Source organism: Ornithodoros turicata, chromosome 5, assembly GCF_037126465.1.
Source record: "Ornithodoros turicata isolate Travis chromosome 5, ASM3712646v1, whole genome shotgun sequence".
Taxonomy (NCBI): domain Eukaryota; kingdom Metazoa; phylum Arthropoda; class Arachnida; order Ixodida; family Argasidae; genus Ornithodoros; species Ornithodoros turicata.
In genome coordinates this window covers 63136739-63713454 of record NC_088205.1, presented here as the reverse complement: position 1 = coordinate 63713454, position 576716 = coordinate 63136739, and the positions used below count along the sequence as shown (strand labels likewise).

At 45.9% G+C, this 576716-nt stretch overlaps 1 protein-coding gene and 3 long non-coding RNA genes across 4 annotated transcripts; 2 read left to right on the top strand and 2 right to left on the bottom strand.

The window, feature by feature from the left end:
* Positions 1 to 62274: 62274 nt before the first annotated feature.
* LOC135396133 (uncharacterized) lies at positions 62275 to 63233 on the bottom strand. Its single transcript, XR_010423322.1, has 3 exons — positions 63033 to 63233; positions 62715 to 62747; positions 62275 to 62433 (listed from the first exon to the last, which is right to left on the bottom strand). It is a non-coding gene; the product is annotated as an uncharacterized LOC135396133 (long non-coding RNA).
* A 10435-nt stretch (positions 63234 to 73668) lies between these two features.
* Positions 73669 to 74920, bottom strand: LOC135396132 (uncharacterized). Its single transcript, XR_010423321.1, has 3 exons — positions 74800 to 74920; positions 74163 to 74223; positions 73669 to 73778 (listed from the first exon to the last, which is right to left on the bottom strand). It is a non-coding gene; the product is annotated as an uncharacterized LOC135396132 (long non-coding RNA).
* Positions 74921 to 102141: 27221 nt separating this feature from the next.
* LOC135396131 (uncharacterized) lies at positions 102142 to 418800 on the top strand. The gene is made up of 9 exons (XM_064627167.1): positions 102142 to 102410; positions 248621 to 248684; positions 264587 to 264681; positions 334428 to 334520; positions 391417 to 391476; positions 392680 to 392763; positions 399884 to 400066; positions 404536 to 404770; positions 417638 to 418800. The coding sequence occupies exons 1-9, from the start codon at positions 102336 to 102338 to the stop codon at positions 417778 to 417780; spliced, it is 1032 nt and encodes a 343-aa protein (XP_064483237.1). The 5' UTR covers positions 102142 to 102335; the 3' UTR covers positions 417781 to 418800.
* A 20597-nt stretch (positions 418801 to 439397) lies between these two features.
* On the top strand, positions 439398 to 440393 carry LOC135396130 (uncharacterized). The gene is made up of 3 exons (XR_010423320.1): positions 439398 to 439615; positions 439792 to 439864; positions 440210 to 440393. It is a non-coding gene; the product is annotated as an uncharacterized LOC135396130 (long non-coding RNA).
* Positions 440394 to 576716: the final 136323 nt, after the last annotated feature.

Sequence of the window (576716 nt, the reverse complement as noted above, 5' to 3'; positions counted from 1 at the left end):
GTTGCCCGTTGACTTGAAGATGAAAGTCCTGAAGACGTTTTCTTGTGAAAGGTAACCACACCGTCTTTTCGTGCGAGATGTCCATTCCCCTCTGAGTCAGAAAGTCAGCAACTATGTCGAGAGCATTCTGCAGACGCGCGCACAGCGCTGGCCACTGCTTACGTGATGACCATAGACATATATCATCCGAATAGATGCTAATGTGCACTCCTCACGGTAAAAGAGATGGGAGGGCAGCCAACAAGACGTTGAAAAGTGTGGGGCTAAGCACATCCCCTTGAGGAACGCAGAAACCACTCTGAACTTCTGTGTGTCTCCTTCGCTGGTACGCATGAAGACCGCTCGTCCACTGAGGTAGCTGGTAATCCATCTTAGCGTTCTGCCCATAATTAAGATATTCTTAGTCAATATGATTACAATCAAAATTACAAGTTCTATTATAAAAAGTCTAATATTCCTATACGTGAGAACCATCATTGCAATAGCGGGAAGTTCTGATAGTTGTATGTAATTAACTGTGAACAGCAGAGACCCTGGAAGACCACGGGACACGAACGACAAGAACGACACGAACACAAGAGGAAATAAAATCTATACCACTACAAAGAAGATATTCTTAATCAATATGATTACAATCAAAATTACAAGTGGTATATAAAAACTCTAATATTTCTATACGTGAGGACCATCATTACAATAGCGGGAAGTTCTGATAGTTGTATGTAATTAACTGTGAACAGCAGAGACCCTGGAAGACCTAATGCTATCATCTATCATCTATCTATCATCATTCTATCATCATCATCATCATCATCAAACTATCATTTTTAACTATCATAAAATCATCCTCGTGACATAATCTAATCGAACACTATACAATTTTCATTCTAAGAGACACTACAAACCTTACTTTGTTTTATGAATCCAACACCCAGGCACCCATGAGAGGATTCTCGGTTTTTCTTCAAAGCCTGGAGACATTATCTCTCTGTCTATACGACCAAAGCACTGCGCATGCTCTATCACTCAAAGGGTTGGGGGCTATATTCCTTTTCCTTCCTCAAGCAAACAGGGTGCTCTCGAGGTCAGATAAGATAGTACAAAGGCGATATATTTTATTGTGCAACGCAAATAGATGCCGATATTATTCGTGGAGATCACTATCTTTTCGCATCCTTTCCTCGAAACGGAAGTATTTCGTCAAAGTGGATGACATAGTCGGCTAAGTTTGTACAGAGACAATATTTTTTATTGAACATGTAGAGAAAGTCCAAATTATTAAATGATAGCAACAATACTCAATCGAAAATGATAAACAAATTTAATTACATCAGTTTTTGTAATATCTTGCAACAGAAAGTTCTATATAGATGAACCACATAGAAATGTCAAATCATCAGGCATTCAGGCATTCCCAACTCAGATATTATTTTTACTGATGTCAATCGAGTGATCAATTCAAACAAATACAAGACAATAATTCGTTCAGGCAGTAACTTTCTAAGCAAGCGAGCAATGTTTAAAAGCTTTCCTACAGAGGAAATCGACAGAAACAATTAATACATCATGCATACATAATTGCCCAACTCATAGAATATCAATCGAGTGAACACCTGGAAAAAAGTCAAAACAATAATTAATTGAGACAAATCATTTCTAAGCAAGCACCGTGAATACACCACAGAATCTGTACAGAAACTTGTCATTTCAATGAATAAACTAGTTCAACTACTGGGTTCAAGCGATAAAGTGAGTGATGAAAGCCGACGACCCCAACACCAACATCAAGTTATGGAAGGGAGGATTCTAGCGTGGTCTTGTACATAGAATCATTGAAAGCACACGTTTTTTCTTACTCATTATATCCTTTTGTAAATTATTTTCCATAATTCTAACGACGGGTGGATATTAATAACATTCTAAGCCAGATAATACATTTTTTTTAGTTTTAGTTCAAAGGCGATATATTTTATTGTGCAGCGCAAAAAGATGTCGATATCACTCGCTGGGGTCACTATCTTTTCGCATCCTTTCCCTGAAATGGAAATCTTTCGTCAAAGTGATTGTCAAGTCGGCTAAGTTTGTAGAGATGCGATATTGTCATTGAAGATGTAGAGAAAGTCAAAATTATTAATTCATAGCAACGATACTCAATCAAAAACGAGAAACAAATTTAATTACGTCAATTTTTGTAATATCTTGCAATAGAAATTTCTAATGAACCACACAGAAATATCAAATGTGAAATGCAACTCAGAGTTATGAGGCATCCCCATCTTAGAGGTATATTATGTCAATCGAGTGAACAATTGAAACAAATACAAGACAACAATTATCTCGAGTGGTAAGTTCACAACTCAAAGAATATCAGTCGAGTGAATACTTGAAACAAAATCAAAACAATAATTCTCACGACAAATGGAGATTATAGCATTCTAAATCAGATAATAAAATTTTAATCAATAAAATAAACATAGATATGCTTTTAATTAAGTGTAGACGTGCACTTGAAAACAGAAGAGACAATTGCTCTACATTGAAGAGATGGACGGATTTTGTATTCGTTACCATAAGTCATGGGAAGATGTGATCAAAAACTGCTTCGGAAAGGAAGAGCCTCGAAACGATTTAATTATCGCTGCATTTCAATACGTCCTAGACATGGTCGTATTCGGAGATATGGTACAAACTACAGAATTAAAGGTGCAAGAATTTATATGCCGAATCTACAATAGTTATAACAATATCTGCACATCAACGTCAGAAGGGCCACTGGGATTGATGGCGAAGTTTTTGAGGTTTGCTAATGAAGAATTGAAGTACACTAGACCAGATGTAATTGTAATAATTGCAATGGGCATTGCATTCACCAAGAAAGCAGTAGGATCAAATTATCATATACAAGCGGTCTATATCGCACGATTCATTACAGATTTGTTGAAATTACACCTAACTATTGAGATGGAAAGTACAGTCAACCATCGATTTATGAACCTTCGATTTATGAACTCCCTCGTTTTATGAACACGAGCACGAGAAAACTATTACATTCATTCTTCCCTCGTTTTATGAACCTCGATATCCGAATAATGAATGGAATTTCTGGGAACCAACTAGGAGCTGCCCACCGTTTTTGCCCTCAATTTATGAATGGATCGCTCCGAGGTCAACAGAAACCTTCAAAGGGATTATTTCGTGGTCTTATGAATGACGCCTGAATGGACAAAACGTTTTCCATGTATTGCACCCTCGGTTCTTAACCCCTCGAAATCCGAACAACAAACGGCTTTTCCGGGGTCGCACAAGGCCAAGGGGCGACGAAGTGTTGCTGATGAATAAGGTGGCCGCTGTCACTCGGAGATTAATACGTAAACGGATGTTAAAAATCCCGGAGGAAATCCGAGACCAGTCGAGTGCGAATGTGCTGACATCTCTTCTTTACAAGATTGACACAGCGGAAGGTCCAAAGCAAAATTAAACAATTCAGTATTGCATAATAAACAGAGTGTGAATGTGCTAAAGTCTGTTCTTTGTGAGATTGATACAGCAGAAGGCGTGGTCGAAAGCAAAACTACACAATATATTACATTATAAGCACAACCCCAACTCGGAAATACTGTTCCATTTGCTCGATAGTACTCACTTCACGGATTTTTCGATTTCTGAATCCCTCCCTGGTAACGAGTACAAAATCCGTCCATCTCTTCAATGTAGAGCAATTGTCTATTCTGTTTTCGATTGTGCTTCTACGCTTAATTAAAAGCATATCTATGCTCATTTTATTGGTTAAAAATTTATTATCTGGTTTAGAATGCTATTAATATCCACCCGTCGTGAGAATTATGGAAAATGATTTACAAAAGGATATGATGAATAAAAAAAAACGTGTGCTTTCAATGATTCTATGTACAAGACCACGCTAGAATCCTCCCTTCCATAACTTGATGTTGGTGTTGGTGTCGTCGGCTTTCATCACTTACTTTATCGCTTGAACCCACTAGTTGATCTTGTTTATATATTGAAATGACAAGTTTCTGTACAGATTCTGTGGTGTGTTCACGCTGCTTGCTTGGAAATGATTTGTCTGAATTAATTATTGTTTTGACCTTTTTCCAGGTGTTCACTCGATTCTATCAGTTGGGCATTATGTATGCATGATGTTGTGGCGGCCCGTGTGTGATGACGAAGACGTGCCTCTGCTGCCACGCGCTACGGCGCTGGCACGGCAGTTCTACCGGCACCGTCCTAGCGTGAGGCCACGACCATCTGCCCGCTGGGACATTCCATCATCGCCGGTCAGGACTCATGTAGAGGAACATCACCTCCTCTACATTTGGTGACCCGAACAACGAACACCATGTTCGGCATAATTCGGCCAAGCACCATCCCAAATTACTGCAAGCCCACCTCCGAAGGTACGGTGCAACGTTCTACCGAGGAACCGCTAGGCGACGACGTCAATTCACCGCGGCTCCACTCATCGCAACGCCCGACCGCGCCACACCATGGTCCGACCCACCTTACCCATCTACCCAGATCACGTCGCCATGGTGTCGCACTCTGCGTCACGTCGCCACACGCTTCACGATGGCACTCCTCGGGCTACCACCAGCGGCACCTTCCCGAGCATCACGCTCCTGTACCGGTCGCGGTACGCCGCTGTCGACCGCGCCACCCGCATCTGCTACGCCAGCGGTCAAGGAACCCTGCCCGCCTCGCCTTCCCACCTGGCTTTTGTGCAACATAGTGGCAGTCCAGTCCATCCAATTGCGGTCAAGGGGCACCGGGACCAACGTTCCACCGGGGTCACGCACGGAGGCCACAGTGAGTTTTACTCCCGGTCTCCACGTGCTTCACGATGGTCCTCCCCGGCACTCTCCGTGGTGACAACACTACGAGCTCAACGCTCACGAACCGGTCGCGGTTCTGTCGCCCCACTCTCTTATCACTTCGGCCTACATGCATGCTCTCCGCTTTGGCCCGCCCCTGGAACCCTCCCGGCCAGCTCTTGTCCGCACCGTTCAGCCCGCCACTTCTGTCCACTCATCACAAGACGCAAGACCAGCCGTCCCTGTACTGCGTGTCGCCCGTCTTCCTCCTCTTCCTGTATCGACGCGGAATCTCAACCGCCAGCTCTACACCGCTCCGCGTCTGAGGGGGGGAGTGATGTGGCGGCCCGTGTGTGATGACGAAGACGTGCCTCTGCTGCCACGCGCTACGGCGCTGGCACGGCAGTTCTACCGGCACCGTCCTAGCGTGAGGCCACGACCATCTGCCCGCTGGGACATTCCATCATCGCCGGTCAGGACTCATGTAGAGGGACACCACCTCCTCTACAATGTATTAATTGTTTCTGTCGATTTACTCTGTAGGAAAACTTTAAAATATTGCTCGCTTGCTTAGGAAGTTACTGCCTGAACTAATTATTGTCTTGTATTTATTTGAATTGATCACTCGATTGACATCAGTGAAAATAATATCTAAGTTGGGAATGCCTGATATCTCTGAGTTGCATTTCACATTTGATATTTCTATGTGGTTCATCTATATAGAACTTTCTGTTGCAAGATATTACAAAAACTGATGTAATTAAATTTGTTTCTCGTTTTTGATTGAGTATTGTTGCTATCATTTAATAATTTGAACTTTCTCTACATTTTCCATAAAAAATATTGTCTCTGTACAAACTTAGCCGACTATGTCATCCACTTTGACGAAATACTTCGGTTTCAAGGAAAGGATGCGAAAAGATAGTGATCTCCACGAATAATATCGGCATGTATTTGCGCTGCACAATAAAATATATCGCCTTTGTACTATCTTATCTGACCTCGAGAGCGCCCTGTTTGCTTGAGGAAGGAAAAGGAATATAGCCCCCAACCCTTTGAGTGATAGAGCATGCGCAGTGCTTTGGTCGTATAGACAGAGAGGTAATGTCTCCAGGCTTTGAAGAAAAACCGAGATCCTCTCATGGGTGCCTGGGTGATGGATTCATAAAACGAAGTAAGGTTTGTAGTGTCTCTTAGAATGAAAATTGTATAGTGTTCGATTAGATTGTGTCACGAGGATGATTTTATGATAGTTAAAATGATAGATTATTCTCCTCTGTTGTTTTGATTAAGAATAACTTCTTTGATTAAATGTGGTGTTATAGATTTTATTTCCTCTTGTGTTCGTGTCGTTCTTGTCCTTAGTGTCCCATGGTCTTCCAGGGTCTCTGCCGTTCACAGTTAATTACACACAACAATCAAAACTTCCCGCTATTGCAATGATGGTTCTCACGTATAGGTATATTAGACTTTTTATAATATAATTTGTAATTTTGATTGTAATCACATTGATTAAGAATATCTTCTTTGTAGTGGTATAGATTTTATTTCCTCTTGTGTTCGTGTCGTTCTTGTCCTTCGTGTCCCATGGTCTTCCAGGGTCTCCGCTGTTCACAGTTAATTACATACAACTATCAAAACTTCACGCAATTGCAATGATGGTTCTCACGTATAAGAATATTAGACTTTTTATAATACAACTTGTAATTTTGATTGTAATCATATTGATGAAGAATATATTCTTTGTAATGGTATAGATTTTATTTCCTGTTGTGTTCGTGTCGTTCTTGTCGTTCGTGTTCCGTGGTCTTCCAGGGTCTCTGCTGTTCACAATTAATTACATTCACCTATCGGCACCCGTCTTCAACAAATCAGGGCAGATATCATTAGAGCTGGTTGTTGGCTAGGAGCGTGCTATGTGGTGAAGTTCATTTTTAACATATCTATTTTCTGTGTTGGATTCATAAAACAAAGTAAGGTTTGTAGTGTCTCTTAGAATGAAAATTGTATAGTGTTCGATTAGATTGTGTCACGAAGATGATTTTATGATAGTTAAAATGATAGATTATTCTCCCCCTCTGTTGGTTTGATTAAGAATATCTTCTTTGATTAAATGTGGTGTTATAGATTTTATTTCCTCTTGTGTTCGTGTCGTTCTTGTCGTTTGTGTCCCATGGTCTTCCAGGGTCTCTGCTGTTCAGAATTAATTACATACAACCATCAGAACTTCCCGTTATTGCAATGATGGTTCTCACGTATAGGAATATTGAACTTTTTATAATACAACTTGTACTTTTGATTGTAATCATATTGATTAAGAATATCTTGTTTGATTAAATGTGGTGTCCATTTCTCGATTTGATGTGGTATTGTGCAGGTATTATTTCCCTACATGTCAGAGGATATGTCGGTTTGGTTCTATATTAATGCTATGTGTTGATCGTGTTGATTCGAATTATTTCCTTATATCTGCGCTATTCACTTCATAAGAACCTGATTAATTAAATTAGTGTCATATTGGAATATTAAACTTAGCTTCCATATTGTGCTCGAAATTACTTACATCTATAAGAACTTGTAATTAAAACTGTAATTAAAACTCCTGTGATGCAATGATGGTTATCACGCCTCACACTTTATAATACAATTTGTAATTTTGATTCTAATGGTATTGATTAAGAATATCTTCTTTGATTAAATGTGCTACTCCATTTTAATTCTGATTCATTGAAAACTTGTGTGTATGATTACAGTTAATACAAAATATTGTGTTTGATCTGTGATACCTATTCAATGCTATTGTATCGTACCTGTAATAAGTATATTCTTTGTTACGTGTATTGTATTGTGTGTCTTCTGCTTCAAGTTTTTGGCTGGGTTTTTCTCCTCCACACAGTCACAGCATAATTCCTGGCACTATTGACCTTAATAAATATATTTTCACTTGTACTTTTGTGTATGGCTATCCTTTGCATGTCTATACTTGCAAGTAGACCGCCCACTGTACACCTGGTGTAGCGGAAAAAAATTGTGAGGGAAGTCGCCCAGGTGGAAAAATGGCGAAAGAAGTCGGCCCAGGCTGAAAAATACGCTACGATAAACGCACGCGCAGCCCTCCCCCCGCCGATAGGCGGGAAAACATTCGCAAAGGGCACAGGGGTCAGGGGTCCATGTTGCTAACTCCCATCCCCGCTTACGGCCAACATAATATTACTACTCGCACTGATGCCACAGTGGGGAGGTACACCTTCAGGCGGCAAACAGCGCCGCCTCCCGGCTATCAAGCTCGATAAGCCGAAGATAATGGTACGGGTGCCGCGTGAGATACCGTGAATAAATCCGGAGTGTCCCCATGTCCCGTAGGACGCCTGCTGGTGTTTCACGGCCTGTGCCAGGACAGAGTAGGCCTGAGTTGTTCTGGAAGCTCCCACGCAGACGCGAAGACTTCGGGCCTGTGAGCAGTTCACGCTGTCTGTATACGCTGAGACCGTATAAGATGGGCAGGCTGTAACAAAATGTGCCGTGAATCAATGCTGTGTGCACGTGACGGAGGTCAGCACATGAGGGCCCCACGACGGTCCAGGAATGGAAAGTAGAGCATTCCTGTTAGGTATAGGTAACACTAGAGAACCTGAGTGGACCACGCGCTGTTCTTACACCAGCACGATGGAGACGCTCGAGATTCAGCCATTGTGTTGGCGACAGGTAAATATACGGCGTCGCGTACGTAATCAGAGATACAGTAAGAGCTCTATGCAAAATGAGCATGAACCGTGCATTACAACAGCAAATAAGACCGCAAATGGTCGAAGTAGTACGAGACGTATGGGGCGCGCAGTGTCATGCTGGAGAAGAACATCAATGCTGAGGAGTCGATGGCGTTTTGTTCTTATAGCGTGCTTCACCTGTTTCACTGTCAGGTCACAGCACGTTTTCGCTATATGTGTTCACTGTATACCGTCTAGACACATAATATTCAACAGTAGCACCCTTGTAATTAAAAAAAAAAAATGCGTCGAGAGGACTTTCCCCGCACTTGTCTGACTTGGAAACTTTTTCGGTTTCGGTGACGAGCTGTGATTAGGGTGCCTCAATACTACCCCAACAACACCGGATATCCTCTGGATGTACGAATAATGTCCTAACGGATTCATACATCCAGAGAATATTCAGTGTTGTTGGGGTAGCCAGTATTCCGGCACCCTAGCTATGATGTGATCCCATGCTTGCTCTTTTCGACTCTGGTTGAAAGTAACACACACATATTTTGTCATCAGGGCAATTAAACAACAATAATTAAATGATGAATGATAATGTCATCTGGTGTTTCCCCGCTTAGGTAGCGGGACGCCACGCCAGAGCATGTGGGGGGTATCTGTTTATTTAAAAAAAGGGGAGGAAAGGTTAGAGCATGTGGGTTGTTAATTGAAGAATCTATTTGCGTAGTAACTGGTATTCGACGTTTGCAGGCCACGGGCTTGAAGAATCAGAAGGACCGAAAAATACGGACAACTTTCGGTTCGGAAATTTGCGTGTAAATGTCAAGCCCTTGAAGTCCCCAGGTCGTTTCACCCTCGCTGTTTGAACAGATCATTGCGCAAACTGCGTCAGCAATTTACGGGTGCTACCGACATTTCACATATACTGTCGATATCAAGGTACCAGACTGAACAATTCCATGATTGCGAAGCGAACAATTCTAGCTCAAATTACTTGCAAGAGGAAGTTAATTAAGGGTTCCTTTGACGGTCTCTTTCACTGATGCTCTGCATTATTATTCGTAACTATGTTACTCAATTTCGGCATGGGTGCTTGAGGGAATGACGGCCACATGCCCGTTACCATCGAACTCCTGCTAGAAAAGTATTTCCTCCCGCAAGTGGTTTAATGAACAGAGCACTAAGCACGCGAAACTGGTTACGCGCATCGTCAATCGACAATGATGCCTGCGGGTCCGCTGCAGCGGAGCCATCACTGGCGCTCATCTCTGTGGACATCCTGCAGGTAATGCTTATACTAGATGAAACTAACGGTGACAATTGATAATTCGTGCCATCTACATCGCGGGACAACTATGGGCATGAGCGACTCCATCAGATGGTCGATTCGTGAATTAGTTTTGTCCATTCAGGGTTCTTTGACGTGTACTGAAAGCCAAGCACGCAGCACCTGCAGCATCAAGCGTGGAGGGCACTGTCTCCCGAAGCGAAAAGGCTTGGAAAGCAGTAAAAAGTCGCGTTGTGGAACGGAAGACTCACAGAAATGACAAAAAAAAAATAAATGAATACAAAAAACAGAAAACGCAAAGTGGATTGAAAAATCAAGGGAAAGAAACTGAGCCGTGGCAGAAATTCAACCGTCATGAACACCGTCAACAATTCTGTTCCTTCCACATTAGGCATCAAATATTCATCGCGAACAGCCCAGTGGCGGGATGATCAATTTTTCGTTATTGCGTAACGCGCGAAGGAGAACCGCAACGTTTACCTGGAATGATGCTTCTGTAGTGACGTCACGTTGAGTCGTCACGTGACTTGGGAAAACATATTGCCGCACCGTAGTCACAGTAGGGGGGCATATCGTGAGTAATTGCGGCACGCTTGCAATAGACCTATTCCTGTTTACAAACAAGTAACGTCAGATGATACAACAGCGCCGCCAACTTGGTAGAGTGGTGGAGCTACTATAGCAAAAAATCAATAAGTCACAAGAAAGCCACGTTTAAATGTGGCTTCTCATATTGTAAGATTTTTTCGCAATTCTTTACATGTTACTAGCTGTATGGCCTTATTCTGCTCCACTCTACCGGTAGCCCTATGTTTTCGGTAACCATTTCTAAACATGGCTACCGGGCTCTTCCACCTTCTGGAACCTGAAGGGCGCGAGTTTCTCTCGGAGTGCTCGTGGTGTCTTCCATACAAAACGAGCGCGAACTAAGTCGTAAAAACAAACCACATTCCACACAGGATTACGACATTGACTTTCAGACGATGCAACTCTTGGGATGAAGCCTTCTTTTCTTTCCACGGTGGACTGGGCACGCAAATGAAGACACGAAAGCGACTAAAAACGTGACCTCGTTTGCGCGTACTACCACTAATACAAAGAAGCCACCAGTGACCTTCGTGAAGGAATATGGCTTTGTGAAACGCCGGTGTTATCCGCCCTGCGCTGTTTCGGTTTCACTATGTCTACCAACGTCATGATTACGTCACTGTGACGTTGCTCCGGTAGAGGTCTAGTACGAGAGGAAACTGTAAAAACACACGCTGCTGCCTCATTCGGCCCGCAGTATGACGCCTGTGACGCATCCCCATGGGATTGGGACAATTCCCCATGTCACGTGACTCAAAGGCTGCGCGTGACGTCATGGACGCGAGCTTCATTCCATCCTATAGCAACACGGTTTTCACGTGCCGTCGAGTGACGTTTGCAGTGTGCCAACTGAAAAAATTACGATGGCGAACGTTATGTGTTCAGTGATGTACGTTGTGACACAAAATTACGTGTGATATCTTCCAACGCACCCACACGCAGCAGTTCACGTTCCATTCATTTCGATTGGGTCGCTCGACTGCCTTCGTCTTGGAAATAAGTACTTCGCTCTGTAAGTACTGTTGAGCAAAGACTTTAAGGGGATCGAGAACAATTGAAACCTCAAATGAGGGGGACTCAGATGCATATTTATTTCCGTGTTGCAACTCGCGGCATTCACAGTAGCATGGTATAATGACGACCTCTCGATCCTTTACAATTCCTGAATAGAGAGCACTAACGACGGAGAAAAGTGGTTTAGACTGGCGACTGCCACCCAACATCAGAAGTTTACAACGAGTGTTACGAAACTCAGGTCAACGAATGTAGCTCGACGCCAGAGAATTTGTATGTAACTGATGCAATTGATGTGGAGTTACTGGCCTCACACTAGTGAAGCCGAGCTCTCCATTTTATTTTTCCTTAAAATCAAATCTAATTGTATGCCGGTAGTGGTTGGGGCTGTTGTCGACATGGGCCATATGTCGTAAAAATATGTGAAAACACATCCGGAAAAGTACACAGCACGCTTTAGGTAACGTTCAAATCGCAACGGGAAAAATGGGCTCCTTCAAAAGCAAGATGGAAATGTGAATGGCTCAGCGACTTTCAGGTATATGAAAGATTGTTCGAAAATGTATGTTTTCGAGGAACAACGATGTATACGCGACGACGGTGGTGACATGAGGGGTTTCACCGCAGAAACTGCGGTATCCTGCCTGGTCACACTTCCGAAGAATACTTATTCATTTTGTGGGTTTTGACAACAACACATAAAAAGTCATCAACATAAGAAAAAGGCATAAAAAGTCTCGATGGAAATTGATGTTCTGAGGCTGGAACACAGAAGAAAGGACAACACAACACACAAGCCTCAAGTGACTAAGAATAATGAAAGAAGGAAGTCACTGCAAAAGTAAGGCAGCTGTAGGACGTGAACCCACATCTTCTAGATCGAAGAATCCAATGAATCGAGATCAATTAATCGAAGATCGAGTGAATGCAGAAGGTGAGGGTTCGAATCCTACAGCTGGCTAGCCTTTTCAGTCACTTTCTTCTTTCATAAAAAGTCTTTCGGGAAAGTAGCTATCACGCACGAGCCGGAAGCTGCTTCGAGATTAACTTTTGATTTCCGTTAATGCGAGAACAATAGCCGCGATGGGTTGAGACGCGTTTTTCCTAAGGTGTTTAATTTCAGGACTCGAGTACAGACGTAAGGCATTTATATTTCTCTGTGGTGGAAAATTGCAGTTCTCGCGACGCAGAATAGCTTGCTTTTGACTTTATATATACCGTACACTTACGGAATATCACAGCGAACATATCAAATATAAACCCTTCCCAAAACATTTGCATTTCTGTTAATAACGCAATGCTCGATACTGTGAGTCCAATAGGCTCTGTAGGCATTGGCAAGTTACCTCCAGTTGTTAGGGTGAGCTCCATGACCTTTATGATACCACGGTCATGATGCCAATCAATCATCTTCGTTCTGACAGAAGAAGAGAAAAAGAACAACAACTTTATTGTGAGATGATGAATTGGGAGTTTCATCGCCAGGGGCGATACTCTACCCCATCGCTGGTGGTGATGCGGGGTATGAAATAATGAGCCCCTTCACAATAAGGATCGAAATCCTATGGTATCCAGAAAGGTCAAGGGAGGTTTGACGGCAGAGCGTTGGTGGGCTGGATGTGGCCAGGGACCAAGCACTTTTGAGGGAGAGAGAGAGGGAGAGAGTCCAGCCCGTTAAGGGATCCGGAGAGTACGGTTCGGGAAGGGGGGGGGGGATTTATTGGCAGAAAAAAGAAAAAGAAAAAAGAAAGGGGGAAGGTTGGTAGTGTGCGCACTGGAGAAGAATGTGCTCTAGATCCTCTACAGCACCGCAGTTGGGAAGAGTCAGCTTATCTCAAGCGGTACCTCCACTGCGCTGTAAATGCCACATCGAGGCACATTCGTTGAACATTATAATGCGTCATCTTGACGAGAGGTATGTCGAGGCATGCGGAAAACGAGCGCTGGATCAACTCAGCTCAGCATGGCATGGGGGGGGGGGGGGGGGGGGTGAATGTGAGCGGTCCATTGGCGGGAAGCCATCTTTATAAAAAGAAACGCTATGTTTGTGGGCTATGTTAGATTTGTTATGTAATACCCCTGACATACGGGCACTCTAAAGCAGGGTGTCGAACCGAACCCGAATCCGAACCGAAAACCGTACCCGAACCGTTAATTTTGCCGGAACCGTACCCGAACCCGAACCGAAATTTTCATGACACTGTTGAACCCGAACCGGAGCAGAACCGTAAAAAATAATAGCGGTAACCGGTTCGCATCAAAACGGTTCGGACATAAAAGAAGTCAGCATAAGAGTTCCTCTCAATCCCAGAACGAAGACACATTGGTATCATCATCACACGTCCACATCATGAATTTCGTAAATTATCACCTAGCAGACAAACGAGGACATATAGTAAGTATACTCTCAGCGTCTTTTTAACACGCTGAAGCGCAGTTGTCCTTGTGAGCGCCGTGTCTAGCGCCCCAGGCACGCGCTGCGGCGTCTACTCTTCAGAGACGAGGCGCCAAGCGGACGAATGAAACAGGAATGGAGTAGGCCAGTTATATAGCTCTATAGGACGAATATGTGATTAAGTAAGCTCCCAACATTCCCCTTTACACGTGAGATGTAAAAATTACACAAGTTAGAAACATGAGAAGTGGAGAAGCAGCGTACGCAGAACAGTGCCTGTTTGATTGGTCGTGGTTTGAAAAGTAAATGCAGTTCTGCTTATTGGTAGTGCAGTTGTGTCGCCTGTTGCCTTTGCCTTTGTCTTGCCTTTGCCTTTGTGTTGTGGATTAACTAGTACACTGCTGGAGCTCGGACAGAGTAAGGCTGGCAGGCTTATTTTCGAGATGCTTCCGTACGGTTTCAGATCGATTCACGCTGCGAATGCAATCTGCCGGAAAGTACCGTCGTCTATGTAACGCTGTCCATCTTATTAGGCTTCCTTTAAGTGTATCTTGCTGGCACTGTGCGTGTGAAAAAAGAGATTTTAGGAACAGAAAGTAGCAGGTCTACGACCGCTTCATCCATTTCTCCTTTCTCTCGCTAAAGGGAGTACCTGACCGCTAAAAACGTCAATGCAGACAACAGCGGTACGCTATTAGCCACGCATTTCCTGATAAAAGCAGTTTTATGGAACATATAAAATAGAAGCGTTGAACCGGTTCGTGAACCGGTTCGAGGTTGAGAACCGGTTTGCGAACCGGTTCGATTTTTGGCATGGCCGAACCGGAACTCAATCGGAACGAAATTAAAGCAACGCGAACCCGTACCCGAACCGAACCCGTATTGTTTGCGGTTCGACACCCTGCTCTAAAGGCCTTTCCAGAGGCGGACACCTCGGAACAGCGTTTGTGCCCACTGACACACGATAACGGAGGTACTCCTTTTAGATAACGGGCATTTGCGAAAAAGGAGATCAACGATTTCCTTTCGGACGGAAAAGGCGTACCCTCGAAAGCAGCATCCGCCAATGATTAGCAGATCCCGATTATTTAGCACAAAAATGCCTATCTTCAAGATTTTTATCAGTCGTTAACATAGTTTTCCAAACTTACGGGGGCTTACCGTGTCTTTTTCGAATGACAATAAATTAAATAATCACGCGCCCAAAAATGCCGCGTGTACAGTCGCAAGAAAGGGATACCTGGGCTGTGATAAAGTTATAGGAATGCAATTTAGGTGACCTGCGTGGACAGAAACACAATGGTGACGTCTACGTCCGTATCGCCGACGCATTGAACAAATCCGGAGTACGCTAAGAGATGCACTAAAGCGAGATCGCTATTGTCGTGTGTTAGCGGCACGAACGCGATCCTTTCCCTAAAGGGTCCTTAAAAGCTGCTTCAAAGGAGTTCTAGCCTGTCCGTGTGTCACGGGATGGGTTGGGCGAGGTTCGGTTGGCTTATATCAAATGGCATATTGTACTATGAGATCAAGTGCCTTCTGCTTGCTGTCTTTTGAACTTGTTAATCCCGTACAGAGGTACGCACAGGCACGTTGACCGAGAATGAGTAATCGGACGAGTAGAATGCGTGAGTGTTGGCTACGGTTTCTCTCAACAATATAGTGCGCCTCATACTTAGCGCCTCATAGTAACATTTTGCATATTTCTTGAGGTAGTGTTTAGCTGTCGCGAGCTTCAGGTACGCTTACCAAGTATCTCTCGAAGTTCGCTCGCCAACACTTCAACCAGGGAAGGGTATCGGTAATGGTAACGGAAACAGAAACGGTATATTACCGAAATTAGAGATGGTAATGATAAAGGAAACGGAAAAGCATATCGCTGTCCTCCATTACCGGAAATAGAAACGGAAACGAAAATTATCGTCCGGTATTGAATTCCGGTAATGGCTATTATTGTTGTGCGATGACATTTCAGTGACTTTTCATTTTATTTTTGTATTCTGATGACTCCATTCCCTGTAATGCTCTAAGTACTACACGACAGCATGGAAACAAAGCGAAATATTGGATACCGAGGGTGCATCACCCGCTTGCCTACTCGTGACATTACCTTACTTACATGACATTAAGACATGAGACTTACACAACATAAGACTCCACGCACTCTATTCTATCACAGCACAGGGATGACAGCATATGATTTTTTTATTTTTACTTGTACTTTCTTCATTTCACCATGGCTATGGCAGTATTGTTTACTACTGATAGCGTCCGCCTATGAATGTGACATTGGATGAAAGTTACGCCCATCTTGGGTTGCTGAACTCAGAGTGGCTGAAGACTGACTGAAGACATGTCCCTACACGTTTTAAAAAATCTTCAAAGATGTGTGCATCCCAACGACGTGTATGTGTACGCGTGACACCGAAGCAGCACTTGGGCAAAACAGGGTGCGACAGAGCCGGACTGGCTGTCCTCCCGCAGCTCTGTAACAGCCATTCCAATACCGGAAACAGTAACGGAAACTTAATGGAAACGGTAACGAGAATACGTCCGTTATCGTTCCCTGCTTCAAACACGCAAGCGCCGACTAGCATGACGTGAGCAAATGCTCCACACTAATGTCAAATATACAAAAAGTTCGATGTAAGATTGAAAAGTAAATATCGTGACAGCAATACCTCAGAAATAAACGATTAATAATAATAGATAATAATACTGATATAATAATAATATAATAATCATAATAAATAGTGAAATGACGGTTAAGGAAAAATAAATATGACACTGCATAGGCGAGAGTATCGCAGCAAAGTCTTCCACACTCTTTTTAATAAACATATCTCCCCCCCCCCTTTTCACAATTCTGTCCTTCAGTGTCGGTATTATCCTTCGACATCGAATATGTATCTCGAATTTTTCATGCATTTTAGAGACGCGCATTTGCATTTGCTACACACAATAACAGGTGACATTATTCGACGCAGGTACAGCATTTCGCTACCTGTGCTGATCGACTGCAGTCCTCAATGACAAGCCCTCGACGACTCGGTATTGAGAAAATTGCCCCCAAGCCCCATTTAAGTAGCAGCGGCTTCAAAGAGCTCGAGGACAATCGATACAGCAAGTACGAGAGGATTCAGTCTTGCGACGTCTTTGGGGCTTCTTCATAATGACGACTTCACTACGCTTTTCATCCCTTGAATAGAGATAAGCAGCGACGGACGAAAGCGGTAGCTTCGCAGCCGCCGTCTCCTGTGGAGCGTGGCACAAAAGCCGCGTGCACAAATAGCTTCAGACGAGAAAGTTAGCACGATCTGAAGAGAACATCTGAAAACGACTTTGGTGAAATACTGCAATACAAACAATCTCAGAAAGTGGTACGAAAAAAAAAGAACGAAACTCTGTGGCTGCACGTTGAGCATATGTTTATAAGTTGATCGTACACTCCCAGCCGAGGACAGCTGTTTCGTTCTACTTGGAACTCGTCTACCCGGCGCAGGGAAGTGTTACGGTCAGGGAAGTGGAAGTGTTAGCGCCGACCCAAGATCGTGTCACTTCCCTGCTCCAGGCTGACGAGTTCCAAGTAGAACGAAACAGCTGTTCCCGGCTGGGAGTACACGATCAGCTTCTAAACATATGCTCAACGTGCAGCCACAGAGCTTGTTTAAGGCGGTGCATCACCACCGACGCTCTATGGGAATCCCCATATATTTTTCAACTCCCGTAGCGCCGCGAAAATTTGGTTGATCTCCGTGCAACTGCTTTTAAATGGAAGAGGATGCTTAGATCTAGTGCATGATCGAAGCAGATTTTGCGTTTTAGACTCAGAAATTTTTATATCGTCGTCGAAAGGTTTGGGAAAAGCTATATTTCGAGATTCCGCTCGCTTACAAAATAGAGCCGCCCAAAATCGAAAATCTGGCCCGATCACGCACTAGAAAAACATATCAAGAACCAATACCACCAAAAAGATTTCATCTACGTTAAGCTGTTGACTCGGCACACGAGTTTTTGTCATGTATGGTCATCCGTGGAGTACGCCGCTTCAGAATGGGCAGCGCAGTGCTGCCATCTCCCATGGAGGGTATCGTCACAAGACACAACAATTTGAGCGCTGGAAATGCTATACCGCTGCACGTGCAGGTGGACGACGAGGCCGACGTTGACTGTGACGCAGGAGCACGAGCACACGCAGCTTAGCCCTGCCGCAAATACTTGAACGGACTATACTATACATGAGCTGTTCATTCATCTATGTTTATTTTCTCGGGGGGGGAGGGGCGGGGGAGGGCATGAACGTGGCATGTCATTCCCCCATATAACGCCGGGACGATCGCGTTTAGCCTCACTTCATTGGAAATTGTGTATTAAAAACAGGAATGCAAGAAAAAATTCAGAGCACCAGTCAGCTATCGTATAAAGGAAACATTTGAAGCAAAACCATTGCGGACAGGCACGAAAGCTTCTGGCTGTTTGAGACATGGAAATAATTCATGAGTGCAGAATAGGGTTGCGCACTGAGATCACACTGGAGATCACTGAGATCACACTGAGTCACTAAGTCACTGAGATCACACTAAGTCGTGTTGCAGGCAATGCTCGCAGCTTGTAGATGAATGTTGACAATAACGCCGCCGAGCACTTCAATTCCGTTATCGCGAAGTTTGTTGGGGGAAAGCGGATCAACTTCAGTCAGCGGCGGTCTTACCAAACACGCGCATTTGCCGCAGCCGTATCAGTGAACTCACGTGAAGGTTTGCATCATCGTGTGCACAAGGAGATGTGTCAAACAAAGCCAGGGAAGTACACTTTGAGCCTTCAAAAACGTTGTAATGCACGTGAGCACGTGAAGAGGCAAGGGCCAAGCGCCGTCTCAACACCAAAGCGAAGGCGGCCAGCCTTCCAGCCCTGCGTAAGAAGCCCGAGCGCCGAATTGCTGACTATGGGGAACAAGCGCAAAGACCAGACATGGAGCCAACGTCCTTGGCAACGGCATGCATCGACTACAAAAAATTGCTTGAGCTCTCAGAGGAGGACCATGCCGCATTACAGGAAGACACCATAGAGCAGTTTCTGAGCCTCCGGTGGAAACAAGAAAGGAGAAAGCGGCTTACGGCGTCTTTTTTTGGTAGAGTATGCAGGATGCGCCCCTCTACAAGTGCTTTAGTTACATGTGAGTATTTTGGGCTTTAGTTACATGTCAATATTGTGGGCTTTAGTTACGTCTGTCTGTCACTAATGCACCTGTTCAGTAGCTTCAAGGCGCTCGGAAACCATCACCCATTGTTGTGCACTTGCGGACATGAAAGTCGTTTCTGAACGCAGAAAAGGATTGCGCAGTGTACTAACACTGCAGTGCAAAATGTACAGACTAAAGGGTGTGGCTGACACTGAGCGTCCACCAAGCATCGGACAAGATCATATGGCCGTGAACATCGCTGTAGTTTTGGGAGTCCTCTCTAGTGGAGCACGATATTGAGCCCATGCTCAGTTCTGTGCTGCGCTGAACATGCCTTGTATAGTGACCGGAACATTCGCGAAATATCAGGACCAACCGGTGGACGGTAGCAAGCGTACAGGACAGAGTCACGTACCGGAACTGAGGAAGTGCTGTCTGTGGAAGTGCACGCATGTCTACCGGTACCAGATCCACGGCCAACTCCACGTATAACCAACCGGCAGTACTGCCTCTTCGTTGTAGGTACTGGACGACGCCTTGCGGAACGAGAAAAGTGTGGTGTACCTTGCACGAATTTATAACGACTACCTCCTGCTAGAGCTTGTTGACCCTCGCTATCCTCGAAGCATGCGAATTAGAGTTCCCGATTACAGAAGGAAGTACGCCAGGCCAGAACAATTGTAATCAGTGTGCCGTGCGCTTTTTGCTAATCGGGACAAGGTCGTGATGTCGGAAGCCACGACGAGGACGGAAAAGAAAGATAGAGAGGATTTCTGGAAGTTCCTGCGCGTATAGGCAAGATGACACTCACAATGACAATTTGTTATGAAATGCTCTCACTCCGAGATCCAGACTGACAGAACCACGAGCTGAAGGTCACTTCCAGAGGAATGGGACATCAGAGACCCAGTTCGCGGCATGCTGATCTGTGCTTGGGCGAAGTCTGGGGCCGTGGTTAGTGACGACCAGGATGAGCACAACAGACCCGAATTATACAGACGACCAAACTGAAAACCTCCATTCGCACTTTACGTTCCAAGCAGCTGTATGGTCCAGGCAGACACATTTTTCTCCTCTACCCTGCTTTTCTTCCCTTTTCTTCTTCTCTTTTGCCTTTTTCCTCCTTCTCCACTGATGTCCAAGGATATGGGAAACGTTATGCAGCCTCTTTGCAGTTTTATTTCATTTCCCCTGACTGTGCAAGTAAATGAAGCGTTTTGCACCACCACAACGTGGTCTGAAATTTGTAAGCCCAGGGTGACAGAAAATAACAAAAACAGGTTGCGGCTTCGTTTCGCAATTTCCGCGTAATGTCGGTAGGCTATAACATGCCGACACCAACGTGTTTCAACCGCGTCTTGTCCAACCTAGGTTTTTGTGTTACGAGGAATTTCATTTATTATATGCGAAAGCATTGCAGAAATCACACGAAACGACTGGTGACTAACCCTTCGCCCGACAACAACACAGCACGGAACAGCAACAGATCGACGAAGAAGTTCAGGAGACGTCTGGACAGCCTGTGCGCATTCAAAAACCGCGCCACTAATTGTTCCGTCTGGCTGAGCGCGATATGCGTGTTTACATTATTGGACTTGGCATGGGTGAGCACGAGCGGTCATATGTTTGCACAAGATTTCGCTTGACCCGTCGCGCGCAAAGAGAAAACAAAAATAACACAAAAAGAAGACGTTACATCAGCGGTACCGCATTTCCAAGCAAACGCCAAAATGTTGTGAAGCGGTGTCTGCGCGAACCATTTCGCTCGCTGCGCCATCCCTCGATTGTAGACGACGAAGTACCGGCTCTGATGCACCGCCTTAACTCGATATGTGTCTTGACGTCACCACTTCAGGAGACATCTACAGTGTTTGCTTCTCCATTCCTAAAGATGAAAGGCACATATCATCGCCATCAATACTAATGCTGACATCAGGAGGTAGCTGATGGAGTAGTGTGAGGCAAGATAGACCAAGGGAAAGGGGTGAAGAAAGGTGTTAACGCTGGTGATGGACCCGATGTCCCTGGCTATCTGCCAAACTCAAAATAAGACAGTTTACTAACACTCTGGTATGATACATACAATGAAATGAAAGACTGGAAAGGTATACCTAGCAATTTGGGTGATGAAGGGCCGAATGAGCTAAAGCGAGGATCCAACAGACTAACGACGTATGGTGATGATCGTCGTACGATGAAAGAACTGAGAACAGCACATGGCGCGCGCTTATAAACATGTAGCGGCGCCACTGCTGGCTTATGACAATGACGGTGAGGCCGAATTGAACAGATTGGCTCTCACACGCCCACCTCTAACAAAAAAATGAAATGTCCTCATTTGGTTATTACACTGAGGAAAAATGAAACGTTACAATAGCGTTAATGCAGAAATTAACAGTTTAAAATCGAAGCTGTTCTGAAACAGGATAAAAAAACAGAACATGATTCATGCCAGGGCCCTTGGCAGAAGCATGCAGCATCCTTTGTCCTGAATTGCAGAACAACCTAGATTTAAGAGAGTTTAATAATCCACCCTCAAAGGAAGTAGTAGAATCTCCTGATTCTAAACACATTGTGAATTTGTTAACATTGAAGTAGAAAGTTCGTAGTTCAAAGTTCGTAGTACATGACATAGCACAGCATAGCATGAATAGCATTGTGACATGCAGTACATACACAGTACATGTAGTGATACGAAAATGAAGAGAAATAGTGCGAAGAATTGACTAAATTCGAAAACAAGACACTAAATTCGAAATGCAGAAAGTTGATCTGAAGAGGTCAGTAGAAGGGAAATGCTAAACAGCAACAATGTAAGCGTGTGTTTGAGTGTGGCTGTGTGCGTGAGTAACTAAGAAATGTGGAAGTAACCCAAAGCGAAAAGCAAAGGAAAAGTGACCCAAAAAAATTCATATTGCAGACACTGGATACATTTAAAGCAATGTAGTACAAAGTCATTTATGGACCAGAGCGTCCCCTGTCCATGAATGAACGACATTCACCAAGGCGTCCCTATGGAATGTGTACTTTGAAACAAAGTCAAACGAGGTCGTACGCATGTAATGGTACCCCTTGTTTGGTGACGCGTCCATACCTTGTCGTGTAAGGTGGACTAAGTGTTTCTTCGGATTCTGAAGAACTGTCTTGATGAACAGAGGCATTCTCGTCACTGTCTATATCATGAAACGTAATGTTAGGATCCCAATCTGGCTGATCCTTGAACAGTTTCATTTGTGAAACATGAACTGTTTTTGTCATTCCTTCATCCAGACTTTGAACAGTACAAATGTCATGGGGATGTGTAGAAATAACTTTGAATACTTTGTCCTTGTACTTAGGATCAAAAGGTGAAGTTGAAAAGGATTCTATCCAAGCTAAGTCACCCGCAGAGAACTGCGATGAGTTTCGACCGTAGTCGTAACGTCTCTTCTGAGAGGATAGAGCTTTTCCTAGGTTTTCCCGTGCTTCTGCACGTATGTCGTGTAGCATTTCAATGCTCTGAAGTCGCGACATGTCGTCAACGATTACACCAACCTGAATCTCGTTTTCAATACGAGGTTCAAATCCAAAGAGAAGGAAATGTGGTGGAAATCTAGTAGAACCTTGTCTTGAAGTGTTTATGAAAGAAGTGGTGTTTGCGATGTATTGGTCCCATTTTGAAGGATTCTCAAAGCAATATTTTTTTAGAATATTCTTTATGGTGGCTACAGATCTTTCCACTAGACCATTTGCCTGATGGAAATAAGGACAAGAAGTTGTGTGTTCAATTCCTGTTCTGGTTAGGAATTTTTCCATGTTCTGACTCATGAAACCTGAACCTTGGTCAGAAACAATTGTCCTAGGAATACCAAAAGTTGTGTTGATCTTTTCCTTAATGAACTGTATGATATGTGACGATGCTGTTGATTTCAGAGCCTGTGTTACTACAAAGCGTGTAGTGTGGTCAACACATACAATGATGTACTTGTTTCCATTTCCTGTTTCCGGAAGTGGACCAATGTGATCGAGAGATATTGTGGTGAAAGGTTGTGTGGGAATTGGTCGAGGGTGTAAGTATCCCACGGGCTTCGATGTTTGTCTGTTGAAGCGCTGACAAATGTTACAACCCTGGACGTACTCTTTGACGTCCTTATTAATGGACGACCACTAGTATTTACTCAGAATACTGCTTTTGGTCTTGAATTTGTCCATGTGACCACGTTTATCATGAAACTTCAGCAATATCTCTTTCCTAAGAGATTCTGGTATGACAATCCTTGTTTTTGACAGTCCGTTTTGTTGAGTGGTTTTGTGGCAGAGTATGCCATTCGACAACATGAATGTACTCCGCATGTTCTCAGCTTTGCGAGAAGAAATATTAGGATTTTTGAGGACTTCAAAAATCTCTAATAACGACGGATCTGACTGTTGGCGATTGGAGAGATGAGAATTCTCGGCAGTGAGAATTAGTGACGCAACCAAAGGTTGTGGGATGCGTGATAGAGCATCAGCGACAACATTGGTTTTTCCCGAACGATGGTGTATCTTCAGAGGAAGTTCTTGAAGATCGAGAACCATGCGAGCAAATTTTCTATTGATTTGCTGTGCATTGGTCATTAAGGAGACACTGTAGTTGTCTGTCCAAACATGGACGATAGGCAACCCGTACACATAAATACGAAATTTGTCTGTGAGTGCCCAATGAAGAGCAATGCATTCGAGCACGTTTGAATGCAGTTTTTCCTCTGTTGTGTTGGTTGCTCTGCTGGCATACTCAACAACATACTCTTTTCCATAGTGTTTCTGTGAGATGAACGCTCCTAGATGTTTCGCTGAAGCGTCAACATAGACATGAGTTTCTCTGTCTGGATCAAAATGAGCCAAAATAGGTGGAGATTTTAGAAGAGACTTGAGGTTACGTACAGCCTCAGTGTGTGTAGGTGTCCACTCTGATGTAATGTTCGTTTTGCCAGTGGTTTTGGACTGTTGCTTGTTTCGCAAGAGGAGTGATAGAGATCGCGCAATTTCAGCAAAACCTTTGATGAATTTGCGAAAGGAAGAAGCAAAGCCCAAAAATCTCTTTACGTCTTGTATTGTGTTCAATGTATCGGGGTATTTGTCAACAGAAGCTGACCTCTCCGGATCTGTCAGTTTACCCTCATGAGATACAATGTAACCCAGAAACTTTATATGGGTCTGAATGAACTGACACTTATTGATCTCGATTTTGAAACCAGATTGGAACATCGAGATGTTCGTCTATGGTGGAAGTGTAGATACAGATGTCATCGAAATAGACAATTACAACGTCCTTCCACTTGAGGGAATGAAATGCTTCATCCATTACTGCTTGCCAAGTAGCGAGAGCACCAGTTGGACCAAAAGGCATTCGAACGAATTCGTAAAGACCGTCAGGTGTAATGAAAGCTGTCTTATGTTGGTCAGATTCCCTTATTTTGATGTTTAGGTAACCTTTCTTTGTGTCCATAGTGAAAAGTATTTGCCTTTCCCTACTCTGTCAACAGTATCATCAATTCGAGGCATACTATACACTCTTTTGACGGTTTTCCCATTTAGCTTACGGTAGTCAACAACAAGTCTGCGTGGTGTTGACGGATGAAATGGTTGATCAACAACGAAAACTGGGGAAGCGTAATGAGACTCCGATTTTCGAACAAGACCTAATTTAAGCCAGTTGTCGATTTTCTCCTTGATGAATTTTCTGTCATTCCATGAGTAGCGGTAAGACTTTACGCGAACAGGAATGCTGTCAGAGAGATCAATGCAATGTTCGGTCTTTGGACAAAATCCGATGTCATACTTTTGCTTAGAAAACACGTTCGCGTGCTTAAGAATGATGTCATGGAGTTTCTTAAACTGTGTGTCATTTATGTCTGAGGTTACTTTGTCTTTAAGTTTGTCCAAGTAGTTCAAGATTTCAGCATGCTGTACTTCAGTTTTTACATCTGTCTCTCGTACAACAACCCTATCCAAAGGAATGATGTCATTGACTTGTACGGTATTTATTTATTTATTTATTTATTTCAAATACTGCAGCCTCTATGAGGCTATAGCAGGAGCTGGCATGCTTGGTTACAGAAGTCTTTCACAGCTAATTCCCTTATAGCACCAGGTAACCTATTCCATTCATCAACTGTATGAGGAAAAAAACATCTATACGTGAACGCATAGGAACAATGTTCAATGGGTGTGAGTTCCGAAGACTGGACGGCCGTGCAAACGTAAAGTAAAGTTCATGGCGTATGTTAATCTGTTTATGAGCTATTAAACGCAAAAATTTTAACCTTTCAAGGGCACGCCTCTGCCGCAGTGGAACCAGACCCAGTGAACTCAGTGCGGAAGATGGAGAAAACTGACTGTCATAACGTTTCATAAGAAATCTAACTGCCTTACTTTGAATTGCTTCTAGAACATTAATGTCACTATTGAAATGAGGGTCCCAAACGACAGAAGCGTACTCCAGAATTGGACGTACTAAGGTTTTGTATGCAAGGAGCTTGGTATCCGTGGAGGCCAATTTTAACGTTCGTTTCAGGTAGCCAAGCTTCTGCAGAGCATTAGACGAAACAATTTTGACATGGGTTTTCCAGTTTAGGTTAGAAGAAAAATGCAGACCCAGATATTTATACGTATCAGCCTTACGTATTGCATGACCGTCAAGTATGTAAGAAAATGAAAGAGGGATCTTCCTGTTGGTAAAAGACAGCACAGCGCATTTAGAAAAGTTAATATCTAGTTGCCACCTTTTACACCAGTTGTGAAACATCAAAAGTGACTGGTTAAGATTGACTTGATCATCCACTGATTTCACTCTAGAATACAAGACGCAGTCGTCTGCATACAATCTTATCTCTGAGGAGACCTCACTGGCAACATCATTTATGAATAACAGAAAGAGCAGTGGCCCTAGCACAGATCCCTGGGGGACACCCGACAAGACGCTAGATTTGGTCGAGTCATGTCCATCAAACGAAACAAACTGGGTTCGCAATGAAAGATAGTTTTCGATCCAGTACACAATCCTATCATTCCTAATTAATGCTTTTAGTTTTAGAATCAGCTTATCATGGCATACCTTATCAAAGGCTTTACTCAGATCAATGAAGATAGCGTCAACTTGGGTTTTATCATTAATCGCAGATGCAAGAAAGTGAGTGAATTCCAACAGTTGTGTCACGGTTGAAAATCCCCTGCGAAAACCGTGCTGACGAGGAGATAAAATTGAATGTGTTTCTAAATAATCAGTAATGTGCTTACATAAAATATGTTCAAAGACTTTGCACGATGTTGAGGTTAATGAGATAGGTCTGTAGTTAGCCACCAGTTGTTTGCTACCAGTCTTGTGTATAGGAATTACTTTTGCTACTTTCCATGCTGTGGGAACGACTCCTGTATTTAAAGATTTCTCAAAGATGATTTGCAAGTATTTAGATGCCCATTCAGCGAACCGATATAAAAATATAATTGGTCACACAATCTGGACCACTGCTCTTCCTCGTATCCAGTTTCAACAGTAGATTGAATATTCCTGATGAATCAATCTCGGTATCCTCAAGCACAGGCAATTCAGAAGTGACATGAAATTCTGGAGAAATTCCATCGTCGTGCGAGAACGTAGTAACAAACTGGTTGTTAAAGTCAGTAGCAATAACAAGAGGATCATATTCCAGGTGGTCATTGATCAGAAATGACCTAGTCCGATCATTTTTGGGCAGAATGGACCGCCATAATTTCTTAGGGTTCGTTTTTATGAGCTGCGACAACGAAACCTCATACGCTAATTTAGCTTATTCACAAACAAGAGGTCAGATGACTCATCCTTTTCGTAGTTATGCAACATGACATTTTCACATACCTGAGATGGCTGTGTTGTATGAAGGTTGATAACATTACGGAATTCACTAACACGTTCACAAACACTGTTGTTCGCCGGAAAACTGTTTGACGAACTTGTTCTTGCGGAGACTGATGTTGCTTGACGAGATGGTATCTTCACCTTGTCCTGGGATGCCACGATGTTGGGGCCGTCCTGGGGTGCCACGATGTTGGTGCCAGGGAGAAGTGGGAATGGACAGTTCCTTGGTGGAGATTTACGTTGTGTTGATGAACACGTTGATGTCGAGGCTTTGTTGATATTTACTTGCACGTTGTTGGAAGCGTGAAGGATGTGATGTGTTTTGATGTCTGTCGAAGTGTCTTGATCCTTGGATGTCGTGTTGTAGAAGATCCTTTCCTGTATGGGTTGAAATTCTTCAGCGTGAGATGGAGAAAGTTCCTGGAGGAAGTCTTTCTTTAAGAACATGCTGTTGAAGATCTTCTCATGATTCTTCCGATGTTTGGTATTCCTCGTTGTCTTTGGTGGGAATAGCTCTCGTAGATGCATGTTTCCTCCTTTCGTCGTCTTCCATGATGAGAATTGCTGCCTGACGAGGATCAGCGCTCTCTGGGAGTGTGAGATTACGTAAGACGCACTCTTCGAACAACTCTTGTGCTGGACGCAAAAGAAGTCTCAACACCTTTGGACTTTCCATGAAAGCACAAACTCAAAACACGATATTTGTTAAGACACAACGAAAACCGAGAGACGGAAACAATACAGCACCATGTTCCAGATAGGTGTTACCAGCTGAACCTAACGAACGTCGAACGTAGCGTTCGAAATTGCGAACAACTCAAAAATGCACAAATGCAATGAAAAACTGAAGACGCAATTAATGCGTGACAAAACGTGAACTAGATGTTACGAACGGATAGAACTGTTCGAAAGTTGCAATGCAATGCGTTCGAATGACGAGGCTAAGCCTAAATCGAACAAGCCTTTCGAACTACGTCAAAAGCATCAACCAGTATCAACCAAGCATACAGTATCAACCAGAAGTGAAAGATCTGAAGAATCACTTGCCGTATCCTGTCGGCTGCGCCATGTGAGGCAAGATAGACCAAGGGAAAGGGGTGAAGAAAGGTGTTAACGCTGGTGATGGACCCGATGTCCCTGGCTATCTGCCAAACTCAAAATAAGATTCAGGAATACGGCATTTGGATAACACACAGACAGTTTACTAACACTCTGGTATGTTACATACAATGAAATGAAAGACTGGAAAGGTATACCTAGCAATTTGGGTGATGAAGGGCCGCATGAGCTAAAGCGAGGATCCAACAGACTAACGACGTATGGTGATGATCGTCGTACGATAAGCGCATTCTTTTCACTTGCACTGGACTGCACTACCTTGGACTCCACGCAAGACAGGTTTTCGGGAGCTGCACTTTCCAGCTGAAAGGAACTTTATTAGTAATGCCTTTCTTTTCAACAGGAAAGTGCAGCACGCAAATAACCCAGTTCAGATCTGGTGCAGGCCGTGCAAGCGAAAAGAATGCACCTGATGAAAGAACTGACACGTGGCGCGCGCTTATAAGCATGTAGCGGCGCCACTGCTGGCTTATGACAATGACGGTGAGGCCGAATTGAACAGATTGGCTCTCACAGTAGGAAGGATAAAACGACGTTGCACAGAATATGACTCAGGACCCGTACTGAAGCACACCTGTTTGTTGCACATGCTCCCTTGTGCGCATAAGAACTTTCCCTCCATGCAGATAGGCAGCAATCGAGGAAAGGGTACGGTCCCTCAGGTACAACGAGTGCAGCACATGTGCTCAAAAATGGTGTCCCAGGCCCTTTCGATGTCCGCGAAACCGGGTATCGTTATGAGGTCATTTGCCCTCTCCTCAGTGCACCATTGCACGTCGAGACTTTCGGAATCCAGTCATAGCTATAGAAGCCTGTGCGACTCCAAGTACCACTCGATCGGATTGAGGACTAAGCGCTTCATTAACCTGCGAAGGCAACTCGTTAAGCTGTCTGGGCGAGAGGATCCCAACTATCTTGGAGAATTTCCTGGCTTCAAGACAGGAATTAGTCGTGACGTATTTCCAGGATTCTGGGCCTACACATTCCTCCCAACTTTTATTGATCAGTACAGGTTACTCAAAGCGGATGATCCTAGACTAGTAATCGCTTTGTATATATTATTGAGACCTGTTGTAGAAGAGTGCTTACAAGTCCGTATCGCTGTTTCCAACTGACGCAGAATGAAATTAGTGTCCACAGGTCCGTATTCTTCCCAAGAACAGAAGTTAACTGCTGCCACAGTGAGCGACTACACGTAGAAGTATCTTCATGAATATGTCTAACAACTAACCGACGGTGATCTTCTACTAATGGACGCTCGTTGACTCCACAGTGTGCGGAGAAAGCCTGAAATGGGGTCGACTGGGCAGCTCAGGTTCTTCACTCTGTGTCACATCCGTGTAGCTGGCGAAAACTTCGTTAGAGATGCGCAGAGTGGCCTTCAAGAGCGGCAGGTTAGACGAGTGCGATGGTGAGAGAGTCCCACAGGTTCCCTAGTTTGTACTCGGTGTACCCACCTGTTCTGCAAAACCATCTCTCTGTGCGCGACGGTGGTTAGTCTGAAGTCGTTCATGTTTAAAGCAACAACATTATTATTTAGAACATGCTCAGATAAACTTCGTCACACCAAGGTATTGCAACCTGCTATCACTGTGTTGTTGAACTCGTCCAATGATGTAACACTCTGCACCTTCCCGTCAACCGCTACCTCATCCTGACGCCACTCCTCGTGGAACCGTAGCCAACCATCCAGGACGATAGACTGGGGAAGCCTCAAGAATTGAAATTTTTTGCCGCTCTCGAGGTGTCCATGGTGGTGTCCTCCAATATATGGAGGTGTCCACGCAGCTGCTGCATGTGCAGCCCTCTGAAGACCCATCATATCAATGTCCTCTAATAACTGCTCTAACAACATCTCGTGTGTATCCGTTGGTTTTGCGTTGATAGTAGAAGTATCATGCCCTCCTCTGCCATCAACAACCATGTGAAGGTGGAGTGCTGCCGATCGACGTGGCAATTTCGTTAATACCTGACTATTTCTTAATATACGGCATACATTGGACCTTCGAGATCGCAACGAAAAGCCCCACGTGGCAAGTCCAGTTTCTCTTCGTTGCTAAGGTATCGAGACACACTTTTATACCCGATAATGTTTACGCGTCATGAGAGCGGGTGTTCCACACGCAGTCGGAGACAACATTTTGATTACAGTCTGCTAAAATTTTGTTTCTCCCGCTACTCCTGTTCGAAAAACATGAAAATGCAGTGTCCTCCGAAACGTCCTCTCAGGTTTGAGAAAATAATGGGTTTTTAACACTAATGTCAATACTATTTTCGACAAAATAATGCGCTGAAAATGTGCCAAACATCATGGCAACCACGTCGGGAAGCAAACGAGGTTTAGCTGACTATAAAATTTATAGATCATCATCATCATCAAGGTAAGTGTTGTCGTGGCCATTGTTGCACGCCATATTTCTACTTCCTGTAATTTTCTTAGACGACCAATATGTGCTGCCGCGTGCACCGACAGAGCAGGTACGCGCGTACTGTACCTGTTTTGTGTGTGTTGGGAGGGGGGGGGGGGTATCGTGGACAAGCTCGCCTATCTGTTTAGTTATCTGTTATCTTGAGTTTATCTAAAGAAATGAAAAATAAGAAAGAGAGGGCGGTCTGCCTGCCGAGACGGGCGGCAAGTTGCCACAAAGACGGGATGAAAAAGGCAAGAAAAAAGAAAAACACGGGACACAGCAACTAGACACACACATGGCGATGATAGGTTCAGTGCAAAGTTCGGTGGCTCTACCACCTGGTGGTCACCTTCGGCTCACACCATACAGTTCACCATAATCACTTTCAGTTGGTCACAGGTTCATTGTTCACAGTTGTTGGTTGTTGGTAACTCAGTTCACAGCGTTGTCTATTTCGTCTTTGCTGTCATATAATACCTAGGAGGTTACTCTCCTTCATGAAATCTAGGACTATGATTTGTGTTGCCTGCCGCGTTGACGTCCAGTAGGGTAGATGAGTGACTCCAGAAGAAGGGGGTCTGGGTGACCTAGGTTCCTCATTCTTTCCATTAGGCGTTTCCTTTGCTGTTCGAATGTTCTGCAGTGAAGCAAGATATGTTCTATTCTACGACATCACAGGTGTTGCACAGTGCATCTTTTTTTCGTCCTGTGATGCAGAGGACGTCCTTAGTCTTGGCACTTGAGTTCGCAATCTCATTTAGAAGGGAAGTTTCTTCCTTTGTGAGACCCCTTGTGACGCAGAGGGGGGGGGGGGAGAGCTGTTTGCATCGTTGTCCTGGCACCGGGGTGAAAGCGCCATACATGTTCATTTATAGCAGTCTGTGCTTGAGCATTACTTGGAATAGCGGGGAGTGTAGAAGGAAGCCTTGCAGCCTCCTTGGCTATAGTGTGTCGGCTCATTCGTTTCCAGGTAGGCCCTTGTGCGATGGCACCCATTGCAAGGCGATTATATTGCCCTTGATCTCTAGTTCTTTTATGATTTCGAGAATTTGCAATGCAACAGGGTGGTCTTCGTAGTTGTTGGATATTGTTTGAAGGACGGCTTTTGTGTCTGAGATAGAGTTTGAGATAGAATTACCACAGGGCCAGGTTGTCGATTCATTTCTTTTGTTTTCATTAGTGCAACCAGGATAGCGGTCATTTCAGCATCTCTAGTCGTTTCGTGTGGAACTGTCACAACTACCACACCACAATGGTCGCACACCACTCAAAGACAGCGGATTTGCTTCATGCATCCCACTTTCGTCCTGACCAGGAAGCAGCTACCTCAACTCTAATGGGGACAGAGTGGATCGCAAGAAGAACAAACGGTGCCGTCCACGCTTAATAACGTAAATCTCTCGGGGCATGAGACAAGTAAAGTGGACGACAGCCGCAAGGGAATTCGCTGCATGCATCCTCTCTTTTGTATACCGACACTGTGATGGCCTGCCAACTCTTCCGACAGGCCTTCAGAGCCGCATCTCGCTCGCTTTCATGTTGCCTGTCACACGAGGACTCTGGAGAACTAAACCCTGACACATTCAGTGGCTGCCCGAAAGTAATGCATCACGTACACCAGGCTGAATGACGTATGACGAAGTATATGGGTCAAAGACGGTGGACGGTATGTGAGCGTGCGGTGTTTTCCTGGTAATGGCATTGTAATGTTGGGATGATCAAGTCAACGTCAACACTGGTTTCTGCTGCGGGTTCTCCTCACGAATGAATGCAACGCGCGAGCTCTTCCATTGTCCAATTCCCGTTGTCCAATCATGATGTAGATCTCCCGGGCCGACGAGTGGCGCCCCTAGCGGATCGTGCGGACGGGCTCCTCGTAGAGTGTTGCCGATTATGACATGGTCGTTATAATCTAGTAGGTCGTGGTAGCGACACAGCTGTCGCTGTATTTCAGCTGCGTGTACCTAAGGTTGCACAACTACTCGGAATTTTCTTTTTTTTTTGTCATCCTTTAGAATTTTGGTTTGAAAGCGGCGAGAGCGGCATCGACGCTATTTATGGAGGCGCGTTACGCGGACAGGCGGACATCTTTGGGAAAGAGCATGCTGGCCGACTAATGACCTAAAACTCATTAATTAACTTTTCAATTCTGTGTTTTCGGGAAAATGAGAGACAGCATAATTGAAGGCAATCATTATTTGAATCAAACCCACTTTCTCAAAAAACCCTTTCTTTAGTTCTTTTCTTTTCTTTATTTATTATTTCTTAATTTTCCTTATTTATTTATTTATTTCTGGAACAGCAAGCCGACGTCTCGTTTGGCTGATCATTCCCCCGTTTTTTTTTTCTCCTTTTCGTCTAATAGATATATCCCCCCCCCCCCACCTGAACTAAGCAGGTACATTGACATGTAAATCGCCAAACTTTGGTATGCAAACTAAGCGGAACCATAACTACGCACTTCTCGAGCGCAGAAACGACATCGCTTCAGCTTATCCGAGCCGGAAAACTCTCAATCTGACCAACCGATCAGCGTTTATTCCAGTCAGCTCGACCGCTACAAAACACGTGGCCCATCGACGTGCGAACGCGCTCCCCCCCCTTTATTTTATTTATTTTATTTTTTATGCGGTTTATTTATTTTTTATGGTTTCAGTTTCGGCTCATTAGTAGTCAGTTAGTTAGGCTCACTGCTGTATAGCAAAATCTGGCGATTTATTTCTCAATGCACGTGCCCGTGTCAGGATATTTAAGAAAAACAACATGTATTCAGTTAGTTAATGAATTTTAGATAATTAGTCGCCCAGTAGTTACATGCTCTTTCCCACAGGATGTCCGCCTGGCAGCGTAACCTGCCAGCGAAAACCAGCCCTCGTAGATTTAGTATAAAAATTATGTAAAGGATAAAAAAATCCCTGTATGTTTACACGTATTTGTTTGTGCTGTTGTATAGTTATTTGTTTTGCATTGTGCGGATGCTGCACGGTAGCAGCGTGTACATATGTAGTCTTTACAGCGCAGCTATAGCACAACAGTTGCCTAACAAGGTCCAATTTATGTTTAGGGAAAGAGCAGCTGATATTTCGAACGATTTTCAGAGTGATTCTTTTTATTCATGACGGATGTTTTATAAACAAAAACCTGCCAGAACAGCGTGGATATCGCTTTTACAGGCGGGTTGTACATATACGGCCCGCCTGACATTCCCTCGAATACAGTATGTAACCACCGTATATGACTAATTACCTCAAATGCATTATTTAACAATTTAATTGGGGGTTTTCGGGCAAAAGTGAGATAGCAGAGTGGGCAGCAGTCCTCGTTCAAGGCATTTCTGTTTATAGAAAGAAAATCAGGAAGCGAGCACGTGCGTTGAAATATCCATAGCCGAATCTTGTTATGCAAATGAGTCGAAACTGCGTGGGTCAGAGGCGCGGGGATAGACAGCGTTCAAAGGGCCAAGTGCTTTGGAGCGATGGAGATGATTGATATAGACGACCTGAACCCATACGTCATCGATTACGTTTCGCCGCCGCGCAAACCATGCTGCATGGTGGGCACTATCAGCTTTAACAGCCTATCATCCAACCGCTTCTTGACCGTCACAGCAAAATGTCACCTCGAACCCGTCTTCTCGTGACGTCACATATGTTTGTAAACGGAGGGTCGTCTATTCGCCCCGAGATCGAAGGGTGTCGGCGCACTGCGGAGAAACGAACTAGTGTGGGTAGCTTCTTCGTGTCGTCTGCTTTTACACGTTTATCTTACGCGTTCAGTGCAGTAGGTGGAGCATTGGGGAACTGAACAGTATCGTACCATCGCGGCACAAGTGATCTTCCGGTGAATATACACAAGCATTACGGAAAAGAACCATCAACTCTAAACATCGGACGGCGCGTTGTCCACACTAGAAAGGTGACGGTGTCGCCCAGTATTGGTCGATCTGGCAGCGAATAGGGGCTGATCTGCTGGCCCGATCAGCCACTTTGCGCCCAAAATAAGACGACGACGAAGGTCATGAGCTCCTGAGGCTCATGGTTTTGGTTCATTTGCATAGCAATTCAGCGATAGATATTTCAGCACAAGTGATATATATATATATATACACTCATGCAACGATGCGACAGCACCAGAGGACACGTGTTTCGCCGTGTTTGCGGCCCGTCAGCTCTGGGTACCTGCGCACCGTTCGGAATTGGCAAACCAGGGGTCGCTCAGCGAGCGATATACACCTCGTAGGGTGACTGAGCACTCCTCAATGCCACAGGGCAAGCCAGTGAATTATAATGAGGGGAAAAAGCCATTAAAGAAACAAGTAAATGACACTAGACGTGTTTGAAATTCAAAATTACAGATTAAGATGTCTTCTATGGCTGCACGCAGAGAAACAGATACTCATGGAACGATGCGACAGCACCAGAGGACACGTGTTTCACCGTGTTTGCGGCTCGTCAGCTCTGTGTAGCTGCGCATCGTTCGGAATTGGCAAACCAGGGGTCGCTCAGCGATCGATATACACCTGGGAGGGTGGCTGAGCACTCCTCAATGCCACAGTGCAAGCCAGTGAATTATAATAATCCCTCATTATAATTCACTGGCTTGCGCTGCTACCCAGAGCTGACGAGCCGCAAACACGGCGAAACACGTGTCCTCTGGTGCTGTCGCATCGTTCCATGAATATCTGTTTCTCTGCGTGCAGCTATAGAAGCCATCTTAGTCTGTAATTTTGAATTTCAAGCACGTCTAGTGTCATTTACTTGTTTCTTTAATGGCTTTTTCCCTCATTATATATATATATATATATATATATATATACAGGGTGTTCAATATTAAGCTTTCATGAGCGCTACGCAAACACAGCGATGACAGGAAACCGGATGATAACTTTACGCTACTTGTGTAAGAAACAGGTGCTCCTAATTATGTAGCACCTGTTTCTTACTCAAGGAAAGGAAAAAATAGCACCAGTTTTCTTTTGTTCGCCTATTTATAAAGTGCTAGTGAAAGCTTAATTTTGAACACCCTGTATACAAAAGAAATGCATTAAACGGGAGTTGTCACCCATTCTGCTATCTCACTTTAGCCTCAAAGCTCCTAATTAAAGAGTTAATTAATGACTTTTAGGTAATTATTCATACATAGAAGTCAGGGACTCTCTTCCAGAGGATGTTCACCTTGACCTATGACATACCTGCAAAAACGACGTCTATGATGCTCTCGTAGCTTTTTGATTAAAAAATCTGCAAAGAACACCCTGTATATCTTTTATATATCGCAGCGGCTTTCGCCTCTTTACATCTCCCCACCGATTCGCTGTATTTTCCACCTGTCTAAGCCCAATTCATGTTTTTTACCTTGCATTAAACATATTCCCCCCTCATGTTTTGTAGTGCTAATAAATTTTCTTGTAACAAGCAAGCGCGACTACGCTGCGGTGAAACCATGAAAATTAAGTGTCACGTCTCTGTGTTTAGACGCGTAATAATTCTCTCCCTATCAAAACATAACGATCATCGGCAGACACCATATTTCTTTTGATGCGAAAAGAGAGGAAGGGAGAAACGTGGCTGTGTCCCGACCCGGCCGGTGCTCTCATGAACCCTGGATAGAAGCGATAGAAAACTTTCTGATTTCGTTGTAGTGTTGGGTGATTAGCTTGCTCGCCGTCGACAGACTGCACAACGTTCACTTATACCTTTTCTGAAGAATAGAGAGTCATCGTTTTAACACCTTATACGAGCTACATGCTCTTACATTCTGGAGTAGCTGGTCTCACGATAAGAGGGGCCTGCATCTCCACCAATACGGCCGCCATCATCATTATGCAGGATTCGTGAAAACAGATACTGACATAACGTTTCCACGAATGGCTACTCTTGCGTGTCATCTGTGCTCGTTCGTTTATTTTCCAACGCCGATTAAAACCCCCGATAAGGATTTAGAAGCACACACGGAACGCAGTCGATGCGCTGCAATTTCCGAAATTCTTTCGTTCGGTTCAACGCACTTATATATCTCGCCTCTCTGCCAGCCTCCTCTGTTCTCCGTTCGATGTCGTCGTTCTTTACTGTCTTTATCCAGTACTTATTTCTTTAACGTCGTAGTGGCTGGGGCAATGAAATATAGATGGGCGACACAACACTTCAGTCTCAAACGCCCAATTACATAAAGCCATTATTTCGTTCAGCAACCATTCTTTTCTTATACATCGACACAAGAGCGTGAATTAGTAATGATCCAGTACAACCTTAGAAGTGCATCTGTACTCTTAGTATTTCGTTGTTGTTGCCTCTTTACATAAGCGTGATGCAGCGACCGCGTTCTCCATTTCAGTATACCTATACTTTAATGCTAGACTTTTTCCTTCAATGTTGCAGTTGTGCAACAGGTCTTTTGCTTCCGTGATGTAAAAGGAATTCTCTGCAAGTACGCCTGCGTCGCATCCTACCAGTTTGGCATTTTTTTCCTTTTTTTTTCTTCTTCTTATGTACATTGCGTTGTGTTGAAGACAGACGTATATCCGTAACGAAAATAATGTGCGCATTGTATATGCATAGGAGAAAGGCAATTTCGGCTTGCTGATGCTTCGAGTAACCCGTCACAACGAAGCACCCCCGACACAGACAAAAGGAAGTAGATATACATATACAAGCGGTTTACTGAACCGGTTTATTACCGCTTATACGGCTCTTGTGCACATAGTCTTTCTCAGATATACATGTCTCACTTTTGGGGTTCAGGTTATCGATTCTACACTGACACGACTGATTCACGACCTCCACGACGTTTCACGACTATATGGCGGAACTCCTGCACTTTACGTATTCCCAGATATGTACATTTATTTATTTTAAAACCGAAGAGAATAGATACATAAACGAATCCAATACCAGGCGAATATGTACATATCGAATTTAGATACGAAATAAATAGTTCTATAACCGAACTGGATACACGTGTATGGATATAAACATGTGTACAGAATGTACACGCGATATGTTGGTACGGAATGGAATATCAAGTAGGGTTCGCTTTGTTTTGTGCACTCTGCCGTACAGTTTTGGGCTTTACCTGTGCAGATTCGAAGCTATTCGAATATATTTGGTTTGGAAGAGATATCGATTTGATTCGGAATTCGAATATTAATTTTCCGTATTCTTTTCGGAAATCGTATCGAAGAGGAAGTATTTGCTTCAGTATTAAAAAAACTCGAATATTCGCACATGCATACGTATACCGTCTGTTTACGTGCACGAGTTTTTCTTCACTTGTGCCCGTAACTATCCTTGCTTTGGAGACCACACCGAAACCGCACTACGTACTGAAAGTGCATGGCTGTGGCTGGCAGGTGTCTTATCATTGCGGGGCTACATTTCGCAGATCTGAAAAAAAAAAAAAAAAAAAGACTTGATGTACACGTTCACCATATGCACTTGCGTGTTCATTACATCGTAGGACCTGGGTAATGTTTCCAGGATTTTCGACTGGCATCATGCTGCTATTGTACACCGTATATCATGTGATCTCGCAACTGACCTACGTGGGGATGCTGAAAAGTTCGCGTCCCGACGAGGTAGAACGCGGCCTAGACTGATAACTTTAGTATAATTCGACTTATTCACGTCGAAGTTCAACGCAAAAAAAAAAAAAAAAAGAGTCCAATGGAGCAAGACCCGGCGAGTACGGCGGATGCTCATTGAGCATTCGAATCGCAAGTCTTTCAGAACCTGCATTGTCTTGCCTGCTCCTTGCTTGCTGCTTTGTGAGCCTGTGCAAAAGGAGAGCGTCTTTCCTGCAAAACGGAGAACGTCTTTCCGTAGCTTCCCGCGCCGTTTTTCTTTCAAAGAATCCGGAACACCTCTACTCCTCCTCTATCCTACAGACGCCTCTAACCTGAAGAGCACGCTACTGTAGTATGCTGCATTAGCTGGTTCACCCTTCTGGAGATCTGTCATCAAAACCTTGTCAAAATGTCTGTCGTCAAAACACCCTCCTTGTCCAAGAAAACCGTGGCCATTACTTTACCGGTCGTCGTTTACTGATCGTTGAGTTTGGAATTTCTTCGGCCTCAGAGAACCCGCGTGTCGCCATTCCATGGACTGTTGTTTTGTCTCAGGGCCATAGCGATGCAACCATGTTTCATCAACTGTAAAATGTCGCTCAAGAAATGTGTCTCTAGAACGCTCAAAATGCCTCAAAATCAACTTAGCGGAATCCATTCGGCGTTGTTTGTCTGCGGCATTCAATCATTTCGTCACCCACTTCGTTGACAGCTTCCGCATACCCAGGTGTTCACGAATTAAGAACCGAATGCGTTCTCTGGATATGCCTAAGATTTCCGCAATTGTTTTAGCCGATATTCGTCTATCTGCCAAAATGAGGTCACGGACATAATCAACAATTTCGAGCGCCGACACCGTTAGAGGTATCCGTGTTCTTCCGAGGTCTTCGGGGGTATCAAAATCCCAACGCAGAAAGTTTACACACCGCTTCTTCACGGCTTGATATGATGGACACTCGTCACTTGTCCACTCACTCGTCCATTCCCTTCCCTCGTCACTCGTCCTTTCCCTTGGAGTTTTCTTCTGCATGAACAGGAATTTCATGACAACCCGAAGTTCAACTTTTTAAAATTTCACGCTTGTAGTGGACATGGTTCTGTTGACTGCCCCAGCAAAAATGAACGCTTCGTGTTACAAAAGCACAAAACAACACGTTGCGTAACAACGTTTTAAGCTTTGCAACTTTGCACGTGCACTGTCATACAGAGAAGCAGACTAGGCTGCTTCGCCTCTCAAGCAATGCCATGTTATGCTAAGAAGTTATGCGCGCCCTCAAGGTACCCACAGTGCCTCGAGCGAAGGATGGTTAGTAGTGGCTGCCTGCTGAACGTTAACAGCGGTGAAGTCCATTGCTGGAGACCGGCGAAGCAGTGCGAGAAGGCGTCGCAGCTCCTGATCCGGGAGTATCGCTATTTAGCCTATCCAAAGGAAGTTGCCAGTATCGTAAGAAACCCCAAAAAGGAATAGTTAGGCTTTGAATAGAAGACAGGTGAAATTCTGCGACTGAACTGCAGAACCGTCGTCGTCTATCAAACTCTCCCTCCCGTTGACTCTCTCCCTCAAATATCCCACAATACCTCGCCCAGCCACTCGCGGTGCTGTTGCATGAAATCTCCTTGTTGGTCTCCCTCTTTGTGTCTATGATGAGGAGAGCTCGCTTTCGTATATCTGGAAGTGGGTCGGACTGAAAAACTTTTCAGCACACCCTCTTATGTGCGTCGAAGTTTAGTTGTGCACGTCGTATGGGTTACGTACCGCTCAATTTCTGATCAGTAATCGCGGTACTTTAGCCATTTTAGAAAGTGTTGTTTTTGACAATGAAAAACTCTATATTTATGAACTAATTGCCCTAATAATTGCCGTCCAAGTAAATGAGCTAAGACGTTAAACAAAGAGATTGTGTGGGCTGGTTGGTGTAAATTGAGCTAATATTGTGTAATTTATCAAAAAATTTATTTCTATTTCGTGAAGATGAAAATACGAAAGCTCTATGCACTCCTAGTCTACGTTCCTAACTTATAGAGCAAGTTCATCATGAAACTACTAAACTTTCTAAATGACTGTTACGTTTCCTTTCCAAGTTGGCAAACAATATGCTCATCTCGAAGAAGAATATAAGCGTGAAACACTCGTATATCTCAGAAAGCGTGGACCACTGGTGGAGCTAACTCAATCTAACTGACGTCGATATATATATTTGTGGGTGTGGAAAATTTCTTGTGGCTACTTCTTAATCTCGTCCGTGCACTTCCAACCCTCCCGCAGCAACAGCCTATACGGGCAGCGCTGCACTTCTTACGTGTATGGCTCCCATAAATTATGGTATAGCGAATCGCACATTCGGATGACGGATAGCGCGGATATTTCCAGAAAGGCTGCAAATGTGCTGCCGTCAAGCGTTTATCACGGGAGGTAGTTCGCAAAAGTTTCCAAACGCGGACTCAGCTTATAGTATTAACGTACGCGTTAGGCACGGAAATTATGCAATCCTCATTTGGCGTTAATTATGGACGTGCTGAACGCGTGCTGCGTCAGTTGTTCATCAAAGGCGTTAACAGCAAAGTTTAGCTCACTCGCCGTAGCGGAGCCATGGAACAAAACACGAATGTGGTTGAAAAAAAGAAGAAGAAAAGGGAAATATTCCCAGCAAAGAAAGAAAAAGGGAAGGGAAAGAAGCAAAAGAAAAACAAACAATCAAAAAAGGAAAACAAACAAAAAGGATAAGAACCACGAAATAGACCTTTACCCGAGAAACGTCATCATGACGTTGGTAGACAGATTGAAACCGAAACAAATCGGGAGGGGAGGGATGGGTTCCACGAATGGGCACTTGTTCGCTGCCTCCTATAGACCTCTCCCTGTTTGTAAACAAATGACGTCATAATGTTCGACAGCGCCACCAGTTTGGTAGAGCTGAACTATGCTCGAAGCTAGGGGTGAACAAGGTCGCGCCCGAAAGCGTGATCTTGAGGGGATTATGATGGTCCCTGAAGGGACGCGACCTTCGGTTCTACTTTTCTTTCAATAGGAGACAGTGAACAAGTGCCCATTCGTGGAACCCAGCACTCCCCTTCCGGTTTGTTTTGGTTGCAGTTAGAGTTACTAAATAAGCTACGCTTCAGAGTATCGACACTGAGTTCCAAGAGCGAGCATGCGCCATCTTGTTTCCGCGCCACGCTACCCACACGTACGCGCAATGCGCACTTTAGCGCACGATGCCATCTGTCGTGCGCGGGTGAAATGTTCCTTTCGTTTGCAAGCACCAGTTGGCAGCCTTGAGGTCACCTTGACATTCTCGGGATGCTCTGGTTGACAATACATGGATTGTCGCACAACAATCATGCACGGTTCTGTATCCCACGGGGAGCATTATGTTAGCCGTCTTTGATCCTTGAATGGGAATGATGGGGATGATGATCCTCGAATGGGGGGAGGGGGGACCTCGAATTGATGTGCTGCGGAAACAAGATGGCGCTCCTACTCTCCCTTGGACCTCAGTGTCGATACTCTGAAGCGAAGCTTATTTAGTCACTCTAGTTGCAGTCCGTCTAGCAACGTCGTGATGAAGTTTCTCGGGGAGAGGTTTATTGAAAGAAAAGTAGGACCGAAGGTCGCGTCACTTTCAGGGACCATCGTAATACCCTCAAGACCGTGGCTATCGGGCGCGACCTTGTTCGCCCCTCGCTTCCCACGTAGTTCAACTCTACCAAATTGGTGGCGCTGTCGAACACTACGACGCCATTTGTTTACAAACAGGGAGAAGTATATTGATCACAGTTCACCCAGAAGGCCACGGATCCGCAGGGAAGGATCCAAGCATGGCAATCTCCCGAACCGGAAGGAATTCCCCGGAGGGGCGTCGAAGTAGCTTGCCGTTGTTGGCCGCACTCAATGGACCATTTTCATATTCGCGTCGCCCCTGGCGGCGGAATGTCGAACGTCGTGTCTTGCCCCCCAATAAACAAGGTGACGCCTTTCGGACTGGCAGGTTGCCTGAGAAAGTAGCAAGAGAAGACTGGAAGAAGAATGCGGAAACAGTGAAAGCGCATTGTACTCATTACCAGCATACAAAGGGTTGTCAAATGTAGACCTCAAGCGTCCGCGTAACCTTGAACCCGATTATTTCCCCCCAATGAACATGACAGCCTGCCCGCCGAGGGGTCCATAGTGATGTTTTCCACTCAAAGATGGCGGACGCAAGGGCTGGGCATGAGCATACGCGTTGTCGGAAATGGTCCATTGGGCATCGTCACGACTATAGCCAAAAAGAAAAAAAAAGGAGAAGAGAGTTGACGATTTCAAGGTGAGACATAGGTAGGATGAACGATACTGACGGGACGGAGGTGCGCTGTAGATGAGGGGTGCACTAGAGTGGCCTTTCCGCGAGGCCCGTTTCTTGAAGAGAACGCACGAGGTTGCGAGTTTTTGTAAGTCGTTCTGCATAAGAACCATCGGGGAAGAGGACGTCCGTCAGGATGCCAGGCCTGGCGTGGGGAAGGTGAGTTTCCCGCATAGTATGGTATGCGCGGCATTCTGTCAGGGTATGTTCCACTCCCCAGGAATGCCCCACTCGTGCAGTGCCTCGTCGGCAATTAAACAGCTACTTGAGCTCCCTAGCCTGGACAGTCGCCGAACCGTCGCAAGGTTATCACTTTTTCACAGATTCGTCCACAGTATCCCACCTAACATTTCTCCGCTTACCCGCTCTACAGTTATATTCCCACGTTTCGACCATCGTTGCAAAGTAAATCGTTTTCAATGTCGAACAGACATCTTTGCGAAATCATTTTTTTGTCGAACCGCAATTAACTGGAACGATCTTCCCTCTGACCTAGCTGAGCTCGTTGACTACGATAATTTCCGTGGCCAACTTTCCGTTTGATGTTTGTATTCTTTTTATAATGTACTGTTATGTTTTTCTATTGTATGCTCTACTTTTCGTGCCAGCCAGGCAATATGACTGGTTCAGTGTTTTGTACTTTTTTTTTCTCTCTCTCATCGTTTTTGTGTTGCTGACATGCATGTACCATCCTACTCCCCCATGTAGCGCTCTGATGAGCCTTTGGGGTACTTTAAATAAATAAATAAATAAATAATCGTAACTTACGAAACCTTTCAAAACGCATGCAGAACGTGTTCTGAGATACAGCAACTCCATTTCGTCTAGTTATGGTAAGATTACTGCTACTATTTGAATGATGATAGCAACGAGCATAGCTATAGTGTAAGAACTGTATTAGTTCAGGACTTTATACATGTAGTTTATTGTAGTTAAATAAATTATTATTAGGAATAAATAGTTCAGGAATAAACTCAAGAAGAAAACAATTGGCATAAAGGAATAAATATATGAACGTCATTATAATATTGAAATACGTGGTTGTACAAGAACATACACGTCTTTCTCCCATGTCCCTCCTCTCTCTAGCTCTCTAAATCGAGCGTGCTTCTACTGTATTCTACGGTATGCCTATGAGTATTGTCGTTGATAAGATATTGCTCATTATTGAACAGGAAAGCCGATTATACGTCTATCTTCACCAGGGGAGGGACTCTGGCAATTGTGATAGGGTGTTCAGTATGCCCCCCGGCACATGCGCCCTGGCCTGGCGCAGCTGTTTCCAGAAATGAAAGAGGACGTGAGCATCCATGCTCCAACAGGAAGGAGCAGGTTCTCGCCTCTGCCTTTTTTCAAGCTCCTTTCTGTAACACTTCGGTAACGTACGGGCGCTGACGCTGGAAACCGTTACTGCGATCCGCGGAGCATATTTTACGTTGCGTTCATTTTAAAAGGGCGATATTTCTACAGTCTCACGGTGTGGTATATCAAATCCGATGTTGACGCCGCTTTGTATCAGTGAGAGTAGAGAGAGGGTGCATGCAAGCTGCCACTTCATCATGATGTACTAAAATCGGGAGGCACATACAAAAAGGGGACAACACACACACACAGATCCTTAGACACAGCAAAGAGATTCCAGTTCTATCTCCGACGGTTTCTGGCAATGTAAGTTGGTTCGCCATAATAAATCTCTTTGCTGTGTCTGAGGATCTGTGTTTGTGTTGCCCACTTTTTGTCCGTGCCTCTTGGGTTTCCTACATCATGATTTGTATGAGGCCGGATTTCACGAAGCTCAACTCGCACATAGTCAGGCGGATTTGCGTTCGCCAAGTTCGGGCGAACATATGCATAGTGAATAGCGAACTCGCAAATAGAGCACATGAGAAGTTTTCTTTTTTTTTGGGGGGGGGGGGAGAGAATTTATGTTAGGAGTAGCAGAAAAAGTCGGGAGACGAGTTCGATTTCTCCTCTCTTTTCCTCACAAACAAACAAACCCTTCGTGTTTGTCTACGTGTCTCGTGTCTCTCGGTTTTCGTTCATTTAATCATCATGCACCAGTTCGTCTGCGCCCTCTCCCCTTTGTCGAAACCCTCTCAGTCTTCTTTTTCTTTTCTTGCCACTCATCATACATTTGATCCTATTGCTGATTTTGCCACTGCCTCTTTTACAAGCCAAGAATTTTACAACAGTATGTCATCTTATGTAGAAGTCAACTCAAAAGTGTTATTTACAATGGTACAGCCATATGAACAAATGAGCACATCTCCCAAAATAAAGAATATGAACCTGAGACGACAAGGTCTGATCGTTTCGAGAAAAACTCAAAATTTTCATCGAGCTTGAACAGTTTCAATGGTTTCATCCGATCCAGTAATGTCGACACGTGCGCCCACACTTCCATACTCGGCCCCACTTCTAGTCCAAATTGTCGCCAATGCGGTGAACCAGAAACGGAGGAACATATTATAATGGTCTGTCCGGCAACATACGACGCCAGACGGGAACTGCAGAAAGCAGTACAGCACCCTGGAACATCAGAGCCCCATGATTGAGGAAATCGTCCGTCCTCTTCTTTTTTAATTCCCTGTTAGCGCCGCGAAGCAACTGTGGCTATGAGCGGCGTATGGACGTGGACAGATGAAGAGAGGACAGCAGGAAGGAGTGGGGGACAGGGGAGTTAGCATGCGTCCTGGGCCGGCTTCAAGGGGAACTGTGCCGACATTCGTCTAGAAAGTCTTCGGAAAACCCAGGGAAAACCTCAGACTAGAGCCCTGCGCGGATGAGGTTTTTGGCATCCGCATCCGACCCGCATCCGCGCACACGTTATCCGCATCCGATCCGCATCCGCACCATACACAACAGTTTACATCCGCATCCGATCCGCTGAGCAAAACGCACCATCCGCATCCGACCCGCAAAAATCCGCACGTTTCGAAAGACGCGAAAAGACCGCCGGAAGCATGTTGGTATAATTTCGGATGCCTCCATGCTGTCACGGAAGGACTCAGTCATGACGACAAGCAAAGGTAAACCTTTCAACAAACGCGATATGGAGAGACTTCTGGAACGCGTGGAACGCTACCTCGTCGGCGCTCGCGCGGTTCGAGACGCCTGAATGCCTCCTCTCCCGTCTTGGCGCCGTGCATGGTCAAAGGTGAACCAGAGCATGCGCTCGCTGTCGGCTGTCGGCGCGCAATACAAATAAATTGCGGGTGGAAAAATGACAGCACGCGGTATATCCGCATCCGATCCGCTACCGATCCGCTGCCTTCGTATCCGCATCCGATCCGCACACCGCAGAAAGTGCTAAATTTTCATCCGAATCTGCAAGTATATTGCGGATATCCGCGGATATCCGCTTCCATCCGCGGATGCTGCAGGGCTCTACCTCAGACTCCCAGTCTCGGCGTGAAAAGCGATCACTCTAACCACTATGCCACGGGAGCTGGTCCGTCCGTCCTCATGGCAACCTCCAGCGCCACAAATCCGTACAGAAAGCCCTGCTGCCCTGGACCCTCACGGTCGGCTGTAGTGCAGAAAACTGTAGAACCAGACGTGTGAGCCTTCCCCTGCCCCCTTTTATCCGTTCCCCGAGCAGCGTGCTGCCAATCTAGGCAGGCAGGCCTCTTGAATCACTACGCACCCCCCATCCGTACGGCACTTCCCCGCAGGTTTCATTAGACGTGGTTTCTTGAGACAATTACCAATTCACATCAGCCATTAGGCTGAGTGTGCTATTCACTGCGTGTGGTGCTGCAGTGTTGTGGAAGGCCCGTTGCAAGGCTGTCGCTCAACGGCGGCGGAACATCCCCGTTTTCCTGCTTGTTCGTCAATTGCGCATTCTCGTGTCTAATAGCTTGCAACAAGAACTCTTTGCACTCGGCGGCGACGAGTTTCTGCAGCGGTGGCGGTTCCACCCTTCGCTTTCGGTGCAAGGGGGCTCCGTGTCTGTCCGAGGTGTCCCTCCGTGAACAGTACCCCTCCCATCTCTCATTACTCGTCTCATGCTCCATCGAATGTAAATAGTGCATATCCCTCTTGTATCATGAAGTGTAGCAATGTATATATCGCCCCTCATAGCCTCATAGCTCATAAATTGTAAATATTGTTTTGAGGCGCTGTCCATGTACTGACCGTTCCACGTCGTATTAAATTTTCCTACAACAACAAGAAGTTTACAACCGCGATTTCAGGACGTACTATACGATAAAAACGAACGAAAATGCCACATGGGCCAGTACCCGTATGAACTCCGACAACCGAGATGTCACACATCAATGTCTCAGTGACCTTTGCCCACTGCTAATTTTTGCGTATTGATCAGCATTGTTAGCTTCGTAAGACTGGCAACCTCGTTACGAAATTTATTTTGCCGCTGACGATTACGAAGGATAACGTGCCCTTTTCTTGTTTGCTGTTTAGTAACAGCATTATTTTTACTCAGCCTGAAATACACTAACAAACTGCCGTGTGCGTGTGGTCGATGAAGAAAATGCTCACTTATTGCGGCTCGTCGATCTGGAGGGGCTTTTTTTTTTTTTTTTGCTCCGCGCCGAAGAAGGAGCGTTTCACTTGTCGCACCAGGTTGACGTTGATACCAAAAACACCTTTATTTGATGATGATGATGATGGTGATTGGGGAATTTCATCGCCACCCCATTGCTGGTTGTGACTGCACTCGGATCTTTCACTGGTCCTTTAGGTAACACGATTCGTGACATTGCGCCTTCGTCGCTCTGCCGACGAAGCACTGATTCAGCCGGAACTTTGGGTTGGATTGGATTGGAAAAGAAAGAAAAATATGGAGAGGTTAGTCCCGACCCAGTCAGAACTGGCTACTTCAAAACGCGTTTGTGGGTGAAAAAAAAAGAAAGAAAAAGTTCAGCTACGAAAAATAGGACAAACAAACAAACAACCAAACACAGGAAACAAGAAAGGGGTAGAGTGGGTGCAGCAGGATAAAGCATAAAGGAAAACGGGGGAAGAGAAAGGGGGAAACGTCCGACGCCGAGAAATACTCACTGCACAATGTCAGATATAGTGCGAACACAATGTCACCGAAGTTTTCACAGAGTGTCAAGCAAGTCCGAAGCGGTAAGGAAGTCCACAAGAGCGCGCAATGCCGGCACCTGGTGTTGGGCAGGCCAGCAGCCTAGAACCTTCCCAACGGAGAAAGGGCGATTGTCGAGGCGGGCTAGTGCCATCTCAAGGGAAAGACGAGGCTCTCTGTATCGAGGGCAGGCTTCTATAACATGCTCTGTGTCCTCCAATACCCCGCACTCGGAACAATTCGGTGTGGAAACCTTCCCAAGTTTAAAGAGGAGGCGGCCGGTATATGGCCCATTGAGACGTAGCCGGTGAATGATGGAGGTAACGGCCCGGGGGAGCGCTGGGACATTAAAAACTGCAGGTCTGGGTCCACTTTGTGCAGCACTGAGTTAACTGGGACGCATCGACGCCAGTGTTCCCCGCTCAGACGTTTCACTACTGCGTTTATCGTGCTCTTTGCATCCCCTCTTGTGAAGCGGACGGGGTGCGTGCGAACGCCACGCGCTAGATGGGCACGCCTGGCAGCTGCATCTGCAGCCTCATTTCCGGGGACACCACAATGGCCAGGGACCCACTGCAACTGGATGTCATATCCCCGTGATACGGCAGAAGTGTACACTTCAAGGACGTCATGCACCATTGGAGACAGACATCCCGATCCTGTAGAGTGGAGAAGGACTTGTAAGGCGGCTTTGGAGTCGGTGTAGATGGACCACTGAGCTGGGGATGGAGAGGATGCAATGAAGACAAGCGAACTTTACAAGGAACTTTACAGTCATCACTGTCGTCAGTACCGGATCTTGCGAGGCAGAACGGCAGCGAGAGTTGGGAGGAGTCGCTGAGTTTACCGGATGTGAGCGACGACTTCCCACCCCCTCGATCCCCCCGTACCAGTCGATAATCGGCCAGTCAATACCGCCATTACGCAAGAATGCAACAGAATAAGCCATTGGTCTTCCAGCAGTTTCATGTGGCCTTCATGCAACAACAACAACTACATGAATGATTATGGGATGAGGTGATTCACCGCAACAATTGCGGTACCATACCTCTGTGCCTGTGGGTTAGTACATGAGTGGGATGACGATGAAAAAGATGAGGCGTACACACTCGCACACACACACATGACAGACCCAAATGAGATATCACACACGTGGGTGCGTCGTAACTGATGGGATAGTAGTTCATCCGGTCGGTTTTCAACGTTATCATGGCCCGCTTTACCTGCCCAATTAAGTGAACATATCAACATCACAATATACGCCGATGACCCCTGCATCTGGGCCTCCTCCACCCGTCGGGATGTAATACAGCGTCACTTGCAAGGTGCTCTGGACACTATCGTATCTTACCTCTCCGACCGTGGTCTTTCTATCTCACCCAGCAAGACTGCCATGGCATTCACCCGCCGATCCTTCCGCAAATTCCCCCTCCGCGTTTACGGCCAACAGCTCGCCTTCGTACGTCATCACAATACCTGGGCATAACCATTGACAGGGAGCTGACTTGGTCCAAGCACGTCAAGGCCCTGTCTACCACGGCGACTACCATCGTGAACGTCCTCCGCCGCATCTCTGGTTCGTCCTGGGGCCCATCATACCCTGACCTTCGCCAGGTGCATACCTCACTCGTCCTAGGGCTCCTGCGTTACAGCTTATCGGTATTGCACGGTCTAAGTTCAACAACAGAGCGCTAACTTTTGAACATCCAGGCGCGAGGCCTTCTAGTGTGCCTTGGTGTCCCCAAAACGACCGATACCTTCCTGGTCTTGGCTGAGGCGAAGGAGACACCAGCCCACGTCCTACGAGACATGGAGACCTTGCGCTCTTGTGCGCGGTACCGCACACGACATGCTGCCCACTACCTACGGGACATTCACCTACTGTATGAAAACTCAGCTTTCGGGGCTGCTGTTTGAAGACTGGCACAGTCTCTTCCGCCTCCTCCGTCGCGTCTGCTATACGCTTCACCTTTGTGGACCCTCATGCTGCCTCCGACGGACCTGCATATTTCCGACATGTCCCGCAAAAACGACAATCCTGTCCTCGCTGCGCGCCAGTTTGCTCTTGACCATTTGAACTCGGTCCACGGTCAGCGTAAAGAAACTTTCGCGGGTGGCTTGGTTGTGTACGGCGCGCCGTCTGTAGCTTTCTACATGCCTCACAGCGACACTGCGGAGGCTTTCAAGCTGCCGCATGAAACTTCATCCACTGAAGCGGAACTGACAGCCATCTATGAAGCGCTCAACGGCATATCCGGTTCACAGGCCGACTCGTGGTTCATCTTTACGGACAGCAAGTCAGCATTGGAGACCTTGGCGTCGTACCGGTGCAGTGCTATTTGCGATCTCCGCACGCTTGTAATCGCCAGATACAATTAGCTCCTGGCTTCCGGCCACAGCGTACGGCTCCAGTGGGTACCCAGTCACGTCGGGCTGCCCGGAACTACCCGTGCCGACATTGCTGCGAAACGTGCCCATACCTTGGCTGCCTTGAGTCTCAGCATCCCGCTTTCAATGTCAGTCTGCCTGCTCCAAATACGTCGCTTGCGCTCTCGCTGTGTCCAAGATTTCATAGAACGTGCCATCTCGCCCAATACATTTCTGCACTCCATCGACCCAAAAATGCAATACGTCCCTCCCCCAAACATCACGAGGAGGGAGGCGTCTGTTATCCACCGTCTGCGCTTGAGCGTGGCTCGAACGCCAACACGACTCTTCCAACTCAGCACGCTTGACACCCCTACATGTGCAGCCTGCTCTACCGAGGGCAACACTTCCCACCTACTCCTCCACTGTCGCCTGTTCGCCGCTCCCCGTGCCACTCTGATGGAGCGGCTAGCTGCCCTAGGGCTGAGGGAGGTCTCGCTGGCAACGCTACTGGGCCCTCTGCAACGCCCCATTCAGGGGCGCGTCGGAAGGGAACTCGTACGCTTCCTTACTGACACAGGGCTCGCGCTGAGCCTGTGAATGCGCCTCTTTTATTTTGCTCTTTTCGTTTTTTCTTTCTTTCTATTCTTTTTGTTTTTCCTTTTTTGTTAGCGGGAATAGCAAGTCGGCTTCTGGAGCGGGGCTAACCTTTCCCCTCTTTCTTTGTTTTGTTTTTTTTGCAATAAACCTATACCACCCCCACCCCCCACCCCCGGTCGGCTACCAGAGATGAAATGCTATGAAGAACACATCTCCGCATTCATGGCAACAGCTCTGAGGTCACAGGAGTTCAAGCAGGTTAGATGACGTCAGGAACACATAAAACGAGTGCAGGCATTGACGGTACTGCACAGGGTTAGACCAAGGACCCAAGATTGCTGCAAGGCTGAGCGGTTTTTTGTTGAGACCGGTCAGTTGGGACTGGAGCAGAGCTCTCTCCGAACTGTATAGAGGGCAGTCGATGAGGACGTGTTGAATGCTTGCCACTATGCCGCAGTTGGAACACGAGCTGGTTGGCGCATAACCTAGTCTGTGTCTGAACTGCGGGGTGAAGGCCACATTCAGGCGAAGTCGATGCAGAAGGGAAGTGAGACAGCGGGGCAAACGGCCTGGGAGAGAAAACAACATATAGTTGGATCGGCGGCGTGCAACAAAGACCTGTCTGTAATGTCCCGGCGATATTGTTGGGGTGCCATTGGTAGGATCATCGCCGACAAGGATGCGCTCCTGTCACCACGGGTCAACATATACGGTATCACCGCCTGGCATTGTCTGGCAGCAGCAGCCACTCTGTCAGCCTCTTCATTTCCGCTTTGTGCACAGTGACCTGGGATCCACTGAAAAGTGATGGAGTGACCTACGTCGCAAAGACGCTGAGCAGCGCTGAGGATGTCCGTGACAATTGGAGCCAATGTACCTCGTGCACCCACGCACTCTATGCACTGCAGGGCTGCCCTGGAGTCCGTGTATACATTCCACATTCGCGGAGCTTCGTGCTGAGCATACAGCAGGAACGACAAGATGGCGTAAAGCTCTGCGGACGTAGAGGAAGTACAATGTGCCAGGCGATACCCGTGAGACACCTGGACCGTTGGAATAACGAGGGCGGCCTATGAACTTGCAGGTGTGGAAGACCCGTCGGTGTAGACGGCAGTCTGCTCAGCGTAGACGCTTACCATCATGTCCAATGACATCTGGCGAAGGACTGACGGTGGCACCTCATTTTTTTTAACGTTGAGTCCCGGAATGCCGGAGAAGATTGAGCGCAGTGCCAGACACCACGGGGGAGACGAAGACACTGTTGGCTTCACTACAAACGAGGGAAATTTAGGCTTTGCTTCCGCAATGATTTTGAAAACGTTGCTCTGCTTGACCTTCATGCAGTATGTGACACAACATACAGCTTCTCATTGAAGCCTGTATTAAGTCCAATATTTCACAGAAACTCTCAAGTCGAATGGTCTGTCATGCCGAGAAAGAAGCTCTTTCCACACCAGATAATTCCATTTTTGGTTAACGTATCTGAAAACAGAATGTCCTTTCGCGACGTCTAACCCAGTCTTTGTATGGATGCCTATTCATTATCAAAGAGAAGACCCTGAAGCACATACGAGGCCACAAAACGTACTGCTGTTTATACTCAGTGACTTGCAGTCCGTGTAGAGCGATAAAGATGTAACGAGAACAGAACAGCGCAGTTGTTTACTATAGCCACAGGTCTGAAGCACAAGAAACTCTCGTGTCGTTTCACGGGAGGCGGAATTTCGAACTCGCGAGGGAGCACGACAACTGAAGCGCCACCTGCACAAACAAAAGCTTTGTCAACGCTTATTGACAGACAGCACCGTAGCCAGAAAAAAATTTCGGGAGGGGTTCTATAGGGACTTTAGATGGGGGAGCAGGATTTCACCCCGTTCCCCCCTCCCAAATGCACTACCAAGGATACGACTTCAAGGGGGGGTTGAACCCCCCCCCCTGGCTACGTCACAGGGTGACAGAGTATTAGGCCTCGAAGTGGATATCGTTAATATACTTAGCTCGGTGAGACACATCGTGGAGCGGGTCATGTTCGATTTATCTCGAGAAGTTTCTAAATCTGTTTTGTTTCTTCTGCTTTATCGACAGTGCGTGGTCCACAGAAATCGAATAATGTTTTCCGAACCAAGTCAGTCCAGAAACTGGAGGACGCGAATGTTATCATACCTTCAGAGCACCGGCCCGTGACTGGTTACTTCAAGAGACGGTAATTGTTTATCATCGATTCGACGTCCCGACCATCTGAAGACCTCCTTGACCATCCTGGTTACCCCTATTGTTTAATCACTCCTAAATGTTTAATGCTTCCGAACCACAGCGCTGCTGCAACGGTATGCCCTCAGAAATGTCACAACTATTTGCTTCATATTTTTGTTGTCTCTTTATCATTGCCACGCAATATCGCTCGCAACAAGATGCAGTTTAAGGTTCGTTATAAAGATGTTCTATATAGAGGGGAACTAACAAAAGCCGACGTCCTTTGTAGCCGCGATACGCTGCAGCAACAGAACTTGAGCAAAAGCGGGTCACAGTATAATCCATCACAAATAATATATAACCGAAGACAGTGAAGATCTACGAGGGGTGTTCAAGTCAAACTGGGACTTTTCATTTTTCGCAAAAGTAAAAGTAACTTACAGGCGAGAAATTAGTTTCATTTTTCAACGTAATGCGTTTTCAACGTAACGTGCGTGTCGTAAGATGCGCGGTATGTGGGCGTGCATTGTCATGTAGGAGGAGGACTCCTTTGGTGATGAGGCCCGGCCGCTTTTGCTTCAGCGCCTTATGCACATCCCTGGGAACCTGGCAGTAATATCCACTATTGATGGTGGTACCACTTGGCAGAAAGTCAACATGAAAAATGCCAGCCTTGTCCCAGAAATCCGTGGCCATGACCTGACCTGCAAACGCGGTGCTTCGGAACTTCTTGGGAGCTGGCGAGCCTGGATGCTTCCACTGTTTTGATGCGCGTTTAGACTCAGGAGTGAAATGGTGCACCCACGTTTCATCGCACGTGATGATCCGATCAAGGAACGGCTGTCCTTCAGTGTCGAAATGGTACCTTAGCTCTTGGGAGATTTCCAGTCTTCTCTGCCGGTCAAACAGGGAGAGCTGCCTCGGGACCCAACGGGCACTAACTTTCCGAAACTGGAGGTGTTCATGAATGATACTGTTCAACGTTCCCACAGAAAGGTCTATCTTTCGAGCCAGTTCGAGACATGCTATCCGTCGGTCCTTGAGGATCAGGCGCTCCACAAGTTGGATGTTCTCAGGAATTCTGACACTGGGCTCTGAGCCGCCCTGACCGGGATCGTCCTGCACTGATGTACGGCCGTCTCGGAACCGATTGCACCACTCAAACGCTTTGCTGCGGCTAAGTGTATCGTGGGCTTCGTGGCCTACTGAGCCTGAAGTCTTCTGTGAATTTCAGATGACTTTACGCCTTCATTCACGAGAAACTTCATGACAATTCGCTGTTCGATGTGCGCGCTCGCCTCGTTGTCGGCCATCTCGTCCAGCACGTGTCTTCTGTTTTGCACAAACTTTGGACCACCACGCGGTGAACGCGGAGGCCTGTCACGTGTAGAAATGAAGAAAAAGAAGTAGCGCGAGCCATTTGTACACTCAGGAGACAGAAAGTCCCGGTTTGACATGAACACCCCTCGTATGTAAACAACACGTCTGTCTGCAGAGCTAACTTTTTAAAGAAAAACTTTTCTGTTCTCTTCCGTTCTTCTGTAAATGGTACAGCCGCCAGATACACTTTTGCATAAACGTGGAAGGCAACCGAATGAGTCGAACAGGAAAACAGAGAGAAGTTAACTGCTCAAAGTGAGATTCCTCAACAAAATCATCACAAAGGTTGTGGTATATCCGTAATTCTTTGGGATGTCAGGAAGATGTGTACGAAATATCTCGGTCCAAAACTGCGCAGATTTTACTCAAACGAATTATTGCAAAGCGAGCGCTTCGCCGCTGTGATGTGAGAGGGCGCTGAAAGCAACACTGCTGACATCATCCGGCAAGGGAGAAAGAATGCAGAAGCAGACGACAATGCTGGGTGACGTCATGGAATGACGTCTGTTCAAGGCCGGACCGAGGATTACGGAAGGTTTGCTGACACAGTTCCCACAAGAAGTTATGAAAACGGTCTCTCTCAAAAGCCTTCTGTGAGGGTCCACTTCGGATGCCTTTACAATTGTTTCATCCCATAGAGGGAAGCAATCTGAGCATTCTTCCAAATGTTTTGCAATTTCAGAGTTTGAAGCTTTATTTTTTACTTTTAATGAATGCTCTCTCAAACGATCATTTAAGCAACGTTTTGTCTGGCCAATATAACAGAAACCACAAGCTAAGGGGATCTGGTAAACAACGTTTGAAGAACAGGGGACAAATTTATTCCGGTGATTCTTGCAAAAAACTTCCGGTTTGGCAAGGGGCGTGAGGCGGTCAAGACGGAAGTTGTTCTTGACAACGATGTTGATTTGAAACTTCCTCGCAACGGCTAACAAGTTGTGAGACACTTTGTGAAAGAAAGGTAAAACCACCCGTTTGGGGACAGAGGGCTTAGTTTCAGGTGAACCAGGAAGCAAGGTGTTTAACAAAACATTTAAAGTACCAAGTAACATGTGATGGGGGTAACCAGCATCATTCAAACGGAGAAGCTGACTTTCCACAGAGGGAATGATATGATGACAACAAGATTTTTTTACGGCATTTGATAGGACACCTGTGATCAAACCCCGTTTTACAGTTTTAGAATGACAACTTGTAGCGGGCAAAGTGTGTTTAGCTTGAGATTTGCCGTAAGACCAACAAAGAGCGGGTTGTAACAAGAGCCTGATATCAAGAAACTGAAGCACGCCAACAGTGGGGAACTCACTGGTAAATACAAGATCTGGGGCCGCGGACACAACTACATTTTTACACTGATCAATAACCCTCTCATTGGTGGAAATGAAAACCAGATCATCTACAAACCTTTTTACAATGACATCATTTGAAGACAGAGAGGATATAAAGGATAATACAGCGTTGTCAATTACACTCAGGTAGATCTCGGCAAGAACAGGCGCGATGCTCGAGCCAATACAGATACCAGTTTTTGGGTGTACAGATGCCCGTCAAAACTTATGGCAGTTGATCTCCAGCTAAAGGTCTAGTAAGCGCAAAAATTCAGTCACAGATATACCGACTTTCGATTGAAAGCGCACCAAGTTATCTTCAAGAAATCTGCGTACTCTAATCAACAACACATTCTCTTGCAACAACAACAACAACAAATAAGTTAATGATAATGAATGGGGAAATTCGCCACTTAAGGTGCCGCCCACTACCCCAAGGCACAATGGGGCAGGATGTGATGTGTCCTGATGATGAGGTGATGAACGATGCTAAATAGGGATAGAGAATGCCGTTCTGATGTCATTCTCTTGCAGTGAATAGTATGGATCCTTGATGTCTAAGGAAAAAGGAAAAGCATTTCTTTCCATGAAACAATTGTAAATCCAAAATAAGTTGTTCAGAATTTTTCAAAGTTAAACCGCTAGGGACAAAAATAGAGGAAAATCCATTTTGCAAAAAGATCGAAACAATTTTTTGTCAGGTTTGATTCTCATTGATTACGTTGATTACATCCATTACATAGATTGCTTCCCTCTATGGGATGAAACAATTGTAAAGGCATCCCAAGTGGACCCTTACAGAAGGCTTTTGAGAGAGACCCTTTTCATAACTTCTTGTGGGAACTGTGTCAGCAAACCTTCCGTAATCCTCGGTCCGGCCTTGAACAGACTGCTCGTTCCCCCGAAATGACCTCCTATTTTGTTCTCAACTGGTGTTCCCTTCCCTTCTGTGTGTATATATATCTTGTTTGTGAAGTAAAATTTTCAGCTGTGTTTGAGACTTCGTGTTGTGTCTGTCCCTTTGTGTTCCCTAGTCTCGGGGTTTTTACATAAAGCATCATCTTCACCAGCTCGCTTGCTTCCTAGCCATTTTTTTCATTGTTACTTTTCTGTAACGTGCAAAGCCGGAAAGGGAGAAAACTCTTCCTAGCAACGCCCTCTTTGTGTCAGTAAAAAGGAGGCCACGACCAGGGTTCTCGACCTCGCTTGACTAGGTGTGAACGAAGTGTCCTTCCTGGACAATGACCGGACAACTAAAGCCATTTGTTGTGTATTAGTCACTTTTGTTCCCCGGAATTCTCGTCCGAGTCCGGAAGCTGAAGTCTGGATAAACGAGCGTGAAATACATGGAAAGAAATCCGTCCCCATGCTTTTTTGTCCGGATAGCGCAGGATACGGATAAATAAAGTCCGGATAAACGCGGGTCGACTGTAGTGAGTTTTAGTATATCGTACGCTGTCGCCTTTCCGTACGTAAGGCATAGCGTTGATGGGTCTGCGCACGCCCATAACAGAAAGAAAGCTTCGCGCAGTGCGCAGAACCACCAACGCTAAAGTACCTATCGCCTTTGCGTACGATGTATACTAAAACTCTCTATTAACTGAGGAAGCGTGAGGAGTATTTGTGTTATTCTGTGCGTCTGAATGATTGAAATTGTGCTTGGCTTTCGTTATCGTGGCTTTGCTGCGGAAGATGTAGTACCAACTGGCCCAGTTCCTGCTTGACCTTGTGTCCTCGGCACTTCTAACTATTCTCCCATTTATTTCCATGACCTGGTTCCGATAAGAGCCCCGGAAGAAGCGAGATTGGAACCGTTGATGGGTTTGAGGCACGGTTGTGCACGTCGCGTGCAAGAGGGCGGACTCAAGAAGGAAGAAAGAAAAACGGGTTGACAAAGAGCGATGACAATGTATACCCATGGCGTTGCTCCGGGGTAGCTTTTGAGGCTTATCAGTTCTGTTATATTGTGCACGCTCGGTTTTACTCTCTTTGTTCTCGTGTCCGCACGCCTACGTGGAAAGCCTATTACCCTGCCGGCACCCAGCCCACTTCGACGAGTACGATGTTGCTTTCCTCGTTGCCCGCCAGTCCTGTGCCTGTCGGAGCCATATCACGGAAACGGGAGATTTGTTACAAGTGGCGAGGACAGTATACACACGCATGTTTGGTGCAGATGCGGAATAAATACCGGCTCATGGCTATCGACTGTCGCCGCTTGGAGGCAATAACAAAGCGATTATTTCAAAGCTCATGCGTGCTGGCAGGATGAAACCTCAGTATGGAATGAAAACACGGTTTCTGGACACCATAATTACCGTACATGATTATGGGACAGAACTGTTCAGAAAAGCCACGAGATTTCTAAAACACGATAGCAATCAAAGCCAAGGGAAGCGAAGGTCTACTGCTGCCCTTAGCTCTCAAGCTGCATGAAGATAAGGCATGTATATTGGTATACCAAAATCAGTAATAAGGCTGAGAAAAAATATCGGAAGTGCCACTTGCTTTGAGTTTGAGTTTGAATACGCCACTTACTTTGAAATACTGCCGTATCGCGTACGTTGACCGACGACGTGTCAGGTTATCCTCATTCGACTGATCTGAAGCGAAGCTTGCACAAGGAGTTACACTGTCTCACTGCACTCGAACAATTTGCACCATGGCAAGAAAACATAAACAACAAACAGTACTTCACGTTTTTCTATGGGACGGCATATCGCTTGGAAGACACGTCAACCGCTCAGTTGCCGATTGCCGTTCCAGTTATAGTACAGTGGAAGAATTCTGCGAAAACAATACGATAATGGCAGTTATGAAATCCGAACTTAGCAATGTGATGTCACACGCTTCATAGAAACAGGGCGATTGACTTATCATGTTTTCACGGAACTAATAGAGAGTTTTAGTAAATCGTACGCAAAAGCGCGGAACCACCGACGCTATCCCTTACGTACGCAAAGGCGGTAGCGCACGATGTACTAAAACTCCCTTTATCGTGAGCTCTTTCCGATCTTCTCAAACACGCAAACGGCAAAGGGTGCCTCGCGGGAAGCGCACAGCTGCCAGTAGATGAAACTACAATAATTTCATACAGCATGCTGTATGCAGTCCTAGGAAGAAATCGTCGTTGCAGTCCCAGTAATTGGTAGTAGATAATTGTATCAGCCGCAATGTAGATACCACGACTTACTACATTATAGCGTCCACGTTATCTTCACCCCTTCCCAGCGCCCCTATGGCTCGATCTGCTTATCGGCCTGTTTATTGCTTCCTCAAGTGCTATAACACATCAGCTTAGGATTTTTGTAAAAGCGGCGCACGTCCCACGGTAGATGAATTTCTTGCTGAAGTTATGAACTGATTATCATCATCATTCGACGCGTTTTCACGGGAGCTGTTGCTGTCGTCTGCTACGGTCGCATGTTCGCTTCTGAACGTTTAAAATTCAAATTTGCCTTATCCAATCATGATGGGGTCTCGCGAGCCGATCTGTAGCGCACCCTAGTGGATAGTGCAGACGGGCTCCTGCATAGGGGTTGCAAGTTATGACAAGGTCGGTATAATCTAGTAGCTCGTGGTAGAGACACGCACTGTTGTGCAACGGAATGACGACGTTGGGGAACTTCCTGTCCCCCTTCATCATCATCAGCAGCAGCAGCAGCATTCATTATGTATAATTTGGTTAACTTGTTGCAGGGATTCATCAGCACAACTCAATGTCGTCCATCTGGGATTTTCGCAGCGCCCCCTCCCCCCCTCCAACACCCCCACTCCTCCTTAATGCCCTCCCCCCTAAAAAAATCTTGCAACACTGCGGCCCCAAAATACCGGCCAGAAGTCCAAAGATGCCACAAATGCAGCAGATTAGGGCATCGCACTTCTAGCTACTCGTTTACTATGAACTATTACAACTGCTTTATTGCTTCACGAAACGGCAGCGACATTATGGACGGATTCTGAAATTACCCTTCGCTGGATTTACAGGGATTCTGCAACATGAAAGCAGTTTGTTCGTAATCGGGTGGCGGAATTTCAGTCAGTCACGGCCCCTATCCACTGGAGGCACTGTCCTGGGACGTAAGTATCCCTGCTGATCTAATCACGCGAGGTACCGCAGCCTCTCATCCACTCTCCCTGGTGGACTGGTCCAGAGTGTCTCTGGGACCCTCAATCCTGGCTGTCAGCACGGCATCCATCTGATGATACAACTGCAGAAATGCAGAATGAGGCAAGATCTATACTGAACCCTGCGTCGTCCACGTTGCTGCCGTCACAGAACCTATTCTTCAGATCAGCCAACTTTCTTCTCTCTATCGGCTCTTACGTGTTACTGCTTCGGCATAAGTCGCTTTGTGAGGAATTGCAACTCACCCATTACCAATACAGTCGGTGTGCTAACAGCTCACGAAGTCGATACAGCATAAATTTACTGGGTTCGCCATTCTCAACAACAAGCATTCACTTCGTGCCCAACTTTGCACAAGTCACTTTAGGACGTCACTCTATATTTCAGGACGAGGACTTTATCTTGCGATTTAAGGGACGCTTACACTACTGTGACCTTCCTGGTCCCTTAAAGCAGTGGTTCCCAAACATAGCCGCCCCGCGGCCCTTAAAGGGACAGTCGCATCGACCACAGATCGATTCCGAAACCACAATGAAATGAGATTCCCCATCCTTCACTGACCATGACTCCGAAAGTCCCATCCCGATCAACGGAATACTTTTCGCATAATTCGTGTGTAAGCGGCGCTACAGCAGACGACGGAAGCGGGCGTCAAGCGGAACTCCCTGCTGAGAATCTTTAGCAACGTCACATGGAATCTGACCAATAAGAACGCGGCGAGCCAGAGGAGTCCCCGCGGCTTGCAGCTCGCTCAGGGAGACGAAGGCGAAGGCACATACGGAGAGGGCGGACTCGGAACGCGGAAGTGGTGCATCGTGCTGTTCAAATGCCTTTAGTAATAGCTACCGTGACGAATATACATGTTTGATGACGGCCCATATTCGACGGATCCGCTTCCTCTGCAAGTCGCTGGTGATGTACGTGCCGTAGCTGCCTTAGCGCAACAGAACGAGCCTCAGGACCACTGCTTTAGGTACGTTCATGATCGGAGTGCTCAACACTTAATCCCGTGACATTCACTACGACGCAGGAAACAATCCAAGTGTTTGTGCGGCGTCTGTGCTCCCCAGGAACCGGATGAGTACCTATATGCTGCAGTGCTGGTGAAGTGGCAGAGTTGTGTAATGACGGCGAAGTACAGTCTAAGCACGCATCACACTTTGTTCTCAGCTCTCTGTCTTCGGCCAGAACTTCTGGTGGTGTATCCACCGCAGTATTGCAGTGAGGATCACAGTCTTCGCCTACTGTACCCACGATAGATAGGCACGTTGAGCAATCCTTATTTTCGTAGTTGTCGTGGACGTTTGCACACACGACGAATGCCCCATGAAGTTACGAAGGCTCTAACCAACTGTGCAACTCAAGGGCCGGGTTAGAATTAGAATGATTATCAGGAAATTACTGTGCTACGTGTTTAGGAAAGTGTCCTTTCTTTTTACAGCTACGTCATTTTCACTGCTTATTGTGTGTTTACAAGCTGAGTTTGGAGATTCTTTGGACCGAGAAAGAGACGACAGATACCTGGGTGTGTCGTCCGCATGATTCGCCAACGTTTTTCCATCCCGGTCCTATCAGGACTATCATCTTTTGTGTGCCTCATTTCCTGTTCACACCTACACCATAATAGACTTGCGTAGTTTCCAATTGAGAAGTGTGAAACAGAATCTGTGTTGCCACAGTAATCCCGAGAAGTGCAGGGGAATAGGCAGGAGCAATAAGTGACAGTTATACTTTTAATGGTAGTGTAATACTTCTTATCATTGGCAGTATTATAGCATGTGAGGGATATAACACGTCAAATAATTTCAGGTAACGTTTCATAACTCACTAATGGTACACTTACACCTCACTATCATTGTAAGTGATACATCTGTCTGGGAATGTCCACAATTTGTCATTCCCACGGAAGATTGTTCTGCCTTGATACAGCAAAACAAATTTTGATACCTGCCATTGATCCAATTTTTTTAGCACCACTGTTTTGAAAACAGCTTTCCAGACTGTAACTTCAGAGATCCTTGGCATAGCATTACCTCTTGTCTATGTATTATAATAATTATTATTATAATGACAGGCAATAAGTTACGCAAATGTGAATAAATCTTTGTGTTGACTGAGTGTTGTCCATTCAAGAGCCATCGCACAAGTCCACATCCAACTCTTCACGCACAGATATTTATTATTTGCTATGCACAGACAGTTATCAGCGTGCACCACACTGGCAATGTCCCTTGGGATCTGAAGCGGGGAGTCACAAAAATAAAATAAACAGTTTCGTAAGTACTTCAATTGCAATGAAAACGGGACGGTTGTACAGTAAATTGGACGGTTTCATTATAACAGTGGTACACAGGAAAAAAACTCGGGGTGTTGGGGGGGGGGGGGGGGGCGATCTGGATCAATCTCTGGGCACAACCAAGTGTAAAATTTTGGAAGGGTTAGTACATCCTGAAATGACCCTCATGCCTCAGACCCCACTACTCGAATAATGCACCTCCCTTTTACAGTAAGAGGCCTCTTACTATCTACTGCATATCCTATCAAAGCTCACAGGATAGCAAATTTGGCCAATGCTTATGTGACAGTGCCTCGTAGAACATGCAGCTTTTCTGTTGAATTGACACTACATCTCTGGTAGCCCCTTTAATGTCTGGAGGTAGGTGCATCATTTTACATTTGACCAGCAGTAATGTATAGCATTGCAAAAAAGGAAACAAGGGCTTAATCTCAACGCCGCATGAGCATCATTCATCATCTCACAATAACGTTGTTGTTGTCAGCCTCTGCACAAAGATTTGGGTGGACCTGAAACGGACCTTTTTTTTTTCTTTTCATTTCCTGTTTTCAAGTTATTTTCTCTTGGCGTGTAGCTGTGAGATGTCAGTAGAAGCCATGAAGTCATTCTCTTTACTTCTTGAACTTGGATGAAGAAAGCACTGTTCTGGAAGATCCTAATTTGTCAGAGGCGTCGTAAAGGCATTAGTGTAAAAACCAGATCTCTCAGCAAAATTGCCGTGCACACACGTACATTGTTTGATGCCGTTTCATGGATGGATGGGACTTGGATCAGCAGCACCTGGTCCTTCTATAACACAGAACGTCAAAAGTGCATCTCAAGTTGGCTACGACAACCGCAAAAACCGTCGCCCTACAGCACACAAACAGTTCACAAACAGAGAGATAAAAGGAAACTGGGAAGTGGTTTATGGCGCTTATATTACGGACAGAGGTACTGTTTGTATATAGTGCATGTTTCTAACTCCAGCACACAAACAGCGTCAGTTCTTCCTTCGGGGATCATAGTTTGCGAATTGTTCTGTGTCCAAAATTGTAAACACATAATATGTATTTAAGTAATATACGTACCACTTGCGCTTGACCCTGTCGAGCTGCCTGCAGCTGTAACACACATGAAAACCGATCATGTCTACCACATTCCACAAAAGTCACAGGTTCAGTAACAGGGAAAGTTTCATGATAACGCGTCCGACAACGAGAAAAGCCAACACGTTCATATGAATGACATAATGTTCTTTTACTTGTTTAGTGTATTTTATTTACCTAGTTATTAATCATAGGTTAGGGGATACCTTACGTTGTACGGATTTAGTCTTTTGCTGCTAAGTTACTCACGCGCAAGAGTGACAGATCCGATTGGGAAACTACATAGACATTGTGACTTACTGTCGAAGTTGCTGGCTCGCTTTGTTCGTGGAACACTGTCGGAACGGCGTCAAGTTTCAATTCGTTTCTTTTTTGTGTCAATCCAAGTTGCACTTGCACGATGTTCTCATCCAGGTACACATTATCGGTGAAATGCGAGGAGCATACACGGACAGCATGAACACTCCTTGCTTCATCTGGATACCCGCTAGTGATGTAGCTGCTTCCAACTTTCGCTTCGTCTGGGGTCTGGCTGTAGCTGTATCCATGGCGTGCGAAATCAAACATCGAGGTTTTCGAAGTTTTCCTGGAGTCAGGAACGCTGCGTCGGTTTCGAAACGACATCTCACGCGAAGGATGCAAGCGTAGAGATAGTATCCGCTTACTAGAAAGTGTCACATGTGAATACGGGCGACGTGCCGGAAAAAAACAAAGCAGCCCTAGACTTGGCGGCAGACGACAGCGTTCTTCAAAGCGGATTAGCCAGATTCCACCTTGCGTCACGCGATGTTGTTGGCGCTGGCGCTTTCGAGGATCAAAACGAAACCGGATCTTTTAAATTCGATTCCTCATCGCCCGGTCCGTTTTGGAAGGAGAAAATTTGGCAAATAGCTCGGTGGTAGTGTACCGAACACGTTGGTATTGGATTCGTAACCACGGTTCCGGATGCGACAGTCCCTTTAAACATACACACTACTCCGTCACGACCCCCCCCCCCCCCCACACACACACACAAACCCGGTTTCCCTCGTCGCGATGTCGGCATCTTCCTATGGTTTTCGCTTGACAGCGGTCAGAAACGGTTCCATTGCTGAACAGCTGGATGCACACAACACTCTGAAACCACAGGCACGAGAGAACGCTTAATCCTGAGCAAATACGGCGCCACGATCTGCTAACTACTGCATGCTTCGCTCACCGACAACGCACGCGCAACGGTTTTCTTAGGTTTTTGGCATCCGCTCTAATTCGAGAAGACGCCACTGCGGGGTGCACCATGAAGGCGGGGCGTCCGTGTATGCCGCGATAGACGCAGACGCTGTGGCATTTAGTGGGAGTGAGTGGACCTCACGACATAGATTTTGGGCCTCATGCACAAGTGAAAGTAGGAGTGAAAGCGAGGCTGTCTGATACATCGAAAGCGTCGCGTACACCGCATGCAAGCGCATTTATGAGAAACCTCCTGGTCTGCCGCCACGGGCTTCCTGGGAACGCAGAATAGCCGGCACGGCGTGATATTTCCTCGTTTTTTTCTTCTTATTTTGTTTCGTTTTTTTCTTTATTTTGTGGACCGGTTCGCGATTCCCCTGAAGGTTACGACCCACAGTTTGGGAACCACTTCCTTAAAGTATCCAGTTGTCCTTTCTTCCGATCCTCCGTTTACGATGATTACTCGTCATGCAGATTCATGCACGGCTCCTCTCTGGAATGCAACAAACACTGACTAAACCAAGATAACAATTTTTGAATTATCCGAGGACGACAGTTGTTAAAAAAAATTCTATACCAATGTCTTGTTTTCCGCAGAACTCAACCTCGGGCCTGTACTGAACCTGTCACCCCTCTCCCACGGATGCGGGTATCACATACTCCCCCTTTTCAGTAGTTTGGCACCGATTTTGTAGGCCCTCTGTATTATAAAGTCGCCCATCGCACATCTCAGAGGTGTTATGTCCTACTGTTTACGTGTGCTGTTACCCGGGCAGTTCATTTGGAGCTCAGGCCATCCACGAACACCGCGGGCTTTGTCAACGCCTTCGAGCGTTTCATATCCCGGCGCGGAGACCCCCATGTCATTTACTCCAACAATTTTCGCACATTCAAGAGTGCCAGCAAGGACCCTGTTCGGACAAGATCTTCGCTTGATCCTCAACTCTCCGGTTTACTTGCATCTCTGCGGATCTCGTGGAAATTTATATTGGAGCGCGCTCCCTGGTGGGGCTGCCTCTGGGAAAGACAGGTTCGTGATCAAAGTCTGCCTTCGCAAGATCCTAGGAAGAAGCACAGTCCGCGGTATGGTGACCTTATCACCGTCCTCACAGAGATCGAAGCGGTCATTAATTCTCGCCTTTGGTCAACGTTCCCGACGACAGGAACGACTCGGACATCCTCACTCCAGCACATATTTTTCTGTTCGGGAAAAGACTCACAGCTCTCCTTTTTCAGCCCTCTTCGGCAGCCGATGTCTCCGTTTCCTCTACTTCGCAACATCTGTAACGAAGCTGGATCTACCGTCAAAGAATGAGGCAATTTTTTGGGGAAAAAATGGTTTGTCGATCGGCGTACGCCTCGGGTGTCATGGCCAGTAGGACGTGTCGAGGACAGGAGTGTCAGGGGAGACGGACTAATTTGGTCTCATGAAGGACTCATGACTCATGACTTGGACTTATGAAGCTATCGTGTCAAGACCGATTCAACTTCTACACAAGCTAGAAGCCGACGCATCTTTAGCTCTCGTCAACAATTTTGGAAGGGAGTGTTAAAGTAGAAGCTAGTGCACGCCCCATAGTTGTCCCGTCGTGTCCTCGTCATCTTCAGGCCCACTCACCCGCGCAATGGCGAGTTCTATTCATCATTCCTTCTGACATTGACATTGAACAGTTTGGTTGTGCTGCCATCGCTTCCTCCTTTATTCTTGCATAGTAGTATTTTAACCGTCAAGACACTCTGTGAAAACCGTCGAGAAGCGGAACTGCCATTTCGGCATGCATGCAGTGAACGCAGTCTTTTCATTAAAGTATCAACTGAAACTGAACTTGATTCAATATATTCCCAGGCACGCACGAAGGGGTTCGGACGATATTCAACGCCGCTCTTTCGTTGCAACAATGTTTAGTACGAAAATTCTCGCCATCCATTAGCGCCCGATACGAGTATAGCGGAAGCAAGTTAAGAACAACAACGACAGCAAATTTATTTGATGATGCTGATTGGGTTACAAATTGAGAGCTGCAGCAGCTATACCTTTTATGAACAGATGCTTTCATACAACAACAGCTACTACTACTACTACATAAATGATTATGGGGTGAGATGATTCACCGCAACAATTGCGGTACCATACCTCAGTGCCTGTGGGTTAGTACATGAGTGGGATGACGATGAAAAAGATGAGGCATACACACTCGCACACACACTCATGACAGACGCAAATGAGACATCACACACGTGGGTGCGTCGTAACTGATGGGATAGTAGTTCATCCGGTCGGCTACCGGAGATAAAATGCTGTGTAGAGGACGTCTCCGCATTCATGGCAACAGCTCTGAGGTCACAGGAGTTCAAGCAGGTTAGAAGACGTCAGGGACACATAGAATGAGTGCAGGCATTGACGGTGCTGCACAGGGTTCGACCAAGGACCCAAGATTGCTGCAAGGCTGAGCGGTTAGTTGTTTAGACGGGTCAGTTGGGACTGGAGCAGTGCTCTCTCCGACCTGTATAGAGGGCAGTCGATGAGGACGTGTTGAATTCTCATACAACATATGATTTCATGTGGTAATTTCGGTGACCACCGGTGTATAATTATTTTCACCAACCGCGTAAAAAAATACTGCCGTATGTTGACCGGTGCATTTTGATAAATACCGAAAACCGGAAACCCTATACATAGCTGACGGAAGAGGCGATGACAGGGTCCATTTTATCCATCCACATCCATCTATACACTCCAAGAAAAAAGGAGTAGAACGGGGAGTAATTGCAGCTTCTACTCCCCTAGTCTGCAATTACTCCCCATTTTAGTCCCCTAACCCGACATTTAGTCCCACATTTACTCCCCAGCACTGCAAATTGTCATTAAACTTCGCGAATGGTCTCCTGTATGCAACAGTCTACGTAAATATGTGCCCTTCTTCAATTTGAACGACATAAGGCTGTATAACTCAGACAACGTAGCAATTTTCCAGCCACACAAAGTGAGAAACAGTTAGAGCATCTTTCTTCGCAAATTGTGCCATATGTATGGCGCAAGATTTTATATCACTCGATATATCACGGTTGACGGTTTGCTTCAAGTTATTTTCATGCATGCACACAAATTATGTACCTGGGAGACTTACAACAGCGCGTGAAATGCAGTCTCCACTCTGTGACTCTGTGTCACACTCTGTGTCATTTACTCCCGTTAATTTACTCCCGAAAGAGACTATTTTTTGTGGCAACGCATTTAGTCCCCAAAAGGAGTAAAAGTACTCCTTTTTTTTTTTTTTGTTAGGGTGTACGCAAGTTGTGGTCTCTTGCGAGATTCGGGCACCTGGGAGAATATGCTCGCTGATGGTTGAGATAACTTGAAGCGTCAACACACACACGTGATGATGAGGTGGGAGATTCACCTGAGGCGGTACACTGCCCTATTGCGCGTTGGGAGCGGATGAGAGGATGATGATGCGGGAGCACTTTCAGAGATCCGTCACCAAACCGGTGGAGCGGAAGTACTCCGCAAGAAGACGAAGGCCTTGCATCTGGAGGGCGTTCACCACGGTCCGAGGATCTTCGCGATGTTGAACGGCCGTCGGAGCGTCAAGAAAAGTATGCGGAACGCGCTTATTGGAGAGCCTGGTGCACGATGCTCCCTCAATGGGTGGCTTTCAAGTTGAGAGGTGGCGCTACGCATGCTGGGACTTCGAAATTTTAGTTTCGCTCAAATGGAGCAAAACAAAAGCTTATAAACTCTGGCTTAAACCACGATCAAGATGATTTCGCCTGGGAACGCCTACCCCCGAAACAAGTTACCTTGACAAATACATTGCACGCACTTTCCTTACGGCGTTCGTGAATATGGATTTCGTGACACTTCGTGAATGTTTCGGTTCCGTTTGGCGCGCGCTTCGAAGTCGCAATCTTTCGCTATGCGAAATGTTTCGTTACAACGCGGTCAATTTGAGGTTTCAGATAACAAAGATAACAAGGAACATTTCAGATATGGTTCAATAAAATGTACAGACAGTATTTTACACAGCGATCTTCTGCGCTCTGAGGAGCATGCGGATGTTGTCGTTTCCCTTTAGTTGAGACGAAATTGTGACTTCGTTTTTTTTTTTTTTTTCACGTCATGAGTTTATAATGTTATCATAGCCATGCACAATTCAACATTCTAAGTACACAGCACGACATTTGGTGACAAGTGCCTATATCCCTTAGTTCAATGTTCGTTTACGCTGATGACGTTTTTTTAAAGGCGCAGGATCCCAGGGTATGCGACATTTATGTCCTTTTGCCGCAAAATTAGGGCAGTTAGGTGCTGGACATCCGCCCATTTTTACGTTGAAAAAACGCTGACGCTATGCGACTCCAGCAGAATTTCGGACCGGAAGCGTAAACCCACGTGACATTGCAACTACCCTTACGCCATTTCGACAGGAAGTGCAAGCCACACATAAGCGCTTTCCGCTTATCTTTTTCGACGCGTCAAGTTATCTCGACAATCAGCGGCCATAACATCCATGCTGCGAATATATGAATCGGGTCAACCGTGATCAGTTTGTGTGGGAGGGCATCTTCCTCATTTATATGAGCGATTGTCCTCAGACTGCTACAACGCTGTTTTGTTATGCGCTATATCTTGCAATGACATTTATCACGAACGGTTTCGTAGGTGGTCCTGTGTCACCAGCCGCAGGTGCGAAGTGACATGCCATAACTGGGATACTAACTCCCCCCTTTCCTTTCCCCCGTTTTCCTTTATGCTTTATCCTGCTACACCCACTCTACCCCTTTCCTGTCGCCTGTTTTTGGTTGTTTGTTTGTTTGTTTGTACTTTTTTTTTTCTAGCTCATCTTTTTTTTTTTCACCCACAAACGCATTTTGGGGTAGCCAGTTCTGGCTGGGTCGGGGCTAACCTCTCCATATTTGTCTTTCTTTTTCCAACCCAATCCAACAAGGTAGAGATTCGGGCTTGTTGGTACACACTACTACTGAAGCGCCGAGGGACAGGGACCGAGACGAGAGAAGACAACACGAGGCGTACTTCCAACAGTTTAATGAAAGAAAAAAAAAAAAAAAACAGCACGCCGCTTCATACAGCCCCCCCCCCCCTCCCCCCAATTCGACTTTGGTGTACACCGCAGAAATGACAACTCTTTATCACACAATCTGATAGACGGGGTGCTCACACTGCTGTTAGTTGGTTCTTATGACAAGCTATGTTAATACACTGCCAATATAACTGGGTACACTTGCATTTTTAGCGGTGCTCTGCCAACCACCCTTGCCAACCCCCTGCCGCACTTGACACTCCCTTAAGCCAACATTAACGCAACGGCTAGTCTGGTCTATATAGTGTCTCCCACACGTGAGAGGAAACCTGTATACCACATTCGTGGTACACTCAACATACGGATCCTTATGCTTGATCGCACACCCAAATCTGTGGTTAGGCTGCTTGTCTACCTCTTTAAACACCGCACCGAGCTTCCTTGGAGCCGATAAGATTACTGTAAACGTATTTTTATTCGCGATGTATTAATCTTCGCGAATCGCGCAATCTCTCACTTGCGAAGTTCATTGCAAGCATTAATTTCGCGATTTTTTTAGCAGTCGTGAAATTCGTGAAAATTAATACATCGCGAATGAAGATACGTTTATATCTACGTTGACTCTCGCCGCTACCTTCTTTTGTTTTGATACCTTATGCATGAAGGGAATACATGTAGGAGAACCAACTAACTTCGGGAGATAATTGAGGCGGAAAGAATCAGTCAGCCGAAAGACCAGTTTGTGAGCATCCCGCCTATCAGTTTGTCTGGTAAAAGTTTGTCATTTCTGCGGCGTACGCCAAGGTCGAAATGAGGGGGTGGGGGGAGAGACTGTATGAAGCGGTGTGTGGTTTTTCTTTTCTTTCATTAAACCGTTAGAAGTGCGCCTAGTGTTGTCTTCCCTCGTCTCGGTCCCTGCTCTCTGGCGCTTCTCCAGTAGTGGGAGGCTAAGTCCGTTCAGTGCAGGGGCGGATCTAGAGGGGGCGCCCGGATGTCCTGACCCCCTCCTCGATTTCTGTCTTCACATAGTGTTTAATTGACCCTATATCGCATGCTGTCCATGCGATGCTAACATGCTGTCCATGGCTGGACCCCCTCCTCAGAAAAATCCTGGTCCGCCCCTGGTTCAGTGTAGAGATAACCTCATGCGTCGAGAAAAATAATCGGATCGCGTCTATTGGTACGGTGTACGGTACGGTGGTGGTGAAAGGGCTTGCCGTTGTCGGCCTCACGTATGTGGGCAACGTCACGACTGACGCCCTGGGAAAATGTGCGTCCTGGGCCGACTTCTAGGGGAACTGTGCCGACATATGTCTGAAAGCGTCTGAGGAAAACCCAGGAAAAACCCCAGATAGCACAGCCGGCACCAGGATTCGAACCCGGGTACCTCCCAGTCTCGACGTGACATGGCCAGCACGCTAACCACTGAGCCACGGGAGCTATTGGTCTATTCACGTCTATTGGACAGCGGAGAGCACCGTGCCCAGCGCTGTCCAATAGGCGCCTTCCGATTACTTATCTCGCCGCATGTAATATCTCGACAATCAGCGAACATAGCCTCCCTGCATGGTGTGTTGCCCCGGAGTGTTCAGCTTGTGTACAAGAGAACACCCACTACATCATCGAAAGGCGCGAACGCGGGGAACTCATTCACCGCTTTTACGGCATTCGCGACCCTGTCGTTCACACTGTGTTCCGAACTGATCCGTTTCATTCTTCGAACTGTATTCAAGCTCCACACGTGTAATACGTAAAATGTCGTTGTCATACGTCAGAATAACAATTGCCAAATACGTATTTATTGCGTTTTATACAGCAACCTGTAGAGCGATGCCCGCTTCGAGCAGCAGACGACGTGCATTTACACATGTCTCAACACAGTCGGCACACTTACTTCATCGTCTTCTTTCAGCAGCGGCTATGATGCGGTCTTTGATGTCTACCTTAGAGGCTTGATTACAATTTCGTAGACGAACGTTACGCATGCGCAATGTTTGTTGCACTGATCTCTATGTGTAAAGGCTGGATCGCGCATGGGAGAGGGGCTCGTGGGGGAGAGGCGTGCCTTCGGGCCGCCATGTTGGTGGGCCCTAAAGTGATGTGTGCGCCCATAGAAAACAATGGGAGGCAACAGAGATTGTGAGTATTTATTGCGCTGCAAGCATTTGTCGTTGTTTGTCATCACACAATTTTGTAAGGTGCCAGTATACTGATGTATCCTAACAGTGTTTCACAGGTGTCCTGCCGTTCGATTCTTAATTACGTTATGTTTTGCATTCCGAAACTAGACCGTCACTGCAGTGCAGCGCTGGGGATTGTACTACAGCACGTTTCCCAGCCAATATTTCAATAAGAAACGACTTGAGGTTAACAACAACCATGTATATAATATCCCGTACTGCGTTCTGGACAAAAATTGTTCCATAAAGAACGGTCCGGGAAGAGATATACTCGCATGGCAGAAAGAGATCGTTCTGTAGAATCACAGCCGTTGTTTTAGCCGTGTATGCGTTTAGTATGATTTATATCAAGCATCGCCTTAGCACGAGTCTCTTAGTAAACGGCAGCGGTGCTTTGCCTCGCAAATATGGGTACACAGAAGCAGCCCAAATAATTACTTCACGCAATTAGATCACACTCTTTAGGACAGTTAATCAGGTATAGTGATGTAAGCTTAATCAATTAAGTTACTTAGAAAGTGGTAACACCTCCTTGAGACACAGGACTTATCTCTTTTTGAAGTACAGCCCTTCTATGTTTGTTTGCTTCTTCCTTTATTTGTTCTGATTATTTGCAGGCGCGGTTGTGCCAAACTGAATGTCCTTCTCCAGTGCTCATATGCTTTTGTTGGATACAACTGCAGCGTGAGAAAAGTTTGTCATGCTTGTTATGTGGAGCATGTTCGAAAAAATGCAGCTCCACATATGGTCTTCAAATTGCAACAGGACTGTTTGGAGCTTGAAACAGTTGTGATTTTGTCATTTTGGCCCTCGTGTACCCAGTCTGTGAAACGCAAACAAAAAAGTGTAACACGATATGCTTTTGTAATGAAGATCACTGATGATGAGTAAAGAGAATATACGAGTTCAAGTTTATTCAATATTTTATATCATTCATTATATTATTCAACGTCTTATGTCAAGTTTGTACAACATCAAGTTTATTCAAGTTCAAGATTTATTTCTTGCACTTATGCGTTTCAGGATACAATGAACGTGCAGGGAGGTCGCAAAAGGCTACATTTATTGTTTTGTGACCTTGCTACAATGGCAATATATATTTTAGTAATGACAATGATCAGGTACGCTCTCTAAATTTGTAGCACTCAATTTTAGGTTGGAATGAGCAATGAATAGCAACTTCCATCCTGATATTTTCTCATATATGCTAAATTTTAAATTTAATGTGATCGAATATGTGATAATATAACAATAATATATAAGAATATAATATGTGATAAATGAATGTGATCAACAGTAGACGTAAACAACATGAGTAGCCAGAGAAGCAGGAGGAGCACGTTGCAAAAAATGCAGCTGCACATCTGAAACTCCAATCATTATCATCGTCATCTAAAAGGGAGTGTGGTAGCACTGCCGTGAAACCAGGCACGATTTCTGAAGATCTTCTATGACACTTTCCGCAGTTTGCACACTTTTCTGCAGCGTCAGACTCTCTCATAGGAGTTACTTTTCAGTAACTGTGACTCCCATCTTACATTTTAATGTGCGAGGGCTCTCTTGCACTACACATGTACGGTTTCCAAACTGCAACATGACGATTTGGAGCTTGAAACTCGAGCCCTGGTGTACCCTGTCTATGAAATGATACCAACTGAATCATGTCTGAAACGTGATGTTTAATGGAAGATGGCTTTCTTGGTTGTGCGTTCTGCGTGACAAAGATGTAACACGATATGCTTTTGTAAAGAAGATAAGTGATGTTATGCTCTATGAATGAAGAGAATATACATTTTTCAAGTTCAACATTTATTCTGTCATATACGCATTTCAAGATACAATGAATGTGCAGGGAAGTGACAAAACAATACATTTATTGTTTTGTGACCTCCCTGCAATGACAATATATATCTCAGGAATGACAATGTACACGTACACTATGCAAATTTGTTGCACCCAATTTTCATACATGCTGAATTTTAAATTTTTGTTTTGCTGCCTATGTGTTCAGTGTATTACAAATTGCTTAATGCAAACAACACTTTATTAATTTCAAGCTTTTTGCTCCCATCTAAGATATTCCTATCCTGGAGGAACTGCCACTTCGACACCATAAAATATTCAGTAGGTTTCACTCTGGCAGGCCCTGCCACTGCAAATTTCCTGAATTGAAACCATTCAAACTGTGTCATAATCTTAAATACGTCAATATTTCTGCAAGTAGTTGACATGCTCGATGACACTCCTCCTGCAGCTAAGGCAACTAAAAAAAAGAGTTCCAAGAGGCCGAAGGTAAACCTACAGCTGCACGAGTGTGATCAACAGTAGTGCATTCTCAATAAATAATTTTCTTCTTATAGCGTACATATGCATGCCTATTAACTGGAACAATTATCACAGTTCCCTGACAAGTTTTAATTTCTGAGAGTGTACTGTAGAGGCTGCTTAGATCAACAACAGTTCATACAAGGTATTATATACTGTGAATGCCTTTAAAAATCCCACGTGACACATATGCCTTTACTTTATGGAGGTGCTGTGGTAGTCAAAGTTTGTGGGCATTACGCAGGTTCTGCACCCATTTCTTGAGTATGTTGAGGCAGCTGTGAAGTAACCTGCATTGATGATGATGATTCCAATTTTTATGGTGCATCGACAACAAAAGAAATAATACATCAGAACATTGGTTTGGGTGCAACCAGTTAAAAATGAATATGTTGTTTAATAAATGCATTGGACAAATGTTAAAACATCAGTTTAAAACATGGTTTACAATCCCTGTATCTTCTAAAAATTAAAAAGATTAAAAACTATTCTAAGAAGAAGTACAATCTCTAATTATTTTATTGCTGGGTGAAGGAGCCTAAAGTCTAAGGTGTGTTTCTGATGTGAACATGTAAGAAAATATGCAGAACTGAGAGAGGCTAACCACAGTGCGTGCACTGAGGTTGTTCCTTCCTGTAAAGTAGAAACCAGTGGATGAGGAACGTGATACTTACCTGTACACCCAGCCGTATCACACTGCACAGATAATTCACTGGGTAGCCCTCATGACAAAACCTGTATTGAGAGACCACTTTTGCCTTAAAAACTGCTACAAATAGCACGACACGCTACAAATTATTACTATTGTAAGAAGCTGACGATACAGCTCAGACACAAAGGCGTTATTCAAGTCGCGCCACACCACCGTTACGTAGGATTCTTTGTCACAAATCAAACCAAGGCACAAAACAATACCAATACATGAAAAAAGGTGACAATCCTGGTCTCATTATGACGTAATACCGAACTTGTGCGTGAAGGTAATTCAAAGAAATGAATGTGGCACTTGGCCACTTGCTTCCGCAGAGAACACAGTGTACCATGCTAGCAATGCATGCAAAAAAGCGCTCGAGTGCTCGCACATATATTGATGACAACACTACCTGTGTAGTGTAACGTGTTCTTTCAAGCATATTATGCACTCAAACTGTATTTGCCGCCGGGTATAATGCAAGTGTGCTCGATTGAACGTCGGAAGAGCGATCAAGCAACCTGCATCCAGTGCTCGTTTTGAACAAAAAAACACTTCATAATGGTCAACTAAATATACAGAATGGACGCCTATTTATTCCTCGATAAAGAGTGACTCACCTGTATAAATTTAGGCCCTGTAACCTTGCCAGTACGGTTGGTACGACCGTAATTGCAAGAAGTTGCCATGATCGCTGCGGCGACTGTTGTGGGTACAGTAAGATGGCGGCCGGTTTCTTCACGCTCGCGCTCCCTATCCGCCATCCAGCCTTTTACAATCGAGATCAGTGGTTTGTTGTCTGCGCCGCTGTTCTCCCGTCCCATCATTCTCGCTCGCGGAGCGCGCTGATTGGTCCAGACTCTCGTCTTTCCCGGCACTCCCGTCAAAAGTAGAAGCAATCTCTACTCTCGCGCTGCGCCTTTCGGCACCTTCGCGGCGTCCGCGGGATTCACGGCTTGCTGTGTGAACGTGACAAGTTCACCGGCATCCCCGACATTCGCGGCGTTCACTCACGTAGTGTGAACGTAGCATTAGAGTTTGTTTAGCATCATCGTCACCGTGTATTTATGCACAGTGCAGTGTAGTTACGCAGTTATGGTACATACCGAAGCCAATGCCAGCTTGCATTACTAAGAATCTTATCCGGGTGATTGGGTGCAGTAGATACGGTACTCCGGAAGACACTTTACCAAAGATCTCCTAACACACTCTATCGAGAGCGACAACATGCGACAACACATTCAAGCTATTTCACAGAGCACTAAGAGGCTTTTAATAAAACTTCAATCGAATTTCAAAAAGAGTTTCGCCATAAATATAGCACTAACGACGGCCCTAAAAAGGTACGCGTTTAAAGGCGTTCCGCACAATGCCCAAAGAGCGCAGTCAATTTTGTTACATGTACATTTCCCAATCTTGATGCCAAACATTTCACTGAGAATATGGATGAAATGCACAGCGAAATCGATCGGGAATCGAAAATCGCCTACCCCCATCAGTGTCACAAAGTTCATTTATTGATTGCGGAAAATCACATTTGAAGCAGTGTGAGGTCAGACAGTTAGCGCAATATGCAATATAATCATTTGTAGATTGGATTTGCCCGTGCAAAGATTTTGCAAACAGATTCTAAAGCTGCAGCACGCTTCGAAGCGCAGACGCAATTTATTGCGCCTATCTCCCCTGAGGAGGACGGCACGTGCGAGCGACCTTCATCATACGAGCACATACGTAAGCGTATCACTGGGCCAATTACGAAGCACGTCTCCAATGAAGGCCAAGCGACAAGATAAAGATGCGAGTGGAGTTACGCCGTATGTATTTACATTCCTTTTCGTTGTAAAGCTGTCCTTTCTTTGCACGTCATGCTATTTTTTCCCCTCTTGAATGCGAATTCGAGGTTTTCGTCGTCGTTACTCAGCGAATCAAAGGAGCTTCTTTTAAAACCTCTCAACTGAGAAACCAGACACTTTTCACCTGGCTGTTTTATTTTGTAACCAAGCGAAAGTAGATGTTTATTAGAGAAACCAGGTAACTATAATTACGGTACGAGCCTGTATCGCCTATTTATGTATTGGTTTGTTAAACATTAAGAATCACATCAAAGGGGTCTTCCATAAATGCGTGAGAGTGAAACCCTGCATCGACGTACACGGTGTTTATTTTCATTCGTTATATAATTTTTATTTAAAACACTAGCAGAGCAAAAGAGATGCCGTTTTTGCAGTTGAGTTATATGGCTGGCGAGCATTCTCTCGAAGGAAGTGTATTACTACATAACCATTAATTGCCTAAAATTCGTTAATTAACTAAAATAGGGGATTTCGCGCACAAGCGAGATAACAGAACGAGATATTCGTTCTTGAGAGCCATTCCATGTTTTAAAAAACCCTTAAACGCGCACGTGCGTTGAAATATCAATTCCTGAATTTTGCTATGCAAATGAGGGGGGGAATATACATTTATTACAAGGAAAGGTCTGCGAGACCAAAGTCGGCATGCTATTCCATTAAAAAAAGAAGTGGGGTGGGACTCCTGGAGCGCGCATCTCAGAGCTTGGTGGCCAGGCCAGTGCTCTTCGGAAAGTGCAATAAAGCACTTGTGACGGCCCAGTGTTGGCGCTGAGGCGCAGGGCCAAGAAGTGCGGTGAGCGTCAGTTGGTTGTGCCCGAAATGCTCGAGGCAGCGGGAAAGGGTGGCGCGATGGTTGATGTACTTGGGGCAGATCAGCAGGAGGTGGGACATGTCCGCAACCACTTCGCAAACGACGAAGAGGGCCGAGATCTGCCTCCCCATCATGCGCTGGACCGGTGGAGTGTATGCCAAGTTGAGGCGCAGCCGGCGGAGGAGTGTCTCTTGTGGCCGCTGGAGACGTCGTGGTGGGGAGAACTCCACCGCCGGGTCGATGGAGCGAGGAAACTCCTTGGAACCAGCGGATCCGTGAATGAAGCACCGGGCCTCTTGGGCGGCCCAGAGTCGGATCTTGATGCGGCAGGGGGGGGGGGGGGGATTGTTCGCGTGCACGCCTGGCCGCAGCATCGGCACGATCGTTCCCGCCGAGGCCAATGTGGCTGGGTATCCACTGGAGACATATATTGTGCCCGGAAGCAAGGGCGGTCTTGGCTATGGACATTATGATTGTGTGTAGGTCGTCGGTTATTTTGGTGCAGTGTGAGTCGAGCCGCCTTTCGCTATGCAAATGAGCCGAAACAAGAACTAAGCACATTTCGAGCGCAGAAAGAGCGACAGGCAATAAACGTGAGAGAGCCACGTGCTTAGGTGCGATAGAGCTTATTGGTGTAGGAGCTAATCTGTTGGCCGGATAGACCGCTCTTCACCATCACCATCACCACCTCCAGATTGCTCTTTGACCCAGATAAGGCGAAGTTCGCGTCATTTCAGCGCTCGAACAGTGCGTATTTCTTGTTGCGACTCATTTTCATAGCGAAATTCAGCGATGGGCATGTCAACACACGTGCGCGTTTAAGGATTTTTTAAACATGGAATGTCTTTCAACGAGGAATATCACCCGTTCTGTTATGTCGCTTTTGCGCGAAATCTCCTAATTGAGGAGTTAATGAGTGTTAGGTAATTGGTGATCTTGTAGTTACATACTTTCTTCGGGAGAATGTTCACCTGTCCATATAACTCAACTGCAAAAACCGCATGTATTTTGCTCTGCTAGTTTTTTAATAAAAATTCTGTAACGAATAAAAATAAACACCCTGTAAACATTCACTAAAATACATTAATTTCGAACAAGGAAATCAATTAGTACTGAGAAAAGTAACAAAAAATAATGTGATGTAGCATCGGGAAATTCCAGATTCGGGATTGTTCCAGTAAGGCCGTTTACAGTGTCATCGACGATGTATGCTAATACGTAAGCCATTTGCTAAAACCATCCCATACGCTAAAATCATTGTCCAACAAGAAGAAACGATTTAGACGCGCTAAGCGCACATGCACTGATAGCGCATGGAGCAGATATCGTTAGGGCCTATCGCAATACAAGCGATCGCTGAGGTTAGCGAAGGACAAATACTTTCAGATTGACCTTCATTCTATGTTTCTATCCTCCGTACTAACCCCCGCAAGTTTTGGAATATAATCAACCCACGCCACAGTTCGGACATCAAACTTACGAACGAGAACGGCCTAGTGGTTGAACCACCTGAATGTTGCAACGTTTGTAGTCGTACCTTCGCCAGCGCCTTCGCGGTCGAAGACCCCTTGGCCTTTCCCTAACCTCCACCATCTCCATACCCTCCCATGGAACCGTTAGTCATTACGGTACCCAGTATTATCAAAATGATTGACTCTTTATAGCTCACGTCCTCAGCAGGCATTGATGGTATTGGTGCTAAACTTTTGAAAGGTACTAAAGAGACTACTGCCATCTACCTATCAGTAATCTTTTCACAATTCGTCAGCACAGGTCAGGTACCATTAGACTTGCGATTAGGTAAAGTCATCCCCGTCCACAAGAAAGGAAACAAGTGCTCCCCAGAGACCCATTTCACTTGTAGAGGAGGTGGGGTCCCTCTACATGAGTCCCGACTGGCGGTGGTGGTATGCCACGGAGAGGCGATGACGGTGGCCTATCTCCATGGCCGCGCCGGTGTAACTGAGGCAGGTGCTCCCGGCGCGTGGCCATCTTCGTCGTTATCCACCGGCCGCTACATCACTCCCCCCCCCCCTCAGACGCGGAGCGGCGATGAAGCAGATGATGTCCGCGACTTCACTGGAGGAGGGTAGCGAGGGCGACCGTGGTTAGCATGGTTAGGTTGAACAGGATGACGGCACGGCAGGCGGTGGCGAAGCATCACAGCTGATGAGTAATCAGATCCCGTACCCTGAGAATAGCGAGGAAAAGAGTGAGGCGCTGGGGAAGTGGAGGTCCTGGGGTGCCGCTACCGGCACTTGAGCCGAAGCTATGAGAGTCCCAGAGGAGGAGAGGGTGAGGCTCTGCGAGCCGTTGAGAGATGCCGAGACGCCGGCTAAAGCGTGCCATGGCGTCGGCTGCCGCGACTGCCGCGACCGGCTGGTGAGCGCGAGGCTCGAGTGTCGCGGCCGGCAGTGAAGGAGCGCCGGGGGTGCATGAACATCGGGCAGAAGTGATGGTTGATGAAGCTGTGAGCCGCGTGCGTGCCGGTTGGTCGTGCTTTGTAGGAGGGAGGCAGTAGGTCGGTATGCAGGAGTCCGCTTGCCGAGCCCAGGAAGCCATTCGAGAACGAAAAGAGGATGTTGAGGACGGATGAGAGCCGAGGTAGTGGGTCTGGACAGGTGAGGTTGAGGATACGTGGAGAGCATCAGGTTCGATCGGTTGCCGTACCACAGAGCTACCATAGCACACGAGCTACCATAGCATTTGTACACGAACTACATGACAGCCTTGACAAAGGCTATCAGACTGACGCCATCTTCTTAGATTTTTCTCGCGCTTTCGACCGGGTTCCTCACAATCGGCTGCTACCCAAACTCCAATGCATGTCCATTGACACGTCCATCCTGACCTGGATCTCCAAATTTCTCACTACGCGCTCACAGTCAGTCGCAGTTAATAACCACACTTCTTGATTCGTCAACGTTGCGTCAGGCATTTCACAAGGCACTGTTCTTGGTCCACTACTCTTTATGATCTACATTAACGACCTCCCGTCTCACATCACCTCATATATAAGGTTGTTTGCCGACGATTGTGTAGTTTATAGACGCATAACCACTACTAGCGACCTCACTAACCTCCACCAAGATCCCTTAATAATACATGAGTGGTGTAAGAATTGGCTCATGCCACTAAACATAAATAAATGCTGTCACGTCCCATTTTGCAGGAATAAACCGAAATTTCCTCATACGTACCGATTCGACACTGCTATTATCCCTTCTAATACATCTTACAAATACTTAGGCGTCACGTTACAATCTAATCTGTCGTGGGATCTGCATATCGCTAACATTACTGCCAAGGCTACTCGTACTTTAGGACACCTGCGATGTAACCTCAATTTAGCTTCAGCTGACATCAAGCGCCTTTCCTATCTAACCCTTGTCCGCCCCCAGCTGGAATATGCTTCCGCTGTTTGGGATCCTCAGGCCCTGTATTTATCTGACGAGATTGAGAAGATTCAAAACAGGGCTGCGCGATTCATTACGAATAACTATCACCCTGGCACTAGCATCTCTGGACTAAAACAATCCCTTGACCTTCCACCATTACGTCGACGAAGGGCCATAGCTAGCCTCGGTCTTTTCCACAAGATGTTCCATTCTCCTCTCGCTGTACGACCATACATTGTACCTGTTCATTTAATCTCTTCTCGCATTGACCATGAATACAAAGTGACACGTTTCGCCTGCAAAACATCAAGGTTCACCTGCTCATTCTTACCGCGCACCTCAGTTGCTTGGAATAACCTCTCACACGACATAGTGCCCCTCGTTTCACCCACTCGCTTCCACGACGCTCTAGATCAGGCCATCTCATAATCATTCGAAACAGGGTTTTGCTCTTCCATCTTCTTGACCATCCTTTGTTAAATGTTGAATTGTTAGATAATCCACGACTACTAAAGTGATTATGCCGTACCTATGTCACCATGTATTTGCTATAACGTGTATTCTTCTTTCAGTGTTTTATTATCGTTGTAGTGTTGCCTCACCTACTCACCCATGTAACGCCCTTTTAGGGCATTTGGGTTCTGAATAAATGAAATGAAATATGGACTCGGGATTCCATACTAGTTCGCATGAACGTCTCATTTCCTCTCCTTCTTTTGTCTACCTCTCGTCTCTCTCAATTTCCAGTCCTTATTACCAGGTAAGAAAGAAAACAAAAAGGGAGAAGAGCGCTTTAAAGAATGACCACTACGTCACGAAGAATAATCAGCTCGAGTTAATAAGTAATTTCGGAGAAGTGGGCATAATTTATGAAGAAGGCATAAGGGCGAGAAATGTCACATCAAACGAGGATACTGGAAATCAACACTGCGTGAGGAAGGATGTGAAAAGTGAATAATTACACCAAATAAAACAAGCTGCACAGTTTTTAACAGCTTCTGGCTGATCAATGAAAGGTTCGTTGTGTAGATCCGAAATCGATGCTCCATACTCCAGAGGACAAATATAAGATACGAGGAATATATTATTGGGTTGACGGAGCGAGAACAATGTCCCGTCTAAGGCAACGGCAGTTTGTCTCTGCGCGGCCAGGGGAGAGCGTTAAGTTTGGAGAAACCACGTGATCAAATGTCTGTCCTCTCACAAGGCAGAAATAAGGGAGTACCACGGATCCACAGAAGAAACCACGTGCACCTCACCTTGAGATTGTACCCGCTTATTTGTGAGAGGAACCAATGACGTCGCTCAACGAGGACAGATGGGGAAACCGGAGAGCTGCCTAGACACCTGACGTACTTGCATGGCATGTTCTGTTGGCATGGGAGCCGACGTGACAGAGTGTGAGTGAACCAGGGTATGTCATAGCCGTTGGTGTATGTCGATGTATTTATGTTAACGCCCGCAACTGGTCCGGCTGTGAGGAGAAAACAAGATAAGATGTCGCGGTTACTACCAGCGAAGGATATAATTTTTGTGCTTGACGGCATTAAGCGACATCACCCAACGGGTTTTCAGTTAGAGGTTTCTCGACAGATAGTTTTGTTGCAGTACGCAATGAGCTGAAGAAGATATTTTCCGATAAATGATACAGTCCTCGAAAAAAAAAATGCCACGACAACGTGGAGTGGTAATATAAATGACGAAAAGAAGGGATCTCGGAACAAATACCAGGAAATAACACGCATATAATTGTACAATCTGGCGCTTGTAAGAACAGATAACCCATGGTTAGGCAAAGGCTACAAATAAAAAAAAATTGAAATAGAAAGTCCGCATGAATGTAGCCGTTATAATCAGCGGCTAAAAAGAAAAGAAGAAGAGATTAGATGTAAGTTCCTCTTGAAAATCATCAGGGCAGATATGCCCTGGTTTCACGACAGCACAGACTGGTAGGAGTGAAACTTGCCGCCTTGTCTGAGCAGGCAGACCTCACTCCTCTTCCTTATAACATCACACCACCACCACCACCACCACCACCACCACCACCACACAGACTGCTATACTACACTGCCTGAGCATCAGATGCAGTTTCCTGGGCAGCCATCCCAAAAGTCAAGAACATGATACAAGTGAGAACAAACAAAAAGGGAGAAGAGCGCTTTAAAGAATGACCACTACGTCACGAAGAATAATCAGCTCGAGTTAATAAGTAATTTCGGAGAGGTGGGCATAATTTATGAAGAAGGCATAACGGCGAGACATGGCGCCTCAGACGAGGATACTGGGAATCAACATTGCGTCCTCAGGAAGGATGTGAAAAGGGAATAATTACACCAAATAAAACAAGCTGCATAGTTTTTAACAGCTCCTGGCTGATCAATGAAAGGTTCGTTGTGTAGATCTGAAATCGATGCTCCATACTCCAGAGGGCAAATATAAGATACGAGGAATATATTATTGGGTTGACGGAGCGAGAACAATGTCCCGTCTAAGGCAACGGCAGTTTGTCTCTGCGCGGCCAGGGGAGAGCGTTAAAGGGACTATGAAACGATTTTTTTCTTCGTTTCGTTCGAAAGAAGACATTTTTCTGAGTCTAGAACCGAAATTTTACTTTCGTCGCGCGAGCGGATTTCTCGGGAGCGAATTTAAACGGAGCGGCGAAGGGAGGACAGCTGGCGCCACGCCGTGACGAGCTGCCGAGCGGAGACACAATGGGTAACTTGACGCGACCACGGCCGGCTCAGCAACACGTCATCGTGACGTGTTGCCGAGCCGAGGAATCCCGCCAGGAGCATGCGCCGTAGGATCCCGCGTATGCGTTCATCGGGAGTGGAAATCTCCATGACAGCAGCTTTCGCGTGATCGGCAGATTTCGGCAGTGGCGGCAGCCACAGCGCGAGCTCGCGGCATTACTTGCCATTGTGCAACACCGGTGACGTAACGGGGAACCGAAGAGCGGTCCGTACAGTTACACCATCGGCAGGGAAATATGCGCGGGAGAGGAGGAACGCGGAAGAGACATTTCCAGCGCGCGCTCCTCGCAGAGTGGAGCGATTTCGTCCGGAAAAATGTGTGGCATATTAGTTTCTCTGCGGGAAGAACAGTTTCCATCGAAAAAAAGTATGGGGGTTCGGGAAATTTCATAGTCCCTTTAAGTTTGGAGAAACCACGTGATCAAATGTCTGTCCGCTCACAAGGCAGGAATAAGGGAGTACTCGTAGATTGGCACGGATCCACAGGCCATGGCAGCGATAGGGAAATAACTTGGGGGAGGTCACGTGGTGAGATGAACTAAGAAGTTTACTTCCGAAGAAAGAGAAGGAAGCGGGCTGCAACTTTTAACCCTGGGTAAAAGCATACCACTAGGTGTTGGAAGTACCAGCGGCATGGCCGACCGTGATAAGGCGTCCTGCTCGTTGGTGGTACCCAAGGTCGTGTGAAGACTGGGAGGTGCTGGGTTCGAATCCTACCACCGGCTGTGCTCACTGAGGTTTTTCCTGGGTTTTCCGAAGACGTTCGAGACGAATGTCGGCACAGTTCCTCCTGAAGGCGGCCCAGGACGCATACTAACCCCTCTGTCTCCCCAATACTTCCTGCTGTCCTCTCTCCATCTGTCCACATCTGTACGTCGTTCATAGCGACAATGGCTTCGCGGCACTAACACGGAATAAAAAAGGATGTTGGAGGACCAGCCGTTGTGTGCGTCCGTGCGTGTCTGTGTGTGTTCGTGTTCGTGTTCCTCTCGCTCATCAGATCTCAAGTTTCGTTTACAAAGCATAACTGTACGTTGGTGAACACATTGGTGAAACCGGCCAACAAATGAACAACCGCCCTTACCGGACACAGAACCGACACCTCCAACAAACTCCCCAAAGCAGTCGCCGAACCCTTTAACGCTTTTGGCCACAATTTTGACAACCTTAAACTATATATTCTTGAAACCGGCTTCAGATCCACAAGTGACGGACATGACAGGGAGTCTTATCTCATATACCATTTCAACGCCCTTTACCCGTTCGGTATGAACAAATCACAAGACACCCTAGAAACACTTCACAATATAAAATACGTCCAGGCCTTTTTCCTCCTACTATTCTATCCCCTTTATCATCTATCGACACTGTTATGTTCTGTATCGCCACTGCTTTTTACTTTCTTTATTGCATGCCACAGCTGTGTATTAGAAATATGGGTATATATAAAAAACATAAAAAAATAAAACACCTTGCTTGCTCTGAACATTTTCCCATGTAACCACTAACCTCCTTATCTTTTGGAATGCTCGCCCATTCCTGTCTGTTGTCCCGTTTCGTCCCGTTGTTCGTGAACTTCGCATTGTTGTAACCGGTCTGGGGCAAAAGTGACTTCATCCACATAATCCCCTCCACACTCTAGCAAAGCGGCCATTCAATTCGTCCGTAAAATCCTGAACAGACCCTTTCTTCCCCCAAGCTGTTGACCAACAATTCGCATGAACCTTTAAGCCGTCATACCTAACCCTTTAAATGCCGTGCCAGTTGATGAGGACAGTGCCCAGAAGAAGAACAGTCTCTGTTCGAAATATCGGAGGCTCTCGTCCTGAGGCAATTCCCTTCATACCTCCTTACCGGTTCCCTGGGTTTCTACCCGGCCGTGTTACTAAAAGCACCTTAAGATTCGCCGTAAAGCAACACACCAGACTCTGGATGTAGGTGATCGCTATGGTGGGCTTTAATTAGATAATACGCCAACTACGAAACAGATACGATCAAGAAAACTGCCTCAGACACACACATAAATGGGATGATGATGTGGTGGGTCATTCTCCGCCGTTGTGGCGGTACACTGCCCCATTGCGCTTGTGGAAGGGATGAGAAAGTGATGATGATGGAAAGGTGTCTTCCTAGAGTTCGTCCGTTAGTCGAGTGCTGGAAGGGAACTCCGCAACAACTCATAGGCCTTGCATCAGATGTGAGGGGTCCGACCATGGCCCGAGAATTTTAGCAAAGTCGAACTGGCGTTGATCGACGCGTTGGAGAGCAGTTTCCATGAGGGCGCGCTCGCAATCGTACTGTCCGCAGGAGGACGTGATGGAGGTCACCGCGCACACCACACGTGGAACAGAGGCTGGACGCGCCGACAGCGAGGAGGTGTTTGAAAGCCGGTGTAAAAGCCACATTAAGTCTCATGCGGTGGAAGACTAAAGGAACGCGGCATTCGGCGGGGGAGGGTAAGGGGCAATGTGGGGTCAACGGAGTAAAGGAGAGAGTGGGTGGTGATGTCACTGCCAAACTGCCAAATCCAATTTCAGCAGTGTGATATCAGCCACTTGAAAGAAGAAGCGCGATTGGTTTATAACGTTTTAGGAATCGTTAGTGTCAACACTCTCCGGTCTGCCATAACTCTCTAATATAGCAATGGTTTTACGTAAGCTGTCTGGGTGTAACGCGGTAAAGTTTTGATCACACAGAATGTACACTGTATGACATGGAAATGGAAATGTATGACGTACGCGAGTAGTTTTTGTGTTGAAGTAATGTCATTCTTATCACTGCGTCAGTTAAATGATGGTGAAGCGGCGCAGGGGATGTTTAGTTCGTCCTCTTGGATGGTAACTTAGGGTGAAAAAAGGCTAGTCAGCTCGACTTGAACGAGGAAGTGTCGCTGATGGACACTAGAGCACTCTCTTAATCCGGAAGTCTCTATTGTTTATGAATGAATAACAATATTGATTCCATGTTCATCTAGATTTGTCAGTGAGACCAAACTGCATATATATCAGCACAGTCCCTCAAGAAGAAGTCAACTACAATATAGGAGAACAACAGGGTTTCTATCATTGGGATAAAGTGCACAGCGGGGATCCTGAGCACGTGTTTCCGGAAAGAGAGGATGACATCATCGGCAACAGACGGGAGCAGGTGCTGCTGCGCATGTTGCAGCCATTAGTGGAGACGCTCGATATCCTCTTTTCGCTTTCTGTTACGCAATTTCGGTAACGAGGCGTCTGACACACTCCCGCGCGGACGGGCATTGGAAGTTGGTATATTACTAACCCACGAAGTGCAGATTTTGCACGAAAGTGTGTCATAAAAGCTAGATGGTCCTAACTGCTTGAACTTTATTCTAACGCTGCTGTTTCACTGCCGTTTTTCAAATGACTGCTAACATTTGCTACTTTGAAATCGTACGACTGCAAAGAGAGCTTCTTCACTGAAAGCCGTTTTGGTGCAGCTGAGCATGCTTTACAGACACAAGCGTCGCCAACGGCGTTTGTATAGCTGGCAACGCACCCGCCAATTTCCTCTCGTACTACACAATCGGTTCTTTGGCCTGACACTAAATAGGGATCGGTAATGGAAGTAGAGACATAATCGCAACTAGAGCACAACAGAGCATTAACGCGGTATATCTGAGGTGCACGTGGGGACACTCTGATTGATTGATTTGATTTTGAAAAGAAAAAAAAAACACCATACTACAATATATTTGCATTGTTTTACTGTTATTGTTTTGAACTCTGCTAGACGTAGACGGCGTACAGGCATGGGTAGATGCTTGCATCCAAACTGACGTCATCATGACAAAGTCTAAAATTGACTGCGACCCATCAACCTGTTTGGTCCCGAGGAGGGTGGAGGTTCCGCGAAACGTCGAATCCATTTGTATCGCTGGTTTGCCGCTAGTATTATATAACTAACAAACGTCGTAAGTTCCATTAAATTACTTACGTTGTAATTCACTTGAAATTTCCACTAAAGTCTCGTTATCCATATTTTGCCTTTGTATTTGTCGTATTATCCTGTTATCTTCTTTGATATAAGTATATTAAATATATTTCGAACATACTCTGAAAATTGGTGCTGTCCTACGAGAGAGCCCTCGCGTGTCAATTAGTACCGCATGACGTACCGCTAATGCTGGAACTCAACGCTACCACATAATATTTTTAAAATCAATCTCATGCGAAGGGCGCCAAGCGCAGTGGAGCGCCTAATCGCCCCAAGCGGAACCCTTTGTTATTCGTATTGTCGTAGATTTGTGGCGGACGACGTTCCCCGCCCACCTCTAAAGCCCCTGCATGCCAACGCATCTGCATTTGACGCGCCCTTGAAACCAGCTACCTGCACGAGTGCGCACACCAAACAAAGCACTCATGTACAGACGATCCAAAGTGACATATGGGCCCGGGGCCGTCTTGGTCGAAAATTGGACGCCTGCTTGCGGCAGACATTTCGCAGACAATCCCGGAAACCTCGCTTCACTGCACCCAGAATCAGGATGGGGCAAAGCGAACTTTACGGCCTCCCGCTCGTTTTCATTATCCGTTTCGCTGTCGTAATCTTCCGGAGCGTGAAGCTCCCGCGATTCCCCGTCTCTATTCTAGGGATGAAACCAAATCCAGTGGCAAAAGGAAAGAAAGAAGGAGAACTGCTTTCCCGCCTGGTCATCCTGTCCCGTTGCTACGCTCCACTTTTCGGGAACCGGCGCGGTGCATACGGTCGATCGGTCGGTCGGCGCGTGGTTCAGTAGCAAGGAACCGACCGGAGACTCGCCAAAGGGAGTTTTCGGTAACCGAAGAGGAACAACCGCCGCGATACGTGCGGCGACATCTCTCGTTCAGAATAGAAGGAACACATTTTTCCGATGGACTGTAAATATTCTTTCACAGAACAATAATAAGCGGACTCCCACACGTATGTTCGACCGATAAGACATTGTACAACCTACGAAATGGAACGTTTGAACAGTTCTCAGTCACCACAGCATCCCCACATGGAGCGGCATTCAAAATGGCGACAGTGGTCTTTTGCGATATTTTCTACGGCGAGTTTCTGACCTATAACCTGACTAATGATGAACCAGAAATATCAACACACCGCGAGGATTCCGAGGAACGAAACTTTGTGAGGAACCATTATGTCATCCAAAGAAGACGTGACTGGTGCCCAGTAAATGGAATCCATCGCGGCGGCGGCGGCCATGTTTAAGCATCGTTGAGGAGTCCCCGAAAGAGGACGATCGCAAGCGAACCGATTGTGTCGTCGAAGCGGCCAGAAAGATCGCCGCGTGGGAAGGATAGTCCTTACGAGGTAAAGCGCATGCGCGTTGCTCCCGGCTCTCCCAACTGATCGTATCGGGTGTGCTCAACCGGTTTCCGAAAACTCCCTAATGTGGTACTAACACAAGGAATGCTCCAACAACAGCTACCCATCGCGTATGCATTCTAAAAATAAGGACTGAGAGGAGAACTTTGATGGACATATATTACCAAGAGAATGGGAATGTACTAACAGAAAACTGTAATGGAATTAAACATGAAGTGAGCAATCTGGTTGTACTGCACTATGAATAGGGTCAGAAAATGTAGTCTCCAGTTTGGTTGTACGAGCCCGGCATCACCATATTTTTCATACTAGACTTAACCTAAGCTAGCCTAACCTACACTCTTAAAATAACTTCACCGCACAGCGCGCTCCTAGCCAACCATCATCTCGAATGATAACGTTTTCTGCCCTGATTTGTTGAAAACGGGGGGCGTACGCCTTTTTTGTGACAATTATCGACAGCATAAGTGTAAGCTATCAAATAATAAGCTATTTAATTTAGCTAATAAGCTATTTAAAAGCGCCCAACTAACAGCTGCTGCGAGTATTGTCCCATTGTGAAGTAGCAGAACCTATAGGTTCTGCTACTTCACAATGGGGCAACACTCGCAGCAGCTGTTAGTTGGGCGTTTTTAAATAGCTCTGTGCGCTTTTATCTCCAAGAAAGCGCGAATATCACATCAACAAAATATTACCTTCATAACCCCCTATTATCATTCCGCCGCAAAATTTTTCGATTTGCCTTTTTCAGTAAATGTATCTTTATGATTCTGTGTTCAAGGTCGTCTCTCCTTCTTCTTTCTTTTTTTTTTTTCACTGTCGCAGCAATATTTCTCTAGGAATTGTTCATGTTCAAGAAGTAGCCATCGATCGCGGTTAAACGAAAACGTTTTCTAAGTCGTTTGTGCCACAAACATCTGTTGAATGGAATCGCCTTCCTGATTCACTTGCATCACATGGCATGATGAATTCAGTGCTAGAGGATTTGCAACACTCCTGCATTTTCGAATGACATTTTTCGTTGCATTCCTACGTCTAATGCTGGTCTTTTTTCTTTTTCTTTTTTATCTCCATTGACCTTTGTAATACATATGCCCTGATATTAAGGTGTATAATATAATAAATAATGACGCGAAATAAGGAGAACAAAATATATCCACGCCAAAACATCGGCCTCGTCTTGGAAGCGGTGTGACAGGCCACCCATCAACATCAGTGTACCAGCTGTGAAGTGACAGGCACCAAAAGTGCCCAGTTTGTTGTGCATGCGTTCCCTTCTTCCATTGAGGCCAAAATTACATTCGCGACCACATGCATCGCCTCGAGACGAAACAACCTCTATGAAGGGCCCTCCTCTTATGCACCCGTTTCTATGTGCTTACGTACATCTGTTGCTCTTTTCCTGTTCGCCTCTGTATCGACTTATTATTCTTGGTGGCGAACATTTCTAAGCTCCTTACCATGTTGCTGTCGCTGACTGCAGTTATCGTTTCTTCCACGGAAGCTCGTAATAGACCCTTTCCGGAAGTCAAGTGGGAAATGCTGTAGCATGAATTTGCCGAACTTATTGGAACGATTTCTGCTGCTTCCGATATGTCGGTACCTGCATGTCTGGGAAGATTACGACGATCTTTTGTCATTCTTTCCGACGTTGCATGGGAACACTAGCAGTCTACGACGTAGCCTGCGATCCTATGACTAATCAAATGTGCAAGAGGATGTGTATCTGAAATGGGAGTCTCGTGCCACTACTTGCCTGCGTTTTGCATCGTCATCGCACTCTTGCAAAAAGAACGTCGCCGCATAAGACATTGAATCACAACCATTGCACATAATGATACCATTATGACTTTTGTTTTGTGGAAAGCGCCGGGCGCATGCCTTTTTGTGACAATTAACGTACGGTGTCTTCGGGGTGGTAATTGGCTAGGATCGTGCTATGTTGTGAAATTCTGTGCAGTCGGCCAACAACGGCAAGCTACCTCGACCCCCCCCCCCCCCCTCTGTGCAGTCGGTTCAGCTGGCGTCCTCGGCACAGCTGGGCTGCAGCAATAGTTTACCAACTCCGGACGACACCGACAGGCAAATGGCCGTTCAGCAGCTTGTTGTAATTCCCACCCTGGGATACGGGACATCATGAGACATCATCGCCCCCTTCGTCACATGAAAAACCTTCCTCGAGGCATACAGACCATGCTTCATAGGCTCCGCACTGGATATGCGTTCAGGAACTCTCAACTATTCAAGATCGGCTCTAGGGGTGACGCCTGCTGTGGCCACTGTCAACAACCTGAAACAATCGAGCACATTCTGCGAGACTGCCGAGCATATACCATTCTCCGCGCGAAGCCCATCTCCCACACTGCAGCTCTGGCACGCTAGCGAACATCCTCTACCCCGGTGGTTCTTCTGCCGAACGTCCCGCTAAAGCAACAAACCTTATTCTCTTTCTGCAGAAGGCGGGTCTTACCCAACGACTCCTCGAACACATTGCTCTCCCCGACGAACTCATGCATCCTCTACGCATCTCCACCCTGCATCCTCTATCCTCCACGTCTTTCTTTTTGTTTGCTGTAGTCGTGACGACGCCCACTTCTGTGTGGCCAACAAGGGCGAGCCGATCCTGTCATTACCCTCCCCCCCTCTCTTCTCTCTGCAGTCGGCGGTTCTCTAGGCTCTCGCTTGTACAACTAAGCGCCATGAAGGAGACTTTGTATTGCGTGGAAAGGATTACATGGAATTAGGAATGTCGCTGTAGGTGAAAGTAGCTGCGGCACGTATATTGCGCTGCAGCATTTTGTTGTTTTTTCTTGTTGTTATTGTTGTTGAATGTTTGTCAGCCCCATCTCATGATCGTCTCGTTATCTGTGTGTGTGTGTGTGTGTTATTTAATTTTCTATGGCGGACTGGGACAGGAGACTGCAATACTCAGGGCGTCAGTCGCGACGTTGCCCACCTCTGTGAGGCCGACAACGGCGAGCCCTTTCACCAGCACCACCACCACCAGCTTGGGATGGTTTAAAACGGAGGACGAGGAACGTGCTCTATTAAATCAATTGTTCTCCTATCACGATCAGATCAGAATTAACTGCCAATTAGAATTTTATCTGATAAGTTGAGAACAGGGGCCGTACCATGAGTTGACACTTTGCATATATTTTAATTGTGAGTGAAGAGCGCACGCCCTCCTTTTGTAGCAGGTCGCCAAAAATAACTTTTATCCTCCTAAGAGCGCTAAATTGAAGATAAGATGATGAAAACACATTGATAGCGCACTGTCAGCAAAAGTTTATTGACAAGAGACGGCACACTGTTTCAGACCATTCACAAACTCCCTTTCCTTTTCTGACAGACCAGTCGGAAGTGCTGCTGACGGAATTTTCCCCTGTCTCCCCGATCAAGAAAGCTTCCCAGATCTCAAGCTCCCTGTTACCACGAAACCTACACTCTTAGGGATGAACTTCACCCATAGCACGCTCCCAGCCAACCCATATCTCGAATGATATCGTTATCTGCCCTGATTTGTTGAAAACGAGAGGCGTACGCCTTTTCTGTGACAATTGTGAAGAGCATAAGTGTCACAAAAAAGGCGTACGCCTCCCGTTTTCAACAAATCAGGGCAGATAACGATATCATTCGAGATGATAGTTGGCTAGGAGCGTGCTATGCGGTGAAGTTCATCTTTAAGAGTGTAGCCTTAATCTGCGTATCACTAAAGGAAACAGGAAACGTCACACCTACGGGCCCGAACATGTTCAAAAACCGTTTCCGTTTGCGTCGATATATTATACTTCTGCTCTCTAAGTCGACCGTTCACTCTTAAAACAAAACTTCACCACATAGCACGCTGAAGGCCAACCACTGTACATAGCGATACCTCTATCACTCTTGATTTGTGGAAATCGCGAGGCGTAGGCCTTTTTGTGACAACTAGCATTTCTGCATATGTGTAAAAAAAAGGGGGGGGGGGGGGGGTACGCCTTCCGTTTTCAACAAATCAGGGGCGAGAACAATATCACTCGGGATGATGGTTGGATAGGAGTGTGCTATGTGGTGAAACTCATTTTTAAGAGTGCACCGTCCGGTTTGACCTACATAAGAACCCCCACACGACAACGGAACTTCATCAACAATCTCAAAACAACATTGTACAAATATATCCCTGTGTTTTACGGTGCACCCATTACCCCCATCCCTTATCTGAGCATTCACAACAGCTCAGGAAGAGAAGACAGAGTCTTTCCTCCTTCAGAAACCACTTTCACCCCTTGCCCCCCCTGTCAAGTCGCTATTGTCGATAAAGTGCCTTCAATTTTTGAAGGTACGGCTGCTGACGTTCAATTTACGGTTGAGCAGATGACGGAAGGAACTTTGCAGGAGCTCGATGTTTTGTTACTCGAGAAAGGGGACCGACTATGTTTGCTGACGGTTCCAGCAAAAATCGATTAAGCCCATTTTACCTTCCCCCTTCAATCAGACAAAAGGCAGGTGTTGTTCATTGTTGTTGTTAGTTTTGCTGTAAATATTTGGCTGTATAGTTTCCCGTTGTATTCCGCCGGCGGAGAGGTTGCATGCGTACATTGTCTTATTCGCACTGATTTGTGCACTTGTTGTCGTCATTGTGTGCCCACGTTAATACCACAATACGTAACGTTAAGTTTTCTTCCAACACATATCAGTCATAAGTATAGTGAAAAGGGACGTCGTTCAGATGTCGGTTAAATCTGCCCTTGTATGGTCTCGTTTCCATGAGGTGCAAAGTGGGTTTGAGCTGCCAGTTAGAGGGGCTATGAACTCTTCCAAGCTAGCCCGCCGACTGTGTCGGCTCCAAATGGCGATTTTAGCTTCCTGGCTGTGACACCTTTTGTATAGATGAATCTGATAGGTCCGTATCTTCACTACATAGAGGGGGGGGGGGTGTCGAGGTAGCTTGCCGTTGTTGGCCGCACTCAAGTGGGCACCGTCACGACTATAGCCAAAAAAAGGAAAAGAAGGTGGGAGAAAGGGGAGTTGAGGACTTCAAAGTGATGTAGAAGCAGGATGACCGGTACTGATGGGACGGAAGCACACTGTAGGTGAGAGGTGCACTAGAGTGGTCTCTCCGCTAGGCCCGTTGCTTGGAGAAAGCGCACGAGGCCGCGAGTTTTTGAAAGTCGTTCCGCACAAGAACCTTCGGGGAAGAGGACGTCCGTCAGTATACCAGGCCTGGCGTGGGGAAGATGGGTTTCCCGCATGGCATGGTATGCACGGCATTCTGTCAGGATATGCGCAATTGTCTCCGGATGATTACAGTGTCCGCAACTGGAGTCCTCCCTGGAGCCGATCTTGCACAGTTGCGAGTTCGTGAACGCAGATCCTGTGCGTAATCGATGGAGCATTGTCTGCATACCACGGGGAAGATCTTTCGTGGGAAGAGAGGGTCGGTGATTCTGCATGATGTCCTGTATGCCAGGGTGACGCACCTCAACTAGCTGTTTGACGACCATGAGCCTGTCACTACATAGAGCACGCTGATAGCCAACCATCATCCCCAATGACAACGTTCTCGCTCCCGCTTTGTGGATAACGGGAGGCGGAGCATATTATGCGGAACCATTATGTATCATATTATGGCTACAGAATAGGCTCAGTCTCCCGTTTTCAACAAAGTAGGGACGCGAACGTTGTCATTCGGGATGATGGTTGGCTAGGAGCGTGCCATGTGGTGAAGTTAATTTTAAAGAGTGTAAATCAGAAAATTTATGTGTACCTCCGCGTTGGCGTCTGATTGGGTGCTACAATTCTTGAGATGACGTAACAATAGATAGAGGTACCTGGATGACGGTGCGTCTACTGGCCCGTATCCGAAAAAAAAGTGAGTTTTTGTATTAACGCTTCACACGTTATGAAGGAGAAGTATTGAACAGTAAATTGTAAATAGAATTACGAAGCGCAGAAGAACAATATTACACCTATTACACCGGTAACTAAATACATGCAGATAGGAGTTCTTACCTCCTTCAAAGAGGTTGCGCGGTGCAGGGTATCCTGAGGACCTGACCGAGGGGAGTTTGCTCCGATATTATTAAGCACTTGGAGTCCGGGAGGTGTATTTTGAAACCCTGACCGATAAAGGCCCACGGTGGCGGCAGAAGAACAATACCCTGAAAACCTGACGCGGCACTGTACGAACGCAAATTCGCAAACAACATGGCGGCCCCTGTTTGCGTTTGTCATTGTTGTAATGCTTCGGTGGAAGGAAGACTCGAGCATATATATATATATTTACTTTGTTATACGATTCCTGTGGATTACAAGCAAGGGTGGATCCACTTTGCCTCTTCGGAAGTAGATGCGATCGAAGGTTACGAAATGAGTGTAATCCAAGCAGGCATCATCGAGCATGTGGTGGTAGTGCTTCTGAAAGGGCTCTCCTACAGTCACTATAGGCTCGCTGTTGTCGGCCTCATATAGGTAGGCAACGTCACTTCTATCGCCTTGAAGGAATGTGCGTCCTGTGCCAACTACTAACGACTATCTCCTTGAAGGATCCTGTGCCTGGTCCTGTGCCAACTACTAAGGCGACTAAAAGCGATAAAAACTCTCAGTGCAAGGAAGACGAGAAGGGACGACACAGATGAAGCACCGAACTGACAAACATCTTTATTGACAGCACGGTAGCTGATATATTCAGGTCTGGCCACATACCTCACTCGAATTGGTAAAACCCGTTTCGACTCGCTGCGTATCAAACGCACCTCACAACACATTAGATAAAGACCGGGAAAGAATAAAAGGAAGTTATAAAGCTGGCCCCCGATCCAAGGAAACTTTCAATCTTTTTTGATTAGGCAACCGAGGGAGAGCTGATACACCTATCTCCCGAAATCTTACTTATTAAACTTACGAAAACGTATTTATGAAAACTTATAACATCATGGTTTTGACCAAGCTTCTACAAATCTCCAACAACCCGCTGTGTAAAGGGAGGATGTACTCATTTTGTTTTAGGAAGGGAGTGTTTCCTGACCAACTTCACGTTCGCTGCGGTCTGTTATATCCATCCACCTCTCACAAGAAGATTATTTTACGACTTGTCAGGGCCGAAGCTTATCATCGAAGTCGGCTATTTGAATCGGCAGCCTTAGAGTGTGCTTGTGTGATTTGGGGTTTTGGATATTCCCATTGCTTTGATTTCCAGCGCCTTTTGCAGCTTCGTGTCATGATAGACAGATCAAGGGCACTATAAATGAACTTAACCTCAAAGAGCGTTTTATACACGTAGCCGATAAAACTGGAAGATTTGTCATATTAGAAAAATAATAATTTCATGACAGGGAAGCGGCGGCCATTGACAAAAAATTTCTACCTGTTAAAGGCTGACCGGAAAGAACACAAAAAAACCAAAGCCCGTAAATGGTTTGAGCAGAACAATTTTTGAGGTTGGCGAAGTTGATTGCGAAAACGCAGTGTCTGTATTTAGAAATGTTTTCGCAGTTAAGTTGCATAAGGACGGTTTCCCATTTCGTTCTATCACTATGGAAAGAGGAACCTGGGTATTGGTTGTGAGTCAGTTCTTGCAAGACAATTTAAAAGTTCTTGAATGCGATGACCCCTTCTTGATTAAGAGTTTTTAGAGACTGTTAACTTTTTAAATAGGCTTAAAAATAGGCAGGTCAAATTATTTTCGCTTGACGTTGTATATCTCTACTATAGCCTTTCCAACCAGACCATTCTTCATTGTGCTCAACAAGGCTATTGTTGTGTTTGGCTTGATAAGATTTCAAGGTCAAGCTGGTTGTGCGAACTTAAATTTTTCAACTTTTGCAGCCTTATTTAGATTCTTCAACCATGATCGAACATAATGGGAACCTTTTGGAAAGCGTTCGGGCGTGCGCATTGGTTCAAGAATAGCGCCTGTGTTGAGTGACCTTGTCTTGGCTGAAGTGGACCGAAAAATTATGAACAGTACAAAAACAGGGGTTTGGATGGCGAGGCAATTCTCAGATATGTTCTCAGATATAACACGAAAAAAAAGCAAAAAAAAAAAAGAAAGCTGGCCTACTTAAATACCTAGATATCTACTATGAAGTACTATCTACTACATCTACTAGATATCTACTGTCCTGAAGCTCACTGGCAGGACAATTAGCTGGTAGTCATAATGCTGTGGTGGTAGTGGTGACGAACCGGCTTGCCGTTGTTGGCCTCACCTATGTGGGCTGCGTCACGACTGTATCCCCCCCCCCAAAAAAAAGGTGTCCAGGAAAGGTCCTGAAAAGGTAATACACTGAATATAAATCAGAAGGGCGTACAGGTATACATAGGAAGTGTGGCGGTGGTGGTGGTTGGTAACATAGGAAGTGTCTTTTGTGCATGCACTGCGTCTTGTTATTTTTGCAGATACAGCACGACCACTTCATAATTCGACGGCGGTTTGTCCCTTTAATATCATAGTTTCAATGTTGACTGCAAACAGCTCCACAGAGAGCGGCCGGTATGAAGAATCGCAAGAAACGAAATTTTACGATGCGATTGACAAGCGCTATTCCCAACACACTCGATCGAAGGTGCCTAGGCGTAACAAAGCTTTAGCCTATATTCAGCTTTTCACAGTTCGTACTTTCTTTTTCGACTGTTTTGAACGGCCCTATTTGTGTATTCATGTCACCGAAAATCGGAGACACAAAGGAGCCGCACAACGTCGTTCACGTACGCACTTCACTGGAAAGCTCGGCTATCCGTGGCCTCGCGTTCTCAAAAGCACGGTACATAAAAGTTCGAAGAACTTGCACATTGCAGTAGTAATCCAAAGACACCTAAACAAATATATCTTTTCACCCATAAGCCGCACACGCTCCGAACACAAATATAGCTGCCGCCATCCGCGATTGCGTGTACGTACAGCAGAACAGCGCGATGCGTCGGGTTTTCGGGGTTTTCTGCAGCGGCCGCCGCCGCGGGTCTCTATCGGTCAGGCTTTCAAAATACGCGTGCGGCGTGTCGTCGTCCTGAAGAGGGATTTTAAGGTTTCGCACAATCTAAAGAAAATGGCAGAGAGGCAAGGGGTGAAAGTGGTTTCTGAAGGAGGAAAAGAGCTGTCTTCTCTTCCTGCTGTCGCCAATGCTCTCACGAGGGCTGGGGTTAACGGGTGAGCCGTAAAACACAGGGATAGATTTGTACAATATTGTTCTGAGGTTGTTTATGAAGTTCCGTTGTCGTGGGGGTGTTCTTATGTAGGTTAAACTGTACGGTGTATTAACGCTCGGCTTTTAGAGCACAAGTATAATATATCGGCTCGAACATGTTCGGGCCTGCGTTATGTTGCCTGATGTTATGCCTGATGTTATGTTTAGTGACATGCAGATTAAGGCTGGGTTTCGTGAAACAGGGACCAGAAGTCACGTGCTTACGGCTACCAATAACAACCAGAGAGTCGAACCGAAACGTTTATCAATCGTTTCGGTTTGTTATCGTTTATCACGGTTCAGTTTCGGTTAAGCTCCGGAAAGCAACTATAATGGTTCGAGCCGTTCTTTTTCTTTTTTCTTTTTTAAACGGTTCGTTTCACGAACCGGTTCAGGGGCCATGGGTAGGAATGAAGCACAGTAGGCAGGTTAAAAGACAACAACAACAATAAATAAATCGTGACTATTACCTGGGATGATTCATCACTGGAGAGCAGTACTCTACCCCATTACACGCGAAACATTATATGTGGTTAAAACACGCTTCAGTTTGTGTGGTTCGGTGCTTGAAGTGGACAGGAAGACGTCAACGGTCGTCCAATATTTTGAAAGATTTTGCGCGGTATCACAGACAAGATAAGGTTTCGACGAGAGCATAACCGTGACTTGCCGGTTAGGTTGCCCCGCACATAGTTCATGCCGCGGTGGTTAACTAACCCACCGGGTTGTTCGCAGAATCTCGGCAGGAATATAACAGTCAGCCAAGCCTGCTACCTTGATGTAAGTCATTGAAGTCATTGAAATTATTGATTACCAGTCAGGAGACGAGAATACACGTTAATCGGCAAACGACACTTCATGGTAATTTGATTGGAATGGGGCGATTCTGAGTCTGGGGTCTTTATGTAAAAGGCGGGTTATCGTGTCATCACTGACCGCCGCCGTGCTACTATGCCGCCGTTACAGTGAAGTGTCTGTGGAACAAAGACAGAGCATACGGACAAGAGCAAGTGCAAACAGAGAGTTCGACTCATTTTCGACCCATTTTGGCGATTTTTAAATACGATGTCAGTATGGTTGTTTTTACATCTTTTGTCTCAAATGCACAAAGAAAACCAGCTTGGTATGTTCTTTTCATTCTGACCAGCATAAGGGTGGCTGACCCTATACTTTCTGATGGGCTTATGTAAGTTCACACATGCATGCTGGGACTTTATCCTGCAGTGTTGCACGCATGGACGCATGCTGTAGTTGAGCTCAGGTAGTATGCTTTCGCAGTGCACTGCACAAAAGCAAAACAGAAAAAGAGAAAACAGTAGAAGAAAAAAAGAACGAAGTGGTGATAATTTGAAAAACCGAAAGTCGCACAGCCGACGACATATCCATTGGTTGGCTCGTGTACTCGCGTTTATATGCAGGATGGCAGGAGTTCGTGACGGGCGTGACGGGAGTTTCGGCGGGAGTCGTGACGTTGCCCACATACGTGAGGCCGACAACGGCAAGCCCCGTCACCACCACCACCACCACCAGGATGGCAGGATCTCTAACACAATGCGCTGTCAAAGAAAGCTCTCCTATCACGTTTGTGTCACAGTCGGTCTGATCTTACAATGAAGCACCTGTTTGTAACACAAATGTCATAGGAGAGCTGTCAGCTTTTCTTCGACAGCGCTATGTGTCAGCGATCATTCTACAGTCCGCACACCCTGTACAGCTGAGGCTGATTGGTATACATTATTATAATATATGTCACTTCATGAATGCTACCCAAAACTGTCGCTGATCCCTAATTCTTATATATATATTCATATGTATGTCTTAGACATTAGGAGTCATAACAGTTTTCAGTTAGCACCTTTGTTGTTGTTATTTCGCTACTCCAGAAAATGCATTCTCGCAGGGAACGACTTTTTCGGCAAGCAAGAGCAAGGCAAAGGCGAAAAAAAAAAGAGTTTTTATGTTCATGCATGACCTGTAAAGTTCCGTCCTTAGTCCCGTGTGAACCGTTATTTGAACCGGTTACCGGTATTTTTTAACTGTTCAGCTCCAAGATGGCGTCGACTGTTTCGGTTCGGCCAAAAATAACGGTTAATAACGGTTTTCGGTTCGGGTTAGGGTTCGGTCCGACTCTCTGATAGCAAGTCTGAGGCCTCTGATGTCTGCGCTTGCTCGGGAGTGTGTTTGAAGGCTTATATCTGGCTAAGTACGACACGTAGAAGAAGAATTATTTTTCCTCAGTGTTCTTTCAAGCAAAACAATGCGTCGATGATGTCATGAACAACACGAATGAAAGTGCCCCAACCCCTTTAATGCACATGGATTGTGTACATAAGGACTTGTGAGGACAAAGCGTGAAACCCCGAACTGATAGCAGCGGAGCCAGAAGCTAAACGAGAGCGCACCGTCGAACACAAAGCAGCCGAGGCAGAAGCAAAGCGTCGTAAGCATCGACAAAAGAGCCACCGGGGCCACCAACGCATTCCAACGCAACTTCGTGAGTAACTCCTTCGTCTATAGTTACTCAGAGTGTGATCGCTTGTGGTGCCAACCAGATGGCATTGTATCTGTGTGTAGAGGAAGAACGTCGTCCTCTATACATTTGGAGACCCGAACAACGAACACCATGTTCGGCGTAATTCGGACATTCACCATCCTGACATTTTCGGCAAACAGGCAGCCAACCACCTTCTGGCAGGCAAGTCGCACGGGGACCACTGTTCTACCGGGGACCAGCAGGGAGACCACCGCAAGCTCAGTTTACGGCCTCCATCTGCTTCATGATGGTCCTCCTCTGCATTTTCCTGGCGACAACCAGCATTCACGCTCTCGTACCGGTCGCGGTACTGCCGCCCCCTCAGCAACAATCACTCAACGCACTGAACAACCACTCAACTCAATTCTCTCATTCTCTCAACCTCATTCTCCTCTTCGCGGTATCGACGCGGACATCAACCGCATGCACCGCACCGCGTCTGAGGGGGGAGTGATGTGGCGGCCCGTGGACGACGACGACGACGCGCCTCTGCTGCCGCGCGCCACTGCGCATGGCAGCCAGTTCTACCGGCATCGTCCTAGCGTGAGGACACAACCATCTGCCCGCTAGAACATTCCGTCATCGGCGGTCAGGACTCATGTAGAGGCACACCACCTCCTCCACATCTGCAACAAACTGACAGAACCAACCAGAAACTACAATTCGTGCATCGACCTAGACTTCGATAATCGAACATCGGTGCTAGAAGTGTCAACTCTCACGACGCATTTTTCAGATCACAAAGGTCTCATCATCACGCTACGTGAGGGACAATGAAATAAAATACACTCCGTAGAAACTCTCTCGTCAAATTCTCTTATCACCATTTGTCAACAACGTAGCGACGAAAGTGGGCGAGTTAAGCAGGCTTCCGTGAGCCCTTTCCCGGGTTCTCAGGGTAACGTACCCTTGGTGTCTCCACTCAACGGTGTTTGTGAGGCTCTACGGAAGCCGGGCGCCCTGCACGCGCGCCACCGCTCAAGTTTCCTTCTGTCGTCTGCTTTCTGTAAAACAAGCCGCCCACAAATCCCACCAAACGCCATCTCTATGACCAAACGGCGCATACATCGGAAAATGCGTCACGGAACGGAGGTCGTACCGCTTTACCACCTAGGTACAGAAGGCCTGCTCATTGTCTCCTCTCCCTCCTTCGAATAAGAGTCAGAATTCGTCTGCTACTGCGATTCACCGTTCTGCGAATCCAAGAACCCTCAAATGATTGCAGGTCACCTGGAACCTGCAGACCTAAATATTTAGACAAAAAGTGCAAGACGCTTTCCAGAAAATCAGTTTTGAGAAAGATTGGGACCGTTTCGCGCTTTATTTCCAAGTTTTCCCATTTAGTATGCGGGGACGTTCAATCGCAACTCGCGAACGTCGGTGGTTCGTCTTGGCCACGACCGCTGAAAGCACGTTCGTGATCGGCTACGGCCGTTAAAAACAGGATCCTCATTGGCTGTCTCTTAATTGTTACGTCATGGCGACGAGTAAGCAGGCTCTCTCTATCTAGGTGGTGGTGTTCACCCTGGCATGAGGCAAGGGGCGCGCAGGGTGCACCCGGGAACGCGCTCCGGAAGTTGCTTTGGTGCTGTTAAGTGATCCCGGGAGAGAGGGAACGTTCCTGGAGCACCAACTTAACGCGCCCAGTGTCTACAACGCCCCTCAGCAGCTGCCGCTGCTAATTCGTGTTAAATCCAAGCGTTAACTGTCCCTAAATTTTTTAGAGTGAAGTGTATGGGTAGACTTCAAAAACTTCAAAAACTTTGAAACTTCACGCATAACGATATTATTCACTAAGACGGCGTATTTCCGGTGTCTTATGCGGTGACGTTCCGCTTTCGTGTACCAGTGTAGCCAATCGTAAATATCACGCCCATCTTTTATTCGGTAAGTAATAAATAAATCAATCAAGCATACCGCACGCAGACATACCGATTCAACGAGCGGTCACTAGTACAGCCGCGAAACACACGCGCACAGCGGAGCAGCGCAAAAGCAGTGCGTTCGCAAACTGAAGCCCAGAGAGGGCGCTTCTCAATACTTCTTCCCCTTTTCCCGCTTCCCCATCATTTAGTCCTCTCCCCTCACTCCCTCCCATGGAGACGGAGCAAGGGTGATAAGAGCATTCAGCAGCTCACTCGGCATTGTGGCTCCAGGCTCGATAGTACGCTAAAGTGAGACGCGTCTAACGTTTCGTGAGTGCTCCACGGTTTCGGAATACGCAAAATGTGCTCGGCGTTGTTCACTGACGCGAGAAAGCAAACCACTCGAGAGGAAAGAGAGACAGAACGTTTTTGAGAAGCTTCTATGGCTCTAATCCGGACATGCTGCTGTTGGAAGAGTGTGAGGAGGGGAAGTTTTGCAAGCGGCATATTCACGTTGGTGAGTGACATGACCATGACTTGCAAAAAGTTAGTTTGTATGAGCAGTGAAATTGTATGCGGAGCATGAGAACTATAACAACGTGATTCTGGTGGGTGCCAAATTTACGAGCATATTTGATCGGATGTATTAAACATGCAGAGCACCATCATGCGCTGGCAATGCATGTCGTTTGGATTTGTCCTTGATTCTGTTCACCATCTGGGACGCCTTGGTAATATCTTCTGTCTCTTTTTTTTTTCACGTACTTTCTGTTTTTTTTTTCATCTTTTTTTCGGCGGCACGACGTCAAACTATGTGGACTCTGTAAATGAGCCATTGTCACATTAAGTGCAACAGTCGCTGCAGAACAGACAACTATAATGACACCTTGAGCAGTATTATATTTGCAGCCCATAAACAAAGTGAAACATGGTTAATTAACAGACGATTGCGCTGGTAAATGCACCACGATGTTTCTACATAATAAGCAATTGAATGTATTGCTACAGGAATTATTCGTTTAGAAATGAATGAAACGCTGCATACAGAATAATTAGCTTTGTTTAAGGCCGAGGTACGTAACTGACCTAAACGAGGGCACGCGCACAAGAGATACACATCTCCGCAAGCCCCTGAAGTGACTTCAATATATAGTACGTGCATCAGAATGAGGACGAGCACACGGAAGACCGATACACAAACAGCACACTTGCAATAATGTTTATTGACACAGGATAGCTATCTGGTGATAGTGTGCTAGGAACTCTCGTTCCTTTTTCATCAATGAGATAGAGGGGCAACTGATACATACACTTCCACCTTTGCCTATCAAGAAAGCTTCCAGAAGCTCCCTTTCGCGTTTCCCTTTGAACTTCCCTCTAACTTCCTCTGATCTTAACGTCTCCAAAAGCTTTAGTGCATGTCTTTTACCTAACATGGAATCAATAGAAAACAATCTCAATTCAAAACCATTTACACCGTTTCTTCCCATGCCTTCTATACTCCTTATATAACGGCTCAGTCACCAACAAACGCGTAAGTGCAGGCAACATTCTCAAATGATTGAAATGTCTATGTCTTCTGAAAGCTCCGATTCCGCTGTTATGAAAAGACTGCGTAGGTGCGGCACAATCTTAAATTGCGCTCTCCAAATACACATGTTATGTATACAATGAATACGTTTGTACGTGCATTACGAAGATTTCTCCGAAGCATTATTATTTTGCGTCAGTTCGAAATAGCGAAGCTAGTTAATCTCCTTAAAGTTAATCTCCTTCCCCGAAGAATATGTCGACAGATTCGGGCTCTGTCAGTTTGCATTTCCCTCATTTTATTTCTTCGGGTCCTGACTTAATTCTCCGTTCATTTATCGTTTCTGCTAGCTTTTACGAGGTTCGCTATTGACGTTTATGTTTTTCCAGATTACGAGCGCTAGTGCAGTCAGTCCTCACCGTTTGGGAATAATATCCCTACGCTCTTTTATTTACTCTTATCTAGCAACGTGATTTACAAATATGCTGTCGTAGCATCGTCAGCATTCGGATGCACAATGTTTTCCGGTGACGTCCTGTATGCTATGATTGCTACATCAAAATCTCGCAGCAACAATAACACGATTTTTTTTCTCAAATTGTTATTAACAGTTTACTTTCAATGGTATCAATCAATGCTCATCGAGTCTGTTAACCAGATTGGAGAAATATATATTACACGCTCAAAACAACAGAGCTTCACCGCGTAGCACGCCCCTAGCAACCCATCATCCCGACAGACAACGTTATCTTCTCCCTTGATTTGATCAAAACGGGGTCGTACGTCATTTTTATGGCAATTAGGAATTGCATAATGCCACAAAAGTGGCGTACGCCCCCCCGTTTTCATCAAATCAGGGGAGAGAACGTTGTCATTCGAGTTGATCTTTGGCTAGGAGCGTGCTATGCGGTGAAGCACTGTTTTAGAGTGTGCATAATGCCCCCAAAATGGCGTACGCCCCCGTTTTCAACAAATCAGGGGAAAACCGACGTCGCTCGGGATGATGGTTAGCGTGCCATGTGGTGAAGTTCATTTTTAAGGCTGTGTGGCACACAACGGCGACCAGATTCTGTCATTACCCCCTCCCCCCCCCCCCACACACACCTCATTTTTAAGAGTGTACATGACGAAGCCAAGACAATGCAACAAGTTAATGCGGTAACCCGATGACATGTGACTTATGCACAATTGAAAATGCTCTGTTTCGCTCGATACTGACAAGCAATTTTATCATGAGCTCGTCAATAAATTATTATTGTGGCATGTTTACCACCGTGGTTTCCTCATCTACACTCTTAAAAAATGATGGTGGTGGTGGTGGTGACGAAACCGGTTCACGTTACACTCTAAAAACAGAGCTTCACCACATAGCACGCTCCTAAACTCTAAAAACAGAACTTCACCGCATAGCACGCCGCGCGCCAACCATTGTCACGAACGATAGTGTTATTATCGCTGGTGATTGGGGGGCGTACGCCTTTTTGTGAGAATTTATAGAATATTTTATTTATACAATATCCAAATTGCCACAAAAGGCGTACTCCCCCCTCTATCTCCGAATCAGAAGCGATAAACCTATCATTCGTGGCAACGGTTGGCGCAAAGCGTGCTATGCGGTGAAGTTCTGTTGCCAACTCCTGACGACACCGACAGGCAAATAGCCGTTCAGCAGCTTGTTGAACTACGCCACCCTGGGATAAGGGACATCATGCACCATCATCGTCCCCCTTCTTCCCATGAAAAACCTTCCTCGTAGCGTACAGACCATGCTCCGTAGGCTCCGCACTGGGTGTGCGTTCACCAACTCCCAGCTATTCAAGGTCGGCTCTAGGGGTGACGCCTGCTGTGGCCACTGTCAACAACCCGAAACAATAGAACACATCTTGCGAGACTCCCAGGCATACCATTCTGCACGCGAAGACCATCTCTCTCGCTCCACCTCGGGCACGCTAGAGGACATCCTCTACCCCGGTGGTTCTTCCGCCAAAGCAAGAAACCTCATTCTCTTTCTGCAGAAGGCAGGCCTTCCTCAACGAGCCAGCTAATACTTTGCTCTCCCCGACAAACTCGTGCACCCTCACCACATCCCCATCCTTCATCCTCCTCTATCCTCCATCCGTCCGTCCTTTCTTTGTGTTTTGTGTTCTTTTTTTTTTTTTGCTATAGTCGTGACGACGCCCACTTCTGTGTGGCCAACAACGGCGAGCCTATCCTGCCATTACCCCCCCCCCCCCCCCCCCCCTGTTTTTAGAGTGTAACCAAGCATCATCTCGAGTTACGTAGTTCTCCTTGATTTGCCTTCCCTTTGATTTGCTGTAAACGGCGGGCGTACGCCATTTTTGTGGCATTATGCAGTTCACAATTGCCACAAAAATGTCGTACGCCTCCCGTTTTCTCGAAATCAAGTGAGAAAGCAATGGCATTCGGGATGATGGTTGGCTAGGAGCGTGCTATGTTGTGAAGTTATGTTTTTAGAATGTAAGAGCATGTGCCCCTGCCGCACTCCTCTTCCCATTCTGTTCCCTTCATTTATAGTACAGGGTCATTCAAGGCTGCGTTAATGTCCTACAGTCCATTAGCCGTATGCGTACGACTGCTACAGCGTAATACATCGACATTCTCGGGAGTCTATAAGCAAACGATGGAATAATCAGACACACTCAATAACCTGAAGGAACTGCAGACTATACGAAACACTAACGTCGTCATCATTAAGCGCACGTGCGCACTTAATGGTCGCAATACGCAATAAATAGCCGTACGATAAATATAGAACTAAAAAAATAGCGAACGCCCTTATAATAAGTGGCACACTTGAAAAGACAGTTAAGATAAGCAGCTGGAGCAGTGGCCATATAACGCGGTAAGGGCACGTGGGGTACTGCGTTCCGGAAGTATTTATTTTATTTCTCTCTCTCTCTCTCTCTCTCTTTGTCTCCGTTTGGCTTCCGCTTCATTTTAATTTCCATGATTATTGTATCTCCTTTCGAGCACGCAAATGGGGGCAAGTGTGTCGATGTGCAGACGCAATGACGAGATTCGCAGGTCCCACAATCTTAGAGCAGAACTTCACCGCATAACACCATCCCAGCCACCCGGAATCCTGGATGACATCGTTCTCTCCCCTGATTTGTCGAAAACGACATGGGCATACTTTTTTTTGTGACAGTTACGCAATTATGATTATTGTCACAAAAAGGCGTACGCCCCGTGCTTTCCACAAATCCGGAGTGGTAACGGTATCATTCCGTCCAGTAGTTGGCCTTCAGCGTGCTATGTGGTGAAGTTCTGCTTTAGGACCCCTCGCGCCCTTTGCACTCCCCGACGGACTAACGCACTCACTACGCATCTCCACCCTTCATCTTCCGTCCTTTTTGTGTGTGTGTGGGTGTGATTTCACTGTTACTGGCCTCCTGTTTCGGTTTTGCTAAGCAACGAAGCCACCTATTCGAGACCTTGCTGATTACGTTTTATGACATCTCAAAGAGTCCTTGGCGGTCAAACAGACCGCCAATGTGCGGTGGCTCATGTGTGCGTTACCGTAAATGTAAAACCCGATGTGCACATGCCGTTCGTTTCTGTTGTTTACCTAAGAAAGCTAAAAATAAATAGTAGATAATAGATAAAATAATGCGTGCTGGCATCAACGTGGCAACTTGGTAGCGAATACAGCTTTAATCTTCCACTCCAAGCCGCTTACTGTGTCCTGGTTTTGTACTCAATTTATTGAAATCGTATTTGTTTTTCTATTCTTTCCGTGCCAATATAATGCCTTATGACCCTTGGGGTTTGACAGTAAATGAATAAATATAATCTCACGGACGGTCAGCGGCTCCAGACTGCCCGTGCCTCCTACAAGGATTCAAAACAGCTAAAACTCATCGCCTATTCATAGGTCACTCGCCTCGTATACTTCTCTTGTCTCGAATACTCTATGCAGCGCTTTCTTATTTTCCTTCCTCGATTGCGGGCCCCAACCAAACACTTATACAGCCATACTGATTGATTTTTCTACGCGGTTGTAAAGAATGCTACTACGCTTTGTCACAACGCAGTCGGGCTGCCGCTGAGGGATACTTGGACCGATGTCTTCTTTTGCGGTGCATTGTGCACAACTGCAGATGAACGACGACGACTTTCAATAAGAATGTGTTATGAAATATCGAATCTAGACGAAAACATGTTGCTTTCGTCCTCCCGTTTCGGCACTCTGCGTCGTTGTCGTTTCCCATCCAATCTGTCACGCCAACATTTAATCACATTCTATAACACTTGGACGAGGGCGCACGTCACAGTGGATTAGGTTGAGGCGAACTTAGGCGACGAATCCACGTCTGCTCTACAGCGTAGTTCTACAATGGCGTGCTGCCTCCGAAAGTGTACTTCGAGAACTGTAATAATTACTTACGTTGCTTACTTACGGTACTTACGGTTAATTGCTTCTTTCTGTCCTGCACATACTCATCACATGTTCGCACCATGAAACTCATCGTCGGCATTATTTCAGAGAGTTTTGTAGACAGTTTTTACCTCTTCACCCAGTGCTGTTGATCGGTGATAAGGCCATCGTCCCTTTTCGCAGAGTTCTTAATTTCTCGAAAGACACCAGGATGGTCAATTTTATGAGGCTGTTTTATGCATTTTGCACGTTTTTACTAGACATTGTACATAATTTTAACTTATCACCCATGTCATCATCACTTCTCCTTCATTTATTATTGTTGTTGTTGTTGATGACACTCCTATCACTGTCCATGCACAATTTTAACTAGTCACACATTTCACCACAGTTTTGGCGCACTATGACCACCTTAGTTGTCCATGCGCCATAAAAACCCGAATCATCATCATCATCATCATCAACTACTTACGGCTTCGGTATTTAATCGGTGCTTTATCTTTTCCTGCTTTTCCGCAGCTGTACGTACGACATAAATCGTGCATACTTCATCTGACCACATGCTGTGTTAATGCGGAATGGATTCTGTAAAATAGGGAGCGAAGTCAGACAGAGAATGTCCCAGGCCCTCGCTCCGTCCCAGGTGGTCTCCTGCGAAGCGTGCTCTCACTACGCTAGTGCAGTGTACGCAGGAGAAACCAACAAGCTAAATATATCTCCTGCGATCTCTTAGCAAGCAGACGGGATATGGATGCGCTGTCGTAATCCGTTGTACTCTCCAGAGTGACACTACAAGTGTGGACAGCGGTTGTGACCACAATATTAGACACCAGTATTATTTTACTAAATTCGGAACTTGGGCCACACTGCCGGTGATGTGGAACAGAATCAACACGGTTGCGGTGTGCTGCACCAGCGCCTCCATGGATTCATTGCCGACAGATGAGCCCGACGGCCAATTGTGTTCTATAGTGCGTCAACAAACACCAGGACGTATTCGCTAACAACATGTCGTGACAACGGTATATCAGCAACTGAGGCTTCGGTGAAGTGACATTCCTGACTTTTAATGATCTAGTGTCATGCGACGAAACAAACTATCAGATGGCCAAACGATAATGAGGCTTCATTAAGTACACGCCGCATCGTTTTCGCTTGGGCACGCAAGTTCTAATTAGTGCATTTTTCACTCCGAGACACGGAGTGATTGTACGTGTTTTACTCCTGGCGTTTATTTACTAGGTGGAGGATGAGGTGCGACGCGTAATTCTTACCGGGACGGCTTTTTTCATTTTCCTCCCTGAGTCTTATTCATTATAGACGCTATAACTAGTGATTGGGAGAGTGATTAATTGTGTCTTCGTTACTGAAGTAGTGGAGTGATGTATCGTAGGGTGGGTTATATCCGAACACACTTGCCAATAAGAAGGAAGGCGTTTTTCGCCCCCTCTACTCTTATGCTTCGTACACATTTGTTCGCAGGAACGCAGGTACAGTTTGCCATTATCGGATAATTTACGACTGTCAAAGAGAATTCATTGTCGGCGGGCCAGCTACTTTTATAGCCTATACGATAGTTGTCCTCCAAATGTATGTTACCTTATAACTCCAGCTGCTCAAAATTACGTGCTGCTGCTCGAATACTGGGTGTCTGATTCCTAAATTAGGACCCGCACTCAATACAATTTCGATTGCAATCAGACCGATTTTTATTCAGAACGTCATTAAGGACACATCAATATTGGTATAAAAACGGGATCAACGTCCTGATCTAACTTTGACAAATGCGCGCTTCCAACCAGAACAGAACCGGTTTGCAATACGAACAATTGGTTCCGATTCAGACCAGTATTTAACTCAGCTTCAAAATGTTCCTGAAATGCAATAGTGTCCAGTTATCGAGCAGAAAAACAAAAAAAAAGCAGTAACGCCACCCGGTGCACTTAGAAATACCTCCCTCGTAGGACAATACTGCACATCACAGTCACCTCTTTGTGCCCAATGTCATTGGGCTTTCAAATGGAGGCAAGAGCAACACGTCAATATGGTGAACGTATTTGCAGTTAGCGGACAATAAGGTACACCGTTCCTCGTTTCCTATAGGAGCTCAGAGATGAATGTCCAATGAACTTCAACACCTCGAGTTTATTTGCGTTCCCGAGCAGCAAGGCCAACTCTTGCTATAGACATGTGCACTATTCCTAGGGTGACCACCACACCCACCTGACCTCACCTCACCACACCAAACCTAAAGAGGGGGTCGCTATACACCGTTAAAAATGAACTTCACCACATAGCACGCTCCTAGCCAACCATCACCCCGAATGACAACGTTCTCGCCCTAGATTTGTTGAAAACGGGAGGATGAGCCTATTTTGTACCCATTATGCACGGCACAAAATAGGCTCCTCCTCCCGTTTTTAACAAATCAGGGGCGAGAATGTTGTCATTCGGGATGGTGGTTGGCTAGGAGCGTGCTATGTGGTGAAGTTCATTTTTAAGAGTGTACTTCAAACGTCACTATACTAGGGTCGCTATACTACTCACGATACTTAAAAAATAAAAAGTAAACGAAATTCAAATGTGAATCCTAGGTTCTTCGTACTGGACATTCTTCGGAACCGGTGACGGCGAACAGATCCTATACAAAGTCGTAGCCCATACGAAGCAGTAGCTGTTTACAAACTAGTTTTATGACACGACTTCCGCGTAGCCTTAGCAATGCAATACTAAAGAGTATGCGCTATACAAAAACTGGTAGGACGAGTGAAAGACTTGGGTTCCGGAGCGAACAGAACATCTGAACCGAAAAAAAAAATGTTATTTTTGGGCGAACCGGAACACAACGAAAACCGAAACAAAATTTTATGCTCCGGGGGGAAACCGAAAATATGTTTTCGGTTCACATGGAAAATTGAACTGTTTAGCCCTCAAGGGTACGTAACGCAAGACCTCAAGTGCACAATACATGACATCCATCGGTGTTTTGGGTAGGAAGCTCCAGAAACCTCACATTACAACATAGTGCCAGAGCGCAAGATGGGCTCCTTGTCTTTTTTTTATGGTTGGACCTTGTACCCTCTCTCTTTATTTCTCTCTCCGTTGGAAAGAATAAAGGGGATTATTTTCGCTACAATCAATTCTCCTTACACCATGTGAAACTGAACGGGTTTGAGCCGGTTTCGAACCGTTATTTTTTTACTCCAGAGCTGAACCGGAGCTAAACCGTTTTCTTTGAACCGAAACGAAAACCGGAACGAAAAATCTTTCCGTTCGATACCCGGTTCGCTGCGTTTCACTGTCCTCTTTCTGTTACAAACAGAAACAGAGAAGTACACAGGAAAGAAGTCGAAAGCGGATGGAATCCAGTTGAGAAATCCAGTTCATACTTGAAGGTGAGGCGTACCAACTTGGAAGCCTTGGCTGACCTAAAACCAGAAAGATAAGAACATGTAAACAAACATTTAAACATTTGGTGACAAGAACTACTGTACATGCGATTGCACATCTTCGGTCGCAAAAAAGGAGAAAAAAAAAAGAACAGAAAAAGCAAGACAGTCACCGTGACTACAAACACACATCACATCGTTTTTTGAGAGGAGCAAACACAGCTGTCACAAACACAAAACCACCATGTCTATTTTTCGTTTGTCCTGTATTTGAAAACAAATTATGTGGTATGCTCCTCACTCGTCCTACTACATGTACTTGTTGTTGTTGTTCTTTATGATGCATGTTCATCGTTTCTGTGTTGCTTTTTCTTTTCTTTTTCATCGCGCGGAACTACAAATATTTCATAATTTTTCGTAGTTTGCCAACCTAAGTTCTAAATAGGATAACCAAATCTTGCAAAAACAGGCACTACTGCAACAAAGCCCAGTGGTGTCACTTTAGCGCGTTTCTCATTTCCATTTCAGTTCACAGTAAATGGAGAGCAGTCGAGACGGAAATTGTAGAAGCAAGACACATAAATACAAGAAACCAGACTTGGAATCCGACTCTATCGATTTCGTCGAGCGCCGAAGAAATATAGTGAAGCTTTCGAACACGATCAAAAAAAGTCCTGGAGAACACACCACAAATAAAAAAAAAGAAAATAAAAGGAACGGGGGCTGGGGGATATGTAGAAAGTAGTGCCTCATATCTGTGAAACATTGCGGTATTTTGTGCCAGCAAACGTACATTTTTCTTTGGCGCAGGCTAATGCAACGGACACTCAATCTGTAGAGAGATATGTTCGATACCATTCGTTTCAAAAATAAAGATTTGTGATGTACTCGGGAAAGAAACACGATAGGGGGGGGGGGGCGGAAATGTAAGTAATACTCTCGATGACAGTTTTCAATTTCGAGGTGGGCTCCTTGAAGCCCTAAATGAAAGGGCTTCGTCTGTACCCTGTACGACGACTTTACTTGTTATCCGACATCTGTGGCCTGCCCTGGCAGTAGTTCTTCGCGGCACGGCGGGCAGATGCTGGGAGGAAACAAGATGAGTATTTCATACAACGCGATATAGAACTGGATTCACAGCGCAATGAGTAGTTGGCATAAAGTAGATATATATCCTTTCCAAGCAACGGATAGTTATTAGGTTATTTGTGGCAAACCTATAGGTCAAAAGGGGAATATTTTGGGGGTACAGCTTCCATGAAAACAACAACACGTTAAAACGACCATTTCAGCGAACTGAAAAAAGGCCTGTTTCATAACATTGTGACTATCTCTAAACCAAAGAAAAAGGAAAAGAGAAAAGAAAGAGATATGATATTTCACAGTATAACACCCTGAGATTGGGGACACACAAAGAGAGATAACCGCGACAGAGAGAGAGAGAGAGATACCTCTATTGGTACGAGGTAATGTTAGTGAGAAAAAAGAACAGTAGAGTAAAAACAGATCCAATCCCCAGAACAGATTCTTAAGGAGAAGCTCTGTTTGGCTAGAGTAAAGGGTAGCTACGATACGCGCACAAGGCGGCCCTTGCGTCATTCAGAGATAGACAAATAGTGGATTAACCGCGGCACTAAAATAAGGCTGCCTGCTAGGGATGACATAACTCCACCACTGCCGCCCTCATTTTCGATTATTTTAATTTTGTCACTGATCATCCTGTCCCATACTGTTGTCAATAAAACCACGGTCTACGAAACTGTGGAACTACCATGGTCATCCTTGCCCCCTAAAGACCAAATCCCTCCTCGGGATTTAACATAAATCAATTATGTCTCAGAATGATGTACGCCCCCCCCCCCCCCCTCCCTATTTCACCAAATCAGGCGATAGAACGATATATCTGCAAATTTATGATGCCTCGAAGTTGTTTGAGGAATTCCACACATTTGTGGGATGATCATCTCTATATTTCTCGTTATCCATCCGTTCTATTCTTTACTGTCTCTTCTATTCATACACTTCATCAGTGGTTTCCTTTGTGGTGGCGAAATAAAAAAATTTTCTTCTGCTCTCTCTTACAAGAAAAAAAAAGAAGAAAGAAATGCTCAATGTGAATAGCAGGTATCGTCGAAGAATGCAAATCCCTTCCCATGCTCTAACAGAAACAGAAACAGAAACAGAACTTCACTGTATAGCACGCTGTGCGTCAACCATTGCCACGAATGACAGGGTTATCGCTTGTGATTGGAAGACAGAGGGGGACGTACGCCATTTTGTGCCTTCTTTTTCTTTTTTTTTTTGTCTAACGTGCTAGCCGTGTCACGTCGAGACTGGGAGGTACCCGGGTTCGAATCTCGCTGCCGGCTGTGCTGCCTGGGGTGTTTCCTGGGTTTTCCTCAAACGCCGTCAGACGTATGTCGGCACAGTTCCCTTAGCAGTCGGCCCAGGACGCACATTCCCCCAGAGGGTTAGTTGTGACGTTGCCCACCTCTGCGAGGCCGACAGCGGCGAGCACTTTCAGCAGTACCACCACCTTGTGGCAATTTTCGTATATCGAAATTGCCACAAAAAGGCGTACGCCCCACTCTCTCTACGAATCAGAAATGATAACCCTATATCATTCGTGGCAATCACGTTGGCGCACAGAGTGCTATGCGGTGAAGTTCTGTTTTTTAAACCGCACGTGTCCAAATCTTAAAACCTATTTAGCAGCCGTCGCGTTCAACAGCCGTCGCGTGTCAGATTAAGGCAGAAAAACTATTACTCGCCTTATGTTGCCCGAAAAGAATCATAGAAATGTCCATGAAACATAATAGCATTCGCCGCCATCGCTTTCCTTTGACAAGCTATACGTTTCCATTACCCCGCTATTCCGGCCCACTAATGCGTCCGACCGCATATTTGCGCCCCAGCAGCCTCATGGAGAAAACAAGGTTAGCACTCCCTCGTCGCTAAGAGATGTTCAGCAAGAACTGTTGAAAATTCAAACGCACTATACGTCCAGTCGCATTTGCACGATTTAAATAAAAGGTGTGTACCGCGGTCGCGCGGAATAGAGCACTAACAAGGACTTGTTCTGACACGTTGATCTCGGGAGAGACATAAAACTTGCATATCGTATCGTGCTAGCTCTACGCCCATTCGTTTCCCACCTCTCGGTGCCTCGTGCGCAATAATTTGAATTGATATTGGCTGTGAGTTAGAGCCACGCGTTGTAGGTACGCGTTTCAACAATTGTTTCGTTTGCCGTTTCCTAAAGCAACTCAGCAGGTTTTTATGGTTCCCCATTACGTTCATGACACCCCGGGGACATGCCGCGCAACGATACAAAGTAAAAAATGACAGCAATGAACCCTTAGCAGCACTTCTCTCAAACGAGTTGTGGTTGCAACATTTTGATAAATGTGGTTCGTTACATTATGCGCTGATTGTAGGGCTCGCCTGGGTATTGCGGGGGGAAATTAGTGAGCTTTAGTGCATCGTACGCAAAGGGGATAGCGTACGTAAGGGATAGAGTGTTGGCGGTTCTGCGCACTGCGCGAAGCTCTCTTTATGTTGTGCGCGTGGGCACAACCACCAAAGCTATCCCTTACCTACGTACGCAAAGGCGATATCGTACGATATGCACTAAAACCCACTAATATCTTTTTGACAGCATGCATACCATTCAACACAGGCCGGCGTCCATGTGTGGCGTCAAAGGCGCGAGAGCCTTGGCGATTCCGATTGGCTCTCGTAAGCACATGACCCCTCCCGCGGCCGCCTCGCTCTCGAAGATGCCGGCCGTGATGAGTTTTCGTATCGGTGCTGTTGATTTCCCTGCAAAAAAACAAAACAAAAAAACAGATGGTGCTGGGTGGTGCTGGTGGATGGTGCTGGTGGCGCGCCAGGGCCGAAGTGTCTTCAGACGCAACGCGTCTCGCTATCTGCGTCAGCTCTGGCGTTTTCAAACAGGCCTATGTGACCAGGGACCCATCGGGCTTTCGCTTCTGGCTCGAAAAGAGATAGGCGCTTACGCCGTCTTGTGTCAATTTGGATATATGATAATTGACACACAAAAAATCGTGCTATGTAGTGAAGTTCATTTTGAAGAGTGAAGGAAAACACGTCGGTTCTCGGCAGGCCGTCGCGTTCCCTGTTCTTCTGTGTTCCTGCTTTATTCTCGTCGTAACAGAATGAATGCTTTGAGTCGTCCGTTCCAACAAGCACAAAAATGCTACCCGGAGGGTTGATATGACCTAGTGCAGTTCAACACGCCCTTTGGTACGCAATAACGTTAGTGTAGCTTATCGAGACCGTAATAGTCAAGACCGAAATAATGTGGCCACAACTCATCCAGTTTAAGATGAGGATGCCTTCTCTTTGCCGCACGTGTAATGTCGAGGCAGCGCGCAACATATCGTCCTCGCCTACCAGCGGTACGAAGAACAGCTGCCCAATCTCCGGCGCCGTCTCGCTCATCGGGACTACCGAGAGCTTTCTGTCCCGATGCTACTTGGCCTTACTCAACACCCTGAGGTCACGTCTGCGCTGCTAGGATTTCTTCGGGAAGCTGGACTGTTTGTTGTGCGCTCTTTGATAACCCCTGACGTGCCCCTGACAGACTTGTACACGTTACTCGTGAAAGGTAATTGATTACCGTTACTACTACTCTTGTGGCAAAAGTATTTTTTTACCGTTACAAATGACTCTGCCAAAATTGTAATAAAGTAACGACTAAAAAGTATATGGCTAATTAAAATTCGTGCAATTACACATACCTTGACCCGCTTTGTGAGATTGGAGCTCGTCGCCTTTGAACAGGGTAGGAGCTGTTCTTTATGTAAACACATTATGCATTTAAACAACACATTGTTTTCGTCTTTTCTCTCCATCACTATAAACATTTCGGAAAGGCTGAAGCCATGGCGGTAAATCAGGAGAGCTAGTTGACATGGCAGTATCGAAGAGGAAGGACAACGGCAAGCACGAACTCAGTGTTCTGAGCAACCAATCTGTCGATCTCCTTCTAAGGAGTTGACCCTTGAGGTATTCACAATAGAAGCGTTGAGCCGCGCTACACTCTAACTTGGAAATTCCAGGAGACTCACTATGTGAAGCTTGACTTATTGTACATTGTGGTACTGTACATTGCGGTTGCCGTAGGAAGATAATAATAATAATAATTGGGGGTTTACGTCGCGAGACAACTGAGACCGTAGGAAGAGATTAAGGTGTCCCCAGGCACTCAAAATGCCTTTGCGGTATCATACACTCTAAAAAATATAACTCCTTTTTGGGTGTAATTTGACGATACCCTAACTGACTCCCTTTTTGGTGTATGTCTACACCCCCAGGCAAGACAACACCCTTCAGTAGGGGTGTTATGCCGAGGGCAACAGAAACACAACGGTTAAAATAACAGGCATATTCTTTATTTGGATTACCTATAATACACTGCAAGCACTGCAATAAGAATTACATAGTCACCGCATAATACAAAACATAAAAGTGTCCACCAACTTGTCGATCAAGATGAAGATATTATGGTGAGGCCAAGAGAAGTCCTGCCTCTGTAGTGATAGAAAAAATGAACTGTGAAATGCCTTAATCAAATTAAGGGCGAACCACAAATTACATCATAGTACGCAGATGGCTGAGGCTAGAGAAGAATTAAGAGTATACACAAACACAGCCCTCGCCAACACGCAAACAGCTCAAGATAGAAAGTAAGGCAATCGATAAATGATTATGATGATCGAATTTTATTGGCGCAAAACCAACTCAAGCTCTAATACGCTAAAACCATGGTAATATTGTGAGTAGTTAAAAATCAGACGATTATACTAAAATAACGTAGAAAGTAAGAAGCACACAATCATAGTGTAGTTAAAAGACCAATGTCCCTACAAAGCTGCGATCGGTAAAGAGTCAGCGAAGTGTCGGTAGCGAGACCCGAACCCATACCTCTTTGATTTCTGGTCAAGTGTATTACCAATTACACTGGTCATTCTGACATCGCCAACACACAAACTTGACAGGGCCTGGTTCAGAAGACGCGCACAGCCATTGACTTAGCACATCTGACCGGAAATCAGAGGGTTGTGGCCTTGTGGTTTCATTGCCCGCTACCTCTTGCCTCTTGAGTTGTTGACTCTTGCCAGCTGCTTTACTTGCTACCACAAATTGCACCAACTTCGTTTGTTACGTATACCCCTTGACTTTGCCTAACGGCCACATGTGACCGTTACAACGCGACGCGCACTGTTCTCTGATCTAATCCGTGCATTCCACTTAAGGTTCCAACATAATCTCAAAATACCCGCTTCAAAGGCACCTCAATCAACCAGACAAGAAAAAATACACCGACAACACTTACCAAACAGCACGCTGCAGCGAGACGCTCGGACAAGTTACTCGATCCGATGGGCACGGCGCATCTGTTGCTTGCATCCGTTCGACACCCGGAACCATAACACTTGCAGTGTCATACTAAACTCAGATGGTCAAATGACCTGTAGTTCACCAAACGACCTCCCAAAAGAACACGAAAACTACAACAACTACCTCCCAGCCGCCATAGCTGAAGAACACAGAGTAAACAGCACAGCACACTGTTGCCAGACCTGCCGTAGCGAAGCATTAGAAATTTGATGGCCACTACACCTTTTTCACACCAATTCTCGAAATTACACCCTGCAGAGCGGGACATACACATATTACACCCCTTTCAGACCAAAAACAGGGTGTATTCTTTTTCTTGGGGGTGTAATAAGGGAGTAAAGCAACTGATACGCCCCAAATACACCCCAATTACACCCAAAAGGGAGTTTTATTTTTTAGAGTGATAACAATGTCCCCTACTTATGGTTGAGCAATGCAAAGCAGGTAGGGAAAGCTGTGATGGTTCCTGTAGGTTGGTTTCGTGTATGAATGAAGCTTAGTCGAAAAGTAATCGATTACTCGGTAATTGATTACCCAAAATTGTAATCGGATTTCTTGAAAAATTACTTCCGCGGACAACTAAGCGATTACTCGCAAAAGTACGTGAGAAAGTAGTTGATTACTAGTAACGCAATTACTTGTAACGCAATTACTTGTAACGGGTTAAGTACATGTCTGCCCCTTGATGACTGCCTGCACAGCGACTAGTGAAGGAGCTGTATTTTTCGGTATCTCTATAGTTTCTGTGTTCCCGTTTTTTCCTGTGCTTGTTTTTGGTTTCTCTTTGTGTTTGGGAATAACAAGCTTCTGGTATGGCTAAATTTTCCCTTTCTTTCTCCATTAGAAATATCCCCCCGAAGTAAGTGACACGTTGAGTATCCACTACAGGTTCACTTTAAATGTAGATTTATTACTTTTTCGTTTATCTTGTTATAATTTCAGATATAACAATATGTTGTTGTTATAACAACGGTGCACCCTGACGTTCTCGTGCACGGCGCGCACGACTCTTTTCTCTTGCATGCATGGGGGAGTCTCTTAGCTCGCGTCGGCGACAGCGTTCGTAGCGCGTCGCGTTTTCACGTGCAAAAATCACTCCATGCGTGTCGCCCTTAAAGGGGCACTAAAATGCAAAAACAACTTGCTCTCAAATGAAAGTCCGTATTTCAATTGGTATGATGCAATCAAAATTAGTTCACACAGCGTTACCGTTTAGAAGAAAAATGCAATGAAAACAGAGCCGTCTTTGGTGGCAACGAATGGGATCCCCAGGAGGCAAAGATTGGCGGCATCCAATGGGACAGCAGGAGAAGCGCGCGCATACCTATCCGGCCCGTGTGGCCCGATCGTAGTGTTCCGTATATGCGCGGCATGATGCGCACAGCTGCATTTTTGAATACAGATTCACTGAATTGTAGCCCACAACAGTTCTCGCGAATGTTCCACGGACAACATTTATCTTTACGTCCTTCGGACAGCGATGCCAGTGCGCTTCGCAACGCGCACTATGTTTTTCACAGGGACTGCTGCATGGTGTGGCACGCGGGTGCACGCGCAGCATGGGCTAAAAACACCGATGCACGAGCTGAAACGACATTCACTGCTTAGCGCCGAAGCAAGGAAGAGTCCGGTATAATTTCGATTGTCGCTCCATAACAGAATCGAAGTTTTGAATTATGCTAACAAGTACGAAACTAACGTAGCGTGTAATGTAATTTGAAGTGAACTTGTTTTTGCATTTTGCTGCCCCGTTAAGCGTGTATTACTTCCGTTGCTGCATAGCTTGGAATGCAGGTTTACATCGACGTAAGTATCCAGTAAGTAGACGTGTCCAGTAGACGCCACCCCCCCAGGGCAGCGCCACCGTCGCGTCTGGGCCGACTTTTTTCGGGTATTTTTTCCCGCGACCGGCGGGCGGCGCTCGGGTGGAGGGCTGCTGCGGTGGACGGAGCGTGGCCGGAGGGCTGCGTGCGCGTTTACCCTCTCACATTTTTCAACCTGGGCCGACTTCTTTCGACATTTTTCAGCCTTGGCCGACTTCGTTCGCATATTTTTTCCAACGCCCGGCGGGCGGCGCTCGGGCGGAGGGCTGCTGTGGTGGGCGGAGCGTGGCCGGAGGGCTGCGTGCGCTCTTACCCGCTCACATTTTTCAGGCTGGGCCGACTTCTTTCGTCCTTTTTCAATCTGTGCCAACTTCAATCGCAATTTTGTTTTCAGCTACAACAGGTGTGCAGTAGGCGGTTTACATGCAAAGGATAGCCATACACAAAAGTACAAGTGAAAATATATTTATTAAAGTCATTAGTGTCAGGAATTATGTTATGACTCTGTGTGAAGGAGAAAAACTTCTGATGCAAATCTGATGCAATAGCGTTGAAGGGGTATTACAATTTTTTATTAGTGATAATCACGCAAGTTTTCAATTAAGCAGAAGGAGTAGCACATTTTAATCAAAGAAGATATTTTTAATCAATACGATTACAATGAAAATTAAAAGTTTTAATATAAAAAGTCTAACATTATTATACGTGAGCACCCTAGCGGAGTTTTAATTTCAAAGTTCTGACAGATGTACGTAACTTCACGCACAACAGCTAATATTCCATTACGACACATTTAATCAAAGAAGATATTTTTAATCAGTACCATTACAATCAAAATTAAAAGTTTTATTATAAAAAGCCTAACATTATTATACGTGACCGCCATAGTGGAGTTTTAATTACAAAGTTGTAATAGGATGTATGTAACTTCAAGAACAATAGCTGGGCCGACTTCTCTAGCGATTTTTTATTATTTTTTCCAGCGCGCGGTGGCTGGCGCGCAGGTGAGGGGCTGTCCGTGTGCTTACCAGCGGGCCGAAGAGCTGAGCGTACACTTATCGTTGTGCACCTTGGGCCGACTTCGTTCGCATTTTTTTCATGCGGCGCGTGGGCACTTTACATGCAAGTAGGGCATGCACACTGACAACGCCGGGCCGACTTCTTTGGCGATTTTTCACACTTAACCGACTTCGTGCGCAATTTTTTTTCAGGTGATGCGTGAGTGGTTTACATGCAAGTAGGTGGGTGAGGGGGTGTCCGAGTGCCTACCAGCGAGCCGGAGAGCAGCGCGCGCCCTTATCGTTCTGTATTTTCCCACCTGGGCCGACTTCTTTGGCGATTTTCCATCCGGGCCGACTTCGTTCGCAATTTTTTTTCAAGCGGCGCGTGAGTGGTTTACATGTGAAATGAAAAATAAAGCAACGAAGAAAGAAGAAAGAGAAAAAAAAACAGGAAAAGAAGGTGAGACTCCTGGAGGTGCGCAGCTCAGAGCTTAGAGGCCAGGCCAGTGCACTTCAGAAAGTGCATTAAAGAGCAGTTGTGACGGCCCACTGTTGGTGCTGAGGCACAGGGCCAAGAAGTGCGGCCAGCGTCAGTTGGTTGTGCCCGAAACGTTCGAGGCAGCGGAAAAGGGTAGGGCGATGGTTGGTGTACTCGGGGCAGGTGAGCAGGAGGTGCGATATGTCCGCAACCACTTCGCAAATGTCGCAGAGGCCCGAGATCTGCCTCCCCATCATGCGCTGGACCGGTGGCGTGTATGCCAACTTGAGGCGCAGTCGGTGGAGGAGTGTCTCTTCTGGCCGTTGGAGACGTCGTGGTGGGCAGAACTCCACCGCTGGGTCGATGGAGCAAAGGAAGCCGTTGAAACGGGCGGATTCTCGAATGAAGCACCGCGCCTCTTGGGCGGCCCAGCGGCGGATCTGGGTGGGGCAAGCCGAAGGGGTGAGCGGTGTGCGCGCCTGGCCGCAGCATCTGCTCGATCGTTCCCGCCTAGGCCAATGTGGCTGGGTATCCACTGGAGACATATATTGTGCCCAGAAGCAAGGGCAGTGTTGGCTAGGGACATTGCCATTATGTGTAGGTCGTCGTTTGTTTTGATGCAGTGTGAGTCAAGTGTCTCCAGTGCCGCCTTGCTGTCCGACAGGATCGTCCAGGTTCCTGGGGGCGATGTTGTGATGTGCCTGAGGGCCGCGAGGATTACGAAGAGCTCGGCTTCGGTGGAGGAGGTGGGATGGGAGAGCCTGAAAACTTGCTCGATGTTACCTTGCGGGACGTAGATGGCTGCAGTGGCCCCATCAAGTGGTATGGATCCGTCTGTATAGATCGCTTGATGCTGTTGATGATGCGCCGATAGGTATTCGAGGACGAGCTGACGCGCAACGGCTAACGGCGTCTCCCTCTTTCGTCCTAGGCCAGGGACGCTCGTCGATACGTGGGGCTTGGCGAGGGCCCATAAAGGAGGGACGTAGGATGTACTTGAGGAGCGATCCGGGAGGATAGCCTTAAGCCGGCGGACGGCGCCGCCAAAGGCCGATGCGGGGCGGGCATCTTCAATGGACAGCAGGTAGCGGCAAGGGTGCTGCGTGAGGAAGCGCGCGAATATGCGGAGCGTCTCTCTGTCCCGTAGAATATGTACGGGCGTCTCTTGCGCCTCCGCAAGTACGGTGTAGGTTTCAGCCGTGCGTGGCAGTCCAAGGCATACCCGGACGCCGTGCGCTTGGGCGTTGAGGAGGACCCGCTCACCCGTCCTACTGATCCCGTGGAGCGCTGGGAGGTGGTACCGTAGCAGCCCCAGCACAAGTGCGTTATGGACGTGTCGGAGGTCATTGCACGAGGGACCCCACGACGCTCCAGTGATGCACCGTAGCACTTCACGAATTTCTTCGTCTTGGTAGAGAAGGCCTTGATGTGCTGGAACCATGGCAGCCGTTTGTCTACGATGACCCCGAGATATCTGTAGCGGGGGATAAAATCAAGTGGCAATAGGTACATGCAATGAAACAATGAGAAATATAAGCAACAGCTAATAGAGAACCAAACAAATGCACCAAAGCAAACAAGCGGTACACAAAAGAAAATAATTGAAAAAGCAATCTATCAAAACGATAAAGATGCACGGACAAATAGCAGAGAAACGCTTTGAACGATGCATCTGCCAACATGTAAACAACACACGGGAAAATAATAGCGAAACAAACTATCAGACATCACAAATTTAATAAATTGAAATGGAAAGAATATATCTTTTGAACTATCATAAAATCATCTTTGCGACCTAACAATATACAATTTTCGTCCTCCTCGGGCACTATAAACATTACCTTGACGGAGATATCCAACACATGCCGTACAGACGAGCTTTACACAGTACAGCCAATCTTTGCTACTTGAGCCCGGTGGGGTCACTCTCTCCCTCTATACAGCCCAAAGCGAAGAATCCGCACATCTGTTGTCAATCTACAGGGTTCGGAAACCCTCTCTCTTATTCACATTCTTTCCTCCAAAAGGAAATATTCTTAGGACCGGTGTACAGAGACGAAAATTTTTATTGATCGCAAATAGACATTGAAATTATTCGATTCTCAAGGACACAATAAGAATTCTATCAACACACAATACCACGCAAAAAAAGAAAAAAAAATCTAAGAATAGACTTTGATATCAGTGCAAAGTGGTTTTAGAGAAACATTATCTAAGCAAATGAGAAATATTATCGGCGCAAACAATACTCAACCAAAACGAGAAACGCTGCATTTTAATGTATTTCAGATCTGACACAACTATTATGCATATATTATTCTCAACTCACAAAATATCAATCGAGTGAATATCTGAAGCAAAAAGAGAAAGTCAAATTTATTCAATGATAGAAACAATACTCATTCGAAAACGAGACTCAGATTTAATTACATCAGTTTATGATAACTTTGCAATAGTAATTTCTACACGCAGAAGCCAAAAACAAACAACTCATCTGAAATGCAAATTAATGTGCTACAGTGAAAATCAAGGCACACAACTTAAAAATACTTTCCCAACTAGCAGAATATTTTTATTAATATCATTCGAGCGATCATCTGAAGCAAACTCAAAGCAGTAATTAATTTAAGGAAACGCTTTCTGACCAAGCAGAGCGATACATCACAGGAACACATCTTTTTCATTCAGAGCCCACTAAAAAAAAAAAAAAAAACAGAACGAGTGAGAGAGGGAAGCTGAGCTCCCATGCACTTTCGCCAAGGTTATGCCCCACAGGGAGTAGGGGGATCCCACAATGGTCGTGGTCAAAGTCATAAACTAACTCACACAAGTCAAGCCGGGAATTGAGGGTTCTAGTGCGTTTGAAGCTCGCGTTTTTCTCGCTCATCACATCTTTTTTGTAAATTGACTTTCATAATTCTCACGACAGGTGGATATTAATAACATTCTAAACACGATAACATAATAAATTTTAATGACTAAAATTAGCACAGATATGATTTAATTAAGTGTCGAGGCACACCACAAAACAGAACAGACAATTGCTATACATTGAAGAAATGGACGGATTTTGTACTCGTTACCATAGGTCATCGGAGGACCTGATAAAAAGCTGCTTCGAAAAGGAGGAGCCTCGAAACGATTCAATTATCGCTGCATTTCAATACGTCCTACACATGGTCGTATTCGGAGATATGGTGCAAATTTGGAATTCAAGATGCGAGAACTTGTATGACGAATCTACAATAGTTATAAAAATATTTGTACGTCAACATCGGAAGGACCACTGGGATTGATGGTGGAGTTTTTGAGATTTGCTAACGAAGAATTGAAATACACTAGGCCAAACATAATTGTAATCATTGCAATGGGCATTGCATTAATCAAGAAAGCAATCAGATCAAATTATCATATACAAGCAGTCTATATGGCACGATTTATTACGAATTTGTTGAATTTGTGTTGTTGTTACACCTAATGGTTGAAATGGAAAGTACATAAAAAATCTTATCACGTGATATATTCCACCCTTGACCCTATACACATTTATTTTATTCTACCAGTCAATGATGTCGAATGAACAGAAGTTTATTATTGTCGTGCAAGGTCTGATGTGTCATCACTTATTGAAGCTCAACAAACATATCAATTGCGGTGGACCACCGGACGATTTTCATCTAATACTCTCTCGTACGCTATTCAAGAATCTTCATACAAAGAAAGGAAACAGGAGTAAGAGACTGTGCAAGTTCATCGCAACAAAGTGCGAGTTGTTGAAGCAATACAAACACGGCGACAACATATAACCTGTGTTAATCAACGCTGGACTCAAGCGCCCAATAATCAGAATAAACTACTTGATGTCTTCGGAATTCATCAATCAAGACAACAAAGGGAAACTTCAGAGTTTGGAATAGAACTGTAATTTATCGAAATAAACAAGTGTATAACGGAAATAATAAATGTATTCTTTGTCATCATTGTAATGTATTCTACACATCGCAACGAAAACAGCTTATGCTTAGATTGAAGATAGCTAAGGAGACGTTTATTCCAAACTATGTACAAGGATCTTCGCATAGAATCAGCGCTGGCAATCAAAGAGATTTTACACGACCACACTCTATACAACACCGACACCCGAAGAAAAGAATTGTAGAAGAATTGCTAATTGAAATTTAGAGGTATGTTACATCAATCTTTGTTTACAAAGAGGATCACTAATATTTTGCGAAAGCTTATTTTATGAATTAAATTGCACAGTGTATATATTTTCTCAGACAATTGGACAGTTGACAATATTATATTGAAAGGAATCTATTATCAAATGACGCGCAGGCGGAGTCTACAATTCTAATCATCGTAACATGCGGCACACAGTTCCAATAAGATTTTGGGAGAATCGAATCACACAACTGTCATCAGAAATGTTTAACCACTATACAATGAAAATGAGCACTATGCATAAGATATGTAATTATAATAAGTAAATATTCCTTTTGCAAACTTAACCAAAGCAGCACACATAAACGTAGCTCCAATTCACAGAATGTACCCGATGTTTTTCATTAGCCGTACTGAAAAACTATGAGTCTATTCATTATGTCACGGCACATGAGGCACTACAAATGGGAAGGGCATACTTTAATTTTAGAAGATTTTAGCTCATAATGAAACAAAACACAAACTCCAACACCAAAGGTTCTTGTTTAAATTTTCGAAGTCAAAACTGTACACTCTTTCTTACAATTTTTAATATGTAGATTAAAAAGCTGTCTATATAGTCACACATTGTATACAAGATATTTGTTTGTACATTAATTGGTAAAATTCATCAGATCACATTCCGGAGGAGTAGTGACTATCACACATCAGTAAGTGTTTAATTAAAATTTGAACTGCTCCCGCAATTTACGAACTGAGTTGTAGAAAGTGTAATTTCCCAGCTTTAGCTGGCTCACTTTGATACGCGAAGGTTTTAAGAACTCTTTCACGATGACAAAGAATTTAATCAAGTGTATATTTTCCATATACTCTATAACGTAATGTGAATTATTCATGACGCGGATAGTAAAAGTTACGAATATTTTTCAAACTAGGTTTACTTAAAACTCGAAGAAATGGTCATCCGCGTCGTCGAACCAGTTTCCGGAAGAAAGCAACACGCTCGCGTGAGGTGCCGCGTTAACGCGTCGGGGCCGAATCGCGTTCGGTTTCGGAAGGGTGTCCGAGAAACGCTGCCCGGCGTGTTGCCGAAACGCATTCGACGACGCGGATGACCATTTCTTCGAGTTTTAAGTAAATTTAGTTCGAAAAATATTCGTAACTTTTACTATACGCGTCATGGAGAATTCACATTACGTTATAGAGTAAATAGAAAATATCAATACACTTGATTAAATTCTTTGTCATCGTGAAAGAGTTATTAAAACCTTCGCGTATCAAAGTGAGCCAGATAAAGCTGGGAAATTACACTTTCTACAACTCAGTTCGTAAATTGCGGGAGCAGTTCAAATTTTAATTAAACACTTACTGATGTGTGATAGTCACCATTCCTCCGGAATGTGATCTGATAAATTTTACCAATTAATGTACAAACAAATATCTTGTATACAATGTGTGACTATATAGACAGCTTTTTAATCTACATATTAAAAAATTGTAAGAAAGAGTGTACAGTTTTGACTTCGAAAATTTAAACAAGAACCTTTGGTGCTGGAGTTTGCGTTTTGTTTCATTATGAGCTAAAATCTTCTAAAATTAAAGTATGCCCTTCCCATTTGTAGTGCCTCATGTGCCGTGACATAATGAATAGACTCATAGTTTTTCAGTACGGCTAATGAAAAACATCGGGTACATTCTGTGAATTGGAGCTACGTTTATGTGTGCTGCTTTGGTTAAGTTTGCAAAAGGAATTTTTTACTTATTATAATTACACATCTTATGCATAGCGCTCATTTTCATTGTATAGTGGTTAAACATTTCTGATGACAGTTGTGTGATTCGATTCTCCCAAAATCTTATTGGAACTGTGGCCGCATGTTATGATGATTAGAATTGTAGACTCCGCCTGCACGTCATTTGATAATAGATTCCTTTCAATATAATATTGTCAACTGTCCAATCGTCTGAGAAAATATATACACTGTGCAATTTAATTCATAAAATAAGCTTTCGCAAAATATTAGTGATCCTCTTTCTAAACAAAGACTGATGTAACATACCTCTAAATTTCAATTAGCGATTCTTCTACAATTCGGGTGTCGGTGCTGTATAGAGTGTGGTCGTGTAAAATCTCTTTGATTGCCAGCGCTGATTCCATGCGAAGATCCTTGTACATAGTGTGGAATAAACGTCTCCTTAGCAATCTTCAATCTAATCATAAGCTGTTTTCGTTGCGATGTGTAGAATACATTACAATGATGACAAAGAATACATTTATTATTTCAGTTATACACTTGTTTATTTCGATAAATTACAGTTCTATTCAAAACTCTGAAGTTTCCATTGATGAATTCCGAAGACATCAAGTAGTTTATCCTGATTATTGGGCGCTTGAATCCAGCGTTGATTAACACAGGTGATATGTTGTCGCCGTGTTTGTATTGCTTCAACAACTTGCACTTTGTTGCGATGAATTTGCACAGTCTCTTATTGATGTTTCCTCTCTTTGTATGAAGATTCTTGAATGGCGTACAAGAGAGTATTAGATTAAAATCGTCCGGTGGTCCACCGCAATTGATATGTTTGTTGAGTTTTAATAAGTGATGATACATCAGACTTTGCACGAGAATATTGAACTTCTGTTCATTCGACATCATTGACTGGTAGAATAAAATGTGTAGAGGCTCTAGAGTGGAATATATCACGTGATAAGATTTTTTATGTACTTTCCATTTCAACCGTTAGGTGTAGCTTGAACAAATCCGTAATGAAGCGTGCGATATAGACTGCTTGTATATGATAATTTAATCTGATTGCTTTCTTGATTAATGCAATGCCCATTGCAATGATTACAATTATGTTTGGTCTAGTGTATTTCAATTCTTTGTTAGCAAACCTCAAAAACTCCACCATCAATCCCAGTGGTCCTTCCCGAGTTGATGTACAAATATTTTTATAACTATTGTAGATTCGTCATACAAGTTCTCGCATCTTGAATTCCAAATTTGCACCATATCTCCGAATACGACCATGTGTAGGACGTATTGAAATGCAGCGATAATTGAATCGTTTCGAGGCTCCTCCTTTTCGAAGCAGCTTTTTATCAAGTCCTCCCATGACCTATGGTAACGAGTACAAAATCCGTCCATCCCTTCAATGTATAGCAATTGCTTGTTCTGTTTTGTAGTGTGCCTCGACACACTAAATTCATATCGGTGCTAATTTTAGTCATTAAAATTTATTATGTTATCGTGTTTAGCATGTTATTAATATCCACCTGTCGTGAGAATTATGAAAGTCAATTTACAAAAAAGACGTGATGAGTGAGAAAAACGCGAGCTTGCACTAGAACCTGCAATTCCCGGCTTGAGTTGTTGGAGTTAGTTTATGACTTTGACCACGACCATTGTGGGATCCCCCTACTCCCTGTGGGGCATAACCTTGGCAAAAGTGCATGGGAGCTCAGTTTCCCTCTCTCACTCGTTCTTTTTTTTTTGTTAGTGGGCTCTGAATGAAAAAGATGTGTTCCTGTGATGTATCACCTTGCTTGGTCAGAAAGTGTTTCCCTAAATTAATTACTGCTTTGAGTTTGCTTCACATGATCGCTCGAGTGATATTAATAAAAATGTTCTACTAGTTGGAAAAGTATTTTTAAGTTGTGTGCATTGATTTTCACTGTAGCAAACATTACATTAATTTGCATTTCAGATGAGTTGTTTGTTTTTGACTTCTGCGTGTAGAAATTACTATTCCAAAGTTATCATAAATCAATGTAATTAGATTTGAGTCTTGTTTTCGAATGAGTATTGTTTCCATCATTGAATAAATTTGACTTTCTCTTTTTTCTTCAGATATTCACTTGATTGATATTTTGTGAGTTGAGAATAATGTATGCATAATAGTTGTGTCACATCTGAAATACATTAAAATGCAGCGTTTCTCGGTTTGGTTGAGTATTGTTTGCGCCGATAATATTTCTCATTTGCTTAGATAATGTTTCTCTAAAACCAGTTTGCACTGACATAAAAGTCTATTCTTGGATTTTTTCTTTTTGCATGCTATTTTGTGTTGATAGAATTCTTATCGTGTTCTTGAGAACCGAATAATTCCAATGTCTATTTGCGATCAATAAAAATTTTTGTCTCGGTACACCTGTCCTAAGAATATTTCCTTTTGGAGGAAAGAATGTGAAAATGAGAGAGGGTTTCTCCATCCCGTAGATGACAACAGATGTGCGGATTCTTCGCTTTGGGCTGTATAGAGGGAGAGAGTGACCCCACCGGGATCAAGTAGCAAAGATTGGCTGTTCTGTGTAAAGCTTGTCTGTACTGCATGTGTTGGATATCTCTGTCAAGTTAATGTTTATAGTGCCCGAGTAGGACGAAAATTCTATATTGTTAGGTCGCAAAGATGATTTTATGATAGTTCAAAAGATATATTATTTCCATTTCAATTTATTAAATTTATAATGTTTGATAGTTTGTTTCACCATTATTTCCCTCTGTGTTGTTTACATGTTGGCAGATGCATCGTTCAAAGCGTTTCTCTGCTATTCATCCGTGCATGTTTATCGTTGCGATAGATTGTTTTTCAATTATTTTCTTTTGTGTACCTCTTGTTTGCTTCGGTGCATTTGTTTGCTTCTCTATTAGCTGTTGATTGTATTTCTCATTGTTTCATTGCGTGTAGCTATTGCTTACATGTGGATGGTGTGCCGTTCAAAGTGTTTCTCTGCTATTCAGTGCTAGCTCCGTGCATGTTTCTCGTTTTGATAGATTCTTTTTCAATTATTTTCCTGCATGTGTCTGTTGTTTACACGTTGGCAGATGCACCGTTTAGAGTGTTTCTCTGCTATTCAGTGTTAAGTGCGTGCATGTTTCTCGTTTTGATAGATTGTTCTTCAACTATTTATCTTTTGTGTACCTCTTGTTTACGTGTTGGATTGTGCATTGTTTCGGCTCTCTATTAGCTGTTGATCTTGTTTCGATATTATTTTCCTGTCTATTGTTTACGTGTGGATGATGCTCCGTTCAAATTGTATGTCTGCTATTCAGCGTTAGCTCTCTGCTGTATTAAATTCGTCATGTTTCTCGTTTTGATAGATTCTTTTTCAATTATTTGTCCTTTGTATACCTCTTGTTTACATGATGGTTCTCTATTAGCTGTTGATCGTATTTCTCGTTATTTCCTTGCGTGTGTGCTATTCACATCATACAAAATTGTTTAATTGTGTCGTGTTAGAATATTCAACTTAGCTTCCCATTTTTATTATGTGTATTGCATTCCTTCTGCTTTCTTTTTTTTGGCTGGGTTTTTCGCCTTCACGCAGAGTCATAACATAATCCCTGACACTAATGACTTCAATAAATATATTTTCACTTGTACTTTTGTGTATGGCTATCCTTTGCATGTAAACCGCCTACTGCACACCTGTTGTAGCTGGAAAAAAAATTGCGATTAAAGTTGGCACAGACTGAAAAATGACGAAAGATGTCGGCCCAGGCTGAAAAATGTGAGCGGGTAAGCGCGCACGCAGTCCTCCGGCCACGCTCCGCCCACCACAGCTGCCCTCCACCCGAGCGCCGGGCGCCGGGCGCCGGAAAAAATATGCGAACGAAGTCGGCCAAGGGTCCAAAAATGTCGAAAGAAGTCGGCCCAGGCTGAAAAATGTGAGAGGGTAAGCGCGCACGCAGCCCTCCCACCGCCGATAAGCGCGCTGACAACCCTCCGCACATGCGCCGCGCGGGAAAAATACGCGCAGGGCTCAGGGGCAGGGGTGGCGCTGCCCTGGCGGGGGTTCCGTCTACTGGACACATCCGTATACTACTGACGTAAATAAACGTGTTCCACATTTATTCGGCATAACCCGGGCCGAAGTGCCGTCACTGTTTAAAGATGATTATGCAAATGGTTGTCTATAGGGGAAAATTGTCAACTGTACGTGGGGTATGAATAATTGTACTGCTCGGAAACTACAGGTATGGATGGACGAAAATGAAACACACAAGTAGTTCCTCAAATGTAGATCCGGTTACTTCAGAACACTTAAAGGCGGCTGCTCGGCGGCCACCTTGGAGTGGAAGCAGAAATGGAGGAGAACATTTCGAATCTGTCGAAGAAGATGGATTAAACAGAAAAGGGTAAATGAACAGTTAAATTACTGTCGCATGAGAGTCTGTCTAGAAGCAGCAAGTCTAGCAAAGGGCTCAGCTTCTTTAGTCGTCTCGTGATGAACCTGAATCATTTGCAGAATGCCGTCATATGGAGCGTACAACGCCTCTGTCAATCTTCTTTAGTGACTGATCCACCAGCTCCCGTGGCCAGTCTGGGAGGTGACACGGGTTCGAATCCTGTCACCGGCTGTGCTGTCTGAGGTTTGCCGGAGACTTTCCAGAGGAAAAGTCGGCCCAGGACGCACACTATCCCCCCTGTCCCCCACTCCTTCCTGACTGTCTTCTCTCCATCTGCCGACGTGTGTACCCCGCTCATAGCCACGGTTGCTTCGCGGCGCTAACACGGAATTTAAAAAAAAGTGACAGATCCCTCCGTGAGGACACACTTCCATGCTGTGATTGTGGAAGCTATGAATGCGATTAGATTAGATTAGATCAGAATTAGAGAAGAAAATATGGAGATGCATGAATGCGATTGAATGCTATGAATGTGCAGGTTGATTGGATTGGACTTGATTAGTTAAAAATCGTAATATGGAGATTTTGTGTGGGGGGGATATGTTTATTGAAAATAGAAAGGGAGGAAAGGTTGGTCATGCGCAGGCCGACTTCCTATTCCTTTAAAAAAAGAAAGAAGACAAACAACAACAACAACAACAACAACAAAACACACACACATACATGCTCCACAGATGCGGAACCGGCCACTCCAGCTCACTTGTGCCGCTAAAAGTGGTTAGTTCCACAAGCTCATCAGAACTTGGTGGATACGATGATGTGATGGCAGCATAAAGAATGTTACCAGTCACGAAATATTGTGATATGAGAGTGCGAGTTGAGCTGTTCGCGTGTTTTTTTCGTTTAGAAAGTCCAGGAATGCAATTATGCACGGTGAGCTATCGAAGGGTCCACATCGACAGTATATATCGCAACAGGGTGGAAGTCGACGACTCTTCCAGACGAAGGACGGCGCGGCCAACTGCAAGCAATGTTCAATTCTCTCGGGTACCATGAAGGTAATGAGACGGGTCGTGGTTCTAGTAGTAATGGACTCTAACCCGTAAAGGGTGAAACGGTCGTTAGGGCCAGTGACACATCATTTTAGGACGGCTGAATGTTTCTGGGTTAGCAGTGCTCTGGTCTAGGACATCAGAGACCAGATCGCCATAGTGTCTGATTACACTGGAAGACATAGAGCAATTCTGTTCTGCTGTAGGGGCTATGCTAATAGCCCGCGGTCTCATGACTTTGCACAGAACAAGCTATACAGGCGATCAATGCAATGCACAGAAAATGCTGCATGACTGATAAAATCGAAAACCTGCGTTCCCATAGCGTGCATTGTTGAGCGCATACGTGCTGCAGCAACAGCCTTTGTACGTACTTCGTAACAGCACTTGTGCAGTGACTGGCCACATACCAATGCAGGCATACAACTCATTTTGTTTTTCTTCTTTAACACCTATCGTTACACAGAAGCGGAAGAATAAAAAATACAGACCGAACCGCGCGGGAGAAGTCATAACAGTGCAGACCACTGCCAGATGTTACCGGACGTGCATCAATAATAGCGCAGTTCGAGCTTGTGGAACTTTATTATTAGCCACGAACACTATACTATTGTCGCCATGCGTACACGTCACTGACACGCACTGAAACCACAGAGGGCTGGCCTGCACTAGAGAGCTCCGAAAGTGAGATTTTGTTGCGACATCAGAAACATCTTGCACGACGTACGTAAAGACACAAGTTCAATATCTGGATAGCAGCATCCGTAATAACAGCATGAGACGAACTTTTGTAACACCTTCGACATATTTTGCAGAGACAAGGATTTCCTAAGATTTTCATATCTGAAGTACAGTATATGAATTGGTCTGTGACTATGGTTATACGCACAATTGGCGAATCACGATACGGTGCCGAAAATTGAAAGTTGCTCCGTCTGAGAAAACCATGTGCCATGTGAATTCATGAAAGGCTGTTTTACTGACTACTTCTAGGGACTTCTTCCGTAGTTCCAGCGTCGTTCTAGGAAGACGAAGAAGTATACTATTCCTATGGTTATCGGTTGTGATTTCGCTCTTTGCTGCAGAGTTACCTTCAAATATGAACGCTGAATCTTCCCGCCGAATATTTTCGGTTGAGGCGCGTGCCACAACGCGAATTCCAACATAACGCTACTCGTACAGAGCATTTCTTAACTGAGCCAAGGAATGCGCGTGAAGTTGGTAGGGTTATCAACACTGGATGTTCTTCTATCACGAGACAAAAAGAGACACCGTCCACCGTCACAGCCAACAACTTTTTCCGTTCTGTGTCCTCGGGGCGACACAACAGATGTTCCTACCAGAAACTGAACACCTGTCTTGTATATGACGTCGATAGAGTGGAAATCGCCTAGATATTTTCCTTTCATACTTCAACAACAACAACAAAAAAGAAAAAAAGAACGGTAGATGTGCTTCGGTTCCAGGTACGTTGACCTAACGCAGAAAAAAGAAAATTTTTGTTTGTTTGTTTGTAAGAACAAAAAAAAGATGAGAAATTGTCAAATTGAGAAAGACGAATTTCTCAGACATGTCGCAAGCCGGAACAGGTATGCCGTATCAGAGCGCTCATGAAGACTACACGTGTTATTGTAAAAAGTGTCCCGAAGAAGCTCTGGCGTAGCCAGAGGGGAGGTTTAGGGGGCTCAAACCCCTCCCCAAATCGTACCTTTGGTAGTGCATTTGGGAGAGGGAAACGAGGGGGAATCCTCCTCTCCATGTAACGTCCCCATAGAACCCCTCCAGAAATATTTTTTCTGGCTACGCCACTGCGAAGAAAGCAAAGCACGTTATCCACCGGTGCACATCGGGGTTCTTCATGGAAGGGCCGTTCTTAGGAAGAGGCCGTGAACGCCGTGGCACCGGGCCTTGGTCCAGCCACCGTGTGCATAAAAAGTAATTAAAATGCACTCCCGGGATTTCGTTATTATGGTCAATGAAGAACTTAATTCCTTAGAATTTCTTCTTATTTCTTCTTTTAATTTTCTTAAATCTAATTTTAATTTAATTTCTTAGGCAACTTGAGGCCTTGTATGTGATTGTCCCTTCTAAGTTTTTCCAGCCTCAGAACATCAGTTCTCCATGTTATTATGGTCACAACGGTGATGCGGAGTTCACAATTTCTGTGCACTATTAGCGCCTGCACCTTCACCCACGTGGTGCGCGTTATGCATCGCTGCGCGTACATACACTCTAAATCTTTTCACACCTCTAAAGGTGTAAAATGAGTGTAAAATGGTTGTACACAGGAGTAATACACCCTTTGTGCACCCCAAAAATCTGTTTGGGAGCTCTTGAGGGTGTAAGAATGGTGTATTACACCCTTTTCTGGAAAATCTCGGTGAGGGTGTGATACAGGGTATATTCTAGGGTGTGTTTGAATCTTGAACATACATTTACTTTGTTCGCTGAAAGGAGATCGAATACCGCAGACATGACAGGGGAAGGAGCACATTACGTAACAACAACAACAATTATATTTTGACGATGAAGTGGGCACGTTTTCCACATTACATAAAATTACTTACGAAACACTAGAAGAACTCACGACATGACGAAATAATAAACACATGGCATGATTAACAGCCGGGCGTGGATTAATTCAGGCACACTAAGGAGAGCTTGACGCCAGTTAAGAAATAACACAGGGAATCAGAGAGCCCATCACATGAATTGGCATAAGTAAGGCACACTACAGAAGCGCATGACATGGATTGATAACGCACCTGCCATCCGGGAGTTTGTGCAGGTTCAGCACGTCAGGTGAAACGCTCTTCCAATTTTCCAAAACAGTGGATTCCTGAGTGGTAGTTACCACATGGACATGCAAGTGGCAATCGTATTCTACGGTGGTTAAACACAGGGCAATGAAAATAATCTGAGCATTTACAACATATATTCCTAAGATCTCTGAAATTATCGGCAAGTCATTTTCAGCAATTTCTTTTACAATTACACAACTTGCTGAAACTGCAAAGCTATCAATCGTGACACTGCTGACAGAAGCTTTCTTATGTGACATTCTGGTACCTGTTCAAGTGACACATCTCTTGTTCCACCAGTTTTCAGTAAAAAAAAACAAACAGAGCAGAGCAAACAATTCAGAGCATATAACAGGCCATGCATACCATTTTTCATATAGCTCATTGAAGTGTGTTCTGGTGAATTGGCTATTCTTGAGTTGCCCTATGTATAGCCGTATATATTTCCTTAACATAGTTGATCGCATTAGAGTTCACCAATTACAATCCTCCATGCCATACCACCATGCTGCATGAGCAGAGCAACTTTTACTGAATACTTTAGATGCAGTGAAACTTTTTATAGACATGTTCATTTGGTGATTATCAAAATTACATACAAATACACTTCATTCCTAGATTATCCTAGGCATATACCCAGAAAGTGTTGTCAGCTCGATGCGAAAAAAGATTTTTCGCATCAAGCTGGCAACTTTTCTGCGTATTTTCTTATTCGCCGTTGAGAATTACACCCTTCCACATGATGACACCCTAACAATGTTGACGGTGTTAAACTACACATTAAAAGGTGCGTGCCCTGCACATTTGGGTTTACACCCTTTAAGGTGTAAAAAGATTTAGAGTGATACGACATTTTCCAAATTCTGCTAATTCCCAGAGGTGCGCGTATACATCGGTAAATACGGTAATTTGGGAACAAAATGATTGATGATTTAGATTTGATTTTGATTCCGTGTGTTAGCGCCGCGAAGCAACGGGAACAAGATGAAAGCAGTTTCTAGAAGGCGTTTGTGTCGAGTCCCGTGTTCGGTACACCTTACGCCACGAGTCACTTCGATCGTATCCAATTAGCTGGCATTAGTACACTTGCTGACCTTCATTTTAGCTTCATTAATTCGTGCAACGCAAAGCACAGATGCAGAACGGGTCAAGAGCCTGCATAAGCACAACAGGAATCGGTGTTCCTTTATTTTATTTTTAATTATTATTTATTATTATTTTTGTTTACCTTTATGTGAATTTAACAAAAGCAATAAAAGCTTTCAATTAAAATTTGCTTTGAAAACCTTTCCAGACGTGGAAGAACTTCCAGCCACATATCCTTACGCAATGGCCTTCAAATATGCGACACCTTTCCTTATATACAGAGAAAGAAGTTTGTGTGTCCAGACCATATTGTGTGACGATTCTTCACAGTTAACACCCTCTGATGACCAGTAAAAATAAAAAAATAAATAAAGAAAACGGCCAGAGAATGAATTAGGTATCCTGTTCAACAGAATCAATTTTATAAACAAGAGCTTTAAAGTCTGAGTTCAACCCTGAACCCTGTTCAAATCTGATCCTGATGTTGATGTTGATGACGAAAAATACTAGGGAGAGGTTGAAGATCTGATCCTGTTCGCATTATTCCCAATAACTTTCCCCAATTCAAGTACCGGATCGGATACTGTGACAGCAGCCTATGCTCCAAATGTGGCGTCGTAGCGAACATTGGGCACGTCCTAACAGAATGTGCGCTCTAAGAAACGGAGAGGCGGCAACTATTTGCTCAGCTGAGTACTGCTAGCCGACAGACGTGCAACCTGGCTGCAATTCTTGGCCCATGTCAGAGCCATATGTGCAACACCGTCGAGGTCTTCTGATGTTCTTGGAGTTCCTCTTGTCTACCGGTTTGCTCCAGAGTCGGTAGGGTCCTCCCCTGCATATCAATTACCATTTGTGATTTTTTCATGTTTTTTTTTTCACCTTCCTTTTTTGTGACGTAGGCACAGCGCAGCCAGTGGCCCTTATGAAAATGAAATTTCTCTGCCTATTGACATCTTTTGGACATTCTTTGGCCTTTCTTTTTCCTGAAAGTCTAAAGAGGTCGCGCCAAAGAAAATCTATTGACTGCCTTTGGAGTTCCTTTTTCTTTATTTTCAAAAGACAAGTCAATAGGCAGTCCAAAGAACGATCAAAAGAAGGGCATTCCGAAGGAAACACGAAAACTTAGTTGGAAGCATAAAGTGGGTTAGTGTAGCAGTAATAGATTACACAATAGAGGTGTTGCACATTCCTAGAGAGGAAGGAGAGAAAATGACTGGGGGATCCACGTGATAGAACGTCCTCCCCTCCGCCCCCTACAACAAAGCCAGATCGAGGAGCACGCCTGCAGGGCCGGTACATAATACTAAATTATTTGCGCGGCATCTTAAAAAAAGGAGAAACTCGCCTTCTGGCTCCAATAATTATAGTAACACCTGATATTTCTTCCTTCTTTTCTTCAATATTGTCATTTGTAGCACCTATCCTCCTCAATTCCCCGCTCTTGATGACAGTGAATCACGGCGGGCAACATTGGTTGACTTTCAAGCCCAGCAAATCCATTCCTTCCCCGTTCTGCCATGTTTACTTGAGAGCTTTGTGGCGCCATTTACAAGTTGTCTGATAGGTTAGTTTTTGTTTTTTTTTCGCGTTCCAAGTGGATTTTTGTTTGTGTGAAGGGGCCCGACGTGGGCATGCTGGACGTCCATCGGATCGAGAATTTCTGTAGAACATTGATGCGGGTGTACGGATACTGCAAAGCGTGGATAATTTGTGAGGAAAGAAATTCGCCGCCAAATGGATTTCGGACACAGATGCTTCGAGGCTTATATTGTTGCTACAGGTGAGTCCTCTAATGTCATATTTATTTGATCATATTGAGGAAGGGATAAGCTTAATGATATAAAAAGTATTTGTAGCTGCTTCGTGTAGTGAGGTGTATTGCACGTGGTTCTGGCTTTGCGCTCAGCTCAACTTATTTTCCGAGCATGCACAAAGGACTTCAATTGCATGGTTCGCACCCGTCGTATTTTGAGAGGGGATGCATAATACAGTTGGGGGTCTTCTTTATTCCACTATTAATCACGATGACGGAGTAACATTACTGGTGTATCCATGGAAGCGTGTGTAAACGTCAAGTATGGGAGACTGTAATGGTCACCTTTTGTTCCCATATGGGGGTAGGCGTAGATGATGTGTGATATTACTCATATTAAATGCGGATGCCACAATACATTATATGTCACAAAATATTAAGGAGATGCTATTCTATGTTTTCAGACAAAAGCTGAAAATTCCGCTTTCCCTGAAGGAACACTGTTAAGGTAGACAAGTACCAGCCTATACGGGAGACCAAGGAAAGCATCGCGTCGATGATTTCAAAAATGAAGTGACTCAATAAAGTGCTCCTGTTCACATGTGATTTTGCGTTCTTCTCCCTTAATACTTCACAGCAGATTGAATTCAATTTGAGGCCAAGGCAACCCGAGACAATGTAGTGTGTGCCGGGAGGGAGGGGGGGTAGTAATCAAAAGAAAAGTCTGACTTTCAATAGATGAACCAAACTATAGATGAACCAAAGCGTGTTGACTTTCAAAAGGAAGTCTAAAGGAAGTCCATAGCGGAAATTTCTTTTTGAAATCTTTTGGACAAATGTCAAAAGGATGTCTGTCCCAAATAACCATTAGTTGTCCAAAGGCTTTTCCATATAAAGATCTATAGAATTTCAATTTCATGTCTATTGACTCTTTTGACTTATTTCTATAGAATTTCTATAGCATGGACAAATATTTTTTCATAAGGGGGAGGAGAGCTCAATTGTTCTACTTGCACATAACTTTAACTTCATTCTCATATCTCATATCTAATGTTTCGCGTGTAATGGGGTAGTGTACTGCTCTCCAGTGCTGAATCACCCCAGGTCATAGTCACGATTTATTTGTTGTTGTTATATTGTCCCAGTAACTTGCCCACACGAGGGGGTGCGGGCACCCCAAAGCCGAATAAAAATTTAGCGCCCCAGATTGTGTTACTTTTTGTTTCCCCCGACATATTGTCCATACGTTTTCAACAGTCTGCGTTCCCCTGCTTCGATTACATTATTTATTACGTATGCTTAGCATTTCCTTGCTTTCTTTCTTTCTTTGAATATTTCGCTCTCAGTCGGCAAACGACGGAAAATAAAGGAATGTTTGAAGAAGAGAAGTAGTCTCGCAACTGTTTAATAAATTTCCCCATACCGACATCAAAATAAAGGAATGTTTAAAGCACGGAATAAATCTTGCAAGATGTAATCAGGCAATACACATACAATATGTTTTACCTGCGTGCTGTGTGCGTGGATGAAGAAATCATGGCAGGGTAATTCTCAGCGTGGGTGAATGGGTTGTGTGGCGCAGCATCGGGAGGATCATGCACCCGAATCAGGTGTACCTAGAAAATAGGTTCCTAACTCTTCATGAACTCTTCATGAATGCAGATACCCGCTCACAAACTGACGCAATTTTTTTAGATTTTCGCAAGGCGTTCGACAAGGTACCCCACCATTACCTTATCGAAAAGCTCCGCGCGACACATATTGACCCTAAGTCTTACAACTGGATCCGCGATTTTCTCACTAACCGTTCCTCATTTGTAATGTGCAACGACTGTCCTTCTTCCTCTTTTGCTGTGACGTCTGGTATCCCCCAGGGTTCGGTACTTGGTCCCCTTCTTTTCCTAATCTTCACCAATGATCTCCCTAAGAACATTTCCACCACTATACGTCTTTTCGCCGATGACTGTGTAATCTATAGGAAAACCTCTTCACCTGTTGACCAGATTGCATTACAATATGACATTTCTCTAATTCACTCCTGGTGCCTGACTTGGATCATGCCTCTTAATCTTGATAAATGTAACCTCATTTCGTTCCTTCGTCACAGCCCTAACCAAATGTTTTCATTTCCTTATTCGCTTGACAGCTACGTTCTTGTCAGGGTCGACTCTTACAAATATCTGGGTATTCATCTTTCCCAGTATTTAACTTGGAATAAGCACATCGAATCAATAATTAAGAATGCTAATCGCTCCTGGGGTGCATTAGGCGTCACGTTAAGTCGGCCCCTCAAGGTATCCGCAAATTAGCATACGGTTCTCCAGTTAGATACAAATTGGAGTATGCTTCAGCTATCTGGGATCCCCCTCAGCGCTACTTGTGCTCTGCTTTAGAGGCTGTCCAGAACACAGCAGCTCGTTTCATTGTCAGCGACTACTCGCGAAGTTCTTCGGTACGGCAATTAAACAGCTACTTGAGCTCCCTAGCCTGGACAGTCGGCGAACCGTCGCCAGGTTATCACTTTTTCACAGATTCGTCCACAGTATCCCACCTAACCTTTCTCCGCTTACCCGCTCTACAGTTATATTCCCACGTTTCGACCATCAATGCAAAGTAAATCGTTTTGAATGTCGAACAGACACCTTTGCGAAATCATTTTTGTGTCGAACCGCGATTGACGGGAACGACCTTCCCTCTGACCTAGCTGAGCTCGTTGACTACGATAATTTCCGTGGCCAACTTTCCGTTTGATGTCTGTACTCCTTTTATAATGTACTATTATGTTTTTTTCTATCATATGCTTTACTTTTCGTGCCAGCCTGCAACGTGACTGCTTCAGTGTTTTGTAGTTTTTTTTTATCGTCTTTGTGTTGCTGACATGCTTGTATCGTCCTACTCCCCCATGTTGCACTCTATGAGCCTTTGGGGTACTTTAAATAAATAAATAAATAACTCATCACTACTTTTATCAAAAGGAATCACGTTAAAACTAACATTAAATTGTGAGGCCAAAAAAATAGGCGATATCAAGTCGCCGATGCTGAGTAAATCAAAGAGTGATATTAAACGGTAGGAGCAACTTATTTATTTACACATGGTAAACAAGATTTTCGTGCACGAGACTGCACTTCTTCAGGTTACAAAAATATGAACGTAGTACAGGCATCCTCTCCTGCTCTCCCCGCACTTTCCGTGCGCTCTTCTTTGCGACAATCAAGCAGGTTGGGCTAAAATTGAATTTTTACAAATTTTTAAAGACTATTTGTGTTGCGATACTGGCATAGTTTTTGTTGGCTGTGTGATCACCCGTGGAGGACTTCATATTTCTGTAAAAAAGTGAGGTTCGCTTGGCAATTTACAAAGTTCAAGTGAAAAAAAATTCCCTGAATTAAAAATTGTCCAAAGCCTTCCTAAATGGCGGCAAAAGTTCCTAGAAGGTAATTGCTGACAGTCCCACAATCCTCCGGCGAGTACGTCGTCAGAATTTTTTATCACTTCAGGTGAAACACCCTGTCACCCTCTCGTGCTAAAACTCACCTACTCACCTGTCAACGTATATGTGCCTGTACCATGTTCATATTTTTGTAACCTGAAGAAGTGCGGTCTCGTGCACGAGAGTCTTGTTTGCCACGTGTAAATAAATAAGTTGCTCATACCGTTTAATATCACGCTTTGATTAAATTGTGAATCAGCGTCGTGGTTGTGGTGGTGGTGGTGAAAAGGCTCGCCGTTGTCGGCCTCACAGACGCAACGTCACGACTGACGCCCTGGGGAATGTGCGTCTTGGGCCGGCCTCCGAGGGAACTGTGCCGATGTCTGAAAGCGTCTGTGGAAAACACAGGAAAAACCCCAGGCAGCACGGCCGGCACCGGGATTCGAGCCCGGGTACCTCCCAATCTCTACCCCAGTCCAGGTCCCAGTCGTGAATCAGGGTCTTTATAGGCTTTAGCAATATTTTGACGAATCAAGTAAAGTGAGCGACTGTATGCACCTTGCACTACCGTTTGTCCAATACAACCGTAAAATAATGAACCAAATCAAATAGTCACTTTATTAATTCAGTCATTTCTTGCTGCAGAAGGCAGTTTTGAAGCATCATTATTTAATAATTCATTTTCTTTAACAATATGAAGCGGATAATTTACATCTAAATCATCAAGTTGAAAGTTATTTATTTCACCTTTTAAACCACCATCGCTTGGCGCATTAATATAAGCAGGTAAATTAGGATTACCCATAGCATCAGGATTACTAGCAAAGGTATCAAAGTTAATAGCAGATCAATCACTGGCATTATTACTATTAGTTTCAGTTGTAGAAACTTTGCAGTTAATACTCATTGCTATTGTCACGGTGGCTCTGATGTATGTACAAGGGAAGACACTGACTCTGGCCGCTGTTAACACACAATACAAAAAGAAACAAACAAGAACAAAGTGATGACGCAAGCTAGCGCCATCTATAGAGGAACACCATAGACTCAAAGAGCCTCAAAACGTCCGAGTACATATATATTTCGTTACTCTACGTATAACATGCCTTGGGAAGTGTCTCACCATGAAATCAATGCGTAAGCACAATTGTATTAATGATGCATTACTTGCCATTTCAGAGGAGCCTTTGGTCCTGAGATACACATTACAGCTTGGCGCTCACATTTAATAGCTTCTCGTGACTATGTTCCCCTCGAAACGGCACGTGGACCTCGATTAGGAACGTAGCGATAATGCTGCTCCAAAGCCATTCCTGCGTGTGTCGCACTTGCTCAATTGCAAAGCTCAGAAGGGCTGTCAACTTCTGTTGTGCTCAGGTGTCCCGTTAAGCGTCCATTTGGCTTAGAAGAGCATTAGCGAGCGTTATATCCTGTCGAATTTTCGGGGGTCTCGCAGATACTGCGTGGCAGATTACTTAAGCCTGGTAGAAAGGATGATGTAGTAGAAGTCCGAATCCTCCTGGGGACACTTCGATGCTGCAGGATCTGTTCCCGTTTTAGTGCACTTTTAGTAACGTGCATTGTAATATCTGTCACTTTTTGCTTTTAATTGGGAATAGCCCTTGCATTTGCAATACTGGCCGCTTTGAGACAAGTCTCCTCGTTGGCGGCCAGGGCTATAGGACGATCCTTTGAATGCGCTAGCCTCTTACTCCGCTAAAGTCATCAGTGACACTTACACCACGATCGTCGCAATGTACTGCGAACTTGTATCTCTGGGTCACTGCATGTGGTTCCAAAGAATTCCGAGCCATGTCGGGCTTTCTGGCAATGATCGTGCTGATGCTCTGGCTCTACGTGCCCACGATACTGAGCAGTCAACTGTTCTTCCCCTTAGCCTCACCATGTGCCAGCTGAAAACCTCCGCTCCATTGCCAACTGTACGCAGCTCTTTCAGCAAGAAGCTATCCGCATCAACACCTTCTTGCGATCCATTGACCCGCTAATGGCCCATGTTGTGCATGGCCGCATGCTGCGTAACGAGGAGTCGTTGCTTGATCGGCTGTGGCTCAATCTGGCACGGACTCCACCCTTCCTGTTTAAATGAGCAGAACTACCTTCACCTCTTTGCCTCACGTGTGAAGCGGACGTGTGAAACATCCTTCTCAACTGCCAGCAGTACGAAGGACACCGGTCCTGTCTCCGGCGCCCTCTCGCATTCCCAGCTTTCGTGGACAGCGACGCCTTGCGCCCTCTCGCGACCATTGAGTGAAACTTGCCGCCAAGACAATAGAAAAGTGCTGTAGCAGCTGTTCTATCCAAGGTATCGTAATATTCCCGAGGATACACGTTCAGACATCTCTTCTAAGCTTATACAAACGAAAAATATCGTTATACATGAAATACCTTTGGTTCCCCAGACATCCCGCTTTTCGGACCGTGAATACATGGGAGGTATGGGGATTTTCACGCAGGAAACGATTTCATCGCTTAGTATCTCTGGTAATGTATGATGCACTGTAATATTCCCGTGGATATGTGTCGTAGGGTACCTCTAGATTCAACATTTAGAAGAAGTGCCAGAGTCACTCAATCGTCTGCGGTTCCATTGCACGGCAAACTTGGCCCAGATGCCAAAATTCGGAAACAGTCAAAGTGGCTTCTCGGCGTTGCAGCGGTGTGTAGCAGGGAAGTTACCTTTACGCGTCAGTTGAACTTTTCTCTGCTTATTTAGACTTAGTGATGAAAGATCACTGAGTTTAGTAACTGCTATTGACCTCATTTCTTGAGTTAGATATAATTTTGAGAGCATGGTTGGTACATTATGCGCCCGCGGGTGGGACAGGAATTTTGAAGCGTTATCTCTTGTCATATTAATTATTAAGATGTCGCTGTTCGATGAATTCGTTTGTGTTAACGTATTTGAGAAAATTTTAGCAGTATACTTTTTGTTTATCGCCAATTGCCGTTCGGTTTTAAGAACAGCTGACAACACAACAGTGCATGTTCACATAATTATATTGCACACACTGATAGCGGCAAAGCATTCCCAGAAGTGCGGGACACAGCTTCTTAAAGTTGGCTTGACCGGCGTACTCGCTGCCCTCCATTGAAGCAATGCATCCCATCTGGTTTTGTTAGAATATCTGTTGACCCTTGCTTTAGAAAGAAATGCCCACACATGGGTGTTGTTGTGAGTACGATGGCGTACGAGTGGAATGGAAGCGCAAGAGCGTCACAGTTTTGTTCCTGGAGGACTTATTTTCGCCGTCTTGGCTTCGTGGCAGAATGCATTGGTGTGCTATTTTTCTCGTACTTGGCCAAAACAATGGGTTCTGCAGAAAATGCCCATGTCAGACATGAAAGGTGAAGTTGTCTCTTACGCTTTGCAACTTTGTGCGCAACTGTGGGCCGCTCCAATGTTATTCCCACGACAAAAGAAGCGTTGACAAGCTCAGTGTGACCTGCGAAGCGTCTGTATCTTCGTTCCTGAAGGAAACAGCAACGGCGGTGTTGGCCCACTGGAGACGATTTTGGTTACAGCTTTCGAGGGCCGTGGTTCGAACCGCGGCCTGCTTAGTGTTTTTTTATTATTATTATTATATTCATGTATTATCTATATTTTTTTTTTTTTGTAGAGGGAGTTATGAGAGTAACGGCAAGAGCGTCGGAGTTTTGGCTTAATAATGCCGTACTGGCTCTATGTCATACTGCATGCTGTTCGGTTTGATTTAGTTGCGGTAATGCTCTGCGATCGCCTGTGCACTTAATATGTGAATAGCAGATGACTTTGCATTGCACTCCGACTTACTTCACCGTTACAGGAATCTCCGTTTTGCACAGTGCCGCACGTGGTTGTTATAATGTGGATGATTATCAATCCTCTAACATGAATTTCGAACTTGTGGCTTAACTGTCCTTTGTTCTCTGTGAAGGCGCAACTCATCAAAGTTTCATTCGAGATCGATGTGACGATGGAACCAATTATGCAGGTCAACTTTGACGCGTTCTAATGGTAAAGGGAATTAAGATGAACAAACTACCACGCGTGTTTCTTGCAGTGTAAATACAAGTCAATCATTTAGCATAAATTTCGGACATGTGGCTTAAACTTGCTTTATTCCCCAACTCGTCAAAACTTTCTTTCTCAGCATTGTGCAAGGCCGTAATCTCCTTACGGGTTAACTCGTTCCAGGTACCAAAATAATGAATATGTTAGAAATACATGCGTGCTTATTGTCACATATACAGGGTACGTGACGTAAGACAGACTAAATTTTATTAAATCTGCGATTCACTTTTTTTTTTTTTTCGCCAAAGTCGTTGAATATATCTATTCCCGACGGGATGTACTCAGTGGTGGTGGTGTATCAGTAAATAGCGCAGCTGTTAATTAACTTTCGTAATTAACCTTTGTAATTAATGAAAAATACTGCGTAATTGCAAAGATGTAGAGTACAATCCCCCCCCCCCCCCCTGAAGGGTCTGCCCCACAAGAACAGACACGACAGCACCTTTTTGTGTTCTATTAAAAAAATGTGCGAAAATACAAAATAATTGAGCACTGTGCGGGTTTTGCGGCAATTTCTCCTCTCCCTGTCTTGGTGTCACCTCTTTTCAACTGATATCAGGTTGTTCCTGAAATCATAGAACAGCCCGTTTTGCCCCCAGAAGTAAGCGTATTACCTCGAAGATCACAAAAATAAAATCACCGATTCTGCTGCTCGATAAGTGTGTTCGTTCTACCAGAAAAGAAAAACGACGATATCGACCATGACGCTAGGAAGCGGGGGTGCCCCATGTTTTGAGGGACAGCGTGATGTCAGTGTTGTCAAAGGTTGACAGAGAGTGAACGGCAGGAAAAAGCGGCCGCCGAACTCGCCCAATGCTCGACGATAGGGCATTTTCGCATATTCTTTAAAGGCACAGCAAAGTACTACTGTTTCGATTCTTGCTGACTAGGCCTCTCAGAGTTATGCTCTACACAGAGACGTAGCGACGGGGGAGGGGGGGGGGGGGAGGCGAGTGGGGCAGCCGGCCCGGGCACCCTCGCAAGAGAGGGCGCCGAACGGCAGGCCCCTGCAGGTTGGTTGGACAGGATAAAGCGGGAACGAAGAAAATTTGAATCTACGACCTATGCAGTGTAAATGAGCGTTTTCATTTCTTTGTTTACATGACTTCTGACGGCAGTGGGAGAGGGGGAGGATACGCTTCTCATTTACCCTGCCCTGGGCGCAAACTTGCCTCGCTACGGCTCTGGCTCTACAAATCTGGAATTGCGCGTTCAACTTGTTTTCAGGAATTGTGAAGATTCATTATAAAAGTAGGTTTTTCTTTTCTTTTCTTACGCGACCAAAGAAGTAACGGCTGCTGAGTGTGCGTTCCAAAGCGGTTGCGTCTTGGTTTCTCACGATGACAACATTCTGTGCTGGTGGTTCAGTGATGCAGATGTCGATTCTAGCTTTCATGTTCCCTGGTTCGATGTGAGGGTCATGCCTTTCTTCTTTTTTATGAAGAGAGTTTTAAGATTATGGCAAGGCAAGAGCATCACAATTTTCGTCCTGAATGGCCTATTATTAGGCACTATGACATAACCTGACTAGTATGTGAAAGGTAGACCACTTTTCATTGCATCCGAACCTACTACATCGTTATAGGAGCTCATGGACAAATATGAGTTGACCTTTCATGCCATCTACACTTCACCCACCTTCGTTATCTTATATTCGGTTTTGCTCCATCTTTGTGCTATATTTTTGTTTTAGGAACAGGAAGCCGACCTTCGGTCAGGCTGACCTTTCCAAAATAAACGTATATCCCCCCCCTCCCCCCGCTTTGCAGAATGCTAAGGTGTTAACATTTCAGAACAACAGCAGACAGAGCATCTTTAACCGCCATCGTTACAACAGCAAGGCGCGTGGGGTCGAAATTCTTGTTTCCCTTTTTAAATTTTATTTGTTCATCCTTGACAATATGCTCTCGTGCACACTCACAAGGCTTCCCATGCATTTTAATCAAACTGTCATGTCAAGTCATGCACGTCCCACGGAGACTGCGGCTTAAGCATTACAGTGCTTCCGACGGGTGAGAAAACTTGTACTTGCATTCGCGTTTTTCTTTACCGCTTCTCGCATATTACAAAGTGTCTTCATATGGGACTGCGATAACTGTCGTTGCTTGCTAGTTGAAGTCTCTTATTTGAGGTTATCAATAGCAAGCGCATAAAAGCAGTTTTAGCAGACTGTTTGTAAGGTTATCATGCTTGTCGGTGCCAATTTGCAGTTACGTATTACTCAGAATCTTATCCACTGGCAAGCCACGTTATGAACGGTTTGCTAAAATTTTCTACCATGTTCACCCCATTTCACAATAAAGCGAATTAGACGCCTGCAAAAATTCCAGAAGAATGGCGATTATCTGCGGGAAACATCACGGACGTTTGCGGACTCTACTCTTGGTGCGGTGAAAGGAAACTTTGATATGACGTCCGTTGCTTCCTACCATCTTATCACAACAGCTTGCGATTGCACCTTTCTTCCTTTTTCTCGGTTTCTCGGACTTATTTGAGCAGAGTTTACCCAACACCTCGAAGATAAGGAGAAGGCCCTCGCCCTACGTCACACAGGAAGGCTCGCTGTTACTATTGTGGATGCTGCTATGAAGTAAATGGAAGAGCGAACGAGAAGAAAGCTCGAAGCAGATCGCAAAGTTGGAAAGGCCTCCATAGGTGACGTAAGCGCGCAGGCCCGACGCTATCTAGGAGGTGTTGGTTTACCAATCACTTTTTGTGTCGAACGTGACTCTGCTACCACCTACAGATGTTCTGAAAATAAGCACTCTTCCGCTTGTTTGTTTGTTTACTTTCATTTTTTTAGGGGAGGGTGTTGGTAACCGACAAGCCTTCTTGATAGTGGCGGGAAGAGACTGTAACACGCAAAATTTGAAATTAACCATTGAAATGTCCTCATGATAAGGCCAAGAACAAACTGAAGTGTATGGTACAGTGATAGCGGAGTAACCAGGTACAAGTAACAAAGTGAAGTGCAGTTACTGAATTCGTCTTCGTAGCCTATAGAGTATAATTTTTTTTTCATCATAATGTAGGGTAATTTCTGAGGGTTTCCTCCGACGCTGTCACACATACACCGGCACAGTCCCCTTAGAAGTCGCCCCAGGACGCACATTTCTCATCGTCGACGGCATCCCGATTTCCCACAGAGAGAACAAAAATGGATATTGACCAGCCTATACGAGTACCGGTCATCCCGTTACACACGCTACGAGTAGCAGCCCAGAATTATGATCAGCAATACAGCAAAGAAAGGCTTGGCAAAAGTTATCAGAGCTGATTATCATGTTTTCATTCTGCGTTAGGCAATTGCTGCTGATAGCCAGGCTCGGCGCGCGATATCTGATGTTTCCTTTCTCGTCTGCCCACGCCTCTTTCCATCTTCCTTCCTCCTCACCTCATACTTTTCTTTCAAGTTGGCTTTCCTACATGTTCTTCTGCTATCAGGCAGACACTGCATCGAAGGAGGTGTCCCTGAATTCTGGACATGCCCATCTAGGCTACCCAGAGCTTTCCTTCTCGGTACTACTTGGCCCTACTGAGCACGCTGAGGTCGCAACTGCGTCGCTACGGCCATTTCGGGACGCTGGACTCTTGGGTGTGATGTCGCCCTGCAGCGCTTGCCTGAACAGCGACTCGTGCGGGAGCAGTCTTCCTCGTTTTTTTAGCAAATAGGAAGCCACTTGAATGGCTAACCTTTCCCTCGTTTATCTAACCATTAAACGTATTCCCCTCTTGCATGCTGGCATGTTAGCGTGCTGGCCTTGTCACGTCGAGACTGGGCTGGGAGCTACCGGGGTTCGAATCCCAGTGCCGGCTGTGCTGTCTGGGGTTTTTCCGGGGTTTTCCTCAGACGCTTTCAGAAATATGTCGGCACAGTTCCCTTAGAGGTCGGCCCAGGACGCGCCTTCCCCCAGGGCATCAGTCGTGACGTTGCCCATCTATGTGAGGCCGACAACGGCGTGTCCTTTCACCAGCACCACCTCTTGCATGCATTCCAGGTCGCGCTCAAGAAATAGTCACTGTTCTTGACGATTTTCTTTCGAGTACGAAGTCTTAGCACGCAGACGTACCACCGTATTCTTGCCCCCTCAGGGTTCTCTATAGACCCAAGTGCGCTTCAGGAGACCCTCCTTTTATTGCTTCAGTCGCGCACTGTCGGCAGGGACTAAATGAAGACAAAGAGCGCAGAATAATAATGGTACTGTGATGTTACACGTAAGGTTTGTCTGCGCAGTGTAGCGACATGTTGCACGTGCCGCAGGGTAGGACTGAGGATAATTTTGACCACCTGGGGTTCTTTTGACGTGCGCCGGAAATCTCCGACAGCGGAGAGCCTGTGTAGAGTACGACACTTACTTTAGCGATTACAAGTCTATTCTCATCTGCATCACCAGTTGAAAGATCCCTGCAACGCTAGTCGCACAACAGCAAAACGAATGCCGAGACGCTATGCGAAAGGGAAGATGATAGAAGTGGTCGCTAAACCAGAACAGCAGAATGCAGCGGGTCTGCGTGAGATCAGTTTCACGAATTTAATTCCATTCATATCGGCTCTCCCTTTCGAGACGAATCGCATCTAGGGACCGTAAGCCACCTAAAGGGGCGGGGGGGGGGGGGGGCGCTGCTCCTGCGGGTCAGCGCCGCCAGCGGCGGCTTTGGGAGTATCCGACGTGATACCGCCCGTTCTATGGATTCTCAAGTGGAACGACACGCTTGGGAGGTGACCACCGTAATTAGAAAGGCTGATTTTCGAAGTGTGAATAATATGGAACCTTTCAGGACATCCTACAGTTGGCACAGTACAAGTGAGCTTTCAGAGGCGCGAACGACGAGAAGGAGGACAAACTGCACAGAAACAACCTGGTGGTGGTGGTGCTGAAAGGGCTCGCCGTGGTCGGCCTCACAGAGGTGGGTAACGTCACGACTGACGCCCTGAGGGAATGTGCGTCCTGGGCCGACTTCTAAGGGAACTGACAGAAGCAACCACCATATTTATAACGTATCTAACAGTGCGCAAGAATATACAACCACTCGCGTATGTCTGCGTCAGAACACCTGTAAGTGATACGTCGTGAGGGTGGTTATTTGATGTCTCACAAAATCCTAGCTTGCTAGCAGAGGCTAGGCATATTTCTCTGACTCCAGCCACTTCTGACGTCATGTAGTTGACTGAGCCTCGAAATCTTTTCGCCCTTTTCGCACATCACCGCGCACATAATTACCGAAATCTACACCGTGTGTCCGCTTTATCAATACAAATAAACACGTGTGGTCACAACGTATTTTCAGGACTTGTGCTGCAGTTTTGCAATATCTTCAGAAACAATAACGCTAACGAGATCCGCAAAGAAAAAAATATATATACAGGGTGGGTGCAGATAAAGTAGCCCCACATTTTCGCACATAGCGCGTTCCCTGCATACCGTACGAACTTCCGGCGGCGCAGGACGGTGCATTTATGCGGTGCAAATCGAGAAAAAACATCGTGGCAACCAAACTCTGCGCAATAAAATCGTTAGCAACGTGAACTTCGCTTCGTGTATTTTCAATGGGACATTGCAGTATAGCACAGTTGCATCGCCCTACCGCTGGGGGTGCCACCTATATAGAAACAAAACGAGATCTGGTACGCCTAGCGGTAGCTAGACGCAACTGTACCGTGACCGCCATATTGACGTCTGCATAGGAAAATCGGGATGCACGGAGAGCAACGTCTGCGTGGATAACTTTTGTGTTACATGGAGTTGGGTTACTACGATTTGTTTGTGCGTTTGTACCGGATAAATGCGTCATCACATCAAAATGTGGGGCTACTTTACCTGCACCCACCCTGTATATATGTTTTTTTTTCTCGGCTACCGCCGTGGGGGTGCGGCAGAACGCTTGTGAAGTGGTCGGTGTAAACTTTCTGGACAACGTAGAACTTCCGTTCTCACTCTGAGACTCGTCAACCAAATCACCGGGGGCAATATGGCAATATCGCCTCTGGGCTCTAGCGATGAGACACCCCAAATCATTATAGTATAAGTAATGTTGCCGTTTGGTCGGTGCGTCGACGGTGACGCAGTATCAAGCGACGTTTCAACATCACAAAAGCGGCAACTGTAGATCATTGATCATTTTGCAGGTCCTCATTCAGTTTCATCGAAACTAGAACAAAAGAAATAGAATATATTCGTTCATGTTGTGCACATCTCATGTAACGCCCGTACGCGCGTCACGAACGCTATGCGCCGCGAGTCCATTGCCCTCGGTGGGAGAAATGAAACATCTGGTCCCTAGTGAAGAATTATTTCTGGCGTTTGCACAGTTAGCTGAGCAACAGTTCCAGTACAGCAAAAAAAGAAAAAAAATGACGCTCGCACTTCACCCCCCTTCGCCCCCTTTAGGTGTCGCACGGACCCTATAGGGCCCGTGCGACACCTAAAGGGGGCGCGCTGCTCCGTCGCGACAGCGCCGCCAGTGGCGGTCTTATCTATATCTTATCTTATATGGCGGAAGTATCCGACGTGATACCACGCCGCCCGTTCTATGCATTCTAAAGTGGAACCGTAGCTTGCGTGGCGACTGCCGTAATTAGAAGGGCTAATTTTTGAAGAGCAAATAATGTAGAACCTTTCTTGGGCGACAAACATGGAGAGACAAACATTTATGGAGACAAACTGCACACAAGCAACCACTAATCTGACAGTGCGGAAGGAGAACAGCCACTCACGTCTGTCTGGTCAAAATACCTGTAAGTGATACGTCGAGAGGATGGTTATTTGACGCCTCACAAAATCCTGGCTTGCTAGCGAAGGCTATATACGTGTATGTCTCTGATTCCAGCCATTTGTAATATCATGTTTTTGACTGAGTCTTGTATTCCTTTCGTCCTCTTTGCACACATACCTTCGTCACTGAAATGTACATCGTGCGTCCGTTTTATCCGTGCAAATAAACACGTGAGGTTACAACTTATTGTCTAAACTTGTACTGCAGTTTTTTCAGTATCTTCAGATACAATAACGCTAAAGATCGTCAACGAAGAAATTACATGAGTTTATACCTCGGCTACCGCCGTAGGCTTGCGGCACGACAGCGAGCTGTGACAGCCTTTTCGACAACGTAGAACTTCAGTTCTCACTGTGAGACTCGTCAACCAGATTACCGGGAGCAATATCGGCTCTGGGCACTGGCGATGAAACACCTCGATCAGCACTGGATAATAGGGCATGCGCACGTCACTTAACAAAGGTATGCCTTTAGCAGTGCATGTAGAGTTGCAAGATCCTGCATAGCGCATCCTTGCGAATAAACGACTACAGTCTTTTTTTTTCTTCCTTATATTGTCTACGTTGTCATATCATAACAACGTGCGCGAGTTGTATTGACAGGTATTCGTCTCAACGACCTTACAGTAGCTCTATTTTTCAGTAATGCAAGCAATATAGATAACGTGGTTGTGTGCCTTTCAATTTCCTTGTAAGAAACGGATAATGTATATACGCCTACGACATACCACATAAACACGTCCCGTCCACACAGTCTGGCAGAGAGACAAATGCGGTGCACGGCTCAGCACGACATCACACACAGCGGTGTGTGACGAAAGCAGTTTTGATGTTTTGATGTTCCTCAGCGACACAGGTCTCATGCACAGCCTGTGAACTCAAGTCTTGCCATCTTATTCGTCAGTGCCCCGCTTTCAACTCGCACCCTCACAAAAATTACTCTCATCTTTTTTTTTTATATATGATCTTATTTGCCTTTAATCTATCTCATCCTTCTTTCAGCTTTTCTTAGTTTACCCTTTGTTTCCTAATCCTTTTCTTCCCTTTTCTCCTTTTTTTTTCGCGGAATAGCAGGCTGACATACCGTTTAGCTGATCGTTCCTCCTTTTTTCTCTCTCCTCGTTTTAATAAACATATCCCCCCCCCCCCCATCGCGTGCCCACACACGTGTCCACACATCGCGTGCCCTAGGGGTTCAGGAAGCATAGAATAGAAGCATAGTGCAGGAGATTCCACGCTCTCAATCGCCGAACCGATAGGGTTGCCGACAACTCCACTCCTTTCTCGACTCTCTACTTCCGGCTTCAAAACGCTTAACAGCTGGTCCAACTCTTCGGAAATAGTTGTCGAAGTGGCGAGATAAGCGACACCAGAGAGAAAAAGACCAAGAGCAAAAACCAGACAAGAGCAAGGATCGAACCCGATCCTCCTGGACACCTTGTAGTTTGTGCTGTGTTCCTACAAAATGTGGGCCTACTTTATCTGCACACACCCCGTACATACATAGAGGGTGCTCCACCTAGCGTGTTATTAATTCCTGTAAAAATATATGTATATATTTGTCTGAAAAAGATCGGTCAACAGTATTTATCTTCTAGGAACGTTAGCCACGACTTGTGTCGGTTGTAATTAGCTATTTTTCGCGGGAAGTTTCAGAATCGAACCAGAAGTTTATTTCAATAGAAGGCAATGTTTGTCTTCTTCATTTTTTTATAAATAGACAGCCCATGCAAGAAATGCCCCGACCCAGTCAAAATTTGAAAATCCTTGTTCTGAGAAGCGCAACGTCCAAGTCACTCCCATTTTCGCAGTCATGAAGAGCTGTGAGACGGATAATCTTGCCCCACCCCTTTCAGCTACCCTCTCAGTGTCACACTAGCCGTTGCCGCTGATAATAACATCCCGGTATCGTTATCGTCTGTATCTTTTTTTCTTATCTGTCTTCTAGTATTATCAGCGGCAGCCGCAGGTATGACTCCCTTCATCAGCTGGACTCTCGTCCCCCTCTCTTTGCCAAAATTGCTTGGTCCATCGCCAAATCCAGCCCACCAACGCTCTGCCCTCAAAGCTCTTGTGACCTTTTGTAGGTGACTCATTATTTCATTTCAACACATTACCACCAGCAATTTGGTAGACCTATAAGCAGCACAACATCTTGGCCCATTATTGCCAATGGCGGCCCAATATCGGCTCAGTATTGACAATAGCGGTCCAATATTGTGCCAAGATGTTGTACTGCTTGGGGAGTATCGCCGATGGCGACGAAACTCCCCAATGATAATCACAAAACAAAATTGTCGTTGTTGTTGCCTAATATGACACTGAGAGAAGAGCTGAAGGAGTGGGACAAGGCTCCCTCTCACCTATTCCCATCGTAATTCATGTAGTTGTTGTTGTTGTTGTTGCCTCTCAGAGCGCTTCATGACCGCGAAATGCGGGTGACCGGCACTTTGCGCCACACTGAACGACGGTTTTAGATTTTTTTTTCCTTTTTCAGTTGTTGCCAGTGGAGCAGGGAACGTGCCTTTGAGTGGGTTGGGCTATTTCCTACATGGGCTACGCTTCCGCGAAACCCGTAAATGAATTCCGTGCGTTCGCGGCTGTCAATAGAGAGTTTTAGTACCACGTACGCAATCGTCTTTGCGTACGTAAGAGATAGCATTGGTGGTTCTGCACACTGCGCGAAGCTCTCTTTCTGTTATTGGCGTGCGCAGAACCTTCAATGCTATCCCTTACGTATACGCAAACGCAATAGCGTACGGCCCACTAAAACTCTCTAATGTCGTAGTGTAAGCGTAAGTCCTGCCGTAGTGTAAGTGTAAGTGTAAGTCCAGCCAGTGTATAGCGTAAGTGTGGCACACTTGAGCGGCAATCAAGGGGTACGGGTTCGATATCTGCCGCCGTCTGACTTTTTCGACGTCTGCCAATGTTTCCATCTTCCCAGCGCGGGACAGCATCGACGTAGGACTTTGCTCGGCATGTTGAGAAACAAGTACCCGCATCACTAACACGGTTCCTCCACAAGAGGGGTGAATTGTTTCACAAGCGATTTAACGAGGGATTCGCTTGTTGCCCCCCCCCCCCCCACACGCTTCATCTACTCCCATAATTGATACACATCGCAGAGCTGAATCACAGAAATTAGCTATGCCATATCGTCGCAACGGTGAAGCAAGCGAAAGTGAAGTCAAGTGAAGCAAAAAAATAAGTAAGAAATAAAATAACGTCCACACCTTATCTACCTGTACCTGTAATCTCTGTCGTAACGTTGGTAATGCCGTGTATCGATGCTTTTACTTTTGGAATACTTTTTACTGTTTAATGAGAATTGCGTCCAAAGTTCCCACTTGATTGCAAATTATGTGAATCAATAAAAAGGAATGTCATATGACACCCTGTGGAAGAAGTAATTTCAAAATTTTCGAGTCTCCGTCCAATTCCTGTTGGTACCGCTTGACAAAACAGAGATTTTCTGTGTAGGTCTCCTGCTGAGTACAACACTGTTACACTCCACATTATTCAAATAGCTTCTCTAAGCAGAGGGACTGCTTGTGTACTTCCTGTAACATATACCCACGAACATAGCTGGGCATTTTGGTGAAACCTCACTCGCCCTCACCCTCACGGCCCTCACGGGCTCATGCCCTCACTCGCCCTTACCCTCACCGCCCTCACGGGCTCATGCCCTCACTCGCCCTCACCCTCACGGCCCTCATGGGCACATGCCCTTACTCGCCCTCACCCTCACGGCCCTCACGGGCACATGCCCTCACTCGCCCTCACCCTCACGGCACTCACAAACGCAAGCCCTGAGGGTCTTACCCTCATAAGGTCTCCTGTGAGTGCACTCATGAGCTTGTGCCCCTCATGAGACCTCCTGTGAGTGTACTCATGAGGTCTGAGGGGCGCCAAGTCTCTATGAGTGAAGTCGCTGGTGAGGCCTGAGGTGTGTGAGGTCAGTATGAGGGCATTCAGAAATGAGGTCAAATGACGCATACCAGACGTGCGCAAATTAAATTATGAAGGCATTGATGATATGGTTCCAGCGACACAACCACCGGCTGTGTAATTTAAAGGGCTGGTGTGCACGTATTTAGCAATCTCGTCTACGTCGCGCTGGGAACACAGCAAAGCGTCCTGAGCTGACTGATTACTTCATGATATGGTTCCAGCGACCCAACTACTGGCAGGGTGCACTTTGAAGGGCTGGTGTGCCCGTTTTTAGCAATTTCGTCTACGTCGCACTGGGAACACAGCAAAGCGTCCTGAGCTGACTGATTACTTGGCGATATGGTTCCAGCGACCCATCTACAGGCAGGGTGCACTTTAAAGGGCTGGTGTGCACGTTTTTACAAATTTAGTCTATGTCGCGCTGGGAACTCAGCAAAGCATCCTGAGCTGACTGATTACTTGGTGATATGGTTTCAGTGACCGAACTACCGGCAGGATGCACTTTAAAGGGCTGGTGTGCCCGTTTTTAGCAATTTCGAGTACATCTCGCTGGGAACAGAACAAAGTCTACAGAGCTGACAGATTACTTTGTGATATGGTTCCATCGACCCATATACAGGCAGGGTGCACTTTAAAAAGCTGGTGTGCCCGTTTTTAGCAATTTCGTCTACTTCGCGCTGAGAAGACAGCAAAGCGTCCTGAGCTGACTGATTACTTGGTGATATGGTTTCAGTGACCGAACTACCGGCAGGATGCACTTTAAAGGGCTGGTGTGCCCGTTTTTAGCAATTTCGAGTACATCTCGCTGGGAACAGAACAAAGTCTACAGAGCTGACTGATTACTTCGTGATATGGTTCCATCGACCCATATACAGGCAGGGTGCACTTTAAAAAGCTGGTGTGCCCGTTTTTAGCAATTTCGTCTACTTCGCGCTGAGAACACAGCAGAGCCTGCTGAGATGACTGATTACTTCGTGATATGGTTCCAGCGACCCAACTACCGAGAGCGTGCACTCTAAAGGACAGGTGTGCCGGTTTTTAGCAATTTCGTCTATGTCGCGCTGGGAACACGACAAAGCCCAGGACAATTGGCTGTGTTCCCAGCGCGACGTAGACGAAATTGCTAAAAACGTGCACATCAGCCCTTTAAAGTGCACCCTGCCGGTAGTTGGGCCGCTGGAACCATATCACGAAGTAATCAGTCAGCTAAGGAGGCTTTGCTGTGTTATCATCGCGACATAGACGAAATTGGTAAAAACATGCACACCAGCCATTTAAAGTGCACCCTGCCTGTAGTTGTGTCACTGGACCCATATCACCAAGCCATCAGTCAAATCAGGACGCTTTGCTGTGTTCCCAGCGCGATATAGACGAAATTGCTAAAAACGTGCAAACGAGCCCTTTAAAGTGCGCCCTGCCTGTGGTTGGGTCGCTGGAACCATATCACCAAGTAATTAGTCAGCTCAGGACGCGTGGCTGTGTTCCCAGAGCGACGTAGACGAAATTGCTAAAAACGGGCACACCAGCCCTTTAAAGTGCACCCTGCCAGTAGCTGGGTCTCTGGAACCATGTCATGACGTAATCAGTCAGCTCAGGAGGTTATGTTGTGTTCCCAGCGCGACGTAGATGAAATTGCTAAAAACGTGCACACGAGCCCTTTAAAGTGCACCATGCCTGGAGTTGGGTCGCTGGAACCATATCGCCAAGTCATCAGTCAACTCAGGGCACGTGGCTTTGTTCCCAGCGTGACATATTCGAAACTGCTAAAAACGGGCAGACCAGCCCTTTAAAGTGCACACTGCGTGTAGGTGGGTCGATGGAACCATATCACCAAGTAATCAGTCAGCTCAGGACGCTTTGCTCTGTTCCCACCGCGGCATAGACGAAATTGCTAAAAACGGGCACACCAGCCCTTTAAAGTGCACACTGAGTGTAGTGGTCGCTGGAGCCATATCACCAACTAATCCATCAGTTCAGGACGCTTGGCTGTGTTCCCAGCGAGACGTAGACGAAATTGCTAAAAACGGGAACACGAACCCCTGTGCACCCTGCCGGTAGCTGGAACCATATCACTAGTGCCTTCATAATTTGCCCACGTCTCGTAAGCGTCATTTAACCTCATTTCTGAATGCACTCACACTGACCTCACACCCCTCAGGCCTCACCAGTGACTTCACTCACACAGACTGGCGCCCCTCAGACCTCATGAGTGCACTCACAGGAGGTCTCATGAGGGGCAAAACCTCATGAGTGCACTCACAGGAGACTTCGTGAGGGTTAGACCTCATGAGTGCCCTCACAGGAGACCTCATGAGGGTAAGAACCTCATGAGTGCACTCACGGATGGCCTGATCGCGGGCTTGCCCTCACTCACCCTCACCTCAAAGGCGTGAGGTGAGGGTGAGGGGCACTCATGAGGGCCCTCATGAGTGAGTTCGCCCAGCTATGCCCACGAATGCTCGCCGTTCAGTACATATTACAGTATGCGGTACAATGCAAGGGTTGATCGTGTCTACGTCCGTGTCTTTTTCGCGTTCCTTAATTATGAATCATTTTAACCAACCCCAACCAACCAAACAACACGCTACATTATGCTCCTGTTGTCAGCATACATTTATGTATGTTTACTGTCATACTTCTCTTATGTATGGTCCTCACCCTTTTATGATATGCAAACGTGAAACATTTCGCTTTATGAAACTAGAGCAGTTTAGAATTTCCTTGCATCGCCTGTTTGTGTACAGTGAACTCCTGTGAGCCATAGTTTGTAGCGGTGGTCGACCATTTACCCCACTTCCATTGTAACGCAATTAAAAAAACGAAAGCAAATCTGGGGAATCTATGGCGAAAAATTAAAGCAATATTTATTCGTTATCACCTGAGTTGAAAGCAGGGCTATAATGTTCGCAAAACTGCGTTGAAATAACGGATACAGTTCAGCAGCTTTTAATTACACAACGACCGAGGCTGCCTTTCAATCGTCACGTTTTCCTCGCTATAAAAAAATGACAATTTATTGGATTTTTCTCTTTAAAAGAGAAGACGCCATCGTGAGGATTTCAACATTTTACTTGTTGGGTTCTCCACTGGTGCGTCAAAGGATTATGTAAATTGGATTTTCTTTGAAGTGAAGAGCGCTGTTACAGTCCTCCTGATAAGCTTTGCCTCTACATGCTTTTAGCCAAAGGTAGTCCCCTCACCCTCCAGATTAATCTTCCCAAATTACTTTCACCCTTAAAATAAAAGGGCGCTAGTGAAATCTCCCGTTTTGGGGATTATTTCACAGATGTATTGCTACGCTCAAGCTATTAAAAGCAGCATGAGGAGGAACAAAAGCGTAAATAGCAACGACAACACATGACTAAACTGCAGGATGCTTCGTCGACATTACGAGCACACAAGAATAGATCGGTACACTTGGAAACTGAGAGCGATATACGCGAAACACATGCATCTGTTTGGAACGAACGTTACGACAGAGTCACGTGGTGCAAATGTTTACATTTCGCTATTTTGCGTACCACATTAACGTTGCTTATTTTCCCATTACGTTTTCTTACGACTGAACCTTTCAGTATTTATTTATTTATTTACTTATTGCATTTATTGATTATTTAGTTGTTCAATTCCAATACATTCAAGCACGGGAGTGCGAATCTTGCAATAAGCAGGTATCGCTCTTAGGTCTTTCGTCTCTTAAATAAAAATTACAATGCGACGCATCTCAGCACATTATTGCATACCACATGCGAGCAGAGCAAGTTAAACTGGTCTGGCCTCCTACGGCATTTGCCACGCAGCCGTCGAAAGGAAAAACAAAAATTCATAACATACAGATACAGCATAGTGATACGGCAGATCTCAGTACAGATTAAGATGAGTTAATGTGATCCTTACCAGCACAGACATGTGTACAAACATACCTTATAGTACTTTTTCTATGAACAGCAATGAAATACTCGTATAAATGAAGTCTCATCGTTGAACTTTGAAGTTATCCTGAAGGTTTCAAGCTGGCTAATGCAAGCAAAATGTGGTTATCTCGAGAATTACAGCATTTCCCTGAGTGTAGGGTGAAGCCAGATACGGGGACAGAGGCGGGCAGGACGAGACTCAAACCAGCAAAGAAGATTTATTTTCACTCAAACGCACAAAGAAAACACAGACGGCATCTGGAGTCCAGGCTAAGCGGGAGTAACGAGGTCGTTGTGGTTATCTTGTAGAGGAGGTGGTGTTCCCCTACATGAGTCCTGACCGGCGATGATGGAATGTTACTAGTTTAGGCTGCCAAGGGGGACGTCGGACAAAGTAGGAGACACGACAACAGAAACAGCTTTAAGCTGTTTCTGTTGTCGTGTCTCCTACTTTGTCCGACGTCCCCCTTGGCAGCCTAAACTAGTAATGTCACACCAACTACCCCAACTTTGCACTTTGGTACGATGATGGAATGTCCCAGCGGGCAGATGGACGTGGCCTCACGCTGGGACGGTGCCGGTAGAACTGGCTGGCAGGCGCAGTGCCACGCGCCAGCAGAGGCAAGTCTTCGTCCACGGGCCGCCATATCACTCCCCCCCCCCCCTCAGACGCGGAGCGGTGCATGCGGTTGAGGTCCGCGTCGATACCATGCAGAGGAGAATGAGGACGACTCGTGGCTGGTGGACGACTCGACACAAGGCTTGTGATTGTGGCTGTTGATGCAGCAGCAGCGGGATGGCGGGAACAAGAGCGCTGTGATCCGGGCGGGTTCCAGAGATGAGGTGTGAGTGCTGAGTGGTTGCTGATTGCGTTCAGTGGCTGCTGATCCCGTTGAGTTGCTGAGCGTTGATTGTTGCTGAGTGAATGCGTTGAATTGCGTTGCTGAGAGCTGATTGTTGCTGGGTGAGTGGGTTGCTGAGTGGGCGACAGGACCGCGGCCGGCACGTAAGCGTGGATGCTCTTGGTCGCCAGATAAGTGCCGGGGAGGACCATCGTGAAGCACATGGAGGCCGGAAACTCAGCTTACTGTGGTCTCCCTGCGGGTCCCCGGTGGAACAGTGGTCCCGGAGCGCCTTGCCTGCTATAGAGGGTGGTTCGCTGTTTGCCGAAAAATTTAAGATGGTGAATGGTCGAATTACGCCGAACATCGGGTCACCAAATGTAGAGGAGGTCGTGTTCCCCTACATGTGTCCTGACCGGCGATGAATGTCCCAGCGGGCAGATGGACGTGGCCTCACGCTGGGACGGTGCCGGTAGAACTGGCTGGCAGGCGCAGTGCCGCGCGCCAGCAGATGCACGTCTTCATCGTCGTCCACGGGCCGCCACATCCTCATTCGACCAAGTACTGTTAATAGCTGTTAAACGGTGAAATTGGTTATCTAGGATAACGACAACAACAACAACAAATAAGTCATGATGATGTAGTGGAATGTTTCGCCGATGGGCGGCACCCTATCCCATTGCTTGAGGGGGAGAAGATGGTGAATGATGATGAATGTTCAGAGTTCACGCAGGAGCCCTTTTGCTGCTAAGAAGGTGACGAGGGCTTGAAGAGCTCGTAGCTGATGCGCTGGGTTGGTCGGAGGCCCAAGCAATTGAGCAAGGGCAAGTGAGGGTGTCCCTGTGGCTTTAAGCCACTAGGACACTTCCTGGTAGGTGTCTGAAAAAGAGACTGCGTAATGTGTAGCAAGGAAAATTTGCCGAGTGATGAACTATACCTCCTTCAGGCAAAAATACACTTGAAGCGACAAATCTTCATAGTGTTAGATCATAGTAACAGCCTACAGTGTAGGGGGAGGGGGGAATATAAGTGCGACAACGGTATCACCTGGCTTGAGTTTGAGAGGTTCCTGAACGAGGACGAAAGGGGTGACGAGAACACTAGGAGTGCTTCTCCTGTCCCTGTCTCTCGTCCTGTTCTCCTCGTCCCTTTCCTCCTGTCTCGGAACTTCTCAAGCTCAAGGTAGGTGCTATCCTCGTAGGTGCCGTCCTCGCAATTATACCGCCTACCTTCAAGGCTGTGGTCGAAGGGTTTGTGAGTGTTCCGGTGGGGCAGTATGTAAGCGGCAAAGGTCACCAAGACGAAGCGGAAATACGTAAACACGTCAGGGCGTCAGTTTGCTTACTATTGTAGACTTTAAACGGTCTTGTGTAAAATGTCTTAAAATGTCTTTTAAAGGGATTGTAGACTGTCTCTGTGGGAACCTAAGATTGTAATTGACGGCGATATTTTATTAGCCGTGCAAAAGCATGTTGATCTCGTGGCATTGTTGTTCGCAAACCAGACACAGGGAGGTCTGGCCTTCCCTACGTTTTATAAGGTATGTTTTCTTAATAATATAGAGGCCCCGTGTGCGCATCTGCAGTCGTTCAGCCGGGCCAGACTCACGTCAGGAGCCGCAGCACGTCATATTTCTCTGTCCACCGCACCCTCCCTGAGATCACTTCAGCACACGCCCGTTCCCTCTGTGACGCAATCCATCTGTCATACTCTGCCATCCTATTCTCTTTCTGCTTTTGGTTTCTCCCAGCATCAGTAGCTTCTCTAATGGGTCCTATCTTCTCAATATGTGTCCTGAAACAGAGCTGGTCCGAGGAAGTCATCTTGTTGTTTCTGCGGAATGTACCGCACGGGAATACACTGCCTGGGTGTAGGTGTAATGCACGGACTCGAGGGCTGTTGTGCAATGCATAGGTTGTCAATGCAATGGCATTCGTGGCTTGCTATCACCAGTCGCAATTAATGACCCGCAGCAAGCGACGAAGCGATGAAGGCCACTGTTATATATCCCCGCAGTGGGTCATTAGTGCCATCAGTTCCGGACGTCATGAAGCATGCAGTGCATAGGCGCCGACTGCGGGGGGGGGGCCCTGGCCCGCCCCCCGGAACATGAACTAGGGGGGCTCCGCCTCCCCCGGGAAGTCCCGCTAAGAGACTGACACCAACCTTTGGGGTCTCGGCGCGCCCGGGTCAAAAGAGCGAAGAGGCACCAACCCCAAAAATGCATCTTGCAATTTGTAAAATGCGTATCCGCCCACCATACTCATTGTCACAGTAGAAGGTGAGGCGAAGAAACACAGAGGATGACACAACACATGGCACAAATTTCGCCCAAAGCAATCAGATCAATGAAACGAAGCAGTCGAAAAGGTACCAGCAGCTGCTAGTGAGGTGTAACGGTAGGATCTTCGGAACGCATATCCGTTGGTAGCGGGTTCAACCCCGGCTGCTCCATTTCATTGACCATATTCATTATATTGCGCGCATTTCGGGTCAAACACCAAGGATTAAATGCATTTTGTTCATTTTGCATTCAGTTTTCAAAGGCGTAATGCCTTCAGTTGTGCACATGTTTCCTGTTTACTGACAGAATGGCGTGAATGCAGGCTAGCTCGTGCATAAATGAGGCTTGTGCAGTGACGTCACGTTTGGTCACGTGACTCGGGAAAACATATTGCCGCACCGGAGTTACTGCAGTGAGTTCTTGCAGTGTGCATGCAATTAGCAGCGTATATTGCAAAACGCAAGCTGATGGCTCATTCGGCTCGCGGTGTGACGCCTGTGACGCATCACCATGTTTTCCTGAGTCACGTGGCTCAAGGGCGCTCAAACGCTGCGCGTAACGTCATCTGCACGAGCCTCATTCCAGGATAGGCAAGCCTGAGCGATGGGCAAGACACGTAAACAAACACAAACACGAAGGCTCAAAACCAGCATGTGTGTTTGTTTACGTGCCTTGCCCATCGCTCAGGCTTGCCTATCATGGAATTCACTGTTTACGTTCTCTGTTTTTTTTCTTTTTTTTCTGTTCTTCGTTCCTCTTATTTCTATACCAGTTATGCGTACATCATAGGATCCCGCCAGAGTGTGCGATTCTTCAGCTTTACTTTTGTGTTCTCCATTTTTCTTTTTCTTTTCTTTCCTTCTTTGTTTTCTTTTGCGTTCTTCTTTTCTTTGCCTTTTTTGTCTTCCCCCTTTCACTTTTTTGAATCACAAGCCGACATCCATCTGACTTACCCTTCCTTCTTTTTTTTTTCTTAATAAACATATCCCCCTCCCGCCAGAGTACTTACTTCGCGGTGCGCCCTTGCCCCCCCCCCCCCCCTGCAAAATGAAAACTCTCCGCCTCTGATGCAGTGTACACCTCACATGGCTTAGACGCGTGCATGTGTGTGAGGTCCCATCATCTCATTCGCATCTTCCTCATATAACATCCAGCATGTATGGGAGCAGGGTACCCCATTACAAACACCTTGTGGAGCTAAATGCAGAAGATTCTACACGTAAAATAGAGGGGGGGGACGTCAAAATAGGCTTGCCGTTGTTGGCAACACGCAAGTGGGTCATCGTGACAATTAAAACCAAGAAAAAACAAAAAGTATGGAAGGGTGCAGTTGAAGGATGAATGAAACCGATGGGACCGAACAACACTGTGGATGGAAGGTACGCTACACTGTTAAAACAGAACTTCACCACATAGCACGCTCCTAGTCAACCATCATTCCGAATGATATCATTATGTGTCCTTATTTGTTCAAAACATGGGGGAGGCGCCTATCTGGGACAAGCGTAATGTGTCCCAGATAAGCGCCTCCTCCCATTTTCAACAAATCAATACACAGAATATCATTCGGAATGATGGTTGGCTATGAGCGTGCTATGTGGTGAAGTTCTGTTTTAACAGTGTAGAGGGGTGTTTGCGAAAGGCCCGTTTCTTGGAAACAGAAGTTCGCCGCATATACACTCTCAGAAAAAAGGGTGGAGCGGTTATACCTCTTTGGAGGTAATATTTGTAGCATATGTTGTGCCTAAAAGGTTGCAAAGTTCTACCTGCTATCTCAGGCTACACTCTTAAAAATGAACTTCACCGCATAGCACGCTCCTAGCCAACCATTATCTCAAATGATATCGTTATCTGCCCCGATTTGTTGAAAACGGGGAGAGTACGCCTTTTTTGTGACAATTACGAACAGCATAAGTGTCACAGAAAAGGCGTACGCCCTCCGTTTCCAACAAATCAGGGCAGATAACGATATAATTTGAGATGATGGTTGGCTAGGAGCGTGCTATGTGGTGAAGTTCATTTTTAAGAGTGTATGCTACGAATGATAGGGTTACCACTTCTGATTCGGCGAGCGAGGGGGGCGTACGCCTTTTTGTATATATTTGGATATATGATAATTGCCTTTACCACCCTTTTACACCCTTTTTACTGTGAGTGATAGCACACTCTTGAACCAACCACCATCCTGAATGACATCGTTCTGACCCTACACTGTTAAAACAGAACTTCACCACATAGCACGCTCCTAACCAACTATCATACCGAATGATATCATTCTGTGCCATGATTTGTTCAAAACAGGGGGGAGGCGCCTATCTGGGACAAGATAATCTGTCCCAGATAGGCGCCTCCTCTCATTTTCAACAAATCATTGCACAGAATGATATCATTCGGAACGATGGTTGGCTAGGAGCGTGCTATGTGGTGAAGTTCTGTTTTAACAGTGTACGCCTTTCCGTGACACTCATGCAGTTGTGTTAATTGTTACAAAAAGACGTACGCCACGAGCTCTCCACAAATCAGGAGTGTAACAATCTGTGCAATGGCCAGCCTTTAGTGCCAGCCATAGTGAAGCTATGTGTTAAGAGTGCCACACAGGAAGAAAGCCGAGAAACAAGTGATGATGTAATTGTTCACGCCTCGCATATGCGGATCGTGAGTGTAAGGTTGATGATCGTCGTCACCATAACCTCACTGGACTGGATTGGATTAGGTTGGATAGAGAGGGGAAAAACTGGGTGTCCGCGCAAGCTGTGGACACAAGTTTTCAAGAATAGGGTAATACTTTAATAACTGGGTAATAATAAGAAATACTTTTTTCTCAATTGCAATGCTTGGAGATTTGACTAAGTGGGCCACCTTATGGTCGAACTAGCAACCTCTTGCACTCTTAAAAATGAACTTCACCGCATAGCACGCTCCAAGCCAACCATCATCTCGAATGATATCGTTATATGCCCTTATTTGTTGAAAACGGGAGGCGTACGCCATTTCTGTGACAATTATGAACAGCATAATTGTCACAAAAAAGCGTACGCCTCTCGTTTTCAACAAATCAGGGCATATAACGATATCATTCGAGATGATGGTTGGCTAGGAGCGTGCTATGCGGTGAAGTTCATTTTTAAGAGTGTGGAGCGACGACTTCATTAATTTTCATTAATGAACTTTTTAATTACGAAGTATAGAAGTCCAGCCCAAATGACAACATAGGTTCCCCCTAGTGCTATGCTGCCTTCGCTGTTTTCAGAAGAACGATCGAACTAATAAAGCACGAGGAAATGGCCCCGGAGAAAATAACAGATTTGGAGGCCATTTTTGTCGCTTCCCTGCGAGAAACGTGTTATTCCCTTGCCCTTAAATGCGCAGTAGATAACAGAAGCAACGCTTGTTACTTTGCCACGATATTTTACTACCTTTGCCAACGCGTCTAAATTTCCAAGGGGCCATTACGAGTGACGGATTGAGCCCGGCTTGCAAAACAGATGAGCAGGTGCTGCTTTCTGTGGCGGTGCCATGTTGGCATCTCCTGGGGTTATTTACGGATAGCTCTTCTACGCAGGGCATCTCGCCTATAGAGCCATGTTATAGCCATTTATGCCGTTATGCGTCTGCCCTCTGACCGGACATTCTTGGAGCTTTCTTTCGTGCCTGTACTGCACTGCACTGCGTGCCTGTTTTTCTTTCATTTTTTTCCTTTTCTTTATTTATTTTGTTTATTCTCAGTTCCTTTCTTTTTCTTTATTTTTCAGTTTCTTTTTCGGAATAGCAAGCTGGCAATAGCCTGGCAGACATTTCCGTTTTTTCTTTTTTTCACTCTATTAAACATATCGTCCCCCCCCCCCGATTTATGTTACCAAGGTTTAGGAAACCTATTGTTGCTACACTCTTAAAAATGAACTTCACCACAGAGCCCGCTCCTAGCCAATCATCCCGAGTGAGATAGGTGTCTCCTCTGATTTGTTGAAAACGGGAGGCGTGCGCCTTTTTGTGACATTTATGCAGAAATGTTAATTGTCACAGAAAGGTGCACGCCCTGCGCTTTCCACAAATCAAGAGTGATAGAAGGTATCACTCTGTGCAATGATTGGCCTTCAGCGTGCTATGTGGTGAAGCTTTGCTTTAAGACGTGACGTTGCCCACATACGTGAGGCCGACAACGGCAAGCCCTATCACCACCACCACCACCACCACCAGTTTGCTTTAAGACTGTAGTAGCTACACTCTTAAAAATGAACTTCACCGCATAGCACGCACCTAGCCAACCATCATCTGGAATGATATCAATATCTGCCCCGATTTGTTGAAAACGGAAGGCGTACGCCTTTTTGTGACACTTATGCTGTTCATAATTGTCACAAAAAAGGCGTACGCCTCCCGTTTTCAACAAATCAGGACAGATAACGATATCATTCGAGATTATGGTTGGCTAGGTGCGTGCTATGCGGTGAAGTTCATTTTTAAGAGTGTATGATGAGTTTAAAAGGAGGCCAAGAGAAGCAAGAGCAAAGTGGCTGGAAAATCCACACTCCGAAAACGTCCTCAAATGTCCGAAAGGTCCTCACCGCATAGTACGCCCGGAGTCAAACGCCATTGAGAACGTATCATTCTCTTTCCTGATTTGTCGAAAATGGGAGGCCTACTCCTTTTGGTGGCAATTATTCGGACATACGTTAAATGCCGCCAATAAAGCATAGACCCCGCTGTCTCCTATCGGAAGCGATAAACGTATCACTCGGTACCATTGTTGGCGCAGACCGTGCCATGCAACGACATTGGGCGCGTTAAGTATAGCGGCTCCGGAACGCATGGATAGTGCTCCTTTTTAGTATGGGGCATCTCCTTTTGCTGAATGTTGCGCTCCCGCGCTCCTACCCCCCATACGGGGTGCTTCTCGCAATCTCCCCCTCGTCTCTAGTTTGACCCACTGCACCTTAATTAATTTGCGTTACGTATCTACGTACAAATGTACAGGGTGTTTCCCTTAAAGTGATAAAAAAATTCTAACTGGCGACGTACTCGCCAGAGGATTGTGGGACTTCCGGAAATTATCTTCTGGAAACCTTTGCCGCCATTTAGGAAGGCTTTGGACAATTTTTAATTGAGAGAAATTTGTTATTTTCAATTGAACTTTGAAAATTGCCAAGCGAACCTCACTTTTTTTTTTACAGAAATATGAAGTCATCCACGGTAACCACAGTCCCAACAAAAACTATGCACAGTATCGCGACAGAAATAGTCGAAAAAAAAGTAAAAATTCCGCTTAATCCTCGCCTGCTTGATTGTTGCACAGAAGGGCGCACGGAAGGTGCGGGGAGAGGAGGAAGTGTTCCGCCTCTTGTTTTACCTTTCCTTCTCCCGCTTTGGCCTTGATGGTAGTGACACACGTCGTATCACAAAGAAAACAAAACAACCGTCTTATCACAAAAAGGCAAAACAAACGAAGACGGGGACACTTCCTTCTCTAGACCCACATTTCGCGCCCGCTTCTTTGCGACAATCAAGCGGGCGGGGCTAAAACGCAATTTTACAAATTTTTGCGACTATTTCTGTTGCGATACTGTGCATGGTTCTTGTTGGGTCTGCGGTTATCTGTGGAGGACTTAATATTTCTGTTTAAAAAAAAGTGAGGCGAGGTTCGCTTGGCAATTTTCCAAGTTCAATTGAAAAAATGAATTTCCCGCAATTAAAAATTGTCCAAAGCCTTCCTGAATGGTGGCAAAAGTTTCCAGAAGGTAACTGCCGAAAGTCCCAGAATCCTCCGGCAAGTACGTCGCCAGTTAGAATTTTTTTATCACGTTCGATGAAACACCCTGTATATACAGGTGAAGGTGCCAGTGGGAATAGGATCTTTTAGCCTTTTAAGGCCGCAGACAGCCGGATCGGAGGACAGCTCTACCGCAAAATGTCATTCAGTGGCAGTCAGAGGCGCTGAGGCGCTTCGCACACGCAACGTGCACACATCACGTGCACACGTAAGGCTCTTTTGGCTTAAAAACCCGTTTAGCAGAGGCTCCGGAGCGAGACGGACAGAGTGGACGGATCGCGCTCTTCAGAGCCGCTACTTAACGCGTCCATTCTCTTTTCACAGTGCAGGCGGAGCACGGCCCCTTATTCCCTGCTTGAACCAAAGTTGTACGTAATTCGCTACAAGTAACTCGTTACCTCGTTACCTGGCAAACAATTACTTTTTTCGGTAACGAAGTAACGATTCAGTTACGTTTCTAAAACATGTACCTTGTAACGGATGTCGTTACAGAAATCGGTAACTCGTTACCACAAGTTACTCGTTATTGTGCTTTCCGCTGGCCTTGAGTGTGAACGTCATTATGAAATATGAGGAGGTGTCCCAAACACGTAATAACGTGACCCAGATGTGTAATCCCGGAATACGTCAGGTCAGGAATGGAGTCACTGACATTCGGCATCTACCATGTACGGTACAACACGGGGTTTTCCCTCACTGTCACAAAGCTGCTTCCCAAATAAGGAGTGTAGGGGATATATGGGGGACTGACGTGCGTGACAACCAGGTCTTTTTAGATACTCCATACTGAAAGAACCTTGAGTTTGGGCAGTGTGGAATTTCTCTACCAGCTCGCCTGCATGAACGCCGTTTATCAGGTATCCTTTTAGATAGTTGCTCTGCTGATGTCCTCCCGCAGACAGCTTTGCAAGGTTACATGGCCTCTCAATGTAAGAAACTTCTATCCATTCCGTTCTGGCTTATCTCTGTTATAGAAGTGGCATTATTGCGTCTGCTCTAAGATTACTGAATGGCTACTGAACATTTGACTCGACTTCTTATAAGGGAGGACGTGCATGCTAGTTGAAGAGCCTGTGAAGCACGTAGTAGTAACGTAAAAGTAGCTATAGCTACCCGCGAGTAATGGTAACGCGTTCCTTTTATTTTATAGTAACGAGTAACGAATTTAGTTAGTTATTTATCTCTCTCGAGGTAACGGGTAACGGTAGTTAGCTACTATTTTTCGGTAACGTGTACAAATCTGGAATCTTGGAAACTGCTTCGCGCGTGTAGCTATGGGATGAGGCTTTCCTCTCCAGAGCTGCTCGGTGTAAAAATTGCACCTTCTATGATTTCGTGTGCTACATGGGGCGCACATGAAGTTACATAGCAGCGCGGGTGACTCACAGAACATAGGGTGCAGCAGAACCTGAACGCGTTAGTCATGCAAGACTGCAAGAAGGGAGGATAAGAAGAAGGAAAGAAAGCAGATTTACAAAACCGAGGACCTAATTTGTACTTGTGTCTATTTACTCACAACTTGTACGCATATTATACCTTTCGTGAATCCAGTATATGAACCTTCCAAAATAGCCAGATATAAAACGAATACTTTACAAATTTTAGAATTAGACAAAAAAAAATTGTCAAGAAATGTTTGGACACACTTTGTAACTCAGTTTGCCGCCACAGAATAAGACACTATTTTTGTTTGCATACGTTCCCGAAATAAAAGAGATATAACGTAAGATATCAATCTGTAGATTGTAGATTTAGAAAGAACACAGAAAGAATGCTTTGTCGCGCCGCTCCCACTAAAGTGCGTAGGGTTATTCACGCCGCATTATGAGCATCACTCGGATGGAGCAGCTTGTCCATCTTGCGCCTTTGCGTTTGAATAATTATTTCAGAGTAATAGAAACGTAACAAGGCAGGGATTCTATGCTCTATCAATCGGAATAAAGCGGGCATATGCCGATGATGCTTCATGAATAACAGCAGCGACTCAAGGTTCCACAAACGAATTACCTCGGTTCAAAGCTCCACAAACTACCGTGTAAATATGGAGGTGAGCACCGAAGGAGAAGAGTGCATCTTACGCCACGCATGCTGATCTCCACTCAGTGGCCGAACTCTTGCAACATAAACGGCTATGGTTCCCTTCATTCTTCAGAACATTGACGCGAAACATGGAGGAGAGTTTCACGTCGCCCCACATTTTCTTTCTTCAATCAGGTCCCGCGTAACTCTGGGAGTTTTACATAGCCTCCAGATATGCCGCACTGTAACGGCGTAGTATGGGCACCTGCGGGTACCTTGGTCAATCATAGACATCGTGCGAGTTGTACCGTGTCAGATATCCTATAAGGAACAAGGACGTGCATTGATTTCTGCCAATATCCGAACAAACCTGTCTGCTCGCAGCATCAACCCCATGTATCCATGTACCCCCTTATAGTGCCCGCAGATGCTTGCTCTCTGCCGCTGCTAGGAGCAAGTCACAAGAGTAAAACATGTCCGACTCTTCAGCTTGTCAGTGACACAGCGTTGTATATCTTACACTTTCTCGCAGGTTACAAAGATCATTTACACATTTTTCATTGCACAAGTTTAAGTTCTACATTCACAACGGCAGTTAAGAGTTGGGTCCCCGAAACTTTCTTCCATTTGCACTGCTTCATGCAATTTGTAACACATTCTCATTACCGCTGAGAGAGAGAGCGCGCGGAGGGGGGGGGGGATTTCATCTCGCCTCGCACGACATTCATCAGCGTCCGTTCATTACTGTCCAAACCCTACAGACTTGGCACTACTCTTCTGGCCGGCTGCAGGATCTCCGGATGTGTTCTGTTTTCTAGAGGGGACCGCCAACATTAATGTAATGTATAGTTGTAGACTTTTAATCTCTTACGACTTCCCTGAAGTTAGATGTGAGAGCTGCCAGCTGTGGCGGCGGACATACGGTTCCACTTTATTGTCCACATATGCCTGTGTGTTTATACATTGGGGAAGTGCTGTGGAAATAAACATATATGGACTCCAACTGATGCTGCTTGGACGTTTTTCAGGAGAGATTAGTTATCGAAAATAGTTGGGACCGCAACCCTCCTGTCATTTCCTTTTCCCTATACATCATCCGCGCACCACAGCATTGATTGCTATCACCGATAGTGCTCAGCTATATTCATAGAGCTTCGTTTTTTTAGCTTTTTTTTGTGTGTGTATTATGATGTCTCGTTTACCGCACCACCGCGGTGAAACACCCCATCTCATCGTCATCATTTATTGTTGTTGTTGTTGTTGTCTCGTTTATTCCGACACCTCTGTAGTCGCTCTATATCGTATGGATAACGACCTTCCAGACAAGCGAATCAAGCGATATGATCAATATCATTAAATATGTTTATTACTCAAGGCAAGACAGATAACAAAGTTGTTTCCTCGCACACGTTATCTTAATAAGTATTCCAGAATGGTCTGTTGCAAGTTGTGTGACAGAAATCAGCCTATGTGGTGGCACTGGTCAAACCCTGCCGCTCAAAGAAGATGCAATGCCTCCATATAGATGTAGTTGCAATTTTCACAGGGCTTGTCCAGTCGACGCTCGCTTATCGACTTCCTGCGCCCGATGGAAATCGAAAACCTCTCGCGCTTCACCGGAGCCATTACTACTGTCTGTCCACACCCGTGTCCAGTGACAGACTTCTGAGCAAAAGGGGGTCAAAGAGTAGATGAGAAGTCTTCCGGGGAGGTGACGTTGCTCCGGGACAATGCCAACGCTAGCAAATGCCAAGGACGGAGGACACATTTTTCCGAATAACTGGATCAGAATGACACTTGTTCTAGCATTATTTCCAGCACTCAAGGTCCGGATACGGATAACGAATTCCGGTTAACTGAATAAAAAAGCAACGGTCGCAAGTTCCTTCCCGATCATGCAGACAGTTTTCCGGTTAATATTGAATGACGGATAAGCGAGACATGACTTCATACCTATACTGTGCCTTCCATAGGTGCGCCCTATATTATATGTGTGTATACACCGAGTTGCGCCTTATACTGCATACGTATGTTCCTATAAGTTCCGTTTTTCAACCACACGTCATCTTTAGATCGCTCTGAACAAGTACTGCGGTTAAGGGTAGAGCTTGACGTTCATATACTTAGCCGATGAGTGCGCGCACAAAAGTGGAGTGCCAATTATACCAATCTGCCAGCCGTACCCAGACCAGAGCAACTGTACATCCACTCCAGAACACGCTATATGTATGCTCACCCTTATTCGAATCCGAATACCATGCCCTCACTTACCTCTAAGAATTGGGAGTAGATTACACGTAAAAAGAAAGGAAAGGTCAGCCAGACGGAGGTCGGCTTGCTATTCCAAAAAAATGGAAAATGGGGGAAGAAAAGAAAAGAGAAAGAAAAGAAGAAAAGAAAAGGGGAAGACAAAGAAGAGAGGAACAGAAAAGAAAAAGACAACGAAGAAAAGCAAAGGAAGAACAACAAACTAAAACTGAAAAGTCACATGCACACGTAATCTGAGTCAGCCTATACTTCTACGACGACGTACTGCACGTGCCACGGGAAATCACCACAAAGGTTGTGGTATATCCGTAACCCTTGAAATGTCAGGAAGATGTGTACGAAATATCTCGTTCCGAAACTGCTCAGATTTTATTCAAACGAATTTACTACGAAGCGAGCGCTCCGCCTCTGTGAAGCGAGAAGGCACTGAAAGCAACACACTGCTGACATTATCCGGCATCCGGCAATGTAGAATGCAGGTTTCGAAGCAGACGACAATGCTGGGTGAAGTCACAGTGTCCTCTTCCGGACGAACCTCTGTACTACGGGCTCTGGAGCTCTTGTTTTCGGCTCTTCGCTTTTCGGTTTGGTTTGCTGTTGCCATCATTTACGAATGAATTACTCGCGCAAGATGAATGCGAATGTTGTATCCGGTACCTGGGGGTGGTTCTTGTCCGGTATGACGTTCACCTTTTTTCTTTTTTTTCCAATCCTTGCGAAGTTTCTTTTTAACCTTCGCCGGAAATCTTCGAAACACGGTGCAAGAAGCAATGTTTACCACCCCCACTACCGTCCTCAATCGAGCCTACGATCTTAAAGGAACATGGAAGACGCCTCGAACGTATATTTTTCTACCACGTGATATCGGCGTACTACCTGCAAGAACTGCCGCGCAAAATGTTTCCTTGGGGAAGCAGGCATTTCCTGAGAAAATTAGTTTACAAAAGTGGGCGCAGCGGCGACGCTCTCTCTCAGTTACTTCTAGCATGTTGTGACGTCAGATCATCCGAGCACTTTTATTGGCTGCCGAGAACCGTCTGCTAAGGCGCGGGACCGGCGGCGCCAAACACAGCCGCAAAAAGGAAGAAAGTGCCTGACTATAGTCAGATGACGTGACTTCGCAGACTTGCAGTCGAGGGATGGAGCTTTTCTGGCCGGCGAGGTTGAAAGCTCTCTTGCGCACCACGCTTACGCCCTGCACTCGTACTTTTTGCTGCAAATGTGTATCACGGGGGGAGGGGGGAGATATATTTATTAGAACAAAGAAAAAGAGGAGGACTTCTCACAGGGCTTGTACTCCGAATACGATTACACGAAGTTGCGCGCACCCCCAAGTGAGCCGCGCAAGACACTGTGGGTGTCTTGAGGGGCGAAGCAGCGTCGTCTGCTGTGTCCATGCGAGAAGTTGCAAAGTTTAATACGTGCTTTTTGTGTATTTCGGAACGCATCACGTTTGTCCGCTGCTTTTCTTCATCGTCGCCGTAGTAAAGCAAGTGTCGGCCACTGCTACTATCGGCTGAGCTGCTGAGCATGCTCTCTCCCTCAAATATCCCACAATACGCTCTGGAAGTGACCGATCGTTCTGCGCATATCTCTTCTCCGTGTTACTGCACTCGGAAAGCCCCATTGGCTACAACGGCGCCCTCCCTCTTCCCTCTCACTGTCTTCTCCCATGCGTAGACGCACTTGCACAGCGTATACCTTGACACGGGCGCTGCTGTAACATCATATAATTTTTCCTGCGAACCTGAGATATTTTTTCAGAGCCCTTCCATATACCTTTAAGCTCAGTGAGTCAACGTGCTGCCGACTGAGTTACAGATAGGGTTCTGTGTTTTCGGTTTTTATTTTTGGGCGGATCCGGTGTGTGCTTTTTGATGTTTATTGATTTTCACGAAATCGGCGTTTTTCGATGCTTTTCCTGGCGTGTACATGGTTTACCCGACAGTTATCTGCGAATAGAAATCACAACGTAATTTCCTCACGAGGCTGATTCAACGTGTTGTTGTTCGCTGAGCTGGCGTTTTACGGCTAACGAAAAGGTAAACGGATATTTTTCGCAACCATCGTATTTCTGTACGGTTTTTCTGACCTACATCAACAACTTGCTGGGCATGTGCAGCTATTTATCTCTGCCATCGTTCCTGGAATGTCCCTCTGCATTCGGTGTTTTTCGATTGAAGCCGAATGAGGGTAAATTTACACGGCGGATGTTTTGCTGTGTTTTTCGTCTAAAATCGAAAGCGCGGAAACCTAGTTACAGAGGACGGCTGTCTCTACTCTATAAACAATGCTACTACACGTATACTGAATCGTGTATATCTGTTTGGGAGCTCAATAAATAAATTGATTGATTGTATCTTCACTCCACGACTGTCTCAAATGGCAACTTACCACAGCAGTTTCATTCCTCAATATGTAGTTATCCGAGAAGTTGTTTCTGTTCAGCTGTCGTTCCTGTGCGTGAGCGTAACCAGAAGGCAGCGACGACACAAACAAGCGTAAAAGAAGGCTATAGCACCTGACGTTCAATTTAGCTCTACGTCGTATGCTTGATTCAAAATGCCGAGCCAATACCACCCACGTCATTGTGCTTCGTCACATCATGCGTTAGCGCTGTCAGCGACAGCAACCCATAGTACCAGGCTTACATAGACGTGGCCTCAGGATGCAATTAGGTCGGAAGCCGATCGCTGCAGCTGTGTGTCAGCGTGTTACGGGGGCTTTCGATGAGGCACATCAACCTGTGAGTCTCATTTGCAACATATTGGTACTCACGAGCTAGATTTACATTATTTTGCATGTAACAAGATATAGCTGGGAAACTTTCCGTTGACAACATTCTCCTGCAGTTTGGGAGAACAGAAGCGGACAGAGCGCAGAAAAAAAGAAAAAAAAGAGAGAGAAACGGCTTTCTAACATGATATAAATCGCCTTTCATTTTTCTTTCGCATAACAAATATCGCTGGATTGGTTGGTAAACGAAACAATGTTTAGTGAATGAGAACCGTGGCAGAGTGCAGATAATGTCTTACCGGCGATTGTTACAACAACTGTGCTAACGTCAATGTTTATCGCCCGCAAAGGAAACTTCTGAAATGAGGTACCTGAGACCACGACCTACCCTACATTAGAGACCTGGACAACTGGCGATCGCCTATGGGAGAGCCGGGTCATGTGATAGTTACGGTAGCGGCCGCTGCAAGCGCCACATAGCATTATTGGGGAGAGGGAATGGCACTGTCACTCTCGCCACCGTCTTTCGTGCTACACAGGCTGTTGCTAAGCACGCGCTACGCTTATTGCTTCGTCGTCGTCAACACAGCCTACCATGTATTGCCGCGGTTTCGGCAAGTCACGTGGTAACGAATAGTGCGAGCTAGCGCCAAATCTCATAGCCAAGCGGCGATTGTCAGGACTACTATCCCGGCGCTGGGAGCTTTGCGGATGGCCAGTTCTCTAGTATAGTAGTAGGTGGTGCCTCAGACTAGAGATGGAACGAATGCACAATTTTTCGAATCCGAATCCGTATCCAAGTAAGGTTCTACGAATCCACGAATCTTACGAATCTCGAACCTTTCGAATCCTTTCTTTAAAAAGAGTTTAGCCAGAGAGAGAGAAGCCAAGAATTAAATAATGCTTCAGTTTCAGGAGAAAATATACCCATATAGTTCTTCTTAAAACGCAATTTATTTAACATGTGTTTCATCGGCTACAAGAAATTCATAAATTCTCGAGTCCGAGTTATTTGCATAAAACTAAGCAACAATCACAAGTGAAACCAGGTTACTTTTAAGCTGTTCAGAATATTTTATTTAACATAATTATCTCAGTACACAAGTAACTGCTCAGGTTACACTTTGCTTGTAACTAACACAATGACAACGTAGATGTTCTGCGTGCAAACTATCGTTACAAGAATGTCACACTGCTAAAAATATGTACAATCTACCATTCGTATGTACACGTATCAGGCAGAATTCGACTGAAAAATTTGTTGTGATTATTTACACTATTTACATAATCTGAATCCCTTGTTAGAAAACGAGGTTCCTCAGAGCAACGCGCCCGCACTTATACGATTAGATACGCGCATATATACCGATTAGACCACTGACGCAGGAATTCCTGCTCCCCTAGCGAAAAGAGCTTGTATATAACAGTTCCTGCCTGAACTATTTCAGTCCAGAGCAATGTAAACAAATAAACAAGAAAAAACTTGTCGGCCAATGAGGCTTTCGGCGGACTCCGGAGGCTCCAATTTGAAAAAAAAAAAAAATACAAAAATAAAAAAGAGAATAAGAAACGTGGTTGACGGATTCGAATGATTCGATTCGCCGTTTCGGGCTCTGGGATTCGGATTCGCGAATCTCGAATCCCTGCCTAGGATTCGAGGACTCCTGAATTGCAGGATACGGTTGGCACATCCCTAGTATAGACACAATATAACATTTCAGCACTTTATGTGCAGTTGTGCGCGCAATGTGCAAAATTGCACAGAAGTTCTGTGCAATTACATCTGCATCGTTTACTTCTCTGTCATTGAGTAGCACTTCATAGTTTCAAGAATATTACCGTATTTTCCGGTGTATAACGCTCACTCGTGTATAACGCGCGCCCCTAGAAACGGGCCGAATTTGAAAAATTTTCGATCTATAACGCGCACCGGTGCATAACGCGCACCGCAATGGTGCTACAAGCTTCTGTACTGCCACCAGTATACACAATAAACCAAAGCGGTGTATCATATATGCATATGCTATAATTTGAAACACATTTAGTGAAATCCGTTAAACTCCGATGCAACATCGTCGCTGTCATAGTATACTTCAGTCTCCTCTCTGCTTTCCATTTCGTGTCCCTTCTCAATGACGCCATTCTTCTGAAATGAATTCAAGATTATTGACTGCTGAATAGCATCCTTAAGCAGCATCATTAACATTTTATGAAGTCCAGTGCACTTTAGCCGGTTTTGTCAACTGAACCTAAGAGATATGGGAGAAAGCCGCAGCACACTCCGGAAGAGGCTGGAATTTGTACGTCACCGACCTGAAAAGGAACTCTGCAGGAAAATATTTCTGTGTATAACGCGCACCGTTAGATAACGCGCAGGACCTCTTCAGAACATTTTTTTTATTGTATAACGCGCGCGTTATACACCGGAAAATACGGTACACCGCCCTGCTTCCTGAGGAAGCACAACTTATCCACCAAAATCACACACGACACGCATGCAATATTCCAGGCTTCTATGAAACCCGATTTAATGTAATATGAACGCGAAGCTAGCCCTTTCGCAACACTGCTACAGTCTCCTCTGCAACTGCAACGTTCTCATAGGCCATTATTAATGGAGTTCCTTCAAGAGCTGTAGACGTGCTTGTAAACAGCACGATATGCGTCTAGCATATGCGTCCATCATTTATTGACGAATTTAGACACCTGTTTCCGTTGCGACGTGTTCTATATACGCACAATGAAAACATTCGGGTGCCGAGGATGCAGTCTCCAGTGAAGGATAAAAAACATCCTCTACGATATACGTGTAGTGAAATGAAGACACAGGCATCACATGACGTTTTTATCCTCGCGCATAAACTGTTGCATGCAGGCTACTGTGGCGACAAGTTAGCTTATAAAGGCATATAGGTTTTTATAACAAGGCAGTAGCCGGCATCCCTGTTGATGGAGATTAGTACGTACATACCTGCTGATATAATGTTCTAATTCATTCAGTGCTTCCACACGTCAAGCGTCCTGGAACAGCCTGCAGCACCAGTGCGACCTACATTTCCATTTTGTTCTTTCTATTTCTATTCTGTTCTATTCCGGAGATCAGTACATCTGCAGATTTTTCTTCTTCCTGTTGTAACACATAGTGGAGGAAGGAAGAATAATGCGAAAATATTCCAGAATCAGTTCCCGCTCAATAATTGATAACATATCGTTATTTACTTGTAATACGAACTTTATCGCATCCTTTCTTTTTTCTTAATAAAGATACCCCCCCCCCTCTTTATCGCACGAGATTATCGGTGCATTTATCAGTTTCAATGCAGCTGTACCATAAGGTGTTACATGCCCCAAATCGTGTTTCGGACTTCATTTGCGGCGCTGATGCGTTGCCAATACTGTCGCATATCATGTGTCCCGTTTTGGTCTCCTTGAGAGCGCTAACGCTGGCTAGAACAGCACACATCTTTAGTCGCTGACGCAATTGACTCACACTGTACAGATCCCTATGATCCCATCCTTTTTTTCACCCTTTGTTAGTTTATCCTTGATGTCCTAATTATTTTTCTTTTCTTTCTTTCACTTCTTTTATTTTATTTTTAGCATTGCTGTTTTTATATTTTTTTGCCGAAAAGCAAGCCGACGTACCGTTTGGCTCACCTTTCTTCTCTTATTTTCTTTGTTCTACCATGGCTCTACTAAATATACCCCCCCTCGATGAAAGTTTGCGGAGACCGTGTTCCGTAATTTTTGTTTGGTTCGCGTGCTTCGTAAATGTATGTTGGGACGTGTGCGAAGCCGCGACCAACGTAAGCACTGACTGCTCTATCCGCTACAGGCAATGGGACACAGGGTATCTCCGACTGACCACGTCCGATCGCTTTTGAGCGCTCAGGCGAAACACCTCGTGTCCGATAGGTGGAAACGGAACGCTCTGAAGACATGCGGCTGGCTCTGTTCGAGCGCTTGCCTCCGATTCGGAGCCCACCATACTACCTCTACGTTGTTCTGCTACAGCGGAAAACCGTGAGCCCAGCCAATGCCACCTAGATCACAAAAGGCCAGAGCACTCTTTTGATAACGTCACGCACCTGTGCCGGCTGCCACACATTTTCAATGAGGGAGCTTTTCTCTTCTTCGCTCTTTCGGTGATGTCGCATCTGTCTATCGTCAACAGCGACAGTAGCCGCTCTTACATGAACGCGACAGAAACGGGTCGAGTTGGTTTATCGCAGTAAATCCTCTCCCATCGGGCTGTGTCGCGCAATCTTCCCGGGAGGATTGATTTGAGGAGGTGCGATAAGTGAACTCGACCCATTCCTGTCGGGTTCACGTAACCGCGGCTAGTGAGGCCAGGTGCGTGACGTCAACTGAGAGCGTGCGCAGGCCTTCTGTTATCTAGGTCGCATTGGCCCAGTCCGCATGGTGCGTAATCTAGCGCGCCAACCGCTGCGTGAAAGCAACCCGCGTATCACGCAAAGCCTTGCAGAGAGCGAACAATGTGGTCGCCTAAATCTGTGGCCCCGCATAAAAGCGAGGGCGGCGAGACCCTCACTAGGGACGCCACTGTGCCGCCTCTTGGTGGGGATCCGCGTTTCGGTTTCGTTTCAGTTACTTACAGTAAAAACTGTCATAATGGAATGAAAATGCGACTTACTTGCAATGTCTTGATACGCAATGCAATGTGCGAATACTGTGCCCGCGAACGTCCCCACGACACGGTTCCTTCAGTGAACACCAGGGGGAGACTCCCAAACTTCTCGGCGGCGGGATAAGACGCGTTGGACCGTTTTGAGCATTTTATTTCTTGTTTTCACACCTGGTAGGCACAATGCCATTGAAAATTATGAACGGTGGCAGAAACTTGAAAGCGGGAGCGAATTTTGGAAATTATAAACCTTCACGTCGAACGTGTAAATATCAACCCTGGTTTATCCTCTGCTGTCAGGGTTCTCCGTGGCTCGCCGCGCGGATCGCAACGATTGCACCCGATCTTCCACAACACCATGGTGCAACGGTAATGCATGCTCTCACATCGTTAATCTTTCGTGTTGGCGTACACATCTTTCTCTCCTTTCCTGGTCATCACCTTGCGTAACGCATACACTGTGTGCCCAACGTTATACATCATACACGGCCGCCTCAAAGGACGATGTTCCGTCAGAACGTCAGAATGTCGTAAAATTCTTGTACACGCTGGTGTGTGAAGGATGTTGCATACAAGCGAGAGGTCCCTTCTGTTTTTCTAAGAGCTATAAGGACGGTTGACTTCTCATAAGATACGTGCAAAAGAGGAATGTTTGTTTGTTTGTTTGATTTGGGTTTTTCTGGCGCATTAGCTACTAAGGCCATAATGCGCCAAATACCAGTGTAAGTTTTATCTGTGTAAAATTTGTGTATTTACTAAAACAGTGTTGAGTGCTGGGTTAGTAATTAAAATCACAGATCCTTTAAAAACCCGGTATCTCTAAAAAACATATAGATCTTTTCAAAGGGTATGAAACTTTCATCGCCCAGCAAAAGCGCCGGGTGCAGTGGTAAGAACTTTCTATAGAATAAAACAAAATGACGTTCACGAAGATGCTGATACGCTGGGCATACAATGAGGATATGGAGGATTGAGAGTTGTTCCCCACAGTGATTGCACTCGGGAGTGTCTTCTTCCCGTAAGAGATATCCATGTGTTAAGTATGTGTGTCCCAAACGGAGCCGGCAAGATAGCACCTCATACAGTCGATTTGATGCAGATGGGGAAGGGCCTATCTTGGGTTTTATAGCATGTAATTTGTTGCTTGTCTGTTGGTCCCAAAAGCTCTGCCAGTGTCTCCAAAAGAGGAATGTGAATGTTAGTGAAAAAGTAGGTATCCGCCTTAAAAGCGTCGTCCTCTGCGCTTCCAAACGCACCGTCTAATTGGACACGTGTCACCCGTTCCAATTAGCATTGCCGTGCATGTTCTCAAAGAGGACCAATGTCAGTATCCGACCGCAAGGCAATGGAAGTTTAATTAGAGAAGTTTAATTAAGCAGTTTCAATAGTCTGTTAACACTATTCGACGTTTTCAAGGTTGGTGCTTCTCCTGTGAACATTGATACTAGAACTATAACGTAATACATGTTTAGGTGACGCCATTTTCCTGTGCAGTAGTCATCCGGTAGCTTGAAGAAGAAGCTCTATTTTCCTCCGTTAACGGAGGTTCGCCAATTTCGTATAAGTAGCACACGGGTTGTCCCCTGCATAATTCCCGATGTAAATCTTAGGAAATGGAGCAATTATTTTAGTTTCAGTAGCATCGGTTTTCTTTAGGTTGCTCCGATTTGTCCCCTGGTTTACCATATCGAGGTGAAGCATTCGATGGCAGCTTTACAACTTCTTCAGATAGAAATACGCGCAGCAATGAGACTTCTTCGACTCTTGTATTGTATTCGTACGACGTTTGTGCGTACTTCACTTCAAATGAACAACCGTGCTGGGACAACAGAAGCTGCAATATTACCTAAACATCCAACTGTCTTGCTACCTTCTCCCAGAACGCGAACATAAGTAACCTAGAAAGAAGGAAGTCAATGATGAAAGAAGGAAGTCACTGAAAAGGTTAGCCAGCTGCAGGACACGAACCCACATCTTCTGGATTACCGTAATCCAGACGTAATTCAGTACGGTAATCCAAAAGATGTGGGTTCGAGTCCTACAGCCTGGCTAACCTTTGCAGTGACTTCCTTCTTGCACCATTAACTTCTTAGGCACTTGAGGCCTTGTATGTATTTGTCCTTTCTATGTGTTCCAGCCTCAGAACATCAATTCCCATAAGTAACGTGTTCTTGTACTCTGAAAGGGTCAAGTCCCATAGGGCACGTTAACCCTCCACTTCGAAAATTACTTTTTTTTTTTTTCATCTTCCTGCAGCTTTGTAAGACTCTTCCCGGTGGCAGTAACGTTTTATCATCTGAACGCAACGGCGAGGCTGGCAGGAAACGGAAACAGAGTCGTTCTTCGTTTCTATTGGCTACTGCGCGTCCGCGATGTTTACGCGGAGTGTGGATTTGACGCACGTCTCTTGACGCGCCTCTTCCACGCACGGAAAACTTATCACGTATGTGAAACTTTACGTACTGCGTATACCACGCAGCGTTCCTTAGGGAATAAGACGCAATCGAAGCGCGCACGATGAGAGCAGACGAAACCAACACACTTCGCACACGGACCCAGCGGAAGCAATCATTGGATTGGATTGGATACCAGAGCGCCGAATGCACCTGGTCTTCACGGTCTTCACGTGTGGAAAGGTCGTGGGCGAGTGATTGTCACGCGGTCTATGGATGAGTGGGAGAGTCTGGAACGGCGCATTGTTGCGAGGGGGAGGCGGTGTTATGGGCGAACGCAATGTCGAAAATCCACGGTACCCCTCACCAGATCCAAGAAACGTATTCCATGCGACAAATCGACAGAAACATACCAAAAGCGCTTGGTACCGCACTGCAAAAATATTAAACAAAATAGAAAAAGTGAAAAATGACTCAACCCAGGGACGGATCTAGGCTGGGGTCCGCATGACCTTCAATTTATACCATCACAGAGCGCTTCAGTTGACCTCGAATGTATGTAGCATTGCGATTGAGTGTATGTACACTCTTAAAACAGAACTCCACCGCATGAATGATATTTTTATGGAGGTCGCTGAACAAGATGAGGCAGAATGAACATTCTTTGGTACGTTTACAGAGTGGGGGATATGTTTAATGCAAAGTAAAAAAAAAAGAAAAAGAGAAGGGAAAGGTTAGCCACGGTGTGGGCTTGCTATTCCCAAATGCTATCAAGCAAACAAAAGACGATACAAGCGGCTGAGACACAGAAAATTATGAAAAAATACAGAATAAACAGCTCCTTCACTAATCGTTTCGCATAGGACGTATCAGAGGATGCCCAGGAGTTTAGATTCCCGAAAGAATCGTGTCAGCGTAGGCGTGACTTCAGCGTGCTGAGTAGTATATAGCCAAGTACACTCTTAAAACAGAACTTCACCGCATAGCACGCTCCTAGCCAACCATCATCTCGAATGACATCGCTCTCTTACCTGATTTGCTGAAAACGGGAGGCGTACACCATTTTTGTGACAATTATGCATAAGTGTCACAAAAAAGGCGTACGCCTCCCGTAATGTTTGTAATGTTTGCAGAATTCTCACACGAACGAACTGATACAAGAGCCGAACAGTTCAAACCCCAGCACACATATTGCGTTGAACTTCCGCTTGTCTTTCGTCGATAAACCTTGATCACCTCCAACGAAAAGTGGAACCTCTAATCCAGAAATCAGAGCCGTTTTAGCGCTCCCGGAGGCACACTCTGTGCACTGAATGCTCTTTGTTTACCTTTATGGAGCGCGCACATGGTTATCCTCCGGCCAATCAGGAGCGTCCTAGAAACGTCACCGTAACGTCATGCACATTGACCTCGTGGACCTACGGAGCGTAAAGGGCGGACGCAATGCATTCTGGAAAGGTCCTGGTCACACGCCACAGCAATCGTCGACACAGACGCCGCGCCCGTGATCGGCAGCAAAATCGCGTGTAAACAACGCGTTTTTGGTGTTTCTCTCCGCCGTGTGGACGTCCTTCGACTTCGGTAATTATTTTTATCCGATAATCTCGCAGTAAAACGGGCAGATGTGCACAGATAAGGCCTCGTACTTTCGACCACTTCTAAAGATGTGATGACGACCCCGCGTTAAGACGTACTCGGCCGACGCGATGTACAGTTCCCGACAACCTTAAATATAATAATACTGAAAAAAATTCGGTCTCATTTCCAAGCGCGATAACAGCTGCCCTGGGGGCACGGGGGAATGTTAAGTGAACAAAATCCTTGCGTTAAACTAACAGAATAATTTTGTTCAATTAAGATTTCCTCATGGTCCCTAGGGTTGCCGTAATCGCGCTCGGGCACGAGATCACATTTTTATCATTATATTATCATCATTATATTTTTGATCAACAATATACTGCCGACCAAAAAGGTGACACAGAAAGGCCATGCCTCCTGATTTTTCGGCTGCTTTGGACGACGGAATGCCACTGTGGTGGGAACATGAAAATCGTGCGCTCTGACGGAGTGGCGAAAATGCGCCTCTACTTCCGCCGCCCGCTTACGACCTCGCATAGGGCGTCGCCAAGTGAGAGCTGGCCCTAAGTCGGGCTCAACGCAGCGACGTCAACGGCGCGCCGCGTAAGAAGCAAAATCACACGAAAATGCAGGATACATGAGTGTCAGTGTTGACCGCTAAAGTGCGGCTTAATTGTCTCACACCAGACGTTGCCTCGACTGATATTATCGCAATTTTGGCAGCAAATTTAAACATATAACGGTATTTAAAGCAACAAGCGCCTGAATAACACAAAACTTAGCTGTAAGCAGCATGCTTACCCTTTACGCATGAGCAGCCACATATAAGGTAGCCACACATAAAGCCTGTATTTGAAATCTGCGGTGACTGACTGACCTCCCGACTTCACGTGTCGCCGTCGAAGCAGTGAGAGAAGGCATTAAGAAGCTCTTCTGTTTCTTAGATGGCGTTGGCCGGAGTTACCAGTGCCGGCGAAAGACGGGGCGGGGGCAGGCGGGGATAAAGCGCCGGGACCCAGCCTCTTCAGGGGCCCATTCGACCCAAAGCCCGAAGGTTGCTAGCACCAGAAGATGTGAGGAGGAAGGTACGGGCACGACTCATTCCTGGGGCCCGTAATTTCTCTCGCCGGCCCTGCTGGATACTGTTCAGTTCAGACAAACAGAACGTTCTGAAACTGCAGCATCTATTCTTCGGAGAAATCCTTGAAATGAATAAAAAAAGAACTTGGGGTGTGGAAGATATTCCTTTTAGAATATATTCGACACCGCGGCTTCATTGTTGCCCGGAAGCTAGGAAAAGAGCTGAAAAGAACAAATTCAATATTTCGTAGGGAAGCGCGAAAAGGAAGGAAGAAAGAAAGGAAAGTAAAGACGATTCCAAGGGACGTTTACCGAAAGAGCTGCTTTTCGGCTCCGGATTGGATAGGTCATTTCGACACGCTTCCTGTTCCCGCGCATGGTTTATCCTTTCAACATTTTCGTCCAAACTTTTCTATGCATGGGAACAACGAGGAAAACAGAGTGCAACGATAGGTTCGGTTTGCGAAAATTCCATTTCAGAACGCACATATGCATGTCACGTGCTTGAGGTAGAGTATCGCCCCCGGCGATCAAACTCCCCATCTATCATCTTAAAATAAAGTTTTTGTTGTTGATGCATATCATTACGCCCACGGAAGAGCTTACGCTCGTCATGTTTGTTTGTGTAAATGGTGCTGGTAGGCAGTATTGAAAATACATGTACGTATGTATATCTAAAAACTGAACAGAAGTAACAAAAAAAGGCGAGTTCTTTGTACCCAGTGAATTAGAATTAGTAATTCATTCCAAACTAAGGTTCTCTCACACAAGTTACACAATTGTAGAGCTATAAAAAGCTAGATATGGAGTCAACAATGCGGTGGACTCTCCGCAACCTTGGTACCTGGTTTTGATATTGTCACGCGGCGAAATGCCTCACAAATGTTATGCTGTGAAGAATTCTGGTAAAGTCCAGCTTGGAATCTTTTGCCAGTGGTGACGGTGGTTATGGTAGAACTGCCTGCCGTAGTAGGTCTGCAGTGGACGGCCCGCACCTCCACCAAATGTTACGGGCAGCACAGCGTGATGATGGCAATGGTTTAATGAGCAGAATGAGAATGGCCGTGCGTGACACGCGCCCGTCCCTGCCGACACCGTCGTCGTCCTCGTAACATTCGGGCAACGTCACGGCTATCGCAAGGGGGTGGGGAGGAATTGCGCGTCCTATGCCGACTTCACAGGGAACTGTGCCGACGCATGTCTTAAGGCGTCAGAGGAAAATCCAGGGAAACACACAGACAGCACAGCCGGTGCGCATTCCAAGGAAGAATGGAATGGCTGATATTGCTGTGAACTGTAGTATTCGAGTGGGAGAAGGAGGGGGGGGGGGGGCTCTATTCGTATTGATGATACGAGCAGTTGGAAGAATGCTCCAGTCTTCGTCTGTGAGAGGTTTGAAATTATGCAGGAGGAACAACTGGCGATTCTCCTTTGATCAGCCAAGCAGAAACGCGGATGTAGAACAAAAGTCGATATATCGGTAATTGGGTGTCTAGATTGCTGGAAGTAGAGCGAAACAGGAAGGTTAGCTCTCTTCGTTACATCGGACCTATGGTAGTTAAATCTAATTCTGAGACACGTCTCAATCAATCCGATATATCGCGCACTGCACTGCATGGAGGAGGTAGGTGATATTAGACGAGCTGCGATCAAAGTTGCCGAATACATTTGTTTTAGATACAGTCATCGTATTCATTTTGCTCGAGTAATTAATTCGTAGATGATGACAGAAGCGAACCGAAACTGAAATGCGGACACACTGGAGGGTTCTGGGTGTGCAACCCCCTCGAAATGGTGCCCTTGGTAGTGCATTTGGGAGGGGGGAAACGAGGGGGAATCCTCCTCTCCCATGTAAAGTCACACAGAAGCCCTCCCGAGATATTCTACTGGCTACGCCGCTACGCGGAAAGGAGAAACCAGAGCCCCATACCGGAGCAGTCGTCGGGATCAGGATACCGTGACGTACCTTGCGTTTTGAACAAAACAAGAAGAACGTCCAGGTTGTCGTCGTTAACCATCGCGTAGCGATATCTGTTGCCGCAACCACTTATAAAACATATTGACGCGGCCATTAGGGTGTCGATTTCAACGAGATAGAAATCAATACGGTTCAGAAAAAGGTTGTTTTCTTCCGAAACGCGGTCAGCACAAAAGCAGCAGTGCCGGGAAAAGGCACTCGCTGACACGTGCTCAGTGTTGCTGTAACAGACATTTCGCATCACAGAGGTGGCGCGCCCGCCTCGTAATAACTTCATTTGAATGAAATCTACGCAACTTTTTGGGGAAGTATTTCTCACACATGTTGTTGACAGCCGAGAGGTTGCAGATATACCACTGCCTTTCTAGCGATTCTGTGGCGGAGTCGCACTTTAAAGGGGCCACGAACTCTACCAAGTTAGCCCGCCGACTGTGTCGACTCCAAAGGGCGATTTTAACTTGTTTGCTGTTACACTTTTTGTATAGATGAATCTGATAGGTCCGTATCTTCACCACATATAGCACGCTCCTAGCCAACCGTAATCCCCAATGACAACGTTCTCGCCCCTGATTTGTTGATAACGGAAGGTGGAGCGTGTTATATAACCACTTTGTACGGCACCATGGCTACAAAATAGGCTCCACCTCCCGTTTTCAACAAATCAGGGACTGAGAACGTTGTCATTCGGGATGATGGTTTGCTAGGAGCGTGCTATGTGGTGAAGTTCATTTTTAAGAGTGTAGAGCAGAACGTTATGTGTACCTCCGCGTTGGCGTCTGATTGGGTGCTACAATTCTTCAAATGACGTAACAACGGATTGAGGTATCTGGATGGCGGTACGTGTACTCGCCCGTATCCGAAAAAAAAAATGCGTTTTTGTATTAGCGCTGCACACGTTATGAAGGAGAAGTATTGAACGATAAATTGTAAATAGAATTACGAAGCGTAGAAGAACAATATTACACCCGTAACTAAATACCTGCAGATAGGAGTCGTTACCGCCTTTAAAACGTGAATTTGTGCCCTCCACTGCTTGACGTGTTTGCATTAACTTGCAGATTTGGCACCTTCTTCCATTACAGAGTTGATAGCCGAGAACTGCACTATACCTTATCGTGTACAGTTTCGTTTGGTTCACTGGGGTAGCCAGAGAGGGGGGTTCTGGGGTTCCAGCCCCGCGAAATTGTACCTTTGGTAGTGCATTTGGGAGGGGGAAACGAGGGAAAAGCCTCCTCTCCCATGGCAAGTCCCCATAGAACCCCTCCAGAAATATTTTTCTGGCTACGGCGCTAGTTTGGTGAGTTTGTTAAGTCGTTACTAGTCTATCGTGGAGAATACGACAGCGCCGGTAAGTTATAATACATGTTAGAATATAATTAAGGTTGCGAACGTCTAACTGAAATGTGACAGCGAGGTTTGTCGGGCTCGACGTCTCTTGCGATAAATCTCACAGCTACAAGCAAAAAGTTGTCTCGTCACATTCGTTTGGACCTCCCGAACATCCTGAAATCTTTCTCCTTTCAACTGTGTTTGGGTTTTATCCAATTTTAGAACTACAGGGGCTACACCTATGTGACTTTTCCTTTTACTCAAAAATCTAAATGCCCTTGAAGGAAAAAATATTTCAGAAGATTCAGTGGATTCAAACGAATGTGACGAGACAGCTATTTGCCGTTTCCAAAGGAGACTTCTTGAAATGTTTCGCACAGTGGAAACAGCGCTGTGCAAAATATGTTGCTTCCGAAGGCGACTATCTCGATGGTGACTAAGTTTCAAATTTGCTAAGCACTTTACTTCTTGAAATATAAAACCATTCTCGATACCCTCCTGTCACTTTCCGTGTATGTGGGTTACAGATGGACTCAATTATCAAGCCCGTTGTAGCTCTAAAGGGCTAAATGCGATGGGAAGAGGCGGGAAGGGGATGCCATCCGCGGATATGCCGTTAGGAGATGGACACACGCACACAAAACGTCCGCACAGAGTAACTTCTTTATTGCAACTAGCTTTCAAGTTCAGGGAAAAAGGGAAGAAGCCGAGCACACCAACACGAGCCTTAACCCGACACCACGCGTGGGAGCGGCGCAGAAATGGGAGGGCAGCGACAGTTTCGTTAACGGGTGTGAGTCCCCCGTGACAAACGGCCCCTAAGCATATATACATAGACAAAAAAAGCAACGTTAGGTATGTGTACCATGCACGTTAGAATAACATGAGAGGAAGAAAACGAAACAGTGCTTTTTCCTCCAACACCCGTACTTGTACATGCTGCAAATGTGAAATCGAATGTTACGCTACGCTGAGTACGGACCACGTGATCTGTACTAAAGGAGTTATCGCATCCGAAAAGGTGGGTATGAGAGTGATACGGTAATGTTCGGCATGGTTTCACAGTCTACTTGGCCAAGTTTCTGTTCCGAAAACAACGTACTTATTAAATAAACGAGTTTTAAAGATTCACACTCCCAGCGCAGCTAAGCCAGAATGACGTAAGCCGGGCACACGAATAGGAGCGCAGCGCAGGTGATTGTCGCCAAGGTCGTCTGTTTCGCGTTCGCAACGCAACATTCCAAGCGAAAAGACCTCGGTAAATACGCCAACCTTCGCTTACCAGTGTGCGTGCAGACATGACCATGTTCCGTTGAACACGGTGTTACGCTCCTATAGCTATACAAACACGTACGACGCTAACAAGAAACAGCGTTCCACGAGCCGATCTCAAGACTGTCCACGACCGCACACGCCATCACTCCCGCTCGGCGGCCGGACGTCGAATGCCAAAGGTCTGTGCCGCTCCCTGATTGGTCTCAAAGGGCGCTCGCTAATTGGCCTTGTCGAAGTGACGTTTACAGAGAGGGAATTCCGGAACGCCCTCAACATCCGTCGTCGGCTCTTTCCATGCATTACATCAAATTGCACAGAAACAACTCCACGTCCAATTCGCGTGGGATTTACGGCGTCATTGTCGGTGATGAACGAGGAGTAAAATGGCACTGTCGTTTCGGAATCGACCGCGACGGATGCGATAGTCCCTTTAAACGATGGAGAAAAGTGAAATTGAAGGCGATTTGTGCGATTGGTGTGCAGAGCGATTACATCATCGTTACGACGTTTTGATTTACCTAAATGGGTATCAAATCTGCGCAGAAACTGTAAATGTGCCGTCGGTTCTTTACAAGTCTCTTTTTTTCTTTTTATTACGATTCTTGTTCATGTAGCAGGTGTTATAAATGCGATACTTATCCCGTTATGCAAATATTTCGGAGGTGGCGCAGTGCTGCGCGATTTTTACCTCTACCGGTAATGGCTATTGTCGGAGAAGTTCATTGAAAAGGCATAAAAAAGTGTTATGTGGTTGTAGCGTTTAGCTATTCTGTTTTGTGTTGCGTATATACATGGTGTTTCGCGAAAAATCGGACAAAGCTTAAGAAAACGTTAATTAATTAAAAAACATTAATGAATGAATGAATTAATTAATTACAAAACGAAACATAGTTTGAATATCTGAAAAGTTTGAAAATTTTATCTTCAAGGTCAAATACGAACCGTGATATTACACCCAGATGGGAACACTCTTGTAAAGATTAGACACCGCAGGATATGTAGCAAAATCAGCGTAACGTCAGGTCTGCACACCTTCCTTTCCTGCGTAGGATTTACGTATTTCCTCTCCGCTCCGTCCATGCTGATGGAGCGTACAACTCCACGTTCTTCTTCTTTTCCTGATAGGATCGCTAACACCCCTGTGCCGGGACAAATAAAAACAGACACAACACAGCGCTGCACTTCAACCAAATGGATTTTATTACACAAACTATCTATTTATACCGTTATCCTCACGCTCGGCAGAAATTGTCTGAAAGTCCGCAGTTCACCTTCCCATTGTTTTTTCCCGTTTATCTTTAAACTTACGTACTCTACGAATGGTTTGCTAATGTATTTTGCCCAGCATCTAATATTAATCTGTCTTCATTATATAATAGACTCGCAACTTTCTGGACTCCAATACACACCCACATTTTACCACGTTGTACGAACCCGCCTAAGTTTTATCGTTGATTCTTCTTTTCTTCCATTTCTATTTCAACTTCGTAACGTCTTTTTTTTTTTTTTTAGTCCGCTTACCATAGCTTGTGGCTGTGTCTACGACATCACAATTAATCATCTTCATACTTTATTTCTATCGCAACAGACTTCCTCATTACATTGCACAAAGTCCTCTTGAGGCACACCTCCTCACAGTGGATTCTTAAAGCACCAGAATATCTTGGTTCAACCTCTCCTAAGCTGTAAAGAATTGCGTGCCGGAGGGGCATTTATTTCGACAGGGCCGAGAAAATGGGATCGCAAAGTGCACACGAAATGCTCGGAAGTGCGTGCTTGTAATAACGGTCATTTCTCTCTAGTTCCGCTGAAATTATACGGTGATAAACGATCTGTGGGACTTTTCCTCATCGATGAATCCCGAAATGAACGTTTTAAATGTGAAAGGCAATGTCCTTAGATGAAGAGGCGCCGGTTTAAAGAAAAGAGGGCAAATAGCCGTTCGGCCAAGGAGAGCGGAAAATGAGTTTCCGTGCTTTCTTTTTCCAGCGTGTGCTCGAGTACTCGGAAACGGAGTTCAGAGATCCGCTGACATGACATCTTGTCTCTGAGATGCATGAGAAACAAGAAATGGTCGATTCCAGTTTAATGAGATGTAAGAGCATGATAGCGTCTGGTTGCGTGCTATCCCCAAATTTCGCGACGTGCAACAGCCTTCACTGAGTAATTATATTCAGCTTGTAATCTGCGAGAGATCAAGCCCTTTTGATTCTATATATATAAAAAAAGAAAAAAGCTTGGCGCAGCTGATTGTGTTACAGTACAATTCGCACCTCCACAATCCGTATTGTAAACAATGACAGTCTCATTTGAAAAAAAAATAAAACAAAATAAATATATAAAGCAATATATGCCGTACACACTATCAATCGTTCAGTTAGACGTATATCCTATCACCGGCTGTGCTGTCTCAGGTTTTCCCCGGGTTTTCTGAAGACTTTCCAGACGAATGTCGGCACAGTTCCCCCTGAAGTCGGCCCAGGACGCATACTAACCCCCTCTGTCCCCCACTCCTTCCTGCTGTCCTCTCTCCATCTGTCCACGTCTTTACGCCGCTCATAGCCACTGTTGCTTCGCGGCGCTAACACAGAATTTGAAAAAAAAGAGAGAAAAAGTTAGACGTATATCGCTACTTGGCCTCAGTAAAAAAAGAAAATAATGTCGAGCTCTGGCTAGCGCTACCTGCTTCAAAAAGTAGCTTTTCTCATATTTTTTTCTTCTCAGGCTATCGTTGTTCGCAAGTGTCTTCACAGGGCCACGGCGCCAACTTTGGAGTTAAGACTCCCGTCTGGCTGACAGTGCATTTCGATTGTAGTCGATTTTCGAGGGTTTCTGCATCTTTTGTTTTAGTCACAGATGTCGATCAGGTAAGGCGCAAACCTTTCGAGCTCCATTGTAGTCAGAATGGCTCCCTGCCCTTCTAAAATGGTACTCGCAGGCATCCGACGAGTGACTTGCACCGTCTCTATCAGTTTCCGGTGGAGGCATAACCAGGGGCGCGAAGCTGTAGTAGATATCTATTGTAGCTGAAAACTCAGGTGACCTCAGGAACTGGACCAATGACTGAGGGCTAGCCACGCTGTTTTTTTTTTTAATTATTATTATTATGTTGGGAATGACGTAAATGACGTGTCACCCGTTTCTCTCTCACAACTTTCCTCCTCTCTACTCAGCTTCCCGTCCTCTTTTGTTGTTCCATTTTTTTTCTTTTCCATTCACTGTTTTTTATTTTTTGTTTTTTTGGTTGGTTCGCGTTTGTCGGAATGCAGTGGAAGTTACAGGAATACGACGGAGCCTTGGTTGTTTTTGTCACATGAAGTATTTTATTGTGCGACATACGGTTTTGCAAGCAAGACGTACACACCATGACTGCGGTAACGAAAACAACATGACATTAATATTTTTCCGGAGTTTGCTTGAAGAAGCCTGATAATGTCAGATGCCTCTGACAAGGACTGCTACTAGGGCCTGGAGCTCAGTGGCTGCAAGATGAAAATTAGTATCAGATATACAGCTATGCATGTGAAAGTTGCAATGTCAAATATGTGCTATTGAACGCTAAAAATAAGAACGGTGGTAGGGTTGTGAGAAGCTCGCAGGCATGGGGTATGATGAGCGACCTCAGTAAAAAAATACCTTTTATTGCGCTACTTCACAGTGATATATTCAGGCCGAATAGCCTGACAAACTTGGCTTTGGCGCTACCTACAGAACAGTTACTAGGTCAACGTCGGACGAAACTTGCCGAGCGAAATCACCGAGAATCAGACTTACAGTAGCGTCATACTTTTATACAGTACGGCGTGAGCGAGTGTTTAATCACAACAATTAGGTGATATTGTTTCACGAACTGAAATATGGTCTACCATCATAACTGCAAAGCTACGCTGTCTGTCTCGGTCACAGCGTATTCCGGTCCCGATTTACGGTAACTGTTATGCAACTTATTCACAATACACGAAGTGAATGCGGTGTTGTAAGGCAACAAGCAATGACAAATGACTTACCTGTCGCCAGTCGTTGACTGGGTATCGGGTACGAGACGTTCGGACTCTCGAATCGTTTCTACGCCAAGAAGCAGAGCAGAAATGTTGCGTAGGTATCTTCCCTGGCAGCTGTGTCTGTTCGAGAACACTCACATGATACAGCTTGCGTTTTTAAACAGGAAAAATCAGAACTCATACACCAACACAACCTCTACAGAACACGAGCCGTCCGAAACGGACGCCGGTTCCAACCCGCACAGCCGCCGCGCTGTCGCCTGTTTGAGCGCTCGCGAACAAATTTGAAAACCGCCAATCATCGCTCAGAAAACGGATTCGTCCTCATGGGAACTAATCAGTAATCACTAGCCACCTGATGTCTCCATGTCTTTCAATTTATGACGTTTTCTGACGTCTGATGACGAGAAACGCACGAAGTGCCTCACTTTATCCTGCAAAGGAACTGGCGAGTTTCGGGCCCTTGGCATAACGTCGTTGCTGCAGCGAGTTGCAGCAGTACCGAGTCGCTGTACGTATGTAAATATGCCCTTCTGTATGCGTTTTTTCGACCGCTGTTAAAAGCTCTCGCCAGTCAGTCGATGGAACATTTCGCATGTGCTGAGTAGAGTAAAACAGCGCATGTCTGATGAGTATGATGACGTGTTCGGTTCCCCTGCACCACAGATCCGTCATCCGGGTCCTGTGCATACTAAATGCCACAGGAAAAAATGTGACATTCGAAGAAACTGGAATATTATTTTTCCAAAAAGTATTATTTTACCAGGAACAAGCGGTTTTTTTTAAGCATTACAATATGGGTATAATATCTGCATGGAATTGTGCAGCAAATACGCAAATCAGCGATTGTTCAGCGTGGGTAAGGGGCGTTGCTTATACAATATTATGGAATCAACTTACTGACACACACTTTGTGCAACAGCTATCGCTCAGGTGCAACATATATCGTACAGGTCCACTTAGCGCAGAATGTGGATTCAAAGTTGTTGAACTTGAGTGCATGACAATGCGTAAAGCAACTGAAAAGTAATTAAGTAACTTTAACAGTAACTTAATTAGCTACTGTTTGCTCAGAGTATCTCTATCTTAGTAACATTTTCGTGTTGTAAGTAACTGCTGTTTTAGAGTTGGGAAAGGAAAGGCTTCTGATTGGATGACCGAAGGGCATTCCGTTCATTATGACTGCGTACCATTCTGCGCGCGAAACACATCTCCCTCGCTCCACCTCGGGCTCGCTAGCAGACATCCTCTACCCCGTTGGTTCTTCTGCCGAACGTTCCGCCAAAGCAAGAAACCTCATTCTCTTCTGCTGAAGACAGGCCTTGCTGATCGACCCATCTAATACTCTACTCTCCCCGATGAACACGTGCACCTCACCACATCCCCATCCTTCAACCTCCTCTATCCTCCATCCGTCCGTCCTTCCTTTGTGTTTTGTTTTGCTATGCGTTTTCTTTTTTTTTTTTTTTTGCTATAGTCGTGACGATGCCCACTTGAGTGCGGCCAACAACGGCAAGCTACCTCGACCCCCCCCCCCCCCCCCTGATTGGTTGCAGTCATATAGCCGTGACGATGCCCACAATTGTGAGGCCAACAAGGCAAGCCTCCTCCAACATCACCACCGACACCGTCCGGCACGCCGTGTCAGTCATACAGATTACCGGATATACTATGATGAATCGTTGTGGCCTGAACTCGGTTATTCAGGTGCCTCTTTTGTGTCCTTTCACTGGTGGTCGCATGGCAGTCTTCAAGACGAAATGTCATACAGAAGTTGTATTTTATATGGGTATTTTATTTTGTAATATACAACATACAGTGCTTATTTTCGCGTTATTAGTATTGAACATTTCTTCGTAACGGCTCTATTGGAAATTGCATTGGAATCCAAGCCATCAAATCATTTGATATTTGCATATACGAAATTAATCTAGTAGCTGGAATTGAAAAAGATCCCAGATCCTCATGTGCCAGGTCGAATTTCCAATATTTCTGCAATACATGGCTCGATATAAAATCAATATCGGGGTTCTGCCTTGGAAGTAAACCTGCTATCGCCCAGCATGCGGACTATGTTCTTTCACTTTCTTTACTTTTTATTTTTATTTTGTGTCGTTTATCTCGCTTTGACTCAGCTGCAAAGAGCGTTTCCTTGAGTGCCATTTTTTTGTTCCTGCTTCTCGGCGGAGGTGCCATTCTCTGGTCTTACGATGCAGGAGGGAGAACTTTATGAGAGTTCGACCGTTTGCCGATGTTTTCGAACAGCGCACTCAGAATGAGGGTGGTAGCGAGATGCAGCCTCTGCGACACTTGTTGTGGAGTGGCTCGCTCGCACTCTACAGTACTCCGATACGAAGAGCGCCCTTAAATAACTATATAGGATGGCCCGTATACCACATAAAAAGCATAAACTGTCAAATTATGTCAGTTTGGAGTTATAGATCCCATAGTAGCTCCGAGTAGATCCACAGTACTGTGGATCTAGGCTCTTTGAGGTTAAAGCGAGGGACGGAGGACGAATGGTGGAGATGTGTAGAGGGCGCGCGAGTCCGTCGGGCAGTGCGAAGGGCTAGATGTGCGTTGGGCAAGACCCGCCTTCTTCAGAAAGAGAACAAAGTTTGTTGCTTTAGCAGAACGTACGGCATAAGGACCACCGGGGTAGAGCACGTCCGCCAGCGTGCCAGAGCAGGAGTGAGGGAGGTGGGCTCCGCGCGCGGAATGGTGTGCTCGACGTTCTCGCAGGATGTGCTCGATTGTTTCAGGTAGTTGACAGTGGCCGCAGCCGGCGTCACCCCTACAGCCGATCTTGAATGGCTGACAGTTGGTGAACGGTGATCCACTACGTAGGCCTGTGGCGGCATTGCCAGCGCCATCACATCAAGGCGCGAATAATAAATAGCCTTGCCTCGCTCAGCCTGAGCTCTCGCTCTGACCTGGCAATTCCACCGCCATGTTGTTGTCTGGTCTCGTTAGTCTTCAGTAGCACTACAGTGGTGACCCGAACAATACCTTGGAATGAATGGAACAATGAAGGAACATCATCTTCGGGCACTCTTTACCCGCTTACAACAGAGCGGCATCATTATCAACGCCGCTAAGAGCGAATTCGGAGTCGGAGAACTCGACTTCCTTGGCCACCATGTCAACAGCCAGGGCATCATGCCTTTACCATCCCGAGTCGCTGCCATTCAAGACTTCCCGCAGCCCGTTTCCGTGACCAAACTACGACAATTCTTGGGGCTGGTGAATTTTTATAGGCGCTTTGTGCCATCATGCGCAGCCAAACTGAGTCCCCTCGAGGCTCTGCTCTGCACCAAGCGCTCGAAACACTCTGTGCTGGTTTGGACCCCTGAAACGGCAAGCTGTCCGCTCACTACTCCAACTACTCTTCCCCCACCGTCGCCTCCTCGGCTGTCTACCCGACTCAGACCGCCCCGACAAGTCACTTGGGCTCCCAAGCTCGTTTCTGTTCGCCAGCTTCCAGCGCTTGGCTAGGGGGGAGGCCCTGTGGCGGCATTGCCAGCGCCATCACATCAAGGCGCGAATAATAAATAGCCTTGCCTCGCTCAGCCCGAGCTCTCGCTCTGACCTGGCAATTCCACCGCCATGTTGTTGTCTGGTCTCGTTAGTCTTCAGTAGCAGTACAGGCCTGTGGGGCCGCTGTATGACTCGAGGGAGGCATTTCATGGGAAGAAGGGGACGATGATAGCGGATGATGCCCCGTGTCCCGCGGGGGGGGGGGGGGGGGGGGCGCAGTTGAACAAGCAGCTAAACAGCCGTTTTCCTGTCGGTGTCGTTCGGAGCTGGTAAACAAGGGCTGCAGCTCAAAGGTGCTGAGGACGCTAGATGATCCACCCTTTCGTTGCCGCCGATACCGACGTGGGAAGCCATTGGAAGGCGATATCTCGTCCGGTTAGTTTATGCTGAGCGCACGATCTTCTGATGCTTCGCGCTAAGATATTGTCACACATGGGGCTCATCACGTTCCATAGGGCGCTTCTCGAGTCTGTGAGTAGGGTTGCCCTGGCGAACCCTCGCACCTGGACTGCAGCAGTTGGACGTAGAACAGCCAGGAGTTCAGCAGTCGGAGAGGATATCGGGTAATGCGATGTTATCCATTGCCATGCCACGTCCACTTATGGGATGTTGAACGCGCAAGTAGCACATCTGGTACGGTCGTAAAGAGAGTCATGTCTGAATACTAGACTATGCGAGTAGCAGACATCGCATATCAGGTTTTCAGCCGCCACTCTAGCGTCCAGGGGACTACGCTCTCTCTTCTTACGAATTGCCTGGAATGTAGAGAGCTGTAGCAGATACAAGCTCCCGCCATGGCACGAAAAGGGAGGCAGGACCGGCTCGCCGTTGTTAGCCACACAGAAGTGGGCGTCGTCACGAGTATATACAAAACACTCGATTGCAGGACTTCAGCACATAGCACGCTCCTAGCCAACCATCATTCCAAATGATATCATTATATGTCCTGATTTGTTGAAAATGGCAGAAGGCGCCTAGCTGGGACACATTATGCATGTCCCTGATGCATGTCCTCACCCTCGTCATCTTCGCTCAATTCGGGGCGCCAACTTCGCCATGCGAACACAGCATCACCTCCAACACCGTACGCGAAATGCACTCGCGATGCCAACAGCAATGAACGTTCTGGACGCATGCTGTCAACTACGTAATATGCAATGTCTCTGCATCCCTTCTTTATTTCTGGAATTATATCGTCATATTAAAATGGTTAGGAGCAACTATAATGTTTATTCGAACGAGAACTTTCGTGCAAGACGCTGCATTTCTTCAGGTTACCTGTAACCTGAACTGTTACTTGTAACCTGAAGAAGTGCAGCCTCTTGCACGAAAGTTCTGGTTCGAATAAACCTTAGTTGCACCTTATTCGAACGAGAACCTCGACGAACGGGACGAGCGTCGTTAGTACATTTCTGATTCCCTCATCGCGGGCTCCTCGACAGCGTGTTTTTCGTTTTGTTTCCCACTTCGCCGGCATTATACCGCTTTAATACGACACCACTGACATTACTTTGCCCCGTCTTTCCATATACAGACGCCATTACATTGTACTAAAAAAGAGCTATCTATTGGAAAACTCCAATCACATTTTCTCGTGGTCGATATCTTCGTGTTACCTATGGTTTCGATTGAAATATAGTAATTAGATCACCTGTTTCCTCGATAGCTTGCAAAGGATCACAACTTGAGACGTCTTGTTGAATACGATAACACTCGCTAACCATCCTTGCAAGCCAGTTATTTGATTTCTGCGGTCACGCCGAATGGGCACCAGTATGGAAGAAGACAAGTGAATCAGAGCCGTATTGCCTTGCATGGATTATATAAATTCGCAATAAATTAGCAACACGGTCACATCAGCCGCTGTAGCGGAAACAGAATTCGGTAGGTTAGGAATCACTCTACGACAGCGATACGATAAAGGAAGCTGCCAAATCCATGACCAGCAACGTGATGTCATCCACTTGTGGGGAATAAGCCGATTGGCTCGTCGTTTTATTGGATAGGCTGTCGTGAGCTCCTCGGGATCTACTAAGACCTAATTAGAACGTTTTAGGGAACTACAGACACGTTCCAGACTCAGACTCGCTGTCAGCACATATCGATTAGAGTACAAGGTCGTGACTCTTACTGACGCACGAGTCACAGTAGTAGGAACGGATTCCTTTTGTCTTCCTTTACCCGTCTCCCCTTTCGAGGTTCCGGGAATGAGCGGCGTATCCCGCAAGAGATTCACTGTCGATGACGACCTGTACCTTCTACGTGAAGCGCTGCGCGAACATAGTTTCGAAAACTTCAAAACTTCGAAATCACGGAATCGTCCGAAGCAGTTTTTTTTTTCGGCCATGAGGTGGCGTTGCCGTTCATGATACTGAGTCGTAGCGTGTGAAGTAACGTAGTTCTACTAAAACTCTTTAGCGATCCATTGTAGAAAAAGCCCGGTATTGGGAGGACGACAGAAAGGGCGACACTGCGTGAACCAGGCGGATAAATACGAAATTGACTTGATTGAACAAATTGATTGAACAAATGCGCACAGAAACAAACAAACAAAGTGTGCGAATTTGTCCTTGAAAATCACATCACCTTCGTTCACATGTTCGTTTTCAAATGCTTTTTCCTGCCGTCGAACTCCTATAAAGGTCAAGTTAGAAAGTAGGCTTTGATTATGCGAGTTGAATACGATTCATTGATGCAGGGCAGAAAGCTGAATATAAGGCTTTGAGAGGAATGCTAATGCGATCTCATGAATGAAGCTATACTTTACTTCCCCGTGTATAGAATGAGCTCTATGATGAAGGTGCCTGAGCATTGGACAGGAGACACAGAAAACACAAGACGCTCAAACATTTGCTGGTTTGAACGCGTCGTCTTCTGTTTTCTCTGTCTTCCTTCGTTATGGAGTGCGTCCAGCAGATAGCCTGGATCTGCGCCATGTTGTCGTGCTGTAAGCGCGGTAAGATTTACACGCAGCTAAAGAGGCAGCGCAGAGGTACACAATGCCCATTTATCTGAAACGTCGGGAAGAGTCGAGATGAATGTTCGTGATACTCACTCTAAAAACAAAACTTCACCTCATATGAGACGTTAAGAACTATCCATCGTTCCGAATGATATCATTATCTTGCCCGAGTTGTTCAAAATCGCAAATGTGTGCCTTTTTTGTATCAATTAACAAACTGATACGAAAAGGCGCATTCGTCCTCGTAAAAAAAAGTAAAAGAAGAAGAAGAAGAAAAAGATGACATAGGAAGACGAACGTTTTCATTCGGAACCCTGCGTAGTTGTGAGCGTGTGGTATGTGATGAATTTTTATTTCTTCTTTATATATATATATATATATAGCCCGCGCCGCGTCATATTTCACTCCAATCAACAACAACAACAACAACTACTACATGAATGACTTTGGCATGAGGTGATTCACGTCTGCAAATCATTCGCAAATCCCAACACAACGCCACGTACGAAATAGAAACGCATACATGAGCATACATTTTCGTCCCCAACAATACCTCTTCTCACTAAGCCTCACCATCGAGCCCTGCACGCAATTAGCGGGCATCCCTTTCAGTCGCCTTTCCGTAGAAATTCGGAAGTGCAGAGGCTGGCGCTTTCTGTGGTAATCCGTGTAAGACTACTTGTTGGCAGCGAGTCGCACGACAACAGAACCTGCGTGACGCGGTAATTAGACGGGAGAACGCGGCAAGAGTACACGTCACGGTGGATCCCCATTTAAGCATCCCAGCACGTGCCTGCGCTTTAAAGTGGAACGAGCCCTCAGTCAGCTGCCGCCGGCATGCAGCCCAGTTTGCGAAGCACTCGTCGGCGAGGACGTGCTCTGCATGTGCCTTGCGGGAGGCTTCAGAACGGGCTGACCTATGCGGAACCAGATTGTGTACACGGTGGGTTAGTGTCAGCAAACGTTCCGTACACAGATGTGTCGGAGAGGTGTGCAAACATATGTGCGGTGCATGAAGCAGTGTTGCGAATGAAAGGCGAATGGGATGTTGAGAGTGGGAGGTTCCAAAAGCCATTTGTTGAGGCTCCGTGGTAAATGCACGGGTTATGTGCTGTTTGCATATTAGCGCGAGTATTGCGCAAGAGTATTGCAACGATTCGGCACAGTGGTGGTGTTGGCGTACGCGCTGGCTTGAACGTAGCGTCCTATTTTTAACACCTTAACGTACGCAGGGCGGGTAAAAAGGGACCTGTCGCGTGTCACGTTCTGAGATAATTGGTTGGTTCGGCTTTCGTAAGTTACTTTATTTAAAAAAAAACAAAAAAACAGATAAATAAAAACGTGGTCTCATATCTGGCGTGACACTGCACGTTTGATAAATTTATTTGTTTTGCGCGTAAACTCTTCTCACTATTCAGTATTACTCAACTATACGTCGAACCGCGTATAGTTAACGGGATTCACGGGCGGTGGCTTGAGGACGAGTCACTAATGTGATTTTGCATAGCTGCTATAATTCACATCGTTTTACGTATAGCTAGGGTTTCGCGTTATCGGTTTTAATCGAAAAACACCGAAAAACGTACGCAGGGTAAATTTTCCCTCATTCCGTTTCAATCGAAAAACACCGAATACAGAGGGACATTCCAGGACGCGACAGAGATAAATTGCTGCACATGCCCAGCAAGTTGTTGGTGCAGATTAAAAAAAAACATACAGAAATACTATGGTTGTGAAAAATGTCCGTTTACTTTTACGTTAGCTTTTTTGTTGTGTGTGTGTCAAACATGTGTGTGCTTTAGTGCCTGACAAAATACACCATTTTAATCTACGGACTTTTCTTTATTTTCCTACATAATCGTCACTACTCTATATATATTTGTCCCAGAGTTCTGGAAGCTTGAAAATTCCCCTGTTGTAGTAGGAATCGGTTCCAGCCACCCGAAGGCATTGACGCACTGCTTTTTGGATTGACTCCGTTGTCTCGTAACATTGTCCGCGCCACTGATCCTTCTCGAATCCCAACCGACGGTGGTCCGAGGGTGCCTGATCGGTGTTGTAAGTTGGGTGCGGAAGAACTTCCCCGCCCCATCTTCGCAATTGCAGCTGATGTGTGGCGAGCGGCTTGCGGGCGAGCATTGTGATGCAGGAGGATGACGTTTCGTCCCAGACGTTAGTCGCATAACGCACCGCGGAGCGTGTGCAGTGTCTGACCATAACGAAATAATATATTATGCCCGGAATGTTGCTCCGGAAGCTTTCGTGTAGCTTGGAACTGCACAAATACGTAAGCTGCCTCTGAAACGTTCTACAAATAACGTACGTTGATCCACACACAGTCAGGTACCCCTCATTGGTCATTGCAGTATGCCACCTAGTCATAATCAGGATTTCAAAAGTACACACGCCCACACGCACGCGCGCATGCACATATATAACTGTATTTTGAACGCTAAGTGCGAGGTCCCTTATTTTGTGCGAACACCGGATTTTGTAGATCTGTACTGTGCTATTTTGTCTTCCCGCTGTATTGATTGAGTGCCCGTGAGTATGTGAGGGATTCCGCTGTGATTCAGGCTTTTGATTCAGAGTGTGTAATAACTATACAGCTTTTGCAATGGAGCAGGTATCACCCATGGTGGGTTGCACCTAACCTAACTAACTAATTACATATGAATTTTTACGTGGGATTATTAAAAACTGGGGATGTTATGCTCCGTAATTCAGACACCGGTGAGGGTACATCCCTACAAGCTCCTCTTCCAACTGCGGCATTGCAAGCCTTCAACATGTCCTCATCGACTGCCACTGATAACATTCGGAGAGAACAATATTGCAGTCGCAAATCACTCGCATGCATAGCTTGCCGCAGTCTTAATTAGGCCCTTGATCTAACCCTCCGCAGCACCGTCAGCGTCTGCACTCGTTTCACCAGTTCTTGACGTCCACCGATCTGCTCGAGTTCGTTTAGCCTCAGTGGCTTTTGCATGAGTACGGAAATGTGATCTATGAGACTTCATCGTACGACATCACGTGGTGTCGTCTGGATGAACTGCTAATCCCAACAATTACTCTGCACGTGCAGTGTCTCACTTGCTATGTGTTCTGTCATGTGTGCGTGAGTTTGTATGTCTCATCTCCTTCATCGTCATTCCAAGCATATTAACACGCGTGCACTGAGGTATGGTATCACAATCCCTGCGGTTCCGGTCATCCCATCGTCGTTCATGTAGCTGTTGTTGTTCATGTTTTGCCAGTTAAAGGGGCCGTAAACAGGCCATCAAAAGTTAGTAAAGTTAGAGCGCGGGGCGGAGCTAAAATGCGAAAGAGTGCAGTGAATATTTCATCCGTATGCAAGCGCCATTTGTTTTTGAGCGTTAGTAATTGCAAGGAGTTTTCACTGCATAAGTTTCAATAATATAACACAAAGAAATGTGCACCTTTTGTACCTGTTTACGGCCCCTTTAAGAAAGCCATGTAAAGCAAAAATGTGGGTCATATGTCACTGGTTGTTATTCCGGAGAATTTGCCAACAACAACAACAAATAAGTAATGATGATGTAGTGGGATGTTTCGCCGCTAAGGCGGCACCCTATCCCATTGATTGAGGGGGAGAAGATGGTGAATGATGGTGAATGTTCAGCGTTCACGCAGGAGCACTGTTGCTGCTAAGAAGGTGATGAGGGTTTGAAGAGCTTGTATAGCTGATGCGCTGGGTTGGCCGGAGGCCCAAGCAGTTGAGGAAGGGCAAGTGAGGGTGTCCCAGTGGCTTCAAGTTGGCGCTGGAGGACGCGTCGCTCAGTGGAATACTGCTGACAGTTGATGAGAATGTGCTATCTAGTTCAGCTACGCTATGTGCAAACAGTTCTTCGTTGTGCTGTTCAGTGTCTTCGAGAACAGCAGTCATAGACTGCAATATTTTGAGTTCCTCATTTTTATCCACAGGGGTGGCATCCAATGTATTGCTCCGTAGACGAAAGCGTGGTGCGCGAACGCAATGCATCCTGGACAGGTCCTGGTCGTATGTCACAGCAAACGTCAAGGCACACGTGACCTTAAAGATGGCGGCGCCCGTGATCGGCGGCCAAACCGTTTGTAAACAATGCCGTCGTTGTTTCTAGACGACGTTTTGGATGTTTTTCGATCACGGTAATTATTTTTATCCGATAATCTGGCAGTAAAACGCGCAGTTTTCCACATAAAGCCTCGTATTGTTGACAAGTTCCAAAGATGTGATGACGACCGCGCGTTAAGACTTACCGAGCCGATGCGATGTACTTAAACAAAGGTGAAATGTGCTACCATGTTGCGGAAGAAGCGCGACATAGTATACGCTGGCAAAATACGGCCATCTCTTGGTGTTAAGACGGTGAAAATATGTCGGTAAGCGGCAAAACGACATGTAAACAAAGTCACATGACCTCAAAATGACGTTTTCTACGACGTGCGACCAGGACAAGATGGCAGTTTTGCCAAAAGCACCCGCTTGAGGGTAGTTACAACAATGGCGGGTTTGTGTCACCCCTGTGTTTTTATAACCAAGCATCATCTCGAGTTACGTAGTTCTCCCCCTGATTTGCTGTAAACGGCGGGCGTACGCCATTTTTGTGGCACTATGCAGTTCACAATTGCCACAAAAATGTCCTACGCCTCCCGTTCTCTCGAAATCAAGTGAGACTACTCGAATGATCATCTTTAAGTCGTGTATCGTTTAAAGTGGAATTCTGACCATTGCTAAGTGTCAGGAAGGCAGTTCGATGGGCTTCATAGAGGCACAGTTGATGTTGCTAGGTGAAGTAGAGTTCTTGCGCCGCTGGTCTACCCGTTACACTTCCCTGAGGAACTGTCGCGTGGTCGTGCATGTTTACTGGTTTCCCTAAGTTTATCCGACTGTGAGTGTCTTAAAGGAGCATTGAAGTGGTATCTAACATGGCCAAAAACTGCTGTTATCTTATAAAGCAGTATGTGAAAAGCATTCCCACAAAATATTTCTGTCCAAAGTTGTTTCACCACGGTGCAATTAATTTAGAAAATCGCTGCCGCGGTGACAGGCCGGAGTGCTCCAACTGCAGACCACACCCACTCTACTGTGACGTTGGTGGTAGAGAGCCCCTCATTCGTTCGTAGGAAAAACCGTCTGCTACGAACATTGCGAGCTGTTTCTTGTTGACTTCTATTCTATATATGATTTATATCACGTTTTCTAAAAAAAAAAAAAACAAAGCATATATGCAGCCTGAGAATCTCAGAATTCACAGTAGCAGAAAGCAAGCGATGGCGGCGGTATTGTGGCGCCACCTGTTAGCCACTGAACCAACTGCGCGGTGAAAACGGTCGGACAGGCTGCGCACTGTCTGGCAGCACGGGGTTTTCGCTGTACAAGCGCAGTTAATCTCGGGCTGCACCACTCGTTCTTCCCGTGGTGTCTGCGGTCCTAAAAAATCGTGGTTGTGTCGTGGACAGCCTTCAAACCCTCCGTTTCGGACATCACGTAGCTGGAGAACGCATGGCGTCTCCGAAGCGGTAGCAGACGCTCCGGCCTGCGCGATGTTGCTCACCTCGATCATGTGATCCCAGGTCCAATGAGGAGCGTCCTCACCACTTGCGTCACATAGTGACGCGCGTGGTGGCGCTCATCACGTGCCTATCGTGAAGGCGAAGGAGGGTGTTTCGCGAACGGGAGGTTCGGGGAGCTATTGCAGGCGTCCCAATTTCGCTGCGGTTGCACTAATTGTGGGAAAACTGTTTTCGGCCGCCTAACATTCCATACTGACCAAAAACAGAAACAAAGTTGTGGGCCTCTAGACTGCTCCTTTAAGGTAGTTATGTCTACCTTGTAGTATCTGCCTGAGTAATAAACAACATCCTGACCAGAAATCATAATAATAATTGGAAGCCCATTTACACAAAAGGTGAGACAGCCCACATTTGGGTGGCTACGTGCTGCGCGTGCCGCAGGATAGGACTACGGATAATTTCGACCAGAAATATCCGACACACGGTGCTGGAAGCAATTTTTACCTCCCCCACATTGCTACAGTCCTCGACCAGCATCGAACCCGCTTCCATAAGCACAGCAAGGCGGCACGTTACCGGCTGAGCTACTGAGGCCGGCTTGTCCGAGCTGCCGAGAAAGCAGCATTATGAAGCCGGGAACAACAGCCTCCCCTTGAAGGTTTTCCTTCTTTTCTTTTTTCTTTTTTTTACAGAGGTCCAGCACCAATGAGATTTTAAAATTGATTTTATATTTTGTGCGTTCGCCACTTCTCTGAATGAAATCCCCCGTGGGAAAGTATTCATTCCACGTCGTAGCAATCATCGTGCTCGCCTCGCCAGTGTGCCGGAAAGGAAAACGTCGCGTGGCGGGTCGCGTTTCGGTTTCAACGTTGCGTTGGGTGCGCGTTTCGCATAGTAATCTCGATTTTGTCATGCAAATCCACTTGACATTCTGAACATCAGCAGAGCGGGAAATGGAACTTTGCAGAAAGGACAAGAATTGTTGGAATTATGAGTGGAAATTTCATTTTAATGCAAGGTTCTAATGCAACAACCCGTGTGCTGAGAAGGTCAGCTTTTCCCTCGTAAAGCGCCCCCTTACAGACGCAGTTCTACTTCTTGTTTCTCTTTTCTGTGTTGTTTTTGTCTCTTTTGAAACACATGCACGTTGTCACACAGGCGCAGTCTCGGCATATAAATAAACGGGACAAGAACGGCATGCAACTAACATGATAGTATACCATGAATGTTGCCGGTGCAAAGTAATTGGATGTTCAATAAGGCCTTGCACGAAACAGGGTGGCACGAGTCGTGCACAAATGGCCTGTTGGCAACAACTGTCGATGTCCGCAGGGTGCGAGCACCACAAAACGAGATAGACACATGCTCACTTTCTTGTAAATACAACCCCATCCTATACGAACTTGGACTAACCTGATAGTGATAATAAACTAACCAACATACGTGTCCGCCCTGCTAAGCCTAACGGACGCTAAAATGACTGCGGCAGACATAGGAAGCAAGTGAAGCTGAGAGGTTAATTAGTGATATCGGATTTCTGAACATGACATGTCGTTTTATGAATCGAGCATTTTCTTTGTTTCGAGACCGTGAAATCAGGAATTCGAAAATTTCGCAACCGGGAATATCGAGGCCCTTCCACTGAAAAGGCACTCCATATAGAGACGCGGTTCCACTTGAAACATTGAACTACTCGAATATTGGACTACTACATGAAGCACAGAAAACCGCAGTGAAACGAAAGGTGGGTTCGTGTCGTTGCCATTGCAACTATCCGAGTTTATACAGCGAGAAGTACTTTCAGCTTTCTTTCGTTTCGCAGTTCGTTTTTACAGTGGTGTAGCTCCACGTGCGTGAAGAGTTGAAACTTAGAAAGAGAGACAAACTATTTGCACATTGAGTTTGAGGGAGGCAGGATAAAAAAATTGATAAGAGTGCCATAGAGGCGGGAAAGCTAGTGGACGAAATCCATTCAAGATGAAGCCTGGTTTTTGTCCGTTGAGCTGCTTGGTTTTTCTCTTTTATCCCTCCGTGTTCGCCCAATCTCAGACTTAATATTCAAGGGATAAAAAAAAAAAGTACTTTAGGTGCACGGATTGAATGGGCAAGGAACACTGATGTACTTATACCACCATGCTCAAGTACCTACACTAATGGACATCATGAGGCCGTGTACAGCATCTCTTGCGTGGCACAGTCTGAACAAGGCAACTTCTTGAGTCCGAGAAGAAATGGGTAAGACGGCCCAAGTTGGACACTATGGGCACAAAATAGTTGGCGCTGTTTGAACTGTCAGTTTATGGGGTCTTTTTCCTCTTATCTGTTTCACCCATCTTTTCCCAGACAAAAAAAAAAGTTTATCATTTCCATGTTAGCATCAGCTTGCATTTTGCTATTATGTTCACGCGGTACGCTTCTCTAGCTACCATATGGGCCCACAAGTTCGGTACAGGAGTGTCGGCTCAACCACGGTATCACAGGTCATCGTGGCTCGCACTACACATGAGTATGAAGCTAGAGTTATAGTGGTTAGGGTGTCCGCACCGGCTGTGCTGTCTGGGGTTTTCCCTGGGTTTTCAGGCAGACTTTCCAGACGAATGTCGGCACTGTTTCCCTTGAAGTCGGCCCAGGACGCGTACTAACCCCTTTGTCCCCCACTCCTTCCTGCTGTTCTCTCTCCATCTGTCCACATGTGTGCGCCGCTCAGAGCCACAGTTGCTTCGCGGCGCTAACTCGGAAAAAAAAAGAAGCTAGAGTTGCAAGTGATTCCAGATTTAACGATAACGATAAACGATGCTTTATTGCAACTTCCACAGAAAAAAACACAATCAGGGGGACGCAAAAAAGCAGCACGGGGCTGCTGGACAAGGGCATTACCCCTTTAACGTGATCGTCGCGACGGCATGCAGCAAATGAACAAAATCATCTATGTAATGCGAAATATGGAACGCTATTTGACACAAGAATAAACCTTTAAAACAAACACAACCATGACAGAACACTACAATGGCATTGTGTATAAAATAACAAGAAATTGAGTTGCTATCCCGAAATATCAAATTAAATAAACAACAATCTTAAGGAAGAAAAGGAGAGGTCATTGATATATAGCTTCTGGGTATGAAAGCTGTTCAAGCCGTACGGAAGGGTATAAGACAGGGACTGATGGCCGTAGTTAGTCCTAAACCTGGGTATTGTCCATTTGTCACAGTGACGAGTACGTTGTGACAAGTGTCGTATGCAAACAAGGATAACATACTATTTTGTCGTGTGGCAACTAGAAAAGACTTGAATATATGATAGTTGTACATACTGGTTATGTTCATTATCTTGAAAGTGGTAAACAAAGGCTGTGTGTGTGCATCGTAAGGTACATCGGCTATTATACGAACCGCCCGTTTCTGTAGGGTCAGTAAACTAGTTATGTCTCTCAGCGTTCTAGTGCCCCAGAGTAAAAGGCAATAGCGCAAGACAGAAGAAATTAGGGAATTGTACACAAGTAATTTCACCCTCAAAGGCAAGACATGACGCAGACGGTTCAAAAGTCCTATCGACCTTGATATTTTGACCTTTACATGGGATATGCGCCACTCCCAGGATAAGTCTTCGGAAAAATATACACCAAGCGTCTTAACGACCTTCACAATTTCAATCTGATCATGGCCCAGATATACATCAACAAAATTATTTACTACTTTGTTTTTTGGCTTATATAGCACAGATTTCGTTTTGTTAGCATTTATAAGTAAATGGTTAATTTCTGCCCAGTGACTTATTGCATGAAGGGCGGTGTTTCCCATACGGGTTACTGCCTCAACTGTGGCACCAGCGAAAAATATGGCAGTATGATCTGCATAAATAAAAAAAGTAGCATCGGATGCCACATTAACGATGTCGTTAATGTACAGGCTAAAGAGCAAGGGCCCTAGGATGCTGCCCTGCGGAACACCGGTAATGATTTTCAGTTTATCGGAGCAATATCCCTCTATTGAGGCATCTTGCTCACGTGAAGTTAAATACGAACAAAGAAGCAAAAGTGCATTGCCACAAGCTCGGTACTTTTCTAGTTTGTTTAGTAATACTGAGTGGCCAAGAAGGTCAAACGCCTTTCTGAGGTCAATGTAGACTGCTAAGGTGAATTGCTGATTTTCGATGTTGCGAATGATTTGTTCTTTTTGACATAAAAGTGCGGTCTCAGTTGAGTCTGACTTACGAAACCCAAACTGACGGTCACTAATGACATCATATTTTTCAAAGCAACTGTAACTGTTACTCAGTTACTTTTTAGAAGTAACTTACCCAAGACTGGTATATACAGTGAAACCGGTTAATAACATACAACGAATGACAGTGGTACGAGAGTGGTTCCATAAGTTTCCGGCCCGAGGTATAAAATACGCGCGAATTTGAAAATGCGATTAAGGACGCGTGGCACTATCCGTTGGAGGGCCGGAGCACCACCCTCAACCCTCTCCATGCTGTTGTCGGTTGGAGAGCGGCATTTCAAACAGCTAGGGTGCACTCTTCAGTTAAAATGGAAAAAATCGAGTACCGCGCTGTGATAAAATTCTTGACAAAAGAGAGACTTTCGCCTAAGGAAATTAAACCGCGACTGGACAACGTGTACAGGAAAGCCTCTCCGTCGTACACAACGGTAAAAGACCGGGCTAAGCAGTTTCGACTGGGGCGAGAGTCCATTGAAGATGATCCACGCCATGGACGTCCAGTGGAAGTGGTGACACAAGAAAATTTGTCTCTTGTCGAGGAGGAAGGACTGAGCGACAGGCGTCTGAAGGTGAAGGAAATCTTAGAAAGGCTGGGGCTTTCCAAAACAACCGTTTTTCGCGTCATCGGCGAGGGCCTTCACATGAAAAAGGTCAGTGCGAGATGGGTTCCACGACTTCTGTCGTCAGTTCAAAAGCAACAGCGCGTCGTCTGTGCCAAAGAGGTTTTGGAGCTCTGTCAAGAGAACGAAGAAGAAATATTGAAGTCAATTGTCACAGGGGATGAGACTATGGTGCTCTACTATGATCCCCTTTCGAAAAAGGAGTCAATGGAATGGCGCAAACCAGGAGAAGCACCCCCAGAAAAGCCAAGGTCACACAATTCACAAAGAAGGTCATGGCAACAATATTTTGGGATTGTCATGGGATCCTCCTCATCGACTTTGTTACGAATCGTTCATCTCAAGGTCATTTATGTTTATTAACAATGCGTATAAGCACTAACATTGTAATCAAATACTGCCCCTTGCAAGCTCTGCGCGTTTCGCACTTATGTATATACTAAAGCAGCACGAAGAGACTCAGAGAAAAAAATTGCAGGAGGAGTAGAAGTTAGGAATATTCAGCCCTGGTACACATAATCGCACAAAAATGTGCAGCGAGCGATCTTGATGCGCAGAAGTGCTTTGAGTCGCACGGGTCAGAAAAGTTGCTTCCCGGTTCGCAACCTCGGCTGCCAGCCTGTGACGTCACGACGTCTTTCGCCCAATGGTGAGGCGCGTGCCTTTATATGCCTTTCAGCTTTTAAATGCGATAGCACCTCTTCAACGCACTTTTCTTTCAAGCTGACATAACGTTGCTGGTCTTGGATTTGACAGCTTCCTTAATCGTATAGATTTGGTAGACCGCTTCCCATGTGCTAAAGCTTCCTAAAGTGAGCTTCTTTTTGATTCCGAGCGGCGTACAGACATGCAGAGGTGAAGAGAGAACACGCAACAGGAAGGAGTAATGGACAGGGGTGTTGGACCAGGCCAACCTCAGCGGGAACTGTGCCCACATTCGTTTGGAAAGTCTGTCGGAAAACCTAGGGAATGACTATACGAGGGAAAACCTTAGACAGCACAGCCGGTGGTGGGATTCGAGCCCACCATCTGCTAATCTTCCGCGCGGCCTTGTCTATACCACTAACGGTTGGACGCTTTCACCCCACGGCCATGTTCTCGCCAGCCAGTAAAAACAATCGATGATCTGACGTCACACCACGATAGAGGGAGCAGGAGAACAGTGCGCACAGTTGTAAGCTAGTTTTATGAAGAAATGCGTGCCTAGCGAAGGACAGATTTTGCGTGACAGTTCTTGAAGGTGGTACTTCAATATGGAGGGCCTTCCATGCTCCTTTAAGTTGCAGGGCCACCACGAAGCTATCTTATGACATCGATAAGCAATTATATTGCCTACTGAATGCATACTATTTAGGTGATATTAGCTTACCCACTTCCACCGCATCACTGTATATTGCTTGCTCCTATCACTGTGCCTGCCACCGGTTTCGACGCAAGGTAGGCAGTATTGCTTGTGACACCACTGGATTAAGCTGCTCCAATTACAATGTTCGTCTGCTACCTCTCGCTGCCGACGACATCACCTACAACTAATCTCTCATAAGGACTAACAGGTAAAAGGCGAAAAGGAAGCAATTTGCGCGACCCAATTAAATCGAGACAGGGGCGAAGTTCCTCCGGCAAATACGTCTTGGGCACTACAAGATCTCGAATGGTTTGGTCTCTTAGCAACGAAACGGTGATACCTGGGTAACCTAAAGCCCATGACCTTTATTGATGATGAATGTTCTGACCACATAATAGGATATAATGGGACACGCGTATAAGTAGGACGCTCGAAAAACACGCTAACAAAGCACTCCGTCTTGCCTCTTTTTTCGCCTTCGTATGTCGTCCTATATCTATGGTCTATCACGCATTATACTGTTGCAATGCCTCAGTACCCCCCCTTCCCCATGCTAGCTGCATGCTAGCTCCATGCATGCAAGCTGCGGACAAAGCCGAACTGTACTTCGAAAGAAAAAGTATGGCAGAATTGGAGCGAATCCTTCGCGGTATTTCACCGACAGCCGTCGGATCCACCTGAGACATTACGGTTGCGTCTGCGGAGAGGAAACAACCGGCTGGTCTGCGCATGCGCTGTGGATGGGTGGATGCATAGTCGCTTTTCTGGATTGCAGCGCCATGAATAGTGCCATGGGATTCCCCTCTTTTCGCCGCGCACATTAAGCGCGGATTCTTTTCTGACATGCGTTTTCGTTTCTTTTTCGTTTCAGCTTTATGATCATTGTCACCACAAGAACTTTGTGTAAAGGACCGGGTGTTACAGGTGGTTGGACAATACAGCCCGGGATGCAATGTCTCCCCGCGTCTTCCAAAACGATTCCAGATTCAAAACCTTCCAAAGCTGGTTGCACGGTTGCATTTGAACGGAGAAGAACGTGACTCTGCGACCACATGGGGCACACACCAGGTATAGACGGAAGTGTGTGCGTTAACTCGCAATGTGCAGCTCACAAAGCAGTTGTCTGCGTAGCGTCCTGTCTTCTTTCCGCATCATCTCTACGTTTGATCCCAACCAACTCGTTTTCTTTGCGTCGCAGAAATGTTGGTGCAGACGTTCATACATGCGTCCTTTATCTATTTATTTATTTTAAAGATAACAGAAACTACTTGAATGGAATACAACAAACAACTGCCTGTTTACAGGGAACGTGTTGCGTGAAGCAGCATTAATGGGACATTCTTTTCCAGTCGGCCCATGACGCATACTAAACCCCCCTGCCCCCTACTCCTTCATGCTGTCCTCTCTCCATCTGTCTACATCTGCACGCCGCTCATAGCTAAAGCTGCTTCGCTGCGCTAAGACGGAATTCCACACAGTGTGGCGGAAGAACCACCCAAATGGCAAGTGTAATTGTGCCTGAGGCTCTTCCCTTAACATTTCTCCATCAGTTCGTTGATTTTCTTCCATTCTACTATACGCACTTTGCATGATTGTATGTAGTACGTGGCTTCGTAGATCTCGCGCCTATGCAGCAGTTTCTAAACGCAAAAGGACCAATGAAAGGACCGACTTGTAAGAATCGTATTCCTTGAGTATGAGGAGCACATTAAAGCACACACGGTTGAGGAAACACACGAAAAGCCGGCACAACAACCACAATAACCGAGCAACGTGGCTTGTCTATTTTGCTTTCTATCCAAGGCGAGACAGTAACCAGAGCGCATGCGCAGAGCGACGGATTCTTTCCTCTCCGTTGACGCAACCGACATTACAGCATGAGATTGTGGCGCACTCTGTGAGGCGCGGCGGAAGCGCTTCACTGGATGCTTCAGGCTTCTTCTGTAGAGTCCAGAATTCACCCCCCCCCTTGATACTGCCACTTTACAGCTATCGGTGTAAAAAAAAGAAAGGAAAGAAAGATGTAGCGGTTAATACGATACCAGCCGTGAAAAAGGCTGTACTTGTATACCTCATGCATGGCAGACACAGATATTGAAGACGAATAAGAATTTTATAGATAACACAGATAGATAGAATACGACAAATGTGCTTTCGTAAGCTCGACTTCTTATTTAGCATGGTAATATCAGCTTGAGAAAAGATCATATCTACGAAGACAAGCCCTTTCAATACTTACGTAAAACATCAATACGAAACGCAGAACACGCGCGCAGTAATCTGATTTTAATATCTTTATTCGCATCATCGCAGGCCGGAAAAGAGGACTTCCGCTCAGTGCATATGATCCATGTACCGTTCATCTTGCCATTCGTCCCTCGGACATCACATGTTTTTGATATTTCTTTTTCTAGGACGGATAGTCATTAGCTTTCATCCTATACGCAAGCATTTCCACGGAGCAAGAGTTTTGATGTAGCAACTCTTTGCTTATTCATAAGAAATTCTTGCTTGACTGATACGCCGATAGAATTTGTTATTTTCGGCGATCATAATTGCTCAAAATCACTGGCAAAACGGATACATGGAAAGGGCTGTTTTCGTGCATGCATTTTTCATTGAGTCTAAAGAGCGAAATCAGAGAAGGATGACATTAGAGGACGTTTTAAGTCGCAGCCTAAGTACTTTTCGGGGTACCACGCAATTCCACTCGTATCCAGCGTTTTCTGATACTTCCTTATACAGTGTGTCTCAGTTAAATCCCCGGGCTAAATAATTCGGGAACGGGTGCACCAATCGACGAACTTTCTTTTTTACAAGTATCTGTCCGATGCCACCTACAAGCTACGCACCCTGTGAATGAGTGGGAGGCGTTCATTATTTAAATAAAAATTCAATTGAGTTTCGTAAAAAAACATAACTTCTAAAGCAGGGCTCTGTCAGCATTAAAATGGGTACTACCTCTTTTAGGACCTTCAGTGGACACCTTTTTGAAAAAAATCCCACCGAAGCGGGTGATTTGTTGCAGTAATTAATTGGTTTCGGTTTACATATTTTTGTCGCGGCTGGTCGCAGTGAAGCGCAAAAGGACGCTCTTCCACTCCCTTATCCACCTATGAATTATGTCCTTACACCAATGAATTACGTCTTTTTGTGCTTCACCACGACCAGCCGCGACAAAATATGTAAACCGAAACCAATTAATTACTGCAACAAATGACCCGCTTCGGTGGCAGATTTTTCTCTAAAACGTGCGCACTGAAGGTCCCGAAGGGGGTAGTACCCGTTTTAATGCCGACAGCGCCCTGTTTTAGAAGTTGTTTTTTTTACGAAACTCATTTGAATTTTTATTTAAATAATGAGCGCCTCCCACTCAATGTCACGGTGCGCAGCTTGCAGGTGGTATCGGACAGATACTTGTAAAAAAGAAAGTTCGTGGATTGGTGCACCCGTTCGCGAATTATTTCGCACGAGGACTTAACTGAAACACCCGGTATACGCTCTCAGAGGGACAGTTGGCTCTCCAAGCATCAGTTCGTAGATTTTTATTCCCACGGGCTGTGTATTCCAGAACTCACCGACTTCACTTATCGGTCTCCAGTATATAATTTCGTCTGGCGTTATAAGTTAACTTCGGCATTATAAGTCATTGGAATAGATGAGGTTTGAAATTCCCACGTGGGGAGGCGCGCGCGTCGTCAGTGTGACGACATTGCGACGACACAAGGGCGTTCTCCCGGCACCCTTTCACATGGCAATCAGTGCCTGTGTGAAGGATTTCAGTCGGCCGTTCACCGCGGGATTCTTTGCGTCCGGTTGCGAAGAATACAACGTATATGTAGACACCGCGGGACAAGCTACTACAGGTCTAGTAAAGAATAAAGAATAAAGAAACGTCAAAAAAGACGAGAGCTCTGCTATGCTCTTAACGAAGGACGAGTGAGAGCTGTGCACCCTGACGATGAATCGGACGACGATAAGGAGAGTAGTATCGTCTGCATAAAGAAACGCCTCGGAATGCTCAATCAATTTAGGAAGGTTGTTTGTGTACATTAAAGGAGCATGGAAATAATTTGGAACATATATTTTTTCACCGCTTGATATGAACATACTACCTCCATAAACTGTCACGCAAAATATTTCCTTTGAAAAGCGCGAATTTCCAGAGAAAATTAGTTTGCAAGAATGCGCTCCGCGGCGACAGTCTCCCCCAAGCCGAGTCTGGCGTGTGGTGACGTCAGGCGGCCGACCACTTCATTGGCTGCTGGAAGCGTCCGCTCCCCGCCGGAATCGTCTGCGAGCTCCGGAAACGTGGCGACTTAGACTGAGACGGGGGAGGGGGGGGGGGGCTGTGTAAAATTGTACGAAAACAAGCAAGACGACGACGAAGGACTGAGAGCACGGGGCCGCGTGCTTTGTTTTGTTGGGGCTCTATATTTTATTATTCTCGCATTCACCTTTAACGTGTCAAGACGTGGCATTAAAATCAAGGATTTTTGGTACCTGTCTGGTCTCATCTCAGCATCTCGATGGGCTTCGGTGGCCATAAGCAACAACCTCCCTACGTCGTAACGAACTGATCAGGATTTTCTTCAAACGCAACAGGGGCTGTTGCTATTTATTTGCGTTTGACATTCACTTGCGTTCTTACATGATTTGTCTCGTACGTTTTGCATAAAACAAGACTGCGGGCAGTGTAAAAGGTGTGGCTAGGCCTCTGTGCTGCCGTGACGGCCCGGGTTGAGGTGGATCGTACGCGGTTGTGGTTTCTGTTCCGATTGTGCTGAGGTGTCGTTAATTAGTGAACAGTATTGTGCCTGTGTGTGCAGCATATATATGATACGACTAAAGACATTCCTGTCAGTTGGAGATTTATTCCATGTTCCATTGTTGTATGCTGCGTCTGACCATTCAAAAAAGAAAATGCTTATTTGGCCATGTGTTTTGGGGTTTCCCACAGGTCGCTAGCAGATGGACTCTACTGACTTTAGTTTGGTATTCCTCGTGTTGTGCTTGTGGAGCCGTTGCGCTCCTGGTATCAGTAAGATATGGTAAGCGCAATGTTACACAGCTATGCATTCATCGGTCCGCTCTTTCGCCTCAGAGATGCCAGTGTCCATGCGGTTTAGAGCCCATAGTGTTGACCACAACACGCAGAAGTCATGGTGGTCGACGACCTCTTCAAGTGGAAACACTGGTCACTGCGCCGCGTCTTCATGACTATGCATTAGATATATTTACACAATGTGTTGTCTAGTTTCGTTTTCGTGTTCGTCTGACGTATGCTCACGTGTTTGTTCACTTTCATCTTGTGCACACTGCGTGTCTCGCGTAACACGCTTTTCCTTTACTTTTTCCCTTTTCCTTCATATTAGAATGTAGATTTATTGTACTTGCCAAAGAATCCACCAAAATCACACAACGTCAGTCCAACTGCGCAGTTCTTCTTCTTCTTCTACCTCTCTCCTGCGCATGACCATAGGGCTGCCTACAACCTCAACACTCCCCCCGACTAAGTTACGACAAAGTCTTTCAAATGTGCCGGAGTCTTGATGACACGCCCAAAACGTCCCGTTCGCATGTTTGGCTGCTGCGTGCCCTGAGCCTGCCCGCTTGCCTGGTCTGTAGTCAGTAAAGGGAAGGCTGGTTCCTGCGACGTACTCTGCTGTGTCTGCTCGGTGTCCGTGGATGGAGGGAAATTCAAAAGGCTGGGTGCAGTTACCATGGCTGCAGTATCACCAGTTATATCCATTTTGTCAAGGATTCGGCGCTTGATGTGGTTAACGTGGCGGCGATGGAGTCTTCCGTCGGTAGACATGACAGCAAATGAAGATCGGCCCGTCTGCTTTAGTATTGTTGCCGGAAGCCATCGCGGCCTGCTGTGGAACATCCGAATATAAACTGGCTGCCCTACTTTGTATTTCTCAGTCGTTTGGCTTGATTCGTTGGGCATGTTGTCTGAATGTTCCTGAGGATGCATTGAATTCCAAGCTGTTGTCAGGGGGCGACCAAACAGCAGTTCTCCGGGGGTCTTCCCGGTTGTCTTTGACACTGTGGTATGCTGTCGAAACAAAAAACGTGCCAGGCGACACTGAGTGTTGTTCTCAGTGAGCTTGCGAAGTGCTTTTTTTGTTTCAGCGACCATCCTTTCGGCCTGGCCATTTGTGGCTGGATGGAACGGGGCACTTGTACGTTGCTTGATTCCGTTACGCTTACAGAATTCGGACATCTCTCCGGAAACGAAATTTGGAGCATTGTCCGAGAAGAGAACACGTGGTATGCCAAATGTCGCGAAGACATTACGTAGCTCCTGTATGATGTTTCCAGAGGTAGTGGTTCGTAGCCGTCTCACCTCCAGCCATTTCGAGAATGCATCGACTATGATGAGGTATGACCAACCGTCCATTGGACCCGCGAAGTCGATATGTAGCGTATGCCAAGGAGCATCAGGGCGTTTGAAGTCTTCATCCACGAAGGATGGACTTGCACGCGCCCAAGTTTGGCACGTGTGACATCTGTCAAATGTTAACTGGATGTCGTGGTCAAGTCCTGGCCACCAGAAATGACTTCGAGCGGTGCTCTTCATTGCTGCTACTCCTGGGTGGTTTGCATGTAGCATTCGTAGTGCCAAGGGCTGAGCTTTCTGAGGTATTATGACGCGGGAACCCCACGTGAGGCAACCTTTACAGACGGCAAGTTCCGACCTTCGACGTCTGTAGGGAAGGAGGTCTTCTGTATTCCAATCTGAGTAATCTCCCCGTCGGACACCTTCCAAGACCCGTGACAAGATGACGTCACGTTGAGTAAGCTGTGCCACTTGGTTAGCATTCAGTGGACCGCAGTGGAGTGCTTCTAGCATTAGTACGTCACCCAGTGATGCTTGACCATCGACGGATATGGGCAATGGGAGACGGCTCAATGCGTCTGCGTTTTGATGCCGATTTCCAGGGCGATATACCAATGTACAGTCATATGCGCTTAGCAAAAGGCACCAGCGAATCATTCGGGGTGACAACATCTGAGGAATCTGTTTGTTAGGGCTCAAGATTCCCAATAACGGTTTGTGGTCCGTGAACACCGTAATGTGTCTGCCTGCAATAAAGTGATGGAAGTGTTTCATTCCAAAAACGATGGACAGACCCTCCTTGTCCAGGTGTGCGTAGTTCCTCTCGTGAGTACCCAGTGTGCGCGAAGCAAACATTATTGGAAGCTCATCTCCGTCGACTGTTTGTTGAGAGAGAACGGCCCCAACTCCGTATGGTGAGGCATCACAGGAAAGGATGATTGGCCGGGATTCATCAAAATGTGCTAAAACAGGTGCCTTCATCAGAAGCTGTTTTAGTTCTTCGAACGTGCTTTGTTCTTGACGTCCCCACTTCCAGGAGGTCTGTTTGTCGAGCAGCCGGTACAGAGGCTCCGCCACTGTCGCTCTATCCTTCAGGAAACAGTTGTAGAAGCTTAAGAGGCCCAAAAATGACTGAAGTTCCTTCCTGCTACGTGGTGCAGGAGCGTCGATGATGGCTTGTACCTTTCTCCTGGTCGGAGTGATGCCTGTAGATTGGATGTGATATCCTAAGTATTCCAGTTCAGGAACCGCAAAAAGGCACTTGTCGAAACGTGCTTTCAGTCCAGCTTTACGCAACCGTTGGAGTACTGCACGCAGACGTTCATTGTGCTCTTCCTGAGTGGACCCCGTTATTAAAATGTCGTCTAAGTAGGCTCCGACGCCCACTAATCCAGAGAGTAGCGTGTCCATGTATCTTTGAAAGATGATCGGAGCCACGGATACACCAAAAGGTAAGCGAGTGACCCGGAAGAGTCCTTTGGGTGTGTTCAACGTAAGCAGCTCTGACGTGGGTTTGTCCACCCGAAGCTGCTGGTAGGCCTGTTGAAGATCTAGCTTCGAAAATATCTTGCCCCCCTGGACGATACTGAGCATGTCGTCTACTGTCGGTAGTGGGTATGCAGCTTTCGCCACAGCCACATTTACAGTACTTCTGTAATCACCACACAATCGAAGTGTGCCGTCCTGTTTGCGCACAGTTACAAGAGGCGTAGCCCAGAGCGAAGATGAAACAGGTTCGATGATTCCTTGATGCTGAAGCTTGCTAAGCTCTTTGTCGACGTCATGTCTTAATGCTAACGGCACGGTGCGACTCTTCAGGAATTTCGGAGCAGTGTTCCGCTGTACGTCAATATGTATAGGATTTCCTTCATGTCCAGTCATGTTGCCCTGGAATACTTCCTTGAACTCGTCCAGCAAGGCTTGACACTCTGTTGCGGCGACTGTATTAATCCCAGTCACTGAAATTCCCAGAGGTTCGAACCAGTCCCGTCCAAGAAGGCTTACGCCGCAACCAGCAACGACGTAGAGATCCAGTTCAGCCTCTGTGTGCTGTAGCTTGACGTGCACTCTCGCTTTGCCTCGTACCTGTAGTGGAGTACCAGTCCACGTCTTTAGGTCAAAAGTTGCGCTGTGCAAAGTAGGTCTGTCGTTATTCCAGAGGTGGTGAAATGTTTCTTCGCTTATGATGGAGAATGATGCTCCCGAGTCCACCTCGAAAACGCAAGGGCGGTTGTCTAACGTTACCTCTATGGTGTAACGATTCGTTGCTTGTCTCGAGGTGTGTAGTGAGAAAAGGTCTGCCCACGCCTCAGTCTCTGTAGCCTCAATGCAGTTCGTTTGCCGGTGTTGTTGAGACTGGCGAGTGTTATCGTGATCAGTAGTCTTACCAGACTGCTGCCGCTTCTTACTGATGCAAGCTTTTTCAATATGTCCAATTTTCTTACAGAAATTACAGACTGACTTCCGAAATCGGCAGTTCTGAGCATTGTGATCTCCATTACAACGGTAACAACGGGAAGTTTGTTTGGTCCCCGTCTTTGAATTCCGTTGCTTTGTCGTCGTGTTGAGAATCTTGTTGCCTTCCGTACTACGCATGCTTGACTGTTGCTGGACTGTCGACTCCATAGCTTTTGCGATGTCAAAAGCTTTTTGAAAGGTGATACTCCGCTCTGAGAGTAATCGCTGCTGTACGTGGACGTCACGTAGCCCACAGATGAATCGATCCCGCAACATTATCTCCAGTGGAAGAGTCGTGGTTGCAGGAGTTCCGACAGTAGAAGGAGTCGTTGTGGTTGATGCCTCTGGCTCGGTTGCGCGTGACGTGGATGGCGTTGCAGCCGGTGATGTACCAACAGTCTGCGATGTTCCAGCGTACAAGGTGCCAAAGTTGCAGTCCTTGGCGAGAGCTCTCAAGGCATCCACGTATTCTGAAATGCTTTCCTGGGGTCTTTGATCCCTCTTGTGGTAACGCCGTTGGCCTAGCAGTTCGGAAGGTCCCGTCTCGAAATGGAGGTTTAATTTGTCCATAATTTCATGATAGGGTACCTGTGATGGCGATAACGGATGTAGGAGATCCCGAACCTTGTTGTAGGTTTCTTCTCCGATGCAAGTGAAAAGCAACGCACGCTTCTTTGCTGCGTCCCGTACGTCATTTGCCTCGAATAGAAACTCGAGACGTTCACGCCATGATGTCCAGTCTGAGCCGGCAGTGAATTCTCCAAGTCTTGCGTGGTTCATGCTGCTCCCTCGTCGCCAGTATTAGAATGTAGATTTATTGTACTTGCCAAAGAATCCACCAAAATCACACAACGTCAGTCCAACTGCGCAGTTCTTCTTCTTCTTCTACCTCTCTCTTGCCCATGACCATAGGGCTGCCTACAACCCCAACACTTCACGAGTAAAGTCGTTCCATGTTCGAATCTTGCTGTGGCCTCTGTCTACTCATACCTGCGCAGCGCTAACAGGTTATGGGCCCAGGACGCAAGTGAAGACGACAGGTCAGGATGCAAGAGAAGACGACAGTTCAGGACGTAAGTGAAGAGGACAGTCCAGGACGCAAGTGAAGATAGCGACCGAAGCCCGAAGCGACGTTAGCGAAGCCAGACGCCAGGAACACAGAAGTAGTGCCTGGGACGACAAAGCGATTCTGAGCGATGCATACCGAGACGGGGCGACAGTCAAACCAGAGAAGATTCAGCAGTCATGGCTTTCAGCGACGAATTCAAGATCACGAAACTGAATTCAGAGAACTACCATGCGTGGTCGATTAGGACGAAAGCTGCACTCGTACAAAAGAATTGCTAGGAAGCAGTGGATCCTGGATACTCCGGCTCAGAAATGACAGACGAGGAGAGGAAACACAATAACAAGGCCCTCACTTTCCTGTTCCTTGTAGTAGAGGACAGTTATCTGGATGACATTGGCACTTGCACAACCGCGAAGGAAGCGTGGGAAATCCTTCGGGAAATTCACACGAAATACGGATTGCTGCACGTCCTACAACTCCTGCGAGATTTTGTGAATGTCCAGAAGAAAGACGATGAACCGATGAAGGAGTACCTGAGCCGCTTGATGGACCTACATCGCAAGTTGACTAACGGTGGATACGGATTCACTGATAAAGAGGTTGCGCTTGTCATGCTGATGGGACTGCCGGAATCTTACGAAGCCCTCATCCTCAAGTTGGAGCAGGACGAAGCCACACTCACCGCTAAGGAAGTAAAGGCAAGACTCTTAGTCGAGGAAAAACGCAAGAAACGTCGAGATGAAGGGCAGACGACGGAGAGTGATGGTACAGCAAGAGCTTTGTTCACCAAACTGGAAGCTGAGATGATGTCCAACAAGTCAGTAGGCGACAACATGTCCAAGATGTCTGAAGGGAAACCGTCCTCTCGAGGCCGTGGAATGAAGAGTTTTCAAAAAGTAAGATTGAAGACGAAGTAAGTTGGAAGACGACGTGTGAGATGCTTCGCCTGCGGGAAACTGGGACACATCGCCAAACACTGTGAAGAGGTTGATGACGACGCCACACCGCAGAAATCAACAGGACGACGACAAGCGAAAAAGGTGACTCACGCATCATTATCGGTGTCAGATACAAGATCTGGGAGTCATGCTGTTTGGTACATGGACAGCGGAGCTACAGACCATGTGACATCAAATAGGACGAAATTCGTGGAGTTCCAGCCATATGAATCTACTGTACACACAGCGAATCAAGACGTAATGAAAGTCTTCGGACTTGGCGAGGTGAAATTCCAACTAAAAGAAGAGTACGGTGGGAATTTCTTAACTCTCAAGGACGTGCTCTACGTACCCGAGCTAGACGGCAACATCCTATCTGTAGGGAAAATTGAGAAACTTAATTTCAAAGTAACATTCCACAATGGAAAAGCAGAAGTGCGACGGAGCAACGGAGAGACCATCTTATCGGCAACAAGGTCGGGAAGATTATACACGGTAGAAGAGTTGTGCTCGTCATCGAGGCTATCGAAACGTGCTTGTACTGCAGATGCATCGTTGTGGCACCGTCGACTCGGCCATCTCCACCTGGATGCCGTATACCAGCTCTGTCCAGAAAGCTTCAGGAGCGATGAAGGAAGATGCTCGACGTGTGTGGAAGGCAAGCTCAGGAGAAGTAGTTTTCCGAGCAGTGACGTCACAGTGAGAGCTACAGCGCCGTTAGAACTGATCCACTCAGACGTGTGGAGTGTGACACCAACCTCGAAAGGAGGTTCGAAGTATTTCGTAACTTTTATTGATGATTACTCCAGATACGCAGTCGTGTACCCTATGAAAAGGAAGAACGAAGTCCTTAAAAAGTTTGATGAGTATAGACGGATGGTGGAAAATCTTCACGGCACTACGATCAAGACCCTTCGAAGCGACAACGGTGGCGAATATGTTGGAGAAGACTTCAAACAATACCTGACGAAATACAGGATAACACGACAGTTGACAGTGCCTGGGACACCGCAACAGAACGGTATAGCTGAGAGATACAACCAAACGCTGATGGACATGACGAGATGGCTGTTGATTGAGTCCGGCCTGACTAAAACACTTTGGGCAGATGCGCTCGATACAGCAGCGCACATACGTAACAAGTGTCCTTCAAAAGCCATCAACCATCAAGTGCCGGAAACACTATGGCTCAACCGAGAGGCCAAAATAGACTACCTCAGAGTCTATGGATGTCGAGCTTGGGCAGTACAGCGGAGACAACGTAGAAAGACGAAGTTGGATCCCAAAGCGGTCGAATGCATTCTTGTAGGTTATCCTGAAGGTGTCAAAGGATACAAACTGTGGGACATGAAGAATGATGAATTCTTCTTGAGCCGTGATGTTGTTTTCGACGAAGGCGCATTTCCCTGCAAACCCGAGACTGTCGAAACGTCACGGAGCCAGTGACTGCGGAGTCATGTAACGACGACGGAATCGTAGTCGTAAGTCTTGAAGTCAACGACGAAGACGAGGCCCCAAAGGCGACTCCTATACGAGAACCCGAGCAACAAGAAGTGACATGCCAATGTGCAAACGGAGACGAAGAGCTCCTCGATGAAGCAGGTCAAGTGGAGGACGAAGTAGAACAGCTACCAAGACGATCTCAACGACTAGCGAACAAACCACGGCCAAACTACTGTTACACGGTCAAACAAGCCGACGCTATCCCCGATCCTATCACTCTGGAAGAAGCATTGTCGATGCCTGATGGCAATTATTGGCAGGAGGCCATAGATGAAGAACTGGGAAATCTAGAGAGGAACGGTACGTGGGAAATTGTCCCAAGACCGCGCGATCAAGGAGTTGTCAAATGCAAGTGGATATTTCGAAAGAAATATGACGAGAACGGGAATCTACAACGGTACAAAGCACGACTTGTCGCTTGTGGCTATTCTCAAGTCCAAGGAATTGATTTCAACGAAACTTATTCGCCCGTTATAAAGATGAAGTCAATACGGATACTCCTTGCGGTTGCAATTGAGAGAGATTGGAAAATACATCAGGTTGACATTACAGCAGCATACCTGAACGGAATTCTAAAGGAAACCATATATATGGAGCAACCCACTATCTTGTGTAAAGAAGACCAGGACAACGTTTGCCTGTTAAAGAAAAGTCTTTATGGACTCCGTCAATCAGGGAGGGAGTGGAACATAAGATTGGACGAACTCCTAAAGAACGAAGGCATGACAAGGTCAAAAGCAGATCCCTGCGTTTACTTTTGTGAAGACCTCATTATAGGTGTGTATGTGGACGACATACTCATCCTAGCGAAGACGGAGAGGAAAATTGAGGACTTTAAGCAGAAACTGCGAAGTGCATTCGAAGTAAAGGACCTTGGTGAAGCGAGCCACATACTATCTATGAGAATCAGAAGAAATGAAGACGGAAGCCTGATCCTGGACCAAACGAAGTATGCTGAGGAGCTCGTGGAAACATTTGGCATGAAAGATGCGAGGGGAGCTTCGTCACCACTAGATCCAGGAATGAAGTACAAGAAAGCGTGTGATGACGACGAGGCAGCGAATGCATTGTCTCATCAGTACCGTCAAGCGATTGGAGGGCTACTTTATTTAGCTGGAGGGACGAGACCCGACTTGGCATTCGCAGCGTTATATATGAGTCAGTTTAATGTGAAGCCTACCGAACAGCATTGGAGCGGATTGAAGCACATGCTACGCTATCTCAAACAAACGAAAGACGTTGCGTTAACGTTTTCAAAGACTGGGAAGCAAATTCAAGCCTTCTGCGACGCAGACTGGGCGACTGATTGTGTCGACAGGCGTTCTTTCAGCGGCTACGTTTTTACGCTAGCAGGTGCAGCGGTATCCTGGAGTAGCAAAAAGCAGACGTCAACCGCACTGTCAACAGTCGAAGCGGAGTATATCGCAATGTGCCACGCAACTAAAGAGGTCTTGTGGTTGCAACATTTTACGAAGGAAGTGGGAGCGAGTGAATTCATCGGTGAGCCACATACCCTCTTCGTTGACAATCAGGGTGCAATTGCGGTCGGAAATAATCAAGTGGTATCCGAACGCAACAAGCATATAGAGTTGCGACACTTCTTTCTCCGTGAGAAGATCGAGACCGGACAATTGAAACTCCAGTACATCAGAACATCGGAAAATTACGCGGACATCATGACCAAGGCTCTGAATGGGAACAAGACACGCCGGCATTGTGAGAGTCTGGGTCTTCATAAACATCAGACTCCGATACCATCGACAAGGGTTTTTGCGACGACACATTGAGGGAGGGTGTTAGATATATTTACACAATGTGTTGTCTAGTTTCGTTGTTCGTCTGACGTATGCTCACGTGTTTGTTCACTTTCATCTTGTGCACACTGCGTGTCTCGCGTAACACGCTTTTCCTTTACTTTTTCCCTTTTCCTTCACGAGTATAGTCGTTCCTTGTTCGACTCTTGCTTTGGCCTCTGTCTACTCATACCTGCGCAGCGCTAACATTTGTAACCTAGTAGAAGCACTATATTACAATCCGAATGTTCGCACTTAGCAGCATCACTTAGGTACACTCCTGTGGCGAAATCGAAGCTGGCGGAGCTTAGGCTCCAACTCCATAAAACGTTTCGTCAAGAAGAGCAGACGCGTCGCCTAAAGAGTGTTCAGTTCATCACCTGTCCTTTCGACGACGTCCGATGAACAACAACGCTTCCTGCTCGGTCGGCTTGCCGGCGCCGCGAGGCCGGAGAAATCGCAAAAAAAGAAAGAAAAAGACGGCTCGGCCATGTGGCGTCCGCGGCTGGCAGCCGAATGAGGGGGCATTTCTGCCGCGAGATTCAAAGCTCCCTCGCGCTCCAGGATTGTGCGCTACGCTCAAACTTTTTGTGAGAATGTGTATCACAGGGCTCAGGATCGTAATTTCTACTTCTAACGTCATATTTTATTCCGATCATTTCCATGCTCCTTTAAAAATATTCGAGGTCCCAATATTGATCCGTGCGGGACCCCAATGATAGAAACAACAGGACGCGAATAAGAATCCTTATATTCAACAATTTGAGTTCGATTGCTTAAAAATTGCTGTGCAGATTGTCATTGAATGCGATATTATTTATGAGCTGATCGCGGGCATTCTCCGACGGTGGACAGTAGAGGCCTGTGGAGACAGCTGACGTACTTGGCAACCGCTAGCTTGTCAAGGCCCGGACAAAGACACAATGTATAACACTTCCCGTACGGATTGTGTGAGTTTTATCAAATTCAAATTCAAAATATTTTATTTCAAGACTTGCATCAAAAAACACTTTAGATGTGGGACTGCGAGGACGGGCCTGTGTTGCAGTCCCAATTATATACACTATGAAACTAAATACACGCAAACACTAACGTCACAGGCTAGATGCAGATCGTAGATTTCCTTCATGATGTCCGCGAACCAGTTGTTCTGGGGCTTCTTTATGACTGTAGTGAAGTCTCCCATGACAATCACGGGCATGTTGTGTTCCTTGAAGTTCTCTACGAAGGTGATTTCAGGTATTTCAGGTATTTTATTTTTCCAGTGCCCATGATGCTTGCAGAGTAACTTAACAGTTTGGCTAGAAGGAACCTATTGATCTTGCTTTTAGAGGATTCCGCTGTAATGGATACCCGCACAAGAAGTGCGTGTGTGTGTGTGTGTGGGGGAAGCATCCTTGTAGTCCACTTCTACGATAAGTGGGGTCACTTCGCCAATCATCCTGGATACAGAGAGCATCCCAACGAACGCTACCGAGGAGCGACAGAGCAAAAGAGACTGCACACATTTTCTTCCTCTCCTGTACCACCATCATCTTTCCCCTCTTTCTTTCACCCTCTCCTCTTTCCCCTCCCCTGGGTGCACGGAGCCGTCACCCCCGAGGAGGCTGGGCGCACCTTCGCCAAACATCATCCCCCCATGATGTTGAAAAACCGATAGGCACGGACAAAAAAAAAAAGGGGACAACACACACACGCAGATCCTCAGACATAGCAAGAGATTTATTATGGATTGCGAAAACCCGGCGGAAAGGAGAAAGGGGAAGGCATTGGGGGGGGGGGGGGGGCTTATTACATTCCTTCTGCTGCGCCGTCTCTACCACGCGCACCTCGCCACCTTCTCTCCGCGGTAGCTAGGGCGTGTTGTACCATGTCTACTTCAAGAGTGACTACAAGGTAAATATACATTGGTATACCAAGGTATATTTACCTTGGTGACTATCTTGGTCGCTAAGGCAGTTAGTCATTTCACGAGTAGATGGCAGCACTGGTACTGCGGTTGTCCTACCTGTTCGCTTGGGAAACGCATCACAAGCAGGGACGGATCCATACACTAACTTTTTTTTTTGGGGGGGGGGGTTCTTTGTCGCAGCGCGGAACTGGGGACGGGAGAGAGGGTAAACTATGTTTTGTGGGGACGGTCACTCCGACAGCGCAGCCGGAGACCGGATTCGAACCCTGGTCACCTCCGTGATGATGGCATCCCCGTGGAATGCCATCATCGTAGCCACTAGGCCACGGGAGCTGGCTAGGAGAAATTAATTGAAAGAAGGAAGTCACTGAAAAAGTTAGCCAGCTGTAGGACTCGAACCTCCTTCTTCGAAATCTTCTGGATTACCGGTCCAGGGCTCTTAGCGATGGACCTAAGCTAACACGACTTTCCAATGACTTCCAAGGGTGCGTCATTTGAAGGCACAAGCACATACACTCACTCACTCACTCACTCACTCACTCCACTTTCACTCTTACATGTTTTCTCACTCGCACACACATTCACACGACGGAGCGACGCAAGCGGCATCTATTGAACATGATGGGAATTGATGTTCTGAGGCTGGAGCACATAGAAAGGCCAGATACGTACAAAGCCTCAAGTGCCTAACAAATTAATGATGAAAGAAGGAAGGAGAGGCGTGTTAGGTTAGCTCAATTGGTAAGAGCCATGGATCGTCAATCCAGAAGATGTGGATTCGAGTCCTGCAGCTGGCTAACCTTTACAGTGACTTCCTTCTTATACATCATTAATGTCTTAGACACTTGAGGCTTTGTATGTATTTGTCCTTTCTATGTGTTCCAGCCTCAGAACATCAATTCCCATCATGGCTATGGGAGTTCTCGCGGCGGTACTGTAATCACAGGAATTCCCTTGATTTCGGTAGTGTACGATCGCGAGTTATGCTCTAGGTCATTTAATCTATGAGACAGCTCAGTATTGCCTTCCGTAGACTGGCGTTCTCCTTAAGTACAGCTTCCACCTGTTTCCGGGTCTCGTTGAATATTTTATTAGTCACTTCATCCAACTGTTAAGTCGCGAATTCGAAAATTTTAGAATCTTGATTGGATTCTTGGATGGCTGACAACAGTTGGACCTTCATAAATTTCATTTCCGTTTTTTTTTTTCAGCATTAAACGGCATTGTGACAAGGTACAATCTAACGCAATAATTTCACAAGCGCCATGGTCGCGCGCGCGCACACACACACACAAAACAAAGAATCACCAACCTGTCGATAATAAGTACGACGATTAGGCTAAGGAGGAAGTAGATGTCCTGTTTCTCGCGAAATGCTCACGAAATGAGCACTAATAGTTTCGTCACATTAAAATTATAAAACTATTATCATGCACCTGTCTTAAATATATTTTTGTTTATATTTCTACTACCAACACCCATGATGGCTCGCGTATCATGAAGATAACCGTGCCGATAGGTCTGACCTGTTATTGCCTCTGGCTTTCGCTACCTATTTACATTTACCTTGGAGAATGCGTGAGGAGGAAGAGGAGGAAGTGTGGAAGAGGGAGCTCACACGTGACTCTCCTGACATGAACGTAACGCAGTAGTTCCTAAACTCCGCCGCCCCGCGGCCCATAAAAATATAGACGACGTCGTCGCGACCCCCCCGCCCCGGTTTCCCTCATCGTGATGCCGGACGTCTTCCGATCTCAGCGCACGAACGTTAGCCAATACGATACACTGACATTTTATTGCAGCTGCCTTCAGAGCAAGTTCTCTGGGTCAAGAAGTCTTGTACATCGGCATGCTGCACAACTGCGTGCTTGCACAACCGTTTGCGCACCGACAACGCGCGCGAAACGGTTTTCTCAGGGTTTTGGCGTCCGCTCTAATTCGAGAAGACGCCACTGCGCGGTGCACCGTGAAGGCGGAGCGCGGAGCATCTTCAGGCTCCTGTATGACGAAGATAGTGGGGCTTTAGAACGTCCATTTATGCCGCATTAGACGCACACGCTGTGGCCTTTAGTGGGAGTGAGTGGACTTCACGACATAGATCTTGTCCCTCGTGCACAAGTGAAAGCAGGCGTGCAAGCGAGGCTCTGTGATGCATCGAAAGCGTCGCGCACCCCGCATGCAAGAGCATTTATAAGAAACCTCCGGGTCTTCTGCCACGACGCCGCATTTTCTTTTAAATTTGTGGGCCGCTTCGAGACCACCATTGGAACGTGTTGCGAGTTTGGGAACCTCTGACGTAACGGAAAAGACGCGTGACTTAAGAGATTCCCCTGGTTGCTCGTGATAACGGCATCGTTCTCTGCAATGGTCATGTGGTGAAGTACGAAACATTCTAACAATCAAACTGTTAAACGACATCAATAAGTAAACTGTCTTCTCAATTATCTACGATTGCCCTATGTGGTCACGAAACCTGATAAAAACATTAAACCAATTACCTTACTTTCAGGTCCGAATCATAAAAAATTTTAATAGATACGTAATCATCTGGGTCATTCATGGTGTGTCACTTGGTTATTCGTCTTCACCGCACAAGCATCATGATCGCCAGTTCTACTGCTGTCGAAGTAATGTCGCTTCCTCTTTTTGTGTTTTTTGTCTTGCATTTCTTGCATTTCCCAAGGGAAATCAGGGCCATCTAGAAAAAGGACGAATCTGTCATGAAAAGTCGGGGTTCCATCGACGCCGTTCAAGGGCTACGATGGTTTCAAGATTGGTTTCGGTATTGAGCTTACGAATTGCACACTTGGACTCGAGAGAGAACTGTAATATATTCATAATCATCTCATCAATCACTTAGACGGCAATGTGGCAGATAGAGGTCAGTCATGACGACGGGCAACAGTTCTACACCCCATCATCATTCCTCTATCTGCGCATACGTTTTATTTGCAACCCAATACCAAGCAATCATGGAGTTGACTACGACGGGATAACATTTGAATGCTGCACATTTTTCATACTACGCACGCACATTGCATTCCCGATCCGGGGGGGGGGGGAGGGGGGTATGATAGTTTATTAAATGAAAAAAGAAAGGTCAGACAAAGGTCAGCTTGATTTACCAAACCAGAAAGAAACCGATCAATAAAATAAAAATAAATAAAGAATAAACAGAAATGAATGCACAGTCAAAGAATGTACACAGGGTGTTCAGACAGTCACAGGCACTCACAGGGTGTTCACAAGACCCGATGCTTGGAGAAAGCGGAGGAGGGCAGCGGTGACGGCCCACTGGGTAGACTGGGGAACGGGGCCCAGTAAGTTAGCCAATGTGAGAGTGCTGTGGTCAAGTTGGATTACACGAGGGCAGAGGGCGTCACGGTGGACAAGGTGTTGCCGGCAGTGTGGGATGCAGTGGGGAATATCATTCACCAAGCCACAGCTGGTGCAGAGGGGAGTGCTTGTCTGACCCATTTTGAAGAGAAGCAGTGGTGTGCGGGCGACGTTGAGACGGGTGCGGTGAAGGAGCGACGAGTGCAGTGACACGTAATACACAAGTCCACTGAGGGGTGGATTGACTGCATGTGACTGAATTGTAGGAGGCAGCCTCAGCTCTGAACGCTCGGGCACGAGCAGCACACCGGTGGCAGATAGACAGGCCGAAATAGTATGGCGAAGATGTACCGTGGCGGGAGCAACAACCGCGGCAGCACGTCGCATGGCCGCACTGTAGCCTGGGGCTAGACCTAGGACAGGCCCACGGCCTGCAGCTTTGGAAACAAGCAACAAGCGTGGGGAGACCATGTCGATGCCAAGCTTCGGTCACCGGTAAAGCCCAGGTATCAGCAGGTTGAAACAAAAGTGGAAGCGAACCAGCAAGAGATTGATGATACTTGTGGATTGATTGATTGATTGATTGATTGAATGATTGATTGATTGAAAAATAACAAATATATATGGAGCTCCCTTTTTATTTTAGACTTCTGCGTATTCGCCTCGTGATCGAACGGTGTCGCCGCCATACGGCTGCTCCGTGAACTGCCCTTAAGTGGGGATGAACGGCTTAAGCCGGTGCTTTCGCTGTGGTCATCGTGCTTGAAATAGTGCTTGGAAGGCTCAGTTTCTGGACATTTGAGTATTTCAAATCTCTTCAAAATCAGTGAAAATGACTAAGTGGAAAACTTGTCTACTCGTCTAGTTCCTTGCACCACCGTGCTTAGCAGGAAAGGAATCCACGGAACGTGCATATGTTCCAGTATGCGGAACATATGCACGGTCACATGACTGGGTCGGGACTAACCTCTCCATATTTTCCTTTCATATGCAATCCAATCCAATCCAGTATGCGGATTCCACTCGGCTTTTCTGATATTTATCACTGTGGTTCTGTGTATCAAACAAAATGCACCGAGAGCTAAGGTCAATGTTGTAACATGTTTTTATCATAAGTAACGATGTTACAGTTATTTATAGCATGGTTTCTGTGCTAGCAGTTCGATATTACTTCTTAATGCCCAGTTATGATAATTTACGCGCGCTAAACACAAGTTGTATCGAATGTACATATCTGGAGTGCGCGGAATATATGAATGCACGAACATATGTATGACATTCATCTCATTTCATCCGACTGTATGACAAGCTTGTTTTTTTTCTTTCACATACGAGATCATTGGAACACATGCATTTCATACACAAACAATACGATACCCGCGTAGAAAATTCTGTGCCTGCGCGCGCTGAATGGCTGACCTTTCCTTTTTATCTTTCCTTTTCCTTTTTTTTTTCTGCCAATAAATCCCCCCCCCCCGGCTGCGCCGGTTCATGCCGTATCCCCACTATAGCTCCGCCGCAGTGCCACCTACAGTCTGATCTCGAAGCCAATAGTTGCGAAGAGGTGACTCGAACGCGCTCCTGTAGTTAACCATCATCCCGAACGACGTCGTTCATCACCCGAACGATGAACATCAAGTTCGGAGCAATTCGGCCCTTCACCATCCCAAATTTCTGACGACACCATCGACTAGCACTACCACGGCACGCTCTCCCTGGAAGCCACCGCCATTACTCGACTCATCACGACAACATCACGACCGCTGTTCGCCTCTCGATCAACACGCCGACCGCTCCCGTCCCGCTCCCGTCCCGCTTCCGTCCACGCTTCCGATCCGCATCCGATCCGCTACTGACCCGACCGCTCACTGATCATCGCATCCGCCCACCGACCATGGATTCAGGGCTTCCAGGGACCCCTATCCACGGCCTCCGGCACACTCACGACCCACCGCTTCATTTCATGCATCTCGACGCTCATCCCCTGCCGGCCGCGACACCAGAGCAACGTGCTCGCCTGCCGTTTCGGCAGTCGCGGCAGCCGACGCCACGGCACGTTTTCAGCCGGCTTCTCGGCAGCCGACACGGCTAACGCAGCCTCGCTATTCCTGGGATCGACCCTACGAGCTCTCGCTCCCGTGCCGGTTGCGGTACCCCCTGCCACGACTCTGACGACCAACGATATCACCCCCTGCTCATCGACAGTTTCTGCAAACGGGTGTTGTGCCGTGCCACGAACACATCGAATAGTGCACGTCATCTACGGTCGCTCCTACTCTCTTCCTCCGCTGTTGACGTAGGTCATCGTACTACAGGGTGTTACCCTATAAAAGTCTACCAGCGCCGGCGTGCCGTGCTTTGCAAATACTCAATGGACGCGCAACATTGTGTTGTCTACGTGTAAAGCTATTTGGGACAATCAACCATGCTAAATTTCAGCGCGATGGAGCTGCGCTGTGTGAAGTTATAACGCGAAATGTGTGATTCCCGTAGTGAAAACAACCAAGATGGCGGAGTTGCGAAGAGCACTTCGGATGTTGCCAACGCTGCTCCCCAGACGGCGACGAGTCGCACAACATCACGCAGCCAGCTATGTGGAACTGCGGTTCCTCATAACCTGCTTGTCATTTCAATTTCGCTTGCGTGTTTGGAAAGCGTTATGTGCAAATTAACCTTTTTGAGGTATACGACAATCATCAGGGCCTACTTCTTCCCCTCATATGACGCCCGTACACAGGCAAAGCAATAAGTTGACCCTCTGCCCAACTTTCTCAGCAAATGTGCATGTTTGATACTTTAGCGGTGAAGTGCGAAGTGCCATTGATTCCGCCTGATTTTTTTTTCTCGCTGTTGTTATTGCATTGTTTGTTGACGAATGTCTCTCCGTGTGCGAACGTGAAGTGGGTTTTTGAACAACAACAACAACAACAGCTACCTGAATGACCATGAGATGAGGTGTTTCACCACAATAATTGCGATTGGGTTTTTCGATATGACGCAGTCTCTGTGCAATCAATTGTACCCTAATAAGGGCCGTCGAAGAACTCGCTAAGAAGGCCAAGGGCCGTTGTCAAAGGAGGGATATGATGAAATTTGCTTTGATGAATATGCTGATTTTTAGAAGTGCGACTCGACCTGGCGTCCGTCCATGGCAATACAGCGATGCAGCCGTGTCACATATTCTCGAGTTGTGGCTTCTAGCATTTCGTTTGACACAGAAAGAAATGCTGCTTCTATTCGTTCTTCAAGCACCTGCAGGTTTGGAATTTGTCTACCGTCATAAACTTTTGATTTGACGTAACCCCACAGAAAAAAGTCACATATTGTGAGGTCTGGAGATCGTGGGGGCCATGGCATGTTAGGCGATCCTCGACCCATCCACCTACCAGGAAACATATCATTGAGCCAGCTTCGGACTGACACAGCCCAGTGCGGTGGCGCACCGTCGTGCATAAATCTGCAGTTCTTCCAGTTCGCGGAGAAAGAGTTCATTGAGCATGTCAAGATAGTTGACGGCGCGAACGGTACTGGGGAAGAAGAACGGGCCAATCACACCTTGGTTCCAAATTCCACCCCATACAACAGTTTTTTGTGTTTGAAATCGTCGCTCCAGTTCCCAATGAGGGTTGTCACGTGCCCAGTATCGACAGTTTTGAGTGTTAACTCTGCCGTCAAGGTGGAACACTGCTTCGTCAGTGAACACCAGGAACGGCAGGTGAGTCGGGTTCTGTTGGATCCTCTCCAACTCTTCGAGGCAGAATTGCTTCCTTCGCCGGCAGTCGATCACAGACAGGGCATGGATCCTATGCAACTTGAACGGGTACATTTTGTTCGATTTCAATGCCTTGTGTATTGTCTTTTTGGACACCGAAAAAAGATTGGCAGCACGGCTAATCGACATGTGGGGGTCGGCCTCAAATACACCAACCACGGCATTTTTTAATTCAGTGCTTGATACTTTTTGGCTGCGGCTGTGCTTGCGGTTGAGGACTGTGCCGTCTTGCGCAAATCGCTTCAGCCACTTCAGTATGGTCTTTTTGCTCGGTGGTCGCCTGTGAAAGTTACGGCGCCACCGAATGCGTACTTCCTTGATACTCTTGGTTTGCGCATACCAGAGTACCACCCTACTACGCTCAAAAGCGGTTAACTGTCGCATTTTGCTCGCGAAACAAGCAACGTGAAACACCAAATTGCCGGCGTAATTAGCAGACGGCAACCAAAACAGATATCGTCTGCTTACTGAAAGACAGCGAAATAACGTAAAAGCTGCCGTAGCAAACAATACAGATTTACAGAAAGTTTTAAAAACTAACGCGCCGCGAACATTGCGTAATTTTGTACCTGTTAGTTCATCGTTCCAAGATCAAATATTTGGAACTGGATACCGCGGTAAAGTTGGCTTGGCTAGCAGTACGGAGGACACGCCTCAGCCAAAGCGACTCGCGTCGCCGTCTGGTGAGCAGCATCTTAACTGCCCTCTGACAAACCGCCATCTTGGTTGTTTTGCCTAAGGGAATCACACGTTTCGCGTAATAACTTCGCATCGCGGGGCTCAATCGCGTGGAAATTTAACATGGTTGATTGTCCCTAAGAGCTTTACATGCAGGCAGTACAATGCTGCGCCTGCATTCTGTATTTGCCAAGCATGGAGTGCCGGCGTGGGTAGACTTTTATAGGGTAACACCCTGTACTTTGTCGCCGCTCCGCGTCTCAGGGGGGAGCACTGTAGCGGGCCGTGGACAACAACGAAGATGGCCACGCGCCTGGAGCACCGGCTTCAGTTCCGCCGGCGCGGCCATGGAGATAGGCCACCGTCATCGCCTCTCCGTGGCATACCATCATCGCCGTTCTGTCCAGCATGGTTCCAGCGTGTCATATGATCAGCCGTGCAATCCACAGAGTTCATATCTGAACTTCGAGCAAAGAAGAAACGAAAACCGGTCATCGGATGTTTGTTTCTCTGCCGCCGAAGATATTACCGGTAGCATTCGGTGGATACCGAGAGCGAAGATTATGTCTTATGGCGGAGGATACGCATCGAAAACGAGATATGCAAGTGAAACTTGTATAGAGATGTTTCTTAAACAAAACATTTCGTATTTTATTGATAACGCACAGTCACACACCGAACCTGGGAGCTTTCACTCCCCGAAGCATGCTTCACGACGCACCCAGGTATCAAAAAGAAGTACGCACGCTGGAAACCTCGAATGACAACGTGGTGTGAGATGGGAACGCCGCCTACGATTGCGTCTCAGTTTTCCGTCAGCGATTCCTATCAGTTGTTAGGTCCAATGACTGTGTATGCGGAATGCGAGGAATTTCGCGAATGCGCTGTCAGCTGTAACCATTGGAAGCGATTGCTTCTAAAAGGAATGTGCTCGCATTCCGCGTTATACCCAATGGAGGTACAAGTTACATCGAATAGGCAATCGGAAAAGCATCTGCCGCACAACTAAAGAACTGCACCGCATAGGACGCTCAAAGCCAACCAGTATTCGGAATGTGACGTTATTGTATGTACGTAAATGTGTCGTTTTTCTAGCACTGCGTACAAGTAAAGTGTTATGCTACGTCCACACTACATCATCGAATGCCGCGAATGCGGGGAATTCACCTACGGCTTTTACGACTTTTGTGATCCTTTCGTCCACACTGTGCTCCGAACGCCGGGAATGCCGGTACTACCGTCTTCCGCTTCACACTCTCCTCCGTACAATTATTCGATCTGTACTCAAACTCCGCGGGTGTAATACATAAGATGTCGTTCTGATAAATAAAGATAACAGTTGCGAAACATATATTTATTGTATTTTACACAGCGTCCTGTAAAGCGAGCAGCAGACTGGATGCATCTACACATGTCTCCACATAGTCGACAAACTTACTTCCTTGCCTTCTCTCAGCAGCTGCTGTGCGCCGGTCCCTGATATTTACATTCCTGTTTTCCTTTCTTTTGCTGCTGTAGTACATTCAGCGCTGCTTTAGAGCCTTGAGTTTGTTGATTATAATTTCGTTGACCTGCACTCTAAAAACAGAACTTCACCACATAGGACGCTGTGCACCAACCATTGCCACGAATGATAGCGTCATCGCTTCTGATTCGAAGAGAGGGGGGGGGGGGTATGCCTTTTTGTGGCAATTTAGATATATGAAAATTGCCACAAAAAGGCGTATACCCCCCTTTCTTCGAATCAGAAGCATAACGCTATCATTCGTGGCAATGGTTGGCGCAGAGCGTGCTATGCGGTGAAGTTCTCTTTTTAGAGTGCGGGATACGCATCCGCCATGTATGTCATCCACTGCTCTTCCTCCCCAGCGTCCCCGCTCGTGGAGCCTGCTGATTGGTGCAGACTCGCGACTTTCATGCCGCCAACAAGTTCAACTCTCGCGTCGCGTGGTTCGGCACATTCGCGGCTTTCCTGGCTCTCGCGGATTGCTGTGTGGACATGACTAGTTGTCCAGCATTCCCGCCGTTTGCGGCGTTCGCGGCGTTCAGTACCGTAGTATGGACGTAACATACAAATAAGCGTACTCCTCCTACTTTTACCAATAGGAAGGCAGACCGATATCAATGCGAGTGCTGGTTATCCTTGAGCCCTCTATGCTGTGAAGTTCTGTGAGTGCGTTGGCAGGCAACCAACAAGAAAGCGTCTGCATCAGCAAGCACTTGACAGTTGGTCATTTTAATAGTGGAGTAGGGAGGTATTAGTGGCGATTTAGAAAAAGGCGCCCCCACAAGCCTGCCTTACTTGTACTCTTGCACCCTCCATCCATCTTTCTCCAACCACTCACGACAGGGAGATTCTGTTACGACCCTGTTTTGTACTATGTAATTGCTATGTCACGATGTTGCACCTTGTACCGAGCTTGCATTACACTCTTAAAAATGCACTTCACCGCATAGCACGCTCCTAGCCAACTGACATCTCGAATGATATCGTTACCTGCCCTTATTTGTTGAAAACGGGGGGCGTACGCCTTTTTTGTGAGAATTATGAACAGCATAAGTGTCACAAAAAAGGCGTGCGCCCCCGGTTTTCAACAAATCAGGGCAGATAACGATATCATTCGAGGTGATGGTTGGTTAGGAGCGTGCTATGCGGTAAAATTCATTTTTAAGAGTGTACACTCTAAAAACACAACTTCACCGCACTGCACGTTGTGCGCCAACCATTGCCGCGAATGATATGGTTATATTATTATGTTATATGTTATACAATTTGGATATATGAAAATTGCCACAAAAAGGCGTACGCCCCTCTCCTGTCGAATCAGAAGCGATAACCCTATCATTCTTGGCAATGGTTGGAGTACAGCATGCTATGCGGTGAAGTTCTGTTTTTAGAGCGCAGAAACATTTACGAGTCTCGTCCGTTAACGATATTGTGTGGGAGGTAGATGACTCAACGTGGTGGAAATATTGTTGGATGTATCGATATTACATAGCGCTTTTCTAGTGCTGCATGGGATTATATTTTTCGTTCCACGTGTCCTTATTCTTGTATGTGGCAAAAAGTGAGTGAAGGAGGAAATACTTACCTTCTGAGCGCTGTAAGAAAGGTTCTAAGGCTCACGCCGAAAACTTACCCTCAATAAGCACTGGAAGTAATTGATATCTGGATGCCAGTGGCGTAGCAAGACTTCCAAGGTAGGGGGGGCTCGATACGAAAACTGCCCCCCCCCCCCCCCCGCTGATCCTGCGTCGATAACACACACATACTTGTGCACACTGCAAACTGAGGATTAAAAAAGGGAACGAAAATAGTTGATTTAGACGTTCACAGTACGATTACATGTATAGGCTGTCATGACCAATGAGGTGGTGTCACGAGATTGGAAGTATTTCGAAAAGCTCATACTTTGAAAACCATTCAAGAATGCTTCTTAGATAGACGCCATGAACTGCAAGAACTTTCGCGATCGTCACACTGTCCCGCCCCGCCCCCCCACATGTATTATCTTCTCGGATTTGCACGATTTGTGTGGGTCGGTCCGTGGCAGGAAGGGGGGGCTCGAGCCCCCCCTAGCCCCCCCCCCCCCCCCCCCGTGGCTACGCCACTGCTGGATGCCAAGGCATATTTCGGGCGAACTGAGGAATTCCTAGCGGCGCTGTACGGTTATAAACAGAGCGCGGATAAATACGCACTAGAAACTCCCGAATATATTCATGCAACTATTCACCAAACCTTCGAAATATGCAGTAAACACTGGAATATATCCCATGTTTTTCATTGTCGTTGGTATGATGACAATGGATCTAGTTAATATTTGAAGCTGATGACTTTACTTTCGGCAATGTACCACAGTGCAGATTGAAATGCGAACGCCGCGCCTCTTCGTAACAGCAAAGAAAGTGGCGAAGGCGAAGTACGGCCCACCGGCGACACTCTTAAAAAAAAGGGTGTACTTTAACTCCTTTCCTTGCCACATATATATCACCCTTTTGGAGAGCACAATTACGCTCAAAAGGGTGTCTCCTCACTCCCTCAAGGGAGTAGCATAACACCTTCTCCCTGCCGGCGAGTAATATTACTCTCCACTAGGGAGAAAGGTGTTATGCTACTCCCTTGAGGGAGTGAGGAGACACCCTTTTCAGCGTAATTGTACTCTCCAAAAGGGTGTTATATATGTGGCAAAAAAAGGAGTTAAAGTACACCCTTTTTTTAAGAGTGCATAGGCTATACACGCGCAGCGAACGCACTCCGACATCATGCGAAGGCGCAAGCCTTGAGCACCGCAGGAAGAAAAGATCTATAGCATTTGTGGGTAGTATGTCTCGCAGAGAGGCAGCCACACTATAAAAACTGAACTTCGCTGCATAGTACGCCGTACGCCAACCATTGCGATGAATGATAGTGTTATCACTTCTGATTCGAAAAGAAAGAGAGAGGGAGGGAGAGGCGTACGCCATTTTCTGTCAGTTTGGGTGTGCGATAATTGACACAAAAATGCGTACGACCCTTCTCTCTTCAGATGAGGAGCGACAGCACTATCATTTGTGGCAGTGACTTGCGCACATCGTGCTATGCGGGGCGAAGTTCTGTTTTTTGAGTGTGGCTGCCTCACTGCGCGAAATACTACCCCAACGACCCCTCTAGCCCTTTGCCACTCCCCGACGGGCTTCTTGCGCATCTCCACCCTTCATCAGTATTTTTTTTTTTTTTTTTGCTGTAGTTGTGACGACGTCCACTCATGTGCGGCCAACAACGGCGAGTCGAGTAAGACCCCCCTCCTCTCTCTGTTTTTAGAGTGCAGGGTGGGCGTTGAACGCCACATCCCACCGAAGACGGAGTAGGTGGGATGGGGTGCAAAACCTTCCCGAAGCTGGCTAAACCTTAAACAAAAAGAAGACGAAATCTCTTGCATCTGGCTATCTGGAAATATGGCAAAATCTGTGCTATGTGTGCGTTTTCATGCGGAATATGCCATAACGTGCAAACCATGCATTTATATGAACCATAGAACCTTCTGATCGGTCCGAAACCTCGACCAAGAGTGCTTTTTCATCGTCCATGGATACGGACCCATGTAGAGAAGAAAAAAAACTTGCATTTGCATGAAAGTCCGTGCTGTAGTTATAGAAACGTGCGGGGAATATCATAGAGGCTAAAGAGGTTCACGACACGTTAGTAAAACTAGCGTCGTTGCCCAGTTGATGTAGAATGTGATCGTTGGCGGTGGATCCAAAGGTCACTATAAAGACTGGGAAGCGCTGGAATCGGGTTCCAGCACTTGTTGCTGGTGTTGTTGTTGTTGCTGATGTTCGCTGGGTCTTTTGGCAAACTTTCCCGCAAATTGTTCGCAGTTGTCCCTGAAGTCGACCCCGAACGCGTACGAACACCATTCCTCTTTGCGTCTGTTTGCATCACATAGCCGCAGTCGCTTTGCGACGCTAATATGAAAATTTAAAATATCGACAAATTGGAATCGTGTTTTGCGGTAACGTAAGACGACGATGAATGCCAACTGCGTGTGTTTTAATTCAACCACACCAACACCAACAATATCGAATCCGTTAAAAGGCGAGCTCTTCGCTTTATTTATAATAAATGCAAGTAGTATACATAGGGCGAGAAACGACGACATTGCCACCAGGGCAGCGCCACCGTCGCGTCTGCGCCGACTTTTTTCGCGTATTTTTTCCCGCGCGCGGTGGGTGGCGCGGGGGCGGAGGGCTACCTGTGCGCTTACCGGTGGGTGGAGGGCTGCGCGTGCGCTTATTGTTGCGCATTTTTCAGCCGGGGCCGACTTCTTTCGCGATTTTTCTACCTGGGCCCGTCTGCACTCACAACTTTTTTCCACTACAACAGGTGTGCAGTGGGCTGTTTACGTGCAAGTATAGACATGCAAAGGATAGCCATACACAAAAGTACAAGTGAAAATATATTTATTAATACCAATAGTGCTGGGAATTATGCTGTGACTCTGTGTGAAGGAGAAAAACCCAGCCAAAAAGTCTGAAGCAGAAGAAACACAATACAATACACGTAACAAAGATTATACTTATTACAGGTACGATACAATAGCATTGAAGAGGTATCACACATCAAACACAATATTTTTATTAATGGTAGTCATACACACAAGTTTTCAATGAATTAGAATTAAAATGGAATAGCACATTTCATCAAAGAAGATATTATTAATAAATATGATTACAATAAAAATTACAAGTTTTGTTGTCTGAGACGTGAGCGCCATCACTGCAACAGTGGAGTTCGAATTACAAATTCTGATAGATGTAAGTAATTTCGAGCACAATAGGGACGCTAAGTTTAATATTGCAACATAACACAAATTTCATTAATCAGTTTCTTATGAAGTGAATAGCGCAGACATAAGGAAATAATTCGAATAAAGACAACACAATCAATAGCTAGCACTAATATAGAACCAAACCGATGTATCCTAACATGTAGGGAAATAATAGCTAAACAATACCATATCAAAACGAGAAACGGACACCACATTTAACAAAAGAAGATATTCTTAATCAATATGATTACAATCAAAATTACAAGTTGTATTATAAAAAGTCTAATATTCCTATACGTGACCACCATCATTGCAATAGCGGGATTTTAATTTCAGTTACAAGTGCCGATAGATGTACGTAATTAATTGTGAACAGCAGAGACCCTGGAAGATCATGGGACACGAACGACACAACGACAAGAACGACACGAACACAAGAGGAAATAAAATCTATAACAAAGGACACTGCATTTAATCAAAGAAGATATTCTTAATCAATGCGATTAGAATCAAAATTGCAAGTTAACAAGTCTGAGTCGCGATCACTATTATTGCAACACTAATAATTTCCTTATGATCATGTTTCTTATTAAGTGTTTAAGTAATTTCAAGCACAACAGGAAATCTAAGTTGCATATATTTTGTTCCAACATGGCACAGCTTGTAATTATTCAATTTGTTATTAACTGAATAGCATAGACGTAAGGAAATAATGAGAAACAACACGATCAACAGATAGCATTAATAGAGTGCCAAACCTGCGCATCATCCAACACGTAAGCAACAGATTCAGGCATAATCAATCCAGCATAATCAATACTGTATTATCAATAAGTATTAAGATATAGCATAATCAATCTGCACATCAACGTCGGAAGGACCACTGGGATTGATGGCGGAGTTTTTGAGGTTTGCTAACGAAGAATCGAAATACACTAGACCAGATGTAATTGTAATCATTGCAATGGGCATTGCGTTCATCAAGAAAGCAGTGAGATCGAATTATCATATACAAGCAGTCTATATCGCACCATTCATTACGGGTTTGGTGAAATTACACCTAACTATTGAGATGGAAAGTACATAAAAAATCTTAGCACATGATATGTTCCACTACCACGGCTATACAATTATTTTCTTCTACCAGTTCTCGCAACGATGTCGAATGAGCAGAAGTTCAATACTGTTGTACAAGGTCTGATGTATCATCACTTATTGAAACTCAATGACTACATCAACTGCGGTGGACCACCGGACGATTTTCATCTAACACTGTCTTGTACGCCATTCAAGAACCTCCATACAAAGAAAGAAAACATCAATAAGAGATTGCGCAAGTTTTTGGCAACTAAGTGCAAGTTACTGAAGCGATACAGATACGGCGACAACATATCGGGTGCATTAATCAACGCTGGATTCAAGCGACCCATAATAAGACTTTATTATACAGTCGACCCGCGTTTATCCGGACGGCTTCGTTTCCTATGAAAATGTCCGGAGAGCCGGGGAACCGGATAAGTGAAATACGAAAATCCAGAGTGACCCTAAAAGGGCATCTTTATTGATCATTACACAGAAAATATACATTGTCATCTGTTTCATTTTCATACACGCATCCAGTTCTTGCAAACCTTCGATAATGACATTTACTTACGAAATATTGTTCTGTTGCTCGAAAAATAATAGCGCTGTTCTCAGTGCCGCCCGCGCATTTTCTACCGTCACAGCTGGCGCATCCACGCTTTCATCATCAGATTCTTCTTGGACACTATCGGAAGCGCAGGGGTCCTCGTTGCGGCCCGTCTCATTCTGAAATGACCAGACTGCTGAGTGGATTACTTTTATGTAACATGCAAAGTCGGAGAGGGAGAAAATTCTTCCTAGCAAAACCCTCTTTGTGTCAGTAAAAAGGAGGCCACTATCAGGGTTCTCCACCTCGCTTGACTAGATGTGTGTCAAGTGTCATTCCTTGACAGTGACCGGATAACTGAAGCCGAATGTTGGGTATTAGTCACTTCTGTTCCCTGGAATTCTCGTCCGAGTCCGGAAGCTGAAGTCCGGATAAACGAGGGCGAAATACATGGGAAGAAATCCGTCCCCGTGCTTTTTTGTGTGGATTGCGCAGGATCCGGTAAATGAAGTCCGGATAAACGCGGGTCGACTGTATGATGCATTCCCACTTCATCAATCAAGACAACAAACGAAAACTTCAGAGTTAGGAATAGAACAATTGTACTTTATCGAAATAAACAAGTATATAACTGAAATAATAAATGTAATTTCTTTGTCATCTCTATAATGAATTCCATGCATCGCAACGAAAGCAGATTGCATTTAGTATGTTTAGATTGAGAAAAATGATTGCTAAGGAAACGAATATTCCACACTATGTGCAAGAATTCTCATATGGAATCAGCGCTGTCAATCAAGTAGGTTTTACCCGACTACAATCTGTACAATTTCAACATCCGAAGGATAGAATTGCCAGAGAAGGATCGGTCATTCAAATTTAGAGGCGTGATACGAGTGCGTGTACATTTCTCAAACAGTGGGACTAGCTCTCTTATTCATAAGCAAACGACAAATGTATAATTGAAAGTATGTCTATAACATCTTTTGACAATATATGTTGAAAGGAATCTATTATCAAATACAGCGTTGCAAATGGAGGATTTTACAAGCATGACGTGCAGGCGGAGTCTACATTCCTAATCACATAATCCTCGTAACACACGACACACAAATGCATATGAGATCAATTCTAAGTTGTAATCAGATTCTGCGAGAAGCCAATCACGCAACAGTCATCTGAAATGTTTAACCAATATACAATGGAAGATATGCAATCTTAATTAGAATAAGCACATATTCATTTTGTAAACTTAATCATTATAAGCAGCACAGGTCACACATAAACGTAGATCCAATTCACAAGATGTACTCGAGGTTTCCCGTAACCATACTGAAAAACTATCACTCTATTCTTAGTGTCATAGCATACGAGCACTGCCAATGAAAAGGGCATACTTTAATTTTATAAGTTTTTCGCTCATAATGAAGTAAAACGCAAACTCCACACTAAAAATCATTTTCTTGTTTAAATTTTCAAAGTCAAAGTTGTACACTCTTTCTTACATTTTTTTAAAGGTATAGATTAAAAAGTTGTGCATATAGTCACACATACTATACAAGACATTTGATTGTGGCTTAAATGCTAAAATTTATCGATTCACTTCCAGGAGAAGTAGAGACTACCGCACATCAGTAAGTGTTTAATTAAAATTTGAACTGGTGTTGCAATTTACGATCAGAGTTGTAGAATGTGTAATTTCACAATACGCAAGCTTTAGCTCGCTCACTTTGACAAGCACTCTTTCGCGATGACAGAGAATTTCAATCAAAGAGTTTGATATTTTCTATACAAGGTGTCCCAGAAAACGTGTCATTGAATTATAATAAAAAAACTACACCACCTAGAATCATGCGGTCAACGGCATTTGTTCTTATTACGTTTTTGCCACCTTGTAAAGTTAATGTCATGTACCCCAATTTTAATTATGCAAATATTTGCGAACTGAACTCAGAAATTTGCCAAGGGAAGGTCACTTTTTTACCCCACCATTATGAAGAGCGTGCCGAATTCACTCAAATTCATGATAATTGACAGTGATATTCATGAGCTATCCCATCGGAAAAAATAGCCGAATATCATGCTTTTCGGAGCACCGGACCATAACGCGCGATGTCTTTTTGAGCACAATCGCTCGCAGTCCGACGAAAGGAGGTTCCGAAGCCAGCCCACAGAGTGATAGTAGAAAAAGTAACAGTTCCTAAAATTGGGAGAGGGAAAGCATTATCCCAGCGAAAGTCGAACGTGATAAGCCATGCCTGCATTATCTCTTTCTGCGATGCCGGGGTGGGCTGAGTTTCCAACCTCCTTTCGTCGGACTGACAAAGATTGCGCTGAAAAATTCATCGTGCGCTATTCTGTCCGACCTCCGTAGAGCATGATGTTCGGCTATTTTTTCCGATGGGATATCTCCTGAATATCCCTTTCAATCATCATTAATTTGAGTGAATTAGACACGCTCTTCACATTGGTGGGGTAAAAAAGTGACCTTTACTAGGCAAATTTCCGACTTAAGCTCACAAAAATTTACATAATTAAACTTACGTTACACGACATTCACATGAGGAGGTGGCAAAAACCCAGTAAGAACAAATGCCGTTGACCGCATGACTCTAGGTGGTGCAGTTTTTTAATTATAATTCAATGACACGTTTTCTGGGACACCCTGTATACACTACAACGCAATGTGGATTCTCTATGCCATGGAGATTAATAGTTACGCCTATTTTTCGAATGAAATTTACTTAGAACTCGAAGAAAGCGTGATCCCAGTCGACGAACCCGTCTCCGGAAAAAGCAACACGCTCGCGTGAGGTACCGCGTTAACGCGACGGGCGCGGAATCGTGTTCGGTTTCGGGTACGGCGTCGGGGAAACGTCGCTCGGCGTGTTGCCAAAACGTCTTCGATGACGAGGATGACCCTTTCTTCGAGTGTTAAGTAAATTTCATTCGAAAAATATTCGTAATTATTAATCTTACATAATTTAATTCCATTTTAATTCTAATTCATAGAAAACTTGTGTGTATGATTACCGTTAATAAAAATATTGTGTTTGATGTGTGATACCTCTTCAATGCTCTTCGATCGTGCCTGTAATGAGTATAATCTTTGTTACGTGTATTGTATTGTGTTTCTTCTCCTTCAGGCTTTTTGGCTGGGTTTTTCTCCTTCCCACAGAGTCACAGCATAATTGCCAGCACTATTGGCATTAATAAATATATTTGCACTTGTACTTTTGTGTATGGCTATCCTTTGCATGTCTATACTTGCATGTAAACAGCCCACCGCACACTGTTGTAGCGGAAAGAAATTGTGAGTGCAGACGGCCTAGGTAGAGAAATCGCGAAAGAAGTCGGCCCCGGCTAAAAAATGCGCAACGATAAGCGCACGCGCAGCCCTCCACCCACCGGTAAGCGCACAGGTAGCCCTCCGCCCACGCGCCACCCACCGCGCGCGGGAAAAAATACGCGAAAAAAGTCGGCGCAGACGCGACGGTGGCGCTGCCCTGGTGGCAATGTCGTCGTTTCTCAACCTATGTATCCTACTAATGCAACCAACATTACTTAATCATCTCCCTGCACTCACGAGATACTAAATTCCCCTCTTCCTGAGAGGCGCAGATTCTATAGTTTTATATTCTTATTTCCATAGAACAACCTTATTCGGATCGATGTAGCTGATTACGTCTCTAGAAAATTCTCCAGAAGAACCTGTAGCACCTCCTTCAAGAATATATCGTTCTTACAATAACAGCTTCCGTTTGTCATACTTTCGTCGTAGGGTTCGTTATCGGAACTATCTTGCCCCGTACCAAGCGGTAGTCGCATCCCGTCCATCGTGCTTTGGGGTAGTGGGCCGCACCTCACGTGGCGAATTTTCCCATTCATCATCATCAGTTTATCTGTTGTGGTGATGATGACGGCGGTGGTGGAGAAAGCGCCTCACCAAGTAGAATCCTGTGTGTTAGTGAATGATTTTGTTGTGAGAATTGCGCGACCAACCTGTTTGCCTTTGTGTTATACAACATATGTGGCCGTCCTAATTGGACGAACAACTGGTGTTCTGTAGTATCGCGCAAAAAACTTTAATATTAATGATGAAAGAAGAAGAAACTGAAAAGTCACTGAAAAGTCACAGAAAGAAGTCACTGGAAAGGATAGCCAGCTGTAGGATTCGAACCCACATCTTCTGGACTACCGGTCCAGGGAACATTGAATCAAGAAGATGTGGGTTCGAGTCCTACAGCTGGCTAACCTCCCCCCCCCCCCCCAGTGACTTCCTTCTTTCATCATTAATTGCTTAGGCACTTGAGGCTTTGTATGTATTTGTCCTTACCATGTGTTCCAGCCTCAGAACATCAATTCCCAACTTGAATATTCATGATCTGCTCTTTCTTTTGCAGATTTACTTTACCATTTTCTTCACAACTGGCATGTTTACCATCACTTCAAACGAAGAGGAAGGCGGTAAGAAAACATGTTATTCTCCAACGTCGGTTTAATTTTCCTTGGTATCTTCTTGATTTATTATATCTCTTCCAATTTATTACAACCGAACAAGCGCTTCACCTTTCTTTTCGAAATGAAGATTTTGTGTCACTGAGAAAGAAAAACATTGCAAAACTGTGCGCGTTTGAGTTATTATCCTCGAGGCTCCAAGGTGATAAATCATCTGACTGTGAATCGCGTACTTCTACGGCTTCGAGGGCTTATGTGGAAGGAGCTGTCAGTCGGATATTTAAACACGGTTCCTGGTTTTCGTAACCACGTCGGCTCCGAATAACATCGTAACCCTTGGGAAAGAAAAGCAAAAGTGAGCTGCGATGGAGGGCGTAATTTATTACTTCGTATGTAAGTCTTTGGAGAATGTGATTGCATATTTGGGACGCCATGCGTGTTTGCAAAAACTTACAGCGGGAGATAATTGTTATAAAATACAACGCTATGCCGACTCGCACTGACGGACGGTATCACCCCAGGCAGCACACTAACTTAGTCCATTATTGTCGGGAAACTACCGGTCCTATAAAGGACCATGTTGACCATTATTTTTCGAATAATTGTTGCAGCATGGGAATGTTGCTCCAAGATTGACAACAAGCGGTCAATATTGACTGGTCATGGGAAATATGCACCTCAGCAGTATATAGCCAGCAAACAGGCGATATTGCCTGAAGATAGGCAATGCGGTCTACATATAGCCGAGGGCCAAACAATATTGGATCGAAGCGGGCAATACGGTCCGAATATAGCCTGTGACCAAACAATATCGGCTGAAAGTGGGCAATATGGTCGACATATAGCCGTCGGCCAAAAGAATATTGCTTGGAACAATTTTATTTTTTAGATGATGAATGGTGGAGATGAATGGGGAGCCCTGGAAGCTGGCAATATAGTTTGCATTTAGCCGTCTGCCAAACAATATTCAATGAAAGTGGGAAATAAGGTCTACATATTGCCGGCTACCAAACAATATTGGATGAAAATGGGCAATATATGGTGTGCATGTAGGTGCCGGCAAAACAATATTGTATGAAAACGGCCAGTATGGTCTACATATAGACACCTGTCAAATAATTAATATTCCATGAAAGTCGGTTAATGTGGGTTCCAGAGTGGGCATATATTGGATAGACGGGATACCACTATTGGCCCAGTTTTGCAACTGCAACCTGATCCAAGAGTGGCCGAGTATCGGCATGCCTGCTTTCGGCTCAGATACTCTATAGTATGCACTGTAGTATAGGTGCAATACACTGTATTTCCTTTACGGTACCAATTAGGCCAGTACTGGCATACGATCTATCCAATATTGTCCAGCGTGGGACCCGTAAGTTCACCTTATTGTGCAGCAGGATGCCAATACTGGTCCCAGACAGGCCAAATGTTGGCAACATTGGACTGCTTGCACCAAAGTCGACACAGGCTGCGTTCCAATACCTCGCGCCCGCGAAGCCGCCTGACTAGGCAGCTGAGTAGACCCCTTTGCTTGTAACTATTGGAACAGGCTTGCCTAGCCGAGGCGCCTGTGGCGCCATCTCGTTGCTCACGCAAGAAATGCGTATAGCGCAAGCGTAGCAGGACTCTAATGCGCTAAGTTTGTAGGACATCGAGCATAAACTGTCACCTTCACAACTAAACATGTGTTGCAACTCTCTACGCAGTTTTAAACATAAACTAACCATTTTAAACATACCACTATGTGCAACTTTACATTTAAAGTCAGCAGAAACAGCGGGCACGCTGGTACCGTCAACGCGCGTCTCAATCCCGGCTGTCAGATGGTCACGCGTATAACTAGACTGCATCGATGAGCACTAGGCGGTAGCCGACTGAATAGCGAACTTAGCGAGATTTGGAACGAGACTTAACATGGCGGCACTTCCGGTTAAACCGCCAGGCAGTCGTACTAACCGGGGTATTGGAACGCAGCCTGCCTTGGCTATTGGAAAGCCGACCGGCCTTGTTTAATATTTAGGTTTATTATGAAAGCAATTCAGTGATGGAATTATTTTCAAATATAATGAAAACTGTAATAATAAACAGTACCGCCTTGCTTTCACTGGAGAAAGCTTAGCTAGTCACTTGCATTTGTTCTACTACTTCCCGCGTACAAAGACAGAGACCGCCATTAGCGGTACGCAACGGAAAACGGGATGATCGCCCTGCTAAAACCAATTGTCTTACGCCCGCTCCGCTCGCGCTCAGCTGATCACCGTAATCGGAGCGGAACGTAAAAACGGTCAGCTAGAACTCTCTATTGCCACTGCAGTTCCTACAAAAATATCGAAAACATTTCTGGGTACCTCAGTACGTAATAGGTTGCCACAATACAGGTAACATATCGAATAAGAATCTGAATACCGGGTACGAATCAATACCAGAAGTATACGTGTCAAGAATTTTTGACGACTTGCATTTTATGAGGGTTTAAAACGCAATCGTCACACCGTTACAGGCGCGCTTCGCTCCCTCGTCCTAACATCCCTCGCAGTGGGCTTGTTTCTATTTTCTTTATCTGTTCTGATGCGGTGCCGAACAAAAACCACTGAACCCTCGCGAGTAGTTTGAAGCGCAACAATAACAAAAAGCCTGTGGTGTGATAACCAGTGTGGGCACTCAGGCGCCTTGTGCCAAGAGTTTTGGCGTTCTTTATCAGGTTCTTCTCTGTCTTCGTCTCTGTTTCTTTCTTTTTTGTTTCAATACGGAATCTCCGCGCCAGAATGTCGTAATTCAGTTCATAGGCCTTCCACTAACGCAGGAAACATTATGAAAAAGTAAAAAGACAGGGAATGTGACAACTGCACTGGCAAACCGTTATTTGCATGTGGTCGTGTCAATATTGTACCTTGATTGGGCATATATTGAAGTCCCATTTACCCAATATGGGACCAATGTGAGGCCAATATTGAGCTGCTGCCTGGGCAACATGGGACCTACATTGACAATACTGGAGCTGAATATTGGCGTGCCAATATTTGGGATTGCTTGGGCCGGCTTGAAATTGTAAAACTGGGCCAATATTGGGAATCCGAGATAGCCAATATTTGTCGAGCTTGGGACCCAAATTGGGATAATGCATGAGACACGCACGCAAAAAAAAAAAGAAAGAAAAAGAACAAAAGTTACAAAATAAAAAAAGAATAAATGTTTTTTTCGTGTCAATAACATGAGCAAAATTCATCCATAACCTGTTCGAGGGGTGGTATCTGTTCAAGGGAAAGAAAAGAAGAAATGTGTGTGTGTGTTCGGGAAATTCGTGAAGATACAATGTATTAGATTGTTAGGAACGTTGGAAATTATGGAGATTTAAAAATGAAATATAAAAGTTTGAAGTGTTTTGTTGCTCCCGGAGTTTGATGAGGCATGCATACTTCACACCTTAAGCGTTATCCCGCAAAATATTCAAGCTTTGCAGGTGAGAACAGTTAGTATATTTGTTCTTCACTCGAGGAGTACTTGTCTTCCAGAAGAAAATAGTCATGGCAGTATTCCTGGACGTCAAGAGAGTCTACGACACAGTCAGACATGCCAACGTTCTGCATCTATTGTTGCAAGCAGGTGTTCCCGGCAGAATTTTCTTGTGGCAGGCTGATTTTTGCGTCACAGAACACTTTCTGTTCGCACGCAAGAAGGGGTCATGTCGAAAGTTGTCTTGACTCATGGCGTACCACAAGGCAGCGTTTTAAGTCCTATCCTTTTTAACCTTGTGATGGCAGGCCTGATGTCCCGCATTAGCCCTAAAGTCAATAATCTATCTATGCCGATGACGTCTGCATTTGGACTGTTGGTAAAATCGAGACCAGCAATCCTGCGTCGTCTTCAGCATTCGCTGGATAACATTTTTCGGTATCTAACAGAGGCAGGCATGGACATACCAACTGAGAAAAGAGCAACCTTGGAATTTACTCGGAAGCATATGCATCGGTATCAGTTCTTCCTTAGCAATACGCCTCTCAAGCAATCAACAAATCATCCTGGGTGTCATCCTAGACTCCAACTTGTCCTGGAAGAAACATATCGATCACCTCGGCACAAAGGCACACCGGTGGATTTCTGTTATTTGTCGCTTTGCTGGGTCCAAGTGGGGAATGAATGAGAAGTCTCTTCCGGCCATCCACAAAGCTCTAGTTCGAGGGACTCTTCTATACAGCCTACCTGTCTTGCACGGAATTTCACAGACGCAAGAACAACGACTGCACTGTATTCTAGCACGGAGCTCCTTTAAATGCTCCTTTAAAGGAGCATTAAAGTGGTATCTAACATGGCCAAAAACTGCTGTCATCTTGTAAAGCAGTATGTGAAAAGCATTCCTACAAAATATTTTTGTCCAAAGTTGTTTCACCGCGGCGCAATTAATTTGCAAAGACGTCTACCCACTCTCTCAAATCACCCACTCTAGTGTGACGTTTGTGGTAGAGAACCCCGTCATTCGTTGGTAGGAAAAACCGTCTGCTACGAACATTGCGAGCTGTTTCTTGTTGACTTCTATTCTCTATATGATTTATATCACGTTTTCTAAAAAAACAAAACAAAGCATATATGCACCCCGACAAAATAGGGTTGCAATCACAAGAGTAATATATCCGTGGCTTCTGTGCAATCTCAGAACTCACAGTAGCAGAAAGCAAGCGATGATGTCGGTATTGTGGCGCCACCTGTTATCCACTGAACCAACTGTGCGGTGAAAACTGTCAGAGAGGCTGCACACTGTCGGGAAACACTGGGGTATCGCTGCACAACACACAGTTAATCTCGGGCTGCACCACTCAATTCTTCCCGCGGTGTCAGCGGTCCCAAAAAAATCGAGGTCGTGTCACTGACTGCCTTCAAATCTCCGTTTCGGACATCACGCAGCCGGAGAATGCCTGGCGTCTCCGAAGACCAGAGCAGACGCTGCGGCCTGCGCGGTGTTGCTCACCTCGATCATGTGATACCAGGTCCAATGAGGAACGTCCCTACCACTCGCGTCACATAGTGACGCGCGTGGCGGCGCTCATCACGTGGCTATCCTGAAGGCGAAGGAGGGTGTTTCGCGCACTGGGGATTCGGTGGGCTATTGCAGGCGTCCCAATTTCGCTACGGTTGCACTAACTGTGGGAAAACTGTTTTCGGCCGCCTAACATCCCATACCGACCAAAAACAGAAACAAAGTTGTGTGCGTCTAGACTGCTCCTTTAAGGGTCTGTTTCGGCGTCTCGAGTGTTGGGGAAACGCGGATCGTGATAGCAGCAGCCCGCGAAATACGACGTCTTACACGAAGTCTTACAGCAGAGGTAGACTATTCGGCCACACTTGCGCTTCAGAGCTCACCACCGCAGCCATCCACTAATAGCAAAAGTTTGTCGCCGGAAGCAAAGTAATACGTACAAATATTCATGGAAGTGAACCATCGATCTCGCTGTCAATTCTTGGTCTTGATGTAAAAAGAAGCCAAGTACCTACATCAGTTCTCAAACAGCTAGCAGCGGATGTGATGCATAGTTGATATACTCACCACATTGCAGTTTTGACGGACGGATCCACCAGCAATGAATGTTCATCGTCTGCGTTTGTTATCCCAACGGACGATGTGTCGCATGGATACCGTCTCTCACACAGCACATCATCAACGTCGGCTGAGTTATATGATATGCTGTTGTTTCTGCGTAAGGCATCGGAGGTGTGACGCTCCGCGGACCTGGGTCGTTTACTCGTATTCAAAGGCTGCTCTTCAATGTATAGCCAACATGGGGATTCGTGGATCGCTCGCCCCAGTCGTCACTGATATCCTCCATCAAGTTCAGCGTCTAAGCGATAACAGTCATCATATATCCCTGCAGTGGGTCCCCGGTCGCTGTGGTTTGAGCGGAAACGAAGAGGCCGACAGAGCCGCAACGGCTGCCCAACAGTCTCGGACGGTTGTACCAATAGTGTTGTTGAGAGGAGACAGGAGATCACTTCTGACTTAGCTCATCCAGCCACTAGCTCGTGTCTGCAGTGGAGTCGGGACATCACTGACAGATCTCGCATGTATTCAGTGGATCCAAATTTGTCTTTCTCAATTCCAGACCGTTTACCACGCTATTTTACGTCCCTCCTGTACAGGCTTCGTCTCAATGCAGCCTTCACTCCCCAATTCAAGTACCGGATTGGATACAGTGACAGCAACCTATGCTCCAAATGTGACGTCGTGGAGAACATTGAACATGTCCTAACAGAATGTGAGCTCTGCGAGGCGGAGCGGCGGCTCTGTGCTCAGTTGGGTACTGCTAGCAGACAGACGTTCAACCTGGCTGCAATTCTTGGCCCATGTCAGAGCCACGTGCAACACCGTCGATGTCTTCTGTTGTTATTGGAGTTCCTCTTGTCTACCGGTTTGCTCGTCGTCGGGTCTGGGAGGTACCCGGGTTCGAATCCCGGTGCCGGCTGTGCTGTCTGGGGTTTTTCCTGAGTTTTCCTCAGACGCTTTCAGACATATGTCGGCACAGTTCCCTTGGAAGTCGTCCCAGGGCGCATATTCCCCCAAGGCGTCAGCCGTGACGTAGTGTCCACCTCTGTGAGGTCGAGAACGGCGAGCCCTTTCACCACCACCACCACCACCACCACCACCACCACGACCACCACCACCACCACCACGACCACCAGACGCTGTAGTGTCAGACTATGTATCTCAATGACCATTGGTGCTTCTTCTCCTTCTTCTTCGTCCCACGTGCTTCTTTTATGTTTTTTTTTATTCCTCTTCATCTTCCTTTTGAGCGGCATAGCGCAGCCAGTGGAGGACAGCTCAATTATTGTGCTTGTACATAAATTTAACTACATTCTAATATCTCACATCTAATGCTTCGCGTGTGATGGGGTAGTGTGCTGCTCTCCAGAGGTGGATCACCCCGTGTCATAGTCACTATTTAGTTGTTGGTGTTGTTGTTCCAACATTTTTTCACAAAGGAATCAAGGCCTCCCTCCGCGAATCTTTTATTGTTTCAAATTTTAGCCCTTTTGTTCACTATGCTCGGTGTAACGTATAGATTACTCTAAACTGCTTTTGCACTCTTTCATTTCGAAGTTGTGTTGTTTAGATACTGCTAAATATTGCCAAATACCGCTAAAGAAGGGAAGCCTACGGACTTTCACAGCGTATTCACCACTTCTGCCATGGTAAAAATACGCGTCCATGCGTGCGGCATTAGATCAAATAATTATTATTCACTTTAATAATGCAACTTTAGTTGGTACACAGTAAAACATTTTGCACCCTTTATGTGATTTGCGGATAACTTTTTTCAGTTACGCCCTTTGCTACACCCTCGTGAAACTACGAGGGTGTTTTATGAGTGTAAAATGGGTGTACTTTAGAAACGCACCCCAAGAACACCCTAAAAGCACCTTATGAAAGCACTAACTGCGGATGTCTGAATTCCCACGATTGCTCCAGTGCACCACGATTAGGGTTGTCACGGTAGGGTTGTCAATCAGGATATCGCGAATCCCGAACTCCCGGGATTTCTTCTGGGAAATCCCGGGATTTCGTGAGAACAAATATGGTAGGAAAATCACACACCTGTAGGCCATCAGGCACAGACTCACTCCTTCGTAAGGAAATGGCACTTTTTATGACTGGAGGTGGTAGAGGACCGCTGCCTTCACGTGCGTACAGATATTTGCTGACTGTCTTTTCTTCTAGCGCAGAGGCTGAACGGACCGTCAGTTTGGCAGCCAGTATTTTCACAAAAGTTCGCTCCGAACTAGGGGGCACCACCCTCGACGCTCTGTGCTTTCTCAGGTCGTGTGTTAATCGTCGTACAATGTGATAAGCACGCAGCGACGGAGTTGTAAACTGTTTAGTTTTTCGTTTCTTTCCATTCTTTTTTTTTTGTTGTTGTTGTTGTTGTTTCTGTTTCTCATTCAAGTGGAATGTTACACCGTTTCAGAAAATTATAAAGTAATATTTCCTGTTACTTCAAGTGTAGCGGGACTCGCCTTCTTTTCACGTGCAACAGTAAAATGCACATGAATAGAAAAGGAATGGCATTGTCACAACAGAAAGAATAAATAAATAATAAATAAAATGTAAGAATTTCGCCGTCACTATTTTAATAATGTGGTTACACTGCGAATTTTCGTGTGCTTTCCTTCAGGAAAAGGTAGAATTGACAAGCGCACATGAGCTGCGCACGACACGCCGATATAGTCACTTGAGGTAAATAGACTTGGTTAGATAATGGTGAGTTAAATAATTCTGACCCGCCCAGGACTATACTTGGAAGCACCAACTGAACTCGTCACAATCCCGAAATCCCGTCCCGGGATCCCGGGATTGACAGCAAAAAATCCCGAAATCCCGGGACTGCAAAAGTGGCTCGGGACTGACAACACTAACCACCATGCACCAGTTCTCCTGTGCTGTCCTTTTTACACGCTATTTCTAAATGCGTATCCTATAATCACAAACACCCTACCGGACTCGGTATAGCTCAGTCGTAACGCGTTGGCTTGCTGATTTTAAGATCGTGGGTTCAATCCCGGCTGAGGACGGTAGTATTTGGGGGAGGTAAACATTTCTTCCATCACCGTGTGTCGAAGAATTCCTGCGCAAGTCAAGAACCCCAGGTGGTCGAATGCCGCGTGTAAATCTACTCCGACTATTATGAGTAGCACCCATACTGGAAGGGTGTTTTTCTGAAAGGGTGTCCACATGAACACCCTTTTCTAGGGTGTTGTGAAACACCCCCAAAGGTGTTCGCCATGAGAAAGTTTAAAACACCCTTATGGGTGTAAATCTTTTTACTGTGATACTATCCTTTTCCTGAGACAATGACCGTTGCCAGATGTAATACACTTGCATTTCAAGGTTAGTTATATAGCTAGGTACCCGGTATAGTAAGCTTTAAATAAAATACGTAACCTTTATTGTAAACTTGTGATATAACAAACACTGCGCAGCACATTTTGTGTTGCCCAAGCAGCGTGATGTATACTGATAGTGGGAGTGTTTTGTGGTTTGAGGGGTTTTAGATCAATATTTCTTTTCTTCGTGGGGCAGCCCTGCGAAAGGAAGCACAGCACTGATAAGACACTTGCCTACCACCCCCAAGTGCTTGACTTGCGTTACCTTGACTGTTCGGGTGGCTTGTTCGTTATCTTGCCGATAATAGAGAGTTTTAGTGCATCGTACGCTGTCGCCTTTCCGTACGTAAGAGATAGCGTGGTGGTTCTCTGCAACGCGCGAAGCTCTCCTTATGTTTTGCGCGTGCGCAGAACCACCAACGCTATCCCTTACGTACGCAAAGGCGATAACGGACGATGCCCTATAGAGCTCACTAATAGAGAGTTTTAGTACATCGTACGCTATCACCTTTGCGTGCGTAAGGGATAGCGTTGATGGTTCTGCGCACGCCCATAACAGAAAGAGAGCTTCGCACAGTGCGCAGAACCACCAACGCTATCCGTTACGTACGCTATCGCCTTTGCGTACGATTCACTAAAACTCTAATAATACGGTGTCGTAGAGGAAGCAGGGTGTCGTTGATACCAGCGAGTTTTACATAAATTACGCTGTCGCCTTTGCTACATAAAGGATAGCGTGGTGACGCTGCGCAATGCGCAAAGCTGTGCTTGTGTCTTGCGCGTGCGCAGGACCACCAACACTTTCCCTTACGTACACAAAGGCGACAACTTACGTTATGCTAAAGGCCCAGCCGTGTACGACGATTTCTCGATGGGAAACCGGCGAACTTTAAGATTCGCCGGTGAACAGCGACTCTAAATACTGACTCAAAATTATATAGCAACTTATAGTTTTGCTCCTCGTATGTTAGTTTAGCTTAGCTTACGCGTAGCTATATTATTGACTCTAGACTCTTAGAAATGAACTTCACCACATAGCACGCTCCTAGCCAACCATCATCCCGAATGACAACGTTCTCGCCCCTGATTTGTTGAAAACTGGAGGAGGAGCCTATTTTGTGCCATTATGCACGGCACAAAATAGGCTCCTCCTCCCGTTTTCAACAAATCAGGAGCGAGAACGTTGTCATTCGGTATGATGGTTGGCTAGGAGCGTGCTATGTGGTGAAGTTCATTTTTAAGAGTGTAGTCATGCCTATACGGACCGCCCCCCCCCCCCCCCGCCCGTTTGAGGATTTTAAATAAATAATATTCCATTCGTGTCAGCCATATATGGTCTAGCCACACACCAATAACATTCGACACGGACTGACCCAGCCATCAGGTTGCTAGCAATTTGTTGATATGATCTATCGAGCCATCACGGTGATGATGACCAGCGGTGTTGCTTTGTTGCTCGCCTGTCACGCTCATTCACATCGAGTTGCGCGAGCGGAAAAATGTTATCTTGCTTGCAAAAAATGTCGTCTGGGTCATGTGCGGCATTAAGGGAATGAAGTCTTAACTCGGTCTTAAGTTAAGAGAATTAAGTCGGCATTAAGTCCTTGGCACTTGGTAAATCCGTGTTTTATCCCTCGCCCAAAACCAAACGCCCGCGGGACGAGTACGTATCAACATCCACGCGCATTGTACGGTAACGCTCCGCTCGATTCCCTCTCAACCTTACCATTCCTTCCAAGCAGAAAGAACATACCTTCGATATTTCGAAACGCTGGTGAACATGGTTTTTACAGACTTTGTGCTAATACTAAAGTTAGTAGCAACCCGCTCATGCGAATGTTAAACAGCATCGAGTTGAACACAGTCTTGTAGCAGACGACTTAAATTCAAGCCGTAAGCTTACGAAGTAAGGACTATGTATGGAAATTAAGTGAATGGCTCAAAGTTGGGCAGTGTGTTACGTTGTTAGGAACGAGAACATTTCATAATTTCAAGCTATTCTTTAATAAGAGGAAAAGAAAAGAAAACAGAAATGATGATAGTTCTCTTTGAAGAGGAAGTGTTTCGGTCATTCAAGAACAATTGAGTCGCGTGTGTTCTGCAAATAAATTTATCTACCGTTAGTCTTCTTGTCACAGCATTGGTGAGTTATGTGTCAGCTGTGTGTCATGTCTCACGAAATTATTGATTACAGTCTATAAAGAGCGCAAATGTATACGGCAAAACATATGGATGACCAAGTGGGAAGCGAAATTCAGGATTAAGAGAGTTTCGGCTCCTTCCTCGTGAGTATAAAGAATATGCGCCGAACGTAAACAGAAACGTATCCCTGAAGCACCTACACGAACTCTGGTGATAAAGTCTCTAGCTCTTTTAGAAGGGTACAGCTTCCTTGTACCACATAGTATCAAATTAGTATCATATGGTATCACATTAGGGGAGCGCCAATTTGCGCTCTTCGAGAGAACGGTTTTCGCAATTTTCCGCCGGCTATTTATGAGAAAATTCGATTTCTCGCGAACTAAAGTTGATAAAAGTATTCACGGAACTAATGGCAAAATCTTCCCCGAGGCAAATAGCGTTGATCCCATCATGTTCAGACGACATTCTTCACCCCTTTATTTATTTATTTGTTTCCACACACAGTGCCCACAGTGCCCACAAACAGCTATTAGGCCTGTTAGGCCATTTATGCTGAGAACAGTTGATCCAACGCTCGCTTTTCACTATGCCCCGAAACACCTCTCGTCAAGATGCTGCATTAATTCATCGAATGCGTATCACATAGGTCTTAGAAGTTTGGGCATATGTGTTCTGGACCGTCATATTCCGAAAACACCAGCATCATGACCGAGCAGGTCAAGGCGTCCCGCTCGTTGGTGGTAGCCAAGGTCGTGATGAAGACTGGGAGGTGGTGGGTTCGAATCCTACCACCGGCTGCGCTGTCTGAGGTTTTCCCTGGGTTTTCCGAAGACTTTCCAGACGAATGTCGGCACTGTTCCCCCCGAAGTCGGCCCAGGACGCATCCTAACCCCTCTGTCGCCCACTCCTTCCTGCTGTCCTCTCTTCATCTGTCCACATCTGTACGCCGCTCATAGCCACAGTTGCTTCGTGGGGCATGGAATGAAAAAAAAAATCCGAAAACTGTGGTTTAAATGTGGTCTTATGGGAAAGACGTGAAAAAAGTAGCATAGATATCACGAAATCACGACCTGACTGCGTATGGAGAAAGCAGAAGCGAATGCAGCGATGACAATTGAATAATGTTTTTCTCACTGCATGGTCACATATCATGTCCTTTCAAGCGTTGCGGAAAGAACACATCGAGCTGGAACCGTTTCAACAGCACCGGACCCTATACACAAATGTAGTAGACGGTCGAGCTGCCCCGATTAGATCAACCGCCTCTGACACACATATACATTTCTATTTATTTGTTTGTTTGTTTGTTTGTTTGTTTCCATCACACAGGTGGTTGAATTCGAAGCTACGAGGGTGGTTCCATGAGTTTCCGGCCCGAGGTAGAAAATGCGCGCGAATTTGAGAATGCGATTAAGGACGCGTGGCGCCATCTGTTGGAGGGCTGGAGCACCACCCTCAACCCTCTCCATGCTTTTGTCGGTTGGAGAGCGGCATTTCAAACAGCCAGAGTGCGCTCTTCAGTTAAAATTGAAAAAATCGAGTACCGCGCTGTGATAAAATTCTTGACAAAAGAGGGACTTTCGCCTAAAGAAAGTAAAGCGCGACGTGTACAGGGAAGCCTCTCCGTCGTACACAAAGGTAAAGGACTGGGTTAAGTAGTTTCGACTGGGGCGAGAGCTACTCTTAGAGAGAGTTTGTCTTACGCTTCGGAACCTTCTCTACTTTCTTCCGAACTACTTAAGTAGGGAATCGTGGCAGTCTAAATCAGCATCACACGAGAAGCATATAGATTAAGGAAGGAGCCAACAAATACACATAAAAGCTCGGCGGGCTGTTTGTGTCATTCCGAGGTAGATCAATATGGAGACGCCAGTGACTTTCGACTCTGGGGACTTGGCTGAAGATGATCCACGCGATGGTCGTCCAGTGGAAGTGGTGACACAAGAAAATCTGTCTCTTGTCGAGGAGGAAGTGCTGTGCGAGAGGCGTCTGAAGGTGAAGGAAATCTCAGAAAGGCTGGGGCTTTCCAAAACAACCGTTTTCGCATCATCGGCGAGGGCCGTCACATGAAAAAGGTCAGTGCGAGATGGGTGCCATGACTTCTCTCGTCAGTTCAAAAGCAACAGCGCGTCGTCTGTGCCAAAGGGTTCTTGGAGCTCTGTCAAGAGAACGAAGAAGAAATATTGAAGTCAATTGTCACAGGGGATTAGATATGGTGCTCTACTATGATCCCCTTTCGAAAAAGGATTCGATGGAATGGCACAAACCAGGAGAAGCGCCCCCAAGAAAAGCCAAGGTCACACAATCCACAAAGAAGATCATGGCAACAATATTTTGGAATTGTCATGAGATCCTCCTCATCGACTTCAAAGAGAGGAACACCACAGTGAGTGCGACTTATTATGCTTCACTCCCTGCACTGACTGCGAGACGCCATCACGGAAAAGAGGCGCGGCAGGTTGAGTCGAGGTGTCCGGTTGCTCCAGGACAATGTCCCCGTCCACACGGCTTCTGTTGCCAAGGCTGCACTGAAGGAGTGCGGCTTCGAAGAAGTCCACCACCCACCCTACAGTCCAGACTTGGCACCGAGTGACTACTTCCTGTTCTCAAACTTGAAGAGGGATCTCAGAGGACGGAGATTTCAGAACGATAGTGAGGTGCAAGAGGCAGTTTTCCAGCATTTGGCGGACAAAACTTCGGACTATTTTTTCAAGGGTATAAGAATGCTGGTTGAAAGGTGTCAAAAGTGCATCGAAGTTAAGGGTGACTATGTCGAAAAGTGATACACCTGTTTCGTCCCTATGACTATTAAAAGTTGGTCGGGCCGGAAACTTATGGAACCACCCTCGTAAAAGCAAGACAACTTGATGAACGCCTCGACTCCCATAAAGACAGCAGCAAACTAATTCAATCAGTACATAAAGCGAGGCTATACCAATGCAGTACATACACGGGAAAAAGGGGGAAATAAAATGGAAAATGAAGACGTCTCTTGCGCAGGCCTATACTTGTTACAACACGACAATATTGCTAAACAAAATTATCTCGCATTATCTTGTAAATCTCACGCATTCACGTTCCTATGAAAACTAGCTCACGTATATATTTTTATACACTGGCAAATCGAATATCTATGTAATGGCGACAAGATTACTAAATGAATACAACTTCACGCATATGCTTGTTCTGTGGCAACAAAATACAGATGCGTTTGATGCTGATGAGTTGGGCGATTCACTGCTGTTGAAAATTCACGGGAACTGGCAGCATTGCGGCTGCACTGCGTCCGCTGTGCAGGGTTTGACCACGATTTGATTTAACCGCGACCCGAGAACGCACCACGATATATTTACTCCCCTTTGACGTTTGGAAATCAGCGAAACAATTTTGTTCCTTTCAGGATGGTGTGTGAAGAATACGAAGCGAATAACCAAGAACACATCAAGAAGAAAAATCTGAAAGGACTCACAGCATTGGGTTGCAATTGTACCCGTTCCTTTGAGTTCATTGCCTTTGCAATTGGAGAACCAGCAGGGGGTGGTTGCGCGACGTCATCGCAGTGGGGTGCGGCGCGTTGAAAACCATTAAACAATATTCGTACGAGGAATGCAATATTTCTGTGTCTTGCCCAGGTGTTTGAAGAAATCTGCTCGAACCGCATAATATGTAATGAAAATGACGTTGTCCATACCTGTTAAATGCAGTCGAAACTCGCTAATATGACCAGGGCCGTTCCCGCGGATTTTGGTCATAAAGCGAATTGTCGAAATTAACGTATTACGAGTCCTACCGTGACCTTTAAGCAAGCTTCGAAAGGTAGAAAATCACGTAAGCTGGTAACGGAATATGAATAATGAGGCATTTTGAAATAACGTACGGATTTAATGTATGTATGCATGGTCGATCCTTAAATCTAACGCATATCCGCATCTTCATTCCAGCGGTCAGTTGTGTCCGTTGGCGCTTCTCAGACAGCCGTATGACTGCAGCGGTCAATGACAATATGACCTAAGACACTCCTCTTTTAAGCACGTCAGAAAGGGGCATCATAAGTCACCCCGAAAGCGGGCCTGCGTTTTGGCTGCTATAGGTCAGGAGCATTGCCGGTTCAACGACCAACGGTCCTAATAACGAGGGTAAAGTACACGTGTTCGCGCCTAGTTGTGCGAGTCATAATACAAGTCCTTGTCATATCAACGAAATGTCACATTAACGAACAAGAGTAAGGCCATTAGGAGGAAACGGTTCCCGAGAAAAACGGGCATAAAGCGGGGAAAGTCGTATTAACAAGCGCGTCATATTAACGAGATTCGACTGTATATCCAAGAAATGTAGTAAACCTTTCCTCTCTTCCTTTCTTGTGTTACTGCTGACAAATAGGTATTCAGTGTCGGCCTTTTAGGCGACGTGGAACAGCCGACATCCACGTAGATTGGAGCCAATTTTTCTATATATGATTTGTACTCACTCACTCACTCACTCACCCACCCACCCACCCACCCACCTGACTCACTCACTCACTCACGCACGCACGCACGCACGCACGCACGCACGCACTCACTCAAACTCACACAGACTTTCAAATTTAAAGTTCTTTGAACACAAACTGAAATGGAACCAACCAATGAAGCCAACGGCCGTTGAATATGCGTATAGCTCCACTAAGCGTGCAATATGGCAACTTCTCAAACAGCATTGGATTCAATGCTCCCTGACAGGTTGACACATTACACGCTGGATGGCGCTACGTGCATGTTCAATGGCCGTTGGTTTCAAAGATCATTGAAGACAGACATGTGACAGGGGTGTATAAACGTTTTGCTTGCCCTTAGCTTGCTCCGTGCCTAGATCATCAAATTATTTCTCCAATATGATAAAGCGTTTTCCTTTTTTTGCAGGAGACCACGGACCCCAAACACTTATGATATTGGCCGTGCTCCTGGCGGGGTGCTGCGTGCTATCTTCCATTCTGCTCCTAGTAGGGCTATGCGTGGTAAGTGAGCCTTGAACGTTTGCTCCGTCGGTCATAAAGCTCTCTTAGGCCACAGAAAACTGTCAAACGAAACCACACACGAAATAGAAAACATTTGAAACATGCCTTCTTCAGTTTGTCTTACGCTTCGGAACCTTCTCTACTTTCTTCCAAACTACTTCAGTAGGGAATCGTGGCAGTCTAAATCAGCATCGCACGAGAAGCATATAGATTAAGGAAGGAGCCAACAAATACACATAAAAGCTCGGCGGGCTGTTTGTGTCATTCCGAGGTAGATCAATATGGAGACGCCAGTGACTTTCGAAGAAAACGGGTCGGCTGCGCGCCCATTTTCGTGTATTTTTATTTCGTCGCTGATCACCTTCTCCTATAGTGAAACCAATCAAATATTTCTTGTCCCCTGAAGACGAAATCCGCTCAGGGACTAGCATTCAACCGAACCTCTCGTGGCTAGAAGATAAGCAGTATACAGAGTGACAACAATTGTTCTCACTGTGACAACTACTTGACGAAGGGACTAACGCCTACTCTTTCGAATGCAATTCCAACACAGCAAGCACTGGATGGTACAGTACCACAGCCAACACTTCTGCACCCTCGTCGACACCGCATATTGATCGGCTGTCGGCATCAGAACTCACTGGAGCGTGCCGTCAAAGACGAGACGGTCTTGTGTTAGGAACAGGGGCATCTTCAGAAGAGCCCTTGATGACGGATTACCACTTCCTTCTCTTGCAGCCATCCATCAAAAATTCGCGTTTGACTTTACTTGTGCTGAATAAGGAAGGTCCAGCATGCCCCCTCCTTCATTCAGGGATTATTGTGATCGACTTATTCCTATACTGCCCGCTTCCGAAGCTCTGGCGCCTTCATTATAAATAACCAAACTTTGCATGCGTGAAGTAATGCCTGTTAGCTGTAGTGATAGTTGCGTAAAGTTCTCAGAAAGTGCCTGTCAAAGTCCCTGCGTAATGAGACGTGTGAAGGAAAAGACTGATCGGAACGCGCGTTGCCTCTTTGCCAAGAGAAACGCCAAGGGATCTGCTTTCCCAATCAGAAATGCTTTGAGCTTTCAGACTTCCGCGTTGGAGATTAAAATTATATTCAAGTATTGGCACAGTCAGCGCGCGGGAACTCCGTCACATTACTCAGCGGCTGACACATTTAGCGCTGAGAGCGTTTGAAAGCCAATGCGTGGGAGCAGTGACATGCCCTTTTATTAATTTTTCGTTTTGTGTCTGCCGCGCGTGTGCAACAAATGATATGCGCAGATGACGTGCGTACACACCGCTCCAAGTGACCCTCCGCTCCTTCAAAGAGAGCGTATGTTTTTTATTCCGTGTTAGTACCGCGAAGCAACTGTGGCTATCAGCGGCTTACAGACGTGGACAAAATTGAGAGAGGCAGCATGAAGCCTGAAAGTGGGCGAAGGACGACAATCACTTTGTGGCGTTTGCAGTCACGTTGGGTGGGCCGATCAGGTGACTCGAGCACGGCGCCACCGAGGTGCAATTGAAGCGCTGGAGGAGTAACAGCAGCAGACAAATTACGAGCTTACGGCTGCTCCCCAGGTAGCATCTGCTGACGTCACCCGAGAAGATTGGGCCGGTCCGTAACTCCTTTTTCCGGATGTTTTTCTGTTTGTGACAACGACACCCAGACAGAACACTATCACCCACGGACGGCCGAAATAGATCCTAATGTCCGTATCCGGAAACCGATGTCCACGGGACATCCCTGGGATCTTCATGGTTGAATGTCCCAGCCGTATATCCGCAGGATGTTCATTCGCGACTGTTTCAAGGGTTGTCCGAATCAGGTCCAAGACGGGATGTTACACGGATCGTGTATTGCGAGAGAGGGAGAAAAACGTGGGATCATGTAGCACTGCGCAGATTTGATTTTTGATGGACCAACTGAATTTTGGAAACCAAAGCAGTAAGAAACACTGACGCGATGTTCATGGTGAGATAATACGCCAAGCAATTACCTAATTCAAAGTTGTGTGTGTACGCAATCGAATTAAACTTTGACACCTCACCCTTCATTTTGACTCACAGGCGAACATGGCTCTCGAATATGTGGACGCTTTTGAGTATTATCTGTTTAAAAGGGAATGACAGTGCTGCTCCCGGGAAGATTTTTTCTTAAAAATGACACTGTCTTGACATAACGTGGTCCGTCCCCGGGTAGACCGTGTCTTCGATCGGTTTTCGATCAGCTTGCAATACACGCTCCATGAAAAAATGAAATATTTTTCTGAATCTTGGACATAGTGGTCCGAGGAACCAACCTCTTTTTGAAAGGCCGCGCTCATTTTCCGTCATGGGAAATACGAGAAACAAAGAGAAGTAACAGAAAATTAAAAGTGTGGTGACGGTGGCAGAGGCTAAAGGGACCATGAAAAGATATTTGACAAGCCCACGATCATTTTTAATTTGTTCCCCTTTACTAAAGCGTTCACTCTGTGAAATATCAAGTTGAAAATGGTTCAAATAGCGAGGATATTCCATATTAACCACGGGCGTGAACGGCAGCTGCTACGGCCTGCCTTCGAGGCGAACTGGCCGTGACATCATACACAGAAGATGTTGCCATTCGTGGATGGGTTTTTGCGAGCAAACTGCAAAATTTGCAAACAAGCTCGCATACTTCGCCATCAAATATGTTTTAATTTGACCTGGAGCCAAGATTGTATCTAACCGTTGACACAGAATCCTACGAGAAATGTAATATAGCCGTTGACTGTCAGCATGCTTACCGGAGCACGTGTTCCTCTTTGACCTTCTTCTTCATCAGAACATACCTCCGTCGGTGACATTTTACGAGCTGCTTAGTACCGAACGATCCATAGACGTTGTGCGTGTCGCATAATCTCTTCCTCCATTGCTGACAATTTGCCTTCCGCCATATTTCAAGTGATTTGGACGGCAGATATACGACATCGTTGTTGTCCAAACCGAAACCATGCACCCACATGGTCCCGTGGGGTGTGTCCTCCTCGTCGTTCACAGTTGGCTGAGACAATTGGATGGCGATGACGTAAAACCGCTTCGAAGGCAGCGGGCGAATCCAGCTGTCACGTCCTGCTACTTTTGTCTGATAACCCCCGTTCTACTGAATACGGTTAAAAGACGATGTGTGTACGATAGTGAGGGATCATGAAAACGGTTTCCTGCAGAGTACTCGGAATTCGCGAAAATCATTTCATGGTCCCTTTAAAGAAATAGCGGAATGCCGGCCAGGGCGATCGTCTAATGAACACCTGCACTTCGTTTTTAAGGCGAAGGCAGTATTATTTTTGGCAAGCATTGCGACTTGTCCCATCCTCCAAGTAGCCAAACAAGAAAGACGCGGGTTAGTCTACTAGAAAGCGTATATCCTCAACTTCTAAATAATAAAAAAGGTATAACAACATTCGTTGGAACTATACATGCAGCATCCCGGAGAGCTCATGGTTACTTCCACAAGATGCACGTTCGTAGGAAGTACTCGCGGCCACTTGGATGTCCCAGGGATATCCGCTGGAGAAATTTCCCTCTCCTGCGGACATGCGTTTCTCCATGAAAGTATATCCGATGGACATCCACGGGACGGAATTTTCTGATTCGGAAAGGAGCACTGAGGTGACCCCAAAAATATTTTTTTGTTTTTAGCTGCGGCGTGCTCTGCAACGAATTAAATAAGCTCCTGCGAAAGAACGATGATGAAAGACGATGCTACTACAGAGCGCGCGCGAGGCCTCATTTCCGCCCACCTTTCAAAAGTCCTCTCCTCGTCAAAAGAGCGCATCGCAGAACGAGAGGACGTCGTGACGTAACGCGATTCCCGGCACGTGATCCTTACAGCGACACATCTCAAACATGTATAAGCGGAGCGTGAGCTGAGAATGAAGAAAAAACGAAGGGAAAAAAAAAAAGGCTCGAGGACTTTCCACGTCCCGCGAGGATCGTCGGATAGTCACCATAGTGACTTGACGAGGTCGCCATTACCACGTATATAACAGGCAACAAGTAGCAACAATGTAACTCCTTGAGAACACATTCATAAACTAAGGCAGTAACGCAGGCACTAATAAGCTAAGGTAGTAGTAATCTAAGGCATCTCATAAACTAAGTTAAGCATAGTCTACGTACAGATTTCCGAGACATGGACAGCGGATCGTCCAATTCATTCAGAATGCATGGTTGTAATAAAAGAAATAGCGCAATTTTAGCCACCTAGCCCTTCAGTCTTGCGACGTCCAGAGCGCAAGAAGCCTACGTCTTTTAGAAATACAAATACTGCTTCTCCCCAAAATGGCCTTGTGTATACCCCAACAGAGCGGATCGGTATCGTAACGTAACACTGCGAAGTTTTAGTCGCGCATTACCTCGCTCATTACCTCAATGGCATTTCGAAGATGTGAGGATCCTGAAATGCTCTCACCTATAGGGGGGATCGTCTCGAAACAGAGGTACGCGCCACGCAGGCATAACGTGTGTGAGGTTCTATGCACACGAGGGCGCTATTGTGAGGATTGAATCCCTCTGTGTTTAAGTTCGGCATTCCTTCAGATAGGCAGTGTCTGAACTGTGAGTTACGAGTCCCTCCAACTAATTCCTTGAGAGTTAACTGAAACAAAACCAAGATCCACTAGTACTAAATAAAAATACGTCTAAATTATTATTTTATAAAATTTTATGGATACATTTATATTTATACAATTGAACAAAAGGACTTAAATAAAATTATGCTGTGCTAATTTGTGAGTTGTTACTCAAATGCAGCTGGTGTCAGTCTTACTTATTACAGTAATACATACTGTTACGGGAAGTGCGTCTCTACACTGGAGAAAGAAACTTGAGTCGAACGGGGTCAGTGTTTGGACATTGATAACTATACCGAAGTCGAAAAGGACTAGCAGCGTTAATAGACGCTCGTTAATATCCTTTGTAATATTCATGCCATTTTAAGAAAGCAAAAAAATAAATAAACGACTAAATTGGGGAGGAACTTGGGTGGATTGCGATGAATCCCCCAATTGATCCCGTGACCATGAACTTTACTCCCCCAGCATTGTTAATAGCCCCAAAGTTCGCATACACTAATGGCTAATAGCTAATCTACTTCCCAAAATGGTGGGGGTGACGGTAAGCTGTTACGACTACCACCACCACAAAATTGCTCGTCTTTTCCCTTCATCTGCTTCACCCATTCACCTGCTCGGACGCCCAATTAATGTTCTCCACTATGAACCAGAGAACGTGGAGGGAGCTTTCGGCCTAGAGATATACTGCAAGCATGTCAACACTGCCCATTTGGGCAGATCCAGACATGTCATTCGTGATACCCGCATGGCTTTCCCTGTCCATGGAGACACTAATTAATTACGATTCCGGATTACCGTTCCCTGTTGGCCGGTTGTCGTACAAGATTGGGAGAGCGGCATCCACATACTGCTGCGGTGTTATGGAGGAAGTGAACCCCACTTCCACTAGCGTCCTGTGACTGCTGCAGTGAGGCCCGTTGCTTCTTGCAGTCAGAGTTGGCAGTATGCTGGACAACCGGCCTTTCGGTGGCCTCAATACTACTCGAACTGTGGCAGTCCCATATGTCAGACAATGGGCGTTTCGCGCCGTTCTTAAACATTTCCCTGACATCCAAGCCGGCATAAAGTTTTGGCGGATAGCAGCATCACTAAAGAAGTGGAACTGCGTTCGTACACAGTAATCCCGCATACACATGAGATAGCTCTCTGAAGATCGAAATGTGGCATTTGTTAAAAGGGTCACACAATTTTGGCACGCCGTTGAATAATACCACTATATATTATTACTCTTTTCAATGCAATTCGATACACTCCCGTATTCGTCTGTTAGCTCCTTGAATACTTTACATATATGTTCAGGCATGTGCAAAACGGGTTCAGAGGTTATCCTATATTACCTCCTATTTGAGACGTTTATTTAGCAAGGAAAGCGATCAACACTACATCGCGTAACAGCGCGTACCACGCGTACACAACGAATGCATCGCATAAAAGGGGAACCACGCCCCTAGCCGGTATTTGTGGACCAATATGTACCAGAAGCGTCGTGCAACATTTTTTTTTTTTTAAAAAAGATCGTTCCGAAGTCTCCCTTTAAAGGTGAGCCAGCTGACGTGCCCTACAAGTCTCCATAGCAATAGGACGTTGGCTGACATACAAGCGGGGACGTTTACATTCGCTCCTTTTGTGCGCCTTCTCTTCGCCACAGCAGGCGCCCTTCGCTCGGACCTGTCGAAGCTTCATGAACACCAGACGTTACAGTTCGTTTCGCCTATATAGTAAAGAACCACCTGAGGTCCCTCCGCGATAGCCATTGTGAATATGTTTTTCTCGTTTCAATGGGAAGAAGACGACCAAGGGACAATCGCGGAGAACCGCGTCAAAAGTACAGAAACGTGTCCGCAGAAGACAGGACTCGAATTACAAAACTGCGCAGAGGAGGGGGCGACCTAAGGCAAGTAACAGCAGCTCTGGGCGTCAACATCAGAACTGCGAGGTCCATAGCAAGGTCAGACAGGACCGTCGTGCAGAACCGCGGATGATCAAAAAGGAAATTTTCTGAGGGTGTACGCGAAAAACTGGCTTCTGTTGTTGACGAGTATCCCGAATTTACCCTAAAGCAGGTGAAATGTGCCTTGCAAGGAAGGCGACCTGGATTGGAGTATCAGTACTTCCTCCATCGACAGATGTTGGATGGGCACGGTTACTCGATAAAGCTTCTCACTCTCCAACCACAGGATAGAAACAGGAGCGATGTGAGAGAAACGAGAAAAACATATGCACAATGGGTTACAGGCGGACGGACATCAGGTGCTTCGCTACTATATGGACGAAACGAACTTAACGTCTTGTGTTCACGAAGCTTCGGCGGGTCGAAGCGCTTGGCGCTTGCTGTGGGGAACAGAACAAGCACAAAGGGGGCGAATGTAAACATCCTCGCTTGTATGTCAGCCAACGGCCTATTGCTACGGAGACTTGTACAGCGCGTTTGCTGGCTTTCTTGATGATGCGTCTCGCGATGTTGTGCAACTTGAACCGGAGGCAAATTCAGTTTTTATGTTCGATAACGCTCCACATCACAAGCGTGCGCATGAGGCCTGTCTGCAAGAAACGCACGTCACCAAGTATTTGCGTCCGTACAGTCTATTACTCAACCCGATTGAATAAATGTTTGCGAACTCAAACTGTGCGTGAAGGCTTTTCTCAGAGAAAGAAGAGATCAACTGCACCACAAAAAAGGAGCACGAAAGGCTATGCTGACCTTTCCTGCGCAAGATGCCATGCAAAAGGTCCTGCGTGTGGAATGCGCGGCCGACCACAATAATTTTAAGTTTGTGGAAGCTGCTCTTGAAGGCAGCAATATTTATTTCCTTATTTTCTTTGAGTAAATTGTTTCGAATTCGTGCAAGACTCATAAGTGTTCTTTCCTGACTATATTATGCTTTCCACATTACAGATACCCGGCTCAAATTAAATCAAACACTACCAGACCAGAAATACCGTCCGATGGTGTGTGTCACGCTCGAGGCACAGAACAGCCATAATCCCATCACCATTTCCCCCTTCTTCTTGTTATTTCTCTGTTTAAATAATTATATAACGTTCATATGTAATCAGTTGCCTTCGTCAGAAAGATGTTATCTGGAAGGAAGTGTTCTTATGAGACGCGCTCCTGTCAGGAAAATCAAAACTATTAAACAAATTTCCTCGAAACGAAACCATTTCGAGCTGCCGCCTCATCAAATATACATGCCAGCAATTTCTTTCGTTGGTGGATTAAAATAAACGGTGCACGGATTCAATTATGCGGCATGCAGATTAAAATTTTTGCACGCGGATTTTTTTATTTGGCGCCCGGATTAAAAATTTTGCGTTCGAATTAAACGGTAATGCACCTGTACTAAAAATCTGGCAGGTGGATTATTTAGTCTGGCGGCTAGAATAAAAAAATTTCAAATGGATTAACATGAGCGGGAAAACCTGTAGTTGCAGCTTCATATTGCTATACCCAAGACTGCTTTTTACCCTACTCATACTCGAGGAAATGTCGGTTTCAAGTAAAACAACTTTTACAGCGGCAGCTGTTCACGGGAAGATGTCAGGAGATCGCCGTGTCCGCGCACAAAAGCAACTGAGACACACACACACGCGTGCGCTCCCATACATACACGTTCACACACGAGCAAACACACACGAGCGTATTATTGTTACTAGTACTCGTCCCACACGGCACGAGGCACGCATTTTTCAACACACAAACCTTACGAAAACGAAGGAATGTGTATTAAATATAACCAAGCGTTAAACAACCTCAATCTGTTGTAATATTCAAAACTGTGCGCGTCAAATATGTATTTTTGGGACTACGTCTTTCTTGTCAACTTGTGAGTTTTTTGAGCGTGTGCAATAAAAGCACCTGGTTGAGCGTGCAGCTCGAGCAGGGCATTCCATAGCTATCACAAGATCGGGGTCGGACGTGTATTCTTTGACTGCCGTTTGCAATCTGTTTGTCTGCGACGTGGTAGACTTCCACTGATCCCTTGCAACAAAGGTTATGGGCCCAGAGACGGATTCTACTACGGTCAAAGTCACAAGCGAGGACGATTGCTAGGAACCGAAGATGGCAGAAGGATTCTCTGTGTCCCACTTCGAAAAATTGGAAAGTAACAATTATCCGACGTGGAGGTACAAGCTCAACGTGCACCTCAAGGCAAAGGGGCTTTGGGCTACCGTGGAGGAGGACCCTCCGAGCGAGGCTGCCGCGAGGGTAGCTTGGGAACAGAAGGATCAGCAGGCGCTCAACGTAATCGTCCAGACTCTGTCGACGTCACAAGCATGCTATGTTATCAACCAAACAACGGCAAGGGGCGCTTGGCTGAAACTACAGGACGCGAACAGAGGAAGGATACTGGAGCGCAAGATCAACCTGAAGCGTGAGCTAAATGCCATCAAATGGAAGAAAGATGAGACAGCGACGCAGTATATGCAGCGTGTTGAAGCCATTGGTGAGCAACTACGTGCTCTGGGCGAAGCGATAGAGGAACCTGAGTTGGCATCATTATCCATACAAGGATTGCCGAGGTCCTACCATCAGTGATGGGCAGTACTTGAAGTACCAAGTACTCAAGTAGTACTTTAAGTACATTTCTGGGTACTTGTACTTTACTTTAAGTACATCTTAAATCGTGTACTTTGTACTGTACTTCAAGTACTTTTTTCCGAGTACTTTCCCATCAAGTACTCAAGTACCAAAACTTGGACTCCAGGCAAAAAGTCACAAAAGAGTATCAAAAATACACCCTACTAAAAGCGCTAAAATGACAACAAGAACACGAAAACACACAGATAGGGCTATCTCTGAGTTTTCGTCTTCGTGCCGTCACTTCAGCGCTTTTAGTGGGATGCGGTACATTTTACCAAAAAGGATTTTTGTGTTTTTAAATAGCACATTTGTTGAAGCACATCTATTGTTGAGAGGCTTGAAATGTGTAAAAAGTATCAACACTTCTATTATTATGTAAAACGAATGGAATACAAAGACACGCACACATTATGACATCGCAACCGGCAGCACAATGACTTGGTCATTTGTCATTTCAGTTCTCGCAATGCAGAGTTCTATGCTTTTTTATAATGTCTCCTTCATTCGCAATTAATAAGCATTTATGCATTATATATTACATTATATGTGTGATTGCATTACATGATGAACACTCTGCAAGACACACCGGCTTTAATTTTTACATTTTACGTTTTTTTTAATTGGTCACATGGATTACATTGCAGCAGATTACAGTCGTATAAAAATGAACGCTTATACTGTGCTGCATCTTTTTTACTTTCATCATATTCTTTTTCTAAACAAAAAGCAGCAAGAAATTCCCAGAAATATGTAATTTCTGTTGCCTTGTACTTTTTTCTTCTTGAAATTTCCTAGTCTGCTATAGCAGAAGATTAGTACCAGAACACCACACTAGGCAGGTGATCCTGGATCAGTCAGGGTGTAATACTATTTTGCATAATCACAGCACAGCTGCTGATTACCTTCCTACATGTGACTGCACATTATGACCTCTGATTAAGTTTATATTCACGGGTTAGCACTTAACCTAAGACTTTATGGCTCCAAAGCATTTGTCAAGAATACTCGCCAAACTTCTGCAAAAAAAAAAAAAAAAACAAGTCACAGATGCTAAACAGTAAAATGGAAAGTGATACAAACTAAATTGGCAATGTACTTGATCAGTACTTGAAGTACTTTGCCTGGTACTTTGTACTTTACTTGAAGTACACTTTGAATTGGGTACTTTGTACTGTACTTGAAGTACTAATGATGCCAGGTACTTGGTACTTTACTTTAAGTATAATTTTGAGGTACTTTGCCCATCACTGCCTACCATGGTGTTGCACGGGCATTCGACACCACCGCTATTGCGGACCTTACCACAGAAAAGGTCAGATACGCTCTTCTGCAGGAAGAAATGCGCCAAGAAGGCTACGGAAATGAAGCAGCTCATGAGGCAAGAGTCAGCAAACGATGCACCAGCAAAGGGGGCCCTCGATGTTTCAAATGTGGGAAGCCAGGACATATCGCTCGACGTTGTCCGACGAATGCCTCCAATAGTCAGGTGTCCAGCAGCATGGCAGATAACAACCTCAGAAGTCGAAGCTCAACTAGAGGGAGACATAATGCAAGAATCGCGTCAGAGAGAAATGGGCAATGCCCGGAATCTGAACAAGTCAACTTTCTAGCCCTTCGAGTTGTGATGGCCAACGCGAGCAACGAAGGCTGCGATAGTTGGTCCGTGGATTCAGGAGCAAGCAGCCATATGACCGGATGTCGCAATATCCTGGAGAATTTTCAACGAGACGAAGAAAAAAATGTCACACTGGCTGACGGCAACAGTATGTGTACAGGAGGAATAGGAGAAGTCACGTTTGAAGTACGGACAGGAAACGTGAGAAACATTGTGACTGCAAAGGATGTTCTTTATGTCCCAGGCATGGCGGACAATTTACTTTCCGTGTCAAAGCTGACGGAAAAAGGTATGGATGTCACATTCAGTGGTGATCTATGCAAAGTGTATCAAGGAGACAAGTTTGTATTTGACGCTGTAAAAGAAGGAGGAATCTACAAGCTACATACTGAGATACCCATTGGAAGTCAACGAGCCGGTCATGCGCAACTGAACGACATAGAGTTATGGCATCGCCGAATGGGATATCTGAATCGTCAAACGCTGGTGCAGATGTCACAAACGGGAGTTGTTCGAGGTTTGCCTAGTTTAAAGCAAGCCAGCGGACAGTGCAAGGATTGCAAGGATTGCATCGTTGGAAAGCATTCCAGGGACCCCTTCAAGCCTACAAACGAACGTGCATCCAGTGACGTGCTGGATCTGATACACGTCGACGTTTGTGGACCTTTCCCGGTTAGCTCACTCGGGGGAAGCCGCTATGTACTCGTCATCGTCGACGACTACAGCCGGAGGGTAGCTGTGAGATTCTTAAAGTACAAAAGCGAAGTGACCGAAAAACTGTTGGACTTCATAACTGAAGCAGAATGCCAAACAGGCAGAAACTTGAAGCGTGTCAGGACCGACAATGGTGCTGAATTCCTGAGCCGGCGACTTGAATCTTTCTTCAGGCAGAAAGGAATTCTTCACGAAAGGACTGTTCCATTCTCGCCAGCGCAAAATGGAATAGCAGAGAGAATGAACAGGACACTAGTCGATACCGCAAGAACGCTCTTGAAGGAAGCTGAACTGCCCATGGATTTTTGGGCTGAAGCGATCAACACTGCGGCCTACGTCCGCAACCGATGCAGTCGGCGGATATTATCGGGAAAAGTACCGGAAAACATCTACACTGGAAGGACGCAATCGGTCAGATACTTCCGTGTTTTTGGGTGTCTGGTTTACGCATGGATACCAAGTCGGTACAGAAATAAGCTAGAATCAAAGAGCAAGCAAGCGATATTTCTTGGTTATTGCGACAACAGCAAGGGATACCGATTGCTCGATCCCATAAAAGGGAAGGTCTTCATAAGCAGAGATCCAAGGTTCATGGAACATTCAAAGGGGTCAGCATCGTTGGCATCGGCTTGTAAAACAGGAGACTATAATGAAATGCGCTACGTGTCAATCACAAGCAGGTACGAGATGGATCAGGGGAGCGACTCTCAGGATGCCCTGGAGCCTAGCTCTGAAGAGAGGAGTGTAGAGACAGATGATAGCGATTCCATTTTGGCAGGAACCTCTTCACACAGTAGCACAGAGGAGTATACACTGCCCACAGAGTCCGAGAACGATGATGTACCTGCTGAAAACATCCATATACGACGGTCTGTGAGGATCAGCGTTCCGCCTGATCGTCTCCAGGTAGACCCTAAGAAGAAAAATTATTGCCAAAAGACAACATCAATCCAACCAATGATAGAGGAGCCGGGAAGTTACACTGAGGCAATATCATCCCCGCAACACATTCAGTGGGAGCAGGCGATGGCAGAGGAATTAACTTCCCACAAGAAAATGAAAACATGGTCAATTGTCTCGAGAAAGCCAGACATGAAAGTCGTGAAATCAAGATGGGTTTACCGAGTCAAGAGAGGAGCGAGCGGTGAAATCGAAAAGTACAAAGCACGTGTGGTGGCTGTTGGATGCTCGCAAGTGCATGGAATTGATTACTTCAAAACTTTTTCACCCGTCGTAAAGCTTGACAGTCTACGTTTGCTTCTCACTCTTGGAAACGAAGAAAACATGGTAATGCGGCAACTCGACGTAAAGACAGCTTATCTTCACGGCAAGTTAGAAGAGGAAGTTTACATGGAGCTACCACCAGGACTAGACAAAACAGAGGGACAAGTGTGCAAATTGGACAAGGCTATCTACGGCTTAAAACAATCAGGAAGAACGTGGTACAAAACTCTTGATGCAATTCTAAGAGATCAAGGGTACAAACGTTTGTAAACTGACAGATGTGTCTTCGTACTAGAAACCAAATGTGACAAAGTTATACTCGGAGTCTATGTAGACGACATGTTGATGGTTGCTACGAGCCAACGAGCGCTACGAGAAGCTATCGGCGCCTTGGGAAAAAGGTTAGAATTGAAGAATTTGGGAGAACCGAAGTACATTTTGGGACTCGAGGTGAACCACAACAAAGAAGACCGTACTCTCAGTATTAGTCAGAAGAAGTATGTGGGAGAGGTGCTTAAGCGTTTCAACATGGAAAACTGTAAGCCTGTATCTACTCCTATGGATCCTAACAACTCTAGGGATGACCAAGAGGACGGCGCATGCGATGACGGAAACTCGCTACCGTATCAAAGCCTGATGGGCAGCCTAATGTACTTGGTACAAGGAACTCGGCCCGACATTGCGTTCGCCGTGAGTTATCTAAGCCAATTCAACAAATGCTTTACGACACGACACTGGAAGATGGCAAAACGCGTACTTCGCTACTTGCAAGGGACAAGACATGTTCAATTAACGTACAGAGCATGCGGAGAGCCGATCATAGGGTACTCGGATGCGAGTTGGAATGAGCGAAATACAGGAATATCCAGAAGCGCATACGTATTCACCATCTCAAAGGGAGCAGTTAGTTGGAAGTCTGTCAAACAACCAACTATAGCATTGTCCACCTGCGAGGCTGAATACATCGCACTAACTGAAGCGATGAAAGAAGGACAATGGCTGAAGATGTTTTTAGGAGAACTCGGTTTTGACAAATTTGGTACGGACGTGATTACTATAAAATGTGACAACCAATCGGCGATCAAGATGGGAGAAAATCCTGTTCAACACCAAAGATCTAAGCATATTAACCTCAAGTATCTTTATGTGAGAAATCACATTGAGAATGGAGATTTTGTGGTGGAATATCTACCTACGGAGGACATGGTTGCAGATGGTCTGACAAAGCCGGTACCAAGGGGGAAGAACTTGTTTTGTGCAAAAGGGTGTGGTTTGAATGTACCATAAGTATTGACAGTTTGACGCGAGTGGGAGTGTGTTGTAATATTCAAAACTGTGCGCGTCAAATATGTATTTTTGGGACTACGTCTTTCTTGTCAACTTGTGAGTTTTTTGAGCGTGTGCAATAAAAGCACCTGGTTGAGCGTGCAGCTCGAGCAGGGCATTCCATAGCTATCACAAGATCGGGGTCGGACGTGTATTCTTTGACTGCCGTTTGCAATCTGTTTGTCTGCGACGTGGTAGACTTCCACTGATCCCTTGCAACACAATCCACGCAGAAAAGGAGAGGGAATGGGTTCCAGTCTACGTGATATCTTTCTGTGGACGAATTCTTAGCTATCGTGTCCGTATGCTCTGTAGTGGCATCTCGGAATAAATGATGCTTCATAATTCAGGCACATCTCGTACACGCTTAGCAATCGCCATCGTTTGTTCCAATCCTGGCTCCCGTTGCTCTCATTGCGTCGCACGGAGAGTAGCAACAACATGATCTTGTGTTGCTGTGGTTCCTGCGGTTATCTGATAGCTGACGAAGCACCAGAACTTGTACTCAGATAGAGCAGCCCGTGAAGCCGTAACAGGACGCCTTAAGGCGGGGTCCCATAGCCTCGATTTGAGCATCAGCAGCAGAGGTGCAGCGACACGAGCGGTCCCATAGCACTGGGCGAGAGCAGCAGCGCAGCCGAGTTGCAGAAATTCCCTGCTGCTCCCGTATCCGAATTTTTGGTTGCTGCGCAGCCTGAGCAGCCGGTCTCGCAAGGCAACCAGGTGGTTCGTTTGTGTTGTTTTCATTCGACGGTGTTTAGGTTTAGCAGGACGGTGATGGCTGAAGGTTTGTGTCTGGTTGTTTTGTGATTTCTTTCTGAAGAACTTAACACGTTTGTGATTACCAGTGGTTTGGAGTGAGTGTTCAACAATCGGTACCGCATGAAGTGCGCTTTCAGAATATAATTCAGTTCATTTAGTTTTAGTAGTCTATTTGCAGCTAATAAAGTGTTCGACAAAACGTGCGTAAATCATATGTTGTGCCACAGTTGCAGATACCATGTTCGCTTGTTTTCTGGTAAGTACTTGATTACCCGTGAACTGATAACGCTCAGGCAAATTACTTCCACGTCCATCCTGCGTTAAAACCGTATACCAACCACATTTCCTGCGGGGATCGACTACTTGCGTGGTTGTAAATGAAACTGATCCTTGAAAAGTGTTCCATAGAGATAGACAATTTTCAGGCTACAAAAAGGTTCGATAGAGATAGACAATTTTCAGGCTACAAAAAGGTTCGATAGAGATAGACAATGAACTCGTTACCTTATGAAAACAGGCAGAAACTAGTGATGACTAGCAGAAGAAGCCTTTGCTTTCGTTAGACAGCTTTATTTCACTAAGAGCAACGTACCCATTTGACAGTCACAATAAATCGAAATATCGAATACTAGTAACCAGGCGATATTTATACGACAAAACCCCGTCGAAGAGTATCCGTACAAAGGCAGCAGAGGCTGTTCTGCACAGCAGTGCGAAAGGACGAACCTACGTTTAATGTCACGAGACTTCCTACATATAAACGAAGAGTCAATTAGGTAATATGGGGCACAGACCACCACCACAGTCCACTTGTGAGCTACAAATCCATAATATATCTCGCACACGTCAGCCTTTCACCTAGAATTGCATTCCTGCGTGTGTGTACTAAAAGGCTTAGCTACTGCGGACGCCTTCGGAATGTTCGAAACGTAAACAATGTCGTAGTTGACAACACGTTTTGGACCTCCTACGCCGCTGCTGCCGGCTATCGTCTCTATAGGGACCGTGCGACACCTAAAGGGGGCGCGCTGCTCCGTCGCGACAGCGCCGCCAGTGGCGGTCTTGGACGTATCCGACGTGATACCACGCCGCCCGTTCTATGCATTCTCAAGTGGAACCGTAGCTTGCGTGGCGACCTCCGTAATTAGAAGGGCAAATTTTTGAAGTGCAAATAATGTGGAACCTTTCTGGGGCGCGAACGAAGAGAATGGAGACAAACTGCACAGAAGCAACCACCGTATTTATAATGCATCTAACAGTACGGAAGTACGGAAACAGCCACTCGCGTCTGCCCGGTCAAAACACCTGTAAGTGATACGTCGAGAGGATGGTTATTTGACTCCTCACAAAATGGCTTGCTAGCGAAGGTTATATACGTGTATTCCTCTGACTCCAGCCATTTGTAATATGTTTTTGACTGAGTCTTGTACTCCTTTCGTCGTCTTTGCACACACATAGCTTCGTCACTGAAATTTACATCGTGCGTCCGTTTTATCCATACAAATAAACACGTGGGGTCACAACTTATTGCCTGAATTTGTACTGCAGTTTTTCCAGTATCTTCAGATACAATAACTCTAAAGAGATCCTCAAAGAAGAAAGTATGTGAGTTTTTACCTCGGCTACCCCCGTAAGCTTGCGGGACGAGAGCTGTGAAATGGTCGGTGAGTAAATACTAAACCTTTTGGACAACATAGAACTTCTGTTCTCACTGTGAGACTCGTCATACCGAGAGCAATATCGGCTCTGGGCACTGGCGATGAAACACCTCAATCATTATCTCGAAATAGGTTGCCGTTTGGTCGGTGCATTTGATGGTGATACAGTATCCAGCGGCGTTTCACCGTCACGAAAGTGGCAACTGTAAATCATTGATCATTTTGCAGGTCCTCATTCAGTTTCATTGAAACTAGAACAAAAGAAATAGAATATATTCGCTCATGTTGTGCACACCTCATGCAATGGCCGAACGCGCGTCACAAACGCTATTCGCTGCGAGTCTAGTGACCTCGGTGGTATTGGAAGCGTAGAAATCACGAGAAATGAAACATCTGGTCCCTAATGAAGAGTTCTTTTAGGTGCTGGCACAGTTAGCGATGCTGTGGCAAAAAAGATACCCGCACTTCACATGTAAACAAAGCTGGCTACCCGGCGGCTATCACGCAAGGTACTTTCTCCGGAGGCCGCATCGCGGCGCCACCAGTTTGTCGCACAGTCCCTATAGCAGCAGAGCCGCGGCAGAAGAAACAACCTCTGGTGCCATGTTGCCGTGTTGCTGCTGCTGCTTGCATAGAGCTATGGGACCCGGCCCTTATCAACGGTTTGCCTAGACAGGGCACGTGGGCTTCTCGAGGCGGTGCGCCTAAAACTCACTGTGGCGACAGCGCCACAAGTGGGAGAACTTTAAGTCTCCGGTCGCTATCTGTGTCGCTTTTTCTACACTACCGACTTCACTGCAATTCAGGTAAAAGCAGACAAGGGAAGCAAACGAAATGTTTCCGAACAAAACACGGCTGCTGCACGTTTGTCAGCGTTCGTTTGCGGAAGCTACACGATCGCTTGGCGCCGCTCCGAAACTTTACTGCACGGTCCCTACAGGGCATGTTAGACGATGCCTTATCCATACCCGTTCGGAATACATGTATTTCGCTGTGGTCACCATATTGTGTCAGGTGTCAATGTTTATAAAATGCTTAGATGGGTTGCGGTTGCGACACTTTGATGCGCATGGTTCATTGCAGCATGCACGTTGTGTCGTATTTGGCGGTATCCAAACCTTTGAATACATGCCTGCGTCCAGCTCTGCCGTCAGAGCAATGGGAGCCTGTCATTCTAATCGGTTCGCGTACGCACGTGACCGCCTCGGCCGTCTCACTGGCGTAGAATAATGCCATGGTGTTACAGCGTGTGTCGACAGCGTCGTTATATTCTCGGTACCGAGTTTCCACCGTACAGCCGGGTTGCTACAGAACGCGGCATGCAGGTTCACATCGACACGAATATCAGCGTCATTTGCATTTCTCTGGCATAACTCGCGGCGAATTATCACATCCTTCTTAATGATGCCCTACCTGTTGGGGTCAACTAACGGTTCAGTTGCGGAGCTCCCTCGTTAAGCTATTTTCGACACAGTTAGGTTATAACAACTGTAACACGGCACCGGTGCACGAAAGCTGCGAAGACCCCGAGATGCTCCAGCCGTCGAACTCGAGGACCCCTCCTCCTCTATTAGCATCTAGCATCGTCGAAAGGTCAGACTCGTCGTCGCCGGTTGTTATCACTATAGTAGGCCATAGTGTGCAGAACTAACATTTATTACGAGTCAGGCTGGCATGCAGCGCGGACCGGCAAAAGAAAAACGAAACAAAAAGGAAAAAGAAAAAAGAAAAGACAAAGAGAGCAAAACCACAACGTGAGCAACGCAACATTCACTTCGTCACCTGAAGCTACTACAGAAATGACATCGTTTCATTGTTGACATTAAGTCTTGGTAATTAACTTTGTTAGAACTTGTTACTGGAAAAGTAACTATAGGGTGATTCCACATGAGATCAGGCAGGTTGGTCCCGACGACCTCCCGGATATTTTTATACGCAATATATGTTGAAGCCTAGCTTATGAAAAGCATTCCAGGACAAAAATAAATTGAAAATTATTTGGGGAGTTTGCGTAAAAAATAATTACGTATGTGAAACGGCAATTTTGCGCAATGGTATTTTCATCAACTTTTCGACGTTGTATCTCTGGGGCCATGAGGCGCAGGGGGAAAATATTTCGGTCACAGAATATATAGGTTGTCATTAGTTGACCGCGTACTTTCTGCGGTCGCATCTGTGACAGATAATTTCCTAAAAATTCTCAAAATCACTCCATTTGCAGATTTTCCTGCTTTTTAGGCGCCTCAGTGCTCGTCTCTTTGTTACCGGTACATAGGGAATGTGGTATCATAATGTCAATGTTCGTCATTACAACCCCTTTCTACTGATATCAGGAACGTAACAGGTTGTTCGACGACAAAGCTATCAGGGACGGATTGCTTAACCATGGTTCAGCGAAACTGTCAGCTTTGGACGTCCGTTTAAGGTATCCGCCTACTCAGTACGTTGTTCATAGTGCTTACAGACATTGTTCCACGTGTCCCGAAAAAAACATCAAACCTTTTGTGGATCAGAGAAGGGCAAAGCACAGCCAGCAACCTTAGAATCACCCCTACCTCACCAGTTGCATGCTCATAGGGACAGCGCGTGCATCTTTGGAATTCACTGCAGGGTCTTTTTATGTGGCCGAGTATAACATGGTGTGGCTTGCACATGCTTATATAGTTGTTGCACAGGGGAAGGTAAACAGTTTCCAGAACAATTTATTGAGCTTGAAACACACCTTGTAGTTAAACGAAAATGCAGACGATGCCCAACACTGACGTGCGTGGAATAGCAGCTTTTCCACGCACGTCAGTGTTGGGCATCGTCTGCATTTTCGTCATCACATGGGCATACATCACGTCCATCACATGGGTATAGCCAGTTGTAGCCACAGACGGTCGGCGTTTGAAATCGTCTGCGACGAATGGCCAAAGCAAACGACAGCCCGATTGTACATTTAAATGTCGGTACAGTTCCCTGTGAAGTCGGCCCAGGACGCACGATTGCCCCTGCGATAGCAGTGACGTTGCACCTTTGAACGTGGCCGACTGCGGCAAGCAGTAACATTATCAGCAGCACCTCCACCACCGGCACCACATTTACTTCGTTCTTCTTTCACACAAATATTGGCTGCTTTCCATTTACTTACTTTTACCAATTTACTTTTACTTCTACTGTACTTTTACTATTACTACATGTGCATATCGAGAAGGAGGAAGAGGAGACAATAACCTTTGTCTAGATGGTTTTGCTCAGACAGCTTAAACAAAGACAGCTTCGGCACACTGCTCGTGCCAAGACAATTCGGAAAAAGTAATAAATCGTAAACATAAAAGCATTAGACAGATAAAATGCAGTCAAAAACAAAACGCAGCGAAACACTACAAGCAATAACTAATAAAATAGCATAGAGGTGGGCAACCTGGTGGGCGAAATCCATTGAAGATGAAGCCTGAGCTTGGGCGAACATGGAGGGACAAAAGAAAAACAGCAAACTGTTTAGTGTTCGTTTTTGTGCTTCTCTGTTCGCCCAAGCTCAGGCTTCATCTTCAGGGCTCATCTTCAGTGGATTCAAAAACTGCGCTCAATAACTCTATCACTACTAACGCTTACCCAAAAAATGAGTTCAATGTATAACTACAGTAGTGAGCGCATGGACATGAAAGTTCCGTTCAGGGCGCGTGAATTTCGTTTGAATGGTGTGCAATGCCGAGCGAAGCACTCTTCAACACCTCTAATGTGCAACCTCGAAGGAAGTCATTTAGGAAATTAAGATAAAAAACTATCAACATTTCTCTCCGAATAATGAACTACTTTTCTAGAACCTTTCTCGCTTGCAACTCTTCGCTTTCTAAAATACACCAAAGGCAAAAACTAAAAATTTAGGGTGAGAGACTTCGCTGCTCCTTTAAAGCTACCTTACATGTTTTTTTTTTTATAGTAGTATTTACTGCACTGTTGTTATTCCTTTGATTTCGAAATGTTTCTACCGCACCTGAATTGTTATCCACTATCAGTATTTACGTAGTACCTATACATCAGATAGGAAGGAGTTGCCTCAGGACAGAAGCCGCCGATATTTCGAACAGAGACTGTTCTTCTTCTGGGCACCGTCCTCATCATTGGCATGGTATTTAAAGGGTTAGGTGTGACGTGTTTAAAGGTTCATGCGAATTGTGGGTCAACAGCCCGGAGGGAAGAAAGGTTCCGTACGGGGTTTTACGGCCGGAGTGAATGGCTGCTTTGTTAGAGTGTGGAGGGGATTATGTGAACGTAGTGATCTAGGCTACAGACCGGTTACAGAAAAATGGAAGGTTCACGAACAGCTATACATCAGATGTTTTTATTGTAACTACCTTGTACATGTCTGTGTTGAAGTAACGTCGGGATTCCGCACGCCTGCGTGGCGTCTGTTTGCCTTGAGCTCCACGAAAAACATTAACGTCTGTATATCTCTGCGCATTTGAGCCATCCGCGGCATAGTGCAAATACAAGCATTCCCGCAAGGAGGACAATGTAAACCTATTCGCGACGCAGACTAAAGTGTTTGAGCGAACAAGTGCAGCGCCACTGGGGGCTTCTGGAATGCATAGCTCCGTGCCACTATGTTTATTTTCGTTTTTCTGAAAACTGTCGCCACAAGCTTCACCCAGCAGTTGTGTAAGGCACTACAGGAGAATACGTGGCACTGATGACAGCCTAGGGGTGCGCGAAAGGATATCACTGCGTTGTGGTACATTAAGCAGATGCCCTGGAGGGTTCTGTTAATGAAGTGATAGCGTAGAAACCCTGCATAATGGTGATCGTGATACATTTCATTCAACCGTGGCTTGCAGTTTCGTCTCACAGGGCCCATAAATTCCGAAAGAAGGATTGACGTGGGTGTGCCCTACGCGGTACATACGATCTATAGTCGCCTATTTTTGTTTTGATAGCTCTTCGTAGGACTCAACCGGAGGGTGGATAAACGCAGTGTGGTTGCATTGGGGGATACAGCAGCTCTCTCTGCAAGAAAATGGGATATATACGAGGCATATTCCAAAAATAAGGGCCGTTTGTTCATTAAAAGAAATATATTCGTTAGAAAAAGCTTTTATTGGTGGTTTCAGTTTCCTACAAGCCTGCTTTACCTTTCTACATAATCGCCGTTCACTTGTAAGCACTTTTCGTAGCGCTGCACCAGCTTTCTTAGTCCCTGTCCATAGAAGTCTGCCGCCTGGGAATCGAACCAGTTGACAACGGCGGTCTTGAGTTCCTCGTCGTCTTCAAACCGTTGTCCACCAAGCCACCGCTTCAAGTGCAAGAAGAGGAAGCAGTCGCTAGGTGCGAGGTCCGGACTGTAGGGTGGGTGACCAAGAATTTGCCAACCAAAATCTTCAATCTTCTCCTTGGTTCGGGCAGCGGTGTGAGGACGCGCGTGGTCATGGAGGACGACGATTCCGGATGACAGTTTCCCGCGCCGTCGATTTTGGATCGCACGTCTCAATTTGGTGAGCGTTTCGCTGTACACGTCAGCTGTTATTGTGGTCCCACGTTCCATGAAATCGACGAAAAGAACGCCCTTTTCGTCCAAGAAAACGGTAGCCACAATTTTCCGACTCGAGTAAGGAGACTGCTTGAATTTTGTTGGTTTTGGTGACGTTGAATGGCGCCACTGCATTGACTGTTGTTTTGTTTCTGCGTTGCTGTAGAATATCCACGTCTCGTCGCCCGTAACAATGTGGGAAAAGAAGTCATCTCCGTCTTGTCGATAGCGGTCCAAAAACGCTCGTCCACTTGACATCCTTTGCTCTTTGTGCTGGTCGGTAAGCATTTTCGGTACCCATCTTGCACACAACTTGTGATACCCGAGCTTTTCCGTGACAATCCTTTAAACAGTGGTCCGTCCAACATCAGGAAATTTATCAGACAGAGCACTAATCGTCTCGTCGACCAGATCGCAGTTCCTGGTCCACTTGTTGAGCGATTTCATCAGTCTAGGTACTGGGCCTGCCGCTCCGCATCGTCATGCACATTTGTGCGACCATTTTTGAAGTCTCGACACCATTGTCTAACCTTTCCTTCACTCATTACTGTAGGCCCATAAACTAGGCACAACTTCCGATGAATTTCAGCCGCTGACGATCGTTTTGCACACAAAAATCGAATCACAGCAGGCACTTCACAACTGGTGGGAGCAACGATTTTTCGCGGACATTGTTGTCTGCGTTCACCGACAGCCAAACGGCTACTCAATCAAAACAACAGCTTCAGTGCCTTCGGAAAACATCAACAGATTCCGCTGCATGCGTGCAACTTTGTTCCGACCCGCTAGTATTTAAACGTAAACAAACGGCCCTTATTTTTGGAATATGCCTCGTATATTGGAAGACAAAAGAAAAAGGGGAAGAAAGAGAAGGAAAGGTCAGCCAAACGGAGGTGTCAGCTTACTATTCCACAAGTAAATAATCACAACATATGAAATAAATGATAGCCGAAAGAAGGATGACAGAGACGAAAAAGAAAATGGTAATTGAGAGTAATGTGCATGAGGGTGAGATGTCAGGGTAGGACACTGACGAATGAGATGGTCACAGGCTGTGCATGAGACCTGTGTCACTGAGGAAAAATGCAGGAACTGCTTTGGTCACGTACCGCTGTGCAAGATGTCGTACTGGGCCGAGTAGAGTTGCCAGAAAAAAAGTATTTCACCTCAGGTCGAGAAGGCGTCGTCTGAGGATGGCTCTAGGGAGATGTGAGATACCACAGCGCAAGTAGGACACTTCGGCGAATGCTTGGCAACGCCTACGACCCTCAACTTCAGTTTCTTTGTGATGTCATCCGGATGCATGTAAGCCGACTCGCTCCATCCATAATGCCGCGAAGTTGAATGTTCGCCGTACCCGATTACGCCTAGAGTCTGATTGTTTGAAGTAGAACCTCTGTACCTTAGTGTGCGGCTCGTCGCTGTTGGCTGCCATCATATGTGTCGTCGGTACGGCATCTGTGACTTTCGCTTGCGTGCTTTTCGAGAGGTCGCAGACAACGCGGATGCGTGTCTTCTACCGCAGTGACTACGGTCACCTTTGCACGGCATTCTTTGGACTGATGACCTCGCTTCCTGCACCGGAAACGCCGGCTGTCTTTCGGTAACACCGTTAACTTGTGCCCTATGGGTGGATTAACCAGGCATTAAGAAGTGCTGTCATCACTGGATGTGCAGAACACTGCAGTTGAGAATCGTTTACACGCGTGTCTGCAGAACTGCTCCGGTCGGAATATTTTTCTTCTTTGTCGCTCTGTTGGTGGTAACGTTGGAGTCAGTCTGCCGTCTTAGAGCCCAGACCGCTCTAGCTTTCTAGTTCGACGCGCATGAAGCTTAGTACTTTGACTCATCTGTCGTTCCTGCTCTGGTCACTGCTCCCGTTTCGGACAAAGGAGAGGAAGCACCGTGTCCCTCTCTTCCGTTGCTCGAGTTGAGGAACGCTCCGTACCTTAAAATTCAGTGATATTCCACCACCTTTTCCGGTGGTATCAATGTAAAGAGGATATCCACCATCCTGGATGGGAAGCTATTCGGAGACGTCCTTCATGCTTTGAGAGCTCTCGCGTTGGCCTGGACGTGATCGTATCAGCTCCGAAAGTATGACACATCCTCTGGGAAGACCTGGACACCCACAGTGGGTAAATTTCGCAATTTCGCCACGCACTCTCGTTCTATCAGGCCAGTGCCTCCGAACCGCTGGGACAGAATTTCTATTGCGCCGTCGTAGCAAGACTCCATGGCTTGTAATTCGCAAATTGCAGCCGCTGCTCGTGCTTTCAGCGCTGTGGTTAAATATTGAAACTTCTCTGTCTTGTTTAGTCGCCGGTTATCATGCACTGCTGTCTTGAATTGCTCCCAAAAAGGCTGGCATCGCGTTAGCTCACCGGTAAAAGTTAAGGCGGTGCATCACCACCGACGCTCTATGGGAATCCCCATACATTTTTCAACTCCCGTAGCGCCGCGAAAATTTGGTTGATCTCCGTGCAACTGCTTTTAAATGGAAGAGGATGCTTATATCTAGTGCCTGATCGAAGCAGATTTTGCGTTTTAGACTCAGAAATTTTTATATCGTCGTCGAAAGGTTTGGGAAAAGCTATATTTCGAGATTCCGCCCGCTTACAAAATAGAGCCGCCCAAAATCGAAAATCTGGCTCGATCACGCACTAGAAAAACATATCAAGAACCAACACCAACAAAAAGATTTCATCTATGTTAAGCCGTTGACTCGGCACACGAGTTTTTGTCAGGTATGGTCATCCGTGAAGTATGCCGCTTCAGAATGGGCAGCGCAGTGCTGCCATCTCCCATGGAGGGTATCGTCACAAGACACAACAATTTGAGCGCTGGAAATGCTATACCGCTGCACGTGCAGGTGGACGACGAGGCCGACGTTGACTGTGACGTAGGAGCACGAGCACACGCAGCTTAGCCCTGCCGCAAATACGTGAACGGACTATACTATACATGAGCTGTTCATTCATCGATGTTTATTTTCTCGGGGGGGGGGGGAGGGGCGGGGGAGGGCATGATCGTGGCATGTCATTCCCCCATATAACGCCACCGGGACGATCGCGTTTAGCCTCACTTCATTGGAAATTGTGTATTAAAAACAGGAATGCAAGAAAAAATTCGGAGCACCAGTCAGCTATCGTATAGAGGAAACATTTGAAGCAAAGCCATTGCGGACAGGCACGAAAGCTTCTGGCTGTTTGAGACATGGAAATAATTCATGAGTGCAGAACAGGGTTGCGCACTCAGACCACACTGGAGATCACTGAGTCACTAAGTCACTTAGTCACTAAGTCACTGAGATCACACTAAGTCGTGTTGCAGGTAATGCTCGCAGCTTGTTGATGAATGTTGACAATAACGCCGCCGAGCACTTCAATTCCGTTATCGCGAAGTTTGTTGGGGGAAAGCGGATCAACTTCTGTCAGCGGCGGTCTTTCCAAACACGTGCATTTGCCGCAGCCGTATCAGTGAACTCACGTGAAGGTTTGCATCATCGTGTGCACAAGGAGATGTGTCAAACAAAGCCAGGGAAGTACACTTTGAGCCTTCAAAAACGTTGTAATGCACGTGAACAGGCAAGGGCCAAGCGCCGTCTCAACACCAAAGCCAAGAAGGCCAGCCTCCCAGCCCTGTGTAAGAAGCCCGAGCGCCGAATTGCTGACTATGGGGAACAAGCGCAAAGACCAGACATGGAGCCAACGTCCTTCGCAACGGCATGCATCGACTACAAAAAATTGATTGAGCTCTCAAAGGAGGAGCATGCCGCATTACAGGAAGACACCATAGAGCAGTCGCTGAGCCTCCGGTGGAAACAAGAAAGGAGAAAGCGGCTTACGGCGTCTTTTTTTGGTAGAGTACGCAGAATGCGCCGCGCAAAAGTGCTTTAGTTACATGTCAGTATTTTGGGCTTTAGTTACATGTGAATATTGTGGGCTTTAGTTACGTCTGTCTGTCACTAATGCACCTGTTCAGTAGCTTAAAGGCGCTCGGAAACCATCACCCATTGTTGTGCACTTGCGGACATGAAAGTCGTTTCTGAACGCAGAAAAGGATTGCGCAGTGAACTAACACTGCAGTGCAAAATGTACAGACTAAAGGGTGTGGCTGACACTGAGCGTCCACCAAGCATCGGACAAGATCATATGGACGTGAACATCGCTGTAGTTTTGGGAGTCCTCTCTAGTGGAGCCCGATATTGAGCCCATGCTCAGTTCTGTGCTGCGCTGAACATGCCTTGTATAGTGACCGGAACATTCGCGAAATATCAGGACCAACTGGCGGACGGTAGCAAGCGTACAGGACAGAGTCACGTACCGGAACTGAGGAAGTGCGGTCTGTGGAAGTGCACTTTTGGAGAGGTTACGTATAACCAACCGGCAGTACTGCCTCTTCGTTGTAGGTACTGGACGACGCCTTGCGGAACGAGAAAAGGGTGGTGTACGTACCTTGCGCGAATTTATAACGACTACCTCCTGCTAGAGCTTGTTGACCCTCGCTATCCTCGAAGCATGCGAATTAGAGTTCCCGATTACAGAAGGACGTACGCCAGGCCAGAACAATTGTAATCAGTGTGCCGTGCGGTTTTTGCTAATCGAGACAAGGTCGTGATGTCGGCAGCCACGACGAGGACGAAAAAGAAAGCTAGAGAGGATTTCTGGAAGTTCCTGCGCGGATAGGCAAGATGACACTCACAATGACAATTTGTTATGAAATGCTCTCACTCCGACATCCAGACTGACAGAACCACGAGCTGAAGGTCACTTCCAGACGAATGGGACTTCAGAGACCCAGTTCGCGGCGTGCTGATCTGTGCTTGGGCGAAGTCTGGGGCCGCGGTTAGTGACGACCAGGATGAGCACAACAGACCCGAATTATAGAGACGACCAAACTGGAAACCTCCATTCGCACTTTACGTTCCAATCAGCTGTATGGTCCAGGCAGACACATTTTTCTCCTCTACCCTGCTTTTCTTCCCTTTTCTTCTTCTCTTTTACCTTTTTCCTCCTTCTCCACTGATGTCCGAGGATATGGGAAACGTTATGCAGCCTCTTTGCAGTTTAATTTCATTTCCGCTGACTGTGCAAGTAAATGAAGCGTTTTGCACCACCACAACGTGGTCTGAAATTTGTAAGCCCAGGGTGACAGAAAATAACAAAAACAGGTTGCGGCTTCGTTTCGCAATTTCCGCGTAATGTCGGTAGGCTATAACATGCCGACACCAACGTGTTTCAACCGCGTCGTGTCCAACCTAGCTTTTTTTGTGTGTTACGAGGAATTTCATTTATTATATGCGAAAGCATTGCAGAAATCACACGAAACGACTGGTGACTAACCCTTCGCCCGAGAACAACACAGCACAGAACAGCAACAGATCGACGAAGAAGTTCAGGAGACAGCTGGACAGCCTGTGCGCATTCAAAAGCCGCGCCACTAATTGTTCCGTCTGGATGAGCGCGATATGCGTGTTTACAGTGTTGGACTTGGCATGGGTGAGCACGAGCGGTCATATGTTTGCACAAGATTTCGCTTGACCCGTCGCGCGCCAAGAGAAAACAAAAATAACACAAAAGGAAGACGTTACATCAGCGGTACCGTATTTCCAAGCAAGCGCCAAAATGTTGTGAAGCGGTGTCTGCGCGAACCATTTCGCTCGCTGCGCCATCCCTCGATTGTAGACGACGAAGTGCCGGCTCTGATGCACCGCCTTAACGTTGCAATTTGGGAGCTTAATTCCTGCTTGACCCTGCTGGTTACTCTGGTTACTCGGCAGTTACTCGACAAGGACTCCGATGTAGTAGCAGACCGATGACGTTCACCGAGTTGTAGATCTCCCAATCGTACACTCTTAAAAATGAACTTCACCGCACAGCACGCTCCTAGCCAACCATCATCTCAAATGATATCGTTATCTGCCCTGATTTGTTGAAAACGGGAGGCGTACGCCTTTTTTGTGACACTTATGCTGTTCATAATTGTCACAAAAAGGCGTACGCCTCCCGTTTTCAACAAATCAGGGCAGATAATGATATAATTCGAGTTTATGGTTGGCTAAGAGCGTGCTATGCGGTGAAGTTCATTTCTAAGAGTGTATCTTCAGTTCAGCAATTTCGTTAATTATCGTACGTAAGTAGTAAAGAGGGTTGTCCCATTAAACTGCTGTCCAGTTAGCTATATGGGTGTCTGGTTCGAACCCCACAGCGTCTGGGACACCGTCACGTGTGCGGAGGGCGCGGCGCCAGTGCGGAGGGTTGTCCGCGCGCTTATCGGCGAGGGGAGGGCTGCGTGCGCGTTTACCCTCTCACATTTTTCCGCCTGGGCCAACTTCTTCCGTCATTTTTCAATCTGCGCCGACTTTTTTCGCGACTTTTTTCCCGTGCGCGACAGGCGGCGCTCGGGTGGAGGCTCTTACCGGTGGGCGGAGCGTGGCCTGAGGGTTGCGTGCGCGCTTACCAGCTCACATTTTTTCAGCCTGGGCCGACTTCTTTCATCATTTCGCAATCTGTGTCGAATTCAATCGCAATTTTTTCCCCGCTACAACAGGTGTGCAGTTTACATGCGAAGGATAGCCATACACAAAAGTACAAGTGAAAATATATTTATGAAAGTCACTAGTGTCAGGAATTATGATATGACTCTGTGTGAAGGAGAAAAACCCAACCGAAAAACCTGAAGCAGAAGAAACACAATACATGTAACAAAGATTATACTTATTACAGATATGATGCAATAGCATTGAAGGGGTATCACACATCATACACAATATTTTTATTAGTGGTAATCACGCGTTTTCAATTAAGCAGAAGGGATAGCACATTTAATCAAAGAAGATATTTTTAATCTATATGATTACAATCAAAATTACGAGTTTTATTATGAAAAGTCTCATTTTTTTCAGCCTGGGCAGTCTTCTTTCGTCATTTTTCCGCCTGGGGCGACTTCATTCGTATTTTTACCCGATACAATAGGTGCGCAGTAGGCGGTTTAGATGCATGGGGCGACTTCATGCGTATTTTTACCCGATACAATAGGTGCGCAGTAGGTGGTTTACACGCATGTATAGACATGCAAAGAGGAGTCATACACAAAAAGTACAAGTTAAAATATATTTATTAAAGCCATTAGTGCTGGAAATTGTAATGCCAATTGTGATGCCAATCAGGTGAAAGAGAAAAACCGAGCCGAAAACCTTCACGACCTGAGACAGAAGAAACAATATACATATTTTATTCACTATACCTAGCCATCTGATTCTGAAAGAAAACATAAAATCAACATTCATCACGATGCTTACTAGTTTAATATTCCAACATGACACCAATAATCAGTTTCTTATGAAGTGAATAGCGCAGACATAAGCAAATAATTAGAATCAACACAATCAACACATAGCATTAATACAGAACCAATCCTCCAACATGTAGGGAAATAATAGCTACACAATACAATATCAAAACGAGACACAGTCACCACACTTAATCAAAGAAGATATTCTTAATCAATACGATTACAACCAAAATTAAAAGTTTTATTATAAAAAGTCGAATATCGAACGACAAGAACACAGGAGGAAATAAAATCTACACCACTACAAAGAAGTTATTCTTAATCAAAACAACATAGTAATCTATCATTCAAAAATCAGAAGAAAAAATCAAACTCATCAGAAAATTAATATTCCTATATGTGAGAACCATCAGTGCAATAGCGGGAAGTTCTGACAGATGTATGTGAACAGCAGAGAACCTGGAAGACCATGGGACACGAACACAAGAGGAAATAAAATCTATAACAATACATTGGTTAATCAAAACAACAGAGGAGGAGACTATCATTTTAATATCATAAAATCATCCTCGTGACTTCCCCATAAAATTTTCATTCTAAGAGACACTACAAACCTTACTTTGTTTTATGAATTCAACACAGAAAATATATTAAAAAATGAACTTCACTGCGTAGCACGCTCCTAGCCAACAATCAGCTCTAATAATATCTGCACTGATTTGTTGAAGACGGGAGGCGTACACCTGACAATTATGAACATTTTCGAGCGCAATAGGGAAGATTATTCCAACATTACACAATTAATCAATTTCTTATTAAGTAAACAGCATAGACATACGGAAATAATGAGAAAAACGACCAACAGCTAATAGAGAACCAAAACACATCACATAAACAACAGACACATGCAGGAAAATAAATGAAAAAGAATCTATCAAAACAATCAACATGCACGGATGAATGGCAGAGAAACACTTTGAACAGCACATGAGGAATAATTTAATACAGCACAGAGCTAACGCTGAATAGCAGAGAAACAATCTAAACGGCGCATCTGCCAACGTGTAAACAACAGACAGGAAAATATTACTGAAACAGATAATAGAGAGACAAAATCCAACACGTAAACAAGAGGTACACAAAGGATAAATAGTTGAAGAACAGTCTAACAAAGCAAGAAACATGCACGGATGAATAGCAGAGAAACACTCTAAACGGTGCATCTACCAACGGTAAACAACAGACACATGCAGGAAAATAATTGAAAAAGAATCAATCAAAACGATAAACATGCACGAATGAATAGCAGAGAAAGGCTTTGAACGATGCATCTGCCAACATGTAAACAACACACAGGAAAATAATAGCAAACATTACAATTTGAAATAATATATCTTTTGAACTATCATAAAATCAACCTTGCGAGCTAACAATATCCTACTCAGGCACTTACCTTGACAGAGGTATCCAAACAAGCACCACAGCTTTACAATAATTACAACCAGACTCGAGACATGGTGGGGTCACTCTCTCCCTCTATGCAGACCGGTGGGGTCACTCTCTCCATCTACACAGCCCAAAAAGCGAGGAGCCTGTTGTCAATCTGCGACGTGGGGAAATCCTCTCTCTTTTTTCAAATTCTTTCCTCCAAAAAGGAAATATTCTTAGGACCGGTGTACAGAGGCGAAATTTTTCATTGATTGCAAATAGACATTGGAATTATTCGATTCTAAAGAACGCAATAAGAATTCTATTAAAAAAAAATCTAAGAATAGACTTTCTAAGCAAACGAGAAAATATTATCGGTGCAAACATTACTCAACGAGAAACGTTGCATTTAATGTATTTCAGATCAGACACAACTATTAGGCAATCATTATTCTCAACTCACAGAATATCAATCGAGTGAAAGTCAAGTTTATTCAGTGATAGAAACAATACTAATTCGAAAACGAGAAACAAATTTAATTACATCGTTTTATGTTAACTTTGCAATACACGCAGAAGTCGCAAACAACTCATCTGAAATGCAAATTATATTGTTTGCTACAGCGGAAATCAACGCAGACAACATTCCCAACTAGTAGAATATTTTTATTAATATCAATCGAGTGATCACCTGAAACAAAGTCAAAAGCAGTAATTAATTTGGGCAAACATTTTTCATAATCACACAGCGCAAATATACATCACAGAAACACGTCTTTTTCATTCAGGACCCACTAGTGGAAACGAAGTGAGAGAGTTCCCGTACACATTCGTTAAGGTTACGTCCGCAGGGAGTAGGGGAATCCAAACAATGGTCTCGGTATACAAAGCCATAAAATCGCTCCTACAAGTCAAGTGAGGGAAGGAGGGGCTCTAGCGTTGTCTTGTACATAGAATCACTGAGAGCAAACATTTTTCCTTTACACATCACATCTTTTTTGTAAATTGACTTTCACAATTCTAACGGCAGGTGGAACATTATGAACCAGATAATAAAATTTTCATAAATAAAATTAGCACCAATATGATTTAATTAAATGTCGAGGCGCACTACAAAACAGAACAGACAACTGATATACATTGAAGAGATGGACAGATTTTGTACTCGTTACCATTCGTCATGGGAGGACCTGATAAAAAGTTGCTTCGAAAAGGAGGAGCCGCGAAACGATTCATTTATCGCTGCATTTCAATACGTCCTAGACATGGTCGTATTCGGAGATATGGTGCAAATTATGGAATTCAAGATGCGAGAACTTGTATGCCGAATCTACAATAGTTATAAAAATATTTGCACGTCATCGTCGGAAGGACCACTTGGGCTGATGGTGGAGTTTTTGAGGTTCGCTAACGAAGAGTTGAAATACACTAGACCAAACGTAATTGTAATCATTGCAATGGGCATTGCATTAATCAAGAAAGCAATCAGATCAAATTATCATATACAAGCAGTCTATATCGCACGATTCATTACGGATTTGTTGAAATTACACCTAACGGTTGAAATGGAAAGTACATAAAAACATCTTACCACGTGGTATATTCCACCCTAGAACCTCTACACATTTATTTTATTCTACCAGTCAAGGATGTCAAATGAACAGAAGTTCAATATTGTCGTGCAAGGTCTGATGTATTATCACCTCTTGAAACTCAACAAACATATCAATTGCGGTGGACCACCAGACGATTTTCATCTAATACTCTCTTCTAGCATTCGACGACGCGGGTGACCCTTTCTCCGAGTTTTAAGTAAATTTTGTTCGAAAAATATTCGTAACTTTTACTATCCACGTCGTGGAGAATTCACATTACGTTATAGAGTATATAGAAAACGTCAATACACTCGATTAAATTCTTTGTCATCGCAAAGGAGTTCTTAAAACCTTCGCGTATCAAAGTGAGCCAGCTAAAGGTGTGAAATTACGCTTTCTACAACTCAGTTCGTAAATTACTGTAGCAGTTCAAATTTTAATTAAACACTTACTGATAGTCTCCACTGCTCCGGAATGTGATCTGATAAATTTTATCAATTAATGTACAAACAAATATCTTGTATACAATGTGTGACTATATAGACAGCTTTTTAATCTACATCTTAAAAAAAATGTAAGAAAGAGTGTACAGTTTTGACTTTGAAAATTTAAACACGAACCTTTGGTGTTGGAGATTGCGTTTTGATTCATTATGAGCTAAAATCTTCTAAAATTAATGTATGTCCTTCCAATTGTAGTGCCTCATATGCCGTGACATATCGAATAGACTCGTAGTTTTTCAGTATGGCTAATTAAAAACCTCGGGTACATTCTGTGAATTGAAGCTACGTTTATGTGTGCTGCTTTGGTTAAGTTTTCAAAAGGAATATTTACTTATTATAATTACATATCATATGCATAGTGCTCATCTTCATTGTATAGCAATTAAACATTTCTGATGACAGTTGTGTGATTCGATTCTCCCAAAATCTTATTGGAGTTGTGTGCCGCATGTTATGATGATTAGAATTGTAGACTCCACCTTCGCGTCATTTGATAATAGATTCCTTTCAATATAGTATTGTCAACTGTCCAATAGTTTGAGAAAATATATACACTGTGCAATTTAATTCGTAAAATAAGCTTTCGCAAAATATTAGTGATCCTCTTTGTAAGCAAATATTGATGTAACATGCCTCTAAATTTCTATTATCGATTCTTCTACAATTCTTTCCTTCGGGCGTCGGTGTTGTATAGAGTGTGGTCGTGTAAAAATCTCTTTGATTGCCAGCGCTGATTCCATGCGAAGATCCTTGTACGTAGTGTCTCCTTAGCAATCTAATCAAAAGCTGCTTTCGTTGCGCTGTGTAGAATACATTACAATGATGACAAAGAATACAATTATTATTTCAATTATACACTTGTTTATTTTGATAAATTACAATTCTATTCCAAACTCTGAAGTTTGCGTTTGTTGTCTTGCTTGATGAATTCCGAAAACATAACGTAGTTTATTCTGATTATTGGGCGCTTGAATCCAGCGTTGATTAAGGCAGGTGATATGTTGTCGCTGTGTTTGTATTGCTTCAACAACTTGCACTTTGTCGCGATGAACTTACGCAATCTCTTATTGATGCTTCCTTTCTTTGTATGAGTGTTCTTGAATGGCGTACAAGAGAGTATTAGATGAAAATCGTCTGGTGGTCCACCGCAATTGATATGTTTGTTGAGTTTCAAGAGGTGATAATACATCAGACCTTGCACGACAATATTGAACTTCTGTTCATTTGACATCCTTGACTGGTAGAATAAAATAAATGTGTAGAGGTTCTAGGGTGGAATATACCACGTGGTAAGATGTTTTTATGTACTTTCCATTTCAACCGTTAGGTGTAATTTCAACAAATCCGTAATGAATCGTGCGATATAGACTGCTTGTATATGATAATTTGATCTGATTGCTTTCTTGATTAATGCAATGCCCATTGCAATGATTACAATTACGTTTGGTCTAGTGTATTTCAACTCTTCGTTAGCGAACCTCAAAAACTCCACCATCAGCCCAAGTGGTCCTTCCGACGATGACGTGCAAATATTTTTATAACTATTGTAGATTCGGCATACAAGTTCTCGCATCTTGAATTCCATAATTTGCACCATATCTCCGAATACGACCATGTCTAGGACGTATTGAAATGCAGCGATAAATGAATCGTTTCGCGGCTCCTCCTTTTCGAAGCAACTTTTTATCAGGTCCTCCCATGACGAATGGTAACGAGTACAAAATCTGTCCATCTCTTCAATGTATATCAGTTGTCTGTTCTGTTTTGTAGTGCGCCTCGACATTTAATTAAATCATATTGGTGCTAATTTTATTTATGAAAATTTTATTATCTGGTTCATAATGTTCCACCTGCCGTTAGAATTGTGAAAGTCAATTTACAAAAAAGATGTGATGTGTAAAGGAAAAACGTTTGCTCTCAGTGATTCTATGTACAAGACAACGCTAGAGCCCCTCCTTCCCTCACTTGACTTGTAGGAGCGATTTTATGGCTTTGTATACCGAGACCATTGTTTGGATTCCCCTACTCCCTGCGGACGTAACCTTAACGAATGTGTACGGGAACTCTCTCACTTCGTTTCCACTAGTGGGTCCTGAATGAAAAAGACGTGTTTCTGTGATGTATATTTGCGCTGTGTGATTATGAAAAATGTTTGCCCAAATTAATTACTGCTTTTGACTTTGTTTCAGGTGATCACTCGATTGATATTAATAAAAATATTCTACTAGTTGGGAATGTTGTCTGCGTTGATTTCCGCTGTAGCAAACAATATAATTTGCATTTCAGATGAGTTGTTTGCGACTTCTGCGTGTATTGCAAAGTTAACATAAAACGATGTAATTAAATTTGTTTCTCGTTTTCGAATTAGTATTGTTTCTATCACTGAATAAACTTGACTTTCACTCGATTGATATTCTGTGAGTTGAGAATAATGATTGCCTAATAGTTGTGTCTGATCTGAAATACATTAAATGCAACGTTTCTCGTTGAGTAATGTTTGCACCGATAATATTTTCTCGTTTGCTTAGAAAGTCTATTCTTAGATTTTTTTTTAAATAGAATTCTTATTGTGTTCTTTAGAATCGAATAATTCCAATGTCTATTTGCAATCAATGAAAAATTTCGCCTCTGTACACCGGTCCTAAGAATATTTCCTTTTTGGAGGAAATAATTTGAAAAAAGAGAGAGGATTTCCCCACGTCGCAGATTGACAACAGGCTCCTCGCTTTTTGGGCTGTATAGATGGAGAGAGTGACCCCACCGGTCTGCATAGAGGGAGAGAGTGACCCCACCATGTCTCGAGTCTGGTTGTAATTATTGTAAAGCTGTGGTGCTTGTTTGGATACCTCTGTCAAGGTAAGTGCCTGAGTAGGATATTGTTAGCTCGCAAGGTTGATTTTATGATAGTTCAAAAGATATATTATTTCAAATTGTAATGTTTGCTATTATTTTCCTGTGTGTTGTTTACATGTTGGCAGATGCATCGTTCAAAGCCTTTCTCTGCTATTCATTCGTGCATGTTTATCGTTTTGATTGATTCTTTTTCAATTATTTTCCTGCATGTGTCTGTTGTTTACAGTTGGTAGATGCACCGTTTAGAGTGTTTCTCTGCTATTCATCCGTGCATGTTTCTTGTTTGTTAGATTGTTCTTCAACTATTTATCCTTTGTGTACCTCTTGTTTACGTGTTGGATTTTGGCTCTCTATTATCTGTTTCAGTAATATTTTACTGTCTGTTGTTTACACGTTGGCAGATGCGCCGTTTAGATTGTTTCTCTGCTATTCAGCGTTAGCTCTGTGCTGTATTAAATTATTCATCATGTGCCGTTCAAAGTGTTTCTCTGCCATTCATCCGTGCATGTTGATTGTTTTGATAGATTCTTTTTCATTTATTTTCCTACATGTGTCTGTTGTTTATGTGATGTGTTTTGGTTCTCTATTAGCTGTTGATCGTTTTTCTCATTATTTCCGTATGTCTATGCTGTTTACTTAATAAGAAATTGATTAATTGTGTAATGTTGGAATAATCTTCCCTATTGCGCTCGAAAGTGTTCATAATTGTCAGGTGTACGCCTCCCGTCTTCAACAAATCAGTGCAGATATTATTAGAGCTGATTGTTGGCTAGGAGCGTGCTACGCAGTGAAGTTCATTTTTTAATATATTTTCTGTGTTGAATTCATAAAACAAAGTAAGGTTTGTAGTGTCTCTTAGAATGAAAATTGTATGGGGAAGTCACGAGGATGATTTTATGATATTTAAAATGATAGTCTCCTCCTCTGTTGTTTTGATTAACGAATGTATTGTTATAGATTTTATTTCCTCTTGTGTTCGTGTCCCATGGTCTTCCAGGTTCTCTGCTGTTCACATACATCTGTCAGAACTTCCCGCTATTGCACTGATGGTTCTCACATATAGGAATATTAATTTTCTGATGAGTTTGATTTTTTCTTCTGATTTTTGAATGATAGATTACTATGTTGTTTTGATTAAGAATAACTTCTTTGTAGTGGTGTAGATTTTATTTCCTCCTGTGTTCTTGTCGTTCGATATTCGACTTTTTATAATAAAACTTTTAATTTTGGTTGTAATCGTATTGATTAAGAATATCTTCTTTGATTAAGTGTGGTGACTGTGTCTCGTTTTGATATTGTATTGTGTAGCTATTATTTCCCTACATGTTGGAGGATTGGTTCTGTATTAATGCTATGTGTTGATTGTGTTGATTCTAATTATTTGCTTATGTCTGCGCTATTCACTTCATAAGAAACTGATTATTGGTGTCATGTTGGAATATTAAACTAGTAAGCAACGTGATGAATGTTGATTTTATGTTTTCTTTCAGAATCAGATGGCTAGGTATAGTGAATAAAATATGTATATTGTTTCTTCTGTCTCAGGTCGTGAAGGTTTTCGGCTCGGTTTTTCTCTTTCACCTGATTGGCATCACAATTGGCATTACAATTTCCAGCACTAATGGCTTTAATAAATATATTTTAACTTGTACTTTTTGTGTATGACTCCTCTTTGCATGTCTATACATGCGTGTAAACCACCTACTGCGCACCTATTGTATCGGGTAAAAATACGCATGAAGTCGCCCCATGCATCTAAACCGCCTACTGCGCACCTATTGTATCGGGTAAAAATACGAATGAAGTCGCCCCAGGCGGAAAAATGACGAAAGAAGACTGCCCAGGCTGAAAAAAATGAGACTTTTCATAATAAAACTCATAATTTTGATTGTAATCATATAGATTAAAAATATCTTCTTTGATTAAATGTGCTATCCCTTCTGCTTAATTGAAAACGCGTGATTACCACTAATAAAAATATTGTGTATGATGTGTGATACCCCTTCAATGCTATTGCATCATATCTGTAATAAGTATAATCTTTGTTACATGTATTGTGTTTCTTCTGCTTCAGGTTTTTCGGTTGGGTTTTTCTCCTTCACACAGAGTCATATCATAATTCCTGACACTAGTGACTTTAATAAATATATTTTCACTTGTACTTTTGTGTATGGCTATCCTTCGCATGTAAACTGCACACCTGTTGTAGCGGGGAAAAAATTGCGATTGAATTCGACACAGATTGCGAAATGATGAAAGAAGTCGGCCCAGGCTGAAAAAATGTGAGCTGGTAAGCGCGCACGCAACCCTCAGGCCACGCTCCGCCCACCGGTAAGAGCCTCCACCCGAGCGCCGCCTGTCGCGCACGGGAAAAAAGTCGCGAAAAAAGTCGGCGCAGATTGAAAAATGACGGAAGAAGTTGGCCCAGGCGGAAAAATGTGAGAGGGTAAACGCGCACGCAGCCCTCCCCTCGCCGATAAGCGCGCGGACAACCCTCCGCACTGGCGCCGTGCCCTCCGCACACGCGACGGTGTCCCAGACGCTGTGGGGTTCGAACCAGACACCCATATAGCTAACTGGACAGCAGTTTAATGGGACAACCCTCTTTACTACTTACGTAATTGCTAATTGCTAATTCCTCGTATCTAACGACGGCTTCGTACTCTGCTTCAAGATCGTCGTCCTTGATCAGCGGTTAGACCTCATCATTCGTCTTACGCAAGTCCCGATCACTTGCTTCTACTCGGGCAATAAGTCCACTCACCGTGGTCTTGCTCAAGTTCTCTGACCTCGTTGACGAGCTTGGTAAGCTTGACGCATCGCACTGATCTCTTGGCCTTGAGTCGGTCCATGATGTTTCCTGCAGACGTACGACGTATTGTGCAGCCAAGTGAGTCCCGGGTTTCCGGCACCAATAAGTGTTGTGGAAACTCCGTTCTATGAAGAATATGACTTACGCCGCTCTTTAGCAAGCTGATTTATTACGTCAGTTACTGATTTCCCTGTGCAATAAATAAAACACACGACCCAGTTCCTCGCTTTTTTTTCCTTTGATCTCATAAATACACCCCCTCCCCCCTCGCTCAGCACGAGATGCACCTATGGCGAGCTAGAAGGACTGGTGTGCCGAGCGCCTAATCTAATGCATTGGGAGCGCGTGGTCACGGCCGTGGACAAGGTGGCGGCGAACTGCACGAGCTTTTGCACAGTCGCCACGCGGAGAGGCATATTTTTGGGTGGCTCACAAACACTTATCTGTTGCAAGATGACCACGTGCTCTTCCGGCAGCACAGATTCACGTCGGCTATGGCGGGCTACCATAATGCACCGAAACTTAAGTCCTCCTCTTCTTCTAACGTTGCTTGAAAAACGAAACGAAACTGTAACATGCTTTAAGGTCCTATTTTTGAAGCAAACGGACGACAAATACCATGGTGTGAAACCGGTCTTATGTGCATTTGTGTCGTCTTGTGCAACGCGATATATTTTCGAGGCTGTTGCTCCGCAAGAAGAGTTCCGTGTTCGAAGTATCCGCAGTTCCCAGCCTCATTTTTCCCCCTCCAATGACTTGTCGCCGTATTGCTGTAGTCTCCTTCTGTCGACTTACGCTAAACATATCACATTTGGAACAATATCGCATATTCTCCAAAACATTGGTATACTGACTTACAAGGAAGACATTATATTTTCTTGTTTTCTCTCTCTCTCTCTCTCTCTCTCTTTTGCTTTCGGCACTTTGCTGGCGCTACATGGGGATTGACCAGAAGGCTCTCCTAACCATCCATTCTGCATCAGTCCGTGGAACCTTCCTGTACAGCTTACCGGTTCTACACGATATCTCACGAACATCTGCCAGCGACTTCGTGGACTGCTGGCCAGAAGCCTGCGTATCTGCGTTGAAATGCGCCGCGCGGAGGAAACCCGAATGGCATTTGAGGAGGCCCACGAGACGCCTGTGGAAGTCTTACGTCACAAAGAAACTGTACGTCATTACTTGCGCCTGGTTGCTCAACGTCATATCGTCACCCCTTGATCTCGAAGATTCGTCGATGGAAGCGGAGCAGCATTTCTAAGTGCATCTCTAGAGTGAAGCTCCCGCTTCCTGCCTTTGTTCGCAGCCCCATAGTGCCTGTGACGACTCCGTAAAGTTTCCGGACATCTTCAATGTCTGATTCCATTCCTGGGTTGAAAGGACGGAAAGATCGGGAAGCTACCCCAGTATTGCATCAACTAACATGATGCAGTGCAGACATCATCCGCACACCGCAGATTTATCTTTCAACCTGTCCAAGCGCCTGCCTCACTGCCTTCTCCATCATCATCCTTTATTCTCGACAATTGGCACTGGGGTAGCGCAAGCCTGCTGGTCGGCATCAGCCCAATCTCATCACCGTCTCTTTATATGCACATATTTGTGTGTATGTTGCCTGGGTCTGGCCTTCGCCCCGCTTTTTAAACACAGGTTGGGTCGTTCCAACACCATGCTATGCTCCCGGTGTGCCGTGCTGGCAAATATCAAGCACGTGATATTGGACTGTGTCCTGTTCATGAATCAACGAGAAACGATACGTAACCGCACATCGGAAACAGTCCTCGTAACCTGGACCAACATACTGCAACACCGTCGCGCCCTGCAGATTTTCCTGGGATTTTCGGCAAGACACCGGTCTCCTTTATGTCCTTTAGTGCGCCTCTCCATATTCTGTGCCTCTCGTGTCTTCCTTCATTAACGGAGGCCTTTACGTATCACCGAAGATGCCGATGCAGCGTTACTATACCGCTCTCATGCATCATCACCTCATTATCATGTTATATCCGATGCAGTCCCGTTGGTATTGCGGTAGTGGGCTACAACTCAAGTGGCGAATTTCCCCATTCATCATCATCACTATATTTGCTGTTGTTTGTCCTCATATGATTGTTATTATTACGAGCACGCACACACACATATACATAAAGAGACGATGATGAGATGGAGCTGATTATTACGAGAGTATATATACCAGCTGGCGCACCTATCTCATGTGGAACAATAATCGCATCACATCCAACGACCTGTACAAGCTAATTAGATAATTTAATCCTGACAGAGGTGCTTGTGTCTGTTTGACATCGCACCGAACAAAAAAGTTCAGGGAAAGCTTTTTCCGTGCAATGACCATGGAGACATCTTGTTGCGTTTCCGATATCTTACTGTGTTCCTGTTAAGCAGGATAAAAATACTGTTAACCTGTTGGGAACACTAGAGACAAAATAACAGTGTAAAATACATCATCAACGCGCGTATACTGTAGCTTTCCAAATTCATTGTAGAGGTAAAAACTGTCCTTGTTGCTCATATGTTACTAAGTGTCTGGCAAAACGTTCAAAAGTATGCCGGAATACACGCAAGGAATAACTTTCCATAAATTCTTAGACAGTAGAATAGAATTGCATTTTTGTGTATTATATTCAGTGGGGGTTAACTTGTGACGGTAAGATTGAAATATGGCAGCCGCCGAAAGGCTTTTGGCGGAAATTGAACTCACACATTTTTTTTTTCCAAGACTGCCTTTGAATTTCAATCTTTCAATGTTCTTAGGCATTGGAAGCTTTGTGTTTGTGTGCTGCACTCAGCTTGGTTGGTTACCATTATGAGAGCAGTTGAAATTGAAAAGGATCGGCGGACATGTCTGCCTGAGAGTCAATAATATAAAAGAAAACAAAAACTGTTTTGCCGCTGTCTGACTTGCGTTATTTATTTCTTTTTATTCGTTCCACGTTTCCCGTTTTGTGGAAACTAGCGGAGAAAGAGTCCATCGCTCATCGAATTTCTAGTGGGAATGCTTTTCCTGGTTTCAATTGAAACTGTTTAGGGTTCGCTACTTCGCAACTGAAAAACGTGCGAATTCGGTAGCGAAGCTACTAGTGGCGCCGCTATGTAAAACACTAAGTGGAACAGGGCAATATAGAGCACCAAGTTCACCACGAGTGTGTTCACCATACCCAGACCTGAAAACAGAGGATAGCACACATAGGCGCCGCCAGGATTTCTTTCAGAGAGGGGCAGGGCAGAATTATTGCGGCCGCAGCTACATTGTCTTGGCTCAGAAACCTACTCTTCTCGAAGTTACGGGGGGGGAGCAACGTCCCCCTAGTCCCCCTCCCCCATGACGGACGGCGTCCATGATAGCACATGGCTTCAACTGCTCATCCAAAGCGCAGCTCCACAAATCGTTTCAGTGGCTGCACACGGGGTGGGGATAAGGAATGTTGGGGATCTGACCATCTTCCTTACTTCGCTACCACCACAAACAAACACAACTCAATGTCTGCGTTATTACCGTCCTGCCCATATCACCTCTCAAGTGCAGCATCTAAGAGAGGCGGTGTTTGTTCGTCAGAAGACAAGTGTTGGGTGAGTGCTACTTAAAGTTCTTTTGGTGTGTGGTTTCACTTTACTTCAAGTAATTCAGCTGAATAATGCCTTCTACTTTTTTTACTTCCCATTGAAGTACTTGAATTATCCTTCTGTGAGCCTTGCTAGCCCGCTGCACGACAGCCGGCACCGCATCCGAACCACCATCGCTAGTTCATTGAGGTGTTCACAGCACTGCGTCTCGGCCTATTTTAGCCAGTTCGCAATCCTGTCGGAGTCGATAACTTGGCACGTCTTAACGTGCTCTTCCGCATCATTTGCTCATGCTAATAGCGTCCGTGTCTGGTTTTTCTGAGAGGTTGCATCTCAACGTACGGGTTGCATTTCAAGACATGGCATGAAAATAACATGTTGTATTTGAGTGTACTTAATACCTCAAAAACACAAGGCTGTCTTATGGATATCCGCTACAATGTTTGGATATCCTGGGGATAACGAGTTTCATGCGATATATGTACGCTCACAGGTTCAAGTGGGAGAAAGAAGGAGTCCTCTTTGACGTCCGACAGCCATCCAGCCCAACAACACGCGGCTCTAGGGATATACGGTGTTCGTCTGAAGCTGGATGTTGGGATATCCTGGAGATAACAAGTTTCGTCTAATATATGTACGCTCGCACGTCCAAATGAGAAAAAATGAGTCCTCTGGGACGCCTGAAAGATATTCATAGGGACGTTAAGCGGACGAGTATGAGACATTTTATGGACATTTCTTCCAGCTAATGCTCCTAATAAAGCAGGCATAATATATTCTTAATTTTAAAGTACACATGCTGTATTACTAACGTGAATAATTTAATTAATCAAACCAAATTGTTGGACTACATTAAATTAATTGTTAACACAGTAAATGCTACGCCCAGAACCTCGCGGACTTCTCCAACGGGAGAGCCCCTCAATTTCTCGGCTCTCATCTTTCGTTGTTCGCTTTGTGTTGGTTCGCTGACGTATTGCGCGCACTTGCAGAGTCCGAATATTCCAAGAAACACCATCTATGCTGGTTCTTTGATGTTTCCAAAAAAGGAAAGGCGCATTTCTAGGGTACGATAACCGTAGGGAAGGGGGATTGTACTGTCACAGCTATACCGTCACTTTTTCTTGTCAGTTATGTTTCGAAAATGATGAAATTCCAGATTCTGGTTCCAGTTACGGCATGTTGTCCCTTAATTCGTAACTGTCGATCCACACTAACGGTGCAAAAAATGCTATTTTCACTAAATGTGTCACATCCAGCGCTTGAATCTCAGACAAAAAAAAAGAAGATGTTCCAACATCCGGCTTCAGTCGTACATCGGATATCCTTAGAACTTCCACATGTTGTTGGGGCATAGATCACCGTGTATGTCCGTTTCTGGGTATCCTGAGGATATCATTTCCGCGCTTTATTTTCTTCATCCACGCTGGATATCGGAGGGATATCTATCAGACAGACGAATCCGACCATGGACGTTAGGACATTAATCGTACATCCAGTGGATATTCGGTGTTGTTGGGGTAAGTACCTAATGTACATTTTACACTACTTTATCCTTTACCTGAACTATTTAGCACCGACAGAACTTTTAACTGTATTTAAAGGTGATGTCCGCAAGGAATCCGGAATTATAAAGTTAATGTGATATCCACTTGGAAATGCCTTCCAAGAAGAAACCCCTCCAAGATTTCGCAAAATCCCTTCATGTTTTTTCATAAAACATCAAAAACATCGAATTCGAAACCAACTGCCAGCTTCTGGTTGAAACACACCTTCCCTGCTTCGCCTCTTCGAGTGACATAATTGGCCATTGCCGGGGAGTTTCCCAATCACTCAGCTGACAGCGTCGCCAGGCATGTTGCAGTCCGGTACCACCGAAGGCATTAACGCAGATGCTTCTAGCGACTGTTCAGCAGCAGATTGCGAGCCGGAACAGCGCATTTTGTGCCGGACAGCCTGCTTTCATAACCGACTCCAGTATTGTCCGCACACTGTTGCCTAAATTCAGCCGGGAGTGCGCAGCCCACTGCAAAATCCGATTAAATTCATTTTCTAATGTTTCTGACTGTTGCAAAACGAAATATTCCGGTTACATGTATTTCAGGCACTCACTATTCCGATTGCACGTTCAGTTCAGGTGCATTTCTTTTTTGTCCGAATACCACCTTTAAAGTGAATATTGCTTAATAGTGCTTAATGCTTTGCTTGAAATACTTTTCCTGGTGCTTTGCCCATCACTGCTATTTCCTAACGTGGCACAAGGTGTCAGGAGCTGAGGCACTTGTCTGCTGTACCAACGCCATCTGGACTAAAGAAATGTCCTGCGCGATGCCCCTTCTCTCTTATTCACTACATGGGCGTGTAAAATCAGAGTGCTGTCTGCTTCCACCAATCACAGCCACAAACAGGCAGAGCTTGGGTGGATAGACGGAAGACTGCGCTGGCAGCACTGCACTGTCTCCTGCTGCCGGTACAGCAGTGCACGCCATTTCTATACCGCACGCACGAAAGCTTCCGCCTGCCAATCCGATAGCTGTTCTCACCAGATATCCGCAAACACACGAAAAGATGCAGATAATAAAATGTTTCGTCTCAAAAAGTTTTTTCTATATCTCTCCCACACAAACGATCTTCATGTTAACTGGACAGCACCCGGTCGTGTGAACGAGAAGCCGCCTATAGAACGAAGACGGGTTTCCATCAGTGCGGTGTAATGTTGAGAACTTGACATTAATCGGTTCTTCCAGCTATCAGTTCAGAGCAAACATGAACTCCAGCGTGACTAAGAAGGGTTGTAAGAAAAAAGGAGAAATTGAACTAAGTGTTGGTTTATATTGTGAACACAATGACTTTCTTTAAAGGGGCGCTAAAATGCAAAAACAAGTTCACTTCAAATTACGTTACACGCTACGTTAATTTCGTACTTGTTACCATAATTCAAAACTTTGATTCCGTTACAGAGCTACAATCGAAATTATACCGGACTCTTTCTTGCTTCGGCGCTAAGCAGTGAAAGTCGTTTCAGCTCGTGCATGGGTATTTTTAGTCCATGCTGCGCGTGCACGCGCGTGCCACGTCATGGAGCAGTCCCGGTGAAAAACATAGTGCGCGTTGCGAAGCGCACTGGCATCGCTGTCCGAAGGACGTAAAGATAAATGTTGTCCGTGGAACATTCGCGAGAGCTGTTGTGGGTTACAATTCAGTGAATAGGTATTGAAAAATGCAGCAGTGCGCATCACGCCGCACATATACGGAACACTACGATCGGACCCGTTCCAAATCCACACGCCCACGATAGGTATGCGCGCGCTTCTCCTGCTGCCTCATCGATGCCGCCAATCTTTGCCTCCTGGGGATGCCATTCGTTGCCGCCAAAGACAGCTCTGTTTCCAATGCGTTTTTCTGCTAAACGGTAGCGCTAATTTACGGTGGGCTAAAACGGTCGATTAATTTAGCTTACATTATACTAGTTGAAACACTGACTTTCATTTGAGAGCAAGTTATTTTTGCATTTTAGTGCCCCTTTAACAGGGACAATTGAATGCATGGTTCGCAATCTTTACTGCGGTTGGCCCTTGCGGCACGTCAATAAGGAGTTTAGAGGGAGCCACACACGCGTTACGACTCCCTTGCACCAGCATCCAATAGAGCGGGTTGAGCCGCGGAGGAATACATTTTATTTTAGCTGAAGCAGGCTCCTTCTACGAGTGCAATGACGGCTGTCAACAGAAGAGTCTACAGGTTTCGGGAATGACCGCCGTATAAGAGATACATGGTCTAGGACGAACTATGTGAAGTGTTGGGTGAAAACATTTTTGAAGACATTGCCGTTGATCACGGAATCTGCAAATCCGAAAAAAGATTAGTATATTTTTTTCTACAATTAGGTGGCGCCGCCATTCATGATAAGGCAGAGCCGTTTATAGAGCGACGTCTCGGCTAAACGACCTCCCTCACCGTGCTCAATAGGTCACCGGTAATTTCGTGCGCAAATGACGTCAGTGTCCTCGCTTCCGTGTCAAGCGCCTCACAGGTTCCCATAGGCAAGGTGCTTTGTGATCGCTGCGTGTTTAAAATTGGCTTCCTAGCAGTGTTGTACCCGTTACCGAAATATGGTATCACGACACCGATACTCGTTACTTGAGTAAAAAGTATCGAAATACCGATATCGATACTACTTTTTTAAAGTAACGGAGTAGCGCTACCCTTACTAAAAAAGTAACGCGATACTTTGCCCGATACTTTTGTTTGAAATACGAAAATTATGAAACATAGAAATCTCGCTTATGTGAGCATCCCATTTGTATAGCAAATCGGAAGAAGACAGTTTTACAGTAAAAAAAAAGAAAAGAAACAGCTTGTTTATTATGTAGCTCGGACAGTTTGCTTGACTTTTATCAATAGCTGGTTCTCAAAGTCTTCTTCTGCCAACCTTCCAGGCCATGGTCTCTCCGGCAGCTGACAGAGGCCAGTGTGACAATTGCGTTAATGTCAGGCCCACAAATACCGCGGAGTCCAACGACGAAGGAAACCTATCCGAAGTTAACACAGTATATGTGAGCGTGACTCAGTGTGACACAGAAGTTTAACAGATGGAATCGAGAGCGCCCTGTCAAGGAATTGACTTAAGGCGGAGATTTGGGCAAGCTGGTACATAACTACGTAAAAACAGCGCAGAGACGGGACACGAACAGAGGTCAATTCCTTGCTACGTAAAAACAGCGCAGAGACTGGACACGAAGAAGAAACAAGTGCACACACAGTGTGCGCACTTGTTTCTTCTTCGTGGCCCGTCTCTGCGCTGGTTTTACGTAGTAAGTAACTGACCTCTGTTCGTTGACCTCAACTCTTGAACGTAGTTGAACACAGCGTGGTTATTTCCTCCAGTTTCTAAGAAAAACAGCGAACATGTGTTTGGGACAATTCCATAATTCCGGTTACGGAGCACGTATGCTTGTACACAGTCTTCTTGTCGAGGGCTAGGCGGATCATTGACAATGAATAAGAGTGACAAATATGGTCGGTGAAGAGAGGGTGGGGCACTAAAAAGTATCGGTAACGATACGGAGATCGCGTTACCATAAATTTGTAACGAAAATACTTTTCCGATACCGATTCAAAAAAGTATCGCGATACGCACTCCGATACCGAAAAAGTATCGATTACTGTAACGGCTTCGGGGTTACTTCTAACGGCGATACGTACATCACTGCTTCCTAGTCGCTTCAGTAGTATGGGTGGCTGTTGCGCTGTTGTGAAGGGCTGACTATTCCTTTCAGGACTACAATGCCAGGTATTGCTTGTTTGCAGCCGTTATAGTCAATGTTATATTACGTGCGTGCTTACTGTCGGCAAATAAGTTCATGTACACAAACAGAAAAACACAGTCCATTACTTTATATACAGGCTATATTTATATACTTATACTTTACCGCTTTCTAAATATGTTTCTGGAGCCAGGCACATCTGCCTCCAGCACCCAGTGCGTGCGTCGTGTGCTAGTTTAGACACGAAAGTCGACCCTTTTCCCATGATTCTTAGAAAGTACCGGTGACCTATTGTTGTTCCGTCGTCAGTCGTTCGACGACGCCATATTGATGCTGATAGTCACCCCAGCAGCACAATGTACTGAAAGTCGAGTGCAATAGGGGTGGACGGGTAGGTGGAAGACCTTGAACAGATTCGTTATACTCAAGAACATTGATAAGACACATACCGTCCACCCCTATTGCGCTCGACTTTCAGTACATTTTGCTGCTTGGGCAAGTGCGTAAAAGAAGGGAAGACACGTGCGTACGTCGTCCTTCGAAAGCCCTTCGTCCTTGAACTCTTTCAGTTTGACAGCAAAGCCCCTCTTATCACAGACGGCTGTGGGTCATAAGCCGGTTATTCGTGTAGATTACATTCAATCCGACTACAAAACTGTGGACCAGCTGGTGGACAGCATCAAAATGGCGCGAACCTGATGGCTGATAAGCGGATTCCACTTGGATTCAGGCTTTTTGGGCGGCGCAACAACGACTCTGACGTCAAAATAGGCTCCACCCATGAGGCGGCAAAAGATCAGAGAATGGCCAAACTCCCTATAAATGACTGTGTGATAAGGAGCCGTAGCTCGTGACGCAGCATGGCTCTTTTCCAGGAGAAGCTCTTTGTGTCATCACATCACGCAGTTTTAGTTTTATTTTGTTCCTTTTTCTGTTTCTTTTCTTTCCTTCTTTTTCTTTTCCTTTTGTTTTTGTCTTTTCCTTTTCCTTTTCTCTCCATCTTTTACTTTTCCTTTTTTGGAATAGAAGCCGACCTCCGTCTGGTTGACCTTTCCCCTTTTTTCCTTAATAAACATACCCCCCTCATGAATCATAAAAGGAAACGTAGTGTGTTCCATATTAATTCATCCTCTCCTGTTAACCTCTTTGAAGTGGGGTAGGGTCCTGCGGCCACCACGGGGGACCTCATGACATCATCATCAGCACTGATTCATTTCAGATGATTCACTGATTTCACTGATTCATTTCAAGCCAGACGAACTGGTACTGAGTCCGCGTACTCAAAATATCACGAGTGTTCGACCGAGTACATAAGGGCTATTCGCCATGCAAAGCGCAAGTTTTATTCCACGGAGCTTACCTCTATGTTATCTAATAACCCTCGCAAATTTTGGAAAATTATTAATCCACCGGCGCGCGATCCCATCCGCCTGACTAACCCTGACGGATCAGCAATGTGTGACGCCGACTGTGCGACTATCTTAAACGAAGCTTTTGTCAGTGTGTTTACGCATGACGACCGTCAAAGTTTCCCCCGTGCTCTCACATCCACCGGCGCTTTCACTCCTATGCCCAAAATTGTGGTCTCCCAGCCCGGAATACTTCAGGTAATTGAGAACATGAAATTATCGCACTCTTGTGGACTTGATTTCATCAACTCTAAGGTACTTAAAAATACCAAAGAACCCTCGTCCATGTTCCTGACCTTCATCTTCACGCAATCACATGAACAGGGGCACGTGCCCCACGACTGGCGACAGGGCAAGGTCGTCCCCTTTTTCAAAGGCGGCGATACGGCATCTCCCCTCAATTATCGTCCCATTTCCCTAACTAGTATTCCGTGCAAAATTATCGAACACGTAATTTACTCAGCTATCTCGTCTCACCTCGAAGGCAACAATTTCTTTTTTGCTCAACAACATAGTTTTCGTAAGGGCTTTTCATGCGAAACCCAGCTCTCCCTATTCACCTTTGATATCCTCTCCAATATGGATCGTGGAGTCCAAACAGATGCAGTCTTTCTTGATTTTAAAAAAGCTTTTGATTCTGTGTCACATTCAGGTCTTGTACACAAACTTTCGCTCCTTAACCTACATTCCGACGTCTTTAACTGGATCGTGAGTTACCTTTCTAACAGAGCTCAAACAACCATTGTAAACAACTCCTCTTCGGCCTTCCTCCCTGTTTCTTCGGGTGTACCCCAAGGTTCTGTTCTTGGTCCTCTTCTATTTCTTATATTTATAAATGACCTCCCGCACTCCATCTCATCCTGCATCAGGCTCTTCGCCGATGACTGCGTATTATACCGTGCTATTAAATCCCGTTCAGATCAAATAACCCTTCAGCAAGACCTTGCGTCAATTTCCAACTGGTGTTCCTTTTGGCGTCTTCCCTTAAATGCTTCCAAGTGCTGCCATGTTTCATTTTCTCGCTCTAGGTCCCCCCTCACCTATCAATACCACATTGACGAGTCGGTTGTCAACACTTCTGATAACTACAGGTATTTAGGGCTTCATTTCTCATCAAATCTTTCCTGGTCAGATCACGTTCATACCATTGTAAGGGATGCAAATCGTAAACTTGGCTTCATACGTCGTAACCTTATGCCTGCTCCCCCGGACGTCAAACGTCTTGCTTACCTAACCCTAATTAGGCCCAAATTAGAGTATGCCTGCAGCATATGGGATCCCTACCAATCAACTCTTACGGATCTTCTCGAGTCCATTGAAAATCGTGCAACCCGTTTTATTTTGTCCAACTACTCATATCCGTCTAGTATTACCTTGTTAAAGTCATCCATCGATCTCCCCCCTCTTGCACTCCGTAGAAGATACTTTTGTTTGTGTCTCTTTCACAAGTTTTACATCAATCAAGCCATCCGACCCTCTTTCATTGCACCAGCACACTCCGTCTCCGCCCGGACTGATCACACATGCAAAGTTGAGCATATCCATTGTCGTTCATCCCAGTTTCTCAATTCCTTCTTTCCACATGCTATTGACATTTGGAATGACCTTCCCCAATCCATTGCCACCATCTCTGATGTTTCTGCATTTCGCAGACAGTTGCGTTCCTTTTTTGAATTATAAAGTGTGTCTCATTTACTTGTATTATTTTGTTTGTGTGTTACTGAACATATGTAACCTCGCGTACTAGTTATATTAACATATTCATTATGTGATAGTGCTTGTTGTATTATTAATTCACCCCCCCCCCCTCATGTAACGCCCCTCGCGGGCATTTGAGGTATTCGCATAAATAAATAAAATAAATAAATAAATAAATAAAATTTATTGCTCCCTAACATTCGCTAATGTCGATTACCCTCCAATCAAATGGGGTGGATTCTGAACAGTTCATTTTTAACGATATATTGTTAACCGTAGATTTTTGGGACTTTATTGTTAAAAGTGGATAGTTACGTGGTTTATTTTTAATGGTGGATTCTGAAGCGTATGTTCTGGGCGTTTTATTTTTAACGGTGGATACTTACGCGATTATTCTTGAGCGTTTATTTTTAACGGTTTCAAATAGGTTACACCCCTTTTAATTAGTTAGCATTAGAACCCCCAAGCTGGAAAATCGTGACCGTCTGATGGACTTGTGAAGCCTCGGGGAAAACCTCTCTCCTCCCTTCCTCCTCCCATGCCCATTCCCGCGTGCTGCGCATGCGCACTGGTAGAGTGAAGTACCTCTCTCGCCGGCAGCGAGGCGAAGGGACAACTCGCCGGGGAGGAAGAAGGCTTGCGCGCTGTTGTGGCTGTGTAGTTAGTGGTAGTGCGTAATAGTTGGCGATAATTGGTGATAGTGAGTGATAGTTAGGGTTGCATAGAGGTGTATAGTGCTGGATGGTCGTTGAAGGGGAATGGTGTGTCGGCTGGAAACGGAAAAAAGAAAAAAAAGTACGCAAGAAAATACGGCTGATACTAACGCATTTCCGCCGCATTCATTTTTCAACTTGTTGGTACTACAAGGAGCGACTTCATATAGCCTCGTTCACATATCGATGGTGCGTGCGTTTTCCTGTTCATTATAATTGAATGCACAGAGTGCACCGACATAGCAGGGGACGAAGAAACGTCGATTCCGCGATACGTTGACATTTCGCTTTCATAATGCCGGTAACGAAAACCACACAAAAAAAAAGGAACAAAAAGGTATACTATTGTACCACAGTTAGAACGTAATGACAGACTGTTCAATAAGCCCCACATGCAGCTCCGCATATTGTAGTCATGTAAAATCGCGTCTGTTCGCGTATCTGTCTACTGAGCCGTCGATACAGTCTCGCAATACTTGCTGCGCATTAACGCAAATTTCGCAACATGAACAAACAGCTTTCAATGGACGCTGTGACGTGAACAAAGGAAGGCTTTGAAACTACGCTCGCTGAGACGTTAAAGAAACACCGTCTGGGAGTTCTGCGCAAACACGATTAGACGGGTGGAAAGGAGGATCACTTCTGTGGCTAGAAATTGCATGGGCGCTAAGAAGAAGAGACAGACAGATTAATGAAAGCGGACTGTGCATAATTGCGTTTGCTCGCGATGCTAAGTCGTGTGATCAGATAATTCAAACTAATTGGCGTCGAGGGAAAGCTGCTTTTTTGCTTCGGTGTTGAAGGCACTCCGGTCTTCCTCCAGGTCAGAAAGAGATCTATGACAGAAACAACAGGGCGTGAAATGTGCGGCACGACATGGGAGCGGGGGGGGGGGATTTATTGGCAGAAAGAAAGAAGAAAAAGGGGAAAGGTCAGCCAGGCAGCACTCCGGCTTGCTCTTCCCAAAAAGCGAAAAACGCCAAAAATGACATTCAGTCAGCTCACCGGGAGCCTAGGAGGCCCGAATCACGCAGAAAGCGGAGCATCGCCTTTGTTACAGTCCACTGGCTATTTCGCTGCACGCGGTCAAGTAGTGTTCCGAGGGAAACGCCCGTGCCCCCAAGCCCTGAGGGGCGCTGCAAGAGCACGGCCCGATGATGAAGGTGACACCGACAGTGGAGGAGCTGATGGGGGATATCCGCAGTAGGGGCAAGTGGGTGATGGGACGCGACCCATTTTGAACAGGTATGAAGGGGTGAGGGCAACGTTCAGCCGAAGGCGATGGTGTAGCACACACAGGGCCAGCGTAGTAAGAAGCACATAGATTTTCTAATGTGCGGACGATCTGCTGCTATTTCTTTCAACTTACATTTCCTGCAATGAAGCTGTACAGCCTCTGCACAGTAGATTTTTTTGTTAGCCAATCTGAGTGTGTACTCGTTTTCGCTGATCATTTATTGATAGTTCGGAGCTTTACGTCACGAGACAACTATATCTGTTTCCGCAGTCCTTGAAAGCCCGGGACGTGCCATTTTATCTGTGTATTCGTAAACAAACACGACACTATCTCTGGGAATTGCAAAGCAGTTCCTCGAACAGCATGCAGAGGGTAAAACATGATGTAATTTACGAACAATAGAAAAACACCAACGTGGAAAACACGACACGATCGCGTGTCGTGTTTTCCATCATTCTTATTCGCAAGTGCCCTGATTGTAGCTACGTGCCTATATGCAATATGTACATACTGTAAAATATCTCGATCTTCATTTATGCGGTGATGTGAAGCGGAACACTCGCACTGAAGTGCTTGCAAAGAAGGCTGCGCAGTATTGCTTGCCTTATTACATTAGATTAAGGCTTACCCTGTACATCCGCCACTCGGGGAACTGTTCTGCAGTAGACCTCTACCCAAGAAACGTCATCTGACGTTGGTAGACAGACTGAAACAGAAACAAATCGGAAGGGGAGGGCTGGGTTCCACGAATGGGCACTTGTTCACTGCCTCCTATTGAAGGAAAAGTAGAACCGAAGGTCGCGTCCCTTTCAGAGATCATCGTAATCCCCTCAAGACCACGGCTTTCGGGCGCGACCTTGTTCGCCCCAATAGCTTCGAGCGTAGTTCAACTCTACCAATTTGGTGGCGCTGTCGAACACTATGGCGTCATTCGTTTACAAACAGGGAGAGGTATATTCTTGGGATATTCAGCTTTAAGATATGGTCTTACACCGCTTTCCAATTGCTCTTGGAGAGAGAGGATTTGCTGTATTTTGAAATCAGCTCTAAAGAGCGTGTCGTATGGTCGGTATTTGTAGTAAGCTGTCTAGACACGATGAGCCTCTTTTACTTAAACATGATGCCAATGGTTGATAATCTCTTTGTTCAGTTGTACATTGTAGTTTTGAGGCACTTGTGATTGGATAATTTCCAGTTCCCTGACACAAATCCTCGGTATTCAGGGCACCGTGAAATATACTCTTGTTTGTTTCGCTTTCTGTGTTATAGTGCTGCATGTTGTAGTTGCCGTCGGCTTCGATGCGTTTCAGCCGGGCCCAGCCCACATGCTTTTCGGCGCGAAGAGCGAATGAAACTCACCTATTGTGATTTCCTAATACTGCTAGCTCTTCTGGAGCCGGACCAGGAGCATGCAAGGTATGCACAACATCAAGTGTATGCGTAACTTGACGCATGACACAACTTGCACTATGAACTACATATGTGAATCCAGCAACATATTAAGGTACTGAAAAGAGTTAAAAGTTGGGAAGTTGTCATACATAATTCAAAATCGCAAGAACCGTAAAATCCACAGAACAGGGTACAAGCAAAGACAACTCAAACACAGAGAGTACTGAACTGGATTTTATTCCCAAACAACTTGCTTTATACAATGTTGTACACAATGTAGAATTTCTTTGTTCTCTTCTTGCGGCAGGTGTTATTCTTTCCTTAGTAAGAGTCTAAGAAAAGGGTCTGTCTACCTATCAGAAAAAAGAGTTAACTGTATCCGAGGGAAGGTAGGAGTAACACCTGCCACAAGACGAGAACAAAAAAAAGGAAAATAATACAAGGTATAAAAGCAAGCTGTTTCAGGAAATAAAATCTCGGTTTCGTGTTTTATTCATTTCCCTTTTTTTTTGTACCCAGCACTGAGGGTTTTAGGATTTCTACAGATTTTAATTACAGCACGGTATGCGGTATCAGTCAAAGCAATTTGGGATATCCTTCTCTTCTTTAAAACACTTGTCTAATTGATGTGCAAAATCTGCATACGAGGTAGCGTTACATGTTTCGTATGATGAATCATTCTAGTTTGAAATTGATCTTTGTACAAATGTGTATTTGAAAACGTCCGTTGCACTAATAGTTTCTTTTAATGATAAGATATGATGATCCTGAAATGTAAATTAGTCTTAGCTATAAATGTAAGCTTTTAAAGAGCTTTTTATATTGTTCATGTAAAACTAAATGAAAAAAAAAATTAATATTTTCTTCCAAACTTAAACGGTTGTTGGGGACTCCTGTCTACCAAAACCTTTAAAAGTACACCAAATTAAGGCTGTACTGTTGCAAATTTTCTCCGATTATTTGGCTATATTCGCTATTTGGCTCTTATTTGGCTCATTTGCGTACCGAAAATTAGTATAGATACGTCAAAATACGTGCTCGGCTAATGATTTTTAAACAAACAAGGTCTGCTTAAAATTATGAGCGGCTCCAGTTCTGCTATCTGATATTTCCCCTAACCCTCAATCTTAAAACAAAATCATTAATTTTTCTTAATTACTTATTTAGTAGTTACATGCTCTCTTCGACAGAATGTCCACTTGGCGGCATAACCCATCTGCGAAAAGACCATCTATAGGGTTCTCATAGAACTTTAGAAAATATTTAACGAGATTTAAAAAAAAAACAGTACATTGACGACAATGTGTTGAATAACTTGACTGCTATCTCACTGCCCCATTGACAGAGCTACAGCGATCGAAGTTAATATTTCGGGAAACAACATCCAAGTGTCCGTGACATTTATTCGAGTCTAAGGACCACTTGAAATTTCTACGAAGCATTTATTCTTCATGATGGACAAGAGATGCGTCGTTCAAATCCCCTCCGCTGTCCGGCTTTTTCGATGACTCCCATATTTCAAATTTATTCTTCGCCTTTCCTGCGTATACAATGCCGTGCAATGAAACTTGAAGTCTGGGTCTTCGAGCACAACAGGAGAACAGACTTGAACTATAAAAAAGAAGGGAGAATAAAAAATAGGGGAACTGCTTCTTACTACACAACAAAGAAACTATTTCAGGATGGCGGTTCCTCAATGCAACGCTCTGACTCAACTGTCACTAGTCCAACCTATGCTTTTCTGTTTATTTTTTATTCTTCGCGATCCCTTTTTATCTTGCTAGCTACACTTTCCTTTTGTAGCGGAGCATGCTTTGGATGCCAGAGGTACAACGATAGTCACGTATTCGCGGTATTTTAGGTGCGTGCCCTGCCTCACGTTGGACGACCTTCTCAACAGGCGTATTGTTGCGCTGCCAGGTATATTCGAAGTTTTCTCAAGACTGCTTCTCCTTCAAGCTGCATTTCAGATTCTACCGCAAAGGACGGCGGCAAATATAGAATGGCGGGGGGAGGACTTGAATTTAAACGAGACATTTTTATGAGAGAAGGCTTTGTGATAGTTACACTCGAATACAACAAGGGCGCCAACATGACTCAGAAAATGTAAATTTGATCGGCTGGTAGAAGCAAAGCAGAAACTGCTCGGTCAAGAATAACAACCAACACAAATGTAGCGAACCAGTGAGGAAATGTTAAGGCAAGCTGCTTAGGACAAGTGCCGCAACGATACTTCGAACAGAGTCTCTTGTTCCTCTTATGTGCTGTCCTCCATGGACTGCGTTGTATTTATTTTCTCTCCTGTCTCTTATTCTAGGTCACTGATTTTCATCATATCACACAGAGGACGAGCTATTGGCGTTTGCAAAATGCGCTTGTGCTTGGGGAAAAGACAAATGAACCGATCACAAAACGAACACAAGACAAAGGCCCAAACCATCAATGAAAGTTTAAATGCTGCAGGATACAAATATGCAAGGTGTTTCCAGAATTAAATTTGTTAAAAGTGCTCAGAAGTGATGGTAAAATCTCCCCCGAGATAAATAGCTTTGATCCCATAAGGCTTAGACAAGTGGATTTTTAATACAGTTTTTATCACTCTAGGTGAAACAGCCTGAAAAACCTAAAAAGACAAGGGCGGGGAAAGGAACCACAGCTTCGCCGCCTGATATGCAATCCATTCAACGGTTAACGCCAAGCACACACACAAACAAAAAAAAAGCAGCAAAGAAGGGAGGAGATTGCGGGGGGGGGGGGGTTAAAAAGACGTGTTATGATCTTGATCTGTCTGAATAAAAGGGTTCCAAGCAAACAAAGGACTCGCATCGTCCCAATAGTTCTTTTTTTCTTTATCACATTACCATCTATCAATACTGAAGAGTCTATGGGGGGTGATGAGATTATAAAGCAAAGGGCCGATAACTACGGGAAGATAACTATAATGAAGCCTTGGGCGTGACTGATCATGGCTGTTTCCAAAAAGTGTGCGTGGAGTGTCACCTTTGCAGTGCACTAAAGTTTTAGCGTCATTGAAATGAATACGGCAATCGCAACAGCAGATTGTCCAAATGTTTGAAAAGTTCGGAAGTTGATGAATTACTGGAAACACTGTTCATGTGCGGTCGCGTCCGTTCCAGTCGATTTCGAAACTGTGGTCTCATTTTATTCCTCGTTGACCACTGACCACGGCGTCGAAGATCCCACGCGAAATACTGGCGCTGTTTGACTGCTATTCGATGGAATGCATGACACGAGCAGACGCCAGCTGTTGAGAGTATGCCAGAATTCCCTCACTGGGAAAAGGCAGAAACGTCATTCACTCCTACACCACCAATCACAGCTCGGCCTTGAGAAAAGGGATGCGGCGGCGTTGCGGCCGTCAGGACGGCGCCTTTCTTCTCTGAGCGAGGCCCTCTCGCTCTTCCAGTTAGTGTTAGTGAGTGACGTGACGTTGATCTCGATGACGCCTTGAGCCGCCGCAGCTGAGGAAATGCAGCGCTGATCTTTAAAGTTAAAGCGCTGTTAATTTTATAAATATATAAGCATTTTTTTTAAGGAAATAATCAGTCAGGTAGATTGTCAGTCGATGTCGAAGAAGTGGTCCCTGTGTCATAGACGCATTTCCAGTTGATTCCGTAACTATGGTGTTGTTTTATTCCTCGTTGACGTAGCGTAGTTTGCGTATAGTTGCGTAGTTTGACTGATATTTGATGGAGTACATGACAAGAGCAGACGTCGGATTTTGAGAGCATGCCGTAATTACCTCTCTCAAAAAAGGTGAAAACGTCGTTCTCTACACCAGGGTTTTACACCAATCGGAGCATGGCCTTGAGAGAAGGGATGCGGCCGCGCGAAGCAGATGAAGATCTCGGAGGAGACAAAGAGCGTGTTAACTAGCAGCTCCAGCGCAGGGAGCGCTCTCCTTTTTTAGTAAACGGTGTCACTCCTTTATCGGAGCGTGGGAGAAGTTTGGAGCAAGTGGAGGCCGGAAAACCAATCAGCTGCCTTGGAAACTTTGCCTGGGTGCGTATCGCGCTCGTGACTCTGAAGGACCGTCTAGTAGAGGCATCGGAGTACGATGCAAAGAGTGCATAGAGCTCGCTGGGATGTGCCGCTACTTAACGCGCCCAAAGCTTTTCTTCTCTGCGCGCCTTCTCACTCCTGTAAGGGAGGAACGTCACGTCGATATCGTTGCCGCCGGAGCCTCCTTAGTTGCGCAAGGAGCGCTAATCTTTAAAATTCGTTTATTTAATATCTAAGCACTTTTCAAACAAAAAGTCGATTGTCGGCCACTGCCCTATTTCATAGATGGGTTTCCGGATGCGACCGCAACCCCCCTCCCCTCCCCGTTAAGCTTAGAACTCTTTCGTTTCTGAAAAGTTTTAAATAACTATATCACGAGACATCATTTTTAGTCCCAACGGTCTCCTCTCGGCACCGCTTTTACTCACCGCCAACCGTTGAATGTATCCGATATCAGTGTTCATATTCGCTCCTACAGAGACGTTCCATGCATCCCATTTCCCCTCCCTTCTCTCCTTACGTAAAAAACTTGCACCCGCTGTATTAAAGCTTCCATTGCTGGTTTGAGCCTCGTCTTGTGCTGTTTGTTTTGTGTTCTGCCCATTTGCCCTTTCCCCAAGCCCAGGGATATGCTGTCAACGACAAGTACACACAGAAGCTCGCTTGCATATTACTGCTACGTCCAACGGAGTGCTATTTTCGCGATTGTTAGGAACTTGCGGTCAAACTGCTCGACACATTACAAGTGTGCACGGCACGTATGATACATGGCAGGACGGAGAGGTCTGTCTGCACCGGTGGGGGGGGGGGGGGTATACTTTTATTAGAGGGAAAGGTCTGCCAGACTAAGGTCGGCATGCTATTCCATACAAAAAAAGAACTCTTGCGGTCTCGCGCGTACTTACGCTCTCGACGGCCGAATAATAGCAAGTGACGAAAACATGGTATGGGGAAGTCAGTACAACAGGTTATAGTATGTAAAGGTTCGGTAAATATTATGCGATTTGCAGAAAGACCAGTAGACAGTGTGTTTCTAGATATTTGCTGCGGTCGAACACAATGGCAAACCATAAGGATCATAATCGATATGCAAATTTCGCAATAATAATATACGCCTGAAAAAAATTGAGCAAGAAATCTTTTCCATATATTGTCACTCATTATTGCGCTGTAGCCAGTTTAGGAAATGAAATGAGATGGAATATAAAACATCCCCCATGTAATCCCGCTGGGAGAGCCGCGTCACCCGATCATTTCATTTGAATTCTGAATTTGGTGTGATAATAATTTTTGACTTTACGTCGCGAGATGACTGTTATCATGAACGATGCCACAGGAGATATTTGCGTAGGGTTTTCATATCGGGGAGGGGTGTGGAGTTCGACATCAATAGGTGGTGTGTATCATCCGCATTTGCTGTCTGAGTATGGAGTTTCTGCTGTGTGTGTTTCTTCTTTTTTTATGTCTAAAGGGCCAGTAAAGTATTAAGGGAAAATACTGAGATAAATGTAAGAAATGTTGTCAAGCGCTGTTTATTTTACGCTCTCATGTCGTACAGTCTGGTACGTTGTATTCAAGAAACTACATATGCGTTGATCGGCACTTGTTGAATTAACGTGGTTCCGAAGCGAGGTTTGACCTGTTCAATTTACGTTCGCTTTCGTAATCGATTCTGCATTCATTTAGTTGATATACAACGTCTTTTCTACGCTGAATTTACAATAGTGTACTGAATGGCTCAAATCTTATAGCTTTTGATCGGTTTCCTTGTGTGTGTCTGTGTGTTCTTTTTCTTTCATGGAGTGTCCCATGAGGTGCTGGCATAGTAATCATTCTCCAGATACTTAATGATGGAGATAAGATTGCATTTGCAGTAGGTCGCTTTCAAAAAAGAAAAAAAACGAACAAATAAGAAAGCTCCCCAAAAACACGTACCGAAAGCAACTAAAGTCCTGAAGGCTGGCATTAAAATTAATGGTAGAATTCAAAGTCATTTTTCGCTAAGAAGGGCCTCAGGTTCCCCATCAGCTTCAAATGTTCGCAGCTACTTGCTAGGGAAATGTACTATATAAATATATTTTTACCTGATTTTGCTCCCTCAGGCTTGTCTCTGCTCTGCGCGGCCCATTATATCTATATGCGGCCTTCGTAGCCTGTTAATTCGCTCCAAAAAAGCGATGGCAATTCCACGGTAATGAAGCCCACCAGAAAAAGAGAAAATGAAAGAAAACGAATAAAAAACGAAAAAATAAGCGTGACACTGTCACGAAGGAGTTCCCTCTCCGTACCTGGAGAAAATGAATTATGCGACTATCTGCAAATGACACATTCGGGGGAAATAGAAAAGGGAAAATATGGTAATGGAGTAGGGATCGACGTTTCTTGTTCGTCGTTGCTGTCCCAATGATACCTGCGCCTCCTACCCACCCGCCCCCACCTCCAAGGAAATAAGAAAAAACAAAAAAACGCAATGCTTACATTATCAGTACGTAAAATGTTTCAATCTGTAAGTATACCTCACACACTTTCTGTCTCGGAGAATCAAAATCTGCTTTCACGGACAAGTCGACTACCCCCACTCGAGAACAGCACTCTCAATCGCTCTCATGTTTCATGCTAATGCCCAGCAAGCTGGAACGCCATTTACTTAGATACGCCCCTTGTTCTTTTTGGAAATATCCCTGTAACGCTTTCCGCAGAGCACACTACAGCGTACTACAACAAAACGGCGTCTATATCTGCTGGCTCGCGTGTGAACACACCACATTCAAACGGCGTATTAATAACGAAAGCGCCTTACGAAACACAGACGTACACTCGTGACAAAAAAAAAAAAAAAGAAGAATAGGAAATCTAACGTATGAGACGGAACGGTTTCCAAGAGCATGCGTTGTTGTTCTTTTTGCTCTTCTCTAGAGCGAAGCTTGAAAATTCAATTCGTAAAAGGCACGTGCGACGGAGATGACTAATACCTTAAAACCCACGCAGGCCATTCTAGCGGAGCAGGAACATGGTACCGTTTCAGAAAAAAAAATAAAAAATAAAAATAAATAAAGAGAGACAGTTGAGAACAATCAAATTTGCCTCTCTGACTGCAATGAACGTTCCCTACGATGGCATGTACTTTTCAGTTTCTTTTCTTTCTTTCATTCTTTCTGTTTCTCCTGCAGCATGTCTGGCGTGCGTAACACTTCGGGCAATGCCGACGTTCACCAAGGAGCATTTGTCTTCGCGCAGTGCTCTTCTAAGAATCGCTGGATGCTTGAGAGAAAGATGTTTTTGAAAAATCCTTTCTTAAAGGCTTTTATGTCGAATTGATTTTGTGCTTGTCCCAAGCTCTGTTGTGCATTGAACGAAGTGCACCTTAACGGGATGCGCGATGAACAAGACCGTTTTAGACTGTTCAGCGAACTGGTGGCCTTCCGAGTGTGGGAGGAATGGTGGAGTAACTAGGCAAACGGTTTACAGTGACGAGCATTGGAGAATGTGAAAATATTTCCCTGCCAAGTTCGAATACCAGCGATTGTTTTCGACGCTACAAATTCTCAAACACAGAAAATGGGAGACTCGGAGAGAGAAAGCGATATAACAATAAAACAGCTATCGTCTCATTTATTTTCATTATGTATTTATAGATTAAGTTAAGTCTGCATTTGTGAGGCGAGGCGACATGCTATACATGTGCCGCAGGGCAGAACCGTTCACAATTTCGCCCACCGGGGCAATTTAACGTAAGTTGGAAATCCCCGACACACAATGCAATGTTTACCTCCCCCACATTGCCACCGTCCTGGGCCAGGATCGAACCCGTGATCTTGAGCTTATAAAACCAAGACAACACACTCCACCAAAAAACGTCCACCTCCAGGCTTGTCATGCGCTAACGAAATTACCGCTTCCCCGCAGGCGCTGTCTCCAAAAACAAGTGCTTAATCCTTTGATAATCTATGTCGGTCTCCACCAATAAACCATCCTCGACCAACATCACATGAGACACATTATCTGCCTCTTTGCACACGTCTCGCCGTTTGGCATTCTCTATCCTTGCTCGTCTATCAACGATTCGCACTCACTTGCCCATACCTGATATTCATCAGTGCCAACAACTGATATACCGGTCGCAGTAGCATCCGGCTCCTTGAACACACCATTGTCAGCCTAAAACTCAATCATCCCTTCTGGTACTTCAATTTCCGGTTCCACATTGCATTACTCTCTAACATTTCCTGTGCTACATTGTCACGGCGGATCGTTCCCTGTTCCTGTGTCCGTGATTGCATTCACGCCGGACATTCCGACTAGATTCATCCCGCCACGGCTTGCTCGAGTATTGTCGGAGACCACAGCTCGTGTGTTGTAAGCAGAGATGATGTCACGAGGCACGAGGGCAGATAAGGGTGAGGGATAGTTCACACCAGGATGATTCAGGTGGGGTGTGGAAAACTCTCCAGGGTAGAGATGGAGGTGAGATGAAGTGTGGAAAACTTTTCAGAAAAAGACTGAGGCGATGTGAGGCGGTCTTGTATGCATCAAGTTGAGTAGAGTATTTAAGTTAGGTATCTTAAATACTTTTGCGAGTAACTTTGTATTTTGCAAATACTTTCAAAGATGAGCGTTTAGTAATCTAACTTAAATGCCTTTTTTCTGTAACTTCTACTCATTTTCCGAGCTACTTTGAAGATACTTCTCTGTGCGTGGCACGGGGGTCCAGTGAAAGATTCTCTTTTGTCTTTTATCTTTTTAATGCTACGTTGGCGCTGCGAAGCAGCTGTCGCTATGACCGGCGTCTTATCTCATATACAAGTTCAACGCTCTTCACCCGTCCGGTATCAACAAATCACAAGGCACCCTAGAAACACTTCACAAATAAAATATGCTTTTCCCATCTACCTCCATTATCATCTGTTATGTTCTGCATGGCCACTGCTTTCTGCTCTCTTTATTGCATGCCACAACTTTGTATTACAAATATATATTAAAAAAAAAATTTGCTCGTTTTGGAATTTTCCCCACGTAACCACTAACCTCCTTATCTTTCGCTATGCTTGCGAATTCTTGCCTGTTGTCCCGTTTCGTCCACGTGTTCGTGAACCTTCCATTTTTCTGCAACCGGTCTGTAGCCTAGATCACTACGTTCACATAATCCCCTCCACACTCTAACAAAGCAGCCATTCACTCCCGCCGTAAAAACCCGTACGGACCTTTCTTCCCTCCGGGCTGTTGACCCACAATTCGCATGAACCTTTAAACACGTCACACCTAACCCTTTAAATACCATGCCAATGATGAGGACGGTGCCCAGAAGAAGAACAGTCTCTGTTCGAAATATCGGCGGCTTCTGTCCTGAGGCAACTCCCTTCCTACATCTCTACCGGTTCGCTGGATTTCTACCCATCTATGACCGGCGTACAGGTGGACAGAATGGAGAGAGGACAGCAGGAAGGAGTGGGAGTTAGTATGCGACCTGGGCCGACTTCAGGAGGAAACTGTGCCGACACACTTTTGCCCCGGCACTGCGCTTTGTGCTGCACATATGCTTTCGCGCATGAGATATTCGGGACATCCACGTCCAACTTGGGAAAGGGTGCGTGCAGCGCGTGGGGTTTGGAAGCATGCATGAGCAGGTGCGTTGTCATGAAGGGTATGCGGATAAACCATTGAGACCCGTTACAAGCGGGGTAGAAAACCTGTATCGAAAGCCGTAGCGAGAGGGTGCACGTAAAATATTAATAATGAGCTTTAGTGCATCGTACGCAGTCGACTTTGCGTCTCTAAAGGACGGCGTAGTGGTTCTGCGCACTGTGCGAAGCTCTCTCTATGTTTTGCGCTAGCGCAGAACCACAAACGTTATCCCGCGTATGCAAAGGTTATACCGTATACACGATGCACTGAAACTCACTAACAACTCTTCATGTGGTAAAAGCAACGACAAGCGGAAAACGACAGTAGATTATGTCGTTTCTGTAGAGATTTCGTTCACATCTGTAGAGCGTCTTGGTAGTGCCACTTTCAACTGCACGCTCTTCGTATTTCTTTGGTAGCGAATTCCAATAAACGTCAAAGTGTCTTGAATGTAACGAGTTACTTTTAAGAGTATTCAATACTATGTCTTAAATACTTTTACTATCGGGTATTACTGTATTCAGTTACTTTTTTGTCCGACACTCAGTAACTTAGCTTAAATACTTTTTGTGAGTATCTTGCACAAGCCTGACGTGAGGTCAGGAAGGGTTTCCAGAAAAAGACGTAGCGTGTCTTGTCGACGGACGTCGGGTCATTAACGACTGACGCTGTCCGCTAACACCACCAAAATGAAATCTCTTGTGCTAACAGAATTGTAATCAACTATGTAAAGATCCATTATTCGAAATCCAATTTCATCATAGATTTACGACGAGAAACGCATGCAATCATAAGGCTGAATAAATCGACAAAGAGAACGTTGGAATTAGACGGACTAAAAATAATACGGAGAGGTTGAACTTGTCACCTGACAAGTTCTGCTACTCTGAGAAAACAAAACAAAACAAAAAAGAGAGAAATGACTAGGCTAGGCTGTACGGCGCACTGTTCACGGGCACATGACCGTCAGAGGATCGCGCAACACAGGAACCAGGGCGTCACGTACAGATGAATTAGTACTGACCATCAAGAGAACAACTTGAGATGAAGCCTACGAGAGCCTTGAATGCGGCGTCTCTCTGGTTGGCGTCCCACGTCCCCAAGGCCTTCTCTATGGAGAAAGGTCTGCTGTCCAGACGAGTTAGTGCGGCCCGCAATGTCTTGCGTTGGGACTGATGTCTTCTACACTCCATAAAAATATCTTCAGTATTTTCTTCCATCCCACACACTGGGCAATCCGGGGAATCCGCCTTGCCATATGCAGGAAATGCCGGCCATACGGGACGTTCAGGCGTGCACGATGTAGAAATGTTGCGATACTTCTGGCAGTCGAGGGAGGGATGCTGAATTTTAGTTCCGGGTCTATTCTTCTGAGAAGAGATGACCCACCATCACCTTGTAACCATTTGCGTTTGCACATGTCGTCTGTCATGGACCTTAGTAGAAGTTTGATGTCCGACCTTGTATACATCACGACGTATTTGGTGGAAGCCAGGTGTGCAATTCCAGCTAGCTCGTCTGCAGTTTCGTTACCGCGGATGCCAATGTGTCCCGGAATCTATTGGAGGATAACGTCATGTCCCAGGTCCGTACATCTCTTGCATTCCGTTAGGATCTCCTTCACCGTTGAAGCTGTCCAACTATTCCCCAAGAAAGCCAACATGGCCTCCAGTCTAGCTTTTGAGTCGCTGCAGACAATCCAGTGCGCAAGTCGCGCGTGCGTGGCTATGTATCTCACGACAAGGTGTATAGCTACCAGTTCCGCTGTCGTGGAGGAGGTCCTATGGGATAACCGCACTATGCCCTCCTTGGAGTGCTGCGGTACCACCTATGCCGCTGCAGATCCGGATTTCGTCGTGGAGCCATCGGTGAACATAGCAATTCTTGGCTGGTTGTTCTCCAACATGGACAGGCAGTATTGTTTCAGGGCCGAAGGTGGCAGATTTGACTTTTGATGATGGACACCTGGCACCGTGGTGTAGATGCGAGGACAGCCAAGCGACCATGGAGGATGTAAGATCGTACACGGAGAAGGCCTCTTAGGCAGAGTCTTGCGGTATGGGGAAACGGCCTCGGAGAAAGAAGAGTTTCTACGGTGCACTTTCCGTACCAGAGGATGTCTGTCGTGTTGCGTGCGCAGTCGGATGTAGTGCCGCAGAGTCTCTTGCGTCCTCAATACATCCAGCGGTGGTTCTCTGGCCTCCACTGTAGACAGTGTGTTGCGGAGTGTGACCCTGTAGACAGTGCGTTGCGGGTACACCTAGGCAGACTTTGAGACTTCTTGCCAGGACGCTCTGGAGCGTCTTCTCCGAGGTCTCGCTAATGCCATGCAGGACCGGTAGATGATATGCCATCACCTGCCGAATAAGTGCTTTATGAGCAGTGAGGAGGGACGAGGTCGACATTCCCCAGCTGGGACCTGCGAAATGACGCAGGATGTTGGTACGTGCGACGACTCTGTCCTTCAAGCACTTAACGTGAGCAGCCCATGATAGCTGATGGTCGATGAGAACTCCTAGGAAACGGTGATGTGGCACTCTCTGAATCGGCTGTTCGGTGAGCTTCAGTCTTCTTCCCCGTGAAAGGCAGGTACACAGTTTTCTCGGGGGATATGTCTATACCCCTTTCAGTCAAGAATGTGTGTGTGCAATGAAGGGCTGCCTGCCGCCGCTGCAAGGCTGGCAACTGAACTCCCGATGACCATAGGCATATATCATCGGCGTACATACCGGTATGCACACACTTAGAGAGTTGCTGAGGAAGAAGTGCCATAACTACATTGAATAGTAGGGGACTAAGTACATTCCCTTGTGGTACACCGCTGGAGACGTCGTGATTGTCACTGCCTCCGTCTTCCATGTGCATGTATACGGAACGGCCTCGCAGGAAGTCCGCAATCCAGCGAAGGAGCCGACCGTGAATTCCACGGATGTACAGGCCATGAAGTACATGGTGATGACTAACCGTGTCATATGCTCTACGAATGTCTAAAAAGGCCGCCAGCGTGACTCGACCTTCGGCTCGCTCATGCTCCACGAAGGTGACCAGATCCAATATGCCGTCCATGGTGCATCTGCCCTTCCTGAAACCAGACATACAGTCCGGAAAGAGAACGTTAACTTGGCCTGTGGCACTCGGAGCTTCCGCAAGGATGTGAACAGTTTCAATGGATTAGATGACAGTTGACAACATTTAAAGGTGTTTTTTTTGTTCAGCTTTAGTGCCGCGAAGCAACTGTGGCTATAACCGACGTGCAAACGTGGACAGCCTGAAGAGAGGGCAGCAGTAAGGAGTGGAGGACAGGGGGGTTAGTATACGTCTTGGGCTGATTTCATAGGGAGCTGTGCCGACAGTCGTCTGGAAAGTCTTCGGAAAACCCAGGGAAACATCAGGCAGCACAGCCGGTGGTCGGATTCGAATCCACCACCTCCCACGCTTGAGCACAACCTTGGCTACGAATGGGGCACGAATTGGGCACAACAACAACTACAAATAAATCATGACTATGGCTTGGGGTGATTCACCGCTTGAAAGCAGTACACTACCCCATTACACGAGAAACATGAGATGTGAAATACGAAAATGAAGTTGGCACGAATTAGGCATTTTGTGTAGAAACAAACCATAAACCCAACAGAAACATAATCATCAGAACCAATGTAGTACCAATCGAAACGCGGTGGGCAATTCTAAGCAGAGACACATCGGAATGAGCTTGATATCAAAGGGCATCGACTTTTCTTCGGAAACTAATCAATTTTTTTTTAGGGCGCACTCGCGCCCGTGGCTCTGGTGATAGGTTGTCCTACAAGTTCGACGTCATATCTTCTAACATTGACGCAGACCTAGATAGTTATGAACTAGAGCTGAGAACTTTTCTACGTGTGAAGCTATAATACTTGAGAATATATATGGTCTCCGTCATGTGCAGTCAGCGGTGGCATGAGCAGCACCATACCTCTGACGGGGTCGCTGACATAATGACAGCGCTTCATCACATACAACGCTGAAGGCCAACCACATGTCGTACGCCCTTTTGTGACAATTAACGTGACTGCGTAACTGTCACAAGAAGGCGTACGTATTCCGTTTTTGACGAACTAGGGTAGCGAACGATGTCATGCGGGATGATTGTTCGCTCGGAGCATGCTATGCGGTGAAGTTCTGTTCGACGGGTGCGGTCAATCGTTGTCCAGAAGTCCAATCAGCCCATACCCTTTACTGTAAAGGCACATAAATTGGAATGTCTTTGTTTACAACTTTATGCATTTTGTGTACACATAGATACACACACACACACACACACACACACACACACACATAAAGAAATGATGGTGATGAGGATTTTATGTAACGCATTCCTCAGCTATAGAAAATGCGCATGGTTCAAATGGGATTGTAATTGCACGTGTTCGACTCTAGCGATGCAACACCCCAGTCATCATCACGAAAATAAAGTATATGATTTGTGCCGTGTCTTTCTAACGCGATTTCCTTGAGAATGGTCTCCTCTTCCTTGAGAAAGTCTCTGAGTGAAAGCTCGTAATAAATCTCTAAATTTTGGATGCTTCCTACACTCTTAAAAATGAACTTCACCGCATAGCAGGCTCCTAGCCAACCATCATCTCGAATGATATCGTTATCTGCCCTGATTTGTTGAAAACGGGAGGTCTACGCCTTTTCTGTGACAATTATGAACAGCATAAGTGTCACAAAAAAGGCGTACGCCTCCCGTTTTCAACAAATCGGGGCAGATAACGATATCATTTGAGATGATGGTTGGCTAGGAGCGTGCTGTGCGGTGAAGTTCATTTTTAAGAGTGTACGTCTTCCATTCTCCAGTATACCTTTGTGACTTCGACATTCTTCATTATTTTCTTCGTCTGCGATTTCCTTGCATAGTTCCTCCAGTTGAACAAATTCGGACGCCTCTTGTAAAGATAATCCAAGTTCGCATATTCAGTCTTTTGTAGTAAGGATTTGTCTACAGGGCAATGAACGCGTGGTGCACTCTAAAACCAGAACTTCACCGCATAGCACGCTGTGCGCCGACCATTGACACGAATGACGGTGTTATCGCTTCTAATACGAAGGGAGAAGGGGGCGTACGCCTTTTTGTGGCAATTTGGATATATGAAAATTGCCACAAAAAGGCGTACGCCCCCTCTGTCTTCCAATCACAAGCGATAACCCTATCATTCGTGGCAATGGTTGGCGCCCAGAGTGCTATGCGGTGATATTATGTTTTTAGAGTGTACAATTTTAACGGCGGGATGTCGTTTACTGTAATGGGATCAGTCTCAATCTCGAAAGGCGGGCCTCAGCCTAACGGGTTCAATTACAATGTACATCTCCATGTTTTTTTTTTGTTTTTTTTTTCACAACCAACTTCGACTTCATTCGAAAGGTGGCCCATGTTGTAGAGCGATATTTTTTTCTGGCTCACGGCTCCCCGCCTATTATGCCATCTTTCGCCTATATGACATCTTTCATCATCGCATTTCAGTACGTCACCAGAGAAGTGCTAGTGTGATCAGAAAAATATTTCCAGCTTATAGCAGGCGTATGTCTTCCAGCGTCAACATTCGCCACCATCGCAGGACTATGAAAGAGATCGTACTCGGTCATACATCGGGAAGAGTGCAGCGAAACAACTCGACCTCCACAAGGAGGAGTAGTCGGCCCAATGTAGAGTTGTGCCAACATCTCCATCTTTTTCTTTTTTACACCAACCAACAAACCAGCCACTCGGTTCTCTAGCCATATCATGCGAATGCACGATTCATTTAGACGTCATCTGGCATCGACTGCGCAGATTAACGAGGTTCACAAGTACGTCTACCTCGAATTTTCCAGAGGAATCTTCGCACCGTTTCCATCGGTATTTATTTATTTTTTTAGTTGTATTAGCTTTCGTTTAAGCTTGCGCACTTACAATCGAAATAGAGACGGCACTGCCAATGCGCAATAAATTATGTCCTGGTCCCAGTTGCCTAAAATCAGGCATACGGAATCGTTAGGTACGTCAGTTACACAACTGGCTATCGGACACAGCTGCCAGTAGAACTGACAAACGACATTTACGTGCACGCTGTCTTACTATAGGCTGTGCGTGGTCTGTGGTATCTACATAAAAAATTACTATGCCGTTCGTACACGGTGAGATAGTATTTTTCATTGCCTGTCGAAAAGGCATATCCACGTGGTTATTTCTTTATTTCACTCGAATTTTGCAGCTACTGAACTCCTTATAGAAGTACCTAGACGTGTTGAACATCTTGTCTAATAATCAGCCAACCGCTTCCTCGGTTCAATATTTCCTATATTTCGCATTGCAGGACAGCGCACGGATGCTGATACCGTGGATCTGTTTCGTTTCCATCACAACCCTGCTCGAATTCGTCATCTTGTTCTACATGATTGGTGAAACGGTGAGTTATATTATGTTCTCTCTTAGTTCTTGAGTTACGACAAGCGTGGTGTTGCTAAGTAAAGGTGATGAACAGTCCAAGGGTTGTAAGAGCTAGCAATGACCATTTTTAGCTTTTTAACTTCTTTGCTTCAACTACCTTCCTCCCATACTGTGCGGGGTTATGTGTACTAAAACTAGGTGCATAGTAAACCTCACGTTAACCTCTGAGGGAATTTCTGCCCAAGAGAAATTATGAGGAAGACACTACATCATTCGTACTTTCGTGCGGACCTGTACGTTGAGACCAGGTAGAGTAATTAACTCAAGAAGGTTTCCTGCTGCTATGCTGTAGGTACACCTACGGACGTGTAAAGCGATCGATTACAGTTAAGTCATTGGCTATAGTGAAGGGCACTTGAAGACTTTGTGCATACAACCGGGCTCATGGACATTTTATGACTCGCTGAATGTGTTCTGTGTGTGCCCCCAGCGATACCGACATTTTACTCTCACTTGGTCGAAACTTTTGAACTCCATGTTAAACTCCATTATCATCTCTGTTCTTCTCTGGGCATCATCTCTTCGTTTTTTCATCGTCTCATCATCTGTTTCTACTTTCTGTGTGCAAGTATACTGGGGTAGAGTTCGACTTCGTCGAAACTCACATCCTCATTTTTTACTTTATCACATCACATCACATCACATCACAATTGCTGTAGTAAGTTAAATTCGCAGTAATTAGTTACTTTCAGGATTACGTTCGATATTACGTAAATCGTAGGACAATTTATTAAATTTTCGTACCTTTAGATTCGGCAGAGGTAATTTTCCGTTGAGCGGCGACAACACGGCGACAGCTGGGGACGACGGTTGGGCTGAATTCCAAACAAGGTCTCTTCCGGACACAACGAGAGTAGCACGAGATAGGGACCGTAGCAACAAGGCGTTTGCGCCCTTAGCACCGGCACCGCGTCCTCGGGACGCCATTAGGTTTCCGCATGCAATTCCCGGCCAAGTGAGTACACATCATTGAATAGTGGCAGCTGAAGAAAAGGCGCCAAGCAGTGGGATTCGAACCCATTCTGATTGCTGGTCAGAGGTGCTACCAATTACACCATGCTACAATCTCTTCAACGTACGCGCACTCACCATCAACATATTATCCGTTACATTGTTGCCAGTCACTCTCACGTTCACACAGACGAACACACTCGTGCACACCAGGGTTGCGGAATTGCCGCTACGTAGTTGGAATGATTCCGGAATCATTCAATATTTAGCAGAGCCCGGAATGGAATTGGAATGGAATGGCAGAAACTGTCCTAGGAATTGGGAATGGAATGGTCTGGGTGCCCCGGTGGCAGTTCTGGTTTCAACGTGCTGGTTTCTGCCCTCGCACCATTTGCACCGCACCTGCACACGGTTAAGAGTGAAATAACCTTGTCTTTATGCTTTTTCCGTGCTTGGTAATGTCAATGTCCTCTAGCACTGCTGCAGTATCGTTACGGATTCTTTTCTTTTCTTGAGGGAATTAACGAAATTGGATTTGGTTGCCAAGCCATTCCAGGAGTGGAAACTGACCATACCTTTTCATTCAGAGGAATTGAAAGGAATGGAATTATCGCAAATCTCCATTCCTTAGAATGGAATTGGAACGGAATGGGAGACCCCATTCCGCAACCCTGGTGCACACTCGTGAGTACACATACACAGATTGCCAATCACAAAAATTTCTGATTAACCAGATATAGCAGCCTTCATGTTGCACCTTGTATCATGCTATGCCGAGAAGAGTTGATCCAGCGCTCGCTTTCCGCATGCCACGAAACACCTCTCGTCAAGATGCTGCATTAATTTCGCGGATGCGACTCGATGGGGCTTTTACAGCTCAGTGGCGTTACCGCTTGAGACAAGTTGACTCTCTTAGCAGCTGACACTGTAGTGCTCTAGAAGATCTAGAGCCCGTTCTTCTTTATAGCACACACTACCAACCTTCCCGAACCACAATCTCTGAGTCTCTTAATCAGCTGCACTCTCGTCCCCCCCCCCCCACTCTCTCTCTAAATTGCTTGGTCCCTTGCCAAATCCAGCCCACCAACGCTCTGACCTCAATGCTCTTTTGACCTTTTTGAACACCATAGGGACTTCGATCCTTATTGTGAAGGAGCTCATTATTTCGTTCCCCACATCACCACAAGCATGTGGTAGAGTATCGCCCCTGTCGGTGAAGCTCCCCATTCATCGTCTCACAATAATTATACATCACAACATTGTATTGTATCATTCACAATTCATAAAATTCCCATTACTGTAACATCATCGACCTAACATTGCATTTTTCCATCAGTAAAATGCGTTATCGAGAGGTCTAACAGACACCTAAGCTTTGTTATCGTGTTCGAGCAAATATTTGAGATGTCCAATCCATACTGATGACCGCGGATAGTAACTATTCTACCTAAGATGTACGTAGAAGAGCAATGTGCAAGTATCCGGCGATAGAGATTGACAACAGAAAGACGGCGGTTGAGAGCATCCAAATCTTAATGAGACTGAGACTTTTGTGCAGAAGGCTGCTCTTCTTCAGTTGACCTGAAGAGGTGCAGCCTTCTGTACGAAAGTCTCGTCTAATTCAAATTTAGATGCTCTCAATCGTCATCTTTCTGTTAAGAATTCAAGCGCAGCTCGCCAACAAAAATGCGAGATACCGACACAACTGCGAAATAAAATGAGTTAAATGAGCACGCTTTCGTAAGTAAGTAAATTCGTGCAACGAACAAAAATTCCGCCTCAAGAACGTATCGTGTAACACGAGCAACCCATAGTGCAGCCCCACCAAAGACAAGCAGCTTAAGTATGTGTGTCGGAGGAAAGAAAAGTCGTTGAAGCGCTGTTGATGAACTGCACTCACGTCACGTTGATCCCCGCGGAAAATCCGTAGCTGCTAATTGGAACGACAAAGTGCCACTTGCAGCAACCCGTGTCGCGATTTTGTTACTCTGAGCGGAGCGAAAGGAATATTCCCATTTGCTGGAGCTCAGCGAGCTGTAATATATATTTTGCAAAACAGATTTCTTCTTGCATGCGCGTTGGAAGATAAATTGCAATATGATATAGCCTCTTCATGGCTGGTATTACGCGAGGCAGTGCACACAAGTCATTTTTATTCAAGTAATAAAATAATGAGCTTTAATTATAGCAAGTAATCCGCACCAGTGAATCATTCCAAAAAGGTATCTCTTTCTTTTCTGTCTACGCTGAAAATAGCAGGGGGAACATATGTGCTTAATCGACATGATACCCTATATATATCGTCTGAGTATTACAAGAGCTCGATGTCAGCCGGTCGCTTCGAGCAACAAGACATCCGTTTGCGTATGGAGTTTGGTTTAATATTCGTACCAGTGTTGTATACATAGCGCTACTGTATTCGCTGCTTTTTTCAGTAGCGGAGTAGCGATCCCGCTATACAGTTTAAATTGGTAACGGAAAAAGTATTTCCGCTATACAAATATGGGTCCTCGACCTTGTCACCTCCGTTGAACAAGCCAAGAGCCAGAAGAAAATTGTCATGGCGGTTTTCCTGGATGTCAAAAGAGCTTACGATACCGTCAGTCACCCCTTTGTGCTGCACGCACTGCTGCAAGTCCAGGCCTCTGACAGAATGTTCTTGTGGCTGGCGGATTTTCTGCGCGACAGAGCACTCGCTGTTCGCACACATAAGGGGTCCACGTTGAAGATTGGTTTGGCTCATGGGGGGGGGGGGGTACCACAAGGGAGTGTCTTAAGCACAATTCTCTTCAGTCTGGTAATGGCAGGCCTAAAGTCCTGCGTTGGTCGAGTTAAAATTTTCATCTATGCCGACGACATTTGTATTTGGACAATTGGGAAATCAAGGCCAACCATACGCCGTCGTCTTCAGTTTTCGGTGTGATAGGATTTGGTGGCATCTCACTGAAGCAGGCGTGGATATCTCGGCTGAAAAAAAAAATCGGTAGCGCTAGCCTTTACTAAGAAGGATATGCGCCAGTGCCAGCTTTCCATTGGTAATACGCCGCTCAGACAAGTTAAACACCACAGATTTCTGGGCGTCATCCTGGACTCCAACCTGTCCTGGAAGAAGCATGTCACCACTTAGACACCAAGGCCCACCGGTGGATATCTGTCATCCGTCACTTTGCCGGAGCTAAGTGGGGAATGGATGAGAAGTCCCTTCTGGTCCACCATCACGCTTTAGTTCGTGGCACACTTGTGTACAGCCTCCCTGTCCTGCATGGCGTCTCCCAGACTCAAGAACAGCGACTTCGGTGTATACTTGCGCGAAGCCTGAGGATATGTCTTGGTGCACCGAGAGCCGTGGAAACTCGAATGGTGATAGCCGAAGCTCGTGAGCTACCGATAGAAATCCTACAGCAGATGGAAACCATTCGCCATTACATGCGCCTTAGAACGCACCACCGTCGTCATCCCCTTCTAGCAAAAATTTTTCGGCGAAGCCAAAGTGCTGTCTTCAAGTGCCTAATGAAAGTGAGGCCCAAGCTTCCTCCGTTCACAATCCACCCAACAGTTCCCACAACCCCTCCCTGGTCGCTTGCGCTCCCCTCACTCTCTCAATCTGTCCCTGGCCTCAAGGTTTCAAAGCATCAAGTGCCACCTTTAGTTCTTCAGCAGTTGGCAGCGGACATGATGCACCTTCAATATCCTGACCACACTGCCGTATTCACTGATGGAACTTCCACACGGGAGGGTTCGCGTGTGCTTTTGTCGTCCCATCTAATGCAGTCGCACGTGGATATCATCTCTCACATCGTACGTCATCGACATCGACAGAGCTGTATGCCATTCTACTCTTTCTGCAGCAGGTATCCCAACTTCCTCCGCGTGCCTGGGTGGTCTACACCGATTCACGGGCTGCTCTGCAATGTGTGGCAATTATGAGGCTTCGTGGGTCACTCCATCGTAGTAGACATTCTCCACCAAGTTCAGCGTCTACATGATGAAGGTCATCATATATCCCTGCAGTGGATTCCAGGTCACTGCGGTCTGAGAGGCAATGAGGAGGTTGACAGAGTAGCAACTGCTACCCACGAGTCCCCGACAGCCGTGCCCATTGTGCTTTCGAGAGGTGACAGAAGGACCCTACTAACTTAATGGTTTCAACCCTTGGCTCTGCAGCTATGGCGCCGGGAGATCACGGCTGAATCTCTCATGTATTCGGTAGACCCAAATTTGTCGTTTTCTTTCCCTGCTCGTCTATCACGCCATTCGTCTATTACGCCATTTTACCTCCCTCCTGCGTAGACCCCGGCTAAATGTGGCTTTCACTCCGCAATTCAAGTGCATGATCAGATGCTGTGACACAGGCCTCTGTTCCACCTGTGGTGTCATGGCCACCGCCCAGCACATTCTTATGGAATGTGCGCTCTACTGCCCGCAAAGGCGGATCTTGTGTGATGAGCTTGCCCGTATCAGCAAGATGCTGCTCACCTTAGCTGCACTCATTGGCCCCTATGAAGATCCTGTGCTCCATTGTCGCGTTATTCACCTGTTCATGGACTTCCTGTCGTCCACTGGATTGCTCCAGACGCTTTAATTCCTTCTTGTATTTTCATCCTTCCTTCATCATCTTCGCATAATGTTCCACGTGCAATGGGGTGGGGTGCCGCACCACCGCGGTGAAACACCCATCTCATCGTCATCATTTATTGTTGTTGTTGAGTAGCGGCGGACACTTTCTCCGCTACCGCTACTTTTCATAACATGGAACGAATGGAACAGAGAGAGAAAGGGGGATAACGGCGAAGTGACGTTAAAGTGAGTGAAGAGTGACGAAGTGAGTGAAGTGACATTAAAACTGACGTAACGACCTTCCTCCACTAACTCTCATGAGCTAAGCGCAATCTAATATTTATTTGTGTTATTCTGTGCATTTTTTATCTTCTTAGCTCACATTTGCGAAACACAAACATATATGTATAACATACTGCATAATATGCACTACGAAGCTAGTTTCCGTCATACAATCAGTTGCAAAACTAGTGTGACCGTGTTGATAGTACGTTTCGGACTGTGTTTGGCATCTTTATTGTTCGAAGGAGATAAAGAAAGCATCTGTCGTTTGGAACGGGAACACGAAAATATGTCGGAAATGCAACGAGATGGTCATAGTCATTGCACTCCTAACGTACCGCCGACTTTGCTTAAAAGGGGCAGTCTAGAGGCACACAACTTTGTTTCTCTTTTTGGTCGGTATGGAATGTTAGGCAGCCCAAAACAGTTTTCCCCCAGTTAGTGCAACCGTAGCGAAATTGGGACGCCTGCAATAGCCCACCGAATCCCCAGTGCGCGCAACACCCTACCCTAAAGGATAGCCACGTGATGAGCGCCGCCACGCGCGTCACATAGTGACGCGCGTGGCGGCGCTCATGGTATGGTGTGGTATGGAGTGGTATGGAGTGGTATGGACGCTCCTCATTGGGTCTGGGATCACATGCTCGAGGTGAGCAACACCGCGCAGGCCGGAGCGTCTGCTACCGCTTCGGAGACGCCAGGAGTTCTCCGGCTGCGTGATGTCCGAAACGGAGGATTTGAAGGCAGCCAACGACACGACCTCGATTTTTTGGGACCGCTGAATCCACGGGAAGAACGAGTGGTGCAGCCCGAAATTAGCTCTGTGTTGTACAGCGATACGCCACTGCTTCCCGACGGTGTGCAGCCTCTCTGACAGTTTTCACCGCACACTTGGTTCAGTGGATAACAGGTGGCGCCACAATACCGACGTCGTCGCTTGCTTTCTGCTACTGTGAGTTCTGAGATTGCACAGAAGCCACGGATATATTACTCTTGTGATTGCAACCTTATTTTGTCAGGGTGCATATATGCTTTGTTTATTTTTAGAAAACATGATGTAAATCATATAGGGGATAGAAGTCAACCAGAAGCAGCTCGCAATGTTCGTAGCAGACGGTTTTTCCTACTAACGAATGAGGGGGCTCCTACCAGAAACGTCACACTAGAGTGGGTGATTTGAGACAGTGGGTAGGCGATTTTGCAAATTAATTGCGCCGCGGTGAAACAACTTTGGACAAAAATATTTTGTGGGAATTGTTTTCACATACTGCTTTACAAGATGACAGCAGTTTTTGGCCATGTTAGGTACCACTTTAATGCTTTAATGCTTGTGCCGCAGGTGAAGCATTTCTTGCAATAGAGAAATACCTCAGCTTACACATGTGTTTGTAAGTGCCCAAACGCCGCCATACCACCACTGGACAACTGTGTCTGGGCACTGGACAGGCCGAAACAGCTGTCCAGTGCTAGTATGGCGACGTTTGTGCACTTACAAACACATACAATAGGTGCAGGCAAACAACTTCGGCTACTTTTTTCCCCTTAGCTTAAACAGTTTGCCGAACGCGAGCTAGTTGTCTTCTCAAATTAAATACATTTACTGTAGGTATGTGAGTCACAAAAAATGAAGAAATAAATATTATTCGTGAGTCAGGGTAAGCCAACATGCTTATTAATGCTCTTTGCACACTGGCTTGGGGGCGGTACACAGGCGATTAACAATTGACTGTTTACTGCGCTTGACATGCCTAGGTAAAACCTACATGATATTTCTTTTCTGTCTCTCTTTTTATTGCTTCATTACGGAAGTACTCTCACCCGGGTAGACTCTCCCTGGGGAACTGATTAGCTGATACTCCTGGAAAAAGCGTATTAAACCTAGTTTTTCTTTTCTTCGTCTTCTTCTTTTTTTTTTTTTTTTTGTATAGTCAAACGCTTCGTAAGGGAAGTCGTGTGTGGCTGGAAGACTGGAAGCAGGGGTAGGCATACTTTAAGAGCGATAAAACCCCCGTGCCGGGGAACAAGTCAAAAGACGACACAACACACAGCCACAGACTGACGAACAAGGATTTATTATTGTCAAACCTGCTTTATATCCTGAACCAACAACGCCCTCTTCCGCAAGGTTCCCAATCACAACCTCAGCATGTCTAGTGGCTTTATCTTTATCAAAAGCACAAGACTTATCTTGCGTCCCTCCTGTTTGAATCTTCCAAAAACTTCTCGACTGGAGCAGTTATCAGCACTGAAGGCACACTCACGCGCTTGGACCCCGCATTTTTTATACTTAAAGGAGCATTAAAGTGGTATCTAACATGGCCAAAAACTGCTGTCATCTTGTAAAGCAGTATGTGAAAAGCATTCCCACAAAATATTTCTGTCCAAAGTTGTTTCACCACGGTGCAATTAATTTGGAAAATCGCTGCCGCGATGACAGGCCGGAGCGCTCCAACTGCAGGCCACACCCACTCTGCTGTGACGTTGGTGGTAGAGAGCCCCTCATTCGTTCGTAGGAAAAACCGTCTGCTACGAACATTGCGAGCTGTTTCTTGTTGACTTCTAGTCTTTATATGATTTATATCACGTTTTCTAAAAACGAACAAAAAAAAACATATATGCAGCCTGAGAAAATAAGATTACGATCACAAAAGTAATATATGCGTGGCTTCTGTGCAATCTCAGAATTCACAGTAGCCGAAAGCAAGCGATGGCGGCGGTATTGTGGCGCCACCTGTTAGCCACTGAACCATCTGCGCGGTGAAAACGGTCGGACAGGTTGCACACTGTCGGGGAGCACGGGGTTTTCGCTGTACAAGCGCAGTTAATTTCGGGCTGCACCACTCGTTCTTCCCGTGGTGTCTGCTGTCCCAAAAAATCGGGGTTGTGTCGTGGACAGCCTTCAAACCCTCCGTGTCGGACATCACGTAGCCGGAGAACGCATGGCGTCTCCGAAGCGCTAGCAGACGCTCCGGCCTGCGCGATGTTGCTCACCTCGATCATGTGATCCCAGGTCCAATGAGGAGCGTCCTCACCACTTGCGTCACATAGTGACGCGCGTGGTGGCGCTCATCACGTGTCTATTCACATCAAGTGTCACGCAGGGGAGGTTCTGGGAGCTATTGCAGGCATCCCAATTTTGCTACGGTTGCACTAATTGTGGGAACACTGTTTTCGGCCGCCTAACATTCCATACTGACCAAAAACAGAAACAAAGTTGTGGGCCTCTAGACTGCTCTAGCTTCACAATATAATGCACGGGGGTTCTATCGCTTTTAAAGTATGGTACAGCAGTATGGTACCGAACAGCCCACTTTTTAACCATTTTTTGGGGGGTAGGCAACAGCCGTAACTCATAATTCCTGTGAGACCTAAGCTTTGGTGCATTATGCGAACAGCCCTCAGAAGGCATTCAAGTTCCCTTACCCTCATAAGCTGAGCTCCGTCAGATAAAATGAGGAATAGTGCGATTTTTCGGAATATTCATTTGGTGTCTTTACCCTCAGTATTATCTGTTTATAGTGTTTCTTTTAGTTCAAATTATCGAAACATGAATAGACACCCATAAGATGCCGCATAATTTAACAACGAAGCTATAGTTTTTATTGCACACGATTAGTTGCGAAGCTATAGTGTGAGCGCTCTGATGACACACGTCGGGTTCTGATTTCAACAACTCTATTGTTCGGGAAGGTAAACAAAACGCGCGGCGCTGTGGGACAGGGACATGCAAATATATCGAGAACGCAATAAAACATATCCGTGGGCGTTGCACACCAAAGCCTGGCTTAACTTTATTATTATTATTATTATTATTTGTGGCGCAGGTAAACCATTTCTTGAGAGACGGAATTCTGTCTAGGTTGCCGAACGCGATCAAATTACACTCTCACATGAAGGATGTAAGACTGTTTATGTGACGTTCATCATCATTCACCATCTTCTCCCCCTCGATCAATGGGATAGGGTGCCGCCTCAGCGGCGAAACATCACACTACATCATCATTACTTCTTTGTAGTTATTGTTGTTGTTTATGTGAGCCGCACGCAATGCACAAGATGCACAAATAATATCGTGAGTCAGACTATGCCAACTTGCTCACTCGTGTTCATTGCTGTGGAGGTACATATAGTCGATTACCTTTCAAACGATTCATTTTTTACAGCGTTTGTAAATGTCATTCCTTTGATCTCTTTACCACGCTGTCGCTACTTATTGATGACTCATTATGTGGTCGCTTATTGCACCACTTGACAACAGAGAATGCTGTTCAGAGAACGGGTAAGCATCGGGAAGTGCTTCAGGTTGGACTTTGCGGGTGTTTCTAATAGAGTACCCTTCTTGCCGAAGAAAAGCCTTGCGTTTGAACAACAACAACATATATCTTCTGATGATGAAGTGGGGAGGTTTTCCACCTCCTGCGTTTGAAATAACTCAAACTCAATTCTGTTCTTCGTGAAGCAGCCGGTCGGAGCGGCACGGCCTATGTCTCGACTATTTTCTTTCCTACATCTATGTATCTGAAATCCTGCGCCCAGTGCGCCATGTGCATTAAATCATCCCTCAAATGCGCGTAACTCAAGTTTAGGAACATCATCAACCGCTGAAGGACATGTGTTAAAGGAAAATTTATTAGACTCAAGAACGGAATAAGAACTGCTACTTCACACGTTAGTTGACGTACACCTTACATACACATATGCTTACAAACCACTCTAGATCCACCACTTCACACTTCCTTACATATATACATACAAACATACATACAAACATACATACAGTACTCCCTAAGACCACCACCCTAGATGTCTGCGATTATGTACAGTATGTAATGCAGTACATAATAAGTAGGAATATATACACAGGTGCAGAGCATTTACAGGGCAAATAGCAGCACGTGAATGACGTTCATGGGGGCGCACCAGAGACGGTCACACACGCATTGTGATACAAGATTGAGGGGTGATGACACCATTTGCGCGCGAACCCCTGCACACCTAAAGCGAGTAGTTCGTGCTGTAACACTTTGGTGAGCAAAACGCGCATGTTAGCTTCATTGTGGCGGTTTATGATCCAGGCTGGTTATTTGTGAGAACGCAAATACTGCACTGGAAAAGCAGCGGAAAAACAGCGGGAGAGTTACGTTTACTTGGTCGCGGTAGCGGTATCGCGTTACTTTTTCAAATGTGTAGCCGCGTAGCGTTGCCGTAGTATTGCGCTACTTCTGAGTAAAGTAGCGGGTAGTGGTATGCCATTACTTAGTTTAGGTAGCGGCTATAAGCCTGATCCACACCTATGTTTTACAAAATGGTGCTATGGTAGCCCCACATACCGCTGTTGCAGGTGGGTTATACGGCCAGGCGGACATTCTTTACAAGACAACATGTAGGTACCAGACGACTAATTACCTGATTACTAATTACTACCCGTACGAAAATTCCTGAATCCGAAACCAATCAGGTTTCTTCGATCAGACCTGATTCCGGACTGAACCCAAAATTGGGCGGGAATGACGATCAGGAATTATTCAGGAATGGGGTATCAGGATCTATTCCGGTAATTTATTCCGGGACTGAATGGGTCCTGAACTCGAAACTGAATGTAACCGGAACAAACTCGCCATTTATCTGACCATACCCGGATATGCGCCTGATAGAATACAGGATGATTCCTGAATGAAAATGGAGAGCGCCTGAATAATTTCGGAAGAAATGCTGAATCCATGGTGGTGCATGCATTCGCTTGCTATAAACCTTTACTCGAGTGGATCAATTTGAAAACAACAAGAATGTGACGAGACCAGCAAGAGATGCATGCAGGATTAGTGTGAAACCTGAAATCGGGCTTCTTGACCATGCGCCCTTGTCGTGCCTTTACATACTACATGCATGAATGGAACACAAAGTGTAAGATTTAGTCGACAACTTTATTTCCATGGTTTCGTTTGCCTTTCAATTCACTTAATTTGGTCCCAATAGATTTCAGTAGAGCCGGGGCGACGCCTTCCATTCCTCTTGTCCTACGCTGTGTGCCTCAGTGACTTCTGCAAATAAGGCACACACATGAAGACAGAGAAAAAAGTCACTAAGCGGAATCGCGGCACGAATACTTATAGCAAGACAACTTACCGTTTTGGGAGGAGAAGGCTTGTCTTGTGGTAATCCAAGAGAGCGCTGATGCGATCGAGTTGGTTCCTATCGATGGACGACATGGCATGGAACACAGAACGCGCAACACACACACAACCGCCTTCTCAGGAAGCGCAAGCAAATTCCTGTTGCATTCTTCTAATAAAACGTCAATTTCATCCTGGAGTGCAGTCTTGTCGTCTGCAAGATAGAAAGACGAAGTGATGAAGGAAAAAGCGCACACACAAAACACACGCAGTAAGAAGCGGCCACTTACCAGAAATATTCATCAAATATTCTTCCTGCTTGTCAGCGTACTCTAACTCCCCTACCTGTACACGTTTCACTGTTGTAGTTTTCTATGTGGAGCACGCACACACACACACCAAAAAAAAAAAAGCGTTGTCTCACACGAGGACGTTTTGATGCCGACGATGGTGAATGAATCCTGTCTGGGCCTAACACTTCAAATGACTACGGAGGTCAGGTGACCTACTGACAATATTCCAAGAATAAGTATGTTCCCTATCAGCCCGAAGGGAGCAGCGGTGCAGAAGGGGAAGGGTCAGTGTATGCTTCCCATTGAGCTCTGGAATTTCCCGCTGACCTAAAAAGTCGAAACCAGTTTAGCTCCTGGTACACTTTTGTCCAGAGGGACTGCAATGTACATGTGGTTTGGTGGTTTCGAAGCCAAAGCGGAACTTTTGCAACACATTCGTATTATCAAGTTATCAAAAAGAAAAAAAAAAGCATGATATGTTAAGCTTTATTGCTTTTTGTCAACCTGTTTACGCATTAGTTATCAATCATATCATACTGTGCATTTCCAGCATTCACTGGTGTCCCTCTTCCTTGCCCAGAAAGTTATCTCAGCAATAACAATTAATACTAATTCGTGGTTTTACGTCAAACATAAGCTTAACATAGTCCCGCGCTGCCAAGGTCACTTCACCTGATCGTCCTGCAATCACATCATCTCATCGCTGGTTCGTCTGGCCATGCACGGAATCTCGAAATAATGTACACACAGCACGTGGCTCCAGAAAAATGTTCCTGGGTGTATTGTGTTGAGGGATCCCGAGTATTTGCTCACCTTGAATGTATTTCCCTTTCTGCTGCTGCTATAATCGGGAAAAAATGTTTTGCGGGATTCTGTCGATAACGGTCGTAGATACGCTACATATAATTTAATAATTCCAGACTTTGAGGGCAACGTGATCGAGGATCTCTGTAATCATGTTAAGTAATATCTATTGCCACACTTGAAATATTTTCAAAGATTGTCAAAGGAATCGCGGTTGACGACCAAGTATCAGGCACGTCCTTCCGGTTTGGTTCAGGCGATATTCAGGCGGATTCAGGAAAGCGCCGTCCGGAATCCGGCCGGACCTACGCCGGAATGTCCTGATAGTGCCTGAACAGTGCCGGATTCCGCCGGAATCAGCCCGATAGTGCCCGGAATCAGGTCTGATTCAGGTTATTCAGGAAGTTTCGTACGGGTAATTACCTGAAAATTTGCTAGTCAGCTTTTTAATTAGAGATATATATAGAGAGATTAGAGAGAGAGAATTAGAGATTTCAATTAGACAGACCATTGTGTCTCACCAGTCCTTCCTTTCTCTCTTTCTTTTTTTTTCTTTTTTTGTCGAAGATCCTGAAAGGTCAACGGACTTTGATATATCCATCGTCAGAATCTGCTGCATAATTCAGGCCATGCTGAAACCACGCTCATTTCACGCACCACAACGACAACATCGATATGTTCGTCTGTGTGAAACTGGTAACGATGTAAGAAGATGCCGTTATCTTGAAAACAACACAAAAGGAACAAGATGCATCCGCTGCGTCATTCGTGATTTAGACATTTTTCATTCCGGAAGGAGAGTTTTTGTTCTTTAGCGTCCATCATCACCGACTCCGGGGAGGGGGGGGGGCAGGCCCCTGTCCCTTACGTACTTCTTCTGGCTAAGCGTGAGCTTCTTATTGACTTTGTCCCATGTGATCTCAATTCCCAGAATGTACTTTGGTTCGCCTAGGTCCTTTAGGTCCACCTTTTCACCCAAGTTTTTCATTGCACTTTCCAGGGCCTGTTTGGTTGTCGCTAGAAGCAGAATATCGTTAACATTGACTCCCAAAATAACCTTGGTACCTTTGTTCTCCAAGATGTACACGCAGTTGTCTGCTTCTAGCCGTCTATAGCCTTGCTCTCTCAGGATTTTATCTAGTGTTCTGTACCAGGTCCGTCCGGCTTGTTTTAGCCCATATATTGCCTTTTTCAGCTTACAAACGTGGGACGTGGTGTTTGGGCTTCCTGGTGGTTGTTCCATATATACTTCTTCCTCGAGAATTCCACGCAGATACGCAGTTTTGACATCCAGCTGTCTCATTGCCATGCCTTCTTCATTCGCTAAAGCAAGTAGTGTGCGAAGGCTCGTGAGTTTTACAACTGTCGAAAAAGTTCCATAGTAGTCGAGTCCATAGACCTGAGAACAGCCGACCGCTACGGCCCTTGCCTTGAACTTGTCAATTTTTCCGGGGTAGGCCCTCGTTTGATCCGATACACCCACTTCGACTTTACAACTTTCATTCCTGGTTTCCTCGGTACGAGACTCCATGTTTCCGTTTCACGATGTGATTGAAGTTCGTCCTCCATAGCCTTGGTCCATTCCAACTTTTGGGGTGAGCTTGTAGCTTCGTTGTAGCTGTGTGGCTCTTTCAGTTCCACTTCTGCCATATCACAGTAACTTGGTTTGGCTGGGTCCACCTGGAGGCGTTGAGGAGGGCAAGAGATCCGCGTTGACCTTCCAGGCATGGGATGCTCACGAATCTCTTGTTCGTTCCCGTTGTCGTCCTCCTCGTCACTAGTGTTGCTCTCTTCAGCGGTTGGCTCGTGTTCGAGAGTCGCTTCGTGCTCGTGAATTTCTTCCCGGTCTGTCTGGTTGTCGTTAGTGCTTGTGCCCCGCAAAACGATGTATTGAACTTCATCGTGTCGTGGTGTCTGAACGAGAGCCTCTTGTAGTAAGTATGATCCTCTCTTCTGTTCGACAAACGTGACGTCCCGATTCACAATTACGCGGTTCTCTTGAGGGTCGTAGAAACGGTAACCTTTCTTGTCGATGCAGTAGCCGAGGAATATGACAGGATTGCTTCGATTGTCGAGCTTCGTCCTGAACCTACCGGGAATGGATATGTATGCAAGACATCGGAAGGTTTTGAAGTACTTCACCGTCTGAGGTCTCTTTGTAAACACTTCTTCGGGATCTTTTCCATTTAGAACGGTTTTGCTGCATCTATTCCGGACATACGCAGCAGTGTTTATGGCCTCAGCCCAAAATTCGGGCGGGAGCTTGGACTCTGCCAACATTGATCTTGCAGTTTCTACTAGGGTGCGGTTCATGCGCTCCGCGATTCCGTTTTGAGCTGGTGAATGTGGAACAGTCTTCTCATGAATGACTCCTTTGTTCACCAAAAAAACGCTCGAGGTGTTCACCGAGAAATTCCCCACCGTTGTCTGTTCGCAACCGCTTGACTTTTCTTCCTGTTTGTACTTCTGCTTGACGTACAAAATGTATAATTTTGTCCCCTGCTTCATCCTTGTATTTGAGGAAGTAGACGAAGACTTTTCTACTGTGGTCATCCACAATGATGGGGGGCGTATTTACTTCCGCTAATCGATAATACTGGAAACGGACCACAAAGGTCGGCATGCAGCAATTCCTGTACGTAATCCCTTGGTTTAGCGTTTATGGACTTGAACGAAGTCCTTGGCTGCTTCGCTGTAAGGCAGTCTTCACATCGGGGTTGTTCATGTTGGATGGTGGGTAAACCCCTGACAACATGTCGTTGACCCATCTGTATCAATGTATCGAAGTTCAAATGACACATACGCCGATGCCACACCATACTGTCATTCTTTTTTACGCTTCTCGCAACCTCTGTGGAGGATGACGTCACTTCTCCATTCAGTCTGTAGATTCCGGCTTCTTTGTCCCCTGAGACAACGAACCGGTTTCCTTTGAAACAGTACATTCGTCCCCGCTGAATATGACGATGATACCACTGTCGGTTAGTTTGGAAACGGAGATCAAATTGTCCGCCATTCCGGGTACATACAGGACTTCCTCTGCTGCCAATGTGTTGACAACACTTCCGTTTTTCACTTTGAACATGACTGTTCCAGTTCCGCAGGCGTTCATACCCTTCCCGTCCGCCAAAGTCACCTTTCTTCGCTCATCATCTTTGAAGTTGGTTAAAACTTCCTTTCTGCCTGTCATATGATTGCTGGCACCAGAGTCGATAGACCACTCCAGTAGATTTTCTGCCGTCCAACATTCGTCTGCGCCAAAAGCGTAGTGACGATCTTGGCTGCCGTCCTGGTGAAACTCGTGCCTTGAAGAAGACTTGGCCATTCGGGCCCCTTGTCTTGGTCTCTCGGGTCTGGTATCCTGCGGTCCTGATTCCGAAGGATGAGCACCAGAGACTTTTCTATTGTCTTGTCGGGAGTAGCAGCCTCGAGCGAAGTTGCCGGGTTTCCCACAGTGGTAGCACTTTACTTTCTTGCTGTCCCTTGGTCTGCCTGAAGAAATCTTAACCTTGCACGCCGCCTCATCGGTTGACGTAGTTTGACGTCCTTCTTCTTGTAACAGTGCATATTTCACTTTCTCAGGATTGATGTTTGCCATTGAACAGGCGTCAAAACTTCTTGCAAAACCATAATACGGACGTGACAACCCCTGAAGCGCTCCCGATGCTACCTCCGCGTCGCCGAGAAAGTCTCCCAAGGTGCGTAACTCTTCAGCAACAAATTGTACACGGTGCATGTACTGGGTTGCATTCTCGCCTTTCTCCCATTTCGTTGCGTTGAGTTTCCTCCTCAAGCTAAGCCTCCTCTCTAAAGTTCGTCCCCGACTCACTTCTTCCAGCTTCTTCCACACTCCTCTTGCTGAATCTGGTTAATGACATATGCGGTTTGACCACTCGATAGCGTTTGGACGATCACATTGAGTGCCTTCAGAACCTCCATGTCCCATGTAGCTCTCGCTTCTCGAGTTGTCGGAGGATCTTAATTGATGACCTTCCAGAGTTGCCGCACCTTCAAGAACGTTGTCATCTTGAAGCTCCAGGTCGGGTAATTGGTCCCGTCCAACTTTTCCACGGCGCCGCCCGGTAATGTGACAGAAGCTCCAGCCGATGCCATCTTCAGACTTTCCTGGAATGCCTTCTTGGTTTTCCAGCAAATATCCTAGTACTGTGGTACACTGCAGTCGGCTGGTAACTTCCCTGGGCCTATAACCTATTGTTGATCCAGGAACATGGAATTGTCGCAGGTGACTTAAGACGCGCGCCAGAAGCTGACAACCCAACAACTTCGTCGACGTCGACGTCGACGTCAGACAACGGAAGGTAACGCTGAATCAACAGTCCCTTATCAAAACTTGATCGGAAACCTCATGTACCTGGTGCAAGGAACACGTCCAGACATCGCATTTGCAACTGACTACTTGAGTGAGTTTAACAACTGTTTCACGTCCACTCATTGGCAAATGGCAAAAAGGGTGCTACGCTACTTGCAAGGGACGAAAGAAGTGGGTATCCCGTACACAGCTTGTGCGGAACCTGTCGTGGGGTATTGCGGTGCAAGCTGGAACGAGTCAGGCAAAGGGAAGTCACGTAGTGCTTACATATTCACCATGTCCAAAGGAGCCATCAGTTGGAAATTGACGAAGCAACAACTCGTCGCCCTGTCAACGTGTGAAGCGGAATACATCGCTATCACTGAAGCCATTAAAGAAAGGTAAATGGGTAAAGACATTGTTTAAAGAGCTTGGATTCTGCAAATACGGTACGGAGAACTTGGAAATCAAGAGTGACAATCAAGCAGTCATAAGACTAATCGAAAATCCAGTACAGCATCAAAGGTTCAAACATATCGCCCTCAAATATCTATTCGCTAGACACGAAGTCGAAAGCGGTGATTTTTTCATTTCCTACCTACGTACAGAAGATGTGATAGCCGACAGCCTGACGAAGTCTGTAGGCAATATCAAGAACGTCATATGTGCAAATGGATGTGAACTTCAACTCCCACCAACCTAGATTCAGTCTACGAGACTTCGAAGGTTGTTCAACGTTGGTTGGTTCAACGTGCAAGGGTTGGTTGCACGTTGTCAACCATGTACATAGTTTTGGTTTTTTCTCTTCTTCGTAAGCTGACTAAATAAAAGCGAACTGCAGGAGCCGTTTTTTTTAGTTCCTGCGAGCCGACGAAGTTGTTGGGTTGTCAGCTTCTTGTGCTCGTCTTAGGTCACCTCCGACAATTCCATGATCCTGGATCAACAGCCCCCACCGGGAAATCTACCTAGCTGACACTCAAGATGAGACTTTCGAGGGATATCCTAAGAATCGTGTATTTCATACGAGTGATCATGAAAATCCTGTAAATATTTGCCTCACAAAGTCGCAACACGCAATTCCCGACACCCTGCCCCACCTCTGCGCATGAAAGGGGGGGGGGGGGGGCTTCCTCCAGATTGAAAAATCTCCGCCTGTCTTAGTGCCCCTTTAATGGAACGACAAGGCCTCGTTCGAGCGACATATCGGGACCCCTAAGCCGTTTATCTGTCCAGCGGAGAAGCGCAGACCGCAATCAGCTTCCTTCGCTTCGTAACACGTGGCTCTTTAACGTGGAATGGGCGTTGTCCTACCGTTGCGTAAAATGGCTATACGTACGAAAGAGCGCACGGATATCCCAAATGCGTGGCTATTTCAGGACTTGTTTATGGGTGGAGGGTTTAAGTAATGACTGCCTCAAATTCTGCAACATCACACATTTGTCAAAGAGACTGTAATGAAAGACGATGATTAATGGATTTCAATTAATTATTCATCTAGTAGGTACATGCTTTCTTACAAAGAATGCCCACGCGCTCGCACAACAAACTTCCAAAAACGGCATATGTGCTACTCTGAAGCTCGTTTATAAAAAAGTATGCATCGAATAAAAACGAAAAGCCTGTTTATCAGCAGTGCTCCTGCGGCAGGCCAGCAGATGAACGTGTTTTATTATTTCCGCTGCCTCCATGCATCGCTACCGAAGCAGATTGCCGTATTTTACTGGTGTGGCACTCTCAGGTGCACACGTCCGCGTGTAATAGGTGCACAACAGGTCATCATGAAAGGCTTACGTGCACTGCAGACTAACGACTGAGGTATGCGCTTTATGCATATAATCTCTCAGGACTTCGAAGGTAAAAATCAAACCACTACCTCGACCATTGCGTACCGTTGAAAAGCTCAAGCGGACTAGTTTAGAACTCTGAAACAATGTTCGCCAAACAAGCCCCAAAAGAACAGCACGCCGACCGTATAGTCTGGTTAACCTCTTATTTTATACCAAGAAACATGTTCCACCAGAAGAAAAAGAACAACAGAAAACAAAGGCCTGGGCTGTAATCCGAACACACCGATATTGCGATATTAGCAGCTGGATGTAGGAACTAAATTTAGAAGACAGGTCTCAGAAACTTTTAAAAGTAAGAAGCGATCCGCAGACGGTGGTTAAATGTGTGACGACAGATGTGCTCTACTATATAGAGTTCCCTGTTGTTACTCTTACTTATAACAATTATAGTTGTTGTTGTTATAATTATTGCTTACTCTAGTTACGGTAGATTAAGCGCCGAAACACTGATAATCACTGTGGATAACACAGTGAAAATGAAGCGTAACTGAAACTACAGAGGGACATTAAGGAAGAGATGCAAGCAGTCTGTTTTCTATGTGTGTTATCAATAACGGGCTCTGCATAATTGTAGATGCCACAACAGGCTGTGCATTTTACCGGAGAGTGCAAGGTATGTTTCCCGCTTTGTGTTGTATGCGCGGTATTCTTTCAGGATATGTACGATGGTTTCAGGGTCTTGAGAGTATCCGCAGCTCATCATCCCTGGAGCTAATGTTACATAGCTGTGAGTTGGTGAACGCATATCCTGTGCATAACCTATGGGGCATTATTTGTATTACTCTGGGGAGGCCCTTCCTATGAAGAAGGGGTCGGTGATTTTGCATAATGGCCCGTATCCCGGCGTGACGCGTTTAAGCTAGCTGCTTAACGGCCACTCGTCTGTCGGTGTTGTTCGGAATCGAAAAGCATGGTTTGCAGCTCAGGTGTGCTGAGGATGCTAACTGGTCCCCTCTGTCGTCGCCGCTGATACCGACGTGAGACGGGATCCGTCGGAAAGTAAGATCTCTTCCGATTATTTTATGCTGGGCGCGCGGTCTTCTGATACAACGTACTAAGATGCTGTCGCGCTGGTGTTCACCACGTTCCAAAGGGCGATTCTCGAGTCCGTAAGTAGCGCCCCTTTGGCTGTTGCGCGCACTTGGACCGCAGCAGCTGCGTGTAAGAGAGCCAGGAGTTCAGCAGTCATAGGCCTTGCCAAGCGACTTCCATTGGTGGAGATGTATTATGTACTAATAGCGCTTCTGGAACTGTCGTCAATGGTGCCATCTGTAAATATTAAAGTATGCGAGTGGTAGATGTTTTTCGGTTTTCAGGTTTTCGGTCAATCAGGTTTTCGGTTGCCACTCTGGCCTCCAGGGGGCTGGATACTCTCTTCTCTAGACTGTGAACCGACGTTACGGGCATGTGCTCGCGCCATGGCGGCGTATATAGGTAGTAGGCTGTTGAAAGGGGCGCTCACTGTACACCAGCAAGCCGTGTGTGTGGCCTCGAGAAAGAGAACTTCACTGCACAAAAGCAAACAAGTATTCGGAATGATATTGCTCTGTCGCCTGATTTTCTGACGACAATGGTGGCACGCAGTCTCCGTAAACATTCGCTTATACGCGAAGTGTAACAGAAAAGGACGTACTCCTCCCCCCTACAACAACAGATAGTAAGAAACATTAGCAATGTCATTGTTATGCGATGAAGTTGAAGTTATGTTATTAGAGTGTGGGCATATTTGGATTTGGGAAATGATAGCAGGAAGCGCAGTCTATAAAAAAAGTATAAAGAACGAAAAGTATAAAGAAAAAAAACGAAGATCTTCACCGCATAACGCGCTCCTAGTCAATTATCCGGAAGTTTTCTCCCATGTTTTGATGCAAATGTTCCTTTGTTCACTTGGTTATACCTCTGTAGCACGGGCAGTTTTCAAGAACCATTATTAGTAAGTTACTCGTAAGTTACGTTAATTGTCACAAAAGGGCGTATTCTTCGCGCTTTGAGTTCTGTTTTCACAGTACGGTTATGAGGTAAAAAAAAAACATAACCTATAAAATATACCGACTGTCCGCGGACTTCCTTATGTCGACTTAAATCATGTATACTACTGGTCGTAATAGTGCTAATATAACACTAAAAATAATAATAAGACCTGTAACGAGGCGTGATATGAAAATGTGTCAGGTCGTACTGGGTAGAGCAGGCAAATTGATCTCTTCTCATGTAGAAGGCACCTGGTTTCCAGTTGCAGGACAATGTTGTAGACTCAAAAATAATAAAGCGTGTACTCTAAAAAAAATATCCACGGCGTACGGAATTACTAAAACATTCAAGTGCCATGCCATTTCTTGGGTTACTCATTACCGAGGCCTTCATTTGAATTCTTCGTTTGAATTCTCTTTATTCCGGAATTCGATTTATTGCGACAGAGTGATACGAGGAAAAAAAGCCGTTTTGCGAGTGCAAGCACATAGGCAAGAGACACGGACTTCACCGGAAATTACGGCACTTTATGCTCCCAACTTTATTAGGAGATCCTGCAAAATCTAATCATTTAATTTCGACTTTGTCCTCTGGCGATGAGGTACATTTTCATCTCGAGCACATCTTTCAGAGAAGAAGCGCGAAATGAAGTTATTAGCCGTCAGGGTCTCACCGGTTAAAGCGCCGAGCACGACTTTTCATGAACACCGCTACTTACGCAACTAGATTGAAAAAGATTGAAATGAGGCAGTTATCAGCGGCTGGCTACTAGAGATGTAAAGACGAAAAAAAAAGAACGAAAATACTCTTCTTTATTTATTTTTTCAGCCGCTCAAAGGTTAAAAAAAAAACTCAAAAATTCCAGATGGCGGTTTTCGTGCGCCAGCACATTGTGAGGCACGTGAGTTTTGGTTTCATATTCAGTCTGCAAAGTACTTCGATGAGCAGTGGTGAAAGATGCCCATCGTCATTCATCGCTATCGCTTTGACCGCAGTGTTCATGTCACTTCTGCAAAATAGTTCGTAGTTCGTCCAATGTCGGACGGTGGAAGCATTTGTCCTCGTGCAAATCGCCAACCACAGGAAAAAGGGTAGATAACAGCACGGAGACGTCTCTGCCGAAGCGACACGTCGCCGTCTGGGGAGCAATCTCTCAACTGCACTTCGCTCCACCGCCATCTTGATTGTTTTGAACACGGGATTCGTACGCTTTGCGTCATAACTTCGCACAGCTTCGCAATGTTCAATCCCTTTGAAACATACCAGGATTAAATGTCATTCAGGGGTCTTCAGAGCTTTATATGTAAACGACGCAATGTTCCACTTGCATTGAGTAATCGTAGGAGCACAAAGCACGCTGACACATGTGGACTTTTATTGGGTAACATCCTGTATATACATGTCAATAGGCAAGTTTGACGCTATAGTAACAGTATCTGCCTTTTCTATCAAATTTTAGGTAAAAAACACGAGAAGAACACTTTTTTTTTCCGCGGCTCAAATATTCGGGAAAGTTGGCATCCCTACACTCTCAAAAATGAACTTCACCGCATAGCACACTCCTAGCCAACCATTATCTCAAATGATATCGTTATCTGCCTTGATTGGTTGAAAACGGGAGGTGTACGCCTTTTTTGTGACAATTATGAACAGCATAAGTGTCACAAAAAAGGCGTACGCCTCCCGTTTTCAACAAATCAAGGCAGATAACGATATCATTTGAGATGATGGTTGGCTAGGAGTGTGCTACACTGTTAAAACAGAGCTTCACCACATAGCACGCTCCTAGCCAACCATCATTCAGAATGATATCATTCTGTGCATTGATTTGTTGAAAATGAGAGGAGGCGCCTATCTGGGACAGATTATCTTGTCCCAGATAGGCGCCTCCCCGCTGTTTTGAACAAATCATAACACAAAATGATATCATTGGGTATGATGGTTGGTTAGGAGCGTGCTATGTGGTGAAGTTCTGTTTTAACAGTGTATGCGGTGCAGTTCATTTTTTTAAGAGTGTAGGCAGGGCTCGAATCCGGCATACCTCTACATCGCCGGTAAAGTGCGTTTCCGATTACGCCACTGATAAGCCATCGCGAAGTCGCGCCAGGGTGGCGCTATCGGTGGTGCACTCGACCAGCAATCAAGACGTATGGCTTCGATTTTCGTCGCTGCTTGGGTTTTTCGACGACTGACATAAAGGAGCAGTCTAGAGGCACACAACTTTGTTTCTGTTTTTGATCAGTATGGGATGTTAGGCGGCCGAAAACAGTTTTCCCACAGTTAGTGCAACCGTAGCGAAATTGGGACGCCTGCAATAGCCCACCGAATCCCCAGTGCGCGAAACACCCTTCTTCGCCTTCAGGATAGCCACGTGATGAGCGCCGCCACGCGCGTCACTATGTGACGCGAGTGGTAGGGACGCTCCTCATTGGATCTGGGATCACATGATCGAGGTGCGAGCAATACCGCGCAGGCCGGAGCGTCTGCTACCGCTTCGGAGACGCCAGGCGTTCTCCAGCTGCGTGATGTCCGAAACGGAGGATTTGAAGTCAGTCCACGACATGACCTCGATTTTTTGGGACCGCTGACACCACGGCAAGAACGAGTGGTGCAGCCCGAGATTAACTGTGTGTTGTACAGCGATACCCCAGTGCTTCCCGACAGTGTGCAGCTGATCTGACAGTTTTCACCGCACAGTTGGTTCAAGGAGGTGAACCCGAGACAGGGATGAAGAGCCAGTTGGTTCAGTGGATAACAGGTTGCGCCACAATACCGACGTCATCGCTTGCTTTCTGCTACTGTGAGTTCTGAGATTGCACAGAAGCCACGGATATATTACTCTTGTGATTGCAACCCTATTTTGTCAGGGTGCGTATATGCTTTGTTTTTTTGTTTTTTTTTAGAAAACGTGATATAAATCAGATAGAGAATAGAAGTCAACAAGAAACAGCTCGCAATGTTCGTAGCAGACGGTTTTTCCTACTAACGAATGAGTGGGCTCTCTACCACAAACGTCACACTAGAGTGGGTGATTTGAGAGAGTGCGTAGGCGATTTTGCAAATTACTTGCGCCGCGGTGAAACAACTTTGGACAAAAATATTTTGTGGGAATGCTTTTCACATACTGCTTTACAAGATGACAGCAGTTTTTGGCCATGTTAGATACCACTTTAATGCTCCTTTAAAGTTCAATCTTTCAATATCCGTGGTTGTTGGAGGCTTTCTATTTTCATTCGTCTGTTTTGTGCGCAGCTTCGGCTTGGTTAATTTCCCTCACGTGAAAATGTGTGACGATGTGGAAATAAAGGATTCAATTCAATTCAAATTCATTGGATTAAAAGACGCGTCAAAGGAGGTAATAACTCCTATCTTCACGTATTTAATTACCGGTGTAAGAGGTCTAATATTGTTCTTCTACGCTTCGAAAATTCTATTCAGAATTTATTATTCAATACTTCCCCTTCATAACGTGTGCAGCGTTAATACAAAAACGCACTTTTTTTCGGATACGGGCGAGTAGACGCACCGTCATCCAGGTACCTCTATCCATTGTTACGTCATCTGAAGAATTGTAGCACCCAATCAGACGCCAACGCGGAGGTACACAACGTTCTGCTTTACACTCTTTAAAATGAACTTCACCACATGGCACGCTCCTAGCCAATCATCATTCCGAATGACAACGTTCTCGTCCCCAATTTGTTGAGAGCGGGAGGGGGAGCCTATTTTGTAGCCATAATGGCGGTACATACCATTATGTACCACCATTATGGCTACAAAATATGCTCCGCCTCCCATTATCCACAAAGCGGGAGCGAGAACGTTGTCATTGGGGATGATGGTTGGCTATCAGCGTGCTGTATGTAGTGAAGATACGGACCTATCAGATTCATCTATACAAAAGGTGTCACAGCGAGCAAGTTAAAATCGCCGTTTGGAGCCGACACAGTCAGCGGGCTAGCTTGGGAGAGTTGATAGCCCCTTTAAAGTTGTAAAGGCCCACACGACCTCCGCTTATTTTTCTGGTTCGCCTAATTCTAACCAAATTACAAGTTTCGTTCAAGGTTGACCGCGGCTTTTGCTCGAGAAAAATCAGTGAGTAAATGTAATTGAACAAAACCTTCGGAGGACGAATTAAGTGCAACCCTTCTCGGATCAGCGGCATGTGCATCACGTGCAGCAGTATGGCGGGAAGCAGTGCGTCTGTAGCCACGGAACAGCGGTGAATAATCAAGTTTCTTGTGAAGGAGAACGTGAAACCACATGATATTTTGCAAAGATTACAGTCACATTATGGGGAAGAAACGATGTCCAGAGGATAAGTGTATGAACGGTGCAGACAGTTTTGCGAAAGACGGGATATGGTGACGAGTGAACCGTGTGGACACGTTCGCCCGCCTGCAGTCACGCCAGTCAACATCGCAGGCTTTGAGCAAGCTGTCCTCGTGAGTAACAGCAGTTCGGGTCATTGCAGCCCAGCGTAATTCTAGCGTCGGCAGTGTGGAGACAATCGTTCACGAGCACTTGCTGTTCCGTCAAATGTGTGCAAGATGGGTCGCCGATACCTCACATATGACCAGAAGGGAGCGCGCATGGCAGTCTCTGAGCAGCTGCTGAACCAGTTTCAATCCGAGGGGGACGAATTTTTGCAATCAGTCATCGGATGTGATGAAACCTGGATGTATCATTTCACCCTAGCGACAAGAAGAAACAACATGGAATGGCGACATGAGGCTTCCCCGCCGCCAAAGAAAAGCAAGATGCATCCGTCTGCTGGGAAGTCCACGGGAACTGTCTTCTGGAACATGCGGTGTGTCACCCAAGTTGACTTCTTGGAGCACGGGGGTCACGACTAGTAATACTCCGCGATGATAAAGGGTGCCGTGCGAAACGCAATTCGCAAGAAAACGCCTGGGATGTTGTCCGGAAGCGTCATTCTTCTTCACGACAACGCCCGGCCTTAAACGGCGAATTTGACGGCAGCAACTCTGGTCGAAATGCGCCAGGAGGTCTTGCCCAACGCCCCATATAGCCCAGATATAGCCCCAAGCGATTACCATTTGTTTGGGCCTCTTAAATAGCACCTTGGAGGAAAGACGTTCCACACAGATGAAGCCCTCCAGGAAGATGTCCTGCAGTGGGCTTACATAGCCTACTGATTTCTACTTAATTCTACTTGCATCAAAGAGTAGCCACAGCGGTGCCAGCGGTGTCCAGATGCGCACGGTAAATACCTAGAAAAACCGAAGTAGTTTGGTGTTTCCCAAATTTTCCGTTGTATTTAAATAAATAAAAGTCTCGCTCAAGCTTGAACGACCCCTGTATAAATAAGTGAAACTAATATACGTATATGAGTCGAAGAAGGTAAAGCTTCTAACCGAACAGCAACTGTATATACCATATAGCATAAACCACATAAGCTACAAACCATAAACCATAACATCTAAACCATATAGCTACCAATAGAAACCGAATAGCACCGTACCTTCCGTTTTTTTTTTCTCTATAATCAAATTCAAACTCAAGCACCGTACCTGTTTCTGTATGAAAGACACCGGCGTGCTATAGAAGGAGGCGCATGTCACACAGAAATCTAGAGATCGCAGACAGTGCCCTTGTCCTTGTAATGCGATTCATTAAACCAAACGTACAATCGGAACGCAATGCCCCCAGGGACAGATAGAAATAACACACCAGCTGCGCTGTTTGTCGCAGACACCTCATGAAGAGCTTACTATGTAACTAACCAAAACAGGAATCCACATGCAAATATGCTTTATACATATGAATAACGCTTACTTCGCGTGCAACAAAAGTAACGCGTATTTGCTAGCACGTTATGCGTGCTCCCTGATTATATACTGCTAAATGATCTTATGTTCTGTTCTAGAAAGTTTGCGGTTTGTCAGACCATCTCGGGGGATGTATTTTTGTCTTTGTCTGTGTATGTCCTGCACACGTACATACTAACAATGGATGTCTCCCAAGATAGCACAAAATCGAACTCCCACATTGCTCAGTACTGCATGTTATAGCTCTCGAAAAAATGAGCGCTGCCTATTTTCCCACGGTGCTTTGCAAAACAATTTACTGTTTGAAATGAGGCGCTCGCATAGGATATTCTTTTTCTGCTGCGACGCGCGCTACAGAGGAGGGGAGGGGGGGGGGGGGCGATATGTTTATTAAAGACGAAGAAGAAAGGAAAGGGGGAAAGTATATATGAGTGAGGGATAGGGAGCAGATGTCTGTGACGATCTTGGAGCAAGGAGAAGATAATATTTGCAGCGCCGCCTTGCTGTCCGTAAGCACAGTCCAGTTGTTTGGGGACCTCGTTGATATAAGTTTCAGGGCTCCATTGATGGCGGCGAGCTCTGCTTCGGTGGAGGATGTCTCGTGAGGAAGCTTGAGTGCTAGTTCGTAATTTTCAGAAGGCACAACAACGGCTAAGGTTGAGGCGTCCGCGGAGACCGACGCGTCCGTGTAGACCTCTACTCTTCCGGAGTGCACGTTACTAAGGTGCTCCAGCACGAGTTGAAGCAAAGCGACTGGAGGGTGGTCGCCTTTTTTGAAGGCGCCTGGGATGCTGGAGTACACGGGAGGAGTAGCCAGGGGCCACATGGGAGGGAAGTGAGACGGCATGTTGGAGGGCGAGGGAATAGACGTCCTCAGCCGCAGAACGCAGGACCTGAAAGCGGACGATGGGCACTCCCTGGCGATATCTGCCAAGTAGTGGTGCGGGTGACGTGTCAGGTACCTTGTGTAGATGCGGAGGGTCTCCTTGTCACGCAAGGTGGGCATCGGTGACTCCCTCGCCTCTGCGAGAACGGAGATGGTCTCTGTCGTCTTAGGGACGCAAACGTAGACGCGAAGGCTGCGGGCCTGGACGTTGAGGAGCTCCCGTTCGCTAGCTCTGCTTAGTCCATGTAAGATGGGGAGGCTGTAGCGCAGCGTTCCAAGTACAAGGGAGCAGCGGACAAACCTAAGGTCAGCACACGTAGGGCCCCACGACATTCCAGAGACGCGACGAAGAACGCTGACGATGTTGCTTAACTTAGCAGAGAGACATTTGAGCTGCTTCGACCAGGTCAGGCCCCTGTCGATAATGATGCCCAGGTACCTGTAGCTCGGTGCAAAATGCACTGGAGATCCTGCGACGTGGAGTGGGAAGCTACGGAAGGAGCGGCGGGTAAATGCCATGACGACAGTTTTGGTTGAGGAGACAGACAACCCACGACCAGAAAGGTATGCTGCTACCGTGTCGAGGGCTCCTTGGAGACGGCAGGAGGATAATTCACGTAACTACATCTAAGATGGTGGGACGTGTTCACAATGTTTCAGCCTGATAATTTATGGCCCCTCTTCCTCCCCTACCACCAGTTGCGAAAATGCCCGCATTGTGCTATTCAAGCGTTGGTGATACCAATTCCACGAATGCTTTCAAAACACGGCAGGACCACCTGTATTGAGGCGTTTTGAGTACCGCTTATTGCGGATGAGTTCCTTCGGATTCCATCTCTAGGAATATAACCTGAAATCATGAATGAGACAATGAGATAATTACGAAAAGAATCCTATCACATCGTTCTCCCATCTGATAACAGCCGCAATGTGTGATTACATCAACAAATAAATAAAACCTCCGTCGCCATGGTTCAACTACAATACATATAATCGAAGCCTATATTTTGTAATGATTATTCATTTGCATCACGAAGCGTTTGCTAGTAGGAGACTTCCCTTTCAAGGGGCAGCGAAATTACACTAGGAAGTCTTATACCCACTGTTCGCACTGCCACACACAATCTGGATCGATACTAGATCATGACCGCGGCTTCCCGGTTCCAGATATGCCCGCCGTCCGTTCTTGACATTGACATTGCAAGTACGGCCCCCGGCAGGGTGAGGCAGAAAGGAAGCCACTGCGCCTGCGTGAATCCTCCGTGAAGTGTAATCCCGTCCACGAGCGGGTGGTAAATGTCAGCGGAGTTAGTCTAGGTCGGGGAGGCACAATTTCTCCGAACGTCAGGGTGATCACGACCACAGCCTGATCACGATTGAGCGCGATGTGGATCCTGCGTGAGCGCAAACGGGAAATTATCAGATCGGGATCTATTCGCGAAGCCAATCCGGAGGCAGTCGCGCTCTTCCCTTGAAGTAGCTGGCATCAAATTGCTCAACTTGGATTTGACGTCTTTTTTGACCGTTTCATTAAAACTCTATTCGAAACCGTGCGCAACTAAACAAGCAGTCTCTCCGGATAGACCATGCAAATGATTTCATCTGAACGCCCTCTTATGACTTCGATTTAATTCGCAATTTCATTTACAAGAGAGTCGGGAAAAGCCAACAACGTGCGAGGAAGCTCGCCTTTGGAGGCGCGATCCTATCTACTGCCGTGACGTAAGAAGCATAGCGTGACGTAGAAGGAGCGAACCACCTGGTCGGCAGTCCCAGCAGGGCCCATTGCGTCATGGAGTGATGGTAACTGCACTCATTCTCTTCCGGGCTCCCTGAAGGAGTTGAGGGGTTCCTAAGAGAGCGTGCGGATCAGAGAACTCGCACACGCGCTGCAGGTATTTGATAATCACTCTTCTTGTGCAAGAACGCTCGTTGTTTCTGTTGCGCAACTGCTCAATGTTGTGCAACTTACCGCAGCCAGGAACGTAAAAAAGAAAATGCAGGGTCTTTCGCATCACTGCACTGCTATCACCTTCAACCTGCAGAAATGATCGAGGTTCGTAGTTTATCCCAGTAGGCTAAAAAATTCTGAACTGGCGCCACCTACTACATGTTTTGCCTTCAGCATCCTATTAAATTTCTGCCACAGCAATCCACGTGTCTGACTTTGTATTCTCCCATCTCTATGTGACGCGGAAGCACCATGACATTAATTTGTAGTTTTGAGAAGTATGACGTCATAGTGTATGCAATGTGCCACCCATCTGTCTGGCAACATTCTCCGCCAATGTCAATTTCCGTCTACTCACAAGATCTGCTGGCCTGCTGGTAGCCTTTGAACGTAGGGCGGAGGGCAGAGTACGGGAAGATCATCGCTCTTTTGATTGGAGACTCCACAGTAAACAAGTCTGAGTTTCGGCGAATGCGAAGAGGCAACACGACACGTACGCTCGGAACCGGGATAATGTTCACTTTCCAAAAGGACACAACTCACCAAACCAGAAGCACGGGAGGGAAGGGAACAAGGTCAACGAAAATAGAAGATCGAAGGAGGCGGTTGAAAGAAGGGTGTACAGAAAGGGAAGGGCAACTAATACAACTATCAACACTTCGTATGGCCAAAGCTTCTCCCAAATGTAGGGTTCCCACATTTCGCTATGGAAAATACCGGCCGAGTGAGTGAGACCAAGAGGGAGAGAAGGAAGAGTATATGCGAGGCAAATTGAGAAGAAGGGGAAGGTGAAAGACAAGCGCGTGGACAAAAAATGAAACTGTTTGCTCCGTCTGTACTCTGTGTCACAGTATACAGATCGAAAACAAGACTCGGAAACAAGGGAAAGTACTACCAGTACCACAGTGGAGTTGGGCCCGTTCCAAATTTCTTCCATGGGCTGACGGAATTTGCTGAAAGTTCTCCGTGAAACGCCTTCTGTGGTAAAATACCGGCAAAACGCTGCCGGTATTGGTGGTGGTGGTGCTAATGAAAGAGCTCGCCGTCACGACTAAAGTCTCTGGGGGAATGTACGTCCTGGGCCGACTTCTAAGGGAACCGTGCCGACATATGTCTGACAGAGCCTGAGGAAAACCCTGCAAAAACCTTTCAACCTTTGCCAACCGGCATTGCCTTTAAACCGGCATCCGGCACGAACAACTAATAACCGCAGACTTGGTTGGCAACCCTACTCGACGCTTTCTCGTTTCTGGATCCCGAGCTACCACAACAGTTTCATTTCATAAGGAAAGTTATTACTAGACCGCGGATTTATCTGCACTAAAATTCCGTGAAATATGTATGCAGTTATGCAACGAAAAGTGTGAAAACATACAGTGAAATTTGCAGCATCAACCTCGAAACATGTTTCTTTCCGCGCGACTGCGACATCTCATCCAGCGACATGACATCTCCCGTCAGGGTGCTAGCTCCTCGACGCGAATAAGAAGTGACAAGGAAATGGAAGGTTCACTTCGAGTTCATACTTCAGGATTCAGATCCAATACGCGGCGTTATAGTGCTCGAAGTTCGCGTGACTGAAGCTTCGATGTTTGTCAGGCAGGATCATCTTGTAAGCGGAGAAGCGCTCTCTGACATTGCCCGTGGTTGCAGGAGCTTAGCACATTGTCGGAACCCACGCAGCGTTGTTGTCGCAACGTTACGCCTATCTGTATGCCAATTTATTGACATTATTGATCAAAGAGGTTACCAACCAAGTGGCCTGGAAACGTCTTTGATCAATACTGCCTTGGCGAAGTCATCCTCCCGCTCTCTTTCTAGCGCATTAAAACGTCAGACTGACAGGTTAATGTATGCCGGAGGAAGCTCTTAATGGCAGGTTTCAGGTCGGCTAAAGGTCTGTAAAGTGCAGTGTTGTGGTTCATTTTTATCACAAGGTATCGCATAATTTGAAAGCTATGTCAAAGGAGCTGGGGTAGTTTTCCAAACATTACAGAGAGGAAGTAGTATTCAAATATGCTTTTCGGTTGGATTATCTGATGAACAAGGTACACACCAAGGGGTTGCCAAAATTAATAATGGAACCAAATTTGTAGAGTGTCGTATTGGCGTAGTTTATACAGTATACCACTGAAATGTGGTACGGCATATATCGGGCACTCTTCAAGGTGTATTAATACCCAGCTAAAAGAACATTCGTCTAATACTTCGAACAGATGCGCTGCGCAGAACAGAATACGCTGGGGGACCATTTGTTAGCCTGTGTAGGATGGGAGGCAAAGTTTATTGAAACAAAGGATTCTGTTCAGATGCAATAAACAGGGCAGTCGCATCTTGCGGGGAGCTATCTGGTGGACATACTACATAGTATACTACAAGCGTGAGCTTGGGCGAACACAAAGAGACAACAGAACAGGAAAGAGACAAAACCAGCGAAACGTTTACTTTCCAAAAGGACACAATTCACCAAACCGGAAGCATTCGAGGGAGGAGAACATGGTCAATGGAAGTAGAAGGTCAAAGGAGGCGTTTTAAAGCAGGGTGGATATACAGAGAAGGAAAAATAATACAATTACGAACACGGGCAAAGCTTCTCTGAAAAGACGCCTTCTTGTTTTTGGTTCCCGAGCTTACACAACAATTTCATTCCATAACGGTTGGCAGTTATTACAAAACTTCACGTGGATAGAAATGTTAGAGTCAGGGTTGGTCTTATGTTGGCCTAACCTTTGATTTATGCGTCGAAAAAGGGAAACAAACTAACTAACAAAAAGAAACAAACACTGTCAGGGAGCGCGCGATGAGGGTATGAGAAACGTAATGTTAAGCAGATGCAAAAATGTTCCAAAAGCCGGGGGAAGACCATATTAAGAAAAACACACAAATACACCGACTTAACACAACAAATCAACAATTTACTTTTACAACAATTTACTTTAAAGATACCATGAACGGTTTGTACTGGGATTGTAACAGACGCTACCGCAACGTTTCGGCAGCCGATCGAGCCCGTTAAAACGTGCGAAGCCCCTTTAATCCTGTTGAAAGGACGTACAGGGAGAGGTCAAGTATGAAGGAACTGCTTCCAAAACGACACTCGCGAAGCAAAAAAGCGTCCTAAGCTAATTTTGTAGTATGTACATGTGAAAGTAAGACCACGGTGCTTGAACCCCGTACGTTGTTCCCCTGTTGCACCCTGAGAGGTCGCGTTTGACAAAATCGTTTCCAAAACGGCACTCGAAATGGCCAAGTAGCCAATTTCGTCAACTTCGGGGCTTAATATCACTTGATATAAAGATAATATTAAAGATGGCCTACCCTAATTTTGTAGTATGTATATGTGAAAGTAAGATCACGCTGTTTGAACCCCGTACGTTGTTCCCCTGTTGCACCCTGAGAGGTCGCGTTTGACAAAATCGTTTCCAAAACGGCACTCGAAATGGCCAAGTAGCCAATTTCGTCAACTTCGGGGCTTAATATCACTTGATATAAAGATAATATTAAAGATGGCCTACCCTAATTTTGTAGTATGTATATGTGAAAGTAAGATCACGCTGTTTGAACCCCGTACGTTGTTCCCCTGTTGCACCCTGAGAGGTCGCGTTTGACAAAATCGTTTCCAAAATGGCGCTCGAAATGGCCAAGTGGCCAATTTCGTCAACTTCGGGGCTTAATATCACTTGATATAAAATTAATAGTAAAGATGTCCTACGCTAATTTTGTAGTATGTATATGTGAAAGTAAGATCACGGTGTTTGAACCCCGTACGTTGTTCCCCTTTTGCACCCTGAGAGGTCGCGTTTGACAAAATCGTTTCCAAAACGGCACTCGAAATGGCCAAGGGGCCAATTTCGTCAACTTCGGGGCTTAATATCACTTGATATAAAAATAATATTAAAGATGTCCTAAGCTAATTTTGTAGCATGTATATGTGTAAGTAAGATCACGGTGTTTGAACCCCGTACGTTGTTCCCCTGTTGCACCCTGACAGGTCGCGTTTGACAAAATCGTTTCCAAAACGGCATTTGAAATGACCAAGTGACCAATTTCGTCAACTTCGGAGCTTAATATCACTTGATATAAAAATAGTATTAAACATGTCCTACGCTAATTGTGTAGTATGTATATGTGAAAGTAAGATCACGCTGTTTGAACCCCGTACGTTGTTACCCTGTTGCACCCTGAGAGGTCGCGTTTGACAAAATCGTTTCCAAAATGGCGCTCGAAATGGCCAAGTGGCCAATTTCGTCAACTTCGGGGCTTAATATCACTTGATATAAAATTAATAGTAAAGATGTCCTACGCTAATTTTGTAGTATGTATATGTGAAAGTAAGATCACGGTGTTTGAACCCCGTACGTTGTTCCCCTTTTGCACCCTGAGAGGTCGCGTTTGACAAAATCGTTTCCAAAACGGCACTCGAAATGGCCAAGGGGCCAATTTCGTCAACTTCGGGGCTTAATATCACTTGATATAAAAATAATATTAAAGATGTCCTAAGCTAATTTTGTAGCATGTATATGTGTAAGTAAGATCACGGTGTTTGAACCCCGTACGTTGTTCCCCTGTTGCACCCTGACAGGTCGCGTTTGACAAAATCGTTTCCAAAACGGCATTTGAAATGACCAAGTGACCAATTTCGTCAACTTCGGAGCTTAATATCACTTGATATAAAAATAGTATTAAACATGTCCTACGCTAATTGTGTAGTATGTATATGTGAAAGTAAGATCACGCTGTTTGAACCCCGTACGTTGTTACCCTGTTGCACCCTGAGAGGTCGCGTTTGACAAAATCGTTTCCAAAATGGCGCTCGAAATGGCCAAGTGGCCAATTTCGTCAACTTCGGGGCTTAATATCACTTGATATAAAATTAATAGTAAAGATGTCCTACGCTAATTTTGTAGTATGTATATGTGAAAGTAAGATCACGGTGTTTGAACCCCGTACGTTGTTCCCCTTTTGCACCCTGAGAGGTCGCGTTTGACAAAATCGTTTCCAAAACGGCACTCGAAATGGCCAAGGGGCCAATTTCGTCAACTTCGGGGCTTAATATCACTTGATATAAAAATAATATTAAAGATGTCCTAAGCTAATTTTGTAGCATGTATATGTGTAAGTAAGATCACGGTGTTTGAACCCCGTACGTTGTTCCCCTGTTGCACCCTGACTGGTCGCGTTTGACAAAATCGTTTCCAAAACGGCACTCGAAATGGCCAAGTGGCCAATTTCGTCAACTTCGGGGCTTAATATCACTTGATATAAAGATAATATTAAAGATGGCCTACGCTAATTTTGTAGTATGTATATGTGAAAGTAAGATCACGCTGATTGAACCCCGTACGTTGTTCCCCTGTTGCACCCTGACTGGTCGCGTTTGACAAAATCGTTTCCAAAACGGCACTCGAAATGGCCAAGTGGCCAATTTCGTCAATTTCGGGGCTTAATATCACTTGATATAAAGATAATATTAAAGATGTCCTACGCTAATTCTGTAGTATGTATATGTGAAAGTAAGATCACGGTGCTTGAACCCAGTACGTTGTTCCCCTGTTGCACCCTGAAATGTCTCGTTTGACAAAATCACTTCCAAAACGGCACTCGAAATGCACAGTTTTCTGTCACATTTTTTTGTCGAAAAATTGTAGTCTAAACATGGGCGATGTGTAAAAATCGACGGAATCCCCATAGGCGCAATGCATTAAAATTCATTTGGCCAGGGTGCACTAGGTTTATATTCTGCTAGCGCCTTTCATGTCTCCAGGGGTTCTTTACTTGGTGTTCTTCTCTATTAGACGATGACATCTTAAAAATTGTATTCTGTTTTGCTGTTAATTGGCATAAACGCTGCCTCCTATTGAATTCACATCCTGTAAGGCCGCTTCCCGCATAGCGGCCGAGTATAGTGACGGAGTGCGCCGGCGGGGGGGGGGGGGGTGACCGCGAATTTCGGGATTGACCCTAGGATAATTGGAAATATAAAGTTTTGTGGGGTCGTTGGAGAATTCATGGAAGTGCACTGACGGCACTTACGCTGCGTTCACACGGGCCAATGTTCTCCACCAACTCCAACCACCGTCTTATGACCAACTTGGTGACGCTGCATGCGGTCTCCGGGTTCACACGTAACTCGGCAGCTCCGACCGCCGACCAATATTGCGTCTTCTCATTCGGCGATAGGGCTGTATTCTGTTGGTTAAGTAATAGTAATAAGTAAGCGTTTGTATGAATATTTGCGTGTACTTTTTTACGAAAAAAATGCGTACAAGCTTCGTTCTTTACCAAAGTGTTCACAGTTCATAATTAGTTCTCAGGAAGTGCAGAAAGTCTGAAATTTCATCGTCATCGAGAGCAGACTTCCGGGCTATGCTCCGGAAGACGCGGCCGGAAAGACGTCACGTATATAGATCACGTGCCAGTTGTCCTTGTTGTGATTGGGTAGAACACCACAGGAGTTTTTTGTCGGCGACCGATTCGGAGTAACTCGGGTAGGTCGTGGTCGGTGGTGTCGGACGACGCGGCTCAACCACAAAGTTGGTCATGGTTGGTGGAGAAGGCTAGCCCGTGTGAACGGCAGCCGTAATCTTTGAGCAAGGATGACTTATAATGCGAAATATATAAAAAAAGTTTAGTCAGTGGCATGATATGTAACTATTATAACTGAACAACAGGATCACACTCAAGCGAAAAGAAACGATGCATAACCATTACAACAGCATCGCTCTAGCATCCACTGTACAACCGCATAGTGCGCATTTTTTTTTCTGACCTCAAATTAGAGATAATAACCCCATTAATGTTATTTCTCTTGCCGCATTCCTCTTTGTAGTCATTCAGAAGTATTCTCTAAACCCTTTAGTCCTGCGCGGTTCATGTTTATCTGCTTACCCGTGGCGACCAGAGATAGAAGATAACGTTTCCAGTATCCGCATCCGCACTGTACACGCGCATATAAGACTCGTGACCGCATCCGCACCCGCGCTAGTTGACATAGGTATAGCCACATCCGCATCTGCGCGGATATTGAGCATATCCGCAGATCCGCGGTCATTGTATCTGTAGGAAAAAATGTACATGACGAAAAGGTTATGTCACAAATGTTTTAACTTTTCGTCGTGGAAACCACTCAGATTAAGGTGTCATCCACACTTGTCCCCAAAAAGCAGTTAAAGGCACAGCATGGCACACTTCGGCACCATTTTATTTTGGACAGCGAAATAACTGTTAAGAAGCAAGCGAGACCAGAGACAGCTGTGCAGTTTAATTTACAATGACACCGTCACAAACCAGTCAAGGTGGTGCGGCGTGTGCTTGGAATCCCAGCGCGATCTCCTGGCGTAACGTAATCAGGTCACTGTGACGACCATGCGTAGCGCACATGCAAGATGTCTCGCTTCCTGTGGCCCTATTCTCGTCAAAAAAGTAACCGACCTCGAATACTTCCCTCCACCCAGGCTCCATCCTTACCTAGGGATATTCATCCCTAGCCGGTGTCTAGCGCATGAACAGTATGAAGGTCAGCCACTGTCTGCATCCGCTAGTGAGTAAAGGACCCACGCTCACACGTTTATATTTTATGTTTCTTATCACCTGCAGACTTCAGAATTTGCTATGCGGAGCAAATAGATTACTCATGAACACTTTTCTTCACGGCAACACAAATTTCTTTTCCGCGATACTTTCCGCTTCCGCCGAGAACACGCAAGGGCGGTCTCGTGATGTGGGCGATGTAGGCACACCGATAAAGCACGATCATCATCATCAAGAGCTCGACTACGGGCCTGTCTCACAACGTTTGGGGGCACTCCTTACCATGTTCTGCAGCGCCATTTGTAGTCGTGTAGCCGGAAGTTTTTCCGTACATAGGCATGTATCACCTACACTGCGGCTCTGAAAAATCGTGGCGCAAGAATTTCTGCAAAAGAGATGACGTTCCCGGTACGGCGGTAAGGCAGGCAACACACCGGACACGGCCGTCTATAGTTAGGGCTCTACACTAGAGGAGTACAGTTGGCGCAGCGGTCGCCGGACGAAACGTTAGTGCAACAGGCCTATTGGTTGAGGGCGCGTGACATACATTTCTGTTCTTCACGCCTTCTTCACGTAACGACCAATAACAGGCAAGGCACAAAGTAATCGAAGTCGATTACCTTGACGAGAATAGGTCCCCTGCTGAAAATTCGTGTGCAACTAAAAATTCGCATGGTATGCGCCACCGCGTGATGTTAAGATTGCTTATCCCCTAATGGCCTCTCCGAAGAAGTTGCGGGTCATGGACCTTTCTCTCACGCCCTAGAAGTAAGTTACAATCATGCGCACGCCATTTATACATGACATTCTCGGGTAAACATAAACAAGCCCCCGCCACAACTTCCGGTGCCACAAAGACTTCCGGTCCTTCCGCGACTAAGGTCTCTCGGAACCAGCCGCCAAGCAGATTTATATCTTTCGCTTTCTTGATTTGTTGAATACAAGATGCGTACCCCTTTTTGTGGCAATTTAACTTGCCACAAAAAGGCGTATACGACCCTCTCTCTCCTCAAATCAGAAGCGATAACTGTATCAATCGACACAGTTTTTGGCGCAGAGCGTGTTTGCTGTGAAACCGGATGTCGTTTTGGCACCAAACCGGAAGCGGCGAAAACGGCATGTATTGCACGTTCCACAGCAGACTACAACGAAAAAAAAAAAAAAATATGCAGGAGGTTTTCACCGATTCTTTAAAAATCGACCGTGGAGCTCCATCATTTTTTCCACCACCTCCATTTGGCAAGCTTTCTCCTCGCAAACCACTTTCTTTTTCTTTTCTTTTCTTTTACTGCGGTGCCACACCGAAAAATAAACAAAGCAGCAGCGTGAATAACTGATCGAAAGCTGGCCGTACCTACATCACCTGATATAATGAAACGTAAGAGCCCGTCAACCCCAGCCACTGGCACCGATCCGCGGCTCTCTGATTTACGGCGTTTTGGTGGCTGTGGTCTACTTTCAAATCCGCGTGAACGGTGGAGGTGGCAAAAGGGAGCCTGCTCTTCTTAGGGTAAGAACATCTTCGTTAACGCGGTCATGCCTTGGTGGACCGTGTCTTGGAATACGGGCGAACGGTCCCTGGGCAGTATTGCTTGCAGTATATTGTTAAAAGAAAATGTATGGAAAAGGTATAGCGAAGGTATAGATCACGGCTAAACTACCATATTTATACCCCGTTTAAACCACGCGGAAGGTATAAATCACCGAGACTATACCTTCCACTGCAGTTGAGGGTATGATATGGTACTTCTCTCTTACGTTTATAACTTTGGCGTTTTCTATACCTGTGAACCTGTGGCACCGCATTCAGTTGTGATGGAGACAGTATCATCTCAGTTAAGCAGTAATTTAATTAAGAAACACAGATAGCAATAGGGTCGCATCTTAATTAATAAGGTAAGTGATTTATAGCAGCGTGCTACTTGTTCATGAAGGGACCAGATCTGAGCGTCCTCACTCATAGAGTTGCTTCTCGGGCGAAAGCGGCCCCACATTTTGCGAAGCTACGATGCATTATACGAGTATATTCTCCACCAAATACCAAATCTTCCCCACGTTGCTTCTTGCGTCGTGAGTAATCTGCACGAGCTGTCCTCTCCGTTTTGTACGTGCACTATGTGAATATGAGTTTGTGGGTACGTTTGTGTGCGTGCGTATCCAGGTGTTTTCTTCCTCTTTTCCCTTCTCGCGGTAGTTGTTTTTAAAGCACATGTTGCTCAATATTATTGTATGCTGATTTTATGTCGAAATGTATTTAAAAAGTGCCACTCTGATATACCGCTGCAATAAATAGAATATTCCCGTTTGCAAAAATTACGCCCCGGGTTTAAAAATATACCTTCTTGGGGATATATCTTATACCTTGAGGTGCAGATCATACACCTTCAGGGAGGTATAAAGTTACTATACCCCGAAGTGTATATACCTGAAAAGGTATGTGCCCTGGGACAAGCCGTTTATTCCCTAAAAGGTATAAATTTCTCCTAATATATTAATTTCTCCTAATTTCTCATAAGAAAGGTTTCTCCTAATCTATTTACGTCCTGGTGGTCCTTGTACGCGCGAGCTGTCAAATCGCTGTTGCCGCTGGGTTAACAGGAAAATGAATTCCGAATTGCGGGTCGTCAAAGACACGTTGGAGATTGGGTTTGCGACGGAGGCCGGAATGGACAGATAGACACTTGTTTCGGCTGTATAAGACGTGCGCTTTTCCAGACGCCGCTCTAAGAACAGTTACTCTAAAACACTCTGAGGGCCTGGAGACAGCGCCACAAGCGGTAAAACTGGAACTTACCGGTCGCTCTTCGCATAGAGGCTGTTCTGCTGGGAAGCGCTGGGGCTGCTGTTTCGCAATATTATTTTAATATGAAATGCGCCGCATTTTGTGCGGATTTTCGATGATGAGGGTAGATATTTTGATTTCAACCCTCAGATTCTGTGATTACAAAGATTAAGCTGATTATTAAACGCGTGTTTGCAGTAAGACCACGCTCGTTTGATGACTATCTATCCAACGTCACAGCTTTCCGAGATCGTATTTTGCAACAGTGCAACGATGACGTTGACGATGTGAGTAAGTATAAAGAAAGACATAACAAGCAGATACGGTAAACACAGTCCTCGACGGAGTTCCCGACAGTTGTACCGTTAATTGCCGCAGAAGGATTAAGCGGGGAATAATGAGTGCACTTTGGGGATCTCTAAATCGATATTAGAGCTGCCACTCAGGTGAGGCGGATTTTCTACATCGGTGCGGCTTTTACTGTGCAGCGTCTCATGACGTGATGCGCTTAACTTTTCAAAGTGAATGCTAAATGAGGGAGTTGTCTAGGTGGCACGTCACGAAACTATTTCAGCTTTGGTCGAAGTTCATGGAAGTTAATGAAAATAGGCAGCGCCATGTGGTCCGACAGCTTCTCTGACACGAACTTCAACCAACACTTTAGTCCGTGTTTGAAAGCCAACACTTCAAACATCCTGTGTGGAAAGTAAGGCTATACAGGAAGAAGTATAGTATCAACCCCCAATGCACAGAGCACTATTTGATACAAGAATGTTAGCCCTACAGAATATATTACGGGATTTATCGATATATTCATGTTGGAATTTATATACAGTGTTGTTACTAAATGAAGTCACGTAATATTTGTCCACGCTCGAAAGAATACTCCTGAACGTGTATGCTAAGGGGAGCGCCTCAGGACGACAGCTGTCTTTCCCTTACCATTTCCTTGCCAGTTAGTTGAATTTTCTACATTTGTCTGAACGAATAGTCATTTTGCTTATTTTCCTCAGTTCTTGCAGCTATCGTAAATATTACCTGCCTCGATCAAAACCGCGAAATAGTTGTCATGTGGAGCTATAGTGCTGAACCCAATAATTCACATTCTATGGTCGACTGACTTATGAAAAGGAGAGACAGACAGAAACAAGCAAACAAATGTAGTTAACGTGAATAACTGCATTTACAGCGCGCCGCCCATTTTGTCGCGCACTCTTAGAAATGAGGTGGTGGTGGTGGTGGTGGTGATGGTGGTGGTGGTGAAAGGGCTCGCCGTTGTCGGCCTCACAGAGGTGGACAACGTCACGACTAACGCCCTGGAGGAACGTGCGTCCTTTGCCGACATCTAAGGGAACTGTGCCGACATATATCTGAAAGCGTCTGAGGAAAACCCAGGAAAAACCCCAGACAGCACAGCCGGCACCGGGATTCGAACCCGGGTACCTCACGGGTTCGAATCCCGGTCTTAGAAATGAACATCACCGCGTAGCACGTTTTTAGCCAACCATCATTTTTGAGTGATATCGTTATATGCCGTGATTTGTTGAAAACGGGTATAGCAATTATGACGGGTTGACAATTACGGGTTACAGTACAATGACGGGTACGACGGGTTGACGGGTATGACAATTATGAACAGCATAAGTGTCACAAAAAGGCGTGCGGCTCCAGTTTTCAACAAATCTAGGCAGATAACGATATCATTCAAGATAATGGTTGGCTGGGAGCGTGCTATGCAGTGAAGTTCATTTTTAAGGCTGTACCTAAGCATTTTGTAACTTCTCACCGAGTATCTACATTTCACCAACCATCTGTGTTGACTGGGAACTTATTACTAGGGCCCGGATTTTTCGGCAGTAACAGGTAGCGCTCTTCGTTGGATAAATCATTCTAGGCCAACCAACCTTCAGAACCGTATTGTTTTATCTTCCGATTGGAAGGAATGTTGATACATAAAACGGTAAGTAAGTTTTACTTAAGTAACATAAAAAGTAATTGATTACCGTTACCGTTACTTTTACGCAAAAAGTGATTGATTACCGTTATCAATTACTCGACTCTAAATGTAACCCAGTAACGAGTAGAAAAGTAACGCGTTACTCCGGTCCTCCTGAAATAACACGACAAACAAAAACGCCTAGGGCAGGTAGAGCTTAGTGACTTTAGTAGATCTGTACGTCTACTGTATTTATCGCCCGGGAAGACGTTGACCCGATTGTGGAAGAAGATTGCGTGGAACTTCCCCATGACTCACTAAACCTCCAAAGCTTCAGGTACCACCGACGACACTGGTGTAGGAAGGGATTAGGGAGAGAGAGAGACGGAAATTCCAGAAAGTCATTGAGGAGGGGCTTGACTTCGGGCAGAACATCTGAAAGATAAGTTAATATCTGCCGGAAACGTAATCAATTACTGAGTAATCGGTTACTCCGAAAAGTAACTGATTACTCGAAAAATTACTTTGACAGTAAAGTAACTGATTACACGAAAAATTACTTTGACAGTAAAGTAACTGATTACACGAAAAATTACTCAAAAAGTAATTGATTACAAATAACGCAATTACTAGTAACGCGTTACGCACAAGTATAGTGCTATGTGGTCAAGATCGCCCCCTGCTAGTCCATAAAAACCCGGGCCCTACTTATTACTATTAAGTAACTTATTGCTTTTATTATTATTATTATTATTATTAAAATTGTTATTTGCACCGGGTTGTCACGAGGTAATGTTGAAATAACATATGCTGTTCAACATGTAATGAATTAATACTAAAATAACGCATACCGTTCAACATGCTGCTTGACATGTAATAATTTAACGCAGAAATAACATACGACGTTTAACATGCAGATTGCATGTAATGAATTAATGCTTCAGTAACATATACCGTTCAGCTTGCTGGTTGGATATGATGAATTAATGCTTAAATAATGTGCGCGGTTCAACAGACTTGACGGTATGTGATGAATCCACGCAGAATTTATGTAACAGAATTCACCATGCTGATATATTGTGTTTAATATGCGTATAACTAACGTTAGCGAACTGCGTTTCACGTTCCACAACAATATTCAACGAAAATTTTGCGTTCTGTCAACCATCTGTGTTGACTGGGCACGCAAACACAGGCATGAACACGCTCGGACACACGCACGAATACGCAACGTCTCTCGGACCCATCCACACCACTCGCAAGCACAAACACGCATGGGCACATGGACATACGCTCACACACACGTTGCGCTCACTCACACGTGCACACACACACGAGCGCGTTCACACTTGAACGCACATGCTCATCACACGCGCGCGCACACATTCGAGCACACAAACAAACAAACAAACAAACAAACAAACAAACAAACAAACAGACAGACAGGCAGGGCAAGGCAGGGCAAGGCAGGGCAAGGCAGGGCAAGGCAGGGCAAGGCAGGGCAAGGCAGGGCAAGGCAAGGCAGGCAGGGCAAGGCAGGCAGGGCAAGGCAGGCAGGGCAAGGCAGGCAGGGCAAGGCAGGCAGGGCAAGGCAGGCAGGGCAAGGCAGGCAGGCAGGCAGGCAGGCAGGCAGGCAGGCAGGCAGGCAGGGCAAGGCAGGGCAAGGCAGGGCAAGGCAGGCAGGGCAAGGCAGGGCAAGGCAAGGCAGGCAGGGCAAGGCAGGCAGGGCAAGGCAGGCAGGGCAAGGCAGGCAGGGCAAGGCAGGCAGGGCAAGGCAGGCAGGGCAAGGCAGGCAGGCAGGGCAAGGCAGGCAGGGCAAGGCAGGCAGGGCAAGGCAGGCAGGGCAAGGCAGGCAGGGCAAGGCAGGCAGGGCAGGGCAGGCAGGGCAGGGCAGGCAGGGCAGGGCAGGCAGGGCAGGGCAGGGCAGGGCAGGGCAGGGCAGGACAGGACAGGACAAGACAGGACAAGACAAGACAAGACAAGACAAGACAAGACAATACAAGACAAGACAAACAAATTTTACGATGTTCACCTGCCGCTGAAAATCACACCACCTTCCGTGATCGTGTGCAAATTTTTGCATGTGTATAGATGTCTGGGTGAATGTTGACGGTTATTCAACGCTGTCCGCCCATGTATCGTCCCTGGCGACGAAACTCCCCATTCACCGTCATTAAATAAAGTTAACAAACAACTTTACATTGTGAGATTATGAATGGGGTGTTTCATCGCCAGGGACAATTCTCTACCCCATTGCTGGTGGTGATGTGGGGAGTGAAATAATGATTCACAAAAAGGATCGAAGTTCTATGGTGTCCAAAGAGTAGTACCGTGTTCGAATTTTTCGAGTATCATATATGTTCCATTCGGATTCCGACTTGAATGCGAATTTCGGGATTCGAATTGCGAATTAACCGAATGCCTCTTCCATACCGAATATATTTGAATAGTTGCCGCGCAAAAAGCCACGCAAGAACAAACAGTTAATCGACAGCGATACCGCAGGAGACACTGTTCAAGTGCACCTCCTCCTTAAGTCAAAACGAGGTGGCGCAGCACTCTGCTTCGTCCTCGTTTCGTCTCGGGGATTGTACTTTGTTGAGCACACTATCATGGTGTCGCAAAACAGGGCGCCAGCTGTACAGCAAGCTTGCCAACGGGGCACGGAAATATCGTTCTATTCCAGCCACCCAAATACCGGACGAACGACTATTCTCCCTCTATGGCTTTATCGTGACATCCAGAAGTGAGATCACGTAAAAATACTAGTGTTTCTACACGGCACCACCAACTTCTAAATGCATACTGACACAGATTTGGCTCTTGTATACCGCTGCAAATTAAAATATAGCTGTTCTCTGCTTACGTTTCCTGTACGTTTGCACTTTATTTCCACATTATCAATGCGCGCGAACCGTTCGATTTTGCACTTATTCGCTTCGTATTCGCTTCGGTTCTTCAGTTATTCGCTTCGTATTCGCTTTGGTTTTCAAACCATTATTCGCACGGGTCGACCAAAAAGGTCAAAACGGCTGTGAGGGCAGAGTGTTAGTGGGCTGGATTTGACCAGAGACCAAGCAATTTTGATAGAGAGAGAGGTTGTTGTTGTTGTTGTTGTTGTACTGGGTGAATACATGTGTTGCTCGTAACTTCAGCAGACTGTTGCGGTATTTATTCCCCTGTGGGACATGATTCGAACGTGCAGAGTGCATTCGGAAACCTTGAAAGGGCTTTGATGCGAAAGATTACATCACTTGAGCCCAGCTTTGACGAGGCCCACCTCGTCAAAGTGGCTGCAAAGTAGCTTACACTCAAAGTTTTAAAGCTCGCTACTGAGCTTATTCGAACGGAATGAATCAAATGAAATAGTGATTGATTTCGAGACCGTCGTATGCTAAGTATGCAAAGCGCTTTCGCCTGCGAGAAGCAAAGGAGGCTCAAGAAGTAAGTAAATAAGGAGGTTAAAGAAGGCTCAACAAGGAAAGGAGACTCGAATACAAGGGGTAGTTTCCATTTTTTTTTCTTAATCTATCTATCTCTCTAGAAGAGGGAATTTCATAGCCCCCACATATTGAGCTGATTGAATTTTGAACAAAGAACACACAAACTTCTTGCCTTAAGAGAGACACAAGGTAATGGAAAAGTGCGATACACTTCGCCATATTTAAAGAAACAGCATGGCTGGGGAACATTTTGCCGATGATGTGAGGCGAACATTTGAAAATAATAGAGCAAATGGCGAGAATACGCTAGCTTATTTCAGGCCAATTCCATATTGAAAAAAATGTCGCATGGCGCTTACGAATTCGGCAATTTCGTATTTTCCCTTTTCTTTTCCTTTCAGCGTGTCGCAGCGAAGCTGATAATTTTTTATGTGTACTGCACGTAGCCTGCAGAGTGGGAAACCGAAGCATCCACTAAGTTAGCGGAGGCGGCAACACAGCAGACAGACTTTCGTCGGTCCATTCTGCGGTGATTTATGTGTACTAGAGTAAGTTCAGAAAAAGTCATAAATATCTCCTAAGTATTGGTCCTGTGGAGGGTCGTTAGAGTCTCAGCAGTCTGCCTGCTTGTGGAGAGGTAGTTCGGGTAGTGATATCCGCCTTGGGTTGACTTTACAGCAAAGATAGAAAGGTATCAAACCCAGCGAACCGTTAAGGACATATTGAGGCAAAAGTCTCAGGACGAGAGCCGTTGATATTTCGAAGAGAGACTGTCCTTCTGCCACTGTTCATAGCGAAGAGTAGCGAAATTTCTCCAAAAATGTCTCGGTAGGGGAGACCTCAAAGAGCTACGGACAGGATCCCAGTTCGAATCCCTGATCAAAGGTTCCTTTATCCCCAAATCCTTTTACTCAAATCCCGATTCGTTTCCACAAGTCGTTACGTCATGACGACTCAGTAGCGAGTTGATGTTGGCGAGAAAACAAATAAAAGGGAGCGCTAGACTATAGAGTAGCTTGATGGGCTTGTTGGATGGGTAGGGAAAAGGATGGGGTTCTCCGAGTAAAAGGGAGCGATTGAATTCAACATACGACGAATACGGCTACTCCCATAAACAGCCCCTCCATCCCCTACCCGTGAACAAAAGGAAAACAAAAGAAAGAAATAAAAAACGCCACTTCCGCCTGCCCTACGCGTAGGCGATAAGCCAAACAGACCAAATCAACAGTTAGTTAGCGCACAATGAAGTCTTATTAAATATCGTTCAACTGAAGACGTAGGAGCGTGTTTCATGCATTCTCTCAGGGTTCCTCGCCAGGTTACAGCAATCCGCTCGTAGCGTACGCAAGGACGGGGTTCTTCAGCACGTACATTTGGTGCTACAAGGCAAATTAGCGCACGGTCGGTGTTTTCACTGACCACGAGTGGACTGGTTGATCAGCAAGACAGGAGCTTTCAACCTATGGGGGATTCCCCATGGGGGAGGGGGAATGTGGGAAAATCAGGGGGGGCAATGACATCATGTAACATTCGCTTCCAATCGGACCCTATTGCCCTTGCGCGCACTCTGCGTAGTAATATCATTAACAGGACATCTCCCTTTCCAGGAACGCCTCGACGGTATACACCACGGTTGCCGAAGTGGCGTCCCGCCTGGGGTTGCCATGCGGCCCGCGTGCTCTCGAGCAGAAAAAAAGGAATTCGGCCCAAGCTTTATGAACGGATGTGGCGTTATCATTGGGCTCTCTACTCGTGCAGTTCATCTTGCGTTAATTAATGATAGAGAACTGTTGCCACTGACCTGTAACAGCCTATGACTCTCTACTACGAGACGAGCGGGGCCGGTTGCCACATAACAACGGCGAAGACAACAAAACTAACACAGAGACAGCCAGGGAACGTCGAACTTTCACCTTTGAATCATATGATAAAATGTTGAAAGTTCAACGTTCCCTGTCTGTCTCTGTATGGTTTTCGTTTTCTTCGCTGATGGGTCTTTAAACCTGTCCCTGCGTCTGATTTTTACTTGGTTATTACTACTAGTAAATTCCAACGAAAATTTCTGAGCAAACCCCTACATGGCCGATTTGTAATATTGGTATCTTCAATGCCACCAGAAACGGACCGGTTCAGTCGCAGGCTTGATCTCCCGAGTGAATTCGAACAGAGATTCTTCGACTGCCGGAGACTTGAAACCGAGATTTTTGACTAGCCGTTTTCCGCAGTTGTTTACAACGTTCCTGATAGTTAACAAATGGAACTTATTGACCTGCAGTGCGGAGCACCGATAAGAACAAGTTCGCCGAAATTGGTGGGGCCTAGTTTTATTCCTACGTTGGACGAAAGTATATGAACGTACGTATGTTCTCTCGGACAAACCTGTCCATGTTCCGTACAACATGCGTCTAATAATATTGATTCGTAGCTTCCCGTTGCGAGACAGCTGTGTCAACATACGTCTGCGAGCAGGCATTCTCTGTGATGAACCTTAATAAGTCAAAGTAACGCTCACGACTAACAAACGAACACCTCAACGCAGTCCTTAAGATAGGAATTGCACAATCACTTTCACACGTTGTTGACGTAATAGTTAAAAACAAGATGTGCCAAGTTTCCTCATGACACAGCAAATGAAAAGGATTGCTGACCCAGTGACTGAGCAACGCTAAGTAAACCAAATATGTACGTTTTATGTCTGACTGAGTGTCTTTGTCACACATTGTTCTTATTGTAATTAGCCATTTTCGTTTTTCTAGGTGATCTGCAGTAGCCGGCTCTCGTAATGGGTGCCTATTTCTCCATTTTTTTTTCTCAACTCAACTGAACGTTTTATATAGTCTTAAGTTCTGTGTTGTGTCATCTATATCAGAAACAGGCTATCCCAACGCCGTGGTATGCAGCTCGCGTAGTTCCTCCGCGGCTCAATGCGGCCCGCGGACAAGAATGAGTTCGGCACCTCTGGTATAGAGGGTGTCCCAGAAAACGTGTCATTGAATTACAATAAAAAACTACGCCGCCTAGAATCATGCGGTCAACGGTATTTGTTCTTATTAGGTTTTTGTAACCTCCTGATGTGAATGTCCTGTAACGTAAGTTTAATTATGTAAATATTTGCGACCTGAACTCGGAAATTTGCCAAGTAAAGGCCACTTTTTCACCCTACCAATATGAAGAGCGTGCCGAATTTACTCAAATTCATGATAATTGACAGTGATATTCAGGAGCTATCCCATCGGAAAAAATAGCCGAACATCATGCTTTCCGGAGCACCCGAGCATAACGCGCGACGACTTTTTGAGCGCAATCGCTGTCAGTCCAACGAAAGGAGGTTGCAGACGCAGCACTCAGAGTGATAGTACGAAAAAGTGAGTTGAGTGAGTGAGTGAGTAAATGAGCATTACGTCAACCCATCAGGGTTCTTGAAATTGGGAGAGGGAAGGCATGATCCCAGCAGAACCTGGACGTGATAAGCCATGCCTGCGTTATCTCTTTCTACGATGCCGGTGTGGGCTGGGTTTCCAATCTGCTTTCGTCGGCCTGACTGAAACTAGCCTATGCTAGCGTAGTCATTTCTGATCTCGTCGTACACTCGGTAAATCCCGCACGCAAAGCATGTCATGTAAGTCATGCTGAGATATGACTGCTCTCAGGACGGTACGACTCAGCTGTCGTAAAGATCACAACCAGTTCGCTCTCCACTGTTGGCTTCATGGACCGCGTTGACAAAACATGCCATAGCCTCGACCATGTCAGTCGGCTTTGAAAAAAGAAGTAGCGCCCCATCAGTTCTTTTTAATTTTGGTTTTTAGAACACTAAACGAAAATATCCGTTCAGGCATTTACCGGTGCTTATTGATGAAAAAGGCACAAATAGTCGAAAAAGGCAGAAAAGGCACGAACAATACCTGTTTCAAACGTCCCTTCCGACCTGATTCGTGCTTACGACATTACAAGGCAGTATCTCCACGATCTCCAAGAAAAAGGCACTTGCCTGAAAATCTGCTAGTGATAAAGCATAGGTAGACATATTGAACTGTAGAGCCCCAGGTGGCCGAAATTACCCCCAGTCCTACCCTGCGGCACGTCCAACATATCGCCACACAAATAGGCTGACTCACCTTACGTGTAAATCGACTCCCAATTTGAATTTTTGAAGAAGCACGTGATGAAAAAACCAACGCGCACGCCTCAACAGCCATTGTGCGCGTATAGTATTGTATAGTTACATTTAAATGCCAGAATACATGCCAGAATGCCTATCCCCTAACCGGTACCTCTCAGAAAGACTCGTCCTCCAACGCCACTTGCGACAGCTTGGCTACCCTAACGTCACTTTGGGCACCCTGCTCGGCCCGGTCCTGCACAATCAGGGGGCAGTTACGATTGCCCTCTTTAGCTTTCTCTCGACCGGCCTCTAAGGCCGTTTTGTATCTGTCTGTGTGTATGTGCGTATGTGTGTGTGTTCTCGTTTTCTTTCCTTTTTTGTCGTTTTCTTTCCTTATTTTTCGTTTTCTTTCTGTTTTTCTCGTTTTCTTTCTTTTTTTCGTTTTCTTTCTTTTTGGTTTCTTTCCTTTTTTCGTTTTCTTTCTATCTTTTCGTTCCCTTCCCTTTTTTTCGTTCCTTCATATAAAAGGAATAGCAAGTCGGTCTTTGCCTGACTAACCTTTCCTTGCTTTTTGTTTCTCAATAAACATATCCACCCCGCCCCAGAATACACTCACACATACATAAGATGATGATGAGGTGGGCGATTCACTGCCGTTGTGGCGGTACAGTGCCCCAATGCAAGAAACGTGACACAGATACATTACAGAGCGAGAAAAAACAACAGCAAAGAAAAGTGAAACGTTCCTTCGACTTCCATTTGCTTGTACACACATGTGTTGAGCTCAGCAACTACCTTCAGCGATTACTACTTATGCTTCATTGCTTCATATGCTTTCATTGCAATTCCATGTCGCGATCTCTCGTGGCGCACGACGTTCAGATGACAGCGAAAGCGGCGTGTTCACCACGTGGGTAATGTGGAGAAGAAGAAACGCCGCGTCCCGAACCGGAAACAGACGCCTTGCTCTCCTTCGCCACGATTGGTTCGCCATCCGACGGGCGTCAGACGCGCAAGGAGCGACTGCTTGGTCGGTGCGGGGAGAACGGGCCTCCGGCGCCCTCCAAGTGACGCTTCTGCCGTTGCCGGCGCACGCACGGCAGTGGGGACGCCCCTTAAGTGCAACTTTAGTACCCCTCGCAATAATATCACTTCTGTACGATGTCGGGGGAAAAATAGTGCACAGAAACGGGTCAGGTAGAGACATTCCTCTGAACTGTAACAGCTATTTTCCTATTGGGTTGCCTGTTGTTCACCAATGGTGCTGAACAAAACTGGCGTTACTTCATTACTGTCACGTTCATCTTCTTCATTACGATTATTGCTGTCACTGGTTCGTCTCTCTTGCTGTTGAAATTTGTGACTGGTAATCGCTGCAGCTGTGACGTACATCCTTTCAGATTTCTGTTCTTGGTGTTGCTTCTTCTTCTTTTCCGTTTTTTTTTTTCTCAGGAGGTTGGGGGAGACACGAAAAATGCACAGGACGCGTGAGATTTTAACGCGAATACATCGAAAAGCTTTTTACCAATAGACAGTGAAGTACGACAAAGCGTATGTCCGTCCGGCCGTGGCGGCCTCCTGTAAAGCGTGCTCTCGCTGCACTGGCGTAATGCACGCAGGAGAAGGAACCGTGCAATATGTCTCTCTCTTAGCGAGCTGCCGAAACCGCGGAATGTTGCTGCGGATGTTGCTGCGCGGAATGTTGTTGCGTCAAACCGGGACCCTTTGGATTAGCTTTTTTTTTCTGTTAGCGCCGCGAAGCAACTGTGGCTATGAGCGGCGTACAGATGTGGACAAATGGAGAGAGGGCTACAGGAAGAATAGGTCGTTAGCATACCGACATCCGTCTGGAAAATCTACCGAAAAAACCCAAGGCAAACCTGAGACAGGGCAGCCGCGTGCGGGATTTGTACCCACCACCACCCAGTCCATAGCTCGACACCAACCAGTGGGTGCTTTTAGCTTTGCACCTCGGGAAGACAGTAATCCATTGGCATTCAAATTGAAAGCTGAATCAGTGTATAACACGATAGGGACTGAATGAAGAGATCTCAGAACCTGGTACTGGGCATAGTACTTACTTCAGTCATTAAAATGAAGTTCTCTGTATCACCCGTTGAGACACCTGCGAAAATCAAGTCACGCAACACCAAAGCGAGTGTAAAGATGTCTTAGTGGCGGTAATTCCGTTTCATGTTTGTTGTTTTCTTTTTAATTTGTATTCTAACGTTACGTCGGAAAGGGGAAAAAAAACAGACACTGTCAAGGAGCCCGCGATGAGGGAATCACACACGTAACGTGAAAAACGGTTAGGAGCGCAGCCTCTTGCACGAAAGTTCTTGTTCAAATAAATCATAGTTGCTCCTAACCGTTTTTCATATTCTAACGTTGTACAACGGTAGGTGCTGCAAGCAAGCCAGCAACACGCAATATTCGGCGTGATACACTCAATACTTTCTGCAACTGCATAAGCTAAGGGTAAAGGAGATGAGGGGCAGTCTCATAAAATGAGTTCGTTGAATACCGTAAGCCCTCACGAATCTAACGTCACCATTCTCGCGCCAATTACAATCATGTCTTTGTTTGATTTTCTAAAATCAAACTTGAAAATTGCGTGCAACATTGCGCCGAAGCAACTTCTCTTTTCCCGTCAACCAAGGCGGCAAAGCAACATTGGATGCGCATGACACTGTGTCAAACGCAGCGACGCCTACGGCACGCCACTTGGAAACCAAAACAAAAATAAATAAAAATTCTGGATACATGAGCGCCGATGCTGCCCGCTAAAATGAGGGTTGTCTCACACCAGGTGTCGCCCGAGCCAATCTTATAACAACTTTGACAACAAATTTATAGTTTTATAACGTCATATCACGTGCGTGCTATGTTGCGAGGTATTTATACGGAAGAAGCTCTCAGAAGGACACCAAACACGTAACTTTACGAGAAGAGCCTGAGGACGACAGCCGCCGATATTTCGAACAGAGTCACACAGTGTGACGCACTGTAACACATCATCACTAGCGCTTTAAATACTATGCCAATGATACCGACGGCGTCTGGAAGAAGAACAGCCTCTGTTCGTAATATTGGCTGCTGTTGGCTGCTGGTTGGAGTTTAAAGCGATTGAACTCCGCAACGTTGCACAACCGATTCACACATTTTCAATTTCCATGAAGCCCGCCACATGCACTCTCGACAGGTTTCCATTTCGGACGACTGGCACAAAGAGTTCGTTTTGACGGCCGCTATGTGGCCGCGCAAAGCGCCACCTATAGTACGTGCACACGACGCGTATACATAGTCATGGCAAGTGAAAGTGGTCGATGCATGGACGGCTACACATCGGTTCGAGCTAGCTGACGCTTCAAATGCGTTCCTTCTTTACTGTTCTCCCTTAGAGCAGAAATACAAATATACGAATTACGTAGTCACGGAGAATTTGCACACAACCCTTTTCCAGCATAACGAATTTTCGTTCTCAGACGTATGCTTATTTCAAGAGTGAAGAGAGCACTATTTTTCGACGTGGACGAGAATGCTGCGGCTGTCCACCAATTAGAGAGGATGGATTTTGAAAGGTTTATTGCGACACGTTGATTTTGCGAAGTTTGCTGTTCAGGGTTTATTTTACACACGTTGGTATTTACATGATTTATTTTTAAAAGTTTATTTCGGAAGTTGGGTTTTTGAGAAACTTATTTTTCGACGTTTTGTTTTTAAATGCTTTATATCAGCGTGACACCTAAAATACAGTTATGTGCATCGATGTGAACCTGCATGCAAAGGTTGACAGCTGCGCTCTAAGGACAAATAGAGTGCTTTTAGTCATTCTTGGGGACTAGATGCACTACCACAACCATGACATTAGTCCCTTACGGGTCTCAATGCATGGAAGTTTAGTGAAAGTTTAGGGACTGTTCGCAGCGCTGGGAATTAAATTTCTGGGTCATGGGGCTAAATAGGGAGTAATTGCAATCCAAGGGTCTAGAAACTGTAATTGCTCCCCAATTCACTCCTCGTTTTTCTTGTAGTATAGAGTGGTAGAAAATCGGCATCACGAACACCCAAACTCAACCGGCTCTGACGTCACGGAAGGCATCACCGCCAGTGAGGTTTCCGCTGGCGAGGTCACTTGCTTTCGAGAACCAATTGAAATGGCGGAGGCTCTCGTTCCTCCGACATCAGAGCGCAATGTGGAAGTTAATTCAAGGGTTTGTACCTCGCCAGTAATGACACGTAGGAAAATATTTTCCTTCCGCTCACTATTCTGGCGTGTAATGCAACGCGTGCATGATGTAATGAACCACATCTACCAACGTGGCACTATGTTATACCGTAATGTTCACGTTTACGCAGCGCGCATGCGTGTCTACGCGTCGAACGGCGCACAGTTCACGGCTTCCTTGTAACTCTTTCTAAACCTGCGTAAACTGTGTTCATGCAAGCGGCAAAGAATATCGAACACCTGCGATAAGGAAATGATTCAAAATAAGTACCACGTTAACATAGTACAACTGTGCATTGTTGACCGAGAAGAAATCGGTTTTATACAGGCAGGGTGCTCGAAAAGGTCAGTCATTTTCGCGCGTGACGCTATTTTCTACTTGATAGACAGACTTCCGCTGCCACACAGCGAATAATTTGTGCCAGAGAAACGTACGAAAAAATTGTTGTTACCAAGCACTGTGTAAAATAAATACGACCACGCAAACTTTCGTCTTCATGCATTTCCTATGCGCTATACCGGCGTAAACACGGCGGTCCAGCGATGGTTGAGTATGGCATCCGCCTAGGGGCGCTATAGCCGACATAAGTTTATTTCGGTTTCCACGTCGTGGCGCCCCTAGGCGGAAACTGCACGCAACCGTTTTCAGTTGTTTACATCGGTATAGCCCATAGGAAATGCATAAAGACGAAAGTTTGCGTGGTCGTATTTATTTTACAGAGCGCTGGGTAACCATGATTTTTTCGTACGTTTCTCTTGCATAAATTCGTCAGCCAGCGGACACCTGTGCATCAGGTAGGTATCGCGTCACGCACAATCATGTGACTGACCTTTTAGAGCACCCGCCCTGTACTTTGCATGCAAAACTATTCTTGGTCTAAGAGCCTTGAAACACACGTTTTTCTGCTGAATGCAGCCAACCGCAAGAAAGGAATTTTGCAATTTCGCGTATTTGCTTCTTCTCCGAATAGAATCTTTCTGCGGCATGCCCCTCACGTTACATCACGAATATGGCGTACGTGCTGATACTTTCACAAGTACCCCATAACAACAACCAGGCGTGCCATTCCATCCCTGTCACTATATCGGGCTGAAGGCCACGACTGTAGCAAAACAGCAAGCATCTCGTGGCGTGTGTCGTGTTGCGGTTTCAATAAGGTGTCCTGTTCCCCCTGTTTTCCATAATAATTTCGCGTTTCGCCGGGAGAATTCCCTTGATATCACTCGGGTAGTTTTTCGCGTATCTCATGTGGTACGTTTCTTTCTTTGTGCCGTACAGATGCAGAAGGGAAGGTTGCGACTCCGCTTATGTGTCCCATAGAGATGAGATAGGAGAACTTGTCCTGACAGGAACAGTTGGATCCCCTGTATTTGTATGTTCTACTTATTCTTTAGGCTAGTACATACATATAAAGCAGAACCCTCCTGCGGTTCTGCCTTGTGTGGTAAAGATGGGTACGCCTGTGCAATAATGGGAGGCTGCACGTGTAAAGAGAGGGCAACACAAACATCGCAAACGTCTCAGCTCTCATGATAAACAGTGCCTCTCCCATCTTTCATTGTTTCTACAGATGGGAATCTTCGCCACCTGTCTTTTCCCAAGGCCCCATCGGTGGAGAGAAAAGTGCTTGCAAAATAGGGCGCTAAGCTGTTGTGACTGAAGGGGAAGGGAATACCGCGCATGTTTTACAGCTCACAGGAAAGATCTTCAAACATACATTCTTTTTCTCATTTGGAAACTGTGACAGCGCTGCGTTGTTTGTTGCTGTTCTGCTTTGCATTGACTAATTTTGATTTACATGAAAACAGAATGCAAGCAAGCTGGCGTAGATTCGAATAAATTTCGAATTCGAATAAGATGATGAGTTTTGTCTGGTGTCTTCCTTCAAACTCAAGGAAGTGTTCCCTCATTTGACTAGTTTTGTTGGATAGGCCTATATTGACTAAGGAACACCAAAACTACCGTAACGTCTGCTTTCGCAATGAGTGTGGTACTGAAGCACCGGGACACACAGGCGCCCTGCGTTAGGTTTAGCGTTAAGGTTCAAAGATTAGCTTTCTGTGGCGATTATCATATTTTAGCAGACTCATTGCGGAGCATCGATGACAAAATTGCGTGTATCCGTGTTGTCGTAGCAACCGTTGCGATAACGCGGCGCTATTAAGCGCGGAATTGATTTCTTTTTTTCTTTTTTTTGCAAAGGAAGACACGTGAATGAAATGTCCAGCTTTCTTAGGTGCTTCAGATACGTATTCTGCTATAGCGCCATTGAAACGTAACGCATTCATTTTTCGCCGTCTGTGGTTGTTTTCACTGTGTGTCCCCAAGTCCATGCAGGCGTCCCCCCTCATGGGTATTAATTTTTGTTGCCGTTTCCCAGATCCTTCTGGTCTACGTTGCTAGCTTTTGTAGTACGCTTTATTCCCGAGCGTGCGCCTGGATTCGAACCCCGGTTCCGGTTGTATTCCTTGGCTATTTTCCCTGGGTGTTGCTTCTGCGCGCTTTATAGCAAATGTCGGCACAGTTCCTTATGATGCTGGCCCAGTCCACACAATCCCTTCGTGCCGGCAATCTCGACAATAACAAGACCAACACCACACTCTATATATTAATTCTTTACGCACTTCGCTACTGCGTGGGTTGTGGGTTAGGTCAGGTTAGGTTAGGCATGAAACGTTGTCACGACGTTTTTGCACCGGCAAACCGGAAACGGAGACGATAAAGCAAATTACAAAAAATACAACTCGTCAGCTATTCGCAATCAGTCTGTCTCCTGTTTTTCTCCCTGCACGAACACGGCGTTGTGCTATTGCTTCCTATAAACGATGACACGAGTGTTTGCAGAGAAGAGGAATTACGTTGCCGCGGTCAGCGTCCGCTCAAGTATAGCCATCTAACGGGTTGCGAACGGACCGACGATCGATCGCCCAAGATTGCCAGCTCGCAATTTTGTCCTCCTTTCTCGTGTTCTTTCCCTTGCCTTATTAAGTGCATTCTTGGATCCCTAACAGCGTCTTGCCATGTAGTGTTTAAGTGTCATTAATTACCGTTTCTCGTTTTTATTTCTTTCGCAGGTTCTCGATCCAGTGCGGGCGTCGTTTTTTGCTGTCGACCTCATCGTCTGCGCGCTCAGTGTAAGTTATCTCCGCTAGATAGCACTAGGTGCCGGTGAGTGACGGACAGAGATATATTTGTTTGCATCCAGGTGAATCGTACTAAGCAATGCGACACGTTTCGTCTGTTGGTGAGCCAAACGGTGAAGATTACAGAGTGCCATAGATACGAGCAGGGACAACAGCAGAAGACAGCAGACGACACAAGCACTCGTGCTTGACAGTGTGCGTGCTTTTCTTGTCTACTGTCTTCTGCCGTCGTCCGTGTCTGTATCGCACTCTAGTGTTCACCTTGTGCTGAGCATATCTGTGTAGAGCAACCTCTCGTCACCTGTACTATTCGATCAAAGTATGCTACCATTAAGTTCCGCTGTTTCACATTTTGTAGCCTGTAGCATTCGTCATGTCGGGGCTTCAACTAGCACAATAAATTCCTTATCGAAACTAAGAGTACTGCGGGTTATTCGCACAAATACTTGACAAATGACGTACGAGTGTAGAGACAGGTAAGTAATGACTTTGCTATAAAAGTCCTGGATACAAACGCATTTTTTATTATTGAAGTCTGAATCTTATTGAAGAAGATGATGGGTACTTCGATGGTAATTCTGAACTGCGAGTTATTTGTGTGTAAAACATTTTTAATGCTCGTAGTACATCAGAAGTGCCTATGTGTGCCTATGTGCGACTCCGTAGGAACGAACATCCCCTTTTTTTGTTATGAATCCGTCCATTTGTGGTAAAAAATGAACGTGGCTAATGATATAAGGAGTAAAACAGCAGAACACACACACACACACACAAAAAGACGAATAAAAATGGGTATGCTTCCAACGAAACTTGTGAAAGCAAGTAATATTTCAGAGCACCACATTCAAGGAAGTGTCGTTTCATCTATACCATCACATTCCTGCAAATTTGAACGGGCGTTGACCCCCAAATGCCTCGAAGTTAAACTTCAAAGTAAGTGGAGTCAACGCCCTTTAAGAATCTGGATAATGTTAGCGTCCGTGTTCTTACTTTGCTGCTTTGTTTTTTTTGTTTGTTTTTTTTTTACGTGTTGCACTCTGTTGAAGAATGTAGTGATATAACCGGCTGGTTCCCATTAGGGTAGCAATCAGAAGTTGACGACTATCAAATGCATGGTAATTTGTCAAGATGTTGGTAGTTTCATTTTACTGAGTCGTTAAGCAGACTGGCTTATATTTTATTTATCACGCGCAGGTCTATGGTATTTTGTGCGTCGTCTCTCAGTACCAGGAGTACACTGCGGGTAGGGGACGACGCGACCAACAGCAAGCACTACAGGTAAATACATCATGTAGTTTATGTCATTCATATTGTCAACCATGAGTCGACAACACCGGGTAGAAAGAAGGAGACCGAACTCGACGAGAAGCATTAATTCACCGCATAATTTCCGACCGCGCCGCGGCGCATGGGTACCTTGGGAGGCTGGATTCCGAAAACAGCAGCTTTGACAGTATAATATTAACAACCTATAGTGCTTTACTATTGCGCAAAATCGAAGTGTAAGTTAGACGGTACTTGGGCGCAGAAGGAGGAATACGGACGAGCTTTTTTTTTTATCGTTAACGCTATTAACGCTTTTTGGCTTGAAGCTCTCGAATTTCCGCGAAGTTTCTCAGTACTGCGCAATGCTCTCACGATCAGAAAACATGAAGTTCGCGTGAGTTCGCATACACTACACAGTTATTTCGATAGATAATTGAGTTTTTCAAGAATTACTCGCGTAAGGCGTTCTCCAAGGGATGAGAACCTCAAAGGTCGTGCAGACTTTTGGCGTCATGAAACCAAATGGCTACGGCGTCACGTATCTAGTGCCGCCGTTAAAGCTAACTCTACCTAGCGGCAAACAAGATAAAGCTTATGGACGTTAATGCGCCTGATAATATATTATTCCCTTAATTCACCACACATGCAACAGCATCCGCAGCTATTGGAGAGCTATTCTGAACGCTTTACTGAGAATTTCGCGAACATAATGGACTTTTTTCACGACGCTTTTGCGCATGCTCTGTGACCCTGACGGCACCGAAGAAGGTTCCCTACATACTCAATAGATCTCGTGGGGTGCCTCGATACTCTCGCTACTTGCGTCCTCTTTGCAAAGAGACTGCCGCTAGGATACGACGCGAGTGTGAAAAAAGTCCATTACTATACTCACACTTATATGCATTATGTGAACATCATTGTCGTCGAATCTAGACAACATTGTAAGTCGAATTTCTTACAAGAACATCCTTCTCCCACTTCGGGTACAAGCCGACATATTCGAACAACTTCGAAAGCAAATCACCACTCGATTCTTGTTTAATCACAGTTTAGTTGCACACGACAAACAACAGATACTTTGCGTTCGATACACAAAAAAAAATATCGCGAAATCCTCAGCGACTTGCCACATTCAAGCTTCGAATTACTAGTACAACACACAATGTCAAACTGTCGTGCGTACAGAAAACACGGACAAAGACACGACAAGCACTTTTCTCCTTTGTCGCAAGTGGTCGTCGTATCTTCGTCCGTATGTTCTGTGTGCTCTCTATTCCGATTAATTATGCATCACCAACTCGTCATGCTTTCCGTCGTCAACAAACACGGCTGCCTTTGACGTCGCTGCAGTAAAATGTGTCCTCCGTAGCTGAAGAAATACTGAGAGGGCGCGCGAAAAAAATTAATGAGGTATAGTCTTCAGGGTACAACATGTTGATCTGCAATGTCAATTAATTTTTATGTACTATTGTTTTCACGAAAACGTTCGCAAAAGAATGCACTGTAAATGCAGTAGGTTTCGAAATCTGGCCTCCCGGGGCACGCGAGCGTCGCGGCGCAGCCGCAATTGATGCGGCGAATTAGGCGCCATATCTTTCTGGCTTGAAGAGCGGCGCAGATCGGACTCCTTCGTTCTACTCCGTGGATGACAAGCACCCTACCTGTTATGTACATACGAAAGAAGCAAAGAGATTACTTTCCTGCATGCGAGATGAAGCAGACATCTCTTAAAGCAGCATGGAGGGGCTAAAAAAGGTCAGGAGTAATAGAAATTAGGACTACAAGCTCCAGTATACATATTCACACAAAACTACTATTGCAATGCTCAGTCCTGCTTCCCTCCGCTGCCAGTCTACGCCGTCACATCTTTCGCCCAATCGTGAGGCGCCCCGCTTCCTTTTCTCTTTCTTTCTTTCTGCGATTGTATTTGGCGACGCTCGTCCCGCGTCTGCCGCAGAAAAGTCGACAAGACACGTTGCTCCCTCGCCCGTGCCGACGATTCTCGGAAGCCAATAAAAATGCGCGATGATCTGACGTCACAGCTCGGCTTAAAGGGGTAGGAGGGATCTCCGTCACTGCGGGAACTCTTGCAAACCAATTTCCCGATTATAAGAAAAAATTCAGCTTTTAGGGCCTGTCGTTTATGTCGATTTCCACCGTTTTTTTATCAGCTCACAAAAAGAAAATACTCGCGTTAACACTCCATCCATTGCCCTTAGCAAAGAAAATAACAACGATACAGGCAAAAATGTTCCAAAAACAGGGATTCCTCCCCCTCCCTCCTCCCTTTGCTCCCCTGTTTTCCCTTTGTTCTAATAAATATATTCCTCACGAAGAAACGAAAGGTCCGAATAAATTCGTTGGTTTGGGTTGTTCAGTTAAGATTGTTTATTTAAAACTCAAAACAACAAATTTCTTTTTGTTTTGTTATGAGAACACACGCACACACATAAATGGGATGATGATGCGGCGGGTAATTTGTTATGAGAAACTCCCCATTCATCATCTCAAAATAAAGTTGTTGTTGTTGTGTAAAACCTTCTTGTTTCTTAACCATAAAGGCGTCAATTATGTGAACTGTTTGGCCCACACGAAGGTCAGGGTAACACAAAAAAGGAGCATCTACAATGATTGTTCCAGAATTTTCTTGACCTCTTCCATCGCTTTTGTCGCCTCCGCCCTTTTTTCCCGTCTTTCGGTATCTGGCACGTCTGGAAATAAACAGTTGATAGTAGCGCTCGTGTATACATGCTTTCATATCTATAGTGCAAAACCTTATATATTGTACCTTATCAAACCTTGTAAAACTTTATATATTGTGTAAAACCTTCTTCTTTCTTAACGATAAAGGCGTAAATGATCTGAACTGTTTGGCCCGTACGAAGGTCGGGGTACACAAAAAAAAGAGCATCTACAATGATTGTTCGAGATTTTCTTGACCTCTTCCATCGCTTTTGTCGCCTTCGCCCTTCTTTTCCCCGTCTTTCGGTATCTGGCACGTCTGGTTGATGGCGTCTGGCACAACAGTTGACAGTAGCTCTCGTATGTACATGCTCCCATGTCTATAGCTGTCCGTTCTACGTAATAGTAGTATCAGAGCTTGCAAAAATTTTCAGATTTATATATTATCAACCAGAACAAGATAAAGCACTGTTCAACGATTTTCCGAGGAAAAGCGCGCGTCCCAGAGGGAATATCTTGCGTTAGAGCCCTGCACCATCCGCGGATGGAAGCGGATATCCGCGGATATCCGCAAGATACTTGCGGATTCGGATGAAAATTTAGCACTTTCTGCGGTGTGCGGATCGGATGCGGATGGCTGGAGGTCGGATGCGGATCGGATGCGGATATACCGCGTGCTGTCATTTTTCCACCCGCAATTTATTTGTATTGCGCGCCGACAGCCGACAGCGAGCGCATGCTCTGGTTCACCTTTGACCATGCACGGCGCCAAGACGGGAGAGGAGGCATTCAGGCCTCTCGAACCGCGCGAGCGCCGACGAGGTAGCGTTCCACGCGTTCCGGAAGTCTCTCCATATCGCGTTTGTTGAAAGGTTTACCTTTGCTTGTCGTCATGACTGAGTCCTTCCGTAACAGCATGGAGGCATCCGAAATTATACCAACATGCTTCCGGCGGTCTTTACGCGTCTTTCGAAACGTGCGGATTTTTGCGGATCGGATGCGATGGTGCGTTTTGCTCAGCGGATAGGATGCGGATGTAAACTGTTGTGTATGGTGCGGATGCGGTCGGATGCGGATAACGTGTGCGCGGATGCGGGTCGGATGCGGATGCCAAAAACCTCATCCGCGCAGGGCTCTATCTTGCGTTGCAGTTCCTGAAGGTCGTATGTTGATATCACGCGGGAAAATATATGTTCGAGACGCCATCCATGCCCCTTTAAGGAACTGAACTCCAACTCATTTTGTAAAATATGTCATATGGAAACAGAATATTCATGGCTAGCTGTCATAAGGAAACAAGAGAAAATACCGATGCTAGATCTCCCTGTCAGAACCTTGCATCCTGACATAACCTGCACGAGAACTATGCACACGTACATAGCTTCAATTTTCAGGGTGTATTCCACACTCATCACATCACATATATATATATATACATTCTTTTTTTTTTTTACATCAAGTACATAAGAGCAACAATTCGAAGTTTGGGAAAGTTCAGACAATCTTGACTGATATACATTTTACCACTTTCTCTTCTTTTCAAGTTTCAAGGTTTAAATTTCAAAGGTGCGCATGTTGACATTCGCACTGTTGGCAAGTGCTCTCCACTGGTGATTTACGTCGGTTGAGCTTTTACCTTCTTTCGCTTGTTTTTCCGCCTTTTCATTTCCATATTTCTTGCTTAATGCACAGTATATTCTATAGGTTCGGTGTAGTAGCCCGTCCAAGCTTGTCACGACTGATGTCCCCATTATTTTATTGCTTTTATGATGACCATTGTTAGTGTGCCCTCTTGCATTCACAATGGCAGCTAGTGCGATCGGTCTCGTGAAGACCACTTTGACAGCGACAGAGCGATTGACTTGATCTCGGCGTTCACAACGTTGTCATCATGCTGGGTGTTATGTATCACGATCATTTCATGCCGTTAAACGTCACCAGTCCTGGACCTAGCCACACACGTGACGGAGTTAATGGCAACACAGAGTTAATGGCCAGCTCAGTGCTACACAGTATCAGTATCACTTGTGCCATTGCCTGACAACCATATGTTACATGAATGATTAAGACACAAAAAGATGAACACTACGGTGGACTTATTTTTATGTACGGTGCTTCACTATAAAATTCCACATCGTTATAAATGGGTGCGCTAAGTAGGCGCCCCGGAGCGCGGGTGTTTCAGGCTCCACTCGCTTAAGGCGACATATGCGCCATGACAGTCAAACGCCAAAGACTTTTTCGCGCTCCCATCTGATATGGGTGCACCGCAGCAGACGACAAGCGCTTGGGGCTTGAAAGATTATGCGTCACATATTTCCAGTAGAGCACGACGATACACCGGATTGCTCTGGCAGAACAGTACTTCTATAATTACCTGGAATGACAGTTGAAATAGGACAGTCATCGAAAAACCGAGACAGTGGCGGGGTTCGAACCACGCATCTTTCAATTACCGATCTCTCTACCGCGATCGAGCGCCTAAACCCTCAGAAGAATTACGTTCCATCATGTTCGAATGGTAGACGTGGAAGCGAACTATGGACGTACTATGTTGCCGAATTCTCCCATTTCGGGAACCTGCCATCATGCCTTCCTATCAGGGTTGGGGATCCGCAGTATGCAGAAAACGTTAAATCAAATCCAAATCGAGTCCGGATTTAAATTTATTCGAGTAAATCAAATCACTTTAAATCAGGATGTATTTTCAGCACGCTAAATCAAATCCCTTTTTAAATCCGAATTTTTCAAATCCATTACAAGTCCGGAAGGGGAACTAACACTGCTGAAAAGCTGTGGAATGGTTTCAGAATCGACCGCAGTTTTCGAAGCTCGGATTTTTACGCAGAGTACATAACTACTAACACGAATTCCTAACAGTTGCGGAACTAAGAAAAGGAGGCGAGACATGAAAGACATCCACAGAGCTCAATGAGCGTTTACTGCGGTAAAAAGGGGAACTTGATGGGATGATGGGAACTTGATTGCTGGACGAATACTGTGCTGCGGGAAACGCAGTGCGTAGGCCTATTACTTCCTTGCCACTGGTCTTGGTATGGTACACCAGCCTCATGATACTTTTCTTAATGTTCAGTACGTACGCACGAACTAATGCAAAGATGTGTATAAAATAAAGAGACGGGAGAGGGGGAGCCTAATGATACAGCACTTGGTGGGGAGTTGATAAGATGGGTCCTAGGCTTTTTTTTTTCTTTCGCTCATGAAATATAGGCCGTAAACAGACGGAAGCAGCGTCATTGCAGTATTCTGGCACTACCACCGAAGAACAACCTTTCCGCCTATGAAGAGTAGCCGAGCTTTTCTCAGTGGCCTATTCGCTGAATATTGAAGTATATTGGATTTAGTGTCAGCAGTATACTACACAGTATAACAGAAACAGCCAGAGACGGAGCAAACGTTGCACCACAGTCGCGCAACCATGCACGACTCTCATGCATAGGCTGAATTTCATGGCAAATTATGTAAATCCAAATCTCTAAGCAAAAATATGATTCAATCCAAATCATGTTCATAATGAAGCCGCCAATCAAAACCAAACCAAATCCGTCAATCTCTTTTGTGGATTTATATCTGGATTTAAATCAAATCCGGGATCTCAAATCCCCAACACTACTTCGCATTGCTGGGTAACTTCCATACGAATCCTTGCGGTTATTTGTTCTTGGGTCATGCAGGTTCTTCATAGCATACAGTCACCCTCGTCGAAAATTGTTTACATTTCATTTCGTGGTGCGAGAAAATGTCCTCAAAACCGCTGTGGTTCAAACAAAGCCAAGGCGTCCTCAGTCTGTGCACTGCATGAGCAGACAACAGGAAGCGGCATCACCGAGAGAGCGGTGCAATGCTCCACAGCTGTTTTTCGTTGTTTGTTGGGCGCTCCTGGCGTCCCACAGTCCCCCTTTTTGGTGCGCCAAGAGAGGGGCGCCTACTTAACGCATCCATTTATCCTGTTCCATACAGAAACACAGTCCCACCACGCGTTCACGCCCGAAGGCGACACAAGCGTGCATAAAGGTGAAACTGCATGCCACGCTGCGATTGGGACGTTGCCGTGCCGTGAAATTTCAAGAGGCTGCTAATGTGCTAGAGTACACGCAAGAAACCTGTTCTCCGGGTTAAATTTGGGTGTGGGAGGGGAGCCTTAGACAAGCCTCCTCGGCTTTTTGCTTCTCCTTCCAACCGAAATGAAAATAAATATTGAATTGAAAAAAAAAAAAAAAACTGGAGGTTCTCCCACTGGAGAAAGTGCCACAACGATGTTCTATCGACTGCTGTCTACCGACCTACTTGGTCCGGCTAACGTAATGATGATTGCAAATATACTCCTACAAACTCTCACAGCACGCAGAGGACCATTGTTCTTTGCTATACTCATTCTCACCGTTGTATACATTTACAAACGACCTAACTTTAGTCTCATTGTAACTAGGCTGCCACCGTCAAGTTCAACAATAATACACCGGGAGACAGAAGCAACGGAGTACAAAAGACGCAACCCAGAGTGGTGATCAAGGTGTGCAACACTTCTTCCACAACTGCATCCCACCATTTATTGTTGCCTACCACGCCATCAGCCACTTCGAGTAGCGTCTCCAGGCCGTCGGGCGCTGAGGTATGGTTTCTTCCATTACTACTGCTCTCTCGAGAACATTCTTGTGTCTGAGATGCCAGCGACTGCACGCGTATACGCATATTTTTATCTCAGGACCATTATCTCCCGACTACGTCGATGTTCGTGTAACGTATCAATGCTGCAACACTGATGCTGGTACCAATCCCTAGTACTGGAGATACGAATCGACGGTACTACCGACCAGCGGGTACTCATTGGTCGTTAAGTGAAAACAAACTTCTATAGGCAGCGCAAAAATTGCAAGATCGCAAATATTTTTCCCCTATACACGCTGGAAATAAGTCATCAAAATATTATTCTGGGGTATCACATTGCCGTTTACATGCAAGGCGTTGGTTCTTGAGATGCAACGTGAAAAGTTGCCTTTCACTATATAGTCATCCTACCGCATGAAATGCAAAACAAAAATATATACTAATATTTCTAACGCAGATTGTATTCTTACAATAGGAATGACTCTGGAGTTTGCGTGACCTTCCTCTTATTGTCCGAATGATCGGTGACGTCACAGCTCACGGGACGCACCTCCGCGGGGAACTCACTTGGCACGCGCTTTCTTTCGTTCTGGAGCGAGCCTCCGTTGTGTATATGTGGACGTGTCCGTTTGGGAAAGTCAGGATCAACTAAATCTGACAAGACCGAGAGGGAGAAAACTCGAAGGCAACGCAATGAGGCGTCGGAGGCTCAGGAATACGGGTATACTTCCCGAACGCATTCTGCATACAAGACCAACCAGCAGCACAAAACCAGCAATACAAGTTTTTTCCACAAATACTGGAACAAGTCAGGAGACGAGTTCAATTTCTCCTCGTTTCTTTTCCTTACAAACAAACAAAAAACTGGAAAAATAATAATGTACACTACACTACACACCCCACGTAAAAAGCACACAGTCTGTGTCGGCCCGTGGTCGACGTCGACGCGTACTATACGCGCGCCATGGCACAAGCCAGCCAGTTCTATCGGCAACGCCCTGGAGTGAACCGCTGGTTGAGAAACACCCCAGCACATCCGGCTCTCAGGCGCAGGGGTGCTGAAGTGGCGACCCGCGGGCCACATGCGGCAAACATGGGGTTGCCATGCGGCCCGCGTGGTCGCTCAGCAAAAAATAAATAGAAAATAATAATACAAAAATATTCGGTCCAAGCTTCATGAACGGTTGTGGCGTTGCAGTTTATCTTACGTTAATGACTGATAGAAAACTGTTGCCACTGACCTGTAACAGCCGATGACTCTCTAAGAGACAAGCGGGGCTGGTTGGCACATGACAACAGCGAAGACAACAAAAGTCACTCAAAGACAGTCAGTGAACGTCTTTCAACCTTTAATCATGATCACCCTTTCCGTGCCCTTTAGTACAACAACAACAACATAGATGAATGGAGGATGATGATGATGTGGGATGTTTCCCTGCATTGAGTGCAGGACCCTACCCCATTCCAAAAAGGTTCACATGAAAGGATGACGAGGGAATGAAATCCCTAGAGTTCGTGAAGGAGGCCGGTGGCCCTCAGAAAGGAAAGAAAAGCGCCAAGTGCACGGCACTGATGTCCAGGGTTACTCCATGGGCCGAGAACTTTGCAGATGTTGAATGGCGTCTGATCCAGCATTTCAGGTTGACATTTAAAGGCTCGTCGCTCGCGTAGTAATCATATGATAAAATGTTGAAAATTCGACGTTCCCCATTTGTCTCAGTGTCGCTTTCGTCGTCTTCGCTGATTCGTCTCTAAGTCCCTGCGTCTGATTTTTACTTGATTGAATTACATTTCTACCAAATTACTACTACTGCCACTAATAAATTCGTGACTTTACTTCGCGAGACAACTGTGCCAACAATGTGTCTGCGAGGAGGCCTTTTCTGTGATGAACCTCAATAAGTTAAAGTTACGCTCACAACTAACAAACGAACACCTCAACGTTGTTCTCTTAAGAATGCAGTTGCGCTATGGCGATGTTAAAAACAAGAGGTGCCAAGTTTCCTCATCACAAGCAAATAAAAAGGATTGCTAACGCTGTGATTGAGCAACGCTAAGTAATACGTTTTATGTCGTTTGAAGTACTGTTATCATCTGTAGCAGAAACAGGCTACCCTAAAGTCGTGGTATGCAGCCCGCGTAGTTCCCCCATGGCCCAGTACGGCCCATGGTTACGAATGAGTTCACGCACCCCTGGTCTATATCATCGCCGATCAGGACTCATGTAGGGGAACACCGTCTCCTATATATTTGGCGACCCGGACCATCACCGAGACTCCGCACGTTCTTCCATTGCGTTTTTCTTGACCCACAGGGACAATAACTGCGGGGACCCTACCGAAACAAAAGCTGTAACTTCGAAGGGCGCCCAGTGTCAACGATAAGTCAGATAAGCCATTATGTGCTTTTCTTTCGGGGCGCGGAGATCGAGATGATATTTTACGACAAAGCATTCCTATCCGTGTGTTGAGAAGGTGTCTAATGCTTACTCTGGCCCAATCTTCAACTTGGAAAGAACAAGCGCTGTTGTTTTTTAAGTTGATCCTCTCCAAACATCACTCGTTGGCACGTCAAAACCGTGTTGCTAGGGCGGGATTTCAGATAAGCGTTGTGATTGGCCTTCTCGCGGTAGCTCGTGGCTAATCACGGGGGAGTGATATATTTATCGAATGATAGTATAGTACACCTGTCAGACCTTTAGTGCACTTACGCCCTTTATGGCCTTAAGTGCACACGGTCATTAATTTCTTGCCAGACAGTCATGCAGTCATACGGCCTTTGCGACGCAACTGAGATGTGAGAGCAACAGAGTTCCCGCAAGACAGTTTACGGCGTTCCCTCGAAACTCCCCAAGCCTCGTTACCAAATGCCATGAACAGGATAGCTCACATCTGATAATATGCATGTTATTGGAAACAAAATGCTTTCTACGAGACGTAATGTTCTGTCAACTGTTTTCGCGTAAAACGCCTGATGTTTTCCTGCAGCATTTCTTTTTTTTTCTTTTTTTTTCACTTTGCTTCTCTATCTCGCATGTTGAACTCGTAGTGATACCTTCGAACCACTGCACTCCGCGTCGTCTGCTTCCAAAGCGCTTCAAAGCAAATCTTGTCTGTTGTTGTCTTTTTCAAATTGAATAAATACCAAGCAAAAGTTGTTTCCGAGTGCTCATAGGGAGAACAAATGTGATTTTACAAGCCTCATTCAACGTTCACAAATCTGTTTATCGCTGTAGACATCATCGGCAAAACGCGCTCACAGATACCGTCTGGCAGCTTCCCATGGTTTAAGACCGCATTTCACCTACGGCATTTTCGTAAGGCCATTAAAGTCTTAAAGCCGTTAGTGTGCCCGTCTGACTGGAGTCATCATAACTTTGTTTTAATGCGACTGTTGTCTGGGCTCTCGTTCAGTTCTCGTACCGCTCTCACTAGAATATGTACCAGCAACATTACTTATTCCTGTAGGCGTAAGGTGACGTAAGAGTGAACACCAGAATATTTAGTGCATAGAGCATCAACTTGAAGATCAGCAGAGTTAGATGTGGAAGGTACGCGAGAGTACGGCACGGAATCATTCGCGAAACAGCCGGAGACAGGGGAAAATAAAATTCGAAGTTTGTCATAAATATTAGATGAACCAATGTACCAATTCCTGAGACTCGGGGGACCCCCGAGGGCTCGACGGAAGGGAAGTGGTGGTGTATCCTGCCTTGGTTCTTTTTTCATTTTGACTGATTTATTTTCGCTACGTTAGGCAAGTTTTGGGTTTTAATACATTCTGTACTGGACAAAGAGTACTAACTGACAGAATACGATATTTCATTGAGTTTTAGACCGAGAATATGTGATGTGATAGAAGAAGGAAAAAATAAATAAATAAATGGGGAAACCGAGAACGTTGTTTCTCGAGATTACACACTGCATTGTGTATGAAGTGAGATCACTATGTGTCTCGATAGTTTTCTTAGTAGAAGCCATGCTCAGGTTTATAAAAGGAGGGAGGTTATTGAGGGGGTTCAGAAGGTTATTTTCTATATATTCTTTGCAATAGCCCAAAGCCCACATTCAGAGGACGGACAAGGTCTTGTAGATTCAATGTTATAGGCTTAGCAGCCTGGTCATTAGCATCGCCCGGTTGCTTTTGTGCTTCATCTCGTTAAGAATACTATTTGTCATATACTCCCTGCCTTACTAGTTATTCCTGAACACCATGTATAAGAATGACACGGCCGTTCTGGAATGCAATTGCGCACGGCGCTAGCGTAAACAGGAAATGAGCAGATTTTACATTGACATATTTTAATATCAAGATTTTACGTGAGGCCATGTCCGCGTTTGTCCACAGTGATTCACCATCAGTAGACTGCAAGACAGTAGATTCTAGAAGTTAACTACCATTATGCCACAAACGAACATTCTAATTGTGTGCACCACGTGTTCATCGTGTAAGCTAATCGTCCTTTGCTTTCAGGTGACGTCTGTCTCTGATCGGTCACCATCTCCCCCTATCCAGGTCGGAATTACAGTCGGTACCTTGAGGGTAAACCCAATGGCCACAATTAATCAAGATATGAAAGGTCCACTTGAAGACATCAAGAGACACCAGATTATATCAGACGAGAGTCCAGAGCCGTCACCCGATCTCAGCAGACGGCACAGTGAGAGAGAGCCACTGCTGGATAAGGAAGTTACCACAAAGAAGAATTGTAAGTATTGCTTGCTCCCAATCGCGCACATGATACAATAGATCATGAACAGACGCTTTGCATCTCGCCCCGTTACCTCTTCACCACAGCTTATACACGGTACGACCATCAGCACTCTGGTATCTTCACTTAGCTGCAGTGCTTCACCTGGCTAGAAATACCGAAGCATTCTCTATCGGATGGCATCCCCATCTGATTTTTATCATCTGCAGACTTGACTCGATTATTCCACCATACGCCAGGAACACATGGTTCGGCTTCGGTAACACGGCTATAGTAGGCAACATCTGCTGGGTGAACGTTGCATGGCTACCTCACTTAAGGTGCCCAACCTCACTGCTTTCGCAGCGAACCTCGGCTCGTGAATGCGGCGCAGGACGTTCTACTCCATGACGCAGTTGAGCATCATGTTACCAGACGGGTGCTCTCTATCCTCGAATTACAAGCTCCATGTTTGTCGTCGACGACTGGTCAACAATTACGCCGTCCTTCGTGTCAAGAGCATCTGAAAAATCACACACACGGTCACACAATCACAAGGCGTTGACAAGGTTGGAAGCGTGGAGAAAGCGGAGGAGCGCAGTGGTGACGGCCCACTGGGTCGGCTGAGGAACGGCACCCAGTAAGGTAGTCACTAGTGAGTTTTAGTGTACCGTACGCTATCGCCTTTGCGTACGTAAAGGATAGCGTTGGTGGTTCTGCGCACGCGTAAACCATAAAAAGAGCTTCGCGCAGTGCGCAGAACCACCACGCTATCCCAAAGGCTATAGCGTACGATGCACTAAAACTCCCTAATGTTATAGTGCTGTAGCCAAGTTGGGATACACGACGACAGGGGGCGTCACTGTGCAGAAGGTGTCGCCGGCAGTGTAGGATGCAGTGGGGAATATCAGCCACCACGCCAAAGCTTGTGCACAGGGGAGCGCTGGGTTGACCCATCTTGAACAGATGCAGCGGTGTGCTGGCGACGTTCAGACCGAGGCGGGCGGTGAAGGACCGATTCCTCGTGACGAGTGCAGCGACACGCAATAAAGAAGTTCACAGAGCGGTCGATCGATTGCAGGTGACTGTTGTATGAGGCAGCCTGTCATGTCTTTTCGGAAGCAGCACACCAGTAACAGACACAACATACTTTATTGGTCCGCGGCCGGCGGACCCCAACTGAACGTTACATGAGAAGCGGTTGCAACGAAGAATGTCTGTCTCTTAAGACAGAGCGTGACATGCGTTTAAATGGGAAAGGCGGTGGGCGTAGCCCGTTATCACACAAGTGCCGAGCGCGCATGTTATCACACTTGGTACTACATATCACTTCTCCACCCTTATACAGAAGACACTTCTACAATTCGTCACTTTTTTTTCTGTTTACGCTTTAAATGCTATACTGCGCACAAATATGAAATAGCCACAACCCAAGCAGTACAATGTACTGAAAGTCGAGTGCAATAGGGGTGGACGGTATGTGTCTTATCAACGTTCCTTAGTTTCAAGAGTCCTGTTCAAGGTCTTCCACTTACCCGTCCACCCCTATTGCACTCGACTTTCAGTACATTGTGCTGCTTGGGAAAGTTCAGAAACCATAAGCCATAAACGAAACTTTCTTCAAACACTGAATAAAGCATTCATTTGATGCCACAAGTTAGTCAGTCACTTAATGAGTGAATACTAAAAAATTTGCAGCAATTCATGTTGGACGATAGAAGTCGGGTGGACGTCTTTGACGCTGAGGATATCGTCGCGTTGCGACCGCAGCCAATCTTTCGATAGGCGCGTTGCATGTGCCAGGTTCGGAACTTCCAGTAGAGTCCCACCACAGGTCGTTTGCTGATGATCCTTGGTGCTGAACTTGATCAGGATACCCCGAGATCAGAAGCTGGTCCTGATGTCTTCTCCAGACATGAACTCCCGTCTGGGTTGATACCTTCACCTGAAAAGACACTGGACCCGACTGTCCAACAATCACACCTCTTAACCACTTAGGGTGGCCCCGGTAATTTCGCTCCAACGTAATCTCCAACGTTGAATGTTCTTGCGCGAGCACGTCTGTTGATGGCACCCTTGAACTGTAGATGTTGGACTTCGGAGTGCAGCGATGGCCTTACAAGATCCAATCTGGATCGTAGACGTCTACCCATCATGAATGTTGCCGGACATTCCCTTGTAGTGGCATGTGGCGTGTTGCGGTAAGTCATCAGGAAATTGTACAATCGCAGATGAAAAGGATGAACGTTGCTTTTCTTAAGCCCTTGCTTCAGGGACTGAACAAATCATTCTGCGATGCCATTTGTCGAAGGATGATACGGCGCGGTTAGCACGTGGCGAATTCCGTTAGCGCGCACAAAACCTCTGAATTCTTCTGAGGTAAATTGTGCACCATTATCTGATACGGTAGTCTCTAATGATGCCGTCTGCTCCTATGTGCGACAGAACGGCAACTACGCCGTACGGGGAGGCATCACATCCAAGCTGAATTGGCTTTGCTGGGTCGTAGTGTGTTAATACTGCAGTCGAAGCAAGCATGTCCTTCACCTCTTCGTACGCATTTTGGCATTTTGAGTTCCAAATCCACGGTTTGTCCTCACACAGAAGGTTGTTCAGCTGATGCAACACACGCGATAAGTTCGGAAGGAACTTTCCATAATAATTTATCATTCCTTTAGTTGTCGCTTATCTTTTGGGGTGAGCGCCCACAAGACAGCTTTGACTTGTTCTTGCGTTAGCCTTATGCTCTCAGAATCAATACAGTGTCCCAAATATTCCAGTCTTGGTTTAAAAAAGTCACATTTGTCGCGTTGTACTCAGACACCCTTTTCCAACAGAGTCATTAGAACTGCTTCTAAGTTGCGCAGGTGATCTTCGTCTGTCTTGCCAGTGACTAGAATATCGTCTAGGTAGCACGTAGCACCGGGTAACTTTGTCAGCATTGAGTCCATAACTTTCTGGAAAATCATGGGCGCTGGAGTTATCCCGAATGGTAGGCGGTCACGGCGTACAAGCCTAAGTGAGTGTTGACGGCCAAAATATTTCTTAGAGTCGTCATCCACTTCGAGTTGTTGATATGCGCGACTGAGATCGATGCGCGAAAAGTTTTTTCCACCACCCAGGTCGGCTAACAGGTCATCGATTCGTGGTAGTGGGTATTGAACACTGTCTAATACCCCAGTCAGACGGCATGCTCGAAGAACTTCGGGGAATTTTCATTTGCAAAAAATGACCTCTCAGAGCCGTGTCAGACGGCAACTCAAAGGACCTTTCTAAGAAATGACCATCAACGCGAAAGGAGGCCCCCAACGACATTTGAGGTGCAGAAAGGAGCAATCTCGAAAACAGTGTTATGCCATTGTACCCTCGCTACTTTCGCAGCTGAATATAGGAAGACCTATAAACTGCGGATAATGAAGTGAAACTGTGCGTATTTAGATCCTATTTAGAGAAGTGCATATGACTTCTGCATCTTGATTTGTGGCGCACAGACCAACTTCAAATTTCCACATCAGACAGGGAAAACGAAACCGAAAAAGGGAGCCGGTGAGGGCAGTCAGTTGAGGAGCACTCCTTTCCCGCCTGTCTGGCAGGCACCCCCGAACAAAGGTCATTTGAGAGGCCGAAGGCCATTTCTCGCAATTGACATTTGAAATGTTGTCTGACTAGGGTATAAGATTGGGTTAATCGTGACCTTGTAGTCACCACACAATCTTATCTGTCCATTTCTTTTAACGACAGGCACCACGGATGTCGCAAATTCCGACGTTTCAATAGGAGTAATAATTCCCATTGCTTCCATGTGTTTCAATTCCCGTTCTACCCTTGGCCTTAGCGCGAACGCTACAGGGCGCGCCTTCAAAAAACATGGCCAAGCATTTTCTTTCAAGTGCAGCTTTACAACGTCTCTCTTTATGTGGCCCAGGTCGCCTTTGAATAAGCTAGAGTACTTTGAACACAGTTCAGACATGGCTCTAGAACAATTATTGTTTTCCTGCGCTCTTGATGCGTCAAGTTTATGCACGCTAGTCCAGTCAAATTTGATATGCTGTAGCCCATCGCGCCCAATCAGTGATGGACCCTGGTCACGGATGACATGCAGAGGAAGACTGTAACGTTGACCTCTGTACTCCACTGTCACTTCCAGTACTCCCAACGGCTTCAACACTTCGCCCGTGTACGTGCACAGAACGACATTTGTACAATTTAGGCTGACATCAGAAAACATTCTCGGATAGTTTGCTTCCGAAATGACTGACACCGCAGCGCCGGTGTCGAGCTCAATGTTCACCTTTTGGCCTTCAATGTCAACTTCAAAACGTATGGGAGCCAATGCTGCCTTCCAAACTGTTCAGTTGAATCGGCGAACAGTCGCTACTCGTTATGCTCAGATTTTGGAAAAAATTCGCCGTGCCTCTTGCTTGCATTCCGTTCACAGTTCGTTTTTATAAGCACGCTCGTTGAATGTGACCTTTCTTCCCGCATCGAAAACATTTCGCACTGCTGAACGGACAGTCTTTGCTGATATGTGCGGTTGCTTTACAGCGGTAGCACGATGTGCGCTGTGGTTTTTGCTGGGGTGGTTCAGTCTTTCGGAGAGTTACTTGGAGTCTTTGTACTTCTGCTGTTAAGTTATGGTCTTCATGGCAGCTAGAAGCATTCCTACTTGCTTGCTCCAGTGAGAGCGCTTTTTCTACAGCTCTTTTAAATGTCAGAGTTTCGTCTTCAGCAAAAAGCCACTTTTGTATATCCATTCGCTGGGGTCCGGTTACGAACCGGTCTCTGATGGTTTCGTCTAAGTTTGTGACGAATTCGCAGGTTTGAGCCATCACAGTAAATCATTTTACACCTTTCTTTGCTCAAAAAAAGGTGTATTCTTGTAAAAACACCATTTTCTATTCCGCAAAGTGTGCAAGAAGAGCATTGCTAATAGTGTTATATGTAGGTACACCTCGTTTTATCCAATGTCGATCATGAATGGTGCAAAGTGGGGAATTGAAACAGGTGTTTGCCGTCTAATACACCTTTCTTACACTCCATTTGAATTGGGAATACGGTGTTAAAAATGGCGTTTTATTTCGTGAGAGAAAAATTATGCTGGTTTCACAGCTCCGCTCAGCAAGCAATCACATTATAAACGATAACCTGTGTTAGAAACACAGTATTTGACAGGGAATGATGTTAGGTATTTAGCTGATATATCTGACTTGTTGCAAGCGTGGGTGCTAATTGCAAAGACGCATTCCCGTCACCGTTACAAACGTTTCCCGCCCCACCACATGTAACGAACGTTCCCCAGCAAATTGTATTTCAGTATATGATCCATCCAACACGCCAATATAGGCTACTGCGGGTGCCCGAGGTCTTCAAGCCTCGGCACTCACCTTGGCCCCACAGTGTTACCAAGGTACCGAGGCGTGCCTGCGACGCACTGCGTTCCGGCCTAGGTTCCACGATGGAACCACGGCTGGAAGTCTGCCGTGTTCAGGGTGGTGCTTGCCATAGAAGCACGAACGTCGAACAGTATGTCTCCGCCACTGGTCTCGGCATGCTGCCACAGAAGCTTTCATTACACTAGCTATTTGCGAGGGAATATTTGCCAGCAAACAATTCCATAATAAAAGGTGTTTGCAATAGAAGACTCCCCTTTTAAGGGTCTTTTTGTTTTTAAACGCCCATTATAATAGTGTTTTATTAGGAATACACTTAAGTAAAGGATGTATTAGAAAACGCCCATCATTTGAGTGTAAAGGCAACACCAAAAATGTGTGCGCCATGGGACAAGCCATTTACACCAAAAAAGTGTAAAAAAGTTTACTGTGCAGATGCTTGAGAGCAGCAACGAAATCTGCAATAGTCTCGGAATCTTTTTGCTTTCTTACGTGGAATCTCGCTCTTTCCGCAATGACGGAGGGCTTTGGTGATACATGTGCTCTGAGCGCCTGCTTTAATTCGTCTATAGTCTTTGCTGTAGGCTCTGACGGTGCAACAAGGTCGGTTAAGAGACGATAAGTTTTTGGTCCTATGAGAGTGATGAAAGCATGGACCTCCAGTTCCTTAGGTATTGAATTTACTGCCAAATACGATGAAACTCGCTGCTCGTACGTCGTCCATTCTGATATAGACTCATCAAATGGCTCGATACTGCCAATTAGAGGCGTACCTGTGCTCATGGTGCGATGTGCTGTAGAGGGTTCGTCACCGGACGTCATGCTGTCGTTGTATAGTATCCCAAAAGGCACAATACCCAAAAGGCTGCTGAATACGAAGTTGAGCAAGGCAGGGTGTCCAACTCTCGTCGCCATTTATGTCATGTCTTTTCGGAAGCAGCACATCAGTAACAGACACAACACACTTTATTGGTCCGCGGCGGGTGGACCCCAACTGAACGTTACATGAGAAGCGGTTGCAATGAAGAAGAAGAGACAGAGCGTGACATGGCGCTTAAATGGGAAACGCGGTGGGAGTAGCCCGTTATCACACAAGTGCCGAGCGCGCATGTTATCACACTTGATACTACATATCACAGCCTCAGATCTGAACGCTTGGGCACGAGCAGCATACCGGCGGCGGTGGATACACAGACGGCAGGCAGTAACAGTAAGGGGCAGATGTACAGTGTAATGAATCACAACTCTGCAACACATCGTGCAGCCACATCTGCGCGTGAGTTACCGGATAGGCCCACATGACGGGGAATCCATTGCAAAGAAAGAACGTGACCATTGGCACAGAGCCGATTGTACGTGGGTGGTTCCATAAGTTTCCGGCCTGAGGTAAAAAATGCGCGCGACTTTGAAAATGCGATTAAGGACGCGTGGCGCCATCTGTTGGAGGGTCGGAGCACCACCCTCAACCCTCTCCATGCTTTTCTCGGTTGGAGAGCGGCATTTCAAACAGCCAGGGTGCACTCTTCAGTTAAAATGTAAAAAATCGAGTACCGCTCTGTGATAAAACTCTTGACAAAAGAGGGACTTTCGCCTAAAGAAATTAAAGCGCGACTGGACAATGTGTACAGGGAAGCCTCTCCGTCGTACACGACGGTAAAGGACTGGGCTAAGCAGTTTCGACTGGGGCGAGGGTCCATTGAAGATGATCCACGCGATGGTCGTCCAGTGGAAGTGGTGACACAAGAAAATTTGTCTCTTATCGAGGAGGAAGTGCTGAGCGACAGGCGTCTGAAGGTGAAGGAAATCTCAGAAAGGCTGGGGCTTTCCAAAACAACCGTTTTTTGGCATCATCGGCGAGGGCCTTCACATGAAAAAGGTCAGTGCGAGATGGGTGCCACGACTTCTCTCGTCAGTTGAAAAGCAACAGCGCGTCGTCTGTGCCAAAGGGTTTTCGGAGCTCTGTCAAGAGAACGAAGAAGAAATATTGAAGTCAATTGTCACAGGGGATGAGACTATGGTGCTTACTATGATCCCCTTTCGAAAAAGGAGTCGATGGAATGGTGCAAACCAGGAGAAGCAACCCCCAAGAAAAGCCAAGGTCACACAATCCACAAAGAAGGTCATGGCAACAATGCATAATGTAAAAACCCCGAGGCTAGGGAACACGAAGGGACAGACAGAACACGAAGTCACTTCGTGTTCCTTAGTCTCGGGGTTTTTTACATTATGCATCATCTTCACCAGCTCGCTTGCTTCCTAGCCATTTTTTCATGGCAACAATATTTTGGGATTGACACGGGATCCTCCTCATCGACTTCAAAGAGAGGAACACCACAGTGAATGCGACTTATTATGCATCACTCCTGCACCGACTGCGAGACGCCATCAAGGAAAAGAGGCGCGGCAGGTTGAGTCGAGGTGTCCGGTTGCTCCAGGACAATGCCCCTGTCCACACGGCTTCTGTTGCCAAGGCTGCACTGAAGGAGTGCGGCTTCGAAGAAATCCACCACCCACCCTACAGTCCAGACTTGGCACCGAGTGACTACTTCCTGTTCTCAAACTCGAAGAGGGACCTCAGAGGACGGAGATTTCAAAATGATAGTGAGGTGCAAGGGGCAGTTTTCCAGCATTTTGCGGACAAAACTTCGGACTATTTTTTCAAGGGTATAAGAATGCTGGTTGAAAGGTGTCAAAAGTGTATCAAAGTTAAGGGTGACTATGTCGAAAAGTAGATGGGTAGAAATCCAGCGAACCGGTAGAGATGTAGGAAGGGAGTTGCCTCAGGACAGAAGACCCACAATTCGCATGAACCTTTAAACACGTCACACCTAACCCTTTAAATACCATGCCAATGATGAGGACGGTGCCCAGAAGAAGAACAGTCTCTGTTCGGAATATCGGCGGCTTCTGTCCAGAGGCAACTCCCTTCCTATGTCGAAAAGTGATACATTTGTTTCGTCTCTATGAGTATTAAAAGTTGGTCGGGCCGGAAACTTATGGAACCATCCTCGTATGCCTGGATGATCATGCTGGGCAGGTCACGTATGATGGCGGGGCGGGAAGACGTTGGTTGGGTTATTAATGAACGCACTAGTCACACACAATACTTCACTGGCTTTGCACTGGGCTTTCAGAGGTGAGTCTCTCACCCTGACGGGAGGACATGACGTTACACGTGACCTTGCGACGCCACTCGCTCAAGCGTCGCCCACCTGCGCACTGCTGACGATGGGCCAATAAGGCCGAAACGGCTGTTCAGTGCTGGTGTGGCGACGTTTGGGACCTATAAATACATGTTCTACGTGCAGTCAAAGAGCTTCGGTTACTTTTCTTCCCTTACACACGTCAAAGTTCGCTGGAAAAGCAAGCGCAAGCTTGAGCGACACGCTCGAGGCCTCGAGGGCAATACAAGCCTCGTCGTCCCTTTCTTCCACACAATACCATGGTAAACAAGCCTGAGCATAGGCGCACCATATGTGCAGAAATGCTCACTTCTGTTTCCCGTATACGTCGATGACATCCTCGTTGGCAATGCCACCCAGGCAGAATCCCTCAGAAATCAGCTCCGCAATCGCTCGAGCGCCTTAGAACGCAGGAGTCTGTTGTCAGCACTTGTGTTCACATGCTCACACAGTTCGATCAACGTGTTAGTCATCACTCCTTCATCTGTTATCACATCACCTCATCTCATCCCGCCTACGGTCGTGACGCTGCCCACATAAGTGAGGCCAACAATGGCAAGCCGGTTTTCGTCACCACCACTACCACCAGACGACCTTATACATACAGGAGCCTGAGGCGACTGAAAGCACCGTACACTTCGGGCGACATACAATAAGCGGCTTATCCGGTAAAAGCTGACGTGCTTATCCGGTACGTGCTTAAGCCCGACTGGATACATTGAGGGTCGATTCACACGATGCAGCTTTTTGCTGCAACTCTGTTCCCGCTACGGTTGCGCGCAACCGAAGTTGCACGAAATAGATCCCTTTCATATACGGCGAGCAACTCGGAATGCCGTACTAGTCACCGAGCTCGCCAGAAAAAACGTCATTGTCATCATTTTCGTCCAATGGTACCACGACTTCCGTTCGTTACGACTTCAATCCATTGAGACTTTAATTTCCACTGGTCAGTGATAATTTCATCGTCTCGCGTACTGCCGCTGCAGTAACTGACCCATCGAAGTCTTCCTGATTGGTCGCGCTTGCAAGGAGGAGCCGTGTGATTGACAGGTTGCAGCAAGAGGTCCAGGAGGAATCGCTTGTGAAGCGATCGGCTCTGCAACTCCTGCAACTCGGGTTGCGCAACCAAAGCTTCGCTGTTCACACGGTGCAACTTGGTGGCGCAACCTGGTTGCGGGCAACTAAACCTGCATCGTGTGAATCGACCCTGACAAATAAATTTGACACCTGCACACGGTAAATTTGACATCCTCTGGGCACTGGTATGCGGGAGCAGCATGAAACACATTTGCATCAGCTCTCCCGACGAAACCCTACGAAAACAAGGCCTTTACCTACGCCGTCAAATGCGCAGTTGCTGGAAGCAGGCTGGAGTTCCTGGACCATTGATTGATGCGCACGGCATATTCCAAGCTTCCATCTAAACCGATAGCAATATACGGTTTGGACACGACGACCTTAAGGTAGTGTACCAAGCTGACATCACCTATATAACCAATATGGCTCAGGCGCCGCACACTTTCGTAAACTCAGAGGTGATATACAGCACATAGGTTGGCAGGTCCAGGCGATCGGCGATCACTCTGAGCTTGCTTGTCCCTACATGACTGTGTCCGAAGAGTACATAGCACAGGAATGGATGAAATTCAACAAATTGTCAAAATGTATAAAATGGTCAAATTATCCAACTTGCGACCACAGTATTAACTCAGTCATATTTACTGAGGACAAGCACATGGTATCGCTCTTGGAACCAAAGTAGGTGTCCATGCGAAGAAGAACCTGTCAGCGTGGACATCACTTCTTCAAAGGCTTCAAGGCGACTTTTATCGAGTGTTCGCAGTTATTGGAAACAGTCTGTGCCAGGAGCTGATGGCCGGTGCTGTAACTACCATACGACGGTGAGCAACATAATCAAACAAGGGTAATCTGTCTTCAGCACTGCCCTGCATCTGGTAAATTTGGCCCAGGACGAGCCAGATGGTTCCAAAGCCCTGGACACATTCCCTTCAAACCGTGTCTTACTGAAGCGTGCAGCGTCTCGCAGGTTCTTGAAATAAGTTCGCCGTACCAGTTACACATGCAAGAGTATGTAATACGATAGCCATGCAACCCTAATGTGTTTGCGGGCTCCCACCGTTACTCTCCCGGCTATGGCACCTGGCGCCCGTCCTACAGCACAGCGTGTAACGACGCCTTCACTGTATTATAGCCCGCGCAAGCAACACACTTCAGATCTGGTCGCGGGACGCTGCTGTTTGCTGCTTGGCACCTTAGCATCTCTACCACCAGCGGCCCTGCAGCCAAACAGACTTCATTATTCCGATCAGGATTTTATCTGGAGTCCCCCATCGGTCTTGTTCTTTCGCTTGCCGGTGGTAAGTTGGAACAAGCAAGTAGCCAGCTCGAAGGCAGTGCGATGCACCAGCAAGATTTTATGGTTGCGTTCCTCTGCTTCACGATTGTCCACGTGGCGGTACTGATCTTGCTGCCAGAACTGCACAACATCAACCTTTAGGTGCCCATTGCGATACTGTATCCACCTCTGCCCTGCTGCTTCTGCCCTACTCTGAAATCCGCCGGTGCACCTTGTATCTGCCCAGGTCACCCTGACACTGTTGCAGCCACAGCCGGTTGATCCCTTTACATGCTGTGCTCCCTGCCGCCCCCACAAGCATATCGCTCTCAGTCTCCTGTTCGACGCACCCACGTTAACTTCCGCACCGGTCCGCATCTGTGACTGGGAGTGGTGGAACGAATCATGGGACGCGGCGAGTATGAGCCACTGCCGCAATTCGCTATGCACGACCATCACTTCTGCTGACATCGCCCTCAACTGATGACACTTACTGAGATGCATCAAGGCATGGAGAAGTTCACAAGGACATAGTATCATCGCGGAGTATGAAGTTTCATGAAAAGAAAACCATCTTTTCTGGAACTTATACTTCATACTTCATGACTGCTGTCGCAATGGTATCACGTGGTACCATAGTTACCATCCTTCACGGCATTGTCTGTGCCCATTCTTTTGCAGTTTGTTGTTGCACATGGTATGAAACGATCTCGCAGTAGATCTCGCTATAAATGAGTCAACTTCTCGACATCAGTTTTCCTTTCCTTTCCACCACTACGAGAATTGCGGCACTTGTCTGCTACAGGTGGCAAACGCGCTAGCTATGTACACGCCATTCTAATGGCACTGAGTGGGAACTGTAACATACTCTTGTTGGATATGACATATATCCATAAATCGCTCTACCAACTTAAGCAATCTGTAGAAGGCACACGAACACTTTTGCCGCGTGTGCACTCTGGATTATTTCATGCAAAATTCTCTCGCATTCGTCCCATCTGTGGAAGGTCTAATCAAGGCCGCGGATAGCAGAATCAATGTGAGTACGATCCGAACACGTGAAGGAGGAAATCGAAGTAAACAATTCAGAATATTATTAAGAATGAGCATATTCATCCCACAGTGCGTAAGAGAACGTGACAGGCAGAGGCAAGGCGCATTTTTGAGACGTATACTTGGCTTCAACAGACTTCGCGCGAAGCTCTGCGCGAAGCTTATATCCATGACACTTTGCAACCGCAAGAGCGAGATCAGGGGTAACTTTTTGAGAGCAGTGTATAACCCATTACCGTACTTCAACTATTTAGTACGATTGCCCAGAAACGAGTGACATGCTGGAGCGGGGGAGACGCATATGTGGTCACGATAGGTGCGCGGCATGGACTAGGAAGAAAGCAAGCGGTACGCAAAGCCCTCAGGAGAGCATAGGCAATGGCGCATCGCAAACTCTGGGCAGGAAAACAGAAACCAGACTGCATAGAACGTCTGATACCACTTGTGCTAACAAAGCTGTGTGTCCATGGCAATGGCCGTGTAACGCGATGATGTATTATTATACCGTCGCTATGATTGGATTGGATTACAATATATCACACGGCCTCTTTGTTTAGCTTCGTAGTGTAGCATCGACGCGCGGAGGAAGACGAGATCGATAGGGGGCGAGCTTCCCCTCCCGCGACACTTCAAGCTCGAGTGCTGCGACGGCACCGCCTGGTCAGACAATAAACTGCTTCAGACAACAAAAGGCATCAATGTGGGGGTGTTGCCTCTCTTTCTCACACTAGTATTGTCACATGTACCCTAAGTTTTCTGCGTTTACTGCGCACTATTTTCTATTCGTACTCGCTATCTATGCCAGCGCTGCAACAGATTTCGCAACCGTGCTTGGTTCTTACCATGTTCCATATGTAATCGGTTTTCCTAAGATAATTTACCCAACATGATTTACTTTCAGATAAGGACAATATTCTGCGCAGCCATCTCAAGAGAGACATGTTCGCTTTCCAAAAGTCAAGCTCCCAGTCTTCAACGAGAAACGAAGACCAAAATGTGGATCCTAAATTAGAAGACGCATCAAGCCCAGTGACCAACCTGTGACCAACGCAGTTGTTCCCCCATTTAGTGGCGTGACCCTATTCAACCTTCTGTGATAATTTGTAGATATTACGCCTAGCGTTCTTCCAGAGCATCTGATCAGCTTAGATCAGCAGCGGTGCAACGTCATGTGATCTGCAGAGAGAACACGCCTCGTCCAGAATAAGTGTGACCAGTGGACAAAGGGCAAAAGTTGAAAGTTCAGAGTCGAGGATGGATATGAGCAGTAGAGTTACACTTAAGTATTGACTTTTAGGGACGTTCATCGTCAAGTTTTTCAGGACAGTGAGACGCATAACGACGAGAGTGCTTGAACTGACGAAAGCCTTTTCCCGAGCTGCACTGCACTAAAGTCGCTGCCGTGGCATGTCTCTCGTAGTTTGATTTCACCTTCCTTTTTATTATCGGTGCACAGTTCCCGTTAGTTCAGGAAAAGACATTGACGCTACAATGACAAACAACAAAGAAGATACCCTTGGCTGTGCTCACGGATACGCTGAGTTGTGCGTCTGCTATGCTACCACAAGAAAAGTCTGGAGAGTTCCTGTTCTTGGTGGACGCACGATATTTATGTGTGTCAAATGTAGTTCATGAATATGTAACGTAACTGATATCAGTACGCTTTGCAATGCACATCGGACGACAAACCTCAAGGTAGAAGAAACAAATATTATATCTACAAACAGAACATGACTAACGGTCACACTAAAGCACATCACATCTTCAGTTGCAGGTAACCTGAAGAGAATAAAGAAAAATTTAAGGTGAAGGTGATTCGTGACGGGTATGGTTGAGTATATGAGGCAGAGAAGTGAATAAAGAAGATTGTGCTCAAGACATGAACGGCAAAGTTCTAGAACAACAGTATTAAAAAGAAACAGTATTTTCATGTGAGAGTTGAAAAGTACAGGTTTCTAAATTCACTTTCATTTTGCTTACCAAGCATGTAAACTCTGAAATATAACATACACTGCATCCACATACGATTAAACACGCCGCACGAAAGTAAGTTCATCCCAGCAGCAGAACACAATCCACATAAAGGCTGACCTTTCCTTTCTTTTTTCTTAATAAACATATCCCCCCCCCCCACACACACACATAAAGGTACGCAGTGCGGGTGATACTGAAGTTTTTTGTTCTTTTGGAAAAATGGTCCCATTGTGCTATCTGATGACACCTGGAAATATGACTGTACAGTGTACACTGCCTTCTCGGCACTGCGTTCAAGCCACATTATATCATGCCACGCCTTCCATGTCCTTCAAGGCGGATAATATACGCTTGAAAAGTTGAAATCGTGTGTTGGGATTTCTAAAAATGACGCGTCGGCGCTTCGTCTGAGGAGGGAAATACATCCAAGTATCGGCATAGTTTCAAGCACTGATGGGGAGTACTTGAAGTACCAAGTACTCAAGTACGTTTCTCAAGTCTTGTATTTCCTTTAAGTAGATTTCAAATTGCTTTGCGCATAGTTTGAGTTTGAATATACATAAAAACTTTGCACATACTTGAAGTACTTTTTCTAGTGCTTTCCAAGCAAGTACTCAAGTAATTGGGGCCCCAGACAAAAATCATAAAGTAGCAAAAATTATTTTTGTGGTTTAGCAGAGCGTTTTTGGAGAAATTATGCCATTGTTGAGTGGCTTGAAGTGTCGACAAGGAACTAGTACTTTTATGTTTAGGAAGTCCCTCAGGACGAGAGCCGCTGCGACTGCCAAGAGCGACTGTTCCAGAAGAAAAGCCTCTGTTCTGCGGCTCTCGTCCTGAGGCACTTCCCTTAACATTTCCTCACCGGTTCACTGGGTTTTCTACCCTAGTACATTTATGTTATACCGTTAAAAGTTTGGAATGCAAAGACACGCATACATTATGATATGCGACCGGCAGCACGATGACTTGACCTTGTCGTTTCAGTTCCCCGAATGCACCATTCTAGTTTTTTTTTTTTTTTTGTATTGCTTCTTTCACTGGCGATTAGTAATAATTCTATATCACAACGAGTGATTGGCTTTATGGTATTACATGATGAAGCAACGTAACAGACTGAAAGACACACATGCTTTAATTTCTCATTTTTACATTTCACCTTTTTTTACTTGGTCACATGGATTACATTGCTGCAGATCACACTCATATAACTTCATCCTTTCTATTTTCTCATGTTCTTTTTGGAACTCGTGATATTTCAGAAAGCAGCAAGGAATACTCAGAAATGCATAATCTCTGCTGGCTCGTGCCCTTTTTCCCGTGAAATTTCCGTGCACATTATACTCGAACATTGCTTCAGATCACTGCATTAGGCAGGGGGATCACTGATCTTGGTATAATACTATTTTGCACAATCACAGCGCAGCTAGGTGCCTCCGTGCATGTGACTGAAAATCATGTCATCTGATTCAGTTCATGTTCAGGGGAAAGGTAAGCACTTAACCAGTAGAGCTTTATAGCACTTCCCAGGAATGTTTGGTAAAGTTTTGCTAAAAAAGCAAGTCATACCTACCAAACAGTGAAATGCAGAGTAATACAAATTAAGTTGGCTGTGTACTTGACGAGTACTTTAAAGTACTTTGCCCAATACTTTGTACTGCATTTGTAATGGAGTATTTTCTACTGTACTTGAAGTACTAACGACACCAGGTATTAATACTTTAACTTTAAGTACAATTTCGAGGTACTTTGCCCATCACTGGTTTCAAGTATGCCGCGAAGAGGGCGACTATTGTGGCTGAACCGCGCTAATGGGCAAAGAGCAAAAATGGAGCATTTTCTCACAAGAACATGCATTTGCAGTATAATACACCATTACAAAGGCAATATGGTTGTTGCACGAGATAGCGGTCGAAATCACCTGAACACGACAGTTCGACAGCTCGAACACCTCCGCACACAGCATCACCTAGGAGCAGGCTCGTGAGGTCGTAAGCTGATAACTCTCCTTATAACTAGGTCCCAATACCTCCGGAAGCTTCTCTGTTTCTTTCGTTCCGCCATCGACGGTCTGGCACACAGAATTACGCCAAGGCCTCGCCTATCCTGTCATCGGCAATATTCCCACCATGGATGACAGCATACTATAAAGGGCGTCGCTAACTACAATGATTAGATAGAGCAGTTATGCGGTTTGTCACCAGACCTGTAAAAATTACTTTCCCAAAGTAATTGAATTACGATTACAATTACATGTTCACAAAAGTAATTAAATTACAGTTACAATTACTCATTTTCTATTGTAATCCAATTACGATTGCAATTACTGAAAAAAGTAATTGGATTACACTGAATTATATTCACAAAGTTGACTGCAACGGGCAAACGACTTGCAAACTACAAGATTTGATGTACACAATTATTGCGCATGTTCTGAAAGATTGTGGTAGTTGTGCTTGTGGTAGAAAAACAAGTTAGAGAAGTCCTACACAGGGACAAGTCTCTCGCCATGTTAAAGAAACACCGAACATCACAGTCAAAATGCTTTCTTTCTTCAGGTATGTGAACAAAGTGCAGATCATGAGTGCAGCTTGTAACGTCCATTGACTTTCAAGAGTAAGGTATTCTCAAAGTTCTTGTCTGTAAGGCTGCTACGTCTCCTTGTCATAACAAGACAACCAACCGAAAACAGACGCTCCACTGGTGCACTGCTGCCCAACATTGTACATGATAAACACCTCGAGCACACAGGGAAGATCTTTCAAGCACTCTAACGACCCTGAAGTGCATGTCGATACCCACAATTCGCACTCCTTTTCCCATGGCGCAAGAGTTTTTCTCCTTCCACATTCAAATGAAAAAATTTGTACCGAAAAATGTACCGATCTGAATCGAGTCTTTGGGTAATCACTGTGAAAAACAAAAAAGTAAAAAAAAACGGTGTGGAACTGACCCACACTTTAAATATTTGGCCTTCCCAGATAGCGTTCAAAGTAATTCTAAAAGTAATTCAAAATGCGTTACGTGTTACTTGTAAAAGTAATTCAATTACAGTTACAATTACATAAAACCTAATGTAATTCCAGAAGTAATTAATTAATTACTAAGAAAGTAATTAATTACAGTAATTCAATTACTTTTAATTAATCACTTTACAGGTCTGTTTGTCACTATACATGGTGACCATAACTTCAGTGCCCAGCGAGTGTAGGCGCATTTCACACATATGCAAGCGAAAATTGGGATCGCTTATAGAAAAATCTTTTAAACAGACGATTCTAGGCATTTTTGACTGGAAATAGTGCTGCCCCTGCCAACTCGAACGTTGATATGGATTTGACAAGCGCAAAACTGTCTAACAGTTTCTGCTAGCTGGCGGCGAACAAAGCACAAGGATTAAAGTACGCCTGTGCCCTCTTCTTTAAAGGGTCTCTGACCAGAAGCTGGAGAGCCTTTTCCGCAGTGGCTACCGATAGAATACACAAAAGCAACTTCACATACGAAAATGCATGCCTCAACACTTCGTAGTTTTCGTAAACTCGAATTTTGAACATCGCAGTTCACGGCGACGCTGGCACACCTAGCGTCAAACCAAGAAAACGTACCCATGTATAGAAAACTCAGTTGGTCATCCCACTGGAATGACGTCAATCGCCCATGCAATCAGCGCGCAGAATGCCGTCACGTGATCGAGCACTACAACAACAACTTACAGCAAGAACCAACATTTTTACGCCGATATGCTGTTGTCACAATGTCTGGAAATAAAAAGTATGTATGTAACATAGCCATCCCCAAAACCTCATCATCTCAACCCCACAGCTGTGTCACACGAAGGGCGACCCCTCAGTTCCAAGAAATGGGGGAGAGGACTCCTTCCAAGAACAATTTGGAGCGACGCTTCGACTGTCCCAAGCAGTCCGGACTCAGCCATCGTCCCAGCCAGTTCATTTCCGTTATAGCTTTTATCCATTGTAAATAGTAATGTAAATAAACCTGTAGTGCCCTCATCATTCAATCACTCATCATCTCACCCCTTCCACACCAAGCCACCGCCACGCGAGTGTTACACGAGTCGACAGGATATACCTTCAATCAGTGCCGCAATGCCGGGAAAGAAGCATCTCCACATCGCCAAGTTCTCTGGATCACCGGACGACGTCCCAATCGAAAAATGGCTTCGTTTATTTCACAAGATGACAACAGAGGTCGAGTGGTCACAACAAGACAGGGTGAGCTACTTTCATGAATACCTTGAAGGGGAAGCTTTCAAGTGCTACTTGTCCGACGTCTTCGACACTGGTGAAACATGGAAGGACATCGAAAAATACATGACGCATCGTTTCGGAGCTGTGGTGACAGACCCTTTCCGTGAGTTTATTCACATGAAACTGAAGAATGATCAGATCATCAAAGAGTATTATGATGCGAAATATAAATTAGGCAAGGCTGCAGAGCTTAAGGACCGTCACATCGTTTCCGGTCTCATTGATGGACTTCCTCAGCACATGGAGATCGCATTTGCAAGTACTTGTGTCGAAACCCCGTTGGAATGGCTAACAATTGCCCAACGCATCGAGGCATCTCAGCGGAGAGTCGGATTAACACCTCGTGCCCAAGAGAGGCCAAGACGTGAAAATGATGGGGCGAGACTGACAAAGCAACCCCGGGCAATGCCGACAAGCGAGTGCCGCATTTGTGCTGCAAGGGGTGTCCATGGACGAATGCATTGGCACAGCGAGCGTCCTAGCAAGGCACAAGTTTCAAACACTGAGGTGGATTCGGGAAACGAGGAAAGCGGCCCAAGGCATCACTAATTCACTTCCGTGCGCTGATCAACGGGCATCCGGTTGACGCTGTTCTCGACACAGGAGCCACCATCACCTGTGTCAACGAATCTGTTTTCCGCCGGCTCAAGCTACAACTCGTCAATAACTCGAAGATCAGTGTACGACAAGTGAACACAACAACCACCACCTTGGGTCGCACCACCATCCACTTAACCATTGGAAACACAACCAAGACTGTGACCGCCCATGTTCTTCAAAACATGCAACACCAACTTTTGTTTGGATTGGACAGTGCGGTGCTTTTCAATCTTTCTCTGGACTTATCAACGCTCAAGTTGATCTCACGACCGGAGAAGTTATGTGAACAGCTCGCCACTGTCACCACACCAAACCAAGATCAACCCACCGGTGAGTCCAAGTCACCACTTCAATCACATAGCGACCCACTTATCGATGACATCCTGGAAAAACACTCGTCACTATTCTCAAATCCCAAACGGATATCGGATCAATATCTCTCGAGAAGCATTCCATCAGTCTGACGAACAACACTCCTATTCGTTATGTGCCCTACCGTACATCATTGGCCGACAAAGAGGAGATAAGCAGACAGGTGGAATCGCTGCTAAATGAAAACTTGATTCGACCATCCCAATCACCCTACGCCTCCCCTGCTGTGCTTGCGAAAAAAAAGGACGAAGGGAAGACAAGACTCTGTGTAGACTACCGCAAACTCAATGCAATCACGCAACCTGATCACCAGCCAATTCCCAGAATTGACGACTTGTTGGACGCCTTGGGTAATTCCAGGATATTCACCACACTAGACGTCACGTCAGGGAACTGGCATGTGCATATGACAGAAGAGGACATTCAAAAAACAGCTTTCGTAACTCATAACGGTCACTACGAATGGCTTGTTATGCCTTTTGGCTTACGGAATGCTCCAGCTACATTTCAACGTGTAATTCGGACTCTCATTGAGAAACATCGTCTCAAAAATGTACTTAACTATTTCGACGACATCATCATCCACTCTGAGACAAAAGAACAACATCTCGAGCATCTTGCGGCGGTCCTAAAAGCCCTGGAATCCGAGAATGTCAAACTCAAAAGGAAGAAATGCAAATTTGCCACTACAAGTATCGACTTCCTCGGGCATACCATCTGCGCGGGGAAGCTGCAACCACGAACTGAAAACGTTACCGCAATCACACGGTACCCGACACCGAGGAACGTCAAAGACGTTCAACGATTCCTTGGCGCTGTAAACGTCTATCGGAGGTACATCGATAAATTTACAGAAACGGCCTTACCTCTAACGAAGCTTTTGAAGAAAGGTGCTAAATGGAATTGGACGTCAGACTGTGCTGCTTCATTCCAGCGCTTCAAAGATGCTTTGGTGAAACGACCGATCTTGGCAATTCACGACCCAGCCAAGCCCTGTACGGTCTACTGTGACGCCTCCAACTAAGGTATTGGAGCAGTACTAAAACAGATAGGCGACGACAACCTTGAACATCCTGTGGCCTTTCACTCCCGCAAGCTTCACGACCACGAAAGGAACTATGCCATCACGGAACTGGAGTGCCTGGCTATAGTCGACGCTATTGACAAATGGCATTGCTACCTTCATGGACACCGTTTCCGTGTAGTGACAGACCACGCCGCACTCAAGTGGCTGAAGACCATCAAAAAACCGACAGGAAGGCTTTTCCGCTGGTCACTCAAGCTTTCTGTCTACGATATGTTTTTTAAACACCAGAAAGGTAGCGAAAACAACGAAGCGGACACGTTATCCAGAACACCTGTTATCAACCTTCTTCATATTGAAGACATTCGGCAAGCACAGTCCGAACTAGAAAACAGAGAGAGAAATGGAACCCTTGAGCAAGGAATCACTGTTGTGCGCAAAGGGGGATTACGTAAAATCCTTGTTCCACCATCCTTGCGCAAAGAAGCGATAAAGAATGCGCACGAAAATTACGGCCATGTCGGAGTCAAAAAGACGCTCAGCCTCCTCTCTCCACAGTATTATTGGAAAAGTATTATGGCGGACGTTTCCAACTACGTTAAACACTGCGACATTTGCCAACGTTGTAAAAAATCAAAGAAGAAAAGGTTTGGCCTCCTCGAGTCACTTCCTCCCGCAGCGGAACCCTTCGACCTTGTCGCAATGGACACCATTGGGGGTCTCGCAGGCTACAATTCTGCGAAGCGTTTCATTCACCTGGCAATCGACCACGCAACAAGATACGTATGGGCCTTCAGTCACAAGAGCGAAACATCGGACGCATACGTGTCATGCATCCAACAAATAATGACAGTCGGGAAACCAAACAAGTTTCTATCAGACAGAGGTACCGGATTCCTTGGCAGTAGATTCAAACGATTTTTGAAAAACAACGGCATTCATCAACTGACAACGTCCACACAACGACCACATCAACTGACAACGTCCACACAACGAAAAACATGCTACTCGCTCCCCGACGTTTCAAAACAAACTGATTTGCAGCGGTTGCAAGAAACGAATTCTTCCCAAACATGCGATCCCTCACGGTCATGGGTTCTAGTTATTGCACTTCTTTGACAGAATGATAGTGCTCATCCATTACGGCACTGCTGCACAAGGGAATTTATAGACTGGTGTTCGGAATCACACGAAATATTTTTGCAGCGCATGGATATCGTGAGAAGGCGTTCGTACTCATGCGCCGGAAACACGCGGTACACATGAGGTACAGCTGCTATAGATCGCGCTTAAAAGGTACCTAGCCGGTACGGATGGGTCTCGGAGCCCTTGTACCGTTTGAATTTCGCAGTGGTCGCGGACTGTACCTGCTGGTTGAGGACTGCACCTCATGTGTACCGCCTGGCCCAAGTGCGGGTCCTCTTTCATGCGGTACATATCGGGTGTCGGATTTAGAGTGTACGAGGCTACGAGCTACGACGACTTTCGGGATCCAGCGCGCTGTTTCACAGCGTTAGCGTACTGTGTGTATTTCCAAGTTTTCTTTATTTAAATCTTTTGGAACAACGACCAATTTATCGAGGTACACAGACTTCATTTGACATGCCTCGGTTGTGTCGTCAAAGCGAGATTTCTCGGCGGGCATTCAGTTCCGTACGATACTGCGCGTTCAACCGCAGCGGCAGGTATGGTTGGCAGCGGATTTTGCCAATCGTATTTGAAGAATGCAGACTATGAGACGGACCCCTCAGTTTGAGTACAAAGAACCTCTGCCTATAGCAGTCCGCAGTGCTTTCCTTGAATCTATCTTCCAAGACTGTTGCATCTGGACGTGACGAGGTTAGTATCTTCTGTATAATTTATACAGTGATTACTCTCCTTGTGAGAATTACAGTGTGGCATGTAGATGTTAGGAGACCATTTACGCAACAAAGAAAAATACGGATTAAAGAAAATTGAAGTTTACGCACTAAATCAAAGGATTTAATAAACATATTAACAATACAATTAACTGTGCAATTCCGAGTGTTGTTGAATGCAGCCATGCCAAACGCAGTAAGCAACATCCACAGTACGTAAAATGAAGCTGTGTACTCCGCATCTAGGTGTAACATTATAATTGTCACAGCAGTGTGCACCAATGTAGTTCATGACTTCCTTTGACAAGATGTGGAACCAAACGTTGGAAATACATGGTAGGGATCAGGTACAAGAGAGAACTGATGTTCTGAGGGTTTCATCTTTCATCAGGTACAAGTTTTCTTCTATTTGTTTTCCTTATAATATGCAGCATACTGCACATAGTAAAGAAGGGCTCTGGATTCTAAACCAACGCAGTTGAAATCCTTAGTTTACCCCGAGCTGTACTATTGTTGTCTAACCTGGGGAAACACCACAGAGGGCAACTACGATAAAATTGCAGTGCACAAAAAAAAAAAAAAAAGAGAAAGCCTGGTGTACGACAACCATGTCTACAGGTGCAATGTACTGGACCCTCGTTGCAAAGAGGCCCACCAGGGGTGCCACTGCAATCCATCCATCCAGCCCCTCAGCTCCTTCAAGACATGCAAAATACAGTAGACAAAGTGTTCACTTGGAAATCAGACATTTACACAAAATTGCCTTGCAAATTCAGGATATTTTAGCGCCATCCCAAACACTTGCCATTACGGTATGCAATCCATCACTGTACCACCTTACAAGGTTCCACTGCTACGGACCAACTACAGAAATCAGCAGAAACCGTTCCCCTTCAGAATAAATTTTTTCAGCTGATTGGAAATGGCCTTCCTGTGTCCAGTTTCAAAACAGAGTTACACAAACTTGTTGAAGTGTTATTAGAGACAGGCCACTCTGTTACGTATTTGTTTGTGTGTGTGTGTGTGTGTGTGTGCGCGTGCGTGTGCGTGCTTGTGTGTGTGTGTGTGTGTGTGTGTGAAAATGTGCACAACTCGGTGCAATTGTGTATTTTATTTATGTGGCTGTGATTTGCTGTATGCTCGTAGTGTGTAATATCTCCGTTATCGCATTTATATGGCTTTTTTTAACAATGTTAGGGTGATGACTTCATGGAAGTGGAAGGAACAGGAGAGGAAGACATCTGGCAATGGCCATGACAGTTGTCCGCCAGGTACAGGACCAATTTCTCTTATAAATGCGGTATATAGCGTGAAGTTGTTACTAACAAAAAGTTTTTTGTTCCCCTTAAAGGAATCTACAGGTGGTGAGCACGCGTAAGGAATCGACATATCTCACTACAACTTAGACCTGCCTGTTGCATATGAGATGTGTGACTCTACTTACACACACAAGCTTCTGCAGGTTCGATGCATGTATATTTTGAAACATGAAAGACAGAGTGCTAAAAATATATCTGAGGTGAAAAATTGAGCAGTTCACTGCAGTAATTCTATCGATTTATTTTCAGCATTTTGGGAAAAATATAGTGACGGCAAGATTGCACAATCCCAAAATTCGCGGTCACTCCCACGCCGGCGCACTCCGTCACTATACTCGGCCGCTATGCGGGAAGCTGCCTTACAGGATGTTAATTCAATGGGAGACAGCGTTTATGCCAATTAACAGCAAAACAGAATAAAATTTTTAAGATGTCATCGCCTAGTAGAGAAGAACACCATGTAAGGAACCCCTGGAGACATGAAAGGCACCAGCAGAATATAAGCCTAGTGCACCCTGGCCAAATGAATTTTAATGCATTGCGCTATTGGGGATTCCGTCGATTTTTGCACATCGCCCATGTTTAGACTACGATTTTTCGACAAAGGCAGTCAAATTCTGCAAATGTCATCGCCTATTTTCGTTCAGTACGTCCTCCAGGCCACATACCAACCACGGCACGATGTGTGAGTGTTAATCCTGATGCACCCTGGGCCTTCAAAGTTGCGACTCAGACAGGGTTCCCCTCCTAGGCGCTCCCAATATTCCCCTAAGTCCCAGTATTATCGTAATACGCATGCGCTGAGACTGCACGGCCGGTCTGAAGGAGTTCGAAACGAGAACGGTCATTTTTTCCAGAACTCGAAGTGGCTGACAGAACAGACAACTTTATTTTCAGTGGCGGCTTCTGTCCTGAGGCAACTCCCTTCCTTATTTTCAGTGAGTAATATACAAATGATACCGTTTTGTATTTTATATCGCTTTTATATTAAACTATACAACTTGATAAAACTGTCCATTTCGAGTGCCGTTTTGGAAGTGATTTTGTCAAACGCGACCTTTCAGGGTGCAACAGGGGAACAACGGACGGGCTTTAAACACCGTGATCTTACTTTCACATATACATATTACGAAATTAGCTTAGGACATTTTTAAGAAGTCCCAAAGTTGACGAAATTGGCCACTTGGCCATTTCGAGTGCCGTTTAGGAAGCGATTTTGTCAAACGCGACCTCTCAGGGTGCAACAGGGGAACAAGATACGGGGTTCAAACCCCATGATCTTACTTTCACATATACATATTACAAAATTAGCTTAGGACATCTGTATTATTATTTTTATGTCAAATGATATTAAGCCCCGAAGTTGACGAAATTGGCCATTTGGCCATTTCGAGTGCCGTTTTGGAAGCGATTTTGTCAAACCCGACCTCTCAGGGTGCAACGGGGCAACAAGATACGGGGTTCAAACCCCGTGATCTTACTTTCACATATACATATTACGAAATTAGCTTAGGACATCTGTATTATTATTTTTATGTCAAATGATATTAAGCCCCGAAGTTGACGAAATTGGCCATTTGGCCATTTCGAGTGCCGTTTTGGAAGCGATTTTGTCAAACCCGACCTCTCAGGGTGCAACAGGGGAACAAGATACGGGGTTCAAACCCCGTGATCTTACTTTCACATATACATACTACAACATCAGCTTAGGACATCTTTAATATTATCTTTATATCAAATGATATTAAGCCCCGAAGTTAACGAAATTGGCCATTTGGCCGTTTCGAGTGCCGGTTTGGAAGCCATTTTGTGAAACCCAACCTCTAAGGGTGCAACAGGGGAACAAGATACGGGGTTCAAACCCCGTGATCTTACTGTCACATATACATACTAAAAAATTAGTTTAGGACATCTTTAATATTATTTTTATATCAAATGATACAAAGCCCCGAAGTTGCCGAAATTTGCCACTTGGTCATTTCGAGTGCCGGAATGGAAGCCATTTTGTCAAACCCGACCTCTCAGGGTGCAACAGGGGAACAAGATACGGGGTTGAAACCCCGTGGTCTTGCGTTCACATATACATATTACGAAATTAGCTTAGGACATCTTTAAAATTATTTTTATATCAAATGATATTAAGCCGCGAAGTTGACGAAATTTGCCACTTGGCCATTTCGAGTGCCGTTTTGGAAGCGATTTTGTCAAAGGCGACCTCTCAGGGTGCAACAGGGGAACAAGATACGGGGTTCAAACCCCGTGATCTTACTTTCACATATACATACTACAACATCAGCTTAGGACATCTTTAATATTATCTTTATATCAAATGATATTAAGCCCCGAAGTTAACGAAATTGGCCATTTGGCCGTTTCGAGTGCCGGTTTGGAAGCCATTTTGTGAAACCCAACCTCTCAGGGTGCAACAGGGGAACAAGATACGGGGTTCAAACCCCGTGATCTTACTGTCACATATACATACTACAAAATTAGTTTAGGACATCTTTAATATTATTTTTATATCAAATGATATAAAGCCCCGAAGTTGCCGAAATTTGCCACTTGGTCATTTCGAGTGCCGGAATGGAAGCCATTTTGTCAAACCCGACCTCTCAGGGTGCAACAGGGGAACAAGATACGGGGTTGAAACCCCGTGATCTTACTTTCACATATACATACTACAACATCAGCTTAGGACATCTTTAAAATTATTTTTATATCAAATGATATTAAGCCGCGAAGTTGACGAAATTTGCCACTTGGCCATTTCGAGTGCCGTTTTGGAAGCGATTTTGTCAAAGGCGACCTCTCAGGGTGCAACAGGGGAACAAGATACGGGGTTCAAACCCCATGATCTTACTTTCACATATACATATTACAAAATTAGCTTAGGACATCTGTATTATTATTTTTATGTCAAATGATATTAAGCCCCGAAGTTGACGAAATTGGCCATTTGGCCATTTCGAGTGCCGTTTTGGAAGCGATTTTGTCAAACCCGACCTCTCAGGGTGCAACAGGGGAACAAGATACGGGGTTCAAACCCCGTGATCTTACTTTCACATATACATACTACGTATGTTTTAAAGGACTCTGTTGCTGCCTTTTCCGCATTTGGTGGTCGCTTCTGTTGCGAACCCTGTAGAAGAGCATCATAAGCCGTTGATAATATCTGTTTGGAACCATGATTAAAGAGGTTTTGCCCGTTCTAAAGGGCTCTGCTGCGGTCTTTTACGGATTTTGCGGTCGCTTCCGTTACAATCCCAGTGGGAAGGGCAATAGCATAAGCCGTCTCGAATATGCCTTTGACAGCATGATACAAAGGGTTTTGCCCGTTTTAGAGGGCTCTGCCGGCGCCTCTTCCAAATTTTGCGGTCACCACTGTCAAAATCCCAGTACAAGGGCCTAGTATAAGTTGTTGATAATGGCTTCGCTATGCAGAATACACCAGCGACTCTTTGTTGTGTATTCCTTGGATGCCCCTGCCATCATCGGGGTTGCAGAAAGGTTACTTTTTACTTTTCTCAAAGAAGTTGGCAAGTGATGCAATGTTTCAGAAGGATACTGTGGTGGTGGTGGTGATGGTGAAAGGGCTTGGCGTTGTCGGCCTCACGTATATGGGCAGCGTCACGACTGACGCCCTGGGGAAATGTGCGTCCTGGGCAGACTTCTAGGGTCACTGTGGGTCATTTCTTGCAGGTCGAGGTGTAAGCAAACCATGGACTTGTTTATTCGTGCTGCACTTCGAGAAAAATTGGTTGATTACCATGAACAGTGAAATTCAAACGGCTTCGTAACGGATATGCTCTCAAGCGGTGAACCACCCCAGGCCATAGTCATGAACTAGTTGTTGTTGTTGTTGTTGTAACGGATATGTATTTTCATCTATGATGTCTTTTCCTCAGACTTTAGCACCAGTGCTCGTAGGTGTCTGTTGCCGTGTAAATGTTCGGACTGCCGGCGATTTGCTGTGCAAGTTCACTTTTGTGCCCCGTATCTTGGCAAGTTTTTTTCCTTGCCGTCGCGGCTCTCTCACGCTGAATTCAAACGGAAGGTATCAGCCTTTGGTCCGTTGCGCAACTCGTATCAGCAGCGAAGAAGAACGACAATTTCTTCTTTGTCATTGTTGTAGTGGCTATCATCAATGCGCATAGAAGCCAAGATGCGGTACCCGGCGTGATAAGATGTCTGCGTGATTTCGAGTGGAGAGAACCATAGGGTGGTATATCTATATGGATACATATCTATGCGTATATGCATTAGTGGCCAAGGTGTATCGGGAAATCTCATGAATTACAGGGGAGTGGTTGGAAAAATTCAGGGGAAGTGTACATCTCCCTGGGGGGTGGGGGTAATCACCCTGGAAAGGACCGCAATTATAGCAAAGTACCTTAGCGTAAACAGCTGAGCGGTATAGTTATTAGGCATTCGCATATACAATTCGTCAATGAGAAACTTCACTTGACACACCAGCAGAGACAAATGAGCTTCTTTTCCAAATTAGACATTGAAAATTTGAAAGGCGTTGCAAGTTCTTCGTACATAGTTCTTCACGAACGAGTATCCCAACGTTCAGGAGCACTGAAAGTGTCGGTTTACACACTGTATTGCTGATTTTGCTTGCATTTTCAAAGTGAAAAAGGAAAAGGAAATCATGGAAAGAGAAATAATTAAAAATATTCACACAATGACCCTCGAACATAACTACTCCGTGTATTTTTTCTTTTTTTTCACTGTGCCTCTCTGTGCTCAGTATACAGTTTTTGGTGCATGATATCCGGAGAGGCTGCTGCTATGCTGGAAGCCCATAAACTTAGTGTAATAATTAAGATGACGTCATTCTCTGCACTTGTCTCCACTATAACGTTTCAATTATCATATTACTTACAGTGTAGTTTATCAAAATGCACGTTCAGACCAGATCGCTAATCGCTATAACTACTAGCTGACCCAAGCAGCACAATGCACTGAAAGTCGAGTGCAATAGGGGTGGACGGGTAGGTGGAAGGCCTTGAACAGACTCGTGAAACTAAGGAACATTGATAAAACACATACCGTCCACCCCTATTGCACTCGACTTTCAGTACATTGTGCTGCTTGGGGACATTCATGAGTCACAAGAACTGCTCGAATGTGAATGTTCTTCCTAACGTCGACAGGAGCAGCACTACATCGAGCAAGGGTAAAAACAATGCCTGAAAACCTGGTTTCATTCCGAATTCTTCATTATTGGTGTGCGCGTGTGTGTGTGTGTGTGGGGGGGGGGCAGCTTTATTCTGTTTAGTGGTCAAGAGCCCTCTGGACACAGAATAGCTGACTGCAAGCCATGCACATGCGGCCCGCGTGTGTGAGAGCCCTGATTGCCCTGATCTAAGCATTACTTCATCTTAAGCGAGAAATAAATAATGTACTCGAGGGCGCGTAGCACTTGTTTAGCGTTATCTCCAAATCTAATATTTAGTTCTGCTCCAAAATATCTGGTCCAAAGAAGTCGCGTTTGATCAAATTATTGCCACTCACATCGCCACAGCACTCGCAGACGCCAAACTGTCCGTATCTTCCATTTCATTTAGTAATAACTCTGGATATAAACGTGATATCGAAGATGTCATCACTTAATTACGCAGTCTGTGTATCCATGCCAGAGCCCGCGAAGTAGCGTTTGGTCAAATCATTCATTTTCAAGCGACCAAAGAACAAACAGGAGACAAGATCAGACACAAGTCGCTCTGTTGTTGTTTCGTGTTTGTTCTTTGGTCGCTTGTGGATTTACACCAACCAGCCCAATCTATATACTTCAGACATTTTGCCAAATCGTCGCCCAAGTGGCACTCACTGGCACCAGTTTGTCAGTTTCCTCTATTTTAGCTCGTAATAACTCTTGATACCAATTTGATACTGACGGTATCATCATAAAATTACGTAGTCTGTGTATCGTCTGCGGACCGTAGCTGCTGTCCTTGCTGCACTCTTAGAACTCGCATTTAGTGAATTTGTCGTCCAGAAGGCTATGACAGGCGCCAACCTGCCAATTTCATCCGGCAATCTCCCGATATCTGGAAAGTCTCATGCTCGTTCCCAGAGTTATACATCACGTCTTATTCTTTATCTTACGCGAATGCTCCCGGGCGTGTTATCGGTGTTGTTATCAGGTCTGGGCGCGAAACGGGAATTGTTCGCCTCAGATATGTCCTCCTCTCCCTGCCCAGATCTGTTCCTCCTCACGTACTCACGCACCACCCTGTAAACTTAGCTTCCTTGCGTAGTCCTCTGCTATCAGGTCAAGCCGGGTTTCAGAGGGGGTGTCCCTGAATGCTGCTCTTGTGTGTTGTACTGCCAGACCATCTGCTATTGGAGTTCCATGTCCCAGTTATTATATATAATAGCTGTTTGAGGCTATTACATATTTATTATGCAAGTTTTGTGCCTGTGAGTTCCTGTAAATGTGCTCTGCGGTGATCATACTGGACAGAGAGCTATGCCTGTATAATAAAAGTGACTAATGTTCTCCTGCCCATAAACCTATTCCTAGGGTACATCTGCACCCTTGGAAGTCACTGGAGAGGCGGAGAGGCGTGTTAGCTTAGTTCAATTGGAAAGGGCCCTGGATCGGTAATACAGAAGATGTGGGTTCACGTCCTACTACTGGCTAACCTTTCCAGTGACTGCCTTCTTTCATCATTCATTTCTTAGGCACTTGATGCTTTGTATGTATTTGTCTTTTCTATGTTTTCCAGTCTCAGAACACCAACTGCCATGTTCAAAAGAACTGGAATATGCCTCTGCAATCCGGGACCCATCCCAACATCTCTTAATCGACAATGTACAATTTGTACAGAACGGCACGGTTTGTTGCTCGTGATTATCATCCTTTTTCCAGCGTCTCAGCCATTAAAGCCAAACTCTTTCTTACTCCTTCGATTACCAGATGAAAGGTATCAGGCCTGGCATTCTTTCATGAGTTATATTACGGTCACACTCCTCCCCACCCCACTTACTGTCAATCCCCTCACAAGTTACTTCCAAGACTTGATGACCCGCACAAAGTACTTGCTCCACCTACACAAACAAAAAAATTCCTCTACTCTCCGCACCAGCTCATGGTGTCAAACTGGAATGACCTTCCTACCCACATAGCATCAGAACAAAATGTATCGTAATTTATTTCCAAGTGTGTGTACATCATTTTTTGTATACATCATATTGGTATTTGTCTTTTTTGGATAAAAAACCTCCCCCTTTATGTAAATCACTTCAGAAGGGTCTTTAAAGTAAACAAATGAAATGAAGAACTTCGTGATACTTTCATAGTTGGAGCATTTTTAATGCATATTTTAAAACAGTGGCTGCTAAAAATGTGTCAGACACCGTTACAAAGGCTGCCTTCTGTATCAGGTGAATCATGATTTTTCCCAGAAGCCCAATAATGTATGACGCTGCATCACATATGCTATTTTGGAGCAATCTCTGCAGACATATTATGATATATCTGAAATCATAAGATATTATCAGAGTGCCACAATAAACTATATGAACCACATCTCATGTTACATCATCTTTGACTACAACATGCCTATTTGAGTATTTGAGCAGCCCAAGATACAAAGCTTGGTTCCTCAAGGTCTACATCCTACTCGAACTGGATGTGCACTTTGCACACAGAAGGAAGATTGAGAATGAAAAAATGGCTAGGAATGGCTAGGAATGGTAGGAAGCAAGCTAACTGGGGTTTTACATCATGCATGGAAGATTGAGGTTTTCGATAGTCAACTTGTGTAGTGAGCACTTCTGGAGGACTGAGAGCTGGAACCGGAAGTCAACATACCTGGAACCTTCATAACAGTCTGATTTACTTCCACATAACGATCATTAAAATACTTGAGGTGCTTAAACACTACTATTTGGGTGCCATCAGACAGTAAGAGTTCGAACAACACTTACGACATATTGACTGAATGGGTGGACAAAAGGATGCGTCAGAACAGGATTGGATTTGTGTCTGTGGTGGAATTGAGAGCCCAATGTAATTCTTACCAGGCGGAGCAGGCTGATGAGATGGTGCTTTGTGTCAGGGGTCAGCACAGTGGTTTATCCAGAATCCCAAGCATGGAGGAGTGTTGAAAAAAGTTCGGGTGGAGGGGGGTCATTATTATAGTTACATCATTACCGACATGTGTCTACAGCTGAAATTGTAAGGGCACCCCCTGTACGGGTTACCTCCACCTAGTATCTTGAGTATTTAAAGCATGTAGTAGTTACTATGGGAAAGGCTTTGCGTATCCTGTTCACCGCGCAGACTGGTATAACGATTATTTCTTTTTTTTTTTTCAAGTTTGTGCAACACCCATCTCACGAACTGTTGGTATGTAGTGTATTTCCTGTATGAGACACGCAAGCTTTGAACAAAGCTAAAGCTGGTAGGACGCCGAGTATTAATTCAGCTGTACGCTTTCTGAATAAGTGACGAACAATAACGAAAAGTTCAGAAAAACTATTTTTGTATTGAAACCAACCAGCATGATTGTGCATGAGACACGTACGCTTCTTACTTGTGAATATGAGCGCTAGGTTCGTGCTGCCCTCGAAGTTCTAAATATACTACTTTAAGAGCAGCTCCTTGCAACATAAGCACTCGACTTCTTTCGGCATTATTATGCAGGAACCACTCCGGCCCCTTTACACGGCGCCGTCAAACATGACATTTACACAAACTGTTCATGTGCTTCATCATGATGGGTGCTGAAAGCTCATCTAACAGTCTGTCGTTGGAACTTCCTCTTCATGCTGAAGTCGATTCGCAGCTCAACATTTCAAAAGCAATGCCTTCAAACTCTGCTGCACGTAGCTGGTGCCTCTCAGCTGCTGAAAGGTAGCTGAAAAGCTGACTTGTCGACTCCGCTGTGCTTCCGCGTCCATATTGAAAAAGCACCCAGCAATACGGAAGATGTGGAAACCACCCGAACTTCCGGTGTGGACCTTCCACCAATAAACGTCGCGGGCGTTTGACGTCATACACGTGGGAAAACCACTGCATAATAGCTAGAGTTTTGCGCTGATCGCACGAGTTGAGGGCAGAAATCGAAACCGCTTTTCGGCTCCTTGTTTGGAATAGTTGGCGGCTCCGCAGAGACGAAACGTTTCAGTTGTAACTTGTAGGCACCATGTAGGTTCGTTATCCATACAAACAAAGACATTGACCAGGTTCTGGTCAGAGACCCTTTAAGTGACTTAATTCAAGACACCTAGCGTTACACCTTTTTATCAGACATGAACGGAGAGCGAAAACACGAAAACAACATGAGAGATGGGACACAAGGTATGATACTATGGTGAACTATGTAGTGAACCATGGTGATACTGAAGCGTCTGGAGCAAACCGGTAGACACCAGAAACGGCACGAGCATTAGAAGATCTCGACGGCGTTGCACAAGGTTCTCACATGGGCCTATAATTGCGGCCTGGTTGAATGTCTGTTTGCTAGCAGTATTCACGTAGTTGTCGCTTCTCCGTTTCGTAGTGCTCACAGTTTGTCAGGACATGCTCAATGTTCGCCACGACACCACATTTGGAGCATATAGGCGGCTATCATAGTATCCGATCCGATACTCGAATTAAGCTATGCGAGAGTCATCCCATTGACAAGGGATTTGCAAGAGTTATATATGTCGCTTCTCCTTTCTTTTTTTCATCTACGTACGTACGTATACAAAGGCCGAAAACACCTCTATTTGTCTCGCACATGTCATACACAAACTACGAGCATGAGGTGCCGAGCTCATCTCCCGAAGTGTGGCTTTTGTTACACAAGGGTGGCATCGAGTGGCGGACTGTGTTGGCAATATGCGCATGTGTGCGTGTACAATAAAAGGAATGTTCTCTAAAGGACGTTCACCACCCCTTCTTGAAGGGTTTCTGAGAACTAGCGAACAGTTCTTATCAGCAATAGTCAACCATACCGACCATTACTTGAGTTGTCGTGAATGTAATGTCCAAGTTTTACACCAATGGAAGTAACAGAAAATCGCAACTGCAACCACCGTATCTGACATGGCTGGAACGTCACTACTCACCACTCCGCTGTTGAAGTAACTAGAAGCAACCGGTTCCCGACGACGGCTCCTTTGGGGTGGTCACGTGTTTCGGAGACCCGATAAACGTAGTTGAGTCTCGAGAGACGACGCATGCGTCCTGGAATTACGCACAAATATCCTATTGTCAGGACCCGTTTCTAGGTGCCTCCGATGCTATGCTTCCGTTACGCTGATAACGACAGGAATATCATATACACTCTGAGAAAAAAAGGAGTCGAACGAGAGTATTAGGCAATTTTACACCCCTTGGTGCAGTTTAACTCTCACCAAACACCATTGCAACTCCCTGTTTCTGCGTTTCTATGTTTTCATGCTCTAATAACTCCATTCAACCAGCGCTTTACTCCGTGGTAAGAGTTGAGCGCGAGGCGTCTTCATATTCTTGGACAGTTTTCGTTCTTTTCATTGCCTAGTCTAGCAACACTGACATCGTGCGGTCGTTTAGCGGTTGGCTGTTGTCGTGCGGGAACTTGAAACTATCAATGATGTTCTCAAAGCTGAATAAGATTATCGTCGAAGAACAACGTCGGCGTGCTGAAGTGCAATGAATGCCACAACTACAAATCATGTGTCTGAGTGTCGTCCTGTATGTACTTCAGGTAAGTATGCGTCCTGTGTTACGTACACGAATTATGAAAATGTGGTATCGGTTCACAGTTATGCTTCTTCAAGAGAGTTTCTTTTCGTAAGTGGACCTTTGTATTCTAAGAAGTCTAACTTCTTTGAAGAACAGGAACTTCAAATTGACGATAAGTGAAATCGTATTTTGGATAGGACGCTTTGTTAATTAATGTGAACAGCATTGCAGAATAGTCTGGCTTTGATGGAACGCACTGCAGATGACGAAGGTGGCAAGTTACCTAACGGCTAGCATCACTCGGCATGTCTCTGGAATGAGAAGTGAACTGTGCAGGTTGTAGTAAGGAGGTACCCTGCACTGGTAAGTTTCAATGGGGTAGGTATTACCGCCGTTCTGTATTATCATTCACGTGTATCCTGCCGACGACAAGTGGTGTCAGTGCAGGGGCGGATCCAGTCCGTGTCGCTTTTGTTGTTGTTGTTTGTTTGTCGAAGCCCCTAGGTGGGGGAGGGGGGGGACACCGCTGCTAAACCTACTGTTTTGAGCCGGGGGGGGGGGCAATCGCGCAACCGTCCCTCCCCCCGGATCCGCCACTGCATCATCAGTGTTGAGTTCTAATGCTGTTGTTACTGTTTCAGATTTACGAGTCGTTTGCACGGCACATTGGGCAGACAGAGAAAAGAAAGTGCTGCTCCACCTCCACAAAAGGATGGATGCACATTGCAAGGAAGACAAAGGGACTAGTTAGAGTAATGATCAGCTCATAAATGAGAATATTATTGATGAACAAGAGAGTAAGTAACCGACATAGCACCAAACACTTTTTGCACGCACAGGCATGATTCAAACCACTCATTTTCCTAGCATAGTTTGTTTGGCACAAGAAATTGTTAGTTATGAAAGTATTTGACTTATGATAACGTAACATATCGCCACTGCTCGGACTCCATTACCTATATTTATCTTGCAGATTATTACCGAGCATGAGTAATTCATGCCCTTGCTCATCTGCTGAAGGAGGTGCATCTGACCTTTTCACTTGTGTAAGTGCTCATCTTATTACAGGTGTTTTACAATAGATATATTGGGAAGTGTATACACACATCTATTTTAGGCAAGATATTCTTGTAGGCTCCAAATTGTGAATTGCATATGACAGCAGTTTCTCATATAAGGCAACTACTCTTCTGCCAAGAAAAAAGAAAAATCTAAAGTACATGTACTGCACTTTATGCCTCAGCCAGATGCACTTCAAAAGGCGCGTCTCCCCCTGCTTTCTCATGAAAAAGCAGAAAAGTGGGTGCCGATATGCCAAATTCCTATGCACTGATATGTTAATGTATAGTGACAGATGAACTTCGAATAACTGTTTTGTTTCCTGTTTGTAGGAGTTGGAAGTATATGCCAGGTGATAGTTGCATTGGGTGTGTGGCAACCTTATAATGAAAGAATGTACTTGTACCTGTGGCATCTTACCAGTTGTTTTCATAGGATCATATTAAGCACTGAAAGCTTCCTTTTTCTGTTCTTGCCAATTTGTATCAGAGACACAATAAATGTTTCTTATTTAGATATACTGTTTTGCAACACTTATTTGCATGATCTTCAAGGTGAGGAGACGACTGGAGTAATGTGCACTCCAGGTGAAGGGCATAACTTTTATGCCTTATGTAGCATAACAAGAACTCCCCAGTGGAGTTATGCTAGCCTCATGAACGGAGTTACTTTTACACCCGATATGCTGGAGTAAATAGGGAGCTGTATGGGAGTAACTTTTACTCTGTACCATAGGAGTAAATTTTACTCCGTAGTTTCCGGAGTTGCAGATACTCTTCAAAAGGGGTGTTATTTTGCACCCCGGAGTTAGGACGTTTTACCCCCGTAAAGGAGTCGGTACGACTCCTTTTTTTTTCAGAGTGTAGGGGCGGAATAACGTTGCGTAATCGAGCGATCACCTGCCTACGTTGTTTGCAGGCTGCTCAAAAACATGTGTTCTTATAAGAGAACATTCGCAGAAAAAAAGCAAAAAATGCACGCATGCACATATCAAAGTTGTTCCTGCTCGGTAGTTATTTGTTGCAAAAGACAGAGAAGCAAATTCTAAATAAGTTTCCGCTCCTCGTTGTCGAAACCCACAAAAGCTGTACCTTATACAAGTAGACAGTCTTTCCAAGCGCCTCCGCTGTAAATTAGGTTCGACTCTATTGCCTAATACGTGTTATCGACATGCACACAGCATATAAGTAGTTGCAGAAAACGAGAATTGTCAGTTAAATTTTCTAAGCACGAGCAACATGCCACCTAACGTATCTGTAAAGGAACCCACACTATCTAGTTAACACGCCCTTATCGAAGCACATATTTTATCATCCACGTTCAGCGCAAATATTTTTCCCGAGGATCACGAAAAAAAAAAAAGAGAGAATAAATACCGCCGCAAAGACAACTGTACGTAGTACGTGAGATCTGCGACGCGTGACTCGCAAACGTACCCGGTCATAATGCGACGTACATGCTTGTCACACGTAACGTAGGCTGCACGTGCGCGGAAAGCGCGCTTCGTGCTTTCGGCTAAAAGAAACATGCAGATGTGCCCAGCCGGTATTTTAAAGGAGCAGACTAGAGGCACACAACTTTGTTTCTGTTTTTGATCGGTATGGAACGTAAGGCGCCCGAAAACAGTTTTCCCACAATTAGCACAACCGTAGCGAAATTGGGACGCCCGCAGTTCGCGTTTTGCGCGACCTGTAGATGTCGCATCTTAACTCCAACATGGCGGGCGTATCCAGGTTGTCACTTAGTTTCGATTTTGAGATTTTTGAACTGCAATCTTGATTCTCGATGCGTTGAAGGCGAACGAGTATTAGACGCTGCTCATATACTCTGGCAGGCGTAACCTAGTTGTTCAAAGAGAAGGCTATAGTTGTCGCGTATTATTTGCGACGTTCCGGATCAACCACACTTCGTAAAGGTGAATTTCACGTTTACCGGTTGCGAGGCCGAAATAGCAAGCAGGGAGTGTGCTGTGCTCCAGGAATGTGAGAGACATGCAAGCACAGGATATCTGTGCTAATGCTCTCTTACAGATATAAAATCTTCTAAGTGTGTAGCGCGTGTACGAATGCATAGTTTAGAATTTACAGGGTAATGCTGCCACATCCGTGTGTCGCTGGTGCGCATGTTTTTGGGATTCTTTAACGAAACGTCGCATTCTTTCTGCATTCTTTCCAAAGTGATTTGACGCGCTGATTCAAATGCACAGTTACAAAACTGACTTGGTATACGTTTTCGCGCTAGTCCTTGCGCTTTATTGCACATAATGGTTACTCAAGTTTGAAAAATATTGTTCTGTTTTGCCTAGACTAGGTTTTGCTTCCCTTCCTGACGTGAGTTGCACAGAAGTGTGCTTCAGAAAAAAAAAAGAAAAGAAAAAGAATGTTCATCAGATATGTAGGCAGTGCCGCTCCAAGAGCTCTGCTATACACACATAAGCTTTGCTGATGTAACATAATAATAATAATAATTGGGTGTTTACGTCGCGAGACAACTGAGATCATGAGCGACGCCACAGCGGTTGGTCTGTGGATTGCTTTTGCCCACCTGAGGGTTCTTTAACGTGCAATGAAAGCTCATCACACGGCACCCCGCATTTAACGTCCCTCGCGGAAGACGGCGTGTCTAAGCAACTTGTACCCTGCCACCAAGTTGCTGGCGTCCTCGGCCGGGTTCGAATCCGCGATCTCGGGATCAGAAGGCGAACACGCTACCGACTGAGCCACCGAGGCCGGTGCGGATGCAACAGGTTTGCTGATTTTGCGTCGCTCAATCCATCTCTTCCGAGGATGCGTCAAAGTAGGCGGTATTCCATGTGTGGAAAGAAGGAAACGTGGAAAGAGAAACTGGCTGTCCCCTCGGCGCGCATAGTCGCATTGTGGCACAGAACAAAAGTCGTTTGGTTCTGTTTGCTGGTCGTTGTCTGCACTGCTTCCTTCATCCATGATTTCAACAGGTTCAGCTGAGCGACCCATGCGAAAAGCAGCAAGTTCTCCGCAAGTGAATGCGTTGTCGGCCGTGTGTACCTTGATCGGCTAGTCCCCGCTAGTCCCGAGTTTCACCACTGTGCGGCGTCGATTTGGCGAAAAACGCGAATAGCCCCCCGAATCTCCCGTGCGCGAAACATCCTCCTTCGCCTTCACAATAGACACGTGATGACCGCCGCCACGCGCGTCACTATGTGACGTGCGTGGTAGGGACGCTCCTCATTGGACCTGGGATCACATGATCGAGGTGAGCAACATCGCGCACACCGGAGCGTCTGGTACTGCTTCGGAGACGCCAGGCGTTCTCCGGTGCGTGATGGCCGAAACAGCGGATTTGAAGCCTGTCAACGACACGACCTCGACTTTTTGGGAGCGCTGACACCACGGGAAGAACGAGTGGTGCAGCACGAATATAACTGTGTGTTGTTCAGCGATACCCCAGTGCTTCCCGACAGCGTGCAGCCTGTCTGACCGTTTTTTACTGCACAGTTAGTTCAGTGGCTAACAGGTGCCGCCACAATAGCGCCGTCATCGCTTGCTTTCTGCTGCTGTAAATTTTGAGATTGCACAGAAGCCACGGGCATTACTCTTGTGATCGCAATCTTTGTTGTCAGTTGTATCTTGTTGGATCCATATATGCTTTGTTTTTCAGAAAACGTGATATAAATCACATAACTAATAGAAGTCAACAAGAAACAGCTTGCAATGTTCGTAGCAGACGGTTTTTCCTACCAACCAATGAGGGAGCTCTCTACCACGAACGTCACACTAGACTGGGTGATTTGGGTGAGTGGGAGGGCGATTTTGCAAATTAATTGCGCCGCGGTGAAACAACTTTGGACCAACATATTTTGTGGGAATGCTTTTCACATACTGCTTTAAAAGATGACAGCAGTTTTTGGCCATGTTAGATACCCTGTAGATATACTTAGATATACTGTAGTCAAACAATGCTTGTCGCAGTGGGGCTCTCTTGCAAAGCGTGCTTTCAGTGCACTGGTAAAGTGTACACAGGAGAAGCCCTCAACCATTATGTATTTTCCTCGTTTTCCCAGCGTGCTGTGATGCTCCGTTCTAGTGGAGTGTGATGATAGTGGAGCATGCTCTTGTGGTCTGCTTCGATTCACTCCTCGTGAAGGACCGCAATACGCGCAATTGAAACGGCAATACCATTCAAAACAAAAGCTCAAGCTTAGCGAGCCAAGCGACAGCTACGAAAAATCAAGTCATGTTTTTGTGAGGTGGCGCTCGACGACGTATTTATGCGTTGCCAAAAAAAGAAAATTAGTAACCAAGTACTGCGTAAGGAAAAAAGTTACCCATGCAAACGTTGCTCTCTCTGCATCCCGCATTGCCTTTGGAGAACTCAATATGGCGGTCACGGCACAGTTGCGTCTAGCTACCGCTAGGCGTGCCCGATTTCGTTTCGGTTTTTTCATATGCGGTAGAGCGACGCAACTGTGCTACACTGCAATGAAATGCACGGAGCAAAGTTCGCGTGACTAACGATTTTGTTACGCAGGGTTTGGTTACCACTTTTTTTTTTTTTTCGCTTCTCATGGCATGAATGATTCGTCGTGCACCCCCGGAAGATCGTACGGCAAGCCGGGAACGCGCTATGTACGAAAATGCGGAGCTACTTTTTCTGCACACACCCTGTATAGCACAGTTGTACGTAACTCGTTACCCAGTAACCAGTTACTTTTTTGGTAACGAAGTAACGACTTAGTTGCTTTGCCAAAAATTGTAACTACGCGTAATAACTTATAAACTTACAAAAATCGGCAACCGTTACCCACGTTAGTCGTTACTTTTCTTCGTTTACATTCGGCTTCAACAGGGACGACATTGTCAATTAGCATGTGGAAATTCCGTAATCTTCTAACACGTGGTGTCCCGACACGGATGTTCAGCTCCTGGGAGCCTTTCGTCGACAGTCATTCTTTTGTTGAGTCCTAAGGTGACCGGCATAACGAATATTATTCGGCTGTGTTATTGACCATGTGAAGCATTCTTGAAAAAGCACCCTGGGATTTCTTTTTTTTTCTCTTTCTTCTTCTTGTTTGTTATCTCACAGCTTGCTGCCCATAAACTAGAGTCACTAAACTCGACTAACCTCGGATCCTCAGATGACACAGCCATTTTCTGCTGATTCGCCGTGTTGGTGTAAAATGTGCTCATCTGACTTAGATGACGAGATCCCGGGTTCATTATATGCAGCTCGTTTGTGTCATGAACAGCGAAGGATACCGATGAAACAAAAAGAAAGAAAGAACTTAGTCCGTGTATTTGCCCTCCCTTCTGCACACTTGTCGGCTCCAGTTAGAATCATTCGTTGGATTAGTAAGATACAAATATTCTTATTCTTAGCGAGATTATTTTTACTTTTAAATTCCGTGTTACTGCTGCGAAGTAACTGTGGCTATGAGCAGCGTACAGACTTGGGCAGATGGAGGGGGGACAGCAGGAACGAGTGGAGGACGGGGGGGGTTAGTATGTGTCCTGGGCCGACTTCAATGGGAACTGTGCCGACATTCGTCTGGAAACTCTGCCGGAAAACCCAGGGCAAACCCCAAATAGCACAGCCGGTGCGAGGAATTCGAGCCCGCTTCACCTCCCAGTCTTGGCGTGGTAAGCGGTCATCCTAACCGCTATACCACGGTGGTAGCAATTAGTAAGGTGACACAAATGACAACCGCGCCAGCGTGGCCCACGGTGGACGAAATGGTCAAGATGAAGGCGAGAAAAGGTGATGCAAGTTTAGAATTTTCGTATCATCTTTGCCTTCCCAAAACAAAATGCCTTGGTACGTCCCAGACGTCGCACTCGAATGCGAAGAGCTAATGTTAAGGTAAGCGTCTTTGATATTTGTGTTGCCTGTACCAGTTAGCGTATCGACGATTATACGTTAAAGGCTCTGCATCTGACTAATCAATCGAAGGCCTTATGGAGCCGATGCCGGGTTGTGAGGTGGTAGCCGTGAAAGTTTGGCTGATCTTATGGTTTGAAGTTGCTTATAGATGTTGGTGAAGCGTTTATTAGCACACATAGACGAGTAGCTGATGTCGTGTAGCCTCCTAGCAGTGTTGCAAAAATAAGTAAATAAAAAAACAGCTGTTGACTTTGAATTTACAGAAAAAACAGATAAGCAGTCTCGTTACTGAATCAGGCACATCCAGGCGATGCATCAAACAAAAGTGGCCGTATCTGATGCAGCCGTACCTTTCCACAGCAATTGTTCAGTCATGCCAAGGAGGCTCTCACAAGGAAACACACCAAAATATTCCGATGCTCATTTCGATGCTCACACCACCGATGGTCATTTCGAGTATCATATCCTTCTAAGCGAATTCTATATAATTTGCCGTACCAAATAAAGTACACGTCAATTTTAATTTTGACATGTTTATCATGGCTCTGTAATACCATGGTAACGCAAGAGTAACTCGTTACTGTCGGGTAACGGGAACGGGATCTCTTTGCTACTTTGGTAACGGGTAACGTATTTAGGTCCTTTTCTTTTCGTGGTAACGAGTAAACATTATTGAGTTCCTTTTTTTCGGTAACGTGTTTTAGTCTGAAACCAGAAGGCCGACGAACTTCTCGAATCATGCACACCGAGAGTACACACTACCTTGCATGGCACACACAAATGCATTTAAAATCACTTTCTTTTTCTAATGAACGCAATAAAAGACTGTGTACGGGAGGGGAACATGTAAAGGTAAAATATCCGAATGACGATTGACCGGTTAGAAGCATGAATAATTTAATTACGAGACTTCCGTGCAGTAGTTTCGTAACTAAATTATTCATGCTTCTAACCGCGGTTAATCGTCATTCTTTTTACCTTATGTCGGGGGCTTGTTATTTACTTTTTATCTACGCGTAAAATACCGCGTTGTCCCCAGATCTCTTCCACCACACTGCAAGTGTCGATGGCTTTATCAAGTAGTACATGCACTGCTTCATGTTTTTGTAATTCAGTGTCCTAATAATTCATTATGTGAACTATGTCAAGTTAACAGTATCCATAAATAGTTAGAGAAATGCTGTGGGTGTAACTACTACCAAACGCATGGGTGCTTTACGCTCCGAACCGGGTGGAGAAGAGCTACTACCGCAAAAAATAAGCCAATCTAATTACATGCACATAGACTGTGTCTTTTGTGATCGAATGATGAAGACAACATGGCTGAATGCATTCCACATACGCAGATATGCTCCAAGTAACCAAAGGCCATCATCCGCAAATATTCCGTATTGTTGTACTATGTCGATATCTAATATTTCACGGCAATTAAAAGGGGAATTAAAATGGCGTGGTACTTTTCGAACCTAGTTTTTCGGAGCCGAAAAAGAACAACAGATAGGAGGTACATAATCATGGGTAACAGAACCCAAGACCTCCGCTTCTGGAACGTAATGAAGGGACTGTCTTCTCCTGTCACGCTCCGGCACCCATTACGTGCCCTGTCCCTAGCCACCGCACACACGGAGTTGGATACTGCTAAGGAATATTGCGCTCGCCTCGCAGCCGATCCCTCGGCCGACCAAAAGTCGGCCCGCGGCATTCCAGTTCCTTTGGCGTCGTCCGCTGAGCCGGCTTTGGATCTTCCCTTCTCGCTTGTGGAGATGGACTCTGCGCTGCGGGACTCGCCCCAGCACACATCCCCCAGACCGGACCAAGTCACGTCTAAATCACTTCGGAACCTTCCGGGTTCAGGTCGTGCTTGCCTCTTGCGGATGCTCAACGCCAGCTGGCAAAGGGGCGACGTCCCTCAAGTGTGGAATACCGCTATGGTGGTTCCCCTTCTCAAGCCCTGCCAATCACCCCGCAACATTTACTCCTTCCATCCGATTGCCCTTACCAGCTGCGTGGGAAAGACGTTGGAACGCATGGTGTTCGTCGCCTGAGTTGGTACCTCGAGACCGTGCGATTCTTCCCCGAAGTAATGTAAGGCTTTCGGCAGGGTCGGTCGGCGATAGATAATGTTATCGATCTAGTGACTGGGACGCAGCAGGCAAGAGCTGAAGATCGCATGACTGGCGTGGTCTTCCTGGACGTAAAGAAAGCGTACGACAGCGTTTTCCATAGTGCCATCACCGCGACACTGCAAGAAACTGGTATCGGAGGCGCTCCCCTTCTTTGGATCAAGGACTTCCTGAGCGACCGCTTCTTGTTTGGTCGGACCACTGAGGGGGACACTGACCCCCACCCTGTCAGCCGCGGCGTTCCTCAAGGAAGTGTGCTCAGCCCCCTGCTCTTCAATGTCACCATGGCCTCTCTTCCTGCACTGCTGCCCCACCACACGCGTCTCACGCTAGATGCCGACGACATCTGCTTATGGACATCTACCGCTCGCCGCGACACCATTCAGCATCGACTGCAGGAAGGTTTAGATATTATCGTCGCGTATCTCGCCGACCGCGGTCTCTCCGTTTCACCCAGCAAGACTGTGGCCATGGTGTTCACTCGTCGATCATTGACGACGTTCCCGCTCGTCATTGAAGGTTCACCACTGCCATTTGTCCCGTACTGCAAGTACCTGGGCGTGGTAAGCGACCGCGACCTTTCCTGGTCTCACCACATTAAGATTCTCACCACCAAGATCAACAGCTACGTGGCGGTTCTTCGTTGCCTCGCTGCTTTGCGATGGGGCCCGTCCTTCTCTGACCTCCGCCGTGTCCACCAATCCCCCGTGCTGGGTTCTCTCCGGTATAGCCTTCCCATCTTGCATGGTATCAGCCGAAGCAGAAATCGAGATCTCCTCTTTAGCCAAGCAAGGAGCCTCCGCGTCTGCTTGGGAGTCCCTTCGACCACCGAGACACACTCTGTCTTGCAGGACGGCGCAGCCCTCAGCGTTCTCGCACGGTACCTTACTCGACACCCTCTTCACTACCTTCGCCACGTCGTCAAAGAGTGCCCGGCCTCTGACTTCGATCGTGCTCTCGTTCGCCTCAAAGGGTCCACCCTGCACAGTTCTCCCTGCCCTTGCACGCCCCGGCGATGTGGACCCTTTCAAGACCCGAGATCTGTGCCAGTACCCCCGGCCTCCAGAGGAAGAACGACGTGTCTGTGACAGTAGCCCGCCAGCTCGCGCTCGAGCATATCAGTTCGGCCTATCCGCAGAGCCGCGCCATATATACCGATGGGTCGGTAGCGAATGAGTCATCAGCAGCGCCCTTCTACGCCTCGCAGGAAAACCGTGACCTCGCCCTCCGACTTCCCTGCACAGTGTCCTCCACGGATGCGGAGCTGCTCGGACTGCGTGCCGCTCTGCGGCATATCGCTGAATCTGTGCGTGATGCGTGGGTCGTCCTCACAGACGGCAAGGCGTCTTTGGCACTCCTGTCAGCATACCACCCGAGCGTCGTGAGTGATCTGCGTACCATGGTACTTCTGAAGTACGGCCACCTCTCCTCGGTCGGCCACCGTATCTGCCTTCAGTGGGTACCCGGGCATACAGGGCTACACGGAAACACCTGTGTTGACGCGGCTGCGAGACGGCTGCGCTTGATGCGGCCACGCGCTGCCCCTACTGCCGCTCCCGGTGTCTGCGAGTCGCCTGCTAATTCGGCGTCTCTGCGGCGACGGCACCCGCCAGTTTCTTGTAGACACTATCCGACCGCATGCATTCCTGCAGTTCATCGACCCCTCACTGGAGTTTGTCATCGGCTGCCGCTGTACTCGCGAGGAGGAGTTCCTTCTACATCGTCTTCGGCTGAACGTTGACCTCACCCGTTCACTCCTGTTCAAAATGGGCCGCGTCCCATCTCCCACTTGCCCCTGCTGCGCCGTAGAAGACGATATCTCCCATCAGCTCCTCCACTGTGAGGCGAGTTCTTTTTCTTTTTGTTATCTATTTATTTGTCTTTTTGTTATTTCTTTTTGTTTCTTATTTATGTTTTAATTTCCGTTTCCTTTTTTTGTTTTGTTTAGGGAATAGCAAGCCGGCGTGCTGCACGGCTGACCTTTCCCCTTACTTTTTTCCTTTTTCTGACAATAACCCCCCCCCCCCCCCGCCCGCTTCTTCTTCTTTTCTTCCTTAATAGTACTTCATTTCAAGCTTCAAAGGTGTGCCATCATTACCGAACGATCTGCATTGTCGACGTGGCGGTATATTTATTGAGGGGGTGGGCGAGGAAGTGAGCTTCTGGCCGACGTCGTAGTGAACTGGGCCGACACTCAAATTGGGCTTTGGGCCGCTGTTCTGCCATCCTTGCATTAAGGGTTGTCTTTTCTCAGCGTTCTCCACTCTACTGCGCCCATTGTCCTCCTTATCAACCTTCTCGCTTACTTGTTATCACCGTGAACCGTCCGCGAGAACGGCTTGAAAGAATGTCGACCCAGCCTTGCGGCCTCGCATTTTGCACGGGTACAAGACTTAAGAACGCACTATATATGTCAGCTCACATTATGTCACAGAAGAATTACTAAAACAAATACGTTACGTTACCGAGAAACACAAAGTTATCATTACTGTTAAAGCTTTCATTTCAATTTTTTACTTTCCTATTGCATTTAACAATGGTTTCTTTGCAATATGAGACAGTTACTTATAATTATAATACAGGTTAGGTAAGAGTTATAATACAGGCTTGGTTTAAATCACTGATTTTGATCGCGATTTAAGTCATTGTTAAATAGCTTCCTTCTAGATGGTCATGTTAAATGGATGCGAATTTACGTTTAATACGCTGTTGTGCATAGAAGCCAGGCTCACCACGCAAATGAATATATGAGTGAAAAATGGCGTTAGTAGGTAGAGATATTTAAAGAATTTCAACTCGAAGCTCAGTTACCCCGTCATAAAGGGAGAACAATGTTATATGCAAATATCGTAAAAAACGTGTCAGGTGTACAGTAAAAAAAAAAAAAGAGAGAGAGAGAGAGATAGGAAGGATCGGATGTCGCCATGATGATGGGAATAATGGGGCAACGCTATCGTAAGCCATTGACAGTAATTCTCGAAGGCGAAATACAACATCACCTCGAATGTTTGCAAAAATCGCCTGGGGGGCACTATTTCACGCTTAAAACATGCAGCTAAAATAAGCGGACAGTTGCACAGACAATTAGAAATCTGCGAGCATAGGAAGGATCAAAAACCGCGCTTCGAGCACTGTACTGTCAAGTTTCTGCGCAGGTATGTCGCCATGATCGGCTTGAAGTCCAGTAAACATTGACATAACACGGTTATATGCGCCAGGTCACAGTTATATTCGATGTACTGAAGTGAGTTGAACATAGATGCATATGTCTTACTTAGATGACATTTACATTTTGTTCGTGAATGACGCTGCCGAACTGCGCAGGCGCAACGGCTCGGGCATGCACAACTTAAGCATGCTGTTGCCGAGACAAGTGTACACATTAAGAAAAGCAAAAAAGAAAAATTGCCTTCCGTTTGCTTCTTCTAAATAGAGGTATATGACGTCGTTAGCAAAATATACATTTTTTTTTTACTCTGAGTGTTATCTGTTTTTACTCATTACATTTATTTTATTTATTTCTCTCGTTTAAAGTGCACCACTCATAAGGATTATTTCCGTTGGTGGGCACTAATAAATAAATAAATACGAGCTCAGAGCCATTAAGGTACCCATCAAATTTCATACTGGTGGTAACCAAGTTTTACTGTGGTGCCACTCGGAAAAATTAAGAAAAAGCTTGGAACATAAAAATAAGCAAACATTATATACATGGAAAAAACGTAACGGTCACAGATAAGGTAAATATTAAAAAGGAACCATCGGCGGACAGATCACTTTGCAATAGCGATACACTAAAGCCATAAGGATTTTTGTACATCTTTTTACCGCTATAGTATGCAATGCCATAAGGAGTACACAAAAATGGATACGAAGAAGAGAGCGTCCGATTTCCCGAAACGAGCACCTCAGCAGAACGCAGTATCTGCAGCGTCGTCTATTTCTTTTTTTTTTTTAAGCAGAAGTCCCCAGAAATGTTCTGCAGTCTCTTTGGCTGTGAAAGCATAGCCTTTTTTTGTAGATGTTTTTATCAATGAAAAAATGGCTAGGAAGCAAGCGAGCTGGTGAAGATGATGCATAATGTAAAACCCCTGTCTTCCGGTGCTCGTTATCAGAGGCGAATGCGCGCTGAACTCTGATAATTCCCCTCCCTTTCGAGTTTCATTCCTCATCCCATTTACATGTGCTCAAACGCACAGTTGGCTTTCCTACATGCGAAAGTGTCGTTAGGCTAAGCCCTCTTTAAGTGTGATGTCTCACATTTTAGTCGCACTGTCATGCCCCCGGGAACGAAACTGGTTCGCTAAATAACCAAGACATTCACGTTAGGTTCCTAACATGGTCCAACTAATTGTGAAACTGCAGTGGCAAGTTACTTAAAGCGGATAGCTTTTGATGTATAAGACCGTGAAATCCCGACGGAGCGCGAATTCTACTTCTGCCCCCACTGAGTACAGTGTGTAAGATTTCAAACGCCAGGGGAACAAAAGCCTTTATAGGTATACGGATAATTCTTTTTCAGCATGCTTCCTTGTATATGGATCTCACAGGATCCAGTATGGCGCCATTGAAAAGTGTCGACGTTTTCCGTCAAAATGAAATAATACGTTGCATCTATGTGTGTAATGCAGGCGAAGCACGCTTTAAGTTTGCGCCGGCGAATATTGGGCATGCACTGCGGTCTTGCATGTCCGCTAGGCCGAGGCGTGTTACTGTTGTCGTTTGTGCACTGAGTAAAATCCTGTACGCAGGATTTATTCAACAGCCTTGCCAACCTCAAGGCCGCACATCCAAGGCAAAGAGCAATCTACTTTGAAATATGACGACATAGTAGCTAAGATTTCCGTGATGCAATTGTGAACCCATCTTTTCTCTGTTGCAGCGGAGGAGTCGCCGTAACGTTTTATGGGGCATGCGAACGCCATAACATCCTTATCGTTCTTTATGGGATCAAGGCCAAACGAACACCGCAGTGTTGCCATACTTGCCCGCTATTCCACATTATTTTTACTACAAATCACATAACTTACACCAAATTTGACACCACTAATAACGGAAAATTCATTTATCTTTTCCAACTATGGGCCTGTTTTGTTACTGAACATTTTACGATGACCTTAGCCGAAAAGAGAGTAAAGATAACAACAATCTCTAAACCTCTCTCCTCAGTATGCGAACTCACGTCGTGAATAGCCCAAGTTACGAGAAACAGGCTTCGAGAATCTTGTTCTCCTGCACGGACCGTAAATTCCCAAGGCGAACAGCAGCTGCAGCAACGCCCATGTCGGAGCTCTGAAACATGTCTCTCTGTTTTACGGCATTGTCCCAGTGAGAACAGCGCAGATATATCCAGGCATAAATTTGACATGTACAATTTTGTGGGGCGCATTATGTAAACTTTCGTGTCGCGGGGAACACATTTACTATGGAAACACAGCTGCACGCAATGGATGCGGTTTCGAACAGTGAAAGACCAGTGAACCGAATTTCGTGGAAGGGCCTTAAAGGGGCAGTAAAATGCAAAAACAAGTTGACTTCAAATTACATTAGACGCTTCGTTGATTTCGTACTTGCTATAATAATTCAAAACTTTGATTCCGTTACGAAGCTACAATCAAAATTATGCCGGACTCTTTCTTGCTTCGGCGCTAAGCAGAGAACGTCGTTTCAGCTCGTGCATCTGTGTTTGTAGTCCATGCTGCGCGTGATACGCGCGTGCCACGCCATGGAGCAGTCCCGGTGAAAATCGTAGTGCGCGTTGCGAAGCGGACTGGCGTCGTTGTCCGAGGGACATGAAGATGAATGTTGTGAGTGGAACATTCACGAAAACTGTTGTGGGCTATAACTCAGTGAATTGGTATTGAGAAATGGAGCGGTGCTGATCATGCCGCGCATATACGGAACACTACGATCGCACCCGTTCCAAATCCAGACGCCCACGATTAGGTATGCGCGTGCTTCTCCTTCTGTCTCATTGGATGTCGCCAATCTTTGCTTCCTGGAGATCGCATTCGTTGCCGCCAAAGACGGCTCTGCTTTCATTACGTTTTCCTTCTAAACGGTAGTGTTGTGCGAATTAATTTTGTTTGAATTGTATTAATTGAAACACGGGACTTTCATTTGAGAGCAAGTTGTTTTTGCATTTTAGTGCCCCTTTAAGCAAAGCTGAACAAGCCGTAGACGCTTCGTATTGTGCTTCATGACAAAAGATTGGCTTGGATCGAAATGGAAAATAATATGGCGATTGTACTTCCATGAATCTGGGTCTGTCTTTTACAGAATCCTTGCATTTGACAGCGCAACGACCATCTGGGTTGTTGGGGATAATGATGAACTGGCATGAAATAAAACTAACGAGCGAATAATATAAAACTGAAGACTACGTGCTGCCTCTCCTGAACTGAGTCGCGTCGTCATCAACTTTAACCGTCCAAAAGGGGCCCCCGTTGATCGACTTTGAAGATACATGCTCATTTTCGAAGAAACGAAAATAGACGAGGTCGGATAGAAAAAGCGTTACATTAGTAACTGGCTTATTAAAACAACAGGCATTGACTAACCGGGCAAACCTCTAGCGACGAAGGCGCTTCTAGGGAAAGCGGCGCATCGTCGGAGGGAGATTCCAATCTACTTTTCGGTGGAGCCCGTTGGTGAGACACCGAGAGGTTTGGCTTTTATATACTGCTTGCAACAAGCCGGACGGATAGACTAAACTTCATTGTCTGTTCCAGTAACGATGTGTGATCGGAGCCCTTGGTGGGTGGTTTACAGTTGAGATCATTTTTGAGCGCTTGCACGGGCAACGAAAGACGACCCATACATTTAAGGAATTTGCTTTTTTTTTTTTTTTTTTTACTTTATGCGCGAAACCATGGGAGTATGCCCGAGTATGAAAGAGCTGCCGGAAAACAACTCTCTCCAGTTTCTCGATCTCGAAATCCAAGTCTCTCCAAGGTATGTGTTGGGGCTGCTGACAACCCAGTAAAAAGCGTCTGTTGCCTTTCGACAGCTGCCATTCAAAGATCGTCAAGGACAGCGTCGTGAAATCTGCCATAAAATCTTCTCTCTCCAAACCCTGTGAGCGCTTGTGAGCAAAACGCTTCATGTTCCAACTAGACAGACTTTATTCTGCAAGGTACTTTGCCTCAAAGCCCAAACAATTGCTAAACGCCTTCTGGTTCTGGAGGGAAACTCCTCTGTTCAATCCAGGTCGTCTGAGCATCCTGTTGTAAGCATACCATAGTACCGTGGGATTCGTGCACAGGGCAAAAACAAAACAAAAAGAAAACAGCGAATTCCTCGGGTCTAAACGCCGCGTCTTTTGTTGCCTGTACAAGCTTCCAAAAAAGATCCCGATGGTAAACCACCCGCCAAAGCTTCCGATCTGCACTGTAGAACATCTCAACAAGTTCGTCACTTGCAAAAGTAATGTGCAGTATTCCTTCGCTCACCTTCATGCTCATATCGCTGATCTAATGTCTCACATTAAATGAGGTAGGGTAGTGCACCCCAACGGTGGTATGCGGACCACCCCATGTCATCGTCATCATATATCTGTTGTTGCATGCGAGAGTTATAATCAATACAATTACTGGGAGGCACCATTGGGAACTTCTCACTTATATATCCTACTGATCCAAATACATGCGTCTTTCTGAGAAATCTGGACGAACGCAGAGTAGGTCGGTCTTCTGTCCATCATGTCCAGACCACTCAGTACGGGGACTTCTTCACATTCCAGCACCCAACCAATATACCAGTTCACACGAATAACATATTCTACGAGTATGTTCATCGGGAGGCCTTAAAAGGGCTTAAAACGGCATCTAAACGACCAAGAAGTAGGAGGCAGCTGCATTATTACGGATTAACCTAACATCTCCACGATCTCAATCAGTAAAAAAGAAAAGTCGAGGGCCTCGACACGCCCTTTTAGGTCGATTCTTCTAGTACGGCGCTGGTGTGAGAGATAGGAGGAGTTTCTTTCTTTTTTGGAATCCCAAGCAGCACAATGTACTGAAAGTCGAGTGCAACAGGGGTGGTCGGTATGTGTCTTGTTAGAGTACTTCAGTTTCACGAGTCTGTTCAAGGCCTTCCACCTACCCGTCCACCCCTATTGCACTCGACTTTCAGTACGTTGTGCTGTTTGTGATGGTCCTGCGATTGTGCCGGTAAAGAAAGAATCAGTGATTGGCCTACCTTTCTTTATTTTTTATTTTTTATTTCGGTTGTGATTTACTATGCTATAAGTGCGCATTCAAGAGATGCAGTAGTCTTCGTTTAACGGAACCCCTTTTACGAGTGGCTTTCTGCGTGTCCGGGATTCATACGCTATTTCCACGCACGGAACGACGTATAGTTCAGAATGATCCATTCCTGTCACGCACAATGAATGTTTTCTGCTCTGCAACACGGCATCTGGTTTAGTGAAGGCCGTGAAAGCAACGTTACGACACAGTTGTCGACAGAACGAATAAATTCTTGCTACTTTAGGCGACAGGTTCTGTACTCAGAGCGCGCTATATTCCAAACGATTTAATTAACTCTTCACTCGCGTTCGAACGAGCGTGTCTGAAACGGCGGGGAGTTACCATGTGCTCCAAGAACACCCCCTCCTCACTAGATCGCGCTGGGATAAAAACTGGTGGCCATTGAGAGAATGAATCGATGTCTTTTCCTAGGGCTAGACTAACTTGAATGAATAAATGAACGCAGTTGAATACCGAAGCGCGCGGCTAAGCTTATTTGAGAAACCGCCGTCCAACAAGCGCACGCTATACGAAGACACACAGGCCGCTCCTTATTGCGGCTTCGAGATACTACATTAGCGATTTTTAGAAGAGCGTGCGTAAGAATAGGGTACCCATATATAATAGGATGTCGAGGACGCAGAGTGTAGGCTGTTTGCGTTGTGGAAAGGCCCAGCTGCAAGTGGCACGGCTCGAATCCCGAGGTTCTACCGTATTGCTATAGCGGATGCTACTCTCTCAGACAGAGGGGGGGGGGGGGGGAGGATGTCGAATATTGGCTCGCCGTTGTTGACCACACACGAGTGAACATCGTCTCGAGTGAGATGAGTAAAGGGTAAATGAGTCCGATGTGCACTGTGGATGGGGGGCACGTTGAGGTGTCTTTACGGTAAGCCCATCTCCTGAAGAAAACGCGCAAAGTTTATAGTTCCTGTGGATCGTTCAGCATAAGAAAGTCCGGGGTATAAGATATCCACCAACGTGCCAGTCCTTGAGTGTGCAAAGTAGGTTTCCCGTATAGTGCTGTACGTGCGACGTTCTTTGAAGATATGTTCGATTGTATCACATTGTTGAGAGTATCCGTAACTGGCAATATCGCTATAGCCAACCTTGCATAGTTGTGAGCTGGTGGACGCAGATCCTGTGCGTAACCTATACGGGGTGTCCCAACTAAATGCGAACATATTTTTTAAATATATATATATATATATATATATATAGATACTCATTGAACGATGCGACAGCACCAGAGGACACGTGTTTCGCCGTGTTTGCGGCTCGTCGGCCCTGGGTAGCTGCGCATCGTTCGGGATTGGCAAACCAGGGGTCACTCAGCGAGCGATATACACCTGCGAGGGTGACTGAGCACTCCTCAATGCCACAGTGCAAGCCAGTGAATTATAAAAAGGGGGGGAAGCCCATTAAAAAAATAATAAGTAAATGATGCTAGACGTGTTTGAAATTCAAACTTACAGATTAAAATGGCTTCTATGGCTGCACGTAGAGAAACAGATACTCATTGAACGATGCGACAGCACCAGAGGACACGTGTTTCGCCGTGTTTGCGGCTCGTCGGCCCTGGGTAGCTGCGCATCGTTCGGGATTGGCAAACCAGGGGTCACTCAGCGAGCGATATACACCTGCGAGGGTGACTGAGCACTCCTCAATGCCACAGTGCAAGCCAGTGAATTATAAAAAGGGGGGGAAGCCCATTAAAAAAATAATAAGTAAATGATGCTAGACGTGTTTGAAATTCAAACTTACAGATTAAAATGGCTTCTATGGCTGCACGTAGAGAAACAGATACTCATTGAACGATGCGACAGCACCAGAGGACACGTGTTTCGCCGTGTTTGCGGCTCGTCGGCCCTGGGTAGCTGCGCATCGTTCGGGATTGGCAAACCAGGGGTCACTCAGCGAGCGATATACACCTGCGAGGGTGACTGAGCACTCCTCAATGCCACAGTGCAAGCCAGTGAATTATAAAAAGGGGGGGAAGCCCATTAAAAAAATAATAAGTAAATGATGCTAGACGTGTTTGAAATTCAAACTTACAGATTAAAATGGCTTCTATGGCTGCACGTAGAGAAACAGATACTCATTGAACGATGCGACAGCACCAGAGGACACGTGTTTCGCCGTGTTTGCGGCTCGTCGGCCCTGGGTAGCTGCGCATCGTTCGGGATTGGCAAACCAGGGGTCACTCAGCGAGCGATATACACCTGCGAGGGTGACTGAGCACTCCTCAATGCCACAGTGCAAGCCAGTGAATTATAAAAAGGGGGGGAAGCCCATTAAAAAAATAATAAGTAAATGATGCTAGACGTGTTTGAAATTCAAACTTACAGATTAAAATGGCTTCTATGGCTGCACGTAGAGAAACAGATACTCATTGAACGATGCGACAGCACCAGAGGACACGTGTTTCGCCGTGTTTGCGGCTCGTCGGCCCTGGGTAGCTGCGCATCGTTCGGGATTGGCAAACCAGGGGTCACTCAGCGAGCGATATACACCTGCGAGGGTGACTGAGCACTCCTCAATGCCACAGTGCAAGCCAGTGAATTATAAAAAGGGGGGGAAGCCCATTAAAAAAATAATAAGTAAATGATGCTAGACGTGTTTGAAATTCAAACTTACAGATTAAAATGGCTTCTATGGCTGCACGTAGAGAAACAGATACTCATTGAACGATGCGACAGCACCAGAGGACACGTGTTTCGCCGTGTTTGCGGCTCGTCGGCCCTGGGTAGCTGCGCATCGTTCGGGATTGGCAAACCAGGGGTCACTCAGCGAGCGATATACACCTGCGAGGGTGACTGAGCACTCCTCAATGCCACAGTGCAAGCCAGTGAATTATAAAAAGGGGGGGAAGCCCATTAAAAAAATAATAAGTAAATGATGCTAGACGTGTTTGAAATTCAAACTTACAGATTAAAATGGCTTCTATGGCTGCACGTAGAGAAACAGATACTCATTGAACGATGCGACAGCACCAGAGGACACGTGTTTCGCCGTGTTTGCGGCTCGTCGGCCCTGGGTAGCTGCGCATCGTTCGGGATTGGCAAACCAGGGGTCACTCAGCGAGCGATATACACCTGCGAGGGTGACTGAGCACTCCTCAATGCCACAGTGCAAGCCAGTGAATTATAAAAAGGGGGGGAAGCCCATTAAAAAAATAATAAGTAAATGATGCTAGACGTGTTTGAAATTCAAACTTACAGATTAAAATGGCTTCTATGGCTGCACGTAGAGAAACAGATACTCATTGAACGATGCGACAGCACCAGAGGACACGTGTTTCGCCGTGTTTGCGGCTCGTCGGCCCTGGGTAGCTGCGCATCGTTCGGGATTGGCAAACCAGGGGTCACTCAGCGAGCGATATACACCTGCGAGGGTGACTGAGCACTCCTCAATGCCACAGTGCAAGCCAGTGAATTATAAAAAGGGGGGGAAGCCCATTAAAAAAATAATAAGTAAATGATGCTAGACGTGTTTGAAATTCAAACTTACAGATTAAAATGGCTTCTATGGCTGCACGTAGAGAAACAGATACTCATTGAACGATGCGACAGCACCAGAGGACACGTGTTTCGCCGTGTTTGCGGCTCGTCGGCCCTGGGTAGCTGCGCATCGTTCGGGATTGGCAAACCAGGGGTCACTCAGCGAGCGATATACACCTGCGAGGGTGACTGAGCACTCCTCAATGCCACAGTGCAAGCCAGTGAATTATAAAAAGGGGGGGAAGCCCATTAAAAAAATAATAAGTAAATGATGCTAGACGTGTTTGAAATTCAAACTTACAGATTAAAATGGCTTCTATGGCTGCACGTAGAGAAACAGATACTCATTGAACGATGCGACAGCACCAGAGGACACGTGTTTCGCCGTGTTTGCGGCTCGTCGGCCCTGGGTAGCTGCGCATCGTTCGGGATTGGCAAACCAGGGGTCACTCAGCGAGCGATATACACCTGCGAGGGTGACTGAGCACTCCTCAATGCCACAGTGCAAGCCAGTGAATTATAAAAAGGGGGGGAAGCCCATTAAAAAAATAATAAGTAAATGATGCTAGACGTGTTTGAAATTCAAACTTACAGATTAAAATGGCTTCTATGGCTGCACGTAGAGAAACAGATACTCATTGAACGATGCGACAGCACCAGAGGACACGTGTTTCGCCGTGTTTGCGGCTCGTCGGCCCTGGGTAGCTGCGCATCGTTCGGGATTGGCAAACCAGGGGTCACTCAGCGAGCGATATACACCTGCGAGGGTGACTGAGCACTCCTCAATGCCACAGTGCAAGCCAGTGAATTATAAAAAGGGGGGGAAGCCCATTAAAAAAATAATAAGTAAATGATGCTAGACGTGTTTGAAATTCAAACTTACAGATTAAAATGGCTTCTATGGCTGCACGTAGAGAAACAGATACTTATTGAACGATGCGACAGCACCAGCAGCCATAGAAGCCATTTTAATCTGTAAGTTTGAATTTCAAACACGTCTAGCATCATTTACTTATTATTTTTTTAATGGGCTTCCCCCCCTTTTTATAATTCACTGGCTTGCACTGTGGCATTGAGGAGTGCTCAGTCACCCTCGCAGGTGTATATCGCTCGCTGAGTGACCCCTGGTTTGCCAATCCCGAACGATGCGCAGCTACCCAGGGCCGACGAGCCGCAAACACGGCGAAACACGTGTCCTCTGGTGCTGTCGCATCGTTCAATGAGTATCTGTTTCTCTACGTGCAGCCATAGAAGCCATTTTAATCTGTAAGTTTGAATTTCAAACACGTCTAGCATCATTTACTTATTATTTTTTTAATGGGCTTCCCCCCCTTTTTATAATTCACTGGCTTGCACTGTGGCATTGAGGAGTGCTCAGTCACCCTCGCAGGTGTATATCGCTCGCTGAGTGACCCCTGGTTTGCCAATCCCGAACGATGCGCAGCTACCCAGGGCCGACGAGCCGCAAACACGGCGAAACACGTGTCCTCTGGTGCTGTCGCATCGTTCAATGAGTATCTGTTTCTCTACGTGCAGCCATAGAAGCCATTTTAATCTGTAAGTTTGAATTTCAAACACGTCTAGCATCATTTACTTATTATTTTTTTAATGGGCTTCCCCCCCTTTTTATAATTCACTGGCTTGCACTGTGGCATTGAGGAGTGCTCAGTCACCCTCGCAGGTGTATATCGCTCGCTGAGTGACCCCTGGTTTGCCAATCCCGAACGATGCGCAGCTACCCAGGGCCGACGAGCCGCAAACACGGCGAAACACGTGTCCTCTGGTGCTGTCGCATCGTTCAATGAGTATCTGTTTCTCTACGTGCAGCCATAGAAGCCATTTTAATCTGTAAGTTTGAATTTCAAACACGTCTAGCATCATTTACTTATTATTTTTTTAATGGGCTTCCCCCCCTTTTTATAATTCACTGGCTTGCACTGTGGCATTGAGGAGTGCTCAGTCACCCTCGCAGGTGTATATCGCTCGCTGAGTGACCCCTGGTTTGCCAATCCCGAACGATGCGCAGCTACCCAGGGCCGACGAGCCGCAAACACGGCGAAACACGTGTCCTCTGGTGCTGTCGCATCGTTCAATGAGTATCTGTTTCTCTACGTGCAGCCATAGAAGCCATTTTAATCTGTAAGTTTGAATTTCAAACACGTCTAGCATCATTTACTTATTATTTTTTTAATGGGCTTCCCCCCCTTTTTATAATTCACTGGCTTGCACTGTGGCATTGAGGAGTGCTCAGTCACCCTCGCAGGTGTATATCGCTCGCTGAGTGACCCCTGGTTTGCCAATCCCGAACGATGCGCAGCTACCCAGGGCCGACGAGCCGCAAACACGGCGAAACACGTGTCCTCTGGTGCTGTCGCATCGTTCAATGAGTATCTGTTTCTCTACGTGCAGCCATAGAAGCCATTTTAATCTGTAAGTTTGAATTTCAAACACGTCTAGCATCATTTACTTATTATTTTTTTAATGGGCTTCCCCCCCTTTTTATAATTCACTGGCTTGCACTGTGGCATTGAGGAGTGCTCAGTCACCCTCGCAGGTGTATATCGCTCGCTGAGTGACCCCTGGTTTGCCAATCCCGAACGATGCGCAGCTACCCAGGGCCGACGAGCCGCAAACACGGCGAAACACGTGTCCTCTGGTGCTGTCGCATCGTTCAATGAGTATCTGTTTCTCTACGTGCAGCCATAGAAGCCATTTTAATCTGTAAGTTTGAATTTCAAACACGTCTAGCATCATTTACTTATTATTTTTTTAATGGGCTTCCCCCCCTTTTTATAATTCACTGGCTTGCACTGTGGCATTGAGGAGTGCTCAGTCACCCTCGCAGGTGTATATCGCTCGCTGAGTGACCCCTGGTTTGCCAATCCCGAACGATGCGCAGCTACCCAGGGCCGACGAGCCGCAAACACGGCGAAACACGTGTCCTCTGGTGCTGTCGCATCGTTCAATGAGTATCTGTTTCTCTACGTGCAGCCATAGAAGCCATTTTAATCTGTAAGTTTGAATTTCAAACACGTCTAGCATCATTTACTTATTATTTTTTTAATGGGCTTCCCCCCCTTTTTATAATTCACTGGCTTGCACTGTGGCATTGAGGAGTGCTCAGTCACCCTCGCAGGTGTATATCGCTCGCTGAGTGACCCCTGGTTTGCCAATCCCGAACGATGCGCAGCTACCCAGGGCCGACGAGCCGCAAACACGGCGAAACACGTGTCCTCTGGTGCTGTCGCATCGTTCAATGAGTATCTGTTTCTCTACGTGCAGCCATAGAAGCCATTTTAATCTGTAAGTTTGAATTTCAAACACGTCTAGCATCATTTACTTATTATTTTTTTAATGGGCTTCCCCCCCTTTTTATAATTCACTGGCTTGCACTGTGGCATTGAGGAGTGCTCAGTCACCCTCGCAGGTGTATATCGCTCGCTGAGTGACCCCTGGTTTGCCAATCCCGAACGATGCGCAGCTACCCAGGGCCGACGAGCCGCAAACACGGCGAAACACGTGTCCTCTGGTGCTGTCGCATCGTTCAATGAGTATCTGTTTCTCTACGTGCAGCCATAGAAGCCATTTTAATCTGTAAGTTTGAATTTCAAACACGTCTAGCATCATTTACTTATTATTTTTTTAATGGGCTTCCCCCCCTTTTTATAATTCACTGGCTTGCACTGTGGCATTGAGGAGTGCTCAGTCACCCTCGCAGGTGTATATCGCTCGCTGAGTGACCCCTGGTTTGCCAATCCCGAACGATGCGCAGCTACCCAGGGCCGACGAGCCGCAAACACGGCGAAACACGTGTCCTCTGGTGCTGTCGCATCGTTCAATGAGTATCTGTTTCTCTACGTGCAGCCATAGAAGCCATTTTAATCTGTAAGTTTGAATTTCAAACACGTCTAGCATCATTTACTTATTATTTTTTTAATGGGCTTCCCCCCCTTTTTATAATTCACTGGCTTGCACTGTGGCATTGAGGAGTGCTCAGTCACCCTCGCAGGTGTATATCGCTCGCTGAGTGACCCCTGGTTTGCCAATCCCGAACGATGCGCAGCTACCCAGGGCCGACGAGCCGCAAACACGGCGAAACACGTGTCCTCTGGTGCTGTCGCATCGTTCAATGAGTATCTGTTTCTCTACGTGCAGCCATAGAAGCCATTTTAATCTGTAAGTTTGAATTTCAAACACGTCTAGCATCATTTACTTATTATTTTTTTAATGGGCTTCCCCCCCTTTTTATAATTCACTGGCTTGCACTGTGGCATTGAGGAGTGCTCAGTCACCCTCGCAGGTGTATATCGCTCGCTGAGTGACCCCTGGTTTGCCAATCCCGAACGATGCGCAGCTACCCAGGGCCGACGAGCCGCAAACACGGCGAAACACGTGTCCTCTGGTGCTGTCGCATCGTTCAATGAGTATCTGTTTCTCTACGTGCAGCCATAGAAGCCATTTTAATCTGTAAGTTTGAATTTCAAACACGTCTAGCATCATTTACTTATTATTTTTTTAATGGGCTTCCCCCCCTTTTTATAATTCACTGGCTTGCACTGTGGCATTGAGGAGTGCTCAGTCACCCTCGCAGGTGTATATCGCTCGCTGAGTGACCCCTGGTTTGCCAATCCCGAACGGTGCGCAGCTACCCAGGGCCGACGAGCCGCAAACACGGCGAAACACGTGTCCTCTGGTGCTGTCGCATCGTTCAATGAGTATCTGTTTCTCTACGTGCAGCCATAGAAGCCATTTTAATCTGTAAGTTTGAATTTCAAACACGTCTAGCATCATTTACTTATTATTTTTTTAATGGGCTTCCCCCCCTTTTTATAATTCACTGGCTTGCACTGTGGCATTGAGGAGTGCTCAGTCACCCTCGCAGGTGTATATCGCTCGCTGAGTGACCCCTGGTTTGCCAATCCCGAACGATGCGCAGCTACCCAGGGCCGACGAGCCGCAAACACGGCGAAACACGTGTCCTCTGGTGCTGTCGCATCGTTCAATGAGTATCTGTTTCTCTACGTGCAGCCATAGAAGCCATTTTAATCTGTAAGTTTGAATTTCAAACACGTCTAGCATCATTTACTTATTATTTTTTTAATGGGCTTCCCCCCCTTTTTATAATTCACTGGCTTGCACTGTGGCATTGAGGAGTGCTCAGTCACCCTCGCAGGTGTATATCGCTCGCTGAGTGACCCCTGGTTTGCCAATCCCGAACGATGCGCAGCTACCCAGGGCCGACGAGCCGCAAACACGGCGAAACACGTGTCCTCTGGTGCTGTCGCATCGTTCAATGAGTATCTGTTTCTCTACGTGCAGCCATAGAAGCCATTTTAATCTGTAAGTTTGAATTTCAAACACGTCTAGCATCATTTACTTATTATTTTTTTAATGGGCTTCCCCCCCTTTTTATAATTCACTGGCTTGCACTGTGGCATTGAGGAGTGCTCAGTCACCCTCGCAGGTGTATATCGCTCGCTGAGTGACCCCTGGTTTGCCAATCCCGAACGATGCGCAGCTACCCAGGGCCGACGAGCCGCAAACACGGCGAAACACGTGTCCTCTGGTGCTGTCGCATCGTTCAATGAGTATCTGTTTCTCTACGTGCAGCCATAGAAGCCATTTTAATCTGTAAGTTTGAATTTCAAACACGTCTAGCATCATTTACTTATTATTTTTTTAATGGGCTTCCCCCCCTTTTTATATATATATATATATATATATATCACTTTTTTCGAGATGAAATCAATTGCCATATAGCATATGCTGAAGGGCACTCCTTACGAGGGCATTAGCAAACTCCTAAGGCAATGTCTTAGTTAACTTTCAATAATTAACTTTTTTATTATAAAAGCTACGGAGTTGTCCCAATGAATACATCTGATCTCTTCGGTCACCTGATACCGGAGCCGTTTTCAGAACAAAAATTCATTCGGTAGATCGTGAGCAAAAAAAATCGTGAAGGAACACCATTTTTTTCTTTATTTTGTTCATTGCGCATCTACGGAGACGCGTCTTTCCGTCACCCCAATGTGAGATGGTGAAGGAGCACAGTGCCGCCTCGTGCGTCGAAGATGAGCTTTAACATGCGGAAACAAAACAAAAACAAATGGATCGGGTGACTGTATTGGTACTGCCCTTATCTTGGGTTGCAATCTCTGTTTTCTTTTAGTCTTTTTCCAGGACGCAAGAGGCGATAGTCTGCCCTTTCGCCCTCTCATATTGGGGGTGAAGGAAGGACGCGTCTGTAGAGATGCGCAATGAACAAAATAAAGAAAGAAATTGTCTTCCTTCACGATTTTTTTGCGGACGATCGATCGAACGGATTTTTGTTCTGAAAACGGCTCCGGTATCAGGTGACCAAAGAGATCAGATGTTCACATTGGGACAACTTCGTAGCTTTTATAATTAAAAAGTTAATTATTGAAAATTAATGAAGACATTGCCTTACGAGTTTTCTAATGCCCTCCTAAGGAGTTCCCTTCAGCATATGCTATATTGCAATTGATTTCACCTCAGAAAAAGTGATATATAACTTTTAAAAGATACGTCCGCATTTAGCTGGGACACCATGTATATGGAGCATGGTTTGTCTGGCCCGGGGGAGGCCTGTCATGGGAAGATGGGGTCGGTTATTTTGCATGATGACCCGTATCCCAGGGTGACGCATTTCAACTAGCTGCTTAACGACCTGTCTGTAGGTGTAGTCTGGAATTGGCTAGCAGCGGCAGCAGCTCAGGTGGGGTGAGCATGCTAACTGTTCCGCTCTTTCGTTGCTGATTCCAGGATTCTTTCGTCGGAACGTGGCACATAATATTTTTGCCCAGACGAAGGCGGAGCTTCCGCCGTAACGTAGACTGAACGTAAATTTCCCTTAGCGCTTTTTAAGTAACTAGTTCAATTCATATAAATGTCCTTTTTTTTTCTCTTAATACTCCTACTTCTGTTGTCCAGGTCATGTTTATTTTGTATTTATATCATTTCGTGCCCATCCGACTTTTCATCCGTTAACGCGTACGAGTGAATACAGGGTGTTTTTTTTTATTCGTTGCAGAATTTTTATTTAAAAAAAACTAGCAGAGCAAAATAGATTCCGTTTTTGCAGTTGAGTTGTATCGCCACTCGATCATTCCCTCGAAGAAAGTATGTAACTACAAGACCACTAATCACCTAAAATTCATTTATAAACTCTTTAATTAGTGGACTTCGCGCAAAAGCGAGATAACAGAACGGGATATATTCCTTGTTGAAAGCCATTCCATGGTTTATTTATTTATTTATTTATGCAAATACCTCAAATTACCCCGATGGGGCGTTACATGAGGGAGGGAGTTACAGAGCAAAAAGAAAAGGAACGAGATAAACAACAAACAAGAAAAACTCGCGCATATTTGTAGCTAGATACACTCATGAACAACTAGCAAGATGAAACGCGTATATATCACACTGCTAGGCACACTGATAAATAAAGAACAAGATAACACGATATTTACAGCTAGACACACACGTAAAATGATAGATGAACAGATATATACTTAGAGTGAGACAAATGGTTAAGCAACACTTAAACGCGTGCGTGTGTTGAAATATCCATCGCTGAATTTCGCTATGCAAATGAGCCAAAACAAGAACTAATCACTTTTCGAGCGCAGAAAGAGCGACAGGCAATCCACATGAGAGGGCCACGTGCTTTGGAGCGATGGAGCTGATTGGTGTAGGAGCTAATCTCTTGGCCGCCGCTCTCCGACCCAGATCAGGCGAAGGCCGCTTCATTTCTGCGCTCGAAAAGTGCGTGCTTCTTGTTTCCGCTCATTTGCATAGCGAAATTCATCGATGGATATTTCAACACACGTGCGCGTTTAAGTAGATGGGTAGAAATCCAGCGGACTGGTGGAGATGTAGGAAGGGAGTTGCCTCAGGACAGAAGCCGCCGATATTTCGAACAGAGACTGTTCTTCTTCTGGGCACCGTCCTCATCATTGGCATGGTATTTAAAGGGTTAGGTGTGACGTGTTTAAAGGTTCATGCGAATTGTGGGTCAACAGCCCGGAGGGAAGAAAGGTTCCGTACGGGCTTCTACGGCCGGAGTGAATGGCTGCTTTGTTAGAGTGTGGAGGGGATTATGTGAACGTTTTGATCTAGGCTACAGACCGGTTACAGAAAAATGGAAGGTTCACGAACACGTGGACGAAACGGGGCAACAGGCAAGAATTGGCAAGCATAGCGAAAGCTAAGGAGGTTAGTGGTTACGTGGGGAAAATTCCAGAACGAGCAAAGGTTTTTTTTTTTATATTAACTTGTGGCATGCCATAAAGAAAGTAGAAAGCAGTGGCCATGCAGAACGGAACAGATGATAATGGAGGTAGAAGGGAAAAGCGTATTTTATTTCTGAAGGTTTCAAGGGTTTTTTAAACATGGAATGGCTTTCAACGAGGAATATCTCCAGTTCTGTTACATTGGTTTTGAGCCAAATCCCCTAATTAAAGAGTTAATAAATTTTGGGTAGTAGTGACCTTGTAGTGACATACTTTCTCCGAGAGAATGTTCGCATGGCGAACAACTCAACTGCAAAAATGGCATCTATTTTGCTCTCCTAGTTTTCTTTGTGTGTGTGTGTGTGTGTAAAACTTCTGTAACGAATAAAAAAACACTCTGTGTGTATACAGGGTGTTCCAGCTAACTGTGAACGTATTTTTTTAAAAATATATACAACACTTTTTCCAAGATGAAATCAATTGCAATATAGCATATGCTGAAGGGCACTCCCTAGAAGTGCATTAGCAAAGTCCAAAGGCAATGTCTTAATTAACTTTCATTAATTAACTTTTTAATTATAAAAGCTACAAAGTTGTCCCAATGAGAACATCTGTTCCTTTCGGTCACCTGATATCGTAGCCGTTTTCAGAACAAAAATCCGTTCGATCGATCGTCCGCAAAAAAATCGTGAAGGAAGACAATTTCTTTCTTTATTTTGTTCATTGCGCATCTCTACAGACGCGTCCTTCCTTCACCCCCAATATGAGAGGGCGAAAGGGCAGACTATCGCCTCTTGCGTCCTGGAAAAAGACTAAAAGAAAACAGAGATTGCAACCCAAGATAAGGGCAGTACCAATAGAGTCACCCGATCCATTTGTTTTTGTTTTGTTTCCGCATGTTAAAGCTCATCTTCGACGCACGAGGCGGCACTGTGCTCCTTCACCATCTCACATTGGGGATGACGGAAAGACGCGTCTCCGTAGATGCGCAATGAACAAAATAAAGAAAAAAATGGTGTTCCTTCACGATTTTTTTTTTTTTGCTCACGATCTACCGAATGAAGTTTTGTTCTGAAAACGGCTCCGGTATCAGGTGACCGAAGAGATCAGATGTATTCATTGGGACAACTCCGTAGCTTTTATAATAAAAAAGTTAATTATTGAAAATTAATGAAGACATTGCCTTACGAGTTTTCTAATGCCCTCCTAAGGAGTGCCCTTCAGCATATGCTATATTGCAATTGATTTCACCTCAGAAAAAGTGATATATAACTTTTAAAAGATACGTTCGCATTTAGCTGGGACACCATGTATATGGAGCATGGTTTGTCTGGCCCGGGGGAGGCCTGTCATAGGAAGATGGGGTCGGTTATTTTGCATGATGACCCGTATCCCAGGGTGACGCATTTCAACTAGCTGCTTAACGACCTGTCTGTAGGTGTAGTCTGGAATTGGCTAGCAGCGGCAGCAGCTCAGGTGGGGTGAGCATGCTAACTGATCCGCTCTTTCGTTGCTGATTCCAGGGTTCTTTCGTCGGAACGTGGCACATAATATTTTTGCCCAGACGAAGGCGGAGCTTCCGCCGTAACGTAGACTGAACGTAAATTTCCCTTAGCGCTTTTTAAGTAACTAGTTCAATTCATATAAATGTCCTTTTTTTTTCTCTTAATACTCCTACTTCTGTTGTCCAGGTCATGTTTATTTTGTATTTATATCATTTCGTGCCCATCCGACTTTTCATCCGTTAACGCGTACGAGTGAATACAGGGTGTTTTTTTTTATTCGTTGCAGAATTTTTATTTAAAAAAAAACTAGCAGAGCAAAATAGATTCCGTTTTTGCAGTTGAGTTGTATCGCCACTCGATCATTCCCTCGAAGAAAGTATGTAACTACAAGACCACTAATCACCTAAAATTCATTTATAAACTCTTTAATTAGTGGACTTCGCGCAAAAGCGAGATAACAGAACGGGATATATTCCTTGTTGAAAGCCATTCCATGGTTTATTTATTTATTTATTTATGCAAATACCTCAAATTACCCCGATGGGGCGTTACATGAGGGAGGGAGTTACAGAGCAAAAAGAAAAGGAACGAGATAAACAACAAACAAGAAAAACTCGCGCATATTTGTAGCTAGATACACTCATGAACAACTAGCAAGATGAAACGCGTATATATCACACTGCTAGGCACACTGATAAATAAAGAACAAGATAACACGATATTTACAGCTAGACACACACGTAAAATGATAGATGAACAGATATATACTTAGAGTGAGACAAATGGTTAAGCAACACTTAAACGCGTGCGTGTGTTGAAATATCCATCGCTGAATTTCGCTATGCAAATGAGCCAAAACAAGAACTAATCACTTTTCGAGCGCAGAAAGAGCGACAGGCAATCCACATGAGAGGGCCACGTGCTTTGGAGCGATGGAGCTGATTGGTGTAGGAGCTAATCTCTTGGCCGCCGCTCTCCGACCCAGATCAGGCGAAGGCCGCTTCATTTCTGCGCTCGAAAAGTGCGTGCTTCTTGTTTCCGCTCATTTGCATAGCGAAATTCATCGATGGATATTTCAACACACGTGCGCGTTTAAGTAGATGGGTAGAAATCCAGCGGACTGGTGGAGATGTAGGAAGGGAGTTGCCTCAGGACAGAAGCCGCCGATATTTCGAACAGAGACTGTTCTTCTTCTGGGCACCGTCCTCATCATTGGCATGGTATTTAAAGGGTTAGGTGTGACGTGTTTAAAGGTTCATGCGAATTGTGGGTCAACAGCCCGGAGGGAAGAAAGGTTCCGTACGGGCTTCTACGGCCGGAGTGAATGGCTGCTTTGTTAGAGTGTGGAGGGGATTATGTGAACGTTTTGATCTAGGCTACAGACCGGTTACAGAAAAATGGAAGGTTCACGAACACGTGGACGAAACGGGGCAACAGGCAAGAATTGGCAAGCATAGCGAAAGCTAAGGAGGTTAGTGGTTACGTGGGGAAAATTCCAGAACGAGCAAAGGTTTTTTTTTTTTATATTAACTTGTGGCATGCCATAAAGAAAGTAGAAAGCAGTGGCCATGCAGAACGGAACAGATGATAATGGAGGTAGAAGGGAAAAGCGTATTTTATTTCTGAAGGTTTCAAGGGTTTTTTAAACATGGAATGGCTTTCAACGAGGAATATCTCCAGTTCTGTTACATTGGTTTTGAGCCAAATCCCCTAATTAAAGAGTTAATAAATTTTGGGTAGTAGTGACCTTGTAGTGACATACTTTCTCCGAGAGAATGTTCGCATGGCGAACAACTCAACTGCAAAAATGGCATCTATTTTGCTCTCCTAGTTTTCTTTGTGTGTGTGTGTGTGTGTAAAACTTCTGTAACGAATAAAAAAACACTCTGTGTGTATACAGGGTGTTCCAGCTAACTGTGAACGTATTTTTTTAAAAATATATACAACACTTTTTCCAAGATGAAATCAATTGCAATATAGCATATGCTGAAGGGCACTCCCTAGAAGTGCATTAGCAAAGTCCAAAGGCAATGTCTTAATTAACTTTCATTAATTAACTTTTTAATTATAAAAGCTACAAAGTTGTCCCAATGAGAACATCTGTTCCTTTCGGTCACCTGATATCGTAGCCGTTTTCAGAACAAAAATCCGTTCGATCGATCGTCCGCAAAAAAATCGTGAAGGAAGACAATTTCTTTCTTTATTTTGTTCATTGCGCATCTCTACAGACGCGTCCTTCCTTCACCCCCAATATGAGAGGGCGAAAGGGCAGACTATCGCCTCTTGCGTCCTGGAAAAAGACTAAAAGAAAACAGAGATTGCAACCCAAGATAAGGGCAGTACCAATAGAGTCACCCGATCCATTTGTTTTTGTTTTGTTTCCGCATGTTAAAGCTCATCTTCGACGCACGAGGCGGCACTGTGCTCCTTCACCATCTCACATTGGGGATGACGGAAAGACGCGTCTCCGTAGATGCGCAATGAACAAAATAAAGAAAAAAATGGTGTTCCTTCACGATTTTTTTTTTTTTGCTCACGATCTACCGAATGAAGTTTTGTTCTGAAAACGGCTCCGGTATCAGGTGACCGAAGAGATCAGATGTATTCATTGGGACAACTCCGTAGCTTTTATAATAAAAAAGTTAATTATTGAAAATTAATGAAGACATTGCCTTACGAGTTTTCTAATGCCCTCCTAAGGAGTGCCCTTCAGCATATGCTATATTGCAATTGATTTCACCTCAGAAAAAGTGATATATAACTTTTAAAAGATACGTTCGCATTTAGCTGGGACACCATGTATATGGAGCATGGTTTGTCTGGCCCGGGGGAGGCCTGTCATAGGAAGATGGGGTCGGTTATTTTGCATGATGACCCGTATCCCAGGGTGACGCATTTCAACTAGCTGCTTAACGACCTGTCTGTAGGTGTAGTCTGGAATTGGCTAGCAGCGGCAGCAGCTCAGGTGGGGTGAGCATGCTAACTGATCCGCTCTTTCGTTGCTGATTCCAGGGTTCTTTCGTCGGAACGTGGCACATAATATTTTTGCCCAGACGAAGGCGGAGCTTCCGCCGTAACGTAGACTGAACGTAAATTTCCCTTAGCGCTTTTTAAGTAACTAGTTCAATTCATATAAATGTCCTTTTTTTTTCTCTTAATACTCCTACTTCTGTTGTCCAGGTCATGTTTATTTTGTATTTATATCATTTCGTGCCCATCCGACTTTTCATCCGTTAACGTGTACGAGTGAATACAGGGTGTTTTTTTTTATTCGTTGCAGAATTTTTATTTAAAAAAAAACTAGCAGAGCAAAATAGATTCCGTTTTTGCAGTTGAGTTGTATCGCCACTCGATCATTCCCTCGAAGAAAGTATGTAACTACAAGACCACTAATCACCTAAAATTCATTTATAAACTCTTTAATTAGTGGACTTCGCGCAAAAGCGAGATAACAGAACGGGATATATTCCTTGTTGAAAGCCATTCCATGGTTTATTTATTTATTTATTTATGCAAATACCTCAAATTACCCCGATGGGGCGTTACATGAGGGAGGGAGTTACAGAGCAAAAAGAAAAGGAACGAGATAAACAACAAACAAGAAAAACTCGCGCATATTTGTAGCTAGATACACTCATGAACAACAAGCAAGATGAAACGCGTATATATCACACTGCTAGGCACACTGATAAATAAAGAACAAGATAACACGATATTTACAGCTAGACACACACGTAAAATGATAGATGAACAGATATATACTTAGAGTGAGACAAATGGTTAAGCAACACTTAAACGCGCGCGTGTGTTGAAATATCCATCGCTGAATTTCGCTATGCAAATGAGCCAAAACAAGAACTAATCACTTTTCGAGCGCAGAAAGAGCGACAGGCAATCCACATGAGAGGGCCACGTGCTTTGGAGCGATGGAGCTGATTGGTGTAGGAGCTAATCTCTTGGCCGCCGCTCTCCGACCCAGATAAGGCGAAGGCCGCTTCATTTCTGCGCTCGAAAAGTGCGTGCTTCTTGTTTCCGCTCATTTGCATAGCGAAATTCATCGATGGATATTTCAACACACGTGCGCGTTTAAGTAGATGGGTAGAAATCCAGCGGACTGGTGGAGATGTAGGAAGGGAGTTGCCTCAGGACAGAAGCCGCCGATATTTCGAACAGAGACTGTTCTTCTTCTGGGCACCGTCCTCATCATTGGCATGGTATTTAAAGGGTTAGGTGTGACGTGTTTAAAGGTTCATGCGAATTGTGGGTCAACAGCCCGGAGGGAAGAAAGGTTCCGTACGGGCTTCTACGGCCGGAGTGAATGGCTGCTTTGTTAGAGTGTGGAGGGGATTATGTGAACGTTGTGATCTAGGCTACAGACCGGTTACAGAAAAATGGAAGGTTCACGAACACGTGGACGAAACGGGGCAACAGGCAAGAATTGGCAAGCATAGCGAAAGCTAAGGAGGTTAGTGGTTACGTGGGGAAAATTCCAGAACGAGCAAAGGTTTTTTTTTTTAATATTAACTTGTGGCATGCCATAAAGAAAGTAGAAAGCAGTGGCCATGCAGAACGGAACAGATGATAATGGAGGTAGAAGGGAAAAGCGTATTTTATTTCTGAAGGTTTCAAGGGTTTTTTAAACATGGAATGGCTTTCAACGAGGAATATCTCCAGTTCTGTTACATTGGTTTTGAGCCAAATCCCCTAATTAAAGAGTTAATAAATTTTGGGTAGTAGTGACCTTGTAGTGACATACTTTCTCCGAGAGAATGTTCGCATGGCGAACAACTCAACTGCAAAAATGGCATCTATTTTGCTCTCCTAGTTTTCTTTGTGTGTGTGTGTGTGTGTGTAAAACTTCTGTAACGAATAAAAAACACTCTGTGTGTATACAGGGTGTTACAGCTAACTGTGAACGTATTTTTTAAAAATATATACAACACTTTTTCCAAGATGAAATCAATTGCAAAATAGCATATGCTGAAGGGCACTCCCTAGAAGTGCATTAGCAAAGTCCAAAGGCAATGTCTTAATTAACTTTCATTAATTATAAAAGCTACAAAGTTGTCCCAATGAGAACATCTGTTCCTTTCGGTCACCTGATATCGTAGCCGTTTTCAGAACAAAAATCCGTTCGATCGATCGTCCGCAAAAAAATCGTGAAGGAAGACAATTTCTTCCTTTATTTTGTTCATTGCGCATCTCTACAGACGCGTCCTTCCTTCACCCCCAATATGAGAGGGCGAAAGGGCAGACTATCGCCTCTTGCGTCCTGGAAAAAGACTAAAAGAAAACAGAGATTGCAACCCAAGATAAGGGCAGTACCAATAGAGTCACCCGATCCATTTGTTTTTGTTTTGTTTCCGCATGTTAAAGCTCATCTTCGACGCACGAGGCGGCACTGTGCTCCTTCACCATCTCACATTGGGGATGACGGAAAGACGCGTCTCCGTAGATGCGCAATGAACAAAATAAAGAAAAAAATGGTGTTCCTTCACGATTTTTTTTTGCTCACGATCTACCGAATGAATTTTTGTTCTGAAAACGGGGGGGGGGAATATGTTTATTAAGAAAAAGAAAGGAAAGGTCAGCCAGACGAAGGTCGGCTTGCTATTCCAAACAAAAAAGGCAAGGGAAAGAAAAAAAGGCAAAAAGGCAAGAAAAGGGGAAGAAAGAAGGAGAAAAGGGGACGAAAAGAAAAGTAAGAAAAGAAAAGGGGAAGAAAGAAGGAGAAAAGGGGAAGAAAGGAAAAGGAAGAAAAGAAAAGGAGAAGAAGAAAGCAAAGGAAAAGGAAAGGAGAAGAAATGAAAAGAAGAAAGAAAAAGAAGAAACGAAAAGGAAAAGAAGAAAGAAAAAGAAGAAAAGAAAAGGAAAAGAAGAAAGAAAAAGAAGAAGAGAAAAGGAAAAGAAAAACCAAACTAAAACACAAAACTAAAACTGAAAAGTCACACACACAGTCACACAATCACAAGGCGTTGACAAGGTTCGAAGGAGGAGCGCTGTGGTGACTGCCCACTGGGCCGAGAGAGAAACTCAGGGCTCACAGGGAGCCCAGGAGACCCGTGTTACGCAGAAAGCGGAGCACCGCTTTTGTAACTCTCCACTGGTTAGCTCGCTGCACAGGGCCAAGGAGTGTTGCGAGGGAAACGTCTGTCCGTCCGTCCGTGCACCCAAGCTCTGAGAGATGTTGCCAGAGCACGGCCCGATGATGGTGGTGACGCTGACAGTGGAGGAGCTGATGAGAAATATCGTCTTCTACACCGCAGCAGGGGCAAGTGGGAGATGAGACGCGGCCCATTTTGAACAGGAGTGAACGGGTGAGGGCAACGTTCAGCCGGAGACGATGTAGAAGGGTCTCCTCCTCGCGGGTACAGCGGCAGCCGATGACAAACTCCAGTGAGGGGTCGATGGACTGCAGGAACGCATTAGGTCGGATAGCGTCTACAAGAAACTGGCGGGTGCCGTCGCCGCAGAGACGCCGTATAAGCAGGCGGCACGCAGACACCGGGAGCGGTAGTAGGGGCACCGGCGTGTCCGCATCAAGCGCGGCGCGTCTCGCAGCCGCGTCAGCACATGTGTTGCCGTGTAGCCCTGTATGCCCGGGTACCCACTGAAGGCAGATACGGTGGCCGACCGAGGAGAGTTGGGCGTACTCCTGAAGTACCATGGTACGCAGATCGCTCACGACACTCGGGTGGTATGTGGACAGGAGCGCCAAAGACGCCTTGCTGTCTGTGCGGACGACCCACGCATCAGGCACAGATTCAGCGATATACCGCAGAGCGGCAAGCAGTCCGAGCAGCTCCGCATCCGTGGAGGACACTGTGTAGGGAAGTCGGAGGGCGAGGTCACGGTTTTCCTGCGAGACGTAGCAGGCCGCTGCAGATGACGCATTCGCCACCGATCCATCAGTATAGATGGCGCGGCTCAGAGGATAGGCCGAACTGAGATGCTCGAGCGCGAGCTGGCGGGCTACTGTCACAGGCACATCGTTCTTCCTCTGGAGGCCGGGAATAGTGGCACAGGTCTCGGGTCTTGCAAGCGTCCACATCGCAGGGGCGTGCAAGGGCAGGGAGAACTGTGCAGGGACGGACCCTTTGAGGCGACCGAGAGCACGACCGAAGTCAGAGGCTGGGCAGTCTTCGTCGACGTGGCGAAGGTAGTGGAGAGGGTGCCGCGTAAGGTACCGTGCGAGAACACTGAGGGTTGCCCCGTCCCGCAGAACATCGATCGACGGTTCACGTGCCTCGGCTAGGACAGAGTATGTCTCGGTGGTCGAAGGGACTCCCAAGCAGACGCGGAGGCTCCTGGCTTGGCTAAAGAGCAGATCTCGATTTCTGCTTCGGCTGATACCGTGCAGGATGGGAAGGCTATACCGGAGAGAACCCAGCACGAGGGATTGGTGGACACGGCGGAGGTCAGAAAAGGATGGGCCCCATCGCAAACCAGCGAGGCAACGAAGAACCGCCACGTAACTGTTGATCTTGGTTGTAAGAGCCTTAATGTGGCGAGACCAGGAAAGGTCACGGTCGAGTACCACGCCCAGGTACTTGCAGTACGGGACAAATGGCAGTGGTGAACCTTCAATGTCGAGCGGGAACCTCGTGAATGATCGACGAGTGAACACCATGGCCACAGTCTTGCTGGGTGAAACGGAGAGACCGCGGTCGGCGAGAAACGCGACGATAATATTTAAGCCTCCCTGCAGTCGATGCTGAATGGTGTCGCGGCGAGCGGCAGATGTCCATAAGCAGATGTCGTCGGCATATAGCGTGAGGCGCGTGTGGTGGGGCAGCAGGGCAGGAAGAGAGGCCATGATGACATTGAAGAGCAGGGGGCTGAGCACACTTCCTTGAGGAACGCCTCGGCTAACAGGGTGGGGGTCAGTGTCCCCCTCAGTGGTCCGAACAAACAAAAAGCGGTCGCTCAGGAAGTCCTGGATCCAAAGAAGGGGAGCGCCTCCGATACCACTTTCTTGCAGTGTCGCGATGATGGCGCTATGAAAAACGCTATCGTACGCTTTCTTTACGTCCAGGAAGACGGCACCAGTCATGCGATCTTCAGCTCTTGCCTGCTGCGTCTCAGTCACTAGGTCGATAACATTATCTATCGCCGACCGACCCTGCCGAAAGCCTTGCATTACTTCGGGGAAGAATCGCACGGTCTCGAGGTACCAACTCAGGCGGCGGAACACCATGCGTTCCAACGTCTTGCCCACGCAGCTAGTAAGGGCAATCGGACGGAAGGAGTCAATGTTGCGGGGTGATTGGCCAGGCTTGAGAAGGGGAACAACCATAGCGGTCTTCCAGACTTGAGGGACGTGGCCCCTTTGCCAGCTGGCGTTGAGCATCCGCAGGAGGCAAGCACGACCTGAATCCGGAAGGTTCCGAAGCGCTTTATAGGTAACTCGGTCCGGCCCGGGGGATGTGTGCTGAGGGGAGTCCCGCAGCGCAGAGTCCATCTCCAGGAACGAGAACGGAAGATCCAAAGCAACTGGAATGCCGCGGGCCGCTAGTTGGTCGGCTGAGGGATCGGCTGCGAGGCGAGCGCAATATTCCGTAGCAATATCCAGCTCCGTGCGTGCGGTGGCTAGGGAGAGGGCACGGAATGGGTGTCGGAGCGTGACAGGAGAAGATAGTCCCTTCATTACGTTCCAGATCCGGGTCATGGGGGTGCGGGGGGAGAGAGAGGACGCAAAACTTCGCCAGCGGTCCCGCGCAAGCTTGCGTAAATGGCGCTGGACGGCCTTCTGGATTCGACGCGCGTCTTGCTGGTGTGCAGGGAGTTGGGTTCGACGGGCTCGTCTCTCAGCACGGCGACGTAGGGCACGGAGTCTAGCGTATTCGCTGTCCACCGCAGAGAACTGCGCAGGTATACGGAAAGCCGTCGTAGCCGCCTGTACAGCGTTGGTCACGGTGTCCCGGAAAATGCGCTCGTCTTCCAGCGTGCCGTTCAGAGGGACCGAGTCGATGGCCGCCTTGTACTTCTGCCAGTCCGTTCGCCTGACAGGATGGGACGTGGCGAGGTGACGAATGCCCCTGACGCCGATCAAAACGGGGAGATGGTCGCTACCGAGTGTGTCAGCATCCACGCACCAGACCAGCCGCCGCGCTAAGCACGCTGAGGTGACAGTGAGGTCCAGGCACGACGAGAGGAACGCACCGTAGAGAAACGTGGGTGAGCCGTCGTTGAGGACACAGAGACTGTGGTCTGCAAAGAAGCTTGCGAGCCCCTCTCCTCTTGCATCGGTGTGGGTACTACCCCAGATGGCATTATGCGCGTTGAAATCGCCGCATAGCACGTAAGGCGGGGGAAGGCTGGCGAGGAGCGCAGCCAGATCATCGACATTGTAGTTGACTGCCGGCGGGAGGTACAGAGATATTAATGTGACGTCCAGGGAGCCCAGGCGGACTGAACAGCAGACGTACTCGCCGAAGCCTTGCGCCTGCACGTCGCGCTGAATGGCCGGAGTGTCAGAACGAACGAAAATGGCAGCGCGGCTTCGTGCACCATGGGGCTCCGAAAGGTGAGTAACATAGTTAGACAGTCGAAAGTCAGGCGAGAGTCCACATTCTGCTATACACATGACAGGGAATTTATGACGCCATGCGAACTGGCGGAAGTCCGATATCTTCGACCGTAGCCCTCTGGAATTCCACTGGAAGATGGCCGTGGTTTCGTAGCGCACTGACGTCGAGTGGTGCATCCAATTATCCATTATGGGTGGCAGGGGCACGAAGGCAACTGTTGAGCAGTGGCTCTAGAGCAAGCAGCACTTGGACTGCTGACAGACCAGCAGACGCAGGAAACTGGTGAACGATGGCGCGCAGCGCAGCGAAGAGCATGGGGAGGATAGCGTCAAAGTGGGTGTCCTGTCCCTTGGGCAGCTGGGAGGAGCCTGCTACAGAAGGCCCAGATACTTGGGGTCGATCGGCATCGGACGTGCGAGGGCCAGGTACTGTAGGAGGTGGAGGCGCTGTTGACTTGACAACTGAAGCGTAGGCCTTGTGAGACCGGGGTGCTTGGTTTGTTTCTCTTAAGGGTTGTTCACTCCTCAGAACGCTTGAGAAGACTCGGGAAGGCTCAGGAAGGCTCGGGAAGTGGTCCGCAGAACCAGGGGACGGTCGCTTGTCTGGCGGCGCAGAGCTGGCCTTCCCATTCAGGACCCGTCGACGATGGGCAGCAGCAGCAGCCTTGGCAACTTTACACGCCCGAAAGGTCGCAGTATGTGGTCCGGCACAGTTGGCACACTTCGGCTCGCGCCGAGCAGTGCACTCTTTATAGTCATGCGGGCCAGAGCACACTTTACATCTTTGTGGCCCACGACAGGCCTTTGCATAGTGACCGTGCTTTTGACAGTTGAAGCACTGAACAGGAGGGTCAATGTACTCCGAAACGCGGTAATACGTGAACCCAAGGGGAATCTCTGCAGGGAGCATAAGGCCCGGCTGGAAAGTCAAGAGGACGCTGGACTTCGTGATTGCGGTGGCAGATCCGTCGCTTTCACGGGAGAAGGCCATTTCTCTTTTAACGGCGGTGACTCCACGGGGTTTGAAGAACTCCAATAGCTGGTCCTCGCTGTAATGAAAACGGCTCCGGTATCAGGTGACCGAAGAGATCAGATGTATTCATTGGGACAACTTCGTAGCTTTTATAATAAAAAAGTTAATTATTGAAAATTAATGAAGACATTGCCTTACGAGTTTTCTACTGCCCTCCTAAGGAGTGCCCTTCAGCATATGCTATATTGCAATTGATTTCACCTCAGAAAAAGTGATATATAACTTTTAAAAGATACGTTCGCATTTAGCTGGGACACCATGTATATGGAGCATGGTTTGTCTGGCCCGGGGGAGGCCTGTCATGGGAAGATGGGGTCGGTTATTTTGCATGATGACCCGTATCCCAGGGTGACGCATTTCAACTAGCTGCTTAACGACCTGTCTGTAGGTGTAGTCTGGAATTGGCTAGCAGCGGCAGTAGCTCAGGTGGGGTGAGCATGCTAACTGATCCGCTCTTTCGTTGCTGATTCCAGGATTCTTTCGTCGGAACGTGGCACATAATATTTTTGCCCAGACGAAGGCGGAGCTTCCGCCGTAACGTAGACTGAACGTAAATTTCCCTTAGCGCTTTTTAAGTAACTAGTTCAATTCATATAAATGTCCTTTTTTTTTTCTCTTAATACTCCTACTTCTGTTGTCCAGGTCATGTTTATTTTGTATTTATATCATTTCGTGCCCATCCGACTTTTCATCCGTTAACGTGTACGAGTGAATACAGGGTGTTTTTTTTTTATTCGTTGCAGAATTTTTATTTTAAAAAAAACTAGCAGAGCAAAATAGATTCCGTTTTCGCAGTTGAGTTGTATCGCCACTCGATCATTCCCTCGAAGAAAGTATGTAACTACAAGACCACTAATCACCTAAAATTCATTTATAAACTCTTTAATTAGTGGACTTCGCGCAAAAGCGAGATAACAGAACGGGATATATTCCTTGTTGAAAGCCATTCCATGGTTTATTTATTTATTTATTTATGCAAATACCTCAAATTACCCCGATGGGGCGTTACATGAGGGAGGGAGTTACAGAGCAAAAAGAAAAGGAACGAGATAAACAACAAACAAGAAAAACTCGCGCATATTTGTAGCTAGATACACTCATGAACAACAAGCAAGATGAAACGCGTATATATCACACTGCTAGGCACACTGATAAATAAAGAACAAGATAACACGATATTTACAGCTAGACACACACGTAAAATGATAGATGAACAGATATATACTTAGAGTGAGACAAATGGTTAAGCAACACTTAAACGCGCGCGTGTGTTGAAATATCCATCGCTGAATTTCGCTATGCAAATGAGCCAAAACAAGAACTAATCACTTTTCGAGCGCAGAAAGAGCGACAGGCAATCCACATGAGAGGGCCACGTGCTTTGGAGCGATGGAGCTGATTGGTGTAGGAGCTAATCTCTTGGCCGCCGCTCTCCGACCCAGATAAGGCGAAGGCCGCTTCATTTCTGCGCTCGAAAAGTGCGTGCTTCTTGTTTCCGCTCATTTGCATAGCGAAATTCATCGATGGATATTTCAACACACGTGCGCGTTTAAGTAGATGGGTAGAAATCCAGCGGACTGGTGGAGATGTAGGAAGGGAGTTGCCTCAGGACAGAAGCCGTCGATATTTCGAACAGAGACTGTTCTTCTTCTGGGCACCGTCCTCATCATTGGCATGGTATTTAAAGGGTTAGGTGTGACGTGTTTAAAGGTTCATGCGAATTGTGGGTCAACAGCCCGGAGGGAAGAAAGGTTCCGTACGGGCTTCTACGGCCGGAGTGAATGGCTGCTTTGTTAGAGTGTGGAGGGGATTATGTGAACGTTGTGATCTAGGCTACAGACCGGTTACAGAAAAATGGAAGGTTCACGAACACGTGGACGAAACGGGGCAACAGGCAAGAATTGGCAAGCATAGCGAAAGCTAAGGAGGTTAGTGGTTACGTGGGGAAAATTCCAGAACGAGCAAAGGTTTTTTTTTTAATATTAACTTGTGGCATGCCATAAAGAAAGTAGAAAGCAGTGGCCATGCAGAACGGAACAGATGATAATGGAGGTAGAAGGGAAAAGCGTATTTTATTTCTGAAGGTTTCAATGGTTTTTTAAACATGGAATGGCTTTCAACGAGGAATATCTCCAGTTCTGTTACATTGGTTTTGAGCCAAATCCCCTAATTAAAGAGTTAATAAATTTTGGGTAGTAGTGACCTTGTAGTGACATACTTTCTCCGAGAGAATGTTCGCATGGCGAACAACTCAACTGCAAAAATGGCATCTATTTTGCTCTCCTAGTTTTCTTTGTGTGTGTGTGTGTGTGTGTAAAACTTCTGTAACGAATAAAAAACACTCTGTGTGTATACAGGGTGTTACAGCTAACTGTGAACGTATTTTTTAAAAATATATACAACACTTTTTCCAAGATGAAATCAATTGCAAAATAGCATATGCTGAAGGGCACTCCCTAGAAGTGCATTAGCAAAGTCCAAAGGCAATGTCTTAATTAACTTTCATTAATTAACTTTTTAATTATAAAAGCTACAAAGTTGTCCCAATGAGAACATCTGTTCCTTTCGGTCACCTGATATCGTAGCCGTTTTCAGAACAAAAATCCGTTCGATAGATCGCCCGTAAAAAATTAGTGAAGGAACGCCATTTTTTCTTTATTTTGTTCATTGCGCATCTTCGCAGACGCGTATTTCCTTCATCCCCAACGTGAGAGGGGAAAGGAGTGCAGTGCCGCCTCATGCGTCGAAGATGAGCTTTAACTTGCGGAAACAAAACAAAAACAAATGTATCGGGTGACTCTGTCGGAACTGGCCTTATCTTGGGTTGCATTTTCTGTTTCCTTTTAATCTTTTTCCAGGACGCGAGAGGCGATAGTGTGCTTTTTCTCCCTCTCACATTTGGGGTGAAGGAAAGACGCGTCTTCTAAGAAGCGCAATGAACAAAATAAAGAAAAAAATGGCGTTCCTTCACGAATTTCTTGCGGGCGATCTATCGAACGGATTTTTGTTCGGAAAACGGCTACGATATCAGGTGACCGAAAGGAACAGATGTTCTCTTTGGGACAACTTTGTAGCTTTTATAATTAAAAAGATAATTAAGACATTGCCTTTGGACTTTGCTAATGCCCTCCTAGGGAGTGCCCTCCAGCATATGCTATATTGAAATTGATTTCAACTTGGAAAAAGTGTTATATATATTTTTTTTTAAAAAGATATGTTCACAGTTAGCTAGGACACCCTTTATATATATAAAGAGAGAGAGAGAGAGACGAAAACGAAAGAAAAACGAGAGGCAGACAACGAAGGTATAATAAGTAATAAAGGGGGAAGTTATTTATTTACATGTCAGAAGTTAAAGGGCTCGTCAACGTTGCGGTGGAGGCTCCGCCTTCGTCAGGACTGAAGAATAACAAATGTCGCTTGGAGGTTGATACAATGCTACAATAACATCAGAATCAGGGCCCCCCGATTTCTTCCCACCTCCCGGACGATGACCTCTCCCCTTGACGTGACTCAACCATTTCCTTGTACTTGACCTGCTGACGGTCGCCAGCTGGCGCGACCCCCTATTCTGACGTCATTGTAGCATTGTATAAAACTCTAAGCCAGATTATTTATTATTCAGTCCTGACGAAGGCGGAGCCTCCGCCGCAACGTTGACGTCCCAATAACTTTCCACATGTAAATAAATAGCTTCCTTCCCACATTTTCTTACTTCCCATTACTTCGTTGTCTACCTCTCGTTTTTTATAGTACCTATTGAATTTTGCGGTCGCCCGAACTCATTTCTTTCAGCATATTCTTCCATGATTGCCGCCAGGAATGACAGACCAAGGATTCAAAGGAAGCATCCCCTTTATGCACCTTCTATTGCTATCCTCGGACACTCTCAAACTAAGTACCTCTACCACCATTTTGATACCAGGTCCCGATCGGCGACCACGATGTTCGTTTCCCGGAGCGTAGGACGGATGCTAGGCTTCATCGAGGAGGTGGACCTGCTGCCTGCCAGTGTACGTGTCGTGGTCTTACACTCTGGGACCAACGACATGCCGCTAGCAGACCCCAGGTTGACCATTCCCCACTACAGACGGCTGTTTGATCGCCGTATGCACACTGGTGCTCCCGCGATCCCATAACCGACGCCGCCCTTTTATTGACAGGTGCAGGGAGTACTAGTGCAACCCATCGGCCTTCACCTTCAACCGACTTCTCGTGGAACTCTGATAGCGGTCCCAGGACCCTTGCAACTTGGACCACGGATTCCATCGACGACACCCGAGCTGGGTCTTCGCGTCAGACGGCTTCAACAAGAGCTCGAGGAAGTGAGGACAATCAGCCGGCATCTCCAGGACCTGCTGCTTCGCCTGCTCCGACATCTGCAGCAGCGCCGTGCCCACGTCCAGGTCGGCCCCAATTCCGCGTTTTGCACGCTGCGAGAGGCAGCTTCCTTAGGGTACATTTATGCTGCAGCATCGCTGCTCGCTGCTCGCTGCAGCTTCAAGCACATCGCTGCTCGCATAACCGCTAGGGTGCGTTTACCCTGCAGATTGCTCAAGATGCTGCTCGCTTTCGCTATATCAGTCGCCTAGCAGCGTTCACTGTGGAAGGATGGAAACGAGGAAAAGTGGGAAGGAGGAAACCGACTTCATCACAACCAATCGCAGGTCGGATTTCAAGACGCCAGTCATCAATGATACCAGGAAGACAAACATGTTTACATTCCTAGGTGCAGCGAGCAGAGCGGCAAGCAGCGGCGACGATAAGCGAGCAGCCAGGCTGCAGGGTAAATGCACCAACAGAAAGCTCTGTATTTGACCTGTCATCGCCAGAAGTCAGGTAGTCCCCGGGCATGTTCAAACATGTTTGGCAGCATTGTTGTGGCGATGATCATGGCGTGCATCTTTGGCAAGCAGCGATGCTGCAGCATGAACGCGCCCACAGAGATACATGTGTTTGTTTCGTCATCGCCAAACAGCGATGTGCCATGTGCCAGCAGCGATGCTGCAGCATAAATGTACCCTTAGATCGACGACGCCCCGGACAGATCCATGGCCACCAGCACCAGGATTGACTAACCGGCGGTGAGTGCACTTCTCCTTATCATAGTGTCGAGTGATCCCCTAGTCCCAGGGCCTTTTTCAGACTAATAGAGATCACTGACACATCCGTGCGATATACGTCTCACTGTGCCGCTAGGCAACTCTATAAGTCAGAGAACCAAATTCCCAGAGGGCTGGTGATCAACCTTAAACTAACTTTTCCCCTCAATGACCAACTTCAGGAGAAGTGGAACAGCATTCTACGTAGTACTTCCACTACATTAATCGATATCTTGATATCCGACTGTGAAGAAGCAAATGTGGAGCTTGCACGCGAAGTGCGGATCATTCACGACACGGTAGTTTTAACTGATAACCGCCGATCCAAAATGGCACAATTCACAAGAAAAAAAAAGAAAAAAAAAAGAAAACAACGTTCCGACAACCAAACGTAAAAAAAACTAGCTAGAGACAACGTTGACCCTATCTCTTAGCGGAATGTGATACAGAATCTCGGTTTCCCAGTACATTACCCTTGCCCCATAGTTCACAAAACACACCTTCAAAGTCCCCAATTCGCGCAAGCTCAAACGCCCCATCTCATAATGTGGTTATCTTATCGTCCCACTCACTTACTGATTCGGAACTCTCCCTCCTTAAAGGAAGACTTAGGCAGAAAATCGGTTGCAGGCTTCTGTTAACCTTTATGATTGTTGCCACGTTTCGAACGCAGTTAGGGAATATCTCGGCTGAAAACGGCGCAGACGTCACAAAAATGATTTTTGACATGTGAAGAGCGGCGGCTCAGAGCCGCCGCTGAAAGGATGGGTTGCAAGCAACACTGGGCGGCCGTCCTGCGCCACTAGATATGCGTCCTGCGCTTGTGTGCATTCGCGCCTTGTAGGTTTCGCGTTTTTTATTTATTTATTTTTTTTTTTTCAACAATGAGTGATAAGAGGGGTGGTGCGAAGTGTTGCATCAAATCTTGCGGCAACGAGTCGACTTCTACGTCGGACCAGCTTCCGTGGCATAGTGGTTAGGATGATCGCTTTCAACGCCGAGACTGGGAGGTGACACGGGTTCGAATCCTGTCGCCGGCTGTGCTGTCTGAGGTTCTCCCTGGGTTTTTCGAAGACTTTCCGGACTAATGTCGGCACAGTTCCCCCTGAAGTCGGCCCAGGACGCATACTAAACCCCCCCTGTCCCCCACTCCTTCCTGCTGTCCTCGCTCAATCTGTTCACGTCAGCACGCCGCTCATAGCCACAGTTGCTTCGCGGCGCTAACACGGAATAAAAAAAAACTTCTACGTCGTTGTTGCTTATTTGCGGTTCACGATATATGAAAAGCGCGTCGCCGTGAGTGGGAGGCAGCGCTCCGAAAGAGAACGAGTGGAAGGATTCCACACAGAGTAGAATATGTTCCTACCATTTCGCATCTGAGATGTTCGACATCAGATCATGTCTGGTGCACGAGCTAGGAGTCTTCCAAGAACGAAAAGTGTTGCACGCTGTTCTTACACTCTTCCCCGGGTGCCCCTATACGCCAGCTCAACGGGGCTCGTACGCAAAAAAGAAGACTCAAAGAGTTACGAATATACAAGGTTGTGCAGGCATTACGTCCTTTGATAATCAACACAAGTCTGTTAGAACACAAATGTATGAAGGGTGTCTATTTTTATGCTTTACAGAATTTTTATAAGAAAGCTAGGAGAGCAGCACAGATGTCGTTTTTGCAATTGAGTTTTGCTACTAAATTACTACTAGTTATAAAACTAAGTCGTAATGAGTTCGGCTGATTTGCATATCAAAATTCAGGGATGCATATTTTAACGCACGTGCGGGTTTCAGGATTTGTTAAGCGTGAAATGGTTTGCAGCTAGGATAGTCTCTCTGCCATCTCGCTTATGCCCGAAATCCCATAATTAACAAGTTATTTAATGAATTTCAGGTAGTAGTTACCTTGTAGCTGCACACTTTCTTCGAAAAGATGTGCGCCTGGCCGTAGAGATCAACCGCAAAAACAACATCTATGCAGCCCTCATAGCTTTTTTAATAAAAATTCTGGTCAGTCTTACGTGACGCACCTATATACATTACAGTAGTATATAGGAGCACATGCAGGGTGTTTCACTGAAGAGTTACCCCTAATTATTCAAAAAAATGTACTTGAGATAAAATTTAGAAACGATCTGCGTCATACTTGTGAAGGTTTTTGCCCCCCGAATGGTTTACATCGGTGTACCTCATTAATTTTTCTAATTAGCTTAAGGAAATTGAAAATTCCCAAGTAAGTGCAACGTTTTTTTGCGCTAATTAGAAAGCCCACGGCCACAACACCCCATTTCGGTCACAATTACAGGATCATTCACGATCTTTCCACAAAAATTCGACATCCGAAAACTTGCCATCTCTGCAAGCCTGTTTCGGGATTTCATCAGTGGCAGCGCTATCGGCAAGGCCCGAAAACACTCCCACTGCGCATGGAAGCAGCATGAGAAAAACAGAACAAAAAAAGGGAGGGCGGGGACCAGGTCAATTACGCATTTTGTCTTCGCAAGCTTATCTGTTCACAGCCATCAGTTACCGATGATCACCGACATCGGATGTTCTGTGCTGTTTCCTGTGTTGTCCTTTCCTCCTCCCCATACTTTAGGCGGGACAACTTGAACTAGCGCGCCTTGATGAGCGATGGTTTTTCGGGCAGTTTTTACGTGTTTTCGGGTGTCAAATTTTTGTGGAAAGATCGTGAAAGATCCTGTAATTGTAACTGAAATGGGGTGTTGTGGTCATGGGGCTTTCTAATTAGCGCAAAAAAGAAAAAACGTTACCCTTCCTTGGGAATTTTTAAGTTCAATTAAGCTAATTAGACTGGTTAATGATGTACACTGATGAAAACCCCCTGTTTGGGCGGCAAAAACCTTCACAGGTATGACGCAGAAGGTTTCTAATTCTTATCTCAAGTACTTTTTTATATAGTTAGGGTTCACTCTTAAATGAAACACCCTGTATATACAGGAGCAACAAAGCGTGCGGTACAATATTCCTGAACGTATTTGAAGTTATCGTTTGAATATCATGTATGTTCTGCACAGAAATTCTTTGTTTGAACAAACAAAGGTGTTTCTTTTTGCCTTTTACTGTGGACGAAAAGATTGTCGTTTTTATCAAACTTTGTTATCACTTCTGAAGAGAAACAAACTGTTATGCATGGACGGGGTGAAGTCCTTCGTGAGGCACCAGATATGCAATTTGGAAAGACCGTCAAAATACTTCAGGACGTGCCTTTATGTGACACGTAATAAGCCGAAAGGTGCAATTGCCAATTTGCTCCGTGTATTTTCGCGTGCTTTCACTCCCATGTCCCTCGAGGGGCTAGGAAATGTGGATGAAAGGCTTCGAGGGCATTGATTTGTGATACACCGGCAAAGCGAAGGAAATGGAAGCGTCATTCCCATGCCTTTCAGGAAAAGGGCAAACAGTGCCACTGTGATGGAAATGGCGCTTGAAGCAGCGTACCGTGGAATCTGTGCGATGATCAGCGCAAATACATGATGATAACCTCGTGGGATTGGATGAAGATAAGTATGCTATGGTGGGAAAAACTTGGGAAACATGTGAGTGGGTCCTAGAAAGTGCATTCGCCCCCTTTTCCTTCTTTTATGGGCGTTTGCATGTGTGGTTGAATGACATGTTCAGCTCTGTACTTTGCTGCTCCCGTAGGAACGTATTAAAGAGGTACCACAATGCAAAAATGCATACTCTAAGAATGAACACCAACACAAAACATCTCCTTTTTTTCTTTTACAAATCAATCAATCACCAACACAAAAGGAACGGGGGTCATCTGTTGCGTCGTTCGTGAGTTATGAGTAGGTCCCAGGTCTTTTGACGTTTGCCTATAAATGCCCAAAATGCCTATAAATGCTACACTTTCCAGTTTGCCTGTCCTTTTTTTCTCGATCTCATAATAATTAGGAAAACTCTTTCCACGAGCTCATCTCATTAGATAGGTGCCTTTTTTTAAACCTCGTGAGGCTTTCATATTGTCCGCCTCTTCGCGGTTGTAATGTATATTTGCACACAAAAATGATGAACGAGGGTGATAATCATGCACAATTTTTCATGTGGCACGCTGCAGCAAGGCCTGTTTTTGGCTTCCGCCGACCACTGTAGAGCGCGGTAGAAGCAAAAACTGGGAGTAGATTTATGCGTAAGGTGAGTCAGCCTATTTGTGTGGCGACAGGCTGCACGTGCCGCAGGATAGGACACGGTAGAAGCGTTGTACAAGTGTGCCATATTACGCCCGTGCGCAGTGATATAGTTTCATTTCTCTCTCTCTCTTTTCTTTTTTCTTTTTTGGTTCACGACCGCGGGTTGCTTTCATTCCGCTAGTTGGAGGTACTTTGGTTAGCTAGAAGATATTCAGGTATTAGAGGGGATCAAGATTCGCCGTAGTGTACTTTCAGGACAATGTGCAGCTAAAATAGCTGGGTGAAAGTGGTGGTAGCCATCCTGGCTAGGCCCCATGCATAGAAGTATTCTTGTACAAGGAGTTGAAGCCTGTATTGTATCACAGTATTTAAACGAGCGCTAACACTAGCATCGTGAAAGGCTTTACAAGAAAATCAATAAACATCACCAGGAGAACGTGCCTATTTTCTCCTTTTACTCCCTATTTTTGGTGCTGTTTGGGTCTTAAATGCCTGCCTATTTCGGGCCTTTTTAGTACCTAAAGATCTGGGCCCTAGTCTTGAGTCAAAGGACCTGCAATTTACGCTATCCCTCTACCTCCTCTTCCCAAGAAGGCCGACAAAGGCGAGCGCGCTCTCATTCGTCTCCGCAAAACGATTTATCCAATCATCGCGCGGGAGATCGTTTGAGGAGACCAGTCCGAGGCCTCTCCGCATTGTCAGGCTTCTCGAGAAGGAGAGGAATGGGGAAAGCGTACCTTGAGGTTTTTTCTGTCGATCATAAATCACGAAGGACGGAACGCATGAATCTCGTTCCTTTTGTGTTGGTGTCAAGGTACCTCCATCTGTCGTTCCCTCAGGAGATATTTTTCAGTTCATTTTCTCCGTGTCCTTGTGTTTATTCCTTAGACTCAGGGAAGTGTTGCATTTTCAAGCTATCTAAGCCCATTTCAGAGATTTCCGGCGCACGTCAAAACAACCCCAGGTGTTGGAAAATATCCGCAGTCATTCCCTGCGGAACGTGCCGCATGTTGCGTCACAAATGGGCTCACTCAGCCTGCCTGTATAGCTACTTAAAGTCATTATTATTAAGCCTATTTAGCTTGACAACAACAATCAAAAATACTAAATCAGAAATGGAAGCGAGATTATAGCCATTATGCGAAAACATTTCCCTTCCTGTAACGCAGTCTATGCTCAAACGTCTACCTGTAGCGCACCCGATAAAGAAGGCTAGTGCTGCAAAATAACGTTAGAAAGATATGGAATTAACCATTTATGAAATACTGAAGTTTCAATGATCCCTGCATTTCAAAATTATACCTCATGATGTTTAAAATAAACCTTGTAAGAGCAGCTCTTGATATTCACCATTACAAGGCTTTCTTTCGGTCCAACTCCCCTTGTGACAACTGCCATGTGTTGTGCTGAGATCGCGCCGCTGCTATTTGTCCGATGTTGGAGATACCGGTATCGTAAGAAAGCATTTTTTCTACACAAACGCGCGACCTCGTTCATTTGCTTATACATCGCTCAGCTGTGGTACCATAAAGCGAGGAACGGGACCACCTTCTCTATTTTTGTTCCTCATTGTCACGATTTACGCGATGAAAAAAGAAGATAGCGCTAGTAGCTTTTTGCAGCGTGGTGTTCTAGGATATGCAAAGTGCGCCTTATCCCAGTATTATTGATATTTGGCTTAGGTAATTTATAATGCTCCTTAGAACAACTGAAGAATGGGATTTTTCAACTTGTCATTTCGGACTGATCTATTGTTTGTGTGAAAGCAAGATCCACACTGAAGAGAGACAATTACGCACAGAACAAATCCTGAAATTTTCCCCGTAATCGGAGTGTATCAAGGGAAGCCGGAATGCCTGGAAGCTACCCACCCACCGCCCAGCGAAACTGATACCGACAAGCTGTGGCCAGCGAGATTCCAGCCTTACCAGCCTTCCCCGAGAGGTGGCGCACGCAAACACCAACCAAAAACGTTTGTGCTACAGCTTTTATGTGTACTTTTCGTTATCTTGCTTTTCTTTCTTTTGTGTGTGTGCTTTTCGTGAATTTCGTCAGATTCACCGTTCCTTGGCGCTCTGAGGCGTGTTTGTGTTCTTCCCCATTCGTGGCCCCCATCGGATGTCATTTGTTGGACATTCTTTCCAGATCCCACTTACAGGTTGGGTCAGCAACCGTGTTCTAAATGTCTGTGAGAAAAATATGCGGCAAACGCCCTTTTTCTGTTATGAACTTTCTGCAGATTCTGCCATTCATTCTGTTCTGTTATTTTCTTTTTTAAATTTGAGTGTGTTGATTTCGTTGAATTCAACTCGCGAACTTGCCGTCGCGCACTGTAACCGTATATGTAGTAACCGTTTGACAACTCGTTTTTCTCTTCGTCGTCTTTTTTAATTATTTTCGAAAACAGAATGCGAATGGCAGATACGTAAGCTCGTAAACTCAAGCTCAATCGACATTGCTAACAAAGCAGTTAAAGATACAATGAAAGCTTGGTAGCTGCAGTGTACACAGTGAAGTAGAAACATGAAAACTGAAAACGATGTCAAGTCCAGGAAGGAATAGCCACTGAAAATAAATCAACCGAACGGTTACAAGCATCAATATAGTTTAATTGGACAAGTTTTCGCACGGAGCCCGTCCTTCATTAGGTGAGATCAGGTGCGATTTCGTAGCTGCAGTGTACTAAGTAATCCGCATCAACCAGTGGAGGAAGGACTGCCATGATCATTATCAGTCAGCGTAATAAACAAAAAGAAAGAGAATGAATCTTTCGACACACTTTTGCGCTCAAACTAGTGTCTGAAAAACGCGGGCGAATTTCCGAAATTTATTCCATATCTTAATTTCTGGAATGCGCTTTGTGCCTTTCGCTCTCGACAAAATCCGCCGAGCATTTTTGGTTTCGATAAAAAAGTTTAGGTTAGTTTGTCAATTATCAGCATATTTACTTGAAAATGAAGTAAACAGCAGATTGTGGCAAAGGTTCATGCCAGGAAGACTGCTGTCCGCATATATTTTTCCCGGCGAATATTTTGGAGTGCAAATCAAGGGCACGGTTACTCGCCCATCTCATGATCACAATATAATTGTTCTTGTTCATATCTTCTGTATGTATCTTGTTCCTAAAAGGTCTCTATTCGATGACTCGGATTCGATGGCAGTGTAAATTCTGCAGGGGACCCCTCACGAAGAAATGAATATCTCAAGGTGAGCTCTAGGGTAATGCATTACCTCTCTATAATGCATTACGATAACTCATTTCAGTTTTGGAAAGTAATGCATTATACGTTATAATGGAGCGGCATGTCTGTCCAGCGACGTTTGGGGAACGATTCGAGTTTCAAAAAGAAGTTGAAAAAGAGTTGGGCTATGGTCTGCATTCATCTCATCGAACGCCATTTCATCGAATGCCACTTCACCCAACAGGTCACGATGTGGCTTGTACAAGATATGCAGATGCGTTTTATGGTCGTTAGTAAGCGGAAAATGTTCGTGTTTTCTCACGATAACATTGATTTTTGAAGATGATGACGATGATGATGTTAGAAGAAAAATATGGATGTGGGACAATGATGTTCGAGTCTTTTGCCGATTCACTGAAAAGTGTCATAATTGTGTTCATGGTATACTCTGGTATACTCTGAGCAGCTGCTGAACCGGTTTCAATCCGAGAGGGTCGAATTTTTGCAATCCATCTTATCATGTGATCAAATCTAGATGCATTATGTCATTCCAGAAACAAAAGGAACCAGCATGGAATGACGACATAAGGTTCCCCGCCGCCAAAGAAAAGCAAGATGCAGCCGTCCGCTGGGTTTTCTGAGCGATGCCTTTTTGGAGCAAGGGGTCACGATCAATGCCCTGTGTTATTCCACGTTAATAAAGGGTGCCGTGCGAAACACAATTCGCAAGAAAAGTGTTGGATGTTGTCCGGAAGGGTCCTTCTTCAAGACAATACCCGGCATCACACGGCGAAGTTGACGCGGTAGCAACACTGGCCGGAAGTACATGTTTTAGTCCCGGGGGTCACCATCTGTTTGAGCCCCTTAAAGATCACCTTGGAGGAAAGACGTTCCACACAGATAAAGTCCTCCAGAAAGATGTCCTGCAGTGGCTACAACAGCAGCCCACTTCTCGCTATGCCATCAATGAGTTACCACAATGATGGTGCGGCGTCTATAGATACGTATACGGTAAATACTTCGAAAAACTGACGTATAGTTTGGTGCTTCCCGCAATAAAAGTCTGGGTCAACCTTGAACGACTACTGTATATTAACTTCATTCGCCTCAAAGAGAACAGCTATGCTGGATCCAGCATTCCTAAAAAAAAATACAAAAAAAAAAACAGCAGCGTGCGGTGAAACTCGGCCACCGCGCTGAGGAGCCTACGTCAGGAGAATGCCGCGCAAAAGAAAAAAAAATAGATATATATATAATTTCTTCAGTTTAATAAGAATTTCTTTTCTAGAGTGCAGTTCTAGAAAACATGCGTAAATTTTGAGTTCTTTCGGTGCACTAGAACACTACGACAAGCTACCAGAGGGGGCATAGTGTTTGCTCGGAGAGCAAACTTCAGAGCACTCTAGCGTCGGGAGGACTCGGTATTTGGGGCTAATATTTCGGATTTCGAGTATATCTAACGAACCCCATCCTTTTTGTGGATCGCTTGGCGTGGAATGACGCAATTGCCATTTGGGAAAGAATAAAATGCCACTAATGCCCCAAGTCACCTCTACGTAATTTCACATTCCGCAACTTTGCCTCGCCTAGCACGCTATGCAGTTCACCATGCCGGCTGAACTTCGACGCGTCAATCCCAACTGTTCGTTGCGCTGCGTAACTCGCTTCGACGCGGTTCTTTCCGACTTCAATCCCACTGCAAACACGTAAAGCAGCTGTCCTAGTACGGTGTCCAGTGTTTCACGCCCTGCACTCCGTAACAGCTTACGAAACGTCTCTCCACGAACGCGCAGCAACAACACGGTAACTCACTCGCGATCATCAGTGCATTCCGGCTCCATTCGAGCGCCACGGCAACGTGTTAGCGGACAACAAGGTTTTTCTAACAGAGTTGGACAGCTGTACTTCTGGCTGGTGACTGTGTCTGAAGCAAAAGCGGTGGACTAGCATACCCAAGAAGCGTTAGCAGGTGTCTGACTTGTTCCCTTTGAGGAGTCAAAGTCCGCGTGGTTTTTGGCGCAGAACTTACTTTGGTGACATTCGTGACGTTAATTGCGTTAACGAGTTGAAGGCTTCGACATATCAGTTGTTCTGAGACAGCCGAAAAACATCTCGCAGACGACGTTGACGGCCGTTGCTTGGTAAACGAGCGTGTTTGACAACGTTGGGACGAAATTGGTGAAGAAGCCATAGACGTCACAGGCTGCTTTCGGACACCCTGTGCTCTCGGGCATGCTATACTCTGTGACACCTAAACTTTACGAGAAATTCAATAAGTGACAGCCACGTAAAATATCGGAAATACGTAAAGAAAAAAAAAGTAACATTAAAACAGTTAGGAGCAACTAAGGTTTATTCGAAAGAGGACTGCCGTGCAAGAGGCTCCACTTCTTCGGGTGCATGAAGAAGCATGAAGAAAGTCATGTCTTTCACGAAAGTTCTCGTTCGAGTACACCTTAGTTGCTCCTCACTGTTTTAATATTACCCTATTCCTTGACCGCCGGATCCTTGACAGCGTTTTCTTATTTTTTCCCCGTTTTGACGTAGAGAAAGAAAAGGAACGAAAGCAATGAAGAGGGAGATCAGCCTTTTCACTTCTTTATCAAGCCCAATCATCTTAACTCCAGTGTCTTGTGGCTTTACTCCCCAACGCTTCAATCGAGTTTCCTTTCTGAAAGTATGGTTCTAATGGTGACCATTTGTTGCTTATATTAGTGTTATAATTTACTAGACAAATCAATAGGATACAAAGACAACTTATATCAGATTGAGCAAATAATGTATTTACGGCCTATGATGTTAGTTCCAATCAACATAAAGTAAGCCATGAGCACGTACACAGCATACATTCCCTATTTATCATATGCATATTCCTCTTCTTTTGCGTCCCCTTCTCAAGGTCCAAAACATAAACCTCGTGATTCAGCCACCTTTCGTTTTACACTATTGTAGTTTCATGACATCCATAGTCTGCTCAAGTATGCAATCACGCTATACTTATGCACAGATTATAGTACGCTCCTAATGAACCTTCTTTGGAATTTTTCAAATGCCGTGCCGTGCCATACAGTCTTAGAAATGATATATGCACATTACATCCATCCACTCCCAGGACTAACTTCGGTACGTTTTCCTATTTTCATTATGGTTCTACCATCTGGAATTTATTAAGGTGTATTCATAATCCACGTACATTTAAAAGAGATCGTAAGCTTACCTTTCCATACAGCCGTGCTCATACACCACATGATCCTTACTACCTGTTCGCCTTCTGCATTGTTACATATTAAGTTTCTGTATTTACTGAGTTTTGTATATTGTTTACTTGCTTGTTAGAATTGTTGTTCTCCTCCACTTGACAATTATTGTTTGAATATTCATTTGTTTAAGGGACTGAATTACAGGGCTCGCCCTAGCAGTCCCGATTAACTTGTTTTATACTTTGCGTCAAAATAAACTATCCTTGATCCTCAATCCTATTTCCTACGGCCATGCCTTCGCTTGTGCAAGAAAGCCTAAAGCCTCGTAAGTGACCACAGTGCTATTCCTCAATATGGTTTCGACACTTACGATTTCATGCACTAGGGTATTTCCTGTTTAAAGTAAATTTGGTGTAGGTTTCCTTTATTGCACGTTTTTAGTAATTTGGAACCAGTTTCATCGTATAACGGGCATCTCTTCCGGAAACTTTGACAATGAGAAGAAGACAACTATTGGCATCCACAAAAGAAGCACCAACTGGTACAACTTATAGGACAACCAACCTTCCTCCAGTGCAGTGTATGGGACCACACTGCCAAACCTCCTTAATTCATTGCCAGCGATGCTAGTCGCACAAAAGTTCTGTACTGAAGAACTGACTGAGAACCTACATCAAGACGCGACGGCATACTGCGTGTAACCATCCACGATGATGGAAATACGTCTCCTCAATTTTTTCCCCCTTTCATCATCGCCACCATCACGTCTCCTCTCCTGGGAAATGATATGAAAACACCATGGTACGAAGAACTTATAGAAAGCTCATATTTAGAGGAAATCTGTGGCTGCAGAAATTCGGGACGAAACGTCAATACGTAAAAAACAGTCATCGGAATACAGAAACTGCGCACAATGCATGGCATAGCATAGCTGAATGCCGATGTATAAGAAGAAGGAAATGAAGTATTGCAGCGCAAAAAGCCATTTGAAAAGAAATGCGAACACGAAAGGAATAGTTGCATACTCGAAGGAAATACGAAGCGAATAGTCATGTACCCGTCGATTGTAATGCGTATATGCGTAAACGACGGCGTATGCACGGTCTAGAGCATATGTACGTCATGTATGCATCCTGATCTTCGAATACTCTAGCGCTCACGTTATTTTATACCTTCCCTTCTGCGATTTGGAACTTCGAATGAGACATTCTTTCGATGCAATATTCGAACATAGAATTCCACATTCGGTTCGCAATTCGGATCGAATACTGAATTATTCGCGCCGCCATTCGAAAAATTCGAATGTTCGCACAGCACCAAATACGAAATCATAATATGTCATCAGGGTTTGCCGTCAAACGAACAGTGGAAAATATCGATTGCAATACAGACACTGTTCCCATTATGTCTTAGCACTGCGATGCAACCACTGTGAGCGGGTATACACACGTTGACAGATGGAGCAAGGGCAGACGAATGCAGTGGGTGAGAGGAGATTCGTATTGTTCCTGGGCCCACATAAGGGGGGTCTCTGCAGGCATCCATCAGGAATGTCTGCTAGAAAAGCAACAGAAAAGCTCTGACATCACTGCTGGTGGTGAGATGATGACGACCTGGCACTGTTTAGCGTAGCCTTGGAGCAACCGTCAATGAGCGGATGCGGTGCCCACAAATACGCTGCAGGTCATATACTATAGCGTATGAACAAACACAATGCGACTGACTGATGTTCAGTCTCCACCAGCGGCATGGTCGAGAGGGTTAAGGCGTCCCGCTCATTGGCGGTAGCCAAGGTCGTGCTGAAGACCGGGAGGTGGTGGGTTCGATTCCTACCACCGGTTGCTCGAGAATTTCCCTGCGTTTTTCGAAGACTTTCCAGAACGAATGTCGGCACTGTTCCCCCTGAAGTCGGCCCCGGCCGGACGCATGCTAATCCCCCACTTCTTTCTACCTTCCTTTGTTCACGTCTGTACGCCACTCACAACCACAGTTGCTTCGCGGCGCTAACACGGAACTAAAAAAAAAATGTTCAGCCTCCAGGTTCTGTGCAAGCATTTTTAATATAAAATATATTGTTATCAACGTACACGTGGTTAATATTTACTTACATACGTCCCAGTTACCGGAATGTATTTGTGTGCATATGCTTTACGTGTATGGCCCCGGGTTTTCCGCGATTTCGCGAAATATCGCGGAATCCTTCGTTTGGCACGGAATTTCACGGAATCCCTCATTTTTAGGGGTGTGTGGATATTCGAGTTCTCGAATTCGAATCAAATATCAATCACTCGATCGAAGTGTTTCGTTCGCGAATCGAATACCCAATATTCGGATTTCCGAATATCCGACTATTCGCCAAATACGAACGACACCTCCCGAAAGTGAGCTTCACCTGAAACTTCCCTGCATGAGATGAAGCCTGCTTTACGAAACTGCCAATGCTGCAGGACCAGCACAGACAAATTGTAGTTTAGCTTAAGATAACGTCAGCCCAAGTTTATTGTGCATACTTCGCCTGAGGAAGGGGCGACGTCTCTCCCGTGTTTAGTTTACCGGTGGCAGTGGGGACTTTGATTTGATCTCTGGAAGTTTGCCTTTAAAGACTCTTACATAATGCCTACAGACGGTACAAAAGTCCAACACTGAAGTTTTCAACTTATTTAATGACACGAACTTTCATGAAGCAGACTACATTTCTTCAGGTGTGAAAAACACAGGGCACATGGTGTACATTATATAGTCACAGGATACCACGTGAACACAGAATGAAAAAAGGAAAAAGGAGGAGGAGGAGAGGAACCTGCCTTGTGAGTGACCTTGCCTTTATGTTGGGGTTCGGCGGATTTACACTGGGAAGGCCAAGTGGAGACAAGACACCAAAGGTGGCCGACGGGGTGGCCGTCCTACTTAATGCTTAACGGCGAGAGGATGTCTGTCTGAGCTCGTGGAAAATGGGTGAAAGTATGTTTGGCTTTGGGAATAGGGAAGTTAAAACTCGATTAACTGATGAAGGGAACCGGGGCTAATATTGAGATCGTGGGGATTTGGGGACTTAAATTTGGATATGAGGAATGATTCGCGATTTTTGCGCTTGATGTCTGTGTTGAAACCAGACTCTAGCAGCACAATTTTAACATCATTATCAATGTCGTGATCAGGAAGGTTTTAGACTGGAGGCCCCAAAATGCCCCTGACTTCTGCGAAGTGGTTGCTGATGCGGCGCGCGCTGCGACCCAGGTGCACCGCATACCCGCCAAGTTCACGTCCGTCGACGCGGAGTATGAGAGGCTGCGCGCTATCCGCCGCCGCGCCAAGCGACGCGCCCGCCGCACACATCTCCCAGTCGACAAAAGTGAAGCGAGGCGGCTACAGAAGGTGATTCATAGGCATCTGTGCAAGCTGACACGCGACCGTTGGAGAAGCTTCGCGACATCACTGTCTCCAAGAACACCCATGTCTCGAATTTGGACGGTGCTCAAAGGGCTCGCCACTCCCGTTTTCCAAAGGCATCCTTCCGCTCACTATCGCTTGCCACTGGGTGCTCTGAAGTCGAGGTTGCAGAGCAGTACTGTGCCCGCCTGACGTCGACACCTGCCGCTCCTCTCGCGTCTTCCCTTGACATCCCTGTAGCCCTTAAGTCCTCCGCAGATCCGTCATTGGATGTCCCATTTTCGCTTACCGAGCTCGAATCTGCTATAGGGCTCTCGCCTGTGCACACGTCTCCGGGTCCTGACGGAGTCACCTACAAAGCATTGCGGTATCTCCCGCTCTGTGGCCGCCAGCTCCTTCTGGGCCTCTTCAACGAGACTTGGCAGGCCAGCTCCATCACGCCGCACTGGAAGTCCGCGATGATCGTGCCTATCCTTAAACCTGGCCAGTCCCCTCACAATATCGACTCTTTTCGGCCAATCGCACTTACAAGCTGCACAGGGAAAGTCACGGAGCGGATGGTCCAATCTCGCCTGAACTGGTTTTTCGAAGCATCGAACTTCTTCCCTGAAGTCATGGCCGGCTTCCGTCAAGGCAGGTCGGCGATAGACAACGTCATCGACATTGTCTCTAGTGTACAACAAGCGCGATCGGAAGGGAAGCTCACAGCAGCGGTCTTCCTCGACGTCAAAAAAGCATATGACAGCGTGGTGCACAGCACTGTCATTGCGACGCTCCAAGAGGCTGGTATTGGGGGCCGCCCACTCGCATGGATTCGGGACTTCCTCGTTGATCGCACCTTGTTTGTGCGCACCTCTGAAAGGGGCACCGCACACTACAGAGTTCTGCGAGGTGTCCCTCAAGGGAGTGTGTTGAGCCCACTGCTGTTCAATGTCATCATGGCCGCTTTACCTGCTCAATTAAATAAACATGTCAACATCACAATATACGCCGACGACCTCTGCATCTGGGCCTCCTCCACCCGTCGGGATGTAATCCAGCGCCGCTTGCAAGGTGCTTTGGACACTATCGTATCTTACCTCTCCGACCGTGGTCTTTCTATCTCACCTAGCAAGACTGTTGCCGTGGCATTCACCCGTCGATCCTTCCGCAAATTCCCCCTCCGCGTTGACGGCCCACAGCTCGCCTTCGTACGTCATCACAAATACCTTGGCATAACCATTGACAGGGAGCTGACTTGGTCCAAGCACGTCAAGGCCCTGTCTACCCCGGTGACTATCATCGTGAACGTCCTCCGCCGCATCTCTGGTTCGTCCTGTGGCCCATCATACCCTGACCTTCGCCAGGTGCATACCTCACTCGTCCTAGGGCTCCTGCGTTACAGCTTACCGGTATTGCACGGTCTAAGTTCAACAACAGAGCGCGAACTTTTGAACATCCAGGCGCGAAGCCTTCGAGTGTGCCTTGGTGTCCCCAAAACGACCGACACCTTCCTGGTCTTGGCTGAGGCGAAGGAGACGCCAGCCCATGTCCTACGCGACATGGAGACCCTGCGCTCTTGTGCGCGGTACCGCACACGACATGCTGCCCACTACCTACGGGACATTCACCTACTGTATGAAAGCTCAGCTTTCGGGGCTGCTGTTTGCAGACTGGCACAGTCTCTTCCGCCCCCTCCGTCGCGCCTGCTGTACGCTCCACCTTTGAGGACCCTCGAGCTGCCTCCGACGGACCTGCATATTCCCGACATGTCCCGTAAAAACGACACTCCTGTCCTCGCTGCGCGCCAGTTTGCTCTTGACCATTTGAATTCGGTCCACGGTCAGCGTAAAGCAATTTTCACAGATGGCTCGGTTGTGTACGGCGCGTCGTCTGCAGCTTTCTACATACCTCACAGCGACACTACGCAGACTTTCAAGCTGCCGCATGAAACTTCATCCACCGAAGCGGAACTGACAGCCATCTATGAAGCGCTCAACGCCATATCCGGTTCACAGGCCGACTCGTGTTCCATCTTCACGGACAGCAAGTCAGCATTGGAGACCTTGGCGTCGTACCGGTGCAGTGCTATTTGCGATCTCCGCACGCTTGTAATCGCCAGATACAACAAGCTCCTGGCTTCCGGCCACAGCGTACGGCTCCAGTGGGTACCCAGTCACGTCGGGTTGCCCGGAAATACCCGTGCCGACATTGCTGCGAAACGTGCCCATACCTCGGCTGCCTTGAGTCTCAGCATCCCGCTTTCAATGTCTGCCTGCCTGCTCCAAATACGTCGCTTGCGCTCTCGCTGTGTCCAAGATTTCACAGAACGTGCCATCTCGCCCAATACATTTCTGCACTCCATCGACCCAAAAATGCAATACGTCCCTCCCCCAAACATCACGAGGAGGGAGGCGTCCGTTATCCACCGTCTGCGGTTAAGCGTGGCTCGAACGCCAACACGACTCTTCCAACTCAGCACGCTTGACACCCCTACATGTGCAGCCTGCTCTACCGAGGGCAACACTTCCCACCTGCTCCTCCACTGTCGCCTGTTCGCCGCTCCCCGTGCCACTCTGATGGAGCCGCTAGCTGCCCTAGGGCTGAGGGAGGTCACGCTGGCAACGCTACTGGGCCCTCTGCAACGCCCCATTCAGTGGCGCGTCGGAAGGGAACTCGTAGGCTTCCTTACTGACACAGGGCTCGCGCTGAGTCGACTGCGCCTCATCTTTCGCTCTTTTCGTTTTGTCTTTCTTTTTTCTTCTTTTTTCCTTTTTTGTAAGCGGGAATAGCAAGTCGGCTGCTGGAGCCAGGCTAACCTTTCCCCTCTTTCGTGTTTTTTGTTCTTTTTTGTTTTTTGTGTGTTTTTTGTTTTTTTGTTTTGTTTTGCAATAAACCTATATCCCCCCCCCCCCCCGGAAGGTTAAAGTGAATTGATACTGGAGATTGCCGGTTATTCAGGCTATCGAATTTGTGACCGTAGAAGCTCACTCGCATAGTGTTCGAAGTTTCCCCAATGTATTGCACATGACACTTGTTGCAAAATATTAGATAACAAAGATTAGATGTATGACAGTGAAGAGATTGACGTATTTTAAGTTCAAAGTTAGATCTGGAACTACGTGCGGTTATGCAGGGGAAGATGAATTTACATGTCTGGCAACGCGTGTTGCCACAAGGGTGACAACAAGGTTCGTTTTGTGTTAATCTTGATGATGTAAGAATATTACGTAAGTTATTAGACCTACGGAAGGCGACCACAGGGGGAGACGGAAAAACTTCTTTTAACTTGCCGTCCGCATGCAGAATGTTGAGGTGACGCTAAAGGATGGATTTGGCATTAGTGAGTGCTTTGTGAAAAGTGATGGCAAAGATCAAGTTATTGTTGTCATTTTTTTTTTTGCTTAGGGATGAGTAGGGTATCTCTATTAACCGAGGAAGACCTAGTAAAGGATTCCTGAATAAGACCGGATGGATAATTTCTTTTTTGAAAGTCGGAATTCATCTCCCGAGCACGCTTGCCAAAATTATTATTATCTGCGCATATTCGTTTTAGCCGGATGAATTGTCAATATGGTATGCTCTTCTTGTGTGTGTTGGGGTGGTAGCTTTCGAAATGGAGATATTGTCGCTTATCCGTAGGTTTCTTGTAAAGGTCGGTGTCAAGCCTGCTATGTTTAAGGAGCACTTTGACGTCAAGGAAGTTGGTAGAAGTCCGGGAGTAGTTGCAAGAAAATGTGATATTGTCATGGATAGAATTGAAATGTTCGAAAAATGCTTGGAGAGTGGCTTGATTACCAGGCCAGAGGATAAAGATGTCGTCTATGAATCTAAGGAACAGTAGCAGTTTTATGGGAAAAGATTGTAGAGCAATTTTCTCGAAACGACCCATGAAAAGGTTGGTGTAATTGGAAGATACTCGAGAACCCACAGCAGCTCCGTGGATTTGTACAAAGTGTTTATCATTAAAGACGAAGTTGTTACAATTGAGGGGCACCAAATCAAGCACATTGACAGTCAGCTGAAGCAACTAACCAATCATATTACGCATGACGAACTTCTTGCCCTGTCCACATTTGCTTCAGATAAGCTTAAGAGATTACATCTTTTAAAAAATAAGAAAGCAAGACGAGATCACCTTAATTTATCCCCAATATTAGACGGTGACACCTGCGAAGTGCTAAGATCTGGCTCTTCTCCTCACGCGACTTCCGCTGACACTGTATTCAATCTCGCTAATGTTGTTCTCAACCAAGCTCAACTCAGTGTCCTTTCCAAAGGTCTTAGCTTCGTACCAACAGCCCCTAATGTGAACGGTTTTGAAATACTTAACGATTCGCATAATCTTGGCCGCAGAATACACCTCCATACCTTCTTTCACGGCAAACCCGTTAACGCTAAGACACCTTTTAAGAATCCATCCATGTGGACACCAGATTCGTCCAAAACCAGTCCCCTTATTGATAATTGCATTAAAGCCGTACATAAAGATACCACGAGTGCGCTTTCTAAGCCCAACAATTCCAACCGCAACAACCTGCCTAGACAAGAGAAAGCTGCTCTGAGTGACCTCAAAACACGGCGAGACATCATCATCAGACCCGCGGACAAAGGTGGTGGTGTAGTCGTTCTGAACTCATCGGACTACATCACAGAAGCCAATAGACAATTTAATAATCCCAAATTTTATAAGGCCCTTGAACAGGATCCCAGCCCCCTCCTTTTGTCTTCTCATCAAAGACAAAATTACTGAACTTGCTAAGGGCAGCCTCATTACCGACCATATTTTTAAATTCCTTCTACCTAAAAATGTCAGGCCAGGCTCCTTCTACCTTCTCATTAGGTTCACAAGGAAAACAATCCCGGGAGACCAATTATCTCTGGCATCAACACTCCAGCGGAAAAGTTATCTCTGGTTGTCGATCACTGCATAAAGCACATACAGCCCATGCCTCCTTCGTATATTAAAGACACCAACGATTTCCTATCTAAAATTGACACTTTCAACGCTAATTTGACTGGATGCGGAAACATTCTCCTCGCTACTATGGATGTTGTTTCATTATACACCAACATCCCTCATGAAGAAGGCCTTCTTGCGGTTGAGTCATTTCTAAGTTCCTTTCCCTCCGATATCCTACATTGTTCTGCCATCATCCCGCTCCTAGAATTGGTCCTCAATTGTAATAACTTCGTCTTTAATGATAAACACTTTCTGCAAATCCACGGAGCTGCCGTGGGTTCTCGGGTATCTCCCAATTACACCAACCTTTTCATGGGTCGTTTCGAGAAAATTGCTCTACAATCTTTTCCCATAAAACTGCTACTGTTCCTCAGATTCATAGACGACATCTTTATCCACTGGTCTGGTTATCAAGCAAATCTCCAAGCATTTTTCGAACATTTCAGTTCCATCCATGACAAAATCAAATTTTCTTGCAACTACTCCCGGACTTCTATCAACTTCCTTGACGTCAAAGTGTCCCTTAAAGATGGCAGGCTTGACACCGACCTTTACAAGAAACCTATGGATAAGCGACAATATATCAATTTCGAAACCTACCATCCCAACACACAAAAGAAGAGCATACTATATTGACAATTCATCCGGCTAAAACGAATATGCTCAGATAATAATAATTTTGTCAAGCATGCTCGGGAGATGAATTCCGACTTTCAAAAAAGAAATTATCCATCCGGTCTTATTCAGGAATCCTTTACTAGGTCTTCCTCGTTTAATAGAGATACCCTACTCATCCCTAAGCCAAAAAATGACAACAATAACTTGATCTTTGCCACCACTTTTCACAAATCACTCACTAATGCCAAATCCATCCCTAAGCGTCACCTCAACATTCTGCATGCGGACGACAAGTTAAAAGAAGTTTTTCCTTCTCCCCCTGTGGTCGCCTTCCGTAGGTCTAATAACTTACGTAACATTCTTACATCATCAAGATTAACACAAAACGAACCTGGTTGTCACCCTTGTGGCAACACGATTTGCCAGGCATGTAAATTCACCTTCCCCTTCACGATCTACCCAGCACCTTAGCACAGAGGATCCGCGCTATGCTGGCACGGAGCGTACGGATGTGCCTCGGTGTCCCCCGCGGGGCCGAGACGAGGCTAGTGGTTGCGGAAGCCCGCGATATCCCTTTTGAAGTTCTCCGAAACACAGAAACTGTGCGCCAGTATCTCCGCCTGATTGCACACCATCGCCACCACCCGCTCATCCGTAAACTTCGGGCAAGGCGTAGCACGCCGATCCACGGATGTATTTATGTCATTCAAATCCCGCGTTCCTAAATTCGTGATCAGCACCGCCGCTGAAAGCACGGCCCCGTGGGCACTTCCGTCGCCAAGCGTCACCGCCTCTGTCCCAGGGATCACGGACAACAAAAGGAGCTACCCCGACCTCGTACTACAGCAACTGACTATGGATTTCATCGGCACCGCATATGACGGGTTCTGCACGGTCTCCACGGATGGCTCCTCAACAAAAACTTCGTCATCCTCATCTTTTGTGATACCGTCGATACCGCCCACCCGGGGCTGCCGGTTGTCTCATCGCACGTCTTCGACCTCAGCCGAGCTGTACGGAATCCTGCTGTTTTTACGATATGCGGCCACCTGCGACCCACGGCGATGGGTAGTCTGTACGGACTCCAAGTCAGCTCTTCGCTGCCTGAAAACCTCAGGTTTCCGCGGCTCACTGGCTACACTTGTGATAAGCATTCTACGCCTACTGAAGTCCATAACTGCCCAGGGTCACACCATCGCTTGTCAATGAATTCCGGGTCATTGCGGAATCTCTGGCAACCACGATGCCGACGCTGCGGCAGCGGCCGCTCACCACCAGGGCAAGTGTGTCCCGATTGCTCTCCCAATGGAGGACAGACGGTCCCTTCTTCGTGACTGGGCTGCCTCCTCATCCGTCGAACAATGGCGTCGGGATGTCCCGGTCAGTACCATACTGGGAATTGTGGACCCAACATTGTCGTGTCGTTTACCGACATATGTTTACCTCGCGTCATTAGGTCCCTCCTACATCGCTTACGGCTGAATGTTGCCTTTACGCCGTACTACCGTTACCAGATAGGGTGTGCCAGTAGTCCCTTGTGCCCGGAGTGTGGTGTGCCGGCGACCGCGGACCATGTGATCATCGCATGTGCCACTTATAGGAGGGAGTGTCAGTTGTTGGCAAACCACTTTGCGCGGATTGACAGCCGACCCCTTGACCTCAGACTCATTTTGGGACCATGGGACACACGAAAGCAGATGTCCGTCTTACGACCCTTCATCAAATTCCTGCAAACTACCGGCCTGATCGACTCTCTCTAAAACCCTGTCAGCGTCGTCAGCATCATCCTCATCACCATCCTCTCATTTTCCCCCAATAGCAACGGGGTAGCATTCTGCTCAATGAGCGGAAGTCATCCCCATATCATCGTCATCATGTATTTCTCTCTCTCTCTCTCTCTCTCACACCTTCCCCTGCATAACCGCACGTAGCTCCAGATCTAACTTTGAACTTAAAATACGAGTACGTCAATCTCTTCACTGTCATACCTCTAATCTTTGTTATCTAATATTTTGTAACAAGTGTCATGCGCAGCACATTGGGGAAACTTCGAACATTATGCGAGAGAGATTCTACGGTCACAAATTCGACATCATAAATGTGAGAAAGCAGTAAACCTGGGAGGCAGCAACAGTGCATGTGCACGGGACGGGTTTATTCAGAAAGTGGGACAGGTGCGCCAGAATGGGTGCGCACGCAACGAGGTTAGCATGTCGACTTCTTCTAACACCCCCCCTCGACAGGTTATCCCTCGATGAGCCCCATCCGTTGCCTTAACGCCTCCAGTCTCGGTCGTGGTAAAGGTTTCGTCAACGCGTCCGCGATGTTGTCAGCGGACTCGCGGTACTGAAAGTTGATGATGTTGCGTGCTACTAGATCACGTAAGTGATGGTGACGGACATCGATGTGCTTTGTCCTGGCGTTGATCCCTTCAATAAGGGCAAGCTTAATGCAGCACTGATTATCCTCGAACATAGGTGTCGGTTGATCAATGACTAGTCCGAAATCTTCCAACAATGGACGCAGCCACAAAACTTCCTGTGAAGCATAAGCCGCGGAAATGTACTCTGCTTCGGTGCTCGACAGAGCAACAGATGACTGTTTTCTGCTGGACCAAGTGACCGGGCTGTCTCCAAGCAGGATGATGTAGCCACTTGTTGACTTGCGGTCAGTGACGTTGCCGGCCCAGTCTGCGTCGACATATCCTGTCAAGTCCAAGCTTTGTCGACCTGTAAGGGTCAGCTTAAAGTCCCGAGTATGCATCAGGTACCTGAACAGCTTCTTCACGGCCCCCCAATCTCGCTGACGCGGACTGCTCACTCGACGACGAAGTATGCCAGTTGCGCAGGCGATATCAGGCCGTGTCGTCGTGCTCAGATACAGCAGCTCTCCGACTGCTTTCCGATACAGATCGTTGCTGGGCAGTAGGTCTTCTTCCCCCGTAAACTTCAGATAGTCTGGATCCATTGGTGTGAAGCTGGTCTTAGCAGTAGTGAGGTTATATTTCTCCAGCAATGCATCTATTTTGTTCTTCTGATGTAGCAGGAAACAGCCGTGACGTGGTCTCTCTATCTCGATACCAAGGTAGTGGCAGACATGTCCAAGGTCCTTCAGCTCAAAGTGCCTATTCAAATGATGCCAAATTCCTGTTATGGTAGGATTGTCTCGATGGCAAATTAACATGTCGTCCACGTATACAAGTACGTATAGCCGGGATCCGTTCACTACTTGGGTGTACAAACAGGGGTCTGCCTGGCTCCGTGTGAAGCCCGCTCCAAGTAGTACTTGATTGGCTTTAATGTTCCATGCTCTGGCAGCCTGTTTAAGTCCATACAACGACTTCTGAAGCTTACACACGAGATGTTCCTTCCCTGAAGCGATGAACCCTTCCGGTTGCTGCATATAAATGTCTTCTTCGATTTCGCCATTCAAAAATGCGGTTTTTACGTCGAAATGACGAACTCTCAGGTTCTCGGCAGCTGCCACTGTTACAAGAATCCGCAGTGTGGTGAGCTTCGCGACTGGAGCAAACGTGGCATCATAGTCCTCTCCAAACCGCTGGGAGAACCCCTGAGCGACCAGTCTTGCCTTGTAACGCTCAACGTTGCCATCCCGTTTAGTTTTAAAAATCCACTTGCAGCCGAAGGGCTGCTTGCCCTCCGGTAACTGTGCAAGAACCCAGGTGTTGAGCTGGTGAAGCGAATCGATCTCATCGACAGCAGCCTTTATCCATTTGTCCTTGTCAGCAGCTGGCAACTTCTGCATGTCCTTCCAGCTAACTGGATCGGGCGCGGATGCCGCGCAGGCTACATAAGAAAGACGGTCCGGAGGTACTCCTTTGTTGCTCCGACTCGAGCGCCGTGGTTGAACGGGACCATCCCCATCAGCTGCGGGAGCAACTCCATCTGCCATCTGAACATCCGCACCGGACCCTGGTACAACGCTGTCAGTCACCGGAACATCTCCAACGCTGTCACCGCGCAAGGGCAAGCTAGGAGGACAAAAGCTAGGCAGCTCCACTTCAACGTCACCAGAAGACGACTGCTCCGAACGCTGTGTGCCCGGACGCCGGAAAGCGCGTGATTCTCCACAGAACGCTTCCATGATCGGGCTTTCGTCAAGGATCACACTGCGTGTCACTTTGACACTGTGACTACACTCTTAAACCCGTACCTTTTATTGTAACTTTTAGAAACATGTAACTTCTATATAGACGTAGATTTCGAGATTTCTTATAGGTTACACCACTGTAACGTATATTTAGAGGTTAAAAGCGACCAAGGTCATGTCTTTACAACACGAATAGAAGTTACATCTCGGAAAAAACAAAAACAGCTTGTTGTAACTTATAAATGTACCCTCTACTCCGACACTGTAACTTCTAAGCGAAATCTCCAACGATAATTTCTTTGTTAGTTTCTTATCGTTTGTTTTCCTTCTGTTTTTCAGCATAATGCCACGTTTCAGCCTCCCATTCGAGACGACAGTTGCGAATCTACGCTGTTATTTTTTATCTGTTTCAGCGTCATCTATATGTCGACTACATGTTATCAATGCTGTATGAACACAGATTATAAGTTCGCAGTCTGGAATACTGATAGTATGTTTCTTTCCAAAGGGTGGAAAACCATTGTCAATGCCGCAACCACCAAGATTTCCGATTTCGCTGCGTAGCCGAGCGTGGTCTAGGTCTTCCCACACTGAGAGCGGTTTCCTTGAAACGCTTAACGCTCGTCGTCCGTCCGTTAACAAGTGTAATCTGTTTTAATCAGTGGTTTTCCTCGCGTTTATCATAGTATCGTCAGGAACAACGGAAAAGCTAGATGTCGCTTGCAAACAAGGATATTTTCGGTGTTCTCAGGGGAAAGTGTAGTGAGTGCGAAGATTGCAAAGAATATATAACCGAAAGCGAACGTCACCAGCGCAGCCCTAATTCACACACTTCATACACTGGGTAAGTGTACATTTTGTGCTAGGTACGTGCGTTATTTTGATAGCAAGAGCTCTTAGCGCATGTTTGTTGTGATTATGGCAAGCGTTTTGCGGCCCTGCATATGAACGCCACTTACGCTTGCTACTTTTCTGCTCTTACTTGGTCGCCAAGTCAATACACCGGCGTGCATTTTGCGAGCTGCGGATATATGCATCGAGATATATAATTCGCAGCTTCCTACTTGTTGTATTCTTACGATATTCTAAGACTCAATCGCGGAGTGAACGCCTTCCCGCATTTATGCTGATTTGTACCTTGTGCTTTGTACGGATTTGAATGGTTCCGTAAATGTTACTCTCATTGCCCAAACTTTTGTTCCCAGGATCCCACATGCAGGTTCACATACCGTCACCAGCGCAATGCAGTACCTCACAAACTCGTCCCAGAGCGCCTCCAACGCTGATAACGCAGTAATGTAGTGTCTCCTGCGTTACTGTACACTCACATTCCTCAAGGTTGTGTGCGTTTTATGTAATACTGTATTGCCATTTGCGCTCGCCTCTGCAACACGAATGTGGAATAAATTTTTTTCTGCTGCAATTCTCCATTTCGTTGGGTGTGTTCAGCTTAGCAAACATAGGTCAGTTGTTTTGACTCGCTAGTTTCCTCGCACTTTTATGCATTGCTTCTCACTTAGAAGATAGTTCTTTTTTCCACATACATGGTAAAGCGACCATGGTTTCTCCTCACATCAGAATCGCACTTGTGCACAATGTGTCACCTCTCGACAGTAATATACTCTGTAATATAATATGTTCAAGATCTCCTTTTCTGCTGGTTCATTTTGGTACCTTGGTGTGTTCTGTAAATGTCTGTCGATATCCCACGCACAGGGTGTTTGTTTTTATTCGCATCACACCAGCGCTCATTTGACAGATGGGTTATGTTAATTTTCGCAAATTAACCCATCCGTAGTTACAAACATTTCCGACATTTCCTGACGCATGTGTTTGTAACTACGGATCGACTAATTAGCAAAAATTCACATACCCCACCTGCCAAATGAGCGCTACTCTGTTGCGAATAAAAATGAACATCCTGTATAAAAAGCCGCACGTTGGCGTAACCTTTACGGGCAGGTGCTGGATTGAAGGCCGTAACCTCTAATTAGTGGGTTTCCTTGTAACTTTTATAAAAGGGGTCGCTCAGAGGGTACCTGGTAGCTTCTGAAATAGAGGGTAAAATATTGCGATTTTTTACCCTTTACTAAAGGGTACGGAGTTAAGAGTGTACCTTTAAGAAGCACCCGGTACCCCTTCCGCGTCTCGCTGAAGCCCACTAGCACACCCTCAAGAGCCCGAGCATCCCATTTGTGTCGCTTCTCCTTAGGAACATGAAGATAGGCCGTGCTCCCAAACATGCGCAAGTGTTCCAGGTGGGGCTTCTTGCCAGTCCAGATTTCGTAAGGAGTTTTCGATACCGCTTTGCTAGGCAGTCGGTTCTGAAGGTAGCAGGCAGTCGTAACAGCTTCGCCCCAATATAACTTTGGAAGGCCTGCCCCGAAAAGCATACTCCTTGCGCTCTCACAGAGTGTCCTGTTCTTTCTCTCGGCGACCCCATTCTGCTCTGGGTTGTACGGAACTGATGTCGGGAATGTTACACCGTACTTGCGCAGAAGGGCCTGTCTTGCCACTGGTGTACTCTGTCCCATTATCGGCGCGAATTATCTGTGGATGACGCCCAAACTTCGTGTTCATCAGGGCCAAGTACTCCTCCAGCTTTGCAGATACATCGTCCTTAGATTTCAGCAGGTACAGGACAGTGTATCGTGAAAAATCGTCGATGAAAGTGAGGAAGTACTTGTTTTTGCTAGGCGTTAGAGTCCTCATGGGGCCGCAGACATCCGTGTGGACAAGCTGCAGAACAGCTCCCGCTCGCGACGAAGTCTCTTTAGGAAAGGATGCCCTCTTCATCTTTCCTTTGATACAGCTAATACATTTTACCAAGTGGTCGCAGTCACCGATCAGGATCCCATCTGCCAAATCCTCCTGCTGTAAACGCTTGACTGCTACTGCGTCTCTATGCCCGAGACGAAGGTGCCATACGTGTACGCACTCTCGGTGACTAGACGTGCGAGAGACGTTGGCAGCCGTAGTACTCAAAGTGGACAAGCGATAGAGGCCATTTTCCACTCTTGCCTTAGCCAACACCTCCTGCCTCCTAGTGACGATACAGTGGTCTCCTCGAAATGTCACCACGTTGCCTTGTTGCGTGAGGCGCTTGACAGACAGAAGATTACTCTCGAGGGAGGGTACGTAGAGTACATTCTTCACCTTGACCGACTTGCACTTGGAGTCAGAAATGCGACACTGTAGAATGCCATCACCGATTCCATGTGAAGAAATTCTCTGACCATTCGCCACGGTAACAGTTTCTGCTGACTGACGATAATTCTCCGTGAAGAAATCCGTGTCGTTACACATGTGGCTGGTAGCACCAGAGTCAACGTTCCATGATCTACCTGGCAATTCGGGAGCGGCGAGAAATGCAGTTTCGGACGATGACGAGCGGTCGGACGCTGCTACCTTGGCGCGCTGCCGAGGCTTCCTGCGCCCCTTCAAACGGGGGCAGTTCCACTTCAAGTGGCCTACCTCCTTGCAGTAGTAGCAGTGCCTCCCGCCGGACGAAGGTTTCCTACTGTCGTCTCTCTTCGTTTGAAGGGCAGTTCCCGAACCAGACGTTGAACTACTTGATGCTCGCTTTTTCATATACTCGTCCACGAGTTTTCCTTTGACGTACTCCAGCGTCATGTCGTCGTCGGGCCGTGCGTCCAGGGCTGTCACGAGCGCCTCGTAGCTCTCCGGGAGACCACTGAGCAAAAGAGCCGCTACCTGGAAATCCGTGGTCTCCTGTCCGATCCCTCTCAGTCGCTCGACTAACTCCAAGGTACGCCTTATATAGCCTTGCATGTCTTCGTGCTCCGCTAACTTGGATTGGTAGAGCTTTCTTAGCAGGTAGAGCTTATTGCTAAAGTTTGCTCGCTCATGAACCTTGCGTAGCTCTTGCCACATCGCCTTCGCTGAGCCGCAATTACAGATGTGCACAATCTGATTGTCCTCAACGCTGAGGCAAATCGTGCTCTGCGCTTTCTCATCGCCAGCCGTCCAGTCTCCAGAAGGTGTCTGTGGAGTAGGTCCGTCCACGTACGTCCACGTTCCTTCCCGGGTCAGCAACATCTTCATTTTGAACTTCCAGACCTGATAATTGCCGTCCGTGAGCTTTGCAACCGTAAACTTGCCGCTGTCTCCCATATCCGCAGTTCTAGTGTCCTGGGCCCATAACCTGTGAGAAAGCAGTAAACCTGGGAGGCAGCAACAGTGCGTGTGCACGGGACGGGTTTATTCCGAAAGTGGGGCAGGTGCGCCAGAATGGGTGCGCACGCAACGAGGTTAGCATGTCGACTTCTTCTAACAATAAATAACCGGCAATCTCCAGTGTCAATTCACTTTAACCTTCCGGATCACAACATTGATAATTATATCGATCTTAATGTGCTGATCTTCTTCGATGTTCTTAAAATTGTGCTAATAGAGTCTGGTTTCAACACAGACCTCAAGCGCAAAAATCGCGAATCATTCCTCATAATCCAAATTTAAGTCCCTAAATCCCCACGGTCTCAATATTAGCCCTGGTTCCCTTCATCAGTTAATCGAGTTTTAACTTCCCTATGCCTAGAGTCACTAAATAAGCTACCCTGCAGAGTATCGACACTGAGTTCCAAGGGAGAGCACGAGCGCCACCTTGTTTCCGCGCCACACGGGTACGATCCCCAATTGAGGATCAAAGATAGCTAACATAATGTTCGCTGTGGGATAGAGATAGGTATGATTGTTGTCCAATAATCCATGTATTGTCCACCAGAGCGTCCCGAGGATGTCAAGGTGAGCTCAAGGCCGTCGGACCTTGATGAGCTGCTTGCAAGAGAAAGGAACATTTCACGCGCGTACGATAGATGGCATCGTTCGCTAAAATGCGCCTGAAGTGCGCGTGCGCCTGGCTACCGTGGCGCGGAAACAAGATGACGCTTGCTCGCTCTTGGAACTCAATGTCGATACTATGAAGCGAAGCGTATTTAGTGACTCTACCTATTCCCAAAGCCAAACATACTTTCACAAATTTTCCACGCGCTCAGACAGGCATGCTGTCGCCGTTAAGCATTAAGTAGGACCGCCACCCCGTCGGCCACCTTTGGTGTCTTGTCTCCACTTGACTTTCCCAGTGTAAATCCGCCGAACCCCAACATGGAGGCAAGGTCACTCACAAGGCAGGTTCCTCTCCTCCTCCTTCTTTTTCCTTTTTTTACATTTTTACATTCTGTGTTCACGTGGTACCCTGTGACTATATAATGTACACCATGTGCCCTGTGTTTTTCACACCTGAAGAAATGTAGTCTGCTACATGAAAGCTTGTGTCATTAAATAAGTTGAAAACTTCAGTGTTGGATTTTTGTACCGTTTGTGCCTTCCGTGGACGTCGACGAGACCCTTCATCTTTCTTGTGCTATAATGCCTACAGCCGAGAAACAAAAAGGGTGTCAGCTTCCACAGGACATGCAATGTAAGCTCCTTACTATAAAGTTCCTATAAACTCTGTAGATGCTGAAAGACCTTTGAGCCGGTATAAAGTGATTGCAGGTGACAGATCTCTGTCTTTGTCAGAGAATACAAGATATCATGTACGTAATGCTCGGCCACAACAGTGCTTTAGATCTGTAATTTTATAAAATATTTTTGTTCCCAGATTATCCCAGAAAATAAAGTGTTCCCCATTTCAAGCAGCCGTTTACTGCTTGCCGCGTGAAATCGGTGCCGGAGCAGAAAACCGGGGGCCTTAATAATGTGTCTTTGATAAAGTACCTTGCTTCATATATGGGCAGTGCCATGAAGTGGAACACTCACATGCTATTCCTGTCGAAGAAACTGCGTAATGTTCCCTCATTACTGATAACTTTTACGTCACATGCAATGCGTAGAATGATTTTGCAATTCTTATGTTACTCTGTCTTACGGTATGGTATTACCCTGTTTTTAATTGCTTTGCTGTATTTATTAATTTTTATTTGTGTATGAGGTAAAGGCCCATACAAGGCACTACATAACGAAGGGCGCAGACTCAATCGTTGGCCTATTATAAACACAAAAATACATATTTTGATGTAATTATTTAGATCGCTCCGGTACCTAATACTGAACGTTATTAAATATTACACTGCTGGATAACATAGATCCTCAATATTCAGTCGAATAGCACAATGTAGAATACACATTAAAGAGTGCACGAGGAATATATTTGCCCAAGAAAGTGGTTTGCGACAGCACGTTTCAGTTGTTGTGCGTCTGGCAGTAACACAACAGTCTGTGGAGGAACACTCCAGTACTTCGCAACACGACAGCCTATGGGTGTAATATGTAAGTAATAATCGTTACATTTGGGGATAACTGTGGGATAGTTTAGTGTTAAGCGCTTGAGAGGGTGTGGAAAATTCAAATGAAAAGGGCAAAAGCCAGATATATTTTGGCACAGATCCACAAAGGGCAGGGTGAGCTGAACCTTCCAAGCAGATATGCTACACTCAGGAGAGTAATTATTCAGAATGTAATGAAACGCTCGGATTTGAACTGCTTCGATAGCGGTCGTGTGAATGACATTCTAAGGATCCCATATCGCGAAGCATGTATAGTTTTGACCTAGCAAGAGTAGTGTAAGCGATGGTAATTTTAAATGGTGATGGACACGGTCTAAGCTTTCCGCGCAGGTGCCCTAGGGTTGCCACTGGCCACAGGTCCGGACACAGTCGACATTTTTCAGGTTAATAATGTGTCAACATTTCATAACCCTTTGTCCAGATTACAGATGTAACACAGCACTGGTATCGCATTTTCGAAGTTCCATGGTGTTATTCTATATACAGTCAAGGCACCTGGAAACATGCGTAGTTCTATATATTTCTACCAATTACAGAAAAGTCTCTGCCGCCTGAATCTTTGAGTCTCATATTACTTCTTAGAGGTAAAAAGATGTTACAGTCCATTGTCTCTGAGAGAGCACATCAATATGGTTTTTGTTTTGACATTTTCGTGAATTTTGTTATTTGGGTGCGTTAGTTTACGGTTCATTGTTTGTATAGGTTATAATATAGCCTATACGGCGTTTAGAATGTAGCTTGTAATGCACTTAAAGTTACTTCTTATTCCATATAATCAATGCTGCCGGGCCCGCCATGCCTGTACGTTATGTTGTGAATTAAATTGAATAATAATAATAATTTCAGTACATGAGCCCTGCAAAAGCCAAACGTGCTTAAAGCACAATTAAAAAGACATCAGCGTTGAATAAAATAATAACGCCCTTCGGTCAGTGAGACACCGCATAACTGATTGAAGCCAGCTAACCACAATAAATCAATCAATGTTTTTCCCTCTGCGCGTAACTGAAGCCCCACGTAAACGAGGAACATTCACTGCGAAGTTCGTCATAAGTTATAATAATAATAGTAATGCTAATAACAATAATAATCTTTATTAACGTGCCCAAGAACAGCCAAAGCCTTGGTATTGGCGCACGCAGACAATACAGTACTTACAAATATATACACACATATATACAAACATATACAGATTACGCAAAACATAACATATTTAGGACATATTCATAATAATAATAATAACAATAATAATAATAATTTTATTTGTGCAAAAGAACAGCCATAAGGGCCTTAGTGTTGGCTCACATCACGACATATTACAAAAGACATCACAAACAAACATACATAACCATATCACACACACCCATAAAACATACATTAAAAGAAAACATACATTGAACATCAATCAAAAACAACTTTCAGAAATAGCGCTTTGTACGATATGAAACTTTAAAAGCGATAAAACTCCCGTGCCGGGGAACAAGTCAACGATATGAAACAACGCTATACGCCGATGGATGGTCATTATGGGTATCATTCTCAGCATATAATTACATAGAATTGAGAATCATACCTGACGAACGAAACGAAGATGTGGAGGGGACAGTGAAGGTTATAGGTCATAATCTTCACTGTCCCCTCTACATCTTCGTTTCACTTATCATCCGCATCCGCATGAACGGACGATTTCTCCGAACGTATGGTGGGCTACCGAACGTTCGGAGTCGTCTGTACCTTACAAATTAGATTAGAGATAAAATACTCATCGCGAGCGGCCAATCCCACGTAAAAGGGCAAGGAGGACGAACCGGAAACTAGTTCGATTTGGCCGGGCACAGTTCGCGTTCAGCCATCCGCGATTTTTCCAAGGTTCAATTTAGACTACATTTGTCGAACGTCCCGCGCGGCGAAGCATGCATCGTTGTGCGCAATATGCGGTTACGCGGATTCCTGTGGCAGGTTTCCAACTAGAGTTTTGGGCGCTGCACTGAGGCGCAAGCTAAAGCACATTATGTACTCATGTAGTAACACTCGGATTGGTGTTCTTTGTTGTTGAGTTATGTGCCGCCAACTCGCCCAAATATGCATTGTTACTCAGTGGCCTTCGTTTCCGTTGCAGAAGACGATATACAGAGTGTTTCGTTTATCCTTTACACAGATTTAAAAAAAAAAAACTGTGAAAGCAGCGCTGATGCAAATTTTGTAGGCGGGATAAGTGGCTAGGCGGAAATCCTGTGGGGAAGCCCATGTAACTACTGAACGACTAATTACCTAAAATTCATTAATTAGCTTTGTAATTAGATGTTTTCGCGAAAATGCGACACGACAGCACCGGAGCCAGTCATTATTTGAATTCGCCCTCTTTAAAAAAATCTGGAAAGAGTACGTACTTCGAGATGTACATCGCCCATCGATATAAATCGTCGATCGATATAAATTTTGGTATGCAAATGAGCCGAAAACAGATCTGCGCACTTGTCGAGCGCAGAAACGATATGACCTTCGTCTTATTTTGTCCGGAAAACATCTGGCCATAGGATGAGCGCCTACTCCAATCAGCTCGATCGCTACAAAACGCGTTAAAAAACACGCCTTAAAGCCAAGGAGAACGCTCACTGACACTCTATTCCTGTATAGCTAGTAAATGGTAAGACCTGGTGTTCTGAACTGCTCCATACAGTGCCTATACACTGTGCCTTGTGATCAAGCAGAATTCAGCTATTGTTTTACTCATCCGTGCCAAACGCTATGATGCCAACTTACCGTATGCAGCAGACGTATAACGCTGCCTTATGCCCAGCATTGACATCTTTGCTGATCTTAAGCTTCTTAGAAGAGTGTGCCGCAGTCTTTTCTTCTAATTTGTGCTCGTGTTCTTTTGTTCTTTTTTTTTAATCCATACTTATTGTGTTTTACATTTCCTTCGCTCCTGTTGTGACATTACTTGTGCTTTACTGACCCCGCTTACAATTGCTAATTTACGTGTCTGCTTTGTATAGGTGTACTGACTTGTAGGCCCTAATCCAGCTGTTCTCAGGCACAAGGTGAAATAAATTACAATCACAATCACAATCAATGTACGTGCACGTTTCAGGATATTTAAAATAAGGGTGGATTTAAATACTGACTTGCTCCAACTGTGTTATCTCGCATTTCCGCTAAAACATCTAATGGATAAGTTAAGTAATTCATTTGAGGTAATTACTCATCCAGTAATTACAAACGCTTTCCTACAGGATGCCCGCCTGGCCTTATAACACACCTGTGAAAACCGCATCTCAGTTGCTCTTATAGTTCTATTATAAAAAATGTTGTGAACGATTAAAGAAACGCCCTCCATTCAGAGCAATGATCCTGCTGGAACGCCAATCGATTGGTTTGGCCAGTCGAAGAAGAGAGAAGGCATCCACACTCTACAGCCTTCCCTGGCTGCACCGAGCCGCCAACCACGAGCACACTCACTACACCCTTAAACACCATACGCATACGTCACCACCTTCGTCTGCAGCGGCTAAGGCGTGCTCTACCTTATTGTCTACATTGAGCGCGACTGTCTTGGTTGCTAAGAGTGTTTCGTCGTTTCTCGAGCAGGAGGCGGCACAGGCCAGTTCGGTTGCCTTCTCTCTCCTGTGTCCGAGAGGGCGAGGACGTTGCAATCGGCACGTACCGGGTCAGTCGCTATATCTGTAACAAGCGCATTGGAGTTCTGCATGTTTGTCGTTCTCCTTGGCCCACTGCACCATCTTTTCGAAAATCTGGAGACTATAGTAGGTAGTTCGTGTTTTTTGTCTAGCGCGCGGCCTCCTTGCATTATAGATGAAGTTGGTTCCGTTTGTCGTTTTCGTGAGACACTCTCGCCCGCTAAAGAAGGTGGGGGGGGGGGAGAAACGTTGGGGGAGCCGAGCGATCTGCCTGCCTAGACTGAGGGCACGTTGCTGCTGTCTCCGTCTCGCATCCGTCTTGCATCGCCCGCTTAGTTTGTCGCATTTCGGACAACCGCTTTTTCAGTTTGTCTGAAGTTTCCCTCGTATATACACGGACACACTTACGCTTGAGCTGGAGAAGTTCCTCCGGCGACAACTGCTTGCGCCGGCGTGCGTGGCGTCGGGATGTCCACAGTGTGACATCTGAAAGTGCGCTCTTTCTCATGGCGGTTTTATATCCGCGCTTGAACACGCATGGGAAATTCCACCTCAAAATCATACGCTGACCTGTCTGACCACAGCCGCTGCACCAGATAACACAGCAGCGTACAAGTTAACGAAAAGCAAGGATGTTTATTTGCTTACACGCAATTCTGCCGTGTTTGACCTCTGTACTGTCCTTTGTCTGCTCTCTGCAAGGTGCTGTTGGGAATGGGCCACTCATTCAGCTTCATTTTGTCTCTTATTTTCCTCTCTGCTCCGTGCTGCTGGCACTGCCGCATTTAACAGCTTCGCTCCCTCGTCACTGCGAGGGAGTTTTTCCACGTTTCCTGGCCACGTTTGTTATCGCCTGGGCACATTAGGCGTTATCACAACACACGTGATCTCCAAGCAGCAGCCAATGAGTGCTGGTCTTACGCGGCGACATACCCTGCCTCAATAAAACGCAGTGGGTTCGCTCATAAAGGCTATGGCATTGAAAACAAAGAAGAAGAAGGCTTAATTTTCCGTGCTGAATTGAAACGCCACACGACGACGTGTTTCGACGGAAGCCTGCTAAGTGAAGATATGCCGCAGATGTTTTGGGGTTTTTCCTGGGTTTTCCTCAGACGCTCTCAGACATATGTCGGCACAGTTCCCTTAGAAGTCGGCCCAGGACGCACATTCCCCCAGGGCGTCAGTCGTGACGTTGCCCACATAAGTGAGGCCGACAACGGCCTCCCTTTCACCATCACCCCCACCACCGCCGCAGATGTGCATTAATATGGCGAACAACATTTTATACCATGAAGGTATAGAAGACTGAGCATTAGAAGCACGATGAATGTTTCTGCAAAGGAGATGACTGTGCGTTTAAAGAAATAGAAAGCTGTAATGAGGGAAGGACAAAGGGACCTTCTGCTTTTTAGCATAGTTAGATTTTCAGCGTATTGAGCAAAAAAAAAAAAAACGTTCAGTGATATCTCGAACAGAGGCAAGAGGCCGATTTCACGTCAGATAAGGCAGGCAGGTCCCAACGGCTTGGATTTTCAATATTTTGTTTTTATATTTAGAGGCTCATCGTATATGATGACAAACAGCGGCAAAACGAATGATTTCTGCCTAATAGTTTTTGTACAAATTTCAAAATCGAGAAAATCTTGTCTTGAAATCAACTGGTTCAGTTTTGCCGTTTTGCACGCGCATGCCTCCTGAGCTTTAAAAATTATTCTTGCGAAATTTTCAAGGCTTTAGTATACACCCAAGCCCGAAAGCCAAGCGCAAATTTTAGCGCGCAGGCGCAACGCTGTGTGGTATAAAGAATGGCAAACATGCTCCAGCGCGGAATCTTGTTCCAATTTCAACGCGTCATTTCTCTGGCTGCATATGTCGCTCTTTGTTGTACTTGGCATCAATTTATTCAAATGCTTTAATGTTTAATACTCTCTCATTTGATATATCATCATCAGAGGTATTTCATCAGAAGACGTGTGATATGAAGACGACAAAGACGGTTTGGGAGATTTGACGCGTGAGGTATTCTGTATGGTTTCAAAAGTAAATGTAGTTCTGGTTACTGGTAGTGCAATAGTGTCGTGACACATTGCCTTTGTCTTGTGGGTTAACTGGTACACTGCTATGAGATCGGACAGAGCAAGGCTGGCAGTCTTATTTTCGACATGCTTCAGTACGATTTCAGACCGATTCACGTTGCGAATGCAGTGTGCCGGCAAGTACCGTCGCTGTCCATCTTATTAGGCTTCCTTTATGTGTATCTTGCTCGCATTGTGCCTGTAAAAATAGAGATTTTGGGAACAGAAAATAGCAGGACTACACCGCTTCATCAGCGTGGACGCTATTTGCAAGTGTTCATCGATTTCTCCTTTCTCTCGCTAAGGGGGTACCTGACCACTAAAAACGTCAATGGAGACAACAGCAGTAAGCTATTAGCCACGCATTTCCTGATAAAAGCAGTTTTATGGGAAATATAAAAAGGAAACGTTGAACCGGTTCGCGAACCGGTTCGCGGCTGAGAAACGATTTGCAAACGGGTTCGATTTTTGGCGTGGCCGAAGCGCAACTGAACCGGAACGAAATCCAATCAACCCGAACCGAACGGCCCTATTCCGAGGTGCCTCGCTCGCGCAATCGAGTCGTTTGCAAGCGACGGCACGTGGTGTGTGATGTCATCGAACGACAGCGCCGAGAATTTGGTATTCCTGTGCTTCCCGATGAGCCGCGCGTGAACGATCCTGTCGTTTGACCGATGCGCACGCTTGTTCTGCGGGGAGAGCTCAGCAGAAGGGAACGTGAAAAAGAGCAACTTTCAACACGAACCACCAGAAGACAACTGCCGCCTGGTGCCGACCCTCATAAGGTAGCAACGTGTGTAATGCTTTTTTTTTTTTTTTGCTACATTCTATAGAGGCTTCCCGCTCTAGCAATTTTTGCCACGGCTGACAGTGAATACATATGCAGTGAAAAGCAGTCGGAGGTGCGAAAGGCAAAGGCCAAGGAACCACTGACAACTTCCCAATCCGTTGAGCAGCTACCACATGTAGTTCCGGACCACCGACGGTGGTCCGGAACTACATGGTGTCGGTAGGCGGGCTACTGGTGTCTGTAGGCGAAGCGATCGAGGCGGCGGGAACGATACAAGCCACTTTTGGTATTTCGGGTTAGTCTAACGATCGCGCGCTTGGGTTATTTACCATCGTTCAGCCCGTCCAACGTCACTGTCACGCGCATCCCAGACGACGACGACAAAGCGATTGCACGAGCGCGTTCGCAATTAGCATTTTGTGCATTTGAGATAAAAGCAAACATAGGCAATGAAAGGCGACGCAAAAAAAGAAAAAAAAAGAATAAAGAAATAAAGAAAAAAGAAACAAGCTGTGCTTCTTTTTTTTTTCCGTATAATTTCCTCTACCTGCGATGGATTCACCGGTACGCGCTTCCCGTCCCACCTCGGAGCAGTTTCACATTGTGCTCGACTATGTGGGGAGCACAGTAACCTCTTTACGGATGGGCTGTCCGCTGGCTACACATCGCTAGACAGAAATAGGGAGTGGTGCGAGCTGGCTACACGTTTGAACGCCAGCGGTGGTGCAGTGAAACCCGTTGAGAGGTGGAGAAAGCTGCGTAAATTAGCATCAGATACGAAACACCAACAAAAATCTCAAAATTCGCGGCAGCAGGCGCAATATCCCCATCCTCGGCCCTTGCGACACCGTGGCCCACTCCAGGGCGGCCTTACGTCATGTAGTTGACACTTTTGAGGCGACGGGCCTAAAGAACTCATTATGACCCCAGCAGCGCTCTCGGACATTACCACCATCACGATCACGTTCATCATCGCCATCACCGCTCCGATCATTCCCGTCATCTCTCATCGTCATCACTCATCATTGTCACCACTCATATTAGACCCCCTGGCTATGGGGTAGCGTTCCACTCTTAGAGTGGAAAACCTTCCCCCTTCATCATCAGAATATATATGTTGTTGTTGTTGCAATATTCCACTGCTAGATTGAAGTTGTGTTCAATGGGAACCTTTAGACGTGGACCGACTGGAAAAGCGCCACCAAAGCCAAGGCAACTCGCATCTCACACCACACGCGGGGGACGGGAGGAGGTCCTCCCTCAGAAATAATCGCTCTCTCAGCTGGAGGAGCGGCTCGCCTAGCTGTGACAGGGGAAGTGGCGACGACCGGGATGCAGGAGACTCCGGATACGGGCACTGCCAGCCTCGGAGTCCGCATCAACGGTCATTTATATGGCACCGCCCGGGGCCGCTTCTGCCTCAGAGAGCGATGGAGGGAGGTCGACGTGTACATAGGTTCCGACCGTGTTGGCCTCGATAGCAGCCACGCGAAGCAAACTTGCAGCCATCTCCGTTGAATGCTCTCGGCTAATCGACAGACCAAACGACTGGGTCCGAGAAACCGCTCGTGCACCGACACTCAGCCGATAGTGTCGTTCACAAGCGACACGTTTAGAAGGCGAGGAAATACCAAATGCTCGATGCCGTCGTTACGTGACATCACGCATCACGTGCCATCGGTTGCAAACAACTCGATTGCTGTGCGGCGCTGTGCGATTGCTGTGCACTCGATAGCTCGTGCGGTGCACCTCGCGATTCAAGCACGCCCCGCCGTCGGAATATCAAAAGTTGCATGTGTCGTTCCCGCAATGTCGATCGAGAGCGAGCGATCATCGCCTACCGACAGTGTCGGTCACGCGCAATCGGTAGCTCGGAATAGGGCCCCTGTATCTTTTGCGCTTCGACACCCTGGTAGAGAGGCCGATCAAGCCCCCCCCCCCACCCCCCATCACAAAAAACAGACCCCTTTCACATTACAGCCCGGGTAGAGGACACGGAAGTACAATTCAAGGTGGATACAGGGGTCGACGTAACGACCGTACCGAGATCGGTACTCTCCTCACGAGCATTGTCTTGCTTTGAACGTCCGAAAATAGCTTTATATGGCCCGGGAAGGATGAAGATAAATGCGGTTGGGCAGACGGAGGCAAACACAGCCTAGAATGATAAGCAGACGAGGAAAGAAATTTTCGTTGTGGAAGGACTACAGCACACACTCCTTGGCAGGCACTGTATCAGAGCGCTCGACGTATTGCCTCAGATTCTGGCCATCGACGAAGATCCAGCGAACGACCCTATAGCAGAGCACCACCCGGAGATGCTCGGCTCCCTTGGCAAACTGAAGGCCACCTAGAGCGTGGAGCTGTCTCCCGGAGTGAAGGCATATGCTGTTACCGTCGCGAGGCGGATTCCTAACCGTTGCATCCACAAGTAGAAGCTGAAATCAGGGGAGTGGAGGAGTTACAAGTCATCCGAAGGGTCGACCATGCAACCGAATGGTGCGCCCGACTTGTGGTCGTTAAGAGGAAAGATGGTAAACTCGACTGTGCGTTGATTACACTCAACTCAACCGACAGCTGGTGCGGGAGCGATTGGTGATGCCGACAGTCGAAGATAATCCCATGAAGATAACCGCAGCAACAGTTTTCAGTATGATCGACGCCAATGCGGGTTATTGGCGGGCTCCGTTGGCTCCGGCGATGCGCGAATTGATCACGTTCATCACCCATTTAGGGCGTTACCAGTTCCAGAGACTCCCTTTCGGCATCGCGACCGCGCCAGAGTTCTCTCAGGGTGAGATGTTGAAGATTATGTCCGACCTTCACGAAATAAATTGTCACATGGACGATATCATGATTTATGGAAAGACGTGGATGAACATGACCATCGCCTTCACGCGGTCTTCCAGAGGCTCAAGAATGCTGGCGTGACGCTGAACGCGAAGAAGTGTCAGTACAGAAAGGCAAAGATACACTTTCTTGGTCACGTCTTCGATCCCGACAGGATATCAATGGATCCCGAAAAGGTAGAAGCCATCGAAAGGATGTCATCGCCGACAACAGTTGCAACAGCTTCGTTTCTTTGGTATGTTGAACCACCTCATGAAGTTTTTGCCAGGGCTAGCCACGAAAACAAAGCCTTTGAGAGATCTGCTAGCGACGGATGCCACCTTGACATGGGGTTCGGAACAGCACCTTGCCTTCGAGGCCGTCAAAAATGATCTATCAACAGCTCCCGTCCTTACGTATCATAGTGCAGCACGACCTCTTACGGTTTCCGTCGAGGCATCATCATACGGACTGGACGCAGTCTTGCTCCAAGAAGGCCCTGGTGGTGTTCGTCGTCCTGTGGCATACGCCTCGCGATCGGTTTCTGAGTCAGAGCAAAGGTATGCTCAAATTGAAAACGAGGCTTTAGCCATATAACGTGGGCATGCAGCAAGTTCCGAATGTATGTATTAGGTCTCCAGTTTCTTGTCCAGACCGACCACACGCCGCTCATTCCCATTTTCTCCACGAAAGGCATCGCGGACTTGACGCCTCGTATTCAGCGTTTACGGCTCCGGACACTTGAATATGACTTCAACATTGTACATGTTACTGGGAAATAGCTCTACACGGCAGACATCCTGTCAAGAAATCCTATGAATGGGGAGGCGAATTCAGATGACCTAGCACCAGATGTGCGGGAGTACGAAGCCCTAACGGTAGAGCTTCTTCCGGCATAGTCCTGCATGTTGTCACGTATGCGGAAGGCGATTCGGGAGGATGAGACGCGTGAGATCGCGCGTCTCGGAGTACGCGACGTCGCAATGGTCGTCCATCAATACCCTACCCACAGAGCTGAGGAAGTTCGCAAACGTCGCTGACGAGCAGTCCGTGGTTGATGGACTTCTTCGTAGAGGTGGGCGTCAGGTCGTTCCACCTAACCTGAGGGAAACTGTAATGAAGAAACTTCCCACAGGGCGTCAGGGTATCACCAGATGCAGAGCATATGGGCTCGTGACGCAGCCTGGTGCCCTGGTATAATAAGCGAGCGGTTACAGGATTACATACGTCGGTGCACGATTTGCCAAGCGAACAGAGGAGCTGGGGTCGAGCGCCTTCTGCAGTCTGCTCTTCCTGAACGACCTTGGCAAGTTCTGGTGGCGACTTTTTCTACTGCCAGCGGAAGACATTCTTAGTCGTTATCGGCTATTTTTCGAAGTTTGTTGAGTTGTGGGAGCTCAGTACGACATCTACATCAGTTATTAACAAGATGACGTCTATGTTTGCTCGATTCGGTCTGCCGGACGAGATCCGGTCCGATAACGGCCCGCAGTTCACGTCTGCACAGCTCCGAATCTTCACGAAGGTATATGGGAATCGGCATGTTACGTCAAGCCCGCACTACCCTCAGGGAAACGGTCAAGCAGAGCGGACAGTGCAAACGGCAAAGGCACTGTTAGTCAAGGAACCGGACGTAGACGATGCCTTACTGGCGCGGACAGAGGGACACGTGCGTGTTGAAATGATGATGATGATGATGATGATAGGAGAAAAAAATGGAGATGTGAGCCCGCTCACGGGGATGGTGGCTGTCTGCCGATGTCTTGTCTTGCACGAAAGAAAATGGGCGACTGTGTATGAACAAACAGATAGTTTATGTACATGTATTTACAAGGCTGCAAAAGTGGAAGCAGTATTTCGTAATGACTGTGATAACTGATTTCACTCAGTTTCTAAAAAAGCCTCACCCTTCTGTATTCGCTGCCCATTGTTCGCGCTATGAAAGTTTCTTGAGCTCCACTTTTCGATGTCTTTGCTTTGCCACGCATTCGAACCTTGTATGCCAGGTTGATGGAGTACATTTACCCATTCTTTTTTCTTTGAATTCGAAAAGAAGGCATGTCGTCCGCGGATAGATGGAGTAAATGGAGGCGTATACGGGCAGGATTCCTTATCATGCATTTCGATCGTATGATGGCATCTTGATCAGGTGAACGCAAGTTATGTGTCGTGACATGGTGCCTGATATTCCACCATTGCCGTCGTAGCAAGAATTTTCGCCGTTCCTGCAAACGGCCATGTTGCATTTGCAAAAGTAAACTTTGACACCGGTTTTTAAAATCGCTCGCCGCACCACCTGACATGTACATAATTTTGGCAGCAATATGCCACCATACGGCCGCAATACATGATATGGTACTTGTCACATTCCCAGTACCTGGAGCGCATCCATTTACTCCTCCTATGCGCTGAGGACGTGCCTTCTTTCCGAATTTAAAATACAAAAATAAAACACAAACAAGGATGGGTAAATGTACTACATCAACTCTGGCTTAAAGGGGGGGGGGAATATGTTTATTAAGAAAAAGAAAGGAAAGGTCAGCCAGACGAAGGTCGGCTTGCTATTCCAAACAAAAAAGGCAAGGGAAGGGGAAGGAAAGAAAAGGGGACGAAAAGAAAAGTAAGAAAAGAAAAGGGGAAGAAAGAAGGAGAAAAGGGGAAGAAAGGAAAAGTAAGAAAAGAAGGGTTCGCATGAGTGGCAAGGCAAAGGCAACGGAAAATGAAGCTCGAGAAACTTTCATAGCGCGAACATCGGGCAGCTAATACAGAAGAGTGATGTTTTCTTAGAAACTGAGTGAAATCATATTCACGGTCATTATGTACGAAATATTGCTTCCACTTTCGCAGCCTTGTAAATACATATACATAAACTACTACTTTTGGTCACACAGATCCGCCCATTTTCTTCGTTGTAAGACAAAGAGACATCGACAGACAGCCGCCATCGCCATTTCAACACGCACGCGGAGTAGGGCCGCGCTTGGTTTAAGTAAGGCTTAAGATCGGGCCATGTCCTAGCAGAATACAAATAAAATCATAAGGGGTCCTTTCGAGAAACCGTCGCGCAAAATCCTTGATTTTTCGAAATATACCCAATTTGTTGCTTGTTTCGGCAGACCCCTGCAGATAGCACATGCACGAGATATATACCAAGGTGAAAGACCATTAAAATATCCGTAAATTGATGCCAAGTATAACAACGAATGACATCTACAGCCAGAGAAATGACGCGTTGTAGTTTGAACAAGATTGCGCTCTGGAGCATGTTCGCCATTATTTATATAACAGAGCGCTGCGCCTGCGTTCTAAAATCTGTGCTTGGCCGCTGGCCTGGGTGTATACAAAAGCATAAAGAAATTTCTTTCATTCTTACAATTCTTATATTATCTTTTAAAACTCACTAGATATGCGAGTGCATAGACGGGAAAACTGAAACAATCGAATTCAGGGCCGCATTTTCTCGTTGTTTCGCACAAAACCTATTCGGTAGAAATCATCCGTTTTGCGTTTGCTTCTCCCTATTATTTTTTTCGTCAACATCAACATCGTTTTGCTTCTGTATGTTAGCATATACGATGACCTTTTAAATATAAACAATAGTGAAAATCCAAGAGGTCGATGGGACCTGCCCGCCTGATCTGACGTGAAATCGGAATAATTCCAGTTATTTTGCAAAGGCAACATTATCAAACCTCGGCGATTCAGAAGAAAAATATAAATTCGTAGTGCTTTTCAGAAATAGCGTCCCGCCACTACATAGTAATCTCTTCCCTTCGTTTATCTTTTTTCCAGCAACCTTTTTTTTTCTCTCTCTCTCTCTTCGTTTTCACTCCTTATCTGTGTTGCAAATAACGCGCACTGTTATAGCTTTCTACCGCTCGCTCTGTCATCACTGTGATTCTGTACTATTACATAAAAAAGAAAACCAATTTCGCTAGAGTCAACGCGTCGGACTTGGGTTGTTCCACTTGAAATGCTTTTCTCTCTCTGTTTTTCTCGTTTGATTCCTGACAGGGGATTTTCATCTTTGAGGAAAGTATATTATCGCGTGCTTAGGTTGACATCTGACGTTTCATTGTGACGTTGTGTTTCTTTCTTCCTTTTTTTTTTTTTTTTGTGACGTAGCGCAGCGCAGCCAGTGGGTGTCGTACTTGCACATAACTTCATTTTCATATCTCATATATCATGTGTCGCGTGTAACCGGGTAGTGTACCGTTCTCCAGCGGTGAATCACCCCAGGCCATAGTCATGATTTATTTGTTGTTGCTGCTGACGTTTCATTTCTCAATTCATGAATTGCATGAGCTCATTATTTTTTTTATTCCGTGTTAGTACCGCGAAGCAACTGTTGCTATGAGCGGCGTACAGATGCGGACAGATGGTGAGAGGACAGCAGGAAGGAGTGGGGGGACTGAGGGGGTTAGTATGCGTCCTGGGCCGACTTCAGGGGGAACTGTGCCGACATTCGTCTGAAAAGTTTCCCGGGAAACCTACAGGGAAAATTTCAGCAAGCACAGCCAGTGGTAGGATTCGAGCCCACTACCTTTCATTTTTCAGCACGACGACTGCTACCACCAACTAGCGGATCATTTTACCCCACTTGGCCATGGCGCTGGTCTTCGATTTCAACTACTATCATATATAAGTTATACACCTCTGAATATAATGAAAAATGATGCGATTCTCTTCTATAGCATCTCATCTATCCAATTTTCTTGCGTGCATTCGTGCACTTTTCAACGTTTTTTTTTTTTTTTTTCAAAATGCACAGCAGTATAGGTACATTGATACCGAGTAATATGAAGAAGGAGTCTGTTTTTAGTTGTATACAAGCAGATGCGAAGCTACTGTATGCACGCTGACGATATATTTCAGTTGTTTGTTTTAATTGTATTTTCGCTGTATAGGTAAACGGTACATTGTGTCGTGCAGAATAGGAGTATAATGTTGGAAACACGTAGAACAAAATGTCTCCATGGCCATTTCAGGGAAAATGTCTTTGCTTTGTGAGTCTAGTATGATGTGAAACAGATGTGGGTGAAGCATTTCAGTCGAAGTTCAGTAATTCTAACTGATATTGGTCGTCGGATGTGATATTGTTTCGAATGGTACATGTAACTGCTGGAAGTGAGCTTTGCTTTCGTTGCTGATTTAGATTGTTCTGTGGCATGGGGAAGTGTCGTGTTCTTCTGCTTCTGTATGCTCAGCGTTTGTTATACGTAACTCCTGGGAGAACTCATAATGTTTTACGCATCCACGGCTGGTAGATCTCTCGCCGAAAAAAGAAAAGAAATGATATCAGCCCGCTTCTAAATGAATGTGTGATGGGATATATTTAGCAGAGGAAGACACAAGGAAATCAACCCGGTGACATTAATTCAATTCAATTAAATTCAATTATTATATTTCATGGTGCTCATGGACAATCAATCGTAGCGTTAGTAATGGTGCATCATAGAAATCGTGCCTCGTAGAACAAACCCACGAGGAACATTCACAAGCATCACAGAGGCTGTCGTAAAACAATATAATAAATCGATGCCGTACATTTTAAATCATTTGTTGACGCGCGGCGGTGATCGAATTCCAACAAGTACAGAAGCAAATTCCAGATGTGGTAGAACTAGATTTGTACAAGCGAAGCAAACATGAGGAGTTCGAAAAGGGCTTAATAATACGCGCTATGAGACCGAGCTTTTTCATGGCAGTGGATGTCATGTCATTGACATGTAGGCTGAAAGACAGAGAAGAGTTCAAATGAACACCAGGATCGCGGACTACATTTGCACGTCACAGATTAAAGAGGCAAGAGCTGTTCTCGTTCGCAGAACAACATTCTCGAAAACATTATTATCTTTAGAAAGATACAGCTGAGTTGAGTTTGAATGTAAAAAAAAAAGTTACAAAAGCTGACGTATATGCCCACAATAGTAGATGGGTAGAAATCCAGCGAACCGGTAGAGATGTAGGAAGGGAGTTGCCTCAGGACAGAAGCCGCCGATATTTCGAACAGAGGCTGTTCTTCTTCTGGACACCGTCCTCATCATTGGCATGGTATTTAAAGGGTTAGGTGTGACGTGTTTAAAGGTTCGTGAGAATTGTGGGTCAACAGCCCGGAGGGAAGAAAGGGTCCGTATGGGCTTCTACGGCCGGAGTGAATGGCTGCTTTGTTAGAGTGTGGAGGGGATTATGTGAACGTAGTGATCTAGGCTACAGACTGGTTACAGAAAAATGGAAGGTTCACGAACACGTGGACGAAACGGGACAACAGGCAAGAATTGGCAAGCATAGCGAAAGATAAGGAGGTTAGTGGTGACGCGGGGAAAATTCCAGAACGAGCAAATGTTTTTTTTAATATTTGTAATACAAAGTTGTGGCATGCAATAAAGAAAACAGAAAGGAGTGGCCATGCAGAACATAACAGATGATAATGGAGGTAGAAGGGAAAAGCATATTTTATTTGTGAAGTGTTTCTAGGGTGCCTTGTGATTTGATACCGGACGGGTGAAGAGCGTTGAACTTGTATATGAGATAAGACTCCCTATCACGTCTGTCACGTGTGGATCTAAACCCGGTTTCTAGAATATATACCCAAGCAGCAAAATGTACTGAAAGTCGAGTGCAACAGGGGTGGACGGTATATGTCTTATCAATGTTCTTGAGTATCACGAGTCTGTTCAAGGTCTTCCACCTACCCGTCCACCCCTACTGCACTCGACTTTCAGTACATTGTGCTGCTTGGGTAGTTTAATGTTGCCAAAATTGTGACCAGGAACGTTAAAGTGTTCGGCGACTGCTTTGGGGAGTTTGTTGGACGTGTCGGTTCTGTGTCCGGTAAGGCGGTTGTTCATTTGTTGGCCGGTTTCACCAATGTATTGCATAGAGCAGTCGCCGCATTCAATGCAGTATATGACATTCCATTGGAGCTTGTGCATGTGAATGCGTGGTTAACGGGGTGGGTGTAATTGCTCGCAGTGTTTTTGATGGAGTTAGCGTGTTGAACGTGCTTGCATGTTTTGCAGCGCGGCAGGTTGCAGGGCCGTGTTCCCGTGTACGGGGTGCTCGTTTTGCTGATTTTGGCATTGACCAAGGAGTCTGCTAGGTTTTTTGCGCGTCGGTATGGGGGGTGGGGGTCACCTGTATGGGATGGGTGAATATATTCCTAAATCGGCCACTGCTTTGGAGGAGGGGCTCGTGCTTCTGTAGAATGGCTTTGATGTTTGGAAGTGCGTTGGAATATCTTGTGATGAAGCTTATTTGGCACGCGTCTGGATTTTTTCGGTTTTCCAGAACCTCGTTTCGATCGAGTGTGAGTGCCTTGCGACGGAATTCGGTTAGGAGGGAGCCTGGATAGTCCCTTTGGGAAAGTGTACAGCAGAGTTCGTCAAGCTTCTCAGAGTAATCTGTGTCGTTTGAACAAATTCTGCGTAGTCTTACACTCTGCCCATTAGGAATTCCAACCTTAGAGTGACGCGGGTAGTGACTCTTGAAGTGAAGGCATTGTTGTTTGTCAGTTGGCTTTTTGTACAGGGTTGTGATGAGGTTGCCGTTGTCTAGTGATATTGTGGTGTCGAGGAAGTTAATTAAGTGAGTTGACTGTTGTGATGTGAACTTTATGTTGCTATGCGCGGTGTTCAGTAGATCTACGAACTTTTGAAATTCATGTTCCCCGTGTTCCCATATTATCAGTATATCATCGATGTATCGAAGGTACACAGTGGGTTTTAATGAGAGGGCGCTGAGAACTTTGTTTTCTAAGAACCCCATGAAGATATTTGCGTATATGGGTGCAACAGGTGTGCCCATACTTGTACCGTGTACTTGTAGGTAGTATTCGCCATTGAACTCGAAGTAGTTCAGTTTAAGGACCAAGTCCATTAGAGCGAGTATGGTTTCCGTGTCCTTTCTGGTGTTTGTTGTAGAAAGGGTATTGCAGAGGGCCGTGATTTCGTCGTTGTGTGGGATGTGTGGGATGAGTATACAGTGATGTCACATCCAGCGTGGCTAGTATTGTGTCCCTACCAAATGTACGAGTGTTGTTTATATCTCTGATTATTCTGAGGAGGTGGGGTGTGTCTTGTACATGCCATGGCAATGTTGTCGGAATATGGTTTAAATAGTGTTCCAGGAATTTCGAGAGTCTTTCTGTTGGTGTGTTGCTATTAGATACAATTGGCCTGCCGGGGATGTCAGCCGTATAGAGCTCGTTGGCGTGTACCTTGTGGATTTTGGGCAGTAAATAGAAACGGCCTGCGCCTGTGTTTGATGGGATGAGATATCTGAGGTCATCACGTGTGATGAGCTTTCGTTCGTGGAGGTCCTGTATGGTATGGGTTATTATAGCGCCGTGTACTCCTTTGTTGGGTCATGGTCCAGCTTGAGGTAGTGTTGCGTATTGTTGAGTTGCCTATGGGCTTCAGAAATATATTTATCTGTGGGCCAGATGACGATACTCCCACCCTTATCTGCGGGCTTGATAATGATATCATCTCTGTCAGCTAGCGCTTTGATGATGTCACGCTGTGTTTTAGTGAGGTTGTGACCACGCGAGCTTTGGGAAATACTGCGAAGGATGTCGTTGCTTACTTGTTTAATGTACAGGTCTAATTGGGGTTCTCGGCCGTGATTTGGTGTCCAGGTTGATGGTAGTCGGAGGTCGTTGTTGTTTTGTTGCGTTGTATCAGCGAAGAATCCTCTATGGCGTAGCCGTCTCGCAAAGTTTGATATGTCTTTGTGGATTTCGTATTCGTTAACAGAATTGAGTGTAGGGCAGAATGTTAACCCCCTGGAGAGGACTTGTAGTTCGTCGCTGGTTAGTGAGCGTCATATATCTATTACGGTGCTTGCGTCAGCGTTTTCTCGGGGTGGCTCAGCGATGTTGCGGAGAGTTGTGGTGCTGGAAATGATTTGTTCGGCTGCTGCATGTGTCGTGTTAGTGGGTCCTGTATCCGTGTCGTTGTTAGAATTAGGTTTTCCGAGTTTTGAGTGTTCCTTGTTAGCTAGCTCGCGGTTGAGTTGTTGAATGTGTAGTTCGAGAGTGTTTGCCTCCGCGTCGGTGAGACTGATATTGTTCATATGGGCCTGGATCGTAGCGGGTTGCGCGTGGCACTGTTTCTTTAATATTTCTAGAAACGTACGGGCTGTGTTGCTAAGGGCTGATGCCCACTCTAGCTCTAGTTCAGGTGTCAGTTTTCCTAATGCAGGAACTGTTTTAGGGGTGAGGCCTTTAGGTACTGTGTTGTGAGCCAGGTGGTGGGTGTAGATCCGTATAGATGATGTAGGTGTCGGCTACGTTTCTCCATGAGTTTTCGCAATCGAGAAAGTTCGTTGACTGCATGGTAGGCTGGTGATTAGATAGTCAACGGTGTTTTCTGCGTGATGTGCGCGTGCGTCGTGTCTGTGGGGTCGGTGGCTGTGGGGTCAGTGGCTGTGGAGACTCGCTGTGTTCCTCGATGTCATCTGTCTGTGTTTGCGCGCTTGTGGTCTTCCGTGTCACAGTTTGCGTGAAGTTTGTGTGTGTGCGGGTTGTGTTTGGAGTGTTGTCGTTTGCCGCGTGTGTATGCGTGGGTGCAGTGGTCGTTGTGGTCCCCTTTGATACCATCGTGTGTTCTGGCGTGTTTGCGGTGCTGGCAAGTGTAAGCTGGTTGAGGATGTTGTGTTTGAGCGTTTGTCAGTGCAGGACGGCATCTATGGACCATTAGATGTTTGATGTCGTGTGCCATAGCTCGTACGCCTGCGTGGTTTGGGTGGATGCTGTCCCGAGCGAGATGTGCTTCAGCGTGGTATTCGAAAGCTGCGTATGTGATAACCATAACGTTGGTGTGTACCTGACGCATGTGGATGACGTGGTTGTTGACAGCGTGCGCCTTCCTGTTGAACTCGTGTAGCCATGTGTCCTGGTATATGTATGCTCGGTGTTTATTCTGTCTTCGGGGAAGTATCGTTGTCAGTACTATTTCAGCGCCTGGTCTGTTGTTTGTGATGAAGGAAACTAGTGCTTCGAATTCCTGGATGACATGTTGTGCTGTCGACCGTGCGATGTCGTTGGTCCCTATACGTGGAGTATGAAGTGCGTGATGTTCGGTGGGGCGGCGGTTACATGTGTCATGATGTCTCGTATTCTTGCGCCGCTTGAGAAGTGTATGTGAGGTCCGTGCGGGATGTATTCGTGTATGTACTTGTAACAGCTATCCCCTAGGAGTGCGACATGTGAGAAAGAGAGGACGGGTTGCTTACCTCCTGAGGGCATCGGATCATCAGTAGCGAACGTAGATGGGTAGAAATCCAGCGAACCGGTAGAGATGTAGGAAGGGAGATCACTACGTTCACATAACCCCCCCCCCCCCCCCCACACACACACACACACACTAACAAAGCAGCCACTCACTCCGGCCGTAGAAGCCCGTACGGACCCTTTCTTCCCTCCGGGCTGTTGACCCACAATTCGCATGAACCTTTAAACACGTCACACCTAACCCTTTAAATACCATGCCGATGATGAGGACGGTGCCCAGAAGAAGAACAGTCTCTGTTCGAAATATCGGCGGCTTCTGTCCTGCTCCTGAGGCAACTCCCTTTCTATGCCCACAACAGGTTCTTTTAGTATATAAGGATACCCATGCGCTTTGGGGCCCAAAGCAATAACAGCTCGTCGCTGCGCATTGAGCGTAAAACGGTTTTGGTTCTGAGCATGTGCAGTGACGGTGCCTTATATCTTTGGGGCTCCAAAGTGCATAAGTACCCCATTCTAAGTGTGTGTAATGTCAATGTCGGAAACGACTTCAATTATCTGAGCTGTAAGTTGTGGTGGAGAAATCTAAATAGTCTGGCAAGATACGTTGGACAACGACATGCCTAAACTCCGAGGGCAGGCAGTGGGAAAATAGCGGAAAAGCAGGTGCCTTCTTTTATTTGGTATCAGTGATGTGATGTGATAAAAAAAAAGAGGATGTGAGTTACGACGAAGTCGAACTGGCTACCCCAGTACGCTTACACACAGAAAGTACAGTTAAAGTTCATCTTGGTAGCGGTATCCCGCTATATTTTCGGATTTCTAGCGACCCGTACTGCGCAACTTTTGAGTGAACTAGCGACTAGCGGTATTCCGTTGCTTGCGTAGCGGTATGCCGTTATTGCACAGCACCTATAAGCTGTCACCCTCATATTTTGCTCATTCAGAAGGAAGACTGCTCAATAATTCGTGAAACCCGCCTCCACGGGTAAATTGCTTGACTATTTTAGACAGAAACTGCTAACTTTTCCGAGAACCTAATATGAGAGCGCGATGTACTGAAAGGAAGTATTCAATATCTTGGTATTTCAGTGATGAACGATGGCTCGCCCATGCACTTTCATTCGGGAACACTCATATCCAAGCTTGTCTTTGTTTATTTTTGTTTTGTGCTCAGGGGACATTGCCCTTCGGCCCCTAAGCCTCAGATGTTGACTTTGTACTGTTGACTCTGTGAGATGAGCCACAAAAGATTGTGCACACATCCTCCTAAACATTCCCTAAACGTTTAGCTCGCTCGTTAGCCGTATCTTGCCTATATTTAAACGAGTTTTAAACGAGTTGTAATACTTTGTTGATTTTATGAGAGGCGATTATGTGCATCTGCTTTGTGCATTTTTTCCAGCTTGTGCACCCGGATAGTCCGTGTTACAAACTGAAGACAGTTTGAAGCCACGGTGAGCTCAAAAACTCTTGATGTTGCGTCTGTACTGGCCATTATGAAGAGCCAAACACAGGCTATTACTGTGGTTCCAGCCCCTGTCAAGCAAACGATAGCTGATGTATTAAAGCTGACAAAGATTCAGCGGCTACGAAGAATTCGTTGTAAACGTGAATGCCGCGTCCGGTGTATTGGTGGCTACAGGTATTACAAGGAAGCCTGTACAGCTATGGTCATCATCCGCCGTCACCTAGAGCAACAACGAAAAGCATGGGGCCGGTTGGTGCATGACTGACTGTTGGCGACTTTTACAACTAAAAACCAGGGAGGGACAATGAACAAAGCAGACAGGACACATCTACCTGTCGCAGCTTCAACCAGCTTGCGACACCCACCCTTATACACCTGATAATCCACAGGAAAGAAAAACAAAAACAAAAACCGATACGGGCAAAGAAAGATAAGGTTTTCTTTTACTTCCTGTGGATTATCAAGTGTATAAGGCAGCGTTTACACGGAGCAACTTTTTCCAGCAACTATGAGTAATCTTCGAGTTGCAGGCAGTCGGCCGATACCGGCAACCTCCAGCAACTCCAGTTGCTCGGAATCGCTCCACGACTGAACAGTGAGAATTTGCTCGTACACCGGCCAATAAGTGAGGGGAGCATTGCCACGTGACTCCCGATGGCATGGTGGATTTCGTTCGTGGATTCATGGGTTCAAATGCAGCAGGTGCAGCTGAGAAATAACTTTTTTCTTTTTTTTCATTAGCGCCACGAAAACATGTCAATTGCCATTTTTTGAAAGTAATGATGATCTTTTGGCTAAAAAAAACTGACTGAAATTTGATAAACAGCAGCTAAAGAAAAGGCACCAGCAGTTTGATTCAAACCCACATTCTCCGGTCGCCGACAGGTTGCTTTTAGGTGGAGCTACCGCGTTGCTACGTGTGAACGCGGTCCCGAAATTGCTCATAAGGCGTTGGTTCGAGTTGCTTCGAGTTGCTGGAAAAAGTTGCCCCGTGTGAACGCTGCCTTAAAGGGATTGTCGTATCCTGAAACCCATCTATGAAACAGATACAATCTACTCGGCTTTTTTTTTTTTTCGTCCGAAAAGTGCTTACATTTTTTATGAATAAAAATAATAAAAGATTTTAAAGACCAGCGCTGCTTTCGCAGCTGCAGAGTCTCCAGCTGCCACGCCATCAGCGTGACGTCACTCCCTAACAGGAGGAGTGAGAGGGCGGCACTCAGAGGAGATGCCCGCACTGCCGTGCACAGGGGTGACACAAACCCGCCATTGTTGTAACTACCCTGAAGCGAATGCTTTTGGCAAATCTGCCATCTTGTCCTGGTCGCACGTCATAGAAAACGTCATTTCAAGGTCGTGTGACTTTGTTTACATGTCGTTTTCCGCTTACCGACATATTTTCGTCGTCATAACGCCAAGAGATGAACGTATTTTGCCCGCGCAAACTCTGCGATGCTTCTTCCGCAACATGGTAGCCCATTTCGCCTTAGTTTAAGTACATTACATCGGCTCGGTGAGTCTTAAAGCATGTTCGTCATCACATCTTTGGAAGTCATCAACAGTACGAGGCTTTATGTGTAAAACTGCACGTTTTACTGCGAGATTATCGGACAAAAATAATTACCGTGATCGAAAGATATCCAAAACGGCGTGCAGAAACAACAATCGCATTGTTTACAAAAGGTTTGGCCGCCGATCACGGGGGCCCCCATCTTTAAGGTCACATGTGCCTTGAGGTTTGCTGTGACGTCGACCAGGACCTGTCCAGGATGCATTGCGTCCGCCCAGTACGCTTTCGTCTACGGAGCAGTACATTGGATGCCACCCCTGTGCTGCCGCGGCATGCCTTTTGTTCTTTGCCGTGCTCTCATTGGTGGTGTAGGGAGCAACGTTTTCTCGTTTTCCATAGAGGGAATTCCGGCATACTCCCATCCGGCGTCTGCTGTTGTCATATATTCGATCGAATAACAGTGAAACTACACCAGTATTTCGCGTGGGATTTTCGATACTGTGGTCAGTGGTCCACGATGAATAAAATGACACCATAGTTTCGAAATCGACTCGAAAGGATGCGACCGTCCCTTTAACGTACAGGAACTACCCTGATATACGAATTCCGCGGAGTTACTTTGAACCGGTCTACAGTTTCTAGCGATGAAACACCTCACGCCATCGTATCGGTTGTTATCTAAAACACTGTCATTTCACGTGCATGTGACGTCTATGGATGGTGGTTAGACGGGATAGAGATGATACGGCCGCGGCGCTGGGTTCCCCAATGGATTTGGACCGTATTGTCCTCGAATTAACAGCGGTGGTTGGCGCTAGCAGGCGTGACACGTCTACGTGTCCTGACAGACAACGACAACACCTATACATGCATGAAGACGGGACAAATTATTTCACCGCAAGAATTACGATACCCTACCTCAAGACATGTGACTCCCGACGGAATATCGAACAGGGCTGTCGCAAATATGTGTCCTTCAGCCCTAAATACGTTCTTGCATCCGATTGATTACAGGCCAGCTCACGCAAGCCAGAGTACCCGTTGTGTACACACCACAACCACTTCCGTATACCACGTGAGCAAAATGGGGTGCAGATAAGCATGATGCAGTAGCACTGGAAACAGGGACAGAGAGAAGACGACAGGACAGGTGTTCCTGCCTGACTGTATCTGTCCCTGTTCACAGTGTTAGTACATCATGCAAGATCAGCACCAACATGCCCGCTCAAGCAGCACAATGTACTGAAAGTCGAGTGCAATAGGGGTGGACGGGTAGGTGGAAGACCTTGAACGAACTAGTGAAACTAAAAAACGTTGATAGGACACACACCGTCCACCCCTATTGCACTCGACTTTCGGTACATTGTGCTGCTTGGGCGGTGTTTTACCTTCGTGCAGATAAGAGCAGAAATGGATGTCCCCTCGAAGGTATACATAACAGCCGTTCCGTTATCTCAGACAGTATGGGAAAGGAAATTGAAAGTCCGCCAGCAGAAACCAAAAGCGGAGGCGAAAGTGTTTCACTACAGAAGATGGAAACGGCAACGGAAATATTCTCGTCACGCTTTTCTCATGGGATGGCGCGCTGTGTGATCTGATACATGCTGACCCTGTATAGACCTTTTGAAAAATTTCGGCACGTGTAACGGCAGCATCTCGGCTAGCACGCTGTTGATCGAAACATCGTTGGATTTCAATTCCCGACGCGAACGTCTACTTTCATGTCTTGTTAGAAGAAATCAAATCGATGCCGACAGCGAAGAGTGCGCCTTGATGCTTTCAAGTCGTCGCAAAAGCCAGATTGTCGGCACTTTTCCAATCGTTTCTTGGAGATCGCCCGCTAGTTCAATCTCTAAAATGGCGATGTTCCTTCATCTGTAACGGCTTCACGTTAGTCGTTTCTCAGACATTCGCAACAGAATAGGGTATAAAGCGCGATCGGTTGAACGGAGAAATAGCGAGGGATGTGGAAGATATGTGACAGTGCAGCGAACTTTAGGGTTCAACAGACCACGTTAAACGTGGACGCTGCCGACATCACTTAACGTTCGGAAAGTTTATAAGCACGTTAAGCGTTGCTTCAGAGTCGTAAAACCTAGGTTTTATATGCAGTTCTGTTTGTTTACGGTGGGTGTGCATATGACGAGCAAAAAATAACTTCGCTTATTCGTATAGAGACAACGGATATATTTGGTATATTCAGTAACTCTTTTTTTTTAGACTAATATGTTATGACACTAGCAAACTTCCAGGAGCGATGTTCCCGCAGTATGAAATAATTTCGTGTCTTCTGTTCCGATTTCATATCCGTTTCTTTGTTCGTTTGTTTGTTTGTAAGACGTATCCAGCGAAGACATTATAGTACCATATGTTCGCCGAAGCCAGCTGTTGTCGCTGCATGGTTCAATATTGAGAGGTAAAGCTATGGAGTTAGAAACTCGATGCCTCGCGAAATATGGTGTTCAGGACATGGCGTCACACACCTGCTGTTATCGTTTACAAAGCAGCCGAAGTCACAGAAGAAAAAAGTACAGGAGAAGCCTACTACGTCGCGTAGAGCTATAGGACGAAGATTGAGGAATTTGAGGCTTTGTTTGTATCTGTCCTTCTATGTTGTTCCAGCCTCAGAACATCAGTTTATCTCTTGAGCTATAGGACGTACTTCCTTCTACTTTCTTCGTTTATAGGATGTAGCCTCGCAATGGATGTGACTATGGATGGATCTTCAATGAAATGAAGTGACGTGAATGAAAGAAAAATTAACAAATTAGAATTGTGCAAGCGAGCTGGTGTACTGAAGAAACAGGTAATTTCTTGCACAGGTAGGTTCTTCAATTTAAGTCATCCTCATCGCGTTGTGTGTCCATCAACCTCAAGGTAATGTTACCTTATTCTAAACAAAACTGCAGACACCATTAAAGCGGAAACGGTGACCCTAGAATACTTAAACTTGACCGCTTGACCGATGATATTTAATCGAGGAACATCTATTTATTTATGATAATAGATATTGTATAAGGAAGCAGGATACGTCCGTAAGGATCGGTGGCAAACCATTTAATGACAGTAATGGCGGAAGAGAAAATCGAGGGCGGAAGCTCACGAGCTCCCGTGTCCCTGCGATCCTGTCGTCTTCCTTAACACTCCCCGGCGCGGAAGTACAAGTCAATCAGCTTCCAATTTGTAGAGAAGTTGTACTGGCCGGCTTACGGTTTTCCCTCCTGGCAAGTTGATCCTACAGGATCTAACCCTTCCATCTGGGCTCTGTGTTACGTGACTCACACGTCCTAGAGGCCACGATGTTCGCGGCCTTGACTCTGCAGCAATGAGTACTAGGTCCCCGACGGCGACGCTGTGTGATGGTACGGGCTTGCAGACGTTGGCCGATCTCAGGAGGAGGATGTACGTTTTAACCCACTTTCCTCCAGCATTGGTGAGTCAATTCTTCCCGATACATCCACCGTCGTCTCAACTGTTGCGCTGTAGATGTTGTTCCTGCTTCGGGTTCGCGACACGGAAGCGCGGTGAGCCTTTGCCCAATCAGAAAGTGTGATGGCGTGACGGCAGAAAGATCGTCTGGATCTTCGGACAGATACGTCAGAGGCCGAGAATTCATCACCGCCTCCACCTCTGTGAGAACGGTAGAGAGTTCTTCGTAGCGGAGGGCGCTTCGGCCCAGGACTGTACGCAGGCAGGTTTTGGTACTGCGAATCAGGCGTTCCCAAAACCCACCCACCATGCTCCTCGCTCCACTATGAATTTCCAGGTGATCCGTCGTGCAGTCAAGAATACGTTTACCTGAGCGTTCTGTGACAACCAGGCAGGGGTGAGCTCGCGACTGGCTCGCTTGAATGTCCGAAAATTGTCTGAATATATAGTGGCGGGTACGGGGATACGAACCTTCTAAGAGCCATTAGGAAATCCTCGGTAGACATAGACTTCGTCAGCTCTAGGTGAACAGCCCTAGTGACGGAACAGGTAAAAATCAGGATGTAGCACTTTCTTCCGCCGCCCTTTGAACACTTGTAGTACAGTGGACCCGCAAAATCGGTGCCTGTCACTTCAAATGGTGCGGACTGTGACAAGCGGTCTCGTGGTAGCGGAGCGGTAACTTCTGTGCACGCCTGAACCTTTGCTCGTCGGCAAGTGCGACATCCATTTAGGATCCTCTTCACAGCCTGACGACCACGGAGAACCCAGTACTCTTCCCGAAGCGCGGCGAGTGTCTCCTGAACTCCAGCATGCAGAAGCCTGACGTGAGCCCGGAAAACTAAAAGAGCGGTGAACGGGTGGTCAGCGGGAATGACGATGGGATGCCTCTGGGTTTCTTCAAAATCGCTGTACTGAAGGCGGCCCGTCAAACGGAGAACACCATCGTCATCATGGAAGACAGACACATTTTGTAAGGACTTGTGCACCGCGGGATGAGAACCGAAATTTTGACGCTGTGTCGCTGTGACCCAGTATGTTTCCGCTGCAACTACCTCGGCGGCCGTCAATGGTCCCCTCCTTTCGGCTGTGGTATGCCTACAGTTGTGCAGGAATCTTGACACCCAAGCGGTAACTCTCAGCAGACGGTGGAGTGAACTGTATTTTGCAACATCCGTTAGGGTAGTAGTAGCCAAGATGGGTACGCAGCACGCCGTCTGGGCCTTTGTTTCGTTTCGTACCTCGACGCAGGGTTCATCCGGAGTACGCCATGCTGGAGGCCAAGACTTTTGATCCATAAGCCACGAGGGCCCCTGCCACCATACACTGTTGTTCAGCAATTGGAGGCATGAAGTGCCTCTCGTGAGAAGATCCGCGGGATTTTCTTTGCCGGGGCAGTGACGCCACTGACTAGGCTCCGTACCAGCCCGTATCTCCGACACCCGGTTCTGTACAAAAGGTTTCCAGTCGTTCGTCGATCCGTAAATCCAGTAGAGTGTTATCTCAGAGTCCGTCCATAACACCGTGGGTACGGTGGACAGAGATAACGTCGTCTGTAAGAATCTCATAAGCCTGGTCGCGATGACGGCACCCATTAACTCGAGTCTCGGTAAGGAGACCGTTTTGACCGGGGCCACCCGAGACTTTGCCAAAAGAAGATCCGCACTGTAATGACCGTCCCTGTTGAGCGTCACCAGGTATGCGGCCGCACCGTATGCTCGCGGACTCGCGTCGCAAAACATATGCAGCGCGATGCTGCCCTCCGACATCTTCCCGCCGAGCCGCCGTGGTAACGAGACGCGAGACAATAAAGGCACCTGCTGGCACCAAGACGACCACACTCCCATCAGGTCTTCTGGTAGTTCTTCGTCCCAACTCATCTTGGAGAGCCAAATCCGTTGTAGCAAAATCTTGGCTGTCAACACGAAAGGCGCCACATAGCCCAAGGGATCATAAATGCGAGCCACTGCTTGCAGTACATACCGTTTGGTATTCGACCGTTGCTCCAGGAACTCCGATATTGACTTCAACGGATACCGAATTTCATCTGTCTCGATATCCCAAACGATTCCCAGGACCTTCCTTAGTGGCGACGTGGTCGAACTTCCTGTCCCATCGGCGTCAAAGGTAGCCCGGAGATGAGCATCATTGCTCGTCCACTTAACCAGTTTCATGCCCGCGTCGCCGAAGATTTGCCGCGACTCGTGGTAAACAGTAAGTGCCTCTTCCGGCGATGGCATACCAACAACGAGGTCGTCCACATAGAAATGGCTGGAAAGTAAGGACGCCGTGCGTGGGTATGTCTCTTCTGCTGCTCTCAGGTGGTGACGTATAGTGGCAGCGAGAAGAAAGGGACTGGACTTGGCTCCAAAAGGCACTCGTGTCATGCGCCAAATTTCTACTGGAGGCAACGGTTCGCCTGCCCGTGGCGTCGTGGCATACCACAGAAAACGCAAACAATCTCGGTCAGCACTGTCCAGCACGATCTGTAAAAACGCCTTCTCTATATCCGCTGTGAGAGCCACATGATAAGATCGAAACCGCAACAGCAATTGCAGAACGTCAGGGTTAAGGTTAGGGCCGGCGTGAAGAGCTTCGTTGAGAGAGAGAGAACCGTGAGCCTTCGACGAGGCATCAAACCCAATTCGAACCTTTGTTGTCTCGCGGTCCCTTCGGATGACTGCGTGGTGCGGCATATAATAGAGAGGCCCGGCCACCAACTCCGGTTGTAGGACCCGTTCAGCGTGTTGAAGACGCAAATACTGACGTATGGTGGAATCGTATTCTTCCAGCAACGTTTGGTGTCTCCGTAATCGTTTGATGGTACTATCCAGCCTCTGGACCGCCAGCTTCTCGTTGTCACCCAATGCTTCAGGCGCTTCCGACTTCCAAGGCAAGCGCACGGTGTAACGACCGTTTAACAACTGCGCTGTGGACCGGAACTTGCGCAGGACAGTGTCACCGTCGGAGTCGGACTGGTGGCGATCAATTATGCCCAAATGTTCTAACTCCCAAAAGGCGGAGAGTTGCTGGTCGATGACGTTGGTATCTTCCTGGTGCACCTCAACATGGAGAACATGAACCGACGGGATGTGACAGTGACCACCGCTGGCATTCCTGCCTGAGCCTTGAATCGTCCACCCAAACAGAGTTTCAACAGCCACCAGGTAATCTGATAAACGGGCGGTTGCTCCAGTCACAACTCCCCAATAAAAGTCCGCTCCAATCAATAATGAAATATCGGTGGGAGATGAGGGCTCGTCAGCAAGCTGTAGACCCATATTCTTGACGTGTTGCGCTGAATGCGAATCGAGAAGAGGCAATCCATCGGAGCAGATGTCGGGGTATTCAACCGCCTCGATTGCCATACATGACGCCGAAAATTGGCTGCGCAAGAGAACCCGCACGCATCGATACTTCGTGCAGCTTGACGCAGTGTTTCCAAGGGCCCCAACATGCAAATCTTCGGATCGAAGCAGTGTACATCCGAGCTTCGTCGACACATCCTGTCGAATAAAACTGCGTTGGCTGCCGCCATCCAGAAGTATGCGTGCGAGACTTCTCCGGCCATCAGTTCCTTCAATCCACACCTTGGCTGTTTGCAGAAGGACCGCCGCGCCTGGCAAAACGGCAGAGGATGAAGAAAGAGACGTCACAACAGTTCCCGTAGACGCATGCACCGTCGACGGCTCTTGTGCTGTAGACTGAGACGACTGCGGGGACTGCTCAGTGCTGGATGAGTTGACTCCGGGGCACAGCTGAGTAAGATGACGTCTATGGCAGCGATCACACTTTAAGACCCGCCTTACCCTGCAATCCTTCGATATGTGCGACCGTCGTCCGCAAAGGAAACACCTGCCCTCCCGGCGCAGGATCAGTCGTACTTCCTCAGGGCTCAAACCAGCAGTGCATCCCTCCAATCGATGCTGTCCGGACTTGCAAAGCACACACGTAGGAGTGCTTGGGGCAGCCATTGCAGGTGCTGGATCTGAGACAGACGACGCGGTTGCTGTCAGCGAAGATGCAGAGGCTGGGGTCGGCTCCCTGCGCTTGGGAACGTCATCTGCCTCCCTTCGGGCTCGTTCCCGACATTCAATCTCATTCTCCAGGAAATCTAGTAGGGATGATAAAGAGTCGCCGTTGGTGTCCTTGCCTTTGTCCTTGGTTCGGTAGAAGTCCATCTCGAGGTCTCTAGGAATCTTCTTTAAGATGACCTGCCGAAGCGGAATTGCGTATTGTGCTGGCGTAACATTTAGGCTCTCCAGGTTTCTGATGCGCACTGTAACAGTCTCGTGTAGCTCACGCAACCCCTTTACGTCGGTGCTGGACCGAACAGTCCTGAGCTCGAAAAGGCGCCCCATGTTTTCGGTCACAAGAAGGTCGTCCTTCCCAAATCGCTTCTGAAGTATGTCCACGGCAGTCGTGTAGTTCTCATCGCTAATTGAGAGACCTTCAATGGCACGGGCTGCTGGCCCAGAAACGAGAGAAACCAGGTACTTCAACTTGTTGACATCAGTGAGACGTTCGTTTTCATGAATACTCGCACGGAACTGGTCCCAGAACCCCTGCCATTTAGATAGGTCGCCGCTAAAGGTGTCGATCCGCAGCTTCGGTAGAGTGACTCCGGTAGAGTGACTCCGATCTCCTGAGGAGGATCATCGAGGTCCCGTAGCATTAACGCCGTCACTTGCGGGAGCCAAAGATCGGGATGCGGTCGTGGAGTCTAGTGCGGAACACACTTGGAACTTGATCGCAGTGACTGACTCGAGGTATTGATCGCAGGAATTACACTCGCTCTCTATCAATTCCTCCGGTATGAGACCCTGAACCTCCCGGTCCTTTTCTTTCAAGGTAGCCCACTTCGTTTCCAGAACCGTCAAGGTTTGCTTCAGTTGCTCTCTGGGAAGAGGGGTCGTAGTCAAAAGCGTCTTCAGATCGTTCACCGTTCGGGTTATCGACGACCTGGCCTGACTTCGAAATTTCCTGATGCGATCAAGATCCTCCATTTCCTTACCAGCGATGAGAGTCGGTGCGTCCTTATAGCCCCCTCAATGCTTCCTAGTCGTAAGTTGACCCAGCGAGTCCCGGGTTTCGGCACCAGTGTATAAGGAAGCAGGAGACGTCCGTAAGGATCGGTGGCAAACCATTTAATGACAGTAATGGCGGAAGAGAAAATCGAGGGCGGAAGCTCACGAGCTCCCGTGTCCCTGCGATCCTGTCGTCTTCCTTAACAGATATGATATTTAAAGAGGACAGATGGGAGAAGCAATATATGACAATTAAGAAGGTTACGAAGAACAGCACTGCAGACACTTTAACGGTACACTCATGGAATCTCCGAAGGTGTAAGAATATTATCTGTAACATTTTCGTCTCTGGAACCTGGTCGCAGTCCCAGTAAGCTACTGATGAATCGAAATCCTCGTTCCAGCTGCGTGACTCCCCTAATGCTGATTTCTCGCGCGTGCGGAAACGTCAACCGAGGCCCGTGCCTTCCATGCACGTCTAATAGGCTCGTCAGCGGTCCGTAATAGAGATGGGAATATTTGGTTCACGAAGCGGAAGTGTTTCCCCACGTCCATTCGTCGTTTGTGAGTGGGGCAATGCCGTGGGCTGTGACGACGTAGATTGAATCTTCAACAGGCTCCAGAGTCTGTTTGTCAAGGTGCCCACGCAACAACGAAAAGTTTCCCATTGAAATCAGTCACTCAAATGAGATCCAGAATGAAATCACCACTTACAGGAAAATGTGCGTATGAATTGCGGAAGCGTGGTTGACTTTGCCACGAGCACACGCGTCTGCAACGACATTTACTGCTACTACACGCACTTCTACGGGCTGATAGCATAACGGCGCATCGGCGGTATATTCTTGCAAGCTAGGACGCGAAGAGTATGCTTCCTTGTCCACGGCAGTGCATCATCAAGGACCTACGGGTCTTGAGCACGATTCCCTTCGGTTTCACCATCATGAGACCCTTCATCTGACCCTGCATCAATGAAGTCACTCACTTATAGGTTTCGACTTGACGTTCCCTGTAGTGGCCGGGTGCTCGATAACATAGGGAAAGCGGTGTCTCCTACTAACTGTTCGGAATATGTCGCGGTCAAGAACAGATGATGATATGATGAGAAAACAAAGAGATGATGAACAGAGATGAACAGAGATGATGATGGACTTCAACATGTAGTTCAAAAGTTTCGACCAAGTGAGTGTAAAATGTCGGAATCTATGGGGGCATCAGAATATTGTTTTGTCGAGTGCGCAGTAATGCCCTCGTTTGCAAGGCTGGATAGTTGACCACCATGCATCCCATGGGCAGCATGCTCTCGTTCCTCTGGTACTTCGAGGTCAAGGTACCTCGAGGTTGGTTCCAACCCTTATGAAAAAAGTTTTCCAGATTGTATACAAACTGTGTACAAAATCCTGGGTTGGGTAGATTAAAGTTATATACATATTGTATACAGCTCCAATCCAGTTTCTTCTAAGAAATGGGCGCGGGAGTAGTTACAAATTAGGTAGCCAAAATGTATACAAACTGGAAAGGAAATTGTATAGAACTTGTATACATATTAGTTACAAATTCTAAAGTGGCTGTATACAGTAAGACGTATACACATATAGAGCATTTATCTGGCTACAGTGTGGTTCCTTTCAATAATTGGTGATGAAAAAAAATGGATGGCAAATTTGAATAGAGGCTGGAAACGATATTTCATAGAAACTAAAAACAATATTAGATAGGAATTTGAGAGCATATTACAAGTCGTATAGAATATGAATAGAATCTCGTTTCATTTTCGATGCAGCTTCGACAACTGGTTGACTACGCATTGTTTGCGCCGCCTAGGCGATGGGAGTCGCTCGAAGATCTTCTTTTGTATTTCTAAAACCGCCAAAAACATCTATTTTACCGCCACATCCCACTACAAACAAGACACAAAAAAAAGAGAGAGAGAGAGAAAAAAGACCTAAGAAAAACTTAAGAAATACGTAAAATACACAAAAGGAAGAGGGAAACACCTGCACACGCACAAGCCTATGACGTGTTTGCAGAGCAACAAATACTGCTGCAACGAAATGGCTAGGCCACATATGGAGCCGTCTTAGCTCGAGATGCAACCACACGGGTGAGGAGAGCACGCATAGATTGTTATTTCGGTAGCAAATAACAGTCACTAAAAATATTTCCTCCAACTGGTTAATATATTACTGCATTAAGGACTGTGTTTATTACTCAAATTACTCGAACTAACCCAGCACAATCTCCACACCAAATTAATGTGGTGCTGCACGTTACTCATGCATGGAGCCCGCCCCGTACTATACGATTAGCTGCTGCTATCAGTGAGTTACACTTGGTTTAAACGATGGTATAGACAGTTGAAATAGGTACAAAAATTGTACTACCGCCCTGGTTTACCTTTTTATACATACGCTTTTTATACCTTTTCCTCTGACAGTGTAGAAGCAGCAGTTCGTCAAGTGCAACATTAAAAAGTACTAAACGGTAAATGTTCACGTTGCCTGAAGTGATAAGTCACAATATTGCTATTAGCATTTGTATCCATATTCATACATGCACATGTCACATGTATTAGTTGTTCTTCAAATGTACAACAAAAAACAAGTAACAATGTCCGTAAATAAGATCTTTCGGGGCAGCTAGTATTAGCTCTATAGAGACTGTATAGAGAATGTATACATTCTAGAGTCTGAAGTCTGTACAGAAACTGTGTACAGTTTACCAGTTAAAAACCCTATACAGCTTCTATCTATTTCCTATGCACAAGATTGACACGTACTAGACACGATAGATAGATTCTCTATACGTCCTGTATAGAAACTAGAAAATTATTTTCATAAGGGTTCGTCGGACTGACAAAGATTGAGTTGAAAAATTCATCGTGCGCTATCCTGTGGGAGCTCCATAGAGCGTAATGTTCGGTAATGTTTTCCGACGGTATAGCCCCTGAATTATCAATTATCGTTAATTTGAGTACTTCAGTACTGAGCTCTTCACATTGGTGGGGTGAAAAAGCGACCTTCACTTGAACATTTCTGACTTAAACTCGCAAAAATTTACATAATTAAACTTACGTTACATGACATTTACATCGGGAGGTGGCAAAGACCCAGTAAGAACAAATGCCGTTTACTGCATGAGGCTATAGGTCGATTAGTTGCTTCTTTTTTAATAATTCGATGGCACGTGCCATCGAATTATAACAAAAAAGAAAAGAAAACTACTACTGTCCCGCGTGTCTTGCAGACTTAACAATTCGGACTTCAGCACAGGGAGGAAAACTGCCGTGCACGGCGGTTTTCCTCGTGTGCTGAATTGTACAGTTTAAGTACAGTTAGTGAAATCGTACAGTTAGTGAATGAGATTGAAATGACCATGGCCATTTCATGCTCCTTCACTCTTGTGCACGATACGTTGTATCAGATGTTTATAGAGCTTTCTCTTTAGAAGGTGAAGAAAAGTTGTTCTGCACGAGGCAGGAGAACAGATATCGGGGCAAGCTGGAAGAGTAGAATATTTCTGGTTGTCGTGGTGGACAGATAGCCGCGAAATTGTCCAAATTCTTTGTTCTCGCGTACGTGTATTTTACAAATGCTGAGCCCAGCACTACTGGAGCACAAGTATGCAATTTTGGGATTACAGTACGGCCAACTGTACGACAAACAATGCACGATACTCTGGTGCGTAGGTACATAACCTCAACCCGTGGCACATCAACAGTGATAAAAACGATTTTGAAGTCTCTGTCAATGTAAGGCGCTTGTGAAAGAATGGTCAATGGCATGGCCCATTAAATAAGAAATGGAGCAGTGAATTCTTTTTTTAGTACTGCATGTGCGTACATTGTGATGGGGTTCACAAGTCATAAAATACTGCGGCTGAATAAATACTGAATAGGAACTAGTTACAAAACGGACAGAACTTTCTGTATAAAATCTGTATAGGGTGTTCTTGTACAGAAATTGATAAGTGCTGGTTACAAAGTGGTTAGGAATTCCTGTATAGAAAATGTATACAGTGCGCTCAATAAATCCTGTATCCAGTTTTAATCTAGTTTCTATCTGCTAGATTGGGACTGAATAGGCTGGATACATCCTGGTTAAGACCTGTATACAAACTAGAAAATCATTTTCATAAGGGAAGGTACCAAGGTACATTGGGTTCTTTGGCTCTTGGAGTTTCCACCCCTTTTGTGATCTCTTGCAAGACAATTTGTCTTCGAGGTTAAATCCCTCTTTTAAGGGTCTGCTCGGGATTCGCTTCCGTACAAGGTCAACCCAGAGCTACGCTTTCGAGTACCACCTTCCTTCACGCGACAAACGACGACTGCCCTACATAGGCTACGGCTCAATGTACAGTACAGCGCACGTCTCCTTTTCAAACTGGGAAAGCGAGACTCTCCGAACTGTAGTGAGTGTGGCGTTGTAGAGGTCGTAGAACGCATCGTCTCTCAGGTGTCGGAAATACGTCGGTGCTCGAAGGGTATTAGAGACGAGCCTCTCTCGTGTGGACTCCCGAGCCTTCGACCTATCGTGGAACCGTTAGGTCCTCCGTCGTCCGACAAGGCGCTGAGGGCACTTGAAAATTTTCTACGTACAACCGGGCTTATGGACATTCTATGACACGCTGAATGTGTGCTGTGTGTGCCCCCATCGATTCCGACAGTTTACACTCACTTGGTCGAAAGTTTTGAACAACATGTTGAAGTCCATCATCATCTCTGTTCGTCTCTGTTTATCATCTGTTTTATTTTGTGTGTAAGCGTACTGGGGCAGCCAGTTCGACTTCGTAGAAACTCACATGCCGATTTTTTTCTTTATCACGTCACCATCGCCATCATCCCTCTCTTTTCCTCTCTTTTGCTTTCCTTTTTTCCGTCCCCCATCTTTTCACCTTTTTACTTGCATCCGCGGTGCTATGGTGCAGCCCGTATCCATGTTGATGGAGTCGCCATCTCAATGTTTCTCTTCCCGAATTCGATTCAGTCATAAGCTTTCTCTATGGTCATTTCTGAATGCAAGTTGATTGAGATTTGACTCTATCACTCTGTATATGCATCGATATATTTGTATTCTTCAACATGAGTGAGCAACATGTCGTATGGTACTCGTGAGCACACATAGGTACTCAAATTTGTGCGTTTGTTTCCTAGGTTGCCATCATTGCTATGGGTTTGTCAACATTAATACACATCTGTCATTTCTCAAACAACCAGGGTATGTCGCCCGAAGATCTGTGCAAATTTGGCCATCTACAGAGTTCACCTCCGTGTATGTGAAGTCATCGTCGACAAACGGCTTTACAGTCACGCCTTGGGTACATGAGTCACTCAAATCTTTGACATGAGGAAGGAACGAGGATGAGGACTCAAGATTGAGCCCTGAGGAAACCCAGAGATGGCATCAGCAATGCGCGAAGTTCTAGTGAACAGAACGGCGATGGCGTATTATAGGTAATTGGCCAACCATTTTAAAATTGTGCCATTGACTAACGTATGACCGAGTTTCTGTAAGAGTATTTCGCGGGACACTTTTTAAAAAGCCTTAGATAGGCCCAAAAATATTAAATGGGTTTGGGTATTGCGGTCTATTGTATCAGCTTGGCCATGGGTTATAGCTCTACCAGAAGTTTAACGTGCCAGCGTCTGCGTCAGCGTCGTGCACTTTATCGATTTTTGGGAAAGGACGAGGTCAGAAAGTTACAAGAAAGCAAACTGTTGTCAGCCGCGAACATAGAACTTGAATAGAGTTAAAATTCGGGCGGGTTGGTGATCCATTCTGAAAACGATAAAAACACCCAGTGCATGGGGACAACGAAAGGGACAAAACATGAGACAAACACAGCGCTGACTGCCAGCCCAACACCCTCAAACACAGGTCTTTGGTTGACAGTCAGTGCTGTGTGTTTGTCACGTTTTTTGTCCCTTTCGTTGTCCCCTTGCACTGTTTCTTTTTTTTTAATCGTTTTTAGAACATAGAACTCTCATAATAACTGGAAACCAAGCCAGCGAAGGGGGGGCATCTCAACATGTGAGCCACAATGATCGATACGGTCGGCCTGGCGTACGTGTTACGAACGGTGTCTCCTACGAGTTCCGTGAGCCGTTCTTTCATGTCGCAGCACAAGGTTTAAACCGTACGATACTCGTTCCGTAAGAAATCCGAGCGCACAAGTGATGGCAGACAAAACGAACGCCCTTCAGCCCATTAGTCTGCGCACCCATTAGCACTTAAAAGGGCAACAGCCCGTTCGCTAATTTCGAGATCATCTAATATACCCTCGAACCCGAGTGCAATGCAGGCCGAGATGGAAGTGGTAATGGAGAATCTGAAGCACAGGTCATACAGCGAACCGTTCTTGAATGACGTGCACAACCAGATAAAAGAGGAAACGCTACTGGAAGAAAAAGATGGAAGTAGAAATCCGTTTGTCACCCTTCCGTACATAAAGGGCGTTTTGAGAGCCAATAAGACGTATACTTGCTGCGGTAAACATAAGAACAGCATTTAAACCCAAGATTACTCTTAAGAGTTAAGCCACCCAAAAGATAGTGTGGACTTGCCCGATTAGCGAGGGGTTGTTTACCGTACTGCATGCCGGGATTGCACCGCAACGTATATAGGGGAAACAGGTCGAAAGATAAAAACAAGAATGAAGGAGCGTAAATATCCCAAGCAGCACATTGTACCGAGAGTCGAGTGCAATAAGGGTGGACGGGTAGGTGGAAGGCCTTGAACAGACTCGCAAAACAAAACAACATTGATAAGACACATACCGTCCACCCCTATTGCGCTCGACATTCAGTACATTGTGCTGCTTGGGATGATATAGAAAGAAACGCGAACAAACGAACAGAGTAATGCGAGCATGTTGAAAAGACCGGTCATGCGGTTAACCTAGATACCCCCGATATTCTAGCTCGTGAAGGTCACTGGGGAGTAACGAAAAATCTAGAATCCTGGCACATCAAAACATGTCCAAACGGCATCAACAAACGTCCGGGTCCGCTTCCCGATAGGTACGTCCCCCTGTTTAAATGGCTGACGCGTGACGGATGAACCTCATTCTGATGATGAGGCCGGAATAGGCCCCGAAACGTTAACACTTACTGTATATTTTAAGTCCTGTTTTTATCATGTTATGCTGCCGGTATGGCCTACGTATTTTAATAAACGCACTTCTCATACGGCGTGGCACACGGAGCCCAGCGGAAGCGACTTACATTCGATTGGATACCATTGCGTCGAACGCACCTGGTTTTCACACGTGTAAAGGCTGTATAGCCGAATCTGGCCGAATCTGGCCGAATCCAGAATATCGATCATGGCGCCTCTCGGACTTGGACATTGGGAGAGGGTCTTGCCTTCGTACAACTCCTTTACTCTCCCCATCACTCTCTCCCAGCTTTTCTGCTAGCCTCTCTCTGTATGACATCCAGCAGCATAACTTTTATTCTTGTTGCGATATTTTTTTTTTAACTGCGCCTCTAATTCAGAGCACTTTTCGGCAGTTGGCGCCTCTAAAATTCCCAGGCTTTTGTTTTCGCGAACCTAACCAATGTGTTAAAACTTACATTTGCCATCGTAGAGCACCCTGCACGGCTGTCAGGTCATGTCAATAATTATTCTTCAAGCTTTTTATTTAACAGGCATTATTCCATTTTAGAGTCTGCAGTTCCTACAAGCTCTTCGTTTGTTGCAGATATAAAACATATATATTCTGTACCAAGCGGGTTTGTCTTGCCTATTCTTAGTGCTGGTCCTGGGTTTCAGTATATCCTCTTCAATTTTATGTACTGTTCGCTAATGGAAATGTCTGGATCTTGCAAATATATACCATAAACTCCACGATGGAGTTTTAACAAGCCATGTTAGATTACGATAGCAGATACTTCCGAGCAAGGCTTTAACGGCTGATGACCGGAGTGCCCAATTTAGAGGTTCATCCAAATGAACTGCAGGAATATTAAAGTCTCCGGCGGACAACGGTACGTAGTTTTTGGGAAGGGGGCTATGCGTGTAGTCACTAATCGTACATGTCACGATGGAAGGGGGATAGCGTTGTGTAGACTAGCGGCCTGATTGCCTGGACTGGCGGCACGCTGCTCGGGGAAGAGGGCAGTGCGAGGAACGGGTCTTTTTGTTTCCACTGCATGGCTGCAGCAGTTTTTGCTCTACCCACGCTCTAATTCTCGCTGTCGCTTTCTTCACAGTTCGCTGTTACTCATGCCTATCGCCTGTTCTACAGTATCCCGAATCTGGAAACAATGCACTATATCCTTGCTCAACAACTGAACGTAAAAAGATCACCGAAAATTTTCAAACCTAGTTTATCTCTACCTTTCGTAAAGAAACGACGAAAGACGTGACTGTTATGTTTAAAAACATTTTCACCCACCGACACAGAAGCTCCCTTCTGCGCATAAATACTGGTTAAGAGAAAACAAAGCGGTGCCTTCAGGACATCTGTCGCGCTAAGAGTCTACCACCACCACAGCTAAGCAAGGAAATGCGATGAAGAAAGAAAGGAGGACGGCGACAACTCTCTCAGAAAAGAGCTGTTATCTAGAGCTAGAGCTGTTAGTCCGCCGAGACGTTCGTTTTAGGAGAGCAGGGCAAGGGAGAAGGGATATATACTACTACAGCCACATCCGTGCCATGCCAGTGTGGCTGATATCGAGGGAAAGCATGGGATGATGACACTTAGGGAGGACGTTGAGTCCTCGTATATATGCCTTGATTACAGGGTAGCCGTTCTCGTCACACGCAAATCCCGTAATCGTCTTAGAACGTGCCTTGCTTCTATTTGTCTTGGGTGTGACGCAGAAGGTGCACGTTGTGAAATTTTTCGTAATTTCTTGATTTTCCATAATTAGCGAGGCGCAGCATGGCTTTCGGGCAGGTAAATCAACCAAGTCAGCAGTTTCTAACGATCACTGATACGATCTACGAAGTATTTCATAACTCAGATACATCATTCGGGCTCATGTCGATTTGTGCAAAGCCTTTGATACTGTGAATCACGATATCTTGCTGCAAAAGTTGTTTTTCTACGTCATACGAGGTGACAGTTTGCACTTTTTTCGGAGTTAGTTATCATCTCGTGTCATGTACACTAGTATCGATGGAATGTTTTCAGATTTTTTACCGACAAGCATTGGAGTTCCACAGTGCTTGGAGTTCCGCGACCAGCCGCGACAAAAATGTGTAAACCGAAACCAATTAATTACTGCAACAAATGACCCGCTTCGGTGGCAGGAGTTCACTCAAGCTCCCAAAAGGGGTATTTTAATGCCATTTTAATGCCGACGGCGCCCTGCTTTAGAAGTTATGTTTTTCGCGGAACTCATTTGAATTTATTTAAATAATGAATGCCTCCCACTCATTCACACGGTGCGCAGCTTGTAGGTGGTATCGGAAATATACTTGTAAAAAAGAAAGTTCTTCAATTGGTGCACCTGTTCGCGAATTATTTAGCCCGGGGATTCAACTGAAACACCCTGTAGACGACACACTGTGGGGTGCGCTCGAGACAGAGGAACGACAAAGATCGATTCCACGTTCACCGGGATGGATTTGTCAGCAGGACAAAGCTGAAATTGAATCAGTAGCATATCTCAATGAGAAATCTTTAATGGCATCTGTCTGTAAGGATCGTTTGGATTGTAACTCTGGCATTGAGGTAGCTAGAACTGTAAAGCTTCAGTATTTAGTAGGTGAATATATTATGGTTCACTAGAGACCGATAGGGAATCCATGTTTCCCAAGGAAGTTTTATTCCAGATTCGGAAAGATATAGAGTAAAGCGCGCTCAGCGTGCATGCGGGTACGTGCAAAACCGATCAATTTAACTACGAGGGGCGTTCAAGTCAAACCGGGACTTTCTGTCTCCTGAGTGTACAAATGGCTCCCGCTACTTCTTTTTCATCATTTTCACACGCGACAGGCCTCCGCGTTCACTACGTTGTGGTCCAAAGTTTGTGCAAAACAGAAGACACGTGCTAGACAAGATGGCCGACAACGAGGTGAGCGCGCACATCGAACAGCGAATTGTCATGAAGTTTCTCGTGAATGAAGGCGTAAAGTCATCCGAAATTCACAGAAGACTTCAGGCTCAGTATGGCCACGATACACTTAGCAGCAGCAAAGCGTTTAAGTGGTGCAAACGGTTCCGGGACGGCCGTACATCAGTGCAGGACGATCCCGGCCGGGGCGGCTCAGAGCGCAGTGTCAGAGTTCCTGAGAACATCCAACTTGTGCAGCGCCTGATCCTCAAGGACCGACGGATAACATGTCTCGAGCTGGCTCGAAAGACGGACTTTCTGTGGGAACGTTGAACACTATCATTCATGAACACATCCAGTTTCGGAAAGCCGAGCCTAATCACCAAAGGAGTCAGGGCAATGCACGGCAATGCAGGCAACAGGGCAATGCACAGGGCAATGCAACAGGACAATGCACGCCCGCATACCGCTCATCTCACGACACGCACCTCACAGGAACTTGGCTGGGAGTTGCTGCCATATCCCCCTTACAGTCCAGACCTCGCCCCCAGCGATTTCCATCTCTTCGGGCCACTGAAGGCGTTCCTTGGGGGCCGCCACTTCAGCTGCGACGACGACGTCAGGAATGCGGTCCGATCATGGCTGCTACGCGCCGGTAAGGATTTCTACGCTGCTGGCATCCAAGCCCTCGTGAAACGCTGGGCCAAGTGCATTACTGCAGCTGGAGATTACGTTGAAAAATAAAAGCAATTTCTCGCCTGTAAGTTCATTTTACTTTCGCGAAAAATGAAAAGTCCCGGTTTGACTTGAACGCCCCTCGTACATTACAGTATTCTTCCTATGTCGAAGTTCTACTGCAATTTCAGATTAAAGTCTAAAATGAAGTCCGAATGCAGCAGCCCCTCCACTCCTCCGTGCGCAGGATGAATTATAGTAAACAACCCATAAAAACATGTCTTTTTCAGTATGCTAGAATGCAACGAGATCCTTCGTTAATGTGTAACGTGAAGCTCAGTCGCCTCGTTCCAGACTCGAATTAATCATTTAACGTCGACTGGGTATTAAATTTTGCAGCTGTGCAGTGTAAATTGAGAGAGGAACCTTGGTCGAGCCTCCGCTTTTTGGTACCTCCTCCGACCGAGAAATAGGGAGAAATCATATTATATTTAATTGAATCATTTAAGGTCATTCCCCATGGTTGTAACACTCGTGTCGCCAAACATCCTGTGCATGTTACGTCGTGGCACTAAAAATAGTTTAGGGATATCAGTGGCGGCTAGGTCTGCGGGGGCTCGTTATTCCTCATTAAAGGAGCAATGAGGTGACATTTAAGATCGCTCGAAATCATCTTCGTCTGTCAAGTTGTCCACCAGATTTCACCATGCAAAATATTTTCGCTCTGTACTGTGTTATAGCTGTGCAATCGAATTTACAAAAAAAAAAAAAAAAGAAGTTGGTGAAAGCAGTCGCGGGCGGCTGATACAATGCTGTCGTGACGTACTGAAGACTCGATCCGTGCCTTGTTTCTTTGTTTTTTATTCGCTGCTCATGCACGCCGCTTATATATGCTTGAGCTGTGGCGCTGTACGTCATTGGTCACGTGAGGGGAGTAGCATACGTCACGACGTCCTCTCGTTCCGCGATGCGCGTCTTTTGACGAGGAGGATTTTTCAAAGGTGTGCGCTCGCTCTGTAGGTCACCTACGCTCATTGTTCTTTCGTATATAGTATACACAAGGTATAAACACGTGATAATGAGGTATAAATGTGTTACGTTATCCCTGCTTCATACCTCTTTTATACCCTTGTGCATGGTTGGAGGTATAAATCGGCACTTTGTCCCTTTTGTATACCCTCCAAAGGTATATATCTGGAACAGAATGTATAAAAAAGGTACAATAGTCCATTATTATACCTTATTTATACCTTTTTTTTTCTAACAGTGTAGGAACTTATTTTATTTGTTGTAGAATACTCTGCACCGGAAAACGAAAAACATTTTGGGAGTCACCTGAGTGCTCCTTTAATGTTCAAAGTTCCGTGGGCCTGCGCCAAACAGCAGGCTTAGAATGATAGGTTTGGAGATAGTATTGGATAGTTTTGGGATAGTTCTGGAGATGATAGCATTTGGCGTCGCCCATGATGTGTAATGGCGCGAACGGCGGACGTTTTCGTATATCCAATATTCGATGTCCTCTGCAACTGCTGATCTTCTGGCAATACACTATCCTGAAAAACCGTGAGCGTGGGCGCAGAAAAACCACGACACGGCCGAGACAGGACGGAAATTGATGTTCTGAGGCTGGAACACAGAAGAAAGGACACACACCAAGACTAAAATACCTAAGAAAGAAAGAAGTCACTGAAAAGGATATCCAGCTGTAGGACTTCTTTCCTTCTTCATTCATTGTGCTCAGGCACATGAGGCTTTGTTGTTTGTCCTTTCTTCTGTGTTCCGGTCTCAGATCATCAATTTCCATCGCGTTGAACAGATGCCGCTTGCGTCGACCCCGTCGTTTGAATGTGTGTGTGAGTGAGAAAGCATGTAAAAGTGAAAGTGGAATAATGTGAGTGTGAGTGGATGTGATTCGTCCCTTCACATGACGCGACCTTGGAAGTCACTGGGGAGGCGTGTTAGCTTAGCTCAATTGATAGAGCCCTGGACCGGTAATCCAGAAGATGTGGGTTCGTGGCCTACAGCTGGCTAACCTTTTCAGTGACTTCTTTCCTTCTTCACACAACAGAGACGACTACTTTGATAGAGTAAGGCGGGTAATCAGGGCAGTTATCACTACGGACGTACTACAGCAGCCTGAAACTATTCATGGGGTTATGATACCAATTGATTATAGGAACTGATCGCATATTAGTGTGCTGCCGCAGAAGACTGTATGACTTCTAAAAATCAGGCGTTGCGACAAAATGTCGCCATTTTGTGGCACGCCGGGCGAGACGCCCTACATGTGCAGTATGCGAATAGCGGATACATGACAAGTGCAAGGACAATTTTAATACATGGACGTAGTGTGCAGCTGTGACGAACAGGAAGTACAAGCTTGCAAGTATCGGCCTGACCGCGTTAACATATAAGCATGGTGCTTCCGTATTCGTCTTCATACCATAGTGACAATGATTTACGAGTATGCGTTGTCAGTTTCTAAGCCCGATTTTTCAAAGATACCGATTGTAAGTGCGATATTGATTACGTCCGCACTATGCTCATCAATAGCAGAGGGTAGGACCAGTAGAGCGAGACTTTATGGAGAAACTGTCGAACACACGGGACGTTCAGGTGAAACTGGTGCAAAAGTATCTGAATAGTGCGCGATATGCTGGACGGAACACGGTATTTCAGCTTCGGGTCGACCAGGTATAGCAAGAATGAACAACTGTCGGCTTGTAGCAATTGCCTCTTGCATGTGTCTTCTCTCACGAATTTCAACAGGTTTTTCATAAAGTAGCACGGAAAGTGGGGAGAAAAATTTTTCTCTTTGACCGCGTTCAAATGTGTCACCGCTGTATTATGCCATCATAAATACGGTCCTAACGAACATATTCCGAACACGGCAGACATTTTAATCCCTCGCTCGCGCGATACTCTCCGCTTTTCTGTGGAGGCCACGTGACAAGCCAGAGAACTCCCGTCATGATGTGACGAAGCACCTGCATCCACTCAGAGGAGGGATCGCGGTGTGACGTCAGCCGGGATCGGTCATCGACACGGCGGAGGTCGCGGAGGTCGGAGCGTCGTCTGCTCACTGGGCTGCGTACGTTTCTCGCAGTTTCCTCTGACAGACGCTTGTGCTCGGCAGCTCGGTTGCGGTGCAGGTGCTTATTCTTTCTTGTTCTTCTTCTTCATTTTTGAGGTTAAGTGATGTCAGCAAGTGTCCATGGCTTGCTTTGCCGTTTGCATTGCTCGCTCGCGTCACATAGATGTAGCGACCGAGCAAGACATCGCTTCAGGTAGATTCAGAAGTCGGCGCCAACGGATTTCACGAGGCTTGGAGGTGACTCGTAATCAGTCTCACTGAAATGTAGACTGCATATTCGGAGTTCAGTGCCAGGTTGAACGTCATCGCGTTGAATCAAGGCAAGTCACCTACTTCTTGCTGGTTCTCCTGCCGGAACCTGATGCATCTGAAAGCCGCGCGTCCTTTTTGTTTTCGTTTGCGCAGCTTCGAACTCCGCGCGGCATCACTGCAGACTTCCTCAATGAAGCACACACTTGTGTAACACACGTGCACACGCAATTATACGGGCTCTATGCTCTACCTTGATTAAATGGAACGGAAACGAGAGACGCATCAAAACGCAAAGAGCCACATTGAACACCGCCACATACCAGACGCCGATGCCGACGTACATGCGGTACGTACTCTCTTGTCGTTGCCGCATACAATCATGATAAAAGGACCACCATAACGTGCAATCGGTAAACAGATACCGCAAAATGTTTATTTTCCTGTTAGATATCTTTGAACGAACAGAAGTGAACAAGTGGTGGTGGTGATGAAAGGGCTCGCCGTTGTCGGCCTCACAGAGGTCGGCAACGTCACGACTGACGCCCTGGGGAATGTGCGTCCTGGGCCGCCTTCTAAGGGAACTGTTATGGGAAGGTACCGAGGAGCTTCAACAACTGGGAGAAAGATTTCTGGTTCCCAAGGTATTGACTATGTATCACGACAGCCCGGAGTCTGGAGGACATGACGGTTTTTCGAAGACCTACCACAAACTGAGGCAGCGTTTCTCCTGGGATTGCATGAAGAGAGACATCAGAGATTACGTCAGGTCGTGCGCTGAATGCCAATTAAACAAAGCCAAATATAGACCCACTGCGGACCGTATGATTCTGACAGAACATTAAGCGAACCCTTTCCAAACTGTCCACCTGGACTTCGCAGAGCTAAAGAAGAAGACAGAAGGTGTAGGAAGGACGCAGTCATTCCCGGTTGCGATTGATGAGTGCACTAGGATAGTGGCTGCCAAGCCGGGTAAAGAGGATGCAAATAATGTCATAGCGATGCTTGAACGAGACATGTTCCGCAATACAAAGCGTGTTGTGTCAGACAACGGAGCGGCATTACATTATTTTACAAGTCGGCGCTTCCGATCATGCATGGGCGCAGCAAAAGGGGATCACCTTGAAGACATCGTCGCCGTACCACCCTTCGGGCAAAGGGCTGGCCGAGAGGGTTATCCGAGATCTCAAACAGTACATGTCTATGTATCCAAATTTTCCTGGTGGATGGAAGTGTTGTCTCGAAGCCGCAGTGAATCACCGCAATAGGTCGTACACTGCAGGTTTGGGATGTAGTCCATACTTCGCTGCACACAGAGTGCCCTCTGTATTGCCCGCTGACACTCACCTGGGCATAGCAGACAAGATCGTCCTGAAAGAGAGCCTAAAAACAGAGCCCGAACAACACACCTACAAAAAGGCGATGAAGAGAGGTTTCGACCAAAGACATTACCCTAGCATCCCAGACGTCGCAGTAGAAGACATGGTGCTAGTAAAAAAAAATATTCCTGGGCAGCGATTACGGTGGGCTGGTCCATTTCGGGTCCTACGAACTGCGCACATAGACGGTGTTCTTAAGAACGTTGTGTACATAAATGACAATGGCAAAAAAGAAATTGCCGCCATAGGAAATATTTTAAAGTATTATCCCAGGAGGGATGGTCTTCTTCGCACAGGAACTGTAAGCAGAGGACGACAAGGGGAAGAAGGAGGAGGAAGACGAGACTGTGGGGACGAGGTTGATGTGAGCTGTTATGAAACGGAAACATTCTATTTTCTCCTTTGACAATTGTAGCGGGAACTTTACAACTGTGCCGACATATGTCTGAAAGAGTCTGAGGAAAACCCAGGAAAAACCCCATACCGCACAGCGTGCACCGGGATTCGAACCCGGGTACTCGACCCCAGTCGACCGCCCCACTCGACCCCCGTCGAGACTGGGAACCCAGTCTCGACGTGACATGGCCAGCACGCTAACCACTGAGCCACGGGAGCTGGTGCAGTAAATAAGTATAGCACGTAGCTCTGCCGAGAGCAGGCGAATTTTTCGCAGCGAATGAGGCGCACCGCCGGTGTGACGTCACAGGACTGGAGGAGTGGCCTGGAGATGGTCTCCCGAAACCTCCCGCCGCGGCAGCGTTTTTTTACAATTAAATTGCGTCGTAGTGGGACCTTATTGAGCCGAGCTATTTTTCGTGTATGCTTTTCATGGGCCATTGCACGAAATGCGAGCGGTTTTTATATAGCTTGAATACACTTGCCATGCTCCTTTAATGCCACCTGGAGCTCTGTTTTCGATAGATGCGCTATATCTGCTACCTCATCTGGAGCTTCGTTACTCCGTATGTATCTCCAGGAACCTACTGAATTAGTATGTCGCGGCCTGCAGCTACCGCTTTTTTGTATGCAGTGAGGATGTCCCGTACTATTGGCGTCATACAGCAACTTCCCAAGAATGATGTCATGACTTGGAGACCGATATTTAAATCGCAATATATGAGCCATTGCCCAGGCAGATGGCGTCCGGCCGCATACTTCATTGCCAGTTGCCTGCTACCAAGTTCCATTGTTGTCGACAATGTTCTATGGGATAGCCGTGCCATTCTTTGTCTGTTGTGCTGTAGTGCAACACATGCAGGTGCAAACCCGGACGTTGACCTCGACCCGTCGGTGAAAATTACAATCCTACTACCGTATGGCTCTCCATCATACACAGACAGTATACTGTTTCGGCACTGGAGATGCTAGAGCTGCCATTTGGTGATATAGGTAAGGATACGAGGAAGTTCTAGTGTCCACGGAGGATACAGAGCAGTTGGTGTCGGCTGTATTTCTGGTAAAGCACGGGCGATATGGAGCGATCGCTGTTTCTTGTGTCCTCGGTATACCTAACGGAAGTCATCTGACCTCTGCTGTAGCTAGGATATTGGACGTTGGACATAGGACGTTGCTCTGAACGGACGTGCATTCTCTGAGACTTCGCATCAAAAACGTGTTGAAGTAACAGTATGACATCAATCCATACCGCTTGATGTTTCAGTGGACACGATTTGTCCTGTTTTCAAAGGAGTAGCAAGTCGGCCTGTGCCTGGCGAACCTTTCCTGTCTCTCTCTCTCTCTCTCTCTCTCTCTCATTTTCCAATAAACATATCCCCCCTCCCCCGACTGTTGACTGCATCATGCGGAGGTAATATTCCTCTGCAGCCAAGGGTGAGCGTCTCTCTACGAGAAACATGCCCCCACTCCCGACGGCTCTGTCTAAACCACCCTCGACAGCCCCTGTAGGATCAATCGCAGATTTCCCCGCACTGTGCGGAACCGGCTTCTCAAGTACGGCAGCGCGCGCGCCCGCTCTTCTCGATACAATGTCATCTTCTGAAACCGATCTGGCCGTACAGTCGTAACCAGATGCAGCTCATCCGCATGTTCTGGACAGCGAACAAACAGACAGAGCGAGCCAGCCATGCCAACCAGTTTTGCGCTGGATTTTGGAAAGCAGGATCCTGACGAGCTCCACTCAGTCCCTATTGAGAACAGTTGCTCGCACCTTGTGGTGGCTTCCAATGTCCCCGATGGCCGGGGGTGACAGATGAATTAATGAATGAAATTTTATTTACACCACACGGTGCGGGGTAACTATGGCAAAAAATGGTAAAGATGAACGCATGACTCCTTTCCCGGGTTGTTCTGTAGAGGTGGTGGAGTTGCTCTACATGAATCCTGACCAGCGATGATGGAATGTCCCAGCGGGCAGATGTTCGTAGCCTGACGCTAGGACGGTGCCGGTAGAACTGACGAGCCAGCGCGGTAGCACGTGGCAGCTAAGCAGACTTGTGCGTAACGCGTTACTAGTAATCAATTACTTTTTTGAGTAATTTTTCGTGTAATCAGTTAATTTACTGTCCAAGTAATTTTTCGAGTAATCAGTTACTTTTCAGAGTAATCGATTACTCAGTAATTGATTACTTTTCCGGCAGATATTAACTTATCTTTCAGGTGTATCAGCGGCAACGAAGAAGCAGACAGAGCCGCATTCAGCGCCCATCAGCGGGCAGCTTTTTCCCCGATAATGATGTCGTCGGGCGACCGAAGACACCTCCTATCGACACTCACCGGTCCCAAGATGCAGGCTCAGTGGGAAGGTGGGAACACGACATAGCTCACTCCCTTCTCTCTGATGTAGACCCCACGCTTTCTCTCGTCCTTCCTCCGCGACTACAGCGCCCCTTAACTACTTCCTTCCACCTGTAGAGGAACTCTACACCACGCGCCACGCTCGCCACGCTCGGCAATCAGTTCCGTTGCGCGCACAGTCCAGACCAGCCGGTCGCGCTGATCCCGAAATAAAACCCGTCTCCTCCTACGTCGGCCAGGCCTCATTCTTTTCCCTCACACCGCATGAGGCTCAACGTTGCCTTTACACCTGCCTTTCAACACCGTCTCGGCTCCACCTCGGCTTCCCTCTGCCCCACTTGTGGAGTACACGGCGACCTCAGCCACGTCATCCTGGCTTGTGGGCAATACCACCACGAGCGTGCACTAATGGAAGTCTATATGCAACGCATTGACAAGCGGCCGTTCAACCTAGCGAAGATTCTCGGTCCGTGGTCGAACGCTGCCCACCAGACGCACGGCCTTCGTCTTCTGGCGGAGTACTTGTGCTCCACCGGTCGGGCGACGGCTTTTTGAAAGCCCCCATCATCATCCCTTCATCCTCTCCCAACGCGAAATAGGGCAGTGTACTGCCTCAGCGGTGGTGAATCGCCCACCCCATCACCATCCAATGTATGTGTGTGTGTGTGTTTCAAATGTTCTGCCCGAAGTCAAGCCCCTCGTCATTGTAATGACGTTCTGGAATTTCAGTCTCTGTCTCCCTGATTCCTTCCTACACCAGTGTGGTCGGTGGTACCTGAAGCTTTGGAGGTTTAGTGAGTCATGGGGAAGTTCCACGCAATGTTCTTCCACAATCGGGTCAACGTCTTCCCGGGCGATAAATACAGTAGACGTACCAATCTACTAAAGTCACTAAGATCTACCTGACCTAAGCGTTTTTTGTTGTGTTATTTCAGCTGTTCTGCTGTTGAACTTTTTTTTTTCTTTTCTGAGGCACACAAAGACGGGTACAATTTGCGTGAATGCAGAGTAACGACCGGAGTAACGCGTTACTTTTCTACTCGTTACTCAGTTACATTTAACGCCACGTTAACGTTTACAACGCCATAAACGAAAACGATCTAAGCGTGTTGCACTCCTCCGCAGGCAACTCAAGGTCTAACTCAACTGCTCACGCGCGCTGCACCTGCGTAATGCTATTTTGTGTCCGAAGTACCTTGGAAGTAGCTCGTTCTTTTTTTTTTAAGTAACTCAGTAACTGCGAGTTACATTTCAGGCTGAAGAACTTCGTTATTAACTTAGTTACATTTTGCACACGGTAACTTAACTTGTAACGAGTTCTTTTTGACGGGTAACTTCTCAATCTATGAGCTGAAGTGATACAATTCGCTCGCAGTATGGGTTGCGATCTGCTTCTCTTCTGTGTGACCAACAACGGCAAGCCTATCCAGCCATCACCCCCCCCTCTCTTGCAAGCGGGACACTTCAGCTGTTACTCCGACGTGGTGAACTGCAGAGAAGCGTGCAACGTACGAGCTTTTCTCAGTTTTGGCATTACCCAGCGTGGAGTTGGCTTTGCTTTAGGATAGTTGCGCACGACTACGTGTGGACAGACACAGATGGACGTGTGCTGTGTTTTTATTGTTTCTTTGGTTGCAAAAAAATTCAGAATTGTAAACATTTATGACCCAGCTCGCGCCACTGGAGCCAAAGCATTCGTTCAAGAATTATCTTCAAGTTTCCTCTCACATTCATAAGACGTAATACTCGGTGGAGACTTCAGCTGTGTGATAGACTCCGACCGTGATGTGGGCCTGGTCGTGGTAGGTATACATGGAATGCTCGTGAGCTCAAGCGCGCGCTTACTGTAATGGCGCAACCGCGTGTAGTAGCCTGGACGTCCCTATATGCGATGCCGCCTACTCAGCAACGTGGTCCCGTGCTCATTCCTCAAGCCGTCACGTTTCTATATCCCTTTCACTTCTTCTATTTCCTCTGACCCTGTAGAGTGCAGTGCGGCCCCTACACAACAACTCGGTGTTTATGTGAGTGACCACAGCGCTGTTCTGCTAACTTTGGATATGACGTCCTTTCAAGCAGGTCAAGCAATGCGATGGAGACTCAACACTGTTTTGCTCCACGATGACCGTGACGTGAATAAAGTCGGATTCCAAATAGCGGACTATCTCTCGAACACTATTCTCAGAGCAATCAGCACTCTTCACAAAGTGTGCGCCGCCCCGATGTCACCATAGTAGAGACCCTGGACGACGTCGTCAATGGCTTTGCGGATTTCTTCCGCTCTCTTTACCTGCCTGTTTATTCAGAGTTGAATCCAACATTTCCGGCCGACCGTCCCAGGTCGATGTTGCCACAGCTTCTCCTGAAGTTGGCCCAGGACGCCAACTCCCCCCCCCCCCCCTCCTTGCTCTGTCATCTTTGCATCTGTTCACGGCCAATTATCTCAATGCTACGTGAATACGCATTCAGCGAATGACGCAGTTTTCCAGTTACGGAAGCATCTTCCAGTTGGTTTCGACTAAAGAGGAACGTCACATCCTATTGTTCATATTGCCTGCACTGTCTTGGCGGCGGCTTGGCCTACAGCTAGGACAGGACTTCGTAATTGTAATTTTCAGCGACAAAGCTTTCGATGATAAATGGGGTCGCCTTTCTCAATTTGGTTTTCCTAAAGTGCTCTAAAAAGAGTGTGTTCTTCTCTCCGATTTTCCGCCACTGTGTGTCGCGTCTCCGCCACGCACTCCTCGCGCATGCTTAGTACCGAGGTAGCAGACGACAACGGCTCCAACGGAAGCCTACGCGATCGTAATTCCGTCGAAACAGTTGGCGCCGCGCAAACGGAGCGATACGGGACCCACGTAGTATAGAGGTCAGTGTCCACGGCTGAACGCACAGTCACCGTTGTTTCGCTGTGCTGGGACGAAAGAGAAAAATTCGCGCGGGCTCCTTCTTTCGACGAGAGAAGCCAAAATAAGCTAGAAATATCGCCTACAATTTCTCTTCTTCACAATCTATCTCGGCATTTTTAATTACCGGCCGGACGTACTTCTGTGAAAGCGTAACCGGTGACATCGCGCCATGCGTAATTAATGCATATTTTGTTTTTATTCCCGAGGCTCACTTGCCTGTCGAACGTGTTCGGTGAAGACTAATAAGAAACGTTTCGACCAAATGAGAACATTACTCTTCATCGGGCGACTCGCTTCCTGATGTGTCGAGGATAATTGGAAGCGCCGAGGAACTCCAAAGCCAGGCTTCGCGAAACGCCTTTTGTCTGATGGCAATTATGCAGGAATGTACCCAGACAACAAGAATGTTATTACTTGACCAATGCATTTTTGTTCACCTGCTAAGGTGTCTAACCTGTGTCGCTATAGAGTGACACGATAGGATAAGGTGCAGCTTTCCTTGCAGCGACTGTACACAGGAAGAATAGAAAAATTGAAACTTTGATTGAAATATGGCAGTCGTCGAAAACAGATTATCCGTGTTCTTAAGCACCTTGAGGGTTGTGCTGTGTTCGTCTGTCTTTGTGTCCAGCAGTGTGTCGGAACAGTTACTTTACTCAGTTTTACGTTTACTTTACATTACAGTTACTTTCCATCATGTGCTACACAGGAGTGTTTACATGATTCGACAACCTATTTAAGTGTCTTAAATTTAATTGGCAGGAACCGTTTAGAAAAGAAAAAACAACATATGGAAATATTGAAGAATAATACAGAAAAATAATGGGTGTTCCACGAGGGCGCACGCACACACACGCATCCAGACAATGATGAGATGAGGCTGGCCCACTGCCAATCGTATAGGTAAGAAGGGATGATGATGGAGATGGCAGTTCAGGCGCTCAAAGCACGGTGGAGGCCAGATGATATCAGAAACTCCCAATAGTGACGGAGACCTTGACGAGTAATCTTGAACAATGAAATGAGAAAGCGGACCGGATCTTGGTAATGGACGGCTGACCAGTCTCCGAGCACTGTTCAATGCCGAGTCTACCGTCATTCACAACATACAAGGCACGACGCAGAACTTAACGACTTGCTGTCAAGAGCTCATGGTTAAGCAGCATGCCTTCCACGTCTTCTGATACCCCATGTTGGGGGACAGTACAGTAAGGAGGTTGCCTGAGTTTACGTAAACGTACGGTCACTTGGGGGAAAACGTGTTCCGGGAACCGTTTACGTGAAGTGTTAGACACGGTGACGAAGGGAGCACCTGTACTATATGACGGTTCTCAGGGAAAGTAGTACAAGGTGCATGATCATGGTCCATAGATGAAAAAGAGGATCCACGAAACAGAGGACCTTTCAGAGGAAGAATAAGAAAAGAGGATACACATGTATAGAAATCTCAATGTTAGTTCTAAGACGTTTAGCTGGTTTCATAAAAAGGAAAATATGTTATAAGAGTCGCTAGATTTTATTTGCTGACTGTTGCTTTGTTCCGATACAGTGAGTTACGACTGATTAAAGTAAGGAACGCTAGTAATTGAACAGGCGCTGCAGGCAGATATAAACCACATAATTAGAGGTGAGTGCGGGTAAGCAAATTTGGACCCGCACCCGCACGGTACCCGTGCGTGTGTGACCCGCACCTGCACCCGCAAGAATTTTATCTGGGCGACCCGCACCCACACCCCCAGTGCTGTCTGTACACCCGCATACCCGCATTGGGACCCGCAGGAGGAAGTGTTCCTCGTCCACTTTACTGCTGTTTCTCTCTTAAAACAATGGAAATTCTGAGTGTTGACTACGTGTCTCGGACAGCTTCAATCGTATGCCAATAAAACTGCAATTCAACAGAGAGCCGTATATGTCTGCATTAATAATCGAACTCGCCCGCCAGCACTTGCCTGCTGCAGTCTCGCACATGGATTTATACGGCCAACGACATAGGGCACTGCTGAGCTCGCGTATGACAGAGAGGGATCATTTAGTTTGCCATGGAGTGAGGGTAATGCGGGTATACCCGCATTACCCGCGGTCGCATTGCGGGTACACCCGCATTTTACCCACTACCCGCAGCGATCGCGAATTGCAACCCGCAAATCGTGACGATGTGCGGGTAACTGCGGGTACCCGCGCTCAGCTCTACACATAATGGTTGCTCTTCTAAAGGCTTTCAGGTTGTTTCTCTGCGCATTTGGTATCAATCAAGTCAATTCTGAGGAACTACAATAGCAGGGAAAAATACAAGGGGTGTACTTCCGTATAGGAACCACTCGTTTTTAAAAATTTGTGAAAGGGTTTGGAAGGTAAATATTGCATACAAGTGAAAGAAGGTCATATACTGAATCTAAAAATGTAAGAATTATAAAAGTCTGTGGACTAGAACTTTTTCATATTCATTTCAACAACGCCACCTGATGCACTCCTAGCGCAGGATAAACACGGGATTGCTAAGCCTAACGGATTCGAAACTTGCCATCGTTGAATAAGGTCAGTTTGGGTTCCCCAGATTGGGGGGATCTGGGGTATGCTCCCCCCCCCTTCCCTCCCGGCACGCACTAGGCGGTGCGGGCATGAGACTGTGCCGCCTGTTAGATCCCAGTACACAGGGCGGATCGCCTTCAAGAAACGGGCGATAACATTTAATTTTTATATGTTTCACGCAATATACGAGGGTTATTCCTGTTTAATTTCGTTCCTAGTCAGTTCCACATTTACGTAAATAAACGCGTTTGATTTTTGTTTTATTGTTTTTTTTTATTTTAAAAAGCCAGTGGTACTCGATACGGAACTACATCCAAAATAAGCATTTCATACCGACATTGTTGATCGCAGACACATTTTATAAACTTTTGCAGTGGGGGACCATTTACTCTTTCCTTACCAATTCCAACAAACTCAATCTCCTGACCTTCACGAAATCCAACAGTTTACAAGATTTCTCATGCTTCCAATTATGCCCCTGGCGACGAAGAAAAACCATGTTTTTGTTCCGTCGCGCGACAGCTCGGGGGCACCTCACGGAAACTTCGTTTCTCGAACAAACTGGCTCTTCACTCAGCCCAAGACACTGTCGTCCTTCTGAGCGACTCCGTGTTGAACTCGCCATTAGTGAAACGAGGCACTAAATGACTTAATTAGGAAATAACTTCAGCAAACAGAGGTTTAAACACGCGTGAACAGTAAGAAAAAGTAGATTTTACCGAGTTTGAAACAATGAGCAACAGTAAAAAGAAAGAAAGAAAGGAAGAACTCGCAAACAAGTCAGTAGCAGAAGCGGTCACGCAAAATTAATTTTTCTCACAAGAATCTACTCAGCATGCACACACATAGTAATTTTTCTCCCTCCCATTTTCCTCCCCCCCCCCCCCCGAGCACGCCAGCTAGGCATGCAGACCGCTCGTCTACCCAACGCCCCCCCCCCCCCCCCCCACCGAGAAAGGAAAGTTGAAAATGAAAGCAGATTCTCACCGTTCTCTGCATCTATGCTGCAACAACCTACGAAACCTAGTTTCATGAAACATGTGAAACGTGGTACTGTCTAAAGTATAGGAGAAGAGGTAATTAAACATAGAAGGGCAAACGCAATCGAAGCCTCACAACTCCCAGTTGGATGCTTCAGTTGAATAATACCAGAGTTGCGGAATCAAAATTCCGGAATTGGAGTGATTCCGGAGTGATGCCCCGTTTTTAGCGCACCGGAACGGAATGGGAATAGAGTTAAGTCACCAGCTGTTGGAAATGGAATTTGACACATCTGTTTTGGGCCGGAATGGAATGGCCAGCGAATGGTGTTAAATTGCTGTCCTCCAGCAAGCTGGGTTTTGAGCGGAGGCCACTCAAAGTAAGTGTCTGGCAACCATTCAACCGAAGGTCGTCTATAGTTTCGGATTACAACGCAAGAAAAAAGTCCGCACTTCGGACGCTGTACGTGCAGGCAATCTTGCTCGTAAACGCTCGTCGCGGCGCTGTTTCTTGTTTTAAGATGTTGATGTTGTTAACAAAGGAACATAAAATTCATCAAAATAAAGCAGTATACGATTTGTTGTGCGTTGGCTGTTGGTGGGATATCTAGTATCCCGTTACATGTTTCTTTTTTTGCACTGATCAGTGCACCAGCTACTAACTTATAGTGCATCACGTTAGCCCCGGAGTGGGAATGGGAATGTCCTTTTCTTGGGTGGAATGAGAATGAGCCTGACGTCTTCATTCCGAGGAATTAAAAGGAATGGAATTTGGACTCGCGACCACTCCTCGGAATGGAATTGGAATTGAATGGATCGACCCATTTCGCAACACTGATAAGTACCAATGTTGAACATAGAAGTTTTTATTTATTTGCTTATTTGTCATCACTAGAAAACAAAGAGCAAGAAAAACCGTGGGGCGTGTCCAATAGCTCTCGCTAATGGTTTAGTAAAATGCAAGCGAGCTGGTGTATGCTATGCTTGATGTTGGCAACATGTCCCTGCTTGGGAGAGCGACAAAAATACAAAACACAAAAACGAACAGCACAAGATAAGGCTCAAACCAGCAATGAAAGTTTTAATATAGCAGGTACAAATATATAACATGAAGACGCCAGGTATGGGAGGGAAAAGGAACGCCGCTTTGCCGACTCTGAAGAAGCGAATATGACGCCTGATACCTGATTCACTCATTTGTCAGTTGTTTATGTTCATTTTTGAGTTTTGTCGTTTGTCCTTCCCCCAAACTCAGGGACATGTTGCCAACATCAAATACGTACCAGGCCACGCTAGGAGACACATCAGAGGGTGTGGGTTCGAATCCCACTACTGTCTGTAAGTTACCACTACTATCTGTAAGTTACGCAATAATGCAAGCTTCTATTGGGCTACGTCCAGGTGTTATAGGAATGCCGTAGTTTAGGCAATTTGTCTCGCAATGTATGTGCACATTTCCTTTGATATGCCCGACCTTACATGAGAATCAGTGTATTACGCGTTATTACGCAGGGGATCCGAAGCAGAAATAGGGAACAAGTGCAGAAAGCACTGAATCGGAATTACATGACGGTTTTGAGTTTCAATGGAACAAAAAACGGACAAATTGGATTGGTCATCCGACGAATTCTGCTACTCCATAATGAGCCTTAGTCCCAGAAGAAAAAAGAAAAAGTAAACAGTTGCCACCACCTTCCCCCCGAAGTGCACACGCACATGCACATTTACATCCTGCAGTAGTGCTCAGAGTCGCGACAACCAAATCAGGAGCACGGAACTCGACAACACATGTCCAGCACATGAGAAAGAGATTACGTTTATATAACATTTACTTACGAATGTCGAACAGACGTAATCAGAAGGTTGTGACGGATAAGGCAGGTTATACACTCTAAACCAGGTAACGCATATGTAAGGGTTAAGTACCGCTTGGCCAAGAGGTACACTTAAAAAAAAAATGTACCTCTTAAATTTAAGAGGTACACGCGCCCTCACATGCGGTACATGCAACGGTAGCGCGCAGCGATTTAGGCCTACCCGTCGGGGTGGTTCCCCTCCTCTACGATATATTAACAGCCCCAGGAAGCTGCAGTGTACGATAAATATCACAAACAAATACCTTTATTCGAAAATTACATCAATTTCAGTGGTGATGCTTGTCCATCGCGAGCGTGCACTGTCATGATGCACAAACGCCGAACACACGGGGCACAACGTATATGGACGAACGCTGACCACTGCATCTCTCCTTCACCATTGCAGCTGCTCTGTGGTCACGCTTCTTGATCTCTTCCACACCTTTGGATTGCTGTTCTTCCCCAACTTCCGTTTCTTCCGCAGAACGTAACATCAACCACAGATGATGACTGACTCACCCATTTACGACATCGCATGGACGTAACCTAGGAGAAAATACAATGTAAAAAAATTCAACAACCGCCTGCCTGAAAAACATGCCTACTTGCTTGTGTAATCCAGGTATAAAGTGCAAGCTATAGGCTTCTCTAATTCACGCATCAACGTTCGTGCATGAAGCGCAAAGTTCGTTGTCTCCGTCCCTCAGTCGTTGTGTCCAGCCTGCCGATGATCAGGACCACTTGGAATCAGAGCGAAGATGAACGAAAATGCGTCGTGCAGACGAATAATTTCTTCATAGATATAATACCCACCTTAAATGACTCGAATCCTGAAAGCGTCGAACGAGTTTCTTCAAAGACCGAGCAGACTCGTCCTCGCTCTCCGACGTTTCAAAACAAACTGATTTGCAGCGGTTGCAAGAAACGCATTCTTCCCAAACGTGCGATCCCTCACGGTCACGGGTTCTAGTTATTGCACTTCTTTGATAGAATGATAGTGCTGATCCATTACGGCACTGCTGCATAAGGGACTATTGACTGGTAGGGTAAGGTGGTCTATGTTGAAGTCAGTTGAACTATTTTGTTAATAGCAGTCAGAATAATCGCCTAAATTATACCATAATTTGTTTACTGAATCCCCAAACCTTTGGGAAATGATCCACAAATTAATGTGGTGCTAAACCAGATATTTATTTCGTACGAGCCAAAAATGACAGGCTACATACTTTCATCAACTTACCCCACCCTATGGGTAAGTTGAAGACATCAAAAAATTGATGTCCGGTTTAAATTTTGTCTTTTGTTTGTGTCAGCTGAAACGTCAGCCACGAGTAGTGCACATAGAAACACAGAGCAGTGACACAGCATCATAACGGTGAGGTCATATTTTGTTAGCCCAGGAGCAGAAATGAGCAAATTGGAAGTCAATGCTCCCGAAAGTTACAGATGGGACAAAAAAAGGCCCCTCTTTTCTCGACCACATCTGCAAAACAGCATCTGATTTCTTTCTAAAAAGCCACGTGCAGAACGTCAACACGTTACTTCAAAGCCCAGACAACGGGCAATGCTCACCCTGGTATGACAGACGAGAAAAACTTATTGTTAAGAAAATGCCACGCGAAAAATCCGAACTGTCCTCCACTTGCCCCAGTCTTCAAGTAGCCCCACTTTACCCTATTCGGAATCACGCGAAATATTTTTGCAGCGCATGGAGATGGTGAGGAGGCGTTCGTACATGCGCCGGAAACACGCGGTACACATGAGGTACAGCTGCTAGAGACCGCGCTTAAAAGGTACCTAGACCGTACGGATGTGTCTCGGAGCCCTTGTACCGCTTGAATTTCGCTGTGGTCGCGAACTGTACCTGCTGGTTGAGGACTGTACCTCATGTGTACCGCTTGGCCCAGGTGCAGGTCCTCTTTCATGCGGTACATATCGGGTGCCGAATTTAGAGTGTACCCATGACAGGCTTCCGAGATATGACTACAAGCATGGTGATTATCTTGGGTTGTACAACTTTTTATCATCCGTGGACTGGTCTGTTACACTGCGCAGTGATAATAACGACGAAGCTGTTATGCAGTTCTCTGACATTGTCCTTAGTGGTATTAGCCGCTTCGTTCCGATAACAAGACCCCGGTAGTATAGTAACCCTGTCTGGTTTTCGTGCGAACTGAAATCGCTTATGAGACGCAAACTTCATTATCACAGGAAGTACAAGTCTACTGGACGGTGGGTATGACTAGTATGAAAAATTTAGAGAGACACGTAAACAAATTAAACGCATATTCAAGCGCGACAGCCGTAATTATGAAAGCTTCGTTCAGTCGTCATTACTCACAAACGCAAAATCGTTTTGGAAGTGCGTAAGAGACCGGGTCTCCCCTCCATCAAATTCAATCACGCTCAAGCAGGGCGGGTGCCTTCTCACGGAACCCTCTGTTGTAGCTTAAAAGTTCGCCGGATTTTTCTCTTCCGTTTTCACACCAGCCACAATAACGAACCGATGCTTTACATCATCTGTTTCTGCTCCTAATCTCAACCTTGCTCGCTTCCAAATAGACGAATCTGATGTTAAACGTGCCATCTTGGAGCTGAAATCGAACGCTTCAGCTGACTTTGACCGCATTCCCAATTTCATTGTAAAAGGGTGTGAGCCAGTGTTTACCCCTATACTTGCGGCACTGTTTAACATGTCGTTAAACACTTCGACTTTCCCTTCATACTGGAAAAAAGCCATTGTTGTTCCCATCCATAAAGGTGGTGCGCAGGCTGAAATGTGCAATTACAGGCCCATCTCCTTGTTATCTTGTTTCTCTAAGATATTTGAGAAAGTGGTGTTCAGACATCTCTCTTTTTACTTTCATTCGTTTCTGTCTGATTCCCAACATGGTGTGACAACATATTGTGACAATCTTGTGACATATATTAACTATCTTAGCTTGCACATTGAAAACCATAAGCAGGTTGATTCTGTGTATTTTGATCTGTCGAAGGCCTTTGACACTATTAATCATGAATTATTGATCACAAAGTTGTCACTATATGGTATCTCAATGGCACTCTGCAAATGGTTTTCTACCTATCTTTGCGGCCGGTATAACATTGTTCGATACAAAGATGCGTATTCTCATCCCTACTACATGACATTTGGTGTGCCCCAGGGATTTACCCTGGGACCATTACTATTTAACACGTTTGTTAACCATCTGCCAACCTGTGTACATAACTTCCACGTCCTGCAATATGCTCATGACATTAAGTTATTTCGAGTCATTGATGAGTCACGACTGTATCGCTCTGCAAGATGACATTTCACGGACCCATCGTTGGTGCTTCAACAATTTCCTTAACCTAAACATTTCTAAAACAGCCGTCATCTCTTTCACTAGAAAGCCGCATTCATGTCATTATACTTACTCCCTCGACTCTGTTCATATTAGACGTGAATCATCCATTAAAGACTTGGGCCTTCATTTTGACAGCTCTTTAACTTTCCACACGCACATAACTCAGTTGTGCAGCACTGCGATGCGTAAACTCGGCATCATTTTGCGGATCACTAAAAACTTTTGGGATCCATCTTGTTTCATTCGCTTATTCTTCTCCACTGTACTCCCTCTTCTTGAATTTGCATGAGTGGCCTGGAACTGCCTAAATATCACTGAGACCGCTGAAATAGCAAACGTTCAGCGACGCTTCATCTCTGTTTTTCATCTTCGTCATCTTGGTTGCAGCACATACTACAACTACGACCGTATTCTGAACAAACTTGCTATCCCCACATTATCTCATCGCAGAACGGTTCGTGACTGTCATTTCTTATATAAGCTAATACATTCTGTCATTGACTGCCCCGAATTACTATCGAGCATTAACTTCCGAGTGCCCTCACGTTCTCTGAAGTCTCATCTTGTTTTTTTATCCTCACTCTTTTGCAAAGCCTCATCCAATCAACCGTTTGCAACTAATCTTGAACTCCGCGTCAGAACATTATGACACTGACATTTTCGCTCCTTCTCATGAGTTTCTTACACGTATTAGTGCCATTGTTTCTGTTTAACTTCGTGTTTCTGCGTTAACTTTGCCTTTTTGTATATTTGAATGTCTTTGTTTTTCATATATAACCCTTGTGGTGCATCAATATGAAGACCCTAGTGGTTGTTTTTGGGCACCTGAACAAAAGTAAAATTATTATTATTATTATACCCTAGTCAGACGGCAAACCTAAGTCCGTTAGCGGAACGGCCGTTACTTCACCTTTATCCAACCATCATTTCGAATGACATCGTTCTCTGACCTGATTTGTTGAAAACAGGAGGCGTACGCCTTTTTTGTGGCAATTATGAACTGCA

Excerpts from the sequence above, each read along its gene's own strand:
- LOC135396131 (XM_064627167.1), top strand. The coding sequence starts at position 102,336 with ATGGCTCTAATCCGGACATGCTGCTGTTGGAAGAGTGTGAGGAGGGGA. Across the intron at positions 334,521-391,416 it reads TCTACATGATTGGTGAAACG|GTTCTCGATCCAGTGCGGGC; the intron begins GTGAGTTATATT and ends TTTCTTTCGCAG. Across the intron at positions 404,771-417,637 it reads AGTTACCACAAAGAAGAATT|ATAAGGACAATATTCTGCGC; the intron begins GTAAGTATTGCT and ends ATTTACTTTCAG.